Source organism: Notolabrus celidotus, chromosome 4 (assembly GCF_009762535.1).
Source record: "Notolabrus celidotus isolate fNotCel1 chromosome 4, fNotCel1.pri, whole genome shotgun sequence".
Taxonomy (NCBI): domain Eukaryota; kingdom Metazoa; phylum Chordata; class Actinopteri; order Labriformes; family Labridae; genus Notolabrus; species Notolabrus celidotus.
The window spans coordinates 32,852,937-33,428,902 of record NC_048275.1 but is presented as its reverse complement, the minus strand read 5'-3'; the positions used below and the strand labels follow the sequence as shown (position 1 = coordinate 33,428,902).

At 40.8% G+C, this 575,966-nt stretch overlaps 5 protein-coding genes and 4 long non-coding RNA genes across 28 annotated transcripts; 4 read left to right on the top strand and 5 right to left on the bottom strand.

Annotated features, from left to right (window-relative positions):
- Positions 1 to 29,819: 29,819 nt before the first annotated feature.
- On the bottom strand, positions 29,820 to 46,123 carry ogfrl1 (opioid growth factor receptor-like 1). The gene is made up of 7 exons (XM_034681055.1): positions 45,811 to 46,123; positions 43,636 to 43,722; positions 43,453 to 43,531; positions 39,788 to 39,866; positions 37,438 to 37,504; positions 35,516 to 35,661; positions 29,820 to 34,873 (listed from the first exon to the last, which is right to left on the bottom strand). Exons 1-7 carry the CDS (start codon positions 45,985 to 45,987, stop codon positions 34,327 to 34,329), a joined length of 1,182 nt encoding a protein of 393 aa, XP_034536946.1. The 5' UTR covers positions 45,988 to 46,123; the 3' UTR covers positions 29,820 to 34,326.
- A 31,657-nt stretch (positions 46,124 to 77,780) lies between these two features.
- On the bottom strand, positions 77,781 to 78,916 carry LOC117811716. The gene is made up of 2 exons (XR_004631055.1): positions 78,479 to 78,916; positions 77,781 to 78,252 (listed from the first exon to the last, which is right to left on the bottom strand). It is a non-coding gene; the product is annotated as an uncharacterized LOC117811716 (long non-coding RNA).
- Positions 78,917 to 90,643: 11,727 nt separating this feature from the next.
- On the bottom strand, positions 90,644 to 101,853 carry asrgl1 (asparaginase and isoaspartyl peptidase 1). 2 transcript variants are annotated; one of them, XM_034681123.1, is made up of 7 exons: positions 101,705 to 101,853; positions 99,306 to 99,501; positions 98,698 to 98,840; positions 96,844 to 96,998; positions 95,932 to 96,053; positions 91,621 to 91,731; positions 90,644 to 91,495 (listed from the first exon to the last, which is right to left on the bottom strand). In XM_034681123.1, exons 1-7 carry the CDS (start codon positions 101,825 to 101,827, stop codon positions 91,281 to 91,283), a joined length of 1,065 nt encoding a protein of 354 aa, XP_034537014.1. In that variant the 5' UTR covers positions 101,828 to 101,853; the 3' UTR covers positions 90,644 to 91,280. The 2 variants fall into 2 exon arrangements, with proteins under 2 accessions (XP_034537014.1, XP_034537015.1); XM_034681124.1 differs by having other exon boundaries at positions 101,672 to 101,794.
- A 10,117-nt stretch (positions 101,854 to 111,970) lies between these two features.
- Positions 111,971 to 256,295, top strand: LOC117811190 (regulating synaptic membrane exocytosis protein 1-like). 16 transcript variants are annotated; one of them, XM_034681300.1, is made up of 35 exons: positions 111,971 to 112,788; positions 117,861 to 117,935; positions 156,440 to 156,650; positions 162,394 to 162,405; positions 191,821 to 192,092; positions 193,723 to 194,414; positions 204,427 to 204,467; positions 206,968 to 207,081; positions 207,557 to 207,656; positions 208,413 to 208,536; positions 211,988 to 212,034; positions 214,957 to 215,072; positions 215,164 to 215,294; positions 215,647 to 215,818; positions 217,752 to 217,899; positions 218,163 to 218,219; positions 225,708 to 225,870; positions 229,829 to 229,930; positions 230,527 to 230,586; positions 232,927 to 233,004; positions 235,039 to 235,155; positions 235,473 to 235,562; positions 236,403 to 236,486; positions 238,528 to 238,584; positions 238,902 to 238,967; positions 243,195 to 243,304; positions 245,670 to 245,788; positions 247,135 to 247,295; positions 247,431 to 247,645; positions 249,892 to 249,924; positions 250,953 to 251,115; positions 251,999 to 252,111; positions 252,310 to 252,411; positions 252,564 to 252,703; positions 253,862 to 256,295. In XM_034681300.1, the coding sequence occupies exons 1-35, from the start codon at positions 112,628 to 112,630 to the stop codon at positions 254,078 to 254,080; spliced, it is 4,665 nt and encodes a 1,554-aa protein (XP_034537191.1). In that variant the 5' UTR covers positions 111,971 to 112,627; the 3' UTR covers positions 254,081 to 256,295. The 16 variants fall into 16 exon arrangements, with proteins under 16 accessions (XP_034537191.1, XP_034537190.1, XP_034537195.1 ...); XM_034681299.1 differs by having other exon boundaries at positions 225,705 to 225,870; XM_034681315.1 differs by lacking the exon at positions 111,971 to 112,788 and adding an exon at positions 113,177 to 113,205 and having other exon boundaries at positions 225,705 to 225,870.
- On the top strand, positions 182,652 to 186,259 carry LOC117811192. Its single transcript, XM_034681316.1, has 2 exons — positions 182,652 to 182,903; positions 185,325 to 186,259. The coding sequence occupies exons 1-2, from the start codon at positions 182,746 to 182,748 to the stop codon at positions 185,854 to 185,856; spliced, it is 690 nt and encodes a 229-aa protein (XP_034537207.1). The 5' UTR covers positions 182,652 to 182,745; the 3' UTR covers positions 185,857 to 186,259.
- Positions 256,296 to 260,705: 4,410 nt separating the features above from the next.
- Positions 260,706 to 329,378, top strand: bcl11aa (BAF chromatin remodeling complex subunit BCL11A a). 4 transcript variants are annotated; one of them, XM_034681048.1, is made up of 5 exons: positions 263,227 to 263,351; positions 264,056 to 264,122; positions 272,228 to 272,381; positions 276,386 to 276,850; positions 324,998 to 329,378. In XM_034681048.1, exons 3-5 carry the CDS (start codon positions 272,327 to 272,329, stop codon positions 327,244 to 327,246), a joined length of 2,769 nt encoding a protein of 922 aa, XP_034536939.1. In that variant the 5' UTR covers positions 263,227 to 263,351; positions 264,056 to 264,122; positions 272,228 to 272,326; the 3' UTR covers positions 327,247 to 329,378. The 4 variants fall into 4 exon arrangements, with proteins under 4 accessions (XP_034536940.1, XP_034536939.1, XP_034536941.1 ...); XM_034681049.1 differs by lacking the exons at positions 263,227 to 263,351; positions 272,228 to 272,381 and adding an exon at positions 260,706 to 260,958; XM_034681050.1 differs by lacking the exon at positions 272,228 to 272,381 and having other exon boundaries at positions 263,313 to 263,351.
- Positions 308,402 to 309,052, bottom strand: LOC117811033. Its single transcript, XR_004630917.1, has 2 exons — positions 308,950 to 309,052; positions 308,402 to 308,713 (listed from the first exon to the last, which is right to left on the bottom strand). It is a non-coding gene; the product is annotated as an uncharacterized LOC117811033 (long non-coding RNA).
- Positions 329,379 to 538,004: 208,626 nt separating the features above from the next.
- Positions 538,005 to 541,961, top strand: LOC117811675. The gene is made up of 3 exons (XR_004631046.1): positions 538,005 to 538,134; positions 538,853 to 538,917; positions 541,500 to 541,961. It is a non-coding gene; the product is annotated as an uncharacterized LOC117811675 (long non-coding RNA).
- Positions 541,962 to 560,437: 18,476 nt separating this feature from the next.
- LOC117811749 lies at positions 560,438 to 561,428 on the bottom strand. Its single transcript, XR_004631061.1, has 3 exons — positions 561,313 to 561,428; positions 561,008 to 561,117; positions 560,438 to 560,908 (listed from the first exon to the last, which is right to left on the bottom strand). It is a non-coding gene; the product is annotated as an uncharacterized LOC117811749 (long non-coding RNA).
- Positions 561,429 to 575,966: the final 14,538 nt, after the last annotated feature.

Sequence of the window (575,966 nt, the reverse complement as noted above, 5' to 3'; positions counted from 1 at the left end):
ACATTAGATTTAGTTGCCCCTGTTAAATCTTGTAAAGTTGTTAGCTACTTCTGCATAGCTTGCTAAATTTCTCTTGGGGTATCTTTGGTGCACTGAAGCTCAATTTAAAGTTGAGTAACTTGAAGCATAGCTCACTACATATACAAGTAGCTCCCCCATCATCGACTTTTTATTGTGTGTGGCTCTGTTGCAGTAGGATGTATTAACACATTTTAGCATTAGTTGATCAGTAAAATGTTTCGCTTTGAGATGCGTAACTGAATCTGTGACGCTGAAGTAACATCACAGCCCTGAAGACAGCCTGCTCATTTCAGCCTGGACATTAATCCTGTTGGAGCACTCAAGTCTGTTGGTCGGAGTTTAGGGAGTTTTGAGAGTGTTTTTTTGTTTGAACTACTGTCTTGTATTTTCCTGTACTCATGGAGTTCACCGAAGGAGGTAGCGGTATCTCCACTCTATCAGGGTGTTGTTTGACACACCCATTTACGAGCGTGCCAAGCAGAACTGCTGGCATGTTCAGTCTTACAAAGCCACGGTCGCTTTCATGGTTGAACTCATTCATCTTCCGCATAGCAACAAGCTTCCAATCAGAGCTGACTGCTGAGGCTATGATAGACCTCTTGGGGGAGGACAGCAAGAACACTCTGCAAGTACAGCTGTGGGAGTTTGAGATGGAGGATTTTGAAAATGAACCTGAAGAAGACTCATCAACTCACCAGCAAGCATGTCTGCCTCCTTCAAGCACCCAAAGATCATCAATAAAACATTGGAGTATGCCAGGACTCTTGTGGAGCAGCTTTAGAAGGCTCCTGGCCCCAAACAGCTTGGCCCTCAGGATGTGGTCTTGGATTTGGTTCAAAAAGTCCTACAAGGCTTTTGGAAACCAAAAGGAAACATTCCCTGTGACATGCCCTCTGAGAAACTCAGTGAGATGGCGGTTGTAGTCACAAAAGCTGTGCTCGACCGTGTCTTCTCAACACTTTCTTCACCCTAAGGTTAGACAGATGTACCCTGCGGACACCCTGAGGAAGAGGCTGATCTGCTTCAAGGCTGAGGTGCTAAAAATCATCACCAGTGTCACAGCTGATTCCATCTGTGGTTTGTTTGAGCCTCAAACTCAGACAATCATCCCTGCTACTCAGCCTTGTACCATCACTGCAGTCAAGGAGCCAGTGTATGTAAAGCAGGCCCCACAAGCCTAGCTCCCACTGTAACCCTGCCAGCTGAACCTCCAGTTATGGATTCAGTCATGGAGGAGGAAGTCAAGAAGGAGGAACCATCCGAAGAACCAGACTCTGCTATAGTACTAACTCTGTCACCTCATGATACCCTGCCAGCTATAGCTCCAGTCACAGCTTCAGTCCAGGAGGGTGAGGTGATGGAGGGGAAGTCCACCAGACAACCCAGATAGAAGAACCTCCAAGAAGTCCTGAAACTCCTGCTGATGAGTATCCTGCCATCAGTCAGGAAATATCAAGTGACCGTCATCAGGCCCAGGTCATTTACTCCAGTGACTCAGTCAGGGCCAGAGTAATTCCTGACTGATGAAGAGGTGGCCTACAGGGAGGGACTTGACCCAGTGGAAGAGTGAGTGGCCTATACTTATTTTCAGTATGTGAGAAATAATAAATAAAATTATGGGAAATGAAATGTACTAAAAATGTTCACAGGTATTTATTCTGCATTACAAATCATTAGTTGTTAGGTTTGTTGTTTCACATAGTTAATGGGTGTATATGGAGCTCCAGTAAGGTCACAGCATCAGTCGCAGCCATAATACAGTTTGAGATTTGAGATACAAAAACAATAACTGATCTGATACATATGATCTTATGTTTTTGATTTTGTTTTGTTTGTTTTACAGTCGTGATTGTCAAGAACAAGAGCCACAGGCAAGCCCTCCTTGTTCTCCTCTCCCCATGGCCTTTCTTTCTCTCCTGACGAAGAGGAGGAGCCAGCCTGTTTTAGCCGGCGGGCCATATGATTCACACCCCTGGTCTAGACTAATAACTGAAGGCGACAGGGCTGTCAGAGCCCCCGACTGTGGATCAGCCTGCCGGAGGTAATCAGACTCGCAGAGTCAGTCCCTAATTTTATTTAACTACTCAAGACACACCTTTCAAGTAAAGTTTTTATTTTGTGAATTTTGATTTATTACAATTTATATCTGCTTTTACTGTCAATTTGCTTTTATTGCTTCTCTCCTTCTATTGTCTGTTTTTAGTGTTTTTGTGAAGCACTGTTACTTGTATTGAAAAGTGCTATACAAATATAAGTACTTTTATTATTATGCTTGGGATCTGCAAAAGCGAGACCTGTTCATGGTCAGAGCCCTCAACAAGAGGATTGACAAGCACTCCAAGTCCTTTCAGCAGATGGACGAAGAGGAGAGCTGCTCCTCTGCAAGAGACAACGTCATCGCTGCTATCAAGGACATAACACAGAAACCATAGACTGATTCATCCAGCCAGGCTCACATTCAACTCAGCAACTTCAATCAGACTGAAGACAGTTTTTCAGAGAAAAGGGAGACTTCTCTGGACGCTGTGTTCTCTGAGGAAGATGATGAGGGACTTGTGGAGAAGAGGGAGGCTTCTCCACAAGTTTCCCTGGATGAAGAGATTGCCACTATCCCAGAAGATGTGACTGAGGACACATCCATGGTCAGTCCCGATACTAGTTTGACATCAGACGAAGTTCCTTCTGGAGACAGCACCTCAGAGGCAGCAGAACATTGACTACAGGAGAAGAAGGGGGCTTCTCCACAAGTCACTGCCGAAGAGGAGCTGGAAAATATAGTTCTGGAGAAGTGGGAGACTTCTGAAGATGTTTCTTTAAAGGAGGAGGGACTCAAACATGAGAGCGAGGCTTTGCCATGTCTCCAAGAATGAAGACACAGCCACTTTGACAGAGGAGCTGACTCAGGACACACCTTTGGTCGGCCAAAAAACAGATGTGACTCGGCCTTGTGATGACCCGCATGAGAAACAGAAACAGGAGGACTCTTAGGAAGAAAACAACCTGGTTCCCAGTTCAGGCCTCTTCTAGTGAAGATGCAGACCATGAAGTTCAACCTACAACATCCAGGTTCCTTTTGAACAGAGCAGCACAGAGGCAACAGAAGATGAGAAGGGCTTATCCTCAAGTCACTGCCACTGAGGAGCTGGAACAAACAATTGAGAAGGAAAGAGAGACTTCTTCAGAGGTCACTGCCACTACCACAGAAAATGTGACGAGGACAAATCCCAGGTCAGAGTGGAGACAAATGTCAGTGTGTTCAGTGACAATGAGCTGGAAATAACCAAGCCGGACACCGTGGACTCATCTATGACACAGAACACCTGGAGGGTTGGTGCAAGGAGAAAAACCTCTGCATCAACACCAAAAAACAAAGAAGATGATCATGGATTTCAGGAAGGACATTCACCAACCCCCTCCCCTGCACATCAGCGTAGCAGCTGTGGAAGTGGTCTCCAGCTTCAGGTACCTGGGAATTCACCTTGCTGAGGACCTCACCTGGAGTGTGAACACTTCCTGCCTGGTAAAGAAGGCCCACCAACGCCTCTACTTTCTTATGGTGTGTTCACACCACACGCAAATAAAATCATTCACGCAAATTAATTACATGTAAAGTCAATGTTAGACCTGAAGAGCAGGTCGCTGCTCGTGCGATCGACCGGTCGGCACGCTGAGCAGTATCGTCTCGATTTATTGTTTTAAGTGTGTTTTTTGCCCCTTGTTGCATTGTTTTCTTCCTCTATATAATTCCGCTACACCTTTTCTGTTCTAGGAAGTGGTTTTGTTGTTTTGTAGCATTAGAAGCTAAATGTCATGCTTGGGCATTCAAAAGCTGATGTGAGATGATGGCTAATTCCAGCTTTGTACAGCAATCAAAAATATTACGTTACCGCCAGTACTTCATCATACAGCCATGATATTATCCAGCATTTGTGTTTCCCTTTAACATGGACTTCAGCATGCTCCCATATACAAAGTCATCCCAGACTTTACCAGATATACTGATTTATCCCAGGGAGCACATTGATGCATTGCAATGGCTCTTTCAAGAATGTAAGCATGAAGATGTGAACATGTTCTTAATTGACTGTTCCTTTAATTCAAGTTCATTTATCATGCAGTCATAGGCTTGGTCCTGTCATAAGAAATGTGAAAAACAATAAGAAAATCCATTCATAAAAACAAATATTTTCTACTCGTCCTTCCCCTGGGATCCATTCTTCCCCTGGACCTGGGGTCTCATTTATAAAAGAGTGCGTAGTCCGAAAACCCGGAAATGGCGTGCGCTAATAATTATTCTGATTTATAAAATCGTTTGCACGCAAACTTTATGCAATGTTCCGTTTATAAATCACAAACCACCTTGAGATATGTGCACGTAGTTCAGCCTCTTATTACGCCCTTTTCACGCCCATATTCAACCATATACGGTCAATGCAAAGCACTTTATGAATGAACATGCAGACAATTGAGTCGGAAGATTAAAGGTTCTCACGGTGAATCCTCACGTGGTCCTCGTGAATGAAGCGGAGGTCAGAGAGCACTTATTGTTTGTCTTTTACAGCAGGAGGGCCACAAAAGAAATACAAATAAAAATATGGAGTGACTGCACGTTGCTGCAGCATTCATGTGTCCCTCAGCAGTGCCAGATCATCCATCATTCATCATTACGCACAGTCTCACTGCAGTGTTTCATGTTTGCAGGACACACACTTTTATTTCACATTACAGAGAGCTCACGTCCTTCAGAGATCTCCTCTCTGATATTATCTGACAGAAGTTTGATCCGTGAATATAAGTTTTAATGTGTTGGTTTCATCACATGCAGCTTGGCCTGCGCTCTGACTGATTATGATGATATGTAAGATAATAACTGTGAGAACCGGGCATGGCTTTACTCCACACTTTTCTCATTAACACAGTAAACACATGCAGGAGAGGAAGATGTGATCAGTGAGTGGGGCAGCCGGGGCTGTCTCTGCGCTCCGTGTGCACAGTACAGCAGTCTTTATTAAAAGTATAACTACACTCAGTGACTCTGCACAGCGTAAGAATCATTGAAGACATGACTCACTTTGCTCCGCGGCTGATTTACGTCCTCTGATGTTACTTTGTTTTTTCCTCTCGACGAACACGTTAGGATGCGGTTCGTTGTGTTTCCTCTACACTTTGGAGAAATGTGACGGTGAGACAAAGCTGATTAAATATTTGATGAACTTTAAGACACGCTTTTATCTTTTAATGACAGCTTATTGGAAACTACTCACCACAGACACACATTCAAATAGAATATGTAGAACTTAGTGATGATGGTGACGTGGGTCTGTTAATATGTTGTTATTCAATGAATGAACTGTGTAAAAGGCATCAAAATATAATCTGACTTCAGTTCTCTCTCTCACCAACTGCGTCGCCAATTTCCCCCTGCCTCTAAAATGTACGTACGCCTGGGTCAGAGTTTGCTTACCGGTAGTCACATTTTCACCTCAAGTTTGTTTTTATAAATCACAAGCTTGTTGTGAAAACTGGCGTACGCCAATTTCAGACCCCATTTTGTGCGTAAGCAATGTTCATAAATGAGACCCCTGGTCTGTCATCGGCGGCCTTCCTCTCTTCTGGTTTCACCACTCGCCTCTCTCTCACGGAGGGATAAGGAAGAGATGGGCGTCACTTTGTTTATCCGACCAGCTGCAGACTCTTCCTCATGTACGTGTCCCGGAGACTTCCCCCTTTCATTCGGCGTGATTCCTCTGGTAAAAGACACAGTAAATGACTGCTAGTAAGCTGATAAATAAACCGCTAGCCAGAGCCGGTTGTGCAAACTGAGGTTACATTAGCTAACTCACAATAGTAAAATCGATCTCTAAAATAAGTAGCACACACAAATCAGCAGAACTTACCAGATATTCCCAGCGCAGGGTTCCCACGCGTCCTGGAAAACCTGGAAAACAGTTGACCAGTTTTCCAGTACTGGAAAACACCTGGAAAATGGGAGAAAAAGTAAAATGTCCTGGAAAATCAAATATAGTCCTGGAAAATTATTCCAACATGGCTGCGTGCGACCTGACCCTATTAACAAAACACATCCCCATTCATTGAAAGCTGAGTGCACGCTGTGCTGGAAAAGACAGCGACACTGCGCAACTTTTTTCAGATCTTTTCTCCTTCACTTGGTCATAATCATGCATTCACAGGAAACGGGGGTATATTGTTAATGTTTTATGATACATTAACCTTGTAGAGTGCTCCAGTGTTTCCCCTACCATTATACAGGGGGGGCGGGGCGTCCCCCCAACAGCGGCCCCCGCCCCCCTTGGAAGTTCAGTAAATTTTATTTTCTACACATCGCCAGATCACAGCAGAAGTATTCAGGGTTACTTCTCTTATAGATCAGGTCTTAAACTTGTTCTTTTATTAATCAGACTAAATATACTTATGTTATTGATCTTATTTACATGACAGGATGTCATTATGCTCATCTGCTCTCTGTATTGCATGGCAGCGTTCCGCTCCATGTGCACACAGACACATAAACACGTGCGCTCACATACACACATCACAGCACAACGATACGATAAATGTTCATCAACAACTCGGTTTTTCAAGACGAAAACGAGACTATGACGAGCTTAAGTGCATCACTGATAATACAAACTCGGATGAAAACTTAAGAAGGACCGTCGGACATTAAGAGTTCATATTTCCCCCGCTGTGCATCTAATCTTTAGAAATTAAAGCTATGCGTTCCTGTGACTGGCTGAGTTATTATTGGGGGGGGGCGCAGTGTTAGCTTGGTCTCTACCTGCAGCAGGTGTGCTTTGTGAACCAGTCTCCTCTTCATTGAGGATTTTTACCCCCCGGTGTGCGTTAGTGACAAAAACACAACCGGGGGGACGTCTGTTTAATATTTGACGTCTTTGCCGCTCTCAACGTAAAAAGCTCTGCATCTAGAGCTTGATTTAATCCAGTTTGGTGATACATCAGACACATTTAGTAAGTTTGATCAACTCCTTGTCATCAAAGAGTGCCGTGAGCTGACTGTCTGTCCAGAGGTCCAGAGCGCCTGTTACTGCAGGTGCATTCAGGGACCGTCGTAATAGTGCAATGCAGACCTATCTTTTGCGTTCATGGCATTTTTATTTGAATCAAGAGAATCAGATATAGTGGTCACATGAAGAATGTTTTCTTTTGACTTTTTTGCAGGCTAGATTATTTAACATAAGATATTACAAAAGCAAAAGTGTTAAAAGAGTGAAATGTTGACGATGTTAGTACTTGGTAGATAGATAGACAGACAGACAGACAGACAGATAGTTGTGGCAAAGTCTGTCTGCACCCCCCCCCCCTCCTTTGATTCAAAGAGTCTTATATTTAAGTTATAGTGTGACCAGTCGGGCAGAGAGCTTGGGGGTCTGTGCCTCACAACTTTCTCTGCAGGCTGAGAGCTCAATTACCGTACTCTAGCTCAGTTGTTCCCAAAGTCGGGTCCTGGGACCCCTGGGGGTCCGCGAACCATAGCGTGGGGGTCCGTGAAATAATTTGAATAAATTTCTAATAAATTATAAAATTGTGCTGTCATTACAAAACAGCATATACACCATTGTTATGATACCATTTTGTGGCTCCAAGGGATATGTGGGTCTTGCTACTGTTAATTTTCTGAAAGCGTTTAAGATCAATTACTTGAAAAGTATAAATGCTGTCATGTTGAGTCCACTAGGAATGAAATGACCCTCTGTTTTAAAGTATACAAGTGGTACTTACTTGATTCAAATTGAAGTGTTATCTGTTTATCACTATGGTACAGGTCTGAAGTATTTACATTGATACGTTTTACAATACAAATAGTTCAAAGGGCAACCAAGAGTGCAAATGGTAGTAAGCATGTGCTTTAGTGATGGGAGGTTCGGCTCTTTTCAGAGAGCCGTCTCTTTTGACTCGGCTCCTAAAGAAGAGCCGGCTCTTCCAACTCCCGAACGGCTCTTAATTTAGGATCTTTTGTAGCCGTATGTTTTACCTGAACTTTGCAAAAACTAATTGTTTATGTGTTGAAAACCCTTTAACGTACTGTGTTTTTATGAGAAGACTTATAATTGCCCAATTGTGTGCATTTATTCTGCTACAAAACCATTCTTACCCTAATCCTAGGGTTAGGGTTATGATTAGGGTTAGGATTCGGATTAGGGTTAGTGTTATGATTAGGGTTAGGGTTAGCGTTAGTTATGATTAGGGTTAGGGTTAGCGTTAGTTATGATTAGGGTTAGGATTAGGGTTAAGATTAGGGTTAGGATTAGGGTTAGGATAAGGGTTAAGATTAGGGTTAGGATTAGGGTTAGGGTTGTGATTAGGGTTAGGGTTATGATAAGGGTTAGGGTTAGGATTAGGGTTATGATAAGGGTTATGGTTAGGGTTAGGAATAGGATTAGGGTAAGGTTAGGGTTAGGTTTAGGGTTGTGATTAGGGTTAGGATTAGGGTTAGGATTGGGGTTAGGGTTAGGATTAAGGTTAGGGTTATGATTAGGGTTAGTGTTATGATTAGGGTTAGGATTAGGGTTAAGATTAGGGTTAGGATTAGGGTTAGGATTGGGGTTAGGGTTAGGATTAAGGTTAGGGTTATGATTAGGGTTAGTGTTATGATTAGGGTTAGGATTAGGGTTAGTGTTAAGATTAGGGTTAGGGTTAGTGTTCGTTAAGATTAGGGTTAGGGTTATGATAAGGGTTAGGGTTAGGAATAGGATTATGGTTAGGGTTAGGAATAGGATTAGGGTTAGGATTAAGGTTAGGTTTAGGGTTGTGATTAGGGTTAGGATTAGGGTTAGGATTGGGGTTAGGATTAGGGTTAGGATTAAGGTTAGGGTTATGATTAGGGTTAGGTTTAGCCTAACCCTAATCAGAACCGAACCAGAACCGAAGCAGAGCCATACCAGAACCGTACCAGAACCGAACCAAAACAGAGCTAAATTAGGAACTACATTTAGACTGTCATACCAGCTTGATCATCAATGAAAATGTCCTGGAAATGTCCTGGAAAATGTCCTGGAAAATGATCTCTGGAAAAGAGTGGGAACCCTGCCAGCGTTTTAAAGACTTTCATAAAGTTCATCTGCTCCATGGCTCAAGTCCTGCAAACCGAGTTGGCAAGCCAACCTCCGCAAGAAGTCCAGTCCCTCTTTCCGACGTAATCCTCGTCAGCGTCTCCTCCCTATGCTGGTTGGCCATCGCGCCAAAGTGTCACGCGAATTTGTCGCTGTAGTTGAATATTTTGAACTCGTGCGAAGATGCAATAGACCTGAAATTTGCGTCAATCTAGTCGCGTGTCGCGTTTAAAACGCACAAATTCACGTCTACACCTTGACTTTCCGTGGGATTTGTTCGCGCAACACGAAAAAATCGCGTTTGGTGTGAACGCATCATAATAACTGTTACATAACATTTTTTTAACCACTAGATGATGTTTTTTTTACCTGACAGTAATATATTTTTGAATGTCTGCTGATGGTCACCAGGTGTACCAGCTGGTAGCCTAGTCTTTCGTTGGAAGGTGAAGGGAGCACACGGTTCTTACATACATGCATGCAAGCTGAATGAACAAACTGGACAATGTAAGTCACATTCTTTTTCACTGCAATAAATGGGAACATCACCCAAAGGAAAATCTGGTTTTGGACATCAATTTAATTACTCTTTGTATTCAACTATTCGTAAGGAACAACCACATCACCTCCCAAAGTGACTGGAAAAGGAAAGGCCAAGGACAGTCACTACAATAACAGTACTTGTTATGTAGTTCATAACAATAGCACTCTTACCCAGACAGAAATGGACTGCATATTTGGTTATGTCATATTAATGCAAAGTTCTGTATTAATACACTTCTTCCCTTAGCAGATGAATTGAGCATATATGCTAATTATTTTTGCCTTGGCATATCAAGTGTAAATTTTACCATCAGTAGTAAACACAAAGTAGTGCATAAAGATATATAAATATATATATATTATTTTTGGGGGGATAATTTATTAAATTAGAATATTAAAAACCTAAGAAAACTAGTAAGAAGCAGGAACATTTTTTAAACAATCTCACAAAAAAATGTGTTTTATTTAAATGTACAGGCTGGCTGTAGAAACACTGGAGACCACAAAACACCCATTTAAAGACAGTATCTTTACAGCAGAAATAAACATGTTTACAGCCTGGTACAAAAAACAGTTTAAGTCTGAATAGCTAATTTCTCTCTCAGCACCATAGACTGTAAAGCTCCCCACACAATCAACGGGGTGAATTTTTTTGCCCGTCATGGGCACAGAGGGCTGCAGAGTCCGGGAAGCAGCCTTGGGAAAAGGGCACCCAGACGTGAAAACAATTTTGGAAAGATAGAAAAGTAAAGAAAAAAGTGTCATGGCTACAGATGTTTTTGGAACAATAACAATAACATTAACAATAATAATACAATATTATTATGTTATTATTATTACTATTATTAAAATATAAAACTCAACATTTGGCATGACAGTCATGGACTACTTTCTTTTTGTAAATTAAAGGGGTCCTAAAGGCCAATTCCAAAGGCAGAGTCGTTTAGACTCAGTGAACTGAAAGCAGTTCATTGCGTTTGGAGGTGGTCTTTAAGAATTTTTGCTATAACAGTTAAAAAAATGTCATTTCCCCTAGGTGTGAAATGAACTCCATCCCTCAAAAATAGCCCAGGATTGTCATGTTTAATGTGACGGTGCTCAACTAGAGCACCATCTAAGGTCCTCAGAAATGTAGCCATGACACTGTTAATACATTTTCTAGACTTTTCCATCTTTACTGGAATGCTTTCAGCTTTCCACCGGCACCGCAGAGTGATGCCAGACAAAATTATTTTCATGTGCGGGTGCTGGAGGTCCTCTTTCATGATGTTTACGAGCTTCACGCCGCTTACCTCCCCCACATCATTGCCCCCACAGTGGACCAGGATGACGTCTGGCGCTGTCCTCCCTCGCAGAGAGTGGACAAAGAAGGGGAGGAGGCCCCTCCACCACAGTCCACCCCAGCCAAACCAACAGATCCGTGTCCTCTGGATCCCAAGGTTGCTTCCTTTCATCCCCGCAGCTCTCTGGGCACCACGACGGACATAGCTGTCCCCCATTATCCAGATGTTGTCTATGAAAGAGAAAGGAAAAGGTGCAATTAATGCCATAGGTATTTTTTATAATCTATATATAACTAACTTATATAAGACAGCTCAGTTTTTTTTAATTCTTACAATACTAGTAATATCTGCAAGGATGATATGGAACAAGAAAGCAGCAAGTCAGTGGATGTAGATGTAGTCTTAATATTTTTTCCTGTGAAGTTTGTCAGACTGATACTTAGTGTTTTCCATTTTTTCCTGCTACAGGCACAGTTTTGTCATGGGCAGCCATGCCTTCCTCAGTCCTATAAGGAGTCAATAGAAGATAGAATTAATATCTTGGACGAGCTTTTTTCAACTGTCAAGTTTTTTTTTTTGTTTTTTTTTCAACATATCTAATTTAATCTTACTTTTTGCTGTTAAGGTAAGTACCACAATTTTGACACAGCCTCCTGCGGACATCCTTTTGTTAGGTCAAAACTGCACCAACTTAAATGCATTATAATAAGAGGTGTGTCCTAATCACGTCCTAATTTATTATCAGAAGTTTTATCATATTCCTTGTTTGTATTGATTCCCCACTTAACTTAAAAAAGAACAAGAGCAGCACTAGCACAGCATAATCACAAATAAAAATTCTTAAACCTAAACTTTGTAATTATTACGTGACAGGTGACACCCTAATAAAACACTCATACCAAAGTGTGACTGTTTGAATATTAGAATTTGCTTAAACTTGTCCGTTTGATATATACTGATAAGTTTAAAAAATGCTAATGTTGTATTTCTGTAAGTCACAACCATCGGTCAGGACAAAATCTTGTTAATGTTGGTAATCACAAATATGTTTTACTACAATTGTGCATTTAAAAATAAATGAATGGTTTCAAGATTTAAATTGCACTTTGAGATGATAAAGTCCATGGGATAACTTACTTCAAGGAGTGTGCTGAATGGTGCGGGTGTGATGCAGCCATGTTGCAGACACTGCGCTTAGTGTAAAGGCTGATTTATACTTCTGCGTCGCCCTACGCAGCAGGGGCTGACGCGGACATGAGCCCCTCATACTTGTGCGTCGGTGTGTCTGTGTCGCGCAGCAATTCTCCGCCGAAACGCCTGAGGGCAGTGCGGTCTCTCTGATAGCCGGTCGCCTGCTTCCGGTCCCGCTACGATCTCTGTTTACTTTTCCACATCGATTCAGAGCGTGTTATGTTAATCTACAGCTGATACATGTTGCTGTTTATCATACAGACATGATTACATGAAGAATAGAGAGGAGGAGATGAAATACACGGCCGATGTGTGGCCGATGTCTGGGACCCCGGAAGTGCTGTGAATGCGGGAAAGACAAAGCCGTCGAGCGGACCAATCACAGAGCTTGCGGTCCGCGTCGGCTCTACGCGTAGTTACATTTTGGAGGAGGTGCACGTCAGCTACGTGCGTAGGCCTCTGCGTAGGTACGGGAGCTACGCGGACCTACGGCGTAGGTTACGCCGTCGATTCGACGCAGAAGTATAAATCAGCCTTTAGCCCCGTTGGTTCAAAAAGCTTCACCTAGCTTCGCTTAGCTTAGCTTAGCCATAGCTTCCCTGTTAGCCTTGAGCTAAAAGGGCGTGATTTCATTGTCCAGGAATCGTTCGATCCGCCTTAACCACACCTCTCCACCGGAGTCTAGCTCAGCCGGAAGCTGGCCGGAAGACAGCATTTCCAATATGGCTGCGGCCGTTGATTGGCTTCAAAACAGCGCTGCAGAACAGATGGGTGACGTCAGGGATACTACGTCCATATTTTACACAGTATGCTTCAGACAGGCTTTAACATTGTAAACCACAAGTTTGTTTCCTGCGTTATCAGCTGGCGCTAACACAGTGCTCTCAGCTAACCTACTTACAGTACACCTTGAGGTGACATAATACAATGAGGCCTTCACTGGTCAAAACATCTCTACAAAGTATATAACTATTTCTATAGGTTATAAGATATTAACATATTGTTCAAATTAAGTCAAATTATCACAGATTTATTATTAGTATTATTACCATTATTGTATAAAATAGCTAACTTTCAGTACCTTATTCCATCATTTTTTTAAAATCATCTAGTGTAGAAATATATTACAACCTGATCTCACTTTAAATCAAGTAGCACTGTACCCAGACAGCTCACGTACATTATACTTCAGAATCAGAATCAGAATCAGCTTTATTCGCCAAGTATGCTTGAACACACAAGGAATTTGACTTCAGTAAACTGTGCTCTCTTTGTACAAGGCAGAACAGGAATAAGAATAAGAACTATAAAGAGCTATAAATACAAAGAAACAACAAATAGGCTTGACTAATATGTACAGGCTGAAATAATATGATAAAGTGCAGTGGTGAGTTGCAGAGGTAGTCTTGACATTATAAAAATAGTAGTTAAATAGTACAAAAAATAGAAATGTGGAATTCTGCTTTGAGAATTGTTGCATTGTGTATCTACATGTATATTTACAGAGAGTATTTATCTGACAGGTATGACACTGTTATGGTTTAGTGTTCATCAGAGTGACAGCCTGGGGGAAGAAACTGTTCTTATGGCGGGTTGTTTTGGCGCACAGTGATCTGTAGCGCCTGCCGGAGGGGAGGAGTTTAAAGAATTTGTGTCCAGGGTGTGAGGGGTCAGCAGTGATGCTACCTGCCCGTTTCCTGGCCCGGGACCGGTACAAGACCTGGATGGGGGGCAGGTCGACACCGATGATTTTTTCTGCAGTCCTTATAGTCCGCTGCAGTCTGTATTTGTCTAGTTTGGTTGCAGATCCAAACCAGACAGTGATGGAGGTACACAGAACAGACTGGATGATGGAGGTGTAGAACATGATCAGCAGCTCCTGGGGCAGGTTGAACTTCCTGAGCTGACGCAGGAAGTACATCCTCTGCTGGGCCTTTTTTCTGATTGTGTCTATGTGGGAGGTCCACCTCAGGTACCGGGAAATAGTGGATCCCAGGAACCTGAAAGAGTCCACAGTAGACACAGTGCTGTTCAGGATGGTGAGGGGGGGGGGGGGTGGGGGGGGCTTCTCCTGAAGTCCACTGTCATCTCTACCGTCTTGAGCGGGTTCAGCTCCAGATGGTTCTGACTACACCAGAGAGCCAGCTGTTCCACCTCCTGTCTGTAAGCAGACTCGTCTCCGTCCTGGATAAGACCGATGACAGTGGTGTCGTCTGCGAACTTCAGGAGTTTCACCGAGGGGTACCCTAAGGTGCAGTCATTGGTGTAGAGGGAGGAGAGCAGTGGGGAGAGAACACATCCCTGTGGGGCGCCAGTGCTGATGGTCCGGGTGCTGGATTTGATGCTCCCCAGCCTCACCTGCTGTCTCCTGTCCGTCAGGAAGTTGGTGATCCACTGACAGATGGAGGCCGGCACTGTGAGCTGGGTGAGTTTCTGGTGCAGGATGTCTGGTATGATGGTATTGAACGCAGAGCTGAAGTCCACAAACAGGATCCTAGCGTAGGTCCTGGGGGAGTCCAGGTGATGCAGGATGTAGTTCAGACCCATGTTGACTGCATCCTCCACCGACCTGTTTGCCCGGTAGGCAAACTGCAGGGGGTCCAGCAGGGGGCCTGTGATGTCCTTCAGGTGGCTCAACACTAGTCTCTCGAAGGACTTCATGACCACAGACGTCAGGGCGACGGGCCTGTAGTCATTGAGTCCTGTGATGGTGGGTTTCTTTGGAACTGGGATGATGGTGGAGCTTTTGAAGCATGAGGGCACTTCACACAGCTCCAGCGATGTGTTGAAGATCTTTGTGAAGATGGGGGCCAGCTGCTCAGCACAGACTCTCAGGCAGGAGGGGGACACGCCGTCAGGTCCTGGAGCCTTCTTGGTCTTTTGTCTCTGGAAGAGCTGGATTACCTCATCTTCACAGATCGTCAGCGCAGGTGGGGGGTCAGAGGGGGGTGGGGAGGGGCTTGTGGGGGTCCAGGTAAATCAGAGTGTTTGGGTGTGGGGTGTGAAAACCTGCAGTAGAAGCTGTTCAGGTCATCAGCTAGTCTTTTGTTACCTTCAGGGTGGGGGGAGGGTCTCCTGTAGCTTGTAACTTCACGCAGGCCTCTCCAAACTTCTGAGGGGTCGTTGGCAGAGAAGCTCTGTTTTAACTTCTCAGTGTAGCTCCTCTTAGCTACCTTGATTTCCCTCGTCAGTTTGTTTCTGGCCTGCTTGAACAGGTCCCGGTCCCCACTCCTGTAGGCCTCTTCTTTTGCCTGACGCAGCTTCCTCAGTTGAGGTGTGAACCAGGGCTTGTTGTTGTTGTATGTGCAGAAGGTCCTGGTCTGCACACACATGTCCTCGCAGAAGTTGATGTATGAAGTCACAGTGTCAGTGAGTTCATTGAGGTTTCCTGATGCAGCTTCAAAAACAGTCCAATCAGTGCAATCAAAGCAGGCTTGTAACTCCTGCTTTGACTCCTCCGTCCACTTCTTCACAGTCCTAACTACAGGTTTAGCCGTTTTTAACTTCTGCCTGTAGGTCGGGATGAGATGAATCAGACAGTGATCAGATAGTCCTAAAGCTGCACGGGGGACAGAGCGATATGAGTCTTTTATTACTGTGTAGCAGTGGTCCAGAGTGTTAGACTCCCTGGTGGGACACTTAATATACTGTCTGTATTTAGGTAGTTCGTGGGTTAAATTTGCTCTGTTAAAATCCCCGAGAATGTTGACCAGAGAGTCAGGATGTTTCTTCTCCACGTCTGTAATCTGGTCAGCCAGGTGCTGTAACGCCTCCGTTACACAGGCCTGAGGTGGGATGTAGACGCCGACCAGAATAAAGGAGGAGAACTCCCGCGGTGAATAGAAGGGTTTACAGTTTATGAAAAGAGTCTCCAGATTTGGACTGCATGACTTCTTTAACACTGTGGTATCTGTACACCAACCTTCGTTTATGTAGAAACAGATTCCGCCTCCTCTTGCCTTCCCAGAGAGTTCCTTTACGCGGTCCGCTCTGTGGAGCTGAAAGTCTGGTAAGTGCAGCGAGCTGTCTGGGATGTGTTCACTGAGCCAGGTTTCAGTGAAACACAGGGCGGCGGATCTGCAAAAGTCTGTGTTTCTTGAGTTGAGGAGCAGCAGTTCATCCATCTTGTTTGCCAGGGAGCGGACATTCGCCAGGTGAATGGACGGGAGCGCACTGCGTAACCCCCGCTGTCTCAGTCTGACGAGCGCGCCTGCTCGCTTGCCCCGGCGCCGGCGTCTCCGGCAAAGACCATAGAGAGCTGCGGCTCCACCAGCAAGAATCTCTGTGTAACTTCCAGGTTCAATGAAAACCGGTGTAAAAAGTTCGGCAGAGGACTGTCCAATGTTAATAAGTTCTTCTCTGGTAAAAGAAACCAGAGAAGCGGAGCATAAAGATACAAGAAAAGAGAAAAACGCAACAAGTACGAGAGAGCGCAGTACCAGGGCGACCGTCCGTGGCGCCATCTTGGATGGTAAGCATGTATTATAATTACCTTGCAAACTTCTCTTGAAATATCGCTTTAATAAAAACATATCACTACAGCTATCACCAATGCATATTGTTCGATTAAAGCAAGTCATGGATTAAAATATAAGTGTAAGTAAGCACAGTAAGCACAATTCTTCACTTTGTCCACATTTAGTATCGACAAACAACTTTTTAATATTGTAATTGTTTTAAATATGAAAAAGTCTTTAAGGTTTATCTATTTATTTATTTATTGCTTGTTTATTTATTTACATCTTTTATTTTTTACCTTATTTTCAGGTCATATTTGAGGAAAATCTTGCTTACAGGTTTATTTCAAGTCTACTTTGTCACACATTTGCCCAAAGTGCTTTAAAAAGGACAGAGAGACAGAAAACAACAGCAATATGTAAAATGATACAAGGCTAGATAGAGGAACATTATGAATACTTGAAATTAAAAAAATTACTATGAAATCAAAAAAATAAAATAAGAGAAATATAAGAAAAATAAAACAAGATAGAACAAAATAAATAAATTATGCTGTCATAATGGTAACGAAGTCCAGAGCTAAATGTAAATTACTCCAAGTTAAAACCCATTATCCATTATCTTGACCGCTTATCCCGTTGGGGGTCACGGGGGGCTGGAGCCTATCCCAGCTGGCTTCGGGTGGAAGGCAGGGTACACCCTGGACAGGTCGCCAACATATCACAGGGCTACAAGTTAAAACCCAAGTTATAAAATACATTAAATTTATTCAGGTAAATTAAAATGCATTTAGAAAGGTGAAATAACATAAAAGAAAGTCTTTGAAAGTGAGTTTTAAAAGGTGATGAAAGATGTCACTGACTGTCAGAAAAACAATAAACAGTGAAGCGAGAAACTTCCCAATTCTTCTTCTTCTCACATGTAATTTGTGATTAACAAAAGGTTGCAGGTGGAGAAGCATGTAGTTAGTTCAGAGCAATAAAATACCAAACACTAATTCTGGGAGTTTCTGTCGATATTCTAAGATAAAAAAAATATTAAACAATACTAATTTTGTTTTGCTTAGAAATGCTTGTAATATATTTTTTATAATATTATATTACCATGTGATGTATTTATTATTCTGTTCTGTTATTTTATGCATCATGCTAAAAGGTGACTTTGTTCAAACAGGAAAATAAAGCTTTAAAATATCATAATTTACAATTTTAGCCTTGATTTAATTTAAAGAGAGAATGGTGTTCAATCTGAATTGCACACTTTCACCACCAGGTGGAGCTATAGTGTTGAATATACATCCCTTACCATTACTTCTGCACACTCTCATTAACCAGCATCCAGGAAGTGACATTGTTGGATTGAACCGGGGTGGAAGTATGTTGGATAGTGACTGATAAAGAACATCACTGCCTCTTAATGAGCTGTGTCTGGATAGTGAGTCTCTGTGTATGAAGGCAAGTATCTTTTCCTGCACTTTCACTTGCTGCAGAAAACTCTCCAGGCCAGGGAACCAGCATGATTTATACAATAAATGAGTTCCTGTTTCCAGCTCTGCAGAAAGCAGAAGTGGACTCTTTCTGCTGCAGCCTCAGTTTCTGCCACAAACCAGAGAACAGGGAAAGCCCCCGAAACCAAAACAGTTTCAGCCGGACGCCAAGATGGAAGTAGAATGACAACAACATCTGGGCAGACAGGATCTTTCCATGTACACGAGTATGTTTTTGGAATATTACACAATGAACTGTGCAGGGTGCTGTACAATCACTGATAATGTAAAAGGTAATTTCTCTGTTAAATTCATCACTAGCTAAAAAAATAACATACAGACATGCAGCAGAGATATGCTGCAGACTGAGTCAGCTGTTTGACTCCACACTCTACTTTCAATTTGGTACTCTCCAATAACTCAACCTTTATTTAATATTTAATATATCTCAATATCACTTGATAAATCCTGTAGTAAAGTGACAAATCTGTATGATCATTTAAATTCAAAGCATAATCTCTGATGTTCGCCTTTACAAACACATTTAATTAATCTATAAAAATTACATTTTTGTCAGATTTAGAATTTTCAGAAGAGACCAATGATACAAAAATACTCTAGGCTGAGTTTGGAGGATATTTGAAGCACACAACATCTATGATAACACGTTTTATTTAGAGAACTAGCTCTATAAAACATGATTATGGTCTGACTGTGTAGAGTAAGGGCCAGACAAATAAGCAAATATAATTACCACCATGCACTATTCACATTGTTTCTAACTTTAATCCAATAAAATCACATCAAAGGGATTGTGGGGTCAATTTAAAAATGTAACCTCTCATCGAAAAGGTTAAAAACCCTGAGAAAACAATGACAGTATTCTTAACCTCACACACACATTGAGTGCTGCTGCGGTGAATTCTGCTGTGTTACAGTTATGGCCTTTAGACATAGTGGTGTGAAAATAATAGTGATGGGATTACCAGTCTCCAGCTGTGTTTTAAGTCTCATGATCCTCCCTCGAGGACGAGAGGGGAGCAGAAAATGTGAAATGTCTCTTTAAATGCACAGCGGCGTGCTGAAGAACACGCTGAGGGGAAATAGAAGAGGAGAGGACAGGAAGCACATGGAGACACCATCTGTTGTTGGCCAACAATGCAGAAGAGAAAAAGAGCCACCGTGGAGAGGATCGCACAGACTCAGATTTGACACCGAGCTAAATGCAAACAGAGTGAAAGCACAGAGAGTGTCAACAGTGTGAGGATACAGTCATCTGACCGGGACGATGCACAGGTCTCACAACCGATCTGCACAACTCTTCAAGATAAAAAGAGACGGCAGAATTCTAAAAAGATAGTCTCGTGTGAAAAAAATAGTGTTACAACAAAATAATGTGGAATATTTTAGGGCTGCCTCAAAGATAAATCATGATTCACACAAAAATAAGTGTGCACAGAAACGCAGCTTTATCCTTGTAGTTCTTTTTGTCATGATCAAGTAAACTTTATTGATTGTTGGTGGGATAATGAATCAGATATCAGCTGTTCTGAGTATAGAAAAATAACTTTTTAAAAAGAATACATGAATACAGATGTATTACAGGAATATGCACATTCAAAGTTTCAATATATATATGAATATTCACATTTTGAACTATACCCACTTCTAATCAATCAATCAATCAATCTTTATTTGTATAGCGCCAAATCACAACAAACGTTATCTCAAGACGCTTTTACAAACATAGGAGGTCTAGACCACTCTATGTCAAATTATGAACAGAGACCCAACTTCAAGACAGGGTAAGACTCAGTCTGACCCTACCTTAATCCATCATGAGCATTGCACATCGCAGTATTTAGCTAGTTACAGTGGTGAGGAAAAACTTCCTTTTAACAGGCAGAAACCTCAGGCAGAACCAGACTCATGTTAGACAGCCATCATGCCTCGACCGAGTTGGGTCTGGAAAGACAGATAGAGGGGAGTAAGAGAGAGAAGTGATAGTGATGAGACGAGTCGTAGGAGCTGTTGCCGCTGGAGTCCAGCACGTCCGTATCAGCTGGAGTCCAGATCGTTTGCAGCAGGAGGACGTCTACAGCAGCTCAGAGGAATCTACGAGACAATGGAGCTCAGGGACTCCAGAAAGGTCTATGGTCAGTAACTTTAATGGGACAGGCAGAGTTAAAGTAAGTGATGAGGGGTTGGGGGGAAGGGGGTGAGCTAGGATCCCAGTGTGTCAGTGTGCCAGTTCCCCCGGCAGTCTAGGCCTATAGCAGCATGACAAAAGCTGGTCCAAGCCTGATCCAGCTCAAACTATAAGCTTTGTCAAAAAGGAAAGTTATAAGCCTACTCTTAAAAGTGGAGAGGGTGTCTGCCTCCCGGACCCTGACTGGTAGATGATTCCAAAGGAGAGGGGCCTGATAACTGAAGGTTCTACCTCCCATACTACTTTGAGAGATTTTAGGTACAACTAGCAAGCCTGCATGTTGGGAGCGTAGAGTTCTAGAGGGGTAATAGGGCACTATGAGCTCTTTAAGATACGAGGGTGCCTGATTTTTAAGGACTTTGTAGGTTAAAAGAAGGATTTCAAATTCTATTCTACATTTTATTGGGAGCCAGTGTAGAGAAGCTAGCACTGGAGATATAAAAGGAGGTTTAGTTTCTAGCTACATAACAAAAAGTATACCTGCAGAGATCGATGGTTGTTTATTTGTTCATTTATTTATTCAAACCCACAAACTGCAGTTACATCTCTCTCCAAAGACACCAGACCACAGAATGAAACAGTGAAGATGAATGTTGCAGGTCTATAATAATAATAACAATCAGTCCCTCCAGGATTTCGCAGGATTTTTTTGTGATTGTTTCGGCCCAAATAGCCTGAATTTGCGACAGCTTTTTGAAAAAATTGCAGTTGTTTTTAGAAAGCATTCTTGATGTGGCCACTGACTGTATTTTGATTCTCTTGATTCACAGAAAAATGCCATGAAAGGACTGTATTGCACATTTACGACGGTCCCTGAATGCACCTCGCAGCGACTGATGCACAGTCAGTTCACAGCACTCTGAAATGAATCTGCATCTTTGATGACAAGGAGTTGATCAAGACTTACTGAATGTGTCTGATGTATCACCAAACTGGATTAAATCAAGCTGTAGATGCAGAGCTTTTTACGGTAACCACGGCAACAACGTCAAACCTCGAATAGTAAACAGACGTCCCCCGGTTGTGTCTTTGTCACTAACGCACACCCGGGGTAAAAATCATCAATGAAGATGAGACAGATGCATGGAGGTGAGGAGAGCTGGTTCATAAAGCACACCTGCTGCAGGTAGAGACCAGCTAACACTGAGCCCCTCAATCTATAAATATCAACGTTGTCATGGTCACTTGTCCTGCCTGCTGTCCCCTCTCTTCACCCATTCTCTGTGCGTGTTTTGTTGTTGAAAAGTCAAATTGATGACAAAACCGATGACGTGCAGGGGCTGAGATTGAGGTAATTGGTCAAATTTGATTGCTGATTGGTTGAATTTGCGTTGATAGTTGCGATCGCGAAATCGCAACTTCCTGGAGGGACTGAACAATAATTCTGTGTGTAGATCACTTTTCAAAAAACAAAAGTTACAGAGTGCTTCACATGGGCAGTAAAATAAAACGGACAGTTATTAAATCACACAAGTCAAGATAAAGAAATAAAACAATTCAAAAGACATAAAATTCCCCTAAAATAACTCTGAAGGAATACAATTCTTTACAAATATATTTCTTAAAATGGTTAAATAAAACCAAATTCAGATCAAATCAGGAAAGGCTGTACGATAAATTATGTTTTAAGAAGAGATTTAAAAGAGATCACTGACTCAGCAGACCTGATCTCCTCAGGCAGAATGTTGGACCCCTCAATGGGAATGCCCTGTCCCCTTTTGCTTTCATTTGTGTGTTAGGAATGCGCAATAAACCTCTGCCTGAGGATCTCAATACACGTTTCGGCTGGTAAGGTACTTGAAGGTCTGCTATATAGTTAGGGGAAAGTCCATGAAGAGCTTTAAAAGTAATCAGGAAAATCTTAAAATCAATTCTAAAACATACAGGGAGCCAGAGCAAGAAAGCTTAAACCAGAGAAATATGGTCGTAGTTGTTGTTGTTCTGTTTATCCCTACCTAATGTTAATCTGGATAAAGATTCTACACAATCACATACACTGCAGAATCTGAAATCCATATATGGATACTCAACATGAAAAGGGTTCTGGTTTCTGTTGGTAGTATGCTTGCAGTCTAGCACTGATCAAGCACACATCAGAAGGTTTTGGTATGTGATGCCCCTGTATGGCCATAATCTATTGGTGTCATTCTGGAGGTGTCTTACTGGTTGCTGCACCTTAATCAAGGTAACTAGCATTTTAGCCACGTTTTTTTTTATGCTAACGGAAACTAACGGTTTTACCTCACCTTACGGCCTATGGTTTCAACAAGCAGAAGCTAAATGTGCTGGAACTCTTTTCTGTGGATTGATTTGACATGATATGTGATCAGTTTGTCTCTGGTGTTGCTCATGTCAGTGAAAGTTAATCACTGTCGTCAAGAGGGTTTTGACCAATCAGAATCAAGTATCTTACACAGGCGGAAGATCAATAAGAGAGCCCGGTAAAAAGAACAAACAACTCAACATCAATTACTTATAATAATAAAAAGCAAAATACTGAACCAATACATGTTGTCTGTTTGAGTTTAGTTTTCACGATGAGAAGTTTCTCCTGATGGTATTCTCTGTTGGAGTAGATTATAGTGCTACACTTCAAGTGAAATGACAGAGACGTATGATCAGCAACACTTCACACAGCAGCACAGAGGCACCACACAGAGCAGCACTCTTCTCCCTTTACTAACACCTCATCATGTGAAGTTGTGTTCAAATGTCCGCTGAGATGGAGAGGAGCTCATTATAACAGTCCTGTGTCAACACTTTGTCAACATGTGTGTTAGAAAGCTGCTCATTAGCTGCTCTGTGAAGCAGGTATCTTCATTAAAATGATGTTTCATCCATCACTGTGAGAGAAAACAAACCTCTCCCTGCTGTCAGATGAGTTAGCTGGATGAAGAAGTGATGACAGACCGAGCTGTTCTGATGGATGAAAAACACAGTGGATCAAAGGAGCTCAAGGAGGAGAGCACTTCCTCTCTGATACAACAACACTGTAGACATAATAGTTTCTACCAACTCGCTACATAACTGTGCACGATACATCACTTAACTACATCAAAATATCTGGATTTATAACAACTTTATCCATTCAACCAACTCAGAAGAATAAATCTTTGCTGCATCTGACTTCAGCTTTCCCCACAGATTATTGTTTGAGTGTTTTTCTGACTCTAATATCTCAATTTGAGGTGTTTCAACTAAGTTTGAAGGACTTAAATTGGAACATGTTTTGACTGCAACATGAAATAATTTTCTGGTCATTCAATAAAACTGGCTATATGGACTGATTATATGTGCCTAAAGGTATTCTGCTGAAATTATCTCTGTCTGGTTAGTTTTAAAAAAAAAAGTCATAAGGTCTGCAAACATCAAAGATCGGCAGATGACACAGAAGCTCTGAAGCTTGTACTGCCTAAGTCAACCAGTGAGCTTGTATTGAACATGAAAAGTCACATGACTGATCATCCAAAGCTTCAAACATAACCTGTGCTTTGAAAGTGCTTCAAAAATCTTGAGGGTTGAAAAAGATTCAGTTTAACTTTGATCGATACAGACCAGTCCCTCCAGGAAGTTGCGATTTCGCGATCGCAACTATCAACGCAAATTCAACCAATCATAGCGTTTTTTTCACGGCCTTGCAATTTTATACAATCACCGCAACTTTCCCGCAAATTTGACCAATTACATTCATCTCAGCCCCTGTACGTCATCAGTTTCGTCATCAATTTCACTTCCTTGTAACATAAACGTAAGTCCTCACTTGATCGGCACGTTTCAACAACAAAACACGCACAGAGAACGGGTGAAAAGAGAGGACAGCAGGCAGGACAAGGGACGATGACGACGTTGTTATTTATAGATACTAGAGTTATTATCTGAGGGGCTCAGTGTTAGCTTGGTCACCTACCTGCAGCAGGTGTGCTTTATGAACCAGCTCTCCCTCCTCTATGCATCTGTCTCATCTTCATTGATGATTTTTACCCCCGGTGTGCGTTAGTGACAAAGACACAACCGGGGGACGTCTGATTAATATTTGAGGTTTGACGTTGTTGCAGCCATTGCCGTAAAAAGCTCCCGTCTTCAGCTTGATTTAATCCATTTTGGTGATACATCAGACACATTTAGTAAGTTTTGATCAATTCCTACTCATCAAAGATGCAGATTCATTTCAGAGTGCTGTGAACTGACTGTCTGTGCCTCTGTCGCTGCAAGGTGCATTTAGGGACCGTTGTAAATGTGCAATACAGACCTTTCATGGCATTTTTCTGTGAATCAAGAGAATCAAAATACAGTCACAGTGGCCACATCAAGAATGTTTTCTAAAAACATCTGTAATTTAGCGTATTTACTTGTCCCTGAGATGTTATTGGGGGAAAAAAGCAAAAAAAATCGCAACTTTGACCGCAATTTTTTCAAAAAGCTGTCGTAAATTCAGGCTATTTGGGCCGCAACAATCACAAAAAAATCCTGCAAATCCTGGAGGGACTGACAGACGTTCATATTAAAAAAGGCACAATTATTTAATCTCATCAATCAATCAATCAATCAATCTTTATTTGTATAGCGCCAAATCACAACAAACGTTATCTCAGGACGCTTTTACAAACATAGGAGGTCTAGACCACTCTATGTCAAATTATGAACAGAGACCCAACTTCAAGTCAGTACAAAGTTAAAAAAAAAAGTGCAATCTCCGTCCAATAACAAGTTAGAATGTCATAAAAGTAATCATCCTTTAATGAAATACAGTGTGTTACAAAGACTGAACTCCATCACATTGGGGCTATGAGCTGTAAATATCAGTTATGAAGTTCAACTCAACTTTCTTTATATACCCCTTTCATACGTACGAGCATGCAGCCCAAAGTGCTTTACAAAAGAACAGAGAGACAGAAATCAACAGAGATGGGTAAAATCATCATGAATCATCAATCATGAAAAATACTTAAAAATGCTTTAAAAATGACTTAAGAAATACTTAAAAATGAAATAAAATCCATACAATAAAATTAATAAAGTAATAACATTATTAAGAGTAGGAAGCAACATTAGAAATCAGTCAAAGTTAAAAGGATCAGATAAATACAAGAAATAAATAGATAACTAAGTAAATAGGAAAAATAAAGGTTGTTAAAACAATGATTATAATAATACAAATAATAATAGTAGTAATAATAATGCTGATGATAAACATTTCGAGCCATTCAAATAGACTTAAACAACTACACCAAATAGATTTTTTACTGTTTTAAATCTGCAAAATACTAAATATAAGGGCTTTCTGACATCATGCATCCACCCATAATCTATACAGCTTATCTCATGCCGGGATGCAGGGGGGCTGAAGACCATCCCAGCTGTAACTAGGAAGTGGGACAGGCCATCAGTCTATCACAGGGCGAACATTTAAAGACAAAGGCTGTTTTGGATACCGCTTACTATACAAGCAGTACGTACTGATTTTGCCAAAATTCAGTATGTAGTATGTGAATGAGTAAAATGCGCAGTATGCCAAAACTACCCAGATGTCTACTGATTTTGGAAAACTTCTCAGTATGTATGACCAGTCTCCCTCGCGTACTGTTTCCCACAATGCACAGCGCTAACGTTGTTCTTTTCTCCCTATATGATGGGGGCACTCGGTTTTTAGGTGATGCTAAAGAATCAGTTTCACTATCAGCTTGGTCGTTGTTTACTTCCGCTTTCCAAAACCAGAAATCCCGCAACGCCTGACCCAGCATCCTGCAGAACAGATCCAACAGAACAGTCATACGACATACTACCTTCAAACACAGTATGGAGTCATTGGACTGTGGGAGGAAGCTGGAAATTCTTGCTGCAAGGCTCTCTCTATCTATCTCTACCACTGTGCTGCCTGGCTTTGGGACAACCATAAGTTAATTAATAACAACCATACTGTAATAAAGCAAAAATATAAAATTCAGCCCATCAGATCAAAAGTATGCAGATCATTTAATCTCATAACACCCAGACCTCTCATACTTACTGTCTTACATGGGTGGCACCGAATCTTTGAATATCAGTGGAGTGTAGTGAGGCTTCAGACAGAAGTGATATTTCAGTTTCTTGATGACACTGATGTTCACTCAGCCTTTAAATTCATCGAAGCATCTTGTCCTCAACCAGATGTTCAATCAAAAAAACCCGTACAGCTACAAGATGTTAGAGCAGACATATTCTTTACATACTGATGATGCTAGGATTGGCACTTTTCAAAACTTTGACATGTGAACGTCACGTTTTGTGATAAAAGCTGTTGTAGTGACTCTTCATGTCTTCCTTAGTGTTTCCTCATTAGCAGTGGCACGGACGAGTGGAAGGATTGGATGTCTTCACTAAAAGAAGAAAAGCAAGAGCTTCAGTGGCAGCGAGATAAGACGCACTACAGCAGAACTGATGCTTAGTGAAGACTGGCCGTCACATTGTGAAACCCTTTTCTGACGGCAGCATGCTTCCAGTGACATCCCTCTGGTTATTTTCCATCTTCTTGGTGGAAAACTCACTTGTTCCAGGGAGTCTTTCAGTCTGTTTACTATTCATATAATCTAAGAATCCTAGAGCCACCCTGGCTCTCTTTGCACAGATTTGAATCCAGTTATTCAGCTGTAGCAGATCTACTGTAACACATGCGTCCTTTTTAAAGGAGAGTCAGAGTGTATCTCTTTGTAGTCTTGGCTTTGGAAGCTGTAGGGATCACATGGCCGGCTGTTAGAAGCTACAGAGCTGCCTGTGCACAAAAAGAATATCTAACAATACCTCAAAACTACGTTGGCAATCTAAGCAATGGTTGTCCAGCCTGCAGCTGCATGTGTAAAACATATGTTAATGTAATGTGATGTAAAAGCAGGATGAAAGGCACACAAATGTTAGTGTCTTTAACAAGAGCTTAAACACTGAGAAAACTTATCTGGAAACCCATGGGTGATTTTCTGACATTATTACCAGGCTCTCTTGTAGGTTTTCCAGCTGTGTAAGATGCTCAATTCTGATTGGCCAAAACCCCTTGTCAACAGTTAATAACTTTCACTAACATGAGCAACACCAGAGACAAACTGATCACACGTTGTGTCAAATGACACCACAGACTGTAAGGTGAGGTAAATCATTAGTTTCCATTTGCATCAAAACGATGTGGCTAAAATGCTATTTTCAGTTAGCATGCTAATGCGGCAGGCTAAGCAACACAGATATTGATTGGATCCTGTCCAGCAATATTTGCAACGGCGGCAGAGCAGGTGTGCAATTTTAGGTTACCGGTCGCTACAAAGAAACTTAAACCATGAGCGGTGGTGATGATAGCAGCAGGGTTCAAAGTTGTGACATTTGCCTCGTTTGTTTTTAAAGGTGTGTGAACCGCAGAGCTCAGAGAAGAAGGAGAGCTGAATGAGGACAGTTTCATGTTCAATCCACCGCAACAGGCAGAGAAGAATCCATCACCATGGAACGATAACTGACGAGGAATCACTGGGACTATTTTATAAAAACTGTGTACATTAAAGCTAGGGTTGGTAGTTTCGGAAAACCAGCATGAATTTGAATGTAGCTTTTCCTCATGACTCCATCTAACCCCTCCCCTCCTCCCTCGGAGCTCCTCCAAAACGACAAAAGTGACCGGTTATTAAAACTCAACTCGTCATCACTACAACGTCATTAATTATTCAGCTTTTTAGACTCTGATCCGGACTACAGTCCTGAGTAAAGCACTTCATCAGGTCAGAGGGGACAGGCCCGAGGACGAGCGAGAGGGGCAGTAAATAGAGTCAGGGGAAGTAGAGGCAGGAGACGGGGACTCGGAGGAGTGCACGCCGGGGAAATGTACGCGCAGGAGGAGGGCAGAACGGCTGGACGGGATTTGAATGGTTTAACATTTGGGGAGCCAAAAAACGGTGATTGGTTGGTGTTTTCCCAGGTTTACTCCGGCTGTAGATAGCAGTTTTTTTTCACTCTTTTTTAGGAACACATTATGTATTGATTGCCATCAGGACATAAAGATAATTTTAACCAGTATGACAAAAAGTGTATCTAAATCTGATTACCAACCCCAGCTTTAATAATTTTAAATCAATAAAATCATCTTTTAATTTATGTTTTTTTTCCAAGGTGTTTGTATTTTAAGATAGTAGCCGGGTAATAAACGGGAAAATGTATGGTTAGCAGGTAGGTATGGGAAATAGAACCCCTTCAGGGTGGACAGGACCCTGACGCAATGCTAACCATATTATCCCATTTTAGCTCTTTATTAACTCTTCAAAAACTTACTTTTATAATTCCATTTAACGTTATCCAAAAAAGAATTTTTGTAGCTACGTACATGAACGCAAACACAGCAAGTATATCTCAAACCATAGAGCTCTGGCAATCTGTATTGTTAGAGGAGTCTGTATCTTAGATCAGGTGGATCCAATCCAGGTTCCTTTTGAAATACCAGGAGAAAAGTGAGATTAATACCTAATCCTGGATATCAACACAGCCTGGCACATGGGTCAGTTCTTCATTTTGAGTGGTCTGGGGGAAAAGTGCAGCACATGTATTTAAGGGGTCTCAAAGATGGTGTACAGATATGTCATGTACTGTATATCTGGTTGAAGGTTGGTCTGAGGCAAAATGCCAGAGCTGATATTTTGTCCTCTTTCAAACCTGATCATCAACAAACACTTAACGTCCTCATTTTCAGACACGGGTTGATGACTTTGATTGAGAAATGGGGAAAAACCTAGTTCTGCTTGTACTTCTCTCTGTTAGTTAAAGTGTTACTTTACTTAAACCACATTTACATGCTCTGAGTCCATTACAAAGTCTGTTCCTGTGTGAACGGCAGCTTTGAGTGTAAAGTGTCACTGTAGATCTTTTTCATAAGCTTTAGTACTTTTTGATATCATTGAATGTAAAAATGATGCTTACAATCTCCATGTGCTATAACCTCCACGCTCTACTGCATCAAAAAATACTAGTTTGTAGTTTTTCTTTGGGTGATTTTAAGATAAAATATTAAGCGTTCTTTTGAACTTTCCTTGTTCAATTCTTCATTTCAAAATGACATTCAGCTTTCTGATCAGGTTTTAAGGTTTAACAATATAAATTAGTGTTGATGCTTTCTATTTTTCCCTCGATGTAACACCTGTCATTTGCTTTTTCTGTCTGAGTCTTTCTCTTTGTTTTGGTCTCATGCAGAGTTGTACGTAGCATCGATGTGAATATTAATGCTGCATTAGTTCCAGTCAGATTAGAGGATTTTACGTCAGTGATGCTTCAGAAGTCAGGCAGATAATCTTAGTTATATTAAGTATTTGAAAGTGAATCCCTTTGAATGTCTAATCCTCGCTGTGAGCTTATTTAAGCGTGATAGCTGTTCAGCCTTTGGCAGACAAACTGAGGCTCTTTTACCTCAACCAATGAGATTATTGCAGCTTCCAGAACTGCTCTGCATGTGCGAATGTGTGCTTACCAGAGTGAAATAAAAAATAGTGATATAAACTGTTCAAACTTTCTTTAAACACAGTCACATGACAAACATCTTAATCCACATTCCCATTTTTATTTACGTCAAGAGTGGCAAATTCACATTATAGGGCAAATGTCCAGTCATTGTGGCAAATCTATGATGAAAGATGAAAGCATAGTGAATATTTATCAATGAAACAATCACATTTTTATCAATAAGCCCAATACAATTTCAAGTAGTATATATTATTATTAACCTCTCCAGTCTTTATGGGATTCATCCCTGCTGTTACTGTACATTAATACTCACTGTTTATGATTATAATGCAACAATTAGGCAAATATCAAAATGCTCTACAAAAAAACGGGATGAACGGGACATGAGTCGGGAAAGACAGCATTCAGAAACATAAAAAATACAAAAAAGGCACTTAAGAATATCAGACACACATTCTCACACACGTGTATGCACACATACTAAAAATTCAGATACTTGAGCCCATGTTTCACACGATTCACCTGAAAAGTTAGTTTTACAATTATATCAGATACACTTGGCTGGGGAGCAAATGTAGAGACCTTGTTAGCTTGTATTAAAAAAAAGGCTTCATTCTACAGGAAGAACAGCTGAAAACAGACAGAATCATTGCTGTCTCACATGGCTTTAATTTCACAGAGAACTATCTACAGCAGAATCAAACAGAGCGATCATAAAGTGGGCTTAAAGTGTTAATAAACCTGGACCCACTCACTGAGGTCTAAATGACGTGTTTAAGACTTATTTATGTGACTGTTTCACTTTGGGGTTTTGGAAGGTGAGTTTGGATTCAACAGACTATTCTTTAGAGGAGCAATGACACAATCGAGGCAGGGGTAGACCACCAACTCCAACGCCCTGAAGGTTAAACTCCTGTGTTTGTCTGGAGACGTCCAGTAACCGATACTCGTGGTGACCGAAATAATCTTTCTGCAGGGGTTCTTTTCATATTCTTAGCAGACACTTAGAATAAGAATTCAAAACTGCGGGTGCAGACTTAGCCTAATGGTTCAGTTGCACGCCCATGTAGCAGGCGGCACGGGCTCGAATCCAGCCTGCGGCATCTTTCCTGCATGTCATTCCCCCACTCTCTCCCAGTTTCCTACACTATCCACTGTCCTCTATAAAATAAAGGTGTAAAAGCCCCAAAAATATAACTTTCAGAATTCAAAACTGCTAGACTGAAAAATATATAGATTTATTGTTGAGAAAGGACCTTAATCAGGCTTATCACCTGGCTTTCTTACTGATTATCAGGTTGTGTAAGATGCTTGATTCTGATTGATCAAACAGCCAGAGGCAAACTGATCACACGTCATGCCAAATCAATCCATGGGAAATAGTTCCGGCTCATTTTGCTTCTGCTTGTTGACACCATAGACCGTAAGGTGAGGTAAAACGGGTAGTTTCCGTTAGCATCAAAACGATGTGACTAAAACGTTGGTTTAGGTTAGCATGCTAAATCGGCAAACTACGGACATTTTCATATTGGATCCTGTTACGCAATATTAGTTGGAGTCTTTGTCTCCCCCTGTCAGGATTCTATCCCATAACTACCAACTATCCATACATTATCCCTTAAGTGTTTGCTCCTAAAGATAACACTGCACTTCTTACAGCCTGTTTTGTGGCTGCTAGTCGAAGAAATTCAATCTTTTCATACTCGTCATTTAGACCCCAAAATGTGTAAAAATAGGACCCAAGTTTAAAAATACGTTAACTATCCCTTTAAATTCTCTCTGCTGAGTCAACATTGGCTTAGAGAACCACTAGAGCACACTTCCTCACATATCAGGCTATTAAAATAAAAACTAAAACACAGGCAAGCTGCTGCTGCGAACCTCTGACATGATGTGGATGACGATAAGGTGTCTCATCACCGTCTCACATCAGAGGTGAGTGTACAGCTGCAGTAAATATGCTTCACTTCCTGAAGAAGCTGCACACCCTAAAACACATTACAGCGTTACTTTCAGAGGAGCGCTATGCATGCTAATAATGTGACCCTCGTTGTAGAAGAGTGTTAGGGGAATATACTGAGGGGTGTTAAAGAACACATTTCCATAAGGATGAATAATGAGTGATAGTCAGCTTTATCAATATGAAGCCTTATTGGAAGCTAATGAATATTGCCAAATTATTGCAAAGTTAGGCAAGAGGAAAACAATCAATCTGTTTCGGAGCATATTTAGATTCTATCTATTTCCAAACAGTTTGCAGAAACCTACAGCGCTTTCAACAGGAAGACACGGATTGTCAAAAAGTGCAACAACCTTCACATCACGTTTGTTCACATTAACTTCAGTTACACTTCACATCCCATCTCTTTTATAAGGTTAAGAGCAGAGGGCTTTTAGGTGACAAACACTCCAAACTTGGAAAAATGAACAAATCCATTTCTACAACACGGTCAGAGAAAATGTTAATAAAAGCTTAAACATTTCCCAAAAGTTAAAAACATCTGATTTCAGCTGCTGCTTGTTTGTTTGAGTGGGAACACTGGAAGCAGAGAACTACTATTAAAAATGAGTCCACATTAAAGCTCCTGTGAGGAACATTCAGTTTGTGGTGGTTTTGGCGCCCCTGGGGACAAAGCGGTACACACTATGCTGATTTGTTCAGTAAGTACTATTCAAGATCAAAAAACTGTGTCTTGCTCTTTTAATAGTAGAATTCATTTTAATATCACAAATTGTGAATGTTTGCAGTCAGTGGGAAAATGTCTTAAACTTGCCCAACAGCAGCAGTTTCAACTTTTTACAAGTTGAAGTACAAACTGTTAACAGGAACGACCATTAACAACAGATATCTGCTTTACAACGGTTCAATAACTCTTTCAGATGGTTAAGCCTGCTTCAATAGCACAAAGTTTACTGTTGTCTAGTAACCTGCCTTCGCAGAGGCCTACGCATGGAGCTGACGCACACCTCCTCCAAAATGTAACTACTCATCGAATTGACGCAGACCACAAGCCCTCCGCTGCATTGTGTTTCCCGCATTTACATCGGCCGTGTACTTCATCTCCTCCGAGGTGTTCTCTTTTTTCTTCCCTGTAATCATTGCTGTATGATAAACAGCTACATGTATCAGCTCTGAATCAACATAGTATCCTCTGAATCTCTGTGGAAAAATAAACAGAGATCGTAGCCGGGCCGGAAACAGACAACCCGACCATCGGAGAGACCATGCTTACGGACACATCGACGCACAAGTATGCAGAGCTCACATCTGCGTCGACAACTGCTGCGTAAGGGCGACGCAGAATATAAACTATTCTCAGACACAATTGCAGACAGACTTCTGGAGTATCTTCATGGATTTTTAGTTGTAGGTTAGGAGAGAAGTGATGTCACTTAAAAGTCCCTCTAGTCACCATATTTACACAGCGGCCATTTTCCTCAGATGTAGCACTCATGAAGAGGATGACAGTGTCTTACTCATGTTGATTCATATTCTGTGCACATAATGACACTCCTGTTATAGTTTGAGTAATATGATCAAATGGTTTACTTTGAAATATCATCCAGAGTCCCTCCGTATTTGAACTGTTCACTATCTTTGTAGGAAAGCTGGACTTATATTGATCTGTCACATTTCCATCCTATGATGCAGTGATATGATATTATCCTCCAGATAACAGCATGACTTTCTATCTTTGAGTTTGTTTCACAGGAAAATGGTCGCTGTAGTGATTTAAGTGATTTCTTAACTGTTGATCACAGACATCTAATCACAACAAGTCCACTTTTTCTCTCTACGTATATTTATGTACAATTCATGAGGGAGCAGCTACCTTCAGCTTTTATACAAGAAAATTGCAGTGCAGATAAATATCCAGTTGTGCCGGTTATTATTAACAACAATGTGAGGATTTCAAGCTCCACAAATGCTTTAAGAATATTGCTATGATAAATTAGCCCCCCCTCTTCCCCCCACACACACTCACTTTGTGTCCAGAGAATAAAAAAAGAAAGGAGGACTAACTTCTCCTGATCTTCTTCACATTATAGTTTTCACTTTACAGCGCCTGTACAAAGTCAGCTCAGCTTGTTCTGACATGTTTGGTGATAACGCAGGACTTTGTTTCCTCATCACATGACTGAAATGCCAGTCACATGATGGTTTTGGTTCTTCTGAAATGTTTTTAGTATCAGTAACCCTTCTCATCTCAGACAAAGTCCCAGTTTAAAAATGAAATAAGGCAGTCTTCTGTCTAAGTTGTGATCACATGTAGCCCTGATCAGGAAAAGCCTTGGCTCTCTTATGATTTACATGGTTTGTGATTTAGACCAAGGCGAGTTAGTTATCTCATATTCAACACAGCTGAACCGACCTATCAGAGAAGTTTTTTGTGAAAAGCCCTTAACCTGGATTGTTTCTAATAATGTCACTTCAGTCAGTTCTATGAATGTGTTGTACTTATTCTCTCTACGTTTCTGTACCTACAGGATGATCCAGAAGCTTCAGAGAGCTCTGGAATAAACAAAGGTTTTATTCTTTACAACCAGTAACTTTAAAAACAGCTGTTTTGTTTTACACTGAGACTACAAAGGAACAATCTCACTGTAGTCGTTAATCTCTCCTCTCGCCCCCACCATCATCAGCGCTCCTTCCAGCCCGCTCATACTGGAGCCGAGTCCTGCAGAGCCCTTCAGCCCCACTCCAACCAGCTCCTGGCACATCATGGCATCATGGGAAGACACAATAATCCCACTACTTGCAGTCGGGCTGCTCTCCTCCCCCCTCCTCTGCGGCTCTGGTGTTGGAGCAGGCGCTCTGATGCCACTACTTCCAGCACCTGCGCTCCCTCCAGCACCACCCCCACCTCGCCGCTTAGGCGGTGGGCCCCAGAGGAAAGCGTGGGCGGGCCTGTAGTGCTGGCGGGCGTAGCGGAGCAGCCGCCTGCGGGTGGCTGGCAGGCGAATGGTGTAGACAAAGTATTCCAGGACGCTGTGCTGCATGTTGGGAAGGGTGTTGTGACACAGCGACTCCTCCAGGAACAGACGGACCAGAGGGGCCTTGAAGGCCTCGTAGCCGAGCTCACCAAGGGACTTCAGGATGCGAGTGATGCGCAGGTAGTTGTGCTGAGACCTTGACAAGCAGAGGAGGGAGAGATTTGTTATTTTCTAGCAAAGATCTGTCGTTTACAACAGGCCAGTTTGTTATCAAATTATTTTAGCCATTGTGTTTGTTTAAATTATATTGAAAATAAACATGGAAACTAATGGTGATAAAATCAAGATTGTGATCCTGCCACAAAAAGAATCGTAACATATTTTATCCATTGTGCCCAGCCCTGACTGCAATGTTAGCATCAGACTCTGAGGTTTAGCATGAAAAAGCTAACCCTAACCCACAGACAGAGGCCGTGCTTGGTGGAAGGAGTAAAACATCCCAACATGTGACTTCCGTGCTGTACTTTGGCAAGAAACAACATTTTAATTACCCTGTAGCCATCTGTTTGTTGACTTTGCACATGTTGTTGCACATTCGGATTCTCATAGAAGAGCTATTAAGTTGCATTGGATTTAGAATAACGGTCTTACTAACGGACACAATAGCAGCAATTGGCAACCGAGCCATGCGTTCACACGAATTCTGGCAACAGTTTTATACCCCAAAGCAGCTGCACAATGTGTGTGTCACTGGGTTGTGTCTGTGTGTTTAGTGTGTGTGTGTGTGTGTGTGTGTGTGTGTGTGTGTGTGTGTGTGTGTGTGTGTGTGTGTGCTTACTCATTTAGGTGCTGGAATCGCTCCTGCCAGTTGGAAGCACGAGCAACATTCCCACTCTTATCCAGCAGTTTGATCCCATAGAAGTCCAACATGATGGAGTAGGCGGCCAGAAATCTGCGCTTGGCTTCCCGGGTGCTTTGGAATTCCTGACAGGATTACACACAACATATCAGAAACAGCACACAGGTACTATACCACCTTTCTGCTTGGCATAAACACACACTGGTGATGGCAGGAGTACATAGCATTTATCAGTAAATGCACTCCCCTCTCACCCAACACTTCTTTGTGTTCATCTATAAGATTATTTCAGCCAGCTGTCTGATAACAGACTGTTAAGGCTGCAACATTAACCCTGCAGGGAAATGCACAATAACAAAATTATAAATAAAGTTCTTGATAATAATAATAATAGTGATAGCTACTGAGATAGACCTGACATGAAACCAGACACATCTGTTGCATTGCTTCCTCAAAACCACAAAACTCCCTTGATGAAATCAGTGATTCTACCTTAAGAACCGGGGAGTTAATGGTCCACGGCTGCCTTACTCAGTTTGTTTGAATTGCTGTGACTTTGGTTTTAAAACGGTTGGCTCAGATCCAACACAGTTATTGTGGAACACAAGATTGAACAAAAATAGTCAAGTTAATCGTGGATCAGTGATTCCCATGTTCACTTTCTGTTTTTCACAAGCGGCAACCTCCAGTGATGAAAAATAAAGCCAATGCAGAAGTGCAAAAACCTGCAGTTCCTTGATTGTCCACTTGAGGCTGGCTGTAAAAGCCAAGGCATTACCATTATTACTCATATTAAAACGCCTATTTTGACAGCAGACTTACAGCCTGGTATAATTCATGTTTTTTTATCTCTATAATTAATTTATGAATTAGTTCACACTGTACAGTGGATGATTTTTCTTATAACTCTTTTGTTTAAGGCCAAGAGTTATAATCACATTAGCATATTAAGGGGCATGGTTTAGTCACCTGACAGGTAGGTGCATTGTAGCCAAGAGGCAACCTCCGCTCACAAGAATTGAAGCTAAAGCAGAAGTGTTAAAAACTGCAGTTCCTCTAGTGTCCGCATGAGGCTGGCTCCGAAAGTACCGGAAACCAGATACAAACCAATTCCAGAATCCGATCTTTACAGCAGAAATAAACATGAGTTAAAAATGAGTTTAGTCTGGATAGCTCATTTCTCGATCTGCACACCTTGTTTTGAGGTGAAGTCTTAATAAAGTTGCAGTTCGAAGATATTAAGAATACAAGTTTTTCATTATGAGAGGTACAGCTGACTTGACTGACAGGTGGGAACACTGTAGCTGTTGGCGAGGAGGCTCAAAGCCCGCCTCTTTACCTCACACTAACTCAACAGCAGTTAGGTTGAGTTCAGCATTTCCAATATGGCACCCGTCAACGATTGGCTTCAAAACAGCGCTTCAGAAACAGATGGGTGATGTCAAGGATACTATGTCATTTCATTATACAGTCTATGATTGTAGCTTAAGGCCAGCCTCAGCTCCACCTCTTTTCCAGAGGTAAGACTGATAGGAAGTGAAGTTGAGTCAGCATTTTCAACATGGCAACTGCCATCTTTGGTCTTCATTACAACTCCTCAGAAACCAATGGGAGAATTCACTGGGACTGCATCTGTGTTTCATACAGTCAGACTTTGGAAGATTTATTTAACTCTTGCATGAAGATGTGTGTCTCTGTTGGGATCAAAGTTATGTCATGATTGTAAAGAGAATGCTCTGCCTGTCTCAATTTTAACAACATGGCATAGATATCTGTTTAAAATGTGAAATTGGGGGAAAATGAAGGAAGCAGACATGCAGCTGTAATCTTAGTAGGACTTGTGAACATGGTTTCAGGATACTAAGTGTGTGTAGAGTTTATGTTTGTACAGTTTGTCTTACTTTGATCTCGTCCTGAGTCAGTTCATGTGCGTAGAAGTTGAGCCCTTGTTCTCTCAATGGGAACAGCCTGGTGAGTGAAAAAGGAGTGAAGGAAAGGAATAAATACAATATATTATTGTTAAAGTTGAATTTCACAGTAGTTTCTATTAGTATTGTTATTACTATGTTATGGTAAGATACAGCTGGTACCATTCCTACTCTGTCATAAAAATGAACTGTTCACTACACCCCCTCAATCAATTATAACTTCATGGTTCCACAAACTTTCCTGAGCCCAGTTTAACAATTTAAAGAAAACAGGAGAAGATTTATGTTCTCAGAATTTTGGTATTTGTGGATTATATTTTTAAAATTGATGAAGCCTGGTGAAGCTTTGAGGCTTTCTTTAAATGTGTGCTTTAAAAAGTTTGATGCTTTGGAGCTTCATACTCACACCTATACTCCCCACTGGTATTAATAGTTTAGTGCAATATAAGAAATTAAGGACAAGATGCCCGTGTTAGAAAATACAACTATCTGTGATGCCTTCTTTTGCTTAAATGTATCCTAATACATTTAATGTGTTGCAAAAAACTAAATAACCATGCAATGTCACAAAGTTTAAATATTTTATATTTTAAAATGAATAAGCCTGTTTGGTAGTTTTTTGGGTTCTTTCTTTGGCTCGTCTCTTTTTGCCTCATGATCGATATTTCAATGACAGTTCAAAGTTACGACGTGATGCAGTCAAGTTTCTGTTAAATACTGTTCTCTATAAATTAAATGAGGTGATACTTATAGTACATTATCATTGAACAGTTGTGTTTTGTAAGTCAGATTGTTTTACTTCTTGGTGAATCTTATCTCACAAATGTGCTAATCACACGGTTTAGATATGAATCCTTCTGAACTGTCGAGCTGAATGAACAGGTGATGTTTGAAGCTCTGCATGACACCAGTAACTTGACATTTCACTTTTGTTTGTTTTTTTTTGGTTCTGTTTCTATTTTTTCCTTTTTAAGATAGGTCAGCTGAAGAGAGACAGGAAATGTGGGAAGTAGAGAGTGGGGAGTTGAGAGTGGGGAGTAGAGAGTGGTGGAAGACATGCAGCAAAGGCTCATGGAGTTGAACCGGTGACTGCTGCAACAGGTGACTACAGAGCAGTTCATTGTAGTTATTCAAGCTTTAGGGTTCTGTTGTTATTCCCCCATCTTTGATTTAAAAGTTAAAAATCATTGAGATGTAAATTTAAAAGCAGTACCCTTTACAAACAGCAGAGGGCATTATCTGTCTTTGACTTCTCTTGTCTTACAATATCTTGGCTGTTTTTGAAAGCACCTACAATACAAATAGTACGTACTGATTGTAGTATGTAGTATGTGAACAACTTCAAAATCTGCAGTATGCCAAAACCCCCCAGATGTCGTACTGATTCAGGAAAATTTCTCAGTATGCAGACCAGTCTCCCTCACGTACTGTTTCCCACAATGCACAGCGCTAACGTTCCACTTCTTCTTTTTATTCGTATATGACGGGGGCACTCAGTTTTTAGGTGCTGTGACAATTATATAATTCCATATAAACCACTTCTTAACTTTTAAAATCAGAAGTGATGCTAAAGAAGCAGTTTCACTATCAGCTTGGACATTATTCACTTCTGTTTTCCGAAACCTGAAATCCAGCGACACCCTTACTTAGATAAGAATATCATCTGCTATAAATGAATTAGTTATTATTACCAACAGAGAGAGTGATGTATGAGAAAACATCTCAACAATGTAAGAGCTTATTCCTCTTTGGGAGGTGCTTAAATATCCAACATCTTTTACTGTTGACTTTTCTTTAAGCTGTTCTCATTTTCTCCCATGTTTTTTTTTTAGCAAATCAGATTATAGAGTAAGGCAAAACAAAATAAAAGCATTAAATCTGGTCATCTGTATTTTTTTTTAGATTCTCCATAATTTAACTTTGACTTGAGAACAGATTTTCTGAGGAAAACCGTATCCCAGCATCGTGAATCATATCTCTAGTTTAGAGTATTGTTTCATCCCTAGATATTGGTGATAGTGAAGCTACACAAAGAAAGTAGAGAACTGACTGCAGAGTAGAGGAGTAAAGTAGGTGTAGAGGTGTAATGGGGATTAGTCAAATAGCTCATTTTAAATCCATTATGAAATGTTTAACACTCAAAAGTACAGCTGATGAAATCCTTACTTTGTTTCTGCTGACGTTTGTATGACAGCCACACATTATTGAACACGCTTCAAAATGTTACTCCGACAGCTTATATAATGCAATTAAGAGTGCAGTCTATTATCAGGAGTCAGTGCTATAAAAAGGTGGCTGGAAACAGACGGATGAAAAGTCTCACCACTGAATGTAGGTGTGATTGTGCTCCAGTTTGTCATAGTCGCCTCTCCACTTCGTCAGAATCTCCTCTATGTAGATACCTGGAGAGAGACAGGGGATAATTAGCTGTCACACACATCTGTAGTATGTATGTTTGTGCAAGTATGTGTGTGTGTGTGTGTGTGTGTGTGTGTGTGTGTGTGTGTGTGTGTGTGTATTCAAACACTGGATCAGTTCACTAAGCTGCCAGTCAAACATGACCTTCGGCCAAACAAAACTCACTGAGCCCAAAGCTAACGCTGCCTCTCTGCACAGTGGCAGGAGATCTGTTTGGATACTGTCTACATGTGTGTGTGTGTGTGTGTGTGTGTGTGTGTGTGTGTGTGTGTGTGTGTGTGTGTGTGTGTGTGTGTGTGTGTGTGTGTGAGAGAGAGAGATTGTAGGAGAACAGAGAACATTACCGCTGTTTGGTGATTTATTAATGCTTGCAGAAAATCAGCCTCCTAAATTTGCATCTTATGAAATAAACTAACATGAAATGAAAGAGGAATTTAAATTCGTCACTCCTGACTTTGAGAAACTGGGATGGAATTTTTTTATTATTTTCTTAAATAGTTAAAGCCCCACAAAGGAGTTTTAAGCTGGTTATGAAACAGATGACAAGACTGATTATTCTATACTGAATTTTTCATGCCTGTAACCACTGCTGCAGGGTGAGAGTCAAACGGGGGGATTTACAGCTTCCTAGAGAAAAGGCTTTTTATTACACTTTTCCACAACAACAATGAGTCATACATTAGACTGTAAAAGACAGCAGGATGTCAGGAATCCAACCAATGCAAATGATAGGGTTGTCAAAGTTTTGGTGACACTCTGAAACAAACAATCCTCGTCATTTTCACTGCTGATAGTTTCGAGAGTATCAAAGCTTTAAAAGACATCAGATCTACAGAAGGGGTGCAACGATTAATCAACGCAATCAGCATAACTTTGATACCAAATTTAGTCGCAGATTAATTAAAAAGTTAATGAGTCGTTGGTGACATCATCCCACATTTTCATGCCGATTTCCGCAGTGGAATTGCTGCGCAGTGAGACATCTTGAATCCTTACGCCAGGCTTCCACCAGATCCATGTATGGTCTGTCTCCGTGCTCTCTCATCTGTCAACACCCACCAGCTGCATTCTCAGAATTGAGCACGGATCAGGACCATCGGACAGCTGGAGTCAAGAGACCAAGAGTTCCCCGTGATAATTACTAGATCAAGGATTATCCTCCTCCTCCCCTCATCCATGTTGTCTTTATCCTCCTCTGAAAACCTTTGACCTGTTGACTCAGGTCTGGCTCCGCTCATCATGACGGTTTGTTGTTGAAGTTAAGTGAAATACGATCTAGTGATAACACAGAGTGTTTTATTCTGAAAATTAACCGAACGTTTTAATTTTGTATTGGTGCCTGACTTCCTGTCCTGCTCGATCTACTCTGTGGAGATTGATGTGTCGTGCTCTGGCTCTCTGCAAAAATAGAAGTCTTGTGTATCTGATAGCTGAATGTGGCACATGTAAAACAGTAACCGGGAAACAATATAGCAACATAGCAGTGACAGAGTTGCCTCCAAGATCTGATAAGAGGAAGCAGTTGTTCATGGGAATACGTCACTAAACGTTTAAGAAGAAGGCACAGTGATATTCAACTTAACGTTCAAAAAGGTGAAGAAAAAAAACAGAAAACAGAAAAGCACAAACCACAAACACACCCTACTTTAACAACATTGAAGAATCGATCTTGAAAATAATTAGGGGTGTGCCAAAATACCGATACTACGACATATCGCGATATTTCGTCTTGCCATACGTTATCAATACACTGGCGCCAAAGATCGATATTTAAACAATAAACATAAAGCCATTCTAAACAGATTCTCTCACAAAAGCCTGCTACAATTTTGTTTTACAGTCACTACTTCAAGCCTCCACATGATGGTGCTTAGCATGAATAAGAGTGGGTGCTGCAGTAGAGTACTCTTTGAAAGCAAATAAAAAGAAGAAGAAAAAGAAAATGGTGCAAGGCGGAGGATTAGCAGCAGAGAAAAACACCTGAAAGATGCACCGTTGAATTTCAGATCTAAAGTCTGGGCCCACTTCGGCTTTTACTATACTGACAATGGAACCACACTTGATAAAGAGTTCGCAGAGCTTACCGTGGAGGAGAGGACGGTGCACAATGCTAATGCTAACGTTTCTGTGAGCCTGGCAAAATGCTACTTGGCGAGCTGCTCCAAAAACGAAAGTGGAAGTTAAAAAGTGCACTCCCAGCAGTGAACTCGAAGTGACCCAGAAACATGCTGTCTGCGTGTCGTTGGCATGGAGACAAGTCGTGGTATGCACGTGCTGACTCGACCAAAACACAGAGTGAAGGAATAACAGTACGAGGGCCACAAATATGCGGCCGGCAGCCTGGATGCGGCCATAGACTGTAAAAAATATAGACGTAGTATCCGTGACGTCACCCATCTGTTTCTGAACGCTGTTTTGAAGCCAATCGGCAGCTGCAGCCATATTGTTTCTGTCGAGCCAGTGTGACGTAAAGAGGCGGGCTTTGAGCCTCCTAGCCAACAGCTGCAGTGTTCCTGCAGGCAGCTGTGCCTCTCATTGGAAGACTATCAATATCTTCGAAATTGCCGAATTAGAAAAAAATTCACCCCCCTCACAGTGAGAGGACGTCGAGAAATGAGCTATTCAGACTACACTCATCTTTTGTACCAGGTTGTAAATATGTTTATTAATGCTGCAAAGATCCGTCTTTTTCCCATTCATGTGTATGTGACTTCTGGTACTTCCGGGGCCAGCCTCAAGCGGATCCTCGATGAACTGCAGCTTTTAACACTTCCGCATTGACTCATATTTTTAGACCGGAGGTTGCCGCTCTGATGCGGCCCAGGGGCGCCTATTGAGGGCCTCTGATAGATACAATGTATCTACTGTACGTATGGTCTAAGACTTGACTTAGACCATATGTGCAGAAGATACTTTTTTTTACTTGGTTGTCATTCATGTGAAATCGATTGACAATGTTTTGTCATTTCTGTGAAATGGATTCATAGCAGTCAATACATTATGAATTTCTTCAGTGACACAGATATCGTGATGTATCGTGGATGATATTTTTTGCAATATATCGATTATCGCAGAATCGCTGTATCGTGATAGTATCGTTATCGTGGGCAAAATATCGTGATAATATCGTATCACCAGGGACCTGGTGATACCCAGCCCTAAAAATAATTGGAAGAAATTAAAGGCACTATAAAGAGTTTTTATGTTGTGTTGATTCTGGTGACCCCTTTTGATGAAATCAGTAATGTTTTTCTAGGCTACATTTCCCATGAGCACCATCACCCACTGTTTTAATCATGATGCAGCGAGATGACATCATGTATTGATTTGTAGCTACGTAAACTATTAACTGTAACATAAAGACTAAACTTTGTAAACAGATTAATTACTGTGGTTTAGCTCACAAAAGGTGAGGGGTTTGTGCTGGTTTAACGTTACCTGTCATGATCATAATCTCCTATGTAGGTTATGAGGAAGCACCAGTAAGAGAGGGACACTATATCAAAACCTGTTAAAAACTCCTGACTATGCCTTTAATCAACAAAAAGTGAATATGGTTTACAATCTCACCATCAGGGACCAGAGGGATCTTGTTCAGGTAGAAGCGGAGGTTACGGTACTCATTGGGTTGCCGAGACTTTCTGTAGTTCTACACAAAGACAGACACAGATCACAGAGATCAAACTGAGGGGTTATAACATTCAAGAGAGGAGATGTGCATCACTTTGTGTGTGTGCATGTGTGTCTATGTACCGGGTAGCTATGACGGTATTTGTAGAGATCCCTGGCAGCGTAGAAACTCCTCTTCATCTTTGGAACGGACTCAGGGGATTCAGTAAGCTGAGAGGAATGAAGAGAGAGAGAGAGAGAGAGAGAGAGAGAGAGAGAGAGAGAGAGAGAGAGAGAGAGAAATGAAGGAGGATAGACGGATAGAAATGAAAAGACACTCAGTTGAATTGCAGATCTCAAACAAAACCACCTCATGTTTTAACAGATGCAAAGTAGCACTCATCTGCTATTCAGCGGAATGAAAAGCACTGACTCGGCTTTGAGGTCGAGGGCTGTCATCATCCTTTCTTTCTAGCAAAGGAGGACAATTCACATCAGTGCTGCCCGGCAATCTCAACAAAAGGACGCAAGAATCCAGATCTGATCTCAAATAAAATCTGGGTCATGTTAAGCTCCTCTGGTTTGGAGGGCTTCTAATGTTACACTGGGCTTATTAAATTCATATATTCTTTATAGTCTCAGTCTATTTGAAGGGAATTTATTACCCTCAAACCTTGGCTTCATCTTACATATCAAGATTTCTAAAAGACTAAAAGCTGCATAAAGTTGTTGGAAATGTTCCTGTGGGCTGCCAAAGACAACCAACTCCCAAATCCTGTGAAGTCAAAGTAGGATTTTATGTTGTGGAGTCTGGTAGCTGTGTCTGATTGAAAATAAATCACCTCAAGCTTTTCACAAAAATCTACATCCTTTCTGTATTGCTGTTTGACATTTAAAATAACAGCCAGAGCCTTTCATTGGGAAAAACAAACCCATCTGATGAACATGTTTAAAAGGCCCAAAGAGACTTTTAGTACATTAGTCTTTTAGTTCCCCAAAATGGACGTAGTATCCGTGACGTCACACATCTGTTACTGAAGCGCTGTTTTAAAGTCGATAGCCATATTGGAAATGCTGAACTCAACCTAACGTCTGTCGAGTTAGTGTGACGTAAAGAGGCGGGCTTTGAGCCTCCTCGCCAACAGCTACAGTGTTCCCGCCTGTCAATCAAGTCAGTAATGTCCTTAAATGGGCACAACTTGTAATGTTAACATCTTCTGAAGTGTTGCGTTTGAATAAAATTCACCCCCTGTACAGCATGTGCCGATAGGGAAATTAGCTCTTCAGACCGAAGCCGTTTTTGGAATGTGACTGTTCACATGTTTATTTCTGCTGCTAAGATCATCTTTTTTGAACGGGTCTTTGGATGTGGTTTCCGGTCTTTCTGCAGCCAGCCTCAAGTGGACGCTCAATGAACTGTAGTTTATAACACTTCTGCATGGGCTTCATATTTTGAGACCGGAGGTTGCCACTTGCCTGCACCCTAAGTTTAGAGGTTCAGACAACGGGCAGAAACATTCCCTCTTTGTTTGAATAAGTTCTGTCAGTCATCTCATAACATTTGCAACAAACTGACACTCTAACAAAACTTAATGTGTTCCTCTCACAGTCCCATTATAACCTGCTGGTTCTAATAATCTGACACTGTGTGAAGTAATCTAATAACCTCACTGTAGCACAGGGATAATCATCATCATGAGGCTGTCATCTGAAATACTTCCCTCATGAAGCAGCAGGCAGATGGTATAACTTTAATTGGAAAAACAATATGGGAATAACAAATTACCAAACAAAGTGATGAGTACCTACAGTGAGTATACACTACAGGCACGCAGGCTCCACATGCTGGTACTGGAATAGAGCATCAACCAGAATATAATCTAAAATAATGCTTCTAAAAAATCTGTTATAATCCACTTAACTGCAATTAATCTCACATATGACACAGTTAGTTCTTCTCCCTGCCTGCCACACATCATGCTCAGTGTACTGCGCTCCAGTGGAGTGCGTCAGGTGGATGAAATGTCACACTGAGGACTACTACACCCACGAAGTAAAGTGCACACATATAAGTTAAGTGCGTTAAGGTAACTTAAATATGATGCATTTTTGAATGGAGTTTGGTGCAGCTTGAGGATACTCAGCAGGACAGCAGCACATGTCGGAGCTGCTCTGCTGCCCTCTCCGCGTCCTGTCCAGCGCACAGTATCATCAAGGCCAACCTGGCCTCTGCCGTCGGCACACATCTCACCGCACCATGCACCTGTTCTCCTCCAACATTGTCCTTAACACACGCATTGGGAGTGACCATCACTGTACCTGCGGAGACGAGTCTCCGGCGGCCCGCTCGCTCTCCGCCGGGCTGACGGAGTCGGACATGCCGCTGTCATCTTCAGCCGCCGGCTCGTCGCTCTCGGAGTCCGACCCCCACGTCGAGTCGCATTCCTCAACGGTGCTCGGCTCCTTGAAACGCCAGCTGCCCAACAGATTTCCCATCTAAAAAACATGCAGCACCTTCCCTTCTTGACTGTCCTCTGCTTTGCACAAAATTCTACATTATTTAACTCACAGCCTCTTATATAGGTCTGCACAGCACCGAGCTCACATTGCTCTCAGAGCGGAGGTTTTAAATGGCAGAAAAGGGGGAATTTCCACATCAGCAGCGATGATGCGCGTTTCTGTATGAGGAGTGTTTAGTGCCACATAGAGGGGTTGGTCTTAAAGTAACAAGGCATACATTTATCACTGAACAAGACTATACTACTTAAGTGGTTGCTTGAAACATTACCAAATTAAGTGTTGATCAAAGGCATATATAATTGTACACAAGTACACTTTCCCAATTACAGTTTAAATTGATTAAGAATGAAAAGCTCCAAAGTGCTTTACATGGGCAGCAAAATAAAACAGGCAGTTAATGAAAACACACAAGTCAAGATAAAGAAATAAGACATATTTTAAAAAACATAAAGTTCCCCTAAAATAACTCTACAGGAATACAATTCTTTTAAAATACATTTCTTAAGACAGTTAAAATAAATTAAAATAAAATTCAGATATATCCGGGAAGGCTCTGCAAAGAAATATGTTTTACAATGCAAATAACAGTAGACATACAAGCCTAAATAAAAGTCTGTGTTTTTATTGCCAGCATTATTTTTAACAATAATAAAAAGGATGTGCTTTCCAAATAGCTTCTTCTTCTTTTTTTTTTTTACCAATGGCTACACATGTATTACCAATAAAATGTTATAAAAATGTAATAATTGTTTTTAATGCTCTTTTTTTTTTTACAATGTTTTACACAGTTGGGTTTTACAGACTTTTTTAAAAAATCAACAAAATATATCATCATTATTCTTTAACTTTCTAATTTTGCAAACATAAACAAAATATATTAAAATGTATTATTGAGCACACGGTTCATTTAACTAGCCACTTTTAATGACACATTAACAGTGAATCTATTAATCAGATTTCTTCATGATTTAAATCATGTTTTTAATATAAAGATTAGGTTTAAGATTGCTCTCAATTAGTGTTTCTTATAGAATAAACATTGTATTTTGCTCTTTATTCACTAAAGGTATGCTGATACATACCTGCAAACACTCCTGTTTTTCCAGGTTTCTTCCACATTTACTGACAGCCAGAGAAAAAATAAATACAGGTCTTATTCTGAGGATTCATTGTATAACCACGAGTCACAATGACAGTTACACTACTTTCTGCAAAGTGTGCAAGGTAGATTTTAATATAGAGCAGCTCCTGACGGCATGTCCCCCCACCCCCAATCTCTAGCACCTCCTCTCGTATTTTGCAACCCAAATGTTAGCAGATATGTTGATAATATTTACAACTGTATTTTATCGTTCAGGTTCTTGCTGCCATACCCCTTGCTTGTACTTGTCAGGCTCATATCGCATCATACTGTGTGGCATTAATCACTCCCCATACACATGCCCAGCAATAGCAGCATCAGGACCAAAGCTGTATCACGTGACACCAGGACAGAAGGAGGGTATCGTACCCCCACTGAGATTATCAATGTCACCCCAAAAACAAAGAGAAACTGCAAAGATACTTCTTCTGCATGATCAAAGTTATCGTTGAATTTAAATTTTATTGTATTATTTAAACTTCAGCAAAGACAGAGATAGGTACACATATTCACATGGTCTTAACATTACTCTAGCATGGCATAAAAAGGAGATGTATGAAATATACCATTTTACCAAAGTTAGATATCTTTACTGCACATTTGTTATGAGACCTTAAACCTTCAGTGTGATTCAATGAAATAGTTGAAAGAAAGAAGTGGGAATTTCCTTGGGTTTCACACTTTCACCTGTTCTCTTCTCTCAGCAATACACACTGACTGTTCATCAACACTTTATCTTTTTAGAAAATAAATCCAGTGAACGCACAGTTTGTTTGTTTCAGATAGCAGCTTGATTACATGTCTGTGATATATTTCAATATTTTGTTGGCTGTCTATTGAAAACACTTAATATAATGAAAGGATAAAGTTTCAATTGAAAAAGAAAACACTTTTTATTTACGCCAAAAGAGTTTCCATATTTTAAACCTGGGCAGTAATTTATTTAACATCTGTTACTGTAAATGACAAAAAGGTACACAAGAGACCCTCCTGCAGATTATTTCTCCTGCAGCCGTGTAACATGCTGTAATGACGGCAGTGTAATCCTTTAGGAAATGTACAGTATATCCACTGAATATGCTCATTTTTGTAGTTCAGAGAGGATTAGGCCTCTCTTCTGACTGTATTAGATTCTTCTTTATCTCTAGAGGACCTTTCTGTCATGTTGTCACCACTTTTAATAACAATAACTTAAGTTTTTCACGTGAATGTAAATTGACTGAGCACGTCTTCATGCAAGGATAAAGACTCCACACTGCTGCAACCCAAATCAATCTATTTGAGATAATCCAGATCTTTTGTACCTCTTCTACACTGGATCCCACATTAAAAACACGTCAAAGGCCTTTATTTTTAAGCTACTTCTCCAGAGTGTTTACATTTTTTGTTACTTAGATATTTTTCATGATACTGGCTGTCCACTCGATATCAGAGGGAAATACACGTTACTTACTATCATTTCTTTGAATGTAGGATGTTCACTTGTAATAGTGTACGTTTGTTGCATTAGTCCTTTAACTTGTGTGGTGGGGTGACCCGGCCGTGAGGCGATCGTCCAGCGGAGCAGTGACCAGAAATGAGGCTTCGAACTCATTATCAAAGTTTACACACAAAGTTTATTCATGCAGCATGAGAGAGAAGTTACAGCATACTCAAGAGCATCTGAAGTTCTCCGCCGAATGACAGAGATGCTCAATACTTTATAGTTCTTCAAACATAAGGGAGGAAAAAGGGAGGGGGGAAACATGTGTACGTGTGACCTTAATACAGTTGTTCATATGTACGGAAGAACAAAGGCTGGGGGAGAAAGGAGGGGGGGTAACAGGTGTGGGTGAGTTGCAATCAAGGGTGAGCAAAGGATCTTGTCAGGTGAACATCGTACCCTGGAAACAACAGAGACATTTCCTCAGTCTAGTGGTTTACAAAAAGCACGCGTCTGCACATATCGTATTCATCTTACGACATTTGTGGTTATCAAAAGCACATATCAACAATTCTTAAAAGCGTTCATCGGCTCTTTTATCTACCAACACATTTAGCATAGTTACCAAAAATCCCCTTCACTTAGCTTTTAAATGTAATATAAAGCTATGATTGGTTCTTTGATCTTTGCAATACAACATATAAATAGATGAACTTTTCCACCTCTAAGCTGAACCTACATTGAATCTTGCAGAAACTGGGGCTCTGACCTCAGTCTCACCTTTATTCAGAGATCTGCACAGATCTCTGGCCTTATGCCTTACTATTTGCTGGTTTCTTCAATAAAACATATAAAATGGAAAACATATGAATATAATTGTTAAAAGAAGAATACATGAGCATAATAAGAAAAACATGATTATATAAAAAGAAAATGCATGATTATAATAGAGGATATTAATCAAGATTCCACACTTGTAAGTGTTCTGAGTATATCTCAAACACTGGTATTTGTCTTGGTGTAATGCACATTTCAGTTTACGTGTCCTGTTCCTCAAAAATGACAATAAAACGGTGGCACATCACCTCAACGGACTATCAGCTTCACTTCAAACACCTTCATAAGAGTCCAGCCCTGGATTAGTCCGTGCTTGGACCACCATTACTTTGAAAGAACCCACCTGCAGAGGAACCTGCTGTTCTTGCCAGCTTGAACGACACCTGTGACATTGATGTGACTCTGATCGTGAGGTTGTACGGCCCTCCTGCTGCCATTACTGCTGCAATGGATGAAAGTAAGTAAGAGAAGTATGCACAAAGTTATCCGTCTGGTCGAAAGCAAACATGTGAGATGTCGAAATCAAGTGAAACTGAGATGTGAGGTCACAGGGAGTCCACAGTATCGACAGCACTGCTATGTCAGCAAGTACAGAAACTAAGGAGGCGGTGACCCTGATTAACACTCCACATAATAAAACATGTAAACTTAAAGGAAGTGAAAAAGTTGCAATCCTTCACCAACATCTCATTGTGCTTTGTATTTGTCTTAAAGTTTTATTGTGGGTGGTTTTCAGAGGCGTCACCAGAATTCAGAACCATCTGCAGTCATATTTATCTTTACAAACACAAAAAATTTTCACAGCAGCGCACTTGTGTCACTTGTTAAAGTCAAGTTATCATTTTGAAATGCTGATACAGCATTCTAGTCTTACCATACATATATTTATCAGTTTTCTAAATCCTTTGATGAGTGACAGTGTAGGTCAGTCGAGATGTTAACAGAGGATGAATAGGTATTACAGTTATGGATTTTTAGTTAAAGTTTCAGCACATAAAAGTCAGATTAATATTATAAGACAAAGAAGGTTGATTTTTCTTCTCTACGGCTTTCTAGAATAAAAGATAATTCAGAGCAGTAATTTCTAGGTATCAGTAACCTCCTATTTATCAAACTACATTAGCTCAACAGTTAACTAGCTAGCTAGCTAACAACTGAAACACTGATCTGCATGATATGGTAGGTCAATATGTCCGAGGACACAAGTAATGCCCCTCTGACACTGTGATTCCTCATTAGGCCAGGGAGCTGTAATATTCACACAGAATATTTGCCTAGCAACATTGTTAAGCTATGAGCTATCAATAAGCATTCCTATTGATTGTTGAACATGACTGATTGTTATTGGTCTACTATACATGCAGGCAAAGTCAGTGCAGTCTCAGGATGTGTGTAAAGTTCTCCTCCCTGCTCAGCACATGCCTGTATGCAGGGTGCGATTTGTGAAAAAAACAGAGGGGGGATATCTCCAAAAAAATGTCACAAATTTTGGTTAGCTTGCAAACAAAAATAACGAATATTCCTTTTTCTGAAACAACCTCTCTCCAACACATTCAAATGTAGCCATTATGTATTTTAATTAGTTAATGTATTCACATAAGTAATCAGTTATCACAAAATTACAATAGATGTCAAAACATAAATTATATTCATATGATATTAATAATTTTATCAATCTTAGAATAATGAACTTAAAGTATCTAACATTAGTTATAACATTTAGAATTAAATGAACAACTTTAGAACATACAACCCTAAACTATTCTAACAAGTGCCATGCCAGTGTAAGATGAGATTTCTCACCAAATAGTCCTTATTGAATTCTAATTTTATTTGTATCATTTAGCTCTTTAGTGAAGTTTAAAATACGTATATTTCATATATTGCACTGCCTCTTTAAGGTTGCTCAGGATGACATGGTTTTGAGTTGAAGTGAAGGCGTCACATGAGTTCGATGTGCTGTTGACCTACATTGATGAAGGGTCATTAAAGGCATCATGACGCACAGCAGAAGTTGTCACGTGGTCTTTCTTCCCCACAGCCCTCAAGTGTGATTTAATGAAGTTTCTAGTTAACACTGTTGAAGTTGAACAGTTCTGAAGAGATACTTAAACAAGTTACGGCGTTACACTAATTTTGTCATTCAACTTTTTCACAGTTTTAGCCATCCTCCCGTTAATATAAGTTGGATCAATGCGCGTTCCTCTCTCCATCGATCAGAGGCTCGACGCAACCTCCTACCACCAAGCTTTGGCTGTAGGGAGTGGAAGGCATAGGTGAACATAAAGCTGCATCTTCCACCTGTGGAATCTCCAGAGATGCTGGCAGCTAGATGTCATCATCCCTCGCATTATCTGTTTTTGACTTTTTCGGTTCAATTTTTGCTGAAAAAAATTAGGAAATGCTTTGTTGCCGTTTCATGTCGTAGACATCTGGCATGACGTTGCTAGTAAACTTAAAACGTAGCCTAAACTATATTGTTTATATTTATATTTGTTCACTTGTCAGGAAGCGGGTTGATTGGCACCATCTGCTGGCGGTAGGAAATGCATTTAATATTACCAGAGGGGTGAATGAGACGTATCCCCCCCCGGAGATAAAAACTGTACAACCAGAGGATATAAAATCAGAGAGGGGGAAATCCCCCCCATCCCCCCCGGCAATTCGCACCCTGCCTGTATGTCACAGCAGTTCAAAAATATTCTTATACCAGTTGCAGAACATCGTCACGTTAAGTATTCTTCCTTATGTAATCAAAATAAGACAGTAGCCAGTCGGTATTCTTCTTCCATAGACTGGTCCAGTCTCAAATCGAAAAACAAAAAAAGACTAAATTAGGAGTCTCTTTAACTGTATTGTGTATTGGAACAAATCATATTACAGTAGTTCAAAGCTATTTTTCAGACACAGATCACTAACCTGTGTGTATTCACATCAGCTCTTAAAGTCAGTGTATAATTCAGCTCAATTCTGTTTTGTTTTTTAAATAGTATTTCATGTCTCATATATTTTGGGATGCCCTAAGGCCAATTCAACAATCAAAATCATGAGGCCGACATCAAATATTTTGAGCAGATGAAGTGGTTGAACTGAAGAGATGGAGATCTTCTCTTTCAGTGACTTTGATGGTTCCAGTTTCCCTTAAAGCCTACTGAATACTTTTAAATCCATCTACAGTACACTGGCTATCAATCATAAGATATAATACATTATATTGTGGCTCACCTCATCAATGTCTTCATCAACCTCCACCTCGAGTCTGGAATCATGCTCCTTCTGTCCACCTCGGCCATTTTGGTGCAAAATCAACAAATGTTTGTTTTGTAGAATCCCTAATCATTATTGTGTACAAGAAGGCACATGAAATGTTAAGATATCAATATGATTACACTCTGTACTCTATTATGATTTCTTAAATAACTGCATGGCATGCATGGAGTTCAAGTATTGACAAAATGACTTTATTACAGTGATCTAAGTAGATGTAATTAGCTACATGCTACACATTCAACACATGTATTTTCCTCCCCAGTGGGCATGCTATTGTAACGTGGCTGGTGTAGGTGGAGGGAGCCAGAGGTCTTAGCAGGTAGCAATTGACCCAAGATAGAAAGTAGCATCAGACAATAGAGTGGGGATCTCCACACTGCAGTGTATTACATTGAATGCAGTGGTGTAGTAGAGGGTATACGCAGGTATACGGCATATCTGTTTCTAGTGGCTAGTAATCGTTCTTGAATTCATTGATTGGTTTGGTGAGGATACCGATACAGAGATAGGGTAGGGTGGGACTTCTCTTATGTGTAAAGAATGTTGCTGTCCTGTCCTGTGGGATAAACACACAACGCAGTGTTATCTTATGGAAGAACAGAAAAACAAGAGGACAAACAATGAAGCGAACAACGCAGAAATTCTGTTTTGACTTAAAACGACCTCGGACCACCGCAGTCACAACAGTTGCCCAGTGATTTTTGACCAATGGGTTTTAAGGTGTGAAAGAGGGTGAAATGAGTTTCTCTTGCATTCAAATATTTCGAGGATGTCAATTAAATACCTAATCTCTGCCTGAAACACTATGTTTGAACATAGTCTTGATCTTTGTCCATGCAGTAGGGTCAATATAGTATGCAGGACAAACAAGACTGCATTGGGACTCCATAGATTTAATCTAATCAGTGGATCAACTAGAGGAAAAATTATCTCACAATCTGAAAGTTGTCTCATTTTAATGTTCATATGTTTGTGGGTAGATACACACACATACACACACACACACACACACACACACACACACACACACACACACACACACACACAGTATATATAGATTTTTTTTGTGCATGTGTGTGTGCGCGCTGACAGAATTGGGGCCTAACTCAAGAGTAAACCCACTTCTCAAGGTACCACTACACCACTGGTTGAATTTAACAATCAACCTTATAATGCCAGGTCTCCACAGTACTATATTCATTAATCATACATGAAAGATTGAAAATAGGAAGAGGTGACCCCAACTTGACATTAAAAAAAATAAAATAAGATTCCTCTTTCGGTCTGAACGTGAGAAACACTGAGGTCTCAGAGGATAGCAACTTCTCTGAATGGATCAGACCAACACCGACAAGTGGCACCACCTTGTGGCACTACCTGGTATCGCAGCAGTATTTCAACACTTGGCTACAGACTGTTGTGTTACTGTCTGTATCATGAGTTAAGTCTTGGCCTATGAGCTACAAGGCATACAAACACAATAAAAGCACACTCAAGACCTACCTTTATAGTAAGTTTTATTTCACCTTACTTTTATATATTTATTATCTACTTCAAATTTTAATCATTTTTGTATTCTATTTTTTATCCATTTTGAGTATATAGTATCTTATTTTCTTTAAATGGTTTAATATTTTAGTGTTTTATTATCTTAGAAATGTATTTTATTTGTTGAGTTTAATTTCCTTTGTTGAGTTTTTACATCTTATTTTACCTCCAATGTTTCCTTATTAATATATCATGAGAGCGTTTCCTCAGTTCGTTCAGCAACTTCTTTTTTATTTTTCATTCATTTATTTTATTTTTATTGCTATTATTATTATTGTTGCAAATATTGTGTTCTTAACCTTAGGGCAGTGGGGTTGGTTTGGGATTAGGATGGGGAGGTCTTTTTATTTTTATATATATATATATTTTTTAATTTGTTCTATTTTAACTTGTTTTTATGTGCAGTACTTTGTGTTACAATGTCGTTGTATGAAAATCGTTTTACAAATAAAGTCTGATAGATTGACTGAATCATGCTGCCATTGTTACAGACCTCATATGAGTAACCTGGAACTAGAGGATGTGTGGCGTGTGTAAATGTTGAAGCACTCTGTGAACATGATGTTTACATAGAGAGGAAGTTCATCTTTATGATCCTAGAACATAAAAATACACAAAGAATGCATATGATACCATAGTTTGGCTTGGTTTAGAATTACATTGTTCAAAAGAAAATATGCTTCATGACTGGTGTGCCACCTAGTGGTGAAAACTAGAAATTACATCCTTTAAATTTTCTGTTTTAAAGCTCCTTTTGTCCTTCCTGTAATTTACACAGGATAAGCTCTGTTACTTTTACAGATTTTTTTTTTTACCCATTACACAACCCCACATCCTTCCTTCTTATGTTTTTATGACAGATTGTATATTTTTAGTTACAGACAGCACAGAAAACACCCACTGCTTCTGCTTCCTATGGATGTCTTTCCTCTGATTGCCACTTAACATGCCAGTGAAACCATTACACACACAAACACACATACGCACACACACGACTTAAAAAAGGACAACTGATTTTTTTGGTCACACTTTATTTTAAGTTTCCAACTTTGCAAAACACTCCCATAATGTAAGAGTAGTGAGAATCTAAGAAAACTGAGATTTGAAGAGTTTAAGAGAAAAAAATGAAACACTGAACACTCTTTCCATTCCCTCTGTCATTTCTATCCCCATTTCCTCTGCTCTGTCTTTTCCCTGGACCTTGTCACACATTCTGATGTATGTGTATGTGTGTGTGTGTGTGTGTGTGTGTGTGTGTGTGTGTGTGTGTGTGTGTGTGTGTGTGTGTGTGTGTGTGTGTGTGTGTGTGTGTGTGTGTGTGTGTGTGTGTCCCTGCCCCAGTGGGACAGCCATGACCGAGGTCGCTGGGTCAGGGGAACGGGCCAATCAGAGACGTGCCGCTCCCTGCTTCCTGTCCTGAATGGCGAGCATTCCCCGGCAGTTCAACCGAGGATGTCGGAGGAATCGCACAAATCTTTCAGTTCATACTTTAAAAGATTCTTTATTTACTCTGGCTGTCGGCCAGCTAAATTTAAACACTCATGATGTGCTTTCTAATGCTGCTGAGAACTGAAACACAACCTCCCAGATGGAAAACATGACTCTGGAAGCAAATGAGTTTTTCTGCTATAAATCTGTGTGTGGTCAGACCGGCTCCTCTAAAGCTAAAAAAAGACTCAAATTGCTACACTAAACTGTACTCATGTACAATAAATGGCATGTTAACTCTCTTTCTGGGCTTTTAATTAAAAGAAGAACCTCCATGATGAAATGCATAGTTGATATTTCCCATTGTATATCAATAAATAAACATGACATGCTTGTTCTGGTGTTGCATTTTTGAATTCAAAACCTGCCTCCACATGCTGAATTAGTTTGAAAGCAAATTTAACCATATTCTAAACGACCCAATCATTTATATACGTTAATAAATGTTTCTTCTTACAGGAGAATACAGACATACGTGCCCTAGTAACATACACAGGTTACTAGGGCGGTGAAAATAAAAGTACCTAATACAGCATCCTCGTGTTTTGGCTGGAAGACTGAAGTAAAGTAACACTACGAGAATGTTCTGGATGAATACTGGGAAAGGCTATAAAATCTACATTCTCCACTTCCATGAATTAAATCAAAGAAAATATGAATACCAACAAATTGGACATTTCTGCACAGCTGCAAGTTGAGTTCCTGAGTCAGGCAGTGCAAACGCTCCCACTCCCGGCCACCAGGGGGCAGACGCCGAGAGTGTAGGATGTTTACACTTCCTGGAGCTCAGAGGTCAAAGAGCAGCTTTCCACCTTGTGTGAAGTTTGTTGATGTTAGAACACATTTATAATATAAGGATGTCTGAAGTGATATCTGAGTTCTGTACAATCCATAATACTTCAATAAAAAAAGTATACCTCGAACACACCGCAGTGTGTCCTGACTGTTCTTGACTGAGGTTGCCAAACTGAGACCCTGAAGAGGGGGCATGAAGTTTTGGGACAAAACACAACTGACCTGCATTAATCTACGCTTTATATTTCCACTAATCATTTCTACTCTACCAACAACGATCTAATATATGTTAATACTTTATCATTGGTTCATGCTTCTTAACCATGAATTACTGCATCACTGGGGTGTTGAGTGGGGATCAACCAGTGCTGCCAACTCCTCAGTGAGGAGAGCAGCTATTGGCAATCCTAGAAGTCGCTAGAAGTCGCTAAATGACGTCATCATTGAATTTGCATAATTTGAATTGTAATGGACGCTGTAGGAGAGACGTGTAACGTTAAGGGAGAGACAAAAAGAGGTTAAAACAAACACCCTAAATATGTTTTTAACTACGCTTAAGAGCCTAAAACAAATCAAAATAAAACATTACATTTTTCAACTATAGCATTTTCAAGATGTTTATTGTATACCATCTACATTAACTATCTAAATGGACCAAAAAGAGACAGTAGGCGGGATCTGCCAGCCGTGTACATGCTTGATACATTTGAAGTCGGGATGCTGAGGGGTGAACGCCTCCTGCCCTGAATGCAGCCTGGGAGGGACTCACAGCAGCATCCACTGCTTGTTGAGAAGAGTAGGAGCGATACAAGCTTTCACCTCAGTCTCCAAAAGTCTCAGTTAACACACAAGAAAAAGTCGCTAGATCTGTCGCTAGTCGCTCCATTGAAAAAGAGTCGCTAGAGGGGTCTGAAAACTCGCTGGCAATACTGGGATCAACCGGTGGCACTGCTGAGGTGTTACTTAAGTCCAGGTTACTGTGATAGAGGCCTTCAGCCTCCAGCAGACGACATGGCACTCTATATCATCACAGACTGCAGAAACTTCTGAAAAGAGGAACCATTGAGCAACAGTCCAGTCCTTTTTCTCCTTAGCCCATGAAAAACACTCCTGATGTCTCTGGTTCAGGAGTGTCTTAAAATTAAGAATGTGAAAAGGGGAGTCTCTTTTCTGAATATGTCTTTGTGTGGCGTCTCTTTATGCCCTGACACTAGATTCAGTCTTCTACTTTCCAAAGGTCTTGAATCTAAATTTTTAGACAATCCTCTCAAGGCTGCTGTCATCCTTGTTGACTTTCCTACCACACTTCCCTTTCAGTAAACTTTCTGTAAATATGCTTTGATACAGTACTCTGTGAACAACCAGTAAGCAATAACCATCTGTGCTTTACCCTCCTTTAATTAACCAATCTTTATTTGTATAGCTCCAAATCACATCAAATGTTATCTGGAGACTCTTTCCAGTCACGTTCCATGTCTTTCCACTGAGTCTGGTCCTGCTCGAGTTTTCTGCCTGTTAAAAGGACGTTTTTTTTCTTGCTATTGTTTCCAAATGTTACCAAAAGCTTGTTCATGGTGGATCCATGTTGAGTCTCTGGGACTTGTTCCTCATGGAAAGATAACTTTGGTTCAGATTTGGTGCTGTATAAATGAAACTGAATGATTGATTGAACTGATTTAATCTCAGACGCAGACTGTGGCAGACACACACACACACACACACACACACACACACACTCCTGCATTATGAATGTCTCTGTTTGACTGTCTGTGTCCATGTCTGAAGGAGCCTGGGAGCTGATCTGTGTATTTCCTGGGTTTTCCAGCACCAAGGAAGGAACGCTGAGACTGTTTAGACAGAAACTGAGAGAAGCACAGCATGTTTTCATTCATGCTATGATGAATGTGGGGGTGGGAGAGTCTGTAATATTAGAATGCTTCCTTCCTTCCTTCCTTCCTTCCCTGTCTGTGGTCCTGTAGTGCACGGTACACCCACTTCCCCTCAGCTCCCACAGATAAAGAGGGAAAACACCACAAAATGAACCCTTCAGAAATGACCTTTTTACAACCATTCTCATCTTCAACTTCACCTTCTTCACCCTCACGTTTACCTTCACCTCAACTATCTCACTTTTTACATATTTCCCAACTTTCTCCTTCTCCCTCCATTCCCCCCCCCCTTCCTCCATCGTCTTCTCTCAGGAGAGGATGGAGCCGCTCCCATCCACAGGGAACTGAGCGGCCTGAATAGAGACGACTATCACTGTCTGCAATTTCTCCTGGAATCTCACTCCTCTTCCTCCCTCCAGTTATTCTGGCTTGGTCCCATCTGTGCGCATTTGCTCTTACTATGGATTGAGTCATCTCCTGTGATTAGATTAAGTTCACCAAATGAAACGTGCCTTTCTTTTCACTGAACAAAAGCACGGCGTCACTCCAGCAGCTTTTATTTGGACGGTAAACATCACAGCTGAAAAGGCCTGAAATGACCAACTTGGGTCCTTAGTCCTTATAGTCGGACTTTTGGGAGGGAAAAAAAATCAGACTTAATTATCATTAAGCCCCCATTTTACTCAACCTATCTTTTTCTTACACCTCACTCTTCTTATGTATCTCCTTTTTCCAGCCTTTGGATCAGCAGTGGCTTCACTTACAGACGTCAGTGGTGTCAAAGACTCGTGCACGTCCCACACTAGATAACAGTGAGCAGCAGCAGGTGACGTGTAGTGATGGTACTAGCAGTTGGCTGCTGCAAACATCCGACTGAAAGCCCAAGAACCGAACACCAGCTTCCAGTCAAGGATGTTTACAGTAGCCCTGACTGCCAACCGGCCTGCAGACCTTCCAGCACCTGAGGACACAGAGAAATAAAATACATTAACATAAGATCATTCTAGCTAATGAAATCAAAAACTGGAATTTTAAAAAGGCATAAAAAAACAAAAGACACAACCCTGCAGAAAAGTGATCTGCTCAGATTGAGACCCAGTGGTGAATCACACATTCAACCCTCAAGATATTTAAGAAGAGAGAGCAATCCTACGAAAGATAATCATGTAAGTTTGCATATTAATGTATGGATTTATCTCAGGATACACTCTTAATGCCTCCTGTTTGTTTTCAATGATAGCTACACAGGGCAACACATAAACTTGAACAATGTTGCATTTGATTTGAGCAGGATCATTAGTTAAAATACCGATCAGCTGATTTCTCTATCTGTGTTTCTGCTGCAAAACCAGCAGATTAAATCAGACATGGCAGGATTTTTCCACTTTTCAAAAGGTGCTGGGATTATTGTTTTACTGCTCAGATGATCTGATGACATTTTACATGTTAATTTTTTACCTGAAGCAAACAGGTAGAGTCCGAAGGGGATTAAGAGAATTGGCATGCTCACTCAAAACTACTTGGTGCTGACCCAAAGTGGACGGAAAAATGTCAGCGCTCGCAATTAAGTTGAAAAACTTTCAATGTCAAAATCTGACAGCAGCAAAAAGAAAATAAACAAAAATGGTTTCAGCCCTAGGCTTTCATCATCGTCTCACCAACTAGGTGGGTTTGTCCAATTTATCACAATTGTCGCCAGGTGACACAAAAAACGCCTTTTACCTAATGATACAAAATGATACCAAGTAACGACCAAGAAACACCTCGGCATCCTCTCCACTGTGCCATTGGAAAATGGATTACCAAAATACAAAAATTACAAATATCACAGAAAACAGAAGACAGAAAACTCCTCATCTAAGCCTCCAGAAGACTCCGTCTGTAGATGTTGGATCCAATGGACCTCTCTCTGGAGGAGTCTCCTGCCTCTGACTGGAGTGTAGAGGCTGAGTGATGTAACGCAGTAATGGCTGCTCAAACTCCAACAGTCCAGTTCAACATGTTTTCATACTCATGTTACCTCAACTGAGGATCAACTCTCCCTGTGAAGACCATCAGCAGGCATTAATCAATGAAAGAATGGCCCTATATGCCCAATTGAAAGCCAAGCCAATCCACTGAACCTAACCTGGTTGAGTTGAATGTGTCACTATAGTGATGCAGCTAGGTTAGGGTCAGTGTCCACTAACACAGCATTCTGTGCTGGATGTGCCTCCTTTCTGGGGGCGGCAGGAGCTCAGTCCATAGAGACTTGGCTTGGGAACCGAAGGGTTGCCGGTTCGAGTCCCAGTGTGAACAAAGCTTGGCAAGTGGACTGGTGGCTGGAGAAGCGCTGGTTCACTTGCCAAGGTGCCCTTGAGCAAGGCACCGAACCCCCAACTGCTCAGGCTGAGTGAGTATCCTCACTCTGACATCTCTCCCACAGTGCATGTCCACTGCATGTGTGTGCATGATTGCATGTATATATACCAAAAAACTGTGCAAGAAGCATGACCGAAAAAAATAAGGTTTTTTTATTAATAAAGTACGTTTCTTTCTTCTATTCATACCAAATGCAAATGCTTTACTGCTCAGCGGCCTTACATGGGACTTGCACCAGATCAGTGTCCGGTCCGTCTCTGATCAGCTCGATCCGGCTCCCTGTTCTCCCGTCCGGCTGCGTTTTCAGAACGCAGCACGGAGCATAACCTTCGGGCAGCTGGAGTCATGTGACTGAGGTTTTCATGCTGTAATTACTGAATCAACGATTATCCTCCTCCTCTCCTCATCCGTGTCTCCAGGCCTGGCTCCACTTAAAATGACATTTTGTTGTTGTAGTAAAGTTAAAAACGATCTGGTGATAACACAGAGTGTTTTATTCTGAAAATTAACCAGATGTTTTCATTTTGTTTTGGTGCCTGACTTCCTGTTCTGTTCTGCTCCATCTGCTCTGTTGAGATTGATGCGTCGTGCTCCGGCATCAGGCAAAAAAATTTGTATCTGATCTGGAGAGCAGCGGCGTGCGGGATCAGAGACGCAGCCGGAGCCGCAACGGAGTGGAAACAGTCAACACATTTACTAGAATAGAAACCAATCGGATCCGGTGCCGTGACGGACCGGACACAGATCTGGTGGAATTTGGCCGTCGGCGTCAGCGCTGCGCTCTCAGTTGAAAAAAGGTCAACCTTTAGAAACACCACCACACTCGTCAACATATCATCATCCTCATTAACTAGCCTTCTTTTCAAACTATCACACTCAAATGTCCGCTTGCATGTGCACTGACGTCACCGACTAATTATCGACTATTGAATTAGTCTGAGACGGATTATGTCATCAATTTATGTCGACTATGTTGACTTCTTGTTGCACTCCAACATGCAAGCAACTCTGCAGTGTCTGAGACTCTTGCTCATGACTTGAATATGATACAGGAAAATAAAACATGACTACATGAAAAAGGTGAGTCCTAAAACACTGTTCACATCACAGTGTGCGAAACTGTTCCCTTTCTCTGACAGTGAAGACTGAACGCTGAGCGGTGACCAGCGTCAGTCATCATGTTTTCTTTCTCCGGCTTTGTTGTCCAGTAAGCATTTATCAGCATGTGACATTCCACAACCTTAACTCCCAACCCACACACACACACATATTTACCATGTAAACACAACTCAGCCTTTCTGTTTAGCCATCATACACACTCCCACAGCTCAGGATGCACACACACACACACACACACACACACACACACACACACACACACACACACACACACATCTAATTACTCCTTGACACGCAAATGAATGTGGAGGACTCCCATCATGCCCTTTGTGACCCTGCTCCCCCAACCCAAACGTTCACTTCCTGTTTCTTCCCTCTCTCTGCATTTCTCATCGTCTCTTTCTTTAACATAACACACACACCCACACACCCACACACACACACACACACACACACACACACACACACACACACACTAAGAGCCATATCTGTTTACAGTGTTTATAATATAAACGTCCCTCCACATACCTCTGATTGGCATGCAGTGTGACAGGACTAAATCAAATGTTTGAGGGATGGAAAGGCACCTGAAGTGGACTTTATAACGTTTTGTTTGTGTGTGTGTGTGTGTGTGTGTGTGAGAGAGAGAAAAAGAGAGAGAGAGAGTGTGAGAAAAACTGAAAAAGGCAGCACAGTGTGTGTAAGAGTTTGCATTTCTTTGTGAGCATGAATGTGCCTTTGTGTTTGTGGTGTGTGTTTGTATGTGTGAGTGTAACAAAGAGAGCGTGTGTGTGTGTGTGTGCGTGTGATAGAGCTGTAAGTGAAAGAGCAGGAGAGCATGTAATCACGTGTGTCCTGTGCTAAGATAAAGACAAGAATGTCATTTCCCCCCCGATCTCTCCCTCCTTTTTGAACCGACGCAGTACCGACGTGTGAAGTTACTAAAGTTACATTTTAACCAACACGTGTTCAAACTGAATGAACTTAAAACACAAACCACCAAGAGCTGCTGATTTGCTGCTGGAGTGAGCAGGTGAGCTGCTGGTGAAGCAGGAACAAGTGTCTAGATCTACTACGAGTAATGTTGCAACGCTGTGAGAAGGATGAGATTGTTTTCGTGTCATTTTTTCCCACACCAGTGAAATACAAGGGTGTGAAAGCCTTCAGAAATCATGCTTTTTTTCAACCCAGTGACACATTACCAAGCAGCAACCTCCTGACGCTAGAGATGAAGCCATTGCAGAAGTGTTAAAAACTGCAGTTCTTCGAGTGTCCACTTGGGGCTGGCTCCGAAAGTACCGAAAACCACATACACACCCATTAAAAAGGCTTATCTTCACAGTAGAAATAAACATGTTTACAGCCTTGTACAAGAAACGAGTGTAGTCTGAACATAGACTGTAAATAAAAATGGACAGCGTTGCTCTGCCTCTTCCCGTTGTACAGTTCTGAAGCCAAAAAATCCCTCTCCTGGGCGCAGCCATTGTGCAGCCAGAGCCTGTGAAGCCTTTGTAATAAGCTCCGCCCTACAGCGTAACGTCACAAGACGCTGTGTGTCCTTTGAAGTTTCGTTCTACGGCGGCTGTGAATCAAAGGAAACCCGGAAGTAAAACCCCGTTTTTTAAACTCTAATAACTAACGAAAAAGGAAAAAGAGGCCTTGGACACAAAACAGTCAAATACTAACTACATATCACCACAGCATGCGGATGTGAGAAACATTCGTAAGACGTGTATTTATTTTTTAAAGTTTGACTGCTCCCCCATTCAAATGAATGGAGGAGACAGATTTTTTGACCTATACTGCAGCCAGCCACCAGGGGGCAGACACCCTGCTGAAAGCCTCACCACCAGGGCCGTATCCGGCACGCTCAAGTCTGAATAGCTCTTTTCACGATCGGCACACACTGTATGGGGGGTGAATTTATTCATAACGCGACAATTTCAAAGATATTAAGATTACAAGTTTTCCATTATAAGAGGCACAGCTGACTTGATTGACAGGCGGGAACACTGTAGCTGTTGGCTAGGAGGCTCAAAGCCCGCCTCTTTACCTCACACTAACTCGACAGAAGTTAGGTTGAGTTCAGCATTTCCAATATGGCTCCCGCGGACGATCGGCTTCAATACAAGGCGGGTGACGTCACAGATACTAAGTCCATTTATTACATTGTCTTTGCACATTGACTGAGTCACTCAGCCATGTAGTAAATAAAGACATCATCCACCGTTCAGTAGAGATGTCCCAAGCTGGGACTTTTTGGTATCTGGATCAATCTGGTCATATATCAGAGATAAGTTTTAGCCAAAGTCACGGCAAAAAACAAAGATTTCTTGTTAATCGCGTTTACTTCATTTTGGACTGCTCTGTTTCTACTGTGCCGAATGATATATAAAAGCACATAGCATTAAACACATACACACAACAGAGATGCAGTTGATGTAGATCATGTGTTGCAAATAAAGCAAAGCCATGTCATTAGCATTTTGGTGCTAGTTAAATTTTTTTGATACTGGTTTTGTCACAGAAGACCTTGTCGCCCAGGAATCGGTCGATGTTCCTAGAATAAAGAAATGGAGGAAAGAGCTTCCTGGACTCCTAAAGTTTAAGGTGCTCATTGGATAGCGATGCAGTCTTAGAAAAGCAAGAAATATTCCAAGGCACTCTCATCTGAACCATTTTAAAAGGGCTGCTTTCCATCATCTGTTTGACTTCCTGAGTCGTGTTTTTAGTGTCAACGTGACCATGCCATGATAATAAAGGTATTTTAACCCTTCAAAAAGGGAGGGACTTGGATTTTTTTCTCGGTTTTCTAAATCTGCCAACATTGTTTTACATTAAATAACAATTAGCTCCAACTAGAGTCATCACGATACCTGAGTTTTGAACTTTGATACAACACCAGTAAAAAATCTAACTGAATTCATACCCAGCAAAAAAAAAAACCTTCAAATAAAACAAAATATTTCCTATGTATCATCAATAATAATCCAGCAGTGTTTGGTGGTGTGTGTTTCCTCTCTGCATTTTCTTATGCTCTTAAATTGGATATTTGAAAAGTGTCTGCTTTGTGCAGTGGTGTAAAGCTCCCTGCCAAGTGCCAGCAGTGCTCAGGTCAGTACTGCTAACAGGAACAAGGTGACATCGCTGTCTCCCTGCTCGGCTCTCTGTCCGTCTTCAGCAGACATAAATGCAGAGCGTGCATCTTTATGTGACGCCAAAGGGACTGTGAGCGAGGAGAGTTAGGTAACCAAACCAAATCCAGAACCTTCCCTCACGTTTTGCGGAAATGTAGAAGTGTTTCTCATTTCTTTAGAGTTTACTTTTTCCCCACCATGTCTTCTTTGCTCTTTCTCGTTGCTTTATCTCGATATCAATTGACCACCACTGCTCTCTCTCTGTTGGCTGCTTTGGGTTGATTGTAGATCTGTTTTTCATAAGCTTCAGTGTTTTTCAGTACTACTGAACATAGAAATAATGGAAATTGTGTTGTTTTAAAGCACATGGTATTGTAGTTTAAAACAATTAACAACCATAGTTCCAACCAAGTAATCTGATTGGATAAATGGAATTCAATGAGTGTGGATACAGAGCATCACATCCCCGAGACTGTTACATTAGTTTGTGTCAGCTGTTTCTGTCTTTGTATTGTCAAGAACCTCATCAATACATTTGGTTGATTCTTTGGGTCAGAATTAAATATAGTACATTGAAATCCAAAATGTGTCCAAGCAGTTGTTTGGTAAAGGGCAATCTCTGTACAACCCAAATCCCGGCATGGTGGCTCCCACAGTGACGCCACAGGAGTGGTACTTGGTTTGTCTGAATCCATATTTAATTGCGAAAAAAATATATCGCAATGCATTGATGAATCTATTTTTTTTACTCAGTCCTTCGTGGTTATATAGTGAACGGGAAAATGATTCAAATTAGAATCCCTTCAGAGTGAGTGAGACCCTTCTGCCTCAAGTCGTGCCGCGGTCTTGCTCACCCTGAAGGGATTCTAACTCACCGCTCACTTTACCTTATCCCTTACTAACCACTATATGCCACCAGTTGAACTGTTGTATATAAGCAATTAACATACAACAAATTGCTTATATGTTAAATTTAAGCAATTTGATATGTAAGCAACTTACAGATTTTTGGAATGACAGCTGTTTTAATAAAGCAACACCACATGAGAGGGAGTGATGCTGTGCTGGATTTCAGCACTGCTATGATTATCTTGCCTAGGCTAAATTTCACCATTCAGCCTTTGGGCAAAGCTAAGATTAGTAGTGTCTGGCTGTAGCTATGTTAAACTGCTCTTTCTACTGCATGTGGGTAAAGCACCAACAGGATCCGTGTCCGGTCTGTCTACGATCCGTTGCGGCACTGGATCTGATAGGTTTCTTTTCTAGTCAATATGCTAACTTCCACTGGATCCACTCCGTTGCGGCTCCGGCTGTGGCCTCGTCTCTGATCCGGGTCGGAGGTTTTCAGAGGACGATAAAGACAACATGGATGAGAAGAGGAGGAGAATCCTTGATTCAGTAATTACAGCAGAATATAAATTGGTCTCTTGACTCAAGCTGTTTGGCAGTCCGGCTCTGTGCTATGTTCTGAGAACGCAAGCGGTTGGTGTTAACTGACGACAGAGTACGGAGCCGGACCGTGTCAGAGACGGACCGGACACGGATCTGGTGGAAGTCTGATGTAATCCTGAGTGTCTTACTCACAGAACCTGAGCTTAAACCTTCAGATGAGAAAGTCTGAAAATGTAAAATCTAACTTTCAAGGTTTGAAAAGTAGACCAAGACATTGTTGAACAATGACACAGCCTGTCCACGGTTACTGTCCACAGCCCCATTTAATACCAGTTTAGGACTATACTCTTTCTTGTGAGCAAAAGCTGTGTTTGATTGTTTCATTATTCAATCATTTTCTTAAACCCTTAGACTCTAATGGTGAATCGCTTCCACTTCAGTCCAAAGCGACACAAAGAAACAGAGTTTATATACACTAATGAAACCGTAAATCTCCGCTCTGCTCTTAAAGTAATCCTTGGAGGCTCTGAGAGCTCTTGACTCTTGGTCCTGTATTGCCTGAATGCTCTTAACTCCAGGCAGTCTATTGTAAATAAGTCTAATGGATGGTTGGACAATGCTTCAGGAATGCGTCTTATCCTACAGTACATGTTATTAAGCTCCACGTACACGAATGTGTGTTTCTACATTCACAGTACGCCTGCTTTACACTACGTCTCAATTACTGCCCATGCATGTCTACACGCTCCACTGTCTTTTTGGAGAATAACAAGATGCTCGTGTGTAAGAATGAATGTATGTGTGTGTGTGTGTGTGTGTGTGTGTGTGTGTGTGTGTGTGTGTGTGTGTGTGTGTGTGTGTGTGTGTAGATGTATGGGTACTACTCTCTCTCTCGGTCTCTCTCTCTCTCTCTCAGGTCACTTGGGGAACAAAGCAAACTTTATCAGAACATTGCAATCCTGCATTCCCAAGATTCTTCGCACTTGGCAACCGAGTAACACACAGAGCGAGGAGAGGAGGAGGAGAAAGAGAGAGAGGGAGGAGGAGGAGGAGGCCGGGAGGAAGAAAGAAGACGGAACAGGAAGGCAAGAGGACTGAACCCCAGTCTTGTTCTTGGTCAAAGTGTCTGCTTTGAGTTTGAATATTATCTAAAGTATTGTTTTGTTGTGTTTATTGTTCCTTGTAGTCCACTGTTTGGTTCATTCCCAGACTTTATGTTGACGTTTTTTCTCCCTTACAGGTCATAATCATTTATTCAAAGAAGACTGTGGTAAAATATTGAGTAACTAAGATTTGTGGAGTGTTGTTTTGATGGAAAAGACTCCTTGATTTAACAAAGGTGACCAGCGCTAGACAGTGCGAGTCTCTGCCTATTAGTCCATTCATACCTCACAACTATCAATGCTACTGCAGGCTGAGTTAATCTACTGCACTGCAAGCAGGTTGGGGAAAACAGATGTTACCAGACATCTACACAACTGCACATAAACTGCACATAGCTGGTCTTATCTGGAAACAATGGCTGTCTCCATGCAGGAAGACAGTTGAGACTTTTTACCCTCTGGTAGCCCCCCAAAAACAGACTATGATGCAACTTTATGATATGGTGTGGTTTGGAAGAATTAGTGCGTCCCGGTGTATAGTCGATTCATTTCTGTAAAACCAAGGGAGCACAAATCAGGAGCTCCAAATGAACACATAAATAAACTTACACTCAACACTCACAAATTTGCTCTCTCATAAACAGTTACTGGACATAAAACTGTCACAGACAAGATCTTATTTGAAATCATCATTCAGTCTTTGTTCAGTTTTCTGTTTTCTAACAATACGGCTACATGTTTGTGGTCTGAGTAGAGAACAGCACTATTCATGCTGTTTTCTACTGTATGCTGTGAATGTCAAAGTCAGATTCCTTTAAGAAAACCTGTTATCTGACCAGTCCTGTCTTATCAAAAGTACCTGCTAGTGCATGACTGAGGGGCACGTTTTCAGTTTGGCTTTCATGCAATCCTGTCAGCAGCTCTTATTCTGATAAAATCTCAACTCTTGACACCACTGCTGCTGGGACCAAGGTGGCATTAAGGTTTGGATAGAAACATTAACAAGTAACAAGCTACAGAGGATCAAAGTTCAGTTTTGTCCAAAATCACCCATTACTATATGAAGGAAATTCACCGTTTTGAAGTTTGAAGTGCTAACCAAAACATGAATTACAACAATAGACTGTATAATAAATGGACGTAGTATCCGTGACGTCACCCATCTGTTCCTGAGTGCTGTTTTGAAGCTGATCGTCGGTGGGGAGCCAAATTGGAAATGCTGAACTCCACCTAACTTCTGTCGAGCTACTGTGAGGTAAAGAGGCGGGCTGTGAGCCTCCTCGCCAACAGCTACAGTGTACCCGCCTGTCAGTCAAGTCAGTCATGTCCTTAAAAGTGCAAAAACTCATAATCTTAATATCTTCAGAACTGTCGCGTTAGAAAAAAATTCACCCCCGTACAGTGCGTGCCCATAGAGAAATTAGCTATTCAGACCTAAGCTGTTTTTTAACCAGGCTGTAAACATGTTTATTTCTGTTGTCTTTTTTGAATGGGTGTGTATATGGTTTCCTGTGTTTCTGCAGCCAGCCGCAAGCGAACTGCAGTTTTTAACACTTCTGCATTGCCTTCATATTTTGAGACTGGAGGTTGATGCTTGGTTACAACTGGCAGACCAGGACTCTCTATGAGTAGTTACTGTTGCCATGTACCTCATACATCGGAACTTCAAACAGAGACCTCCTCTAGAGCTAGTTAAGCTCAGTATTAAACACATGGATCCTGTTTTACATTACAGTACGATACAGCTAGTAGTCATATCTGGAACGTCTGTATTGTATTATTTTAATTAATCTAAATGAACACTATTTCTTGTACTATGTGTTTTAAGAGTTTTTAAAGCTGTAGTGATGTCTGCTAAAAAAAACAAACCTTAAAGCTCCTATGAGAAACTCAGTTAGCGTTGGTGTGACGCCCCCTGTGGACAAAGCAACAACTCTCATCTCTCCGCTGATTTTGTCCTCTGCATGTAGAGCTTTAAAACAAAAAAGTCTCCTCCCGCCTTCTTTCACTAGTCAAATGAGTCCCTCAGTGTGTATCTTTGACATAGAAAATGTAAAGATAAAAGGGGGAAAAAGGTCTGTTTCTGCAACATGTTCACTTTGTCTGTCACCTATCCCCTGGCAGCCCGTCCACATCTTGTTGCTGATGGTCTTTTTTTGCTTTCGCAGGTCATAGTACCCATCATATATCAATCATATACCCCTTTTCGACCAATGCAAACCTGGTTCCAGTTCCGGGCTGGTGCTCGCCCTGGTTTGGAGCTGGTTGAACTTGCAAACTAACTCAGCACCAGTTTGTTTTTCCACCCGCTCGAGCCCTAGAAGAGCCACGTCATGACGTCACTTCTACGTGACCGCTTTTCCCAGCAGCACTAGCGTGAACTTCCCCTCACAATAACATTGATGGCGGACAACGTAGCATGCTTGCTGGTGTTGCTCCTGGCCTTTCGTAATCACATGAGGTCCTGAAGAGAACTTATCCAACTTTACCAACACTTCTGTCATACAAGTGGTGCTTTACATGGAGGCGACTACACCCCTCACCCCTGACATAAGCGGTTCTTGGTTCTAGACCAGCAAAGAGTTGCTCCGGAATCTGGTTCTCTCGCAGTGGAAACACAAAAAAATGGTTCTCAATTGAGCACCGGCCCTGAAACTGTCTCGGTGGAAAAGCGGTAAGTAACCCTCTTTAAGTTTGGTTGAAACATGAAGTGAAGATAATAATTATTTAATTAGAATAGATCAGAATATAGTAAAGAAGTAAGCAGCATGGTCTAATCTGAGTTCAGTAAATACGCCAAGAAAAGGCTGAATTCAATGGTGATATATTAATGTTTAAAACTGCTGCAGAGGAAAGTTTTAAAGCATGTCAAGTACCGTGTCTGACTGTTCTTTAACCCACTTAAGAGTCACTTCTCTTACATCACAAATACACTAACACAAAAAGAGACCCAGTGTGCCAGATTAAACACCATGAGAAAGTACAGCTTATAAAAGACCCGAACACTTCAGTTGACCTGTCGCTGTGTTCAGTGTCAGAGTGAACCTTTGAAGTCCTGCAGCTTTTCAAGTCTTTCTTTACTTTGGAGCTTAAAGAACAATGTTTTCATTTGGCCATGATGTGTTGGACCACGTCAGGTTTAAATAATCAATGCTGCAAAGTCAGAAACAAAACTCTTAATCATAGAGTCAGTAGGCTACAGGAAACAATGGATCATAACCAATAAATACCATTCTTCATGAAAAATAAAACAAACACTGTTGCATATTGAAAGAATGTCTTTAGCGCTCCAAGGGTACAACCCCAACTCCAAAATAGTTGATATGCTGTGTTAAAATGTTGTATGTAAAACAGAATCTGATGGTTGGCAAATCATATTTAATTGGGAATAGTCCAAAGACAACATATAACATGTTGAAATAGAACTTTTTTTGTTGTTTTAAGGAGAATATATGCTACTTTTGAATCTGATGACAGCACCTGGACTCTTCTACTACAGAGCCATGCTGTTGTATTACGTGCAGAATGTGGTTTGACATTGTCTTGCTGAGATATGCGAGGTATTTCCTGAAGAAAGCATCGTCTGGGTGACAGGATATGTTACTCTAAATCCTGTATATATTGTTCCTTCCCAGATGTGTAAGCAAAAAATGCCATGGGCACTTATGCATCCCCATACCATCACAGATGCAGGCTTTTGAGTTGTGCCCTGATAATAAGTTGGGTGGTACCTCTCGTATTAAGAGCAGGGCACATGATTTCAAAAAAAGAATGTCAAGTTATGAGTCTTCAGATCACAGGACAGTGATCATTTGTGGATGCAGCAACAAACTGCTCTCACAGTCACTTGTGTTTGGACGTGATTTTGAGCCCATGATGTGACCTCCACTACAGAGTCACGTCTGTTTTTACTGCAGTGCAACCTGAGGCTCCAAAGATCACGGCCATCCAGTACTGGTTTTGGTCCTTGACCCTTTTGTACAGAGATTTATCCAGATTCTCTGAATCTTTTAATGATATTATGTACTGTAGATGATGAAATACCTTCTTTTTTTTTGCAATTTCACACTGAGAAACATTATTCTGAAATTCCTATGTTTACTTCTGAGAGATCCAGCCTCTCTAAAACGCTGTTTTTAGACCAAGTCATGTTACTAACTTGTTGCCAATAAGTTGAAGAATATTCTTATGTGTGTTTCTTTAGCATTGGACAACTTTTTAAGTGCTTTGTGGGTCCTGACTAAAGGTTTTTGTATTGTATTGCTGTTTGAAAGGTCGAAATGGACATCAACATTTGATATGTTGTCTTTGCTTTACTTTCAGCTTAACATTAAATGATTTACAAACCATTAGAATCTGTTTCCATTAACATTTAAAGCAGTCTCCCCACTTTTTTGGAATATGGGTTGTAAAAAAGAAGCCAATGAGCTGAAAAAATATTCATGATGCAAACACAGAAACATTTGATAAAGAAAAATGATGCAAATGGAGATACGAGAACAGAAGTTCTCCAGGCCTGTGGGAGGCACTGAGAGGACCAGTTCATGTTGAGGTTGATGGGAGAGAGTAAAGAAGACGAGGCAGTGAATGTATGTATTAGATCATGTAGTCTGAAGAGTAATTGGTGACTCAGTACTTTGTTTCCATCAGTCTTAAGTTGAATCTTCACTTAAAAAGCTACTGCCAAGTTTATAAGTGACAGGTTTTCTGCTGTGGCCCTGATGTTTCATTTCATTACTTTCTACAAAGAACAGATTTTAAGGACTGTCCACACGAGTCCAAGGCCCCACAGTTAGATCACAATGTAGCTTCTAATCTTTCTAAACAAAGCTTACCAGTGACTATGATCAATGCATTAATGTGCCAATGTGTACTGGAGTTCTCCTAGAAGTTTCCACTCTGTATCTGATAGTCCTGCCCTTTCTTGAACCTGCTCCTTTGTTCACCTTGCACATCAGTCTCTGTCAGCAGTTTAACGGACCAGCAGATATTCCGATCAGGGTCCTGAATACTAACTGAGCTGCTGGCCCGTGAAACCAGAACTCTGATTATTAACACTGCTGACTCCCAAAGGACAAAAACTGCAGGTTAATGTTCCTCGACACCGCCGGGTGCAGAGTACCGGGGCCCCTGAGGAAACTATATTTAGCAGTGATGTTGGAAAGTTGATAATAAACCGGTTTTCTCAATGGATGCCTGACACAGACGTTTTTGTGTAGAATGAAAAGTCATTTACACACTGACTATTCAAGTTTCACCCTGGTAACTGTCACTGTGTCAGGTCAAAGAAGTTGTTCATGATTTCTTTTTAACAGTGAGATACCAACATGTGGGCAATACAGTAAACATTCAGAATTAAGGTAACACCAGGGGTGCTCTGTCTTCCTGTTTGATGATTTCCAATGCATTCACAATGAGCAGTTTCTGTGCAGCTGTGTAGTTCTTCCAAGTGCCATCTGTTCTCCTAATGTGGAGTTTGCAATCCTGCAGGCTACCAGCACGGTAGTTAAGCTAGGCCTACAAACAGTCATGCCACCAACCTCTACTTGTCACTTGTTGTGTCAAACTAGGAGTACATAAAATCAAACCAGCACTCCACAAAGAGACGTTTTGTCCACGCACAGTTCACGAACATATGTATTGGCATCACAGGCAAATAATCAAGACCTAAATTAATCTACAACTAATTTTGTCATTGATTTTTGTTAACAACTTCGATGAATTGTTGCGCTCTGAACCACGATTTTCTAAGAATGCATGATTCTGAATGAATGAGGTAAAAAAGCTGTAGTAGAGTCTATGTTGCTATGTATTCCAGCCAAGCGTGCCGGATACGGCCCTGGTGGTGAGGCTTTCAGCAGTGTGACTGCCCCCTGGTGGCTGGCTGCAGTATAGGTCAAAAAATCCGTCTCCCCCTTTCATTTGAATGGGAGAGCAGTCAAACTTTAAAAAATAAATACACGTCGTACAAATGTTTCTCACATCCGTATGCTGTGGTGATATGTAGTTAGTATTTGAGTGATTTGTGTCCAAGGCCTCTTTTTTCTGAAAAGTTTATTTTTCGTTAGTTATTAGAGTTTAAAAAACGGGGTTTTACTTCCGGGTTTCCTTTGATTCACAGCCGCCGTAGAACGAAACTTCAAAGGGCACACAGCGTCTTGTGAAGTTACGCTGTAGGGCGGAGCTTATTACAAAGGCTTCACAGGCTCTGGCTGCACAATGGCTGCACCCAGGAGAGGGATTTTTTGGCTTCAGAACTGTACAACGGGAAGAGGCGGAGCAACGCTGTCCATTTTTATTTACAGTCTATGGTTCCAGCATGCTTTGCAAAACAGCAGGACGGGATTTGATTGGTTTCATAAATTGGCTCCTGATGGCAGGGATTGGTTGGTGTTTTCCCAGGTTTACTCCGGCAGTAGATAGCGGCTTTTTTTCACTATTTTTTAAGAACACATTATGTATTGATTGCCATCGGGACATAAAGATCCTTTTAACCAGTATAACGAAAAAGCGTATCTAAATCTGATTACCAACCCCAGCTTTAAGTGCTTCGTTTACTCCTCTGATCACTTTTTATCTAATTTAACCTTTTAAAAAAATATATATACATTTAATCATTATTGTCTATTAATGAAAAAAAAAACCCTGCTCATTATCTTATTCATGTGGCTCAAAATAATAATAATAATAGTAATGTGTATAAATCAGGTCATTAAAGAGAGCAGTTCAAAGTTTTATAAAAAGTGTTTATCAGAATATTTAAAGGTGCAGTGCGTTGATTTCTCAACTAACAGACTGATGTGTATTATTTTGTTTCAGCCTCACTCTACTGTATATAATCAGTTTAACCTCACTGCTAATTAATCAAACTAAACTCTGCTGTGAAATTTTAAATTCCATAAGAGCAGGCTCGTCTTTGCCTTCCTCCAGATTCTCCCACTCCCTTCTCTGAGTCGGGCTGCAGATCCCTGCCCTGTACTGTGCTTCGGGATGGGCCGAGAATTCAGGAAGTCGCTCCTGCTGTCTCCATGGAAACCCTGAGGTCAGCCCTGCGAGGCCGGAGACCCCTCCTCAAACACAAAGAACCCAGAGGGCTGGATCAACACAAACAACCCGGCTTACACACACACACACACACACACACACACACACACACACAGAGTTACGTACGCACACTTTTACACACTAATGCAGGCGAGTACACAGGGACATAAATTGCATTCAACGAGCGAGACTTCCTGTGACGCAGGAGAACTTTTTCAGTTTCAGACAAAAAAACGAGTTTAAATCAGACGAGAGGACGCAGCAGTGGAGCGCAGCGGCTGCTGAAAGTTCAAAGAATACATCAGGTTTTCTGAAGACTGGTATTCAGGTCGATGTTTAACAAACTGTTCCCATCATGCCCCTAATCAATCATTGGCTCCGCTGCTACATGCTTAAACTTTAGCACGAGCTAGCTCATCAGCATTTCTGAAAGGTTAGAAAATTGGAGCGTCCCACAACTGGATTCTTATTGATTTTATTTCCCATAATGCTTGAGACATTTGCACATTTAAAGTGTTGACATTTAAAAGAAGAAAAATGAGCAACAGAGCAACATCACAGGCAGCTTTTGGTGTGCAGTGGTTTGCAAAATTTGAGTCACTTGAGGCGCTAACTTCAGCTAAGTTAACACAACGACCGCAGATCGTATGAAACATGCAGGTAGTCTCAGTGAGGTCACGTTGTGGTTTCTGAAGAGGCGTTATGAAGCCAAACTGAGCATGCTGACTACAACTAACTTGGGATTCATCTCGCAAAAGTCAAAGAGCTGGGATTGAGGCCATCGCCGACAGCCGCCTGGTGGTTACAACATGCTCACCTGTTGTTGAAATCAGCCACGCCCATGATTATGACAACTTTTATCCATTGTATAATCAAAAGGGTTACTTTACAGAATAAAATTCACCCTGACTAGGGATGGGCATTTCAAACCAAAATACTTCTCGAAAAATCATTGGCATTTATTTGATGATTATTGGAATAATCCCAACACACACACACGAACACACACCTGACCCGTTAATGGTTTCTTTGTGTGGCAGTCCTGTTAACCAGCAGCAGGATGAGGTGCTGCTAGAAGCGGGCACTGACAGCATCTGTCTCGATCTTTGTGTCAGTGTTTCTGTGACGCAGCGTGGCGTGTACATTTTACGGCCATGCTCAGTCTCTGGAAACACGTGTGTAGTAGTGTGAGATTCAGAAACAGAGAAAATCGCTTCAAAACTTCTTCTTCCTCTACTATTTAATGCGGGTAGCATCCTTCTTCTGTTACTTAATGCAGTTAACAAGCAGCTTTAAGACGCTCTATAGCCACCGTCTGGCGGGAATACTGTATTACAACCAGGCACCGGTAAAAACGATTAAAAGTTGTACTTTTAAAATGAGAAAATATTCACAGTAACTCTTTGATTTTACTACGTGAACGAATATTCAAAATCATTGCCCATCCCTAACCCTGACCCCTGTAACAAAGAAGGTATAGAATAAGGATGTTCTAAAGTGAATGAAGTCCTTGTTGTTAAAATAGAGGTTTAAACTCTGACTGACCAACTACTCGACAAGTAGCACCACCAGCCTTCAGTCCTCCCTGCAGGTTAACGTCCACATGCCTGTGCTGGTTACTCATTGCTCTGGTCGACTGGTTATATGCAAATCCAACTGAACACAGCCTGCATACAACATCATCTCCACTTTCTAGATCAAAATACTGACAGACCACACCACACTAGGGGCGGGACATGTTTTTCGAATGCTTGAATATTCATTCACTTGTTAAAAATTGAAGAGTTAATGCAAATATTATCACACTTTTTTCATCATTTTCCCTGGTGCCTGGTTGCAATACAGAATTCCCGCCAGACGGTGGCTATAGAGCGTCTTAAAGCTGTTTGCTAACCACATTAAAGTAACAGGAGAAGAAGAGTGCTAACTGCATTAAATAGTAAAAGAAGAAGAACACATTAGCGACAGTCGCTGGAAATACGTGTGAAGTGTTGTGAGATTCAGAACCGGAGACCACTGCAGAGACTGAGCATGGCTGTATAATGTAAACATACACGGCACGCTGCTGCGTAAACGTTGAGACGGACGCTGCCAATACTCGCTACTTGCAGCACCTCGAATACGAATAATCGTAGAATAGACGCCAGTGATTATTGAATAGTATTTTGGCTTGAAATACCCATCCCTACACCGCACTACGAGATGCCGTCCGTCATCTGTGTTGGTTTACATCCAGGTAGTAGAGCATTGTAGCATTATGGCATCTGAAGCCCTGGATAGTGGCGGCTGGCTGCGCTTCAGCTTAGACACGACACATAACCAGTATTTCAGGTCTACAATAAAGGGAATACTAATCATTTGTTATGAAGCTATAAAAGCTTTTTATTCCTCCCTTCTTCAAACTTTCACTTGTTCACCTGAGCTTACGACTACAGCGCTAACATCTTCCAAACAACAACTTTAGCATCACTTTCAGACACAGATGTGAACCTTCAAACACTTTAAACTCGGATTTTAGGAACATTTTCTACGACACTTACATTGCTTTCTTTTTTTTAAAAGGGTGCAGCTGACCTTAGACCCAGGATGTGATAGAGACATTCCTGAGAGCTGATGATGGTGATGAACAGGTACATTTTAACAGCTAAAAATAACACCACTTTGTGCAAACACTGGCTCTGTATCCACATATAAACCCGTCTACATCACCTGCACATGTCAAGAATGTTAGTCATTTCCTGCTTTGGCACAACAACAGAGAAAAACGACCCAACAAGAACACATTGATTGTTTTAGTGCATGCTTTCCCCTGCTTTGAAGTCCACTGACCACCAAACTGGATGTCCGAGAAGATTGAATCATCTTTTGTTGTTTTTCTGAGTTATTAAGGATCTGCCTCTTTGAGTAAAACTTGCACTTTTCCCGAAGCTTTTCCTCCGTCCTCCACTTGCACTCACTCACTCACTCAGCCTGGGAAACAAACTGACCATCATCCCCAGGGAGACAGAGACGGATGAATAGGCAGGACAGAGAGAGTCACATTCATGCACAGCCCATTACAGATTACTGATTACCTTCCTTAAGTGTACTTTAAGGAGTTGACCAATCAGGGAGTTAAATGAAGACAGGGTTGGAATATAACCTCCTGATGGTGGTTATCATCTCACAAAGAACCACAACTATGACATTATATTTAGGATTTATAGGAAAAAACTACAAGAACACCTTCTCATGTCTTATTTTATTCAAAGTAAAAACAATTTTTTCTATGTGACTTAAATACATTTAAATTTCAATTGTACAATGTCATGCCAAGTGCAACATGGAAGAGAGGAATGTAGATATGTGTCAAGTTATTATTTTCTCTTTATTCCAACTCATTTAACAAGCATCAGTTAAAGTGTCCACCCTGAGCTCTTGCTGTAGAAAGTGCTATTATATGTTTCCCTGATCTAAGATGTTTTGCGAAACCCAATAAGTAAATCCATCATTTTTTATTATTTAAGCTATCTAAAGAGCTATTTGCCAGGTAGAGTCGAAGTAAAGACGTGTAAAAGTTTTAAAACACTAGCTTGTTAATTCGGCATATATATATTTGTGTTATCCTAAGTCAGCACCACTCTTTTTCACATTAAACTATTTCCCTGCGCCTCACGTCCTTTGACTTTCCTCTGATGGATCAAAGCTGTGATACCTGGCAAATAAGAGTTTAAAGTTATTTTACTTACATGCAGAGGTCGTTGTTTGATATTGAATATGTGCCGAATTTTAAAATGATGTATCATAAGTTCAACCATGGGTCGAAGGTTGTAAATAATGCATGCAAGTGTGCTAAATACTACTACAACAAAAAGTCATGAATTTCTGAATGGGGTTCGGCAACACAGTGAAAAAAAAAGTCCGGAGGTAAGTAAACTCACCACTTCCCCGTGAACCAGCTCTTCTTCTGCATCCTTTATTCAGGATGACTTTGAACAGACGTGATCGTTCCTCGTGAGCATGTTCACACAGACTGACACAGTTGTTGAGACTTCTGGTGGAGGAGGAAAAGCAGTCTTCTGTCGATGCCGGTCACTTGCCCGCAGCGACTCCGGCGAAGCAAAGGATGAACTTGGAGATGACAAACACTTTATAAAAGTTTAGCAGGTCGATAGAAGCTGTACCTTTTATTTTTTCTTACGGTCTTTAAAGTAAACATCCTACTGTCCCGGTCAAGACTGTCCGCTGTAGAGTCTGGAGGTTCTTGTAGGAAGAAAACTGGACGCAGTCCGGCCCCCTTTTCAATGACCGCTGTGAAGTCTGCTATGCATCGTTTTCCATCAACAAGATGAGTCTACTTCCGGTAGATCTTTCACAATAAAAGCTTCTAAGGAGCCGCACTTCAGTGTATTATTTAATCTGTATTTGTAATGTATTTTTTAACTTTTCTTCATTCTGTTTGTCTTTAATATTATCTACGCCCTCCACAGGTAGTCACAGGGTACACTTGGTGGATGACTTGTTGAATAATATTCTTCAATTGAATCTTAGTATCTAGTTATGTATTCTGATGTTGGATGCAGTAGATTTTATTTACCCTGTTATAAGCCTATCTTGGAACATGAGATGAAAATTAGAAAAGGCTCAGTCTCACATCAGTTTCATGCCCCGTATTTAGATTATGTTAAATCAATTGTGTGAAGTAAAATAAATTGATAAGAATAATAAATTCCATTCAGTTCAGACTTGTCAAAGCACAAACTATCAATGACCACATACTCAAAACATTTGCAAATGCAAATTGTTTATCATTAATATTTCCTTATTGCAATAACTATCAAGCAACATTTAACATCCATCAATCCATCTGAAGTGTGATGTATCTGGATCTGGAGTCCTGTATCTACTATCCCCATAGTTCAAACTACATGGCAGGGTTGAGCTTTTGACACTTCATTGATATATGTCAGCAGCATAGCTTTTAAAAGACATGCATTTAAAGTGATGATAAAAGTCCAGTATTCCCTTACTTTGAGACATAATGAACAAGAAGCAATTTTTACTGTAAAATCAATGCTTTTGTTATGGAAATGATTCCATTACTTCCGGTGCTGTGTTGCTGTTTGGGCTTAACTTGACGCAGTTTCTCGGCTGGCAAACAGCCAGGAAGCTGTAGGACAGTGAGGCCGGATCTCACCTTGCAGACTCAGGCTAGCACACACACACACACACACACACACACACACACACTCACAGAGACAATATGTTAACAAGACCTTTCCATAACATTTTGTTCCCTAATTAAAGTCTCACTTAAAGATATTCTGTACAGCAGTGCATATATCTCAACCAACGCTGCATGCTGTCTGTACTCTACTTTCTATACATGGGAGGACATTCAATCTGCAGTATAGCCCTACACAGATATCTGTGCATGTGCCAGCCCACATTACTGCTTTGTTTAGACACAAACTCATACAACAGAAACCCACTGGTGTCTCCCACTGGGCCTGAACACATCTATGCCCAACAGTGAGGAAACCGAGCAAGGCCTCATCTCACCTTGCAGAGGCTGCATCAACCTCCACACTGCTGACTGTTGGGAGGTCAGCTGTACTCTGATGTCCTTTTCATTCCGCTCGGATCAGCTGAGAGTGTTTCAGTTGCACTTCTCCTTTTATGTGCACACAGTCTCTGACTTTGCAGGGTTTGGTTATGTAAAGGGGCACACGTTTTTCACATAGAGCCTGCACTGACCGCATTTAACCCCTCAAATTAGCATGGACAAAACTCTGACACCACATCAAAGGTCAAAGCATGAACCACTTACACTTCCTGTTTTTTTTCCATTAATTCAATCCTATGAAGCTCTAGATTAGAAATTTTGAGGAATTGTCTGTCCTATATAAAAACTACATTGAGGTGTGGTTGTGATTATCATTTCTGTACTATATGATAAGCTGTATTCTACGAATGAAGTTGGATCAGGTGTCTATTATTGAGAATTAACAGACAACTTTGAGACCTTTGTTTATACCAAGGTCACTTGCCAAAGAGAAAAGTAGAGCATTATATTTACATGTTTTGCATCCTGTCTCAAAGTGATGCATTAAAACTAGTCCATGCATACGTTACTTGTATGTTGTAATATTGAAATTCCTTATTATGAGGCTGCCCTTCTTGGTCCACATACTGTAGTGCGTGTATTACCCTGTGACCCCACTAGAACATTATGATCCCAGCATGCAGGCCTGCTCGTACTTACAGTCTTTAGAAGTAGTACGGGAGGTATAGCGTTCACTTATCAGGCCCCTCTCTTTTGGATCACATACATCAGAGTCCTGGAGGCAGGCACCCTCTCTGCTTTTCAGAGTAGGCTTCAAACGTTCCTACTTCATAAAGCTTATAGTTAAGGCCGAGTACCTGCTATAGGCTGCTTTAGGCTCACAAATCAACCTGGCACATTGAGCTTTTGTCCTTCCTTCTCTCTCCTCTATGTGTCTGAGTGTCACTAGCTTAAAATCCTCATGTCCCATTAAAGTTACTAACCAGAGATCTTTCTGAGAGTCTCTGAGCTCCCTTGCCTCGTAGGTTCCTCTGGATCGCTGCTGCAAACGTCCTGCTGCTGTGGACCTGCCTGACTCCAGCTGCTACAACTATTAAAATCAATCTAGCCATTACTATCACTTTTATAATACAATGTTGATATCATCATTAACTAACCCTATTTTCATCATCATTAGCATGAATGCTAACATTTGACTTGTTGACCTTACCTGCCATAAATATTAATGTCCTCATTGCTTTGCTGTTCCCACCAACAGTATGTCCTCCTCAATAGTATGACATGCTGCCAATTGATTAATACATTTTCACCTCTTTGCTGTCTGTCCTCTTACACTCTCAAGGGCCCCATACATTCTTTCAAACTCAGTTATAGTCATAAACCCAATTGACACACAACAAACACACCCCTCCCACCACGACGTCCCCCATATTTTCATAAGTTTTGCTGTGTAAGTGACTTTGCTCTGGCAACTGTCAGTACGTCTCTTTAAGGTTCATATCAGCCATCACCATGGTGGTACGAATGCATTCAGGAAAAAGGTCCCCATGGATTGTACCTCTTAAAAGGTCCCCAAACTGTTTGGTCCAGAAACACCTTTTGTTGACATATTTGGGTTTGTGGAGCCTTCATTACGGGATTAGCCGATTAAAGGAGGAACCAAAAACAACAAAACCACAAAATTCATTAAGCTTTCCATAAACATGAATGTCGGCTTCAGACTGTCAAACGAATCCGCTCTGCTTTGGACCATGCTGACCTGAGGGATCTTTGACGTTTTACCTGTAAGTTAATTTTTGTGAGTGGAAGGAGTGTGACGTCAGTCCCACAGCTCCAACAGCCAGATCGTATCGCACATGTCTTAGCTTCTCCAGTGAAGCAATATGTCAGTGCCAAATGAGACAGTGTTTTGGCTTCACTGTTTTACAATGGGAGGAGATGAAGGCAAGTCATCCATATTTACATACAGCCAATGATTGTTACAGTCAAACCCTCTGGTCTTACAGGATAGATTTATGGTTGTAACTGTGTTTTAAGGTGTAGGAAAATACTCAAAATGTCTTATTGGCTGGGGTGCCGTTGGCCGAGCAGTCTATGCGTGCGCCCCATATACAGAGGCTACAGCCCTTGTCGCTGAGGCAGCAGGTCCGATTCCAACCTCCACCATTTACTGCATGTTCTCCCCCACTCTCCACTCCCCACATTTCCTGTCTCTCTTCAGCTGTCCTATCCATTAAAGGCAAAAATACCTAAAAATCTAACTTTGAAAATGTCTTATTGGCTTCAGCTGCTGGTCAAACGGTTTGGATGTCTCACCAGGTATCATCATCATCACTTACATGTTTCACTCTGGACTGTAGCAGAGGAGTAGCAGTAAAAAGAAGGCCATACAATGTGTAATAATACATTTGATATATTACACTGGTGTGAAGAATAACATGGTGAAGAGGTGAAACCAATGACAATATGCTGCACATCATGGACTAGTGCAGAGTAAAGTGTTGCATCTAATGTAAACAAAGAACAAGTAAGCCCACGTGAGACTCGCCATGTCCCACTTTGAGGCTTCAGGGTTGCCTTTGTGCAAGCTCTGTGTGCCGTCTGGGTAACCCTGGGCAAGCCCAAAACTAACCCTGAACTGGCCCCAAGAGGAAGAAGTAAGGGCTGTCCTGAATGTCCTCCCTTCGTAAACATCTCATCACGCTGAAGGATGAAAAGTCAAACTGTTTCTCTCACACATACAGTGAATCACCAGCCTGAAGTGGCAGTAAACATTTCTGCTGTTTGCGTTTTCCACTACCCTCATTATGGCTTTGTTGAGGGTACAAACTGGAGCAGAAGTTTACTGGCACCAGGATTAGAGTGCAGATAAAACACCTCCAGTTTGGACAATAAGTGTTTATAGTGAAAGCAGGTAGAGGATGAGGGGATCAGGTCGTAGAGTTGACACCCAAAGCAGAGGAGGATGTGTGACCTAGAGAGGGTATTCCACTTACACTCAGCTGTGAGACCAAAACAGTTTAGGAGGTCTTCACAAAATCATTTGACATGCAACAACCACGAAGATACAAACATGTTCTTGCTCGCAACTTCCAACGTTATTGTGTTTTGAGATGATTTTTAACAACTGTTTTCTTCCCCTTTGGCTCTCGACCCACCACTCTCCTTGAAGACAAAGGCTGTTTTTGAAACCGCCTACTATACTAGCAGTACGTACTGATTTGGTCTAAATTCAGTATGTAGTATGCGAACAAGAGCAAAATCTGCAGAATGCAGAACTCCCTGGATGTCATACCTATTCAGGAAATGTCTCAGTATAGCGCTAACGTTCAGCTTTTAGTTTTTTCTTCTTTTCTGACAATGACACTCAGTTTTTAGTTGCTGTGAAAATCAATAAATTCCATATAAACCACTTCTTAACTTTTTAAATCACAAGTGATTCTAAAGAAGCAGTTTATCTATCAGCTTGGTTGTTGTTCACCGCTTTCTGAAACCGGAAATTCAGTGGCGCCTGACCCAGCATACTGCAGAACAGATCCAACAAAACAGTCACACTACATACTACCTTCGAACGCAGTATGCAGTATGCAGTACGTACTGCATTCTACATTCTTAGGTAGGCAGGTGGTTTCGAAAACAGCCAATCCTAACCCATGTTTCTGAAATTTGATAAAGCAGCATTAAGGTGCATTACCACCACCTGCTGTGTTGGAGTGTGAATAAACTATCCTATATACTGCAAGTCATAGGAAAACCGTCCTTCAAAGAAAGGCACAGTAACATGCACAAGTATAAAAACTACATACTTTCCTCTCTAAGAACCTTTAACCACATCTAACTTCAATCCTTCTTGTGCATTTAGGACTTTTACCACAACTTTTTAACAGCCACACATCAGCAGCTCACTGAAACTGGCTCTGCAGCCTTATTTTGGGACCCAAGCAACCATTTGAGAACTATGGCTTTTATTGTACTATTTTCACATTTTGAATTTGTTTTGCAATTCTATCTACAGACATTTGTAAATCTACTGGTGTGTAAGCTTAGTTCAGAAACGTATGTCACCAAGAGGATGAACTTTATTAACCTCTTTGTTGAACCCTGGGATTTCTTTAAGTGTTGTTATTATTCCAAAAAACAAACTCCTTAATTCATTATCATATACTTGGAATAATACTCACAACTGAAATGATATACCTGCAAAACTAATGACATTTCACAGTATGTCACAATCTACACCTGTACTTTATGTTTGCAGTTAAAAGCAAAATAATTAAACTGAAAGTTGCATTTTTAATATTATTATTATTATTACAGTATGTCTATGTATTATCTTTTAGGCGTTTTACCTCACTTATGTGTATTAGGATAATCTGAAAAGGCATGAAACAACTGATGGGATTTACGGAGCAGGAAATGCTTGCTCATTCAAAAATGTTATCATCAATTATCAAACTAAAAATCTCAGTTCATTATAAAATGCTACGTACGGGTTGTTTCATCATAAAATAATCTTTTCTGTTGCTTTAAGAGAGGCTAAAAATAGACAGCAGCTGTTTTAGAAGGAAGATAAATCCAACAGTTTAATTTAAACATTTAGTTCATATTAAGTGTCTTTTACTTACTCAGTTAAAACATGAAGTTATGCCATAAACACACACTTTCACGTACACTACATGGGTAAATGTGACACACAGCAGTCAGAGTAAAGATGTGTGTACCACCTCTGTTTGACAAAGTCAGCAGGATTGATCACTGACTGAGTGATCTTTAGGTTAGTTTTTCATTTTTCTGGGAGAAAATATTTCAGTTTGAGACAAATTCAATCACTAAAGAGGATCTAGGAGCAGCACAGTCAGCCTGTGTACTGTACACAAACCAAGAAAACCATGGAGTCCAGAGAGGCAGTGTTTGCACGTGTAAGCAAATGTGTGTTTCGTATACATGAGAATGCAAACAGGGCAGACGAGAGACAAAGGAAGGGGAGGAGAGGAACCGCGGCTCAAATTTCACTGATCTGTGAAATGTGGCAGAGAGGAGAACATGCAGGTTTCTACTGAGCACAGTTAATACTACCATCAGTCTGGGTGAGTTACTCTGTGTGAAGAGTTCCTGAGGACTCAGAGCGGCTTTTTCTGTTCAACTGGAAAAAATGTCAGACTTAGATTTAATGCCAAACACTGATCGTATTTAGGATGTATAGAGCTGCTATAGATAGCTGTTTTTCCCTTAACATATCAGATATCAGGGTTCAAATTCACTCTTCTTCCAAGTCACTTAGAGTCTGGGATAGATCATTCTTTGGGTGTAGATTATAAAATTAATGCATATTAAAGTGAGTGAAAGCAGTCGGTATTGTGCTCTTATTATGTCAAATGTCTAAGAAGAAGATATACATTACTTATCCCTGATTATGAATTCAACATTTTCACTCTGTTGTTGAAACATGCACGTCAGAGAAAATACACACACATGGTGGAATCGGACACTTTGGACATAAGTTGATGGACAGATGTCAGAATAAGGAGGCTACATAGCCTCAAGCTTGGGTTGTGATACCTTGATTAAGGACATCTCAACACAGCCTAGGAAGTAAACTTGCATCTCACAAAGCTACCAGCCCACTGTCCTAACTTGGTCCATGGCTGGACTCTGTCTGACGACCCTCCTGTACCTCCAGAGCCAGGTCATACTGAGACAGATTGAGCTGCTCCAAGCTCCTATTTTATTAGCAGGTTATGAAACGGACTGAGATTAATACTGAAGCCTCTTTGTGACCTACAAAAGATACGAGACCATCTGTGACATGACTGATCACTTCAATATAGTGATTTTTGATGCATTTAACCCATAGACTGTATAAATAATGGACGTAGTATCTGTGACGTCACCCATCTGTTTCTGAAGTGCCAATTTGTAGGCAATCGTCGGCGAAAGCCATATTGAAAATGCTGAACTCAACCTAACTTCTTTCGAGGTAAAGAGGCTGTGAGCCTCCTCGCCAACAACTAAAGTGTTCCCGCCTGTCAGTCAAGTCAGCTGTGCCTCTCATTATGTAAAATTCGTAACCTTATATCTTCAAAACTGCGGTGTTATAAAAAAATTCACCCCCTGTACAGTGTGTGCTGACTGGGAAATTAGCTATTCAGACTAAATTAGTTTTTTTGTACCAGGCTGTAAACAGGTTTATTTTTGCTGTAAAGATCGTCTGTTTTGAATTGGTGTGTATGTGGTTTCTGGTACTTCTGGAGCCAGCTTCAAGCGGACACTCGAGAAACTGGAGTTTTTAACACTTCTGCATTGGCTTCAATTCATGCGTGCGGAGGTTGCCGCTTGATGTAAACAGTTCTTTTGTGTAGTCGACAGACGGAGGTCAACATCAGCCTTTGTTTACATTTTCCACAGCAATCACAGTGAGTGTTCGTGTGGTGGTTTAGTAAAGGTGTTGTATGGAAAAAAGGTGGCATTATTAAGGCAGAGATTAAAAATTAATAAAACAGGTATCCAGAAAGAAGAGTAGAAGATGCTGCAAGAAAAGCAACTTTAAGTATCAGTAACACAGTAAAGGCCTGATGCTGCTGTGGGCTCTGGTTTGAGAAACATACATAAATAGAAAGTGATTGTCTCTCCCTCAGCAGCACAAGTGTATTTATAACACTGCACTGTAATGAATCTGATCACACACTGTCATGACCCTAAGTGCACAGGTCACGTGTCTAATGTTAATACAGATACTGTAGGTCATCGGGACAGTTGTGCTAAACACACCTGAATGAAAAGGTGTAAGCGTAAGAATAAGACCAGTCCAGGATGACCATGTACAAACATCTGGACTTATTGAAGAGGTCCATATTCTGTCCCATCTGAGGGATCTTTGGATGGTTAAAAGAGCAGTCATTTAAAGTCTAAGGTAGGTATAACACATGTTAGTTTTTTTTAATGTTTGAATGTTAAAAAGAAAAAAGAAAGAAAAGAAAAAGGTCTTACTTCGCGAAAATTATCATTTTCCCCAGGTCAAAACGTCACACGTGTGTTTGTGTATGTAGATATACACCCGGGTTTAAGAATTGATTTGAACAGAAACAGCACCATCTAGTGGACGAAACAGGGTAAAACACACAGTCAGGGTCCATCTAAATAAAGCATCACACTCAGTACTCAGAGAAGATGTTTATAATTAAGAATCAGTGTTACCTGAACATTACACTTCAGCATATCATTGATCACCTGATCAGATGTATTGATCAGCAGTATTTTATACACAAAAAACTGTCAGTGGTTACTTCTTTGCATTGGTGGCAGTGTTACAATATTACAGTGATATCATGTGAACCCTCTGTGACTAAAGAGAGGTTTATTCTCAGAGAAGTGAGAAATGTGTCATCACCCAAAACAAAGACACGATCAGATTAGCAACAAAAAAAGTTAATGGAAGTTTGTTAAATCAATTAAACAGGTGTAAGACTATTTTATATGATTTCACAGGATTGAAGCGTTTCAGAGATGCAACTGAAAAACAATCATTATGTCACCTACAAAATTCACTCAGTCTGTCAGATCAGATCACCATGACTTCAGACATCTGAAAAAGTTTCTCAAATCTCGTAAATAATTATGATATGAGGGAAATTTGAAAACAAATCTTGGTGCAATGGAGAACTTAAAGCTACAAGTATTTTCATAGTTTGGGGGTAAAGCTCAGAACTTCTACCTGGGTGCATTTCTGAGTTGGGATTTCAATGTAAGTTTTTTTATTCCATATCAAAATATAACCGTATTTGTTTTGTGTGTTTACAATACGATGTGTGTTTACGATGGCTGTCCTCGTTAGTGCCATAGACTGTGAATAAAAATGGACAGCATTGCTCCGCCTCATCCTGTTGGTTCTGAAGCCAAATGGGTCACAAGACGCTGTGTGTCCTTTGAAGCTTCCCTCTATGGCGGCTGTGAATCAAAGGAAACCCGGAAGTAAAAGCCCCTTTTTTAAACTCTAATAACTAACGAAAAAGAAACTTTTCAGGAAAAAGAGGCCTTGAACACAAAAACAGTCAAATACTAACTACATATCACCACAGCATACGGATGTGAGAAACATTCGTACAACGTGTATTTTTAATTTTACAAGTTTGACTGCTCCCCCATTCAAATGAATGGGGGAGGAGGAGTTTTTGACCTATACTGCAGCCAGCCACCAGGGGGCAGACACACTGCTGAAAGCTTCACCACCAGGGGAGGGAACTTCTCTCTTGGTTAGTGCCTTATTCACAACACGACTAATATCCAAAATTAACCATAATATTTTCTAGTCGCGTGCCTTTTTGTCCCTTCCGGAATACTGTATTTGAGCCGCTGCAGTGATGGAGAATACAGATATCACAGCGCTTTTATTGGCACATTTCACTTTTAAAAACTCCCAGATGGCTTCGTTGTAAAGTCAAAAGTAATGTTCACTTTGTGCCAATGATTTAATTTAATCCACTAGAATCACTGAATTTCAGTAGCCTAGTAAATCACGATAAATCAAATTTTTAATCAAGTTTAAAATTCCACTATTTCATACTTTAGAATAGATTTTAGGTCCGTGTTAATAATGTGAAGCAATCCTTAGCAATGTCTTGATTTGGAAATCATGATTCTTTGGTTCTTTATGATCATGACTTTACGTAGATATATTATCCAAATAAATGCTGCTCTGCTGCACCACCTTGAAACCATCACTTAGAGACATACTCATGAAACAGGTTCAAATTATTCTGTCAATCATCACTTTATTTATTTACTCTTCTCCCCCCCTTTTTTATTTTTTATTTTGTTATTATTATTACTATTATTATTATTTTATTCTTTTTAATCTTTATTTTTCCATTTATTGAAAAACATAATTAATCTGTGTCACTTGTATGTCTTTGCACTCTACCTCTGCCTCTGAAGATTGGAGTGACTTCCACATTATACTAGCCTCTTTTCAAGTAATAATCAACTTGCTTTGTGATCTTGCTCTCCCTAATGTATTTAAATGATATTGCTTTTTTGTAATTGTTTTGTCTGTTTACCCCTTGTTAATGTCGGTATGGATGTGAGATGTGTGTGAAGTGATCAATGTCTGTGCATAAAAAAAACAATAAAGAAACTTTGGAATAAATTATTCTGTCAAATACAGTGTTTTTTGGGTTTTTTTTAACGTATAACACTGTCACACACTAAGAAGGAGTGCATGTACAAAAAGTACAGCACATTTCAATGAAGTGCATCACAAAAACGCCTCATAGCTCCATTAAAGCTGCTGTGAGGAACTTTTGTTTTGTATTGATTCTGGCACCCCTTGTGGACAAATTGATACCACTTATCTCTTGTCCTAAACATACAAAAGTAGTGTTTTCAACAAAACACTCATCCTGTTGTTTTTTAACAGTTAACTTTATCAGGCAATGCAATTATTTTCCATGAAAACAGTCAAATAAAGGCTGTTTCTGAAGCAAGATGTCCATCATCTGGTCTGGCATCTAGCCCCTCAGGGCGGTTTCAGGCATTAAAAATGACAACAGAGAAGGTGTCAGTGTTGCTGCTGATGGTCTTGTTTGCTATTGAAGGTCATAAAGAGGCATCAGTATCATTTTCAGATGCTTTCTCAGCCAGTTCAAAACTCCTCACAGGGCCTTTAACTGTGAGTGTTGAAAACTGGTTTGATGCATATGATTGGTCACAACATGACGAACTGAGGATGCTCCTTGGATTGAAGTCTTCCACAATGTTGACTGGTCTGCAGTCATTTAACAAGTTGCCCTCTTACATAAGTCTGATAAGTCAACCCTGTATGTTTAGCTTATAGTTTAATATTTATTTTAATGTTGATGTATTATTTTATTAATTTTAACTATTTGTTTTTTATTTATCCAATCAGTTTTATTGATATTCTTAGCCTTCATTTTATTTTCCCTTTTTTAATCAACTTCTTTTATTTCAACTATTTATATTCTTAATGTTAATTTAATGCTTTAACTTATTTTAATTATATATATTCGATTGTTGGTGGTGTGCATTGGTCTCTATTTTAAAATCCATTTTTGTTTTTTAATGTCTTTCCATTATTTTATTTCTGCTTCTTTCTTGTTTTCAGTCGCTGTAAAGCACTTTGAATTGCATGAAAGGTGCCATATGAATAAAGCTTGATTGACTGATTAATTGATTGATTGACTGATTGATCAATTGATTGATTGATTGATTGATTGATTGATTGATTGATTGATTGATTGATTGATTGATTGATTGATTGATTGTTGGAAGTTCAAACAAGAAGTACTTCAGTGATGTCTTAATTCTGTTTGACACAAAGTGAAAATTAACTGAGCCTTCTGGGAGTTTTTGTAAATTAAATGTGATTTTCAAAAGCACAGTGGTGTCTTCATTTCCTATTACAGTAGAAGCAGAACACCATGACTACTACGGTGTGCTTAAAGGGACAAAATAGCACATTATAACTAACAAAAAAATTGGGCAAAATAGGACTCTCAGAAACACTTCACATTAAAGAAATAAGATACTGTGTGAACACTGGATTTTAAAGATTGTCATAAAATGTAGAGAATCTCCTGATACAGCTTCTTGTGGTTGTAAGAATTTAACATTTTTTTCAATCAAAACATTAATCAAATGACAACTGGTTGAAATAAAAAAGGGATTCTGATGTTAGTTTGATTCAAACTTCTCTCTCTCTCTAGAGATCAGATACCTGGAGGCTGTTTGAAGACGGATATCTTCCTCCTGACTCCATATCAGCCAGAGCGTGAAATGACCACCTGACTCAGAGGGGTCAGAGGTCAGCGAGCTCCACAGGAAACTTTCCTCTGCAGAGTGTGCAGAAAGAGTCCTTACAGAGTTTTACCGTCTTGACTTGGAGGGTAAATCATGATCTGTCTGCACGCTGGAGATACTTTCATGATGTCTGATGAGAAGAGTCCTATCACACAATCAATACAACACACTGTGAGGTCTGACATCTGTTGTTTCTCTCCTGGTACTGGTAGTCTGTACGTTTAATCAATACAACGACTGTCCATCAGAATCCTCTTTACTGATTGTCATCATTTTAATCACAGCTAAAAATGTTAGTATGTTAATTCCAGTTGATTCTAATACTCTTGGTACAAACTTAAAAAACATGAAAGATCTGTTCTCTGTCAGTGCGGCTCGTCGATGCTCTGTGTGAAGTTTTCTCCAGCGTACAGGCCGTAGTGCAGGGTGTCTTTCTGTCCGGCAGCCCACGCCATCTGCAGGCTGGAGAAGCGAGCGGCCCAATTACCCTGAGGGTCCACTGTCACCACACCACCCAGACCTCCCACCTTGGACTTCATGTAGGCCAGAGCTGAGTCACTGGCTGCTTCAGCAGACTGACCTGAGAGGAGAGGATAGAGGGACTAAGTAAGCAAAACTACTCCTGCACGCATCTAATGTGTGAATTATTCATATATGTGACTGTGTGTGTGTGTGCGTGTGCGTGTGCGTGTGCGTGTGCGTTACCTTGCTCCATGTAAAACAGTATGAGCCTGGCTAGAACAACCTTCATGATGGCCTCTCCGTGGCCTGTGGTCGACACTGCTCCTGAGCTGTTGTCAGCAAAACCTCCACACCCTGATAAAATACACATGACCCTTCTATCACTGTGGTGTGATACAAGTATCTATCATTTCTTTATATTTCATGTAGTTTTAAAGTCTACTTATTTCAAACTGAAGCTTGGTATTTAAGACAATGAGAATAAGGATAAAAGATACAAAAATAAATGACAAAAAGTCTCAAATATAAACAGCACAACATAATTTTAGCAAAGCAGAGACAAGATTTTAATGACAGAAATTTAAAAAACAAACCACTGAAATGAAAATGAAACATAATGAAGTAATCAATAGGATGATCAACTAAGCGGATGCAGATAATAAAACTGCAAGATTATTAAATCATAAAAAACGTCATGAAGCAGACAAATCCATGTATTTTAGTTTATGTTTAAAACTGTGAATATGTCATAGATTGTAGAAGAAGATTGAAGAAGAAGAAGAAGAAGAAGAAGAAGAAGAAGAAGAAGAAGAAGAAGAAGAAGAAGAAGAAGAAGAAGAAGAAGAAGAAGAAGAAGAAGAAGAACATACTTTATTATTCCCCCGGGGGAAATTCAATTTTTTCACTTGTGTTATTTTTCGGTCATGCTACACGCACAGTTTTTGGTATATACATACAATGCACACACATGCAGTGGACATGCACTTAGGGAGAGATGTCAGAGTAAGGATGCTGCCATTAACCAGCGCAGTGCCCAGGCAAGTAAACCAGCACCTCTCCAGCCACCAGTCCACTTGCCAAACTTCGTCCACTCGAACCGGCAGCACAAACCCCGGCGACCCTTCAGTTCCCAAGTCAAGTCCCTATGGACTGAGCTACTGCCGCCCCCAAATAATGGACGTAGGATCCGTGACGTCAAGAGGCTTTGAGCCTCCTCGCCATCAGCTACAGTGTTCCCATCTGTAAATCAAATCTTCCAAATTGCCGTGTTATGAAAAAATTCTCCCCCCGTACAGTGTGTGCTGATCGAGAAATTAGCTATCCAGACTACACCCGTCTTTTGTACCAGGCTGTAAACATGATTTTTTCTGCTGTAAAGATTGTCTTTTTTGAATTGGTGTGTGCGTGGTTTCCGGTTCTTCCAGAGCCAGCCCCAAGTGGGCACTTGGGGAACTGCACTTCTGCATTGACTTCACCTCTCGCGTCCGGAGATTGCTGCCTGGTTGTAAACAGCGTAGTAGATTCAAAGTCCACCAGCTGAAAGGTGTGTCTTTAAGTCGGGCGTGGTAATTCAGTGAGTCAGAGTTGATACAAATGAAGTTTAATAAATTATCAAAGTCTACACTTAAGTGTGTTCCTGCTGTCTCCCTGAATTGATCAGGAACTATCCGAATGACGCTGAAGTTGAATCTTTTTATCATCTGTCCTTTTCTGTTTAGGTCAGACGTCTGCAGTCGTGTCTGACTCATGACAGTCGAATCACTCATTGACTGGTAGTGACAGATTAGACGGCTGAAGTGGCCAAACTCCACTCACTGCTGTTTACTAATCCTCAGTCTGAAACAACGCTGAGATGACTCAGCTGCCGTCACGCCCAACGCACACTTATTCTTTTTCAATATGACCCTTCGGATGCTGGCGTATCACTGAGGCAGCATTAGGTTATTAAAACAAGACACTCAGGGCTGAGTCTATGTGACTCAATGAGAGTGAATGAGTGAGGATTGAGGCGAGTTCAGAACAAAGGCAAAGCACATTTCTTTAACGGCATGATAACAATGCAGAGATAAGCTTGTGATGCAAATTAGCAAATATTTGCTGTTTTGGAAACAAGACACCTGCATCACCCTGTGTCAAAATATTATCAACATTACAGGGACAGTCCGTCTCTTTTTTTAAAGCTCAGTGCACTGAAGACATACGCTAATACCATGCGGCAACCTCAGGTCTCAAAATATGGAGCCCATGTGGAAGTGTTATAAACTCCAGTTCATCGAGTGTCCACTTGAGGCTGGCTGCAGAAACAACGGAAACCACATACACACCCATTCAAAAAGGCGGTCTTTACAGCAGAAATAAACATGTTTACAGCCTGGTTCAAAAGACGGCTTCAGTCTGAAGAGCTCATTTCTCTATCGGCACACGCTGTACGGGGGATGAATTTTTTTCTAACGCGACAGTTCAGAAGATATTAAGATTACGAGTTTTGCCCATTTAAGGACGTCTGACTTGATTGACAGGCGGGAACACTGTAGCTGTTGGCTAGGAGGCTCAAAGCCCCGCCTCTTAACCTCACACTAGCTCAACAGAAGTTAGGTTGCATTCAGCTTTTCCAATATGGCTGCCGCCGACGATTGGCTTCAAAACATCGTCAGGAACAGATGAGTGACATCACGGATACTAGGTCCATTACTTATACAACCTATGGTTAATACTGTAGCTCTAAAACAAAGCTACTTTGATTAATCATCAAATAGTACCCTGTGAATATTAAATAGAAGTTTTGCTTGTGATGCCAATCCCTAATACACTTAAAGAAAAACTAGAACTGTCCCTTTAAGATCCTGATGTCAGATCAGAATGTTGTTTTGAGCTCTTTTACAAAAGAAGCATTCTAAAAGTCGTCCTCTCTTCCTGTGTTGTGGACTAACAAAGCATGGCGTCTCGCTTTTTCCAAATCTGCTTCTTAATTTAGTTACATCAGCATCCTTCTGAACTTGTCATGTTGTTAAATAACAGAAATAAAGTGGGGGGTTTTTGGGTTGTGCTGCTGGAGTTAGCCTAACTTGCTCAATGCAGTGAAGCTGCAGATCACCAAAGACTGATGGACAAGCGCTCCTCAGTTTGTGTCCATCTCTGACATTCTGGTACTGATGTGAGCTATCAGGTTCATCTAATTTGTGTGTTGTTTTTCAATAATCTGAATATTCACAGATCATATCACAGTCAAACTTTCTAAGTTGACACCAGGTGAAGATTTACTTGAAGAGTCACAGGCTGTCAACTAGAAGCTCTTTAAAGGATGTTTGTAAACATGAACGTTGCACTGTGGCACCATGTAGTCAACCATAAACAAAGCAGGTTTAGTCAATAACCACTCATCAATCCTCTGAGGTCAAAGGTCAACCAGAATGGTGAACAAGAGTTAGTCTTTATCTCTCTCAAGCAAGTGCTGTGAGCAGGTTCTAAATCAGACTGTGGTTAAACAGCAGCTTTATATGACCTACAAATGCAAACAAGACCATCAGGAAGTAGAGTAAATGTTTATGCACAATTATGTTTAATGTCTTCTGCAGAAGCCTCCTGGTAGGTGAGATTAGTAGCATGCTGCTGGATCTGCCTTAGTTTTTAAAGTTTCATAGATTAACAGTAAGTAAAACTTCAGAAGCACAACCAACACATGAGCAGTAGAGGATATTCAGCTACCATTGTTGGACAGTCACAAAGTGAATTTACTTAAGTACATTGTTTGAGTATCTGTACTTTACTTGAGTATTATTTTTTGGGGAACTTATTACTTTTACAAATATCATACTTCTGACTCTTCTACATTTCTATCATCGCTCTAGTTACTCTCTACTTTTGCTTTGAAGTCAGCTGATGAATTCTCTTTTCTGAACTCAGATCCCAAAGACCGTAAACTGTTCGTGTACTTGTGTTTGGTTTGTCTCAGTGGTGTAGCCGTACCTCGGTTGAGCATAGATCAGATCAAAGTTATCCAGATCAGTCGTTCATTTAGTCGTGGTGATGATGGCTATGACTGAGAAGTATGATGATTCTCTACCTGAGCACCACGGCTATATCTTAAACCCACGTTTGAGGTTTTGAAATAAAGAATAATTGTTTGTATTGTTGTAAATCTCTGATCTGTTGACCACACAAACTTCATCACAGCCTCCAAAACATCAGCATCTAACCTGAGAAAGCATGTGGAGGTCTGGAGCTAACACACTGCTTTGATTCCAGAGGAACATTGTAAACTTGTCTGTGCTTGTGGTAACTTAGTTTATATTTCACTGAGACTTTTTAGATATGAAATCATGTTTTCTAGATAAACAGAACGGAGCAGAATGTTCACCCATGCATTCTTGACTGACCTCATGCTTTGTGAAATCATCAACTCATAATCTGACTGAACAACTTTCACTTGTATTGGAGTAATGTTTGACCAGGAGGATCTTAACTTTGACTTCAGTAATGAAGTACTTTGTCCACCACTGGCAGCTGCACATTGTCTCAATGTGGCAGGAAAAAGTTGTATGTATAAGGACTGACCTATGCAGGGTGTGTCGCCCACCCGTCCCTCCATCTTGTTCAGGATCCCTCCAGTAGAGGTGGCACAAGCTACGACACCCTCACTGTCGACCGCCACGGCTCCAACCGTGCCCATCTTCCCCCTTTGAAATGAAAGAAACAGGAACAGTAGATTTATGAGTTACTTAAATCTGTTCTTATACAGGAGTTTCAGATGTCATCTTTTTTTAACTCCTGCACATTTTTTTTACTGTTTTTTGGGGTCAGCCATAAAACAGGCTGTTACAGCTGCAGGGTAATCCTTCAAGAGAAACATTTACACCAGATCAGACTACGTCAACTAAAATTTATTACAGTAAGATATTTTCTTTAAACACAGACACAGCTGTAGCATTGCTCAATTCAGAGCCAACAGACTACACTGACAAAAACAGTCATTTATCACATGAAAAACAGGAGTCCTTGGTTAATGACTGCCTCCATAAGGTCAAAAAACTGTCATACTTTAAATGTGATCCAACTCTGTAATGGTTTCTATCATTATGTTGTCAGAAACTAAAGAAAATCCTGTATTAGTAGAAGATAAGAGGAAAAAACTATCTGTAACCAATCAGTCATTAAGACCCCAAAGAGTCTAAAAAGTAGGACCTTGTATAAAAAGAGTCTTCCCTTTAAGGGACACTCTTACAGAGACTTTTTTCATTATGGGGCTGCAGCTGTGGTAATCTGGGACTCACAGCAGTTACAGTGAATTCCAGTGATGACCCAGAGTCACAGCACAAAAACCTGTCCAAACATCCTCTGAGGCGTCTCAAACTGCTGCTGCTGTGTAATCCTACTTCCCATTGTTGGTTTCTGTGCTCAGTATGATCCACAAAGTCCTCTGGGAGAGGATTGATTCAAGTCTGTATTCTAATAAATTGAAGGTCTTACATCTGGCACTCCACAGGGTTGGCCTCAGGAGCCAGGTTCTTCCTCCAGCGCATGCGGGAGTATTCAGTGATGAGGGACTCCATGGGCACCTCAGGGACGCCCATCGAGCGGGCGAACTGGTTGGCACCTTCTGCTGTCAGACACGTGTGACTCGTCTGAAACAGAGATCACATGTATAAAATCACACCTCTGCACCATGGTGGGATCTACTTTTATCAGCCGCGTTAAGATTCACCTCCTGTACAGTGTGTGCCGATAAAGAAATGAGCTATTAAGACTGAACTTGTTTTTTTTGTACCAGGCTGTAAACATGTTTATTTCTGCTGTAAATATCTTTTTTTTTAATTGGTGTGTATGTGGTTTCTGGTACTTCCGGAGCCAGCCTCAAGCGAACACTCAAGAAACTGCAGTTTTTAACACTTACGCATTGGCCTCACTTCTCACGGCCGGAGGTCGCCGCTTGGTTCAATCTTCATTCATCTATCAACACAGCTCTAATTTCAGCATGACAACTCTACACATTACATTTGTTTTTATTCGCTCTCTGCCATGACATACACTTAGATGATGATTGAATACTTGAGATTACTAGTCAATTTGAACTTTGACTGGATCATTCAAAGTAAAAATACTCTAGTTCCTTAACTATTTAAAGCTGGGGTTGGTAATCAGATTTAGATACACTTTTTGTCATACTGGTTAAAATGATCTTCATGTCCTGATGGTAATCAATACATGATGTGTTCTTAAAAAAGAGGGAAGAAAAGCTGCTATCTACAGCCGGAGTAAACCTGGGAAAACACCAACCAATCACAGTTTTTTGGGTGCCAAAATTTTAAACCATTCAAATCCCGTCCTGCCGTTCTGCCCGCCTCCTGCGCGTACATATCCCCGACGTGCACTCTGAGTCCCTGTCTCCTGCCTCTGCTTCCCCTGACTCTACTGACTGCCCTTGCTCGACCTCGACCCGAGGTGCTTTGCTCAGGACTGTAGTCCGGATCAGAGTCTAAAAAGCTCTCACCACGGGGGCTCTGACAAGCAGAAGAATGAATGACATTTACTAAGTCCTACAGAAAATGTATATTTATTGTAGCGTCCGTCCGGACGCTGTAGGGACGACGAGCCGATTCGTGAACACGTTGAGTTTTAATAACCAGTCACGGTCGACCATGATCACGCCAACCAACAAAACAACAATCAATGTTTGAATGAATGAAGAACTTCTCCTGCTTGTCTCTCCTCTCTCCAGCTCACACACTCTACACCTCTCCTGATGCCTTCACTGACCGTCAACACTGTAGGAATTAAGAACATCTACACTGAACACGTTTAACAAACAGTAGAGTTGTTACAGTATTATATGTATTATAACTTTTCTCCTGATATCGTGTCACCGGTACAACTGGATAATGCTAGCATGATAGTTGTGAGTACTAACAGCAGCCATGTTTGTTTGTGTTTTTAACTTTCACTATGATAATGTTTTGGGGGGGGGGGGGGGGGGGGGGGGCGTCGTTTTGGAGGAGCTCTGAGGGAGGAGGGGAGGGGTTAGACGGAGTCATGAGGACATGCTACATTCAAATTCATGCTGGTTTTCCGAGACTGCCAACCCCAGCTTTAATACTTTTCTGTGCTAAAACTCTGCTGCAGCTACTGCAGCACCTCAGTGGTAAACATCTGTCATCCAGCTTAGACTGTTTTACAAACTGACGTTCATTTTTTTGCTTTATTCCAAATAAAAAAGGGTAACGATGGTGGGGTCGATGGTCATTTGAGACATGAGTGGATACAGTTGTATTTCGTTACAGATACAGTTTGATAAATGTTGAGTATTCTGTATTTAAACCAACACACCTTGTCCATAACGAGCCTCGCAAGCTGGATGGGGTTGGCTATATTCCTTACTGCAGACACTGCACCAGTCGCCAGTGTTTTGCCCTCCATTACAAACGCATCCATCTCCACCTCTCCCTTCACGTTCAGCACCGAGCCACAGCCTAAAGGAAGAACATGAATTGTGACATTTATTTAAAATAAACAATGAAGCAATCAGTGATGTTAGTAACAAGTTTTTGAATGTTCAGAAAGTCTTTTTAACTCTAGTATCACTCCTAGGTTTTCTACCTGTGTTGTGTGTTTCCCCCTGGATATCTACATCCAGGTTATGATTGTGTTTTTATTTCATTCATTGTAGTCTATACGCTGGCTTTAATAAGTGAGCTCAAAACAAATGAATTGTCATGACAATAAATAAAGTCACTCTATAATTTCAGGTTGATCTTTGATAAAGTGGGTCGGTAGTAAAGTAAATGTACAACAAATAGGAATAAACACAAAATATGCATATCAAAAAAGTGCAAAACATGCACACTTGGATATGTGGATTAATAGATTTTTAAAAATGTGCATAAAAACCAAAACCCTATGATTAAATCAGAAGTGTAATGATGTAATTATCTCACCTGCGTTGAAGGCAGGGTTATTCTCCAGCTGGGTCACAGCCTCCACCACAGCGTCCATGCTGCTGCCCCCTCTTTTCAGGACCACATACCCCGCCCGGGCTGCTGCACATACTCCTGATGTGGAGTTTTCTGAACGCTCCTTAGGGATATGACCCGCCCCCCCATGGACAACCACTACAGGCAACATGTCAATCACCTACAGGAAGTAGACACATTTCTTGTTATAAAAAAGGGCTTGATTGTGCACATCTGCTGGCTTGAACAAATTGCAATTAACATCAGGTAATCCCAGAAGGTAATCCAAGTCAAAACCGCAAAAACCTCATGATATTTTTTAACACAAAACCAAAGTTTTACTTTAAGCATTAAATCAGCATGTTTATATTTCACATGTAAAAAATACAAGATACAATGTTTGTTTATTTATTTGTATGTTAAAATATATCTAATATTTTTCTTTTTCTTAGAATTTAATATTTACCCCTTGAAATTAATAATTAGGAATCTGTCAATGAGCCTTATCTGTTTCATTATCATTATTAATATATTTATTTACTTCAATTTTTTTTCCTTCTTTGTTTGCTTACTTTTTAAAGGTTATTTCTGCGCTACAATTTTTATAAACATTAATGCTTTGTTTGTTGTTGTTTTGTTTCAGCCTTGGTTTTCCCTTTTGTGATTATTATTATTATTATTATTATTATTATCATCACTTCTTTGTCTGTTTGTCCGCTTTTTTATGTTGTTCATATCTGTTCCTTGTTAACTTGTTTTTCTGTCTACTATCACTTGGTCACCCTCTTCTTATAAAGCACATTTCTTGCACAATAAAAAAAGAAAAGAAAAACATTTTAAATTAAAAAAAATAAAAAATAACGTGCAAAATACTTTCATTGTCATGAACAAATCAACTTGCCTGACATACGTTTGATATACACAGATTAATTTTAATTTATCATTCTAAATAAAAAAAATTTAGACTTTTATCTCTACCTTTTTTTTATCTTCTTAACTAGTCATGTTTTATCTTTTATTAACTTATTTCTTAACTATTACCCTTTGTTGTTTATATACTTTATTTTTGCAACTGGTGTACATATGTCTCTACTTAGTCTCTACTTCTATATCCATTTCTGCTTTGTTTAGTCATGATATATTAGATTTTTATTATCGTTTTATTATATATATTTTTTTAATCCCTGTAAAGCACTTTGAATCCAGTTGATTTGTATGAAATATGCTCTATACATAAAGCTTGATTGATTGATTATTGTTTTTATTTTTATTTTCATGATATCTAGTTTATATTTCTTGATATCACAGTAACAAAACACCCTCTCCTCCTTTTAGGTCTTATTTCGTCTACTCTTACTGTATGGATGTTGATTGAATATAAAAAGGAATAAATAAAGTTTATAACTTTAAAGTTTATAACTTTAGTTATATATTGTCAGAAAACAACAAGTTGCTGAAAAGAGACGTTCACGTGTCCCTTCAGCACCCATGTGTAAAAAAACAGAAACAACTTCGCGCTCCCACAAAAGATGTAGAAACAGGTAACATACAGATACAAGTATCATAGGACTGATTTATAAACACTGTCCTATATTAAATCACGTGTCAATAATAAACTTTCATGTATAATATGTTGAAGCTGGTTCGTTTTGTATGATATAAGTAGTGTGTGACCTAGATTACTTAGAAATGATTGGATTAGCAATAAGCAAAGTAACAAGGCTGGTTAAGCAATATTTTATTGTTGTCTACGTATGATCAGTAAAAAACACAGGTGAATATCTCAGTATTTAAACAAACTCACAAATACTGAAGAACAACGAACTAAAAGAAAAACGTTTTCAATCCGGATTCTGAAAATCTGAGGAGCACTTGAATGCACCATTTAACCAACACTTTCTTATGGCATGAAACGCTTACTTAAAGCTCCATTTATGTCATAATTAACTCTTTACAACTCTTAATGCTATTACCTGTTGCTTCATTCAGAGGGCACACACGATGCTTATCGATAGGAATACAAATATATTCAAAATACATCGCCTTAATTCACAATTAAACGAGGTCTAAATGAAAATACAGCCACCTGGAATCACCTGTTTTCGTTGTGAATCATAATTATCATCATTCTAAGTGAGTAAACAACTACAGGCAGTGATTTGATGAATGTAGAGACAGGACAACCTGAACACAGTTTCACTCCTGAATGTATATCATTATGTCTAAGACAATAACGGGACGCAGTCTGGCGCTTCGCTTATATAACTCGATTCATTGGTCGACATCACTGCGACACTAACTAACACAGACCCCAGAGACGTGCATACAGATATAAAAAAGATATATCCTACTCTCAGTTCTCTGTCAGGAGATTACGAGCGCACCCACTCTGTCACCAGGCTGGACTGACTCCAATACACGCGCCTCTTCTTCTGTTTCTTAAGGAGCACCACACAGCGCCGCACACGTCTTCTTCTGTGGTGTTTTTCGGTAGACTGTATCCACATATTTCTGTTGTTACTGCCACCCTCTGGGTATAATCACTCCATCGTTCTTCAACGTCTTGTCCTGTAGTCCTTAAAATAATAAATACATACTTTACTACTAAATGCGACTCAAACTCCAACGTGGTTATATCAATATTTAAGTTTCTGTGTTGTTGTCCCCTCTTGTCTTTAAAAGATATACTTGCCCCTAAATGTTGTTATTAAAATTGAGGGTTAGGATTATATTGATGAAAATAGAGCTTTAAAATGTATCTAATTAATATTAATCTGCTTATTATATCATATTTCTCTTTCACTCCCACCAGACATCTGAAACTCTGATTCACTACCCCTTTTTAAATCAAAATCTGTTTCATACTGCATTCTCTGTCTAATAAATCTGCTTCATTTTAACTTGGTGTTACTCTGCTTGTTGTTTTTTATTTTTTTTATCGCATTGTTTGATTTATTGTGTTTTAATATTTCTGTAAAGTGACCTTGAGTGTTGAGAAAGGCACTTCTAAATAAAATGTATTATTATTATTTTTCCATCATCCCCTCCCAATTTCTCAATTCTATTTTGGATTTTGTGTAAAACTTTTTTCTAACATTTTACTGACTGACTGACTGACTCACTTACTCACTTACTTACTTACTTACCATACCTTGACTCTGTGATTTGACTCTTTTTTTCTTTTACTAATTTCCATTACTTCTCTTTTTTGTCTGCTTCCTCTTTTGCTAGTTTGTCCTGAATGTGCCTCTGTCCACTTGAACATAATATTCTTCTTTATCCATTATTGAATGAGTAATACAGATTTTGCAAATCCAGATATCTTTTTACTATAGGTGTTGTAATATTTACTTATCACTGTAAAATGTTATATTTTTGTACAACCAATCTGTTCTATTTTTGTATAACCCAGCCAACATGGCAACAATAAAATAGTCCACGTCCTCAAACAATCAGATATTCTTTTTTCAAATGTGATTTGGAAACTGCATTTGCCATCTGCAGATCATATTGCATCTGATTGTAAATCCTTTAAGCCTTCATAAATACTATCATACAGTTACTGTAACTATAGTACTCACGGATTAAATCTGCAGTATATCACTTTGCCTAATACTAGATATACTAACATATTTGATAAAAAGAGACAACAGATGCAGAAAAGTCACTACAACATTACCCTGATATCGTCTCTTGCTCTTTACTGCCTGTCCACCCTGCCTGTGTGTATGGGCATGTGTGTGTTTGTCCTCCTTTTTGCTAAACATGGCTGCAGCCTCTTTATGTTGGACCCGTGACCTTTTGATTTGCCCCAGTCATTGTGTGCCAGTTGTTTCTGACATAACCCCGAGTGCATTTAATCCGCTTCCACTTTGAGAGCACACACTGGCAAACTTCTGCCTGCTCCTAAACACACAATGAAACACAGAGATTATTCAATGTTCAGGCTTGCTCGCACAGATTTGACTGCTGTCCACATACTGCCGTCTGATCTTAATCCTACGTAAATATATTACAGAGATGAAAGAAAAATAAGTTCAATCCAATCCTAAATGAGACCTCATGAAATGTTTTAAGTAAATATATTATCTCTCTTCATGATAATCTTATTTCAAATACATCCCTCCCAGAACCAAAACTGTTTCCAGTCTCTTTTTTTTCTTTCTGCACAATTTCGAATAACATTCCTGAGTAACTTCCTTTTAATGAAGCTTTGTTTCTTTTCGTCTCAATACATAAATCTTCTTTTCTTCAAGTTATTTAATTTGATTGAAGGTCCTGTGAGGAGCTTTAGTTTTGTGCTGATTTTGGCGCCCCCTGTGGACAGAGCAGTACCTATCATCTCTTTGCTGTATTTTGTCCCATACATGTACATGTTTTATAAGTATTTGTTAATTCACTGTGCTTTATCATATCTGAAAAGTGTATGACTTGGGGAAAAATCTTTGCAACTGAAAACACACAAACAAAAAAAGGCTTTTGGCAGCGTGAAGGTAATTACTAGGCGCTGATCGTACGTCAGGAGCACCAGGACAGTTTCTGTTGGCCTGAGGGTATATTTGGCCTGCCAAGTGCTGTCAGTATGAACAGCAAGAATGAGTGAATGGACCTCCTTTAATGCATGCATCATCATATGTGAGTGCTCGCAATTGGTTTATTGTGCTCAGTTACTGAAGTGTCTTGGCCGCAGTGTGCAAAATATGAAGTCATAGCAACAAACATATCAACTGTCTACTTGCTGCTTCTAAATTGACCTAAGGCAGCAGTAGTAAGTCTACAAATAGTCAGTATGGCTAGCTAAGAAGCCGTGTTAATAGGAGCTTGCGAAATCAGCCCTACAGAACTAAATCATATCAATAAAGAGCTGATGAAAGTGCATACAAACTTTAGCCTACAGCTAATTAATGAACCACAGTAGCTTTATCATGCCCTTACTGGGATCAGTAGAAAGATCATGAACGCCATCTACTGGTCCACTATAACATTGCTGATATGCTGGCTTGCTTTGGTAGCCGGTATAAAGACCTCCATGTTAAATTTAGTCTGTTTCATAACACTAAAAATTCCTCACAGGAGCCTTAACAGCTTTTATGCAAAGAGTTTGTTCAATACAAAAAACTTTTTATAAATGAAATCATTCCACGTAACTTCTCATAACTCCAACCCTACTGTCTATGATAAGAGTTATCATAGATCAGCTGAAAAAGTTTTATTTCTAAGGATTGAATGCAATCCGATCCACCCCGAAGAGAAAACTGAAAGATTTGCTTAAAGCCTCTGTATGTAGTTTTTTGAGTAGTTGTGAAAGACACTGATATTGATACTGATGCCTCTGGATGACCTATGAAGGCAAATGAGACCACCAGCATCAAGACTGACAGTTTCTATATCATAATTTTGAATGCCTGAAACAACTGAGAGGTATCAGAGCAGACGACTGACAGCACACTGAAGAATGACCTGTCTTTATGTTTCCAGCAGCAGTTATCACAATGAGTGACACATCTAACTCTTCAGATCCTTTGACTGAAAGAAATAACCTTGGTATGTCTCCAATACAATTAGACAAGAGATAAGATGTAAACATTTGTCCACAGGGGGTGTCAAAATCGACACAAACCAAAAGTTCCTCACAGGAGCTTGAACTTTTAAGAAATGATTACCCTTACCTCATATCATATCATCATATAAGCAGTTTCTGAGGTTTATCAACATTGATTTGTTCTTTGATTTGTCAATTTTGGGAGTTGATCAAATAAGTATTATTTACAATGTATTATCTAAAATTTTTGACATTGGTTTTTCTCGAGTTAAACTTTTGGATAGATGCACCTTCAGTGTCGATTTGATGAAGATATTGGCTGATATTTGCCCTCTTGACAGACAACAGCCGAGCAAATAATGAACCATGCACTGATGTCAGTAGTTCCCATTTATCTGTATCTTACCACTTCTTATCGTTGTCTTTATTGCATCAATTTAATGCAGGCAAGCCCATCTAACAGGTGATTCAGAGAATAGTGTTTCTTTTGGGCAGAGGGTGTTTTTGAGTTGGACAAACTGACAGATCAGAAAGAAAGAAAATGCCTGAAGTGAGGGACACATTAAAACCCATCATATTTAATGGCTCATATTAAAAACAGACACCAAGAATTACAAAGAAGTAAAGAAAGACAGTGGTATGAAATCAGCTAACGGCTTGATAGTTATTTTGAACATTGGTATCACCATCTGCCCTGATTTTCACAATCCGTGCATCTGTTCTCTTGAAATGGAGGCTTCATGCTCTCTCTTCCAATATGAAGGCAAAATCATTTCTTAAATTTCAGGTTGCTTCATGCAGCCAAGGCCAATCCAACAATAAATCAACACAACAATCAAGCGGTGAGTATATGGGTGGAGACTGCGGGTAACAGCAGGTGTGATCAAACTGGTCCAACCGCCTTGAAATGGAGACCAAATCATGAAAATGCACCAAACACCATAATAAAACTCATTACAATAAAACTGGTTTGGCAAAGTAGAGCTAATAAAACACAGAATACTGAGCTGCTACCTATTTAATAAGCTATTAAACAAACCTTGGCATGATCAGGTCTTGTTTCATCTGAACATGTCACAGGCTGCCAGCATGAATACACTGCCTGATCAGTAACATGGAGATGTTTTATTTGATGCAAACATTTCCACCCTCTCTACCTGGTCTGATGATGTTTTATTGGACTGTTCAGCACCTTCTTTATCAGAGTATATGTGAAAGAAATGTAATTGACAACATTAGTTAGTTGTTTTTTAACTGTTTGGCTTTCTCCCCGACCGTTGCTGCCCTACATAAGAACCTCCTCTGGGCTGAGTGAGACCGGCTGAGCAAGTCATGCAAGTGTGCATTGTTGCATGTCCACAATAAAGTGTTTTTTTGGTTTGGGGAATGATTTTAGACAATGATGAAGGGGTTGAGCTAGGCCAGGGTATTTGTTTTTTACTTTAGACCTTTCCTCCCAGCACGCTACAGCTGCTAGATTTGACACTAACAGTGCTACTTTCTGTACTGTACTGTATGTTATTTCCTCTCTGTGGCCCTGCTGCTTGTGGAGCTGACCATGGTGCTGAAATATAAATCCAGATCTGGGAGCTTATCGAGCATCCCACTGTGAATGTATACAGTGGCTAAGTTTAAATTCTAACTATTCTAACAGTTCTTGCATCTTTAATCACCCAAACAGAATAAAAAAAAGCTCCTTATAGGCGGTGAAATCAGCCGAAACGTTTAAAATTGTTAAAGGATATGACAATACAGACGTGTATAAACATGTCAATGATTTAAACAGATAGATGCAGGAGCACTAAAAACAGAACATGTCATCAGAGGGCAGTTTTAAGTTTTGGTTCCTGTAACTTGCTGCTGGTACCGCCACAAACCTGACTAGACCTCAGATTATCCAATGATTTTAACCCATTGTTGTTAAGATTCAAAATCAATCATCCAAATGTTACACCAGACAAAAAGTACACAGACAGGGCAATGTTTTTAGGGAGTTCATGGTGAAACCCTACATTTTCACTGCATTTTCATGCCCTTAGATTTTATCCACACGTGTTGAGGTACACTGCAGTTTAGACTTAATTTGTCTTAATTGACAGGATCTCTGAGGAAATGTGGGGAGAGAGTGGGAATGACACGAACCAAATAGCAACAGTTTCAGGAGTCAAACCTGCAACCAATGAACAAAGACTGTGGCCTCTGTTTATGAGTGGCCTGTGTTAAACAGGGGGCCCTTTTCTTTCTTTCTTTCTTTCTTTCTTTCTTTCTTTCTTTCTTTCTTTCTTTCTTTCTTTCTTTCTTTCTTTCTTTCTTTCTTTCTTTCTTTCTTTCTTTCTATTGTTTATAAGTCCTAATAGGTGCTTGCACACCAGTTATGAAGCGCCCTCTGCCTCACACTGAGCAAGGGTCTTATGTAATTGGAAATGTACCTTGTCGAAAGCTGGTGCTCAGTTAAAGGTAATGTAGACAAATACGTTTTTGTTGTATTTTATTCTGAGTTTTATAAGATATAAGTAAAAATATAAGTATATTTTAAGTATTTTTACCATTTTTGCAGCAATCCCCAAACAAAGTAATGTAAAAAATTAAACAAACACAGCTTTATTCATTCTGTCTAACCTTTTCATGGTGACATCATTGAATGGTTAGACAGCTTACGTGCTTGAATGGGTTCATAATGCTGAAGCTAGCCAGAGTGAGGCCTCTCTATGTGACTAACTATTTACAGTGAAACTGGGACTCACAAGAAACAGATATACTGATGCTCCTTTGCATTTATGGCCAATTTGTGGCTTTTATTTTGCAGACATAAATTCAGTGCAGTGCAGAAAGTCTTGGCGAGAATCCGTTTCACCCAAACTAGATTACACTACACGTATAGAGAAGTTTCCAGGTGTTCCTGGAGGCATTTATGGAAGTCAAACGGTGATAAAAAAAATAAGTTGTTGATAGGTTTGGAGATTGCAGTCAGCTCAGAATTAACAAACTTCCTTTTGTTTCTGTAACAGCATAAATATTAGCTGGAAGGTGGTTGGTAGCGAACATCAGTGCATATCTAAAGATTAACTGGTTACTCAAATTTTTACATTAATCTGGTTTATTACTTTGAATTCAGGGGTAAACATTAAGCTTTTGTTGACAGCATTTGAGCTTCCCATCCTGAGTGTGATGTCACAGAAATATGGGCGCTGTGTGACAAAATCTTCGATAAAAACTATTTCAAACTGAATGAACATGTACATGGAAATGCAGAAGAGGGAACTCTAGGTCAATATCTGGAGTGATCGCCCTCCAATGTCATCATATCGGAGAGAAACGCGCTAAAGTGCCCTCTTGGATTCCATTGTAGGAGATAATACATTTAAAAATGGCCTTCTCTGGTGCTCTTTCAGAGGAAAATGCATGAAAAAGTGCCCTCTGGATGCTCCATCTAAGTAAAAAACATAAAAGGGTGCCCTTTTCATGCCCCTTAAATGTAAACAATGCAAAAAAAATGTGAAAAAAGTGCCCTCTGGATGCCCCTCAAATGTACAAAACGTAGAAAAAGTGCCCCTTGGATGCCCCTTAAATATGTAAAACTTGGAAAAATTGCCCTCTGGATGCCCCTCAAATGTAAAAAACATAAAGGAAAGTGCCCTCTGGATACCCATGTAGTTCATTATGGTATGTTATGTTAATTATGAACTATAATCAATAATATATAAATAAATACATAGTTTTGTGTTTCTCTTTTTCATAATACAATTTCCAGCAGAAATGGTGTCATAAATATTCACCAGAATGCAGGAATTAAGTCAAAATTAGTATCAGCTGAATATGTAGTTGATCATTTTCCAACCAGATGATTTTACAGTGTATCTGAGCAACAATGGTTTCATTCTCTACCAGATCATACACTGTAGCTAAAAATAGTCCATAAAAAACATTTCTTTCTAAATTTAGCTACATGTGACACATTAAATGATCCGTTACTGAGTTGTGTGATATCTCCTTGTGTCTGCATGGTGACGTTTGGGAACCCCTCTCTAGCGCACATGGTCTATAATTAAAATGTTGCACGCTGACATACTGTAAATGTCAGCCCATAGCCATATATGTGCATGTGTGTTAAACCTCAGGCTCCATGGGGATTGTTTCAGCACAGGGGAGAAGTGTGTTTTTGTGTGTGTGTGTGTGTGTGTGTGTGTGTGTGTGTGTGTTTGTGCATGAGTGTGTGTGTGTGTGGTCAGAGCGGATAGCTGCTGGAAGGATGGATAAGGACAGACAGAGGGACAGAGAGAAGGAGCAGAGAGAGAGAGAGGGGAGAGAGAAGGATGAAAAAAAAAAAGGGGGATGCGCGTCATTCTAACACGCAACGATTGGTGGGAGCGAGGCGGAGGGGGAGGAGAGCACAAACACTCTTACAGTGAAAGGTTTCATACAGCACTGCAGCATGGTTCTGTAGATTTGCATCAGCTCTTCTTATATAACAGATAATATCTTATTTTGATCCACCTCATGCACCTTACACAACTCCATGTCCATTAAATGGAATATCTTTTCATCCACTTGATCTTAAAAATCAAGTTTCATCATTGTACACTACATTTACGTATGTTTTGTTCATCGCAGAAATATTGTTCCACGTATTCTTCTCTCTCTGCTGTGTAACTCCTCGGCACAGAGTAATGGTTGGAGTATATGATGTAGACTCCAAATCACGTCTCACATTTTTAACCACTGCAAAGCACACTATGTTTAAACACTGGGATATTGTGTGAACCTTTGATGGCGCCAGGTCTCAGTGTAGTGAAGTTGAATGGTTGGTGGTCTATTGCTTCAAAACCTTGAGCTGGGAATTGTGGCAGCCAATGTTTTGCTTGTTTTGAAGCCAGAAGTGATCTAATTGGATGACAGGGTACATATCCCAACACCTCTTTGATTGACTCATCACTGTAATGGCAATTTGTCATCCATGATTAGTCATAGCTTTAGGCAAGACTTGCTTTAAAATCCTTTTTTCCCCTAGTCCAGTATCTCGACCGCTTATCCCATTTGGGGTCGCGGGAGACTGGAGCCTATCCCAGCGGACTTTGGGCCGAAGGCAGAGTACACCCTGGACAGGTTGCCAACCTATCACAGGGCAAACATGGAAAGACAGACAGCCACTCTCACACCTACAGGCAATTTAGAGTGACCAATTAACCTGGTAAGCATGTTTTGGACTGTGGGAGGAAGCTGGAGTACCTGGAGGGAACCCACGCATGCATGGGGAGAACATGCAAACTCCACGCAGAAAGGCACCTGCCCGCCTGGGGATTCGAACCAGGAACCTTTTTGCTGTGAGCCAATAACGCTAGCAACTGCACCACCGTGCAGCCAAAAATGAGACTTTAATTTACAAAATGATGATCATTATAGCGGAGAGGTTGTCACACTTTTCGCCTTCATACCTGTGACTCACTCAATTTTTGAGTTGGAGTGCTCAAATTATTAAACAAGTACCCACATTAGTTTACTACAAATTGAGCGTATTCAGACCTCTGCAAGATATACTAGACCTCATGCGTCATTGTCAAATATATAGTGTCCCTTTTATACAACATGTCAGGGTTAATGGTAGAAATTAAGCAAAAGAAGCAAAACCAGAGGACACAACATGTATTGTGTTTCAAAAGAAGGTTTATCTAAAAGACAAACATTCCAGAAAAAGGTCTTTCTCTGTGAGTGACCATATCTCAAATCCACTTTGTCTTTGACATACATGTGTGTGGGGAGATGTATAAATTAGTCAACACTAAAACTTCTTAATAGTTTAAATCCATAACAAATGCTATATGAATCTATTCAAATATTGATACAGATGTTTAAGTTACAAACATATATAAATTGATGTGTAAATATGGCCTGATGGGAATGCTAGCTCAGCCATCATAGCACAGACCAGTGCAATGCCATATTGATGATGTCATCAGACGCAGAGAGGACGTGCATCAGTGTTTTGCTAATGGTAAGTTATTGTGCAGTATGCAGTACATGCTGTTTGAGTATGTAAGTAGGTCAGTATTTGGTTTTGGACATATCCATAAACTGTATCAGAAATGGACAACATGACCAATATATAGGAGCTCCCCCTCTGACATAAAGCCTGCCCCCTCCATGTAAACAGACGAGTCAAAGACATCAAAATACATGCCAAATAATGTTTTATTAGCCTTCAGATGTTGTTTTTTTTTTTTTATATATTTGGAGGCACACTTCTGTCAGTCTTTCTTTTCCACTGCATACACATTCTGAGACATTATTAAAATCAATTAAATGCATTGTGACATGTAACGGGATGGTTCTAATGCTTTTAAGAGATGTGTTACAACTAGCCCCACCGCTGTCAGTTACTGTTTAGCTTGCTGTATTTATGCCTGAGCAACTACAATTTAATCCAACATAAATCATATGATTTTATCTGCAATATATTCATATGACTTGATCAAAATTCACTTCAAAATATATATTTCCCTCTGTAGAAACTAGTCGCAACTGTTTATAACTTAGAAAGTCATCATGTGGGATCAGGAAGTGGGAAATGATCATGTCACTCCTATGTTGTCCCTGATTGGTGGAGATGGTGGTGTTGCAACAACCTTACCTGGTAACCTCGAAATTGAAGCTTGGCACCATAAATTAAGAATAATGTTAAGGCTATATTGAGTGAAAGGTGTTTCATTTAGTCATAGATAGGTGCATCAAGTGGTGACAAACTGCAGGGAAATAGAAATAAAGCAGACTGAAAGGGATTTGTGTTGGCTTCACATGTGAAACCAAGGGGTTCTGTCCACAATCCTCTGCAAGTAATCAATGAAAGCATATTTACAGTTTTAACAAAAGGCAGTTTCTTCACCAAGTCTTTGTATTTCAACATGGCTGTTTTCATAATCTCCTATTTTTCAGTAATAAAGAGCAAAATAACAGAAAGGCTAAATAAGGTGCTTCTGACCCTACAAAACCCACAATGCCCCTTCGAGGAACCCTTCATTTCCTGTGTGTTATAGGCTCACTGTGAGCGCGCATCCTGACGCTGAGTGGAGCCCCCCATTCTCAAATGAGGGCCGCGCGCTCCCGCCGCAAGAGCAGTGAACGCGCTTGAGGGGCTGCGGTCCCATTGACGGTTCCGTCTCCCTGACAGCAGCATCAGCATCAGCATCAGCGGCGGCGCTGCAAAACAAGAAGAGTCCGCCTCGCCCCGCAGACACACGGCCAGCCGGCCCACCGGACCTAGCGGAGACCCGAGCCGCCTTCAGGGGACCCCCCCTCTCTGCCCGGCCTGAAGGAAGGCAGCGAGATCCTCCTCCTCCCGTGTGCCAGCATCCCGACCGAACGCCGGAGAGATGGGCTCCCCGTGAAACGGAGGTGGTGGAGGGGAGAGGCGGGCGGGCGGGCGGTGGGAGGGGGGTGGGGGGAGAAGACAGCGGAGCAGCAAGAGGGAGAAGGAGAGGCTGAAAACCGGGAATCACAGCGCTATACCACCGCCACCACCACCGTCACCGCTGCCACTACTACTACCGGAGCTAGCCCCGACTCTGCTGCTGCCGCCGCCGCCCTGGGTGCCCCCCACCACCGCCATGGGAACTCCGCATCAGTCGCTCCAACCGCCGCTTCATCCGTGGGCCATGTCGTGATCCGTGGGCTCCGCCAGCGGGTTTTCTATCCGTGATCCCGACCGAGGCGAAGAGGAGGAAGAGGAGGGAGGAGGAGGAAGCAGGGATAGAAGGTGGTGGTGGTGGGGAAGATGTTCGCCTCGGTGGGCCCTCGGGGCGGCCCGCGCCCACCCGTCGCCCCGGCCATCCCGGAGCCGGACCTCAGCCATCTGACAGAGGATGAGAGGAAGATCATCATGGCTGTGCTGGCTCGGCAGCGGGAGGAGGAGGCGAAGGAGGAGGCCATGTTAAAGTAAGAGAGAGGAAGAAGAGTGGGATAGTGTGTGTGTGTGTGTGTGTGTGTGTGTGTGTGTTTGTGTGTGTATGTGTGTGTGTGACTGGGCCTGGGCTATTTCCGTTCTGAAGATCCACCTCCATTCTCTCTTATGGTTGAGATGTTTCTGCACTGTATCTGCCCATGCATGCATTCAAAGGTTCGTGTGTATGAGTGTGTTCATTCTGCAGGTCCCTCCACACAGAACTCACCAACAGGCCCATAAGAGCTACTGTGTGCATGCACGGCTGGCCAGTGTGGACCAGGTTCACCTCCAGTTTGCAGATTCTCTCTGCTCCATCTGTGGGTCAGGAGCTCAGGAAGGAAGAAGAAGAGGGTGATAAGAGGATGAAGGGGTGTGTCATCACATGCCTCATCAACAGCAGAAAATAAAAAGTAATCTGTCATCTGAACTTGCTCTCTTAAAATCACCAAAGCCTGAGCGGAGTATCAGGACTTTAACTAAAATATTTAAACAGTGGATGCAGCAGAAGTCTTGCTGAAGCCTGGCACTCAGAGTAGCAAAAGTAAAACCCTCCCTGTTGGCTTTTATCTGTGCAGCATCCATCTCAACAGCTGCTGTTCTCCGCTCTGGGGTGCGGTTGAGCCTTTCCCAGCCGTATGCACTGTATGTAGGCCAGTGCTCTTGCAACAGACATCACACGACTGTTACAGAACCAGTAGGCCTGTAACAGCCGGGGAAAAGGTGCCTGTGTAATGTCATTTTGAATCAGGAGCTGCATCCACCTCCTCCTCTTTACCACCACCATCCAAACACACATGCATACATGGGCGAAAAGTCTTCTCCTGGTTATTTGACTACTGCAAATTGGTGCAGAAAGGAGCCCACATCCAGCCCGTTTACCTCCTGCAGGACCAGAAAATGTTCAAAGGTTCCCTGCACGGTCTGCATGGAGCTGCATGCATAGATGGGCTGATAGAAAAGATAGAGCGACCCACCTAAGCGAGGCGCTCCTCAAGCTTTACGTCCCTGTTCTATTTTAAGCCCTCTGTGCGGACTGATAGCCCAGCACTGGAACGGAAGATCGATTCATTGCATCTAAAGAAGGAAATGTCCAATATATAGCTCCGGCTCTAAGTGGCTATGCATCATTTTCAGTAATGTATTAGAAGCCATGGATTCAGTCATGTCATACTGTGGCGGCTGCAAATAAGACAGGGCTGTCAGCACATACATGTCTTGTACTATATTGGCCTCAGCAGTGTTTCCTCTCATCACTGTTTGGATGGAGAGCAGTGTGTGTGCGTGTGTGTGTCTGTACGATTAGGTCTGCACTGAAAAGCTGCACTGGTTGACTAATACATGCATGGTGAGTGTACTAGCAGCAGGGTAGTGTGGGTTGTAATGCAGAGAGGCAGAGAATACTCCACTCTTCGGAGCATTTTTAGGTATACTTACCATCACTTTCCGTGCTTTAAAAGCATAAAGGATCACTGTATATACACATACGCTGTGCGTTTATAGCTGCAGCGTATATGAAATAAAGAGGGTAAACAATTATGTACGGTCAATACTTATCATCTGATGATTTAAAACAAAGAGAAAGACAACAACTAAAGATAATTGCTAACCTCTGCTTCAATCCTTTATATCTTCTTTAAAGCTTAAAACTCGGTTACATAAGTAGAAGAACGTAGTACAGTAAAGCTCCTCCCCACAGCAATACAACAGACACCAATGACCTATAAATAGCACTCCTCTACCACCCTATAAACATTGACATTTTTAAACCTAGAACTGTAGTCACAAATCCTCACAGTGTGTGTTTTAATGACACCGAAGTGATCAAACTCACTGACAGTTTAAGAGGAAGGACATCCCTCCTTACAGCACAGAAACCACACAGTGTGCACTTTTACAATAAAAGCTCACTCATCTGAAAAACACGTCATGCAGGTGTGTGGTGTGTCTCGCAGTCTCATCACGACTGAATGGGAAAAATGTGCTATAAATAGAGTAGATACATTGCAGTGCATTGTGGTCATATACATATCAGAGTCTTCTCTCTATTTGAAATATCCCAGCTGTGCTGTTTCACCTGTGATGCATCATAGGAATACCAGTGTTTTCTAACAACAAGCAAAAGTCAGATGTCAGCACAAAACTCCAGCGTGTTTTTACGCAGATCTGAGCTGTGAAATATCTCAGGATGGAGTATGACAAGTCCAGCGTTCATCATTTTGAAGACTGAGGGGGGAAAAAGACCTTAAAAGGAAAGGAGGACCTGACACGTGATGCATGTTTTAGCCCAACAAATGCAGCGTCCCATCTTTTCACTCCTGATACTGTCTCTGATTCATCATCGCAGGGAATCTGCAGAAACAGAGCAGGGACCTGAAACCAGCACAGTCTTTTTTCTCTCCTAAGTGATGTCAGGTTGTGTGTGGATATGACTGAAGTGTCTAGTTAACATGAGAACAGGGTTGCTCTAACACTTTGATTAACATCATGTCAAGAATGCATTAAGCTGATCATGGAAACAGACTTATTACAAGCCATTTAAAGTTTGCAATGAATCAGATCCCTTTAACAAGTTCAGAAGTGGTGTCGATAGCAATCTATTGGATCGGAGATAGATTCACTTGTTACAAGATATTACCATCATGTAGTTGCTGGAGATTCAAAATGTAAATGCATTTTTTTGTCATTTCGGACATTCATCGTCTTCCCCTTATTTTCCTGCAAAATTAAAGTCTATTATATATGTATATGTATATATATATATATATATATATATATATATATATATATATATATATATATATATATATATATATATATATACAATATAAAAATGTTAAGTTCGGGGAGTCATTACGCATAACAAAGAAGTCTGCACCTGTCACCTGTCATTAGCAACTATTAAATCACTATTGCTTACACACTGCAGCCTGAAACTGCTGTTGGCAGTATATTCCACTTTTACATTTTATAATCAAAGTTAGGCAAAGTTGCTGAAACTGTTTAGAGTAAATGTTAAATGTTCTTAAAAAAAACTGGTAAGTTTTGGGGCCTATTGGTTTAAGCGTCCCTCATTTACAGAGGCTACAGTCCTTGTTGCAGAGGTCGCCGGTTCGATTCCAGGCCTCGACCATTTGCTGCTTGTCTTTTTCACGCTCTCTACTCCCCACATTTCCTGTCTGTCTTCAGCTGTCCTATCATAAAGGCAAAACCACCCCAAAATTATAACTTTGAAAATAAAAAGTGTGGTAAGTTTTAGGAGACAGCTTATTGATTTTCATACTGTACAGAAAAGGGTGGAAGCCAAACGGTGTCTGAAATGTTGCAACACAGCCAGCAATCCAAAAATATATAGCATTAGGAATTTTGAATACCTGATTTGTTGACATATCATAACCTCTGATCACGCTAATGTAGTCCTTTAATAATCTGAGTACAGACACAATCCAGTTAAAACCCCACCCTTAACTTTATTTAATGATTACATCTCATAAAGTAGAATCCTTTAACTCAGATTGTTATTAATGCAGCATCCTACTTAACCAGATTAACTCAAGAATGTCCACCTACGTCAGCTGCTGCTTATTTTTAACTGTCAGTACAGCAGAGGATGGCTAGAACAAAGAGCCATCACCATATCTAACATGCAAAAAAGTCTCATAATGAGAGGGGTGCTCGCAGTGTTGACGATGAAAAGACACGTCTTCTGTTTTAGACAGCGTGGGTGTTGGCGGGGATTTCTCGCTCTTCAGTTTCCTGTGTGATCAGACTGATCAGAGCCCACGGTTCATGATTATGGATGAGATGGATTTAAATCAAAGTGTGAATGTGTCAGGGGACGTACTGGAGACATGTTGTCCAAAGCCTGTCAACGTACCTGAGTCTAAATGAGTATTCTTACTTAGTTTGTCTTTGCAGTGTTTGTCCTTTTAGTTTGGTTTGTTTGCAAAGTTCCCTTAGTGTCAGGTGGCGTCCAATGGCCTCTCAGAAGGAGCTAAGAAAAGTGAGCTAGGACATAACTCTGATACATTTCATTAGGAGTGAATCCACAATAAAACCAGCCACACTAATCAAACTAAAATGGTTATCCCTGTGCTGAAATAATTTGGGGTATAAATGACTAATAGTGTTAAAAGTTTGGGAGCTCTTTGGGAGATTTCTTCATCAGTGAAATTAGCTGTCATTGCTTCAATGTATTACTTTCTCCCCATCCAAGAATATCCACTATTTTTGATAATCAATTTTTTGAATAATCAGTTTTTTTGTTGCTACAATCAAACTTTAAAGTTCTCCATTCAAAGCCACCAAACTCCTTTGACAAAAACAGCAATTCTGGCCTGAACACACATGACCTGCATGTCCACCACTGAGTTAGTTTTGTGTTATTTAGTGTTACAGAAATAGTTCCTCGGATCCAAACAAAACATAAACGTCACAAAATAACACCAACAAATGTAAAAACATAGTCAGGGGAGGACAAGCGAGTCCTGTTTTGTGAAAGGTAAAATTAGGTGTTTTGTCAATGGAGTCTGGTGGGTCTGAAGAGAGCAGTGGAGTGACTCTTTCTGGTTGAAAAAGAGATTTCACTTCAGCAAGACAGATCTTTTTCTGTAAGGATCTGATCTGTAATTTTGTAGGACACTTAAAATAACAGTCTTAGTCTGTCTGAGTCAAAATCAAGCACTGTTATTGGATGTTCTTTGAACAAACGCGTTTGTTGTCCACAGATTGCATTACAACCATCACAGCCCATCCCACTACTGCAAGCTGAAGCAATCTTACTGGATCCTTTCAAATGCTTCTCACATCTTTTATCCGTTTAGTCTGTACATTGTTGTAAAAATAGGATCCCGTCTAAAAATACCTCCTTCAAAGGATAAGGTTACATGAGGATAAGAGGCGAGTTCATGCTGTTGCAGGATGATAGATAAATCTGTTCAGAAAATCTGAGGAATTTATGGGTCTTGAACAGAGTTTCAAGCATATTGTTAAATTAACTCCATATGCACAGCAAAGTTAACTGAGATCTCCCAAAGTAAAGTTCTTGTCTTTACTTCCTTTGTTTCAGAGAGGAGAAGCCCATCCAAGCAAGAACGGTGAACCTGGTTGGGCAGAAGAAACCTCCGCAGCAAAACGACGTCCGGTGAGTGACAACAGTTTTTACTCAAACACCTACTCACCATCACTCAGTAGACAAAGACTTCAAAGCTGGACTAAAATTAGTGAAAGTAGGTGGTTAATTCTTTGCTATTGCGTTATTTTATCGTCAGAACACCCCACTGGCCAAACATCCTCCTTTTATTAGCCTGCAGTCTGTCCTTTGTCTCACATTCATGTTGGTTGTGAAATGTATTCTACACCTTGGATGAGTCACAGCATGAAAGATAAATTTGTGTTCTGGTGACTGTCTCTTTACAAGTGTGACTCAGGCCATTATTATGCAATTTGTATGATACTGTAAGTGGAATGGCACTGCACAGGGACCTTGTTTAGACGGGGAGATTTGTTTTCACAAAATATGCCTCTGTGGTTATCTCTGAAAGTATATATAAGGAAGCCCCACACTCCTTAACCTGAATGACTTTATACCCTGTTAAACACACAGGAAGTAGCTGTCTACCATCCCTTAGACAGCATCCACAGAGCTTTCAGTGTTAAGATGGACATAATCAGTGTGATAAGTCCAGTCCAGATCCTGTTGAGTCATTAGAAACCAAAGATGTTGCCGCCTGTTTCAGAGGTGTGTCTTAGGCTGGATTCAGGCGCTCTGCTGTCTCTCAGTTTGCTCAGCTGTCCTGTCAAGCTGCTCATCAAGAGGAGAGACTTACATTATCTGTATGGTTTTTGTGCAGGTGGTTTTCAGTCACTGTTTTTGCAACAACAAAAGAAACAAACTTGTCTGTAACAAACATAATCGTGGGACTTCCTGGGAGGGAATTCCCATTTGCAGAGTCTCCATGAAAATGTAGAATCTGTACTTGAGGGTCTGGATTTTCAGTACGGAGTTGTTCTGGTTTGTGTTTGTTGTACATTGGCAGTCCCAGTATTATTGACCAATCAACTATTAGCAGGCTTTGGTGTATGAAGGAAAGGCAGCCAGTAGGGAGAGCAATAGCAGGTGTAACCTAACGTAACCCCTGGTTAGATGTATTTATCTTTACAAACATGCATGTGCAGCTAACAATCCATGCTAGATTGAAAATGAACTTAGGTGACAATCTGCTTGATAGTGTGTTGCAATAACTAATAAGGGTTCAGATTTCCTGACTCCCTTGAATGCATCAGAACTGATCAATCTGACCTCCATTAAAAAAACAGCTTAAAAAGTTGTTGTCTTGTCCTCTTGGAGAGACCTGTGAAAGCTTACATTCATACTCCTCTAAAAATGTGCTTGTTGTTTCAGAAAGCTTAAGAATCACTTCTTTTTTTTCTGATCAGAGTGAGGCTTCTGCGTAACTTACTATTTACAGTGTAAATACAGAGAAGTTGGCCCTTCTTAGAGGCATATTGTGTTGAAATGATAGTTGATGGGTTCTGAGATTGATTTGGTGATTGTGAAAATCAATGTTTTGAACTTCAGGGTTTTGAGCGGTGCATTGAGCACTCGTGTTGCCGAATACCATGGCCTGTTGTCATTCCCAAATCGTCAGCTATTGTCTCTTTGTCACTCCCTACGCGTCTCAAAGTACTCTTTAGCATAGGCATGCTCACAGCGGATTTCAATTGTCACAGATCTGCATGAATATCAGATGCGCAAGACTCCTGCTGCAGCTTATGTGAGGTCATGTGAGGGAGTAGAAGTGTGGATATTATTCATTTTCTGAGTTTGTTTCACTTCATTGATGAGCTACAGCACGCAAAGACCAACCTGGAGAGATACCAGAGATGATTCAGCCTAAAAGCACCTCAAGCTACTTAAATATTATGATGACACACCCACAAAATGTGCTCGCCAGTGGATTTTTAACCTGGATCTACTTTATGTAAGACGACCAAAGTTGCCTTTTTTATCCTGCTAGTTTCTTACAGTAGGAGAGATGATAAAGAAGTTACAGAGGACCGTTTGTTGAAGCAATATGTGTATCTATTCACTCATGAATTAAAACAGCAAGTAAAAGATTACAGACTCTGAAGTTCAGAGGTCATTTACAACTCATTTGCAGCATTGCAGTAAGAAACATTCTTAACCTTAAATCTTAAGGTTTTAACTTTTTATTAGTTGTTACAACAAAGCAATCCTTGACTTATCAAATGCTTACACATGTCACTCTCACATCTCTTTTTCTAGCTGTTAATTCTGAGAATCACAGGAACTGTAGTGCTGAATGTTACATGATAAACTATAAAGAAATATTTGTCACAGATGACTGTGACATTTTGAAAAAGCCTCATGAAGTTATCAAAAAGAATTAGATGATTTTCTCGACATTAGAAATTCATTTATATTCTGCTTCAGAACTGCAAACCTTTTTACATGAAATTCTTCTGAAACCTTTGAAATGTTTCAAACTAACATCTTATTCACAATGCAGGAGGTGAGAAGTTAGCTCCTGTGGAAATAATGCCTTCTATCTTGTTTCCAATTAGTGGAGATTGCACATTGATGAGTTGGTCAGGAGTGGTTCTTTATGAAGGCTCTGCTCAGTGATCATCTTTCCTCCACCGCTCTCTCTCTCTCTCTCTCTCTCTCTCTCTCTCTCTCTCTCTCTCTCTCTCTCTCTCTGTGTGTGTGTGTGTGTGTGTGTGTGTGTGTGTGTGTGTGTGTGTGTGTGTGTGTGTGTGTGCGTGCGTGCGTGCGTGTGTGTGTGTAAAGCCTGGTTATTTGATCAGCGGGTTGTTAATACAGACTTGAATTGCGAACGTTACTTGAAACAGACTAGGTCGTTTCCACTCTTTGATGTTATACGAGCATCTCAGTCCCCGCTGGCTTATTTGCCCGTTGAAATGCAAGTTTTCATGCGTTCTGTTGGCGGTGACTTCTGCAGCCAGTAATGTCTTTTTTTTTCCTGCCACACAATGATCAAAGGATAAAGCTTGTTTATGCGCTATCTGTGTGCATTGTATATGTGTGTGTGTGTGTGTGTGTTGGATCAGAGAGTGAGTTGGGATTACAGAACAAGTCAGCTGGAGCACATCTGCTTCTCTTAGGAATCCCACAATATGGCGTCCATTTAAAACATTATACAATCTGTGCCTTTCCGGTCAGTATTCCCCGGATTATTCAGCTGACATTACAATCAGTATTCCAGCATGATTCCCTCTGTCTTGTTGAACTGGGGCAGATAGTATATATTGTATAAGCGATTTTAATGTGAAACACCTCTGATCTGGTTATGTATGGCTTGTTATATTAGGCTGCTGGGTTACTTTCAGACCAAACAGAGAAAATCAGCAGATTTTTAACCTCCTATCTTTCTATCTGAGTCAGGTTTTTAATGGCAAATCTCTATTTCTCCAGGCACCAGTGTGGACGCTTGGTGTGGATGACATTCTGACACAGATACAGTCTTTATCAGCTCGAATTTCTAGTCAACCCCTTTGCTTGAAAAACAACAACAACAACAACAACAAAACTACACAGTGAACTACAAAAATAGCATTGCAGAGAAGTCTTAATGGACATGAATACATTTAACATTGTTTAAACTTGATTTATTCATTCATTCTGCTAAACTGACATGAAATGTAAGAAAGTACCCATTAAAAAAAGGAAAATACATGTTTTTTTGCTATCACATTGATAACGTCCGTCTCAACCAAACGGCAACCTCCGGCCACGAAAATTGAAGCCACTGAAGTGTTAAAAACTGCAGTTTATCAAATGTCCGCTTGAGGCTGTCTTCGGAAGTACCAGAAACCACATACACACCAATTCAAAAAAGCAGATCTTTATAGCAGAAATAAACATGCTTACAGCCTGGTACTAAAAAACAAGTGTAGTCTGGATCGCTCATTTCTTTATCGGCACACACTGTACGGGGGGTGAATTTTTTCATACCACGGCAGTTTTGAAGCTATTAAGATTACGAGTTTTCCATTTTAAGAGACACAGCTGACTTGAAGGACAGGTGGGAACACTAGCTGTTGGCTAGGAGGCTCAAAGCCCACATCTTTACCTCGACAGAAGTTAGGCTGACTTCAGCATATCCAATATGGCTACCGCGGACGATTGGCTTCAAAACAGCTCTTCAGAAACAGATGAGTGACATCACGGATACTACGTCCATTATTTATACACTCTATGGTCTCAACTTGGTCTTTAAGGATAAGGTCCTTTAATCTCTGACTATGCCTGTCAAACATAAACTTGATATAGAAGGGTTGGTGAAAGTTAAGCAAAGTACAGTTAGGTTTTGAAGTTAGTTGTCATTGATAATCTTTGAACATATATTATCAGTACTGCAGTATGGGGCGGCAGTAGCTCAGTCCATAGGGACTTGGCTTGGGTCGCCGGTTCGAGTCCCAGCATGGACGAAGTTTGGCAAGTGGACCGTGCACCGAACCCCCAACTGCTCGGGGTGCACTGGTTGACGGCACTATCCTCACTCTGACATCTCTCCCTCAGCATGTTCACTGCATGTGTGTGCATTTGTATGTATATACCAAAAAAGCTGTATGTGTAGCATGTCCAAAATAGCTTGAGTGAAAAAATTTGATTTGATTTATTAATTTGATTAATAAAGTACCTTTCTTACTTTCAGTTAATTCTGTTTTCCGCAGAAACATGCTAACAAGCATTTATATTTATATTTATATTTATATTTTTGTCACCTAAAAAGAGAGATTGTATTTTATGATGACAGATACACACATAAAATAAAATTATGGTAGTAATTGCCAACATTAAAAACATTATATAAAAAAACTAAATCTGTTTTTGTTTAAAACTGATTTTTATTTGTAAGCAGTGCTAGCTACCTAATTCGGGGTAGCTGTATTTGATTTTATGCTAGTGGTTTATTGCTCGATATGTAGCTTTAGTTATATCTTCAACAAAATTTGCACTGTGATGAAGAACCTTTAAATTATAGAGCCAAGTTAACACTTTTAAAGTTAATGGAAATAAATGTGAAGTTTGCCATTGGTTTTGCTTCAGCCTGGTCGTTGTAATGCTAACTAGCTAATGGCTAAGATATGATAAGTTGAGTTGACTTGAAGTGGCTAACATTAACTTTATTAAAACTAAATGACAAATACTTTTTGGCAGTAGGTGTGGTTTCCTGATAAATATATATCTGATTTTATACAACCTAGTCTTCTATTGACAGGTGTTCTGTTGAAATGTGCTTCTTTGTCAAAAAAATACACCCGTATTGAAAAATATAACCTCATGGGTTTGAATTTCCAGTTGTGCAAATGTCAAAAAGGTACAAGTATCACATTATTACAACATGTGTTTTTATGTTGTTTGATTACAAACAGTGCTTATCATACTTTAAGAATAACGTGAGCGTGTTTAAGTATTCTATTATTCAACATGTAGTTAATATTTTAGGAGAAGCAGATCTCCTCTGACTACTATTCCCTAATAATGCTCCCAATGCGAGGATTTTAAATCATGTTTGCATTAATTTATGAGCACACTGCACACCACCATCAGCTTATTTCTTTATGCTGTGGTAAAGTAAGTGTGTTCATGCACATATCTACATGTGCGCAGGGCATCATGTGCAATGAAAAGGATTTGAAGACATGCTAAAGCCAGATTGCATTCATTTATCAGCATAACCACAAGCACCTCGGGTTGCAGCTCCTCTTCACATCTCAATGCCATTTGATCGAACACAGACGTGTTAGCAGAGAATGTACAGCATAGTGAAAACAATCAATACCTGCTGATATCAGTATTGAAATAAACTCATGATGGAGAACAATGGTCCCTCCTGTAAGTAAAATAAAACAAACACAGCTCAGGGAAGCCCTTGATGACAGACATCATCTGCTCATTGTGTTTTTCTGAAGCCATACTGTTTATTCACAGATTATTGTAACGTCTGTAGGAAACATGGTGGGCAGAGAAACCTGGCTGCTGATGGTCAGCTCCTGCCAAACGTTTGTCAGGTTGATCGGTTCAGTGGAGACAGAATGGACTTCCTGTGAGCTGTTGATTGAGCTGCCGCCAATCTGAGAGCACTGCAAGAGAAAAAGGCTTGTTTTAAACTTGACCACCGTGTACTTTTGAGTTTGTCTCTCGAGGTTTTATAAACTTTTAATAAGCCTGTAAGTTGCAGAAGTTTCTCAATCTGTAGGGGAACATGTAGTCCTTGAGCTGTAGTTAATCACCATATGCAAGACTTCCAAATGATAATATCTCTGTGTCACAATGTGTGCTATTAATGACCTTTTGTGACTGAGTGGATTATGAATTAACATTGTATTCCTGTTTGAAGTCTGTGCAGTGCTTGGTATCTTTAAATCATTTCACTGAAGTGTGTTCTCGCTAAGGTGCACCGCTGAAAACTTCATGTTAATGATGAAGTATTTCTAAATATCAAAGTTGTGACTGTTGCAGTCTACTCCATAGAATGTGCACACCCTAAGTTATGGAAATAATATGTCATGTGTCATATGTGCTTAAACCAGAGTGAAGTTAACAATTTTTATGCAGATGTGGATTTTGATGGATTGCATTTTTGATGCTTACATCATCTGCGTATATGTTAGAGTGCAGGTTTGAAACTTTGTTGCAAAAGTCTATTGATGTTGAGATTCTTAGGACTTCTCAGAAGACTGCTTAAGATATTGTTGATCCAAATTCACTGGAGAAACATAAAGCATTTCAAAAGCTTGTGGGGATACACCTGAGGAAGTATGACCATGGATTATTTACAAGTCTGTCTCATTATGTACACTACCAGTCAAAAGTTTGGACACACCTTCTCATTCAATTGGTTTAATTTATTTGAATTAACTTCCACCTTGTACTGAAGACATCAAAACTATGAAATAATCTGGTTTTGCCTTTGAACAACACAACTGATGGTCTCAAACACAAATGAACTCTTGACAAGGCTCATGTTAATTAGAAACCATTCCAGGAGACCACTTCATGAAGCAGACTGAGAGAATACCAAGAGTGTGCAAAGCTGTCATGAAGGAAAAAGGGGGCTATTTTACAGAATCTAAAATATAAAACATATTCTGCTTTGTTTAACACTTTTCTGTTCATTCAATAATTCCATATATGTTCTTTCATAGTTTTGATGTCTTCAGTATTAATCTACAGTTTTTACAATCATTACAATAAATACAAACCCTTGAATGAGAAGGTGTTTCCAAACTTTTGACTGGTAGTGTAGTTGTTTCTGCATCTTTTTATTGCAACACAAACTCAGCATAGTGTGTTCATAGTCCTGTAGTGAACCAGATTTGACCTGAAGTGTGACTTGCTGGATACACTGGATGCCGCTTTGTGGAGATGGATGGATCAGATCTCTCTATCTTAAACTACCAATGGTCTGCAGAGTCAGGGCAAAGTCAGACATTTTCAAACTGGACACCGATTAGCCTCAAGTAGCAAGGAGTAGCAGCATAGTTAAAGTAGACTCACTACTTTTTGTATGTGCCACTGGTTAATGCTGTGAACCCAGTAACATCAAGATTTAATTTTTGGATGCAGCTTAAAGGGGCTAACATTTGCTGGAAATTTTCAGCAAACTGGTTTGAACACACTGTGATGTTGCAATACAATCTTTATAATCAAAAGTAGGAAAACCCTACAAATCAAAGTTACAAATATTGTTGTCACTGAATCTTGTCCCTTTAAATATGTCAATCATTTTCAGTAAAAACTGTTCAGGTCAGATCAAACTCTTGGAATATGCTTTAACATGTGTAAGATGATTAGTCCCTCCAGCTACTGTCTGCAGACGTCTGCATACTTCCATACAGACAATACAGATGTACTGCAATGTAAGGATGTTTACATTCACAATACTAAATGTGATTGGCTCGGTATTCCCTGACTGCAGGGTGCCATGGCGATGGCCCAGCAGACCCGTAGTAACCTCATTAACCCCTGGGATTAACGAGGAGTCACTTCCTGACTTCATACAGGGATTGGCTGTTACCCTGGTCGTCCCATGAGTCTCGGCTTCAGCGGGAAGTAGAAAAGGAACGAACAGACACTCAGAATTTTTCCATATTCTGTGGGGGGGGCCTGAGAAATGTATGACTTGATGATGATGGAGTCCAAACTGTCATTTGGAGAAATCCATTCAGGGTTGTGTGTGCTTGGAATAATCTAGTTCTCCTGAAATGTTGCCCAACAATATATAATTAGTCAAAGGGAGGACAAACAGCCTTCAGGGCCATCGTGGTACATTTCTTAGTATCTGGCCCTAAGACTGTCAAGAAAAGTAAATTCATAGACGTTATTGATGTGTGAACTCTTCATTTCATGGAAAACAAGAAAAAAATGAAGACGATGACTACAATATCTGCCAGTTTCCCACATCTATGAGCTAGCTTGTCCCATACTTGCTGACCCTTTTTGATGTTTTGCCACTCTTCCTACTTTTTCCTAGATTTATATTCTTGATCTCCTCCCTTTTTGGATAAAAAAAGAAAATCTGTTTGTCCTCATTTTTAGTAGAAATATTACACTATATTTAAGGGGAATAGTAACTTACTTCAGTGCTATTGTGTAAGCCTGATTTATACTTCAGCGTAAATTAATATAATACCCTGCTGCGTAGGTGCAACGCAGAAGTATATTCCAGCCTTTAGTCTGAATGATGATCACTAACACACTTCAGACTTGGGTTGTCTTGTTGCAGGAAACACATAAAATGCTAAATTTAGGTAACCCCTGCAAACAGCATCATGTCATCTACAAAGAAAAATATATACTGTATATTCAGGCCAAAATGATTCATTACAGGCTCTCTGATTTTACTGTAGCACTGCATCACATGTACATGACAGGCTTTTTTTTTCTGAGGTCACTCTTGGGATGGGAAAATACCGCAGTGTTTTACTGAGGGTTCCAATTTATAGTCCTTTAGATCAAGGGTATTTGGCAATCATTACTGTTTCATCCTTTTTGTCTGATGAGCACTGTAAAGAAATAAACAGTGAGAATCCAGAGGGCCAGTGTCCATATTTCAAGTTTAAACGGCATATCTGATAACTCAGTTGTTAAACAACGGACAGACTGAGCATTCAACCATGTCTGTTTAGCTTACAATACTGAGCTGGAAGATATTTATGTCTTTTAATCTGTAACCTGCCTCATGTACAAACAGTTGTATAAGCTCAAAGGCTGCTAAATGGTAACATTAGCTGTTGTCTGATGGTAGTGACTAGTTATAAAATACCTCTTTTCAACCATTGACTGTCTATGAATCTGGACAACATGCCTCCGCCTCCCCTTGTTGTAAAAAACAAGATGTAACCAAAATGCTGTCTTGATGAGCCCTGACATATGGCGCGGGTGACGTATTTTGGAGCCAAGACATGCACAGAAGCGATCTGGCTGGTGGAGCCGCTGGACTGACGTCACGCCTCCTCAGCTCCACACATTAACTGAGTGATTAAATGTCAGAGATCAGGTCAGCACGGCCCACAGCAGAACAGATTCTTGTGCTGATTTGAAGCAGACAGTCACAGTCATTAAAAGTTCAGTGACTCTTCTGTAGTGTTTGCTAGGTTTCCTCAGCTCTACTCTGCTAATCCTGCAGGATCTGCATTTATCAACAGAGCTGTCAATCATGGCATCACATCCCCTTGTTTAAGCATCAAGTAACTCGGTAAAAACAAAGGGGCTCTGAAAATGACATGGCCACAGTGAATTAACGTACTGTTTTCATGAAGGAGGCAGGGTTTATAACCTGTACTGCAGCTAGCCACCAGGGGGAAATATTTTGGCTTCAATTTGAGAGGCACCTGTGTTGTCCATTTTTACAGTCTCTTTGCCATACAATGTTAATAATCTTAGACTATATCTGGAACAAAGCTGTGAGGTGCTCTAGCAACCTGAGCATGAAGTCTTGGTTAAACTGGCCCCTGTATTAAAATGTTCCATGGAGCCATGTTCCTGCAGATCTTAGAAGTTACTTCGGCTAGTTCGCTCTTACCACAACCACGGATACCCAAACTAAACTGCATCACCTTTGTCAGAGGAACAGGACCAATCAATGAAAGCTAAGGGGCCATGATATGGATTTGGAGCACCTTGAACTTTCTACTTTTTTTTAAGGGGGGCATTATCGCCTGTAATAGATAGGACAGCTGAAGAGAGACAGGAAGGAAGAAAGGAAGGAAGGAAGGAAGGAAGGAAGTAAGTAAGTAAGTAAGTGTGGGAAGACATGCAGCAAATGGTTGAGGCCGGACTTGCGAACACTCCATACATGGGGCACATGCCCAGAACACTTGGCCAACAGCGCCTCACACCTTGCACTTTCTTACCACTCCATTCCAACAACTCATATTTCTCACAAACTTACTTTAAATGCACGTCACCAAAAATATAATCTTGACATGATTTATTTTTATAAATTAATTGTTGTTGAGTTTTTCCAACTAACTTTTGCGTTTATTTTGAATACCTTGCCAAATAAAGTCTACTAAAAATCCTGTTTTAAAAGCAACACTCAGGATATCTAACACATTTGAGATAAAAAAAGGGTCACATAATATAATGTGATGATCTTTTTAAAGTAATAATTGGAGGATGCCTCTATGTGTGAGGGTACATCGTTATGTGGGAATATGTGTGTAGATGAGATTGTTTGTGTGCAGCGTTATATGGTGATACACATGCTGTGTGTGTCTGAGTGTGTACATGCTGCGTGTATGTGTGTTTGTGCTGCCTGGCTGTGTATGGCGTTGCCAGGCCATATGGAGCGCTGTCTGGGGAGCACACTACCCACTTAGCTCTGCTGTTGGCTCTGGTGCTCTCTCCATCTGTCCCTCCTCTTTCTCTCTCATCCTTCCTTCCATCCCACACTCTCCCTCTTTCTCTTTTTGTTCTTATCTTTATCTTTTGTTCTGTCTTTATTTTCTGTTTCTTGGAGCCTGGCCTCTTCTCTTACTCAAAGTCTCCTCCTCAGCTTTCTCTCATCTTTAGGGTTCATTCTAGTATTTTAATCACAGGCTCTATTTTTTGACATATTCTAGGATCTAAAGGACTTAAAGGAATAAAAAAAGAATTGCTCTGGTAGATTTTTTTTCAGACAGCAGGCTCTGATGGCTTCAACCTAATCATGTCAGTAAATCTGTCCAATAAAAGTATGACCACTAAGAGGCTTAATTTTGCCTCAGACAGGCACAGACTGTTAGTCTATTTATCCAACAGCATTACAAAAAGGTTCCTACAGATATACACCGCTTTGTTAGAGGGTGACATTTAACTTTTTGAAAGTGGAAACAATAGTTACATTACCCTCTTCACAACCACCAAACTCCATTGACAAAACAGCAGAACACAGGAGCTAACAATACCATACCACTGTACCTCTACCCGGATAGTTCTCTCTTGTGTTATTTTGCGTTACACAAATATGTTATTGGAGTCCAGCCAGCCTCTCAAAGCACCAAACTCAAAAGCACTGAAGAACTGAGGCTGCGGCGTTAGATCAGCAACTCTTGTGTTGTCCAAAGTTAAATTACTGGATTGTCAATGGGGTCTGGTTATTTAAAAAAAAAGCAAAGCAAAAGCTTGTGTCAAACAAGAACCCTGCTCTGTAAAAAAAAAAAAAAAAAGATATGTCTGCAGGAATTCTCATCAACCAGCCTTTTTATGCGGCACACTTTGGTACTTTGGTTGGGAGTATTTGCCCACAAGGACTGCATTATGACCATTACAACCAATTTCAGACTACTGGCTGTAGCACCCTACTGGAGCATTTACAACAAAAGTTTGATCTCATGTCAGTTTGACCCTAAAATATGTAAATATAAGGCCAATTTCGAAAGCATCAAAATTCTGCTTTAAATATAAACCAAAGAGAGTCTTTTCTGGATATTTGTGGAACATTAAGCATGTATGCACTTATACAATATACCCAACTGCTGTTAAACATTCACTGGACAGGGAATGGTATTACAGTTCAGAGCTTAAGCAATGAGCTGGTTGACTCCCTCCAGATTGTTGCAGGTCAGAGATATGGAGCACATGATTAATTGGACAACCAGTGGGGGTCTTTTGTTGTCTGCTCTTTAACAACACGTAGTGACACAGTAGACGTTTCGAGCTATCCCCCTGCTTTATCCCCACTGTCACCTCCATGGTGCCCCGCTGGGTGATCCAAAGGTCCAAGAACAGTCAATATCCTGATCATACTTCAGGGAAATATACACTTTAACTCATTTTAAACTGTTTTTGTATGGGATTGTGAGGCATCGTGCATGCAGCAGCTCATGGTTTACTCATTAACATTTAATTTTAGAGCGTTGGGATTAATTATAAAGAGATTATAAGCACTGAGCTTCTGGTAATCTATGAACTGGTCTTGCCGAGCCTCATGCTGTGGGGGATTTGGGATTGGATAGGATACCTGAACACTAACAAACATTTCAGTGGGTACTGTAGTTTGTTTTGTCCCAACTGTCAAACAGAGCTTCTCTGACACTGATACATACTGGTGTATACCTCCAGTACTGCCTTAGATATGGCACCTGATATTGGTGAGTATACCATTTAATTAAAAAAAATAATCATATCCATACAGATTTAAAATCAGTTGGTATCAGGCAAATTATGATGTGACATGTATGAATAACAACAGTGAGCTGCTAGCAGAGAGTGTAAAGTCAGTCAAAGCTAGCAAGAAGAATGCAATCTGTGTTTTCCACCAATATTATGTTTATAGATTTATTGCACTAGTATTGATGGGGAAATTAGCAAAAACTCAAGTCTACAATACAATGTGTTACGATATAATACAAGAGGATACGAAATAACACGCTATGATATGACACCATACAATATGATGCGACATGATGAGAGCATAGACTGTAAATAAAAATGGACAGCGTTGCTCCGGATCTTCCCGTTGTACAGTTCTGAAGCCAAAAAATCCCTCTCCTGGGCGCAGCCATTGTGCAGCCAGAGCCTGTGAAGCCACTGTAATAAGCTCCGTCACAAGACGCTGTGTGTCCTTTGAAGTTTCTCTTTACGGCGGCTGTTTAATCAAAGGAAACCCAGAGGTAAAACCCTGTTTTTTAAACTCTAATAACTAACGAAAAAGAAACTTTTCAGAAAAAAGAGGCCTTGTACACAAAACAGTCAAATACTAACTACATATCACCACAGCATACGGATGTGAGAAACATTCGTACGACGTGTATTTATTTTTTAAAGTTTGACAATTTGATTTGATATGATACAATTTGGTCCCATTTGTTGAAATACAATATGATTCGATACAATATGATATGATACCATACGCGGTTTTCAATATGACTCAACACACACAATGTGATGGGATTTGATACAAAATGATATGTGATATGAAATGACGTGACACGACACTGTACGATACGACACGGTACCACTTGACACAAAACAATACGACATGATACGATGTGGTACAACACGATACCACGCGATACGACAAGATACAACAAGATACGGTACGATACGACACGATACGATAGGGTACGATACAATACGACACGATATGACACAATACGACACGATACGATACTGTTCGTTATGAGACGACACAATATGATACGATACTCTTCGACGTGATCGGGTACGATAAGATACGTCATGATACGATACGACACGATACGATACGACACGATACGATACAAATCACGACAATAAAGGATGATACACTTTGCGGGCTAGTTTCTGATTCTGCAAAACAGAAGAGTTATATTTACGTAAAAAATATGTTTAATATCAAACCAAATGGTGTCTTTTTGACTGTGTTTTTACACTCAAGGTTAACACTGCTTTCTTGAAACAGCTAATTTACCAGCTGCACCAACTTTAGCATGCTTACTAAGTACGTAGCACTGTTCTTGCTCACTTGGATGCATTTGTTTAGTATGCTGTCTCAGCTTACAGGCTGTGGTTGTGATCGTACTTTAGCCCTAACGAAAACATAGATGTAACACCACAAGTTTTGTCTTTCAGTGAGAGCAGAGAGCAGCACAGCACGTGAGTGGTGATATGAAGTTGAATTATCCAAATAAATGATATGTAGAGAATCACTTTTCCTGGTAGAGGGATGAGTCTGATTTCAAGAGATTATTTGAGGCCAGAGAGAGAAACAGTGAGAGAGAAAACTTGTGAGTGAGAAATGGAGAGAAATGGAGAGAATGAGTGGTTGGGAAGGCGGGCAGGGATGTAAATCCAGAGACAGAGGAGGAAGGAGGAGGTGAGAAGAGGAGAGGAGGAGAGAGAAGAGTGCAGCAGGAGCGAGGTGGTTTGGTGAGCTACAATAAGAAGCATCAGACACTCATAGAGCTGTGTGTTAAATCACTGTTCGGCATGAATCATCACCTTCTTCTCTGTTGGGATTTCCCAAAACTCAAACCAGATCTTTAGAAGTTCATTTCAGGAGCAAAACTGTGCTGATTGCTGATGGATACATTTGACTTGTCTCCTCTCCAATAAGTTGCAAATCAAAAACCGAAAGCGAATGAGAGAGAGCGGGATATAACAAAAAACAAGAGATGATAGAGGAGAGTGTGATATAAGAAAAGGATGGAGGGATAGACAGAGGGATGGAGGGAGTGGGGGAGGTGAGAGTACAGCCGAGCAGCTCAGCATGGAGAGATCTCTGACGGAAGTGAGGGAGGGGAAGGGACGGAGGAGGAACAACAGAGCCTGGCACAGAAAGAGAAAAGTAGAGAGCGAGAGATTCTGCATGTCCCTGCTGCCATATGGTGAGCAGCCAGGCTAACACACAGCACATATATGCACTAATGGAGAGGTAAGCACAGAGACAGGATTATCATGCTGTGGAGAAACATCAAGACTAGTATCAGTGTGCTTTCCTGGTGCAGGATACATGATCATTACTGTGAGATATGCATTATATGCCATGTATTATACCTTTTTCACGGTGCTACTGTGCTATACAGATCACCTCCCTTTCAATAAACATTTTATTTTGCAGTACACACGGCTTTACCCGAATGGATGATATATATTACCACGGTGAAACTAACAGTCCCTCATGATCTCTTTAAAGAAGTTCACTGTTTTTTAAATGAGGTGTATTTGTTAGTCATCAACATTCATAAAAAAACAAACTATAATGTGTTTACAGTCAGAGTGTATTTGATCAATCATGTACCAGCAGGCTTTGGCTGTACACAGGAAAACAGTCCATGTGGAGATTAAAGCCTGGTTTATACTTGCGCGTCGATGTGTCCGTGTTGTGCAGCACTACTCCGCCAAAACGCTTCAGGGCAGTGTGGTCTCTCTAATAGGTGGGTCGCCTGTTCCTGTATTTCAGCTTGCTTTTTCACAGCGATTCAGAGCGTGTTACGTTCATTTACAGCTGATACATGTTGCTGTTTATCATACTGCAATGATTACAGGGTAGCATAGAGGGGAGACGTCGGAGGAGGTGAAATACACGGCCGATGTGCGGCGAATCCAGAAGCGCTGTGAATGCAGAGTCCAGAGGCCCAATAACACGGCTTGCGGTCTGCGTGGATGGGACGTGTAGTTACATTTTGGAGGAGGTGCACGTCGGCTATGTGCGTAGGCCTCTGCATAGGTACGGAGGCCATGCAAACCTATGGTGTAGGCGTAGGCTAGATTGACGCAGAAGTATAAACCAGGCTCAAGAGGAGCATGAGTCATAATGCCTATTGGAAGACACCTAAAGCATTGAATCGCCTCAAGATAGGCGTGGCTGTTAGCACCAGTGTTTCGACATGTTTTGTAAGGAGGCTCATTTGCATATAGAGACCAGTTCTTTTTTTAAAGATATATTTTGGTGCATTTCTGCCTTTAATGGATAGAAGAGATGACAATAGACAGGAGATGTAGGGAGTAGAGGAAATGCAATGAATGGTCGAGGCAGGAATCGAACCTGCGGCCTCTGCAACGAAGGTTATAGCCTCTGTATATGTGGTGCACCCTTAAATCACTAGGCCAACGGCGCTCCTAAAGGGACTAGTTTTACCCCAAATGAATGCATGATGCAGTTTTCAGATGAACGCAAAGAGCACTGATGCACAAAAATGCTACTTGCCCGCTGCACAGTTTGGGGAACATTGACAGTTACGTTTATCTGTGCTTTGTGAATTGTGCAATGGCTGCTGGCCTCACCACCTTTTTGTGAATCAGGTCCTCAGTGTTTGTTACATTTATTACAGAGTGATGAGGCGGTATAACTGTAACTCTCCTGCTTTGCACAGGCTGTGTCAAAGGAGCATGGTCTGAAACTTTTCATGCATCACAGCAACTGTGTGCATGCATGTGCAACAAAAAATGAAGACAAGATACGAAAAATACTCATATTTGACTTTACATTTCAAACTCCAAATACGGGATTCAAAGCCTTTCAGGTACCTTGCTTTGGAATTTAGCTCCATATTTACTCTTGTATATAAAAGAGTGCTCCAGTCTGACCTCATTGCAACCAGTGACCCTGTATCTCAGGTTTGATGGTCATTTATATTTATTTTTAAGTCTGGTTGGGTCAGATGCGTGCTAGGGGTGATATGCTTCTATTGTAGGATGATGCCTATATAGTTTGGTGATGCAGTTTTTTAGGACACTCAGAAGAGAAGTAGTTGCCTACACGTCTCTGATCATAAGACAGCACACGGAAATATTATGTAAAGAAGTATTTGTGTCTCGGAAACCTTGACCTTTCCCTGAGAAGCTGAATGTCACATTTGTGTGCAGTTCTGAGAAAGATCTTAAGGGTCCAAAGGGTGTATAATCACAAGTATACTGTACACACTTTAGTTTTCATGTCATGAGTCTAATGTCTGTTTTTAATGCAGCCAAACTAAATGTATGTGACCAGTTTCATAATCCTCCGATTCCTATCAGCCTCTAAAGGTGATAAACTCTTTTCTGCAAATAAAAAGGTGTTAAAGTGAGTGTAGGTGGAGCTCCTTTGCATCCAAACAAATTCCTTTATACACGAACACACACACTCACACACACGCATACTCACACGCATACTCACACACACACGCACACACACACAAACCGGAAGCCCATTTCTAATTCTGGCATGCATTTTACCTTCCATTCAATTTCACAAATAGCGTGAGAGGGAGGAAACTTTTTAATACTCGTCTATTATAGGACACAGAATGAGTTCCAATCAATCTTGCAGATGACTCCTCTACAGTAAGAGTGTGTATCTGTGTGTGTGTGCATGTTTGTGTGTGTGTGTGTGTGTGTGTAGGGGACTAGATTAAAGGCAGCAGTTAGGGAGAGAGTTGTGGAGTGTTAAAGAGGATGCAGAGAGAGAGAGAGAGAGAGAGAGAGAGAGAGAGAGAGAGAGAGAGAGAGAGAGAGAGAGAGACATCTGAGGAGGAGTATGAGAGGATGAAACTTTTGAAGGTCTTCACTTGAAGATCTCACAGCAGCTCTGAGTAACAAGGGAGCAAAGTTACTTTAAAATTAAGTGTTGGAGAGCAAATGAGAACGGGACGGAGAGTGTTGGAGTGCTTAATTTCCAAATGGCTGTGAGGTGATTTTCTTCTGACACTGACTCATTGTTATTTGATTCATGTCTGCCCGCTTTTTGAATATCGATCCAGGAACTAGAGGAGTGACTCATACTCGGCCATAGAGGCCTGAGTCACTACAGGAAAGAGAGTCGAAGCTGGCTCCCAAATCCAGCCTGATGCCACCCTGCTTTATGAAAGCCCAGGAGTGAAGGAGTCAGTGCCAACATTTGGCTGAGCAGCAGTAATGACGCTGCTTTATTTTTGGACATATCTACTGTATGTCAAGCAGGTGGTCTGCAACTTTTGGTGAGTTGTTAACTGAAACTTTGGGCTTTGATGAAGGATTCGGGCTCTGAAAGGAAGTGGTCCAAAACCATTTTGGGAAGCAACCCTGGAAACTGAATGGACGCTTTTAGCCTGAGATAACTGAGAGATCGTGAGTGGACACATACTGAGGATTTTTGGCTGAAAGCAGAGAATTAGCTGAATGTTGGTCAGTTGAAAGTGTGAACATGGCTACGTTTGTAAGGGAAATGAGAGAGGCAGCACACACTGAGATGCCAAATCATTGAATGTGTTTAAAGGAAGAGACAGGTGGTAATCTAGATTTTTCTCACTGTAAAAAGTCTGAAAGAAAACCAAAAGACCAATACTGTCAGGGCCTAACAGCACACCAAACTCATGTTATGATATAATTCACAATACAGGGTTCATTATATCAATTGTCACAATAATTAATGCGTGTTGGTAACCCAGTTTAAGTTCTAACTTTAGGAAAGATAATTCCTTAAAAACTTGAAATTCTGATGCCTTTAATTTTTGACTTTTTGACTCCCTAACGCTTTGGTTACTTAAATCATGTGTTGGTGAAAAGGTGCTTTTATTTTGAAAGGGTGCAAACAATTCTTCCGCTAGATCGTCAAATTACAGGAGTCAATGAAAACAGATAAAAGAGCAATCATCAGGTATAAATATAAGATGTATTGCAACCCCCCCATTGAGGCATAAGCTCTTTAATTATCCCTCTCTCTCTCTGTCTCTCTCTCCCTCTCTCTGCTACCTGCAGGGCAGGTGTAGAGACACAACTTACAACACCTACGCAAGAAGTAGACGGAGAGATTGTTCACTAGTTTATCGGTAGTGGGTGGCAATCTCATGTAGATAAAAAAAGAAAATGCTAAAATAATCAGGAAGTTTATACTTCTTCATTTATGTGTGGGAAACAACTATTCACCTTTAAAGTTTAGAGACGTAACAAGAGAAGTCAAAGGCTGATAGCGCCCTCTGCAGGTTGAAAAAGGGTATATATGTTATTTTTGATCTCATTGCACTGATTTTTAACTATCTCACGAGGCGCCGTTACATCCTCACAAAAACAATGTTACTCATGTCAGAAATGAATGGTACAGTTCAGGTGCACCAGTAGAAGCCGGTGTCCTCTGGAATAACACACCCATTAGTTTGTGGTCGCTTGATCAGATTGATTTGTTTGGTGATAAACCCGACATGAGATGATGAAAGTCAAATTTGCTCCCACATCTTATTTTATGGTGTTGTTAAGTAGTTATTCAACATATTCTTTAAATTAAGCCTCTACCAAACATGACAAGCTGTCAGTCTACAAACAAGGGGTGGATCGTAGTGTATGTTAGCTGACCTGAAGGGAACTTGACCACATTATGGGGACAAGAGCTTATCTTGCCCTTGGGCCTTGTGGTATAGATTAATCTGGCACTGACTAGTATTTATGGCAGCTGAAGGGTTGAAATGTGATGGAGGCCGACTAAACTACTGTGTCTGTCAAGCAGTGCAGTGCTGTGGTTTATTTATTTGATGTGTTTAAATTGTTAAGTCGTTTACAGTTGGCACATATATTATACTACTAAAGTTAGATTAAGACTTTTTATTGAGATTTTAATTAATTTTTAAAAGATTGAATAACAGCAGCCTTTTCAGAACAAAGTTGCCAGAAAAGCTCAGGATGAAGTACTTTAACAATAAGATACAATACGATGCGAAACCCTACGAAAGAAGACGATATGGTACGATTCAACACAATGCGAAACGAAACACTATGATACGGTACGAAACGATATAATATGATACAAAACCCTACAATACAACACGATAAAATACGATTCAATATATGATACGATACAACATGATACGATACCCTACGATACGAAACCTTACAATAAGATACAATACGATACAAAACCTTACGAAACAATACGATAGGATACGATACGATACAATACAACACGATACGATACAATATGATACGATATGATACAACACGATACGATACCCTATGATACGATACTTTACGATACGATACAATACGATACGAAACCCTACGAAAGAATACGATAGGATACGATACGATACAAGACAACACGATACGATACAATATGATAAGATATGATACAACACGATACGATACCCTACGATATGATACCTTACGATACGATACAATACGATACGAAACCCTACGAAAGAATACGAAAGAATACGATAGGATACGATACGATACAAGACAACACGATACGATACAATATGATACGATCTGATACAACACGATACCATACCCTACGATACGATACCTTACGATACGATACAATACGATACGAAACCCTACGAAAGAATACGATAGGACACGATACGATACAATATGATACGATATGATACAACACGATACGATACCCTATGATATGATACTTTACGATACGATACAATACGATACGAAACCCTACGAAAGAATACGATAGGATACGATTCAATATATGATACGATACAACATGATACGATACCCTACGATACGAAACCTTACAATAAGATACAATACGATACAAAACCTTACGAAACAATACGATAGGATACGATACGATACAATACAACACGATACGATACAATATGATACGATATGATACAACACGATACGATACCCTATGATACGATACCTTATGATACGATACAATACGATACGAAACCCTACGAAAGAATACGATAGGATACGATAGGATACGATACGATACAAGACAACACGATACGATACAATATGATACGATCTGATACAACACGATACGATACCCTACGATATGATACCTTACGATACGATACAATACGATACGAAACCCTACGGAAGAATACGATATGATACAATTCAACACGATGTGATACGATTCGAAACCCTGTGATACAGTACGATACGATGTGATACAGTACGATACGATATGATACGATATGATACAATACGGTATGATAGGAAATGATCAGATACAATTCAATCAGCCATTCTCTGTAGTTAAATAGCTACCAGGTTAAGCTTCAGCTAGATGATCCAGCCTTACTTTATTTGAACGACTGTATAATTTATTGCATAGACGTCTCATTATAATTTTTTTTCTGTAATTCTGTAATTTAACACATTTTCACATTCCAAAACTCAACTCAGCTCAACTTTATTTACACATTTCTTACATACGAGCATGCAGCCCAAAGTGCTTCACAAAAGAACAGAGACAGAAATAGATAAAATAATCTAAAACATAATTGTAAAACAATACGTAAATATAAAATATAATCCATAGAGTGAAATTAATGAAATGAGTAAAGGTAGAAAGCAAAATTAAAAATTGGTTAAATTTAAAAATATGAGATAAATACAGGAAAGAAATAGATAAATAAGATCAGATAAATAAATGTTGTTTAAACAATGATTTTAATAATGCAATTAAGGGCTTAAAATAAATTACTCCAAATTAAAAAATAGGTAAGTCTTAAATTTGGTGCATAAAAACAGAAAGCTCTCTGGCTCTCTTGTTTGAGACGCATGAGAAACATTGAAAACCATTTTCTTGTCGTCAATTTAAAAAATATATTACATAAAAATAATTAAATAAATTCTAGCTTGCATCGACAACTACAAGTCAAGATAGAAGACCTTCAGTCAGGGCCAACATTAAAGCTCAAAGAGTCTGTGGTAAATCAGATTGGATGAAAGGCTGACTCAGTTCCTAACACCACCCTCACTCACCCATGACATGTTCAGGTGACCATGTGAAAAGGTCAGTGACCTGTTTAAACAGCTTTTTCAAACACCCATTAAATTGTTATCATCAGTAAGAGGAATTTATAGAACAGATAGAAGAGACGCGCTGTTCATCTGGTTTCTAGCAAGATTTGAATTTTGGGTTACATTTCTGTCACCTGATGTGTTGCCTGTACTTTGGTGGTATTAAATTAAAGTAAAATCCTTCATTGATAAAATACCAAAAAGGGCTATCCCTGATAATAAAGATGTTCAGGTGTGTGTGTCCTCCCTGTTTGTCCTTGCCAGAGGTCCATATGCTGTCGAACTTTGAGTTATGGTTCATTCTGTGGTCACAGGGATGTTAAATTTGTCCCGTAGCTCTCCTCATCTCCTCCTTTACCTTTCAGCACATCTCACAGTTTATGTACAGTCTTCTTTACACCTCTGAGAATTGTATATATGTCTAATGATATGTTTAATCCCTTCCATGTTATGGAGCTCCATCGTCACCACAGACTATTAAAAACACATCAGTGAGCCACACTGCTGCATTAGATGACATGTTCTTTGATTTCCGAGAAAACGAGCTTCATGAGGTTTATTTCGACTCATCCTGTCGCTGAAAATAACCACCGGAGCACCTAATGTGGATCTAAAAATAAACCTAACAAATGAACCTTTTAAGTCTGTTTCAGTAATGTTTACTAAAAGCTACAATGATAAGGTATTTTAGGATACTCTTCAGCCTTTTATCAAAAAATAAACTCACTCGTGACCCATTTTAGAAAGATGAACGTCTTTGTTAGGAACCCATGGACCGAGCTGAGCACCTTAACAGTTTTCATAGTCTTTTTGGGGGATTCATTTACAGTAATAAAACTGAAGACTGATGGGAACCTTTACCTTTGAATGAATGATGACACTTTTCATTGATATGTTTTATTGTACAACCATTATCCTTTAGTTGAATTTCAAACCACGTATTCAGCACAGATTTCAAACCATGATTTTTCAAATAAATGTATATGTCCTGCTTGTAACATGAAAACCTTTTCATTTTATACTTTTGGATAGTACATTTCAAAGTTATGTGCTATGTTGACCCAATATCAGCCAAGGGATGGTCTACATTGATCATTATTGTATATAAAGCGGTATACATATGTTGTATTTAAACCTCCTCCCTGTTGTACATGTGTTTCTACTACAACAGGCACTGACATCTTGCCCTGGTGACATTCTTGGAGCTTGAGTTTGGGCAGTAGGCTGGTGGAGTTTATTTGTTTGAGGAAAATTGATTCAAAGTGTTTTTGTATTTTCTAGTTTGACCCATGTCCCATCTGTTGTTATGTAAGAGGCAGATTTTCAGACTTATACTGCAGCCTGTCAGTAGGAGCTCCAAATGTTTGGGCTTCTCTATTGGGGAGCTGTCATGTTGTCCATCTTTTGGTGCAGTCTATGGGATGGATGGATGGGTCAAAGAAAAGTGGGACTTACACTCAGGAGTTTTAGTCTAGTTAAAATCAATGTCAAATTGCAATTATTTAAATGGGGAAGTTTTTCTTTTACATTTTTGAAGTGGGATTGTTCATGTGTTTGGGTCAGAGTTTTTTAAAATGAGCTAAATTACATGGTAGAGTATAGGTCCTGTCTGCAGCAGTTGATAGCCTAGCTTCTTTGCTGGTTCTTTGGCCAGTCTCTCAACAAACCCTGTGTGCTAACATTTTACGCCTTAACATTACAAAACTGACCATGTTTGTTGTTTGGGCACAAAGGCTACGTCAGCTTTAGCTAAAGATCTTTGCACAGCCCAACCTGGTCACAGGTGAGTTCTGGCCCAAACAGGCTTCTTATGTGCTCGGCGTGTCCCGCCCCACCTCCTGCTGTTTCTCTCTGCCTGTATGCATCTGATCTTTCCACTAAATCCGTCAGAAGTATGTTTCATAAAGACAACAAAGAACACAACTTGAGTTTGAAATTATTATTATTTTATTAAAGGCACTGTGAGGAGTTTTTAACCAGCTGAGAAACAGACTGAAATAAACACTGATGCCTCTTTATGACCTTCAAAAGCAAACCAAACCATAAACAACAACACTGATACCTTCTCTGTTGTCATTCACTCAGAGGGGGGTAGGTGTCAGACCACATGATTGACATTAAGCTTTAGAAACACCCTTTTTTGGCTGTTTTTATGGCAAATAATCACATTGAGTGATACTTTTTCGCGTACAGAACAAGAGACAAGAGGTATCACTTTGTCCACAAGGGGTCACCAAAATTGATATAAATCAAAAGTTCCTCACAGCAGCTTTAAGTTATATTTTGGGGCTTTTTTGCCTTTATTGACAGGACAACTGAAGAGACACAGGAAATGTGGGGAATAGAGAGTGGGGGAAGACAGACAGCAAATGGTCGACCGGCCAGGAGTCGAACCGGCGAGGACTATAGCCTCTATACATGGGGCGCTTAGACCGCTACTCCACCAGCGCCCCCATATTTGACATTTTTAACTCAATATCATCAGAACATGTGAGCCTAGAGTGGACGAGTCTTGTTAATGACTTAGCGTTTTGCGAAGATCTAATAGTAAGATGAAGGATATCAGCCGCGTCCAGATTCACACAAGGAGTATGAGAAGGTTTGCATTCAACATGATACAATATAAATGGTTAGCAATCATACTTAGGCAGCTGAAAACATTCTGGGCAGCCTGTCCAGGTATTAAATAACAAATATTCGAGCTTTTGAAAATCATGTCCCATTCCTAGTATTAACAGGGATGGGACAGTGCTCAGGTTGAAGTTATTTATGACAAATAGTTGTACTTTTACTAAAACTAATGCCCTTATTCAAAGTTAGATGGAGCCAGAAAGATTTACTTTTAAAAGAAATGAAATGTTGACTGTTCTTACTGTCTGAGATTTTTGGTACTTTTCATTTCTTTTAGATAATCCAGTTTAATTTACATTCTCATGGACAATGCTTAGGTTTTCTTTCTGTATGTGGAGTCAGAGAGCTCAGCTTGTTAGTGCTGCACAGCTTAATGATGAGACACTTTATGTTAATGATGTTTTCAGCAGTGAATCATTGACCGTTTGTTTAAAATATGTATGTATGCACCGCGTACACACAAACACACAACTGGTTTGTTTTCATATTTTCCAAGAGTAAAGTTTTTGTGCAGAAGAAAGAGAAGCTTTTATTCTCACTTTGCTTTAACCTTGTGTCTTTCTGCATTTGAATATGGATATTCTTCTGCATTTTCTTAATGAGCTTGCTTTCTGTTTGTCCTCCACCCTGAACGCTTCTGATCTCTTTCTAGTCTTCCTCTTCTTGTGTAACGCGGCCTCTTTTTCCCTCCCTGTCTTGCTCTCATTATGACAACCCCCCCTCCTTACATTTCTCAGCACCGGTATTTGATGTGATCAAGTTGTTTTTCTCTCACACCTTCTAAAGAGAATTTGATGGCTTGTTGTGGTCGACTGACTTGTGGAGATGTACTTCATACATCCCTGATCCTCGTGGTTTATTTCTACAGTACGTCACACTTTCCACACAGCAAAACACACAAACCAAACCACACACAATGGGCTGACACACCTAAAGGCTGATTTATACTTCTGCGTCGCCCCTACGCAGCAGGGGCTGACGCGGACATGAGCCCCACATACTTGTGCGTCGGTGTGTCTGTGTCGCGCAGCAATTCTCCGCCGAAACGCCTTAGGGCAGTGCGGTCTCTCTGATAGCCGGCCGCCTGCTTCCGGTCCCGCTACGATCTCTGTTTACTTTTCCACAGAGTTTCAGAGCGTGTTATGTTAATCTACAGCTGATACATGTTGCTGTTTATCATACAGACATGATTACATGAAGAATAGAGAGGAGGAGATGAAATACATGGCCGATGTGCGGCCGATGTCCGGGATCCCGGAAGTGTTGTAAATGCGGGAAAGACAAAGCCGCCGAGCGGACCAATCACAGAGCTTGCGGTCCGCGTCGGCTCTACGGGGAGTTACATTTTGGAGGAGGTGCACGTCAGCTACGTGCGTAGGCCTCGGCGTAGGTACGGAACTACGCGGACCCCCGGCGTAGGGTACGCCGTTGATTCAACGCAGAAGTATAAATCAGCCTTAACATGGGACTTCCACCAGATCTGTGTCCAGTCCATCTCCAATCCGCTGCGGTCCAGCTCCGTGCTTGCTCCTGGTTACATTTTCGGAACGCAGCATGGACAGCTGGAGTCATGTGACCGAGGTTTTCTCATGGTAACAACTGAATCAAGGATTCTCCTCCTCCTCTCCTCATCCATGTTGTCTTTCTGGTCCTCTGAAAACCTCTGACCTGTTGACTCCAGGCCTGGCTCTGCTCATCATGATGGTTTGCTGTTGTAGTTAAGTAAAATACGATCTGGTGATAACACTGAGTGTTTTATTCTGAGAATTAACTGGATTTTTTCATTTTGTTTTGGTGCCTGTCTTCCTGTCCCGCCCGATCTGCTCTGTGCAAATTGATTAATCGTGCGGATCAGAGATGTAGTTGGAATGCAACGGAGCGGATCCAGTGGAAGTTAACACATTGACTAGAATAGAAAGCTATCAGATCCAGTGCCATGACAGATCCGAGACAGACCGTTTACAGCCTGGTACGTAGTCTGGATAGCTCATTTCTCGATCGGCACACACTGTACGGGGGTGAATTTTTTCATGAAGTGGCATTTTCTAAAATATTAAGATTACGAGTTTTCCCATTATGAGAGGCACAGCTGACTTGATTGACAGGCAGGAACACTGTAGCTGTTGGGGAGGAGGCTCTTTACCTCACACTAGCTCAACAGCAGTTAGGTTGAGTTCAGCATTTCCAATATGGCTCCCGCCACCGATTGGCTTCAAAACAGTGCTTTAAATAGTTGACGTCACGGATACTACGTCCATTATTTATACAGTCTATGGTTTTGACCAATCAGAATCGAGTATTTAATACAGCTGTGTAGTAATACATTTGAACACATATGCAGAATTTGGCTGAGGTCTGAATATATACCATTAAAAGCAGTTCAGATGTAGCCTCTCAGGGTGAATTATTTTTTATATTACTAATTGACATAAAGAGGAAGTCCAGTTTGAAGGCTCATCAGACACTAAAACACATGACCTGGTCTTTCCTTAAAGCATTTAACTGCTCCTCTTATTATAAGCAGGAAATTAGCAATGGTAAAAAAGACATGCTATCAGCCATTTGTGTACATATGATTAGCTGCGTTTAACTTACTCTATGAATAACTTTGAGTGGTGTTTTAGTCACTTCTCTTCTCTTTTCATTCTAACATGTACTTTGAATCATTTTGTATTTTCTTTTCTTTTTTCAACTTTTTGTATCATCACATTAACATATAAAACAAAGGCCCTGCACACATATGTTTCTTGTTTATTCCTCTATAGGAGCTCTGTATTAAACATTTGCTTTCATCTTTGCCAAAACACTGAACTTATATTAAAAACCAGGAGAGAAGCTGAACTGTGTAATGAAAATACAACTGTAAAGGAAAAGCACAGACAGAGAAAGCAGACATCAGAAGAGGAAGCTTTGGAAATAATCTTCAAACCCAATGAACCCAATGACAGAATGAGGATGAGGACAGGAGAGAAATGAGATGTGGTGAGGATGAGGGAGTGTCCCTGGTCCCTCTATGCTTTTAATACAAAGTGTAGTTACATCCAGCCAATAAGGATTTATTAAGCCTAATACCAATAGAAGCTATTTTGGATTAAAGCCACCTATCAACAACAACAGTGGCTTTAAAAAAAACAACGCCACACAAATAATCTTCATCCAAAGCAGAACAGACCTCTTCATCCTCATGAACCGAACCTCACAGAGACGACGCTTCTTTAAAGAGTACAATGTTTTTAAAGGTATAAAAATGTTTTACATCACTTTTATTCAAGCAACCAGTTTCCAATGATGAAGACAGTAACTTTGTCTTGATGAATATGTTACCTGTGTGTCTTTCGCTGCCTTGATCAGGGCCAGCGGCAGCTATTGGCCAGGGTAGGTTCAGCTCATGCAAATGTTCAAGTCCCCCTTTACCGACAAAAGCCAGAAGTCCAGATTTTTTGTTGGTTTTAGAGAATGTCTTGGCAGAGTTTCCTGTGGTTTGAGGTATGTTCAGAGCGATGTTGCTGCTCCCAGTGTTAAACATATTTAATATATATGATCAGAAATCTTTTAGTGTGGGGGGAACCCCAAGGACAGCCGAGCACACACTCTGTGGATTGTCATGTGGAATGAAACGATAGCCAAACATGACATAAAAAGTTAAATGAACGTCAAAAACTGAGGACCAGTGAGTTGATTTGTGAGCAACACTAGTGTTTATACAACGTGTTCTGTAAAACACTGGTTCCCAAACTTTCCAGGCCGCTACCCCCCAAAAATGGGTGCCAAAGACTCACAACCCCCACTGTCCCTGCATGTAAATAAATGTTGCTTCATACTACATTTAGCTCGTCCGCAGAAAGTTAGACTACAGTACATGTACATGTGGCTGTTTCCTGTGCTGTTATGAATTAACCTGCTGCTACTGATGCTTTTGTCAATACATTTACAAAAATTGGTAAATGTATTGTGCCCTTTAGTGTCTCAAGACCCCCTCACTTTGGGAACCCCTGCTGTAAAACACAACAAAACTGAGAAGGAGAAGAGTTGAACAGAAATCACTACCATACTGGATGTTCTAGATCAGGGGTGTCCATACTTTTTTCAAAGAGGGCCACATATGATGTTGTCAGAATGCCTCAGGGCCAGTGGTTCCTACTGAGACTTAGGAATCCTAAAAGTTATATATGAAATATCTCTTTAATAACATTTATTTTAAATGTTTTCTCAATAAAACAGTAACTAGGAAGTACCATGTAAAGATTAGCAAACATTATCTTCTTCTGGGAGAGAATGTTTTTCATTCGGGTCGGACAATGTGGGAAAAATATTGTATCAATTTTTTCCTATGGCAGGATCACGATCTGGATCCATCACACTTCTTTTTCATGTTGTTTTTAAGACTTTTCTGACCAGCAGACAACATTTTAAGAACAAATTAATTACTTTCCTGCGTTTCGAACATTTTTTTATTCACCAAATTTTGCCTTTTCTGAACAATTTCATAATTTTGATCTTGTCTTGTGTCCTCTTTTGTGTCTTCTGAACTTTTAGTGTTCATCAAGAACATTTTCACATCATGATGAAAACATTAATTTGAAAACTTGTCATCTTTAAGAGTTCTTGTGTTTCTTCTTTATTGCCGTCTTGAAGAATTCCCAGTGCTTCGGCTTTAGAGAGGTAGTCCATATGAAGCTTTTTGAGACGTTTCTGGATTGACTTTAGTTTTGTTTGTGCGCTTGAAAGAAACTGCAAATGTACAGATGATTCAGAATGTGATTAATTTCTGTGCTATAAATAACACAATTTAAGATGGAAGCTTGGGGCCATAAATAAATGATAGTCACTTTTGACTGTGTGAGGTTTTGCAAGATTATCAGTCTTTAGAGTGTGGTTCTGGTTGGTGGTGATTGGTGAATGGATTATATTGGTGTGTGCTGTGTTGTTCTGTTCATATCGTTGCCCTCCATAGACATCAGGGTGAGATAAAGAAGGAGTTTGAAAATCCTGCACAGCCACTGCTCAGGTTTCATGAGTGAAACTATATAAAACTTCAAATGAGCGTAATGTGGGCTTTTAGGTTTTCTGCGCATACTGCTTACAGACTAGTTTTGAATTGGAGAACTTACTTGAGTCCAAATGTTTTAGCTGTTAAGGCTGATTTATACTTCTGCGTCTCCCCTACGCAGCAGGGGCTGACGCGGACATGAGCCCCACATACTTGTGCGTCGGTGTGTCTGTGTCGCGCAGCAATTCTCCGCCAAAACGCCTGAGGGCAGTGCGGTCTCTCTGATAGCCGGCAGCCTGCTTCCGGTCTCTCTACAATCTCTGTTTACTTTTCCACAGATTCAGAGCGTGTTATGTTAATCTACAGCTGATACATGTTGCTGTTTATCATGCAGACATGATTACATGAAGAATAGAGAGGAGGAGATGAAATACATGGCCGATGTGCAGCCGATGTCCGGGATCCCGGAAGTGCTGTAAATGCGGGAAAGACAAAGCCGCAGAGCGGACCAATCACAGGGCTTGCGGTCCGCGTCGGCTCTATGTGGAGTTACATTTTGGAGGAGGTGCACGTCAGCTACGTGCGTAGGCCTCGGCGTAGGTACGGGAGCTACGCGGACCCCTGGCGTAGGGTACGCCGTTGATTCAACGCAGAAGTATAAATCAGCCTTTAGTCCTTCGAAACGGCTGTATGAGTTTGATCATGCTGCTCTATTTTTTTCCCTCTATCCATCTGTCACTTTCTTTACCTCCCTCTGTCCCACTCCTGGTCACAGCAGATGCCCCTTCACCATGAGTCTGGTTCTGCTTGAGGTTTCTGCCTGTTAAAGAACATTTTTTCTTGCCATTGTTTCCAAATGCTGTCAAAGACTTGCTCTTGCTCACACTTGATTAATGTCAGGCTTTTGTAAATAATATAAGAGTGCAGCCTGGACCTGCACTTTTTGAAAAGTGTCCTGAGATAACTTTGATTTGGATTTGGTGCTACACAAATAAAGATCGATACATTGATTACTTTTTGTTCAAACTGAGTGTTAGCCCACAATAAAGGTTAAATAAAATAAATCCACTGTGAACATGTAACTAGTCACACTGGCTCCACATATGAAGCCTGTCCTGTATGTTGGTCTGACTGAACAGAACCAGTTGGGACCGGCACAGTGTGAACCATGGATCAGGAAGTAAATCCTGCGGTGCTGCAGCAGCAGGTGACCTCTCTTTAACCTTTGGCTATTAGTCCCAGGAAGTGTGTGTGTGCACTTAACATCATCAGCAGTGGGTTTCCATTATTGTGTGCGAGTGTGTGTATGTGTGTGTGTGTGTGGGCAGGTGTTAACATTTCCCTACTGGGTCCTTAGGGTCTCTGATGGGTTCCTCTCAGGGTGTATTTAGTTTGTCCTGTGGAACACAAAGAGCAATGTGGACTAAACGACTGCATATTGGACCTCCTTTTCTCTGGCCTCTGCTGCCGCTGCTGCTGGGATTTGTAGTTTTTAAAGGCTGAGCTGATGGGGGAGGAGGCTGAAGCACTGAGCCCCAGTCTGTAAGTACTGTAGTTACAGGTGATTATACGACAAGCTATTCTTATTTCTTTTGGACCGATGGATTAAATACGGAGCAATGATTTTATGTGAAGACATCAGAGCTTGTTTTTAATTTGTTGTCCAACATGGCAGCAGACTCAGTTTTTCTGTGCATAGTTTTATATTATGTGCACTATTACAAATACAGACAGTTATTGACTATGTCTTCTTCAGTAACACTAAAACTTCTCTAGTCAGCTGTTTGACCTATTTCCATCTATTCATGCACTGTTCTGATTATTTTAAATATCTGTGAGCTTTCTCTTTTGATTTTTTACACTTATATTTGGTGCTCCTCTAACCTCACTTCTTATGTTAACTATTTGTCTTATTTGACGTATTGTTCTGCATTTTATATCCATGTGAAGAACTTTTTTGACTAGTGTCTGAAAAACATTACTGAAACAAACATTACTGTTTGAATTAAAGCTGTTTCAAATAGTATCAAGTTTGAAATAATCAAACAATGTGAACACATTGGTATTTTTGTGCAGTTCCAAAGTGACGAATAATTTTTCTATTTGAGTATGTTTTATTTTAAGTAAGATGTGCGAGTATCTGGATTATAAAAATTCTACATTAACTGTATATTTTGTGATTTACATGACCCTTAAAAAACGTTATTGAAATAATTACTTATTTATTTTTGATACTTTTTAATTGATACTTTAATTTTTGTACTCAAACTTAGTTTTCAAACCATTGTTATGTTGTTTGATTTGGATGATCTGTTTCATAATAATGATCATTGTTGCTAAGCTAAATGCTAAGTATATTCAGCAGCCAATGATAAGTTATTTTAAAGAGATCTTTTAGATTTGGGAGGAAAAGCAAATGCATTAAAGGAGCAGTTTCCCTTTTGATCTATTCCATAGAATTTCACATACTGCAGGGAAAATCTGCCATATTCAAAACACAGACAATATTTGATCTGTTAGATTATTTTGAATCTTAAAAAATGTTAGCTTTTATTTATCTGAATTTCAGTTAACTGTGTATGATTTAGTAAATTGGGACTGTCGGTGTCAGTCTGATGCTCTGAGGCAGCTCTTTATTCTACTGGATCATGCTGTTAAAGGGATATTCAGCAGATCTCAACCATACCTCTGTGAATTTTATAGATACTGTCTAAAATACCTGAAGTAGTTTGGTGTTTTTGCCTCAGCTTACAGCTCAGTCCACCTGCAAAATCTGTAGTTCCAGTACTGGTGCTGTCGTATGATGTGACTGGTTTCGCCTAGAAGGCTATTTTGTATTTGAGTTTTAGTGTCACTTGTATTACTGTCTGGCTACTGAACTGTTCTATGAATGGGGTTTTAGATGCATGCATATGCATATGCAGTTGACGATGCATATGCAGATGCAGATGCAGATTTGGTTGCAGTTGCAGATGTGAATGCAGATACAGCTGCAAAGCATCCTGGTAGGGAGAAAATAAGGGCTGCATATGCCAACATTACATATACTGAGGTTTAGTTATTGTTAGATGAGGGTCAGAAGCTAACTCAATCGTTGTGCCTTCACTGTTCTACCTTTAGATAAACACAAATCCAGTCTTGTTTTTTAAAACAACCTTCAGCCTAGCCTTTTCTCAGATATAAAATGTTTTAAAAACTGAAAAAAAAAATGTTTTAAGAGCCTCTTTAGCTGATTGTTACAACAAGCACTGAAGAATTTTACAGATTTAAATGACTTCATTTATCATCAACGCTGATTGGGTGAACAAGAAGGTGGAAGAAGTTCCCTTTAGGTCAGTGTGTCTGAGGCACATGAGGTGTCTCTTCTGTGAGGATATTCAAGTTAGATTGTGACTGACTGATCTACCAATCCCTAACCTCCTCTTTAGTTCTTCCTTTTTCTCATTCCTGTCATCTCTTCCATCCTTCTGTAAGCTATGTTTCTCTCCTCTTTTCATTTTTCCTCTCCTAATCTCCTTCACTCTGGTCTCCTCGCTGTCTTCATTTGTTTTTTCAATTAGACAGATTTTTAATTCATATTAAATGATTCACGGACAGAATACGATAAGCCATCGTCTTCAGCATCCTCTGTAAATAAATATGTGATTGTTAGAGAGCTGCCTGTTCAGATGATGTTTAGAAAAACTATCCTGAGTGAATAAAGTAAAAATAAAGCGTGTGTCCTCTCCTCCTGTGATTCTCAGCCCGTCAGTTCCTCTCCGGTCCGTTTCCCCTCTATTTGCTCTCTCCTCAATCTCCACAGTGTGAAATCCAATTAATCAACATACTGTAACGCCTTAGATAAAACCAATACTCTTCTCCTCTCTTTCTCACATCGATCTGAAGAGTTCCTCGAGTCGGCAGAGCGGCCTGAAACACAAGCAGACACACAAAAAAAAGTTGATTGCACCAAAACACACAAACAGTATGGAGAGGATGGCGATATCGACTGGACGTAATGCAGCGATTGTCTCCTTCATTCTCTGGTTTCTCTTCACTTTTCCAATCCTGTCTTTATTTATTTATATATTCACCCTTTCATAAATCCTAAAACGGTTTCTCTTTATCCGATCAACCCTCAACTTTTGGATTTGCAGTCAGTCATAACTGTGAATGGCTGGAATTTATTGGATTAAATGAGCAGTATGGGGTCGTTATTTCATCTGGTCCATCTGTTTCTTCAGTTAAGACTCAATTGTCCCCCCATGGATCGTATGGTTTGTAGCCAGATGATAAATAGGGATGACTGATAACTTGATAACTTGGTGATCCCTGCATCTTATCGATGGTGCCACCATGAACTTAACATAACTGATTTCAACTAAACTGCCTTTGATCAGCATGAAATGTAAGGATGGACTTTACCGACCTCCTGCCTTCTCAGCTAGCATCATCAGTCGCTCTACTGTTAAAACGAAAAGGATGTGAAAACTCAAAATGTCAAGGCAACTGTCTGCACTAGATTTTTGCGTTTTGAGGCTAACTAGAAATCTTAGATTTGAGTGAACTGATGAGTTTTGGTTGAGATAACTTATCACTCATATGTAGTGTAACTTAAAGTTTTGAGTTCTACATACTAAGAAGTGAAAGTTGTGCCAACCTATTATTGTTTGTTCAGAAAATGTCCCTTTGTTACTACATGTTACTGCTCCGTTTTCCCACTTGCAAGGTAGCTAGCTAATGTTCAAGGCGGCTAACTATTGGTAATGACCATGCTTTGCTAAACTAACTAACTAAACAAATTAAAGTTACATTAACCGGTGATCAACTCACCATCAATCGACCAACTGTAAAGCTAGAGTTTCAATCAAGCAGCAACCTCCGGTCTCAAACTATGAAGCCCATGCGGAAGTGTTATTAACTGCAATACATCGAAAATCCGCTTGAGGCTGGCTGCAGAAACACCGGAAACCACATAGACATGAATGGGAAAAAGACGATCTTTACAGCATTAATAAACATGTTTACAGCCTGGTTCAAAAAACAGCTTGGCCCTAGGTAGCTAATCTCTCTATCGGCACACACTGTACGGGGGGGAATTTTTTTCTAACGTGACGGTTCAGAAGATATTAAGATTACGAGTTTTGCCCAAATAAGGACATAACTGACGTGACTCCCGGTCGGGAACACATAGCTATTGGCTAGGAGGCTCACACTACGTCACACTCTGCCTGGTTGAGTTCCGCATTTCCAATATGGCTGCTGCCGTCGATTTGCTTCAAAACAGCACTCAGGAACAGATGGGTGATGTCACGGATACTACGTCCATATTTTATACAGTCTATGGTTTCAACACAATACTCAAACAAAACACTCACCTTTAGGGCGATCAAATCCACACAGGACAGGAGAGATGGCGCCACATGTGGGAAATTGAAAGTGTGGAAGACCCCTGTAGATTTGAGTTGGAGACCCCGTTTTTTTTTGCCTGAAGCATACTCAAATAATTTAGCCGAGACTCAAACCCATAATTTCAAGTTTTGCCAACCTAACTTATGAAATGAGACCAACTTTACCCAACAAACGTAATGCAGGTAGTTGAGATAACTACTTTGATGTAGTTTGCAACAAAATGGAACATTTTTTGTTTACTCAACAAAAAAATCATTTTCAGGCCAACAATTTTAATTTTTAATTTTTACAGTGTGCATCCGGTTCATTGTTACTTTGAATCCAACTAACTTTCTTTATACTCTGACTTTTCCTTCAATATCATCATGACGATTAAAGCTGGGGTTGGTAATCAGATTTAGATACACTTTTTGTCATACTGGTTAAAATGATCTTTATGTCCTGATGGCAATCATTACATGATGTGTTCTTAAAAAAGAGTGAAAAAAAACTGCAATCTACAGCCAGAGTAAACCTGGGAAAACACCAACCAATCACCGTTTTTTGGCTCCCCAAATTTTAAACCAATCAAATCCCGTCCTGCCGTTCTGCCCTCCTCCTGCGCGTACATTTCCCCGGCGTGCACTCCTCCGAGTCCCCGTCTCCTGCCTCTACTTCCCCTGACTCTATTTACTGCCCCTCTCGCTTGTCCTCGGGCCTGTCCCCTCTGACCTGATGAGGTGCTTTGCTCAGGACTGTAGTCCGGATCAGAGTCTAAAAAGCTTTCACCAACAAGCAGAATAATTAATGACGTTCAGTAAGTCCTACAGAAAATATATATTTATTGTAGCGTCCGTCCGGACGCTGTAGGGATGACGAGCCGATTGGTGAACACGTTGAGCTTTAATAACCGGTCACTGTCGGCCGTGATCACGCCAACCAACAAAGCAACAATCAATGTTTGAATGAATGAAAAACTTCTCCTCACACTCTACACCTCTCCTGATGCCTTCACTGACCGTCAACAGTGTAGGAATTAAGAACATCTACACTGAACACGTTTAACAAACAGTAGAGCTGTTACAGTATTATATATGTGTTATAACTTTTCTCCTGATATCGTGTCACCGGTACAACTGGATAATGCTAGCATGACAGTTGTGAGTACTAACAGCAGCCATATTTGTTTGTGTTTTTAACTTTCACTATGATAATGTTTTGGTGAGGACCGGTTTTGAATCAGTCACGATCATATGGTCGAGAATCAGCGGCGCATGTGAGCGGGGGGGCGTCATTTTGGAGGAGCTCCGAGGGAGGAGGGGAGGGGTTAGACGGAGTCCTGAGGAAAAGCTACATTCAAATTCATGCTGGTTTTCCGAGACTACCAACCCTAGCTTTAACTCAGAGTAATTATTTTTTGTAGAAACTTTTAGTTGGAGTAGAAGTTCAGCTCGATTCTTTGATGAAGCCTTGGTATAGTTTTTAATAACTTCATGCCATCACTACCTCTTTATCTATTGCCATCTGTTCAGTGTTTGTTCAACACTTTGATGAGCATCAAACAAAAACTACTTTCAAATATCTTAAGCTGCAATTTTTTAAAACTAATTATTACAGTAGACAATGTTGACATGAGGGAACTAAGCACTGCTCATCGCCTCTGTGGCCACCAGGGGGCCACCGAGAGAGCATACAAGTTTTATTTTCACATTTTACAGACATTCATTGGGAAATAGTTATCCATGCTACTCGGCCCAAACTCCACACTCACAGACTTTAAGGTGTGTTCCCTGTAAGCGAGTGTTTGCTGCTGTCCCGCTATCAACACATCAAGTTGGAGTGCTCTGATGTCAGACTTTTTACGCACTTGTAGTGAGTCCGCATAAACGCAGGCTGTCCTGTGGCACGTACCCACAGAACACTGCCAACTAGGTGAAGTGAAGGACATGACCGTCGGTCCTCTGTAAATGGGGCTGCACAATTATGTAAATGATGGGAGCATGGGCATGATGGGGAAACCACACATAAATGCATCTGCTGGTGACAACATGTGCTTCATCATTGTAAAGTTTTCTATGTATGTTAAAGACAAAATGTTACAGTGTGTGAGCCTTTAAAATGAATGCAGTGGACATGTGTGCAGATACAAACAGCTGTTTGAGAAACTGTAGCTGAGCTGTGGTGATCAACTGGCTTCATGAAGTAGTTTCATGCTACAGTAGTATGACGTCTCATATCTCTTCCTTGCATCCCTCCATGACGCTCTGGTGGGAGGGACTAAGACGCAAGGAAAAAATGCAAGTGTGGGATGCATGGACACAATTTTTCGAGAACTGAGATGCCCCTATGCACTCACTGACTTGCAGACTCTGACACTGCACACCTAATGCTGTGTTAGTCCAAGGCTCCAGTGCTTAGGCTTTAGTGTGGAGTTTGAATTAGGCCATCGCCAGCTACCTTTGTTGCATGTCTGCTTTCCTTGATTTTTTTTATTACTTCATCTTCTGTCCAAAAAAGCCAGTGTCTCTGCAAAACTTAAAAAAATGTTGAATGAAACATTCCGCTAAGGTTCAATCAATACCTGCAGCCTGTTTTAGAGCTGGTGTCACATTTATGTCATTCATTCACTCTATCCCTGTACATTGTGATGGAGGCACAGTCCGTCAAACCTGCATTAGGTTACAGTCCTCTCCTCTGCATTGATGGAAAGCATGAGTCTGACATTATGTGGCTACATACTGATAATACCTAAAATCTCTAAAAGTAGTATGGGAGGTAGAATCTTCAGTTATCAGGCCCCTCTCCTTTGGAATCATCTACCAGTCAGGGTCCGGGAGGCAGACACCCTCTCCACTTTTAATAGTAGGCTTAAAACTTTCCTTTTTGATAAAGCTTATAGTTAGAGCTGGCTCAGGCTTGGACCAGTTTTTGTCATGCTGCTATAGGCCTAGACTGCCGGGGGAACTGGCACACTGACACACTGGGATCCTAGCTCACCCCCTTCCCCCCAACCCCCTCATCACTTACTTTAACGCTGCCGGTCCCATTAAAGTTACTAACCATAGACCTTTCTGGAGTCCCTGAGCTCCATTGTCTCGTGGATTCCTCTGAGCTGCCGTAGACGTGCTCCTGGTGCGGACGATCTGGACTCCAGCTGATACGGACGTGCTGGACTCCAGCGGCAACAGCTCCTACGACTCGTCTCATCACTATCACTTCTCTCTCTTACTCCCCTCTATCTGTCTTTCCACACCCAACTCGGTCGAGGCATGATGGCTGTCTAACATGAGTCTGGTTCTGCTCGAGGTTTCTGCCTGTTAAAAGGAAGTTTTTCCTCACCACTGTAACTAGCTAAATACTGCGATGTGCAATGCTCATGATGGATTAAGGTGGGGTCAGACTGAGTCTTACCCTGTCTTGGTGTTGGGTCTCTGTTCATAATTTGACATAGAGTGGTCTAGACGTCCTATGTTTGTAAAAGCGTCTTGAGATAACGTTTGTTGTGATTTGGCGCTATACAAATAAAGATTGATTGATTGATTGATTGATTGATTGATAATAGGCAGGGTACCAAGGCACAAGAGAGCCATATCTAATTCTACATTGGTGTTTGCAAGCCCTGGTGTTAGCATGCTAATACCTTAAACTGAGATTACAACAGTTAATGATGGTTAGCTATAGGCTACTTGTCATCTTTAGCTGCATAGTTGATGATGTTATCATGCTAACACCCTGATCTAAACGTGAGACTATGCTAACAGTGATCTGTAAAATGTCAAAAGCGACACAATGTCATTTTTTGGATGTTACCATGCAGATATTTAACATGTAGCCTGAATCATGGAGACAGGAATATCCATAGACACTTAACACCAACATACATCAAATTACATTCATTGTCCACTAATAGCAGAACACAATCATCTCTCAAAGACGCTAAATATTTATGTGTCCCTCCTGTTTTGTCTTCCAGAGGTATCCAGCAGCAGTTGTCAAGCTACAGGGAGACGGTGATCCGGCAGGCCTCGGTGGCGGCGAGCTCGGCCGTTCACCGGGACGACGCGCCAACCTGCGGCATCTGCCACAAGACCAAGTTTGCAGATGGCTGCGGGAACCTGTGCTCGTACTGCAAGACCAAGTTCTGCGCCCGCTGTGGGGGGAGAGTCTCTCTGCGGTCCAACACGGTAATCAATCAATCCAACAAGTTTTCCCCCAAATCTTCAGTTTGTGTTCTGCTGGGTTTGGATGTTATGACTCTGAACCAATGGTTTGAGTCACAGTCAGTTTGGTATGTTTGAGGTCATGATCATCATTGAAGAGGTCAATTCTTCTCAGTTTTATTGTAAAGAGGACCAAACTGATCATTACTGCTAACTTTGAATGGATCTTTGGTGACTCTCTCTTCCTGGAAGAAAACGCTGTGGAGTAAAAACTAAGAAAAATGTTGTAAAGGTCAGGACAAGTCACATTCCATTATACTGTTATCATGCTAGGATGAAATGAGATGATGAGACAGATGAGATGGATGGAAGTATAACACAAACTGAATGATGTGTATGAAAGGGCCAGCCATAGTTTTTCCTTTTCCAACATAATTTCAAATACCAAGGACCAAAGTGAACCACAGACAGGTGCCAGATTAAATGTATTAAATTTGTCTTTGAGAATATTTCTCTCATATAAATAATAAAGAAAAAACACCATATACTGTCTAAGAATATGGATGGCACAACTGCTCCACAAAGCAATGCCAAAACTTATAGAGCTCCTCCTGTTGACTGGCTGCAGTACAGGTAATACTAAACCCAACTCTTCCATTATAACAGATGGAACATGGCTCAAACTAAAAAATTTAAAAAATAATTTAAATCAAAACTTTTTCAAACATGCTTTCAGTCACAACATTTAGTTCCTGTCGTGCAGATTTATGAGCAGATGTTAACTTTTCAGAGAAGTTACATTTTAAGTAGTTATTTGATGCTAAAAAGAGGGGGTGTGACATCATGATTGACAGCTCTGTTGACAAATGAGGCTCCTGCAGTGTTCTTTGTCAGATTATCAGAGTACAGGAGGAACTTTGTCTGCTTCAAACCAATACAAGAATCTGTACTGACCTGAGTAGTCTTTGATGTGTTAGTAAGTCAGCCCGTAAACTGAATGTGCTTAGTTAGTGAAAGGTGTGTGATATCAAGTCAGCAGCTTATTAAGCCACATTGCTTCTGTGCATGCCTTGGCTCTATCCAAGCAATATGGCGGTGCCTGCTGTGGTTGGGATCTTGGCTTCACTTTAAGAATGGAGGCATGTCATCCATAATCATATACAGTCAATGTATCATGAGTAGAGTTAAACTTTCAGTTATGAGAGGAGAGTTTTTTTTTAATCAGAAGATATTGTGATATTTCAACTTCATTCTCAACATACCAACTTCAATTTAATTCTCAGTATTTTTCTCGTAAAGCAAAAAGAAACAGTTTTTTATCTTTTATTCATATGCCCAGCCTCATAGCTTTTAACAGATCTAAAGAAAAAGGCACTTGTAATTTCTATTTTTTAAAGTAAAAGATCAATACAAATCTTAATACATCATACCCCACTGTATATGCATTAAGAAATATCAAAAAAATATCAACTCACTTGTTTAACTTTTCTGATAATCCTAGACTTGTTGAAGTTTTCTGGATTCCAAACTATTTTACATACTGTTTTTTTACGTTAATAAAACTAAGTTCCGGGCTGCACGGTGGTACAGTGGGTAGCGCTGGTGCCTCACAGCTAGAAGGTTCCTGGTTCGAATCCCCAGCCGGGCAGGTGCCTTTCTGTGTGGAGTTTGCATGTTCTCCCCGTGCATGCGTGGGTTCTCTCCGGATACTCCGGCTTCCTCCCGCAGTCCAAAAACATGCTCACCAGGTTGATTGATCACTCTAAATTGCCCGTAGGTGTGAGCGTGTGCGTGAATGGTTGTCTGTCTCTCTGTGTTAGCCCTGTGATGGGTTGGCGACCTGTCCAGGGTGTACCCTGCCTTCCGCCCGAAGCCAGCTGGGATAGGCTCCAGCCCCCCGTGACCCCTAACGGGATAAGCGGTCAAGATAATGGATGGATGGAAAACAAAGTTCCTAATTATTACATTTCACACATTATGTTGAGTGTTCTTTTGAAATAGTGAAACTGAAAGTATTTCATGTTGGATCCTGTTTCCTTTTATAGCATGTACAGTTTTACTGTTGGTCCAATCAGTCTAGAGCAGGGCCTCAGGTGTTGGAGCCCGGGTGGAGGTGATGAGCCGTGTGTTTGAAAAGAGAGTGTATAGTATGCTCTGTGTGTGTGAGTGTGTGTGTGTGTGTGTGTGTGTGTGTGTGTGTGTGTGTGTGTGTGTGTGTGTATGTGTGTTGATATATACTGTAAATGGGCTCTGTGTGTGTTACTGTGTATTTATTTTTGTCTCCACCATATGTGTGAATGCTTACGTGTGTGTTTGTGTGTGTGTGTGACCCAGGCAGGAGCTGGTAAAGGTTAATTGGGCATTAGACTGAGCTGTGGACGAAGAGGGTGGTCTCCCACTCCGTCTCAGCCTCCCAGGGGTCCGGAGGTGCCCTATACACACACAGCAGGGTGTAGGTGTGTTTTTGTGTGTGTGTGTGTGTGTGTGTGTGTGTGTATGTGTGTGTGTTGGCATCAGAATACAAGTCTTCCTCTGAAATAAGTGACGTCCTTCTCCCACTCTTTTCCCCTCCCCTGCATCGCCAGTGTGACATTTAATGACCTCAAACACTCAAAGACACACAAACACACACACTCAAAAGCACATCCTAATTACTGACATGGGGAGAGTTCAGCTGTGGGGTCCTGGGTGGTGCTGTGGGGGCTGGCTGCAGCTGCATTTAGAGGAAGAAGGTCTATTAAATGTGGATGTTGCTCCTGAACACACACAGGAAACAAAACCTCTGGGTGTAAGTCACTACCGCTAGATTTTTATGTCATTAATGTCACACATTACTCATCACAAGGTTGCAGTTTGTCTTCAGGATTTTCTTTTCTTTTAAAACTATTTTCCTTTGAACTCATGTCTCAGGCTGAAATTTTCTGACCAATCTAGTTTACACCTGGGTATTTTTCAAATATATAAGATGGGATGAATTCAGAAAATACTCCATGCCATACTTGGGATGAATCATGTGGCTGTATCAGAATGAGACTCATCTTGTGTCTTTTTTGCCAAGCCCTTTAAAGATCATAGCCATTTAGACCATCTTAGCTTTAGAGTTGAGTTCACTTTGTTGGTTTTCCTGTTTGTTTCTGTCTTGTTTGTTTGTTTGTTTGTTTGTTTGCTTGTTTTCATTCTTTCTGAACACAAAACTTTTGCCATACTGAAATGTGTTTCCTAAGTTATTGTTTTCAGAAACTTTACAGTAAAAAACAGGACTTGATAAATAGATCACCCTGATTTTGGCATGTTTTTTGTCATTTTCTCCTTCTTTAAATTGGTGAACATTAAACATACTCAAAGTATTGATGGACTTTGGAAGCCTTCAGACTTACTTACTTTCAATCAGCTAATATTTTAGCCACCCATTTCCAACTTTATCATTTTTACATGTCATTTTAATTTTGTGTGTATCTTTAACATGATTAAATAGATACATAAAAAACTGTATACTGTGTGTTAAAGAGCAAGTTAACAGGATTTGAGAACTTCATGCTTCCAGTTTCTTGCTACTGGCAGCCAAGCTCTGAACAGATAGTCTGGTGTCAGGAGAGTAAATCTGAAGTTTCTTAACTATACAAGGAGATATAGCCAGTCTTAAGAAAATGATATACTTCCAACAGTTTCAGTTTCAGACAGATTGCGATGAGATGATGAGAAATCACAGACTTATAATTGCTTTGCATCTCCCCTCAAAAACAGGATTTTTATCGCTGATATCTGTCGTCTCATCTTAAAGCTAGAAACCTGTGGCCTGTTGCACCAGCTCTGCATAAGTTGTGTCCTAAGTTATGGTGTGAAGTCCACCCTAAACAATACGTTGAAGCTAGTTAGTTTGTAACTTAAAGGTGACATATCATGCAAAATGGACTTTTTAATGGTTCTCTACCTGAAATATGTTTCCCTGGCATGTCTACAAACCCCCCGAGAATGAAAAAAATCCATTCTGCCCCTGTTTTGATTTCTACACCTTTCTGTAAATGTGTCTGAAACGAGCCGTTTCAGACTTCCGTGTTTTTGTTACGTAACAACAATATCCGGTCTGTCACGGAGTCAGAGCTCGGAGCTTGTTCAGCCCATAGACTGTATAAAATAATACTGAATCATTACCTGCACAAATGTGTGCTAACAAGGAGCTTAGGAGGGAGGCATGCTAGTTGTAGGCTGTCTTAATAAACACAAAGGTCGGTTTTACTCCCCACGTCTGCAGATTTGAAGATCTAGTGGATGATTTTTATTTGTCATGGATAAGTGCTAGCGCTAATTAGCATAGCCACATAGCTACATGTTCATAGCTGTAGCTGTAGCTGTGTACCAAGACACACGTCGACATACTGACAAATAAAACAACAAGAAACACAAAATCTGTGACCAATCCTTCAGAAAGGTCCTGCTGCCTTTCTGGCAGAGGTCGGTTTTAATCCCCACGTCTGCAGATTTGAAGATCTAGTGGATGATTTTTATTTATCATGGATAAGTGCTAGCGCTAGTTAGCATAGCCACATAGCTACATGTTCGTAGCTGTGTACCAAGACACACGTCGACATACTGATAAATAAAACAACAAGAAACACTAAATCTGTGACCAATCCTTCAGAAAGGTCCTGCTACAGGCGCCTCTCCGTCAGGATCAGATTCAGAGGGTTGAAGTAACGCGATCTCTGAGCAGCCGTGTATATTCAGCCAACATGTAAACATTAGATCAACGTGCTGGACAGCCGAGGCACATCCACTTCCGGAGGGGGCGTGGCCAGAGAGAAAACAGAGTGTTCTGAGGAGGACTGAAGAAAAGAACTTTTCAGGCATGCCAAAATCTGATTTCAAAGTGTTTTTTTGAGCATAAACTTTAAAGACATGTTTTGGGGACCTCTTAGACCAATATATATTGATGAAAAAAGCGTGATATGTCACCTTTAAGTTGTGTCAGTGTTTGGTTACACGATTGATACGTAAGATTTATCTTAACTAGACGACCTGATATCAAAACTAATCAAAATATTGTTGCAGATATGACGTTTTCACTCGGTTTGGCCAATCAGTGAACAACTTTCTTCTTGATGAGGTGTTTAAGTGCTATCTTCCATTAGCCTCATTGCCTCTAAAAAGCTAACAGCTAATCATAACTGCCGTAACACCCGTTAATTGACAAACAGCAACATAAAATGAAGTTAAATTAGTAGAGTGTAAACTCAATCCTAAATTAGAAATTACATCAAACTAGGCTACGTTTGAACTTACGCACAGCTGGTGCAACCCAGTGCTGCATCACTGTTATGAAGTTGATGATGTTGCATCGTTGACCATTGAATAAATACGTAAATCCACATCATGGATAATCCCTCCCATCAGTCTAGTTTTATATTTATTATTTAAGGAGTTGAAATGAAGCGCCATGGCCATCCTCTCTCATTTTCAAATAGTAAAGTAGTAGTATGTACCATGAATCATAACTAAAGTGCTTTATAACTTAACTTTCCAAGACCTCACTCCCTGCCTTGTCCATTTTTGTTATTGTGTAAGGTATCAGAACTCTTTGGAAATCTTTCACTTACATTAAAAGATGGAAGCATATTGTTTTTAAAGTCACTGTAATCTGGTTGAGTGTTGGATTATCTCATTGTGTCACCAATGGGATTGTACGATCATTGCCATGCTTTCAGATCATCTTTTTCACATTCTCTCTGTCTTTCTTTTTATTTTACATGAATGGCTGACTGGGCTGCAGGAGGACAAAGTGGTGAGTGCTGTGCTTCTCTTTTTTCTTTTCTGGACCTCATGATTCTGCCTGCATCCTGCAAGACAGTTCATCTTGACGGGTTCAGACAGTGTGCATGGTTGTCTTCAGACTCTTATCAATCCATGTGTCCATCATTATCACGAGTGGTATGGGTTATATCTGTAATAACAGTAACAGTGAGAGTGGTAAACTCAGCCTTAGAGCTTCAGATCCTCAAAAAGTTCCAACATTTTCAATGTTTTTCCTTGTTGGGTTTTGCTGAACTGGAACTGTTGGCTTCACTGCTCGACACTGACCGCTATGTATCTACAAGCTTCCAGAAAACATGCAGAAATGCAGACAAAATGAACCCAGCCTATGAGCAGAAGCCTCCATCCACCATCCATATCCACATATATGTCAGGCGTAGAGCATAAATGAGCCTCTACTTGTTTGAATGTTCAAAAAGTCCACTATCTGATTTACTGGAAACCACATAATTCAGTATTCATCCATTTTTCACTGATATTCTTATAGCATCATGCAGGGAAACATCCTGGACTTCAGAGGTAGATCACAAAGACAAACCAGCACAGTATGGACAATTTTAGATTTAGCAAGTGAGAAGTTACCATGTGGGAGGACCTGGCTACATGCCAGCGTAGAGAGGATGTGTAAACTCAGTGTAAAAAGGAACACGCTTCATATTCTCACATTTAAGACACTTCATATTTCATTAGTGTGAAATATTTGTGGATTTAGACAAGTTTAGGAAAATCAATTGAAATGATTAGGTTTATTTATAGCACACTGACTAGATAGTTATCAATCAACAAATAAAAGAGAGGTGGTGGATTCAGCATGTTTGTTTATCTTCACACTTGGTTATTTTTTTTGCATTATGCTTTTATGTTTGTGAATATTACTTTCTTTTGTCTGCTCATTTAAAGGTGCACTTCTCTTTCTCTTTAATACATTTGACATCAATCTGAAAATCTAAGTAAAGGTTTTATGAAAAAAAAATACTCAGGTAAAGTAAAATACACACAGAAACATCAGAGTTGTTGTGCTTAGTTTCTCTAACTAACTCCAGCTGCACATTTACTCAGCAGACAGATGTGGAGAAGGAGGATAAAAACCTGAGAGGCTATGCTATCTGGGATGTTTCTTTGGTGTTGCTCACCTCCAGGTTTTGGGAGCATCGCTCTAACCCTGACTTCCTCCATCGTCACATGGCCTCATGGTGAAACAAGAGTTAACAGCATCATCAGATATGAGAAGTGCTCCCAGCGGACATGCCTTTAACACCTTCCCCTGTTTGTGTAGTTGTGTCAGGTTTAGGACCTTACTTGGCCTTGGCTGGCTTCCCTCAGGGCAGCTGCCAAACCGGCACTTTGATGATACTTGGCTGGGTTCGAGCACCACGGCTGTCCGAGTGCTTTGGTGTGCTGTACATAGCGGGCTCACTCCCTTGCTAAAGCGTGCTACAACAATCAGCGGCTCTAAAGAGGAAACTTTTGGCACAATGGAGGGCTCATGTAGCCCTGGCTGTATAGCTGGACAGCAGACTGGGTTTGAATTACTGTTTGACATGGATTCATTTAATTACTTGGGGATTGATTAATCTCGCCTGGCACAGCCATCCGAAACTTACTGTGCCTGCTTTTTCCACTCCACTCAACTAAACACTCAAAGTTAAAGTGAAAGTGTTGGCAAGGTTAATCCTGCGCCTGAAGGACGTGCAGTTTTTAAGTGTGTAGTGTTGTCCAGATCACTGTTAATGTTTTTGTGCTTTTAAAAGTGCCTTTAAAACTTCCTCTGCGTCGGTCTGTGACGTCAGCTCCTAAGAATATGGGAAGAGAAGAAGCAATTTTACTTTCTTAATTTAGGAAAGTGAATCACTTAGTCAGTCAGCAGTCTTATTATACACCATAAGATGGGTTTTGTTTCAAACTACTTAGTCTGTATCTGTGAGCTCCATTTTTAAACTTGCGCATCCCTGCTTTAAAGTCTGCTTTTCAAGTCTGCATTCAGTCTCAGGTGTTCCTTTGCAGTGGGATTCTATTGAAGCCTTTGCCCTGTTGGTCCTACCAAATAAGGATATGATCATGATTAAGATACAAACATTGTAAGGACAAAACCAGTGGGTAGTGTTTGATTAGTCAAAGCCTCAATTATAACAGTGTAAAATCCATAGACCACATAAAACATGGGCATAGCATAGTATCAGTGGCATCACTGTTGATTTCAGCTAACTTAAAAGATTGTGGTATATATTGGTAGATATTGGAAATACTGAATACATCTAATTCTAAACAAACAAAAATGCACATCGCATGAAAAGTGATGCTGCATCAGGTTTCAATAGCACCATTGGAAAGGGTTTATTGTGCATGTAGGTTGTACCAGCATAAAACATACAGGGTTTAATTACAGAAGACTAGCTAGCAATAACAACAAGGCAGTGCTAGTTCTACACATGGACTGTATTAAAGCTGGGGTTGGTAGTCTCGGAAAATCAGCATGAATTTGAATGTAGCTTTTCCTCATGACTCCGTCTAACCCCTCCCCTCCTCCCTCGGAGCTCCTCCAAAACGACGCCCCCCCCGCTCACATGCACGAGCGCCGCTGATTCTCGACCATATGATTGTGACTGATTCAAAACCGGTCCTCACCAAAACATTATCATAGTGAAAGTTAAAAACACAAACAAACATGGCTGCTGTTAGTACTCACAACTATCATGCTAGCATTATCCAGTTGTACCGGTGACACGATATCAGGAGAAAAGTTATAATACATATAATACTGTAACATCTCTACTGTTTGTTAAACGTGTTCAGTGTAGATGTTCTTAATTCCTACAGTGTTGACGGTCAGTGAAGGCATCAGGAGAGGTGTAGAGTGTGCGAGTGGGAGAGAGGAGAGACAAGAGGAGAAGTTCTTCATTCATTCAAACATTGATTGTTGTTTTGTTGGTTGGCGTGATAACGGCCGACAGTGACCGGTTATTAAAGCTCAACGTGTTCACGAATCGGCTCGTCATCACTACAGCATCCGGACGGACACTACAATAAATATATATTTTCTGTAGGACTTACTGAACGTCATTAATTATTCTGCTTGTTGGTGAGAGCTTTTTAGACTCTGATCCGAACTACAGTCCTGAGCAAAGCACCTCATCAGGTCAGAGGGGACAGGCCCGAGGACGAGCGAGAGGGGCAGTAAATAGAGTCAGGGGAAGAAGAGGCAGGAGACGGGGACTCGGAGGAGTGAACGCTGGGGAAATGTACGCGCAGGAGGAGGGCAGAGCGGCTGGACGGGATTTGATTGGTTTAAAATTTGGGGAGCCAAAACACGGTGATTGGTTAGTGTTTTCCCAGGTTTACTCCGGCTGTACATAGCAGTTTTTTTTCACTCTTTTTAGGAACACATCATGTAATGATTGCCATCAGGACATGAAGATCATTTTAACCAGTATGACAAAAAGTGTATCTAAATCTGATTACCAACCCCAGCTTTAAGCATAGACGTAGCTTCAGTGACGTCACCCAATGATTTATGATGAGGCCAAAGATGGTCAGCCACACCTCCATACCTCCTAACCTTTATATGATCAAAGCTTTGGAGTCTTAAAAAGTCCCCCCTGTGCAGTCACCAATGATGAAATGAGAGAAATGAAAACCATTTCCTTTTGCCAGGCTGTAAACATGTTTAATTCTGCTGTGAAAATGGTCGTTTTAATATGGGCTCTAATGGGGTTTCTTTTGGTTTTTGGGACCAGCCTCAAGTGGACACTCCAGGAACTGCACTTCCCTATTGGCTTCCCCCCCCCCCCCCCAAGACTGGAGGTTGTAGCTTGATAAAATCTCAAGTTTATGACTTCTAGTAAAATGAAATAATTAATTTGTTTCGTGAAAGGGTCTTATTTGCAAATAAACGTATCATCAGTTAAAGGACGGTTAAAGGTTAGAGGGTGGTCTTCGTAGTAAGTTTGTGCTTTTGAACCTTATGACATTTTCCCATTTTGACCAAGATTCTGTTTATTTGTGGTGTTTTGAACGACCGCTGGATAAGCAGTTATATGCTTATATTCCAAACTTTTGCATTCTGAAGTTTTAACATAATGACTAATGAACATGACCCAGCTCTCTGTCCATGGTGCGGAAACATGCTCCAAAATATACACAAGATAACTAACTGATCCAGGCAGCAGTAGACCACTTACTCAGGTTTTCTGTGAGCTAAAATGAATTATATTTGGTAGAGGGCTCTGGTGATGTGAAGAGAGTGATGTAATTGCTGATAATTGCAGATTCTGGTAAAATATATACATAAATGAAAAGATCTCAGTGAAAAGGCATGTATCTTTATCTATTGGGAAGTAGTTTTTTTCAAAGTCATACCACCTTTATTTTAGTGGCAACCTCAATCTTTAGAGAAATGCAGCCAGTGTAGAAGTGCAAACAAGAAACTGCTGTTCCTTAAGTATCCTCTAGAGGCTGGCTGCAAAAACCAAGAACTCCCCATCAGACCCCATGTTTCAATGCCAGTACTTTAAGCTAAATTAAACATGTGCACAGCCTGGTACAAAAACAGTTTGGGGTAGTTAGCTCATTATTTATTCATACCTACTATAAGTTATGTTTTTGGGCATGTTTGCCTTTATTGGATAGGAAAGCTGGAGAGACACACAGTAAATGCGGGAAGCTGAGAATGGGAGACAAGCAGCTTATGGTAGAGGCTGGGAGTCGAAACCTGTGACCACTGTGACAATGACTAGCCTTTGTACATGGGGGGCGGGCAAAGACCACTAGGCCAACGGCGCCCCACAGGATTTTTTTTTATAACAAATCCAATAAGTTAATATAAAGGCTAGAAGTCCAACTTTAATTTGTAAGCTTGCCTCAGCTTCACCTACTTATCTGTTGGTGATCAAGGTTAGGTTAAGTCGCATTTCAAATATGGATCATCGTTCGGCTTCAAAAGACTTCTTCAGAAATCAATGAGTGACGTCACAGAGACTACGTCCATGTTCAATACAATCTGTGGTAATCACAAGTGACAGTAACATCCTCTTTAGTCGGCACATTTAATTAAAGACAGTTTTTGAAACATTTTCAAAAATGTTTTGTACGTTGACATCTTTTAGTCTTTGGAATATATAAAACAAGAAGAAAATAAACATGTTTAAAAATCCTGTTATATCCCTTTAAATGCATTCATGTTGTCTGACCCTCCGTCCTTCTTCTACTACAGACCTGTCCCCTTACGGAGAAGTAGATGTAGTCCAAAGACTGCTTAAAACTTGTGTTAACTACACAACAGCACAACATACTGTCAAGGTTTTCTGACAAAGCTGTGTTTTGATTATTCACAGTTTGAGAAACTCTGCTCGGAACTGAAAGTGAAAAGTTTTCGTTACTCTGTTTTTCTCTCTGGCATCATCTCGTCTTTCCGGCGGATTCATTCTGTGCACTGAATGAACTGTGATGATTGTGCCTTCTTGCTTTTCACTGAACATTTCTGGATGTAAACCTTTCAGATGCATTCAGTTTTGGTAATGATTTCCAGCGTGTGGTGTGTGCAGCCTCGTGTGTTGTCTTAATGATATTCGGGGCTCATTATCTGCAGTGATGGCTGAGCTCTTGTGCAGAGACGAGTGTGCGCTGTTGTACTGAAGCCAAGTGTTTCTCACAGAAAGGGCCATTTTTGAAGTCTTGATTCCTCCTCTCAGGGGAGACAAGAGGGGAGTGTTGTGTGTTACTTTCTCACATTTACACACACACACACACACACACACACACACACACACACACACACACACACACACACACACACACACACACACACACACACACGCACACACATGCTCACTAACACCTCTCCCTCTCTCTAATTGTAAAGTCCGAGGCTGTATTTCTGTGGGGGATCTGTGCTTTTTATGTGCCTATAACTCTGACTGCTCGGCACTGGTAGATTGCTGTTTTTAGAGCAATTCTGATTCAGAATTACAGGCACGGTCGCTTCATCCGCTGATGTTTTCAGCTCATAACTATTGATGTGATGTTGGTTTTATAAATATACTCTCCACTATTTAAAAAAGGCTCTTTTTCAGGACCAGACAGAGAGCAGACGGGTTTATGTGTGATTGAAACGTCTGACAACGTTGGAGTGGGTGGAGAAGACGCAGATCATTTGGATATTTTGTGATAACTTCCTGATACAGCTAGCTAATGATTTCATCATTAATTATTTTTACATTTTCATGCTACATGTTAAAGTTACCATGGAAATCTAACTTGAAAAAGAAGAGAAATGTTGAGTGGCATGAGTCAAATAGACAGCAGACATATATGACAAAAAAACCCATCAGATATCTTACTCATTGCTCTGTTTCCCCTTCTCATGGGGAGTCAGTACATTGTATTTGAGAAGGTTGTTAATTAGGGATGGGTCATAATTTTCGAATGCCTCAACATTCGTTCACTAATTAATTGAAGAGTTAATGCAAATATTATTATCTAATTTTAATAGGAAAAAAACCGCCAGACGGTGGCAAAAGAGTGTCTTCAAGCTGTTTGCTAACCTTATTAAGTAACAGGAGAAGAAGAATGCTAAATGCTCAAATAGCAAAAAAAGAAGAAAACATTAGCGCCAGTTGCTGAGCATGACTGCAAAATGTAAACATACACGCCATGTTGCTGTGTCACAAAAACACCGGAATGGAGGTCGAGACCAAGCGGCAACCTTCGACCTCAAAATATGAAGCCCATGTGGAAGTGTTATAAACTCCAGTTCATCGAGCGTCCACTTGAGGCTGGCTGCAGAAACAGCGGAAACCACGTACACACCCATTCAAAAAAGACGATCTTTGTAGCATGAATAAACACGTTTACAGCCTGGTTCAAAAAACAGCTTTGGTCTGAAGAGCTAATCTATCTCTAACGGCACACATTGAAAGGGGGTGAGTTTTTTTTATAATGCAGCAGTTCAGAAGACATTACGATTACGGGTTTTGGCCATATAAGGACATGACTGACTTGACTGACAGGCGGGAACACTGTAGCTGTTGGTTAGGAGGCTCAAAGCCCGCCTCTTCACCTCACACTAAGTTAGGTTGCCTTCAGCATTTCCAATATGGCTCCCGCCGACGATTGACTTCAAAACAGCGCTCAGGAACGGATACTACGTCCATTATTTATACAGGCTTTATAGTCGAGACCAACACTGCCAGTGCCGCTACTATCAGCACCTCATGCCGGTCCTGATGTTTGTGGTCCAACTGCCACAAAAACAGACTGTTAACGTGACAGGTGTCCAGTACTAGTTTCTTAATTATATCGGGATATATTTAGCAAAAAGAAGATAATGTTTACATAAAATATTTATTATTATTTAGGCCTACACTGCAAGTGTTTGCTGGGGGGGAAGGGGGGCTTGATTACGAATAATACCTGAGTAGATGCCAGTGACTATCAAATAGTATTTGGTTTGAAATACCAATCCATAGTGTTTAGTTTGGATCAACTAGAAAAAAAAGGGGGATCTGTGCTATCCTGATTTAAGATTCAGAAAGCAAGAGTATCGCATACACTTTCAGACTTAAAACAAAGGGAAGAAAATCCAAGCTAATTTCAAGCTATTACTGTTATTTCACCTGAGGTGCAATTTTTGGATGACACCATGAATAAACTGTTCATATTGGAAGTTAAAGGGACGATATATCTGCTCCCGTAATGTCTCACCTTCAATGTAAATCTAACAGAGGCAATACAGTAGAATCAAGTCATCCCGCTTCTGAGCTGGTAGCAACAAAGGCGAACAAGACATGGTCACTACTCTAGGAATTCTGCAACACCAACGCCATTGAGTTCCACCATCACTACGTCTATGTACTTACACATGGAACCCCGCAACAAGGTTGTATTGGTGTCCCAGTGAGTGAGGCACAGCTCGTAAAGACACGGGTAGAGCGCCAACATACATATATCACTTTTCTGCTCTTCTGTGTCCTACACTACACATCAACATCGTCTTCCCCATGTTTTATCTGTGTTGCCGCCAAGGGAGGATCAAAGGCACAACGACTGCCCCCCCATTTAAGTCTCTGTGCGTTACACATTGCAGACGAGAGGGACCAGGGGTGTAAACATCCCACCTTGAAATGGCAATATGTAAGAGCCTACGTGTTTACAGCCTGGTAAAAGTATTTCTATAATAATTCTTTACTGGTAAAAACTGCACAGGGGTTGAATTATTTTACAAGCAATAAATTTTGATTATATTGAGGCGATTACAAGAACATGCATAATGAGGGTGTGGTGAGATGACTGACAGATAGGAGGCTAAAGATCTGCCTCTGCTCCCCCTCTTTGTCTTTTTCTGGATTGATTTCAAGAAGATTTTAAATATGACGACTTCCATCATTGGGCTCCATAACGCCTCTTCATTGTCATTGATGAGACTACATCCACGTTTTCTCTGCTTCCCTCTGATTCCAGGTTGTACGACAGGTTTGGCCAAACAAGTCCTCACCTCAGGTTCACATCATACACGAACAATAGAGCCTAAAGTCTCCTTAAGGCTCTTGCTGTATACTTTCTAACATTGAACTGTGGCTTCAAGCACTTTGTTCTCTAATCTCACCTTTCATATGTTACTTTTCTAGCACTCACTCACACTCTAGCTCTCTTCCGGTGTTCATCTCTCCTGAAGGCCGTTTGTCTCCCTGTAGGACTGCAACCTGTCACATTGCAGTTTTATGCCCTGACAGTCCTCCTCCTGTACTACTCTTACACATTCATCATGGGGGGGACACAGCATTTTCATTCATCACATGTTGGTTCAATTATGTTTCCATCATGTTAATGTAATTGTTGTGAACCCCGGCTCTCCCTGGGGGAGGTGTTTATGAGCTCAGATATGAGTCGGTGTCATGCTTGCATAGAGCCTCACTTCTTTTCTGGGACAAACACAGACGTGTAGGTAGAGAGAACGCCTCTTGTTAAAACTGACACGACACCTTCTGAAGCCCTGCAAAAGTTCGTCTTACACCTTGAGAGGAATGAGCTATCACATCAAGGTACAAATACCTAAAAAACTGTCTGACTGTGTGTTTGATACTTGTGGAAATGTATATTTATTGATCTAAGCCTACAAGGAATTATGGCTTTGTGCTGCTTTGTGTCGGGATGCAGCGCAGTAGAAAGCCTGAGCGATGTGTCATCTGCTGTTAACGCCACAGCGCCTCATGATTACTATTGATCGCTAGTCTCGCTAGCTGCGTCCGTCTCCACGTCCATCTCTCATTGACTGGTCTTAAGGGGGCCATCTCTCTCCTGGTTGTTGCTTCACACTCTCTTAAGAAAGCAGGCTCACACACACTTACACACACGTACGTTCTCTCTGTGAGGTGTTTTATGTGCACATATAAGCACAAACTGCAGTGCAGACATGACAGGAACAGCGCTGTTACACACAAGAAGGACGCCCGCTCATGAATGCAAAGACACAAACTCACTATTTTCTTGTTTAGGAGCTCATTTTGCTTTCAGTGAGTCTTATGGGTGCAAGAAGTTCAGAATAAGTTCCAAATTTAGGGAAATATTAATAATACTCATGAAAAACTGACTCTAGAAAATTATTGTGACATTCATAACTACTTTTAAACTCCAGATAACTATACATTTGTTTAAGTAAGGGATAATGTATGGTTAGCAGGTAGTTATGGGAAATAGAATGCCAAGAGGGTGAGACACGACCCTGACGTGAAGTGGAGGGGTCTAACCATACATTATCCTGCTTATTACCCAGCTGCTCACTTAAAATAAAAACACTTTGGCAAAAAACATTGATTAAAAGATAATTGTATTGATTTAAAACGATTTATGTTTACAGAAACTGTTTTACCTCACCCTACGGTCTACTGTATGGTGTCAACAAGCAAAAGCTAAATGTGCTGGAACTCTTTTCTGCGGATTGATCTGACATGACGCGTGATCAGTTTGCCTCTGATGTTGCTCACATAAGTAAAAGTTAATAACCGGTGTCTTTTTGACCGATCAGAATCAAGCATCTTACACAACCGGAAGATCAGTAAGAAAGCCGAGTAATAAGTGATTGATAAGCTGAAAATAAAACTGTTTTCCCTTCCATGTGGGATGCCATCTTGCACCGCCATGTTTCCACAGCAGCACAGAACAGACAGGCTAACAAACAGGTTCATGTATTGAGTGGGACGCTGGTTGTAAAACAAAGAGGAAGAAGAAGACAAGAGGTTGTTGTGCTAAAATAGTTTGTATTAATTGACATTTTTGATGATTAAAACTTGAGGAGCTTTTTGTCCTCCAACTGTGTCTTCACCGATTGGAGGGGCGAGCAGGGGAGAGCTTCGATCTTGAATGTGTCCCCTAGATATTGCTAAATATTCCCATTTCTACACACTTGAAACTTTAAAACGACTTTAAATCTAACAAAAAGCAGAACACTATCAAAAGCCCTATCAGAAGAGGAATATTATGACCACATGGCCTTGAAGTTTCAATGAAGAATATGTAAGGAAGGTAATTTGTGGTAGAATCTGTGCATCACAAATTATGGATATTGCAGATTCCAATGGGATTAAGATCACAGACAACCTCTGAATTCATTACAAATTATCAAACGTCCCATGGTAATACTAACACTGCAAACAGGGATTAGGACGGAGATTAAAAATCCACAGCATGACCAATGTGACTATCAATTTTATCAATACACAAAGCTCCATTTAATATTTTTCAGATGTTAATCATGAATACACTTGTTTTTGTAGTGTAGAGACATTTTCTGGGCTCATGTATTTTCACTTCATGGTTATTATTTGTATGACAGTTCATTGTCGCATTATGATGTAGTCAAGTTTATGTTAAAGATAATATTCATCAAATTGAATTATGTCATATTTGAGTAGACTATACAACAATATTAACATACATTATGTTTTTGCAATGTGCATATCTTTAATTGTTACTTCATCTTCACTCTTATCTCACAAATACTGATCACACACTTCAGGTATGAAACTCTCTAAACTGTCAAGCTTCATGAAGAAGTGTTTGAAACTTTAAGAGTCAGCAGTCATGTGACATTACATCTTTGATACACCTTGTACCGAAAGAATGTTTCACTCAAATGAAACAAGCTTCAGAGTTTCGACTTTAAATCTAACAAAAAGCAGAACACTATCAAAAGCCCTATCAGAAGAGGACTAATATGACCACATGGCCTTGAAGTTTCAATGAAGAATATGTAAGGAAGGTAATTTGTGGTAGAATCTGTGCATCGCAAATTATGGATATTGCAGATTCCAATGGGATTAAGATCACAGACAACCTCTGAATTCATTACAAATTATCAAACATCCCATGGTAATACTAACACTGCAAACAGGGATTAGGACGGGGATTAAAAATCCACATTATGACCAATGTGACTATCAATTTTATCAATACACAAAGCTCCATTCAGAACCACAGCAAACCCTTTAACAGCTTTGAGATGTTTAAATCCACGAGACAAAGTTGGGCTTTCAAATTTGAACAGATACTAAAACTATTCTTTTTCGGACACATTACGATGGAAGAGCTGTGTGACATGCACCTTATGCATGTGTCGATTAAAGGCCCCCTTTCAGCACCAACAGATCAGCGATGTTGCTCCACCAGGTGTTCATTCATCTCTGATCTTGGATAGTTTTAGTTTGTTCGCTTCAATAGATAAAGTTTGTGTTTCTCTTAATCAAGCGAAAGATTTCACTACTGTGTCATGCCAGGACAAGACGTGAGATAGTTTATTCTGTGCAGTTCTTCTTCAGGAAAAATGTTTCAATATTCAGAAAGACGTTTACACTTATGACCATGTACAGTATATATAATTTCTCCATCGCTATTTGAAGTAATAGTTCGCTGAAGAAAATAAGTTTTGCCTCTGTTTCTGTGAAAGAAGTTGAAAGTTGTGACCTCTATTTTAATTTAGGGCCACAGCGCTCAGTGAAATAAAAAGGTGTGTGCATATCTAAACACCTTCTCTTCGCTGATGTCTTTTTCGATCTCGATCACTAAGGCCCTCACATTACCAGGTATGTTTTTCTTTAAGTGTTAAAAAGCTCAGAACTTTTTATTAGTTTTGACTTTGATTTGGTTTTGACTCTTTGATTTAAAAATCAGTTTAGTTTTAGTTATTATTTAAAGCTGGTTTGTTTTTTTAATGTTCGCTTTCAGGTTAGTTTTTCTCAGTTTTACTAGTTTGATTCTTTTTACATGCTTTCAATTCTGCCGCTGTGATGCCAGGGACTGGAGAGAAGGACGTGACGCCAAGTGCTGCCATCTGCTGGTGTAAAACAGTCATAGAAAATCCATCTTAAATACTGTGCACGTATATGACATAATTGACTTAACAAAAATAAATTTTCTCTACCGTGATTCTTATTTGCTCTTAGTTTGTTTGTGGATAGACAATACAAGTTAGATGGTTATCGCTTTCATTTTTATCAAAATTAAAATTCACGTTCAGGATTGACATTCTTGTATGTATTTTTTGTAGTGATGCGCCATCAATGGATTAAGAAGATTACGGTCTTTCTTTCATTTTGTGCGGAAAAAAGTTGCAATGCTCTGAAGCTTCAAACCCAGCAAACAAAAACATGTGTTGGCTTTCAAAACTTTTAGCAGCCCTTTAAAGCACAAATCAACTTCCCTGATATTCATAGTTTACGTCTAATATTTGAGAAATAAAAGTCCAAGAAGATTGGTAGTTCTGTAATAAAGCTCTCCACAAACCTTAGATCAGATGTGCTGCATTAAAGACCCAGTGAAAAGTTTTTGACCGGTTCTGAAACTGATTGAAATTAACAGTGAAGCCTCTTAATGACATTCAGAAGCAAACAAGATCATAAGCGACAAAACTGTCTACTTATTTAATATGTGATGCTTGTATCCACTGTGAGGGGGCGGGCATCAGAAAATAAAGCACTTTATTTTTTTCAGCTGCAAAGATTCACTGTGAATTACATATTTTATAGTTCAAACACAGAATGATGAGATCTTTTTTTTTTTAAGTAATATTTTTGGCCATTTTTGCCTTTATGACTGGACAGCTGTAGAGAGACAGGGAATGTGGGGAGTAGAGTGTGGGGGAAGACATGCACCATATGGTCACAGCTGGGAATCGAACCGGCGACCTCTGCGACAAGGACTATAGCCTCTGTACGGCGCTTAGACTGCTTAGCAACCTGCGCCCTATGATAAGGTCTTTTATCAGAAAACACAACATACTCATGCACAGGATAAAACCAACAAAGAGATAAGAGGTACTGCTGTACCTGCAAGGGGCGCCAAAATCAACCCAAACGGATAAATCCTCACAGGAGCTTTAAATGTTTACACCGTGTGTAAGAAGTGTTGATAATAAATAACCATGTATTGCCAAAAAGCCCTGATATTTAATATTTTTCAGATGTTAATCATGAATACACTTGTTTTTGTGGTGTAGAGACATTTTCTGGGCTCATGTATTTTCACTTCATGGTTATTATTTGTATGACAGTTCATTGTCGCATTATGATGTAGTCAAGTTTATGTTAAAGATAATATTCATCAAATTGAATTATGTCATATTTGACATACATTATGTTTTTGCAATGTGCATATCTTTAATTCTTACTTTATCTTCACTCTTATCTCACAAATACTAATGACACACACTTCAGGTATGAAACTCTCTAAACTGTCAAGCTTCATGAAGAAGTGTTTGAAACTTTAAGAGTCAGCAGTCATGTGACATTACATCTTTGATACACCTTGTACCAAAGGAATATGTTTCACTCAAATGAAACAAGCTTCAGAGTTTCAGTATCATCTGCACATCTCTAGTTATTTTTCACTCGTTTGGTTTCCATTAATAAAGATAACCTCGCAAATATGCGGATGTTTGGTGGAGAAAATGACTCTATTTACAATCAAATAGAAACTCATTTTTATCACGAGGAAAGGGGTGTGTGCATTTTTGGCTTAGCTGGTACCCACACAGACACACACACACACACATGCACGCACGCACAAACACACCACATCCTGGCATCTGTGCATGTCCATAAAGCCATTATCTCTGCCTTCATGGTAGAGCAGGCTGTGTTTGTTTGTGTAGAGAACAAGGCTCAGGCTAAAGTTGTCCTCCCACTGACCCAATAATGATGCACAAGTGTGTCTGTGTGTGTGTGTGTCTTTGTGTGTGTTATTAAAACATATGTTACATCTGGCCAGGCAGGAAACCCCTGTGTATGTACAGTCATCATCCTGAATGTGGGTTAGAAAAAGAAGGTGTGTGTATCCCATCATGCATTGTGCTTGTTGTAGAACTGGTGTTCTAAGTGTTATTGTATGAATACACTTTGAGTGTCTGTGAATGCATTTATTTGTGTATGAGTCCTTCTGTGCATGTGCGTATATGGCAGGTGTGTGTGTGTGTGTGTGTGTGTGTGTGCGTGTGTGTGTTTTGCTGTGGGTGCCGGGTTGTGCTGATATAGTACCTCATTAGCTGCTGTGGACACTAATCTCCTTTGTGGCAGTCTTTCATCCTTAGCGCAGGATTTATTGACGCCCTCGGTTACGGCGCCCGCCTCGCATGCTGCCGGTGCCATACGTCAAGCTGTCATTGGCTGATGCTGCTTCCTGGTCCCGCCTCTCTCCCACTCCCCTCCCTTCCTCGAGGATAGATGTGTGCTTGTAGGCAGCAGGCGTCCTGTGTGTTTCAGCCTAATCTGTACTGATAGTAAGGAGTCTAACTGAGGCTGGAAGTGTTACATGACAGAAAGAGATGTAACACTTCATGGGCAGTGAAAGATGTCAGACTGGCATCAATAACCTGGAAGAGCTCAGCTTTTCAGACTGCTTTTAAATCCTCATAAATTATATTAAATGTTTTCCCAATACGAGAGGGGGATTAAGAGATACAACAGTCACATTTTGTTAAAGGAAAAGACCAAAATTGTTTTCTCTCACTTCTTTTAAGTAGATGTGAAGATTGTGCAAAGCTGGACCTTTAAGTTTATATCATTAAAGGAAACTTTAACTCTTGCCTCTCAAATGGAAACAGGTAATTGTTAGTGAAATGTTCTGTACTCATGGAGATGTTTCCATTTCATAAACGCAGCCTTTCTACGATGACAGTAGATCATGAAAGTATCTTTAGGTGCTCTGCTAATAAGCAGGATGATGTATAGTGAGCAGGTGATTGTGAAAAAACAGACTTTCTTTAGGGTGGACACCCTGTCAGGATTTTTGATAATCACTTAATCACTCACTCAGTCACTAATAACTAAGTGTTCCCCAGTTTTTATTATTATTTTTATATTTTTAAAATAATCTTAAGAGAGACATGAGTACCAAATATTGTTCCTGATAATGCAATCCTCAATAAAGTTTTTGTATAGCATTATTCCAGACAATCAATTCTGTGTCTAGAAATCTTAACACAATTTAAGTTTGTAAAAACATGTTCTCTGCTTATTCAGCATCTTTGGGGTGGTCTGTTTTTCTGTCTGGAGCGTTGTATTATTTCAGACTGTTCTTGTTAACTGAAAAATAAAATAACAAAAAAATAGTCATAGAAAATATTAAATTATCAGAGCCTGTTTCTCATCATCTGAGCGTGACCATAGATCTGCTGCTATAAAAACACCAGTGACATGTTATCACTGTGGCCTGCTCAGAGTAACCAGCAGAATACTAAAGAGAGATGTGTTTGCACTACAGTGTTTTTTTCATAGTTGCGGTGATACTCACATTTGTGTGGTGTCACTTTAAATGTGTTGGACGTTCTCACTCACAACTGAACTATGTCTGCACTCTACTTTTGTCTTATCCACTTGTTTTGTGTACATGGTTGTATCTCACTAGGACACTAAACAAGACCTTAATGATAGAGAACGATTTCTAGACTCTTGCGTCTCATTTGTTGTGGCTGCCATGATGGGCTACACATGCTCTGTGTGGTCCACTCTTGTCTTCCAGTCCGCATGGGATCTTGGATCTGAAGTAGTTTTTGATCCACGCTGTACTGGAAGTCCAGTACATGTAGCTTTGCATCCTTACCAAGTTGCATTTTTTTGCTGATCAGACAGAAAGTTAAACATTACATCAGACAGAACACCCTCAACAAAGACAGATCCATTACATAGTGCAGGAGACAATACATTGTGACACAGGTTTGTTGGGTCTGTTTTTTTGAGAGGGGGCCTTGCCCTCTTTTAGACTCACCTCTGGAGAGTGAATGTCAATATGATTCCATGTGTGTGGAATGTCCTTAAACAAACAAGACAAAAACAACAACAAACAGGACTAAAACAAATCCTAGGGTTACAGCTATACAGATAGAATTGAATATAATATAATATAACATATCTTGGATAGTGAATGATCTCACAAACATCATAAGATGTCCATACAATTAATGTAAGGTGTCCATATTTTGTCATATTTGTCAAGCTTTCCTCATATTTTGTAATATAAGTAGTCAAGTGGGATACAACTACATAACTCTGCCCTCCACTGAGACAGTGCAGGATCCTTTTATAACAGTATATGAAAGTGGGCTGTGACAAAGAGTTGGTGTTAGAGGACACAGGTTCGTGCTGCAGTCACTTGTGTAGGATTGTGCTCCAAAAATTTGAATGTAATTTAAACAGATTAACATTTAATCCTCCTGAATAACACTGTAAGCTCTCCAGTCTGTTTAAACTGATCATTTTATCATTTTAAAGTTCAAATCCCCTCGGTGTGCTTTTTAGAACCAAACATATCAGACTCAATCATTTAAAGTCCAAAGCGCTGATGAGATTTGTTCGATTTTTAAACAAAATACAAATTATTCAAAAAGCTTTCAACTGATATACTAAGAATGTTAGATCTAAGAGAGAAGAAAGGCCTGAACCTGTAGTGAATGCATGCACCAGAGAAGACCTCGCTTTGGGAATTGAGCCTCTCCACTGTCTCACACTCTGTACTGTCTGTCGTTACTCAAATGGCCACATCTCAGCAGGAAACAAACACCCAGCCGCACAAAAACAAAAAGATATCAGTGCTGGATTATTCATTGTTTAACTGTAGAACACGCACATGCACCCAAATGCACAGTATTCACATGAGCAGTGATGCACACATGCGGTTACCCACTCCAGCGGATACACACTCCCGCTTCTTGACAGACACGAATAGACACATACACAGATGGACACACACACGCAGATGCAGCAGGACACAAAACAAACACACACAGGGGTTTGGTGTCCTAGTTTCCATCTGTGGAGAAGCTATTCTCTCTCTCTCTCTGCGCTCTCTCCTTCACTCACAGACTCCTCTCAGGGGGCGGGGGGGCTTCTGTGGTCATGTGACACATTGCTGTTGTTGCACTTTGCATATGTGTGGATGAAAGCAGGCATTTGTGTCTGCTTGTGTGAATAAATTTGATTGCATGTACTGTAAGGATTTGTGTTAGTGTGCACAAGTCACAAACATGTATGTCCAGCTTTGTGTGTGTTGTGTGTGTTGTGTGTGTGTGTGTGTGTGTGTGTGAGCTTGAGCGCTGTCATGCTCATCTCTGCCTGCCTGCCTACTCCTCTCCGGCGCTTGTTTTACCATCGGAGTGTGATCTAATACAGGGATTACTACGGGATTAAGTGAGTGTCTTTTAAAATAACAGCGCACCGCTCCATCTCTCCACAACACTGGCCATTTGTTCTGCAGTATCAAAACTCTCCAATGAAGGTGAAACTGAATAAATGGTCCAGAAGGAAGTGAAAAGAAACCACAAACTGCATATCTGACAAGAAAGATAATCCACTAAAAGCATGGTGCATTCCAATAAAGGAACTTTTGTTCTTTTAAAACCCAGGCCTTGTTTTTGTATGTATTTATTTTAGCACTTATATTACAATTCCTTCAGAAGAGTTTTGGAATTGCTCCTTTAGATTGCTTCAGATGACAGCCTCGGACAAGTTACAATGGCTGCAACATAATCATCAAAGGTGCTGTCACCTGGATCATTTGGAGAAACTGGGGGCGTTTCCCTTCTTGGCTCCGATCTTTTGGACATATGTGAACACAGCAACCGCACTTTGATGTGGAACAAAACAAGCAAGCTGAGATCCCCTTGAAGAGGTGGTCTCTGTTCTTGGCCTTTGCGTTACACTGCTCAGTGGAGCGGTGAAAGCTGACTCAGATGTTTATGATTCTTTTTTTTTTTTGTTCGTGGTGCCCAACATTTAACAAACATGTTCATCTGCCTAAATGTTGCTGAGGTATTTGACCTCCTTGCTACTTTAAGTCAACCCATGAGTCATTTTGTTGGTCAGTTAACTGGCTAACGTTAGTTAGTGTCTACGAGCCAGCTTCTCACAAAACAAAAAGCAACAAGTACACATGATAATTATTTATTTACACAATAGGGAAAGAAGACAGTGACGTAATGACGTATGGACAGCCCTTTGATGCTGCATGTGATGAGGCTCGCTGTACAACATTGCAGTGTAAACACAAAAAGACCAAATGGAAAAATGCAACAATGTACCATTTTATCATCAGAATAAGATCAAAGAGTTGTACCCAAATGTTTATATGACAGAGATCAGAGTTACATAATGCTGATACTTCTGTTGATCACCAAAAAAAATGATTACTTTTAACTGGAAGGACACAAAGCCACCAACAACTGCTCAGTGGAAACAGAGACTAAAGCATGTCTACTACGTGGAACAGATGAAAGCAAATCCACAACTGGAGACAGACTTTTTATGCAAAGATGGAACTGTGTTCAAATTTATTTGGATCTGTAACCATGGGATCTGCATGACATAGCTGGGCTCAGCATAGAGAGTCGTTGTACGGTTGGCCCTGACCCCTGCTGAAAATGCCTGTTTATTATTGGGTTCAATATATGTATTACTATTTTATTTCTAGCGTTATTATTATTATTTTTATTATTATTATGATATCTTATTTTTATACATATATTAAATTTATTAATAAACATTTATTATTATGTATTTTCTTTATTCATGATAAAGATGGTAAGTAATGTGGAAAGCTGTGAAAAATCAAAACAAACAGTTAAAAAAGAAAAAAAGATAAATAAAAAAAAGCAAACAAGCTATATGCCAAAATCATATAGTGTATGCATTATGGCCACTGAATTTTCTTTGGCAAATTAAAAACCCAAATGTGAATATTTTCTTTAGAATCTAGGAAGTTGGGGGAAATTTTGTATACAACAAAAATGTTTGTTTTATTCAATTCAAAAAACTTTATTTGTCCCCGGGGGCGTATTTAAATACGAACGGATACAAAGTTCAACAGGGAAATGGACATTTTTCATCATTCTCTTAATGTTTGTGGTCTTTTAACTTTAAAGGTAAATCAAGAGAGAGGCAACATTTACTTATTAATTTTAACATTGGTCTTGTCTCTGACAAAGGACACATTGAATCATGACTTAGAGTTTCAGATTAGCACCTGGGCTGGCCTGTCAGATTTCAATGGGGGCCCTGGCCACCCTTGATCACCTCTCTGGACACGCCCCTGCATCCTTTATAAAACTGCCTCTCACATTGCAGTAGAGATCATTTCAGAGAGAGGCCCTATATTAGTTAAGGAGTAATGCCTTTCTTTAACCAGAAAGAAAGCTGTTTTGAGAGTCAACAAACAGTTTTGTCTATTTTTCTGTCTAATTCTAATATTATTGTCCAGAACTTGAACACATTTCAATCTATGGTTGGAATTGACTTATTACTTTTATATCAGTCCAACAGCCAAGACTGGGGTAGGTTAAGTGTTATCCTTGGCATGCAACATGGATTTAAATGTGAAGAGATGCCAGGAGGATAGATAAAAAAATTCACAGCTATCATTAGAAAGACTTTCTAAATCAAAACTTTCAACCATGTTTGAGTTCCTAAAAATACCTTTACAGGCTTACATGAATGCTGAAAAACAAACAGCAAATATGCAGGATTTTAAGGGTAACTTGGGATAATTTTATGAAAGTTAACTTTTTTTTCCAAGTCATGGTGAAACTCACATCTAATGGTAACCATGAAATGAAGGGAAATAATGTTTGCTTGTTTGAGATACTAAACTAACAGGAAGTTGTGGTAAAATAACATTTAATAAAAGAAAATGTTGATAAAGAGCCCTCAGCAGGCGCGTCATAGCTGCGCCCCAGAGGACGCATTTTTACGCGCGGTACTTCAGACCATCCCTCCGCGCATGCGGTTGATCAGCAGGTGAACAGACACGCAGCTGCCACCTTCACGCTACTCCTGGGGAAATGATGTCCGGCAGAAGTTTCAGTGAGTCATGGCGTCTTCTGGACCAGCTTTCTGGAAACCCCACATGGCAGCAATCTTACTCTGTCTGCAAGACCGAGTGGCATTTTCAGGAAGACAGTGAGAATGTTATGTCCACGGCGGAGTTCACGACGGACGGGTGAGTGCGGCCACGTTTTACCTTCAGCTCACGAGAGCGAGCTAACTCTAACAGCGTGTGCTCTCACGCACGGACACTTAGCAGCTAGTTAACCTGATAACATCCAGCTGTAGTTTACTGCAGTGAATGCACTTTGTTTGTTTGTTTGGAGGGTTGCAAAATTCAGGGAATTTTCAAAGTTGGAAACTTTCAATGGGAATTATCTGGAATAAACCAGGAATTTAATAGGGAACTTAAATACAGTTGAGGAAAATATATTTGAGCATAATCCTGACTAAAACAACCAGATTTCATGCAAGCACAGTTGAATATCTATGCTTTTCCTCAATCACGTGCAGAACAGGGGTCAGCAACCTTTAACACTCAAAGAGCCATTTGGACCTGGTTTCCACAATAAAGAAACCAGGAGCCCCAAACCTTTTTGACATCTAAATAGAAGATAACAGTGCATATATTGTTTTTCTACCTTTATGCTATGTATAAAAAAACTATAGTGTGTTGCTTATGAAATCAATGAAGTGCTACAGGGAAAATGAAATTTTATTTCTGTATGCAAAGGAAACCTTTTGAACATTTTAAACTGTGGGGGGGAAAAAAAACACGCTGGGAAGGTTTGTCATAAAAAGCCAAACTTAAATTATCCATCTGCAAAACAAAAATGCTGTGTGCCGTCATCCTTCGTGTACTAGGGATGGGAATTTACCGTAATCCTTGTAATCGATTACTCGAATTTCCTAATGAACGTATACTCGAGTACTCCCAATTATTATTACTATTTTTTTAACCGTAAACAAAAATAGATGAATAAAAGTTCGTAGGACACGGAGCTACCAGACCAGAGTTGTAGTAAGTTCTGCTGCCTTTTCTTCAGACATCTCTTCCACTCTGGTAGTTGTTGTTCTCCCTGATGGTAGCTTGTACTTCGGCTGGACTAACGCGATCAGCTCTTTGAAGCCTTCTCCTTCCACAAAACTTAATGGGAGCAAATCTCCAGTTACTGTTTTGGTTATTATCAGGCTAATCTTCTCCACTCTGGTTTCATCAAAACGATGTGTGTTAAAGGTGACATATCATGCAAAATCGACTTTTTAATGGTTCTCTACCTGAAATATGTGTCCCTAGCATGTCTACAAACCCCCCCGAGAATGAAAGAAATCCATGCTGCCCCTGTTCTGATTTCTACACCTTTCTGTAAATGTGTCTAAAACGAGCCGTTTCAGACTTCCGTGTTTTTGTTACGTCACAACAATATCCGGTCTGTCACGGAGTCAGAGCTCGGAGCTTGTTCAGCCCATAGACTGTATAAAATACAACTCAACCCCTCCTGTTTTTCATTACCTGCACACATGTGTGCTAACAAGGAGCTTAGGAGGGAGGCATGCTAGTTGTAGGCTGTCTTAATAAACACAAAGGTCGTTTTTACTCCCCACGTCTGCAGATTTGAAGATCTAGTGGATGATTTTTATTTTTCATGGAAAAGTGCTAGCACTAGTTAGCATAGCCACATAGCTACATGTTCGTAGCTGTAGCTGTGTACCAAGACACACGTCGACATACTGACAAATAAAACAACAAGAAACACTAAATCTGTGACCAATCCTTCAGAAAGGTCCTGCTGCAGGCGCCTCTCTGTCAGGATCAGATTCTGGATCAGATTCAGAGGGTTGAAGTAACGCGGGTCTGTGAGCAGCCGTGTATATTCAGCCAACATATAAACATTAGATCAATGTGCTGGAGAGTCAAGTCTACATCCACTTCCTGAGGGGGCGTGGTCAGAGAGAAAACGGACTGTTCTGAGGAGGACTGAAGAAGGTGGCTTTCAGGCATGCCAAAATCTGATTTCAAAGTGTTTTCTTGAGCATAAACTTTAAAGACATGTTTTGGGGACCTCTTAGACCAATATATATTGATGAAAAAAGCGTGATATGTCACCTTTTAAATTCAACATTACATGAATTTTAAATGTTCCATTCACATTTCCACAGGCTATAAGTGATCATGTCATTCTCTATACCGGCAAGTCGCTCCGTAGCTAGTGGTATGCAACCAGTTTGGTGGGTCTCATAGAGCAGAGCTTGATTATGAGTTATACAAAAATGCTAGCTGAATTAAGTTGAATGAAATAAACATGAGACATATTTTAGTTATTTTTTTAATTACTTATTTTTGTTAAAGGAGAAGGCTCAACTTTCTTATCTCTTGTGTAACTATTATCTAGGCAAACACATGCATCAGATCGGGGCTCAGTATTGGCAAATATATTAAATATTTAAAAAGCTGATCGGGACATCCCTAATTGTTACACTATAATAAGTTTTTTTTTATTTCAGTAATTCAGAGATGTGGAACCATGTGTTCTTGTCGTTGAACATGTATGTATAACTCTAATCAAAGCTCTGCCTGTGCTCTTCATTGTTTTAGTCCATTGGAGAACGACTTTGTCATTCCAGAGAAAGAAGAACCCTGCTCTTCTGCATCCTCCTCCTCTGAGGCCACTGTCTTCTTCCCTGAAACCTCGCCACCACCGCAGTACAGAGCTCCAAGGCACACGCACAGAGCCACAGAGAAAATGAGACGCAGACGAGCTGCCGTATCACATCCCTATAAAGCCAGAGGATACCATGTGAATATAGCACCTACCTCTACGGGACACAGGTGTGGCGGCTTCTGCTGCAGCTGTAGTCAAAGAAGATACAAACCGTGGGATATCATGGCACGGAGAGCCAGGCTAAGAGCAGCAACAGTTGCGCCGAATGTGCCAGCAGGGCAGCACCTTCCTGTGACCATCCACCCGACCAGATGGTTCCAGGTCGTGGGGAGCTTGCAGTGCGAACACTGCAAAGCCAAGGGGAGGTACCAGATGACGTCTTGGATGTGCCAGCTCTGCATGGTGCCCCTGTGTCTTATGCCGTTCAGAAACTGCTACTCCGCGTGGCACGCTCAGGGGTATTAAGCTCAGAGTGTCTATGTGGCTTTTCTTTTGGGCAGGGTGATAAAAGTTCAATCTTCCATCATGGTTTACTTTTCTGATGTTTAAGGCACTTCTGTTGGCTGGTGGGCTTTCCCTGGTTCTCTTAAATTTGTAGTGCACATGTTAGATGTTTCAATGCAGATTGCTGAGTTGTGCTCTCACTTACTCTGAGTAGTCGGTGAAAACAGATAGAATAACAAGAAATGTTCCTCCAGATTTTCCAGTGGAGAGTTTTATTTTGTGGAGCGGTCAGTTGATGTACACTCCTGTTGTTATCCAAACAATCCCACAGCTGTGATTGTGGCACCTTTAAAAGAAAACGATTCATATAAATGTTACCTTTTTCTGTAAATGGTGGTTTCTGAATAAATGATTAAGTATTGTATATTGTGCGTTTTTTTTTTTTTTTTAAGCCTCTGGTAACTCAAATCAACAAAAACATTCTACCCATGATATTTATAGTCCTATGTACATATATTAGATCACATATTAGAACTGAACTTTTATCCATTTTTGAAGTATTATCACTCAAGTTTCTGATAATGTTCTAATAATGTTAAAGTGGGCATGGGTAACTTGGATGTTTATGACGAAATAAACATATCCATCCATCCATTACCTTGACTGCATATCCTGTTCGTGGTCACGGGGGGCTGGAGCCAATCCCAGCTGACTTCGGGCGGAAGGCAGGGTACACCGAAGGGAGAGGTTCTGGTGTCTGGTGGTGAGGCTTTCAGCAGTGTGTCTGCCCCCTGGTGGCTGGCTGCAGTATAGGTTAAAAAATCCGTCTCCCCCATTCATTTGAATGGAGCTGCAGTCAAACTTTAAAAAATAAATACATGTCGTACGAATGTTTCTCACATCTGTATGCTGTGGTGATATGTAGTTTGTATCCGAGTGTTTTGTGTCCAAGTCCTCTTTTTCCTGTAAAGTTTCTTTTTCGTTAGTTATTAGAGTTTAAAAAACGGGCTTTTACTTCCTGGTTTCCTTTGATTCACAGCTGCCGTGTAGTGAAACTTCAAAGGACACACAGCGTGTTGTGACGTCACGCTGTAGGGCGGAGCTTATTACAGTGGCTTTAGAGGCTCTGGCTGCACAATGGCGGCGCCCAGGAGAGGGATTTTTTGGCTTCAGAACCGTACAACGGGAAGAGGCGGAGCAACGCTGTCCATTTTATTTACAGTCTATGGGTACACCCTGGACTGATCGCCAACCTATCACAGGGTAAACATGGGCATAAACAGCTAACCAATCATAAATGCAACAGAGTTACATGCAACGTGTTTTCAACAAAACCTCTCAGTCCGTCTCCTGACATCAGAGCGATCTCCAAAGCCCGCCTCAGATCGACAGAAGTCGAATTCCTTCTTGACGTAGCTTCATCTTCCTGTAAATGTACGAACAAGTGAAGTAGCACTGCAGCATCCAACTTGCCGGTCTGGCTGCAGAAAATCCCAGATTGGTGGAATGTTTTCACCAAAGCTATAATGTCCAACATGAGGCGGTGTTTTGCTTTCTTTGCAGTGTGTGTGTGTGCGCGTAAGTGTGTTGGAGCACACGTTTTCTCTCTCTCTCTCTCTCTCTCTCTCTCTCTCTCTCTCTCTCTCTCTCTCCCTGGTGGTGCTGGGGTGTTTGGCAGGATAAATATAGCTGCGTTGGTGTAAAGCTGTTTTCTCCTCGGCTTTTGTAGCTTTAATCAAAAGCAATCTGGAGGAGGGAGGAATGGAAGGCAAAGAGGGGTGAGAAAGAGGGAGAGAGGAAGGGTAAGAGGAAGAGGGGTAGGAGTGGGGGGTGGTTGGAGATGGCCGATGCCAGAGTGTTTTATTTTAGCTCACTTTAAAGAGTCATTGGGGAGTGTTCAGGAGTAATGAGAACCCTGGTGGCTGGAGGAGAGGGACTAACTCTAACCCCCCCCTGCCCCCCCTCCCCCTGCTCTCCTCCTCCATCCTCTCACTGTCTCTTTATTTCCCGCCCAGCTTCACTTCCCTTGTCATCCCCTCTTCCTCATTCTGGCACTGATGTCAACACAGGACTATGACTATGACTGCGTTCACACTGCAGGCCCTCATGCTCCGCTCTGTCTTGCCGGATGAATCCTCATATCTATTCTGGGATGTAACCCACATCCTTCATCGATATGAGCCGACAGCGATGTTGACAAGACATGTGCAAAGAGGAAGAGTCATCAAAGACGTCACGTTTGTTTTTGAAGCATTTCACTGAGCGTATGTTTGAAGCCGTCTAAATTTGGGCCTTCTCAGGCTGCGATTGAAATGTTGTTCCAGTCTCTTGGTCTCTTGGTCAAGAAAAAACAGCGTTAGGAAGGTTTCTATTCTGTAATGGGAAGATACAGATTAAACACGAGCAGGATTACTAGACTAGGTGCTTCACAGTTGATAAAAAAATATATTATTTCAGGAAAAACAACCTAATTCCGGAAATGACTTTAAGGTCAAATAGATGCTAGGGCAGCTTTAGCCGTTTTGTTGACCTCAAATAAAAGCCTGGAGACACATCTGAACATCTGTGATTTTAGCATGGTCAATGAATTAGTGAAACAGTTAGTGTGTTTCAACAATGTAACCTAATTACTGTTTTGCCAATGGCTGTTTCTAAACACACATTGGGTCTCATATCGACCGTCTTAAGAGTACATTTGTTCTTAAATCTCACTTAGGCAGTTCTAGCACTCACCAAAGTTTTCTTACCCAGGATTTGATTTCTATGAATGAGCATGCTAACTCACATTTAAGTGCTGATATCAGTGTTACATTAGATTAGATTTAGATTAGATACTTTATTGATCCCCCACTGAGGGAATTTATTTTGCTCCAGCAGCTTACAACACGGGACAGGGGAATACAACAACTGTACTTACATAGTTAAAATAATAATTAGGGGTGAGCCCGACTAAGGATTTGCTTGGTCGAATCTGATTCATCAGATTTTGCCCATAGTCGACGAATAGTCGAATGTTTGTTGTTTTTCCTTATTGACCCAAAGTCTGCATGATGGTGACAGCATGACAATATTACGCATAACCATTTACAATTAACAGACTCGTAGCTTAAAGTAAAAGGGACAACAGAATATTATAAGCATAAAACTTAGATTTTTTAAATCTATATAGCAAAAACAACAAAGTGATGAAGGAGAGAAAACTCAAATAAGGCCACCATCTGTTAAACATGGAACAACGCTCCGTTACAGAATAAGGAATCAGGAGATATTTAAACAGTGTTCACACAGTGGAGAGCAGCGCTGCGGAGGGTAGTTTGTCCAACTTAAAGCTAAACATGTTTTTAATGTTCAAAATCAAACCTGAACCAGCTAAAGGGTTTTTAAATCTCTGAACAGAACCTTTTAAAACAGTCTTTCATCGCGTCTTTGTCCGCTTGAGTCTTTTCACATTGTACGTGAGGAAAACCATCATGTGTACGGGCAGAAGTGCGCTCCTTGCTTTGTCAACTGTAAATCCTGTCTTTGAGAATATCCTCTCTGATGGTGTGGAGGTGGATGGGATGCTTTGGATTGTTTTTGAGGCTTCGGACAGCTTTGGGTATCCCTCCTCGTTCGTTTGGCCCCGTACAGTTTTTGTGTGGTCCGGTAATCCTTGATCTCACAGCCCTCTTCATGAAGCTGCTCCTCCTCTTCATTACTATCTTTTAGGATCAACAGAAGTTTTATTTCCTGACATTTTGAGCTACCATGAACGTAGAAAGATTTAAAGGCCAGCTGAGGTACGTCTGCTCCACAGGTCCCGCTAAATGATCCACCTTTAATTACCAGGGGAGATTTAATTACCACTTTAAGGAGATTTAACACTTTAAGAGCTGTTCTCAGAATTACTTTAAATAAGTCTATATTTATATAAAAATAGGCTAAATGAGACACTATTTGTATGGGAAACAGGAAAATAAAGACAGTAAAATTAGACATTGAGCACCCCCATGGTTTGAATGGAATGATCCACATTTCATATGCAAATATTCGACTATGAGATTGGCAGTCGACTAAGGCTCGTTAGAACGAATCGTCGAATATTCGACTATTTGGGGTCACCCCTAATAATAATAATAATAATAATAATAATAATAAAGTTAAAAAAATATATATATAGCAAATGTTACAGATATATACACACTATGTACACTTCTATCTTATGAATAGATAGTAAGGTGAGTTACTGCACAGATAAAATGGCACCATGTTATTAAAAACATACACAATATGTAAAACACAGCGTGATTCAGATGTGAGATGTGAGCTATCAATCCATCTGTTTGAGTTTGTAAGTCATATCCAGTCCTGCTGCTAAATAGTTTCTAGATTTTTATTTTGGCATGACTAACGTCTCTCTACTTTACTTCTCCGTCCTGTTTGACTTGTGTTTTTGCAACTTTGTGAAGTCCTTGGGCAAGAAACTGAACCTCAAATTCCTCCCGCTGTTGTTCAGCGGTGTGTGAATTTGTACGAATGAGATTAGATGGTCCCTTACTATAGCAGCCTCTACCATCAGTGAGTGAATGTGGTGTGAATGGGTGAATGGGACGAGAAGTGTGAAGCCCTTTGAGTGTTCAGGAAGACTAGGAAAGAGATATAGAAGTCCCTTTACTGTTTTGTTAGCTCAAGTTTTAAAATTACAAGAACATGGCATTCATCAAATTAAAAACACAGGAGCGTATAATTCAGCAGTTCAAGAACAGGTTCATGAATCGGCCTTAGGCTAGTATACACTGTACGATTCTTTAAGTGTCATGATGGAAAGTGAACTTGCTCTGTACGAGTGAATCGTCTGTGGCACACAACCAAAGCTCACAACGAAGAGGATCCAAGTCTCCCCTTGTACAGTCTGTGCAGATCGAGAAATGAGCTATCCAGACTACACTCGTTTTTTGTACCAGACTGTAAACATGTTTATTTCTGCTGTAAAGATCGGCTTTTTTGAATTTGTGTGTATGTGGTTTCTGGTACATCCGAAGCCAGCCTCAAGTGGACACTCGAGGAAATGCAGTTTTTAACACTTCAACTAAAGGTTGTACCCTTTAAGTTGTCATCTCTGGTGAAAGGCATTGACAACAGATCCACTCTGTGGGGTCTGTACTGAAACGGTCATGTGTCAAGGAATGATCAGAAATCCATTGTGAGGCATGCGTTGCAAATGAAGAAGATGACAATGTGTGGCGTTGTATTTTTGTGTACACTGATTGCAGCCTGTAGAGAATGAACTCAGCCAAATGTATGGTCCACGTGCATATGTGTGATGGGACAAACAGAAAGATGTGGGACTGATAGATATTATCTTGGCAGCCAGTGAAATATTCTTTTATTATCCAGTTGGCTTTGTGTGCTTGATTTAGAGGACAGAAGCAGCCTTCAGTGGAAGCCAAGCTGCTCCCTGTTAGAGCTGCCATCATGGTGATCTTAAAAAACCTCCATAAAAGCCTGAATTCTGGACCACTCTCTGGCAGCAGTGCAGCCCTGTAGGAAGTGCATTGGTCTATTTCCTGTTTGACTGTCACCGTGGCCGAAGGCGAGGCTCAGTGAGTTGTTGGCAGAGTAGTTGGTGGAGATGGTTGTAGCGAAGAAAGTTCTGAGCTTTCCCGTGGACGTGCGTTTATACATTTTGTGTGCTCAGTTTTCCTGTGATCATTTATTTTCTGGTTGATTTCCCTAAAAAAGAGAAAGAAAAATAAGTCCAGATTGCCAGGAAATATGTGAAATGAACTCATCACATAATATGGATTAAATAAAATGAATGAAAGCATGTCCTCTGAGGGCTTCCGTACTGTTGTGATATAATGTAAGGAGCTATAGACACCATGTCATGTCCAATTCTCTGTTATGTTATTTAAATGTATCTCATGTCTCTGTTTGAATCAGAGCTCTACATAAATACTTGAATAGCTGTAGTTGTAATCCGTACCTGTGTCTCTCTTCCCCTAGGTGATCTGGGTGTGCAATAACTGCCGGAAGCAGCAGGACATCCTGACCAAACCGGGCGAGTGGTTCACCGGTCCGGCTGGGAAACCCGCTGGCCTCGGTTCAGCCATCAGCGAGCCGTCTGTGTGCCAAACTCCAGGTGACAAGAAGCTCCGGTCTCGCTCCCAAGCACCTCCGGGATCCACCACCTCAATCCAGGACCCCAACCGACCCGGTCAACCCGGGGCCGCACCTGGCACGGATCCAAGGTCACGTAGCGAACCGCCAAGAGACACGTAAGCTGAATGACTAACACATGGATGACACATCAGAGGAAACATCAACATGATGTGTGATGGAGATCTAAAGATATTCCCCGAGATGTTATGAGGAGAGCTTTATCTGTTAATGTAACAGATTGATGTCATTCAGGTGTAGGTGTCTCTCTGCTACATAAACACTGTTACAGAGCTAATCCAGACCTGACAGCTGATTTACAGAGAGAGCTGGAAGCTGAGTTATTAAGCAGCTGAGACAAAAATATGAAAAGCAAAGAAACAAAAGAAGAAGAGTTGAACTTATTATCACAGGCTACATCAGTAATGTATACAACATTAGCAACATATATTACTCTCAAAACAGTAAGGGATATTCGACTTTCAGTGGAAAATGTAAACAGTTCATGCTACAGAGATATTATGTCATGAAAGTAGGAGATTGTAGAAGCATGCAATGGTAATTTCTTCATCTCAAACAATGTATTGAAAGAAAAGCTAACAACAGTTGTGGGTATACCACAAGCAGCAACCTCCACTCTCAAAATATGAAGCCCATGCCGAAGTGTTGTAAACTGGAGTTCATCAAGTGTCCAATTGAGGCTGGCTGCAGAAGCACAGGAAACCACATAAACACCCATTCAAAACAGACAATCTTTACAGCAGAAATAAACATGTTTACAGCCTGGTTCAAAAAACAGCTTCGGTCTGAAGAGCTAATTTCTGGATTGGCACACACTACATGGGGGGTGAATTTTTCATAACCCGACGGATATTAAGATTACAAGTTTGCCCATTTGAGGACATGACCCCGCATGAGCCCGCCTCTCATAATGTAAAACTCCTAATTTTAATATCTTTGAAATTGCTGCATTGTGAAAAAATTCACACCCCGTACAGTGTGTACTGATCAAGAAATGAGCTATCCAGACTACACTCGTTTTTTGTACCAGGCTGTAAACATGTTTTTTTCTGCTGTAAAGATCGGCTTCTTTGAATTGGTGTATGTGTGGTTTCCGGTTCTTCCAGAGCCAGCCTCAAGTGGACACTTGAGGAACTGCAGTTTACAACACTTCCACATTGGCTTCAATTCTCGCAGCTGGAAGTTGCCGCTTGACTGCTAGGTGTCGTCTTGGATTCATTATGTCAGAATGTGAACAGCATGATGAAGAGGACTGTTTAAATACAAACTTTCATTGAACCAGAATATTTAGTGGTGGATTTATGGATCAGTCACTTAGTGTGCTTTTTGTTATGCAATAAGTACTAAAACATTGAACAGTTGGACATGTGCATTCCAAAGTTTAGAGAAGGTTGATTTAGGTTCACCTGTAGAGGTTAGGTTACAGTGCATTAAAATTTCACCCAAAAGCTTAATATCCCAAACTATTTTTGAGTAGTGTGTGTGACGGCTTCCTTTTTGCTGACCCGACAAGGGACACACAACTATTGTCCAGAGTAGCGGGTGAAAGCTTAAACTTATTTTTATTACAAATACACACATACTGTCATAGATACATACTGCACACACACACACCAACACACACACAGAGAATCTATCTATGTGTGTGCCTGAAGTATAATACCTTGTCTGTTGACATCTATCGCCTCATCCTCTCTCTCTCTTCATCCTAAATCGATTCCTCTCCAGGAGAAATGGAAAGGGTGTTGGAGGAGCTGGTCGAGGAGAGCGTCGCCCTGGTCAGAGACTGCAGACCCAGGTCTCCATGGATCGGGACCTCCGGGGGGAGTCCAGGGAGCGCAGGGAAGGCAGGAGGCTGTCAAAGGGACGTTCTCTGGAGCACGATCCTGTGGGAGGAGTTGTTGGAGGAAGACGGACAGAAGAGGGGGGCTACCACCACATGGACCACAGTGGTGCCCCCCCTCGCCAAGCAGGGCCGGTCCCTCCTGGAGGCCGGGGTCACCTTGTTCCTGCGCAGGGTCGGGGCATGGGTGTAGTAGGGGAGGTCGGGGATGGCGTGCGGCCTGGTCAGAGGACGGTGGGTGGGGTTGGCGGGCCACATGAACACACCCTTGCTCAGCAGGCCCCTCCCCCTGAACTCAGAGAGCCCCCTGGTACAGGGCCTGGTTTAGCCCCCGGCCAGGGACCTGTGAGACGGACCAAACGGGAGAAGGCTGAGAGCATGCTGCGCAACGATTCACTGAGCTCTGACCAATCAGAATCGCTGCGTCCGCCGCCACCAAGACCCTACAAGTCAAAGCGTGGTCTGGGGGCCGGGGGGAAGAGGCAGACCAGCGTCAGCAGCTCAGAGGAGGAGGGGGGGACCACGCCCGAGTACAGCAGCTGCGAGGATGCCGAGATCGAAAGTGTCAGCGAGAGAGGTGAGAGACGGAATCAATCATCACTTTGTGTTCATGAAATAACTGTTGTTGTTTTCAGCGAGAGAGGGGAAGGGAAGTATCGACATCTGTCTGATCATTCATTTGTTTATCCATCCATCACATGTGACGTCTGAGGAAATGGGCCGGCTCACCTCTGCTTTGTGACAGTTTCTCTCTTTGCTTATGCCAGGAAGTCGCTAACTGTAGCTCAACACTCAGATCATAACTTAAACAGATATGACATTTGATTGACATGTCCTGTTTGGCATTGGACCATCACACTCTCATCATACTTAACGTCAGCCGCCAGCGCTCAGAGGGCTCAGGCAGTGTGCATGATAGGCTTTGTCTGGGTGTCCCAGTGTTACGCTCCGTGCTTAGTTTAAGGATGTAATTGAACTTTTTAATTTAAAAAGTCAGGTTTGAACTTCTGGTTTCAAAGAAGGCATCCGACATGTTCTGTTTCTGAAGAGAACACTTCAGAACTCAGGGACTTTCTCTGATTGGATGTATGATTATATGGCAGCCTTTACAGCCTGTTTCACTGTTGCCCTATTAAATAATCTTGTGGAGGAGTTCCATATTTTTTGGAAGTCATCATACGTTACAACCCCTAGTATTAAGTAATTAGTAGTAGTAGAAGTAGAAATACCCCTTAAATGCGCTGCAAGTCTTAAAAGTATAAGGGATTCTTTAATCAGAGGACACTGGTGACTCTTCTAAAACAAGACAACATCCTATAGAAAGGATCGAAATGTCAGTAAGTCTCTTAAAATGTCCTACAAGTTTGATAATATTTGAACCAAAAATAATTGTGTTTGATATGTTTCAAACATTTTGAGTAAGATATAAGATACAGGTTAAAAAAATATAGCTACTCCAATTTAAAATCATAAAAAATACATTAAAAATAAGAATACAAATAAAATAAAATAAATAAAAATCAATCAATCAATTAAATAAAATCTAATAAAAACCAGAATGATAAAATAAACCAAATAATTAAAAAGAAGGCGATATAATTACAAATAAATAAATAAATGGATAGATAAATAAATAGATAGATAGATAGATAGATAGATAGATAGATAGATAGATAGATAGATAGATAGATAGATAGATAGATAGATAGATAGATAGATAGATAGATAGATCGATCAATATTCTGAAACAATGGTCTTAAAAGTAATACAAGTTATAACCAGGGGGACTGGAACAAAGAACAAGGAGGATGAAATGAGAGGAAAATAATAATAATAATAATAATAATAATAATAATAATAATAATAATAATAATAATAATTTATTTAAAAAGTAGATAAATTAACAACAGAGGGGGTGTAATGTGTGTTAGGTGATGTTGTGACCATCCACAGGGTGCTGAGGATGCAGAGGCTTCAGAGGGGTGAAGGTAAAGCCCAGGACAGCAACATAGGGAGCTCTGTAAATGATTAGATAGATATGAGGATATATATTTAGATACTTTTTGTTTTACTTTGTGAAATAGTCTCTGATTTTATACTCCAGGCTGCCCACAGACCCTCAGGAGGCTGCAGGCTGAAATAATCCAGACTAAATACATTCCTCCTTTTTGTCTTTTAATTAGTTTCTTTGTTTAACTTTTATATTCCCTCCCTCAGTTGCTGTCCTTTGACTGTCTTTTTGTGCCTTTAATTATTACAGTTATATGAGGTGTTTGAACACTGGCGCTGTAACACTGTATCATGGGAGCGGACTGTAAAAAGAGGAGGGAGCTGTTTCTTTAGAGTTTGGTTGTCTTTAATCAGTTTACTTTCTCTTTCTGAATCCACTGATCAGAGCAGGTCAGACTGCTCTTATACAGCCCTGTGATTGGCTGAACCCCTGCATGCTCTCACTTCTCAGCCTTGTGTGTTTAACATGAACTCTCTCAGTGATATCTGTTTGCAGTGGATTCATTAGAATTAGTAATGAGTGTTAGTGTGATCCTGTGTGTGTTTTTACATGTTTTCTGTGTCATATTGTATTGTTTTCAGCCCAGCCCTGAGGGGGGGACAATCCCACACTGAGTGGACATGTGTGTGGGTGATAGTGTGTCTGTAGAGGGGACAGTTTGACCCCATTTGATCCCTGTGTTGACATCGTGAGGCCTCCCATCTCCAACTATGTCCCCAAGCGTGAGAACACACTACTGTTTACACTCCAACCTTGTCATGCACAAGCTGGGATATGTGATTTCAGTGCTAATGGTTCCAAGGAACTGCCTCATGTGAAATACGATACAAACAATTAGGCCTGGCCGGGGTAAGTTATACTCTTTGCTTCAGTAGGGAAGTCCTCCTCTACTGGTGGGTTGACAGAAAGCAATACAGGCATAATAACAGCACAGTGTACAGGGAAGTATGGAATTATTGGAGCTTAACTGGTGCCTTAAATTAAAAAATAAATTGATCATAAATACCCAGAGCTTTTTCATAAGGTGTCTGACCAGCCAGCCTAGCTATAATCTTAACCACTGTGAGAGAGGAGAGGTCAGAGAGCGCTAGATGTTGACAAAAGTAAGGCAATGTGCCATCCAGTGATTGTTTTTTGTAAACAGTAATTTTATTTATTTATTTGACTTGTATTCATTTAATTTACAAGGAACATGTGTATTAACTAATGTTTCTGTAAATATGCCAGAGTTAGCCAAAAGGCTAGTTTCCATCTGCAGTCTCTTGCCAGATGTTAAAATAGGCGTCCTAAAAGGCAACAAAAAGGTGGGAGAAGAAAACACAATAATTAGAGCACAAATAATGCCTTCGATCATAAATGACTAAAAACTAAGATAAGATAAAATAAATAATATAATAATAATAATAGAGCTGCAAATATATGACAATGATGTTTTCTTTATTTAAGATTCATTGGAGCCGATGTTTTAAAGTTAAGTCCAGTTACAGATTCAACATAACACAGGATAGATAGATAGATAGATAGATAGATAGATAGATAGATAGATAGATAGATAGATAGATAGATAGATAGATAGATAGATAGATAGATAGATAGATAGATAGATAGATAGATACATTTTAACATGGGAAGTCATGTTTAGTATGAGATCTATCAGCTACATCTTCACCTCTATAACAATTCTCCAGTCAGGAGTTCCTAGTCTGGTTGGTAAGTCTTTACATCTAATCCATGTCTGGTCTGCACTGGAAGCCCCAAAAAGATGGCCATTGCTCAGAGAGACTAAAGTGATAAGAGTTTTTTTCTAAAACCAAAGCAACAAAAGAATATATGATTGAATTACTATTATTACGTATCTCTTTAGTATAAACCCTGTATAGATACTTGACTGTTATCACTGCTGCGTGGCCTGGCATTGGTTAAAACCATAGACTGTAAATAAAAATGGACAGCGTTGCTCCGCCTCTTCCCGTTGTACAGTTCTGAAGCCAAAAAATCCCTCTCCTGGGTGCAGCCATTGTGCAGCCAGAGCCTGTGAAGCCTTTGTAATAAGCTCCGCCCTACAGCGTAGTGTCACAAGACGCTGTGTGTCCTTTGAAGTTTCGTTATACGGCGGCTGTGAATCAAAGGAAACCCGGAAGTAAAACCCCGTTTTTTAAACTCTAATAACTAACGAAAAAGAAACTTTTCAGGAAAAAGAGGCCTTGGACACAAAACACTCAAATACTAACTACATATAACCACAGCATACGGATGTGAGAAACATTCGTACGACGTGTATTTATTTTTTAAAGTTTGACTGCTCCCCCATTCAAATGAATGGGGGAGACGGATGTTTTGACCTATACTGCAGCCAGCCACCAGGGGACAGTCACACTGCTGAAAGCCTCACCACCAGGGCCGTATCCGGCACGCTTGGTTAAAACCTTTATGCAGAATTTCATCTTATGATCGACTTTAACAGACCGGTATAGCCAAACATGAAATACATTTCTACGCTGTGCAAAGGCAACAGAAGAGGATTAGGGCCACTGACAAAAAGTGAAGGAGGTTATGTTCGTAAAGTTAAAAATATAAAAAAATTGTAACATTTTTCTAACTTTGTGCTTTGAAGTTTAAATTCTGAGATCTAAGTCAGCATTCTGAAAAATGTAGATTTTTTACTTTTGTTTTTACTGGCCCTAATCCTCTTCTCTCAAAGGCTTACTAATGATATCAAGTCACGCATTTTATAGATTGTAGCTTTATTATTACTGAAAGCAATGTCAGAACAACTCTGCGTCCATCTTCCCGCTTAGGATTGAGGGCTAAGATGCCAATAAAGGAGTAAGCTTTCAGATGTAAAGCCTGGTTCAGGAGGCTTCATGAAAACTGTATGTCAGAATGTTTGACACCTCTGTTACAGTTAATTTGGCAGTTGTTAGCTATGCACAGAAAAAAGCAGCATTGTCCTATCACAGTATCCTCTGCACCAGGAGATAGATTAAATGCCCCAACTCAGTGTGAGACTAAGACCCACCACAACATGTAAGGCCATAAACTTATAAAAACATCAATCTGTTTCTCAGATGTTAAGTGTCGTCATAAAAAACGACAAAGAAATCTACAATTTAGAGTGTGTAAAAGTGACTTTAAGGTTTAAAACGTGAAGGAGCCCAGCTCAAAAAGGAATCAGTGACTTGTGTGTGGGAAGACGAACACTTGCATGGATCATAAAATGATCTACTATGACTGACTGAGTGAACATTCAAGTGTGTGTGCGCTGTTTCCTGCACTGTTCCTACAATGATTTACATGCCTGGACGCTCCTCGGCTGCCAGCGCCCGCATCTCGGAGCTGACCTGGACTCGGTCTCGAGCTAAAAAAGGAAGCAGCGCCTGGCTGCCACAGCAGTGTGTTTAAAACCTGCCCTGACAGAACACACTCACCCTAAACCTCCACTTGATGGATGTCAAGATGTCTGGTTGGAGTCCAGGCTGGCGCTGCGGTGCTTCCTTGTTGTCATCAGAGCACTTTATGGATGTCCGTTGGTTGATACAGGACGTGTGATAAACACCATCAATTATTACAACGGTATCATGTTACTGTAAAGAGACGTGGACTAACGTGAAGTACTTCATAAAGTTAAACATATTTCTGTTTTAGGAGCAATTCATGTTCAGGCTGTCTAAAGTGAGGAATTGTGACTGAGATAGATGCTAAGGGCTGAGATAGATCATCGTTATGATTGTTATGTATTATATACCATGAGAATTAGAACAGGCTGGACACACAGATCTGTCATGATTTTATAGAAACTGGTTTCTCATGTACCACAGAAACATCACATCCCAAATAACATCAACACGAGAATGATGGCCACCTTCAAATCTTTAAGCTGTGGACAAAAATACAAAATTCAAGGATTCATCTTGGACTATGGAAACACTCAGCTTCATTTTATGAACTTGTCTGTTCTGAAAGATGTAAATATTATGATAGAATTAGAGCTTTTGGAATCATTTGACAAAGCTAACTTATGGTAGGCTACTGTACTGTCGCAAGCTTTCATCTCACAGTCTTATTAACTAACTAGTTTAGCTCAGCGTCTCCTGTAGCCTGCTCAGGGAACTTCTGAAATGGTAATTCATTTTGTTTTAACATAATTTCATGAGTTCTAACATAACATTTTGATAATAACGTGTGTGACAATCCTTGAAAAACAGCCATGTTAGGGTTTATGGATAGTGAGCAGGTTGAGCACGACTCCACTGAAGGATGTTTTCTCACCCAGAGGGGTTTCCAGTCCGCTGCAACAACCCACCCATTAAACATGAACCTGGCTACCAACTAAATAAACAAGCATGTTTGCACAAAATGTTGATTCTATCGAGCAACTAGTGGTGGGTAGAGTAGACCGAAAGTACTCAAGTAAAAGTATTGTTACTTTCCAATGATGTTGACTCAAGTAGGAGTAAAAAGTACTCTGCAAAACATATACACTCAGAAGTACAATTTTTGGAACTACTACTCAAGTACATGTAATGGAGTAAATGTAACGTGTTACTACCCACCTCTGCGAGCAGCTAATAAAAAGAGTTCCTTTGATTCCACGGCTGGTTGTGCTTCAATGCAAACAGATTGATTTATCGTCAAACTGAACATTTTCGTTCATGGTAAAGTTAAAGGTGACATATCACGCTTTTTTCATCAACATATATTGATCTAAGAGGTCCCCAAAACATGTCTTTAAAGTTTATGCTCAAAAAAACACTTTGAAATCAGATTTTGACATGCCTGTAAAGCCCTCTTCTTCAGTCCTCCTCAGAACACTCTGTTTTCTCTCTGACCACGCCCCCTCAGGTAGTGGATGTGGTCTCGGCTCTCCAGCACGTTGATCTAATGTTTACATGTTGGCTGAATATATACGGCTGCTCACAGACCCGCGTTACTTCAACCCTCTGAATCTGATCCAGAATCTGATCCTGACAGAGAGGCGCCTGTAGCAGGAACTTTCTGAAGGATTGGTCACAGATTTAGTGTTTCTTGTTGTTTTATTTATCAGTATGTCGACGTGTGTCTTGGTACACAGCTACGAACATGTAGCTATGTGGCTATGCTAACTAGCGCTAGCACGTATCCATGATAAATAAAAATCATCCACTAGATCTTCAAATCTGCAGACGTGGGGAGTAAAACCGACCTCTAACAGAAAGGCAGCAGGACCTTTCTGAACGATTGGTCACAGATTCTGTGTTTCTTGTTGATTTATGTGACAGTATGTCGACGTTTGTCTTGGTACACAGCTACAGCTACAGCTATGAACATATAGCTATGTGGCTATGCTAATTAGCTCTAGCACTTATCCATGACAAATAAAAATCATCCACTAGATCTTCAAATCTGCAGACGTGGGGAGTAAAACCGACCTCTACCAGAAAGGCAGCGGGACCTTTTCTGAAGGATTGGTCACAGATTTAGTGTTTCTTGTTGTTTTATTTGTCAGTATGTAGACGTGTGTCTTGGTACACAGCTACAGCTATGAACATGTAGCTATGTAGCTATGCTAACTAGCGCTAGCACTTATCCATGACAAATAAAAATCATCCACTAGATCTTCAAATCTGCAGACGTGGGGAGTAAAACCGACCTTTGTGTTTATTAAGACAGCCTACAACTAGCATGCCTCCCTCCTAAGCTCCTTGTTAGCACACGTGTGCATGTAATGAAAAACAGGAGGGGTTGAGTTGTATTTTATACAGTCTATGGGCTGAACAAGCTCCGAGCTCTGACTCCGTGACAGACCGGATATTGTTGTTACGTAACAAAAACATGGAAGTCTGAAACGGCTCGTTTTAGACACATTTACAGAAAGGTGGAGAAATCAGAACAGGGGCAGAATGGATTTTTTTCATTCTCGGGGGGTTTGTAGACATGCCAGGGACACATATTTCAGGTAGAGAACCATTAAAAAGTCCATTTTGCATGATATGTCACCTTTAAAACATTAACCTGCTTGTTATAGCTCACATTAGACTGAACGTTTTAACTTTGAATTTTTCTGTCGGCATTGTGAATTAATGCACAAGTCCGTTACCATTTTTTTCATGTAACCAGTCCTGTAACTCTGCCAAAGCTTATAATATGTTCTTTTTGTGTCTGTTTTCTTCAATTTGGTAGATGTTTCTTTCATTCGGCACCTTGGGGCTTTTAACTTTCCTTCTGCGCTGTTTTCCTCCTCTCTTTTTCTTTTCTCTGCTGCTGATGTGTCAGCTAATCATTTACAAATCTACAGTTTTGTGCTCCCCAAATAATTGAAACGTAAAACTGATAATATCCTCTATGTTGATTAACGATTTAGAATGCTAACAGTTACACTAGCGTTTTTGCCACAGTGTCAACAGGCTGAGGGGAAATGTGCCAGAGTGCTTTTACAGTTCTGACCAACCAGGCTCAAGTATTGAACACAGCTGGGTAATATATAAAGAGTTCTATATGGATAACTTATTTTAATGAAAATTCAACTTATATTTCCCTCTGACAAGAAGATGAAAATACTTCTTCTTGTCATTATTTCAAATAAAGCGTGAAAGTGATCAAATTTTACATATTTTGTACCATCTTTTGAGCCCATCCTGACTGGGTCGTGACTCCACAGTGACTCTCCTTCATTCAGGTCCTGTTAAGTGCAGAAACACAGGCACACGCAGTCACCCACGAGGCCCACCCACTGCTCATGCTGAGGTTATGAAACTGAGACTTGGTCGTCTCTTGTCAGAGCGTTTGCTTTAAGATTACATAATGTCACTATAAGTTGTCACAACTCATTAACCTCATAGCCTCCTGGCTCCTAGGAACGCTTGGCTCTGTTTTACTCTGTGTCATAACAGTGTCGTTGAGGTCCTGCACACATTTCAACGCTGCCGCCCCCCGGTCCATGTGTGCGGAGGAGGTTTTGATTCAGGACCGAAACAGGAGTTTAAGATTATCCACCCAAAATATTTATGAAATCTGAATCTCCTGCTGGACATGAGGGACATGCAGCAGGAACTGATCGTAACTCAAACAGCTGATACACACAAAAATCAATGAGGGGAATTGTTCTTGGATTTTGTTTTCGTACATAAATCCCTGCAAACACTATTTATCAAAAAGGAACTTCTTTAGAACCCCTACCTAGAAATTCGACTTGAAATTCCCTCTCCAGACTTCTCCAGAGCTCTCACGTCGTCTTCATCAGTGAATAAAACTTGCTCAGCTGTCAAAGAGAATTAAGTCGTGTTAGATGTTTCTGACTGCTCAATCTGAAGATGAGGACTGAGTGACCCAGGTGAAAGGTCCAGAAATTCATGCACAATAACGACTGTTTCCAAAGGCCGTGAATGAATCTTGTTAAACCTTGGGGTTTATTCACAGGAAGAAATAGTTCATAAATTACTGCTGAGCATCTGTCATATGTCATCAGTAGTCTGCTGTTTACAGCTTTGAGAAATTCTCATTTTTTTGTTTCAATTTCACGTTTGTAGCAAGATTTAGCATTTTTATATCAGAGATAAGTGTTTCCAACCTTTAAACTTTGCAAAAGAACCATGGTGTTTTAAAAAAAAAGTCATAAATTGAAACATATTTCAAAAAATGTCATCAAATTTAACTAAATACACACTGACCCAAAATGGTTCAGAATGTAGAAGCATAAAAAATCTTAAAACCTCTAAAACAATTTTAAAATTATCAGACCAAAATTTAACTTTAACTTGAAGCAGGTTTTCTGATTGCAAGTTGAATTGCTTAAATTATCTTAGTTATTTTCAGCTGATAAAGCCATGCCTCTGAAAAACAAACCAATTTAAGGTGTGCTCATGGAGGTAATTTGGTAAACTCCAGGTGCTCTTGAAAAATAAGGCAAAAAAAACTTGTCGGACTGGGGCTGTCTTCAGAGGAAAGGGTTACAAAGCCTTTAATTCATACCGGGCACAACGTTTTAAAAGGTATTGTACAGGAAAAAGGAAACACCAACTGGTTTCGACCCTCACTTGGTCTTCATCAGGACGTGTTGAACCCTGCCTCTATTTAATGAGGTATAACTAAAGTTTTTATACGTTCTAGCCTTAAAACACAGATGAAAGACTTCATGAGAATGGTCATTTTCTGTATTTATCCAATTGTATGAATGTCTCCGCTGCAGCATGTCATACTCCATCAGTCGTTCACCAAATGTTTATTTAGCTACAGCACTACATATACTACCTACAGCATGTTCTCTGGTATCATCATTACTGACGGACTACTGTAACTCTCTGTTCTCCCACTGCTGTGATAAATTTCTAATTCTAGCCCAGGACTGAATTTTCAACAAACTTAACCCTCTCCACTGTAAACAAATACCTTCTGAAGAGCTCCCATATTTGGCCGAGCTGTGTGTGAGAGGACTCAGGCTGGTATGCGCTGTGTATACAGCTCCTGCTGTATGCGTGGATGTGTGTGTGTGTGTCTGTGTGTGTGTGTTTGTGTGAATGTATGACTGGATGACTGGAAGATGAAGGAAGTTTTTGTCTCTCTTTCATTTACTGTATCTAAGCCCGTCTCTTTTCTTCTGCAGGCGACTGGGAGTGCTACCCACATGACCCCACTGTATGGCATGTAAGTCTGTTTTTATTGTCTCTAATGGTTTGCTAGCTTAGCTTCAGAGTTTAAATGTTTGTTGCAGATCTTCTGATGTTTAAACTGTTTAATGCTAATATGCATATGTGTGGGTGTGGTTGCCTTTGATGCAGTAAGGTGCTCTTTACACTGTGTTTGTCCTATACTTTTGCAGGCATCTCATGTACCTGTCTAGTTATATATATACCACCACCGGAAGCTTGACTTTTGTCCTAATATTTGTATTTAACTTTCAACAGTTTGACTTTATTATTGAGGTTTTTCTTAAAAGGATAAATATCACACTTTTACCCCCACCAGTTTTTCTCAATGATTGTTGTCAGTGCTCTCTCTTGAAGGTGTTTACAATTCAGACTTCTTACTCTCATTCTTAAAATACTGTTGAGTTTCATCTTTTGGTGATAGTCATGGCTACTTTATTTCTTATAAAATGTTGCATTAAGCTTTTGCAATGTTTGGCCCTGTGTGATATGATCCTATGATGTTATGAGATGGAGAAGAAATGCATCAAATTCAGGTGTAAATCGACTAAAAATGAACACTTGGGCTGCAGGATTTGGAGAAAAATGCTGATGCAAATATTTTGGTAGATGTTGTTTAATTGATTTGATGTAAGATTGGTGAGAATGATTAATTCACAAAAGAATATAACTAGAATAATGAAGCCGTAACATATGATTGAACCCCTTACAGACAAAGATGTTGTCGTACAGATGAAGAACATGTTTGTATTTATAGTGTACACTACTTCATTATTTGAATTTGGCTTTTTTGTTTTTGTTTCAACTTCATAAAAAAAAGAAATGGTGGCTTATTTCCATTAATGCACTAATTATAACTGGATTTATTAATTATTCCAGTATTTTTATCAGTCCTGACAGACTCACCTTCACTGACTCTTGCAGAAACCAGACATACATGTAGCCACATTATTTACAAAACTGAGTTGTGGTGCATTTTCACTGTACATTTAAAACTGTTTCAGACCCATAGACATGCTCAAGCATTCTAGACATGTGACATAAATAACACTGTGTCTTGACAGCAAGCAGGGCTCTAACTGTTGCATAATATCAGATGCTGTGTGTCTGCACTGTCTCTGTTACATATACAGATGTAAACAAACCCTCCACCTATAAACTGTGCACTCAAGATCTGACTAAATATAATATGTTGTAGGTTGTTGTTGTCCTTTTTGCACCTTTAAGCATAAAACAGGTTTTAAAATGAGACATCAAGATGTTTCTTTACTGGAAATCATATACATTACAGCCAACAGACAGTTTGTGGTTTCAACATCCTGGCATGAGAGACTATAAACAGAAACGTTGTGCTTCCAGGTCGGCCAGCTGACATTGTATTCATATACACTACCAGTCAAAGGTTTGGAAAAACCTTCTCATTCAAGGGTTTGTATTTATTTTAATTATTGTAAACACTGTAGATTAATACTGAATACACCAAAACTATGAAAGAACATATATGGAATTATTGAATGAACAAAAAAGTGTTAAAGAAACCAGAATAAGTTTTATATTTTATATTCTGTAAAGTAGCCCCCTTTTTCCTTCATGACAGCTTTACACACTCTTGGTATTCTCTCAGTCTGCTTCATGAAGTGGTCTCCTGGAATGGTTTCTAATGAACAAGAGCCTTGTCAAGAGTTCATTTGTAGAATGACTTGCCTTCTTAATGTGTTTGAGACCATCAGTTGTGTTGTTCAGAGGTAGGGTTAGTACACAATGGATAGCCCTATTTGACTACTGTTGTAATCCAGATTATGGCAAAACCAGATTATTTCATAGTTTTGATGTCTTCAGTATTAATCTACAATGCTGAAAATAATTAAAATAAATAAAAACCATTAAATGAGAAGGTGTGTCCAAACTTTTGACTGGTAGTGTACGTTACAGCCAACAGACAGTTTGGGGTTTTAACATCCTGACATGAAGCACTATAAACTGAAACTTTGTGCTTCCCGGTCAGCTAGCGGACATTGTTTTCAAATAGATGACTGCTGATTTTAACTTAATAAGTGCCTCAACACATTTTACGCCTGTGACAAGAAAAAATACACACAGGGTGTCCCACAGAAGTCAACTTAAAAGATAAGATAAGATAAGATAAGATAAGATATTACTTTATTCATCCTCCGGGGGGGAAATTCAGTTGTTACAGCAACCCAGACATAAGTACAATCAAGAAAGAAGTTTCAATAAGTAAAAAATAAATACAAAAAACAAAAAACAAAAAAAAACTTGCACCCAGTGAGGATATTCCATAAGACACTTCTACTAAATCTGTTGTTGATCCCCGGCTTGTGTCCCATTCTGTTCATGAAGCTGACTGCCGACAAATGATCAATACATTTAATGAAGTTTATCACACCATGAATCATTTCTCCAGCTGTGGCTGATTTTACAGGTTGTGCATGTATTGGCGTACGTGTGTCCTCTGATTGTGTCGTCTCCTGTTGCAGCATCCTGTAACCTGGCAGCCATCCAAGGAGGGAGACCATCTCTTAGGAAGAATCACCCTGAGCAAGAGGAGTAACACCATGCCTAAAGAGGCCGGAGCTCTGCTGGGGTTAAAGGTGAGAGAGGACACACAAACACGCACAGACACACACTTACAGACAGTATGCCATTGTATGAGAAGGGATATTGTTATTTGTGAAACAATAAGGTAAGTAAATCTTATTGTAGAAGTCTTTATTGATGTTTTTTTCTGAATTAAAGTCTTTCACTTACATCAAACACTTCTAAAATATTAATATTTGTTTTAATTAGATTATTATTATCAGCATTTTTGATTTTTAAATGATTTGAGTTATTTTCATCTTGATAAGTTTTATAGAAGTGTAATAGTTGTCATGCATTTAATGGATCTCTTTAAAGGTAAACAATCAACATTTTCTTTTCATTGACTCCACACTTGAGTTCCATACTGTGACTCATTTATGCTTGTTGTGTTTGATTTTTTTTTATGTTTAATAAGTGTTGTCTTCCCCTGATATCACGGTTACGACACTGATCTCTCTCCCACACTCCCCGTGTCTCCCTGTGCAGGTGGTGGGAGGCAGAATCACAGAGTCAGGGAGATTAGGTGCCTTCATCACTAAAGTCAAGAAGGGAAGTCTGGCTGACGTGGTGGGACATCTCAGAGCAGGTAAAACATTGCACCTGTCACGTTAATACGATGCAGACACAGTGACGACTGGAGCCACGTGTTTGGCTTTTTTTCCATACACGTTTGATTTTTGAAAGGGAGGATTAACATATATGCACCTTTATACTGATTGACAGGCTGTGCTTGGGAAATATTCAATGACAGGAAGTCACACATGACAGCCTTACCTTATGTATTTTAGATGTGCCAACAGCATACTGTATCTAAAAATCAATCACTCAATCAATCTTTATATGGCGCTAAATCACAACACATTATCTGAAGACTCTTTCCAAACAGAGCAGGTCTAGACCGTACTCTATGTTATATTATTAACAAAGACACAAATTCAAGACAGGATCAGATCTAGTCCCTTCTTACAGACAGGACTCAGTCTGATCTCATCTTAATCCACCATGAGCAGAGCACTTTGCAGAATTTAGTAAGTTACAGTGGCAAGGACAAACTTCCTTTAACAGGCAGAAACCTCCAGCAGGACCAGACTCATGTTGGACACACATCTGCTGAGACCGTGTTGGAGAGAGGGATAGAGTACATGAAGAGAGAGAGAGAGATAATAGTGAGATGGAAGACTTAGAACAAGGCTTAGTAATAATATAAAGGAGAGACACTTTCTGTAAGACATAACATTTAGATTCTATAGAAATGAATGCAGGTGGAAGGTGTCCACATTATATTTTTAATTGTCTCCATTAAAATCAAATTCACAACCGCTTTATATTTGTCTGATTTCAGGGGATGAAGTCTTGCAGTGGAATGGGAAGCTGCTACCCGGTGCAACAATGAAGGAAGTTTACAACATCATCCTGGAGTCTCAAGCTGAGCCCCAAGTGGAGCTGGTGGTATCCAGACCTATTGGGTAAGTCAGGAATAAAATGCTTCCTGTTCTCTTGTCAGTGCCATATTTTGATATTTGTTGGAAATGCAACCCTTTAATTGGACGTCAGTAATCAGTCTGAATGCTGCAGTGAGTTTAACCCTCAACTGGCCAAACTGAGGCTCAGAGTTGGCCGTCCTCACATAGGACATGAAACAGGGACATTTATTTGTATTCTGATCCTGGCTGTGTGACTGCTTTCAAAATATTAAAAATAGCCGGCCATTACTTTCTGTGAGGCTTGCCAAGTTTTTGAACAGGAGATTTCCATTTTGTCTTCTCGTACACCCCCTTTAAAAAAAAAAGCACTTGTGTTTATTTCGAGGATGATATAAGGTGGATTTTTACTGGCCAAATAAAATGGGCTACAAGTGCCATAAAGGACAAGAGGAAGCTCCATCAGATGTTTCAGGTTGATGACTTATAAAAACTTCACCAAGCTGATCATAAGTGATTACAAAGAGCGCATATTTAGGAATCCTGGAAATACAGCATACTTATTAAGGCCATATTGATTGATGCTTTAATGTTATGTGCATGTGGTCTTCACAAGGCTTTTGAGCAGCTTTATACTGAATACAACAGACATTTTAATTTGAAGTAAGTGGTGGAGGCAGCTGTATCAGGAAAGTGTTTAATGTTTCCACTCAGACAGGAAATATCCAAATCTTCAGATCAACAGAATAAGTGAACTCTGGATCTGACTCAGTCTTAATGAATCTACGTCTTAACATCAGGACTTCTACAGTAGTTTATTCAGAGCATGTGATAGCAGTGTTAACATTCAGTCAGCCCAATGCTAGACTCCCTTCACAGGAGCAGTTCCCGCTCTGTCTTCAAGCTTTCTAAGATTTAACCTCGTATGCCTTTGATGAGGAAAGAAAAGTTGAATCTATTAATTTCTCTCCTAACACTCGCGAAGGGTGTATAGAAAATATCAGTAAGTAATCTGACCTTTTTCCAGGACTACTTAATCCTCTCACGCTTATGGAAACTATTTTGGTTTTGCTGGTGCCATTTTGCATCCCTGACTAATTGAACTGAAGCCTTCGGTAGGAATGTCATCCAATCTGAGTCTTGGCTTTTTGTCAAAATAACTACAATTTATCATCCCCTCTAAGTTTAATTGAGAGTTCACTTGAAGAGATGCAAAATGGCCCATGGGAAATGTCCATCAATGTAGCATTGCTTTTGCAAGCTTTTGAAATTGTTTTTGCAGCGTCTGGAATTCCTCTTTTTCATTCCTGGTAAAGTTGAAGGATCCCAAAGTGACATTTCTACAGTGTCAAAATAGAATCACTTATTTAATTCACTCCTAATGTGTTGGTTTGAAAGTTTGGGGATTCATGAAGCAAGCAATGTTTGTTTTATTTCAGTTACATTTTGTTATTTTTGATTTTGGAATGGCCTCAAAGGCATCCTAGAGTCCATGAAACACTTATCAGTTGAACATTTGCATTTAAAATCAAAAGTTGAAACATAAAAAAAAGAGACACAGTTCAACATTTTCAGGGACGTGGATATCAATCTCAGGATTCTCGTGTCTTTATGCCAAGCTAGGCTAACAATCTGCTAACTCCAGTTTATTTCGTGAGTGATGTCCATCCTCTCATTAGACTGTAGTGATGTGTTCAGACCAAGCTGCAACCTCCAGTGTTGAATAATGAAGAAAATGCTAATCAAACAGGGATACTTTTGGTTTTGGTGCAGAAATGTTGATTTAAAAGTATTTTACATTGCGGTTCAATCACTTTTGGAATGTGTTTGAAAAAAGTGGTAACCTCCGATGTTTAAAAAGACAACAACGTGGAGTGCAAAAACTGCAGTTCCTTGAGTGTCCACTTGAGGGTGGCTCCTTAAAGACTAGGAGCCCCATTAACTCCCATGTTAAATGCCCATTTTTACAGCAGAATGAAGAGCTCATTTCTATTTTGTATATGGAGCATTTTTTATTATAACTGATCCATTTTGATTATATCAAGGCAAAGAGTTATGCATAGATTCTAATGACTGGGGGAATGATCAATTTGCATCCATAAGCATGCCTCAGCCCCACTTTTTTGCTTGTTAATGGATTGTTGCGAGTTAGTTCTTGTGGGCATTTCCAATATGGTGACCGTCATTGACCCCCATTGTTTTAAACACTGAGACAAGAGCAAAGCAGTTTTTTTTAGATCTGTTACTTTGCCAGCTTGTCTGCATGATCATAAGTGTTCATTCGATTATTCAGGTTGGATAAACCAAACCTACGTTAGCCCTCCAAAAAACAAAAAATCAAAATCAAATCAACTGGACGTACACACAGCTTGGAGAGTTTAACCCCTTTCTCCAGGTATCTTTCCTGGATTTATTTTACTGCTTGAAGCTTTTAAAAGTTAAGCAGTGCCCAGATTACTGTCCCAGGAGTGAGGCCAGGTCCCGCTAGACTTGTTACCAGGATATCTTAGATGGACACCAAACAGCTGTCTCTATGACTCTGTGGAGTTTTAGTGTTTCTAATAAGTCACTCATCTGCTGAATTCTGACTAACTACAGTGGTATGAACGTAAAATACGTAGGTATTCTGGGACTTCTTTGAAATAGAAATGTCAGATGGATATTGAGTATTTGATGTTGGGTTGAGTCATAAGGCGGAATTGTTAAGGAGTCCAAATTGTTGCTGTCTACATGGTAGGACAAGCAAACATTCAAAGTGCTTTTTTCCTGAGTGTAGCTCAGGTTGAAGAGTCTGACATGATGTCAGGATGTCAGGAGTATCTTAACGGCAGATATTTGAAACTTTATATGACTTCCTATATGATGGTGGAGCCTCAGAAACAAAGAGGAAATATTCCAGATAATTAAACTTAACAACCATTTGGTGACTCAAACTTTTTAAGTACCGCCTCCAGTCATGTGTCCAAACAACCGCTAGAAACCCCTCCAGACCTCAGTTGGATGACCGCAGACTTGAAATGCTGAACACATTTAGAATTTTGATTTTAAAAGGACAAGTTTCACTGATAAGTGTTGCACAGATTACCATGCTTTCTTAATCTGACATGAAGTTGGTGCACTGGATTCTGGTGTTTCCCATGGAAAACTTCATTTGAGTGGTGGTGGTGGTGGATAAAATATGGTGGTGTGGACAGAATGAAACCACTGGTTCCCATTGTTTTACCATTTCACGTGATAATTGACTTTTAAAAAACGTCTGATTGAGTCTGGGAAACACTGAAGTCATGAGAAAAACTTGGCTCTGCGCACATCTTCCCTTTAATTCTCATTTTTTAATCACATTTTAATCTCTTAATAACTTAACTACAGTGCTACTTTTCCTAGATAAGTCCTACATTTATGCATGTATGCCTGTGCATCAAGAAGTAAGCTAACTTTTAACCTTTAGCACAGCCAGACATGAGTGACTGACACGCTGTTTGTTGCTTCTTTTCAGTGATATCCCAAGAATCCCAGACACGTCCCACCCTCCATTAGAATCTAGTAAGTATCTCCTCCTGTGTGATCTCTGTGTTTTAATCAGTCTTTAACTCTGTATGCTTCTGTCTGTCTCTGACAATATCAGTGAAATGTAATAAGTACACTGTGGACAAGAGTCTGTGTTAACAGTAAAGGAAAACAGAGAAAGAGATCTGCATGATTAAAACACAAAGAGGGGGTGTCATGTGCCATAGTGGACTGCACGAAATACAGGACAGTTTGTGTCTTTTACTGAATGAGGGACAGAGCATGACAAACACACGGACAGATCCATGTGTATCTGCTCGTCTCCTCGATAAATCTTCTAGATCTCACCTGTTTATTATAATATCAATCAATCAATCAATCTTTATTTGTATAGCGCCAAATCACAACAAACGTTATCTCAAGACGCTTTTACAAACATAGGAGGTCTAGACCACTCTATGTCAAATTATGAACAGAGACCCAACTTCAAGACAGGGTAAGACCCCACCTTAATCCATCATGAGCATTGCACATCGCAGTATTTAGCTAGTTACAGTGGCGAGGAAAAACTTCCTTTTAACAGGGAGAAACCTCGAGCAGAACCAGACTCATGTTAGACAGCCATCATGCCTCGACCGAGTTGGGTCTGGAAAGACAGATAGAGGGGAGTAAGAGAGAGAGGTGATAGTGATGAGACGAGCTGTTGCCGCTGGAGTCCAGCACGTCCGTATCAGCTGGAGTCCAGATCGTCCGCAGCAGGAGCACGTCTACGGCATCTCAGAGGAACCTACGAGACAATGGAGCTCAGGGACTCCAGAAAGGTCTATGGTTAGTAACTTTAATGGGACAGGCAGAGTTAAAGTAAGTGATTAAGGGGTTGGGGGGAAGGGGGTGAGCTAGGATCCCAGTGTGTCAGTGTGCCAGTTCCCCCGGCAGTCTAGGCCTATAGCAGCATGACAAAAGCTGGTCCAAGCCTGATCCAGCTCTAACTATAAGCTTTGACAATATCCGATTATCTTTCCTTTAATCACATCTCTTACTCTCACTGTCTTTTCCTGTTTCCTCGTCAGTGCAGGATCGTCACATATTCAAAACTTACTGACAAAATGCAGAAAGATGTGTGTTTTCATACGCACTCCACTGTAATAAAAATAATAATAATGATTGTCTAAATGATAATAATAATAATAATAATAATAATAATAATAATAATAATAATGATAAAATAAAATAAATAAATTATTTTAATATTGATAATAATAATAATAAAAATAATAACAAGAATAAAAATAAAATAGTGTTGTTTGTAATAATAATAGTAGTAAAATAAAAACAATATTGATAAAAAATGACAATAGTAATGATAATAAAAATAAATAAACGTGATAATAATAAAATACTACTAATACTACTACTACTACTACTACTTCTGCTACTACTACTACTACTACTACTAATAATAATAATAATACAAATAAAAATAATAATAATAATAATAATAATGGACTTCTCTGGGGCTTTTCTAGGTACTCAAAGACATTGTACATGAATTACAAAAAATAAAAATGAAATTAGTAAAATATGAAAAACATAGATGGGGAGAGAGTACAGGTCACTTGTTGTAGGTTGTTTTTAAACAGGTAAGTTTTGGCTTGAGTTTTAAATTAGTAAAAAATAATGTTTATATTTAGTACTTGATATGTTAAGCAAATTAAATAAATATAAACATAAATGCACTTGAATGCATCCTACGGACAGGGACAGACTGAGATCCAATCACTCAGGCCACATATGGAGGTCTGACAGTGTGTACATTCCTGTGACTGATTTAACATTTTTCTGCTGTCTCTTTACAATCCTATTTTTTATTTGCATAATTAAAAAAATACACAAGAAAAACAAAAACAAAGGTTAGTAATATACAGTGGAGGAAGAGACAGAAAACTCTGAGAGCTTATTTGAAGCCTCCACCCAAATAACGTTTCAATATTACAAAATAATTAAAAAACACTAAACTGACACAGAAATAATGACATTAGCTGATATTAATAATAAAATAAACACACAACTATAGTGACACCACAGCAAAAATATTACATTTAGCATTAAAGAAGCATATATATTGAAAAAGATTATGATAAATTTGAAATGCACATCAGTTCAAGATAAGTATAATTAAATAATAGTAGTTCAATGTTTTTTTCATACACCATTTGTAACATTTTACAGACCAACAGTTTGTAGACAAATAGGACTAAATATTCTAGAGTTTGGTGACCCTGAATCGTATCGAGAATTGACCTCTACGGGTAAAAAATTCAGCAGGATGGAGGAATAAAGTTTGAGGAGTTGTGTAAGCATGGGTCTGTGAATATGATTTAAAGAAGTCTTGAAGTGATACAAAAAAACACAAATATGAAACAAATATTTATACCTGTAGTTAGTGTCGTCCACCTGTGATCCGATCACCCAGGATGGATGTTAATACCAGTTTTAAACAGGGCCATGGGTTATGAATAGAACTGGTAAAGTTCACTTTTGTTGACCTTAAATAAAGTTTGTAATGTCTGAGGTGCTACACAAGTCAGTGATTCAAAAGATAATATATCATACTTCAGGTCTGTTTTATGAGACACATGAGAGTGTGTAATTTCTATTCAAAGTCTTCTCAGCAGAGAGTAGAGCAGAAATCAGCAGTTTGTCATTCAGACAGGTCAAGTGTGGAATAGTCTGTGCTTGTTTTGTGTGAAGTTTGTGACAGAATCAACTCTCAATGGTGAATGTGGAATAGATATGATCACACTACCCACTCAAAGTAGACTAGATGTTTTCCTCTCTTTACAAACCTCTCTCATCTCTTATGCCTTCTTATGAATCCTGTCTAGACTTGGTTTCCTCCGTCTGAAATAAACAGTCTCTTAAATCTTTGAATCAAATGTTCTTCTTCTGTCTTTGTAGCAGGTTCCAGTTCTTTTGAATCCCAGAAGATGGAGAGACCATCCTTAAATGTCCTGTCTCCCTCCAGTCCCGGGATGCTCCAAGACGCTCCACAGTTGATGCCAGGGCAGCTCTCAGTGAGTGTGTGTGCTCTGGTTATTTATGGTTGTCAATGTATTGAGAAGAAATGTCAGCATCAGGTTCTTTTTGTATGTGTTACTCATCCAGGTGAAGCTGTGGTATGACAAAGTGGGTCATCAGCTCATCATCAACGTGCTGCAGGCTGTGGATCTCTCTCTTCGCCCTGATGGACGGCCCAGGAGCCCTTATGTCAAAATGTACTTCCTCCCCGACCGCAGGTACGCCAATCTTCTTCACGGGGAGTCCTGAGAAGATTCAGAGGAGTAACATTAGACTGCCTCATTGCATCACAGGCAGTCTGAGGATGTATTGACTGAGATCATAAATAAATTAAGAAGAATCTGATCCACTCAATACTTGTTAACATGACAGATAAAGATCATTACATCTCGTGTCCACATCATACAGCTGTGTCCATCACTGTCAGGTTTCTGAGGCTTGATTATTTGTTGGTAGAGGTCATGTGTTTTAACTTGATTTAAACCAAAAGAAATTGCATTTGGACAAACTATTGGCTATCTTTCTGTAGAACTTCTTCTTGTTTGGCTGAATATCTCTGATGTTTGACAGTGATAAGAGTAAACGAAGAACAAAAGCAGTGAAGAAAACCTGCGAGCCGAAGTGGAACCAAACGTTCGTCTACAGTCACGTCCATCGGAGGGATTTCCGCAACCACATGCTGGAGATGACTATATGGGACCAACCCCGGTCACCAGAGGAGGACAGCATCTTTATGGGAGAGGTACTGCACAAGCAATCACGCATGCATGAACATACACACACACACAAGGGGTTTTAGCCACGCCAGAGACACAACACATATACACAGGTGTGATTATTTCGTATGTGTGTTATTTAAAGGTCCCACATAATGAAAAACGTACCTGCTTATGGATACATACTTCAGTCAAGCAACCCTGAGAATATGGAATTACAAAATCCTCTGCATCGTTTCTATAGCTCGTAAACTGGGAAAACGTAACTATGAGGTGATTTTATTTTACTCCTGTTGTGACATCACGACAGGACTGATTTATACAGGCATGTGTGCAAAACCACACACACTTCTTGAGCATTCTTCTTATTCCTAGGCTGTTGTGGTTTCAGCTTTGGTGTTGCACAGTCAAGATGGTTGGTTCAAGATGTTGGTATATGCAGCCAATGACAGTTTACTCTGTTGTTGTTGTCAGTCTCAGCAGATGTGTATCTAACATGAGTCTGGTCCTGCTGGAGGTTTCTGCCTGTTAAAGGAAGTTTGTCCTTGCCACTGTAACTTGCTAAATACTGCAAAGTTCTCTGCTCATGGTGGATTAAGATGAGATCAGACTGAGTCCTGTCTGTAAGGTGGGACTGCATCTTATCCTGTCTTGATGTTGGGTGTTTGTTAATAATATAACAGAGAGTACGGTCTAGACCTGCTCTGTTTGGAAAGAGTCTTCAGATAACATTTGTTATGATCTGATGCTTTATAAATAAAGATTGAGTGATTGGTTAATTGTTGCAAAAACTGTCCAAATTCTGTCCCAGCCCTTGAGAACCAAAGAAAACAGTGTTCCTTTTATTTTTCATCACAATTTGTTGGCTATAACACCGACCACTGAAAGTAAAATAACTTTTAAATTTTAATGTAGCATCCAGAGACATGCTGCTGTAAACGCAGCTGCAATACTTCACATGAACAGGGCTGTGTAAGCAAGATTTGACCAATCACAAACATGAAAAAGTCAGCTGTTGGCAAATCATCAGATTTTACCAACATTAAAGCTTGGTTTAAACTTCTGCTTCGAATTGATGCCATAGCCTACATTGAAGGTCTGTGCAGTCCTTTTCCGATGCAGAAGCCCACATGCATAGCCTGCCATGCACCTCCTCCAAAATGCAACTGCAAGCCCTGTGATTGGTCTACTGGATGGATTGTATTTCCTGCATTTACAGCACTTGTGGACTCTGCCATACATTTTATCTCCTCTGACGTCTCCTCTCTATTCTTCCTTGTATTTATTGCTGTGTGATAAACAGGAACATGAAGAAGCTCTAAATTAAAATAATCATTTTGCTGTGAAAAATTAATCACAAAACGTAGTGGGGCCAAAACAGGCAACCCCACTATCAGACCAAACTACCCTCACAAGCATTTGGCTTACACATCGACGCTGCGTAGAGTCAACGCAGAAGTTTAAACTAGCCTTAAGGCAGCCAATCAGCAAGGCTCTTCATTAACATAGCTTCCCTGCCTTCCTAGATCACTGCATGGATGATGAGGTTAGAAACTGAGAGGCTGCAGATCCTCCACAGAGGCTGAATTTGTGATAAAGACAACTAGGGCATGTTGTAAACAGCTGAAAACACCATTCTATGGGACCTTTAAGTACACACAGCTGGGCTTACACACACACACACACACACACACACACACACACACACACACACACACACACACACACCTGTGTATGTGTGGCTCTTTATGATCAGTGATTCAATGAGGACTGAATCGGAGCTGTTCAGTAGAACATGAGTAGAGCTGTTTATCTTGTTTACCCTTCCTGTGATGTAGCGAGCAGCTAGTCATTGTGACACAAGCAGAAAATTACTTTTTCTATCTGATTACTGTTTTGATGAGTGAACACGAACTGAAGGAAAACATTTAGTCATGATGTGGATTATGACTTGAGCAGATCCTAATAGAACTGGAGACGGCCTTACTGGATGACAAGCCTCACTGGTATCCACTCCAAACCCATGATGTCTCATCCATACCGCTGCCCCGCGCCTCCCCGTACCTGCCCCGACGAAACACAGACACCCCCGGCAAGAAGCTGCAGCGTAAGTGTGCGATCGCTCTCAGTGTGTGTATATCTGTGAAAGCTTGTTGTTTTTTCTCTGCGTGGACGTGCATTTATAAATGTAAGAGAAAAAATGTGACGGTTTATTATCTGTGACCAAATATAACATGTATGTGTTAATGTCTGTTTCTTGTTACTCTTCCCTGATTCTGCATTTGTGTTTTGATATATCACGCGTATGTGCGTGTGTGGTGTGAATACATATCTATGTGTGTCTGTGTCTGTGTGTCTATGACTGTTTAGGTTCTCAGCGTGTAACAGAGCCTGAGTTTGATGAGGGTACAGCAGTAATGTCTAAAGGTGGGTGGGGATTGTCTCCTGGTGTCACACTCAGTGTTTCCCACAAACTCTCTTCTTCTTTGTGGTGTTTTGTTTCGAGGCTTTCTTTGCTGCAGCAGCTGTTTGGATTAAAGTCGCTGTTTCAGTTTCGTACGGAAAAAATTGCACAATCGTCACATCACAGGGTGTGCAATAACAGTCATATTACTTCAAACTCTTCTTGCTGTCACCAGTTTCTTTTTTTCCATGTTTGAGCTACAAAAAAGTGCAGCCCCTCATTTGAGCACACAGATAACTGCAAAACTGCTAATTAGCATCCACTTATTATTGAAACAGTTTGAAATGGTTTATGCAGAATTTGATTATTTTAACAGCACCTAAAAACTGAGAGCCCCCCGGTTCTGGGAAAAAGTAAGTGAGGGAGACTGGTCCGATGCATACTGAGAACATTTTCCTGAATCAGTACGACATCCAGGTAGTTTTGGCATACTGCAGATTTTGCTCTTGTTCACATACTACATACTATATACTGGATTTTGGCCAAATCATCACGTTCTGCTAGTATAGTAGGCAATTTCGAAAAAAGCATGTATCTCTGTGTCACACAAATGTATAATGTAAACATGCATGTGACCACGCTGCTGTCACAGGTACCCCCAGCAAACGCTTGTTTGATAACATTGTTTTCACACATACAGACGGATAACTGGACCACAGAGTCTTAACTTTTAGTGTCTGCACTTAAAGTGTATACACAGTGTAGTGCATGCAAAGTGTAGTGTTGTGAAAATTCAAAAGAAGACGGTGAGTTTTCAGTTTCAGTAGAAGTTAGGATCACAGGGCAGGTTAGACATTTTAGACATCACTTTAAACCTTGTTGGAAGTTATTGATGACATGTTAGTATGTACATTTTTAATAGGAAAGTTTACGAAGTAAGATGCCACTTCACCTCTTCAGTCATGGCCAAAAGTTTTGAGAATGACACAAATATTACATTTTCACAAAGTCTGCTGCTTCAGGATTTTTAGGTGTTTTTGTCAGATGTTTCTATGGTATAATGAAATACAATTAGAAGCATTTCATAAGTATCAAAAGCTTTTATTGAGAATTACACAGAATTCATGCAATAAGTCAATATTTGCAGTGTTGACCCTTCTTTTTCAAGACCTCTGCAATTCTCCCTGGCATGCTGTCAATCAACTTCTGGACCAAATCCTGACTGATGGCAGTCCATTCTTGTATAATCAATGCTTGGAGTTTGTCAGAATTTGTGGGTTTTTGATTGTCCACCCGCCTCTTGAGGATTGACCACAAGTTCTCAATGGGATTAAGATCTGGGGAGTTTCCTGGCCAAGGGCCCAAAATCTTAATTTTTTGTTCCCCGAGCCATTTTGTTATGACTTTTGCTTTATGGCAAGGTGCTCCATCATGCTGGAAAAGGCATTCTTCATCACCAAACTGCCCTTGGATGGTTGGGAGAAGTTGCTCTCGGAGGACGTTCTGGTACCATTCTTTATTCATGGCTGTGTTTTTAGGCAAGATTGTGAGAGAGCCCACTCCCTTGACCGAAAAGCAACCCCACACATGAATGGTCTCAGGATGCTTCACTGTTGGCAGGAGACAGGACTGATGGTAGCGCTCACCTCGTCTTCTCCGAACAAGCCTTCCTCCTGATGCCCCAAACAATCGGAAAGGGGATTCATCAGAGAAAAGGACTTTACCTCAGTCCTCAGTAGTCCAGTCCCTGTACCTTCTGCAGAATATCAGTCTGTCCCTGATGTTTTTACTGGAGAGAAGTGGCTTCTTTGCTGCCCTCCTTGACACCAGGCCTTCCTCCAAAAGTCTTCGCCTCACTGTGCGTGCAGATGCACTCACACCTGCCTGCTGCCATTCCTGAGCAAGCTCTGCACTGGTGGTTGCCCGATCCCGCAGCTGTAACACCTTCAGGAGACGGTCCTGGCACTTGCTGGACTTCCTTGGGCGCCCTGGAGCCTGTTTGACAACAATTGAACCTCTCTCCTTGAAGTTCTTGATAATTCGATAGACGGTTGACTGAGGTGCAATCTTACTCGCTGCTATAAACTTCCCTGTTAGGCCCTTTTTGTGCATGCAATGATGGCTGCACGTGTTTCCTTGCAGGTAACCATGGCTAACAGATGAGGAACAATGGTGTCATGCACCATCTTCCTTTTAAAGTGTCCAGTCACTCAATCATGACAGATTGATCGCCAGCCTTGTCCTCATCAACACCCACACCTGTGTTAATGTGTGTGACACCTGTGTGTCATTGAAATTATTAGCTGGTCCTTTCGTGGCAGGGCTGAAATGCAGTGGAAATGTGTTTTTGGTGATAAAGTTCATTTTCAAGGCAAAGAGGGACTTTGCAATTAATTGCAGTTGAGCTGATCACTCCTCATAACATTCTGGAGTATATGCAAATTGCCATTTTAAAAACTGAAGCAGCAGACTTTGTGAAAATGTAATATTTGTGTCATTCTCAAAACTTTTGGCCATGACTGTACTCTCTCTACTTCTCCATGAAGGTGTCAGAGGTCTGGTCACAGTGTGCTAAAATAATAATATAGTAAACTTTATTTATATAGCACTTTTCTAAACAAAGTTACAAAGTTCTTTAAAGCAAAAAATTCAGAACATTACAAAGCAAATTAAAAAAAAAAAAAAAAAAAAGGAAAAACAGGACATCAGAAGAGAAGAGAAGGGATTTGATTTAAGGCAGAAAAGAGACCTAAATATCCAAATAATATAGAGTATGCTTGAAATTTCAAGTCCATGAAAACATACCTCATTTAAGTGGTATTAATCCCTGTATTTTTATCATTACAATATTCATTGCAGAGAGGAAAAATGTTCCAATATGATTATTTCCCAAGTATCATGCAGCCATTATTCTAGCCCTGTTCTACATTGCATATTTTCTCATATAACGCAGGTCTGCTGCAAACTATGTGAAAAATAAACACCAAGTGTCTGTTTAAAACTGTGTTTATAAAAGTTTACAGCCTGACATGTTGTTGCTTCAGCATAGGTCTGTTTATAATTATGAAACACAATAACAATGAACCCACGTGTTGAGTTTTGACAGACTTTATGTAAGCTCATTCAGGTTATTTCGGCACATGATTGGCATCATCAACTTTTGGTGACAGCCTTAATAAACAGATCTAAATCTAAACAAACTCATTTCAAATAAAATAGATATTCAATTAATAATATTAAAAAAGAAAGATGACAATCAACTTTTGTTTCAGACCACCACAAATAAGCCCTGAGTGTGGGGAGCACTGGCATGTCATGGACTGTGTGCTGGCATGGGGCTCCATGCAGCTCACACACTCTGCCTCAGAAGAGCCTGAAAATAGTCTCTGCTACTTACTCTTCAAACCACAAGCAACACAAGAAGTGAAATGATTACCATGTGAACACTCAGCTTTTTGTCCGTGTGTGTTGTGCAGCTGTACACTCTGCATGTCTGTGTTAAAGTCTTTGTCTGATTTGCGAGGGTTAGACTGGTATCTAGATTTTTACGAGAATCAAGTTCAAGAATAGCATACAGTATGTCTCAGTTAAAGAGCCCTCAGGATGATCGCAATTAGTGTGAATTCATTTTTAACATTTTAATCACATGCCAAGCATTAGAAATATCAGATATATCAGTCCAACCCTGCAATGCGTCCGTGTTATACAATGATGAGTACCTCTTTGAGAAAGAGAGACAAAAGGAATGGAACAATGAAGCACTTTACTTTCACCAACTTTTTGTTTTAATTTCCATGCATGGTAGAAATAAATAAAAAACCTCAGTGGCAGTTTCTAAAGCTAAACTAACAGCCCGCTGCGAGCTCTGAGTTTCTGTTCTTTTGGAAATGAAACCAGTAACCTTGGGACCACAACAAAGCCTGACACCGTCGCGCAGTCCCTTCAAGGCTGATCAGTCCCTCTATTTATATTTTTATCTTCACACCAAAGGAAGAGGAAGCTTTTTTTTCTAAAGCTTTTAAAAAATACAGGACACTGAGGAAAAATAGCCAGCTGCAGTTCTATTATTAGGCTAATCTTAAAATAGTCTGTAGCATCGTGACGAATGGAGCTGATGTAGATGCTGTTTAATGTGTACTGTGGTGAAAGGCTTCATGCTGGCATGCACCACATGTAAGGACTAGTAAAGGCTCTGTACTTGCCCTACTCTATGTAATATTAACCAAACAGCATTAAGTCAAGGTGATCCAAACCTATTGTGAATCTCCACCCTTATCAAGACTCACTTCTACACGGAGAGACCGATGAAGTTACTGGTCACCATTAATAGTTTGTCTTTTTTGATGTATAAATTTAACACTGACTGTGTTGTTTAATCTTTCTCAATATTTTGTGTGTCTCAGTAAAGTTAAGTCGTTAACTGTAAATTTGCCAAATGAAAATACCAAAATGGCACGGACCTGGGAGGGTTTAAATCAGGGGTGTCCAAACTTTTTCAAAGAGGGCCACATTTGATGTTGTCAGAATACTTCAGGGCCAGTGGCTCCTACTGTAACTTAGGTGACTTAGGAATCATAAAAGTTATATATGAAATATTCAATAACAATTATTTGACATTTTTTTCTCAATAAATCAGTAACTAGGAAGTCCTCAGTTCTCCACAAGCCACTTAAACATTAGCAAACTTGATCTTCTTCTGTAGAATGTTTTTCAGTCGGGTCGGGCAATGTGGGAAAAAATATTGTCTTGTTATTTTCCGATCACAATCTGGATTTCATCACACTTCTATTTCATGTTGTTTTTAAGACTTTTCTGACCAGCAGACAACATTTTAAGAACTAAATAATTCTTGTCCTGCATTCTGAACTATTTTTTCTGCACCAAATTTTGCCTTTTCTGCACAATTTCCTAATTTTGATCTTGTCTTGTGTCTTCTGAACTTTTAGTGTTCATCAAGAACATTTTCACATCATGATAAATACATTAATTTGAAAAAAACTGTCATTTTTAAGAGTTCTTGTGTTTCCTCCTAATTATATTCCTGCAGAATATCCAGAGCTTTGAGTTTATCAGAGTAGTTCATGAAGCTTTTTGAGACGTTTCTGGATTGAATTTAGTTTTGTTTGTGCGCTTGAAAGAAACTGCAAATGTTCAGATGATTCAGAAGGTGATTCATTTCTTTGCTATAATAACACATTTTAAGATGGAAGCTTGGGGCCATAATTAAATGGACATTGGGCCGCAATTGGCCCCCGGGCCGTACTTTGGACACCCCTGGTTTAAATCATATAATTTTGACTGTTATTGGGGTTTCTAGGCGTAGCAAACATTAGGGGCTTATCCCAAACTAATAATCACATCTACAGTTGTGCTCACAAGTTTACATACCCTGGCAGAATTTGTGATTTTTTTTGGCCATTTTTCAGAGAATATTAATGATAAGAGAAAAACTTTTTTTTCACTCATGGTTAGTGGTTGGGTGAAGCAAAATTTTTTATCAAACAACTGTGTTTACTCTTTTTTTATACCATAATGACAACAGAAACTACCCAAGAAACCATACATTCTGCCAGGGTATGTGAACTTATGAGCACAACTGTACTTAAACTATAAAAAATTGTATATGTATAAAATATTTTCAAAATGCTATATTGATGTAGTTTTTAAAAAGGTAACTCAACAGAGCAGCAACATTTAAATCTGCTGAACTCATCTTTTTAAGAACTCATAATAACAAGCGCAGACTTAGCCTAATGGTGAGGTTGCGCGCCCATGTAGTGGGTGGCCCGGGTTCGAATTCCAGCCTGCGGCCTCATTCCTGCTTGTCATTCCCCCAGTTTCCTACTCTATCCACTGACCTCTGTTCTATAAAATAAAGGTGTAAAAGCCCAAAAAATATGAAGATGATTGTCCAAACTCACCATTTAAAGTAGAGGTTCCCAAAGCGTGGGGGGTTGTGAGATGTTTTCCAGAATGTTTTTTTTTTTAAAGTGATCTAAAAATAGTACATTTGATCCATTATAGTAAAGAATATCGACAAAAATAGTAGCTAACCTTTAAATAAAACCTTGAAAATTGAAAATGTAATGAGTTTTCTGCCTTTCCTTTTTGTCAGATGACTCCTAAGTTTAGGGTTAGTGAACGGTTGATTATCAAAGCATCAGTAGCAGCAGGTTAAATCATAATGGCACAGGAAACACAGCCACATGCTCATATAGGTAGGGTCATTTTCTCCAGACCAGCTAAATGAAGCCACATTTAATCACTTTGAGGAACAGTGGGGGTCGCAAGTCTTTGGCAGCTATATTTTGGGGGTCGTGGGCTGATTTAAAGCATCAATAAAAGGAATACTAAAATGTGAAGAGAGGACTGTCTCTGCGGCTTGTTGAAACATGATCCATACAGCTGATTTCAATATAAGGAAGGTCTCTGACAGGGCAAATAGCTAATCATGATTAAGAATTTCAGGGTGGCCACTGGGCTACCCTCTGGCTCCACCACTGCCTGCGTTTTATTTTTTTACAAGTGGCAATCCACATCCCAAAAACAATAATCCAATAGAGCCCTTATATGCTAGTTTCATATTTGACAGCCATATAGGTATATGCTTCAGTGTGTTTCATGGTATCATAATGATACAACCATGTTTTCGACTGCTGATTGACCAAATACTTGAGTTTTGATTTCATTTCCTAAAAGTAATCATGGTGCAACTAATTTTGGTAGCCTGATTTACTTTGTGATGGACGGGTGAAGCCTCATCAATCTTTGGGACCTTTTTCTCTATTTGTGCTGGAAAAGATCAGATGCTTTGAAGCTTCAAACTCAACCAACACAATGAAGTCAGGTGGCTTTAAAACGAAGCACCAGTACACCTCGCTGAAACTCATAGTTCTGTTCTGAAATGTAAGAATAAACGTCTAAGAGGCCGGGGTGTTATCTAATAAAACTATCTGCATTTCGATGTACTGCATTTAATATTTTTACTACAGTACATGTTACAATTAGATGACCTCACTTTGTTACAAAGCCCTTAAATAAAGTATATTTTGCAGACTGAAAAGGCTAAAATATCTTTTCTGTTTGGTTGTTTGAGTCCAATATGTGCCGATCACGCAGTGAAACTCTCAAACTTTCTAAACTGTTAAACTGAATAAGGCGCTTTATGAAGCGCCTGTACCTTTGGAAGCTTTGGGCGGCACTCGTTAGGTGACATTTGATGTTCGATACAGGCTTTGAAACAGTGCAGTTCACTCCAGTAACTCAAGCTTCAGAGCTCCTGTCTCATCTGCATGTCTCTATGATTTACTAACAAGCTAACAATAAGTTACTGAGCACCCAGTATTAACTTTAACTTAAGACAAAATTTGCACATTGCTGATGAAGCACCTGTGAGAATGTTGAAGATGTACTCTGGCATCTTTACAAGAGTTCCTGAACGCTCATTCACATTTATTCATGAGTGTGTGTTTCTCTCTTTGTGCATGCGCGGGGTCATCCCCATCCAGCAGCAGATGGGCGAGGCAGGGAGAGGCAGCGGGAGCCCTCGTCTACCCTGGAGGTGCCGGACCAGCAGAGGACACCCGCCCATCACATACGTTCCCGCTCGGTGTCCCCGCACCGTGAGGAGCAGGGCAGAATCAGGTCACGGCCGGCCAATGTTCCAGCGCAGAGGTGAGACCGGATTCTCCTCTTAAAGGAGCAACGTGTAGAATTTCAACACCATTTATTTAAAATATGACAGGACATCTGTTTGTTCGGGGAAAACAGGCCTCCAGATATAAAAGCTAAAGCTGCTGTATAAACAGTAATGCACCCTTCATTGTCACTTCCTAAATGACTGATGAAATCCAACATTGACCGCTTCTTTGAATATTTTTTATTCAGTCTCCTCCTCCTCCTCCTCCTCCTCCTCCTCCTCCTCCTCCTCCTCCTACTCCTCCTACTCCTCTGGTACTTTCCATAGTCATATTTTGGCAGAGATCAGAGTTAAAGGAGATTACGTGTCTTTATAAACCTTGGCCCCTTTGTTACATATTTTATGGTCCTATTGACTATGATGGGAATAAAAAACAAAGTGTGCCACTTCCAGCTTTGTGCCCACTTCCATCAGACTCAGTGCGTAAGCTAGTCTTGACCCACCTCCAGTGCACTTATTTATTTATTTATTATAGACATTTTCTCTCCAACAAGTTCTCACTAGTGACTTTTTGATTATGTCATCTTCTTTTTGTTTTCAACCTGCTAAGCTTTGTGTTGTGTTTGCTCTGATACGTTTATAAAAATGAGGATAGATACAGTTCTTTGAAGTTGAATAGGATTTGAAAAGTTTTGAAAGTGCTCGTGTCTTTAACTTGTAGTTCGGCGGCAGGTTGCACTAACTACGACGTAATCTCTCAGGGGCCAACTGTATACGTCCTCCCAAAGTGCCTGCTTTGGCCACAGACAGACTCAGAGATTTTCTTTGTTTATGACGTTACAGAGGGGATCTCTGCAGAAGTTAGTAGACCTTATTCTTAAAACATTAAGGTGCTTTTATTTATTTGACCAGAAACAGCTGTTATACCGCTTCGTCCAAAGCAACCAGACCCCATAGACCCCAGGGAGCTACTTTACCTTGAAGAGCGAAGGAGATGCTGGAATACCACTCTCATCTTTTGTGTGTTTGATCAAGCTAAAACTTTAAAACACCCAATTCATGGGGTGCTATTGGCCTAGCGGTTTAAGAACACGCCATAAACAGAGGCTGCAGTCCCAGTGGGTGCTGGTTTGACTCCCTTCCCCCGCTCTCTGCTTCCTACATTTCCTGTCTCTCTTCAGCTGTCCTCTCAAATAAAGAAATTAAAAATGGTTAACTTTAAAAAAACACACAAAAATGTGCAAACATTGAACTGCTCTGTTTCTTTTTTTTGGTCTTAAGAGAAAAGGTTGATCACTGAAGGGAACAATTTCCCTCTGTCATGTGTTCAGCCCTTCAAAATAAAAGTCTGAGCCTGTCAGAATTAGCATTATTAGCACACTTGTCTTGTAGGACTACTAGAGCAGGGATGTCAAACATGCAGCCCGTGGGCCAAAACCAGCCTGCCACAGGTTCCAATCCGGCCCGCGGAAAAAATGACAGAGAAGACATTAACTGCAATTTTTCAATAAAAGAAACTACTATTTCAAATTTGTCCTCTGGGGGTCGCATAAAATCATAGTGCTGACGGAGCGCACCTTAATGGCGTTTTTTTTTCAGGGACTTTTTTTTAGAGCACTAAAAAATGATCCACTAACTTCTAACACTAGCTCTACACCCCTGCATACAACACTGTCCAGCAAGCAAACTGTTCATGCTGGAGCTGAGGGGTCCAAAATAATCAACTTTACCTTCTTCATTATTATAATCTCTGTTCTTTTGCAGTAAACATTACACTCTGTGTGTCAGGTCAATGGGTAATAGGGCTGTCAAAATTGCTCCAAAATTACGTTCGAATATTCGCTCTAGAAAATCCCATAGGTTCGAACCATTCGAATATCTATATTTGCGCATTATGTCAATAACAGGTGGATAAACTAATACAAGGAGACATAACTACTTGTATATGTATTTTTATTTAAGATATAACATGCCTAAAACATACCTACACATTACAAAACAAGTAAATGACCTAATGGTCTATACCGTAACACTTTTAAGACCGGAGACCTCTCGCTCGCTCGCCCCCCTCTCTGTGCTCAATGCGCTGAGTGAGTGCTGAACAAGACTTGTGCGAGTAATTAAAGGTCCCGACTCTTGTCCCTAATATAGGCAGGCTTCATTCAGTGATTGAAGCAAATATTATTAACATTAATTTAAGTTAAAAACGAAAAAGTAGTCCACTTACATTCTTGGCGCTTGTATAACAACAAAGAGGAAAAACTGCATTTTATCCCAGTGTCACTGATTGTCGGGCTCTTTTAGTCCACTGTCATTGTAGGGTCTTAGGTCTGACAGGTTATTTGCCAAAAACACAAGACAGTCGGTGTGAAGAGGCCCGATCTCTTTTTATTCACTGTATTCCCAACGGAGGAAAAGACGCGTTCAGAGCGCACTGAGGATCCGGGGACGGAAGGATTTCTCTCTGCCGTCTACTTCACACTGCATGTGTGACTCCTGTGACCTGTCCCTGACCCGTCATGCAGTGCGCCCACTCTCAAAGCAGCCGCCGATGTGTTTTGTTCCACAGTCGAATATTATTTTTCACAATCGAATCTCCGTTTTTTTTTAATATTCGAATATATATTCGAATTTAGAATATTCGTTGACAGTCCTAATGGGTAACATATGTGTTTGATGTGTTTGCAGCAGGTTTCAGGGCTTAAAGAGTCAAATATTTGGCCCACTATGAGACTCATCATGGTGAAAAATACAACATCTGTTTTTGTAAAAAAGTTCCTTAAATGTGACAATTTCAGAATGCACTTGTGCTCTTTTGCACTAAAACAAAGGGAAACAGTTTGAGTTGTTGTTATTTATAGGTTATTATGTTATGATTTAACTGGTCCGGCCCACTTCAGATCAGCTTGGGCTGTATGTGGCCCCTGAACTGAAATGAGTTTGACGCCCCTGTACTAGAGGCTGTAGATTAGGTTCAAACAGCAGACCTTACTCTGGGACTTCACAGTCAGGGATGCTTAATGTTGTTTTTCCTTATAATTATTACTGTTGTGTTCCAGGTTGATTCATGTCATCACTTCCTGATTGAAAAATAACTACAAAGACATTGAACAATGAAAAAGTGAAAATCTGGAGAGAGATTGGGCCCGTTCACTGTATTCAAGGGTGTCATTGATGCGGTGAAGTGTAATGTTTGACTCTTTTAAAGTTTCCTCAAGCAACTTCATTCATACTTAAATGACCACTCCATTAACTTTAAAATGGATGTTACTATTTATCGTTTATTCACCCTGGCGCAGGTTGACAGTACATCTGTGCTCTTACCTTAAACATTGTGCGTATAATTCTCAGTCCATTTACGCTATCCTAATTCATTAGTCTTTGAGGATCCTGACAAACTCAAAAGCTCCTTTGTGGATTTGTTCAGAGGAAAGTTCTGGTACACATGTCTTGTCTATTCAGCTCTTTCCCCACTGACCTCACTGGACACTGCTCAAACTTCCAACCCTGAGTGTGACGTCACAAAAAAATGTCCACGTCACTGGATCGTGTGAATACAGTTTGCAGCTGCAGCAATTTCAAAGCAGTTTGACCCGACTCATCGTTTACAAACTGTAAAGAAGCCAAAGTAGTCTGGGTTTCTGGGTTTAATGTTACGGGAAATCCCCTTGAGGCCGTGGGCGTCACGTCCTGATGTCTGATGATGGATATTCGTTTCAGGCCAACGTCAGCCTGGTGAGAAGACGTGAGTAAGACGCTGTAAGGGGTAAAAGCAACACGGCAGAGGGGGACGGGTGGAATTTGTTGGAAGCCGGCAAACAGAGTCCATCTACTAATGAAATGTCTGTCTGATGCAGAACACACAGTGCTGCCAGCTCTGCTTTTTACTGTCTGAGCCAAATGAGCCCCGCCAAGAGTCTGCTGCAATACCGCCTGACCACTAACCTGACAGAAGTAAACCTCTCTCTCCTCCCTCTGTCTTTTTTCCTCCAGGAGTCTGGACGACGAGCTTTCTTACACTCGCCGTTCTCGTTCTCCGACCCGCTACCATGATGCTGCCCGAGGTCGCAACCAGGACGACTACCTGGATGACAGGTGTGTGTTTGTTCCAGAGCACCATGTGTAGCGTATCTAATCACTCTGAATGATATCAGGATCACTTCCTGTGTTTTTTTTTAAACGCCTCTTCTCACTTTGAGCTTCTCCTGTGTGTGACATTGACAGCTTCTTTGTGGTACAGCTGGTATGACACAGCAGATTTATTGTGCAAAGCCATGTAATTGCTGCAGAGAGTGAAAACGCCTGTCATGACATTTGCTTCAACTTTTCTTTCTCAGAGAGGTTCAATTATTTTGCTTACCCTTGTCATTCTGAAAATCATTTCCTTGCCCTTTCTCTCTCCGAGTTTCCCTTTTTTTAACGGCCGCTTTCTTTGCTTCTCGAGCCAAGTTTGGTGCAAAAGCTATTTGTTGGTTGTCATATCATATAAAGTGACTTTGAGCAGTGTTAAGACATAACAGCTCTGGCATTTCTGAGCGTGTGTGTGTTGGTGTGTTGGTGTGTGTGTGTGTGTGTGCAAAGCAATCAGCGACAGCCTCTCTTTCCTGTTCACCTTCTTCTCCTTTTGCTCTTCTGGATTTTTGACTGTTGTTGATTTCCTCATGTGTCATCCATCCCCATGGTAACCACAGTGAGGTCATCATGATCCACCAATCAATGCGAGGCAAAAGTGCTGAGTGCCTCCACACCAGGTAAACCAGCCAATGACACGTTGTTTACATTTTGCTCCTGGATCAGCTGTAGTGTTTTTTCACATCATGTTGTCTCTCTCTTTCACTCTGCTGTAAAAAATGATGAGTCATTATAATAATATATAAAATGTAAACGTTACACGGCGCTTGTTCCCGTTAAGGAAAGATGATAAAACACACTAAATTATGAGCTGTGCTAAAATTATGAGGCTGGTGATGGTTTATAATTTTGTCAACAAATCCTCTGATAATATCTCAACATGTCTTCAATGATTGGGTATCAATTTCTTCTCACTTCTCCTCCAGTATACACTGTAATATAAGTTTGAAACTGTTTAAAAAGGGCAGATTAAATCATGCTTGTCACTAAAGGTTTTAGACAAACAGGAGTAAGTAATGCATCTGCTGGGGATCATTTTCAACTGCAGATTAATCCATCATTGCCTTTGTAGTAAGTATTTAGAGAAGCAGGATGGTGTATGTGGGATTCAGTCAAATATACTACTGATTGTGTTTACAGTAGATGTCTTCAGGTGTTATAAATGATGGACCAAAACCTATCTGGACCTGGTATTCTTTCTCCAAAATCTCAGTGGTTCCTAAACTTTTTAGTCCCTGAACTCAAAAATAACATAACCATGCCATAGACTGGAGACCCCCTATTGTTCTGAGGTCTGAGCCACTCCCGCACAGAAGAACTAATAGGCCAGTTCAGAAACCTACATAACTCTTTGTTATTTAAAAAAGGCTAGAAGCATCAGGGCTTTACTTTGTGGCAACAAAGTAAAGAAGAAATAAGATGATTATTTACGTGTTGTTACCTCAAATTTAGTAACAATTTTTTTATATATTTATACGACAATGGATAAAGTCTGCAATATTAGATCATTCTAAAATGCTATTCTCTTTGGAAGGCATCTCCAAACCCCCCAAGGGTCCCAACCCAATATTTTGGAACCTCTAGTCTAAGCATCTGCTTCATTGACACACACCTGACTCGAGTTTTAGGAAGTACTGTAGACCAGACGGGATGCAGGTCCAACGTGAGAGAAGTGTTTGAGCTAAGAGGGCCATGAAATAAACTTAACAAACCTGGTAAAGAGAAAAAAAAAAGAAGCTAAACTCAGGACCTATTGATAAAAGAAATAACCTGACCTGGACCTCAGTGACTCTAATAAAACATGGACCATACTCACTTACCCTGGGTCAGCTCTTGCGTCCATGTGACCGTATAGACCTCCTGATAATAAATGAACGTGTCACTGAATGCAACATCACGGCTCATTTCTGAGTCTTTGCATAAAAACTCATCTCTTTGAGAGACAGTAGTAAGATACAGTTTATATCAGAACACACACACACACACACCTTTTAATCGTGATCACTATGTTTTGGCATTTTCATGGGATTTGTTGACATAAATAAAGTGCTCATATATAAGTCAGCCCTTTTAAACACAGTGTAAGTAACGTGAGGTGGAAGTGGATGTATAAATAGGATCACATGCTGAATAGGAGGAGAAATAGCTGCTAGTTCAGTTGTAATGCTGCTTGAGGTCCACAAGAGGGCACTACAGGACCGTGCTTTCATTCATTCACACTGTGCCTCATTCATAGCAAACCTAACAAGTCAGCAGTTTGGCTTACCGGGTCTACAAAACTGTCAGAATTCACTCTCAGCCCTCTTAAAGAAATATCATACCCGTTCAGTAAAACATGTCATAGGTCTTGTCTCAGTTTAATAATCCCATACACATTGAACTTGAGATATTTAGATTCCTATAGTGCCTTTTTTACATTTTGGGTAGTCACTTCCACATACTGTTAATAGATCTCACAGCCAAAGAGGTAAGTCACATGCTCTGGAACACATCTGTCTGTCTTAGAGGCCTCTCCTTGTACCACCATTCATCTCTGATAGAAACATAATACAATGAGAACATTTGCTGTTAAACTTTCTGTACACACACAGATGTGTTTGAGGGAGATGGGGGCTCTGACTCCTGTCCGTGGAGATGAGAGCTCTAGCTGCTTGTATGCCTGTCATGTGCTGCTGTAGTTATACTTGCTTACACTGCAAAACCCACAAGCTTAGCCAGTGATTTTTACAAGGAGTGAGCTGTTTATAAATGTGTCAGATGACAATGTGGATGTTTTTAAAGGCATAACTCACAGCTCTGAAATGTGGAAATCACAATGCCTTTTTAAGTGTAAGAAACATGTTAGTGGGGAACGAGTGAGAGGCATAATAACATCCTTTATGGGTCATAAAATCACTGGATAAGTTCTCCTCTTCCTCCCATTTCCCTGTTTCTGTCTGCTGCATGCATGCTAACATCAGGAGACGTGTTAAGCTTAATACCACACTGCCACCTAAGATGCCACTTTTGTTCAACGGTATCCACAAACACAAAAAGAGGTAAGTCCACAGAGAGGGTCCAGTATGCTTCAAGACAAACATTTCATACCTAGAAAAGACTTCACAAATTCTATCTTCCTGTTTCACACTGATGACATCATCAATGTCAGTGAAAATAAAAACTCTGGGCTCCCTTTGAAAATGTTATGATCCTATATGTTCATGACAAAGCTGCAGTTTTGATTAGTTCAGCCTCATTTCTGTAAAATCATGCTTAGTTTGTCAGCTTGACACGACAGATGGCTATAAATACTACAATACCCATTAGCGTCAGAGGCCGTGGCTGCGGGGCAGAATCCAGTCACAGCGATGAATCAGAGCTGCAGAGTTGCATTTGGAAATGAACACACAGCCATGTTTGCTGAATTCATCCCAAACTGACCCAAATTCACTAAAGTGAGTTCATTGAAGCAGCAGAGTGTGTTATCATTCTTCAATTCTACCCTCTGTCACCAGTAAACAGTATACGTATGAAGCTTTGTGATTGGATATTCCTCTTTAAATATGCCCTGGATGAGAGATTTACAAAGGTTGCTACACTTAAAGGGACAGTTCCTTTTTTTAAAGTAGGGTCAGTAGTGAGTTTCCGACCCACAGCTCGGCCCCTTAATTGAGAATGATATTCTTTATACTAATCTCCAATATGCTTACAGTGCAAGACTTGAAAATAAAGGTGCATTTCACACTACACGTGAGAAGGTTGTGATCTCATGTGATCTCACTGTACGTGATCTTCTAGACGGGCAGATAGAAACTAGATAGAAACTAAAACTGAAACAAAAACCTAAGGTAGAACAGGCCTGTAAGGCAACCCACCTTTATTTATTTACTGTTGCACCTTTCATACATTTAAGCAGAGAGCCCAATGTGCTTCACAAAATAACAGAGAGACAGAAAACAACAGAAATAGATAGAAATATGCAAGACTAGAACAAGATAGAGCATAGTGAAATTAAATGCTTTAAAACAAAATCAAATCATAACAATAAAATCAATAAAATAAGATCAGATTAAAACCAGAAGAAAAAGAAATTACAATAGAGTAAACACAATAAATAAGAAAAATTAAATAAAATAAAATCAATGGTATTTATGTCAGATAAATAAAAAATAAATAATTACAATCAAATCAATCAAATAAAACCATTACAATAAAAACAAGAAAATGAAATCAGAAAACTATAATAAAGATCATCACAATAAAATAAATAAGAAAAAATCATAAAAATAAAATAAAATCATTACAATAAAACCAATAAAATAAGATCAGATAAATACCAGAAAAATAAAATAAAACAACATGAAATAACAGAATAAAATTCTAATTCATATAATGCTCAAATAATGGTAGTAACAGTAAGAATGGTAATAATGCAGAGCAAGTTAAATGCCAGATTTAGAAGGTTAGTCTTACACGTTTACTCTTTTAAAACAATCAAAGAGCTTGCGGTTTTAATGTCCAGAGGCAGAGTGTTCAGAGTTTATGGGCATAAAAACAGAAAGCTCTCTGCCCGGTACTTGTGAGGGAGACATGAGGATCATCTAAAGGGGAAGCATTCTGTATAAGAAAACAGTTTTTCCCTGAAGAAAGATTTAAAGATCTAAAACCACCATTTGCTGAACATGTTATTCTTCAAAATAATTAAAGCTCTGCGTACGCTTTTACCTCCTCATACCAACACAGCTTACATGTATACGGTTTTCCATGAACAGAAGGTGAAAATCTCATTTCCAAAGGCCAAAAAATGAAGCATACTGAGACCTTTAGATGTTTTGTAGTGACAGTGTGAATGTTTCTCAAGTAAATGTTGATGATCCCACATGTTAGATTTAGAGTATCCTCCAAACTGTACAGATTTATAATAAAGAAACACTTGAGGTTCAACAATTCCTCAGACGTCCTTTTCTGTGAGTATTTCAACAGCAGGAGCTTTAACATCTTTCCCTCAGTCGGAGCTTTTCTTCTCTTTATTTGGTTTTGTTTGCAAATGCATGCTGTTTTTTTTGTTTTCTTTATTTTCATCTTGTGACTAGTTCCAAGCTGCCTGCATGTCGAAAGATAAGCTCTTCTGTTGGATCTCACACGGTCACGGCGACGCGCTCCTCCATCACACACCGCGTTGTAATGTTCACAGATGAGGTGACGGTTAGGTAAGACGACACACAGACCTCGTGTTCAGATTATTATCAGGGCTGACGGTGAAACTTAAGAGTGTAAACCGCTCAAACTTAGAGAAAAGTCCAAAATGTGTTTCCAGTCACCACGCTCCATCTCTGTTACAACCATCATAACTTACACACACCTGCTTCCTATCACCGGTCAGCCATGCTTTAGCTCTCAAACTACCTTTGTGATTCCTTCCAGACTTTCTTTTAAAACATTTGTCCATTTCTTCTCTCTTTTGTTTCTGTCCTCTCCTCCTGTCTTCTCCTCCATTGGATGGCATGTTGTGCTGTGGTGCCTCTAGTGATCTGCAGCCTTCTTTGGACAGGGTTAGGAGCGCTAGCACCAACTGTCTGACCCCAGACAATCATGCCCCCTCACCAGAGACTGACAGGTACCAGCCTCTGTCCCTGCCCCCTCCCCTCCTGTAGTGCTCAAGTAGTCTCTTATCCTGTCCTGGTCTTTGTAGTTCTTTCCCCTCTGAATGGTCCTACACTTGCTGAAGACTACGCTTCCTCTCTCCTCACTCCCCCAGGACCCTCTCGCTGTACACCAATACACTTTCTTCCACCTAGCAGCTCCCTTGTTTTGCCACAATCCTCAAATTGAGAAACATGTTAATAGAAGTTAACATCACTAAAGTATTGCTTTCTAGACCCTTTCATCAACCCATCAAAGTCTGAGTGCATGTTAGAGAGATTTTCACCCTGACAGCAGAATCTGCTCCTCTTCTTCACCACTTTATCACCTTTACCTTTATCAAAGATGAACCACTTCACAACTTTAACTTGCTTAGATTTACAAACTTCAGTCCTGCATCTCATTTCTCAGGCTCACACCCTGTTATAATACGTGTGCAGCTGCCTTTATATGAGACCAGCTGCCCTGCTTCATGTAAAGAGATTTCTGCACCTCTTTGGTCACATATCATCTCTATCATCGTAATTGCATGTTTGTTTTTTGGTGGAGCTTTGATCCAGCAACAAATCTACAAGCAGATGTGAGAACATAGTTACAGCTGAACAAGAAAACACAAAGAGGAAGGGAGTTAGAGTAGAAACAAAGCTAAGAGGAGAGGGTATAGTGGAGTCTGATGTTTCTTTATATCTGCTGGATATGTAAATGAGCAACTTTGTGAGGTGATAATGTAACCGTGTCTTTTGTTTCGCATCAGGCACAAAGCATTTCTTCCCTTTGGTCATATGCGTGATATATTCTGTGTGTGTACATGTAGAAAAACTTTGTCCCATTCCCTGCCCCGGAGACGTCCTGCGAGTCCCAGGATTCTTATCCAACATGCTTCCCCTGAAGACGACAGGTACCCTTTGGTGGACCCCCAACCGCTTCCTCTTAGAGCTTGGCTACTGCCTTCAAATCTGATGCAGTTGTGACCCAAACCCTGAAGTTTTATGTTTCATTTTAATAAGAAAGTAGCCTTGTGAACAAGGCAAACAAACATGTATTACATCACCAGTTTTTATATGATATAAGGAACAAATTACAGCAAACCCGACTGGAATCCTTCAGGGTTCTCTTGGGTTGTATTCGGGTTCAGGCAAATGTCAAGCTCTACCTCATTTTTCAGCTGCTCTCTCTGCTGAGTCCTGATTTTAGTAGGTAGCAAATCAGAAGCCTAAATTCTTCTAACTCTTTCCAATCTGATAAAATGAAGTGAGTGATTTTATCTTGTATTATATATAAGAAATCTATACGTTGTTCTAACCAAATCTCGCACAGAAGGAGAGAGGACAATGTTCACTCTTTAAACTTGTGTAACAGTTTTAAGAGTTTGATGAGAAGATCAGAAGAAAAAACACAATTGTCTGTCAAATATAAAGTCACATACATGACACAGCATTAGCAGTTTAGCACAAAGGCTCAAACCTGTGAGCAACAGCAAGTCTGTTTCTGTAGAATTAAATTGGGGTTAAAGAACTCATGCTAGCATAATGCTAATTTGCCATATTTTGTACTTGATTTAAAAAAGGAAGCATATGATGAAGACTGCTACTTACATTAGCTAGTAGCGCTGAATGTGAGAACACAGAAATCCAAGAAGGTACGTCCTGTGTGGGAAAGGAGGAGGGACAAAGAATTAAAGGAATAGTTCAGCTGGAAAAAAACTACACCTGAGTGCAGGATGATTCATATACATTTTTATATTCATATATTTTTTATATTTTCCTGTATTTTAATCAGGTTAGCTGTAAAAGCTTAACTTCGTTTTTGAATTGTTATAACAGACTACAATTAGCAGTGATGTCACATTATGACCTAAAAAAGTAAACAAACCTTCAAGAACAAGATAGACAACTTCTATATTGTGAGGTTGTAAAATGGGACAATTAGCACTTTGAAGTAACAGGCATTTTCACTTTTTCCAAAGCATGTATTCACCGTGAGTGATTCATTTAACTAAAGGAATCAGGATGATATTTTTTGTCAGAAAACACAACTTAGACATATACAGGACAAAATCAGTAAAGATGTAAGAGGTCCTTCTTGTCCAGAGGGGGTGCCAAAATTGACACAAACAAAAAGTTCCTCACAGGAGCTTTAAGTGAACACACGTGAGCATGCCATCAATCTTCTCATCTAACTCTTATTTTCTTGAAACTAATAAAAGTTGTAGTTTAAACTGCAGAGTTATTTCTTTATCTCCACAAATACAAGATAAAATGACGAGCTATTAGCATTTAGCTTTGTATTGACAACTTGAAACTCCTGGTTTGTGGTCAGTGAGCTGGACAGTGAGAGTGAACATGAAGTGCAATGTAGAATGTGCCTCACAGGAACAAACAAGTTCTACTTTGAAGCATTTTCACTCTCATTGTGTAAAGGGTTGCTTGTTTGGTTTTTCGGCTTGTGGTGGTGTTATTCTGGTTTCCAATTTGTTGCCAAAGGTTGTAGCGATAGTTTTCATCCCTGATTGTTGTCGCTGTAGTTATGTCCTTATTCGTTTCTATTCTCCCTTCACGGTTTTTGGTGCCTGGTTTGTGCTCTTCTGAACTTCTGGTAGTTTGTTCTGGTTCTGGTGTGAAATCCTGCCTCATTGAGTTGCTTCCTGCAGTCTTTCCGCGTGTACTTTATGTTCAGGGATTTGCATCTGCAGCTTCTGTGTGCTCGCAATTTCTTCACAGTCCCTAAAAAGTCCTGCTTTCTCAAGGCTTAGTGCTCAGAAATGACTGAAAATTCATGATGTCCATAATTCACTTCAGAAGTGTGGCTGAATGTGTGTGTGTGTGTGTGTGTGTGTGTGTGTGTGTGTGTGTGTGTGTGTGTGTGTGTGTGTGTGTGCGTGTGTGCGTGTGTGTGGGGTACATGTATCATCCTTGTCATCTTCATGTCCATGAATGGAGAATATGGATGCTGCTTCCCACTCAAGAGACTTTAATTCACCTCAGTACAAAGAAGAGGTACACACACACACACAAATACACACATATGCACACATACACACACGCACACTCACAGGCAGAATTACAGATGAAGCATGAGTGTGTGACACCCCTTATTCATATCCCCATCATACCATCCATCACAGCATGCCTCCTATTTCCTGTTTTCCAGATCATAAACTTATAAGGCCAATGACAGCCGCCTGACAGACTCTTCTAAATCTAAATGATGTTCCTCCATCATGCTCTCTTCCATCCTCTCATCCATCCATCCATCCATCCAACCTTTTTTTTCTGTTGTGTATTGTTCCCTTTGCTCATCCACCATTCTCCAGGCAGCCTCGGACCCTGGAAACACCTGAAAGTCAGAGTCATGGCAGGAAGCTGTCTAACAGCAGCAGGTAAGGCATGTCAAACTGTAGTCTGTGAGCTCATTGACGGCTCAGCTGAGAATTACTCTACATCAAGCTTAACGTTTTTGTTAGAGATCACCAATTGATGGGAGCTTTTCAAATCAATTCAGCAGTATGGAGGACAGTTATCTTTGAGAGGTCCCATATAATGAAAAATAAGATTTTCTGTGTCTATACATATATAAATACAAGTCTACAGCCTACCAAATCTGAGAATGTGGAAGCAAGAAAACCCCTCAACATTGTCTGTGTTGCCCACCTAATAGCAACACATAGCTTATACAAGGCAATTTGCTCCTGTAGTGACATAAACACAGGACAAGCCTATGATTTGCATAGGCCCACATGCAAAACAACGCCAAAACCTCACGCAGTTCATCTTCCAGTATGTGAAGTATACTGGCGTGGGTTCTTCTGGAGTGCTCGTCAATTTTGTTTTGGTGTTTTTCCACCTCTGCATTTTTCTGCACAACTTTGCACCCTCCCCTGTTAGACAACATTCGGGCAACAGATCAGGGCAGCGCCTCATTATTATAGCATCCCTGTCCACTCACTGCATAGGTAATGAGGTTGGAAACTAAGAGGCTGCAGATCCTCCGCAAAGGTGTTTTTTTTGTGACAGAATTTAAAAACCTGCTTAAAAGATAGCTGGGATATGTTGTGAACAGATAAAAAATGCCATTATATGGGACCTTTGAATCATTCAGAATATCAAGTTTTTACCAGATTAGAGTATTTCAATAACTGGTAATATGTCATACATTAAACACATAAGAGATAATTTATGGTGAGGGGGTTGTTTAACGAATCAGAACACCAGAAACAGAAGGGGTTCCTCCACTAAAACACCCTTCTCACTATACATTATCCTTTTAATTACACAGCTACTTCAAAATGATTATGTTTATTGCATTTAGAATAATGTGTTACAGTTTGAGCTATGTCCATAGGAGCAGCGTAGCCTTCTGAAATTGAGCTAGCTTAGTTGTTATTACTCTCATTGGAGAACATGAACCAGTGTCACTGTCAGTCTGTTCCATTGATCAGTCATTATTTCCATACCCATACCATGCTCTGTTGAGTGTTAACTGTATCCACCATCTTCAATTCTCTGTTGTAGTTAATGTGTCTTTTACTTCTTCTGCTTTTTGTCTCATTTCTTGGTTTTCCCAACATCAAATTAAACTGACTTATTTCTAGGACAAATTTTCCTCCAGAGTCTCTGATTGGCTGTGACCAATTAGAATCTAGTGCTTAACACGGCTGTAGAATAAGTGATGACATAATTCAGTGACTTCCCTTTTTTTCATGGTCTCTTATGGACATAGCAAATAAATGCAAACTAATCGTGTCAGATATCTAATAAAAAATGAAACTCTTTTTTTTTTTAAATCACATTTTAAAGAGACATTTTTGAACTTTTAGATGTTGGCCTTTAAAGCCCTTATTGTAGTTTCTCTCGGCCACTTCCCAGATCTTTATGTAGCGTCTACTCTTTTATATGGGTAAGATAGTAGGAACCAAATCAGCTGTAAGCAGGATGTTTTCCTGATGATTCATTTGAAACCTTTCAGAGGATTTTTCTTTATTTTCATTCTGTTGCTTTTTTTCTCGACCCCATCTTTCTTCCTGCATGCCGCTGTCTCACTGTTGCTGGGCTTTGGGTTTGTATGGCACTTGTGTGATGTGTGCAATCTGCGTGTGTGTGTGTGTGTGTGTGTGTATGGCACTTGGGTGTGTGTGTGTGAAGCAGTATAAAGCCTACTTCCATCTTAAGGGGCTCCAGAGGAAAGAAGGCCCCGCTGCGGCCCCTTGGTAAGGGCTGAGTGCGTGCCCTCTGTCACTGAGGTGTATCTCCTTTGAGTTTCTGTAGATACTGTAGTGGAAAGAAAAAAGTCAGGCCTGCTTTTCTTCATGATCTTACCTATGTGTGTATTTGTGTGTGTTTCTGTGACCTGCCTTTGCCTCTTCACTGACTCAGACGCTGCTGCTCCTCTGTGTTTGTGTATTTATTGTGTATGTGTTGTGTAAAACCTCAGAGGTCATTGCTTACCGGTGTAATTTTGTGACATGGTAGCAGCTGTGATAGTGTTGTGTTTCTTGGTCTGTGTTTTCTGGTCTGTTCCAACTTTCCTCTTGCAACATCATGTTAAAGGATTATTTGCAAAACATTCAGTAAAGGGAACATTTATTTATACATAGTTGAAGCCCTCTGTTGTTAAACCAGGATGCTGGTTTTACACTCTGGGTCTTATTATATAAAGATATTGATTTCTCTGTAAAAAAACAAACAAAGAAAATAAAAAAGGAAATAACATTTTTGGAATTTCCCTCTGCTGGCAGCAGTGAGACGGGCTGTAATGGCTTCATTGTGATACTAAAGAGAAAATGAGCTCCATGTAAACAAGTCAATTCAAATTTGTTGGTTTGCCACTGAACAGCTCAGATTGTTAGTTTAAGATTCTGACAACATTTAAGGAAACATCTCTCATGTAACAGGGTTAAAAAAAACAAAAAACAAAAAAAACAGACACTCATTTTAAAGCTACCTGACTCCATTTACAGGAGCAGTAACTTTACCTTGTAGAACATTGGAGTTGCTGAACTACTGTCTCCTTTGTCGTTTTTTTGTATGAATTGTTGTGTTTATCAATCAATCAATCAATCAATCAATCAATCAATCAATCAATCAATCAATCAAGCTTTATTTATATAGCACCTTGCATGCAAATCAAATGTAATTCAATGTGCTTTACAGCGATTGAAAACAAGAAAGAAGCAGAAATAAAATAATGGCAAGACATATTAAAAGCAAAAATTGATTTTAAAATAGAGACTAATGTAACAGTGGCAGAGCTAGTACCACCAGTCTTCATTCCTCATTGCAGGTTAACGTCCAAATACCTGTGTTGGTGAGTGGTTATAGGCCACGTTTACCAAACAGAGACTACCAACAACTTTATCTCCATGTTCTAGATCAAAATACTGACAACCCAAGCCGTGTAGTGAGATGCCATCTTTCAGCTTTGCTTGTTTTTATCTGGGTAGCAGAGGATTGAAGCATTAAGACACCAGCCTTAAACCAGAGCTAAAGTCCTGGCTAGTGAGGGGAGGCTGCGGTTTAGCTAACACACAACATATGACCAGGATTTCAGGACTAACACTAATATTAATTATCAATTTCATAGACAAGTAATTCAAGGACTGACTATCGAGGATGAAAATATTTAATTTGCACATTTCTAGTTGTGTCTTGAACAAATACTTTACAGGATCTAAATCAACCATAAAGATAACAAATTAATATTCAAGCAACAAGGTAATACAAAATGGCAATAATCAGCAACCCCCGTTTCTGTTTTAATCAAAGGAGTCAGGTGGTTTTAAGGTGAGTAGTGTTTTAACTATTTATAAAACCACTTCTCGAACATGACGGTTCCTTATAAAGTTCAGTCTCTGCAGGGATGATTTCTGTAATGTTGACAGACTCTAAAAATAACTGAATAAGTGAGTCAGTGGCTAAAACAACACCTTTACTGAATTGAACATGTAGTTTTTAACCTTCTTTCAGGGAGTGCAGTTTTGTGTTTATTTGACATGTTTTAATCACTTCAATCTAAAGGAATAAGGGTTCAAGGAATAACTGAAGTTCTTTGTGGGACAGAAACGATGGAATTAGCGCTTGAAGGCTTTCACCTCCTCTCTGTTTGTTCTTTCACCGTCTAAAACCATTATTTACTGCTTTTTCTGCTACAGGATCCCTCACTATCAACCCCTGTTCAAGCTTCACTTTGCTTCACTCTGACAACACGCTGTTGCCACTGGTTGTTCACTGAAATATTTCTGCTCTTCTTTCATTTTTGTGACGGATGCTTTTCACTCCAGCGACAGTCTGTCACTCTTCAATGCATTTTTCACTTATGACATATTAAGGGTATAGGTTTATTTATGACTTTATATAGTCGCTGTGTTCCTGCAGTATATGAGATACTTTAAGATAGAAGATGAAGCCATGTGGATAGAACAAACTGAAGATGTAAACTCCAGTGAGCGACCGGTGCTGCAGTTTAAACTGAGGATCAAAAACAAACTGACTTTTATTTTCTTTCTTTCTCTCCATTCTGGCATTATGTTTTTTCTTCCTCATCTTTCTCTCCGTCTCTACCTTCATCTATGTTTTCTTCTGTCTTCTTTGCTGTCCTTTTTTTGTGCTAGGGGCCACCTCCAAGGTGGTTCGTCTCTTTCCTCCTCAGTGACGTCCTCCTCAGCCCGCAGAGTACGACAACTCCCACAGCTTCCCCCTCAGAGCAGCACCGCAGAACAAGGTATACATTGATTATTGTGTGTCTCTATGTTTGTGTGTGTTGTGTCCTTTGTAGTACGGAACATCTCTATCAGTTAGACCAAATGATTATCAAAAACACAGACATCTTTGTCTTCAGAATGCACTCCTCATCTCATATTTCCAATCAGAAAATAATTCACAATTCTTAACCCGTGTAAAAAATGACACCTTGTGGTTTACAAGATGTCCATTTTTTACAGGTCAACAGATCATGGATAATGTTCACTAGATAGTCATTCTTTGGCTGCACATACAAAGGGCTCAATCTCTGTCTAGGTGAATTTCTTTCAAATGTTACAGGAACATGTATAAGAGAAAAGGAGGATAGGAGGATACTTCTGTAAGTTATTTTGTATTTTTTGGGGAAAAAATATAAATTGTCAGAAATAAATCCAAAATCAACCTTTCAGTGATAAGCATGATGAACAAAGTAGAGTAGAATTAATTTTTTGATTTAGCAATCAGGTTTTAAAATATATATCTTAATATAGATTATTAAAACTAGATTATTTAAATCTAAAAAAGGACAGAAAAGGTTTTTTCTTCACCTTGTATTTTCCCTTTTATTTAGCCAAACCTCTCTCAACTGTGATTTAAAAGTAGGGCCTGATCCGAGTCACTCACTGAAGAAGAAAATACCAAACTCTGTTTACTGTTGCTAATCGGCAGATTTTGGTTTAGATATTGTGTTGTAAAAAATGAAGTAGAGAAGAAAGATTTAGAGATCAGGGTTTAAAATATATATCTTAATATATAGATTAATATATTGTTTACATTTTTTAAAAAGGAAAGAAAAAGTCCTTCTTGGCCTTCTATTTTCCCTTTCTTCTGACCAAAGCTCTCCCAACTGTGATTTAAATGTTGGGCCTGAACCTGAGCCACTTACTGAAGTAGAAAATACACAAGTCTTGTTACTGTTATTGGTCACTCCTAAAACCAGGCTTAAAACCAGAGGTGACCGAGCCTTTGTGGCGGCTGCCCCTCGGCTCTGGAACAAGCTGCCCCAACAGATCCGCTCTGCAGGATCAATCGAGATTTTTAAATCCTCTCTTAAGACACACCTCTTCTCCCTGGCTTTTAATCAACATTGAGTGGACATCTGGCATAATCTTAATTCAATTTTAATTTATTTGATTCTATCTTATTTTATTATACATTTGCACTGTTTACGTATTCTAGTATTGTATTTTAGTATTGTATCGTATGCTATGTTTGTCATTTGTGCTGTTTTTGTCCTGTACAGCACTTTGGTCAACTCCGGTTGTTTTAAACGTGCTCTATAAATAAAGTTTGAGTTGAGTTGAGTTGACTGTTGTTGATTGGCAAATTTTGGTTTAGGTATTGTGTTTGAAAATGGGAACTTATAAAATGTGTTGGTAAGTTAGTGACATAATTTATTTATATCACATCTATTCATGTGTGATATTTTTACAGTAAGAATATAATATCAATATGTTAATATACAATATTATCAACATGAACTACTTTGTACTTAATTTGAACCCCTTACATGAATCACATTTATCTTTTTTAATTACTCAAACTTCTTTTTAAATCATCAAAATGTGAATGTTCCAGCTGTGTCATTTTCATAAAGTGTACTTAGAAACTTTCATCACTCTAAGGTATGATGTTTGGGTATCATGTACACAAACAGACAGTGTAAGTTATATTAGTCTGGTGGTGTCGCCTTTAAATTAATTTCACTGATGTGAGATCATCAGAAGGTTGTCCAGGATAGATCAATCAATCTTTATTTATATAGCACCAAATCACAACAAATATTATCCTCAGACTCTTTCCAAACAGAGCAGGTCTAGACCGTAGTCTATGTTCTATTATTAACAAAGACCCAACATCAAGACAGGATATGATCCAGTCCCATCTTACAGACAGGACTCAGTCTGATCTCATCTTAATCCACCATGAGCAGAGCACTTTGCAGCATTTAGCAAGTTACAGTGGCAAGGACAAACTTCCTTTAACAGGCAGAAACCTCCAGCAGGACCAGACTCATGTTAGACACACATCTACTGAGACCGAGTTTGGGTTGGAAAGAGAGATAGAGGGAGGCTACAAAATGATATTAGGTAGCATTGTGGGATTGGTTCCTAATTATAGAAACAAGGTGACTTAACGAGTAATGCACTTGTTGATGACGTTTTGGTTTTCCCTGCAGAAAAAAAAAGATCTTTTAAAAAAAACATAAATCAAGGTCTCGACTACGACTGGTCCTTCATTTCTTCCTCAGTTACTTAAGGTTTTCTCTGGCTGCCTTAGTGACCAAATGTATAAATATTAAAAATAAACTTAATGCATTGCTTTTTGTGTGTGTGTTTGTACAGCCCTGGTAGCAGAGGAGTGTGTCCGTCAGCTCCAGATGAGGGTTCATTCCAATTGGGTATCAGCTGCCTCCACCTCCAGCCAACAGGATCTGGACCGAGCCCTGAAGAACAAACGGGAGGTGAGCCACAACTATCTTTACTCTCTATATTCTCTTTGATCGTTCCCTTCAAAACAAAGTCATCAGGAGTGGGAGGAAGAGGAGAGTTTCTGCCAGATAAAAGGAGTCTTAATGTAACTTAAGTACATGGCAGTGAATTGCATCTTACATTGCATCTCGTCTTACTGTTCAAGACGGTCATAAATTATGATACAGTGATGGGGAAGACCACTCAATAAAATGAGTTGGTTCCATCTCAAATACAGAAGTGTGTATAATTCATACCAGCTGATGTCAAATCGACTGTTTAATGGGGATATCCTGACTTTCACATGTCTGTACGCTGGGAATTTTTTGGTATGCGTAGTCACTGCTGTCTTTGTGATGCATTAACCGTCCCCCGTTGGACTGAATTTTAAACTATCATCAGCAGAGATGTAGAGAAAGTAATGCCAGACAAAAAGGCAAAAAAAAACTGGATGATAGAAGATCAAAGAACATAATTTAAAGATTTAAAGTAGCTTTTATGCCTTGTTATAAAATAGGAGCTGCTGCATCACCAGAGGTAGTAGAAGTGAAAATACTCAAGCACCAAACGCAGTGCAAGGACCCCATTAGAGTCCATATGATTATCAATGATCCTCTTTATTGAGCTCACTGAATTTCTAATTTGGCAGCTTAAACATGCCTTAACACTCACCAAACTTTGTATGAGTGTCAGGTGAAAATGATGATATTTTAGGAGTCTTGTGTACGACTTTTTTAAATGGTTCTGAACCCTGGAGTTTTTCAAGATGTGGTTCCCATGAAGGTTTGCTTTTGCCTACATGTGTGAACATCGTTTTGCATATTTATCACATCAGACCTACAAAAAATACTCTTGCGTCTATACCAAATCCCAACCAATGAATGATCATGGTCCACATCTGAACACATCTACATGCTAATTTTTCAATTACAGTCTGAACACCTTGTGAGAATGCATAGTACTAACTTTTACATACAATGTCAGATCTGCTCCAAATGTGACTCGGGCCAGCCACTTGCATGCTACAGCCTCTATACATGGGGCACACCACTGAAGCACCGAACAGATGCCCTGGTGTTCGGCTTTTTAAAAAAAATACAAGGTTTATATGGCCCCATCTGCAGTGGTTGATAGCTTAGCTTCTGTGTCAGTTCTCCTGTTTCTCAACGAAGGGCCCAAGCTGACCTGAATCTTGTGGGTGATGCACTCAATTTTGGACAATACTGTTAATTTGAAACACCTCTCCTGATATCTGATTTGATTGATTGCTTGACCCTCGGTGCATGTTCTCAATAACTGTCTCTGATATCTAACTGCAACACTCTGTGTTTTTCTTCAGCTCTATAAGGACGAGAGGCGGAGCAGCGAAAATGTTTCCCATAAGTCCTCAGACAGTGATGTCAGCGATGTGTCAGCCATCTCTCGAACCAGCAGTGCCTCTCGCATCAGTAGCACCAGCTACATGTCCATCCAGTCAGAGAGACCCCGGGGACGCTTCAGGTACCCCAACACTCACTCACTCTCACACTCCAGTACTCTCTTTGTGTTTAACTGTCTATCAAAGGAATTATTCAGACCCTTGATATGAACTTAGTTCTGGTCATAATGTAATTGACACCACGAATGTCACCACAGCAGGGCCATGCGTGCAACAGGCCGCCACATGATGAAGAGCACCAGCGTGAGCGGCGAGATCTACGGCATGGATCACGCCGATGGTAGCCAATCAGACACGGCCCTCGGTAGCCTTGGAAGCGGGATCAAGAAGCGGCGCTCAAGCCTCAGCCAACGTGTTGTAGCCATCCTTCCATCCAGACGCAGCCGGAGTACCTCGCAACTCAGCCAGACAGGTCAGAGAACGCTCTGAGAAATGAAAATCACTCAATGATCCACAGAGAGAGAAAGAAACAGAAAAATAAACAACATACAGCAGCAAAAGTCAGTCCTATATCACCTATTAATTTAATGCCTTGACATTATTTTTTTAAAGAGTCCACACCACAATGATGACAAGACATTTGTGTAATTCCTGTAACTAAGATTTGTGAGTGCCAAGAAGACTCTTAGTCTCTAATGGTGTCTAGTCTGTCTTATACTGTTTGGTGGAATGAGTCTCTGCTTTTGGCAGATGATGGATCAAATAAATAGACTCATTTAAATATTAATCAGAAAAGCTGAAGCAGCAAGTTTGGCCTGGAAGGTAATGATATTCTCTTTAAAAGCCACAGTGTGTTGAACTTTTAGATGATTATTGCAATCTTTTAAATCATTATGATGTAACTAGTTTAGGTTTGTGGACACACCCATGTGGATATTTATTTTTAATTTTTAAAAGATCTGTGTATTTACATTTTTACACATTATATAAAAAAGATCAATGTAAACAAATAAAGCAAGTGATGTTTTTTCTAAAATTATAATAAATGAAAATATTTTAAAATAGAAAATACATAATAGTGAAAATACAATACATAAGTAGGTTAATATTTAAAAAATAAATAAGTAACCTTCATTAATTAAACAAAATATAAAGCAACTTTAAAACGAAAAGGAGGATTGTCACGTTTCTCATGATTTAGTAAAAAGACTTTACATTCTTTGCTTTGATAATCAAAATGACATATACAATATTTCCAAAAAACCTATGTGGTACTAGGGGTGCAACGATACACAAAACTCACGGTTCGGTTCGGTTCGATGCGTTTGTGTCACGGTTCGATACGTTTTCGATACAATAAAAAAGAAATTTCCATGCCTTTTTTTTACTTGTAGTTTATTGAAATTACCAACATTTGTTTCAGCTCAAAAGCACAGTTTTTAAATCAAATGAAATGTATCAGGGGCAGCTTCACCTGACACATGTTCTGCTGTGCATGGGGAGGTTGTGTGTGTGTGTGTGTGTGTGTGTGTGTGTGTGTGTGTGTGTGTGTGTGTGTGTGTGTGTGTGTGTGTGTGTGTGTGTGTGTGTGTGTGTGCGCGTGTGTGTATATAGAGGTGTGTGTGTGAGAGTGTATGTGTGTCTTTCTGAGTGCGAAATTTGCCATGCGCGATACAGAGAACAGAGGAGAATTGTGAACGCGCGACCATGTAGAGACAGAAATGACATCCCATCATGTAAATAAGATAAATAACATGAGGATATTTAGTATGTTAAATAAAGAACAAGGTATATACCTGATCCATGAGAGAGGGAACCTTAAATTACTTCTGCTTTGACTTCCAAGGGGGGCGGGACCCGGCGGGTGCGCCTCTGATATAACAGCAGGGAAAACACTGTCCGGTATCAGGCTGAAGTCTTCCACAGCATGCAGTATAAGACAATAAGTAATGTATAGACGCACTTTAAAACCACATCACCCAGTCTAGCATCACTATCAACAAAGCTGCACACAGCTACAGGACCACGGAACAACTCTGCTCTGCAACCGCAGAGGACACTTGTGCTTCCCTCTCTTGCGGGCGCACGCTGACACACACATTTGTGAACATATGAACCCAGCAGCCCGTCGTGTGGTGAAATATATATTTCCAGATGAAGCACAGTTAAAAGAAACGTGACCAGCTTGGACTGAATGAATGAGGGAGGAGCGCGCAGTTCAGTGGACCTGCGCTCGACAATGCAGCCTGGAGGAGTCGAGCGCAGATCCTCTGAACTTTCAGCACAGAGCGCCTCGTCAGCAGTTGATCAAATAAATATAAAATTGCGTATCGTTCGGTTCATAGGGCATACCGAACCGTGACCACTGTATCGAACGGTTCGATACAGATACACATATTGTTGCACCCCTACGTGGTACCTTAACAGCGTTGAAACTTTTCTATATTTACAGCTGAGGTTGTGTTCTCCGAGGTAAAGGTGATAAAACTCTTTTTAACCTGCAGACACAGGTACACAGACTCATCAAGCTCAAACACATCTCTGACTGCCTACTAAACATGGTTTAATTAAACATATCATTCATGAGTCAGACACAAGACTATGTATACAAAAAACAACTGATCACGTGTGTGTATCCAGTGTTGTTGTTGTTCTTTTTGATGTTGTTGTTTATTGGATTTGTTGTTGTTGTTGTTGTTGTTGTGTGTGTTATTTCAGAGGCGGCGGGTAAGGCGACGGACAGACAGAAAGGTAAAGCAATAGTTAGACAGACAGACAGACAGACAGACAGACAGACAGACAGACAGACAGACAGACAGACAGACAGACAGTTTTAAAGACAGACAGTTAGACGCTGTAGGACAGGAAGTCAATTTAACTAACTTGTTTTATGTATAAATAATCATAACAATTATATTCGTGAATTAAGGGACATTATTATCATAGCTGTTGGATGTAACTTCTGTAATATTTTCCTACTTACACTGAGAAATATGAGAGGGAGCCAGAGAGAGAGAGAGAGAGAGAGAGAAAGAAAGAAAGAGAGTGATAGCTATGTGAGACAGCTTTGCACCTCCTGCCCTTCCTGAGCTCTGTCTCCGGCACGCTTCCTTACTCCACCTTCTTCTGTCACCTTTTGGTTTAAAGGCTGGTTCAGTTCTAGCTAAAAGCCTGGCTGAGAGCATGCAGGCCTCATGTGCCTTTACATTTGTATGACTTTATTCTGCCAATGAAAATAAACTAGATCTGATGAAATACCTGTAATTCACCCCCAAAACAAAAAAACAATGCTCATCAAACAGCAGGCTTTAAAAAGTGCTGAACTCCTTTTTCAGCTTTGATTTCTTCACGCCTCTCAGTTTTACCTCTACATCTCCGCCAGACGTTTTAGTGCAGCCTTGTTTTCTTCCTGCAGTGACCTCATCGCCTTGATTGCAGTTCCCTCCTGTTTGTTTGATTTTAGACCCAAAACCTTTTAGACTTGTCTGAAAGTGTCCGTGTAGTAATCCTTCACTGAAGTTGTGCTTTTAGATGCTGGTTAGATTACACATGTGCATGGGACTGCCTGCATAATGCTACAACTCATGGTGGTATCGCTAAAACCCCTTGTAGAACTGAAGAAAAACTCCTTTAGTAAAATGCAGAGAACAACTCTTTAACTCCTCCCGATTTATTTTTGGGTACGATGTCATGAGACCCTGATGGCTGAAAGCTTAGCCTCGGTTTAAAGTAACACAAGCAAAGTCTAACTGAAACTCTTCTCTCTGTGTCTGCCACAGAGACAACAACGGGAAAGAAGGGTAAGGCCGGCAGCAGCAGCATCCAGAGGAGCGTGGAGACGGGTATGGCCGTGGAGTATCCACGTGGAGGGTCAGGCATGAACCGACAGGCGAGCAGAGAGTCGACCGACGGCAGCATGAACAGCTACAGCTCTGAGGGGAAGTAAGTACACAAGAAAAGACAAACCTACATGTGGACATGTGTTGATTCTGTCTTTGGCACCATTATATGTTTACTATAAGTTCAAGGAGGATGTTTTAAGAACGGAATAATGTATGGTTAGCAGGTAGTTGTGGGAAATAGAATCCCAACAGGGTGAGACAAGACCCCAATGTGAAGCTTATTACCCGGCTACTAACTTAAAAGAAGATCAGTAACAGAGACGGGTAATAATGTCTGACATTCACAATGAAGCTGATTTCAAGAAGGTATAAATCTTTCTCTTTTTTTTTTACATTTTATTGGTGAAAAAACAAACAAACAAACAAAAAGAATACAAGACAGAGTAGTGACATTCAAAACAAACAAGATCATCAGACAAAAATAAGAAACAAACAAAACAAAAGAGATTCCCAAAAGGTAAAAATCTAACTGTGTGTTCAGATTAGAAGTAGAAGAATTACACACAAAGCCAATGCAAAGAAGCAAGGGGTATGTTTCAGCTAGGTGAAACAAATGACCCCATGCATTCCCAGTCATTAGCACTTAGTACACAGTTCATTTATTCAGCTTTAGCAACATATTTTTGTACTAATGTGTAACAAAATTCTGGCAGCATTGAGATTTGCACTGCATTATAACTGTTGACACAGTTATGCCATGATTACAATATAATTATTGATCCAAACTTCATTTAAACATTAATCTTGTGGACAAAGTTTACACATTTTGAACTTAGAATTTCAATAAATCCACATCATAATGCTGCAATTTCTGCTTCTTTCACAGAAATCACATAAAAACTCTGTTTGTTCTGGATTGGTAAACAAGAGTTAAATTAAGTGAGAGAGGAACTCATTGATAACTGTGTGAATGTGTGTTTCAGCTTGATCTTCTCAGGTATGCGGCTGGGTGCCGACAGTCAGTTCAGTGACTTCCTTGATGGTTTAGGACCCGGGCAGCTGGTTGGCAGACAAACTCTGGCAACACCTGCGATGGGTGAGTCATGGCTCCATCGAATCAAACACATACAACCAAGATTTCTGTATTCGTATCAACAGATGGAAACTACAGATCTTATATCAGGATTACTGGGGAACTTCAGGTATTGGTTGAACCTGTCTGTGCTGCTTTGTCTGCCTGAAGTCAGCCTTAACATGGTTTGTCTGTTTCTGTATGTTTCCTACATACAAACAGGCGATGTCCAGATCGGCTTGATGGATAAGAAAGGCCAGATGGAGGTGGAGGTGATCAGGGCACGAGGCCTTACCCCCAAACCAGGCTCCAAATCCCTCCCAGGTAAGTCACACACTCACTTCTGTCACAACATCCAAATCAATAAATACACCACCCAGCAAAGGGTCTCCATCATCTCCATCTTCTTCCTCCTTTCTTGTCCTGCTATCTCTCATTTCTTCTTCTCTCTTTTAACCTCTTCCCTATGTCTTCAGCCCCCTATGTCAAGGTGTACCTGCTGGATAATGGAACATGTAAAGCCAAAAAGAAAACCAAGATTGCACGAAAGACTCTGGAGCCGCTATACCAGCAGCACCTGCTGTTTGACGAGAGTCCCCAGGGCAAGGTGCTTCAGGTAATCCTGAGCGTGTGTGTCTGTGTGTAACTGGGTTTGATTATTGTTGAGCATCTGAGAAAGTCTTGCGGTTTGATTAAAAGTAAAAAAATTATAGTATTATGTCTTTGTATCAGAGCCTAAGACTTTACATTCTTACACTTACGACATAAATCTCAGATTTTCTATGAATAGATTCTTCACTTTCTCTTCATGATTTAAAACCTGACCTAGACTTTCTCTCAAATGACTTGACATCTGACTGACTTTTATTGAATGTCTTGAAAATTGGTTTAGCTGTCTAGGAGACCATGAGACATCACTTAAAACTTCACGTTAATGACGTTCAGACTTGACTTTGGCTTTTCATAGAACACTTTCGAACTGATGAAAACTTTAGAACTTCTTGAGCAGGACAATAACTCTCTTGATTCCTTGAGGTTTGACTTTGTCTTATACTGAATGGATTCAAATTGGACTTTCCCACATTACCTGAAATTGACATTGCCTTGTCTTAAATTAAGTGAGGATTAATTTAGAGTCGCTTTAAAACTGAATGACTGACTTTGCGTCTTTTGGATACCACATTGACCTAAAGACAAGGTTTTTTTTTCCTTGAAATAGATCTGAAAAAGTGGGTTCGTCTTGTATTCAGGGCCTAGACTTCAGTATTTGTTCACAAACAGCCCACTTATCTGTAAAGTGGGTGTATCCCATTGGCTGACACCAGCCATCACTGAAAGCAAACCCCAATAACCATCTTTAAAATACAACACCAAAAATCATACAGTGGTCCTCAGCGCGACCGCTTCCAGGAGATTGACAGAAGCGCTTGTAGGTATGTTATGGAAACACAGATTGAAGGTGTGAACATCACCAGAGCCGTCATTCAGCTGTCCGCCTCAGAGATCACCATAGAGGTTACCTATGAATGTTTTTAATCTGAGACAGACGGCCTGATAACTTATAAACTAAAGGTTATTTTAATGTTATTGTCCTGATGCTAAATACCTGAACAACAAGTGCTTCCATCACACGTTATTACCTCTTTATGTCATTCATTTGGTCTTGGATAACTAAGACTTGATCTTGGACTGATTCTATGTCTTGGTCTACACTTTCATGTCCAGAGTCATTATCCGCTCTACTTAAACTCACCTCTGCTGTTCTGTCTTCTAGGTGATAGTTTGGGGCGACTACGGACGTTTGGACCACAAATGTTTCATGGGTGTAGCACAGATTCTATTGGAGGACTTGGACCTCTCGAGCACGGTGATTGGCTGGTACAAACTGTTTCCACCATCCTCATTGGTGGACCCTACATTAGCTCCGCTCACGCGGCTGGCGTCTCAGACGTCATTGGACAGCTCAGGACCGCCACCGGGCGTCCGGTCCTAGTGACCGTATGGCGACCACAACCCCCACCCCAAATATCCCTTCAATGACAAAATAATGGACCACAGCTTCTGGACCAGAACTGAGCAGAGGGCGAGAACACGTCCTGAGGACGACGACGGGAAGCCCTCTGTCAACCAGTGATAAGCAAGACGGAGCGACAGGGAACGAGAGGGAGAAAGAGAGAGAGGGAGAGACAGAACTAGCCAATCAAAGCTTAGCTGGAGTCTGACAATCACGTCTCACACCTTCCCTCTTCCTCCTCTGAATGCCTCTTGAATTTTACAAACTTTGCTTTCTTTGTGTTTCTTCTCTGAGCTGCAGCAGGAGACGATTCTGTCCACCGTTCTCCACCTTCCTCTACTGCTTCTCTGTCTTTCTTTTCTCCTTTCTTTCCTGCAGCCCCTTTTAGAGCACCTGATCAAAGTGGAGTCCTCCACCTAGTAGCCCTCCAGCCAATCAGAGCAGAGGAATAAGTGGTGATAAAATGTGAGTTAGGTAGTATCAAAGGCAGCGTGCTGTACCATCCTTTAAGAGTTGGCTGTTGACACTGTCGTCATAAACGAGCAGCCGGGGCAGCGGTTTGGCACGGTTTGGTGACCTGTGTAGTGGAGAGAGCCTGCACGTGCACGTGCACATTGTTAGCCTTGTTGTGATTAATGAAAGCAAGCACAAGAGAAGCTTGACTCGTAGACAGAGGCAAACTCAGTTTTGCTTTTTGTCCTATCAAAGAGAAGAGAAAAGAGGCCGACCACGATTTGTTTTGATTTGATTTGCTTTCTTTCTTTCTGTCTTTGTTTCGCTCAGAGTTCAGATGGGTACCTTAAGGTGCAGACTCCCTCTGTGTATGTGTTTGTTCAGTTTTCGAGCGATGTTGCGCCAAAGGCCGACCATTAAGGTCCGGTCAGATTCGCCCGAACATCCTTAGCCCAACCCTCACCCCCATCCCTGGTCTCCTCTTCCTCACCCCTCAAACTCCCCAGTAGGAGGGAGCAGCATGACTCGGGGATGCCCCGGATCGGCCCCCAAGCTGCATGCACGTTTCTTTTGTTCTGTTTGTTTCGTTTTTTGTTTTGTTCTCTACTTTTGTAAAATAGAAGACGAGACAAATTAACGAACAATTCTCAAAAAAACATAAACAGAAAAAAAGTCTAGACTATGTGTGTTAGTTCCACATACTTTTAGGCCAGCTTGTATGTTGCATGTTCTTGTACAGTTTGCTCGTACTGAATATGAATACAAACAGAGAAAAGCCAAGCCATCCCCGCCCCCTTACAGGAGCGGACCAATAGGGGGGGACAACTCCACCCAGGCCACGCCTATCACTCTGGGTCTAAATATACATATTAGGAAGTCTCCGGAAAAAGAAACAAACGTCTTTATTTCAGATTCTTTTGATCCCTTTGAACAACAGTGCTGTTCTGTAGTACTGAGCATACTCCAGCCCCTGACGTATCTGCGGGTGTAGGTGTCTAAACTGTAGTTTAACACAGTCGGGGCTAGAGACAGAGATAGAGAATGTGTGTATAACAGCTAAATGTATATGAAGTATCATTATGAGTTTGACAGAAATTATAAAGATATAGATATATGAATATAAAAAGAGTGTATCTGACTGTACACCCGTCACCAACACACACACACGCACAGCTTGTACATACAAACCAGGATGAGAGGCTTGAACTTACGTAATGAACAAACAAAACATTGCTGACTGACACACAAACATTCCTGGTCTCGTTGAAGGGAATTTGCGTCCTGTGGATGTGCTCGAGCCGCTGAGCGGCCCTGAGCCACAAGGGGGCGCTAAAAGGCCTTTATTTTTGTCCTGATTGCAGAAAAACAAGTAGAACCAATTGGAACAAAGTTTACTTTCTCCTCCTTAAGTCCCCTCCCCCCTCTTTATGAGTATATTGGTTTGGACTGGACTTCTAAAGCCAATAAGAAATCTAATTTTGCAGACATATTTTGCGGATGTTTCTGTTGAAACCCTTGGCGGTGTGGCCGACTGCCCTTTCCTTTGTCAGTATTACTCCAGGAATACTGATTGTTTACAGCCCATGGCTCCCCACTCCTAAACCACAATTTTAGACGAAAGACTAAGTATTCACTGCAACAGTTCTTGTTTGTATAACAGATGTGGCTCTACTGATGTGTATGTTTTATATTCAAGAGTTCATTTTTATTATTTACAAATAAAAGACTGTGTGGAAGAAGATGATGGCTTTTTCGAACAGAGTGGTCTCAACTTATTTTGCAGCAGGTGCCCTCAGACATTTTTTCACAGGTGGAATGATCCTTTAATGGTGCACAGAAGCCATATCATCAAAATGGCTGTTTTCGAAACCGTCTACTATACTAGCAGTATGTACTGATTTGGCCAAAACTCAGTTTGTAGTATGCGGTATGTGACCAAGAGCAAAATCTGCAGTATGCCAAAACTACCCGGATGTCGTGCTGATTCGGGAACATTTCTCAGTATGCATCGGACCAGTCTCCCTTGCATACTGTTTCCCACAATGCACAGCGCTAACGTTACGTTTTTTCTTTTTTCTTTTTTCTTTTTTTGAAGGGGGGCACTTTGCTTATAGGTGCTGTGAAAACCTTTATACTCCATATAAACCACTTCTTAACTTCTTAAATCATCAGTGATGCTAAAGAAGCAGTTCCTCTATCGGCTTGGCCGTTGTTTACTTCTGCTTTCCGAAACCGGAAATCCAGCGTAGTCTGACCCAGCATACTGCAAAACAGATCCAACAGAAAAGTCAGACTACCTACTATCTTCAAACGCAGTATGTAGTATAGAGTAAGTACTGCATACTACAATTCTAGGTAGTATGTGGCAGGCATTTTGAAAACAGCCCATGGCTTCATACCATCATGTAGAAAGCACTTTAAATATTCTAGCTTTTCTCCGATCAATCAGCTTCATGATTGAAGTTAAGACGGTTTGTTGAAAGTCATGCCCCGTTCTTCCTCCAATCACACCTGTTGAAAGTTATCATGTCATTGTGTCATGCATGTGTGTTTGGACGACAGGATTTAAGGCAAAATTTTGATATTGAGCCACTACTGACCCATGATGTTTATTACGTCATCATCATTTTCATGTTCATTCAAATATGATTCAACACAAAAATAAACACACTGATGAAACATCGAATTTAGATTATGCATGACAACCAACTCAGTATGTCTTCTAGTGGACCGTTAGCCCCAGAACACAAGATATCTGAAAATGTAATGTATTCAAAATTCTTTTAGCATCAAAAAATGTGAAAACTTGGTTCACTCGTGTTCATTAGTTTAATGCAGCTCTGCCTTATTTGGGCTAAATCATCTTGAGTGACTGACATAAATATATCTAAACTGAAATCAGATAACAGTGGTTATGGTTCAGTGTCATCAAATCTGACTTTAGGTCATCTTTTCTTTTTCTTTATAACTTAAATCACACCACTTGTTTCATTGTGAGTCCATCATGATTAGAGTTTCAGCATTCACCTGAACTGACCCCCTGCAGTACTCATCTCAGGCTGCTGCTGCCACCCTGTGGTGAAGCTGGGGATGACAAATACATAATAAATACACTATCGTTCCCTCTGCCACCAAGGTGAAGGTGAGTGATCTGTGTTCATCCAGCGAATCTCAGTGATTGATTTAAGATTATATGAAACTGTGTAACAGCTAAACACACAGACAGACTAATTTCACGAGTTCGAACATCTTGTGAATAAAATGTCCCACTATAAACTGCAATGCACTCTACAAGAATGTGCAAAGCAGACTCTTTCTGCTCAGGAGACTCAGGTCTTTTGGTGTGGAGGGGGCTCTTCTGAAGTTCTTCTTTGACTCTGTGGTGGCATCAGCCATCTTCTTTGGGGTTGTCTGCTGGGGAAGCAGCATCTCTGCTGCTGACAGGAAGAAGCTGAACAGACTGGTGAAGAAGGCCAGCTCTGTCCTGGGCTGCCGGCTGGACCCTGTGGAGGTGGTGGCTGACAGGAGGATGATGGCAAAGCTATCTTCTCTGATGGACAACATGTCCCACCCCCTCCAGGAGACCATAACAACACTAAGTAGCTCGTTCAGTGACAGACACCCGCTGTGTCTCAGAGAGATATCGCAGTGGTCAGACTCTATAACCAATAATATATCTATATATATGTATATATTTGTTGTAAGATATGCTTATTTTTACCTCTTTAATTTTTAATTGCTAATAACTTTTTAATAGTTTATATTTTATAGGCTCTTGTTTGCTTTATACTCTTTTGCACTGTCTACTTTGCTGCTGTGACACTTAAATTTCCCCGTATGTGGGACGAATAAAGGACTTTCTTGTCTTATCTAATCTTATCTTATCTTAAACAAAATTAATTAAAAGAATATGAAGAAGAACATATAAAGAGTGCATCTTAGGTCTACTTCCCTCTTACCTCCTCCTACATTGTACAAAATAACTGAGGAACTCAGAATCTTCAATCTCAGGATCTCTTAGTACTGTCTGTTCCGAGGGTCAGGACTGAACTTGGACAAAAGGCCTTCAGGTTTGTTGCCCCCTCGACCTGGAATGCCTCACAAAAGGACCTGAAACTTCGTAGTCTGATAACTTTGAATGCTTTTAAGCGGCCCTTAAACGACTTGGAGGCTGATGCATCTGTCTGCAGATGTTTTGTTTAAATGTAACTCATGCTTGTTTTTTAATCTCAATGAGCATTACCTAGCTAAATAAAAGTTATAAGAGTTACAGGTACTTATGCCAAAGTATGAAAAAAGTCTGAACATTTGCTGCAGCCTTCAGCCTTCACTTCCTGGTGGAGTGATCTCCATTTGACGTCACACCCAGACCTGAATGAAGCACCCTTCATGAAGGTGGAGGTATCTGATACAGCTGCAAGCTTCTGAGTGAACCCTCCTCACTCCCTGAAAAACATCCAGTACACTCACAAAGATCCCTCCACAGTTTGAGAAAAACTCACCATCTTCTTTATTGATATTTCTTTTGTGTAGACATCCTACTATTTTCAATCTGATGATCATTATCTGGTTATTTTTTCATTCCTTGTAAATATAAAGCTTTAGATAACTCAGTTTATGTCTGTGCAGGTTACAGCATAGAGCTTTAATTTATGCATCATCTTGACTAAAGATAAACAGTGTTACACCTGGTCAGTCAGTCAGCATCAGTGAAGACGTTCTTTTGGAGAGTTCAACAACAAACTCCACACTGAGTGGTTTTGGACTGCTCTTGATGTGGTGAAGTTTCCACATTAGTGTGCAAACAGAGTGAAAGTGTGCAGGGAGAACGTATAGGGAGAGTTTTTTAGGAAGGTCATTGTACAGGAAATTGAATACTATGACTTAAAGTGGTTTGAACATCATTTTTTTTTTCCAAAGCACTGATGTAGTTTATTTGATTTTAAACATGGGGAAGTAAAGAGCGGTTTGCACCAAGTCTTCATTTCAATCAGAATCCCTGAGTGATTACGCTCACTCTGCACATGCTCAGTTAGACCCTCTCTCATGAAGAACACAGAATAAGCTGCTTTTATTGAAAAAAAGAGCAAATAAAACTCAGTGAATGTTGAATAAATATTTCTTAATATAAAATTACTTTTTTTTTACACAAGTATGATATTAATAGTGTATATATTAGTTTGTTTCGATGAAAAGTACAAACCAGTTAATGAAATTTACCTTTTTTATTGTTATTATTAAAGTCTTACAACCATTCCTGATCAAGGACTAGACTATGTTCTCTCGTTAACATATAAAACAAATACAGTAGGTCACATTTATCATCTTAAGACATCACAGGTATAATAAAAAATGTATATATATATATAACTTTAATAGTTTAAAAGTTTGGTCTTGTCCAAAGGTCAAATGAGGAACTGAGGGAAATACAATGAGTGTTGGAACAGTCCACACAATACAGTCATGTTAAAATAGTGACACATTTTAATGTCTGTACCTGTGAATATCCTGCAGACAGGTGAAGCTCAGAGCACACACACAGATGACAATTAGAAAAAGATTATTAAATAACTAAATGAATAAATAAATGAATAAATAAGATGTATAATATAAAACTACACACAAACTCTGAAAGAGACTTGATCTCATCCTTATAGAGGGTAAACATTTTCAGCCCTTTAGTGCCATCTTGTGGTGATTTGATGAAACAGTAGAGATGGATCTCAGTATCAGCTCACTTTGCAGAGATTGTTTTATTCATTATTGATTTAACAAACTGTGTAAAAAAATTAAATGACTATTAAACTAAAATAAACAGAATGGTTATAAGGTAAATTATAGAGCATTTTAAAAACTTAATATGGATTTAATAATGTTCAGAAAAACAAGTTTATTTAATGCAGCAGTGTACGAGAACGTAATGCTACAAAATTCAAAATAAAACATGACAACTTCCTCATTTTGAAGATGTCCCTTATTGTGTTTCAGTCTTGTTTCCTCTCTGTGTGCATTCTGCATTAGTTATAACTTGACCTTGTGTTCTCCTCTTTTTATTAGTGATCCATGTCTTGTGTTTTATTCCTTGTGTGTAATTTCACTTGTTTGTAGTCTATTGTGTTTCCTGTTTTATTTTGTAGTTCTTGATCCCTGTGTGTTCAGTGTAGTTTTACTTCCTGTCTTCATGTGTTTCCCGCCCTTTTTGATTACCCGCATTAGTCTCACCTGTGTCCTGTGTCCACACCTGGTGCTTGTTACCCTGTGTGTATTTAGTTTCTCTGTTTCCCCTGTCCTGGTTGGATCATTGTGTCTTCTCCCGTGTTCACAATGTGTTGATTTCTCCCAGTTTTTCCTTCTGTTCTGTGTTTTCTTTTGGACTTTTTGGATTTAGTTTCTTGGACATATTAGTAAGTTTTGTTTGTACCTTTTGTTCTTTTATTAAACCTTCACATCTGCACATGGGTCCTGCTCCTTTATATGAATGATGATGACCTTGAATAACAGATATGAAGCTGGACCTCTATCAAAGTTAAGATTTAATAACTAAAGGTGGAGACTTAGACTGATACTCAATTGTGAGATGGTGCAGGACAATGATGGACTTAATGGCTGCACAGTATTTTCTAAGTTATCTGTGCAGGTAGTTGTCACATTTCAGATTGTCATCATGTTCTAATACTGAGGAGAGGGGTGAAGGTTTACTTTCACATAAGGTGGGGTAAACATATTAAGCAGGGGTTTCAGGGCTTAATGCATCACCCTGTGCCTTGTCACACTGCCACCACCTGGAGGCTGTGTAGAATCCCTGAGTTTCTGAGCAGTTCACCATGACACAAGATGTCTGATACTCAATGGTGTAGAATTGTGTATGGACAGGTCCCTACCAATCTAAAATGATGGCTGAATGACCCCACCAATGTCAAACTCAAACCTACGCCCTTGCTGATACTTCCATGTTGTTATAAAGGTTGTACAGATGTATGTGTTTTAATATTTAGTTGACATGCTCCCAGCCTACAACCCCTCCAAATTTACACCAATGCTTTAAACTAACATCTACCCTGAACAGTAAGGTAAATGTGCTGAGGGAGTAACCAACACATTGACAAATAACTCAAATATTTAAAAATGAAATTGTCAGTGTCCAACAACACACAAGATGTCTTGAAACACACTAAAAATGTTGTCTTCAAGATTATTTTTAAATTTACTAGTAAATAGATTCTGACTGCAGATGGATCTTGAAAAAGAGAGAGAGAAATACATAATTTTCTTTTCATTGTGTGGATTGCTTTTGAATTGCTTTCCTCACAATGTGTTTTAAGCTTTTACTCTTTCACTTTCTTCAACTGCATACATGTGTGAGTATGTGTGCTCATGAGATACGTACCTTTAATCAACCTCAGATCCAGCATCGACACTTAGACAGAAATCTCATGGACAGGACTTCATACAAAAACTGTGTTTTTACTAAAAGTACCAGGAACTTTTAGCCCAAGGAACTAATAAGATCTCTGACATGATAACCCATATCTCTTTAACAGTTGTCACACATACACACGCTTTTCTGATTGATAGATTTGTCACAGCTGCATTTGTTTGACTTAGTAACTCATCATTTTTAACTCAGCTTTAGAACCTGCTTTATCATCATCCAAGTACCCCCCCCTTGTGTACACTCATGTGTAATGATGAAGCTGCAGTACTACACTGTGCATTCAATATCAGCTGCCTCTCTTTGAAAGTTAATCTTGCCTACATGGTGACTGCTTTTAAATCTAGACCCATTTTTCCAAAACTTTTATTTCTGCATCCTTTTCCCTTTATTGTTTATTTTATGTCAAAGTTTTTGTAGTTATTTCATTGTTTTTGCATTTATTTTAGCCTTGTTCTTTCACTGCATTTTAAACAGTGTGTATTATTAGCGGTAGGGGAGGGACTGGGGAAGATTTCACTAAGTCCTCTTTCTTTAATAAGAATCGTGCTCGAGAGATGACACTCATACTGCTCATGCTCAGCTGCTTTTGTGAGCTATATTTTTGTCATTATTTACCAAAACTTACAAATAAATGAACTGAATGTGACATATTGAAATACTGATTCAGTCATTTCGTAGTAATGTGATTAGCATGTGTCACAATCAGTGTGTTTAGCTGACACATGGTGTTCTGTCATGGCTGATAGTGTCGGACTGTTTCTAAAGCATGATATAGTTTTCACAAAAAATACATGTTTCATACATTTTTACTGCACTGCAAATTATTCACCCCTCATGCCACTCTGAAAAGAACAGAGGTTGAACACTATCTTTAACATCTACACATTGACTCAAGGTCTGCTGCTTGGCTGCTTGGTAAATGATCAAATATGACTTGTTATTTTATGACTCAAACTCAGCCGCAATACATCAATAATACAAACACGCTGCATGTAATTGTCTGAAAACTGTATGGATAAGTTGCAGACAGAAATAGGTTTAATGTACACTAATTGTTTCTGTGTAGTTCTTAGTCTTTGATTAAATTAGACCAATGCAAAAGGTGTTGCATCTTACCCCAGTCTCCCCTATTTTTCTGGTCTTTTCTATGCTTTGAGCCAGACCATGATCTTTAAAATAAAGTCCAGAGTAAGCTGTGTTGCCGTTTGGTAGACAAAGCACTCATGACAACCCAACTAGAGGGCGCTGTTTCATCATGCTGATATCAGAAGTTTAAGGTAGCAGCCTGTAGTCATGTATCTTCTTTTTTCTTTTTTTTTTTGGTATGACGCCATACACACTGAGATAGTCAACACACTGCAGGTGAGTAATCTTTGTTGTGGTCATTTTCATGGGTCAAAATGATATAATGTTGTATTTGTTGTTTGTGATTGAAGTTTGCATGTGTTTAGGTGTTTTATAACCAATCACTTGATAAAAACAGGAGGCTGATAGCTCTGGCTACTGTCAGTGTTTGGTAAAGGTGTTAGCCAACATACAACCTTGGTGGTGGGTGTTCTTTGTCTAACTACTCTCAGTGATTTAAATATAATATTATAGAATTTGCATGATACTTTTATGGATATGGAACCATTCATTTCTTACTATTTTTTGATATTATTTTTTGTTGTTTTTTTAAAGCTAGTTTTCTTGTCCCTTCATTTTACCCTTGGACATATGACTCTTGCTCATAAGCTACATCATTGCCTCTAGCTTGAGAAACGAAACGTCTCTTTTTTCCGAAACCCAACTGGAAACTAAAGGGTCAACCAACTCCCAAAACTGTGACAACAAGCCTGTGATGGTGTATAGGTGTCCTTATTGTGCCAGTGTGTTTGATGATGAATAACTTCATACTAGAGTCAATTCTGACAATAAAATAGACTGTGGTTTTAGACAAGACCTTGAGCTTCCAAAAAATGTAAGCAGGACTATGGCAAGACACATGGATGTTGTCCGATTGACATGAGAGAGTGTAACCAAACCCGGGCTCCACTTCTGTAACCTCCTGTGTTCTTTTATTACAGATTTGTGACACGTGCTGTGTGAGCGTCTCTCTCTAGAGGGCACAAGAGACTCAAACATGAAACTCAGGTAAGTCAAGCTCATCATGTGTGATCTCCACAAACAATATAGCTTATAATTAATCACTTATAATAACTGTATTATCATAATAATTGGAATTATTATAAGCTGCAAGTCCACAGCCAGGGTCCCATCGTGTGATCACAGCAAAATTGGAATATATTGAACGCCATAAAACTGTATTTACGACTGATAATACCATAATAAGGGATAATAATGCATTTGAAAACAGCACACAATTATATTATTTGCAATTATTAGGCTACTTTCAATTTTGTGAATAGACTATAAATTGAGAGAGGAGAGGTGATGGATGATGAGGATTTCAAAGTGGGACATAGACTCAGACTTTGAACTAAGGTGAGTCCCGTTCGTCCTCTTAGATCCCCCATCAGCATTATCACATGTAATCGATCAGATTGCCTATACAAATAATGTGTCATCAGTCTTAAGAAAGCGCTCCACGTGTCGCAGACGGCTGACCTGAGACTCGGGGACTCGGTGGTGGAGTAAGAGTGTGTCATGTCACATTAGGTTTGTTATGCATCCTCTAAATGTTTTGAGAGTCCCATCTTGCTCGTTAAAAAGTGGCGGCAGTGATAGTAGTCATACCGCAGTGTTTCCCGTCTGTCCGGCCCGCACAGCCCGCACAGCCCCGCACAGCCGCCGCTAAATCTTCTTAGACAGACAGGCGTCTCCTTCTAATGTTGATATTCATCACCAAAAACGTGATTTATCACTGAGCCGTCTGAGGTGCGGCCGACCAGAGAAGAGGAAGCTGAGATTTACTGGATCAGACTTCATTCAGAGCCGCTGATCACTGCTGCGGGATTATTGGACGCGATTATTAATCCTCAATCACACGGACGAGATTTAATATTAGGCCGATTAAATCACAGAAAATGAAAGAGTTTCCGTCTTTACTTGGGAGGTAAAAACCATTTCAGTTCAATAAAAAAAAATGCACAGCTCTATTACGATGACACTGAAGACAAATATTGGATGATGAATATTGTTGGAGATTTTTTTTTAATCAGAAAGCAGATTACCGACGTTGGGATTGGCTCTTTAAATGAATGCGTAAATGAATAAATAATAAAAAGACCAAAGCGAACTTTTTTAGGATTAAGTCTAAGATCTGAGCACAATTTAATCTCTTTACAAAGAATACGTTTCCCCACGTCAAATAGACAACAATGACTCAAAACGTGACTTAGAGAGGAGAGGTAGTGATTGATGAGGATTTGGTTTCTTTTTTTACTTAGTCCGGAGCAAAAACACAAAATCCTGATGTTCGGATTCGAGACTTTTACCCTAAGCAATAACGGGAATAAAACATATTCACATTAAACTATACATTCATATTTCTCCATGATGTCGATTTCATTCCCAAACGCATCCTCTGAATCTAGAAACTCCAACATAAACGTCCTTTTCTCCGAGCTGCTGTAAATGCGTCTTATTTAGCTGACTAATCCAAAATTCGTTTCGCGCAATGACGCAGAATTTATACCTTCAAATCAATCATGACTTTTTTTTTCTCTGCGTCGGGCCCTCTGCAGCGGCCTCAGCCTGCAAGGGCCCCCTTTTTTTCACATCCCACTGCGCTCTCACACTGGCTGCATTTGGACACTAGAGGGAGCTAGAGTCCGTGTCTGCAGCATGAAATTCACCTCGACGAGTGCGGATGCAGCTTAAGGTTTTATCTCCTATCTTAAAGATTATGGGGCTATTAGAGGAGTTAATTCACTCCAAAGTTATCACGTTAAATGTTGTTTTTACCTTTTTATCAGTTTATCGCAGTATCAGCCTTGTATTTTGGGTCTAAAGTTGCCTTCAGCATCAAACCCCCTGCAAGTCATCAGTGACTTATAACCACGACGTGTTAAGAACATCTCCACAAATCGGCCCCTGCAGACCACTCCACTCTCACATCTCCTGCCTTCACTCTCCTATAGCTATAGGCTCCTCTCAGAGCAGGAAGGCGCTCAGATGTCCCATGTGAGCCATTCTCCCTCCCGTCATTCATCTTCATAACAACCCGTTTAGTGTAAAATTAACAACGACTTAACTACGATGGCTATAAACACGTCCGTGCATTACGGGCAGATGGATAGATGTGGAGTGCGTGTTGGAGGTGGTGGAGGGCTGGAGAGAGGAAATGTGCACGGTGCATGACTCTCTAAAGACACTGGACCCAGTGTCATCAGCAGCGGGGGTCTGTGATATTCGCGGGCCCTTCAGGGGTCCTCTCAAGGGTTTTCATTAGTCCCAATGCAGCAGCAGCAGCAGCAGCAGCAGCAGCAGCAGCAGCAAGATATATTTTACCATCATTTAATGCAGATTCCACCTGCCTGATTCAAGCGCCTTTTAAATGGTTGTACAAAGTTTGGGCTCCTTGTCACATCACGAGAACACATTATACAAGGGGGGAGGAGGTAAAGGGGGTGGATGTGAGGGGAAGGAGGGAGGGGGGGTCTGATAATTTGGTCTATAGCCGTGTAATCCGACCTGATTTCATCTAATACCACTGGCCCGACGCAACGGCGTGCGCACACATCCCCCGATGTGATAATGGCGCGTTGTGAAATCCACCCCGCTCCTTCTATTGTAAAGCTTTTTTGGAAATGGAAGTGTGGTGGCGGTGGTGCACCGGCGTATATAAAGGGATGTGAGGGGGACTACCTCAGCCTGAAATTCCTCCGCAAAAGCCAGGCACTAGATTTAACAGGGATTTGGAGATAATTCCCATCGGAAATAAAAACATAAAAACCAAGAAAATTGTGATATTGTCACAGCGAGGAAACGTGGTGCCAGGATTACGGGCTGAAATGTTTTCTTTGAATATCGCTAGTTTTGTGTTTTTGGTAATGACCACAAATAATTTGTTTATGAACAACTTCAGGGTAATAAAAGAGGAAACAGATTAACTAAAGTCTAACAATTAATCACTAATTCCACGGCATCTGATGGGGCCAGGCTGTCGAGAATTGACTTAATCATAGAAATAGTTTGACTCAGGTGAGTCCAGCGGTGTAAAAATCCACCTGTAAATGTAAATGTGTCTTTTTGTCTGCTAATCTGATTTTAAATTGTCATCTGAAATATATCAGAAGTAACCATTTGGAGTAATCGTAAGTCAGCGCACGTTCTGATCACGAGATCAAATCTTTCAAATTAAGAAAAAAAATGTTAGGCCTCTTCCTCCGCAGGCTGGTTGTTTCTGATGAACCTCTTTCTTTTTTGTTTTGTTTATAACGCATGTAGACTTAAATCACAGCGCGCCTTCACGCACGGTTTTGGAAATCACGACAAAAGCAACAAAAGCGGCTGTAGAGAGAGAAAGAGGGAAATTAAGGTATGAAGAGGAGCATGAAAAAGAGGGAGTGGGGGTATTGTGTGCGGGGTGGTTGGGGGTGTGCAGGGATTGGAGCTGATTTATCTCAGGAGCCCCCCGGTCATTTCCATATATTGAAATGCGCCCCCAGTCACTCAATTTCCCCGGAGCTGTCGTGCGTGCAGGGAAGGCGCGCATGTGGCCACCGCCGCTCTGAAGCCATGTCCGCTCTTTTAACGCTCCTTACAAACCTATATTCTTCCCTTCTTAGTGTTTTATGACGCATCATCAAAGTTCATTCAATAACTGCATATATGTACTGAATATATAGGCTATAGGGTAGAAGCGTTTTAAAGTGCTGAATAGAAGGAGTAAAGTTAGAGTGTGGCCTACATGTGGCGCAGAAATACATGGCTTTTTTTCATACCTGAACACCTGAACGCGGCCTGAGACGTTCAGGTGTAATTATTACAGACAAATGTCCAGGTTATTTTGTCATGAGAAATAACAGATTAAATGTGTTTCTTGGTGTAATATACATCCATGCACACAAATTGACAAACATGCAAGCCGGCCCTGCTTCTCCATGCATGCATGCAGATTGCTGCTGCACCTCCACAGCATTAAACATGCAGACTGACTGATGTATGACGGAACCGGCGACGCGCTGCTGCCATTTACATATAGAGATCCCCCCGCGCGCTCCCTGAGTCCGAGCAGCTCTTCGGGCTTTGATCAATGTCCCGCCTTGACTCGTTGTGTATGTGTGTATGTGCGTTGAGGGGTGTATAAGTCAGAGGAGGAGGAGGAGGAGGAGATGGGAGGAAGAGAAAAAGGAAAACAGTCTTTGTTGCCAACAGATGGAGCGGGGTGTAGGGAGAGGTCAAGGTTAGTGCTCTCGGATGTGTGTGAAGGGGGTGTAAAATCGAGGGCCCCCTTCAAGTGTGGGTACCAATTGGGGGTGGCATGGGCTCTATTAAACTCAGGGGAACAAGTTTCGCCGGACAGATGAGCTGCGGGGCTTGGATTATGTCAATAGGTTTAGAAAGACATTCGTATGTGCGTAAAAGTTTTGGTGCCAAAGGGTGCAAAAACTTCGGCATACAAGTCTTAAATAAATTAAATCCAACTTAAAAAAACTGCCACTACCTGCTTATTCATGAACCTGAGTGTAACCACAATTAATATGCTGCTGTCTCTGCCTCCACCTGCATGTTTTTAACTCCGCACCGAACACTCCGCCGTGTCACACAGCCTGTAAACGCCTCTAAAGTTACTGGATCAGGTTCAGTGGGCGCGGTGGCCGCCTGTCGCTGTCCAGACCAGCAACAGGCCACCCAGGACTCACAATGGCCAGGGAGGAGAGAGCTGAGTCCCTCCAATTTATCCCCGATTACTCTCTTTGAATGGACGAGTTATTTTTCTAAAGAACAACCAATAACTCAAGCCTTTCTCTGTACACTGCTCGTTTTAACGCACATCGTTAACGCATCTTCAACAGGGCGCATGGATGTGAGGATGAGAGTAGATCCTCCATCACTGACACATCGTTCAGAATTCGGAGCAGTTTTCTAAAATTAGGGTAAAATAACAACAAAAAGCGCTCAGATTGAGGGGTTAATGTTGAGGATAAATGACTGTAAATCATGAAATCGACACTAACTTAAAGCTCAAAACCACCTCTCTTCTTCTGCGTCCAAATTGACTGAATGAGGCAAATGCGAGGATCAAAATGTGAACGAAACCTCGCCGTCTCATTTAACGAGCACCTTTTTGATTCCCTTTGATACTGAAAAAATATTGATTGCAGAGTTAAATCGATTTCCTAAACCTATGCGCACGCGATGCCTATATTCGGAAATATTGTAGTAATTCTCATTTGAAATATTTATGAGTCTTTGCAATGTTACATCCCAGCTTCAAATGATTCCCGGTTAAACTGTGCAGTTTTTCCTATTAATGGTTCATGTCAAGAAAATGAATCATAAGGCTTGAAAAATCATAAAACTATAATGCAGCTCAGCTTTGGATACAGAAAGCGCGTCAATCTGCAGATGAATCCTGATACATGACTCACTTTGAATCGTTTTTAACAGACTGCAGGTAATGGATGCAGTATGGAAGTGTGAAAATTCATGGCTGCCGGTAGAAGACTTTTTGTTTGGGATGAAATTATTAGCATTAAATCAAAACATCTCCGCGAGCTTTAAATCTGCCTGAACTTTGACACTCTATCACAAACAGGATAATCACCCTGTGCGGGATAATCGCCATGCATGCGCGCATACATGCGCGAACACACATCCACTCACGCCACACACCGGCCCGTCTAACAAGCCATGCAGCGAGTTGCAACCTGCAAAATATTTCACTCACTGGTCATGCATTTTTCCCCCTTGACGTTGAACCTCCTCCTCCGGCTTTTCTTTCTCTCTCTCTCTCCTTTTCTTTTCCTCTGTCTCTCACCCATCACCTCCCGCCTCCTCCTCCTCCTTTTTTCTGTCTTGCCTCCCCTCCACCACCCCCACCCCCTTGGTATTAAGTGCGCGTCCTCTTCGGTCAGTGCGCGTAGCTCCAGGTCTCAGAAGCACCACTAGAGTGGCCGCTGCCTCCGTCGCCGCCGCTGCTCCCGCGCCGGGCTTCTTCTCCTCCGCACCGCCGCCGCTGCTGCTGCTCCTGCCGGTGCCGCTTGTCGGGTGAATCTTTCCGTCCTATCCTCCTGTATCATCCCTCTCCTTTTTCTCCCAACGCGTCCACATTTGGCTCTGTATTTCTAAATTTTGCGCCGTCTCTCTTCCCTTGATGTCCATGTCTAGAAACCCGGATCGCGGCATGGATGCGCGGCGCCTTTGCCGTTTTAAGCCCCGCGTCTTATATTACCAAACCCCCTTTATTACAAGAGTATTTACAATCTCTTCCCCCTCCTCTTCTTCTTCTTCTTCTTCTTCTTCCTCCTCCTTCTCCTCCTCTCCTCTCCTCTCCAGCCCCCCCTCTCCACCAACACACCCTCCCCTGTACCGTATGCAGCTCGAACCTGAGGCACATCTGAAAGTTATTACACGGGGCGCTTATGTGCCCGCTCGCGCTCCCACGGTCTGCACGCGGGCGGCTGTAGTGTGGATTTCACGCAGACAGATACAGACACAGACAAACAGGCGGGCAGAGGGGCCAAGGACCCTATAGTGCCCCTTCGAAACTGTGACCCCCCCTCAAAAAAAAAAAAAAAAGACTGACATAAAGTAAATCTCCAAATACTGTACACACCAGGCGCCCTCTTCCCTTTGTACATTTGTGACACCAACACTTGTGTATGAGTGACCCAGACCTAAAGACCAGACATGAATCCCTCAAATGCTTCAAAATGAAACCATAAAATATTAACCAACCATACTTAAAGTTTGAAAAATGATTAACTCATGAAGGAGGTTAGTGTTTTCTGTGAAAAATGCGGAAAAAAATGTCTAGCCCTTTAAAAAATCGAATAAAAATGCACAGCTGTTGTGCATATACTAATAAATCTAACAAGCATAAGTCCAGAAAATGTTTTTCCATTACTTAAAAGAAGACGACCTGCAGTATTGTTACTCCAGCTCAGGTGTTGGTTGCAATAATATTCCCTCTTTGTTTTACGGGGCCGGGATGTGATTTTCATCAGCAAGCAGACCTCTGTGTGTACACGTGTGAGTGTATATAAATGTAAAGCATTAGAAGTGAAGCCACCAGGTTAAAGCCTGTCTGTATCTCTACTGCTTGTTGAACCTGTTCGTCCTGTTCGCTGCAACCGGACGGTGTCCTGCGCTCCTCGACATAACACAACACCTCTCCCTGTCTCTGTGCCTAACATAACCAGTGTGTGCACGCACTTTAGGGACACAAATGGACATACATATATACACGCACACGCGCGTCTAGCAGGTGAAACTGTGTGGACAGCTTTTCAACGCTTTTCTCGGACTGAAACAGTGGCCGCCACATGCGACAGACTTAGTTCGCATGCACACTCCTCCGGTCTGTAGTGTATGCAGCAGTGTTATATCCGCCCCCCTCCAGTGAGCTCCTGTCCGCGGCTTCCTTTGCCCTGTTTTGCGTCCACCTCTCTCTCTCGCTCTCTCTCTCCTCTCTCTTTCGCTCTCTCTGCATATTGCTTTCATTAGACATCTCTGCCTCTTTCTCACTCGCGCGCACACACACATTCACACACTCCTCCCTCCCTCCAAGTGCCTCTAGTCCGGCCCCCCTGATCTCTATGTCCATTGGCTTCCACTGGGTCTATTTCTCATGTCCAGCCCCCCTCCCTCTCTAGTCCCTTCTCTCTCTCTCTCGCTCTCCCTCTCTCTCTCTCTCCCTCTCCCTCTAATGACCGTCCATTGGTGTTGTTATTGCGCGTCCCGTCCGTCCCTCCTCCCACTCCCACTCCCACTCGGGTGCCTCGGCCCTGCCCATGTTTTTGTATGTCGGGTGTCCGTCCATCGCCTGACGTTCAAGTTCGCCGGGAACGTCACGTCCGTGCACTTGAACTTGCACAGCTCAGAGGGGGGGTTGAGGGGAGGGGTGGCGGGCGGGGGGGTGGAGGGGGGGGCTTTTGCCATTTTTTCCATCTCTCTCCCCTTCTCTCTCTCTCCATCTACCTCTCTCACACACTCTCTCTCTCTTTTTTCTCCGCTCTCCTTTCTCAAAAAAGCCATGACGGCGATCCCGCGATCCATCTTCGCCTCCGCGCCATCTTTGTATTATTTCTAATTTATTTTTATTTTTTTCCCTCTTGTGGATGTCAAAGGCGTTGGATGAAGATACATTTTTGCCCCACCGGAGTCTCCTCTGTAACCCCGGCTCTCCCCGATGTGATCCGCGCTGAACGCCGTCGCCGCCAGCCACCATGTCTCGCCGCAAGCAAGGCAAACCCCAGCACTTAAGCAAGCGGGATTTTTCGCGTAAGTAAAGATGACAAAAAGAAAGAGAAACATGTCACTTCTGGCTTCTTTTCATTTCATGCAGCACAGAGGGAGAAAAGGCAGGGAAACTGCAGCTTGTGGACACCGGACGCACCGCTCGGACCCGCGGTCAAGTGGACTTAACAGCATGGAGAGAAAGTGCGACAGCTCCGTGCGTAAAAGCTGATTCTGAGATCTCAAAAGCCCCAAAGAGATAAAAGTTTTGTCTGTCGGTTTGCACTCTTTACTGCTTCTCTAATACACGGTGGGAATGTGCATTCATATGCTGTTAGATGCACGCGCTGTGGCTCCGGTGCCCCCTCGGTCTCCCCGGTCAGTGGAAGCGCGCAGGGCTCCCGGTAGCAGAGCGCGTCCTCTCCGCGGAGCTCCGTGGAGAGATCAATCCCCGGAATATCGCTGTCTGATAGCTTCTCTGCAGGCAGGTTGTCATCTGCTCTCCCTCTCTTGATCTATTTTTGGATTATTTTCAGGAAAAGAGAACTTGGATTTTTGGAACGAGGAGGAAAAATCTCGTGTCCGATTGTTTACAGCTGCCTCTTTCAGTCTGTCAGCTCGGTGTTAGAGACAACGCAAATCCATTTATTTTTACTCTTATAAAAAAAACAAATGTGTTTAATTTCAATGCAGATTATTGATTTTGAGTTTATCTGAAGCTTCCTTCAGTAAACAGACAGCAGAGCTGCTGCAGCCCTGAGTTCCAGAGGCAAGAAACACAGCAACAGGACAGCACACACAGTCATGTCGTTTTTGTGATTTTTACTTCTGAAGTCAAATTTGAACCAACAAAAAAGTCACATGACTCTGAAGTTTCATGCACAGTAAAGGTAAGACTTTAATACCAGCTGATTTGTGTGAAGTAGATGCAGCGTTATGAGAAGAAAGCGACAGAATTCTTAGAATATTGGAAGAATCCGTCTTTACGCACGGCGTTTATTCATCACTGGAGCTTTGTATTTCTTAGATTGTTATTCGTGTAAATCTGATTTGCGTCGAGACCTCAGATAAGTGTGTTTGGAAACTGCTGGATAATTGGGAAAGTGGCGCTTATCACTGCACCATGTGCCGCACTGAACGCCACCTCGCAGCGTTTCCTGGGCTCTCCAAGTGGCCCACAAACCTAAAAGAAGGAGATATTTGGGCGTCTTTACGCATCGGTGCTTGATTATGTTTCGGTATGTTGACTGGCTGTCGCCTATGTTTGGTTTGGAGAGAGAGAGAGAGAGAAATAGAGAGAGAGAGTATGCATGTGTGTGCGTGTGTGTGTGTGTGTGTGTGTGTGTGGCCCCGACTGGGTGACAGCGCAGCCACCATGTCCACGAGTCGTCGCTAGGAGGCAGAGCGCGATCAGAAAATCCATCGCTGAGCTCCAACCTGATCAGTTTCACCGCCACCCCTATCTACACGGGCTACTATTTGGCGATCTCTTTAGAATAAAGGGAGAGTATACAAGACATGGGGAGGGACGGATGGGGGGAGTGAAGGAGGGGGACCCCCCCCACCTACACACACAACCTCATTCCAAATCTACGGTTCCTCTTCATCACCTCAAACCCACCTTCTCTGCTTGTATCTCCTTATTTGTGCATCACATTTGTTCATACGTGCAGGCTGTAATCAGCATATGCAGATACACTGTAACATGCCTGCAGACCTCGCCTTTACCCCCTCCAACCTTACACCACATCCACAAACATTTCATTCTGTATGTAGATTTATATTTGTTACTAATGGAGTCTAAACCACCTAAAAAGCAAATGTTTAACAGCGGTTATTTCTAGTTTTTGGCACCTGTATTTTCACTTTCTCTTTTATTTATGAGTGGACATTTTTGTTGGATTATTGAGCTCACAGTGTGACTGCTGTTTGTGCTGTACCTGCTCAGTGGAGCTGACTTTGAGGAGTGTTTCAAATTAACATTTTTCTCCCCAGGACTTTTAATTATATTTCAAGTGGGTTACACATTTCCCCCCGAATAGAAATAAAACTCGTTTTTTTTTATTTGGAGCAGCAAGCTTCACATAGACCAGATTCCTAACTGCTGTAATTGATCAGTCACAAAGTTTTCACCTGGTATCCCAGTAGAAACAGATCACTCATTTCTTCATTTTATTCCTCTTCTAGGAAATGTGATCATGCAGGTTTTGAAATATTATCAGACAGCACAGACACACAGTCCTTTTCTCTGCTCCTCTGTTTATTTCACACAGCTGTGGTGTCTGAGAAAAAAAGTTACAAATGAGAGATGAATGCATGTTCATATTTTAAAGACGTTGAGCTCCATGTATGGGGACTTGCTTTATATTTAAAAAAGGAAGAAAAAAAATTAGGTCTCACCCCTCCCTCCCTCCTCCAGCTCGGTTAAATTCAACTGAATGTTTTTTTTTTTTCAAACGGCGGATATCCACTCTTGAGTTCAACTTCAGAGGTGAGGGGCTTACGCAGCTTTCATTAGATTTTTGGGTGGTTTTATCCTGATCTGTTGTGTAACATGCGTGGCATTGTGTTGACCCAAAGTTGAATCAAAGAGGAGAAGGGTGGGGAGAAAGAAGTGGTGGTGGGGGGGTGGTTGAGGGGTTGATAGGGTGGAGGGTGGAGGGGGGGAGTTAGTAGTGGCGGTGTTGGTGCAAGCAGGGAATTTATCATGTTATCTCCATGTCCCAGTTTGCGCACAGATGTCGTGCAGGATTGCGGCATTCAAATGATATTTCCTTCAGGGGATGTAGTCTACGTACATTCAGACCTATCTCTCTCTCTATCTATCTCTCTCTTTCTTTCTCTGACACACACACACACACACACACACACACTTGTGCATTCCCACACACACACACACACACACACACACACACACACACACACACACACACACACACACACACACACACTCTGTTACACATGCATGCACAGGATCCCTTTTATCAGACAAAATCTGTACCAATCACCCAGACAGTGAAAATTAAAATCTATTTTTTGACTCTCAGTGGTTTTAAGTTCATTAAAATGTGAAATTGGCGGCTGAGTAAAGAAGGTCAACATGCATTAGGCGGCTAGCACAGAGTCAGACTCTTCACCTTGGACTGGAAGATTTCCTTTAAAAGAGGGACAGTGAATTATGTCCTCCCGTCTCGCTTCTCTAATTCAGCGGGCCGCTCTCTTCACACTCCTCTCCCTCTGCTGCAGGATGGACTGAGCTTTCACAAAAGGCTGCTTAAAAAAAGTAGTTAGGAGTTAATCCGGCCCTCAGAGGGGTGAGGAATCGGGTTGAACGGCTCTTTTTGGGGTGATTTCCCGCTGTACTAGCGGCTGGTATCTAAGAACTGTAAGTCAGGCGTATGTACGCGGGGCAGAGGGAAGAGGGAACAGTTCTCCTGCTCCCTGACAAACACTCTCCGTGCCGCCTGCCTTCCCTCTCCTTTCCCCGGCTCAGAGGCTGCTTTGTGACAGTTCTTCCTTCTGCTGATTACAGGATCAAAATCTGTACAAACAGGGATAGACAAGTCATCCACATATTTAGTTTATGTGTTCAACCATCATTTTTCTAAGCTCTCCCTGTCATTGGCTCGGAAATTGTTATCTTTGAGGAATCTGATTTAAGCTTTGCAGCTATTCAGCATATTCTCTCCCTCCATTTTACTCTTCTGATGTGTGATCCAGATCAGCTCGCGTTGTAATCATTTTTCCTGCATTGCATGCATTTCTATCATTACAAGGCACGCTGTCTCACCCCCTTATTGTGTGCACCACATGTCAGCTTGTGTTGAGCTCTGACTCCTTAACTCTGATCCTGTGTGACTTCCTTTCCTCGTGTCATTTATTCACACAAAGAGATGTATCAATAGGTTTTAATCACAGGAAAAATGTAAACATGTGGTTGTTGCTTTTAGTATAACCGTCACTTTCTAATTTCATTCTCACTCTTCCCTCCCACCCTATTCTTCCTCTCCCTCTTCCTCGGTGCCTGTTCTCCCCCTCTGCCTCTCCAGCAGCCGAGCCTCTCTCTACGGCCGTCGTCTCATCCGAGGAGCTGTCGGAGCGCTGCTCGGAGCGCTGCTCGGAGCACTCAGAGGAGAGCAGCACGTTCAATGGGCACCACCCAGGTTCGACCGTGGGCCGGCTGGCCCGGCTGGGTCACGACCCCTCTCACCCCTCCCTGGAGCAGGACCTGCTGACCTGCGGCCAGTGCCAGGCCACCTTCCCCCTGGCGGACATCCTGCTCTTCATTGAGCACAAGAGGAAGCGATGCCACGGGCCGCCCTGTCTGACTGTAGGCAGGGGGCTGGACAAGCCCCCCTCGCCCTCCCCTGGCCTTGCCCTCACCCCCTCGCCTGCTTTGGGCTCTCTACGCAGCAGAAGGCCTGTGGAGGTGGGCGTCCAGGCCACGATGGCAGATGATGAGGACCGGTTCTGTTCGCCCCGGGGGATTTTTCCCAAACTGGAGCCCCTCCCAGGTAACCAGACTTGTTTCAACACCAACAAACACACACCTCCTTTGTCTGGATTTCACCACAGTAGCAGAGGAACTCAAGTTTACAGACAAGCAGCTAGCTGAGTCTGCTAGAGCGTCTTTGTTAAGGCTGTGATTGTCGGTTTTGTGTGAAAAAGGAGCTAGAACATGTCAGAATAAGGAAACTAGAGGTACATACGACTATTTATAAGAAACATTTTAAGAGATCGGTTAACTCTTTCAGCTTGAGAGCAGCTTTATGTTCAAATTTGACCTTTTTCACATGTGTGTCACCCAGGATGGGGTTACTTCTGTGCATGAGTGAGTTTTGCAACATCAGGTCGTTTTTCTTTTACCCACACAATGTGTGAGTGTTGTGGTCGTCTCCAGCCTGGCCTCCATGTTCCCCATTATCTCCATCCAAGTCGTGTGGGGGCTGGAGATGTCTGAGCAGGAGTTTTTTGTTTTTTTTAAGGGACACATTTATGTCAGTCTCTGTTCAGGAAAGGAATCTGATTGGCTAAGAAATGTTTGGGGGGATGCTACAGACAAACAACAACAGAGGGACGTCACAGGTGGGGAGGAAACCCGGGAGAGTACGCCTCTGTTTTCTTTCATAGCTCAAAAAAAAGGGACACACACTGCTTTGATTTAGAACAGCTTTCTCTCTCCGTCTGTGTGTGTGTGTTTGTGTGAACACTGCTCTGTTTTTACTGTCTCGTGTAAGGAGGAGTGTTTGTGCATGTGTGAGCCAACGTTGCAGCCCCATGCCTGACTATTTGTCCTCTGACTGATCCGCTGAATTCGATGCAGAAAAAGAGTGTGTGTGTGTGTGTGTGTGTGTGTGTCTTCCCAGTTTCCCCAGTTAAGCCATGGTGCCTAAATCCCACAAGCGAGTTGCACTGAGACTTAAATGACCTTGACTTTGTGGTACCACTGGTCAGTGTGTGAGTGCTCCTGGGAGACCACGTTGTGTGTGAGTGAGTGTTGGAAGAAGTGTGTGTGTGTGTGTGCGACTTCGTCCGGGGAGTAACTGCAGCCTCTTTCTGGGATTGGGTGTGCAGAATGTGTGTTCTTGCATAACACTTCAGTGTGTGTGTGTGTGTGTGTTTGCGTGTGCCGTTCTCTCATGTGGCCTCAGCAGATGTGTCCTGCTCTCGATGTGGTTTGCCCCCCCCCCCCCTTTCACTGCCATCTTACCCGCAGCAGCCCGGCTCTCCATCCCTTTCATTTGTTTCCCTCGCTTCAGTTTACCTCCGCACCAAACTTCATAGGTGAAAAGCCTGATTTCACTCCAGTTTTATCTTCTCTTCCCTTTCCTTCCGCCTCTTTTCTCCGTACAAATGAGAGGCGAGCGGGGAAAGGGAAACGCCAATTTTAGCTTTTCTCTTAGAGGGGAAAGTCGTTTATTTAAAGCGTCTTAACACCACTAATTATTTGTTGCAGCGCCATTTTTTTTTTCTTCCTCGTGCATTTTAATTAGCAGTAGTTTTTAGTGGCGGGCTGCCTGTACTAAATTAGCCGTTACAGAAAGAGAGAAGGGGGGAGGGAAAAGAGGGGGGTGAAGATGAAATAGAGCAGCGGAAACACACCAGAAAAATACACACTTTATCACTTTGTGCTCGTTGAACGCAGCTTAGGATTCCTAAATGTTGCACTTTGTTTCCACTTCAGAGTCGGGTGCATTTGAGGAAATACGCACAATGAACTCGAAACATCAGTGAGCTCACTTGTCACATTTTTTACCCTGCAGATTGTAGGAAAAGTTTGGTGCGTTTGACCTTTGACCTTTAGTGAGAGATAAATCTGTCTCCAGCTCCGAGGAGTTAACACCATTTTTATTTTCTTCCTTTCTGCAAAAAAGCTGCTTGTATCTCTGCTCTGACGATACATTTCAACACCCACTCCCACACACACCCTCTCACACTCACAGACACTCACCGGCTAAACTGGGTTATTAGAGCGATTTACATCATAATACAGGCGTCTGGTTGCTTCAATAGCATTGTGTGTGGGAACGTCTTGGTAGGAACAGCTGTACACTCAGACAGGAGAAGAAGAAAACAGGACAGCAGCGTTATATATCTTGTCTGAAGTTGACGTCAAGCCCAAACAGCAGACAGACCGAGCATTATTAAACCGAGGAGAAAAACTGGCTTGTAAAAATATCCATCTGCGCAAGGAATTCATCATTTTATTTACATGTCTCCTCTTTAATCAGCTCCTTTTCTGGATCTTCTCTCAGCCACTGGACACACACCAGCGCAAACACCACCTCACAGGCGGAATTTATGCAACACATCCATCCTGATAGGCGATAATTAAAGCCAGTATCTCCCTCCCCGACCCCAGCTTTCATAGTAATTGACCCCAAACTGTCACGCTGAGGTAAATATGTGAAAGGCAGGGACAAAAAAGGAAAAGTGCGGGACTTTAAAACCACGATGATCGCCATCCAAAAAGCATTCTTAATGACAAAAGAAGGAGGCGAGGGAGGAATGCGTGTGTGTTTCTTATTTGTCAATGCCGGCTTGTGTCTGTGTTCACAGTGTAAGGCCTCAACCCAGCAAGGAAGCCTTCAAAACTAATACAATAACTAGAACTGTGTGTTCAGAAGAAGCTGTTTCAGCACGCTATCAGCCTCAACTTTTATTATATTTAACATCATCCCAACTGAGTTAAGTTTAACCCTCCATATTAATCAATCCATCCAGGGTTTAATCTGTAAAATCGGGACCCAAATGCCATCATTTTTAATTCATCCTCTTGTGCTCGAACAGATCAAATGAGAATAATATTTCTCTCTGAATCGGAGGAGATATCGAGGGAATATTTTTCATCTTATGATGCAGAAATTCTGACACTCCCTCCTTTATCTCTGCATATGTAGCATGTTTTTCTGCATGCATCCTGCCTACATAATGGGATGTCTGTGTATCTGCGTCCACGGTCAGAGAGGGAAAGAAAGAGAGGGAGAGCTCCTCTGGCTGCTGCGAGGCTCAGAGGAACACAAAGCGTCGGACTTGTGCCGGAACGCTGCTATTTACATATCAAACAGCTCCGACCGTGAACAGACATTACCTGTGTGTGTGTGTGTGTGTGTGTATGTGTATGTGTGTGTGTGTGTGTGTGTGTGTGTGTGTGTGTGTGTGTGTGTGTGTGTGAGGGAGAGAGAGAAGACTGTACAGGCAAAATGCCGATCAGGGATGCAAAAAGGCAGCATACCCGCCCACCCACACACACACACACACACACTCACACACACACACACACACTCACACCGTTAGAGCTCTCTCTCTCTTGCCCATTTATTCTATTAATCCCTGACTGAGATGAAAATTCTGATTATAATCCCTGAGGCGCCCCTCATTCAGAAACAGCATCGCTAATGTCTCAAAAGAGACCGGTTTGCATATGTGTGTGTGTGTGTGTGTGTGTGTGTGTGTGTGTGTGTGTGTGTGTGTGTGTGTGTGTGAGTGTGCGTGTACGTAGATGTGTGAATGGTCATGTCTCTTTTAACCAAAAAAAGAAAAAAAAATCCTGGCTTGAAAATTGAAATTTGAGAGAGAATTCTTTGTGGATTATTTCATCTGTAAATACACTTCCTGCTGTCCAGTTTTGCCAATTGATTTCTCATAATTGGCAACACGAATTTAATCCGTCCCTCTATGGGAAATCAGTGATAATATGTGTGCTAATGAGCTGAAATTGATACCCAGCCAGTGCAAAGAATTATTCATTTTATTGACCATTGGTTTTATTGAGCAGTGTCAGCTGGGAAGCTCCATTAGCACTGCAGTATTTGCTTATTAACAGAGATATTATCAAATCATGTGCATGTTGTCAAATCCCCCAAAATGTCCTCAGACTCATTTATTGGACACATGATTATTTCAGCTCCAAATTTAGATGAGTCTTCCTGACTTCTCGCCTTGTAACGTGAAAATTGTTAGCCTATGATCTAATGATTAGCAATTAGCTTATCATCGCTGGCTAATGCTACCCACCTCAATACACATTAGTGCATTTTTAACACCCATCATTGTCTGGCTCGGTGTCAGATCTCCCTCCATCGCATGTCTATTCTCTCCCTCCTCTTCTTTTTTCTCCTCTTTGGCTCATACGTCCGTCTCTCTCCCTGCAACATTAGCACTCAATGCAAATCCGGGACAGCCAATTGATACTGAATCAATTACAGTATGTTTGGTGTGTGTGAATGTGTGTGTGTGTGTGTGTGTGTGTCTCATGCTGAAGCACATCCCGGCGAGCCTACAAAGAGATTTCACACACTGGCTGCCATTACTAATCTATTGTTGCTGCGTCTTTCTTTCTCAACATAAGATTTTATTTAGTGGACTCAAGTGCAGCGTTTGAACTGCAGCGTTTTCTCTCCCAGTGCAGCGAGACTCTGACTGTGTCTGCGTTTTGAATGAGCTTACTGAATGTAAACATGTCCGGGGTGTGCAGAAAGCATCAGTCGAAGGATAAAACATACAGCAGGCCACTGGAACAACTGGAAAAGCTAATAATCTGCCAGCGAGGCCAACAGGCTGTATTGTGTTTTATCCTCCACGCTCACAAAGAACCCTCCATAAACTGCATATTTGCTGATTATTGTCCTGCTGTAAATGTGTGGGCGTGTGTTTGCAGAGCGTGTCTGCGATCCAGACGGAACCAAAAAAACAACAACTTGGAACTCAGTGCTGACAAATTTTGGACGCTTTAATAAAACAAGGAACGGAAAGAAATGATTTTTATGTAGCTCAAAATAGAACATGAAGCTCTTCACGTGAATTTGAAGTGTGTTTTTTTATTTTCTCTGGTCTCTGCTGGGAAAGTCCAGACCGGTGAGCCTGGATGATTTGTCCTTTATCCTGTTTGGTAATGCCTGCAGCACACACACCCGTATTTAGTTGCATAATAAAGTATTAAGGCAGCGTCGTTAAATTGCTGTAGTCTGTGCTATTCATTTAGAAGGGGGTTTCCACCAATTTCATGACATCTTTCTGTAAAAGATGGGGGTCCCCATGTGAAACAGAGAGAGTCACAATCAGCCATTGAAATCCTCACTTTTAGTCTCAATTTTAGCTCAAAATCCCTAAATGCTGCATTCCTTCAATGCAACTTATATCTTCTTGACACACTTATAAATAAGTCTGATCTGCAGACCTTCTGTAGTCTCCTTTAGAGGCCAACATTCACGACTATGATCCACTCTTTTGGAGTACAACCTGAGGAATTCCTCTTTTTAATGACTTTGGATTAAACCTTGAACTTGCTGAAGTGCTGTGGACAATGGCCTTTTGACTGAACGTGACCTTTGACCTTTCTTTGTAGCAGAGGGTAGAGTGAGGGGTGAATTGTCCTGATGTGGCAAAGAATAGACCCTTATTGTTAAATGAGTGTTTGTGCAACTGCAACAGCTCTATTTCTTTTTACAGCACAAATATGATTTGTCATTGTTATTTTATTTTACTGACTGATTTTAACACTGAGGAAATTTACAACCGAGGCTGCTGCCTTTGTGAGAGCCTGTTCTGCACATGGGCGGATTTTTTCGTGCACAATTTGCTCTATATGTGAGTGTGAAAAATTTGCTTGAGGGCATATGGAGAGTTTAAATGAAGTACAAAACAATGAAGAGATTATTTCAGCGAAAATACAACAAAGGAATCATAAAACACGAAAACAAAATGTGCAACAGTAAGGGATTCAGACAACATCCAGAGCTTTAAATCTGAGGTTTTCCATTCCACAGTTCAGTTGTGTCGTAGCTGTGTGACCGCTGATGCTCTCTTCCTGACGTGACAGATATTAGCTGATGGGTAACATGACTGCTCTTGTTTTATCAACATTAACTGTAAAATAAAAAGTACTACAATTAAGATGTGATCAGACACGTGTTGGTGCCAACGTCGTATGTACTGACTTTTTTTTTCGTGCACGAGCAGAATTGATCGGGTAAAGCCGGCGTTTATTCAGACGCACCGTCTGGCTGCAGGAAGTGATGCATTTTGCATGTGCGGTGGGTTTAGATTAAATAGAAGAGCAGACCCTGAGTGGCAATCATCGCCACCGCGGCTGAACACACAACAACAACAACGTCGACATCAAAGGATAAGAAAGAGAAAAAAAAATCCAAGAGAGAGAGAGAGACGTCATGCTGCCCACACACTTTGATTGACAGCTGATCCCTGGGAAGTCTGCGCCGCAGCGACGATGACCAAAGATGGAGGCAGATGTGTAGAAAACAAAAAATGATGGTGGTCGGTAAACCATCGTGAAACAATGACAGAGAACAATAAGACATAAAAAAGACCAGCGTTATTTCCCAGTTTGCACTATTTGCAGCTGTGACAGCGTCTCTGTGACGTCATGCTGACTGCTCTCTGTGATGGAGGATTGTTTATTGATCTGACTCGTCGTGTTTATGCCAGCGATTCGGCGTCCACGCTAACATCTCCTCCTCCACCTCCTCCTCCTCCTCCTCCTCCTCCTCCATGGTGAGAGGGAAAGCTGCTGTTTTTGGCTCTCTCGCTGCTCCCTGTGTGTATGTGTGTGTGTGTGTGTGTTCATGTGTGTTTATTCCTCATAGACACACACACACACTCTCTCGGCTCGGTCTGCTCAGGGGGTGCACATGTAACTCAGCTCTCTTATTATGTTGAAGGCAGTTGAAGGCCTGTTCATAAAACTGTTTATACACTACAAAGCTTATTTATATAGGCCACTGGATTACAGACTGGCTCTGCACACACACACACACACACACACACACACACACACACACACACACACACACACACACACACACACACACACACACACACACACACACACACATTCTGTATATTCACATCTCACTGGCTGGAAATGTGTGCAGTTGTTCATTGCTTCTCTCTGTATGTACCAGCAGAACGCCTTCATATGTATGCACAAGTTGCACGAAAAGTGTGTGTGTGAGTGAGTCTGCATGTGTGTGAGCTGGCTGTGTGCAGTCTGCAGGACATCCCCTGGTAAAGAGTGCCAGGGCTGAGCTGGCAGTGTGTGTGTGTGTGCGTGTGGCCAGAATGTGTGTGTGTGGAAGGGCCTGGCTCCTCGCTCTGGTTTCATGTTCCCCATTTGGCTGAAATACTACTACAACTGCAGAAGAGCAGCACACACACACACACACACACACACACATACACACACACACACACACACACACACACACACACACACACACACACACACACACCCACACAAGCTGCCTCCCTGCTAGTTAGTGTGTGCATGTGTGTGTTGATAAGTGGAGCATGTATAGTGTACACACAGCTCCATACAAGTGGGTCTAATCTTTTATTTTGGCATTGTGAGTGTGTTTCTTTCTCACTCCCACCTCCTCTTCCTCTTCTTCTTCGTCTTCTTCTACTTCACATCCTACTTCTCAGCGAATCAAAAGCTTGTTTAGCGCCAAATAAAGTGAATCCTCAAAGCAGGATAACATATGTAATTCTTATGATCTCAGGCAGCCCCGCTCCTGATTTTTTTTACAACGCGAACAACTCGCTGCAAAGACGAGGAAACCGAGGGCGCTGATGGTGTTGAAACAATTTGTTCTCTTAGAGGCAGACTTCAGTTCAGCGCGAGATCAGAAGGAAAACACGAGCAGCCAAAAACAAGATTATAGTGATGATGTCATGCATAGTAAAGCTATAGTAAGAGCCTCTCCAAGAAATAAGTCAGTGCCTCCAAATGTGCTAGAAGACATTTTGAAGAGTCAATCCAGATACAATGATAATCAGTGCAGCTGTTATTAGGGGCGTCAGGGGACGCATGACCCCTGCAAAGAGAGCACAAGGGGAAAATCCATCATTTTAAAAACCTGTTTTCATCTTCCTCAATAAGGGAGTTTATTTATAAACCACATTTATATTTAAATCAATTCTTTTAGTTTTGAAATTGAAAAAAAAATAAATATGACAGACATTTTTAACTATTTTAAGTGTTTTTTTGTGAGAACAGTGAATTAAATCATCAATCATAATAAGTTACATTCATGGGGTAAATAGAAAACAAATAGATACAGCATATAAAGCTTGATCTTGTGTTTTTGCCTCCTGAGAAACAGTTTAAACCCCTCAGATCGTCTCAGAAATGCAGCTTCACAAGCATTAAATAGTCTCACGCTGCTGGTTGAATATTTTAGAGATTGGACGTTGGGTTGGGCGATACAAAAAGTATTGTTTTCTATATGAAACTGTTACCTGAAGATGAACAATTCTTAAACTGAAACTCGAAACTGAGACTGAAACCAGTCGTTTATTTTTTCAGAATAGTAACAGATCAGTAATCATTCTTATGAAATAGATAAACTCTAAATAAGATAGAAATGATGATGTTTAGAAGTATGTTCAAGTGACACAGCAAAAACACATTTATCACGAATGAACTCTGCTAATTGCTTCCAGGTATTGCCTTTAAATCTAATATTTCAGGGCATGTTTTTTTTTTACTTTATTAGAGAGAACAGGTGAGGAGGGAAGGAACAGGGGAAGCAGCAAAGGGTTGAGGCCGGGAGTGGAACCAGTGACAGCAGCAGTGAGGACCATAGCCTCTGAATATGGGGCGCACACTGTAACCACCGGGCCAAAGTGGCACCTCAGGGTGCTGCTGTTTTGAAATGTTTACAGAGGTCACTCCTGTTGCTGCTGCGTGGTACTTTTTTTTTGTCACAAATTGTGCGTCCCTCTGTGTTCTTATTCACAGGTACAAAGTTGTTTCGTGCCCTGCTGTTTTTGCAGTTTTCTGACAAGTTTGAGTCATGACTGTTCGATTGTGCTCCCTGCTCTCACATTACTTTAGTAGCTTAATGAGGAGGGATGCTATACACAGATATTTTACAGAATTAGTGAGCACTAAAAGTGATGCTGCTAATCCTGAGTTATGTTTAATTCCATTATATATATATTTTTTCAGATTAATCAGTTGGTCTAAGATAAATTAGCCTTTCTCTGACGAATGGTTGTCAAAGTCCAGTTTTTGACAATCTCTCTAATTTAGTCTCTTTCCTTTCCCTCTCTCTTTTTCATTGACCAAGATCAAGTCAGTCTAATTAATACAGCTTCATCCCACCTCTCTGCATGTAAAGGAGGTCTAGTTCATACTCCTTATAGAGCTCATTTAGTCTCACACTTGTTTTGATATGCAATTAAATATATAATCTAACGTTTTCTAACATCAAACCCAAAATAATAAGAAGAAATATTTCTCTTACACATCCCCAAATCCTCAAACCCTCCCACCTGTCCTCCTAACTCAAATAAAATAGTATTTAAACTTTATTTAAAAAAACGTGTCACATAAAACAAACATGTTAATTTTATGTTGTCACAGACGCTAGCATTCGTCAAAGCTTTCTCAACCCTAAGATGTTGAGGAACACACCGTTTAATAATGCTTACAAAATCTCATGCACACACACACACACACTAACACACAAGCAACATTTATAAGGAACTCCCCCATCGCCACCAGCAGCAGCCGCACTGACTTTTCCCGATAATTTGCGGAGGCTCATTTGAATTTTAAGCGCTACTTTAATCTTCAAAGCTCAAATAGCTTTATGAATATGCATGCAGTGGGCAGACTTTAGTTCATTACCTAGTTGTAAATTCTAATGACCATTAGGTCCTCACAGTAATTGCCAATTGTTTTGCATTTTTGATTGGCCTATTACCATGCGCATTCGCGGCGCACATCAGCTACGCTTGTCAGAGCCGGCGTGTCAAGGGGTGTTTGTGTGTGTGTGTGTGTTTTCTCATTTGTGCCTTGGGTGGGAGCTTTGTGTTTGTGTGATGATGTGTTTGTGTGTGTGTGTGTGTGTGTGTGTGTGTGTGTGTGTGGGGGAGTGTTTTTTAGGCTAATATAAATGAAAGTTGCATTTTTTTTAATTGTTCGAAGATTGAGAGCCGAGCCGGAGATTGGACATATTTAATTTACATGATGTCTCGTCTGTTCCCTCATTACACTGCTTGTCTCTCACAAACACACACACACACACACACACACACACACACACACACACACACACACACACACACACACACACACACACACACACACACAAAATATACCCAATGCAAACCATCTGGCCCTCTCCTGTACGTGTCCATCTTGACATGGTAAAATGATTTCTCAATGCTCATCTCTCCGTCTCTGTCAGCCTATTCATTTTTTTTGGGAGTCACCCCCCTTTCAGTTTCTCCTTGAACAAACAGATGTCAGATACCTCGCTCTTTTCTCCCTCCTCGTCCCTCCCCGGCTCTATCTAAGGCTGCCATTTTGAAGACAGTGATTCGTCTTCCTAAGTGAGCTTCTCTGTAAACATGAACCAAAACTCCCCCCCTCCAAAAAAAAAAAAGAAAGAAAAGAATCCTATTGTTCTGTCCTCAGCAGAAAAATACGTCTCTTTCTTTTTCTGCATACACACAAGAAAATAAGCACCTGTGCGTAAACACTCACAAATACACACCTTATCCTTCCTTTGTACTCAAAAAGAGTCCTCCTCTGAACGTCTCTTTTTGTCAGAAGCAGAAAAAAAGAAATAAATCTATAAAATAAATCAATTTTCATCTAATAATGAGGCCGGACAATTAAGGAAATGAGAACAAAAGCAGCAACAACAAACAAGAGGAACTGGTGCACAGGCGTTAATCTTTATTTTTCTTCTCTTCTTCTTCCCTTTGTTGCTTTCTCCCCTTTTTTTTTTACCCTCCCCTAAAAAACACACACCCATACACACACACACACTCCTTTTCTCTCACGTCGTTCCAGTTTGTGTACAAGTGCTGTGAGGGAGATATGTGAACCTACATAGCGATGAAAAGGAATTCTTAATTGCCCAGAAATGAGCAATGTTACAAACGGCGGTGTAATGGACGCAGCCGAGGGGAAGGATTGTGCGTGTGTGTGTGTGTGTGTGTGTGTTTGGAGGGGTTGTCTCCGGTGGGACTCGCAAGGCCTGTTTCCTGAGGTCTCTTTTAGCCCCCCTACAAATACTCTCTCACACACACACACATGCACACACACCCTGTATACCTCTGGCTGCTGTTACTCACTTCAAAGTTGTTAATATTCAGCTGGGAAACTGTATCCAGAGCACAGCTAAATTATTAAGTGTATGAACTTTTTAGGCAGTAAGATGAACTGATGGGCCACATCTATGAGATCCTCCTCTTCTTCACATGTGTGTGTGTGTATTCTGTATGTGTGTGTGTGTGTGTGTTCATGCCCTCTCCTCCTGCCCGATGCTTGGTCTTTGGCCAAGGGCATGCATAATTGATCCCGTGCCCGCTATCATTTTCTTGATGTAATTGCCCCGGTAAGATATGATGAAATCTAATGGATAATTTATCCCCCCAAAACGGATAAAGAACCTGCTAAAATGTACTTTGTAGACATTTCTGTCTGAGTGTGTGCATGTGCGTTTAGTAGTACACTAATATTTCAGCGGTGTGTGGTCAGTGTGGAGAGGAACTGTAACTGATATCGCACCTGAGGGGTGAAAGTGTGCAACATGTCGACATATTTCGGATGCTTTTTGAAGGTAAAACCACTGAATCTGCTGCTTTGACATAAGTCATTATAACCAGCTGAATATTGATATCAATGTGTGGGGAAAAAAAAGCTTTTAAAATATGTTTTAACAGAGCTAAATAGAAAACTAATGCTTTTAAATGAGAGCTAAATGACTTTTCATGTATTCCAGGCGGTCTGAAGGTTGCAGCTCAATCCCTGCTGCATAAAAAGGATGTCAGACACTTAGCTGCTTGGTTTTGACGTTATTTAAAGCATCAAGAGGCTCAAGAACAAGTTAATCGAATGAAAAATGACACTGCTTTCTTTATCTAAAAGTCACATCAAAGCATATTAAAACCCATAAACATGTCATGGAAATGTACTTTGTACGAATGTGTGAATGTGCATTTAGTCATACACGAATATTTCAGCAATGTGTGGTCAGCACTGTAACTTCTAGTGAGGGCTAAATACGTGTGAATTGTGAACATACTCTGGATGTTTCTTTGAGGTAAAATCACAGAAACTGCCTGTTTGACATAAATCATTATTATGTGTCTGAATAATTCATAGTACCACATATGCATGAAGCTCCCATGATGTGTTTAAAGACTGAATAGGAAACTAATGCTTTTGAGGAGAAGGTAACTGATCTGTCTTCTTTTTTTTTAAGTTATATTTTTTGGGGCTTTTACACTTTTATTCATAGAGTGGAGGACAGTGGATAGTGCAGGAAACTGGGAGTGAGTGAGGGAGGGAATGAAGGGGGCCGCAGGCTGGATTCAAACCTGCAACCTAACCATTAGGCTAAACCCACACCCAATATGATATGTCTTCTGTTTGATTTCTGCTGCATCAGTAGGATGCATGAAACTCAGCTGTTTTTGTTTGACATTTTTGAGAGATTCAAGAGTCTTAAAGGTAAAATTACAAATGGGGGTTTCTTCATACAAGAATTTATACGATTGAAAGAAAAATGTTGTTGCTTTGTTTGGGTAACTCCCCCGGTAAAATATGATCTCATCTCTTAAAGACTAACGAACAAGCTGCTAAAACGTACGTATGCAGCAGTCTTTTGTATTGCTATGTGTATTAATGTACACATTATAGTCAATCCAGGAAGAGTAATTGTGCAGATATCTTGAAATATGACTTTCCTAGTGTTTGAACGTAAAACAGATTATTTGTAGTTCTGATGTTGATCCTCATAATCCAGATCTAATCTATAAAGAATTGGGAAGAAGATTAAAGTTTATAGAAAACATATATTGAAACACATGATGCTTTCGAGGAAAGTTTGAACGGTTTGTCTTCACTTGAAGGAGCTCTGAAGATTGAAGCCTTCGCTCTAAATAAATGACCAGCTCTGTGATTTGTCTCTAAAATCTTCAAACGTCTTCACAGACTCTAAAGATAGCCAAATTTCCCAACCAGAGGTGAAATCAGACAACAATAAAACAGAAGATTAAATTTTAAGTCTCAACAAAACCAATACTTATCACCAACTTCATCTCACCTCCTCGTGAATGTTTGAACCCCAAAAACACAGCTGACAAAAAGCAGGTTTGAGAAAATACAGACATCTTGTTATCTTGTTAAATAAATTCTGAAGTGTGAAAGAGACGGTAATTCCTTGAACTCTTGCCCCCAAATAAAATAAGCCAGGAAGGAAAGCCAGTCTTTGTGTGTGTGTGTGTGTGTGTGTGTGTGTGTGTGTGTGTGCATTTAAGCACCTTCACCTGCACTTTATGAATTTCCTTCATTTTTTCTCTCTCTCTCCGTCTGCCTCCTGCTCTTTCTTTGTCGATCTCTCTTTTTCTTCCCCCTCCTGTGCTGCAGTTTTCCGTTGGAAGACAGATGTGTTTCAACACGCTCTGGACTGTAGTTACCACTGCTGATCTCTCTCTCTCACACACACACACACACACACACACTCTCTCTCTCACACACACACTTTCTATCTGCGTTAATTTAATGGAACCTAACCCGTCTGTTGGCCTTTGTTTGATTCCTTCTCTTTTAAGTTTCGAACTTGTTGAAAAGCGTCTGTTCAAAGGTTCTCTCTTAAGAATGTGTGTTTGGTGCATGTCACACACACCGAGCACCGTCTGCTGACAGATAGACAGACAAAGGGACACACACACACACACACACACACACACACACACACACACACACACACACACACACACACACACACACACACACACACACACACACACACACACACACTGTTTATCTTTGCTGTACGAGGGGAAATGCAGGCACCAGTCTGCAGAGCTGGGAGAGGTGGACTGGGACGACAAAGGGAGATGAGGAGGAGAGGGCATGGGGGCAGAGCGCCCTCGGGGGATAGGGGATGTGAGAGAGAGTGAGAGAGGGTAGAGCGAGGTAGAAGAGGCTGGGTCCTGGTGGTGGCTGTCCATTAACAGATGAACTTGGCTGACGTCCAACTGTTTGATGAGACGGGTGTCAGAGGGCTGCGTGTGTGTGTGGATGGATGGTGTGGGGGGCTACACACCCACACACACACACACACGATAACACACATCTTATCTCCTCTGGCTTTGGCTCTGCATATTAACCCACTGTTAGCATTCAGTGTTTGCTCTTATTTCTACTTCTGTCTGCCTGCATGATCATCACTTACACTGCTAACTTATCGAATGATGCAGCTCCGTCTGTTGCCTCAGAACGTTTTGACCTCGGTTCTTTTCTCGTGGTCAGATCATCTTTAACGAATACAGAATCTCAAAACTCTTTGGCTCTCATCAAACTGAGACAATGCCTCCATACGGCACATTTTGAAGGGCGTCTGTTGCAGCATGAAGAATATTTTGGACAAGGCTCCCTCATTGTACAGATGTTATCGATACACATCGCTCATCAACACTGATGGTTACTGATACTCTTATAGAAACTACAAAGATACAGATATGACATGAAAAGATGTAAGATGATGCAACATGGTGGACAGCATCCATCATCATACTTTGAAAGAGTTAGGCCACTGACCAAGCTGCAGTATTAGTTTGAGTGTGAGAGTGCTGGCATACACACCTCTCCCTCTCTCTATCTCTAACACTCTCATAGTTCAGCAGGACCAGTTCAGACCGGTTTGCTGGCATGGAAACTCGGCTGTGGAGGGTTAAAGAAAGAAAGTAGAAAAATGAAAAACTACAAAAAAGTTCAAACACACAGAAACTAAAAAAAAAAAAAAAAAAAAATTACAGCAGATTTCCACTAATGCCCCTGACCTGCTCAGCCCTCCACTTCAAGAGGCAGAAAATCGCACACACAGGGAAAGACAGACAGACAAGGCAGAGAGAAAGCAGGAGGAAGTGAAATATACATATTTTTAACCTTTGTGGAGCTGCTGCTTGTGTAACTGAGAGCAAGTTGACAGTGCAGGAGCACATTTATATTTACAGCAACAGCCAGGGTCAGGAGGTGCAGCGAGAAGGAGGGAGGGTTACACACTTTCTGTAAATTTACACTGCCGAGCTGCTGCTGCTGCTGCTGGCTGCTGAGCAGGTTCAGTGGGTTTGATGCCTTGCTGAAGGGCACTTGCGTGTCGGTCTGACTGTAGCACACTGGGAAAGTGGGAACAGTTGAGTTTCGACTTTGTAGTCCCACCTGTCATGACACTCTTGATTGATGGATTTGCTGCCTTGCTTACCGCTGCTCTGTTCTGTGGTCGTGCACCACTTTCTGCTTCCCTTCCTACTTTTGCAGCAAGTCTACTTTGAAGGTAGTTTTTGAAACCCTGTTAACAGATTCGTCTTGTAAAAGCTGCAGTCTCCGGGATAGACTTTGGCAGAGCAATAAACGCACTGTACTTTACCTTAGCATGACTGTTCCTGCCCATATGATAAAGCATGTGCTCCCCATCTCTATCCTGTTTAGTGCACAGGACACACTGTCCTACAGGACACACTGTCCTGTACGCTTAAGATCATGGATCAAAGGTTACATGTGGAAACTGAAACTGGACACAAACTGGAAATGAGCCATAAAGAGTTCAGTTACCAGTAAGGAGCCTATGGACATATATGTTTACACCTTTAAGCAGAAGACAGCAACATCAACACAATTCTTTATAATAATGTATAGTTTGATCGACTAAAATCACTTCGACTTTTAAATGTCTCTTTGATCTGAATTGCTGATAGTAACATGATGTACAGGAATGTTGCATCTTAAAGGGACAGTGTTGCATTTTTGCTGACCTAAGCAAAATGCCTGCAAACATTGCATTTCTTAATAAGCATGTAAAGAAGTATTTTGAAGTATCTGTAAGCCCTTACTATGAATTATGATAATTCATCTGTATGTTGAACTGCACTGATACCAGAGGTTAATAGAGGTGAAACAGAGGTGTGTCAGGGTTGTGATGGCTGTGACTGCCACATGTGGTATTGTTTTGTAGAAAGTTTAAAAGAGGCCGTGTCCTGATGTTTCAGGGGGGATGCGTTGAACTCTGGACTACAGCTGTGTCCCCGAGTGTCTTTGTGCATGATATTCTCTGCACTGTATCGCCTCCATGACACTGACACTGTGGACAATGTAAACACCAATCAGAGATTTCAAAAGAGTTTCACGATAAAGGCAGGAAGTTATGCGGGGAAGCTAATTTTCACGTGTTCATGTGTACACTACTCCACTTTTTATGGACTGTGACTTCAGTCAACAGTATCTGTGCGTGGCTGTTTTTCTGTGCGTGGCTATCTCTTTTACTATGGGTCAGCAGGTTTAAACTCTATGTACAGTATGTGAGAGTGTGTGTGCCATATGATAGGCCAGGTGGTATGTGGACTTTATGTTTGCAGTGTACAGTACATGCAATGTGAACTGTGAACTGGACACCACGACCTACACCTATGAGTACAGAGTGAGACACATGCAGCAAACATGGGACAGTCACCTTATATAACAGGTCACAATTAAAAAGAGACAGTTCAGCTCCCGCATGATGTCTCTGTCTGTTTGAACACATGCTGATATGCAACACAGTATTTGGATAGTTGAGGTATAAGGTTTATAAGCTCACGTTAGCAGACTTGTTTGAGACACAGAGGCATTCGTTTGAGTCACATTTGTGGCAGTTTGGCACAAACTCCTGAGGAACGCATCCAGCCTTCACGTTTACCAGCTAGTTAGTAGCTAATAGCTGTGTGCTGTTGTTTATTTCAGATCAGACTTTGCTGAAATAAGCAACACTGATGTATAAAGTGACTCTGAGCAATTGAAGTCAGGTTCTCTGTTTCAGTAAAACAGTGAGCTAAAAGATGCTAAAACGCATGTAGAGCTGAGAAACTTGGGCGAGTGAACAACAATTAAACTATATATAGTTTTTAGGTACACATTGCCTTAAGTCGACAGGTCCACCTTTCATTTCCTCTTTTGTAATGTGTGAAAACACAACCAGGAAACAGACTGGTTTGCGGCTGCAGATTATTTTAAATGTGACTCAGTACAAATCTGAAATTTCAGACAGTTCTACCCCACGGAGCAGGGACTTTTTTTGGATGTAACACTCATCCAAAAAATTAAATTTAGACCCTTACCCCCCGTGTGAGAAACAGCTTTTAAAGTTCCTTGTCCCTGTGAACTTTGGAGCACCGGGGGCGATGGGAGTGTGACTTCAGCTTCGCCTTCAGACTCTGGATAAGGATATTTGCATCACGGTTTCTCCAAAGCAAAACTCATATATATTAAGATTGTGCAGATTACATGTATCAGCGGTTAAGATCCCTGACCACTGCTGCAAAACCTGTGTAGGCAGGGCAGCACACCCATAATTATAACCCACACAAACATGCAGCCCCGGAGGCCTGTCAGTGGTGTAACTTACTGTTCCTACCTTTGGCCATATCTCTCCTCAGCCCCCCCCTGCAGGCTGTTTGTGGCAGCATTTGCTGCATTAAAAATGAGAGCTGCTTGGCTCGAAGCTACCATATCGGCTACCTTCTTTTCTCCCTGCGCTCTAATCTTATGTAAACACAGAAATCAGCTCCCAGCTCGCTCTGGCAGATGCAGGCCAGCAGTGATGTCCCACTGCGATACATCCCTCTAAAGCCCGGATTAAAAGTTTGCAGGCGCGGGGCGTTTTAGGAGAGGGAGTTTATGTAGGAGTTGGGAAGAGGGGGCAGCTGTCATCTCTTGTGTATTTATACCTGAGAAAATAGAAAGAAAGATGGAAGTTCAGTCTGTTGTCTGCTGGAATCCAGATGGTTTGAATGAATGTGGTCAGACTTTGTAAAAACAAAGCAATAATTGTTCTGGAGGAACAAATGTTTGCAATCCACCGGGTTCAAGTAGAAATGAGGATCTATTTTTGTCTAAGGTGAAAGTGCTAAGCTTTTAAGTGTTTCTCCAAAACTCCACAACAAGAAGAGAAAAGTGAGGGAGGGAGGGAGGGAGACAGGCCTCCCAAAAGAGAGACAAAGATAAAGTGGAATAAAGAGATGGAAAGAAAGAGATATCTACACCGCGCTGAAAGAAGCATGATGTGATGTGACCCATGTCCAGCTCAGTGTACGCATAAAAGCATCTGTCTTCAAAGACATATTTTATGTATGTGTGTGTGTGCGAGTGTGTGTGTGTGTGTGTGTTTATCTGTGTCGGCTGCTGTCTGTGTGTATCTGTGTCTGTGAATGATCTATGGTTTGTGTTTACCGTGCCATATTTCGGCCTGGCCTGCCGTCACCGACGTATGAATGATAAATTGCGGATGTCCATCGGATTCACCCGAGCACCTGTGGTCCCTCGCTCCCCCGACCGTGTGGCAGGAGAGCAGAAATAATAAATAAATAAGCAAAGTGAGAGAGATAAACAAAAAGGCCTCTGAGGGGTGGGACTTTTTTTTTTCCTCTGGAGCTTAAAACACAGTTGTCTTTTTTTCTTTTGTCTGTGTTTGATCTGATGTGGTCACTTTACTCCACCTCTGACTTTCTGTTCTCAACATTTATTAAATTAATAAAACTGAGGAGATTCTTTAAGTGTATGGTTCTGTTTTGAGAAATATTTGCATTCTGACACTAAAGACAGGTAGAATAAAAGCTGTGATAAATTTATTGCTCTTCCACATGCAACAAAACAAAAAAAAAGCACCGCTAAGTAGATCTAATGTTTTCTGCGTGCATTTTTAGTTTGGCTATCAGTCCAAGCCCCACTCATATTAATGTATAAATGCCATGAACAATTCAAAAGTCACATTTTAGAGGCTTTTTTCCCCCTCCTTCTGTCAATTTTTCCAGGCCCCTCTCTTCCCTGTTAATCTCCCCCTCTAATCACAGAGTAAAGCTCTTGGACACTTAGTCATCACTTTATCTTCAAACTGCTGTTATCAAGTTGTTTAACTGCAGACAGAAGAGATTTCTGCTTGTCTCTGGAGCAGCAGGTTATTGTCTGAGGGGTGAATGGACATCACAGACACACGCTGAGATAACGTAATCATCAGCAGGAACGACGGTTTCGTAATCCATAATCCAGGAGATTCTTGTTTTACAGTGAAGAAGGAGAGAGTGTGTTACAGGTGGATTCACTGTTTTGATTTAACCAGGGTGTGTCCCTTAAGTTAAGGTGTCCAAGATCAGCAGTGTTGAGCTGTTTATACATTTGCAGTCCTGAAGTTTCTGGAAAATATCAGGACAACGTGCACTGAAATTTTAGAAAGTTGCCAATTCACACATGTCCCAGAAAGCATGAAGTTGTTTCACTATGGCTGGACATGATATAAAAAGATGCTGCTGTAGTAAATGTGCACATTAACAGGATGTTGAAGATGACACATTTGCCATTCACATCAATGCTACATGTGCAAGCAACTCCTGTGTTGTGGAAGATAAAAGTAATGTTTGGAGTAAGAGTTTGGTGGCATCAGCTGTCCGTCCTCAACACAGCATCCTGCTCTTTAAGTAAAAGTTTAATGTCTGTGTGGATCCAGTTTTTGTTCGGTAGCCTGTTTCATGTTTTGGACATCATGGAGCTGGTTGAGATGAGAAATAAAGAGTGTGTGTTGGACTTAATCAGTACTGAGCAGAACAGGACTCATGTGAAGGGTCAGACTCTAATTAATTTCTGATGGAGACGCCTCTATCTCACTCACTCCCCTCACCCTCCTTCTCTGCTATGGTGGCATGTTTGTGTGCTACTAAACAAAGTATCTGCAGTCTCTGATGTCTGAGTTATGTTTTGCAGAAATAACTTGTCAGCTCTGTCTTTGCCCTCCTGACACATGTCCAGCCCGCTCTCTCTCTCTGCATCCCTGTGTGTGTTTTCTTGCCTGACGTTGCACATGACTGCACTCTGTTGACCACAGAAGCCCTCCGAGCATCGCAACCCGTCCTTCTCCTCCTCCTCCACCTTTTGGTTTCTGTCTCAATTTCTCCTTGTTGTTTCTCTTTTCAGTCTCTCATCCCCGTTCTCTCTCCCCCTCTCTCTCTCTTTGCTGTGTTTGTGTTTTCTCGGCCTGCTTGTCTCAGTAACAGTAAATACCCTTGCTACCTGACACAGATCCACCTTTCTACTTGACCGCGCACACAGAGAAGGGCAGCTGTGTGTGTGTGCGCGCGAATGAAACAGTGTATTCTCCAGTGACCCTCTGCCCTCTGGTTTAAAGGACTGAGTGAACACACACTCAAACATGCTCACACACACTTTTCCCCCAAGCAACCCCCTTCTCTGAGATAAAACACAGGTTTAATCTTTGACACTGTGTCCAAACTGGCCTCTTTGCAGGTGAGGAGAGCCTCCTGGGGAGTGTGTGTGTGTGTGTGTGCGTGTACGTGTGTGAAACTCTTCTTTCGGCCTGACCTAAATGTGGAGGACAATAGCCTGGAGGCTGAGTGTGTGAGTGTGAGTGTGTACAGTATGTGGTGTCTCCTTTGCTGCCTCTGTGTGTTGGTGTGTTCCCGTTTTTCTGGTCTGCCTCCACACTCTCAGCCACGATCTTTTCCTAAGTCGTGACGCAACTGTGTCACATATTGACTTTTAATTGGACTCTTCACAAAGAGGATGATGTGAGCTTCACATCAGTTACCCCCTCAACATCTAGCTCACCCTGCCTTAAAGAAAAGAAGCAGGTTTTTAACTTCCCTGATAGATAATTCTGTAGATAGTTTTTGTTTAATTTGAAATGTATCTGCTTCCTTCTCCTCTTTGCAGAGGAGCTGAAGGGACTAAATTAAGGGAGCTTACAGGATAGAATATGACTCTTACAGTGTCCCTGTTACTCTGGTTATCATCAGAACATGCTGTCAGCACTTTGCACAGAGACTCCTGCAAAAAGTAGTTCCAATTAGAAAGTGTCCACACTGATGTACTCTGGAGTAACAGGGTTTCTGGATAGATATTTACTTTAAGACACTTGATTTTCTTCCATTGAACACGATCGCAGACAGAAATGGTGATCCCAGAATCCTGACAAGTCAAACCACAAGTATCAGCCCGGTTTGATTCCACCGGAAATAAGTGAGAAAAGATATATCTCGTGAAGTGAGCTTATACAGAGTATTTTTTATTAGTACAGAGAGTTTTATTGCCCTGTTAGTTCTTTATAATGCAGTATAATCTATAAACTCATCTTTACAGTACACTGTTTTTGGTAGTGCACCAAAAGCTGCTTTCAGAGGCTGTAGCTCAATCTGTAGTGACATGAGTAGGAAATCACATGGTCACAAGTCCAAGTCCCGTCACAAAGCACGTTTGGAAGTTTGGCTGGTAGCTCTAGAGGTGCTAGTTCACCCCCCTGGACATGGCTGATGGACCCCTTAGCAAGGCATCAAACTGCTCAGGATGCTTGTCCATGGTAGGCCCCTCACGTCTCTCCATTCGTGCACAAACACAGGGTCCTGCTTGTGCATGGTTGAGTGTACTTTGGCCTATGAGTGTGTTTCTGCTTTGTTATGATATTCTTGGAGCACATATAATGGAAACGAATAGTGCGTAACCTCCTTTGTGTTGGAGTATGCCTTATTTTTTGGGATAAAATCAAGGCTTGGAATCTTTTTTTGCCAAGAAATTCGTCTCATTTTGGGATTCGTGTTGTATTTCTGAATGCCTGTTCGTCAGGAGACATAATAACGCTTGGATTAAAGTTAAATGCATGTTCAGGCCATGATCAGTTCTGTTCTCATCCCTCATTTTCATAACACAGAGACACGACGGTCTGTGTGATGTGCATGGATGCTTTTCAATAAAACGACTTTACATGAGCACCAAATAAAGTTAGTGTTCATTTTCAGTTCTGCTTACACGCTCACTGTCTCACACTCGCCCACACAGTTCACTCTCTCCGCCTCTGTCTGTCCAGATCTGTCTTTTTCTCTCTACGTTTTTCTGTCCATTATCATACTAATTTAATTATTATCTCATCATGTAAAGCTTCTCTACGCTGGGTCGAGTTTGACCTGTGTGCAGTAGGTCTGAAAGAGGACCTTTTTTCAGACTGCATGTAAAGCTGGTTTCACATGCAGCACTGGGAGAGTCAGACAGATGAGATTCAAGACTGATGTTTCAACATGAATCATCCTTGTTTGATTCCCTCCTTACCATACTCATCAGCTTAATAATACCTGTATTGAGATGAAAGTGAAAATACAGAACAGGATTGGGGGATAGTGGTCTTAAAAGTTTGTGTAATATAGCCTCATTGAAACTTAGAACTTCACACATGATAAGATCATTTGTTGGCCCATCACGAGGCGGAGCAGGCTGGTTCCACAGCAGAAAATCAGTCCTGCTAGCCGAATCTTTGCTGTGATAGATGTTTAAAAATGGTATTTGTGCCCCTGGCTGGAATAAAATCCCTGAATTCTTGTGTCTGTTGCTGTGCTCTGTAATGATGGGGATGTTTCAAATGGAGATATTGACCTTTTAGGAATATTTACCATGTAATGCAATTATACCACTAATGGATTTGGCCCACTGATCTTTTTATGCACTGTGTCAGCGGGCCAGTAAAACATTGCTGGCTTTATTGCAACACAGACACACTCACACACAGACACACACAAACACACACACACACACACACCATGCAGACCAGTTGGGCCCTGTGCTCATTTGCGTGTGTATGTTCAACATCTATAATCCTCCCTCCCTTGTGCAATCACACACAGGCTCAAACGCACATGCATGCATGCGTACACACGCAGCCACTAACACACGTGCACACCAGACCCCTCGCGAGTGTGTGTCTGCCAAGTCGGACGGCAGGCTGCCAGCAAAAAAAGGGGGCTGTGATTGGGGTGAAGGCTCATCTGCTGGTGTTAGCCAGCTATAGCCACACACAGACAGACACAAACACACACACACACACACTGACCCAGCGCCCACTAAGATTAACAGGGTTAATTAACTCAACATGGCCCCCAACCCTGGCTACAGCAGAGGGCCGCCGGTCTCAGGCCGAGGTTACAGCAGTGCTAACTGTTAGCGCGTTGAATGCTAATGTTTTTAGCCGGTGGGGTCAAATTGGTGTTGAGCTGGAGTCTGCTGGTGCTAATGAGCTACATTAGAAAGATGCAGTATATAAGTACAGTTAGAGCTCAGACTGACAGGCCTGCATTATGTCTTATTTTAGTTTTTCACACATACATCAGAACTGGCACTGACTCTGCAATTAAACCACAAGAAATACTGCTGTACAGATATTCATTAAGTGACAGCAATGATCACTTTACTAATATTAGCAATAATAGTAATATCAGTTGTAACTAAAAAGGTATGTGACTTTGAACAGCCAGGAGGAAGTATTTTATTGTAAGGCCAACAACCAGCACTTGACTCTGACGGCTAAAACATGAAGCTCATGTTGGCTGATTGTAGAGTTAAGTGTGGTGCTGAATTTAAAAACTTCCGCCCATGTTTCTTCTGTGTGTGTGTTGATCAGCAAAGTTTGATTTGATGGACACATTTTGTGAAATCCCTGTGACGTCTAGCCAACAGAAACTTTTGGTGCTGAAAAATGAAGCCAATTCTTAAGAGCATAAAAACTGCAGTCCCTCAAGTGTCCACTTGAGGCTGGCTTCAAAAGCCCAATTTAACACCCATATTTAAATGCTTTAGTGTTAAAGCAAAATTGTGAATGTTCGCAACCTGGTCCCAAAAAAGTCAGTGATGCTCTGAATATTTTATTTCTGCATTTGTGCACTGTACTGGTATTCATCTTTGTAACTCATCCGTTTAGAAGATATTAAGACAAAGAGTTTGTGATGTAGACGCCATGTTTGCCTGCCTCCGCTCCCTCTCTCTGCTTGTTTCTAGGTTGACCAAAATTTAGTTTGAGTCAGCATTTCCAAAACGCCGACCGCCATCATTTGGCTCCAAGTGGCCTCAGAAACCACTGAGTGACGTCACACAGACTAGCCCTATGTTTGATACAGTCTATGGTTTAGCGTCTATATCCGTCAGTCTCAAACATCAGATCCACATTCGATTTTTCTCATGATAGCGTGCCTGAAAACCAAAATGGAAGAAGTCCATGCATCCTTCAAACATTTCAAACTCAGACCAGCGATGGAGCTGACTGCGAACACCTGCCCCTCCAAACATTATCACACACACACCGGTCACTTCCTCATTTACCCCTCTTACGCACACACTCACACACATCTGGCTGCAGGCCTGACAAAAACAGGTAGTGAGAAATGTGAATGGCTGTTGAGGCGAAACGTGTCTGTCTGTGATGGGATTGATTTGGGCATGATTTGTATATGAATGAGTGTATCTGTGTCTGTGCATGTCTGTCTGTAATCTCCTCTGTGTGTGTGAGTCATGGTGGTTTGTGTTGTTGTGCACTCTAGTCGTCTAGTCTAAATATACCAGCAGACCATGAGAACGATTCTCTCCATTTCTTTTTTTTCTGTGGCCACCAGCCTTCTGACACATATTGCCACTTTGTCGCAGCCTTTCACTCCTGATATTACACCATTTGTGAGCAGAAGAGGTTTAAATAGGAGCCATTTTAAGGCCAAACTCTGCATTTACAGAGCCGTGATGGCCGTCAGGGCTTTTGCAGAGATATGCGAGACGTGCTGCTGCCTTGTTGAGACCTTGAGGCACTTTAAATGGAGAGAGGAAGAAGAAAGGAGGTGGTAGGAGGTTATACATAAGCCTGTATCAGCCGGGCGGAGAGCGACAGTTTGGGAGAGAACGACAGAGAAAAAGGAGAGTGATATACAGACACACACAGAGACAAAAGAGGAAGGGCAGATGGTGAAAAGAGACGATGAGATGTGTGAAAAGCAACAGTTAGCCTGTGTCTTCTCTGCGTGCCAGTCTGGCCGAAATATGGCATGCTTTTTACACTTTCCCCCATCACACACACTCCTCCTCCTCCTCTCTCACTTCTGCACAAAATCTACTCAGCTACATGGCGTCAGTTACACAAGTCTTGGGTTAAATTGCTGTCTGCTTGTTACTTTTTAAAGAAATGTAACACCAGATCAGAGCCATAATCACAAGCTGAGATCACGTCACTGCTGCAGTTTCTCAGAATAGAACATTAGTCTTGGACTGTTCAAGCCTCTTTAACGCCGGCCTGTTGCAGACCATGTTTCTGGATTCACCCAGTCCTACAGGGAAGTAAGGAGACTTTTTAGGTGTCATGCCAAAAACACTCTCACTCCTGACCTGTCAGATATGACTGTCAGTCACAGATGAGGAAACATCTTATAGTGTGAGGGCTTTTCTATGAGTATGGTTGGACTTCTACATGAGGCAGTCAGTTAAAGCTTATCATGAAGAGACGAACTGTGTCACAAAGCTTACAGAGGTGTATTTTAGATTGTATGACTTTGAAAAGTTAAACTTAACTGAACATGTCTAAAGTTGTTCATGCAACAAAACTACTCAAAGACTCCATCAGATAATCTCTCACAACTGAAAATATTGTGTTAAAGCGAATGGCAACCTCCAGCCGCGAGAATTGAAGCCAATGTGGAAGTGTTAAAAACTGCAGTTCATCGAGTGGCCGCTTGAGGCTGGCTCTGGAAGTACCAGAAACCACATACACACCAATTCAAAAAAGCTGATCTTTACAGCAGAAATAAACATGTTTACAGCCTGGTACAAAAAACAAGTGTAGTCTGGATAGCTAATTTCTCGGTTAGCACAGTTGACTTGACTGACAGGCAGGAACACTGTAGCTGTTGGCTAGGAGGCTCAAAGCCCGTCTCTTTACCTCACAGTAGCTCATCAGAAGTTAGGTTGAGTTCAGCATTTCCAATATGGCTCCTGCCGCCGATTGGCCTCAAAACAGCACTTTAGAAACAGATGGGTGAAGTATACAAAAAATAAGAACATTTCCTGCTGAAAATGTAAAAGAGGGCGGGCAGGAAAAGTCCAGGAAAGTGGAGGAGAAAATTGCAATTTTTGTGTTCACACATGCAGCTCAACCGGATAAATTCTGGACATTTTCAGGAGTCTTGTGCATGTGTGAAAGGGACTTTTGTTTGACCAGTTCATCACAACATCTCATCCAAACAATAAGTTAGATCAAAGAATTTAGAAATGAAGACATAGGGGTGCTTCATTGAGCTGCTGTATTTGACAAGTCAGGAGTGAGAATGACTCTACTTCCTTGGAGTGAGATATTTTATAACAGGCCTGTGGTGCTCCAGGAATAGAGAGTTTTATTCTTGTCAACCAGTCCAACAGTTAAGTAATGTGACCTGTTTCAAGCACCAAGGATGGACAGCTTCTCTTTTTATTCTGAGGTTCCAACTGCAACATAATGCTCATATTTCAAAGTTAACTTTACAAAGTTAAAGTGCATCCAACACATCTCCTGCAGACCCCTCTCTCCTTTCTTTCTATCTTTCTTTTTCTCTGCAAGAAAAAAAAAAAGTTGAGACAGGACTCAGAGTGTGTGAGTTTTTTTTCTCTCCCTGCACTACTTAAGATAAGCACCCAGGATATGTTCCTTCAACCCGTATGACCCTGACAGACAGCACCAACCCTAATCCCACACACACTCACACAGACATGCACGCCTTCGTCCCCTCTGGCTCTTCCTCCTCCTATAGGTAGACGTATAGGGAGGTAAGGGGGGTGGGGGTGGGGACACATTTTTTGGCAGTGGTTAGTAGGCAACACACTTTATATATATACGCACACACACACACAGACACACACACACATGCTGAGCTATGTTTCAACTTGATTTACAGGCCTCAGCTGCAGCGAACGGGAGACATGAGAGAGAGAGAGAGAGCGAGTGGGGGACATAGACAGAGAGGGAGAGACAGGCAGAGACAGAGAGAGGGAGACAGAGAGAGAGAGGGGAGCATATTTTTCAGGTAGCAGGAGAGGAAGACGTAGAGTGATTGTATAACTGTTTTAAACAGGAGTGCTGCAGGATTTTATCGGGCCCAGGAGTGGCCTGCCTGTGGGGAGGAGAGCAGTTTTTGCTCAGGAAACTCTAATATGTGTACCTGACACACTGCTTTATGTGCTCCATATACAAAACAGGCAGGTTCATTATATGGAAAGGTAGACTATTCTCAAAATGATTCACTAAATAACAAAATGCTAATCTTAGTGATATACAGCTTTTAGAACAGCTTTGCACTTTCAGTTTTCTGGGGATACTTTCTAAATTATGATACGAGTTGTTCTTCAAATATAAAATCTATGTCCAGTGAGTAGTAAATGTTATGATCCACTCATACATTAAAATGTGTGTATTTGTTGGAAAAAAAGCCTCTTATGATTACAAATCATCATTTTCAGCCGGTTTCTTATTTTTGGATTCTCTTAACTTTTGAATAATCAGATGAGTTATAACATAATCAAGTATTTGGACACACATTTGGAGTTTTTATTTATTTTTGCGTTCATGTAGAGAAGAAAAACACCAGTGCATTGTATATTTTTGGAGTTTTTTGGTTCTGCACTGGTTGGAAAATCCTTTTTGCCTCAGGATGATCTGAAAAAAACTCAGAGTGAAAGGTTCTTCACAAAGACAGCTGCACGTCTTTGTGGGAACATTTCAAATGCAAAGTGAAAGTGTGCAATTCAGAGTCATAGACCTTTCCACAGAAGACATTCAGACATGACCTGACAGGTAAATTACAGGTGAACCTAATCACTGTCATGAAGCGTACGTACCATTAAGTTGAGCAGTATTAAGTCCTGAAGTTGTACATGCTGACTCACTGGACACTGAATAAGACAAAAATCCTCTGTGAGGTGACTCTTTTATGGACATGTTGTTATTGTGTGTTATTTGATGCAGTGAGCAACAAGACACCAGACATGGATCAGTCAGAAGAACCTTTGACAGCTCCTTTTCATCATCAGTCTTAACTCTTGCAGCAGAAAGCTTGCGTGCAGGCTGATGTTGTTCCTGAGACACAGTGAGAACTCTTGTGCAAAGAGCACTGACAGCGAACAATCCTAAAGTTTACTCTTGTACCTTCAGTCTGTATTAAGTGCTCATCAAAACAGCTGCGTTCAAAGACAGCGAGGGATTGGAGTTTATTAGAAGTGTAATGTCATGATGGGATGCAAATCTGCTTCACATCTAGACCTGCATACTCTCACACTCTTAGTGAACACTAACTGCTTCTGGCAGAAACAGATCAGAAACTCCTCAAACTTCTGCAGAGTGAGACAACTGTTTTAGTTAATGCAGCCTGGCAGCTTTTAAAAGAGCGGTGTAACAATGTCTCTGGTTTCCTAAATAACATCTTCCTCAGTAACAGACAGGTCTGTCTTTGTGGGGATCCTGTCCATGTTGGGTCACAGACAAATTGGAGCATTATTTTGAATTTGTTCTACTGCAGTACTTATCTTCTTCTGGTCAAAATATCTTCGTACACGTAACACACGCCACCTTTCGCTGACACGCCCAGACACAACTTCCTATTTCATGATATCACAAGAAAAAAAGAAGAGCTGGAGGAAAAGAAGGAAAAAATACCTCCACCTCAGCTTTTTTTTTTTTATAAAACTCAACAAGTTCATTGTACTCTCGCATTTATGTTATCTTATCATAAGCAAATCAGGTGTTATGTTTCACAGATGATACCTTGATATAAGTTGTAAAATTTGGCCTTGTCAGATGAGTATGGTGTGATAGTGTACAGTTACACTTTTGACCACAAATTACACAAACAGAATATTTGAGTTCTTGCAAGGTAGAAATACTAAACATGATTTTATCGACGCAATACTGAAACTTTTTTTTTCCAAATTCATGATTATTAAAATATATATATATATATGTTTTTTTTATTTATTTTTGTAAAATCCAGTTCTAAATATAATAAATAATACATTTATGCAGGTTAGTATGATGCTAACCTGTAAAAGGCTGTAGATTTATTTAATGTTAAAGCATCAATCCTCTCTGTTCAGGGTTCCCAAAGTGTGGGTCAGGACCCTCGCGGGGGTTGTGAGACACAAATGGGGGGTCGTGAGATGTCTTCCAGATTATTATTTTTTTTAAATTAGTACATTTTACCCATTATAGTGAAATAATATCAACAACAATAGCAGCTACATTTGAAAGTTAACCTTGAAAATAGAAAATGTAATGAGTTTTCTGCCTTTCTTGTTGCCAGATGACTCCAAAGTTAAGGGTTAGTGAACAGTTAATTATCAAAAGCATCAGTAGCAGTACAGGAAAGCCACATGCTCATATAGGTAGGCAAATTTTCTGCAGACTAGTTAAATGAAGCCACATTAAATCACCTCGAGGGACAGTTTGGAAACCCCTGGACTAGATGGTCATCTTAAGCTTGTCAGGTTTTCTCACATAAGCTTTCAAGATGGACCCAAATCGTCTGCAGATAATAGTTGGTGTAACCTCCCATATTTTGTCATGATTTTGCTGCCTTGTTCACATCCACTATTCTTGTTTCTTTTTGCTTACTCAGATGATGAACGTAAAATAACGTAAATCCAGTAACACCCAGTCCAAAGCAGGAGAGAGAGGATATCTTCTTTTTTTTTTTACCGTGTAGCCGCTGTGAGGTTCTGCAGGGTTCAGAGCAGCAAACACCGGCAGCTTTTTCTAATGGGCTGAGTGACCTTCTCATCAGGAAACATTTTTTTAAAAGATTGCCCACCAGCTGTTATGAATATGATGGCCTTCTGGGTTATTAAGAGCTAATGAGGAGGAGAAAGATATTCTACCTTAAATGTGAGGAGTGTGTGTGTGTTCGGTGCGTGTGTCAGATCCCAAGGGTGCCTGAATGTTTCCTCTTTCTTTTTACCCATTTTCTCTCTCTCTCTCTCTCTCTCCCTTTATTTTATCACAGGGGCATAAAAAATCCTGCAGAAGTGCCGAATGGTTTGTTGTAAATGCTGAAGACGGTTGAGTGAGGAGTGTGTGTGTGTGTTTAAATTAACTACTTGCTGAATGATGTAAATATTTTGTCTTTTTTAACCGCCGTCTGTTCTGAAGAGACACAAAAAAGGAAGAAAAGAGCAAGAGGAGGTAGTGAAAGAGGGGGAGAGGAGGGCTGGTAATAAACAGGTATGCCGTCTCCTTCTAGGAAAAAGTTGCGTCAGTACATATTCGGCTCTAAATCGTGTCTGGACCTGACCTGACGTGATTCCCAGTGCTCTCCTCCTGCATGAAGCGGACCCTGTTTACCCTGGAACCAGAGCTATTTTCTCCCCGTCAGGAGCCTCCACAGTCCCACTGCCTGCGCTCAAATCTCAGCTTTAGAATGCACATCAGAGCTTAAAGCACTCAGTGGAGGGTTCAAAGTTTCACTCTCACCTATAGCAACTGTGGCCGACACTCAGGATTACAGAACTCAGGAAATAGAAAATGTGGTCTAATGCTCAGATTGTGTAGAAGCATGATCATAAAATGGTCACTGGTCAGTGACTTTACCTCGTTCGTACACGGTTATTATGGCAGCCTGTCATTACACATATGCTGCATTCTGTGCACTTAGTATGACTGATGGCTGCTCTCTGGTGTCACGCTGGGCACCTTGGTGGTAAAGGAGGAGAAATTAGCTTTTTATAGTTTCCAGTTTATCAGCGCAGACGGACAGACACGTGAAACAGGATAAGAAACGAGAGCAAGATGTGTCTCACCAAAACTTCTGTTTCCTTTCTTTAAAGTCTTTTTACACACAAGTTTCAGAAAGGAATATCTGTCTGGTTCTTATCTGGGTTGCCTAACTAAGTTATTTGTACCGTATACTTTTACCCACATTTTCAAATCTGAAAAAATCACTATTAACCAACTGCTAGGATACGTTACATTGTGATACATTAGGTTAGGATACAATGTTACATTACAATATCTTACATTACAATATGTTGTGTAAGATATGTTACGATATGTTACATTACGATATGTTACGATATGCTACATTACGATATGTTACGATATGTTACATTACGATATGTTACGATATGCTACATTACGATATGTTACGATATGTTACATTACGATATGTTACGATATGCTACATTACGATATGTTATGATATGTTACATTACGATATGTTACGATGTTACATTAAGATATGTTACGATGTTACATTAAGATATGTTACGATATGTTACATTACGATATGTTACGATATGTTACATTACGATATGTTACAATATCTTACATTAAGATATGTTAAGATGTTACATTACGATATGCTACGTTATGATGTTACAATAAGTTACATTAAGATATTTTACGTTACGATGTTACGTTACGATATGTTACGTTACGATATGTTACATTACGATATGTTACGTTACGATGTTACATTACGATATGTTACGTTACGATATGTTACATTACGATATGTTACGTTACGATATGTTACATTACGATATGTTACGTTACGATATGTTACCTTACAATAGGATAAGTTACCATGCAGTTTGTTACAATACAATATGTTACGTTACAATACGATATCTTATGGTGCTCTATGATACGATATAATACAAAATGAAACCAAATGGTTAACGCATTATGGTGAGTAAAACTCTGCGTACTCCAGTACATCATCCACCCTTTCTTTCCCAATTCTTTTTATTGTTTTTGTTATTACAGTGCATGTAAGCTTGACAGTGTAGAAAAGTAGGTGCAAAGAGTCTGTGCACAATCATCCACCTTTTCTCTCATCATGGCACAAAGGAAGGGAACAACTCTTCTCTCAGCTTCTTTCACTGCTGTCTAACATTGTCCTCGTGTCTTCTTCTGGTGTTATGCAGCTGTCAGCTTCTTTGGCCAGTTAACTGCTGGTCATGTTCCCTTCATTCTTTCATGTTATTAAACCACTGAGTCATCAAGTAGTGTCGTGATGAGTCAAATTTGCAGGGAAATCTGTTGAGAAAGCCACATTTTACCAATTACAATAATGATAGTTAGCTCCAGCGTACGGATAATTGAGTCACACAAGTCAGGACAAATACGCAGGGGTAGGATTTTTCCCATGTGTCAATATTCCCAGAAACTTTTGATGCAGAGAAGAAATGGATGTCTTAAACACTTAACAAGTTGCAGAAAAAGCTTTAAAACTCTGAGTTTGAGCTGAAGAAAAAGTCCTCTTTGTTACTTACTGCACACTCTTCACTTTGTCAGAGAGCAACATGTGGACACTCCTCCACCTTTATCTCGGGGGGGAAGTATGGTTTCTCAATTATCCATGTTTGGCTATCCCCCCTCCGACCTGTGGCTGTATTTACGCGAACGCCCATTTTATCCATGGCTTTTAATGGCATATAAAAAAATCACTTCCCCATCAAAATGCCCTCTCCTAATAGCTTCTCAGAGTTGTTTGGGAGCTGTTTGGGTTTGGTCATTAGTGGACTCTGAGTGAGTGTGTGTGTGTGCATGCTCATGCGTGTGTGTGGTGTTTTGGACCCGGCTGAGAGGCGCTACTAGGTCGTCCTAGGTGGGGTAAAGGCTGGTGGAAGTGGGGGGGGGGGGGGGGGGGGGGGGGGGGGGGGGGGGGGGGGTGGAGTGGGGGTGCAGGCATGCTGTGCCCATAAGGGTGGGGTTGGTGAGAGTTTAGGAGTGTGTGTGGTGCAGCACTTAGGCCATGCTGGGCCTGATGGGAATGCCAGGCCCCCACACCACTTTTCAAATCACTAATGGAGCATCTTTGGGCACACTTACAAACACAGTACCACACAAACAGACACTCATAACTTCCACATGCATGTTGGACTTATTTCAAGAACACTAATTCAATTTATGCAAAACAACAAGGAGACGTCAGACGAGCTCCAACATGCTAAGATCAATAAGAAAAGAAGCTGCATACATGTGGCACCTCCCTCTCTCTTTTTTTTCCCTCCCTCGTTTGCTTTTCACACTGCTCCATTATTTACCGGCCTTTTTGTCCTCTGCTGGTGGACAGGCCCCAGGCATATGTCAACGTGTGTGTTTGTGTATGCAAAAATGAATGCAGCTTCACACACAAACAGAGGCAGCGCTCACTGCCATCACAAGTCTTTTGTCATTCAGAGGTGTTGTCTAACCATATGCTCGAGCAGGCGTTGACCAGTCACAGACTCAGGGGTAACGGAGTGAGGGGACGGTGCAGTGAGGCTTTTCATGCCTTGATGATGGAGTGTTATCTGTGCCATATTTTCTATAAGTGTATACTGCAGCAGAACAGTAAAACTTTAGACCATTCACACTGTTGAACCTGATGCCATTTTTATAACGAATAAGAGCTTAATCGGTTATAACACCACATTCTGGGAGAGGATTGAACCATAAAAAGTTCCTCATAGTTTTTATTTTTTTATTCAGAAACAAATGCATGAAACATTTGATACATACAATTTTTTACAACCAGAAGTGACGCAACTTGAGGTTTCACATCAAATTAAAACCCAGAAAAAGTCTTGAGGTCATAAAATTGATCTAAAAACTACTGATTAATCATGTGATTAAAAAGGCATACTAGCATACTTCTAACTCTATTTAGCATTTTTAACCAGATCATCAGTCAAATTGACCAGAACATGTTATTATGATTTGGAAATAGTGTCTCATACACTCTCATACCGATGCCTCTTCTTGACCTACATGGTGAAATGAGGTTATCATAAAGACGAGTTGATATTAGTCCCTCACCCTGAAGTTTCTCTCTTTAGAGCTCTGCTTGTGAAGTTTGGCCGTAAGAAGTTATCAAGAAGGAGGAATATTTTTTCTTTAGATCATTGTCTTGTCACATGATGTTTTTTCCTCTTGGCTGATACTAAAGAAGAATTAGCAAAAAGGCGTTCATTTTCTGTTGAAGTGATGTTTTGGGCGGATAAACTCTACAACGGAGCTTTGCTGGCTAAAAGAGCTAAATTGCTACAAACAGGATTTAATGTTTATGCTAGCTTGTGAATGTTTCTCTGCACTTTGAGGACTAAATATGTAAACTTTGTGCATATTTATGTGATTCAGACATTTATTGTTACATCTGAGCTCACATCGTGACACAGAGGCTGTGACAGGTAACCTGTACGTTGGTCATCAACGGTAATAAATCAGTTTACAAAGTTTTGTCTTCGTTAAGTTACGGCTAATAATTTGACGTAGCTTTAAATGAATACTTTACCTCATCACTGCATCCTGCTAAAAGTTGTATGAACAAAGAAAAGTAGTGTTGGAAAGAATATTTGAATACATCAGTTTGCTTCTACAACAAATTCACATTTTGGCAAGAGCCTCGTTTTGCCCCAGTGGGTGATGGTACTCATGGGAAATGCAGTCTTCATCCAAGAAAAGCACTACAGATTTCTTCCAAAAGTGTGCTCTAGAATGAACACAACATGAAAACTCCTCACCGTGCCTTTAAGCACCAAGGCTTTCAACATGTGATTCGTCATTACCCGCTGACATAGATGAATAAACATGTCTGCTACGATGATACTAAAAACATCTATAAACCACTTATAGCTGCTTTGAAATGCTAAATGAGTTCAGGTAAAGTGGTCCTGTATGTTTTATTTCAACCTTTCTAAAGCACATTCAGCTCATTTTCACTTTGTTCAATGGAAACTAGGTTTTTTTTATATGTTGTTGCCCTCAGGCAGCAGTAAAGCATCAGTGTCGGGCTGTGATCAGATTTATGATTGACGTGTTATTGCTCCTGACAGCTCCTCTGATGATTTAATACCATATTAATGCTATTAATGGAAAAATCAGCTGCACAAATAAGAGACTGACTGAAGTCAGTTTTTCTAGGTTAATCTGATGAAATGTTTCAGCCTCGCTCTCTTTCCAACACATTTGACCGCTGCTTTTTCACAAACCAAAGAATCTCTCCATCATCTGACTTCGGTTCCAGCTCATGCACTTCTTGTTTCTCTTGGAGGGCGAAAGATTTCCTTTAGCCACGAACGGGGGGGAGGCTGTGCTCCCCGGGAGCCGTCACAGTCGCCTCGCGCACCAGACTGAATTTAAAGAGGCAGGTAAACTGCTGCTCGCTTTGTATTAACAGAGCCATATATTCAGCCTGTCTCTGGCTTCTTTCCCCTCCTCCCCTTCCTCCTTTCCTCTGTTTCTCCATCTCTCTCTGTTTTCTCTCTGCTCTTAGTTTTTTCCCCGGCCTGTAGAAAATGTCTGGGGGATCGATAGGGCTCTCCGGTTGTAGTGACTTGCAGCTCTAATGAATCAGGCCTATGTGTTTGTTAAGTAGACAAGGTTGTGAAGGAGCAGTGGAGGGGAGTTTGTCTTTGTGCTTTATCTCTCTGCAACGCTTCCTTTGCTGTTTAGTCTCTGTTTGTATCAAAACAGAAACAGGGACTTCATATCCATCTCTTTTTACCTTCCTTTCCTTTATTGAGAGATTATTCGTCTTAACTCGTGTTCAAGTTTGCCTTCAGAAAACACATCACTGAAAGCTGATGGTGTTTGTACCAGGCTGCTCTCTTAACACACTCACTTTCTGTCATTTTCACCCGTCAACAGGCAATAAAATCTGAAAATAACCAGTCCACATAACTATTTATTATCCCTGCCAAAATTTGCCTCTGTGCTGGAGTCCATCCTGAAATCCTCTTGTGCACTGTGCACTGAAATCAAACGCCTGAAAAACCTCCCAAATACACCCGAGACCCGCTTCAACTTGAAGCTTCTCTAAAAAGAAAAGGAAGAGGAAAAAAAATCTGAATTCTCATGTTTTTCTCGCAGCTTAAACCGTATCTCTCCAAGGTCGGACAGTGAGACTGTGGGAGGCTGTTTGTGTTAAAAGCAGGATGGCTTGTATTTCCTCTTCTCCTTCCTCCTCCTCTTCTCCTTTTTTTTCTCTTTCACCACAAGGAAAGCTGTCCAAAAAAAAAGAGGCTTTTTATTGCTGATGGCTAATAGTCATAAATTTGTATTAAATATGTCCTTTATCGATTGGCCTTGTTGGATGAATACAATTAAAGAGACGGCGCTGAGTGCTTCCCACCTGGGAGCAGAGGGATGGAGGGATTGAAAAGAGGGGAGGGATGGATGGAAGAACAGAGGGAGTGAAAGAATAGACGAGCAAAAGGGTTTTTGGCAGCAGCTCTGCTCCTTCGCTCGAGTCACAGCTTGTCCACATGTTGCCGTAAACGTGTGTGTGTTTGTGTGTGTATGTGTGTGTGTGGGCGGTTAGGGTGTGTGTGGCTGTTTGTAGTGATTCATCCAGCTCCTCTTCTTCTCTTATCCCCCTCCGTGATTCCCCTTCTCCTCCTCTCCTCCTCTCTGTTTTCATTTCCAAATCAGGAGGAAGAAAAGAGGCAGTGAAAGAGATGGAGGCAGAGGAGAGAGGGAGGAATGGAATGTGGAAAAGAAAAAAGAGGGATTGAGGGATAGAAAGAGAAAAAGGAGACACATAGACAGGACAGCCACCTGTATGCAATGTTGATGGACAGATGGAGGGATGAAACCAACTGGGAGGAGGAGGGATTAGATGAAGAGAGGAAGCAAAGAGCGGCCCGTGTGTGTGTGTGTGTGTGTGTGTGTGTGTGTGTGTTTCACAGTGTGTGTGTGTTTGTGTGTGTGTGTGTGTGGGCCTCCGGCCAGCTGAGGTGTTTGCTCGGCTCAGAGTGATCTCCCACTGTGGTCACTGCAAGACTCACGTGCACACACACACTGTCAAACACACACACACACACACACACACACACACACACACACACACACACACACACTAAGGACTGAATTGTCCTGCTTGGCAGCTGTTGTAGGTCCCTGCAGATCACTCAATACCAGACTGGCTTTGTGTATTTGGGTAGAAATGTGTGTGCGTGTGTGTGTGTGTGTGTGTGTGTGTGTGTGTGTGTGTGTGTGTGTGTGTGTGCTTCGTGACCACCAGCCTCTTGCTTGTGGCACTAAAGAAAATCTGCTTCCTCTCAGCGTGTGCTCTTGTCCCATAAGGGATTTGTGACACAAGTGTGTATGTGTGTGTGTGTTTGTGTGTGTTGGTGAATTTCCAGTGAAATAAAGCCCACATAGTTGAGGTAAAAGTCAAAAAGAGTCCCTTATTTGTCCGATGTTTGTAACTTTTACTTCAGATATCGTCCATATCTTTGATTTTAAACTGAATCAGTAACCCGTCTGCTCTTTAACAATTTAAAGTTCTATTTCTAAAAGATTTAAATATTTTCCAGAAATATCTTTCATCAAACACACTTTGAATTATTCTCTATAATTCAATTTGGTTTAAAGTCTTTGGAGGAGCACTCAGGCCACAGGACACCGTCACTCTGCTGTTCTGAAACCTTGTTTTTTAACACATCAATTGAAGTTTTCAATGACATCACTATTACTGACTAATTAAAAGTAGTGGCTTGATTTCTTGTTGTTATTTGCAGATAAGCCTTTAATTTTCTTCAAGAAGGTTACTTAAGATAGTCTGCCACATGTGCTGAGGATCAATCACTGTCCCATGTTATACATCTTATAATCTTCAATCCTACTTTTTGCTGATAAACCATCCTTATGTGATCCAAAGTGCAGTCAAAACTCTTGTTCCTAGTTTTGTCAATTATTCTTTGAAGCAGATAAGGTCGCTGTTGGCCTAGCGGTCTAAGCGCATGCCCCATATACAGAGGCTATAGCCCTTGCCGCAGAGGTCGTAGGTTCGATTCCAGCCTTGACCATTGCTGCATGTCCTCCCCCACACTCCACATTTCCTGTCTATTAAAGGCGAAAATGCCCAAAAATAGAACTTTAAAAAAAGAAGCAGATAAAAAGACATGATGACAAAACATACCCAAGAGACAAATAGCTGAACTTAGAAAACAGATGACCTCCACTTTAATTCCATAGAGTAAGAAGCCCTTAGCTAATGCGAGTCCCATCTAAACAGGGACTTACGCTTAGCACCCTTTACTTCCCTATGTTGCAGGGATTCTGAAAGTCCACCTTCCAAAGTTATCCTGATATCAAGGTGGGAACCCACACAGCAGATTTTGAACCCAAAGAAGAACGGTGCAGCAGCTGATCTTTTATGTAGAGCTCGATGAAAGGTGTAATAAACCAAATCACTGCAAAAACAACCTGAAATGACCGTTCAGAATCTGATTACAATCTGCAACAGATTAAGAGATGAAAGCGTCTTTATTCGGGGCTTTATGTTTGCTGACTCATTCAGTGCTTTATGTGTGTGTGTGTGTGTGTGTGTGTGTGTGTGTGTGTGTGTGTGTGTGTGTGTGTGTGTGTGTGTGTGTGTGTAGAGGACCAAGTTTCCTCTTTCAAACCCCATTCTTTCTCTCCCTGTCTCTCTCTTTGCTCACATAAGTGTTGTAATTTGGATGCTCTGTAATTTCACCATGGTGGTTTGGGGTTAAGTGGAGGCTGTCCCTGCCATTGTGAGTACCGGCCTTCCAAATGGACACACACATTCACTGATACGCACGTGCACACACACACACACGCACACGCTGGATCATTGCTGCATTGCGCTTGGATGCTTCTACAAAGGCCGGTCCATTTAATTACATTTATAAACACAGTTTAAGGGCCCTGGCTGTGTCATTAGAACAGACTTTACGAGATACATTACTGTGTGTGTGAGAGTGTGTGTGCCTGTGTGTGTGTGTGTGTGTGTGTGTGTGTGTGTGTGTGTGTGTGTGTGTGTGTGTGTGTGCGACAAAGAAAAGGAAAGGAAACTTTGTCACATGGCAGCTATAATGGGTGATTGGACGGACACTGAAACACACAAACACACACACGCACACACACGAGTAAATTACTGGTGAGAGAGTTGCAGATAGCGCAGTCTGTAGCCCAGCAGGGGTTCCAAACACAGAGACAGAAGGTATTGATATATCCCACACACACGCACACACACACACACACAGGGACAGACGGTATTGATATTTTGCCCATCAGCCTAGGGTGTGTATGTGTGTTCAGCAGGCTCACACAGATACACACACTCCTGCACACACAGCATGAAATCAGACAGGCTCAATAATCCATTGTTGTTTTTGGTAATTCAAATGCGTTCATGGTTCTTTTTCTTTCTCCATAAAAATACCAGATCATTATTGTCAGGCCTTCAGACTCCAAAAGCTGTTTGTGTTTGATGAACTATTTAGGCTTCTTCTAACATGTTTTTTTTTAACCGGTGACTGTAGTTTTTCTTTTCACCTTGATCTTCAATACCTGCAAATCTAACAACTTTGAAGTCGATTAAACGGCTTCCTTTTAGAAATGAGAAAAGCTTTTTCAAGTGTCTGGAATTTCAGTCTCCACCACACAGAACTTCATTTTGTTGAAAAGCTTACCCTCCACTGGTTGTATTGATCTCATCGAGACATTCTTCAATACTTACTCAGATACTGTTTTCAATCTTCATACCTGTCTGTTGGATATGGTTAACTTTTTAAAAAATGTCTTGTTTATCTGTTAGAGCATTGCTCATTTTCAGGAACATATTACCCCCCCTCCCTTTGTAGTCACCCAACAATGCTAGTCTTTATATTCCACAAAATCTACCACACATGCAAAAGCTATTCTCTTCTTTCATTTAGAAGCTACTTTGACTTTCAGGGTTGTGCTTTTGGGTAAAGTTGTCAAAAAAAAAAAACACTCCCAATGTTGGTTCTCTGAATGGGTTCATTTACTCCAAACTATTGCAACCACTTCAGTCAATGTCTGGACTGCTGGCTGCAGGAGTTACCCACCGATGGCAGTTCAAAACTTTTTGTATCTTTAATTATTTAGACTTAAAAATCAGTCTGGACAGAGGCTTGGAGTAGAGAAAGGAAGGTTAAACCCAGTTTGTAATTTCATGTAAACATATCAGATCATGTGAACGTAGAATTTACAGTGTGAGCACATCAATCGTGAGCTTTGGACGTCCTTCCTAAATGATTAACTTGTGCATTTTGACGGCTTCTTGAACACATTGTCGAGGTAGAAGACCTTCTCAGCTGGTAGATACCAGCAATGAGCTTTTGCATATGTCAGAGTCACTATTTCTCGAGGGAAGGTGAACTCACAACAATCCAATACGATTGGGGATCAGGGAACCCTCTCCTTAATTGCACATTGTAAGCTAGTTTTCACAGTGTGTCCACCCCCTTTCATGACTGCCGGACTATTCTTTGTATCGAGATTGGCTTACTCTCCTTGTACCTTCAGTATTTTGAAGAAGTTGCTTTGATCTAACCTGAGACTTATCACCAGTAATATAGGCTGATTTTTTCCAAAGTGTAGCGCTGTCTTCTTCACGTTGTTTTTTGACTCCATGGCTCTTTTCTGTGAACGGACAGGAAACCTGCTTCCGCTGTTCATATCCAACTGTTTGCTGTCCAGTTAGCAAAGAAGCTTGGGGGGGAAATGTGAGGAATGGACGATAGTGCAGATACATCCCTTCAGCTCCTCACTTAGTTGAGCCAGGTACGTTTGAGTGCCAGTCTGATGCTAAAATGGAACCAACTGGAATGTGTGATGATTTAATTGTGTCCTAATCAAGGAGACTACTTATTTTAAAGCCATATTTCACAACAGCCTTGCTTTTGAACTCGACCACCATGCATTTTTTGACTATAACCAACCGGGTTTGGAAACGCTTCCACATATATGCCCAAGGGTTACTGAATTCCCCCAGCTCCAACAAAAACATGCAGTTCTGAAATAAAAAACATAAAAACAGACATAATCAGTGCAACAGGATTTTCACATGACAACAATGATATGCATAAGTGCTTTTGGGAAGTATAAGTGAATGTTGGGATGGAAGCAGAAAGCCACAACTGTTGCACTTAAGTGGGAGAGGAGGATGGAGACAGCAGGGAGGGAGGCTGGATGATGGCAGCGGGGTCGATAATGTTCGTGTCCTGAAGAAACCATTTAAAAATAAATTTTCACTGGAACGGTTGGCTTCCGTAGTTATGAAAGAGTTTTTATTTCACTCAGTATCAGTTACAGGACTAATGTATAGAGGCAGTCATGGGACTTCTGAGCTGGATGTGTCACTGAAAACTCACATGGGTTGTAAAAAAGAGGAGAAAGGCGAGTGTAAAACGACCTGAACATGTTGTAGTCACATTTTTCACCCACTTTCACTTCATTATTACTGTAAAGTGAGATAACACATGGCAGTCTGTGAACTCTTGGAAACTTGGGTTATTTTAAAGGACTACAAGGAACAGTTAGACAGATTTATCCATGCAGAATAAAGCATTACATGTGTCCATTCTTTGTTTAATAGTCTGCATTGAAAGTAATAATGCTTTCTCAAATATGACCACATATTGTCTTGACTAATTGATACCAAATATGGGTTCAATTGTCTCATTTTAAAGAGATATGGGATTTAATTAAAAAAAAAGGAGGATTCAACTGTTTTATTGCACAGCTTTACTTTCCACTGTGACCATGTTGGCGGTTTCCTTTATTTTTCTCTATATATAGAGGTCAAAGGTCAAGCTGGCACAAAGGAAGTAGGCACCAAAGTCAGCCAATTTTATGTTTTTAGCTTAAGCACACTTTAAAGACAACTTCCTACCTCTTAAATGTTCATAATTTGTCCTTTCCTTTAATAAATCTGACAGTAAGTCAACATATGCCTTTAGACATTTTATACAGTTTGAGAGAAGACCAAGAATTCCCCTCTCAGGTAAATCAGGAGGTGATCAGGGGCGGGCGGCGATGCCCAGATGTAAATATAAGCGGCAGATCCTGAAAGCCTGAGGCTCAGATAGAAATCCCAAATTGTATTAAGGGACATTGTCCCTCACTCCCAGTATGCGTACCTAATCCTGTTTCAGCGATGTTCCATTACCTCAATTACTATCATCTCACCCAGAGGTGGACCCGGCCAAGGACACCACCGCAGAGCCAGCGATGGGTGGAGAGAGAGGTGGAGAGGATGAAGGGGGGGAGGGCTGTGAAGGAGTGAATTCTTCCAACAAAGAAAGTAGGATGGAAGAGGAGAGAGTGAGAATAAATGGACAGAGGAAGGACAGAGAGGTAGAAGGCAGAAAGTTGTGAAGAAAAATCATCATTTGGGAAATAAAGAAGAAAAACGAGATCGACAAATGAATACAATTCATATAAAGCCAGTGAGATAGAAGTGCGCCTGTCAGAGCTGAAAGCCAAGACCTGGCGTCCATTTTTATTTTCCAACTGTTGGAACAGGGATGAAATGGTGACAGGCCAGCTAACTCACAACAGCTGAGGAGGCAGTTATGAAGGTTTCAGTGTGTGTTAGGGAAAATATTCTAAAATGAAAATGCATCTCTTACCACGTGTACTCACTGTCCCACTCAGGTGTTCATATAGTACACAGACAAGGATGAGAAGGGCGCTGTCAAATCAGATTTGTGTCCTAAGAAACGCACATTAGAAATGAAAGGGGTAGTGACTATAAATGCTTTTCTTGAAGATGTGAAGTCGACTCGTATGTGCAGAGATTTGAGACTGGTACAAAAGGTGCAATCATGTCAGGAACTCCACAGTTACTTTGTAGTTTCTTGTTGCTTTGAACAACGCTGGTTAGCTCAACACGTTCCAGGTCAAAATGAACTTTATCCGTAATCCCATACATAATTCTCACTCTGCCTGCAAAAGCAATCAAAAGAAAAACACAGAGTTCAGTTTTTGGTGATTGCATGATGACACAAATCTACATGAATTTGTCCATCAATGTCGTTTAAACAGTGCTTCCCAATTCAGTGCATTATTCCCTTTTCTTCGTGTATGGTGTGTCTCGTCAGTTCGGCGCTCTGGCTCTATTTCAGCCGCTTTGACAGCCATTGGATCAGAGTGCTACACTTTCGAGAGGGATGGATAAAGCTAGGGGAAGCTGATGCACACACACACACTCGCTGTCCTTAGGCACACACACACACACGGACACACAAAGGAGTGGTGAAACATGAGCCAAGCTGCCTCACTGCCTCGCTCTCCCATCTAGCGCCACATAAGTGTCCAGGCAATGCCCTTGGCTTAATAGGGCTTAATGCCTGTGCTTGTCACTGTAGCATGGCTGGTATTGAGTGTTAGGACATTTCTGAAACCGTGTGTGTGTGTGCGTGCGTGTGTGTGTGTGTGTGTGTGTGTGTGTGTGTGTGTGTGTTCTCTGGAGTCTCACTGGAGGCTGTATGGCTTTGACATTTACCCCAGGTAAAGAACCGGATGCTATTATTTACCCCAATCCTTCCTCCCTCCTTCCTCTTCCTCCTTCTCTTTTAACAGTCCCTCTGAATCACTGATTTAAAAGTTGCAGCCGGTATTTGTCACGTCCATCTAACTTAAAAAAAAGAGGGATTACTTCTCCCATCTCATCGCTCTCTTTTCCTCCCTCTGACTCTATCTATCTTCATCCCTCCTGTTCTCCATTCTGCTTTCTCACTTCATTTTTCTACCTCCCAGTGGTGGAGAGTTTGCCTAATGAAGTGGCTGATGGGAGTATATTACAGAGAGACAGAGTGGAGCGGTCGCCTACTCTAAAATCCATTAACCTTACAGTTTCAATCAGCGTGCAGACAAGTCTGAGCTACGAGTCAAAGAGGAGCGTATTAGCTTAAGAGTTACACCGGGGTGCCTTCGACTGTTTTGCTCAATATTTTGTCCACATTTTGGTCTGAAGCCTCAAATCAGTTTTTTTCTCTTACAGTGAATAGTCAACATTTTGCAATGCAACACAAGATAACACAAACAATTTCATCATTTATTTTCCTGGTTGAAGTAGTCTAGTCGAGCTGTAGACGAAAAATCAGAGCTCAGTTCAACGCAGCATCAGTGGACCTTCATCCTCTTTAAGTGTTTCAGCCACTAAAGAACCTCAAGTTATATTATTAGAACTTCCCTCCCTGAATTCACAAATGCCTGCTCTTTCTTTCTTTTAACAATAGCAGCGTGCAGTGTGCATACAATTTGGTTTACTTATTGTAGTCCGTCTTGCACAAAAATGTCATGTTGTTGAAAATAATAGTGCATTTAAGAGCTTGTTGGTGTAATTTGTTTTCAATTCTGCAAACAATTGTCAGAATCAGAATAGCCAAAAAGAGATGCTGGGCTGCAAACTGCACAATGGAACCACGATGTCGGAGGATATCTGAGTATTTTTTGGCCTTTTGCATTTGACTAGAGATGCGAGAAATGAATTTTTTGAGCCAATACATACAATCGATTGAACCAGCTCCTGACGGCTGATATTAATGTTAATTTCTTTTAAATGCATAGTGAGAGTGAGGAAGTGTAAGATTTGATTAACAAAGATGCTTGTTTGAATATCAAATTAAAAACACTCCCTGGACTAACCTCCAACATCCATGTGTCAGTGTTGAACTTATGTCACTGATGCTGTTGTTGATCAGACAGTGAATGTGTGAGGAGATCAAATCATACAGCGACGATAGGGAGATGACTTGAAATGCTGGACCAAATGTGCCACTTGCTGGCTAATCCTGTCTTCTACCATGAAATCAGGTGCTGTAGATTCTGTGATGTAGTCTGTAATATATTTGGCTTTCAGCTGTCTCTGCTAAACTCTCTACAGTCTGCAAATGGAACTTGGTGCTAATGCTAGCTGCAGTACCGCTGCATCGTGTTCCTTTAGTACATCTTGGCTGTGATGACTTTTCAGGTGACTTAAAAGATCCATTGTGTCAAAACTTGAAGATATTTTCCCTCCTTTTAGAGTATAATTGCAGCACAGTTGTAATTGTGTTATCCTCCTCTGAAAGGGTGAACACAGGCGACTTAAGTTCTTCTTCTCTGCATGTAATGGTGGATTGCGTACCACCTACTGAGTCGAAATGTAGAGCTAGTTAACACGTAATGAAAGCAACTTCTATTGTTTGTTTATTGGATCCAAATTTTGAATCGTGATAAAAAAAAATGTAATTAAATATTCCCTTCAGTGGGCTGATAACCCATTATGTATCATGCATCCCCATTCATGTGTGGGACAGTGACAGTGTGAGTTATATTAATAGGTCTTCTATACTTTACTGTTTCAGAAATGTTTGAGTTTGTGTGTCCAAGAATGCAGCGATCATTCTTTTTTTTTTAAAGCAATAGAAAAAAGAATCCACAAAACATATAAATGAAGAGAACGACTGCGTCAGCGCTGGATAAACAATAATTTCTGTTGTGCTTGTACTGGAACAACATCCAGCCTCCTCACTGAAGCAATGGGAGGAAAGTGCAGCGTTATTATCAGAGTCGTCAGTGTCCAGGAAAAGAGTGGTTCAACCTGAGTAAAAAAAAACAGATGAATAAATAAATGAAGCCTCTCTGGTCCTGATAATGCAAATGATATTCACAGGTTAGATTCTGTGCAGGTGGCCACAATTAGTGGTAATTTGTGCCGATTTTAATGATCCATAATTTAGCTGCCTCTCCAAACTGTTGGTCATGTGGGATAAGTGTGTGTGTACTGAAAGAGAGACGGAGAGATGGGTGGGACGGTCAAACAGAAGGAGGAGGAAGGAGTGTTTGATTTATGCCGTAATGTGAGCCCCACAGCGAGGGGGAAAACTACATTTCTTTTAAAACACACACACAGAAGCACATTCACAAATGTTCTCACTGCAGATACAGTTTGTACTGAAGCTTTTTTTTTTCATTTCAACCTCTTTGACTCTCTCTTACTGGCTATTAGGGGTAAATTGCAGTAAAAGCTTCCATGTAAACTGTGAAATCCTTTTAGTATCACTTTTGATTTGTCATATTTGTTCTGCCAGTAATTAGCAGGTGATATTTCCCAATTTGTGTGTATTTTTCGCAACCCACTTTACCTGTTTACATGTTAATGGAAGGTTTTGCAATTTATTGTTCACAACACGTTATGACAAATGGCTTTCCACACGTACGAAAAAAAATCATCTCATAGAGATAATTAGCAGCAATATTATGACCCCCAGAATGGCATCTGTTTATTTATTCTGATTTTACAATAATATATGGCACATTGTTGTTTATTATGCAAGACAACTTTTGACATTTTTGGAAGAGGATATAATTGATTTGGTTTTTATCCCAACAGCGTAAATAAAATCTGCTTGTTAAGTTCTGAATGTTTGATTTTGCTGGACGCTTGATTCATTCAGATATTTTTAAGCACAATTTTCATTTTCTCATGGTTAGAAGAAGAAATGTAAGATGTCTGGCTTTCTGTGTGATTTTAGCTGTCTTCGCTTATCTGCAAGAGGGTTTACTTTCATTTAAGTAGGTTTGTTTTGTTTTTGATTTTCATTCATGAAGTGCCAGCCACACACCTAAAAAACACTTGCTAAAGCATCACACATCTTTAACGAAGGGAAAAATTAACTACTTTCTTTGCCGTTCAGTGATAAGATTTGTATAAAAAGAGGAACAATGACGCTGCTGTTTCTAATATCAACACAAGGCAGATGTGCATTTCAAAGATTGTGGGTTAAAAAAAACACACTTCTCAGTCCTCTTAAGAAAGACAAGACAAAGAAAAAGGGGGAAAAAAAAGTCCTCAGGGTTCAACCAGTTCATCTCCGAGCAGAGAGAAACAACAGCTTAAATTCAAGGTCAGAATAAAATTGTGTTTATTTTAACAACAATCAAGTAACAGTCTCAAGAAAGAAGCATTCCTCACAGTATTTAGACTACACCACATCAACAAATACAGTCACCGCCAGTCAGCAGTCGGTTAGTTAACCAATAGCTCTAACAGTAACCCTTCTGCCTACTAACCCTCCTTCAGCAGATGTGTACTGTTGGTTAAATCTGGGTTACACCTGTAGACTAAAACCCTGGCTTGTCCTGTTTCAGCACATATTTCATCCCTTTTTGCATATCTTCATTGAAAGCTTGTTGTGAGGCCTTGATTTCTGCATTTAGTCGTTTTGACTGCGTTGATTTTAAGTGTCAGCTAAATGCCTGGAATGTGGCGTAGATGTCTAAACTTCTTGCTCAACTGTGTGTATACCCATTTGTGCCCCGGTGCGTGAAGTGTATCTCTGCTTGTTCACTTCGTCAAATGCGCCCACACCGCACTGTGCTTAATAGTGGAAGGCCCTGAATGGCACCGACGGGGGTTCGTGTGTCATCTAATCTTGTAAACGAGCTGATGGCCGTCCGTTCGGTTCCCTAATGAGATTACACATGCACTGCGGGTCCCACCACAGGTCATCATCGCTGAGGCCATTCAAAGGCAATTATTGTTTTAAATGTTCCTCTTGTTGCCAGCCCAAAGTGACTCTGCATGCTTCATTGAGGCAGGAAGAAGCTTTGAGGCACACAAAACCGGTTGTTTTTCCTCGTCAGTTGGAGTCTAAATGTTTTTACCCTCCTACTGTTTTAGTTTCCTCAGGCGGCTGGAGTGTTCTGTTCTGTCTACATGAACGGGGAGTGGGTATGGGTTTGTCTGTGTGGGGATCAGTGTTGGACGAAGTATAAGCAGCACACGAGGGACTTTACAGAATACAGTGTGCATTTGAATTAGGTTTTTATGCATGTGTTGCCAAAATACTTGCATTTGTAGGACACATGATGAATCAACAACTTTCACCTTTATGGGAAAAAATTGTCCTCATTCGTGAGATTCTCTTATTTTTATGTATTTATGCTGTTTCGACTGAATCAAGGAAGTAGTAATTGAAAGATCGTAAGACCTCATCCCTGTCTCCTCTCCCACCTGTCTTTGAATGTGTATTTGTCAGCAGGCCTCTGTTTTGGTAGATCAGTGGGAAGTGTAGGTCCGCTGGGATAGCCCTGTTTCTTTGTTCTCCTGCTGACAATGGAGGACTCACAGTCAGTCTAAGGGGAGGAATTATGTCCCAGAGCAGTCTGGAAGAAGAACAAATACATACACACACACACTCACTACTTCTCACATGGTGCTCATGTGGGGCATGACCTCAATAAGAGCTTCTGTTGTATTTGCAAAGCTTCAACACCATGTGCCGACCACTTTTAAAAGCTGTAACAGTTAGGCCTGAGGTTCGAATAGAAGATTGGTTCAGCCAAGTTGAAAGAGTTGTCTTAAATGGATTTTATTCAGTCGAGTTCTGTTTCTGCTCAGCTGTGTGAATGGTAATAAATGACCATTTCAGCTGATAAAAAATTAAGTGTCTTTGCAGCTAAACAAACTTTAATCTTTGCTGCTTCATACAGTGTGAACAGTGTTGGAGGTGTTTCCATTTTTCATTTAAACGTTCTCCTAATTTGATTCTCTCTCTTCTGTCACGACAGGTAAGGAGGAGCCGACCACCTACACCTGCACTACATGTAAGCAGCCGTACGGCAGCGCCTGGTTCTTGCTGCAGCATGCTCAGAACACCCACGGCTTCCGTATCTACTTGGAGAGTGATCATGGCAGCCCTCTCACCCCACGCATGGGTGGGCCTTCCTCCATGGGAGGTGGAGCAGACTGCCCCTCTCAGCCTCCCCTTCATGGCCTCCATCTGCCTCCTGATGCAAGCCCCTTCAACCTCCTCCGCATCCCCGGCTCGGGCTCAGGTGGAAGAGACAGTGTTGGAATAGGGGGTGGAATTGGAATTGGTGCCAGTGGCCATGGTGGGGGCCATCATCAGCGTTTCCCTCCCACGCCACCCCTCTTCAGCCCCCCTCCAAGGAACCACCTGGACCCCCACCACCTGAGCCCAGAGGAGCTGGCGCTGGCAGCCCACCACCCGAGTGCCTTTGACAGGGTGCTGCGCCTCAATCCTCCTCTGCCCCTGGACCCCCCTCCGGCGATGGACTTCTCACGGCGGCTAAGGGAGTTAGCGGGCAACACCTCAGGGTCCACTCCTCCACTATCCCCTAGTCGGCCTAGCCCCATGCAGCGCTTGCTCCAGCCATTCCAAACAGGAGGAGGAAGTGGAAGCGCAGGAGGTGCAGGGGGTAGTAAACCTCCATACCTTGCCACACCACCCCCTCTTCCAGGGTCCATGCAGTCACCAGTGGGTTCTCAGACTACTCCTACAACCCCTCTCCCCTCGGCAGGGGCAACACCCTCCTCCACCACCCCCCTGAAATCAAAGTGTTGTGAGTTTTGTGGTAAGGCCTTCAAGTTTCAGAGTAATCTAATAGTGCACCGACGCAGCCACACAGGAGAGAAGCCGTACAAATGTCACCTGTGTGACCATGCATGTACACAAGCTAGCAAACTGAAACGTCACATGAAGACACACATGCACAAGTCCTCCTCGCCAAACACAGGCAAGTCAGAAGACGGGCTCTCAACAGCCTCCTCTCCAGAGCCGGGAACCAGTGAGCACTTAGGCAGCGCTAGCAATGCTCTTAAGTCAGTGGTGGCCAAGCTGAAAAGTGAGAATAACCGCAGGCTACGTGAGAATGGGGAAGAGGAGGAGGAGGAAGAGGAGGAAGAAGAGGAAGAGGAGGAGGAAGAAGAGGAGGAGGAGGAAGAAGAGGAGGTAGAGGAGGAGGAAGAACAGAACGGAGAGAGGGCAGTCAGAAGAACCAACAACAGCTATCACTTTGGTTTGAACCTTGAAGCACCACGCCAGCATGAAAACAACGGCGGTTTGGGAAGCCGACTTGGAGGAGTTGCTGATGAGGGGTCGATCCCTCGCTCTCTGCCCGAGGTGATGCAGGGGATGGGGCTCGCAGCGAGCATGCAGCACTTCAGCGAAGCCCTCAGTGCACACAAAAGGAATGCCATGGCCCAGGAGAACCACTTACACCACCACCTCAATCGAGACCATCACCACAATCGTGACATGTGTGATGGAAATTCAGTTTTGGACACTGATCGTGGGGAGGAGGGCTCTGTCTCCGCAGTTAACGGACGGGGGGCATCACCCAATGAATCTGCCTCAGTTGGCCTCTCTAAGAAACTGCTAATGGGCAGCCCCAGCCCACTCAGTCCTTTTTCCAAACGCATTAAGCTGGAAAAGGAGTATGACCTGCCCACTCCCACAATCCCTAACACGGAGAACGTCTACTCCCAGTGGTTGGCTGGGTACGCCGCCTCACGACAACTCAAGGACCCTTTTCTGAACTTTGGGGATTCCAGACAATCGCCCTTTGCCTCTTCATCCGAGCATTCTTCAGAGAATGGCAGTCTGCGTTTCTCAACCCCTCCGGGGGAACTGGACGGCGGGATGTCAGGCCGCAGCGGTACAGGGAGTGGGGGCAGCACACCACACCTTGGGGGTCATGGACGGCCCAGCTCCAAGGAAAGCCGCAGGAGCGATACTTGTGAGTACTGCGGCAAGGTGTTCAAGAACTGCAGTAACCTGACAGTGCACCGGCGCAGCCACACGGGCGAAAGACCATACAAGTGTGAGCTGTGCAATTATGCTTGTGCCCAGAGCTCCAAACTTACTCGCCACATGAAGACCCACGGTCAGGTGGGCAAAGACGTGTACAAGTGTGAAATTTGTCAGATGCCCTTCAGTGTCTACAGTACCTTGGAGAAACACATGAAAAAATGGCACAGTGACCGTCCTTTGAGTACCGAGATAAAATCAGAGTAGAAGGCCGAACAATGGGACCTTTTTCCCCACAGCTATGTCCGCCATTAGTCCCCTGTTTATTCCCAGCCCCTTGTAGATTTGCCCCAACCCCAAACACTCCACTTTCGCCAGTCTGGTGGAAGCTTAAGACCATGTGCTCTGCACCAGCACACCCCGTTTCCATTACCCATTGAATGCATGATCTGTATCGGGGCAATACTCTTGCATTGACGCAAAACTTCGAGCCTTTCTCTTGTGCAATAATTTACATGTTGTGTACTATTTTCTTTTATGAGTTTTCTTTTTCCATTTTTAAGAATTAGTCAGCATGCATAGTATGTTTTTGCTAATCAAAAAAAGAAAAGAACTTGTCCCTGGTTGGTTAGTTGTTGAGTAAATGTGTTGCTGTTTTTCTCTTGTTCAGTTTTTTCTTTTTATTCTTCAAAAAGAGAAAAGACAAGAAAGATACATCCATGCTGCATACATTCTGTAACACATATCATGTACAGTTTTGTTTTGTAACATGGAAAGTGAACAGTCTTTGATTTGACCCTCTTCTTACAACCCTGGAAATGCACTTATCTTGATCTTTCTAAAAGATGCCATGTTCACACAGGGTTTTAAAATATCATGCATTGGCTTGACGATAAAAAGTAATGACAGCCTTCAAATTTCTTTCTAAAAGACAAGGGTGTGCTGAGATTTCAATTTGTACTATCATTTGGTAGAATAAAAAAAGAGTGCCTTTGATATCTCTAGACTGCATTGGCCATAATCTTATCTGGTATAAGCTTGGGGTCACATTAAGATAAAGCTAGAAGGTTGAAGCCACCCAGGAAAGGTCCTTGCATCAAGCACCTGACCGCTCAAATGGACTGTGACAACTCATGATGAAAGGTCAGAGAGGTCTTATTAATCATCATTTAGCTACCTATTACATGTTCAATAGGCTATCTTTACTATGTGGATTTCATGGCAAGCATGGTACAAGCAGTATTGTGTATATCTGAATTATTTGTAGTTTTGTTTCTGGTAAGGAGGTACTTTTGAGATAAAGGTAATCTGTAATGTACAATCCTGAACTTGAGGGATACGGCGCATGGCTGAGAAGTGTCATGTATCTGCATTAGCACAAACCTACAACGCTGCTTCAATATGTCAGTGTGTGGAACAATGCATAAAGTAATATATGAGCCTCAAGCGGGGCTATCTTTATTTGAGAGCATTGAAATAACTACAAGCTAGACAGACAGAAAGCTACACAGAACTGGAAGCTAAGTATGTATTAAGGGGATCAGAGGCAATCTCTTTCACTTTCTACTATCAAAACAGGGTCATTAGCTACGAACTGCAGAATAAAAGAAAGATTGCAAAAATGATCTGAATTCCAGGGCTCTTAAAAAGAGTGATGATTATAATCAGTATGCATAGGCTAATGCAGGGCACATTTTTGTTTGCTTTTTAACCCTAAAGTTTTTCGTTTTTTTTTCTCTTCTTGAGTTTCATAAAGCCGATCATAGTAAAGCTCTTGTCTCTGCCTGAAAGGAAGTACCAACATCTTTCTTGCATATTCCCCACACTGATGCAACGTTGGTACATGTGTTAAGTTTAAAAGCTATATTGTCATTTATAGGACATGAAGTGCACTGTTTCAATTTTCCCAGTTTACAAGTTTACGCTGAAAGGGAAAACGTTGTTGTAATGCTGTCAGAGGACGAGGTCCCATTGTTAAAAGCAGTAAAAGATGAGACACATAATCTGTTGCCAGCAACTCCAGCCTCATGAACCTTGACCTTTGTACCCCTGCCGTTTCACCTTTGACCATTTGTCAATTTGTTACCCCTAAAAACTCCCGGCGCTGAGCCTGGGCTGAAAATTCACCCTGTCTGCAAGGGCTGTAAATTAGAAGGTTTAGTTACATAAGTAACCACTGCTCCTACAGGGTGCAGCTCCCATTGGCCACAGCCGCACCAAACATCCACATTTCTGAAGCAGCTGTATCGTAACTTTGTTGTCATCGACACCTGAATAATCTATAGACCTTGCAGGCTAGACAACAGACCCCCAATTGTTGTTGCTTACACTTCAAAAATCTGTTTTTGTATAAATCTTCCTTTAATTCAAGATATGAAAATAAACATTTTTGCAAATAACACTCCACTATCTTTAAGGGGAAACTGTACTTAAGTTTTGTTGTCGTTTCTCTTCTCCTCAGCGTCTTGGTGGTGTTCAAGACTCGGATCACAGTATATATAAAATGATAAAAAAAAAAAGACGAAAAACAAACAAAAAAATCTGTGATGGTTTTGTATTTTATTTTGCCTTGGCTCTTCACAACTCTTCAGGTTGAAATACAATTTGCATTGGGGAAAGGATTAAGATTATATATGAATATATAATAAAGAACTTAAAATATAGGAAAATGCACACTCATGTCGATTCCTATGCTTAAACACATTTATGGTCTACTTTTTCTGTATTTCTAGAATTGTATTTGAATTCAATGTTCACTTAGAGTAGGCACTATAGTATTTATATTGAGGCTCGTATTTTTAACTGTTGCTTGTTCTCTCTAAAGGTATTTACCATACCTTTTTTTGGTAGTGGAAAAAAAATCCCAAGCTGCCACGGTATATTTTTTTAATTTGGCAGGATAATATAGTGCGAATTATTTGTATGTTTAAAGAAATAAAAGGAAAAACCCCATAAAAAAGCAGCTAAAGTATGTGGCATTGGGAGGCGTCGCGGGCCATCAGATGGCCGCCGCTCTGTTTCCGGTCCACAGAGGTGGTTGTACATATCTTCTTTGGTTTTTGGTTCGGACCTCCTTCCCCCCCCCTGCTGCCATTCTTGTATGCAGTAATGCAAGCTGACGTCGGCCTGTTCTGTTGTGTGCTTCTGTCTCTCTCACCCCTCCCACCTGACTACATTCCAACATCAAGAAGAGAGGAAAGAAAAAAATCTTCATATGCAGTACATGGATTACGGAAAAAGCGTCAAAATAAATACGTTTAAAAAGAAATTAAATGTTTTGCAGTTTTTTTTCATTGCCAAATACTAAATGGTGCTTTATATTTAGATTGGGTATACTTTCATATGCAAAGCATATTAAAAATGACCCGGGGGACGTGGAGAAGCCTGCTTGAGTTGAGACTTTTTTGTAAATGGCAATGCGGAATATTTTGTTATCAGCCTTTTCTATTCCTCTTCTGAGAGCTGTTTGTTGTAACTTGAACTTGAACTTTATCTTTTACTATGGGAGTTACTATTTATTATTACCAATATGCTCTGTTCAAAACAGAGACATGGAATTGATTTATTTTGATTCTTTTTATTTTGTTTTTTATTTTGGTTATAATATAATTTTAAGTTGTTTTTTTTTCTTTTGTAATGGTGGCCAATGGTCATTGGACAAACCTAGCTCTTTAATTTCTGTTGTACTCGTTTGGGGTCTCTGTTCAGTTGTATTGGGAAAACCACTGTCTGTGTTTTCTGGCAGATGTCTGCATAATCCTGTTCACACACCCATTTTGTCCCTTTATCGAAAAACAATTAATAAAAAAAATGAAAGTATAACAGCACTTGTCGCTTATCTCCACTGTGTGTGTCAAGTTATCTCAAGTCTGTGTGAGTATTTGTGTGTGTGTGTGTGTGTGTGTGTGTGTGTGTGTGTGACCCCAATCTGAGGGCCCATTGAGATTTTCTCACAGTTAAAAGCAGCGTCGTACAGATATCTTTTCCATACACGTTTGTGTGAATGTTGTCATAAAACACTTCAAATGAAAGTCTCTTTACATGTCAAGATCTACATACATGTACTTCCCTCACACACACACCTCAGAGTAAAGTGTGTGTGTATAACATGTCAGTGGTGACCTGCGCTGGGCGTTTTCTCTACATATCTTTCTTGAACTTGATGAACCCAATTCCCCCAACCTCGCCCTACAGCCTTTGGCCCTGTACTGTATGTACCTTATGACTTTGTGTGTGTGTGTGAGTGTGTGTGTGCGTGTGCAAGCTGTCATTGTCTTGCAAACGGGGTGGGTGCGAGGTGACAGGTGTCTATTCAGGTGCATTAAAACTTCCCAAACTTTTAAAAACACCTGTATGTCTACTGTGTCGACCTACCGGTTGGTCAAACAGTGAGTGCAAGCCTCTCAGTGAGTGTGTGTGTGTGTGTGCGCTTCTTCTTCACCGTATTCACTCAGTTTTGCACGCTATCACAAAGCACATATGTGTATTATGCATGTCACTCCTCAAAGTACAGTGCACTATCTGTAGCTGATAATAGCTGTTCACTGTGTGCTTTTCTTCTCTCTCAGTCACACACACACACACACACACACACGCACGTGCACACACACACACGCACGTGCACACACACACACACACACACACACACACACACACACACACACACACACACACACACACACACAGTATATGAACATGTATATGGTCCTCCTCTCACAGCATGTACTTAAGTAAATATCATTATGTCCTTGTGTTTGCTCAGTAGTCACAAAGCTTCATAAAGCTGTCAGGATCAATCAGCATCGTATCCTCCAACCACCGCACCCTTCTGCTCAGATCTCTTTCTCTCTCACACACACACACACACACACACACACACACACACACACACACACACACACACACACACACACACACACACACACACACACACACACACTTGCACATACACACATATATATGTCTTCCTCAAAAGTCTGAGAACACCTGCAGATATTAAAGATACAGGGCTATCATTTTAATGAGCATGAGGATGCAATCACTGAAATGGATCAGAGGTGCAATTATCTGATTGATATTTCAAAATCAACAAATCTAAAAATACATATTTTTAAAAATATATTTCAAAATGTTTGATAATTTATTTACATAGGTGACTTACTTGAACCCTATCAAGCTACTACAGCTGTGGATCAAACCTTAACATACAAATGTTAACCTTATTCCATCAAACGTACATTTTTAGAAATCTTTGTACATTTCTCCATACATCTTATTTACTACATTTTCCTGTGCTATTAAGTTCATGACAGCTTTTTCTTGAGATTTTGAAACACCGACAGATGATGATGACTCACATCTTCAGAGCTGCTATAGAGCACAAAACAAACACAGGAAGAGTCCCTTATTAGTGTGGGCAATGGCAGCATGGCATGTCGTGGTCTGGCCTTTCAGTGTGACTATCTTATTGTTTGTTTTTTCTGATCACCAGAGAAAGAAAAAAGAAAAAAAAGTCAAAGGATGAAACAGGATTCGCTCATTTTAATGGGACAACAGAGACAGTAAAATGTACGGATGCATGTCCCCTCCGAGCTTCCGTAGAAACCACAAAAGGACCTTTTCATGTCACGTACTCTTCAAATTAAAACTACTAAGCAGCCAAAAATTAATTTGCTCTACTATTTTAATGTAGGATGTGTTTTGGGCTTTTTAAAAAACCTTTAAATTGAACTCTACTTTGAAAGATGAATGCTAACAGAAAGGTTTTACAGCGTCTCTCTGCGACATTGATGTTCTTCTACCAGATAGCCTACCAGGTCTGTGATCGGTAAGGTCTTTAAGGAACCACGACTGCTGCAATTTTCTTCAACATGAGCCATCCCTGTTTTAGTGCCAACTCTATCTTCACAAACCGAAGTATTGTCTGCAAATCTTTAAAGTCTTAGAGGTTAGAAGGCCCAGTCTTTCTTACAGAAATCATAACATGTTGTGTATTCTCTCCTGGCCATCTTGACTTGGTGACACATGGGAGCCGGAGGGGAAGGGGAGCAGATTTCCAGACTTAAAGAGCCAGGGTAACACTTTCTCATATTACTGCTGAGGTGTCCCTGAGGAGTGCAGTGGAGAGTTCACCGTTAAATGCTAAGACCTCAGCCGTCTTGAAGACTTGCAGGCCTTGCAGTGGTGAATCCTGAAAGTCTGTGACTGCTTAGAGCCCCTCCAACCTGCACAGTGTATCTGGTCCATGAGTGGGTTCTCTAGAGAGGCAACTTGGGATGCATGCTTTATCTGACTTAATGGATGTAAGGAATGAGAATTTAAACTCAAGGTGATGGAAGAGAACACTCCACAGTGTGTGACCCTGAAGTCACTGAGTCCAGACATGTGGATACAACCAGGACTTCTGTTGTACCGGACAGCTCTTAATGTGTGTTGAGGTGAGTTAAACGTCAAAGGCTGCAAAAGATCCGGATGATCATCCAGATCTAACTCAAATCATTAACCTTAAATATATGTGGCTATCACACTCACATGATGCCTGCAGAGCCACTGGCTCCTTGGCGATGTGTCCCTGCAGGAGGTTCAGGTGTGTCGGACAATGAAGCACCATAAGACTTTATTTTTCTCCTCAGGACCAACAAGTGGTGGCAGTTTCCTTTTACTCCCTGTTAAACAATGCAACGAGCCACCAGCAGCACCGCCCGGGCAAGTAAAACAAATCAGCACCATATATTTTTTCACTTCCTCTCTCTCTTTTTCTCTCCCCCTCTTTCTGTGATAAATTCATTGTGTTAAAAACCCGTGAAGCATTCAGGCCTTTTCTGCTGCACTGGGGCACTCCTGTGCTGGTTTATGTGAAAAGCATAATGCATTTGTCACTGTTATAAAATCTATACAACCATGACCTGCAGTCCCCCATAAACTCCCATGGATTTGTCTTTGGCCTGCAGGGTTTTCACAATAAAAGATCCTCCAAAGAGAAAGCATGTTTTCACACTGCTTTTGTCACTGCATGGCCTTGACTCAACAGTGCTCCAATGGAATCAAGATAAAGGACAGGAATGCATGTGTGTGAGAGTGTGTGTTTTGTCTTTCTTCCTTCTGAGTTTGCTTCTGTATCTGTGGACATACAGTGTTATGCTACAGAGGTACATTCTGTCTTGTCCAGCCTCCGTCTGCTACACTGAGGAGTAGCTACTTCTATATGTATTGAGCGGTTTAATATACGCTGACCACTGCGGTCTATAGGAACAGACTGATAAGTAAATGCCTCTTACTGTAATGGACCATCATTGAACAGTACTTAGCACACAGTATAATGGCCACAAGGCCAGTCCAGCATGAGCAAAATCCAATCAAAGCCAGTAAAGAAATAATGCATGGACATTGACTGCCTTTAACCACACACACTCAAAGCCCTGTGTAGGAGTTACAGTGTAATTCAATGAAGTAACGACCACAGGGAAAAATGAAACTCTATGTACCAGAGCTGAAAATATCCAATCCACCTTTTTTGATATCTGACCAGGTGTCAATTTATGCTGATGAGGCAATTTTGTTCATATGACCGGCCCTGTTTTGGAAGCTTTTAAATGTGCGACATTAAATGAAAACAGCTGAGATGCAAACAAACAGAACTCAAGCAGGGCCCAGATTTCTCTTCTGATCATGGGTCTAATTTATTTGCGTCATTAGGGATCATTTGATTTAATTGTGGTAACTCACCACAAATATGACCCTCTCAAGGAGCATGGTGACATTGCACAACATGAGACAAATCACAAACAGGCCAAAAGTTATTATTCAAAACTCCAAAGTCTGCACTGACGTCACATTGGGACACGCCCTCTCAGTCAGACTTCTTCGCCAAACATCCTGTGACATCCTTCAGAGGGGTAAATAATGAAAACCAGAGTCAAACATGAATATCTGCTGGATTTAAGGCCAGTTGGACTCAACAAAGATGGACAGAATTTACCAAAGACACATGATCTGTGATCCATGGTGAGAAATCAGGATCACTGACATTTATATGGACCCGATTTATGAGCCAAGGAAGCACACAGAGCAAAGCCTGCAGGAAATTATTGATTTACTATCTGATAGACTGTCATAGCCTTCCGCTTGTTTCATATTTGACATCTACTCACAGTACAAGTCTAAGACTTTATTATACACATGATTTCAGAAATACAAGCAGAAACTGAAACCTAAAGCGGGGGTCAGACTATATTCATCGCTGACTCAATGCAGAGGCAATGTTATGTGATGCGTACAGTATGTATTACTTTAACTGCACCACTTCTTTCCATGGCTTTAATAACGTAACTTAAGCGTTTCAAATGTTTCCAGATTCAGATTGTTTTTAACTGAGGACTATCCCCAGAGAACATGGTCATGTTTCAAATACTGAAATGTTAGCGCCTTTCAGCCTCTTTAAAGCCCCAACTTGGAACATAACTGTATCTCAACAAGGTTAGCTTCGTTGACTAAGTTAGCATGGTGATCAAGCCTGGTTAGAATAGAGCCAGCATCATTACACTGCAAACTCTGACTTTGAAACGTTTTTTTTGTTGTTGTTGTTTTCACAGCATTCAGGCTGGTCTTACATCAGACTTCCACCAGATCTGTGTCCGGTCCGTCTTCGATCTGCTGCGGTCCAGCTCCGTGCTCTCTAGTCCATTACCACCCACTGGTTGCGTATTCAGAACGGAGTACAGAGCAGGACCACCGGACAGCTGGAGTCATGAGACCAAGGTTTTCCCGCAGTAATCACTGAATCAAGGATTTTCCACCTCCTCTCCTCATCCATGTTGTCTTTCTGGTCCTCTGAAAACCTCTGACCTGTGGACTCCAGGCCTGGCTCCGCTCATCATGACGGTTTGTTGTTGTAGTTAAGTGAAATACGATCTGGTGAAAACACAGCTTTTTATTCTGAAAATCAATGTGTTTTGGTGCCTGACTTCCTGTCCCACTCGATCTGCTCTGTTAAACTTTATGCTTTGTGCTCTGGCATCCGACAACAATAGAAGTGTTGCGTCTCTAATCCAGAGGGCTCTGGTCTGCCGGATCAGAGACGCAGCCGGAACACAACAGACAGGATCCAGTGGAAGTTAACACATTGACTAGGATAGAAACCTATCAGATCTGGTGCCATGACAGAACGGAGATAGACCGGACACAGATCTGCTGGAAGTTGGCCGTAGACTTCCTGGTGTCACCTCAGTGACCCCGCCTACTCTGATGTCACCACTCTCTATGCCTGAAGTAACAATCTGTACGTGAAATGCGAGCCTGTTGTGTATTATCGTCAATCACAGCACTGAGAAAGATGACACTATATGATGAGAGACAGCTTTGATTTAATTAGTTTTCAAACCTGAGTCCTGTCGGTGTCTGGGTTCTTTCCACACAGTGCTGAGTATTTCCGCACCAGGAGGCTTGTCAGGTGATCTCACAGTCAGACTTTGCTTCCTTATCTGATGTGGTGATATTGAAACACTCACATATTCTGATAATTAATTTGCGGAGTAAAAGTTCTCATTTATAATTGAAGGGAGGCCAAACATACAAATAAAGACGAGTGAGTGTCCTTGAAGGATTACAGCTGAGGTTCTCAGGATTGTTTCTGAATGTGATGAAAACTCCCCGCAACCCTGAATGTTTTTAACGGATTTGCAAATTCTGTGGTATTTTAACAGTTTTAGGAAATACAAATCTGCCTTTCAATGAAGATACTTAAAAGGGTCTAGCAATAAAATCAATGTGAGCTAATATGAGCTCGCTGTAATACCTTCTTTTTATGGCAACAGTTTATTTTTGTGCCCATTTTTTTGCAGCACTTTCAGTCACTGAGAATTTATTCTATTTATACTCCAACATGGTGTGTGAGGTCAAATATCCTAAACTTTTCAAGTTTTTATTACAACAGTGGATTAATAATTCATTGTACTGTTTATTTGTGTTATAATTGAGGAAAAATACAAACTGCTTTAGGAAGAGTGGAGCAAAAGATTGGTCCATAACTTCTCATAGACTCATACAAGCCAGAGTATGACTGGTGGAAAAGGTCAGGGGATGGGAAAGAGATAACAGGAGGCCAGAGTTCATGTGTTTATTAGTCCAGTATTTTATCTGACCTTGTTATTATGTGATGGTTTACAGCACACAGACTGTTTAGACTGTTACAAAGCACGCTGCACTGATGCTGAACCTTCAAATCACTTCATATGGTACTTACCACGATAGCTTTGTCTTTCTCTCTGCCTGCTTCCAACGTGACAGTAATTCTTTCAATTTGTGTCCCAAATGAGAACATTTTACACTTCGTCCAAATTTTCCCTAAATTTACTTTAAAAAAACACCAAAAACTTGCTCACAAAAACATGAAGAATTGAAAAGAGGAGGAAAAAACTACTTCAATTGAGATTAATCTTCCAACAACATCAACATCTTCATAGACCCTTTGTAGGGGTGCTTAAGCAACCCTAATTATCATCTCAGCACCCCTGAATAATAACAGGCCCATGTACATAATCATCAGGTATTTTGTAAACATAGTCTTCTTATATCAAGTGTGCAGTAGAGCAACATGTCTCTTAAACTTAAACATGCTTCTACACTGGATAAAGATATGAGCTTTACCTCGTTCAGGTGGTTCAGTCCTCTGGATCATGGTAGCAATGACTTGATATAATGTAGAAACCTGTTTACAAGTGGAAACTGGAGCTCTGTCACTGAGTGAACAGGCTGACAATTCTATGACCCAAATATCCCAGGTAACAGGCAGGTAAACACTAGATTGTGAGTGACATGTCAGATTGCAGAAGAAAATGTCTCCCTTGATTAAAAATGTTATTTTGGTGAGATAATATTTAGTTGTTCGCTCTTACAGTGCTGAGAAAAGGACCCGGGTTTAAGAACAAGTAGTCCACTTGATTAACGAGTGTATTTAATTATGGAATAACATGTATCATATTACTATAGTGTAATAATCAATGCATTCATTTTACCCTACCTCTCTTTACCTGTGAAAATAATCATCATGTAATAATAATAGGACCTGTATGAATTCAATCATTTTACAAGTTCTCAGGTAATATTTGTTCTATTGTTGTGAATAGAAGATCTCATATATAGGACAATATTTCTTGTTATGGTCAATGTCAGGATTGAATGCTCCCAAGGAACTCTCCATATCTCAGTCTCTGTAAGGGCTGAGCTCCCTCAAATGCCTGAGCCTAAAATCAACTCCTTCAACAGATCTTGAAGATTTCTCCTAAGTTTTTTAAGGCCGTTAAAAACATCTATTGTAAATGAAGCCATAAAAATCTTACATCTAAACACAAGTAGATTTTTCTCATAGAAAAATAATAACGTATTGACTTGGCATGGTGAAATATGCTTTAATTTAGCGTCCAAAGCAACTAAGATGACTTGCTCACAGGGTGGGGCTGCAGGGTTGTGCAGTGGGTAGCCCTGTTGCCTTACAGTGTGAAGGTTCCTGGTTCCAGTCCACGGTCGGTCAGGTGCCTTTCTGTGTGGAGTCTGCATGTTCTCCCTGTGCATGCGTGGGTTCTCTCCGGGTACTCCGGCTTCCTCCCACAGTCCAAAAACATGCTCACCAGGTTAATTGGTCAGTCTATTGCCCGTAGGTGTGAGTGTGTGCGTGAATGTCTGTCTTTCCATGTTTGCCCCGTGATAGGTTGGCGACCTGTCCAGGATGTACCCTGCCTTCTGCCCAAAGTCAGCTGGGATTGGCTCCAGCCCCCCATGACCCCAAATGGGATAAGCGGTCAAGATAATGGAAGATAATGGATGCTGACAGGTTTTCATATGGTTTCCAACTGGTCTAGGGAAGTCCATTTTATTTATAAGGAATCATTCCTGTCTGGTTTCTTGAGCACTCAATTTATCAATCTCTTTTTTCCAAGATAACCATTTTGGTTTTCTCGTGAAAACACAATCCTGGTCTTTTTAGAAAACAAGCTTTGGTACCCCAAAACAAGGAGGATATTAGTAGATCTCAAGAAAACATCTGAAATGAACTCGTTCTCAGAGGGGAACCAGAAGTGTTGTCTCAAGATAACACAATAAATACAAGATCTCAAGGAAGCAACTGGAAGGTAACAAATTAAGGGAAAGCAAAGTAAATGACAGGTACGGTTGAATGTCCGCTCAGGGCCACCATACTAATCAGTGCCACCCATAAAACCCCAGCAACAACTTTCGTCTGGTATTTATAGAAAAAATTAAGTTTTCAAAAAGTGAAAAGCTGTGATTTAAAAGTTGTTAATAGAACAGTCTTGTTGTTTCACAGTACTCCAGCTCCACCCTCGGCAGCGCCACACTGATAATACTGCCACAATCCCCAGTGCTTTTTAAATCAGCATTAAGAGTAGATGTTATACAACCCCCACCCCACACAACCCCACGCCAGCTCACACACCAAACTAAGCTGAGGCATGAGAGGTCAAAGTCTATTGATAGACCATCAGTGCTGGAATGCAAGGTGTAGAAAAGGCAAATCACACAGAGCAAAGCCAGGTGTGCTGCTTATGTCCATGTGTCCATCTGCATCCCCCTCCTCAACTCTGACACTTTTATTCACTTTAAAAAAGTGAACATGCTGCAGGTTTCTCTAACACAGAATGTCTTGAGTTGAGGAAATGAGGGGAGCTGAGGGCAGAGGAGGGGGCTGTTTGGCCCTGTGCAGGGTCATGAGGTCAGGGAGTAGGCTTAGAAGGAGAAAACAAAGCCCCCTCCCTCCCCTTTTCTTCCCTTTTCATTCCCTCACTCTTTCACTCCGCTGCCGACTCAGTCTGAAGTTCAAATTCATTGTCACAGTGAATGAATGAGAGACTGAATGAATGGGGGTGGGGTGGGGGGAGGGTCAGGGAGGGAGCAGAGCAACATGTGTCAAATGTGCATGCTTCGTGTGTGGAGAGATGGAGCGTATCTGCCAGTTATTTAAATCTTACAAATGAAATATTAAATGCGCATTCAAAGCATTCATGACACTTCTAAAGGTAATGTGTTACAAGGTGCTGTTCAAGTTCTGAAAGCTGTTTAAAAGACCATTCAGTGTCATAATAAAATATCTTTGAATACAGTCTTCAGAAAAACTTCTTTCAGTTAAGAATTACATCAGAATTTTCTCATTTAACACATAACTTCTTTGAATTTTGCAGCAGTCCCCTTCATGATCCAACACCCTACATAATTAGCACATGGCTCTTATGATCTCCTGCTCTAATTTTGATGTCTATCAGGCAACTTCAGTGCTTATAAACATTTTATAATGTCTCAAGGGTTGGCAATTTAAGGACAGTGTCATCTCTTGGTCATTCCTCCCGGGTTTACTGCTGATAAAACAAAGAGGGCATTAAACCGAGTGCGGCTTGATAATCTTCTTCTTTGAAACTGTGGCTGAAAGATGAAAAAAAAAAGAAAATCAATCCTCAACTGTACAAGATGAAGTTCTGTGTTATATCATCCTCTCTGACTGCGTTTTAACCCCATGACCTCTTAGCGCCGACCAGTGACGGCAGACTGCCCTGAGTGCTGTGCCGTGCCTGGATCCTCCGGGGTCATAAAGGGCCTCTCTCTGATCTCTGACCCCAGAAAGAGGCCTCTCGGCCTGGCCAGGCCAACGGAAAATCCCTGGGGCCTGAGCTGGATAAAAGGATGTCCAGGAAAGACATGGATTATCAGTGTGCATGTGTTAGGGTATGTGTGTGTGTGTGTGTGTGTGTGTGTGTGTGTGTGTGTGTGTGTGTGTGTGTGTGTGTGTGTGTGTGTGTGTGTGTGTGTCTGGGTGTGTGTGTTACGACATGCCCTGGAGACCAAGTTCAGGACTCACACTCTAAAACACACACTTACACATATGCACCGGGGTTATTAAGGTTAATTGCAGCTACACAGATGAGGGGGTTGGGTCACCTTTGTTAGAAAGAGTGTGTGTGAGTTTGGTGTGTGTGTGAGAGAGAGAGAGAGAGAGAGAGAGAGAGAGAGAGAGAGAGAGAGAGAGAGAGAGAGAGAGAGAGAGAAGGACCTCTGCACAAACTTGAGATGTATTAATGTGTGTGTGGGAAACAGACAGATAAAGACACACACATGTGGATAAGGGCACATTGTGTATGGTTGTTATGTCTGAAACCAACATGTATACTTTTCTGTGACCCTGCTGCAACACACGCACACACACACACACACACACAAACACACACACACACACACTTCCATCCGCTCTTTTAATCTTGTCCGCTCCTCTTCCTCCTGCGTTCTCATATGTGTATGTAAGTGTGAAAGGTCAAAGGTCAAACTGTGGGTTTGAGGCTCGGGTTTCACATGACTGAACACCTTTGTGGCCCGCCGCAGGGGGAAGACTGAACGTTTGTGTGCTCAGGGTGAAGAGGGGATGCGTGTTGTGTCTACTTCACCCAGGTTGAGGTTTTGATGTCTGCTGAACATCGCATGACCGCACAGAGACTTTTGAAAGACGCACCACACACAATGCTTTCACACTTCCACCCCCCTGTTGCAGCTTCGTCAGGATTCAGCTGGTGAAATGTGGAGTGAAACTAACTCCACCCTGCCTTCAGGGAATCATTTCATTAATCTGGTTTTCAGGTGCTGCACAGCTGTTGGTGTCTGTTTAAAGTGTTCATGAGAAATCATGAGAAATCAGTTCATTCTTACCTCATCTGGTCGTGACTTTGGTCAAATAAGAGGAAAACTTCACTTTATATAAACGTATTATGATCATTCCCTGTTTTTGTTATTTAAAGCTCTTACTTTGAGGCAGTTGATCCTAATCTGCTGCTGGGGAAACCCAAAGAGAGGTCAGGATAAATCTGACTGTCCATCAGAGGGTTTCAGGGATGAAATGAAAACAGTAAATGGTTTGACATAATAAATCCTGTTGTTTCATAAAAATAAGAGTGAATTTATTTCACTCTGAAAACAGCAGGCTTTGGAAGTTATGATAAAATATCATTTAAACAAAAAAATAATGTGTTGTCCATACGTGACATTATGTGTATATTTTTATGTTTCATGCAACAGGATGGATATGCAACATAATTATTAATCCTCTGATTTCAATTCTTTAAGGACTAAAAAGATATGCATGCCCAAAATCACAATTTATAGTTCATTTTTTAATTTTTTTTTGATAAGTTACATTTTTGGGCTTCTACACCTTCATTAGAGGGGAGATGACAGTGGATAGAGCTGGAAACCGGGAGAGAGAGTGGGAGACTGGCATTCAGGATGGGGGCTGTAGGCTGGAATCAAGCCAGGGCTGCCTGTTACAATATGTGAGCGCATGAGTTAACCATTACAGGCTAAATAGGCACCACAATTTATCGTTCTTATAAAACATAGCAGCCAAGTTGTTGATTTAAACGTTAAGTCTACCTTTGGCGAAGCAAATACCGTAATTACCAGAATATAAGAAGACCCTGATTATAAGACCAGGTTTGATTGGCTATAATGATAAAGCAAAGTTATTAAACAAATCAACGTAGGTTGTTGTTTTAAACAACTTTTAATAAAATGATGTTTTCAATGTCTTTTACAAATAAATCGTCAGGTTTTAATTAATATGGTCATGTGTCTAAAGGAAACACTTTATTTAATTCCTACAATAATTAAAATGATCTGAGGTATGGTCTAGTAATGGGAACACCTTTGCTCTGTTTTTCAGTGACATATGGACATGCCTCTTGTAAGATGATCTTTTTGTGCGGACTGTCTTCTGACGTTTTGTTCTGTGACACCCAATTTTTTTTTCTTTCCCGTTTGACAGTTGTTGAATTATCTGCTGCATTTGCAACAGTTTTCTTAAAAATGCATCATAACGGGATGCTGGTTGCCTAGCGGTCTAAGCGCCCCACATACAGAGGCTATAGTCCTTGTTGCAGAGGTCGCCGGTTTGACTTCCAGCCATGACCATTTGCTGCATGTCTTCCCCTACTCTCTACTCCCCACATTTCCTATCCCTCAGCTGTCCTATCAAATAAAGGCATAAAAGTCCCAAAAAGCATCGTAACTTCACCTTCGTTGTCCGATTTTGTGCTCCAGTCACCATGTCTCATCTCTCCTTCGCTGAAGTGATGAGTGACAGCTGAAACCTCAGAAAAGTGAAGCTGTCCACTGTTGTAACGAATATTGCCATTTAATTACCAAACCCAGAATATAAGACAATCCCACTTTCTTTAGATGTAATTTAGTAGAAAAATAACCCTTCTTACATTTAGGTCAATACAGTAGCTAATCATAATCTGTAACTTTGGGGTTGCCAACCAGATTTAAATGGGAGGTCCAAACACTCCCCGTCCATCCTTCTCAATTTGCCCCCAAAGCATAGGCTGAAAGAAAAGCTAATGGTTTCGGTTTAATGAATATACAATACAATCATATACCATCCACCTTGAACCAGTCATGTCCAGCTCAGTTTCCTCATACTGTTAAAGAAGGTTAATTAGGGTAGACAAGTTGTTTCATTGTCCAAACTGGTGCGTTTAACTCCAAATCCCACCGACCCAGATGCTTTGCTGACCAAAGTTGGTTGCATGTCTTGGCTAAAATGGAGTGTGGAGTGTTCCTACTTTTCTTTTCTCCCCTTAAGCAGAGTGAGGATTTGTCTTCTCCACAAGCTCTATTTTTGACTTACAGGTGGAGGGTGAACCTGATGAGGTGGCTTTTTCTCTTTCTGGGTCAGAGAGGAGAAAGAAAATAAAGAGAGGGAGAGAGGAAAAGAGAGAGAGAGATGCACGCTGTAAAAAAGGTCAATCTCATTAAATCACTTAGAGTTGGACATGCATGCTAACACACAAAGCTTTGGAGCTGTCAGTGAACACAACAAGCTGTAGGGTTATGTTGGGATTAATTGGTTACATGGGTTTTAGCTCATTTGCAATACTTCAATCAAAGAAGACTTTCGGGGATCTTGTCGAAATCGCTGCCCAAACAACTCCTACAGGTTGACTCTTCACCTGCGAGTGAAGCTCATGTCCTGCAGGTAAAAACAAGTGGATGGCTTCATTTGTGTAACGAAACAACTGATGTGTGTCTGTAGCTCTTCTCAGACCGACCACAGAATAAGCAACGACAAGGGCTGTGTCAGGAATCGCGCCGCTCACTAAACAGAGCACTATATTTACCCTCTGCTACTTTAATTAAGTGTCCTAACATGACACTTTCTGCTAACAATCCCACAATGAAAAGTGTCACTTTTTACAGATAGAGCCATGCGACACTACTACTGTCACTGATGACGCAAAATGATGGTGATTCATAAGTGTCCAAAATCTCAATTTATTGCTCATTATGTGAGTGTCTGTTATAACGAGCGGTGTATGGAGTGATTTCAGACACAGCCTGCAGCAGAGAGCGAGCTGGAAAATCCAAATTAGGAAAGATAAGTTTAACTTCCCCCAGTGACATTTAAAGTTGTTTGACCAGACTAATACAGAGAATTATACATTTAAAAAGTTTGACAAAATATGCTTAAGAGCTTTACAAAAGTTCTGCTGCTGAATAACAGAGAAGGAAACAGCAGTTACTGAGTACTGAACTACTGTAACTCGCTAGTAGTGTATTTAGTTACTTTACAAATTCAATAATGCAATCAAAATCATAGAAATTTTAAAGGACTTGTTACTCTTTACGTCAAATAGCCGACAACTACATAAGACCAATCATTCCATTCGACACTTGAGTTTACCCTTTAATGAGAAACTCCAAGGAGGAACAGCACGCAAGCTAGGCTACAGTTTTCAGCAGACAGGGTCAGTTCTGCCATGTAAATTAGTTCAATTTGAAAGACTCCTACACACACTTAACTCGATTAAGGTGTACGCTCTACTTGGGATTTTTTCAACACTTCACTTTCTGCCAGAAAGCCAGTTTGTTATTGCACTATTCGCGGACACAACACAGACATGTCCTTCCTCCTGCAGAAAGAGTTGTTTTAAAAGATTGATCAAAGATCAAAAATTGGACTCTATGTACAGTATAATCTTCCAGCTGTTACCGCTGAGTACAAATGCATATCAAACCCACTATCTTGTTCCTCTTCTGTATCTAGTGAATCTAGTATGTTTTTATAGTGTTAAAACCACAAGAGTGTTCAAGATGGACACCTTTTACAGTGTAAGAGACAAAGTGATGGTGAGAGAGAGAAGAGGTGTAGATGTAAGGTATGTTACCTGTCCCATCCCCTCCAGCTGGTTCAGTTCACACACACACACACACACCCACACACACACACACATACACAACTGGCTGCATGCCACTTGTCTCTTTGTGTGCCTAGAAACTGTCACAAAGACACACAAGCGCACACATTCACACGCACATTCATAACACAGTATGCCCCAGAGGCCTGGTCATATGATTGACCTGCTCTACTTGCCCTCCTGCACCTTTGTTCACACACAAGACCTTACACGCAGGGTATACACACACACACACACACACACAAATGCACACCTGTTATCATCCACGCCCACAGGTAAGAAAGGTGTTGAGTGACATAGCAGGGAAACTCGCAGTAAGTTAACTCTCTCTCTCTCTCTCTCACACACACAGACACACACACACATGCACACGCACACACACACACACACACACACACACACACACACACACACACACACACACACACACACACACACACACACACAGTTACATCACAATAAGTCAAGAAGCTCTTGTGTTTGTGGAGATGATTTGATTACAGGTCAAACGAAATGATCAAGTTGACTACTATTGAGAAGCTCCTTTTTGAGATAAGTTGTGTACTTGGCCGTGTTTCAGTCCAAAATGCAAATGTTTTTTTTTATCAAAACCCGAACCCCAATCTTTTCCTCAACCTAACCAACTTAAACTTTAGATTGGTGGTAGATCACTGACCTGTCACCGGCAGAGAAAAGAAGACAAGGAGAGACAAACAAATCAGAAACTGGTGAGGGATGTTAAAACAGAGAGGGAGCTGAGTCAAGGCGACATTGACCAAGAGAAAAAAAGGACAGGAGGAGAAGGACATGTTACATATGCTGCTGTTCTTTTCTGCATGTGTTAACAACACCAATGCAAAAACCCTAATGTAAAGACTTTACCAATAAGCAAATACTAAGTTTAAAGTGAATTAATTTAACAAGAAAATGGTGAGTTTAGTTGTGATTCCACCTGATCATGTGCTGATAAGAATGCCATCGAGATGAAAGTGCTACCAACCTTTTTTTTAAGCTTTGTAAATAAATAAATCATTTTTAAATCAATAATTGTGTCAACTGCTTTGCATCTTTAGGGGCAGGGTAATAAGCAGGATAATGTTTAGCGAGTGGGTGGTTATGCAAAATAGAACCCCTTCATAGTGAGACAAGACCCCTGACGCTTAGCGTATTTCACATAAACCACCTGCTCTTTAAACATTATCCCTTTCTTGACCACATATTTAATGCAGAGTCATCAATAGAGCGGTCTTATTCATTGGTGGATAAAACTTTATCAACTGGGGCTTCAACTAATGCCAGTATGGCAAGAGAAACATGTTTGTTTGATTACTAATATTAAAGTAACTAAATGATGTTATATCACTGTGTTTATTATTTTAAACTTTAATGAGTAAGACATCAGAGTGGCAACATTTCAATCTTCTATGCTTCATTCTTTAAGGATTCAAAAAAGCAGGAGTTTGTCCAAAGTAAAAGTTTTAAAGGCTAACAAAAGATTAAATATATTACATTGAAATGTCAAGAAAGCTACTATCAACATGTGCAAAGCAGGCCGAAATGTTGGTTAAACCATAAATCACCACTCTAACAAGTGAAGCAGCCAATCACAGCTGAGGATTTTGCCGTATCACCTGCCAGGTCAGGTTTCAAAGAAGGCCTCTGGCTTTATCTGATGTAACAGAAGTGAGAACTTACTGGTGTTGCAGTTCACACCATCTTCATCGGGTCAGTTCAGGACGTTTCTACATTATTGTCATTCCAGGACTAGTTTGCGTGTCAAAGTGTTATTATTGTTGGCATCAGTGTTAAGATGAGTGACGGCTTTAATCTGAGTATAAAAAACGCCACTAAGGGCCCACATGCTGAAGCTTGCTGTGGTTATAAAACTATACACAGACACACACACACACACACACACACACACACACACACACACACACACACACACACACACACACACACACACACATACAAAGGATGTGAACTTTTATAAACCCATTTTCTTCACTCTATGTAAATCCACATTTCTCCCTTCTATTCATCCGCCCGTCCGGCCTGTTAAAACAGAGTACAGCAGTAATGGTGGATTGATGGCAGCAGGACTGATTGTGTTTATTTTCATCCGTGTGTGTGCGTAAGTGTGTAGGCATGTACTTCAAATGAGTTAAGGCAAACTCAAGTAAACTAGGCCCTGTTTTCCTGTAATAACTGTAATCACTGGATCCATTTCACAGAAGACCTAAGTGAGTGTGCTGCGCTCAATTACTGTTTGTGGTCAGGTCATGCACAAACAAATACATACTTTTGTTTGTGTGCTTAAAATCTATTTATACCTTTTGCATGTCCAGACACTAAACTTTCAGGGCTGTCACAAAATTCACTAACAAGACCACGCCCTTGTTCGTTATAATTATATTTGTAACGAGACATCCTGTAGTACGTAAGTAAAACCACATCAATGATCATCAAAGAAATTAAGCCACGCAATAGTACAGTTTAAATAATTGTATTTGAATAAGTTAAGGGTCAAAGTAATAGGGGATGGTTTGGGGTTTGAGTTAAGGGGGGATAAGTAGAGGTGAAGATATGGAGGGATGAGTAAGGGACAAGGTATGGGGGGATGTGTAAGGGTCAAGGTAGGGGGAGTGAGTAAGGGTCAAGGTAAGGAGGGATGAGTAGGAGTCGAGGTGAGGAGGGCTGAGTAGGGTTCGTGGTAAGGAGGTATGAGTAGGGGTCGAGGTAAGGAGGGATGACAAGGGGTCGTGGTAAGGAGGGGTGTGTAGGGGTCGAGGTAAGGAGGGATAAGTAGGGGTCGAGGTAAGGATGGATGTGTAAGGGTCAAGCTAGGGGGAGTGAGTAAGGGTCAAGGTAAGGAGGGATGAGTAGGAGTCGAGGTAAGAAGGGATGAGTAGGGGTCGAGGTAAGGAGGGATGAGTAGGGGTTGAGGTAGGGGAAGTGAGTAAGGGTCAAGGTAAGGAGGGATGAGTTGGAGTCGAGGTAAGGATGGATGAGTGGGGGTCGAGGTAAGGAGGGAATAGTATTGGTCAAGGTATCTGAAAATCAGCTACAGATGGTTGAGACTCAGGGTGGGGACACATCTTGACATGCCTCTGGTTCAGCAACCCCCCCAGCTCTCTATCTGCCAGAGCAATCAAAACTTTTAGCACCCATTCCTCATCAAGACACCAAAATATGCAAAATTATGGTCCAGGTTTAGCATTTCTGGAAGTCTCTTAAATACTAATACAGCCAATTGTAGCCTAGTCCAAACAATTTAGAAACTTGACCAAATGGTCACTCTGCTCTTCATTGGTTTCATTCCTACATTTCAAATAGAAAATTCTCTGTTTTCAATGGCAACTCATATTCCAACCTGGAAAATATCACATGTGGGGTTCCCCAGGGTTGAGTCTTAGGCCTGCTTCTTTTCAGTCTCTACATGCTCCCATTAAGAAGAATCATCCAGACTCACAACATCTGCTTCCACTGCTATGCTTATGATACCCAGATCAACCTCACACTCACTTCTCAAAATCTGACTGACATGACTTGATTACAGAACTGACTTCATGATATCAAGGACTGGCTGGCTTACAACTTCCTACAGTTAAATGAGGAGACATTTCTCTTTGGCTCCCTCTATGGCTTTGAATGTCCAGATATTTTGTCAGTGTGTTAGTTGTATTTTATGGGTAAGAATGACATTTTGAAAACTTTTACACAGTCCAAAACAAGAAATCAAATGTTGCTCTTGCTTTTGGAAAGACCAATCACCTCACTATTTCTCTCCAAGTTTCCCCAGGTTTGTTGTAAAAGAGCCCAACATGAGTCAGACCAGTTCTGGCATTAGTGATCTCTTCTAACCATCCTCCAATTGTCCCTTATTGTTGTTACAACTTCTACTTTCAATAACACACATTTAGTAAGCTACACATGAGTCTAAGCAGATTAGAAAGATAGCCGTGTGTTTGGTTTTGTGCTCCTGACTCTTAAAGACAGATGGGTATTGGCAGAAGCAAATTCAAATTGAGTTCTCTGTTCTTTAAATGCAAGATTTGTTGCTAGCCCCTTGTCCTGTTATTCCACATCGTACAAACTCCACACATTCACAGGTCTATTGATGTCTTTGTGTTCATATGTGAAAACAGCTCAATATATTAACGCACAACGTGTAGTTATGAAGGACAATCGAGTGCAGTTCTGTTATCCTTGCCTTGCCTTGTGTTGATTTACACACATTTACAATAATAATCACAGCAGCTATATGAACTCAACAAAATGAGAGGATCTACAATGTGGTGAGGATTTCATCATAAGCCCATCAAAACTGTCTGTAATCAACCGACAAGTGAAGCACACACATTTTCCACGTTGATTTTCATTAACAGCAATTTAAAGTTGAAAGAGCCGATCTAAACAATACAAGATCATAAATCTTTAGTTGAGTTTGTTTTCACACTTGTGGTTTCCAGCAAATATGGGTATGGAGTGGAATGGTGGGGAAACACACCGTGCATATTAAGAGGATTTTTCTCCTGATAGTAAACGTTCAGAGTTGCTTAAAAGGCTGTTCACACAGAAACATATTCGACCAGAAATGTTTAACCATTGTCACATGTTGGTGTGACAATGGTTAAAATGTGGCCAAGAGAAAAAACAAACTTCAACTTTAATGGACAAGGATCAGTTTTGCAAGGCTCCACGTTGCTAAATAAAGCACCACCAAACTGACACATTTATCTGAAACTGGGCCCTGGACTCACCAACACTTTTTTCATTCCTGCTGGTTTAGATAAAGTAACATCACCGGGAGCCACTGATGGATGATTGAAGGTCTGCTGGATTCATTTTTAGGGACGGATTGGTAAAATGCATGAGCCAAAAAAAGCACTCAGAGCTTTGTGTGTGTGTAGGTGTGTTTGCATATGTGTGTATGTTTCAGCAGTGTCTCAGTGTCCTGGGGGCTGGGGAGGTTTGAATGTCAGTTTCTCTAATAACGGGAATCGGTGAAAAGGTCAGCCCCAGTCGCCTGACCACTCCGAGGGGATGGTGTGAGTGTGTGTGTGTGTGTGCTGGAGTATGTGTGTAAAATAATGTGTGTTGGCATGTTTCATATTCTTATTTGTGTTGAGCGTGAAAAGGTGTGTGTCTGTATGTGTGTGGGTGGTGAAGGGGGCGTCGGCCAGGCCTGGGGCAGAAATTGATTCTCCGGTGAAGGAAAGGAAATGAGGAGGAAAAGAAAAATGGTAGAAGGTCGCGCGTGTTACAAGAGCAGGAAGGAAGACAGAGAAGAATAAAAGGGGAGTGGACATGGGAGGAGGAGGAGGAGAAAGAGAAGGAGTAGGAAATAGGTGTGAAAGAAGAGGCGAGACAATAGAGGAATGAGGAGGTGTGGGCGTAAGTAGGATGAGGAGGATGTGAGTTAAAAGGGATGGAGGAGTCAAGGAGGAGGAATAAGAACCTAATAGGAGGACTGAAGAGAAAGAGAGAGAAGTAGAGAAGTATAACATTTTTTGAACATAATTCAAATCGGAACGCAAATGTGAGTGAAGAGAAAGAGAGCGAAATGATTACCTGAGGTTGAGGTGCAACAAAGATGGTAAGAGAGAATAAGTAGAGGAAGGAGCTCAGGACATCAAGATTTGTTTGGTCGATCCCAACCTCCAAAAATCCATTAAGTTAGGGCCTGTGTCCACTAATTGCAGTTTTTGATGCTGGCAGTGACTGATTTCTGTACAAAACCAATGTAGTTTTTCAGAACCCAGGGTCTTAAAATGCCCCCTTTTGGCATGCCTGTAAACCCCTCTTTTTCAGCCCTGCTGAGAACAGGCTGTTTTCTGTGTCTGTGCCTTTAAATGAGAATGAGCTCTCTGACCACGCCCCCTCAGGAAATGGATGTGGCCTCGGCTGTCCAGCACGTTGATCTAATGTTTACATGTTGGCTGAATATACACGGCTGCTCACAGACCTGTGTTACTTCAACCCTCTGAATCTGATCCATAATCTGATCCTGATGGAGAGGCGCCTGCAGCAGGACCTTTCTGAACAATTGGTCACAGATTCTGTGTTTCTTGTTGTCTTATTTGTCAGTCGACGTGTGTCTTGGTACACAGCTACGGACATGTAGCTATGTGGCTATGCTAATTAGCGTTAGCACTTTTCCATGAAAAATAAAAATCATCCACTAGATCTTCAAATCTGCAGACGTGGGGAGTAAAACCGACCTTTGTGTTTATTAAGACAGCCTACAACTAGCATGCCTCCCTCCTAAGCTCCTTGTTAGCACACGTGTGCAGGTAATGAAAAACAGAGGAGGGGTTGAGTTGTATTTTATACAGTCTATGGGCTGAACAAGCTCCGAGTTCAGACTTCAGTTACAGACCGGATGGCATTGTGACATATGAAAAACACTTAAAACTGAGCCGGCTCGTTTCAGCACACATTTACAGAAAGGTGGAGAAATCAGAACAGGGGCAGAATGGATTTTTAAAAATTTTGGGGGGTTTTCTAGGCATGCCAGGGACACATTTCTCAGGTAGAGAACCACTAAAAAGTCGATTTTGCATGATGTGTCACCTTTAACCAAAACGTGCTATGATAAAAAGTGACATGTTGGTGGTTAAAGGTAAACATTTTGATGCCCCATGCTTGCTTTCATTTGTATATATATTTTTTTTGTTGAATACTACTTTTATAGACTCTAAATGATGGCAGTCACCATACCCTGACTCTGACTCGACCTAACTTTCAGTCAACCCAGAAACAAAGTGGTGGAACCGTTTTCTGATCAGGCCATGGACATGTTTCATTTAGCTGGTAAGTAAGTTTGGATGTTAATAAGGATTCCTGAGCTAGTCTCAAGTGGATACTAAAGAAACAGCAGTTTTTTGCACTTCCGCATTAGCTTCATTTTTCAACACGGGAGCATGTTGCTTGGATTGATCAAGTCCCTGCTGTTACTGATTTTGCAGTGGCCTCTAAGTAAGTCCCCCAGGACAGTCTACAAAAATCCAAACTTACAGAGAGTGCTCTATCTGGCATTGTTAAGTCTGCATCAGAGCACCCACACACTTAGTGTGACAGTGGGACGACACTCACACACTTACCTGGCTTGCCACTCAAAGTCCATGAGTCTGTGAATGTGGAGATGAGGGCTGGGCTGTTGATGAGAGGAGACAGGATGAAGAACTTGAAAGGAAGGAAAGCTGGGAGGGAAAATGACACCATTAGAGGAAGATGAGTTGTCTAGCTACTTATTGCAATTGACAAGTACAATTGCATCCAAGATGGCTGCACGCACGTTTCCATGTCTGTTTTGTTCTGTCATCAGTGTTTATCGAGCTTGCTTAAGACGTTTTATGGTCCTAGACCAAAATAACTATCTAATCAAAGCTTGGACGAGTTGGCACAAAAACTGAGGCTCTGACCTCTGTCCTGGAACTTCGGCCACATCAGCCGTCATCAGGAGAGTGTACGTAGGTTAAGAAAGGGAAAGTGCCCTCTCGCGATCATGCCCAGTGCGTTTACTAGCGTTCTTTTCCCGGAACCGCACGAACATAACTGAGGCACAGGGATTTTATTAAGTCCTTCGACAATAAGGGGCACTGTGCAGCAGTTTTTAATGACTTGATGAAAGCTTTCAACACTGTAGACCATGTAATGATGAAACAGAGACTACCTAGTGTTTGAGTGTCAGGACAATCTGACCGTTGGTTTGAAAACTGTTTACCAAACCGATCACATTTTGTCCAGGCTGAAGGCATCGCCTCTAGATCTACTAAAATGATACATGGTGTGCCTCAGCGCTCAGTCTTGGGACCACTTGAATTTAAAAAAATGTTATCAACAGTATTGGTCATATTGTTCCCTACTCAAATCTTCCATTTTATGAGCACGATACAGTGATTTACTGCAGAATCAGGCTCTCTGTCACTTACAAGAAGCTTTTGATGCTTTACAAGACACCTTTCATAAGCTAAAAACGATGTGAGTCCTGATAAAACAAAACTCATGATGTTTACAAATTTAAAGACAAAGTCACTGAATCTGCCATCAATAACTTTGTCTCAGGGTGATGCAGTTGAAGTTGCAGCTGGGCTTCCATTTCAGAAAAAATAATGTGCTTTTGCTGCAACGAAAAGACTTGTTGCTGCTACTTCCATGCCTTTGATTGATGTTGCTGTTTTATGTATGTATGCATCAACTCAATGCCTTCCCTCTCTGGATACTGTTCATCATGGAGCTTTGGGTTTCATTACACATCTTAAGCCCCTAACTCATCTCTGCTACCTTCAATGCTCGAGTTGGCCGGCCTGAATTGTCTAAAGACTGAATCACTGGCATGTTCTGATTTATGAGGCGGTTCTGGATCTGAGTGAGCTGGTCTCGCTGACTGTTTTTAAAAGCAGATTGAAGGCTTTGGAGAAAGATGCATCAGCTTATAGACGCTTTGACCGATGACTCTGTTATGTGAGCCAGGATATATTAACATTTTTAAATGATGTGTTGGTGGTCTGTAACTTTGTTGGAATTTGCTGCTACTTAGCTTGGCCCGGACACTCTTGTAAAAGAGATTTTTAATCTCATTGAGGTTCTTCTGGTTAAATACATTTTACACAAGAATAAAAAGATACAAATAAAAATATTTCATGTATATCAGAACACCAGGGCCCCAATATGTTAGGGACTGCCTGTTCACATTTTCATCTTATGGCAGGATATTTCCTTTGTTTTGTGCACCTTTAAAATGTCAAAAACTGTATTGGCCTGAATATAAAACTACCCTGATTATAGGACAATCCCCTCTTTTCAAGATTAAATTCTGGAGGAATTCTAACGAAGAATCATGTTTATTCAACAGTAATAATAGAAAACATGTGTTTTACCACCTTTTGATTTAAACTGTGTTTTCTTTATCTCTCAGATCTAAGTGTTACGTTTAAACTAAATCTAAATGTAATGACATATGAAGCATTTGTGGAACTGGTATTTACCACAATAATACAAGACCATGCAGGATCAGGATCTAATTGGTGTGTGACAAGTTTAAATTGAACTACCGCTACTGCTACTACTACTACTATTACTACCATTAACACCGTACAAATTAACGGTTGTGAGGCCATCTGTCTCAGTTAGTAAACAACTATATGTAGCCTCCATGATGATCTCCAAGGATTCAGTATCATACTCACAGTCTCCTGTCAATCAATGCTGTCAATGTTCAGTCACTCACATTTAACATTTCAGACTACATTGTCGGCTTCATTCACACACCCTCTCACCTTGAATTCCTGTAGATTTTTTTTTGTACCGGGGGAATGGCAGGAAAAAGAGTCTGCATGACGCCAAGGAGCAAAGATTCAGCTCTTTGTGTTAACACATGCAGCCCACCAGGACAATATTAAGAAACTTTCAGGAGTGCTGTGCATGTGCACAAAGGGCTGAAGAAAGTCAACTGCTGTTTGTTGCATAAAGACACACACCAGAGCTGTCCCCTCAGCAACTCATGTTGCACAGATAAACCATCTCTTCCTCAGGGAGAACTCCAGCACAGTACAGCTTGTGAGGATCCCCACACTTTGTCCTTCACACTTCCTAAAGCCTGGTCTTGCTGTGACAGAGACTTACAGTAGCTACCATTGAAGACTCTGAGGAAATGTCCTCAGTAGTGGTTAAGACAATTAGAGGCTTGGATGTAAAATTCCAGTTTTATCATACATCGTACATCAGGTCCACACAGTGAACACAGATATAAAGGACTTAGTATTTCTTTATCGGATTGTTTCTCTTTCAGCACAGAGAAGGCTTTCAACAACTGACCAAGCTACAAAGTAAAAAAAAAAAAAGGTTGTTTTCTAGTAATTTCGATAAGAAAGTTGTTTGTTGGATCCCTGGAAGTAATTTCATAATCTCAGGACTTTTCTTAGAATTTAATTCCCCTGTTTTATTTCAAGAAGAAATAAATAAAATATGTGTCTAACTTTTGTCTTATTACGTAAGTGAGTCATACTTCTTCCATCATTGAGCATGTTCTGGTTGGTAGTCGAAGGCAGATTCTGTAGAGAGATTCCTTTCTTGCCTTATCTCTATTTTTCTTTGGAACAGTTCTTAGATAATGACGATCCAAGATAATTCAATGTGTTCCTTCTTCTTCTAAGTCACGGTTTGACTCTGTTTACAGGACGATTTTCTCGGTTTACACACGTTAGATGGTTTCATTCCAGTACAACCTGCACTGGGGGTCGTCATGATGGTGGTCTGCTCCACAAAGTGCAGGAGACACAAAGGAGAGAAATTGCATTAATATTTGAAATAATGAAGCCGTGTGGTCATTAAGCTGGTCTCCTGTGCTTCCATAGCAATACATTAAGCCAAGACAAGCGTCATGTATTTTACATGGTCCTGTCAACGCTGAAGATGGATCCTGCTGCATAATGGTGTCCTTTAGAAGGTACCGTAGGTATAAAGAAAGAAAGACACAAAGAGAGGGGTAGAGAGAGAGAGAGAGGAGAGATATAAAGGAGATAGAGTGTGTGTGTGTGTGTGTGTGTGTGTGTGTGTGTGTGTGTGTAGCAGACACCAGACTGCTCCCTGTCCCCTGGTCACACCACTGACCTGCTGTGCCTTCTAAAGCCTCCAGTTTGCCGTCTAAGGAAGCTCATGCTGGTATACAGGCATGTCCTGTCTTAACTCACCTAAACACACAAACACATCACACATATGCTCACACTGGTTGCCCTACATCACCTTTCGCCTCAGTGGAGATTTTGGCCCAAATCCCTCACAGCACATGTCTGAGCCACTGATGACCTCAGATTCTTGACCATTTCATCCGTGTGTGTGTGTGTGTGTGTGTGTGTGTGTGTGTGTGTGTGTGTGTGTGTGTGTGTGTGCCTGATAAAGCTAGATGAGGCGGTACAGTGACGTCCAGCCGGTAATCGGTAATTAGGCCTCAGGGTTCAGAGCCCTTGAACTATTTTCACTGATCAGGTTATGGAACACGTCCATATTTTTAACTCTTGGCCTAATTCATGCATGTTTTCAAGTAGATAGAAAGATGCCACATGTTTTGGAAAATTCCCTTACTGAGCCTGAGGAGACAAGAAAAAGGTCTATAATTCCTCCTTTTTCAACCAAACACAGTAGTTACATCGCCCTCAGTGATACATTCTGTCATTGAATTGCTGATGTACCACTAACTCAATTGGCTAGAGGTCGTGGGTTTGCAAATCCCTTCCAAAAGCCATTGTCTGTGAAATCAGTTTATCGTTGTCCACTAACACAGGTTGTGGTTAAAACACAAATCAACTTAATCCAGAAATGTTGTGCGACTTTTCTGAACCTGAGCCCGTCTGAAGTAGACTGAGATGAGTTGAAAACTGTCCTGTAGTCTAATGAATGGGTTTCAGGCATGTATTTTTACTTATATGATGTACTGATACTGTATATTGGATCAGACAGTTGTAGTCAACCTTTTTGTTCGGTCCAACTTCAGATGTACAGTATCACTCCCTTACACTAAATGGCACAATACGCTTAATTGCACCATTTGTATATCTTATATATGCTCTTGTGATGTATTGTGTTTTCATTGTAATGCTCTGCTTTGACCTGCCATGGACTACGGATGAAAATTAGCCTTATGGCTAACTTTGGCATATTTACATGGAATGCATGCTGAAATGTTCATTAATATACACTGTACCTTTATATGAATAATAATTACAAAAAATTGAGATTCTTTTTGGAAATCATGGACACTGTCTGAGAGGGACGACCCAGCTTATTGTTAGGGCACATTTCAAAAGCCTGTAGGCATGGTGATACATAAGTACTTGGCACAGAAAGCTTACACATCTGGGATAGCATCAATAATGCTGAACAATATATACAGGTTTTGGAGGAACACATGCTGCCATCAAGTCAACACTTTTTCAGGGAGCACCTTGAATATTTCAACGATACACTGCCAAACCACATTCTGGACGCATTGGTTACGGACTCCCCCGAGTAGAGGTATGAACTAACACAATAACCGGCCCTAACATGAAGAGTGAACCTTAGAAAAGATTGAAAGGAAGGGACTGGTTCTCATGTATTGAAACAGGAGACTGGGTCAGCTCACCTGCATGCCGGTTAGTCAGGTTGCTCTGGACGGCGTGACAGTGAGTGGCGGGCCTAAGCTTTGTCTGTGAGTTCAAGTGGGTTAGATTTTAAAAGTTGTGGACTGATTCTCCAAAGTTCATGGGGTATCAATCGGTGGTTGAGTCTTGTCGTGGTTCTCCCAGTCGGCGATCTCATCACATCACAGTCACAGCCCATCACATCTATCTTGTGTCGTCATTTTAAAGGAGACCAAGCACCTTCTTTATGCGCCCCTCAGAAAAGGTGCTTTAAAGTATCTGACAAACCAGTGACAGGACCACACCCATTCCTTATATTCTACATAAGAACCAGTTCAAGTCAATAGAAAAGAAAGGAAAAGAAGAGGAGGCTTAAAGCACTTATATCTCCTAATACATTAAAACAGCATGGCTCTGTAGTAGAAGAGTCTGGGTGCTAAACTGGCCTGTCTGCAGTGCCAACTTGTCATACATTGAAACGTTTTGCACATAAGTAAACAGCAATTATGATAAAGGGTACGCCAAACTGTCGCGTCCTAGATCCAGCAATGGAGCATTTAACCATTGAACAGTACCAGTCTAAAGCTAAATCCCTTAGCATTTTGTGCAGCAGCAGAAGTTTAGAAACAATAAAGCATTTTCCTAATCAATCATAAATCTATTTTGCAAAAGGAACCTACAGGGCTTCATGGGTAATACAGTCCTCATGAGAAACTTTTCCCCCTTTAGAAGTTGTCAGAAGATGTTTTTTATTTGTATTTCTATTCAACAATGAACTTTTTCCCTTCTTGTCCTCAGCGTCCAGTACCCTTGCCCAGGTCTGACAAGGTTATGTCAGGCAAGGGGCTCAAAGGAGCTATTGATTTCCCCTCCTCCCTGCTGCTTGTTTGCAGCATGGGAAGGGATCACACTCACAAACACACAGCCAATAACTCACTGTTTTTCTGTTTGAAAGAAAAGTATTTAAGCACATATCTTGAAGTTTTTCCACGTGAATATAGAGTGGTGTTTAGTACTACACAACACTAACACATAAAACACATTAAGAAAAACTGCTGTACATAAAGTGCTAATTCTGATGCGCCGCCCCTCTTCCTTTAAGATTTAAAGCTGCAGACTTGCCTGAGGTGATGAAACTGGCATTTGAATGAGGAAATCAGGCAATAAATCAGATTGGAGCTCCATTTGTTTTTTAGGTGGTGTTGACATTTGTGTGGTGAAAATCTGTTACCTGCTCAGATTTATGCCTTTTATTTTTGGATATGTAAATATCAGTTGAGAATGTGCTTCCCCGAATCTGTCCTGAGGCAACATCAAATATAGTAAACAACAGACTACAAAACACCATGAAACTTTCAGAACATCATTTTTCCTGGGTTTTGACAAATTGGCAAAGAGGATGAAATATGGCAACGTTTTTACATTATTGAAAATATCGTCTAAACTGAAGTTTGAATTAATAATTATTCTTTACGAGAGGTTTGTCTCTAACACTTTATTTGTCTGAATAAGTCCTGAGAGAATGCATATTTATGTCATGCCTGTTTGTAATCACTTGATAGTGTGCAGTACTTCTATGTAGAGACTGAATACAGCTCAAATCTGCAAAAGCAGTTCAAATCTGGTCAGCTACATTTTCGTTATCTTCAGCTCCACAGCTCAGTCTGAATAAAAGTACAGCTCACAAACTCCCCAGTTAGAATAAATGGACTCAAATCAGTCAAAGTTACAAATGTGTAGTTTAAATGTATGCTGAAAATATGTTGTTGGCTCTGAAAAATCCCATATTTATTCAACCCAAAGTGTAGAGACAATATATTTCTGTTTTGGTAATTGAACACTCCCCCTAATTTCACCCCTCTCCCCAAACTTGGCCTGTTTCCATAAGAAAGGGCTTTGCTAATGTGATTGCTGTGGTCATGGGTCTGCACTGATCTTCTTTTTACGAGGGAAAATGAGGTCTGATTGTTGGAGGCGCGTCTTGTGTCGAGGTCCCACAGCTAGATAGACAAGAGCGGCCGGCCGACAGTGGTGAATGAGTGGCAGTGTGCCAAAGCCAATAAGAAGCAGCAGTGGGAGCCAGGGGGAGGGGAGACACTCATGTATTATTCATATTTATTCGAATAATCCCCAGACAGAGGAGTTTGATGGGCTGTGTGAGTACTTACGTGTGTGTGATGGTAGTTTGAGGTAGAATATAAATTAAAGATGGATATATTAAAGAATTATATGAAAATTGGATTATCTGTGGGCGTAAATCTTATTTTCTATTACAAAGAGAACTACCTGGAATTATGAGTTTATTCTGCACAGTAGTTCAACCAGATTCAATTTTACCTCCTTATAAATCTAGGGTCAGCAGTTCATGGTATCTGAATGTGTGGGTTAAAAACACACTTACATGAGCATTGTATGCTTTAATGTTTAGATTAAAGATGGATCTCTGTGTCTGAAAAACAGTTATTTCTTTCAACCTATGAAATACAAAGGACATGAATGAGTATTTATGCATCCCTTTCCCCATACAGTATATTTACATTTGTGAAATACAGTGTTTTTGATCCATACGATCCAAACCTCTGATGGTTCCCACATAAAACAGTAGCACACTGTTTGTTTGTTTATCTGCTGGTGTCAGTTTCTCTCCAGCAGCTGGTTACTATGAAACAATCGACCTATCGAAACTTTGCAGATAAACTGTGTTTAGACCAGAATCAAAGCAAATTTGTGCCTGAGTTTGAACACAATTAGTTATTTGTGTTCATGTTCACAGGTTACTAATGCTTGAGCCATGAGAGATTTGTTGTCAAACCAAAACCTTTAAAGTTCAGGTCAATACCATCATGCAGAGCTGCAGCTTCTCTTTTGTTAAATGAAGTTCAGATTGATCATTTTTGCTACAATGACAGGAGAACGTTTAAAACATCTATGATGATCATCATGCAAATCTCTTTCTTAACTGAAATGACCTCTTACCCTGCGAGATGATTGGCTCTTCAATGCTGTCTTCTTCTTCTGTATAATGTTGGGTGGCAACTAGCGTTTAAGCATAGGCTGCATAAATAATGGACGTAGTATCTGTGATGTCACCCATCTGTTTCTGAAGCACTGTTTTGGAGCTGATCGTCGGCGGGAGCCATATTTGAAATGCTGAACTCAACCTAACTTCTGTCAAGCGAGTGTGAGGTAAAGAGGCGGGCTTTGAGCCTCCTCGCCAACAGCTACAGTGTTCCTGCCTTTCAATCAAGTCAGTCATGTCCTTATTTGGGCATAACTCGTAATCTTAATATCTTCTGAACTGTAGCGTTATAAAAAAATTCACCCCAGTACAACGTGTGCCGACAGAGAATTTAGCTACAGGTTGTGTAATTACAGTTTTAAATATATCACATTTTTATCAAAAATGTGGTATATTTATATTGAGAAAAATTATATCATGCTAATTATTGTTATAGTTTCACCGCCCAGCCCAATGTCATGGTTGAGCATGTTTTTTCTAAAGTAATTTTTTGGCATTTAATTGGCATTTATGAGATTGGACAGCTGAACACAGATAGGAAATGTGAGGAGTAGAGCGTGGGTGAGGACATGCAACGAAGGGTCCTGGTCCAGAGTCCAAAGACGGCTGTGACCAGGAGCATAGCTTCTGCACAAGGGGCACACGCTTAAACACTAGCTTCATTTGCGCGTCAAAATCGTGAGTGCCCAAGATGCAAATTTTCATGAGAGGGGAGGTGCTCTCTTCAAACGCCACACCAGTCTGTCGTCATCAAGCACAGTTGAGTTCGATAACATTGAATAGGGATGCAAGTTGTGCTAAAGGGGGCGGTGCTAACTTCCTCATATACAACCGTTAGCTGGAATCTAGTGACAGAAAAAGGTTTTCACAATTTACCAGATAATCTGACCTCCTCACTCACTTTCCTCACAGTGAGCTCCTGTTTATTCCTGTTCTTATAAAAAGTAGGGGATGTCAGAGTTCGGGGAAGTCGTGCAGAGATATAATCAATGTGTTTGATATATTTCAGATGAATGAATTTCCTCCACTCCGCATGTCACATCCCTTCACGATTCGCTGGAGTTCAGATAATTCAACAACAAATAATTTTGCGCCTATAATTTGTGTCTTTCAAGCTGCCCATTGAGAACTTGCATCTACTAGTGTCTTTACATTGACTTTACACATAATTTATTCGTGGGAATTCATTCATTCCTGTTTGGTGTGAACTCCTCTTAAGCCCTTCATGAACACTGCTGGTTTGGGTGTTGGCCTGTTTACATCCACACAAGCATGCTCAGTGTTAGTGTTGATGAGAGAAGTCCTAACATGTTTTTTTTGGCTGGAGCTGCACTAATGCTCCCTCCACCTGTCTCTATAACAAGAAGGAATGACGTTTTAGACAATTAAGAGGAAGAGTTGTTTTTAATATTACCTCTTATTTTTCCCTAACTATAATGCCATCTCCTGCAGATCTTAAATAAGCTCTGTTTCCATGCTCTTTATATTACCATGGCTACATAAGTTTTTCATCTGACCTGCCTCTTATGGTTTGAAGTGTCTTCTATTGTGCTTAATAGCAAAGACAACACCACTCATAGGTACCTATACCTCTCTGTATATGACGACAGTGCCAACGTCATGTACCTTTATTCTTCACCATGATCAAGGCTCATTATAGAGCATGTTGACAGGATGAAGTCCTTTATTTTAAACATGGGAGTCAAAGGATCTTTTATTCCACGAGCAGGCTTTGAGTCTGACATGCATCTATGTGTGTAGGTGTATATCACGATGCATCAGTGTCTACATGTGTGTTATTGCCAGTGTCCACTACAGGAAATAAACACACATAAGTGTGGGTTAAATGAACAGACTTTAAACTCACTGACTTCTTGTTGTATCTGGTACTTTGTATCTGTACTGTGAGATATGGCACCTTGAACTTGTAACACCAATCTGTGCTGCTCAAACACTGGAAAATGAAACAAACACATATCTTTTATTTCTCAGATATCACTGTCCACAATCGGAGCCCCTGATTGCAGGAAGTACACCCAACCAGTCACAGTCTATATAGAGTGGCAGCTGTCCTTTAACTGTGCTCAGATTACAAGTGAAGCTAAGTTTGGCCTCACTGGCACCTTATGATCTCTCTAAAGTGGATACTTGCACTAACTTTGGGGTAATCCAGTTATTCCCAAACCGAAGGGCACGACCCCTCGGGAGGTGGAGTTATGACAGAGGGTAAGAAGCAAGGCTTAATAACAACAATGCACACAGTTGTGCACGGCTGGATAAGTCAAGTCAAGTCAAGTCAAGTCAAGTCAAGTCAACTTTATTTATATAGCACATTTAAAACAACCAGTGTTGGCCAAAGTTGTTTTGTCTTTAATGTACTCATTTAATTTTAATGTCCCTTTGTCATGGATGTCTATACTGTACATTTTGTTGCAATTGGTGTGCATTACTCTCTTCTTCTAAATCATTTTTTGTAGTATATTCAGTCATAACATATTTGATTTTTATTTTTCACGCGCTGTAAAGCACTTTGAATTGCATTTTTTTTTTTCATGAAAGGGGCCTTACAAATACATTTTGATTGATGGATTGAATCATAGGCAAACATTACAATTTGGAGGTTGTATATTTGCAGCGTCACTTCTCCTTTATAAAAGCGGCAGGTTGGTTTTTCAGTTTGATGTCACACTGATGGTGCAGTTGCAGACCGTGTCCCAAATATAGAATTGCACTCATATAGCACTTTTCTCATCTTTCTGATCACTAAAAGCGCTTTTGCACTACTAGTCACATTCACCCATACACAGCTATTTCACTTACTGATGGTAGAGGCTGCAAATAGTGTTAAAGATACAGGGAATAGGTAGCAAAGGACGTGTTTTATAGTGGGTTTTAGTGTATATGGTTGGATGTTTTCTTGTTGGAGTGTAAAGTCTGGACACCACTGGGTAAATCCAACTGTTTGGGTTATTTCTAAGACTTTGGGACTGTATCCGGATTCACTTGTCTTCTGCTTTCAGCCCAACTTCATATTGACCTGTGCCACATTTGATAATCTGTTGGCTTGGTCGAGTTTCACTGTTTTCAGAAGTCCCTCCAATCAGGAAAGACTTCTTACTTACAAGTGAATAATAATTTATTTTACAAGATTTAGAGAATTATGTTATTGTGCATTGTCTCCAGCAATTAAACCCCGTTGTGTCTTCATATTTGCAAAGGGCCGATGAGGCCGCCTGCAGAATAAGATTACCCTGATGGAGCCTCTGGAGGTGGTGGTGCTGGTAAAAGAAGGATGCAGGATATGATGAGGGATGGACATCTGATGAACTAAACCCAGACACTGATGAGGAGTGGAGGTGACAGGGATAGAGGAAGGTCAGGGTGACCCACACTGAAACTGAAGGAGCAGAGAGGAGGATGGATTTAAAGTTTGGCAGCAGCAGGAAAACCTGGTAAGTGAATACATTTTAGAGTAAATGCCCGTGATCAGGTGAGGTTGAATTAAAATAGCAGGTTGATTAATCCCAAACCCCTTTCCTTCATGAACAAGTGTTTCCACAGGAGCAACACTGCGTCCTTTTTTCAATAAACAAGCATGACACTGATGAAACTGATGTCACCATGTTAAGTCCCATCAAACCTTCTATCAGTTTGGAGCCAAGGAAACAGACAATGCATCACTGTCCAAGTGTCTCCCCATCCAGTCTGCATGTCTGCATGCTCTTGGCAGGACTCTCTTTCCTTAAAATGAGCTGGGGGAGGGCCAGCTCAGCACCCTCCCTCTCCCTTTCTTTCTCTATGTGAAACGCCTCGAGCATCTACGGTGCTGAACTGTCTCTAATCGATTTGTCTGTGAAGGCAGAGCGTCACACTTAGAGTACCACAATGCAATTCTCCCTCTCTCTTAGTGACACTGCGCCCCCACCCCGAACACCTAAGGGAGTCTGAGTGACGCCGAGAGACTCTTCTGCTGGGATAAAGACTCTTCAATACATCACCACTACCAACAACAACAATAACAGCAACAACAACAGTGTAACACTGATACCAGTACTTACAAAAACCACAGAAGGAGCTGTTGTTACTGTAGTTACTAAAAGAAGGTTTCTACAAATACAGGGGCTACCAGAGTAACACCAAGAAAATAACCATGCATGGGGCGGGTGTGGGGGGTGTATACATCTGAGAGGGGTTGAATCAGATCGCACAGGGATTTAGTTTCATCTCTCAAAAGTGGATTTAGTGAGCCTGAAATCTCCAGAGAACCGCAGATATACTCAGCCAGAGAATTTTAGCTGTTCGCCTCTGAAGACGCTTCCTCCTCTCAGATCGGTCCGTGTTAAATACATGTTACAAACTGTTGTATGACAACACATTACATTAAATAACAGAGTTAAACATGTCTCTTCAACTCTGGAGCAGTGAGATGGTCATACTTTGCAAAAATATATGTTTTTTGTTTTATTCCAGTGGAGGAAATGAGAGGAATTTAGATACACTACTACTATTCGTCTCATCACTATCATCTCTTCTCTCTCTCTTTCCAGCCCCAACTTGGTCTCAGCATATGTCTGTCCAGCATGAGTCCGGTCCTGCTCGAGGTTTCTGCCTGTTAAAAGAATTTAAGGACAAAGTGCTCTGCTCATGGTGGATTAAGATGAGATCAGACTGAGTCCTGTCAGTAAGAGGGGACTGGATCTTATCCTGTCTTGATGTTGGGTCTTTGTTAATAATAGAACATACAGTACGGTCTAGACCTACTCTGTTTGTAAAAAGTCTTGAGATAACATTTGTTGTGATTTGGAGCTATACAAATAAAGCTTGATTGATGATTGATACAGAACAGATATTTTAAATCCGACCAATAACACTTCTTCCAAAGTAGATTTACACACTGCAAAACTCAAACCTCAGCGTACACGGAGTGCATTTGTGTAATTTATTGTCAAAGTGTTTCATCACATTCTGCACAAACTATATCAACCTGACAAGTCCTGATATAAGTCTTATTTCAAGATGTTATGGGATAAAAAATGAAACATTTACAATTCTATGAGTGAAATGGTTAAAGAAAGTAAAAAGTATTTTATCTTGTTTGCATTGACATTTTTTTTTAACTTATTACCATCAAACACCTTAAAAAAAGATTTCCACCTGCACTCAGATGAAGTGTGCTGACTCATTTTGATTGGTCATGACAGTGAGTGAATTTTACACTGTATGCTTTTTTTTAAATTATTGCATTATGAAGAATGTATCAATTTTCAAAGGTTGATGGAAGAGCTGTTATCTTTGAATATGAATGGCAAGCTATAAACATAAGACAAAGAATACTTCCTTTGACAAATGTTGACTTTTTTGTTTTTTTTAATATCTTTTAAAGTATTATAATTCTGTATTTATATCTATATTTTTTGTTATTTATTTTCGTATTTATGTTTATATACATGCTGCTCATTGTTTGTCAGACACTTTCATATGTGCTGCTACCTCTTGGAAAAGAGGTTTTAAATCTCAACAAGTCTCTCCATGTGTAATAAAGTTGTAATGCATTCATTTATTTTTCAAAGAAATAAAATATACAAGTAAAACTTTGCAGTATGTACATTTCTACTTGTGTATTTGGCAACTACCATGAGATACCTTAAGAAACCTTATACCCACAATGAGGAGGTAGACCATGCATTTAGATGTGTCATGTTAACACTTTTTGAGCAGACTTTATGTTGAACTATCAGTTTGTTTATACTTTCAATTGAAATGTCAAGAAGAAACAACAAACAAACAAACAAATGTTGTTTGTGACATGTTTGTCAGCATGTGTTGAGGGTCAGTGAGTAATTACCTCAGTGAGCTCTGTACCAGCTTTTAAACAGAGTGTTACCTCAACACACTGCTGCTAATCTATGTTGGCACCACGCTGAGGTACACAAAGACAACACTGACCTGCTGTGTACAGCCTGACCTGGCATCTGTATGCTTCTGTTTGTGACCACCCACTGTGTGTGCGTGTGTGTTTGTGTGTGTGTGCGTGGGATGAGGGTGTGTGGTTGTTTGTGTGGAAATGTGCGTGTGCAGTGGGCAGTATCTCCTGTTTCACAGCAAGGTCACAGACAGATGGAACGGACAAACACACACACACACGACAGACAGGTTGTGATATTATTGCAGCAATTAAGGAACATATGGACGGACCAGAAGATGACCCGTCTCAAACATGAGCAATGAGGAGCAGGAACACAGTCTTCAACGTTCAGTCCTGCGTCTCACACGTTTCCCGTTAACTCTGTTCATGGAGCAGTTGAGCCGGGCTCAAATAGAAACGTGGGTTCCCGGCAGAGTCGCTGATCAAAGCCCAACTTTAGCTCGGTGTGTGGCGCTCATAACAAAATGGGGATCATCACTCTTAGAGTGGAAGCTCTGTGGCTGGTGGACATGCAGGAAATCCATAGGCCACATGAGTCATTTTATAAGGAAACATATAACATGACACTGCTCTGTTGAAATAATATAAAAAAAAGAACCATCTTCCTCGTCTCTTCCTTATAAGAGACATCTGCTCTTACAAAGCACATTTCTAGATCAATTTTCTGGTGAATCTTGTGTTCATTTGCTTTCATTAAAATTTCTATAAACTTTAAAACTCAAGGTGCTTAACCCATGCATTTCAAAAAACAGTTTGCCTTTTAAAAATGATTAAAATAATTTAAAACAGGCAAAATTTCAAAAGGAAATAAAAACACAATTGTTTATTGCTGATTTTTTTTTAACATGAAAGGGTGGCTGCTGATTCTTTTAGAGCTAACAGTGTGTGTTCAGTAAGGACATGTAGTCTGCTAAATGCAAGTTGCACCGTGTTCCCTTTTTTTTTAGAGAATCTTAAAAAGAGGGCAGCGCTTTATTTACTGTCTCTTGAAAACCAATGAAGCACTCGTGTAGACTAAGCAGCATCCTCCAGTCTTAAAATATGAAGCCAATGCGGAAGTGTTAAAATCTGCAGTTCATCGAGTGTCCACTTGAGGCTAGATGCAGAAACACCGGAAACCACATACACACCCATTCAAAAAAAAAAGCTCTTTACAGCAGGAATAAACATTTTTACAGCCTGGTACAAAAAAACATTTCTCTATCAGCACATACTATATAGCAGGTTAATTATTTTGTAATTCATTATATTTGAATATAATAAAGTTAAAAGTTTTGCCTAAATAAAGACATGGCTGACTTGACTGACAGACGGGAACACTGTAGCTGTCGGCTAGGAGGCTTAAAGCCCGCCTCTGTACCTCACACTAGCTCAACAGAAGTTCGATTGATTTCAGCATTTACAATATGGCATCCGCCCGACAATCAGCTTCAAAGCAATGCTTCAGATACAGATGGGTTACGTCACAGATACTACATCCATTTATCATACAGTCTATGGTGAAGACATGTCATATCAATATCTTCCTCTATTGGAAATCGAGGGGGTAGATTGCGTAGTAGCTTTTAACTTTATGACAAAGCTATAAACTTTTTTAACGCATGTCTGCAATCTTTTGGTGCACGTTCTTTGTTGAATTTTACCAGATGTGCACGTCTTCTTGTTTTTATAGATTTCTGGTAGGCTGTACGTTGTGGGGTGTGATGCTGCCCCTAGAAGTAAGACGGATGTAATGCAGCGACTCAGTGTTGTCAATCATAAAAGGTCTTTAGACTGGTCATTTGACAAACCTTGGATCGAACACACTTAAGTGTAATACTACTCAAGATAGGTTTAAAGGTGACATATCATGCAAAATGGACTTTTTAATGGTTCTCTACCTGAAATATGTGTCCCTGGTATGTCTACAAACCCCCCGAGAATGAAAAAAATCCATTCTGCCCGTTTTGATTTCTCCACCTTTCTGTAAATGTGTGTGAAACGAGCCGTTTCAGACTTCCGTGTTTTTGTTACGTAACAACAATATCCGGTCTGTCACGGAGTCAGAGCTCGGAGCTTGTTCAGCCCATAGACTGTATAAAATAAAACTGAATCCCTCCCCCGTTTTTCATTACCTGCACAAATGTGTGCCAACAAGGAGCTTAGGAGGGAGGCATGCTAGTTGTAGGCTGTCTTAATAAACACAAAGGTCGGTTTTACTCCCCACGTCTGCAGATTTGAAGATCTAATGGATGATTTTTATTTGTCATGGATAAGTGCTAGCGCTAGTTAGCATAGCCACATAGCTACATGTTCGTAGCTGTGTACCAAGACACACGTCGACATACTGATAAATAAAACAACAAGAAACACTAAATCTGTGACCAATCCTTCAGAAAGGTCCTGCTACAGGCGCCTCTCCGTCAGGATCAGATTCTGGATCAGATTCAGAGGGTTGAAGTAACGCTATCTGTGAGCAGCCGTGTATATTCAGCCAACATGTAAACATTAGATCAACGTGCTGGAGAGCCGAGGGCACATTCACTTCCTGAGGGGGCGTGGTCAGAGAGAAAACAGAGTGTTCTGAGGAGGGTTGAAGAAGAGGGTTCTTCAGGCATGCCAAAATCTGATTTCAAAGTGTTTTTTTGAGCATAAACTTTAAAGACATGTTTTGGGGACCTCTTAGACCAATATATATTGATGAAAAAAGCGTGATATGTTCCCTTTAAACTGGAGTCGAAGCCCAGCAGAATTCATGCAGGTCTTAAGAATAATTTTGATGTACACACCACATCCATATTTTAGAACTTGACATTAAGGATGTATAGAACCTGCAGACTTTCTGGTGAGTGGGTGTTAAATACACTTTAAAAAGTACTTTCAAGTGTATGTTTATGGTAGATACATGTAGACAGTGCCCTGACATACGGTACCACAAAAAACATTTTTTTAGTGCTTGTTTTGAACTTTTTAGCAAGGTACGTGAAACTTTGCAGCAATGAGCCATGTGCATCACAAAGCGTAAAGACATAACTTACTTTAAAACTGCACATTAGGATCAGTCCCTTGTTTTTTTACTGTAAACTCTCACCTTTCTTACAGTATGACACATGTTAGAGATAAGACTTTGTTATAGCAAAGGAGGAAAGAAGGATAAGAGACAGAGAGGGACACTGAAGACAATCTAAAGAAAGAGTCAGTGACAATTAGAAAAAACCCTGGACACAGAGCAACATAAACGAGGGATGAGGTGAAAGATAGACAGAAGAAAAGGAGGATGGGGGTAGAGTGAGCAGGAGAGACAGGGAGCCTTTAATTGCTTGGAGGGAGCATGACAATTGAGAGGAGAGTAGAGGGAGGAAAATCTCCAGCAGTATTGATCAGTCCGGCTCTTCCATTTCAGTCGCCTCCAACCCCCTCCTGCGTCTCCCCCTTCACCCAATTTGCACCCGTAATTTAGATTGCAGTGTGTTTGTGTGTGCGTGCATAAGTGTGTACGTTGAGGTCATTTTGCACAGGGTTTGTCCTTCACTGTGTGCCTACATCTCTTTTGTATTCATTTACTTGTTAATGCGCCTGTCTGTCACGTGTCAATGCAGAGGAACCTGATGTATCACCAGAAATACCGCAGTAAACAGACCGGACACTTACTTTGTGTCTCTGTGTGGATCCGTGTGTTTCCATCAGACTTTTTATGTATCGGGAAAGAAATATGGTGATGTGATGAGTTAGAGTATGTGTGTGAAACTAGACGTTTGTGTGTGTTTTAAGGTGTTGGGGTGAAGTCTGTACTGTAGTGTGTTATCTGAGTGTAGCAGGTGACGGGCATGGTGGTGGTGTTGGTGTTGGTGGGGGGTATCCTTCCTGATCGATCTCCTCTCTCCCTTTAGAGTGACCCTGCACCTCCTCCTGCGCCTCGGTCTGGGCCTAATGAGACACTGCTCATCACAGGACCAACACATTCACCCACAGACACACACACACACCTGACCTCTGTCCAAAAATAAACAAACAGAAACCTATGTAAATATTTGTGTATTTAAAAAAAGTAGAAAACATATTTTTGTTTATTTATGCATGTCCAAACAGAGACGTTTAATCTTCAGACATTAAGAGCTGGAAATATGGAATCTATACACACTGATTCTCAGTCTATCCTGGGAGGTCAGAGTCAAGGCTATGACCTTTGACCCCTGTCTCAGTGCCAGACTGAATCAATTCCTAACCAGACAGCCCCCTCCCCTCCCCTCCACCCAACCATTCCCTTAACACAATGACCAGAGCCCTGCTGGTTCTGCAGACAATAGGAGGGACCACCAGAACCTTAAAAGACTCTGCGTGTGTGTGTGTGTGTGTGTGTGTGTGTGTGTGTGTGTGTGTGTGTGTGACAGAGTGGGAAAAGGTGTAGTCTTTTAGAGACACACTTAAACCCACCAGACCAGTAGAGTGCACTGTTATTGTTAAACACATCATCTATGAAGTGATGTTTGGAGGGATTTAAGTTTCCTTTTCAACACTGATTATGGATTTCATTAGTCTCATGGTATTTTTTAACAAAGTGAGCGACGTGATGGAGGAGAGAAAGCGGGTTAGGCTGCTTATACGTAGAAACCAACCCTATCATCGTAGTAGATGAGTTTATGAAATAATATCCACATTCATGCTCCCAAGAGGATGGACTCTCTCCAGTTGTAAATGTCATGATTATTGGGAGCATCCTTCTTATAAAAGCCAACATTGTAGAGGAAAATGTGCACAGGCTAATTGGAGCATTGATAAGGAATTTGCTGAGCACTTTCACGATCCCATCGGGATGAATTCTTTAAATTTTAATGACACTGTGACCTTTTCTCTGGTGCTACACAACCCAGGGGTGTTGATTTAAGAAAAAGACTAATTAGTCAGGGCCTCACATTATCTTGAATAACCTGTTTGTACTGTCCAGCCTTTGTGTTGTACTACAAATACAGAAGCAAGAGATTAAATCTGAACATTTCACAAATCAGCCGGTAGTTTTAGTCGCGCTTGCAACACGGTGCATAAATGTCAGTGTCTGCCGGTTGGTCAGTTAGTCCACCTCTTTGTTTCACAACTGTCTGACTGATTCTTTTGAATTATCATCAACGGAGAACATAAAAAACTGCTGACTTGATGGTCCATTTAGTTGTTTTTGAAACCACCATGAGGGTGATATCTGTGAATAAGGCTGAAGTGTATCTGCAACAGCTGTATCAATCGCAAAGGAACATGTTAAGGGTTGGAAGTAATGCCTTAAGTGGCAAAAAACAAAAAATAAAATAAGAATACATAAGTGCCGGTAGTCTCCTTATTCACTTGTTGGCATTGGCGATGATGATGTTTTGACGCCTACATAAAAAGAGTATTGAACTTGACTCATAAACCTTGCATGACAGAAACCTTATTACGTTTTATTCATTGAAAGGGGCATCCAAAGGGCACTGTGTCATGATTTATCTTCTTGCAGCTGCAAGAGCAATTTATCATGCATTTTCCACTGAAAGGGAATTTCCCAATGCATCAAAAGGGCTTTTCCAAGTCCTTTTTTTCAGACATGAGGGCAAGGGGCGGCTGGTATGTATATCTTTCCGCCAGTGTCCCAGAGCTGTGTCCAGTTTTGCTTTTGGTGTCCTCTTTGTGCCCTATGAACCAGGCTAACATTGCTATCCTCATCTTTTACTCAGATCTTCTTCACTTATCTAACACTGCTTTGTTGATTTGACGTTACTCTCTGACAAAGACATGTGAGCATCATGTGACGCCTGCGAAAGGAAGTCCTGGTAAGCCATATAGGGTTCAATTTAGAAGTGGAGGTTCTACATAACGAAGCTTACTGGCCCACTGAAAGCGCTGGTTGCAAGTAAGTTACTTCCTGAAGCCAAGCAGTACAAGAGTCTTCCACTTTGCTTGGGAGCAGGGATAAAAGTTATAGTGGGAATGTTCGACTGATCGGTGCAGAGTCAGGAGAAAGGCCAGCGTAGTCTTGTATTTGTGGGTTGAAGAAAGAGCTGATCTTGAAGGGAAAGCTTTTGAATGACTGGTGGTTCTGAGCCTCACCTTTGAAAGTCAAGAAAGGGCACCAATTTGGTCTAATGGCTAAATCGAAGCGGTTGGCCCAGGTTCGATTCCGGTCTGCAGCCCCCTCCCCGCATGTCATTCCCCAGCTCTCTCTCCCAGTTTCCAGCTTTGTCCACTGTCCTCCCCTGTCAAATAAAGGTGCAAACCCCCCCATAAATTATAACTTTTATAATTTAACAATAAAAAATGAAAATGCAAAAGCAAGTAACCTGGTTGACTCTGGCCTCTAGACATATAAGGAGCACCTTCATCAAAGGCAGGTCAGCTGAGGTTGTTAGGGCATCTAAGTAAGATGCCTCCTGGATGCTTTCCTTGGAGATTTTCTTGTCTCCTTAAACTAGTCGAAGGCCCTGGGGTAGACCCAGAACTCGCTGGAGGGGCTATGTATCTGCTGTAGCCTGGGGACGTCCCAGGAGGAGCTGGAGAAAGATGCATCATCTAACTTTGCCTGCTGACTCCTTGCCAAAAGATGTTATGAAAAAAAAAAGTGGTTGGATGGATGAAAACCTTCAGAGTCAAGATGGTGAAATTGATAAACTCCATTAATGGTTACCGTCAGCATGCAAGCACTGTAACTGTGAATATGTGAGCATGGTGACATTGAAGTTTACTCCATTTTTTTTGCTGTACTTATAAACTGCCTGTTAAGAAACCAAAGCTTGACGTCAAATAGAGAAAAATTATAAAATGCACCTTGAAAGAAACATTTGATGACAACTTGTATGATTAAAACTGCTACTCATACATTCAATAACATTCTGTTGTATTGGTGGTGACTGTTACAAGAAGGCATACAGAAAAATGTTGGCATATTTTTTTTTATATTATTTAACCAAATTTATTGAGGTCAGTTAAACCAGTTGCTTGTCTCACACAATCTTACAGCAATAAAGTTAGCTTTCTGGTAAAAGTTATTTACCTGCATTGTATGGCGATGAAGCTTATGCATAATTCAGTACAGGTCAGTACAATAAAAAAACAAAAATTGCAGTGACTTGACCCAAACGTGTGAAATGTAAAATAGGAAAGCTTAACTGCTCTGGCTAAGTTAGCTACATTTCTCTGAGAGGTAGCTTCAGTGAAGTGAGGCCTATTTGAATGTGGAGCAGCTACTAGCTAAGCTCACTACATTTTACAAGTAGCCTGTGTAGGTACAAGAGCATATGACCTCAAACTTCTTATATTTAGTGAACTCACCATAAGTGCTGATAGTGTGCAAGACTCCACCACCCTCTCAGGAAGTCCAACCAGACAAATCCATGGTGGTGTGGGAGGATGTTACATAACTGAGCAGAGCACCTGCACTGAACACAGTCTCACCCTACCTTAAGAAGATGCTCAAGTATCTAAAATTATTTAATCTGTCTGGATTCTGGAAAGTTTCTCTTGGGAGTTTTAGCGTCCCATGGCCAATCTTAATGCTTTATCAAAGGCTTTCCACTCCCAGGCAGAGAGACATCTTGGGGAGACACAGAACCCTCTTGATTGTTTCCCTGTCTATTTTTAAAGTTGAAGCATGCCAACAGCGCGGCTCTAGAGATGTCAGCAACGACCCATTACTCAGGTTCATGATGATTTATCTCAACAGCTATTTTATCATTGGACATAAGACATGGTGTTGACATTCATGACCACAAGAGGATGTACCCTACTCATTTTGATATCTTTGACCCCTTCATCCACCCAGTACTGCTTTACTTATATTGATCTGTTGGACATATATGTTGCCCTAGTTCATTTATTATCTTATCCACCTACAACAATGGCACATTCCCTATACTTCTTAATTTTTTAATTTTTAATTTGGTATGTATAGATATGTATGTATGTATGTGTGAAAAAATGTGTGAAAGTATATATTGCTGCTGTGCAGTTATTGAGCTAACTTTGTTTCTACACCATTGCTCTCTGGCCTTTAAATTACCCGTTTTTTTAATTGAATTATGAAGTCGATGAGATTGTCATTTATGGTACATCCAGAAATATCTCTCCAACAAATATAGTGGATTGCAAATACACTTCAAACAGACGTACAAGTTTTCCAAAGGAAAGATCTTACCGACTGTTTCTGACTCTTTACTCTAAATCAAACAACTGTTCAGTTTTTGACTTCTTCAGCAAAACATGTTTTCATCTAATTTTAATGGATTACCAGATAATGCGACAAACATACATACTCCCTGGCTGATATATATATATATATATATATATATATATATATATATATATATATATATATATATATATATATATATATATATATATATATATATATATATATTTCAACGACATTGGTGTCTGTGCATGTTGTATAAAAGGTGCTCTTTGAAATAAAATTGACTTGCTTTTGTAACTTGTGGGATATTTACAGTATTTCCCTGTAAAGGCACACTGTATTTGTGTTATTTGGGCTTTAGATAGATAGATAGATAGTTAGATGGATATATAGATAGATAGATAGATAGATAGATAGATAGATAGATAGATAGATAGATAGATAGATAGATAGATAGATAGATAGATAGATAGATAGATAGATAGACAGATAGATAGATACTTTATTCATCCCCAACAGGGTTAATTTGGGTGTCCAGCAGCATACAGTTTGTGCCATACACAACCAAGCACTCTCAAAGTCAGGCAGTACAGAAAAAAACATTAACAAGGTAAAGTGAATAAAATCCGTTGAAAAGTCTTATCACAGCCAGGGTGAACGACCTCCTGAACCTCTCAGTCCCGCAGTGCATGGAGAGGCTGCTTTGCTGAGCGACCACAGTGTCATGCAGGGGGTGACTACTGTTACTGAGGATGGACTTCATCATGCTCCTCATTCTGCTCTCCACCAGTTCTCCCACAGAGTCCACTCCCCTCCCCATCACTGATACACACTTCCTGACCAGTTTGTTGAGCCGGTTCCCCTGTCTTGCAGTCATGCAGTTTCCCCAGCACACAACAGCAAACAACACAGCACTGGCAACAACTGACTGGTTTAATACAATTCACTGACTCAGGTAGCACATAGTGTGCCAGCTCAGTGTATAATGTGTAAAATAAATAAGATAAACTAATTGTTCAGAATCTGTTCGCCTGTTTCTGTCAAACAATAAAATGCATTGGCGATGCAGCTGGTACAGCATGAAGTCAGATTTCCTGTACTTTACAATGAAGTAAGCAGGCTTTCAACACGGTGCTTTTTATGTGCTGAGGACTACAAAGCGTGATTTATGCCAACAGAAAAAAAGCCCATTCCATATTGAGCACCTTTCAGCAGCCTCTTTAAAACACTTTGGCCCTGTTAAACCATGCAGCACCTGACCGCCCTGCTCAAACTGTTTATTTGACTTGCTGCTGAGAGCACCGCTGGGTGTGTGTGTGTGTGTGTGTGTGTGTGTGTGTGTGTGCATTGTGGCAAAATGTGTGTAGAGCTGTGCATGAATATTGACTTGTATTTGTACTTGTATTTGTGTACGTTGATGAGTTTATGGAGTACATGTGCATTCAAGCTTGTGAAGGCAGTCAGATGTGTGTGTGTGTGTATGTGTGTGTGTGTGTGTGTGTGTGTATGTGTGTGTGTGTGTGTTTGTGTGTGTGTGTGTGTGTGTGTGTGTGTGTGTGTGTGTGTGTGTGTGTGTTCAGTGTGGCGTTAGGCCTTGCTTCCTTCCTTCCTGTTCAAGGGGACCTGCTCCCTCTACCCACTAACGCTTCTCTCCTCTGGGATGGCAGTTTCAATGTGTGCATTCATGTGTGTGTGCGTGTGTTTAGGTGTGTGTGTGTAGTAGTGGCTTGACACTTGGCTGAGCAGGGTGGTCCTACAGGGACTAGTCTATCGGTCTAGTTCCTGATTCTCAGAAACACACACACCTGCACCGTCACACCAGCCAAGCGCCCCAAATATAACCTAAACCATGTGATACACTCAGACTGACCCGCTCTTTGTTTTGCACCTGTCCTTCCTTGTTTACTTTCCTTGTTCTTCTGTTTTTTTCACCCATTCTCAATTACTAAATGATAAAGTTACCTCCCTCTGTCATGCATCCAAAATAAGGAAACAACGAACACACACACTTTCTCTTTCTCACTTGTTCTCAGACACACACGCTGAGTTGTGTATTGGGTTAGTGTAGGAGCACAGGCAGGTTTGAATATTGCATCATTGGGATGCGGCGCGGCTGTGTTTGGGGTCAGAGCGCTATCATGTTGCCAATCAGCAAGGCAGCTCAGAGCCCTCATCAGCTTTTGATTGCATTTAGAATGGCTAATTAAATAAAATATGACATTATGTAAATGTCTGTGTCTCTGCCATATGGCCCTAGGCGCTGTCCCCCACCCCCGCCCCGTCCGCCTCCAGCACACCAGGGGCAACCAAGAGGGCTCTAGATGTGTGTATGAGAGAGAGTGTGTGTCCGAGAGTGAACAAAGCGGCGGTCACGAAAACATTCTCTAAGTTTCCTAAAGCCTGCTGTCAAAAAGGAATCTTACAAGTTGACCATGACTTTCTTCTCCATTCTCTTACCCTGTGTCTATTCCTTTCAAACGAAATAACTTCTCTGACAATAGTCAGGTGGCTTAAAGAAAAGCTATGTAACAGCTTATCACGCATAGACTCATACCTCATCATATCTCCTTTATGTCATATTTTTCCATGAAATGATATTTCATAATAATTCAATTTTGGTAATTCAATAGACACCAGAACCATTCAAGTGGCAATGACAAGCACTTTGATGAGATACACATTTCCCATTGATGTCGATCTACCACTGCCATTTATTAAAGCAACACACTGAACCAATCCAAAGGTTGGATTTACTTTAGTGATTTACACCCCATAATGGATGAAAATATGCTCAAGGTTTCATCAATCTCATAATTTAGCGCAGTGGTTAAGCTCAGCAGTTAAACTGCACATGATGTACAGAGGCTAAAGGCTGATTTATACTTCTGCGTCGAATTGACGCCGGGGGTCCGTGTAGCTCCCGTACCTATGCAGAGACCTCCTCCAAAATGGAACTACCTGTATAATCAGCGCGGACCGCAAGCCCTGTAATTGGTCCACTCGGCGGCATTGTGTTTCCCGCATTTACAGCAATTCCGGGATCCCCGCTCATCGGCCGTGTATTTCATCTCCTCTCTATTCTTCATGTAATCATGTCTGTATGATAAACAGCAACATGTATCAGCTGTAGATTAACATAACACACTCTGAATTGCTGTGGAAAAGTAAACAGAGATCGTAGCCAGGCCGGAAGCAGGCGACCGACTATCATCGCGACCACACTGTACTCAAGCGTTTCGGCGGAGAGTTGCTGTGCGACACGGACACATCGACGCACAAGTATGTGGTGGTCAAATCCACGTCAGCCCCTGCTGCGTAGGGGCGACGCAGAAGTATAAATCAGCCTTAAGGCCCTCAAAGCAGAGAGTCCAGGCTTCATCCAACCTGAGGCCCTACTGCGTATCATCCCCAGCTTCCTACTCTACCAACTGTCCCTTATCCCCAGTAAAGGCATTACAGGCTCAAAAAATCTAAAGAAAAACTCACAAAATTTGTGATACAAAAATATAACCCAAATCTAGTCCCAAAAGTTTGGTGTAAAAAGCACATTTGTACCTCTGAGAAAGAGCTTGTGGTTTGTCCTATTTATTAGCTTATTTGTTATGATATCTAGAAAAAGTAGTGGAAGTGTCAGCTCATCTACAACAGCAATGGGATTTAACTTGATGGACTTAAAAGACTTTAACAGCACTGTTATGTTGTGTACTGTATAGTAGTGTGGCTCCCAAAATAAGGCCCCAGTTATGAAATAACCAGGAACAGTTTTAGCTACAATTTACAGATAAACAGGAATAGAGGTGGGGTGTGCTGTTAAAGATCATCTGGAAGGCAAAGAGATTTTGGCAAAGGGCGGACAGAAGTTGGCTATCATCGAGAGGGGCAAGGCACACTAATCATTTCAATATGGGTTACATGGAGCACGCAATTGGACATTCTTTGCTGGAAAGCATTTATAGTGTTGCATTAACATCAAGGGGAAAGCTGAAGGGGTGAAAGGAATTAAAAATAATGAACTGATTGGTTCAAACCCTGCCTCCTTTCTCAACCTGTACACCTGGCTTATTCCTGAAATCTGTCCGGACTAAATTCCACCACATTTTATCAGGGTTTTTCAGTGATTAATATTTAGAAAAGAATAAAAGGATATGTCTTTATTGTCATTGTGACAAGACACCACTGAAGGCTTCCTCGCACAAGTAGAATTTGGAAAATGTAATTCTGTCAGCCTCTTGTGTCCAAAGAAATTCAGTTAAAAGTGATACGATTTTGCACAGACTGAGTATCTTGCTCACTTTCTTTGAGATGACAGATAGTTTTCTTCTGGGATGATTCACTATCTTTCTCTTGAGATTTACAATAATAAATGGAAACAGTAGACCAGAAACAGAAGTCACTAATGCCACAGTGACTCTCATCAAGTGTAGATGATTGAGGTTGTAACATTAGCTGTGTAACCATTACCAGCTGGCAGCTCACTCGTTAAACATTTTTGTTCCTCCTATTTGAATCTTTCCAACAAATCACTTGAAATGTATTTATGTCACATTGGCAGTACCACTTGTGTATTCAGGAGCTTACTCCCCTCGGAGTTCCCTCCATGTTTAGCATCTCTGCCAATTGCTGCTTCAGGTTTGGTGCTGGACAGTACAGATGGTTTCCAATTTCACATCAATGAACTTCACTGTTTGCAAGAGCAAAGAATACAAACTAACAATAACATAAAGGATGTTTTATTTGGCCAAATGTATGTATGTTTTTGTCAACTCTCTGCTGGACAGGGTTCTGTTGTTCCTTGGGCAGCACTGCCCAGTATTGGACTGTTTATATAATGCTTTCTCTAATCTTCTGACCACTCAAAGTGGTTTTACATTACATGTCACATTCACCCATTCACATCACATCCATACATTGATGTCAGATGCTGCTATGTATGATACCCATCATTTTTTTTAAACAAAGTACAGTCACACACCACTGGTACAGCCACCAGAGGCAATTTTGGGGTTGAAGGGTTTTTGCGAAAGGACACTTTGATACATGGACAGTAGGACCTGGGATCAAATCCTGGACCCTCTCAGATAGAGAGTCGACAATCTCTACCACTGAGCCACAGCTCAGGAAAGCAAGGGTGCTTATGATGTGCCAGGAGTCCTCACACCCTACAGTTGCTTTGGCAGTAATGCTTGTTAAGACCAAAAGGAAGGGGCAGGCTTAGGAAGCGGTCAGTGGAGTAGAGGCCCAGCTGTGGCATAACATTTTGGTGGGTACTGTGGCCATGCCAAGGCAAGGACTGGGCAGCTTTCCCGAACTGTCCTGTCACAAGGCTAATGGGAAGGAGGGGCATTAGCTGGTTCAGGGTGAGACATAAGCAGAGGTGGAGGGAAACATGCACAACCTCATACAATCACCTGGAAAGTGCTCCGAAGAACCATCAATGTCAATCAATCAATCAATCAATCAATCAATCAATCAATCAATCAATCAATCAATCAATCAATCAATCAATCAATCAATCAATCAATTTTCCCATCCTGTCAGTCTGTGGTGTTCTCCCAACCTCTGTCAACCTGCATACCTGGGGAATGGCAAGCACCCATATTTCAACTGTGTTCAAATAGGGGCACACTGGGGCACATACTAAATTGGTGAAGGGTGATACCACTGGCATCATGTCCAAGTCCTGGGCTTCGGTGGACCCAGTCAGCACTTGAATGAAGAACAGCAAGAACCGGCATGCCCTCATAAGGTTTATCATCTTCCTCAGCTTGGAAGAAGGGTTCATTACCAGAGGAGCTCCATTGGAGGACTTCCTGCCACCGTATGGTAATGGCGACATAAGAGGACCACTCAGCTCTGCTCAGACATGGTGGTAACATCAAAATCTACAAAGCAAATGGTCTTCTGGTCAATGGCTAGTGTGAGCCAGTAGAAGTTTGGTTCCTGGGTTCGTTGGCTATTTGTTACTGAAAACTCTGAAACACCTTGGTGTAAGAGGACTGCAGCACAGAAAAGCAACCCAGTGCATTAGAGGCTCCTGAAAAGGGTTTCTAGTTGCAGTTGATCCCGAAGGTGTACGTATACTCCTATTGGTGACCCCTCGGTTCATTACTGATGTGTCCAAGGTGCACCAGATGGGGTTTCCAGAACAAGGTGACTAGCATCATCTCAAGCAAAACTCTTAGTTTCAGTCCAACATTGGACAATTATCAGTGCCAGAGAAGCCACAGTTGTTTGGTTTACTGCCAGGCTAAGAGACAGATAGAGGGACAGTTCTCTAGCGTATTTTGATCTTTATACTTTTTTTTAGTTAACATTTTAAAGCAACCAAAATAATTGGCTGATCAAAGCATTTTAGAAACACCCTATACAAGATACACTTCAATTTTATTGTTTCTTTCTGCATTATAATTGAGCTTTGAACTTGATATAGTGACCGATTTGTCCCTTATTATACACCTGGACAGCACATCTTCACGTTCCACTGCCTAGGTGATAGTGTTGTAGGAAAACTGCTAATTTCTTGGCACAAGAATGGCTAACCCCAGTGATGTATGATCTGATTCTTGCAGTTGTAACTACTGAAGTGAAGTGCAGCTAACCTTTCCTGTCAAGACCTCGTCCTCAGTCCCTTTGCCTGCTCATCGTGTGAACAGGAAGACCATTTCCACAATAGTATGCAGGTTTGCAACCACTGACTTTGCCTGGGTATGGTTTATATATCTGTGTGCGTGTGTGTGTGTGTGTGTGTGTGTGTGTGTGTGTGTGTGTGTGTGCGTGTGTGTCTGGGGGGTTGCCGCCTGTCCAAGTGATAAGGTGTATGGAGCAGACCCAGTGTTACCAGGCCAGTCACACACACAGATAAGGGTAGATAACATTCAGAGGAAGGACTGCTGCAGGCTCGACACTATACTGTACACCACACACAACACTGAGTGTGTTTTCTTGCAGTTGTATTTGGGCGTGCGTTTGTGCAGACATATAGGCCTATAAACTGTGTACATGTGTGTGTCTGGGAGCAATCTTTTGCACATGGCTGTGTGAGCGTGCCTTCCTACAGAAGATTATGAGGGGTTATTACTGTAAAAAAAGGAGTTTTAAAGAAATCCTTTGTGCTTGCAGTTCCCTTTGCTCTTTAGCTGCTGATTTAATATGGCAGCTTTAAACAGCTGCAAAGAATGTTCCAGACAACAAATGTCCTTGTTAATGTACAACCCCAAGTCCAAAAGCGTTAGGACAAAGTGTAAAATGTTAATAAAAACTTAAATGAATGGTTTACAAATCATTTAAACCCTTTATCTAACTGAAAATAGTGCAAAGACAACATATGAAATATGAAGGAAATTTTTCATTGTTTTATAAAAGAGACATGCTCATTTCAAATTTGATGCCAGTGACACATCTCAAAAAGGTTGGGAGAGGGGCATGTTAGCCATTATGTTAAAACACCTCTTCCATTAACAGCACTCTGTAAACGTGTAGGATTTGAAGGATACCAGTGTGTGGAGTTTTGAAAGTTATATGTTGCCCCATGTTTGATAAAGGATTTCAGCTGCTCAACATTTCAGGTTCCCCTTCAACATATTATTCAAATCATGATGCATTGAACATTTTTAGTGTGACAAGTCAGGACTGCAGATGGACCAGTTTAGCACCTGGTCTCTTCTACTACAGAGCCATGCTGTTGTAGTACATGTAAATGTGATTGGGTATTGTCTTTCTGAAGTATTCAAGGTATTCCCTGAAAAAGGCACTGTCTGGATTGCAGCACAAGTTCATCCAAAATTGAAATCCAAAATCGCTCAATTTAAACAGTTGGGCTGGAATGCTCTAATTTCAAGTCTGCACTGTCCAAATGTAGAAGATGTCAGCCTTGAAGCTGAGAAGCCTCCATGTGTAAAACCATTTTTGCTCTCTGACTGAGAGAGAAAACCATACACACTATTTTCCCTCGCTTTATTTTTCATGACATAAAGTCTCTCTCTTCTGTCCATACACCATAACCAGACCACAGAAGGGGCTGCTGCAGAGCGAGAGGTTGTGGTTGGCACACATACGCCCAGAGGGGCCCAGGCCTGTCAACTCTCTAGCCCCACATCTGGAGCCTCCCACTGGGCCAGCAGCCTCCCTCCAGCCCTCCTTCCACCACCACCACCGCTCCCTGGAGACCACTGAGCACACATACCACACACACACACGGGCACACACACTGATTGGGATGTATACATGCATATACATATTCACACAACTCAACACTTCATTTTCATGGATGCACACACACACACACACACACACACACACACACACACACACACACACAGAAACACACGTACGCATTGATGTCTTTTTTGTGCAAACACACATGTTCAGAAAATCATAGAGTACACACAAACAGACATGAAACCATCACACACAGAAACGCATACACACCCAAACGCCCACTCACACACAATTTACAGGCGCACACATTAAACTCTAAAACATTATGCTAATCTACAGCCGGCGGCAGAGGATGGCACTCTGCTCGGCCTCATGCCAAAGTCCCTTTCATTTTTATAAGATTAACCACGAGGAAGGACACAGAGAGAAGAGGAGATTCTGCTCTGAGAGGAGTCGACTGGACAGCAACACCTACTCTCTTACTCTGATGCTTCACAACACATCCGCTAATCAAAAGCACATGACAACATCAACAGACAGTAGAGGTAAACAACCAACTTTATGTCCTGGATCAGTAGCTATATATGCCTCTAGCAAAGAATAACAAAGAGAAGTTTTCAGCTCATGTTTTGTGTTTGACTGATGTTTGGTTTTTGAAGGCCATAGCCAAACGTACCAGTACAGACATTTTATACCCAGGAGGATAATTCTTCAGCACTGAGCTTCATAGTGGTCTTTCTCTGACTTTTTGCTAAATCTTTTTTTTTTTTCACTTTAATTGTCGCTCAGAAAGAATCCTTTGTGAATCCATTTAATTGTGCAAACCCTCTCTCATAATCCTTCAAGTTTATGTTCTCAAAAGACTCCTGAAGGTTATTATCGGCTGTTATGAATATCTTTGCATTTAACCTGGAGATATACATTCTTCTCTGATGTTTATCTTTGCACATGACCTGTTACAACCCTGACAAAATTAACACAAATAAAAAAATACAATAAGAAACACAAAGCAACGACTTCATGGAATCCTTTAAAACAACGGCACACAAAAACCACAATGAACCATTCAAAGCTTTGAGAGATAGCGTCCTGGATACAACACCTATGTGTCCTTTTCCCATCATATTATACCCTGTACCCATACCGTAACGCCATTAAACTATATTGCACCAATGACATCCAAATGCCATGTTTTTTTGCGCACAACTAGTGACAGACACATTTCTGTTTGTGACGAAGAAGAGGAGAGTGGTTGTGTTTGTTATGAACAAAATAATTTGAATTGATAGATCTTTATTTAATCTATTTATTTTGTAAAGTTATATTTTGTGCATTTTTGCCTTCATTTGATAGGACAGATGAAAAAAGGCAGGAAATAAGGGGAGCAGAGAGCAAGCAAATGGTTGCAGCCAGGAGTTGAACCGGCAACCTCTGCGATGAGGACTACAAGCCTCTGTATGTGGGGCGCCACCAGTGCTCCTGTATAAATGTTTTTGATGGTACAACTTAACAAATGGAGTATCATACTTACTCCACATCATGGTAGCTTCTTGTCCACCACCATCACTGCACCAACAGGAAGGGTGAGCAAGGGAGTGTTTCAGTAGCGGGCAGTACTCAGTACTCTTGGCGGCAGTAGCTCAGTCCATAGGGACTTGGCTTTGGAAGCGGAGTGTCGCTGGTACAAGTCCCAGTATGAACTAAGTTTGGCTAGTGCACTGGTGGCTGGAGAGGTTCTGGTCCATTTGCCTGGGCACTGGTTGATGGAAGCCTCCTCACTCTGACATCTCTCCATTAGTGCATGCCCACAGCATGATTGTATGTGTATATATCCAATCTATGTGTTTGTAGGATGATCAAAAAAGGACACGAGTGATTTTGAAGTACGTGTAAGTATAATCAGACCGCTAGATATAATGATTATAATAATAATTGATAGGACTTGTATAGCGCTTTTCTGGGTACTCAAAGTGGCTTTAGAGAAAGTGAAAAAAATAAAGCTAATAAATAAATACAACAGAACAACGTGGGAGTAGTGGTTATGTGTTGTGTGCTTTTTTGAACATGAAGGCCTTGAGGTGGTTTTTAAATGAGTGAAGAGAGTCAGAGTTGAGGATGTTGGGAGGCAGAGAGTTCCAGAGAGTCGGGGCAGTGATGGCAAAGGCTCTGTCCCCCAAGGTGTGGTGCTTGGTCTTGCTGATGGGGGACAGGAGATTGGCATTTGATGATCTGAGGCGGCGAGATGGGGAGTGGCGTTTGAAGAGGTTGGTCAGGTATGAGGGGGCAAGGTTATTGAGGGCTTTTTAGGTGATGAGCAGGATCCTATTTCTACACTGTACCTTTACTGCAACAACCTAAACTGAATCTGCAATTCTGACCAGGATGGCATTTCTATTCTTATCTTAACCAAGGTATTTTAACTGAATGTATTTCTCTAAAAGTAGCTAAAAAAAAAATGAAAACTGACCTAATGAAACCAGGTTTAACCAGGTAGTCAGTCTGTCAAAGGTTGTACACATATAAAACACAGAGTGTTAACTATGTTTAACTCTGTCTTTCTCTTTCAAAATAGTGTGTCAATCCTTGGACTTTCAAGCAGTGTGCCATCATTCTCCAGCAGTTAAATGCTTTAAATGGGGTGATGCCTGCAAGCTACTTGAGGCAGGCAACCTGAGCTGCATTACTCTCACATTTGCCATTGCATCATTTTTACAATCACCTGACAAAGCATCCTCCCAATCAGGCGGCCTACTTAAGCTCTATTTAAGACATCTGGTCTCTGACTCTGCTCTGCCAACGACACTGCTGCTTCAAACTGTAAGCCCCATCTCATCCCCAGCATCCATCTGCAGGTTCAGACTACTGGGGGTTAAGATACCATGTCATTGCTCCTTATTTTCTGCATGTAAAGTTAGTGTAAAGTTAAGGAGCAATTACATCAGAGTTGTCAGAGTCCAGAGTTGATTGAGGTTCTGAAAATGACGACCAAAGAAAGGCTAAAGTAATGTTATATTTTTACAACGCAGGTGAAATCCCACTTACATAAAGTAAGTCAGTGATGTCACCAGAGAGAAATGCAAAATCTACAGAGACAAGAAGCTGTGTGAACTCACTGAACACATTAAGAAATGTGTGAATAATATTCATAACATAAAAAATATCATTAGATAACAAAAAGAAGCAAGTATTACTCGTTCACTGTGGCACAGAGCGAGCCAGCCGAGGGCCAGAGCACACTAACTCATTGCCAGTCAGTGTGGCATTGTGTGATGATAATAAGGATAACTTCCTCCAGGATAATGGAGTCGAAGCATATTCAGGCCTCAGTGTGCGCTGTCCCCGAGGATGGCCCTGTCTGCTGTGAATATTCTGCATTTAAATGGTCCATTAGAAGGCAAACAAACACAGACAGGCCTCCATACTAATGACCAACGGGGTCCAGGGGTGAGGCAGGGCACCCGCCATGTCTCAATGTGTGTGTGTGTGAGTGAGTGTGTGGATGCGTGGGAGAAACTCAGACAGTGTATGTGGTGTGTTGAAAGCAGACAGGGAGCGTTTAAATGTGTGTGTATGTTAGAATGGGAGGATGATTGTGTGTGACACGGGTCAGGAGGGTATGGGGGGGTGGGGGTGATGGAGAGCATTGGCTCTTTGGCCAGAGGGGAATCCTCTTCTCAGTCCCAATGGGTCCACATTTGCATGTCTGTCCCATTTGTGTGTGTGTGTTTGCATTCTCTAACACTATCCATCTTCTGAATAATATGTCTTTGTTGGCTCGCATGCATTTCCGTGTGCATATATGTGCATATTGCCTGTCATATTGTCATGTGCAGAGGTTCATGTCCATATTCACTTGAGTGCATATGTGTATATGTGTGTGTGTATGTGTGTGTGTGTGACAGAGAGTTGCAGGGGTTATTCTAATAAGGGGATGCTAGTTGAGGGCCCGGGGCCCTGGTCAGCCCTTTGCTCATTATCATTATTAATATTTGAGGAGTAGCCTGTGCAGGGCGGACAGATGCCCTCTTCTCTCAGCACTCGGCTTCTCATGAAATGTGACAGGGCACATCCTCGCTACCCCTCTGCTGTTTATCAAAATATGAGGACTGAGGATGAAAGTGTCCAAACTGAGGGGGAAATGAGGTTTGATTTGATTTGATTTTGATGGATACTGCCAAGATCCCAAAAAACAAACAAACACTGCGGTGAAGTTTGAATTCTGATCAAATGACGGTGCTAAGGTGAATTCAGATCAAACTCTGGGAGATTGTTTGACTCACTTTATGTATGCACATGTGACCGCGGGACTGTCTGTCCAGTCTAGCCCTCATAAATTCAGCTGGAAACATCCAGTCTGATTCATACATATGTGCACTGCAGACACAATAGCTGGATGAATTTCACCATGGACCATATTCATGTGACAGCCTCTGACCTGTGATGTCATCATGCACTCATGGTGGGAAGCATCCAGCCACTACCTAGCTAATATTTCTACTTGAGATGATGGATGTACCCAGTAAAGGTGCTGATAACTCTAGCAGTATTATAGTTAGGTCACCAAACCTTAGGTCAGGGTCAAGTCCCGAGTCACCATTACTGGAGGATCTATAAAGAGGTTATCATTTATAGCTATTTGTTGCATGAACCTCGACTAAGTGTGAAAACACATTTCATTCATAAACATTAGACTCTGAATGAGCCTGTTGCTGTGTCTGATTATAAATAATCAATAAAGTTACAGCATTGTGCATCATGCATTAACGCCTCACTCAGCAGGGAGACACTCTAATCGTTTCTGCTGTGTTGGGATCACTGCAAGTGTCTTTCATGGTCAAAAACACCTTCAACCTACCTGCTAGTGACCAGGATTTAACTAACCAAAGCACTTGGACACATTGGTTGAGTCACCTTAGAGGCTAAAGTTTGTTACCTAGCAGCAATGATGTCAACAGACCAAGTAGCATCTCTCTTACTTCTCTGGCTGCAACCTGGGCAGATCTTTGTTAAAGTTTGAGGTTGCCTCTGTTTTCTTCTCAATGTTTTTTTTTTTTTTTACATATCCAACATGTCTAAAAGATCTTGCTTTTCGCCATACAATTTTTGAAAGCCAAACACGCGATTTATGGGATTACCTCAGCCATTCTGGCAGGAGCTGCTGCTGAACATGTGAATACACATGCAGGTGAACACATGCTCCTGCTCAAAACTGAATAAAAATACATTTAGAAAATGATAAAAACAATAAAATAGTCCTGATCTTCCACCCCATTTTACAAGTGTATAACATTAGACTTCCACCAGATTTGTGCTCTCTCTCTCTCCGTCAACACCCACCAGTTGCATTTTCAGAAGGCAGCACAGAGCTGCACCGCCTAACAGCATGAGTATTGTGACCAAGGTTTTCCCCCGGGATAATTACTGCATTAATGAATATCCTCACCCTCTCCTCATTCCTGTTGTCTTTATCGTCCTTTGAAAACCTCTGACTTGTTGACTCCAGGCCTGGCTCCGCTCATCATGACGGTTTGTTGTCATAGTTAAGTGAAATACGATCTGGTGATAACACCAAGTTTTATTGTGAAAATTTACAGGATGTTTTCATTTTATTTTGGTGCCTGACTTCCTGTCCCGCTCCATCTGTTCTTTACAGATTGATGCTTTCGGAAAAATAGAAGTCAGGATCAGAGACGCAGTCCGAATGCAACGGAGGGATCCAGTCCTTGACTAGATTAGAAACATATCAGATCTGGTGTGACGGGTGGAGACAGACTGGACATGGATCATGGCTGAGTTAAATTTTACCTGATGTGTAAGCTTTAAGTGCAACTTGCAGGATAAATACTCACAACATTAATACATAACTTTGTCTGAAATTAGCTGCAGAGAACATTAACAATTATTTTTATATGTTTAACATATAGGTACTCTACTCAAAATCCGCTTTTTTTAAACATCACGTCACAGTAGGTCACATCAGGGACTCAGGCTCTCCCACTCTGCCTCCGCTCAGCATGCAGTAGTAGGAGACGGAAACTATGGGCCGACTTTTCCAACCCAAACATCTATAAAACAAAGTATTAAGAAATTGTTACTACTCTCTCTCCCTGTCTGTCTGTCTGTCTGTCTGTCTGTCTCTCTCTCTCTCTCTCTCTCGCTTCACTTTCATCTACTATAAACAAAACACAGTTAAAAGAAAGAAAAAGAAAAGACAGAGATGCAGACGCACACAGGGAGAGATGCGTGAGGCGCGGTGTGTAGGATAATTATGGACTAAAGCGACAAAGCGAAATAAAACTTTGTTCATAAGCATGATGATTCCTCTACAGCTCTATTATCTGTTGAAAAATAAGTACTAAACTTCAGACTGATTACAGTCCAAAGAATGGATTCAGGTGATGAGCACAGTATCATTCTTTACCCAGCGGATCATTGGGGGATCCTTTAAACCTCATCAGCCTATTTGCCTGTTTGTTTGAAGGAAAGCATTAGTTTAGGAATGTAAAAGTACATGTATCCGTACCCAACTGAAACGGATCAGTGCAGTCCGAAAGGTAATGCAAACCCAAGGTCCCCACTTTGACTGATAATGGGAACAGACCACACACACACGTTGTCCATCAGGTAAGCTACCAAAACTTTGATTCAGTAAAGTGACTTTCTCAACAAATCACCTCAAAACACTGAGTTTATATGCAGTATATTTATATATTTTTTGCCTGTGATCAGTTTTTTTGCTGTGAGCTCAAACAGTGGTTCCCTGTGATCATCGGTGTGTGTGTTTGTGAAGAGCGTTGTATGTGTGTATTGGTTGTATGGAGAGCGCACTGCAATCAGTGCGCTCTCAGTGTGTGGAAGTTTGATCTCTGGACCAAAACAAAGATTGTTTGGTTAAACATAAAGTATGTAAGTCAACAGTCTCATCTCTTTCTGGAGTCCCTGAGCTCCCTCTCTCTCTCTCACTCTCTCTCTCTCTCTCTCTCTCTCTCTCTCTCTTTCTCTCTCTCTCTCTCAATTCAATTCAATTCAAATTAGCTTTATTGGCATGAACAACGAGATATTGCCAGAGCACATAAATTCATACAGTACATTATATATATTTACAACACATTACATTCACCATATATACATTAATCACACACCATATTCATTACATATTATATTCATCACATACATATCAACCATATATTACATATTTTATATGCATTAATGAACGATGGTGTCACCTATACAGCATATCTCAATGTCCTCACCCGATGCGGCGCGCTCACAAAACCTCCACCCAAAATCAAACACCATGGGATGGTGCGTCCCTCAGGCTCTTCTTTCTCTCTCTCTCTCTCTCGCTCTCTCTTTCTCTCTCTCTCTCTCTCTCTCTCTCTCTCTCTTCATCTCCCTCTATCCCTCTCAGCAACGCAGTCTCAGCAGATGTGTGTCTAACATGAGTCTGGTTCTGCTCAAGGTTTCTGCCTGTTAAAGGAAGTTTGTCCTTGCCACTGTGACTAGCTAAATGTTACAATGTTACAATGTTACAATGCTACAATGTTACAATGTTACAATGCTACAGTGTTACAATGTCACTTAGCAGACGCTTTTATCCAAAGCAACGTACATAGGAGAACAAGAACAACACAAGCAAAGATCTAGACAAGAGGAAACAAAATCAGTAAGAGTAACAAAGTGCTTCAAGTCCATTTGGATGCAGGTACTGCCAAGCAGTGTAAAGGCAATGCACAAAAGTAAATATGTTTTTTTTGTAAAATAAGGAACATGTACAATGAAGCAACCAAACAATTTAAGACCTTCCATTATCATTATCAACAATTAACTTCACCACGTCATCACAACAATAATTACCAAAGCACCTGAACACAGATTCCCAGAGTAGAGCAGGACAGTGCGAGTCAACTGTAGCTGGAAGACATGATCTGCCACTGGGGACAACAGTGGAGAATAGTCTAGCTTAGTGCATTGTGCTTCCTAAAGAGCTGGGTCTTTAGCTGTCTTTTGAAAGTAGAGAGGGACTCTGCAGATCAAATGGAGTTGGACAATTCATTCCACCATTTAGGGACAACAGAAGAGAAGAGTCGAGCTAGTGATTTTGAGGCCTTATGTGCTGGAAGCACTAGGCGCTTTTCTGAGGCTGAGCGTAGTAGGCGAGAAGGGGTGTAGACCTGGATGAGGGGTTCCAGGTAAACTGAAGCAGTTTTGGTTACTGCTGCAAAGTGCTCTGCTCATGGTGGATTAAGATGAGATCAGACTGTCCTGTCTGTAAGATGGGACTGGATCTTATCCTGTCTTGATGTTGGGTCTCTGCTAATAATAGAACATAGAGTACAGTCTAGACCTGCTCTGTTTGTACAGAGTCTTCAGATAACGTTTGTTGTGATTTGGTGCTATAAAAATAAAGATTGATTGATTGAGCTACAGTGCCAAGTTGGTTACTTATCGCTGGCTCAGGCTCCAGTTCAGCTGGTTGTAGTGCCAGTTCATCTCTTCTTGCTGAAGAGAGCGGGTGCTGCCAGCTTCACATCGTAATGCAGATTTGTGAAACACTGACTTCATACTCTACCTCGTGTGTCCACAAGATTAGACCAGAATACTTTTTTTTTTTAAAAAGTGGACTTTGGATTATTTCTGATGGCGGAAAACAGGATGTAAGGGTAATATTGTAATTAGTAAATTATTATAGTAGTGATACACCTTGACACAAATTTCTCACTCAAGTTTAAAACTAAACTTTTTTAAAGAACAAGATCTCATACAACCAATGAAATTAGCATCATTAGCTACGTCCTTCCAAATATGCATCTCCAGTAAGCTTTGCATTAACGTTTTTACTTTCTGTGTTATCTGAAATCTAATGAAGCAGAAAGCAAAAAAAAATGTAAAGAAACTAAATCTAACTTTATCTAAAGTAAGTTATCTTTACAGAACATGATGAAGAGGGTAAATCCACATCTTAAAATAAATAAATCAAACAGGCAAAAACATGTATTTTTCTATTTCTGAATCTGTGAATTTAAGATCTGAAACCAGAGGATAGTTTGGGCAGAGAAGCCTCCACAGTGCTGACATTTGGGAGGAAAGAAAGTCTGCACTCTGAGCTTTAATTTAGATGTATGAAGTTGAAAACGAAGATGTTTCCTTCTCTATAAAGTCTGAAAGGGAAAATCTTTTGAGGCACAAGAGTTATAAACAATTCAGGAGCTGACCATGTCAATTTTTTTCCTCAATTTTTAAATGTTTGGTTATTCTGGATCTATCCATCTGACTAGCATTATTATTATTGCATTATGTATTTCCTATTTCCATTGCTAATCTCAATCCGTCCAGGGAGCTGGATGAGGAGAGAACTGTATCGACTTTGCTAACTATATTCATGGACCAAGTGAGGAAGACAGACAGACAAGAGAGGGAGACAGACATAGAGACAGAGAGAGAGAGAGAGAGAGAGAGAGAGAGAGAGAGAGGAGAGAGAGAGAGAGAGAGAGAGAGAGAGAGAGAGAGAGAGAGAGAGAGCAGTTGTTTGTTCTATTAATTGCTGGAAACAACAGCAGTTGTTCTTCAAACAAGCAGCGACTCCTCTGTGATATATCTGCATATTTATGAGATGGAAACTTTTTTTTTTTTTAATCTTATCTCTGTTGTTAGCAGGGGGCTGTTGTTTTGTTAGGGTTATTTGTTTCTTGTGACATTCTGGGAGTTTTTCCCTGAATACAAGCCACCCAAAATAGCCCAACAAGAGGTCAACATGACTGCAAACACATCCATGCACAATTAACTGCATGGATGCACACACAGATGCTAAAATGCCAGATTTATTATCATCAGAGTATCCAGGATTGATAATCGTCTGAACTTTCCGATGCATATTTTTTTGGTGCACACATATATTCAAAATGATCAGGGCCATGATGCAAAGGTGCAGCAGGAACAACAGATACACAGCCCTCCGTTCTTTTTACCAAATGAACTGTGCAGTCTGATCATCCTCTGATAAATATGTGTGTGTACATGTGTGTGTGCTCTGTTTACATCTCTTTATTCAAACAAGCAAGGTACAGCAAAGACAGACACCAAAACATGTTGTACACACACACACACACACACACACACACACACAGAGAGACATACAAACACACAAATGAGCAGTACAAAAGACGAGGAAAGTAAGACAGCAAAGTAACAAAACGCAGCAGCAGCAGAAACAAGCGGCAACAAAGCGAAGGCGTGTTATTAATGGAGCGTTGTGGAGCGAGGTGTTTATTTTCAACACGTGTGCTAGTTAACTGCAACAAACACTCTCTGTGTTGTACACGGGGCCACAACAACACGCTCAGGGACCGCACCGAGCCAAACAAATGATGTCTTTTTTTAGTTAATCGTATGTTTATACAATAGGAGGAAGGGAATATGCAGGCACTGCATGCATTAATAGGTAAGGATGTGGGTTTAGGAGATGTGGACAGGGAAAGGTGTTTCAGAGAGAAAGGGGTCTGTGGGAAATGAAGGTGACCGTTTGAAGATTATAAAGTTGCACTTTCCATTAACACTCACCTTTTCTACCTTAAGCTCTTCAGGTGTTTAGTCGACATTTTATTTTATGGTTTATTTTTGTTGTTGAAATGAAAGGTGAGATTATAGAGACGAATGAACTGATTGAAACCAAAATGTCAGAGAGCATCCCTGAGAGTGAGACAGTATTTCATGGGACTTCAACCAGATCCGTGTCTGGTCCATTTCTGATCCGCTGCGGTCCGGCTCTCTCGTCGGTTATGTTTTCAGAACACAGCACGGAGCAGGACCGCCGGACAGCTGGAGTCATGTGACTGAGGTTTTCCCACAGTAATCACTGAATCAACGCTTATCCGACTCCTCTCTTAATCCTTATTGTCTTTATTTGCCTCTGAAAACCTCTGACCTGTTGACTCCAGGCCTGGCTCCGCTCATCATGACGGTTTGTTGTTGTGGTTAAGTGAAAATGATCTGATTGATGATTTTAATTTTGTTTTGGTGCCTGACTTCTTGTCTGCCCCTCTTGATCTGCTCTGTTGAGATTGATGCATCGTGCTCTGGCATCCAGCAAAAACAGAAGTCTTGCGTATCTGATCTGGAGGGCTCCAACCTGCCGGATCAGAGACGCAGCCGGATCCAGTGGAAGTCCATAGAAACCTATCAGATCCGTGATGGATCGAAGGTGGACCGGACACGGATCTGGTGGAATTTGACCGTGAGTCACAGTCTCCCTCTTCCTCCTCACCATTTACTTTTCCACTTCCCTAGAGTCCTCCTCTCCACCAAGATCCACCCTCTTTTCTCCTTCCACACACCTCTATCCAATTAGAATTAAAAATGGACCGGACTCTTTTTGTTTCCAGTCGGTCTTCATCCATAAACTGCACCCTTCTGCCTGACACTGTCTGCATTTGAGTCCTTCTCTTCTGCCTGCACCATGGCTCATGAAATATTTGGCTGAAAATGGCAGTGAAATAGCACAAGAAAGTGTTGCTAACTTGAATTATTACCTCTGCTTTGGACATTATGTTAATGAAGCAGTTTGTCAGGTCTGATTTCTTTGAAAGTTGATCGAGAGTTCTACTGTAGAAGATCACATAACATTTTATGTCAGATCCTGATTGTCCTTACAAGCAAATCAGAGATTCAGTGAAGGCGACACCGGGAATGTTGTCAATGCAGGACATGAGATGCTACCTAGTAGACCAATCACAGGGCTTGCGGCCTGCATTGTTACATTTTTAAGAGATGCATGTCCAGGATTCACAATCACGGATAAGTAAGGAGTGTAAAAGTGTAAAAGTTGTATTGATTTATATCTTTTCACTCCAAACAATGACCTCGTCTGTGACACAAACCAGTGATCTGATCTGACCCCCACAAAACAGTCCCCTGAACAAGTAAAGTGTCTGGACACCTGCTCTGAGATGCCGCACATTTGTATTTAGAACCTCTCTGTTCCACAAAAGAACACGCAGAAGTGTCATAATTGATGTTTTAATGGTATTCATATCAACCCTTTGAGAATATGTATGTGTTCTTCCATACAGAGATACGCTGCTGTGGCATGTTTGCATTTGTGCTGTGACACATTGCATATATTTGTGTATCTACATGTATGTGTGCAGCAGAATGAAGTTTGCGCTTTATGGCTGTTTATTCTTAGATTCACAAACTAAGACCCAAAGCTCCTGCCGTTCAAACAGGGAAACCCCCTGCGGCTGTGAGATCCAGCCTCCCCACCTGTCAATCTCCACTCTGCCCCGGGCCCACAGCGAGTCTGTCCGGGGGTGGGGTTGATATTAGCAGTATCGCCTTTTTCCACCCCTAAGTTGTTTATTTTCATTTTAAGCTGACATTTTAATACACCACTGTGCAGGTTGTCTGATCTTTTGCCAAAAATGGAGCAAAAAAAATCTCCCCTCACACACTTGTCAGCTAGAGGCAGAAAGGCCAAATCTGAGGTTTGACGAAACTGAAGCCCGTAATGATCGCTAGCATGTGTAAGGCTGTACATGTGTGTGTTTAGGGGACCGTGTGTATTTTGATGGCGAGGTGGGGGTAAAGGCGTGTACACACAAATATGTGCCTTCAAGGTCATTTTGATTACAAAGCTACAGTAACTTTGGGGTAAATTGCCAGTTTTCTTTGACTAATGTGGGTTTTTGAAGGCCAGTCGCCACATTTTTTGGGTTAGAGCTGATCTGTTACAGAATGTTCCCTTTTTATAGAGCGTTACATGAAAACAAAATCTGACTATTTCACCATTTCTTAATTTAATTCTTATCATACAAAACAAATTGGATGAAATATTGGAATCCACATTAAATGATAAATTAATGTTAATTATGTTCTGATGTTTATTTCATATTTATTTGTTCTTTAATTTATTTGGAATTTCTTTCCCTCTAATCTGATATTGCAATGGACACACCACACTCTGATGAAAAGACACATTGTGCCTTCAACGTTTTATTTGCTTGCACTATTCTGAAGATCTCTCTTCAGGAGAAGGCATTTTGTAACCTATCCATTCAACCTCGCAGTTATGCAGGGATACCCGTTGCTGGACTACAGAGCTACCAGAACAGCTTCAAATATGCAACCTAATGAGTCTGACCACCAGGATTCTGTTTTATTTGTTTGTTTTGATCACTTTGACAAATCGTCAAACTGGACTTTTATCAGAAGAGTGAAATTTCCTTGGTCAAAGTTGACTTCTTAAAGCGTTGTATAATGAATGACTTACAAATGTGTTTTGTTATCCTGTCTTCAGATCGCATATTGTCGTGTTGCCAAGTATGTAACTTCCTTTCATCTGCATCTCAAAAGTTAAAGCTCCTGTGATGAAATTTTAGCTCATTTTAAAACAGACTGAAGTCAACACTGATGCCTCTCTATGAGGCAGTAACCACAGCCTTCAGGAAGCTACGAGAAGAGACACCATTCAAACACCTTTATTTACATTTTCTATGACTTAAATTGACATGATTCATGGTTAAAAGCAGGAAGAATATTTTATGTCAGATCTTATCCTATAAGATTGTAAAGGATGAGATCTGCATCGAGACAAGAGTGTCCCTCTTTAAACAGAGGACAGTCCTGCACTCAGTCCAACATGTGTGGAACTGTCCAGCTGAGCTGACTGTGCTTTATAACACCTTATAACGGCTTATTTTTCTGTGGGATCTGGTTTATCCTCTGAGGCTCTATAGGCAGCAGAGTTGTGATTTCAACTCCTTTTGTTCTTTTTTGGGGAAAAAAAAACTTTTAAGTTCAGATTTTAAGAGCAAATTTCAATAAATATAAATCAATCTTCTGCTTGTTTCCATTGCCAGCTTCATATTAAACAATATGAATAAAAAATGTTGAGAAATTATGATAGTATATTTGTTTTTGCACAGTTTCCTCCACTGTAAATAAACCCCTCAGAGCTCTTTATTGCATTTCTAAATTTTAAGGGTGTGCTTAAGGGAACTGCAGTAATGTTTGCGTCACTGTAAGGACACATTGGAGGTCAAACTAGAGCTCACTGTGTGCAGTTTTGTCCAGTAGCAAATAATAAGGAATGCACTTTATTATTTCTGGAGTCCCTGAGCTCCCCTGTCTCTTAGGATCCTCTGGATCTCTGCCGTAGATGGCCTGCTGCTGTGGACGTGCCAGACTCTATCTGCTACTACTACTATCCATCTCACCACTATCATCTATCTCTCGCTTCATCTCCCTCTATAACCTCTCTCCAACTCCAACTCAGTCTCAGCAAATGTCTGTCTAACATGAGTCTGGTCCTGCTGGAGATTTCTGCCTGTTAAAGGAAGTGTGTCCTTGCTGCTGTAACTTGTTAAATGCTGCAAAGTGCTGCTCATGGTGGATTAAGATGATAGTCCTGTTTGTAAGGATATTATCCTGTCTTGATGTAGGGTATTTGGAGTATGGTCTAGACCTGCTCTGTTTGTTAAGAGTCTCTAGATAATGTTTGTTGTGATTTGGCGCTATATAAATAAAGATTGATTGATTGACTGACTTTGTTTTACTTATTTAGCCTTGAGGGATACTCTGGAGGTCATTTTACCCAGCGTACTCCTCTGGAAGGACATCACAGAGGACGCTTCAGTTTTGTTTTCCACTGAGAGTACCCCCTATAAGGGATGTTATTGTGTTTTCATAACAGGGGGGGGGGGGGCAGCCAGCAGGGCACAGAGGATCTTGTTTTGTCTGTCATAGCCCATTCAAGGTGCATCAACCATCTCTGAATCCAATAGTGAGTCCATCTGGTCGACCAAAGCCCCACACATCATGTCTGAGTCCACACCACTGTGACATGAGTTCAATTCCAGCATGGGCCCTTTGCTGCACTTTATCTCCTCCCTCTCCTGCCTGTCTCTCTTCATCTGTTCTATCAATAATACAAAACTAAAATGCCAAAGAAGAAAAAAAGAAGGCTAAATGTGCTCATCCTCAATCGCGATTTAAAATGTATGAATTCTCATTTCTGATCATATCAAAGAGCTGACATGCATTTTGAAGCTGCAGCTTTTGGTTCTGCTCTGCTTCTGATTTACAACCTACAGGATGAGATTTAGGTCATCAACAGGTACATACGCTTACACACACACATACATACAAACACACACACAGACACACTCATGCATTTTCAAAGCCATCAGTGTGACCAACTACCCTGTGACCTTGTGGGACTTAGTCTCAATTCTGGCACTTAAGCTTCTCTCTGTCTTTCTTCAAAGGCTGGCTAATACTTTCCCTGAGGGCAGACACAAGCTGGCCACCATCTCCATTTTTCTTTCCCATTTCTCCTTCACTCTATCTCTTTCTCCACATTTGTGTACCTCTCCTACTCCTCCTCCTCTTCTGGTTTGCAACTCCATCCCTCACTACAATTCCCAAATCTACTCTTTTTTCCCCCCACCCTGTGTCTTTTTTCTTTTTGTCCCCCCCCTTATTCCCAGTCCCCCCCTCCTTACTCAACCCCCATCTTCTTCTTCTTCTCTCTACTTTTTGCGTGGTGTTCAGCGGGGGAGCCACAGGGCACAGAAATAATTCAAAGTCTTTGCATATTGCAGGCGCTCTGGTCAGCAGCGGAGCCCCTTTGCACTGACACATTAGTTTATCTGGACTGACCCGGCAAACAGCCTACGCCATGACAAATAGCCTGGATGCTGCTGCACACACAAACACACACACACACACACACACACACACACACACACACACACACACACACACACACACACACACACACACACACACACACACACACACACACACACACATACAGAAGGCAAGAATATGCATAACACACACTCTGCCGCTGTCTGTGGGCTGGGATGCATGCGTGCCTGCGGAGAAGACAGCTTTAAAGAAATCTCCAACCAAAAAAAGGAGGAGCGAGAAAAAAAACAAATGAAAGCGGCAAGGGAGAGACGGAGTAAAAATAAAGATAAAAAACTAGAGAGATGTACTGTAGCATCCCTTTAGGTAACAGGGTGATTTTCTGCATTGTTTAATTTTTAATCACTTTGCCTTCCTAACATTCCTCAGCTCTTTTTTGCATATTCTACATATAAATATAAAATTAATGTCTGAGAGGCAGATAAAAGAGGGAAAAATACAATTCTCACAAGAGAAGCTGAGAATCATTTGTTGTTCTTGAGAACAAATTAATGCCAACGATAAGAAGTAGAGCTGCTGAGGCCATGCTTTTTTCACCCTCATCCTCTTTTTGTATAACTTCACACGTTCCTTTGTTCCACAGGCGAAGCTTTGCTGGTCATTTTAGTGTAATTCTGGAGCAAATTGTGTCCCGGAGGCTGGCGGCTGGTTGCTCCTGAATGCACCTCTTAAAAGATGGAGAAGACTAACTGTGTAGCTAAGGCTGAAGCTACTGTGATAGGGCAGTCGCTGGTTACTGATGTTACTTAGCTGGATGCCAATGAGAATCATTTATATTTCTATTTATACTCTGAGATCTGCACGTGTCACACTGTCACTGTTATGACTAAGCGGCAACCTTTGAAAAAAGAACACTAATGCAGGACTGGAGGGCAGTTCCTGAAGTGTCCACTTAAGGCTGGCTCCAAAGAGTCCTCAAGAAGGGTGACCATATTTCAAAGATCTGACTAGAAAGACTTCAACTTAACCACAAACCCAAATTTATATGACCTGATGGTACAATTTAATATGGTTTGTGTGTATTCCGGGGTCTACTCAATGCAGTATATTCTTTTCGTGGTACTTTTTGAAGGAAGCTGTATATTCTCCCGGAGCTCTTTGTATAATTCTGACTTCCTTCTTGGCAGCTAGCTTACCTGTCGCAGCATGTCCTGTCAGTATTAAAAGCCAGGCTAGCTAAGCAACAGCCACACATTGAAATTGACTGACACAAGTACAGACAAATCCGTATATAATGTTGGCTTGCTATAAAAAAAAACAAATGGTAAAAACTTCTGAAAAAACATAAAAGCAGCAGCCTTGGTGACGACATTGATTGACATACTGTATATACAGACTAATTAGTGTTCCAGGTGTGCTGCTTTGTTTTGGTATTTCAATTGGTTGAACATGGTACAGAGATTGTTCAAAACCAGGACATATTACTTGACTTGAAAACAGGATGGCTCAAACCTGGATTTATCAACCTACACTGAAGTCACGCCAATATGTAAACATTTTTTATTTTTCACAGCAGGACTTAATATATTTACAATGTGCTAAAGAGTAGTTCTGGTCTCTATACCTCAGTCCTCATAACTCATGTCTTTTGGTTATACTAAGACTAAGAGTTAGCAAAACTTATGCCGAATAAAAAGTGTGGCTGATTTGACTGAAAGTTTTGTGCATTGTGGCTCTTTGCCATGACTATTGCCTCAACTCTACTTCTTTCGTGGATTTGTAGGTTAGCTGGCAGTTAGCTGGGGTCAGCATTTCCACCACCTCTTCAGAAAACAGTGGGTGATGATTTGAAAGGTCTTTGACTCTGTCCTGAAAGTCGTGCCCTGTGATTGGTCTATTTGAAAAGAACAACAATTCACCTGTTTCTGTGGTGAAGTGAGAGTGTCTGTTAGGAAACCTATTGTCAACGTTGATCCGTTTATTGTGAAGTATAGTATATATTTAGAAAATACAGGACCATGAACTTTTTCCTCAAATGAACCCATGGGATGCTTGAACTGTACCAACTTCTCCAGGCGCCTCGACATGACCACTGTCACCGTGTCGCCAGTTTAACCCTGTGGTGTTGCCCATCCAAAACTCAAAATGTGAAATGTTTCTCAGCAAGGTTTGTTCTGAAAGTCTTGGTTGTTGAATTGAAATATTGTTAACTTGAGACCTAAAGTTACAAAAGTTAAGTTAAAGATGTACACAGTCGATCATGGGCTGTTGGCTGTGCTGCTGTATTTGATCAATTTGGTGTGCGAAAGATGTAATTTGCGATATTTTGCAATGCACTTGCATTAACAGGATTTCTAAAGGAATGGTGTAAAGACAGTGTTACATTTTTAAGTAGAGGTGGTTTTATGCTAACTAGCAAGAGTCAAGCTTTAAGGTCTGATACTTACCATTTAATACCTTGATAAGATCTTGCATTCCATTCATTAAAGACAAACAGATCTTTAAAATGCATGCAATGCAGGCCCCACTGAGTCGGTTTGACTTCTAAATGTAAATCCCTCAAACTCAAGCTTTTGTAACTTAATAAACATAACTTTGACATGATCAGGATTATTTTCCATAGACTGTCTCTGAGGTTTGTGGAGACATTTTTAATGATTTTGGATGCAGAGTAGCTTTTGAAGTGAGTAGTAAGTCACTCTAATGTTGCTACTTTTTCACTCTCATCTCTGATATTCAAAGGTCCATCACTGTCCAGCTCTTGGTGCAGACTGGCTGTAGTCAGAGGCTGGGCTGAGGATGGCATCAGGCTGGCTTTGGATTATATCATGTTTTTTTAAATAAAGTTTTGAAATGTTTGAGGGTCATGAACACCACCTATTAAGAATGACTCATCAACCACTGTGACTGATGGACCCCGCACATCCTACTCACTTAGTCGTTACCTTAAAAAGTCAAGCTGATGTTTTATATTTATATATTTAAACCCACCCATCCCTTTCCCTTCAATTCCTGGCTTTTCTCCCTCTCGCTCTTTGAACTGTTCGAGCAGCGAGGCTCAGGGTGTTAGCGGGGAATTTGTCCGGCTTTGACAGGGCCGAGTCGTTTTCCCACAGCGCTCTTTGAAGAGCGGCCGCTTATCGACACCAGGGCTAAGCGCCGGCCCTCTGAGCTCGGGTTCCATCACCGCTGGGAGCGTGCTGAGGCCGGCCTGCTTCACGATCTGGTCTCACACACACATGCATATTGACACACATGCAAAGCCCAATGCTTGCACACCAAATCTGCTCTAAATGTTCATCGTTACGTACACAGAGAACGAAAATCAGACATGCTCGCAAACATATGCATGTAAAGGAGACACACATGCGTTCACAAATCACGCACACAGGAAGACATTTGCAAGAAAGATGTAGTGACATTTGGATGTGTGGGGAACGAGATAATAGGGATGATGGAGATATGGGCACAAGCATATGCACACATTCTCACACACACTAACCTTTTCCCTTGGCATACAAGGGAGGAAAACATAGAAATGCTAGCAAGAGGAAGATCAATGGGGCTTTGTGGCCTCATGGTGTGAAAAAGGTGAGCTGAAGAAGGTGGAATTTCATATTGGAATCTAACATCTATTGTGGAGAATGGACCACCGCTTCAGTCTGCAACTTAGATTCAACAGACATAGAAAACATTTCCCTGTTGTGGCCTTGAACCTTGACCTGCTTCATCCTCTTTCAACCAAAGAAAAGTTTTACTTCAGTTCCCCCTTTCAGCAATTTGTACTGTAGTCTCACTACAACGAGATCATGTGCGTGGACCGTGCTCAAACTGTTTCTGAGAAAATCACCACTTGGCATTATGTCCAGCGCACAAAGCTCACTTAGGTCCAATGCAGGTATTTGATCAAATCATCCCAGCTTTTGGTCATGAGACCTTCACCAGAGCAAATATTTCATGAAAACACCCAATGTACTCTCCTAACTTACAATTACTGGACACTCATTCAAAAGAGTACAGCTCAGAGTTATAGTTCACAAGGTCATAATTCACATGAAGCTCCTCAGATTGAACATATCACAAAAAGGAAGATAAGTCGACCCAGAAAGCAATCAGAGGGGCACAATATATGAAAACCAAATATAAGACAAACTGCTTAAACTGAGGCTTTAACTGGATTGTAGAAAAATGTCTGATAGTCTTCTTGTTCCAGGCTGCACATTTCAACATGAATTTCAAAAAGAAGTATTTCAATTAAATTTTACATCCCATGCAACAAAGACTTTCGGTTGTCTCTACCATAGATGATTAAACAAACACAAAAGTCTGTCAAGTTGGTAAGACCAATGGCCCTATTGTTACAGCTGTATCTTGTGTGTTTTCTCTTCCTCTTCACTCTTTTTCACTTTCTTCCCTGCAGGTGACTCATAATTCATGTAGCAGGGTTCATCTGGCCTTGCACCCTTAATAGTCCACTGCTGCCTGCAGTAGGAGAGAGTCCTTTTGAGTTGGGGTAGCTGCCCGTCTGCCTCTCATTTGGGGGATATGTTGTGTTTTGTTAATTTAGAATGTAGTTATTTTTGTCATTTTCTATAAAATCCTATTTAAAGCTGGGGTTGGCAGTCTCGGAAAACTAGCATGAATTTGAATGTAGCATGTCCTCATGACTCCGTCTAACCCCTCCCCTCCTCCCTCAGAGCTCCTCCAAAACGACGCCCCCCCCCCCCCCCCCCGCTCACATGCACGACCGCCGCTGACTTGCGATCATATGATGGTGACTGATTCAAAACCAGTCCTCACCAAAACATTATCATAGTGAAAGTTAAAAACACAAATAAATATGGCTGCTGTTAGTACTCACAACTGTTATTCTAGCATTATCCAGTTGTACTGGTGACACGAGATCAGGAGAAAAGTTATAACACATATAATACCTTAACATCTCTCCTATTTGTTAAACGTATTCAGTGTAGATGCTCTTAATTCCAACAGTGTTGACAGTCAGTGAAGGCATCAGGAGAGGTGTAGAGTGTGAGAGGGCGAGAGAGGAGAGACAAGAGGAGAAGTTCTTCATTCATTCAAACATTGATTGTTGTTTTGTTGGTTGTCGTGATCACAGCCGACAGTGACCGGTTATTAAAACTCAACGTGTTCACGAATCGGCTCGTCATCACTACAGCGTCCGGACGGAAGCTACAATACATATACATTTTCTGTAGGATTTAGTAAATGGCATTCATTCTTCTGCTTGTCAGAGCCCCATGGTGAGAGCTTTTTAGACTCTGATCCGGACTACAGTCCTGAGCAAAGCACCTCATCGGGTCAGAGGGGACAGGCCCAAGGACGAGCGAGAGGGGCAGTCAGTAGAGTCAGGGGAAGCAGAGGCAGGAGACGAGACTCGGAGGAGTGCACGCCGGGGAAATGTACGCGCAGGAGGTGGGCAGACCGGCAGGACGGGATTTGAATGGTTTAAAATTTTGGCACCCAAAAACGGTGATTGGTTGGTGTTTTCCCAGGTTTACTCTGGCTGTAGATAGCAGCTTTTCTTCGCTCTTTTTTAGGAACACATCATGTATTGATTGCCATCAAGACATAAAGATCATTTTAACCAGTATGACAAAAAGTGTATCTAAATCTGATTACCAACCCCAGCTTTAAGTGTTCTTGCTTTTTCATACGGGTCATGAGCCGCTTTAGGGTGGGGTGTAACCGTAGACTGTGTAAATAATGGACGTAGTCTCTGTGACGTCAGCCATCTGTTTCTGAAGCGCTGTTTTGAAGCCAATCGTCATGCTGAAGTCAACCTAACTTCTGTTGAGTTAGTGTGAGGTAAAGAGGCAGGCTTTGAGCCTCCTCACCAACAGCTCTATTGTTCCCACCTGTCAATCAAGTCAGCTGTGCCTCTCATAAAGGAAAGCTTGTAATCTGAATATCTTTGAATTTGCCGTGTTATGGAAAAATTCACCCCTTGTACAGTGTGTGCCGATCAAGAAATGAGCTCTCAAGACTAAACTTGTTTTTTGTACTAGGCTGTAAACATGTTTATTTCTGCTGTAAAGATCAGCTTTTTTGAATTTGTGTGTATGTGGTTTACAGTACTTCCAGACCCAGCCTCAAGTGGACACTCGAGAAACTGCAGTTTTTAACACTTCTGCATTGGCTTCAATTCTCGCAGCTGGAGGTTGCTGCTTGGGTGTAACACTATTTTGATCATCTAAAACGCAAAAGGGTTTTAAGCGGCCAAAGTGAATAAAGTGTCTGAACATATTTTGCTGGTTAAGAGGAACACAAACTAGCCTGTTTGCTCAAACATTCTAAGTGTGGTGAAACCATTTAATAATGTTTTGTTTTAAAAAAAAAAAAAAACATCACCCTGTCAGGAATAGATTTTATGTTTATGTCAGGGTGAGACACGACCCTGCTGTAAAGCAGAAGGGGGTTTGTCTACAAGCTGTGCCTCTTGCACTTCCACAACACTCTAATGCAAAGAGAAATCAACCGCTAGGACACCAATATTACATCATTTCAGGGTGCAATGTGCAAATTAACAAGCACAACCTCTGTGCTTGAGAGGTAAAGCCAATGCTGAAGTGCTGAAAACTTCATTGATGCCACATACACACACATTCAAAAAAGCCAATCTTTACAGCAAAAATGAACATGTTAACAGTTTTTTATAACTCATTTGCGTTAAAATTATCAAGGTTAATTAGAGACACATGTTTTGACTGACAGTCACAGAGTTGTACTGATGGGGGGAAGTTCTTTACCTGAACCAGCAGCTCAGGTTTGCTTTCATTTGACACCTATCTTTATCTGAGATGTAGAAAGAAAAGGAAAAAGGAAATGTTTCCCAGTTCTGTTTGCATGGTAACACTTCTTTGTTTTTATTTCCTTTATATACGGTCTTCAAAGAGTTATCAAGGGCCAGATGAGAATACTACCTTTGGTCACGTCTCTGCATGTGCAACGTTTCTTTGTCAAACAGTAATTCTTTTGCAGAGGCCTTACACATCAATGAGGTATGTCATTTCTTTGGTCCGTGTCTGAAAAGAGACATAGACCATGTCATGATGAGCAAGGCAGCCTTGGCTGTAAAATGCTAATAATGGAATGGCTTAGACTATCGCCTGGAAGGAGATTAGAGTCCAAGGCTAAAGCCAGGAGAAAGGCCAGAAACATTTGATAAAGACTGAATGTAAAACAGCAAGGTAACTCGAAGAGGAGAAGCTGAGAGAGATATCTGAGAATTTCAGGGAATGATAAAAAGCTAGGGATTGTAAAGGCAGGGAGACTCAGCTAGTTTTATCATGGTGGAGGAATTTAAAGCAGATGAGGCTGAGGATTTTCATCACAGCCACACAGGAAATATTTTGACAGCTGTCCACAGACCACGTTTAAAATTAACTTTCACCTTCTAATGACGGTCCTGTAATGTCTGATACTTTGAAGATAACAGGTCCAACATGAATTTCTCCTTCATTATCCATAATCTGTCCTCATGCATGAGATGCCAGTGCAATTTAAGCTAAGTCTGACTAAGGACAGGCACGGAAGGAGTGAGAAGTGCAAACCAGAGAAATAGAAAATATGAAAAAAGATAAAAATGTCCATATGTTTCAGAGGCCAGCTATCTCTCCCTCTCACTTTCTCTCCCAGTTTTTTTCTCTGCGTCTCCCTCTCTCGCTGGTTCCAGCACTGACCCCACTCATTAAAGCTGATTAAAACTTTTCCAGAGAGCGCTGTTTGCCCTCAGAAGAAGATAACCTCTACAAGGCTGCTACATAAAAGAATAATAGCCGACTACAAAAGAGGGTTGGACAAAGAAAAAACCCTTCGCCTGGGCCCAGCAAGGCCCCAATTGGAACATTTTAGAAAATTAATGAAATTTTAGATCAAATGAATTATAAATTAAGGAGAGGGAGAGAGAAAAAAAAGATGAATAAGTCATAAGAAAATGTACTCTTGCTATCAGACTGTAGGAACATGTTATCCTCCACAAGGCTTGAAAAAACAGGGTCAGGTTCAAGCCATGAGGATTGGGAGGAAAACAAAGGTTCCCGCTCAGCGGAGCTTTGAAGATAATTGTTGCAACTGTACTTGAAAGGGGACTGTGGCCCCGGCCCCTACTGAGAGCGATCCACTTTGACTCAGTCGCTGTTTTTGTTGTTTTGTTGTTCACTGTTGTTTTTTGGCGTGGTGGCAGTAGGGATTTGTGACATGTGGGAATGCTCCTTTTTAACAGAAATCACATCAAATGGAAACACAGGCTGAATGTGTGGCACTCTGGCTTCTTGTATCTAATTAATAAAATCCCCTTTAATGGGTTATTAAAAATAAAAAAGGAGGCAGTGTGGTGGAGGCCATATAAATTGGTTCGTGTGAAGTTGGAAGCCTTGGAAAAGTTGTGGTTTGCTGGACTTTTTTCTCTCCCGTGTGCGAGGCGGTGGCTGCCGTGTGACAGCACTAACACGACATTATCAGAGACGCATGTGACTCCCCTCAATACTTGTCATGTTCACATTCAGGGGCTGTCAAATGTGACTGAAAAATTCATAAAAGCGAGAGCTGGGCCCGTGTCAGCTGTCACTCTGTGCTGTTAAATGTAAGGTTACATGTTGTTGAAATGTTGGATGAAGTACTTTACAACAGAACTCTCTCTCTCTCCCACACACACACTTACAAGGCATGCTGCACACTCACACGGCTGAAGGGTGTTAAATGGATCATTAGCACTGAGCTGAAGAGGCACTCAACCTTTCACCAGCTGGGGTCAGAGGTCATGGACTAGAGGAAACAAACCACTCTGTGATCAAAGGGCGGTCTACACTGGTCAGCCCTGCTGAGTTCATTCACTTTTACAAGCTTGCCTGTGCTGGGTGTGTGTTTCTATGTGTGTGTGTGCTCAGAGAACAGCATTAAAGGCAGGATTTAAGAATTTAGGGTGGTCTGAGTGACAAATGGGTAAAAAAAGTTCAGTCAGCAGCCTCAACACATGCTGTAATGACTGCAACCCCATCTGAAACGTGCACTTACAGAAGTGTTCTTTCTTTTGCAGCTGACAGCCTCAGGTTATTGTTTAAAATATTTCACATGACATAAATGTAAGAACTGAAAGAGACCTTTTTGTTTAACGAGATTTATTAACAGTATTCACCCAAATGTGACACCCCTGATTATATGATGACCCACTTTTATTACTAATTCTTTATGAAAGAGTCTTTGAAGACCAAGTCTTGTTTTTAAGACATTAAACAACATTAAATTAAATTAAAAATACAGAAACAACAAACCTCATAAATTCAATGAGGTTGGTTGTTGTTTACCCCCTTTTTGATAAAATCATGCTTTCATATCTTACTAAATTAAATTGTCACATTTAAATTAAATGACATATGGTCATGTAACTAAACCAAACACTTATAGTTTTTGTATTTAAATACCATAAAACATTTAAACTACCTGCAGTTTATTGGAGGGATGACTGCTGTGGTATTGAGCAAACCTTTCAAGCATTCTAAGACATTGTTGTTGTGCTCATCACCTTCAGACAGTACACCCAGTGACACCATTTTTTAGGGCTATCTGACAGTCGCTTAAGGTCTCTGCTGTTTTTATAACTATTTTCTTGAGAAAATACATCATAATTCCACCTCAGTTCAAGGTAACTTTGTGCTACTCTGCTTTGGATACCATGTATCTTCATCTTTCAACCTTGTCCACTTTTGTAATGAATACAGACATTTAATTACTAAACTGTAAATATAAGACCATTTTTTTCAGATGCATTTTCTCATATTCTGTTAACATAGTAGGCTATCTTATCTTTTTAACCAGATACAGTCATTACATTGTTCCCTTTACAGACATCCAAATTCAATGGTGAAAACATTAACATCACATCTCAAAACAAAGTTATGACTTTCCTCCTGCTGACTCGTGGGGTCCTATTGGCCCTTAACTAAACACTGTGCTGTGCTGGATCTCAACTATTCTTTTAAAACCTAATAGTCAAATTCCAATAAGCCTGTTTATGGTGTAAAAAATAAGATTTTACCTCAACAAAGACTGTATCTGTTGCCAGTCCCACCGACAGGGGAAACATCGGAATCGATGTATTGATCGTCTCTCTCTGAGGATGTTAAAACATCTGCTGGAATAAATGGAATAAGTGGCATTTTTGTAAAATATGTGTAATATTTGAGTCACATACAAAGCTTGTCCATTTTTCTTGATGTACTTTCCATTCATGCCAGAACAGTTTAGCCTTGACATTGTATGAATTCTCTCCCGTCACTGTAAACGGCCAGTCGTCAAACATTAGGTGGGAAGAAAAGACAGAATGACAAGAGAGGTGTAAAGGAACTCATGAACAAATATTTTACGAGATGTGAAGTGGACAATGAAGAAGGAGTGACACTGGATAATCTACAGCAAGGTGAGACAGCATGGACACTGACGACCAGATTTCAACCGATTTAGCTTAAATGTTAAAGTCTGTTAGCTTGTGTAAAACCACACATCTGCTCTGACAGTCGATGACGGTGGAGTAGGTGAGGCAGCCGAGGCTTGTTGCTCTGAAGGTGAGAGACGGAGAGGAGGAGAGAGCAGGTGAAGAGATTAGCACAGAGGTGCTGCAGCCACCAGTGCATGGTTGGAGAAAGAGAGAGAGTTATAGGGATGCAGAGGGGGCTCATAGCCAGGCCAGAGGAAGGGAGACCTAGCACCCAACTACGAGCTTGCCTGTCTATTGCTATATGTCAGAAATGTGAAATAAAAAAAGCTCTTCAGTGGATTCTCTTGGTTGCAGCCTTAATGAAAATAGCACCAAATTATGTTTAAATGGCCTTGAAACTTCAGAATTTAACATTTCCCATCTGTTCTTTGTTTTGTTTAAAGTCTGTTATACTGTGTATTTCCATGAACTAAAAAATATAACCCTAACTTATTCCTAATTATGACTAAAGATATTTATAAATTAGTTAAATATTCATGTGAGAGAATATATGCTCTGAGTTTTCTCCCTCTATCTAAGTTTGACCCACACATTGTTGTTCTCACTGTATCTACTACTGAGCCTCCAAGTCACTATTCAATGGCCTGATTCTGTTTGACCATGAACACTGAGCAGCGAGCGTGAATGCTTGAAATTCTCATTAACACCAGCAAAGCACTATATTCAGCGAACAGCTCACTGCTCAGCCTTGATATATCCGACTCAGAGATCACGTCATTATTGTACCGTGCATGTGTGACCACGAGAGCCACTCTCCTCTCACATTTGGATTATGTGTTTTCCATGAGCCTTTGCCTTGTACCTGCTCGCTCTGTGATGACACTGATACAGAATGAGCTCAATGGGCGACACTTTCTGGTGCTGCAGGCTGCGAAGAATGGACCGCCCAACATGGCTGTAGTGTTCATAAAATCTATAACAGAATCATAGATTGAATATGAAAAGAAGAAGAAGTCTTTCAGTTCCTTATGCAAAGCAAATGAGAATGTTCCATAAACATGCATTATGTCCAATGACCAGCAGGGGGCGACTCTTTTTACAAAGAAATGGCATATAGATATTGTGTGAGAAGTGTTACCAGGAACAATCTGTTTCCACATAAACCAATCAAACTAATCTGCAAGAAGGAGTTTGACATACTTTACCTCTGCCTGTTGACACACAAATGTTAGTTTCTGTTAACATTCCACATCGGTTGACGCATGAAGGACAAAAAAAAAAAAAAACCTGAGGGGGAAGAGAGTGCAGGAACATCGATGGAGGTTAAACAACACAAGGAGCTGAATTGAAGAAGACCGACACAGATCGATTACAAAACAGAACACTGCATGGGCTTAAGCAGAGTTAAAGGACTGGTAAGATAAATGAAAATGTAAACAGACTTTAGATTTTAATCTGGTACTGCAGTCATTTTATGCATCAGTTCAAAATGCTAACAGGAAACACTGATGCTTCGACTTAACAGTGAGTGAAAATGTTCAGTTCACTTTGACCTCTGAGTAGACCGGTTAGAGTACAGTCGTCATGCAAGTGCTACCAACTGTGGAATCTGAGGGATGGCTTTTTTAGTAGGGAAGGGCATTCCGAGCAAAATTTGTATTTGATAATCGCCGGCAACTATTTGGCGATCAGTCGGAATTGACAGTACATTTATGTGGCAGTCACGTTAACCAGCACTGGGACGAGGTGCTGCTAGTAGCGGGCACTGGCAGCGTCTGTCTTGAGACCTTTATGCCAATGTTTCTGTGACGCAGCAGCGTGGCGTGTATGTTTACATTTTACAGCCATGTTCAATCTGGAATTTTCTGTTTCTGAATCTCACACCACTACTCAGCGACTATCACTAATGTTCTCTTCTTCTCTTGCTTTTTTAATGAAGTTAGCATTGTTCTTCTCCTGTTACTTCATGCAGTTAGCAAACAGCTTTAAGATGCACTATAGCCACCGTCTGGTGGGAATACTATTATTGCAACCAGGCACCAGTGAAAACGGTAAAAAAATTGTACTTTTAAAGTTAGGTGTACAAATATTCGAGCATACGAAAATACCATCCCTACTTTTCAGTTGTATGAATAAATCATTTTTAAATCAATAAAAATCATTATACCAATATTCTGTGTGAACTTGTTTCTAAGCAGGATGTATAGTGAGCTTTATAAGGAATTGAAACCCCTCCATTTAGAGACAAGATCCCTCTTCTTTGCTTTGGCATCTTGCTCACCCTGTCACAATTCAAATCCACACTCACCACCTGCTCAGTGACTCTGTGATGGAGTTACTGGATACTGGAGGAAAGGTAAAGCTCATCATGACCTCATACCTGGCCTGCATCTTGTTGCTCTTGCTTTTCATCATGAGCACTACATACTTTGTGTTGAAGTGTTCATGTGGATCTGCAATACTCCACCTAAACTCTAATAGGCAGCGCTGTTTCAATGCAAATCATGTCGACAGTTTCCAGTTCAGCTACATTCTCTGCTTGTTTGTGAACAGAAAATCAAGAGTTGGAGCTAATAAATAGTGAGCAGCAGTAGATCATACTCCAATTGTTGCAAACAATTGTGCTGGTTCGGCCACTGTTGCAGGAAATGTTGTAAATGCATGGAATATGATGCTACCCTGAGACCAGCCACCGGGCTGTCTGTCCGTGTTGTTTCAATGCTTAGTTATATTTTTAATGAGGTGCACATCAGGCAACGTACAGAGGCATAGCATTTCCAACATGGCAGCCACCATGGTCGGGCTTTATAATGAATCTCCAGAAACTAATGTGTGGCTGAGACTTGATCCATGTTTTATATAAACTATGTTTCATTCATATTCCATCCAATACAATCAAGAGACTAAGCACAACCTGGCTGTACTTTGTGCCCAGACTGTGCTCCGTTTAACCGGTGAAAGAAGGTTTGACATCTCTGATCCGTGTACCTTAGACCATGAGCTATAGATCGTTTAAATAGGGCCCTTTGGGTTGGACTGAACTCTTATCCTCAAATTCTCAGTAGAGGTAGTGAACAGCAGCCAGCAGCATGTCAGCTTTCAAAGAGGAAGGCAAAGTAAAGTATTGAGGCGTACAGAGAATTGTTGCAAACAGCCTTTTTGCACTAGCAGGTAGCTCGGTCAAAATCCCCCGAGGCTGACATGTTATTCCCCTGTTTGAGACAATAACTTGCCCTTTGAGCCATCCAACTTTGTGTGTGTGTGTGTGTGTGTGTGTGTGAGAGAGAGAGAGAGAGAGAGAGAGAGAGAGAGAGAGAGAGAGAGAGAGAGAGAGAGAGAGAGAGAGAGAGAGAGAGGGAGATTGTTGGATATTGTGTTTGTGTTTTGAGTATAATAGAAAGCCAAAGAAACATTCCTCAGATCATACCCTGACGTGTGTGTTTGTATGTGTGTAAAGAGAGAGAATGCCCTCTCATAGTCTGCGTTCTCAGACAGGAAAAAACGAGGTTAACAATAGATAATCGGACATGGGGTGCTAGTCTTCCTTACAATAGGCCATCACTGGTGCTCACAGCTTGTTACCGTATGCTCCTCAATAATTAATGTGCTCTTTCCTGGCTGCTCTGCTACATGCCAGTCTTTGATATAGGGTTACTGCGCTTCGGGTCCCACCACAGGAGGGGCAGCCGCTCAAACAGTGCAGCGTCTCATGTTTTGCTATTTTAAATGCCCATGCAGGCTCTTCTCCAGTTTGGCCCCAGGTGTCCTGATAGGAGCAGGTCACGACCAAGGTCACAGGACTTTTCAAGTTAGCGATCACTTTTCCTTTCTCTCGTTTTGTATTGGTTTTTTATACCAATGCAAAATTGTAATGTTTTTGCAATCTTTTGTAGACTTGCTGCTTTTGATATAAAAAAAATTCAGATTTCAGAAGCGCATAGAGAAATTAATGTTAAACAGTTTAGATTATTCTCCTCACTTGTAGTGGCACCCATGTAAAGAAACCACATTTGCTTGTTTTGTCTATGAGAGAGCCAAATTTAAAGTCTTTTAGATGAGACACATGGAAAGCATGACAGACAGAGGACGTGCTGGAAAGGTGATAACGAGTGACTGCAGGAAACGCAGTAAACTGTGGATGCATTTCAATGGCATAGACTGTTCAAAGGCAGAGTGTAGACTGTGAAAGGTGAAAGTGTCATCAATCAGGGTCCACAAAAAACCTGCAAAGACACATTAGAAGTGTCTGTGAAGGATCTCAGTCATCCAGGTCATGGACATTACAACTGTTTATCCATCAGTGCAATAAGTGAAGAATAAAGACAGTGAAGGTAACCTCCTGTTAATGAAGGTGTTTACAAGTTTATAAATAATATACAGACAATCAGAGGTTGGACCTTTTTGTCTAATTGAGACGAGTCTTGTTTTTTGTACTTTAAAAATGTATATTATAATTATTATAATTTAATTTCTGTAGAACTCTGCTCCATGTTGAGAATATAAATAAAGCCTTTTAAATGATACACATTTGATATAATGTATGTTTTTTACATTAGTAATTAATTTGACATATAATTTAACATTATTTTAGGTAATACAGTCATTCAAACAAGAGCAAATCTGAGGAGCCACTTGGGAGCCGAAAGAGCCGACTCTTTGTAGTGAGCCGAGCCAAAGGAACCAACTCTGTAAAAAGAGCTGGAATTCCCATCACTACAAGGTTTTCCCGCAGTAATCACTGAATCAAGGATTATCCTCCTCCTCTCCTCATCCATGTTGTCTTTCTGGTCCTCTGAAAACCTCTGACCTGTTGACTCCAGGCCTGGCTCCGCTCATCATGACGGTTTGTTGTTGTAGTTAAGTGAAAATAATCTGGTGATAACACAGAGTGTTTGATCCTGAAAATTAACCGGATGTTTTAATTTTGTTTTGGTGCCTGACTTCCTGTCCCACTTGATCTGCTCTGTTGAGATTGATGCGTCATGCTCTGTCATCCAGCAAAAATAGAAGTCTTGTGTATCTGATCTGGAGGGCTCTGACCTGCCGGATCAGAGATGCAGCCGGAACGCAACAGAGCGGATCCAGTGGGAGTTAACACATTGACTACAATAGAAACAGATTAAATCCGGTGCCGTGACCGATCAGAGACAGACCAATCACGGATCCAGTGGAATTTGGCAGTCAGGCTTTTGGCTTTAGGCAGGTGTAAAGGACACGACTTACTTTATTTTGCATGCACTGGTACAGTTTAACTCAGGTTTTGAGAAACAAGCATAAAGTCAAGTGACAATGACTTTCAGAGGTGACATGATTTTTTTTAGAGATGATTAAAAAAATGAAATATTCGTAAAGAGATTGTGGATATAATCCAGGATTGAATTGCTGCTGATTACATTCTTCCTTTCACCCCTCATGATCTGTGAAGGTGACCTTTTATGACCAATGTATGTAGCCGAGCTACCAGACACCAGAATGTGATTGACACCAAAAACCATGCAATTTTCATGCAGTCTGTGTTAACACTTAACAATAATGGTACACATTTTTTAGTGAATGAATGCTTACTTAATGTTGAATTAATGAATAACTCATGATCAATTTCTGTTTGAATTCATGGAGGATGCACCATTAGTTCCTGTTACTCATCATGAATGAATAATCAAGTTACTATGACTTCAGGTACTGACTCCGTGTTTAAGAATGTGACTAGGATTAAACACGTAGTAATTCTGGGTAGGTTTTCGTACGTAGGAGACCAGTCCCCGGTTTTTCTCGGCCGTTGGCCCCACCAACCACCTCACTTCCTCAGACAGCAGCCTCATCTCCATTTGTTTTTCTGGACAGCCAAAGCTAGCTCTACCCTCTCTCCAGAATGAACACTTGGTGTTCACAGTCCTTGATCTAGAAGTAAAACAAAAGCAGTATAATGTTCACTGAGAATCAGGGCTTCCTTTGATTAACAAGGTTTACACGCTTCAACTTTCTGAGTGAAATCAAAGCTTAGATCTATGCTAAAGGAGGGGGAGGAGGAGGGGGAGCTGAAAATCTTGATAGCTAATGTCATAAGCTTGTGTATCTTTCAGCAGAAGGATGATGGAAAACGTGAGAGAGAGGTGCATCAAATATCTGTCCAGATTAAATGTACAGTAGAAAGTTGACATGGTAAGCACATCTTCACCAATCAGACACCAGGCTACCAAAGTTAATGCTATTCTGGTTTGGAAGAGGAAAACAGTTTTTGTACATTCCGTTAATTCAGTTTGACAAGCTCCATTCCTCAGATACTAAAACAATGTGTCTTGATAATGGGAGACACAATAGACTGTAAAAAAGTGGATGTAGTATCCATGACGTCACCCATCTGTTTCTGAAGCCTTGTTTTAAAGCCGATCGTCAGCGGGTGCCATATTGGAAATGTTGAACTCAACCTAACTTAATCCGAGCTAATGTGAGATAAAGAGGTGAGCCTTTAGCCTTTATGCTAACAGCTACAGGGTGCCCACCTGTCAATCAAGTCAGCCATGGCCTTATTTGGGCAAAACTCGTAAGTTTAATATCTTCAAAAATACTGAGTTATAAAAAAAAAATTCACACCCCGTACAACGTGTTCGGATAGAGAAATGACCTATTCAGACTGTTTTTTGAACCAGGCTGTAAACATGTTTATTATTACTGTGAAGATCGTCTTTTTTGAATGGGCGTGTATGTGGTTTCCGGTGTTTCTGCAGCCAGCCCCTAGTGAATGCTCGATGAACTGCAGTTTTTAGCTCTTCCACATTGGCGTCATATTTTAAGACTGGAGGATGCGTCTTGGGAGACATCCACTCTGCGGCTCAGAGTCCTAACGGAACATGCATCCATACATTTCATTTACTCAGTTGATGAGTACTTTTTAGCTGTTTTTCTTGAGATTTCCACTGATTCATCTTATCTCAAGACATCCACACTGGTTTCTCCGTGGTAATGACTTCATTCAAGTTATTTTCTGAATTCTTAATTGATCACATCTCAAGATTGCTGGCAATCGAGTAAACAGAACTATAATCGGATCACCGACAGCCCAGACCGCAACATGCCAGGCTGCCATTCACACTCATGAGGGAAGCACAGCTTATATCTACATTATGTTTGGTTTGTGCTTTTGCATCTCTGATACCAGTTATGTTCATCTAATGCCCTCTCCAGATCTGCAGTAAGTAAAGTGTGTGGATGCATGTCTGCTCAGGCTTTCTGTAGGAGGGAAGAGGTTTACTAAATTTGCCTTTTTTTTATGTAACATGGTAAATATGCATGGGTCCATTAGTGTTGTATTTGTTAACATTTTCCTACACAAAACATAGAGGAAATTTAAATGCTAATTTGACTTTAACATTGTTGAATTAGTTTTTGTTTCCTAGCAGGAAGGATCTCTATTACATAATCTGACAATCTTCACAAACAGCTCACTAATAACCTGCAGGAAAACGACCTTACGCCTGGGGACAAATATTTGCTACAGCACTGCTCCCAGGAGAGAAAGTTCAAGATCGCTGACTAAATAAAGTGTGAAAACTGTAACAGGAAGTTAGCGGACCCCTCACTGTTCTGACATATGCAGAAACCCCCACGCACACAGATCTGTCAGTCAGTTTCAGGGGCACAGCTGCAGTGGGGCATGGGGAGAATTAGCCCCCTACTGTGCCCCCCACACCCCTCTTGTCCATCTCCACCCGTCAAGCTCCCCTCCCTCTACCTCTCGCTCTTCCACCCATTCACCCCCCAACCAAGGGGCCTCCTTTTCCTTTGGTCCTAATCATGGATTTTCTCCAAATAATGTGGTTTATTTTAGTAACGGGGCGGGTGAGAGTCAAGCTCGTCAAGCCTGTTCCCTCCTGCCTCTTTAATTCTGACTGTATGTGCTGCAGAGAAATGTGACTGTACTTACTCTGATACTGTACAAAGACAAAGTAAGTGATAACAAACGTGGTCAAGCATCCCTCCACATTTTATTCTTTTGCACAGTGGATCAGTGATTTTCTCAGTGCCCAAGTCTAGCAGCTCTTCATGCCTTTGCTTCACATATTGAGACACATTTGTGGCACTGAGAAGATGGACAGCAGATGGGGAGATGACTGACAAGCAAATGAAAAAGAGAGGAGGATGATAAATATGTAAAACGTGCGTGGTAAGGACCGCAGCAGTCATTTTCTCTGCTTGCCATCCTAAGAGCGAGGGAATGAGTGGCCATCTCTCTACACCGAGGATTATGTCGGTCAGCTTTTGTGTGCAGAAGGGTTTAGGGGTTCACACCAGATTAAGGGCTGGAGGATTAAATTAGGGGACTTCAAGAAAATCCCTCAGACTCTGCTCTGTTTATCCCTGTGTAGGCAAACACCAGGCGAACTTCATCATAAAGACTGTTGTGTGTATCACTGGTCAAAGTACATTAAGTACTTATGCACTATTAATTACCAGAAAGGCTTTTTTGATCTACTCAGAGAGAGGAGAGAAGAAAATTCAGTTTTGTGATTCCTGGACTGTTGACACACTTTCTATCATTTATCTAAATACTACGATTTAGAAAATGATGTGTTGCATCCTTTGGGCTCCAGATACAGTTTATTTTTATAGTTATCCTCATGAAACTGGCAGACTGTCAGGAAGTGAATGTATACTAAGAGGATTATTGATTGATTTAAAAAAAGAGTACAAGCCTGGTGGATATTTGGACAATCAATGGAGTGCTAATAGTTTAGTAGAGCTATCGGTGACTTTGTTGTACTACCCAGGGTGGCTCGTCCAAAGGTGTGGCATGGTCCCCTTGGAATCTGATTGGCCACTCCTGGTGTCACCACAAAATCCTCAGCTATGATTGGCTGTTTGCCTTGTCAGAGGCAGGACTGTGTTACAACAGACTGCTAGCTTTCTATGCTTTTTAACGTTTATTTCTTTGGTACTTAAACCTTATAAACATAAAGCGAAACTCATAGCATTGATAATAAATGTATTAGTGACAGCTAGTATGCAGGAGGTAGCTTGCACTTTACAAATGCCTTGACTTTGAAACTTTGGGCAAACATCTTATTTATGAATCTTAAAGAGTTTAGATAAGAAGATTAGTATTTGCCTCTCTGTCATGTAAAGTAAAAAAATACACATGAATATGAACATTTGTATATACAATCTGTATTATAGTTGCAGGCAGTGTTGTCTGACCCATCACACCCTACCCATCTGAGTATGAATTTTTAACCATTGGACAATCTGTTTCGTCTATAATGCCCACCTCGATCCAAAGTGTAATATTCCTTGATTCTGTATGGCTTGTGCATTATGGGTAATATGCTATATTTCTTGTAGTTTATTTTGGTCTGTGTTCCTTTGTTATGAACTCTGTTTTGACCTGCCGGGGACTACAGATGAAAATTAGCCTTATGGCTAACTTTGGCATATTTACATAGATGCTATGCTGTAATGTTAATAAATATTCCCTGTCCCTTTAAATAAATAAATGCCTCAGTTGGGCCACTCCAGTCATAACAAAACAGAAGAAAACACACACACACAAATTTAACAGAAGTATTGTGTAAGATGTGTGTGAATAACCTCTGGTTTCACCAATCGTAAAACATTTGTTTTTGTCCATATTTCCAAGAGGGGAACTGTCAAACCTTAAAATAAAATAAATCATGATTTGAAAAAAACATAAACTTGACTTACATTGTGCAGTTACACTTCAGTTTTTTTTTTTAGCTGTGTCATTGCACAGGTCTACTCATCACAAAAACAAAGCTGACTGGGTAAAACTTTCAAGCCAGTAAAACCTTAAATTAAACATTTTCATCTTCATATTTGTTTCTATCATCATCTTTTTAGCAAGATTCTGTGGCTGCAGGCTGAGTTACCACCAACACAGGTCAACTGGCCATCTTTAGTAACCTCAAAAATCTGCTCTGGTTCAATAAGTCATTCAAAACTAAATAAAAAAGAAAATTGTCCAAGGTCTGTAAAATCAACTGAGCAAAAAGCTCTAGTTAAGACGTGATCTAAAGATGTGATGAGGTGAGAGTCACAGACAGAGACAGTTTAATGTGGAGCAACACTGGAAGAAAAGTCAGATCATAATATTGAACATTAAAACCTGATTGGCTGACAAACTTTTCATCATCACAACACCATCAGTTATAAGGTATCTGTATCCCTGGATCCCTCAGGCCTTCACAGTATCCATGCTTTTTCCATCCACTCCACATCGACAGGCATGTTAGTAATCCTGCATTCAAATCCAACACTTCCTTTCATGTATGGCCTCGCACCACATGGTCAACCACAAACCAGCCTCCAAAAAATCTCTAAAATAAACATCTGAGCTGTTTTTGAGCACACATGAACACTGTGTGACGCTCAGGCCCGTGTTTTACTGAAACGTCCAGGGCTCTTAATGACCTCGACGTCTTATGTTTAAGCAAAGAGGATTAAACCACGTTTCATACCTTCGTTTTTTAAAGAAAGCATCCATCTGTGCAAATCAGAGGGTGAACGCTTGCAAACCCAAACACTAGACCGCATAATGACAGCCAAGGCCTCTGGCAAAGACGCCGCAGAAGTTGTAAAATAATGTGGGGAGGGAGGGAGCAGTGGGGAATGACCAGTGCTTAAGTATGGGTTTCCTTCTGGGTTATACATGTCTTTATGTGTGCGCAGGCCTTGTGATCAGCGGGCCCCACAGTGGGATGGTCGCCTCAAATAGAGCCCAACAAGCAGCATCACAAGTCAGAAAGCCTGGGAACCGTGTGACAGTCTGCTGGGAGGTGATGCTACACCGGTGTCAGAGGGGAAACAAGAATCCTGCTCTGTGTTTTGAAACCACCCTGACCAACATGTTCATGACTAATTGTACGGCAGGTTATAGCAAATGACAAATTGCAAGCTTCATCTCACTGCGGTAAGCATTCGCTCTCTGACATTCACTTAATTTTAGGACGAGCTTTTGAACGACATCCAAGTCCTTGGGTTTGGTCATTTCATGATCAGCATTTGTGGTCGGAGCTTAAACAATCCCGTGCGGCACTTTGTGGCATTTACAGGCTGGTTTCCTCCAGATGTCCAATGCTGATGAGAGAACTTAGAGGCTTTCTGGATTACTCTTAAATTTGATTTACTTTAACTTGGTTAAAAAAACAACAAAAAAAGACAACAACACAGCCATGATTGCTTCTTTTGGATATATAGGTTTGGCATTAACAGATCAGCATGGACCAACACAAACTGGAACATAAGTTTTGGTAGTAGTTCAGCTTTTTTAGGCATATTAATCTACAGTAAAGTTATTTTGCCACAAGTCAGGACGTTTCTTGTTCTGTTTAATCAAGTACTTAAAACTGATATTTAACTTAAAACTTCCGGTCCAGTACCTCTCCGATCTGTCAGGGCACCAGAGTTGATAGGTTTCTATTCTAGTCGTTGTATCAAATTCCACTGGATCCGCTCCATTGCGTCCCAGCTGCGTCCCTGATCCGGCAGGTAGGAGCCCTCCAAATCAGATATGGAGGACTTCTATTCTTGCCCGAGCACGACGGTTAATTTTCAGAATAAAACACTCTGTGTTATCACCAAATTGTATTTCACTTAACTACAACAACAAACTGTCATGATGAGTGGATCCAGGGTCAAGTTGACAGGTCAGAGGTTTTCAGAGGACCAGAAAGACAACATGGATGAGGAGAGGAGTCAGATATTTATCAATGCAATAATTACCACGGGAAAAACTTGGTCACATGACTCCAGCTGTCTGGCGGTCCTTCGCCATGCTTCCTTCTAAAAACACAACCGGAGGGTGTTGAAGGATGAGAGAGCATGGAACCGGACCACAGCGGATCAGAGACAGAGCTGACACAGATGTGGTGGAAGTCCCGTGTTAGAAAGAAAGACGTGGAGCTCAGGCTGAACTTTCACACTCCTTCCAAGCAGCTACATTGGACCGTTAACACAGCCACACCTCTAATTATGTAAACCTATGCATACAAATGATGTATACGAATGATCGAATAGGCAATTCAGACCTTTACAATTTTTTTTGTACCAGGCTGCAAACATGTCTACTCATGTTGTAAAAATGGCCAGTAGAATGTGGGGGCCCATGGGGATCCCTGGAATCAGCCTTAAGTGGACACTTGAGGAACTGCAATATTCTGAACGTCTGAATTGGCTTCATTTTGTTAATACTATTGGTTAATGCTTAGCTAATACTTACCAGTCTTTATTCCTGTCATTCGGTAAAAGTGGACAAGAAAAAATGAATTCAACTAAAGGATGATGCAACGACACATGAAATAAAAAAAATGCACAATCAGAGCTTTCCCAGAACAAAGGCTACCTTTATTTGCCTTTGGCTCACACAACTCTTTATGCAAGAGCTGCAAGTCGAGCCAGGGTGATGATATCTCAGAGACACGTTCACAGTGAGAACGGTGGAGAGGTGTGACATGTTAAATATAGCCAATGCTTAAGGTCTAAACATTCCCACCTGCCTTTTGTAGCAAGATTCAGATTATATGATGTAGAAAATGTAAGGCTAACTAAAAATGATACATTTGTTTATTCTGCTATGGAGCTGGTGGTCAGAGCTTATTTGTACAATTTAGTTTTTTCAGTAATAAATGAAACATTTAGAAATGAACCATGAGCAAGGAAAAAAGAGTTTCAAAAAAAAATTCACAAAACAATAAAAAATGCATCACAGAATAATATTTAAGGGAAACATAGAAATACTAAAGATATAAGTTTAAGATATAGGGCACAGACAGGAACATCAGATATACAAATATAAGTTCCTCCTCTCATCTCACAAAAGAACTCAGAGTTCAGCCAAAAGAAAATTAATTTTCATACAGTCCCTGAGTGATTTATTTCTAAATCTCTAGAGAGCTATATATTGATGTAATCTATGCAAAAATGTAGATGCATAATGTTTGCTGTGGACATCTATGTTATGCAAATGAAGGTGCATCACGCCTTAATGCAGAAAACCTTCAATGTGCCTTCTGTTCCGAGCTCACTTAATAACCACAAAAGCTCCTTGAGTGGCAAAAGAAGGACAGATTGCGCCAAAACCAATTATTGTGCCTTTGTTTTAGCGGTTGTTAAGTCCACAGATCTCCTAAGAGCTGGGGCGCTGTTTTGATGTCTTTGAGTCAGGGTTGTTGGTGGATGGCATTAGCCACAGCAATAGCCACAAAGAGCCAGGCGGCGACGGGGGCCCGAGCCTCGGTCCAGATGGCACGCTGCCACCGCGACCTTGTCAGCACCTGCTCCCCAGGCACTTTGTCCGGGCATCGCCGGCGGGAACTGAGACGGGCACATCATGCCACCCCATCGCCATGGCAGCTAATGAGTCCCGTGCCCGCTTAATTAAGGAAACCAGCTTAATGCAAGAAAGAGTGGAGGCGGGGGGGACATAAAAAACAGAGCATATGCTGGACTGCAACCAAAACAAGAGAAATAAATAATTAGCCCCTGAAAAAGGGAGTGATCGCTAGAGCCAAAATATCATTAAAATTTGAAATGTAAATCTCCTTATCAGCCTCCCAATGTCACGAATTAGCACTACAGCTCGACGCATTAAATCAAGGCTAAAAATATTCAATTAATAAATGAATGAGTGGTGATGAACTTTTGATTATTTTGGGCGACAGTCCAAGTGTACCTTATCAGGGAATGTCACCTTGGACTGGGCCTCGTTGGTCTGTTAAATAGTGTCAGAGCATCCTTTTTTATCAGCGTATTTATTTCGTTTTTCTTAAAGAGCTCTCCATATCGGGAGCCTCTCTGCTGAGACGGGGGCTGTCCGTGTTTATGCCTGATTAGCCAGAGCACCACAACATGCACTTCTTCTTTGCTCCAGCAAAAAAAGGCAATAAATCATTTAGATTTTATTAAACTCAAATTAAAGCCCTGTGCGTGTGATGGAATTACGCCGTTTAAAATGTTACAACCCCACCCCTCCCTTTGGATACGCTCCTACACACATGTATGCTACACCTTCTGCTCCTCTTCTGCTCTCATCAGGCACACAAACACACACACACACACACACACACACACACACACACACACACACACACACACACACACACCATCTACACTCCTTCGCCCTTATTATGCAGGACAAAAATGTCCCCTTTAAGAATGTCAGACAGTTCCCAAAAAAAGAAGGCTCAGAAAAAATAAAAATCCTGTGTCCCTCCACATCTGAGGGCCCAGAGAGCGAGGGAAGAGGAAGGAGAGAGGAGGAGGAAGAGGGGGGGCTAATGTGCAAACTTGTTTCCGTCCTCTACGGCTCGCCCATCATTTATTCAGCAGCTCGGCGCTCGAGACGGGCCACTCGCATTTGCTTGATACTCAATTATACATTAGTGTACATCACTTGGCAATCTGTTCATATCAATTTAATTGGATTTTAATATTGCCTCTGATCTTGTTGTCCAATTAACAGTGCTGGCTGGCAATAAAGCAGAACCACACACTATGTGACACCTTTGATCCCCGCCATATGGAGCCCTTCCATTGATTACCGGCACCGCCACTGAATTTCACTCCCTCAATATGGCCTGTGATGAATGGAGGTGGAGGGTATGTGTGGCGGAGGGGGGAGTGTGTGAAGGGGTGGGGAGTGTGAGGTATGTGTGGAGGCATCATCATCATGCCCCCCCCCAGCTCCCTCCACACCCACCCAACCACCACTGATGTGATAAAAATTTCACTTCACCGCGCAACTTCATTTATTCTGTTGACATTCGCCTCTGATTAAAAACAATAAAAAAAGAGAGAGAAAGATGGTGCGACCATGCCCTGAATAGCATATGCAAATCCAACCCTGGGCATCTATCTTGTTGAAGCCAAGGGGACTGAATGACTGACTGACTGACTGCATGGCACAGTGGCACTGCCTTCACAATGACAACATGTTTTAAAGCAAAACATTTTCTTTTTCTATTTTTGGTCTCTGTCTTTCCTTTCTTTGTCCTTTGTTTTCATCCTTCTGTTCCAACCCAACTCAACTCAAGAGATAGGGCAGTCTTGAAAGTGGCCAGCCCTTCAAAGTAAGACACTGTAGGTGTGCTAACAATGACTTTGACTCTCACATCAAACCAAAGGTCAGTGTGCATTTTTTCTTTTAAATAAATGTACTTATTTTCAGTTTTGCAGCATTCATCAAGACATCATTTACTAGCAATTATGCAAACCTAATCGATGGTATGCACATGGCATCAATGTAGGCAGGAGTCACTGCATTTACAAAAGTTTAGATAACATCTAATTGACGAAATGTAAAATATATATACGTATATACATGGACGGAATGGCAGCTCCCCAAAAGTGAGGTCAAAACACTTAAAGCTCCCCCAGGTAACTGGGTTTAATACAGGTCATAAAGCCTGCCTCCTCTATGTCTTACAGATGTGTCATGGTGACATCCCTGGCCGTAGTATTTGGCCCGTGCAGGGCTGAAGTGAAACAGGTGTGTAAGGCGATAACAGTGACGGTGTCCAAAAAGCAGTTCCATGATGGAAACAAAGGGAAATACTTGTGTCTGCATTCCCTCTTTCCCACCAAAAACATAATGTCACTGTATCAGCAAAATCTCTGATATTTTAATATGAGAGGGTGCACAGCTGACTCTGTTTGCAAGAACAAAGCGAAGGAATGTGCATTGTAAAATCATACTGTCTAACTAATGCAGCCTCTAAATATTAGGAAACAACTGCGTCACTGACTTTAGACTTCAGACCAGGTTTTAGTCGGTTAAGGTGCAGACAATATCTCAAGCAATGTAACTTTGGACATCACCACACCTCATTTTAAGATTAATACCTGATTTTCGAATGCTCGAATATTCATTCATGAATGAAAAAATCATAGAGCTAATGCAAATATTACCTCATTTTAAAAGTACAATTTACATCTTTGTCGCCATGTTGCTGCGTCACAGAAACACGGCGTAAAGTTTGAGACAGACACAGCCAGCGACTAGCAGCACCTCGTCCCGATGTCGGTTAAAGCGGCTACCCCACAATCTGACCGCTAACAGGACTGGAGTCCCATCGGGTTTGTACGTTTACTGTCTACACCTGCAGGGCAAAAAGTGTTGTGTGAAATGCTGTTCTCTCGACTTAACCTTTCAGAGCTGCTGTCAGAGAGCTGGACCCATAAAAACAGACTGAGAGTCCCAAATCCATAACATTGTGATTGTACGATTGAATACTCAATTGTTTTACATAAAACACACTACATTAACCCCTGGTACTATCTTCTTAATTGTATCTGAATATATTTATATTGAGCAAAAATGTTAAAATACCAGTTGTATTCAATATTAATGAGCCTTGGTCTGCATTTTTCTTTTGGGGGCTTGATTAAGAATAATCACAGAGTAGATGCCAGTGATTATCAAATAGTATTTTGGTTTGAAACGCCCATCCTTACAACACACCAACTGCACATGGTCACAAGTTTATCTGCTACATACACTTACAGTGAGCACACAAATGCTCAGTGCACCAGGTAGAAAATTAAAATGACATTTTCGCTGTATGCCAGATCCTTTTTCCTTGGTCAATGATAGGACCCTTTGTTTTTACAGGATTCTGCTGATTTGATCTTGCTAACTTGGCTACTTTCCTGCACATGCTTTATAGATTGGTCTTTAAATAGTCATATTTTGAAGCGCAGGACCATAGACCATGCTGTAGTATTTAAAGAGTTTGGAGTGAGAGTGTGTCTGCTTCCTTTTTACCCTCTCCTCTCTCTCTCTTTCTCTTGCCCCTCTTTTGTTCCCTCTTTGCCTTCACCCGTCCCACCTCTCTGTGGAGGAATCACGGCGAGTGTTGGCCCTAAAGGAGCAACAGTCAGGCAAGAAAAAAGGAAGAAGGAGAAGAAAGGGGAAAGTAGATGGGATTCAGATTATTCCCTCTTTTCTTAAAAAAAGACAGAGAGGAGAATACGGAGACATCCATTATTTATGGGGACTTACATGAGTTTTCAAAATGCCAAACAATGAAAGCGACATGGGAGGGGGTAAAGAGGGCAGACCGCTCACTTGGACAGTATGAGCTGAAGTGGAGGGAGTTGTGGCAAAAGTATTAAACTAGTTCTGTTAACGTCAAGCTCAGGACAAGCTGAGATGAGTGTGTGGGGCGAGGGGGTGGACTCGTTCAGGATCTAGGGATGCTGTTCAGGATAGGGGGGCTGCATGGAACAAGAAAGGGGATGGATGGTGGTCGTACAGGGATGGGAGTTCAGAGTACTATCTACTATCGCCAAATATGGCACATTTCAATGTTAACTGTATCTCACTAACTTTTAAGACTGCAATGTTTTTTTAGTTTCTGTGCCATTCTCTCTCACTCTCTCTCTCTGTTTCTCTGTGTCCCTGTTTAAAGCGCCACTGAGTAGCAGCCTATCATTAGAATAATTAATTGTTCAACCAAGTGGCGTTTTCAGAGGGAGCCACTCGGGCAGAAGCAACAAGACAGCAGTTAGTGAGGAGGAGGGGGAAGAGGAGGAGGAGGGTGAAATCGAGCGTGAGGCTACAAAACACAAACAGGTTTTCCTGTTATGAGCCCAAGCATGCATGAAAGAGGAAAAGAAAAAAAAAGAACTAAAGAAAATTAGGACTCCTCGTGTGTACGGGATGTGTATGATGAATAAATTAATCAAACTCATCTTTTGACCTTTTGAACTGCCAAAGGGAAACTGCCTGGAGAGAAGGAGAAACACTTGTTCAGGTAGCATGAAAATGTACGGAATCACCATTAAAGATTCACTGATCCCAGTGAAACAAAGATGATGTTGGAAGAAGCACAAAAAAAGAATCGCTACATGACTTTTTGGAAAACCACTTCCCACAGAAACCGGTTCAACTTCCTTCAACTTACAGCAGGAAGTAAAAGTGAACTGAACGAAGGCACTCAAAGTAAAGACAAATGCGGACAAAAACTTTGTTAATGTAACAATCTTTCATCAAATGTCAACATATTTCACTTACATTTAGTAATACAAGCATAGACTGTATAAATAATGAACGTAGTATCCGTGACATCACCCATCTGTTTCTGAAGTGCTGTTTTGAAGCCAATCATCGGTGGGAGCCATATTGGAAATGGTGGACTCAACCTAACTGCTTTCAAGCTAGTGTGAGGTAAAGAGGCGGACTTTCAGTCAGTCATGTCCTTAAATGGGCAAAACTCATAATCTTAATATCTTCTGAACTGTCCCATTATAAAAAAATTCACCACCCCTACAGTGTGTGCCGATAGAGAATGAGCTATTCATACCTAATCTGTTTTTTGAACCAGGCTGTAAACATGTGTAATATTGCTGCAAAGATTGTCTTCTTTGAATGGGTGTGTATGTGGTTTCCAGCGTTTCTGCAGCCAGCCTCAAGCAGACGCTCCATGGGTTGCAGTTTATAACACTTCTGCATGGGCTTCATAATTTGAGACCAGTGGTTGCTGCTTGAAAAAAAGTTGCCATGATGTCTTCTTCGACTCTGGAGCCAAAAACCTAACTCTGACCTAAAATAATATAATCATTCTGGCTCTATCGCATTATTTTAATGTTATAACTATCAACAACAAAATCATGAATCAATCTGAAGATCGGGGACCTGTAGTGTCTGTATGAGACTCTCAAAGCCTCTGAATCAGTTTAGTGTGATCCTTGTGCCAAACCAAGTCAAGTAAGGAGATGAAGTAGAAAAACAGATAAAGCCCCTTTAGGTAGTGGTCAGGGGTAAGAGAAGCATGATCTCAATCCATAATCCCTGTCAATGTCATCTTCGAGTTTTATTAATCCCACACCATGATGTGTTTGTTAAACCTGAAAGGTTATTTTTGTGCCCTAACTCTCCCATGTTGCCCCTGTGGTAATCTCTATCTTTAATCTGCAGGCTGGTCTGCAGGTCAGGGTTTACACAGCACATTAAAGGACCAGGCCACATTGCTGTGTCTCTCTGATCCCTGTCTGTATGCAACAGACATAAATGTAACATGCATCTTTATTAGATGCTAAAAGTCTTCACAAAATGTCAGTATTTTCTGACCTATGAATGAGGAGAGTTGGTGTAGAGGCTGTGACAGAGGGCGGAGCTGAGACACACACAGCAGACAGGAAGAAGAAGAGGGACTTCAGGTGCAAGTAAATTGGGTATCGGCCTGCATGTGTGAGGAGGTGCGGTGTGATTACAAGTTCTTTAGAGTGCAACTGCTATGAAACATTTAGAATTTTTTTCTATTTTTTTTTTAGTTTTGCTACATTTTTAAGTTTACCAGCAACATATTGTATTGTTTTGGGGAACACTGTATTCAAAAATACTGAAGTATCAAAACTTTTGACAACCTTAAATATAGTATGTTTTTGTACGACATCTGTAGTCCAAGTGATATTGCCGAATTCAGTTGTATGCAGGAAAATCTGTCTGTATGGAGAGCAGAAGCAGGCTTGCCTTAGATTGAAGAGCTGGAGCTTGAGGAAGGTTTCAACACTCAAACAGAAACTCAGACTGAAACTGGAACAGAGAACAGATTTAAATTGACCATGAAAGTTTTTGGCAGCAGCAGGATGATTGGTGGACTTAGATGCGATAAGGAGAGGAATTGATGAATGAATGATGTCCTAAGATGAATGAATGACCGAATAAGTAGGACACATTAAAACTGCAAAATATCCATCAAACTAAACAGAACACCTGAGGATGCTAGAGTGTTGGTCATCAAAAATATCAACACCTTGCATGCACCCTCCATGCAGCTTGCCCTGCTGCATGGAGGGGACACCCTCAGTGGATCAATATGCTAATTGTGTTTACAGAGTTGTATTACTGGAACACGTGTTACTCTTTGGTTATAGTTTATGTCATCGATGAGAGACTTTGGACTTCACAATGGGACTAATTTGATAGGGGTGCAATGAGGCTGATGAAGTCTTTTTCAGGATAAACAGTCATATTTGTGCAGTAACTTTAAAATATAAGGCTTTACTGCTTGAAACTGACAACAAAGAAAACTCTCAAGGCAGAAGTTATACTCCTCGTCTATGATTCATTTCAATATGCTGTCCAAAAGAAATGGAACTGATTCCATTCATTATAATGGAACATGAGTATGTTTCCCCTCTGATCTATGGTACCCTATATGGACAAAAATTGAAAAACCATATATGAATGTTTCAGTTGAAGAACAAAATCCTTATCCTTAGGTGGGAAACGTTGATTCAGAGAGATCTAGATAAAAGACAATCAACAACAACAACAGCTCATACAGACCCGTGGTTAAAGTGCCACTAGGAATAGTAAAATTGTGTGTACTATTTTCAGTAATAGCTAATTAATGATAACAGACTGATCTTGATACTGAAGACAGTCGAAGTCAACAGGTCTAATATTATCATTTATAATGATGATATTAGGGGTAGGATTGATAACATCAGGTACCGCAGTCAGAGTCCGGTTCATTAAAACAATAGCATAACAGTGATAGTAAGGATGCTGATATTAGTTGTAGCAGCTGGAGTCAGGCAGGTCCACAGCAGCAGGCAGTCTACAGCGATCCAGAGGAACCTACAAATAGAACATGAAGGTTTAAGGTTAGCGACATGCAGACAGGTGAGAGGAGGGAAAGACAGGAGGCCAGTGCGTCAGTTTCCTCTGTAGACTAAGCCTATGGCAGCATTACTAAGAGCTGGTCCAAGCCTGAGCCAGTCCAAACTATAAGCTTTCTCAAAAAGGAAAGTTTGAAGCCTACTCTTAAAAGTAGAAGGGGTGTCTGCCTCCCTCACCCTGACTGGTAGATGCTTCAAAGGAGAGGGGCCTAATAACCGTAGGCACTATCTCCCATACTACATTTAGAGACCTAAAGTACACTAAGCAGGCCTGCATTCAGAGCGCTATCAGCTCTTAAAGGTGCCTGAACATAAAGAGCTCTATAAGTCAGAAGAAGGACTTAAAACTTTGTGCTAGGTTTCATGGGAAGCCAGTGTAGAGAAGCTAATACAGGGGAATAATAATTCTAGTCAGCATTCCAGCTGCAGTGATATATCTTAAAAACTGCTACCGTCTTCCCCCATTACACCCCTGTTACTACCCCCAGTGGCCTAAATACTTCCCCCCACCATTCAGCCTCTGTGCGTTACATAATGTAGATAAAGCGTAACAGGGCGTAGATATCTCACCTTAAAATGGCAATATGTAAAAGCTTAAAAAAAAAAACCAAGAGGTCTAACTTTGAATTTTTCCAACAAAATGTCATTGGACTCCTAGAACAATCTAAGCCTTAAGTAGCTGAAAAAATTAGCACTTTTAGCAGACTTCTTAATTTGCGTGTTTACCCACTGGGCTGAAGCGAACTATATGATTTTGACTCCTGCTGAGTTTAAAAATAAAATAAAACTGCTTCAGATATTTATCTTAATTGATGTGAGGAAAACTGCTAGGAACCAACATATAAAAAAATCATGTATAAAAATGTCGTACAATAGAAAAGACCATGATCCGACCTTTGAATCTGTATTAATAAGTTGCACAAAGTTGTCCATTAAATTAACTCCAAATTGTCATGTTTTCAAGTAGAATCATGCCGTTAAATCAGTAAAGACAAAAATATAATCCAGATTATAATATATTATCATTTTTAACTGAGTCCGACAGACACATTTTACTGTCATTTAAAAAAATAGGTTGGAGTGATGTAAACAGGTTACAGCTAAGTGAAAATCCCCCATCAGAGTCACACAGAGCAGGGGAGAATGTGCTGTGGTTGGTGGAGGTAGATACATGGGAGGCTGGTGGGGGAGAGAACGGTTGTGGATGGGTGGGAGGGGGTACTCATCCTTTCTTATCTGCCATGTCGCCCAATCGATAACTAGGACATCAAGATAAGGCCTCGCGAGCCTTGTGCACACACAGTTATCCCACTGAACCACTGAAGGACACACACATACACACAAAGTCACACGAACATCGGGCTTTATAGACTGCAAAGTAAACTATTTGCAGAGAAAATTCCAACACACATAAACAACAAAGAACACTCAAGCACACTCCATAAACACTTACACACTCACAGTCTCCCTTTTCCGTTTTTCTGCAATCTGTGCCTCCTCAATCACCCTCTCAGCAGTCCACAGGTCTAGATACACGTTTCTGATACATGTCAGAGCAGCGCCTGCTGTAACTCCTCCCGCCCTGCCCATCACTTTGCCATCAAATTTGTCGGTAAGCTGCGGCATTTTACGCTTGATCGGCCAGCCACTATTTCCTCTGGTGGAAAGCACATCTGCTTTCTCCATCCAGACTGCAGCCGTTTGGGTCCCAGAAGGCAGTGTTAAATTAGTAAAACACTGCTGCTTTATACAATGTTATGAACCGGCTATAATCTGGCTCTGACGTGACCCTGAGACCCCTGTGGAGGAAGCAGGAAGGAGGGGTGGGAAGAGAATGTGGATGAATGCGTTTGTCTTTATTGCTGTTTATAGGAGGGAGAGTATCGACTAAATTCAGCTCGCATACTGTCCACCGGACTTGCTTGACATTTTTAATCTCATTTTGATGGTGCTAAGGCCATATCTCACAGGAGTTCTTTTTGATCTTATTCTGAAATTCAGAACAGCTCTTACACTTTCTCTTTACCACTTCATTCTTTCTCTTAGAGCTCTTTTCTGTCTTCCCTCTTCAGTGCATGTGCTCATGTGCATTTCTACTCTAATGTGCAAGCTTGTGCATGAGTGTGTATGTGTGTGTGTGTGAGTGTGTGTGCAGCTGGATGACTGGCCAAGGTCTTTGAACACTAAGACCTGGATGAAGGATTGAAAGGCCCCTTGAAGCCCTCTGGAAGCCCCTTCAGCCAGCGCTGACACCCTCCAGGGGCCGAGGAGCTAGGGAAGGGAGATCAAAACCGGAGAGGCGAGGCCAAGAGGTCGACGTGAAGCGAAAGATCCGGGGAGCATCTACAGTCCAAGGAAGTATCTGTGGTCTCTGCAGAATTTCTAAAAGGGTCAGCGCAGTGAGCAAAATAAGGCATCAAAACTAGGAAGAGTAGGCTGCTGTGAAATGCCGGCTACTCTAAAAGAAGAACGGGCTGAAACATTGCCCTGAGGGTCTTTGCCAGGTCCAATGCCACCCATTTCCTGTGATGGTGGGGATGCTCTGAAATAAATCAGGCTTGAAATGTTTTCAGATGCCTGTTGAATTCCTGAATTATGAACTTTGGGTCATCTTAAAAAACACTGCAAACCAACTTCTCAATTGGTTCACTTCAAGCAGCAATCTTCAGTGTTGAAAAATGAAGCCAATGTGGGTGTGTGAAAAACTGCAGCTCTTAAAGTGTCCACTTGAGGTCGGCACCAAAGGCCAAGAAAACCCAATCAGAGGTCAGATTAGAATGGTCGCTTTTACAACAGTATAAAACATGTTCACAGCCTTATACAACATAATAATAGAGTCATTAATCACTGCAGAGGCTGTGATGAATCACTTGATTATATTTCTTAAACTTGAAAATACTTGATGTGTCACATTGACATTCAGAGAGAGCCACAAGAAACCTTATGCAACACAGTGCAAATGGGTGATTTGGATTTTGGAGCAGCGTCTCCAAGTTTGGGGTCGCCAATCAGATTCATCCCACCCTGGTGATCCCTTGGAGACAAAATAGTTGAGCTCCATTCAGCTCCACTATATATATGGAGACGGTACATTGTCTAACATTATGGATCAATGCTTTAAATCAGGGGTTCCCAAATTTTTCAGCCCAGGGCCCCCAAAATATAGGTGTCAAAGCCTTGTGACCCCCACTGTCCTAAAAGTGATCAAATGTTGCTTCATACTACATTAAGTAATATACTAATGAAAAAAGTTGTATTTGCAATGTTTTATTTCAAATTGAATTGATATTTGCGTTGTTTTTTTTTACAACAATGGTTCAGATATGACATTCTAGAAGACATCTCGCAACCCTCCACTGGTGTCTTGCGACCCCCACTTTGGGAACCCCTGCTTTAAGTGTTACTGTGTACTGCCACTTCTAAAGTTGACCACTTGGTGGGTGTACTGGGACGTTATTGGTACACTGGAACTCTTTGCCAGCTGCTAGTACCCTTCCCTGTCCCTTTTATAGTACAGTTTAATTTGGTAATTCATTATAGCATCTAAAATACATTACCCACGGTGCACTACACAACACTCTTGTCCTTTCATGATGATTTCTTGTCTGTTTTTGCCGAAGAGTAACGACACAGTGACGTAAACTTCCAAGTCTCTTAAGTGTTAGATAAACGAGGATAATCTGTGCAAAAAAGAAGACCATTGAAAGTTACTAACCCATAGGCCTTTCTGGAGTCCCTGAGCTCCCTTGTCTTGTAGGTTCCTCTGAGTCCCTGCCGTAGACGTCCTCCTGCTGTGAACGTTCCAGACTCCAGCTGATACGGAAGTGGTGAACTCCAGCGGCAAAAGCTACTACTACTATTCATTTCTTCACTATCTTCACTCTCTCTTATTCTCCTCTATCCCTCTTTCCAACCCCAACTCGGTCTGTCTAACATGAGTCTGGTCTGCTCAAGGTTTCTGCCTGTTAAAAGAAAATTTGTCCTTGCTGCTGTAACTAGCTAAATACTGCGAGGTGCAATGCTCATGGTGGATTAAGATGAGATAAGACTGAGTCTTATCCTGTCTTGGTGTTGGGTCTTTGTTAATAGTTTAACATAGAGTAAGGTTTGGACCTGCTTTGTTTGTAAAAGCACATTGAGATAAGTTTGTTGTGATTTGGCACTACACAAATAAAGATTGATTGATTGATTGACCACAGGAAGTTGGCCTGGATTTAAAACAGCAAAAAGAGGACACAAACTGAGAGCTGAATGTTGATAGGTCTGTAAAAAATGTCGTACATAATACTTATGATTTACTGGCTGTATGATACACACACCAACAAGGGAATAAGGGTTGTACCGGTACCTACACAGAACCGCTCAGACACCTACACTTTGCAAGGGTGTTGCCCTTCAACCCAAATCAGCACACCAGCCTTTGTTTCCTCCACCATTACTCCCAGAGAATCAAAGACAATGAACGGCTAATGTAATGCAATAGAAGGCATCTGTTTTCACAGCTGCCATAGATGTCCGATTCCAATATGGCGATCACCATTGTTGGGCTTCATAACACCTCCCTAGAATCCAGTGGGTGCACGTTATTGAGACTATGTCTATGATTTGTATAGTCGATGTTTCACTCATGTTTAGAAAACATCTTAGAGTAATTTTGGGGTCAGTATGCATTTTCGGCCTCAGTATTTGTTCAATGGAAGCTGTGGTTGCCATGCAGGGTGTAACAATAAAAGGAAATACAGATGAAGTGAGATTTAGTCCCTCTCATCTGCCTTGGCCTCTCTTTAAAGTATCTAGTGGAAGCACAAACTGTTTCAAAGCCTCTTTCAATTGCCTCCCACTCACTACTTTACAATTCAATGAGAAACAATTAAACAAGTGAGTAGCCTTAGCCATGACACCCAAACAATGAAGGAATGTGATGGCGATCAATAGCAAGCCTGCGATTCACCACTCAAGGTCAGTGAACTTTGAAGCACACTATGTAGGCTAATGGTCATTGAATGCTGGTCTGAATGAATCCCAGGCTGAATCCTCTGGTAATAATCTTTAATTCCTGCACCGACATTTTCCACAATTAGTCTGCCCTCGGCCCATCTATCACTGGCCAAAAAAGGCACCTGGGGCACACAGCAATAACAAACCAAAAAGAGTCAAGAGGCCATTCCTCATTTAATTATTCAGTCATTATTTTTGCTAAATAGATGCATAGTTTGATGAATATTTTATCTGTAATCAGCGGACTGTGTCTTAGACTTTCTGGATTTTACTCATCTGTCTTTCTTTCTCTCTCCTAACCTTCATCAGTACAGTGTAGAGCAGCTGAAGACACATATGGGCATTGATTTTCGCCCAGAGCCATGTGGGCTGAACTCAAAGAGAGCTTGTCAGAAGAGTCAGAGAGAGGGGAGAGCGAGAGAGAGAAAGAAAGCCAGAAAGAAAGACAGAAGGGAGGACGGAAACCTCCCCAAACGAGCATCTGACAAAAACAAGGTGCCAGCCTGACCCTCACCACCTTCGACATGCTGAAACTCTGAGCGGAAAAAGATGCTGAAACAACAGCGAAACAAGAGCAAGGAGGCAACGATAACAAAAGAAAAGAAGCTGCTTTCATTTCCCCACTTTGTGCTTGCCTTTTCTACATTTTCAACAAAGAAATTAATGCCCACTTCGAGTGTGTCCGTTGGGCCACAATCTGTCGGCGTGCTTTGATGTGCTCATTGCAGCCTCCTCTGAAGTCCTGTACGCCGAGTTCCTCTAACAAAGGGAATAAAATAGGAGGATAAAGAAAGACGAGAAAGAGGCCTGTTTTTGTATTTGGCAAGGCACTGCTTGTATTCCTAGCGGACATTCTGCCTTCAGCTCTCGTTCCTCGCCTCCTTTTCCCCCTCTACATCTCTCTCTCTCTCTCTTTCTCCTCTCCAGCACTGGTCCTCGTTGGAAGGTAGGGACTTGGAAAAAGTTAATGATCAAACAGGTAAATCTCATTTTTGTTTGATGTTTATTTATGTCTTTTCTCTTTCCCTGCAGCATTTTACTCAAGACCCCACACAGGTTTGTTCTCTCCCCAGTTTTAAGTGCCAAAATGTACCTCTGACAAACTTCTTAACAGGTGTGAATACTGATATACCAACACAAAGGATGAACCATGTCAAGGACAAAAAACTTATACTAAAATATACTTTTGGTTGAGCTGTCTTTGAAAATGTTTTGGCCTTTGTCAACTGATATGAATAACATGTTAGCAAAGTGTTGCCTGGCCACTCAACAAAAGTAATACAGTGTTCTGAACGGCATGAATAACTAGAAACCCTGGATATTGAAGAAACACTGGCTCTTAGTTCAACATCCCCACAAAAAGTGCTCCTGAAACAGTATACTGCCGGTCCACTTCTACACAGCTAGATTCCTGTTGTCTAAAATCAATCACCGCCCTCAATCTAAGACACACACACATCCCTTGTTTCACATCAAAGGTGTGTCTGTGTTTTCTGTGTTGTGTAAGCCTGTTCTTATTCTGTACACTTGACCTTCTGGCACCAAGGCCCAGTTATGGCTGATAGAGACAACAAACAAAGAGCGATCGCTATCTCCCGGATCATTACGCAACCAACATCGGGGAAGGTATGGTACAGAAATAGCCAAAGGGCAAGGTGGACACGCCGTCGTCAGGGCTCATCTTTCACACAGCGTGTACACCTGCATGCTGACACACACGCGTGTACAAACACACACACACACACAGATGCATCATGTACAGGCTTGTGAGCCCTCCCAGGGACAGGGATTTACAGTAGCCACATGCACGGACAACAAAAGCTCTTGTCGTGTGTAAAAATCTCATAAACAAGTTTAAACCTACAGAAGAAGGTTTGACTGAGAGAAAACTGCAGCTTGTGAGAAATCCTTCATTCCTGCACACACCAAGGAATCCTTAATACCATATTGGCCTGAATATGGGACGACCCTGATTATTGGATGACCCCCACTTTTCAGGATTTGTTTCTTAGACTTTTTGAGACCAAATCTTGAAGTTAAAAAGAAAAAAATGTCAAAGATGCTGTTCAAAACTCAGCATCAGTTGCTGGTCAACTTGTATTACTTTTTCCGCAGCTGTGTCCTCCAGATCAGATACACAAGGCATCTTTTTTTGCCGGATCCCGGAACATAACACATAAATCAACACAGAGCAGATCGTGTGGGAAAACCTTGGTCACATGACTCCAGCTGTACGTCGGTCTTTCTCTGTGCTAACATTCTGAAAACGCAGCCACTGGGTGTTGACGGACGAGAGAGCATGAAGCTGGACTGCAGTGGATTGAAGACAGACTGGACACGCATCCGTTGGAAGTCCAATGCAAGACACCTGTCTGATTCTTGAAAAAGTCTGTCCTCTCTGTGCATGTTACAATGCTATGTTACAATTTCATTTAGCAGCATTTTTGCCAATAACTACGTGCATCTGAGAGTAAGTGTGACACAAACAAGGACCTAGAGGTCATGAACAAGGTTGTTTTTGAGGTTTTCAGGTGACCTATAGTGTAGAACTTTTAGCATTAGCCAATCAGATGAGCTGGTGTGATTATAACTATTGGATTTTGTTGTGCTAGTTTTTTAAGATAAAAAGGAATCATAGTAACAAAACTTATTTTGGATACTTAAATACAATGGGTAAATAAATGCTATTAATCTGAATGTGTGCCCACATACTCTATGATGCTCCTACAGAAGTCAGTGCCCTTGTTTGGCCACCTAAGTAAAAAAAACATAGCCTGGCTCCCCCGCTGTCTGCACGAGGCCATGGCCGGCCACTAACCAAGCATAAAAAAGCTTGGGCCCAATACCACAGAGCCATAACTAAAATAAAGCAGAGTTTCTTATTTCTGCCTCCCTCTCACACCGCCATCTCTCATTCGTCCCCTCAGGGTTCATCTGTGAAATTAAAATAAAGTGAATGAAGTTCCCCTTTGAAGAATGGACAGATAGAGAGAAAGGGCTAAAACGACAGAATGAGAAAGAGGCTGGGGGGGAGGAATTGGGGCTGGGGTGCTATTGGAGAAAGGATGAGCGAGGGGCAGTTTGTATAAGAGAGAGAGAAATTTGCAGAGCTGGGGGGCAAGTGATGGGAGTGCAATTAAAAGTGCACACACTGGCAAAAATCTGGGTGCTTTCAAGGCAGAGTAGCCGCAGACCTCTTCAGGGAACTCATCACACTACGGCAGTGTGTTTGAAGATGTGGTGGGCTCCACTAACAGACGGTTTATTACAGTCCAAGAAGTACTGCAGTTCTCTATTAAGCCTCTCTGAACCCCCAACTCCCTAATTTTCCTTCTCTTTATCCTTGTCTTTATCCCATTCCTACCAGTGGCTGTGCGGCCAACTGTTACCTTTGGTGGGTCAGTTCAAACCTGTCAACGTCAAAATATCCAGAGAGAAAATCTTGACCTGTTATTTTCAGTACTTTTCTGAGCTGATGCTTTCAAAGAAGTTTACGTAATTAAATTAAAATGTCTCCCAAAATATTTGATTTAATGAATCCACAAAATTGAAAACGTATTAAATGTTTGGAAATTCCTTTGTTGCGAAAATCAGCCGATGCTGGTCAGCTAGAGTTAGTTCTAGCTCTGGAACAGACCTCAACATGCCAAGTCCAACCTTAGCAATTCAAGAAATCTGCATAGAGATGAAGTTATTGCCAAAACAAGAAGCAGCTGATTTCAAACTGCAACACCTCCCTACAAACAATCACATCATCACACAGACTTCAAGTGAACTTCATCAGGTATCAGGCTTCATATGCTGGGTGCAAAATGCACGACAGCTCCCCTCTTTCCTACCACACAAGAACAAGAAAATTTCCTCCAAGACTGCACATCATAGTGTACACACAGCCAAGCCAGCGCCACACAGTCCAGGACATCACACAGATGAATGAGATCACAGCCTTTTGGGACCCACTACCACAAACGAGCAACAGACCTATTGTTTATAAATGATAATATTAGACTGGCAAAATGGCCTATTATTAAATGTGTGTTACTGTTCAATAGTGAAAACGACTGTTTTGTAGAACTACAGAGCATGATAATCGCTTAGTGAGTACATTTACTGACTGACCAGTGATTCAAAGTAATTGTTTCCTCGAATAAACCTCAATAAAACCGACGCAGCCAGAATAAAAACATTTGGCACGGCTGGCCTAATAGATTTTACATGACTTAAACATGATGCTTAAACTGGTCCTCCACAAGTCACTTTTAACTGAGTTAAAAAGCCTCTCAAAAGCCTTTGTTTCTGCATCAAACTGAGATCAGCTGTAGGAGTTTCTGCAGATTAACTTCAATATTTCATGTAGAAATGTCTTGGATTATTAATTTGCAGCGATATCCTCCTCACTAGCAGTAACCTGCAGCCTCTGTTTTGGGAAAGGCTAGTTAGCTAGCTAGTCTGCTGGTAAATTACTAGCTAGCTTGTGACTGGTGAGACCTGCTGCGGGTGGAACAAATCATAAAGTCAGTTATAACAAAGTCCACCCACTTAGAGGGAGGATATGAGTGGTTAATAGTTCTCTCATTGTTACAAGACTCTCAATGATTTCATTGCTGGGCCACCAATCAAAAAGCAGTGTTTTTCTTTCCGGCAACAACTGAGGTAGAAAATTCTGATAGGCTGATGAACTTGCTTCTTTTGTTCAACCCTTTATATCCAAATACAAACTGAAAAGGCAGGTTTTAAACATTCATTTCTCAGGAATATTAAACACTGCTGTCAAATTATGAACCAATAAACAAATCAATAAAACTAAATTAGACTTTTAAATATTCTTTTTTAAATAATTGTCCCTGATGGTTCACCTCTGCTCGTTGTATGTTATAGCTTGAAGCTGAGGTGACATATAGCAGGTATTGGCATCCAACTGTCACTTCAAGGGACCACAACACAACCCAAAACTTTGAGCCTTTAAAAATGTAACATAGAAGTTAAGAAAATCATCCCCTGCATATTTGATGTGAATCAAGAAGTTAGCCACAGAAGACTGTTATTTGTGTACAAGACTGTAAACATGTTTGATTCTGCTGTAAATATGAGTTCAATATTGGGCCCTATCATTGCTTTTATAAGACATGGACGTAGTCTCTGTGACGCCACTCATTGGTGTCTGGAGAGGCATTCTGAGGCCCGACGATGGTGGTCACCGTATGGCAAATGCTGACTCATCAATACTTTAAGTCAGTCTAGACCCAAGCAAAGTGGTGGAGCTGAGGTGGGCTTCTAGTCTCCTGGGAAACAGCTACAATTAGCCTGAATATGCTGATTTACTTACAACTCGAAACAATTTATAATCTTAAGACATAAGGTCTGAAAAAACAAAGACATGAGCTAAATAGACCAAAGGCAGATTTTTGAATCAGGCTGTACCTGCGAACTGGACAGAGGTTTCCTTGGCTGATATGGACACTTGACAAACTAATGGTTTTTGCACTTCAGTAAAGGCTTGATTTTCTACATTGGAGGTTGCTGCAAGAGTCCAATGGGGATTGACTCACTTTTGGAGCCAGCCTCAAGTGGCTGCTTGAGGAACTACAGTTTTTGGCACTCTTGCTTTGGCTTAATTTGTTCTTCACATGAGCTGCCAGGTTTACTGCATATGTTCCCCTACAGTGCGGTTTGTGTTTGTTTTTTCATGACCATCTTTTCAAGTGTCCTTGAGCAAAACCCATAACATCTCTCCTCTCCACTGGTGCTTTATTAGCTGGTTGATACTTTGTTGCCAGCCACACAGTGGTGGATTGTTTGACTTTGCTTGTGAGTATACGCAGACTTGCTTACTTGTTTTCCTTCTTATGAGCCCATCTGTGTTTTAATTTCTGGTCACAAAGCTGTTCGGACACAAAGGCCCAATTATGTGAATGTGTGTGTGTGTGTGTGTGTATACGTATGTGAATGTGTGTGTGTTTCTTGCAGTATCTATGGGCCATTCTCTCCTTTCCTCACCTTGTGGAAGCCATAATAGCCAATGATGGATCGCAGAGCTGACGTATCTAATTGCATTCCTTCCTACTCTGTTCTGTAATGACAGCTGTTTTAAGGGCAAACCCACTCTGAGTGTCGAACACTGTACAGCACACAAGGAAACATACACATACTTACACTAGCTGTCACATACCTGTAATTTCTGACATGAAACAGTATGTCAGTAAAAAGTTAAGAAGCCTGAACATGCGTGTGCAAAGCATCGTACAGAAGCAGGAGAGACTTCAACTTTGCACCCTGGATGTTGTGGTCACACACAGCAGTCTAAGAGAAAGTATAAATAAAAGAAGGGCATTTAAAAAGAGAGGGTAAGGACAAGGGGAGGGGAGATAAAAAGATAGAGGAAGGGAGGGTGAAGGAGAGTAGTATGCAGTAATAATCACAGACAAAAGAGAGTGGGTTTGCGCAGAGGGAGTAAAGAGCAGAGGAGTAAAAAGGTGAAGAAATGGATGCAAAATAAATGACAATAAAGAGAGAGGTGATCGAATTTAACAGTGGTGAAGAAAGTAAAGATAGGCAAAAACACAAAGGCAAGAGGAGAAGACAGCAAGGGACTAAAAAAAGACTTGAGGAGAAGACAGAAGAAGGGATGTTAGGAGGAAGCAGAGGGGATGGGAGGGGAGCTGGCATTCTTTCATGTCATAGTTATGTTTCACGGCGCGGAGATAACGCATAAAAGATGACCAGGATCATCTGTGGATGAGCGTAGAGACAGTGTGGCAGAGCGAGGTCTGAGAGGACAACTCAACAGGCCATTAGTGCTCCATAAATGATAATTTATGCGTCCATGTTGAAATCCGGCCACGGGAGCTTCATCACCGGCTCCTTCAGAGTGTCTTCTGCCACTAATTACCGGGTCAAAAAAGCAATTTGTACCATCCGAGAACAGCCTCCGTTCTTTCCCACATTCTCTCCCTGACACACACACACACACACACACTCACACACACACAGAGAGGGAAGAAGATGAAAACGCACATAAACACCCCGCACATTATGCAAAGGCACCAGCTGCTGGTAACACCTCCCCAACAGGCTGGCAAGAGGGCGAGGAGAGAAATAGTGGTGGAGCGATCGGCGGTGGTGGGGGGGGGGGGGATCATGGGTGGGTGGGTGGGTTGGAGGGTGATGAAAAAGTGAGAAGGAGTGAGAGCAGGCATAATGAGTGCTGTTTTCAGCCTTGTTTACAGGCCTCTCTGAAAGGGGGTTAAAAAGTTGCATTGGATGTGAGATGTTGGCGCCATCGTGTTTCTAATTCCACATTTAAGTCTCCCACACACTTGGAGGAATGGTTGTACAGCTATTTTTTTTTCTTTTCATTATTTCAACAAACAAACAAACAAAAGACAGAGAAGTTAATTCTTGAGTCGCTTCCTAAAAGTGAGCGTTCTCTCTCTGCGTGGTGTTACTCCCTCCTTGTTGTAGATACTGACGATGCAGGACACATTTGTGCTGGATGCATGATGTGGCTGGGGAAGAGGTTGAGTGGGTACACACACACACACAGTGGCTCACAAGATTTGTGTTTGCGTGCTCGGCACACGGTGTAAGGGACAGGCCAGTGCTTTCAGAGGCATGTCAACTGGACACATTAACTCATAAAATACCCCCCTCTCCATGAAATATGCAGCGCCGGGCCACGAGGATGGAAGTTGACTATCCATAATTGATGTAAATGAGGAGCTCTCCCACGACAAACACAGTGCGAATCTGTCCTTCCCTCTTTGTGAGTGTGTGTGTGTGTGTGTTGCAGGGGAAATAGGCTTGTGGGCTGAATTTTAACTTGCCAGAGGTAAAGTCATATCTTGTACCATCATGCACCCGAGCTGCAGAAGACTTGTGATGCAGTCAAGAACAAAACCAAGACAATGTAACACACAGTGTGCTGCAGACTTGTGAGTATATTAAGAACTGTGGCAGAGCAAGAGAGGTAGAGAGGTGGAGAGACAAATCTTTGTCTTGACACAGGCACAAATTGAAATCTTCCATATTGACCTTGTATGAATTGATAACATCCTGGCACTTCAATAATGGATGCGCCCCCCCACAACCCACCCTGTTTTTCAGATCCCATGTCTGCCAAGGAGCTGGATGTTTCACTTGGCTGGCCTGCAAGCAGAATGAATATTTTACTGAGCATAACCGCCATCTCTTTCTCCATCAGCATCTCTGACATGCAAACGAACAAGACGATCGTGTTCACACAGGATAAGTGAGGTAAGGGGGATACCACCCTTTACCGATGAGCGTATGCCCTCTCTCTCTCTCTCTCTCTTTTTTATTCCTCACTTATTCTCGCTGCCACCTAAGATAAACCATCACTACACCTGAGCTCTATCAGACCAGACCCCTGCTGTTTTTTATTGTACTGTACATGTCCTAACCAGGGCTGGGCAAGTTTTTTTTAAAGGTAATTAATTACGTATCACTTTTGGGAACATTATAATCCTGGATTAATTGATTTTTTAACACATTGACTATAAGATAATAATCGTCAAGCATGAGAATTTTACTTTAGAACTCTTTGCTCTGCCCTTATTCATTCCCCTGACGTTACCTTTTGCGCTACCACTCTGTTTTGCGCTCAAGTGCCCAGGGCAGGGTTTCTGTTTCTATTAGGGATCAAGGGTTAATCCGGCCCTCATAAAGTGCATTTCCATTGCAAACACCAAACATAGAGGTGCAACTACATTTCTTGGAAAAACCTCCGAGGTATGAGGTAGTGTAAGGTTCAACTTATGGGGAAAAAAAGAGGTTAATATGTTGATAGTAACATAAAAAAAATGTTACATTTCATTGGTTTTAGTAAGCAAAAATTATGTTCCAGTGGGAAAAAGAATACTTTCCATTGCTTCCTCTTCCACCTCATATCCCTCAACTAGTGCCCTTCCACCAAATGACACACTAACATGCACTCACATTCGTCAGGCCTGAGCCAGAAAGTCAAGTTGCCAACATTTGTCACTGCAAATTGTTCCATTCAGCTTGTTATGTCAGACTTTAAATATTGAAGTTATCATTATAGTTCTGTTTTCTCGTGTGGATGGCTTTTTTCCTCTCGGTATAGTAACCTTGTGCTACTGTCAGCTGTCAAGAATAGATAGGCCAACCTCTGCATTGCTTAGCTGTCTCAAATATACTTCCCATGTTGACCCTCATCTGATCCATCTTTTTATTCAGGGCTGTCCTCAAAGCTCTCTCTTCTCCTCCATGGTCCTTCTTTTGTGTGCTGTTGTAGTCAAAAGAGGTATTGGACATTCACCACAAGCTGCCATAGCTCCTAACGGACAACCTCTGTGTGTGCATCGCTGTCATAAGTCATGTGGAAACCAGATGATGCTCTTCTGTACAGAATTGCCACTATCAGTTAGTCACGTCAAAGCCAGCCCTGTATTGGCTGTTTGATCCAGCCTGGTAGAGTTCGAGTCTCTACAATCCAAGTCTCCATCAGTCTCACTACCAATATTTTTTCTATTGTTTGGATGAAACAACAATCTCTTCTTAACAGAACTTGTATTGCTGTCATCGGTTGTGTTTTATTTAACTTTGCCTAAATGTAATTTTAAGGTTCTGACTTTGAACGCATCATAATGTAACCTTATGTCACCACGCTGCGTTAGCTAACTAGCTTTCATCCTGCTGATTTCAGCAGGGATTTGAACCTTCAATTTCTGTTTTAACTAACAGGACTTTCTCGGACCATGGCTCCTTTGGGTGGAACTTTACGAGACTATCAGTAAATGTTTGGACCTCACAGTTTGTTTTAAATGATGCCACTGAAGTCAGGATATAGTGTTAGGACAGGACCCATGATGCTGGATAGCTTAAATAGGATAGCACTGGATAGGATAAACTGGTTTTAATTTAATATTATTGGTGATATGCCATGGCTAAAATGATGTATTCTAACCAAATTGTAAGGAAATAATGTTGCATACAGTATCTTTAATTCTTCCATTGCCATGTCTTGTTTAACTCTGGAGTTGGTTGAAACCTGATGTGTACTTGTGAACAATGTGCACGATGTGCGACATAGCTAAAAATGTGTTCCCATTCACTTTCTATTGTAGATGGCAGCGCCCCTTGTTTAACAGTTTATCTCCGTGATTATGTCAAAATCATCCCTACAAAGTAAACTGTGTTATTGCTTAGTAATTACACCTCTTGTGGAACTGGATTTCTTGAAAAGACTCTTTAATTCCAGACAAGTGAAGACTAGAGGTGGAGAATGTTGCTTGCATGTGTACTGTCTGTACCGTTATGTTGGCACTTACAGCGGTCAAAATAATCTGAAACTGGCTTGGGTCATTTAAATTATGATACATTTAAAGGTATGAATACAAACTGAGAATGAGAACTGGTGGGGCGAGGAGAACTTTTGATAATAAGGACACCATTGACACATTTTGTTGCAGGGAAGGAAGAATGATGAAAGCTTTTTGTAGCTTTTGACAAAGACAAATAACTTTCTCTTTAGTATGACAGCTAGTAGTTAGCATAAAGACACAACAAAGCCAAAGAATCAGTCTTGGGTTCACATTCAATAAGTTCAATAGAATGTAGCTTTGGTTGAAACAAGAGATATGATGTTAGATGAAGGACGCTGTTTAAATTTCAGAGCCCTTTTCTGTGTCCCTCTGTGATTTGCTGAAAGAGTTGAGATACTAACAGTGTAATACAGACAGCTCTAAGTCTACAGATGACTTTGAGACATGAAAACAGCTCCCGTCTCAGGGAAATACCTCACTCCCACTCAAAATGTGCTCCACAACCAATGCCAGCCGTGCAAGTAGAGCTCCATCCAACCTGGCGACTCTGTTGCTGTGTTCAGTGACCTCTCAGACCACCCTGGTGACTTCATCCACGGAGGAGCAAGAAGCCTGGTGGAAAAAGGACTGACTCTTCAAACCATTTCGGAAAAAAGAGTGCTGAGTCCCAGCACTTGGCAACAACTTAGCGTGGCTGATGATCACAGCTCTTCTCGTAATGTGTTAAAGTGTGTAAAGAAAGCACAATCAGTGTTGCAAACAAATATTCAAATAGCATATGAGTTTAGCTGATGACAATTTTTGGAGCACATGGCAACAGCTACTTTTTTTTTATCAACAACAAGTAGACAAGAAAGCAGAATTGGTGTGTCGTATTGAGGCTCAGACCTTGGCTTTTATTCATTTCACAACATTTCTGGTAAATATTCTCAAAAACAGTGTACTCTTAGTCAGAGTAAAGGTGTGGAATCACCAAGCAGGAGTCAGTGGAAAGCTTGAACAAGATCAACAAAACACATTCAAAGTCAGGGGCCATCTTTGATCCGGGGAGGGGTCACACTCTTTCCTGTATTGATCCATATTTTCATTTGATACATTCCTGACTCGGTTTATCACCTCAGGCCGAAGTCTCAAACTCAAGTCAATAGTCTTGTTTCAGGATGGGTTAGAGGGCACATCTGTCAAAGTGTGGAATACATATTTGCATTTCACTTCTACCTTCGGTCCAGACATTTGAATAAACAACATTTACATCAATTTACATGCACATAGCTTGTGTTGAGTTCACAAGTTTTTGCGCTAAAAGCCTTCTCCACTGATGACCTCACTCACTGACCTCCCCCTTCCCTTCAGCAGTCAGCTGTTGACAAGATGCTAGCTGATGTTAGCAGGCTACTAACTTAACACTGGTTGGTTACGTTAGCTTACTCCTGTAATCCCCTGTAATTGTTTCTCTCAGTTGACCTTTGTTTGTTTGCAGCAGGGTTGTCATAAGTCTCAACTAGGGATGTAAATTTGAAGTATTCTCCATGATTGATCTTTGGAAATGTTAACGATCAATTATCGATTCATCAATAAAAAAAAACATTGAGTTTTTTTACATCAAATAAGTTATATTTTCCACACCAACAAAATGCATAACCGACGGTATTGAATACAGGTACGACATGTTTATCAATGATCAGGCTCATAAAATATTATCCACGGACATTCAAGGCTCGTACTACTAATTGAGGCTTTGCTGCAACAAGAGAACCGAACAGAAAAGTACTTCAGACTCTCAGTGTCTAGTTTTCTGCCTACTCATTCTTATTGAGAAATATGAGCATGTGTAAGCGGCCAGGTGTCAGCCGGGAGCGCAACCGGGTTATAATCAGTCCAGCGGTAGAAGAGCCAGATGGCTCTGATGTTGTTGGTCTGCAAACAAGCAATTCCAACAAGTCTGTTGGCTTTGTATCCAAAGGTGGAGAAATGTCTTGTTCATAGTTCTCAACCTTCATGTCCGTATCGTTGTAGGCAGCAGTTGCGTATTGATCCTCTGTGATCCTCACATGATGTTTGTTCCACGTGAGGGAAAATTGAAAACGTAATTGTGTGTTTAGAGTAAGTTCTTAACAATCAATTCATCGATACTTGATTAATTGTTTACACCCCTAGTCTCAAATGAAGGATTAGACAGTGATGTCACCGTCATTTGTAAGTATATAGTCCACAACAAATACATGTCTGCAGGGCTGGCTGGTGTAATCAGTTAATCCTTGACAAGTTTTCAGACCCCAGCTGAATGCTTTGCTACACTTCAGCCAAACTTGATCGGTAAAAGAGCTGAGCTACTAAGATGCTATGTGAAAGCCATTTGAAACAGAGATGCTGCAGCCAAGCTACTGAGAACTGTAGAGAAACTACTGTTGAAGCTAATTGAAGCATCATTACCGCCTGAAACTTGATTTATTATCACTGTATGGAAAATCATGAAGATGTTTTTAAAAAGTTGAAGTGAACAGCAGATAATTCAGCAGTCCAGATGATCAGTAGATGGTCACATGTTCAAATGTGGTCACTTCTAAGTTGTGTCTCTCCTAAAAAAGAAGCTGCTATCATTGTGTTCACACTCTAATAAAAGATGTGTTGAAATAACACTCAATGCATCATCCAAACTGAACACTTTGGATGTGAAAGAAAGTGTCACAGAACTGTTGAGTTTGCAGCTGAGTATTTTAAAAGATGCCCTCATGCAGGTTAGCATGTGGCAGCAATCACAATTTCTACTAGTACTACTTTTGTTTTCTCCATTTTTAAGTGTTGAATATTTTATAAAAGCACTTTAATACTGAAGGAAAGAGCGTCCAGATGCCACACATCAACAGTGTCCATTTTTGAAAACATTGTTTCTTTACACGAGCAGTGGTGATCCAAAGTGTAATGTGACAATCGCCCTGGTCCTTTCTCCCTGCCTCGTCAGGGCCGAATCAATGGCCATTGTTTCCCTCCTCTGACCTTGTGAATAAACCAGGGGACAAAGCTTGGATGTAGTTACCGCTGCCTTTGTCCTGCTAAGACTTCAAGGTCATTATCTGATTTATACCGAGCAGAGGAAGGAACACATAGCCTCAGGTTTTTTCCTTTCTTCTGACTAACCTTTTTCTTTCCCCTTCTCGTCCTCTTTTATTCTTTCTCTGCCATGCCTTCTGCTGAATGAGAACCTCTAATCAAGCCTTGACTGGAGTCTTGATTTTAATCACCCTTACACACCCTTGCCAAATTCCTACAGGCAAATAGCCATGAAAAATTTACCAGTAATTCCTCACCTTGCGCTGTGCAGCTATTTGTTGTCCAGCTTTAAACTGTGTAAAATAATATATTATTGAATTCCGGGGAGGAGAGTAGAGGGGAGGCAGGCGGAGGGAGGGCAAGGCACAGAGGGAGACCAAGGTCGGCTCGTTTTGCCCGAGGAGCTGTCGATCAATATCATTTGGTCAATAACTTCTTTATTACTACCACTATCACTCCAAGCAATATAATTTTAAAAACTTCTTTTCTCTGTTCAAATATTGAACCGTGTGCCAAATAAAATGCAAGGTCCCATCACATAAAAGCCAAAACAGACGCTTTGCTATTCTAATACTTGCAATTCAAACATTTTCATCTGACGGTGGAAGAAATGAGATGTGCTCCATCTCCATATTACCGTTTGTCCTTATTTTATATTTCACATATTGATTAGGCCTGTGTTTGCATAATTATCGATTGAGGGCATGACTTACCAATGTCTGATGATTCTTTTATAGAAGCATGAAGTCATAATGTGAAAGTGGCAGCTCGGGAAAGAACTTGCAGCTTGGCAAAAAAATACGTTCACAGCCGGAGGAAATGTTACAGATAAAGCTACAGTCCAGATTTTATCTGCATCAATCCTACAACAAAAGAAGATTTCAGACTCTTATTTTGATGCTTATTTGTGTATTTTATGATGATTCTACTACACTCAGTTGAAAGAAAAATAATCATATCAGGTTTATACATCAATATCTATGCTATTCCATATTGGTGCATGTTTAAATGTCTCGTAAAATATTTATTTTAAAAATAAATGGCTGTCAAATAAATTTAAATTGTAATTAATTGAAGAATAAGAGCGGTATGTCATCCCTCACTCTCAGTATTTTACAAATATAAGTTCAGCTGCAGAATGTGAAACAAGATTTACAGATTTTCTAAAATGTTCTATTTATACATTTGAAACAAATGGCCCTTTAAGCGCAACCTTTCACATAACTCTTGGTGATTTGACTTTGGTTCATATAATGGTGTCAATAAGTAGAGCTTTAAAGTTTGGCTCTTGATGTGTTCAAGCAGGGATATCAATACATTAAGAACAATGTCTTGCTGGGCTGCTGTTCTAAATAAAGTAGGGAGAAAGCCTAGAATTCAAAATATTTACCACTTTGAGCAATCATCAACCTTTATTTATATAGCGCCAAATCACAACAAATGTTATCTGAGCAGGTCTAGACCATACTCTATGTTATATTATCAACAGAGACCCAACATCAAGACAGGATAAGATCCAGTCCCATCTTACAGACAGGACTCAGTGTGATCTCATCTTAATCCACAATGAGCAGAGCACTTTGCAGCATTTAGCAGGTTACAGCGGCAAGGACAAACTTCCTTTAACAGGCAGAAACCTCGAGCAGAACCAGACTCAAGTTAGACACACATCTGCTGAGATAGAGTTGGTACTGGAAAGAGGGATAGAGGAGATGAAGAGAGAGTGAGAGTGAGAGTGAGAGTGAGAGTGAGAGAGAGAGAGAGAGGTGATAGTGATGAGACGGATAGTAGTAGTTGTAGCAGCTGGATTCTGGACTGTCCACAGCAGCAACTCAGAGGAACCTGCGAGACAAGGGAGCTCAGGGACTCCAGAAAGGTCTATGGTTAGTTACTTTAATGGGGCAGGGAGAGTTAAGGTAAGTGATGGGGGGGGGGAGTCTTAGCCTATAGCAGCATAACTAAGAGCTGGTCCAAGCCTGAGCCAGCCCGAACTATAAGCTTTAAGCCTACTCTTAAAAGTAGGGAGGGTGTCTGCCTCCCAGACCACCAATCCTCCTGTCTGCTCTGTCACACAAAAAAAAAACATTTCTTGCTTAAGACACTAGGCCGCCAGTGGCCTGGCGGTCTAAGCATACCCGACCATGTATAGAGGCTATAGTCCTCGTTGCAGAGATCACTGGCTCGACTCCCAGCCTCGGCCCTTTACTGCATGTCTCCCCCCCACTCTCTACTTCCCACATTTCCTGTCTCTCTTCAGCTGTCCTATCCATAAAGGCAAAAATGCACAAAACTATGAAGAAATTGGAAAGACACAAATATGACTGACTGATATATCTGGTATCACTGGACACTGCTTGTAATCCAGAGTCCTGAACACTGTAAGAAGTTGTCATGGCATTTTATGTTGGCAATATAAGTCTTTAAAATAGAGCATCAATATTTTTAAAAACCAACAGGGGGGTAGAAAATAATCAATGAATATCTTATAAGAGCAAAAGTGAAAAGAAGAAGTTATTTAGGAGCGCAGGGAGGCTGGGTCTTTGTGTTCTGTCTCTCGCCTCTGTGACAGTCATCATGTACAGAGGCGGAAGTCACTCCCCAGAGCCAAACAGTCAGTGTATTTTACAACTCAATCTCAATGCTCATTCTTATTCTGCTCCCCAGCCTCGTCTTGACACACATGCTAAAGGACAGAAAACAACAGAAGAAACAGATGCAAAAAAAACAAATAATAAGAAGTCCAACCCGACCCTGCAAAAAGATAAGGGTGTCTTTACAGCACGAGTAAAACAGATTTACAGTGTGTCATTTTTAGCACAAAGGGGAAATAGTGGTCTGTTTTACTGATACATTACATAACAGGGCTTCAGGGATCAGCTTTTTATGTTTTTTCACAGAGACACAGGCCACTTAAGATGTTTCAGCCACAGCTCTTTGATTTCAAACTCAGTCGCCTAACCTTTCACACTTTGACTCTGTTGGTACCACCATTTTTGGAAATGATCCTTAAACATATTGTTGCATTATGCTGCTGAAGTCAGACAATGTTGAATTGAGAATGCAAAACTCCACTTTAGGAGGTGGGTCCAACAAACACAGGGCTTTCATTCAGGAGAAGATGGTTCAGTGCCTGTCAGTGTTGACCTCTTTTAAAGCTCCCACGAGGAGTTTTGCGCTGGCTATGAAACAGAATAAGATTAATACTGATGTCTCTCAATGAGCTGCAGAAGCAAACACAACAATCACAAGATGAAATATTAATATTTAGTTATTTTAAGTACCTGAAACTGATGCTGTGAGGTCGGTGACGGACAAATCAATCAACAGTGTGTTACAGAAACAGACTTTTTTTTTCATTATCAACGTCGAAGATTTCAATGTCAGAGGTAAGTGATGAGGCTGACACACTGGGATCCTATCACTCCCCTCTCTCTTTATCCTCTGTCTGCCCGTTACTTACTTTAACTCTTCCTGTCCCATTAAAGTAACTAACCATTGACCTTTCTGGAGTCCCCTTGTCTCGTAGGTTCCTCTTGGTCTCTGCTGTAGGTGGCCTGCTTCTGTGGACGTGCCAGACTCCAGCTGCTCCAACTACTACTATCATCTCTCTCTCTTCATCTCCCTCTCTACCTCTCTCCAACACGGTCTAGGCAGATGTGTGTCTAATATGAGTCTGGTCCTGCTGGAGGTTTCTGCCTGTTAAAGGAAGTTTGCCCTTGCCACTGTAACTTGCTAAATGCTGCAAAGTGCAATGCTCATGGTTGATTAAGATGAGATCAGACTGAGTCCTGTCTGTAAGACGGGACTGGATCTGATCCTGTCTTGATGTTGGGCCTTTGTTGATAATATAACATAGAGTACGGTCTGGACCTGCTCTGTTTGTAAAGCATCTTCAGAAAATATCTGTTGTGATTTAGCGATATATAAAGTAAGATTGATGGATTGATTGATTGATTGATTGATATATAAATCTCTCACTGGACTCTGACTTGCAAAAAGGGACTTGTGCCCACTTTTTTTAAGTCCAAGTCAAGTCTCCAGTTTTTCGGGGCAGTTTCACGTCTCTCACAGTTTCAATGAAAAATATGAAATTAAGAATGTTACAGTCAGAGAACAGGGCTCCATTGATTGAGAATACCAAATGTATTTGACATTATATTAAATAGTAATGTTAAGTTAGTTTATTCATTAATTGGGCCATATTCTTTGATTATTCATACACACCTTAAAGGTGCAGATCCAGACTTTTTGACGGGGGTGGCCAAATTGGAGCACTGATTTTTGCAGCTATGAACTATGTGCACTCACACAAATAAACAGCATTTGTTTACCCTTTCTGCCTCTACCAATCATTTTTATATAAACTACACACATGAAGGTGCAATACAGACATCATATTCCTATGTTTAACTTTTTAAGGATAGTAACATATAGCAACATTTGAAATCTTAAAGTATACAAAGAGAAAATATTCGCCCAAAGTCACAAATTGAAGTACCGACAGAACATGTGAAAGCTACTAGCAGCTTGTTGACTTACAGCAAAAATACAAGACAGTTGCTTTCAACTTAAGTCCCACACATGACAGGAAAACAACCAATCACAGGTTATGATTTTAGGGCAACATCAACTGAATCAGACCTGGCACCTGTACCTCTGACCTCTCCTCTTTTAGTGGAGGTGTGTCCTGCCCCACCTTCTACAGTTTCTTCATACCTGTCTGTCTGAAATTTGCACCATATCCATATTATATCTATTCATACTACACCTACTTCCATTATCACAACAGATGATCCAACTCCCAGATGCTGGGAGTGCAGCAAACAGCTGTATGAGAAGGTTTACATTAGGTGTACATTAAACATGAGATGTTGGATTCAACCTTTGCATTAACAGGAGGGATACACTGAGAGACATGTCCCTATCATCACAAAGTGTAGCTGAATATTAGCCAATCATTCATCTATCATTCATAACTGGAGTGTAATAGTCATCATGCACCAGGCTGTAAAAACAGTGAAGTTAGTGTGCAGCTGATCCACTTCCTCCCCACCGGATTTTAAGAAATTGAATAAGAGTTACCCACGACCTCTGACCCCAGTAATAGATGTATTTGTTGACCCGGTGGTCTTTGAGGCCTAACCAGGCTGGAGCCTCAAGAATGAAAACAGACAGTGAGGGACACAGAGAGGAAGAAAAAAGAAGAGTGATACTGACGCATTGATGACACTGACAGGAAACACTGTGGAAGAATATCAGCTTGTTACATTGAACATTTTTAGAGGTGTTGTGGTTTTTTGTTATACGTATGAAAAAGTTGAAAAAACTCCCTCTCTTTTTTTGTGAACCTTTGAACATTTCTTTCCTGTGGATTTCAGCAGCTCTGGAACTCGGTGTCGTCACACTCGTCACTGTAGGAGCTTTCCGTGGACCCTCTCCCACGGGCTTCCTGAACCTCTGCCAGAACTCGGCTTACCCTTTGCCTTCTCCTTTCTGGATTATCTGTTGTTTCCAAGTGATTATCTGGATTTGGAGTTTTTCTTTCCTTGACCACATCACCTGGCAACTCTATCATGGTACTGTAGCTCTTCATGAGCTTTTATGGGAGCTGAACTTTATTTAGTCCTTCCAATGTTTTCCTGTCATTAAAAGTTATTATAATTCATTCTTCTTCTCCTTTGCGCAGCTCTTGGATCTCAACTCATTTCAACTGCTGCCCAAGTTACCATTTTGACATGTGTTTGACAAAATGTCTCAGGGTAAACCAAAACTGTGTAGAATAAAAACACAAGTTGATTTAGAGCAGCTGTTAACAAAATGTATGTGGTAACCCCATGCTTACAGCTGCAACGAGTCTATCAGAACAACCTCTAATCTTAAGACAACAGAGTTCTCAGGTGCTCCATTTAACAAAGAAACATGACCAGAGGAAGTGAAGAGGTAGGTGAAGCCACAGCTGATTTCAGTTTCATCATTATCTGTACTGCTCTTGTGATGTTGCTTCCTTCCTCAGTTCTCATCCTTGTAATCCCTTCTTCAACGAAACATCAACAACCAAGGTCTGAGGGGGAGAAGGGTCAAGGAAAATAAGAAAAACGGTGCCTTAAAACGGTACCTTCTGCCTCTTGTTTCTCTTTACAGGGGTTTCAGCAAAGAATTCATGTATATGTATGATACATATTCAGATACAAACACTTGAGATATACAGTAAACAAAGAACACACATGTAACACATTTAGGCACGCAGATGAATATAAGAATACCACACACACACACTCACACACAAAGAGAGAGAGAGACACACACACACACACACCTGCTCCCTTTCTAAGAACCTCTGGGGGACTGAAGGCCTTGACCTCGTAACTCTAACTCAGTGTTGAGCAAAATGCTTCCACATTTTCCAAATATCCACAAAAGAGCATGTGTGTTTTCATAGCAAGCCAGCAGGAAAGAAAGGGCACTGACCACCAGCTCTGTTTTTATCTGACTTAATGTTTAACACACCACCTGGCATCATGCATTTACAATGTGGTGCAATACGAGCCTCAAACACTAGATATAGTGATTCTAACACGCCTGACTCTGAGACACATTCAGATACACTGTCCATGTGTACTGGTCGTCTGTTGAGCTTATGTCCAATATCAACACTAATCTTTGGTCCTACCAATGTTCAATAAGTGTGTTTTAGTAACCAAATCTGAGTTATGTAGATTTGTTTGAACTTTTTTTGCCTGCCGCTGCTGGTGAATGTTAAAGAGGAAGAGGAGCAAGTGGAAGAGAGTGTGGAGCTAGAGAGGAGAAATAAAAGCTGATCAGTCTTCTCTCATGGTTTACTCATTGGGTGGTGAATGATACAGTTTACTGTTACACCTGTAACTTAAAGTAACTACGTCCTATGACCATATGGCTTACTTTCATTAAATGGGTTATTTATAAAAAAGATCACCCTGTTATCATGAATAAATAATTGAGGTTTAGAAACCACCAGGCTGTAAACATATGTGCTTATGCTGTAACAATTGATATTTTAAAATGGGCTCTAACAGGGATTCTTTGGCTTATGGAGCCAGCCTCAAGTGGACACGAGGGGAACTGCAGTCTTTCCACTGCACATAATTTTACAACTCCTGAGACTGACCCTTGATTTTTGTTTGAGTTTTGAAACATTGAAGGCGTATAGGAAAGAGGAACTTGTTGCAGGGTAGAAAGTGAAATTTTGCTTCCGAAGCAAAAAAAACTTGAAAAATGTGAAATTTTGTTTCCGAAGCAAAGCACTTTCCAGCCAATCATGCAGAATGTGAGATTTGAAGTCAAACACAGTGGTGACCCCAATCTGCATCTATTTCATTAGAAAGGGACATCAAATATCAGACAAGCGATTCATTGGACAACCTTAAACATGGCATGGACAGATCTCAGTCTCATAGGCGATCTTGAAGCGAACATCTTGTTAAGTTAGAGCTGAAAACAGGTGCATGGATTAAATCTGGGGTCATGTTTGGATCAACTGCTTCATGAAGCCCAAAATAACTTCAGACCTACATGTTAATGTTCTCTTAGTTTGTGACTACAACAACAGTTTTTGACCGTATAGTTATTATGTAACCATATGATTAGTGATATAAAGATATTGACTGGTACTTCAAGAAGTTGCTTGTGCAAACTTTCCACCACGACTACATAACCTGAAAGAGGTTTGTTTTAAAGAAAAATGTAGCAGTGTGAATGACTTAACGTTAAATGGGTAAAGTGTTTTTGTTCTGGTTGTTGCCATGATGATGCGCCCCCACCTTCTCCCACTGGTACTGACATTGTCTCCTTCTGCTGACCAAAGCACACATTTAACTCTCCGGTTAATTCTGCTCTCCTTCCTCAACTCTGTTAATCTGGTGATCAAAACATGAAAACCAAGCTGTCAAACATGGTGTTATAACCCTTTTTTAGCATCAAATAACAAATAAAACCCAAACTTATTTGAAAATATCAATCAGACAGTTCAAGATGCATTTTGATTTACAAGCTTTACCGGTGTCTCATCTGTTAACATGTAGGAGGTGAGATTTATGACCTGTACTGCAGCTGCTCAGGTGAAGCTATACAAGTTTTGGCTTTACTTTAAAGGAGCTGTTGTATCATCCATCTTATTATACTGTGATCTAGCTGCAGGATAACTTGTTAAATACAAACCATCCACACCCTGTTTTATTATTACATTCACTACATGTGTGAATCAACAGCCACCTTGGTGTAAATTATACTTTCCCTCACTTTGTCACAAAAAAAACTCCTGCCTTTCATTTAGTGATCAACCTCATCACACTGAATTAAAGTGAATTTGACATTTAATGCACCTTGACACATTTCCGGTGCATTACCACCTACTTTACCCATAGCTTGAGTCAGTTTAAATCAGTAATGTACAATGTTACCATATCATTATCAATCCCTCTCTGAGGGATAAAGATGCTCATTTCCATGTAAAAGGCCTTCATTACAACATCAGGTGTGTCCTGCACTGTGATTGTGAAGTTCCACATGGCTAATAACAGCCCTGAATCTCCTCAGGACCCTGATCTTTTATTCAAGTCAGCCCTTGTGCCGTCCAACAAACTTCATTTATATTGCATGTCCTAGTCAGCAGTATGGAGAGATGAATTAGCATACAGAGTCGCGGACACAGTGATTACAGGCTGACAGGCGACTTACACGCCCCCCTGCAAAGAGCCGAACATGTCTTCATTTTATTTTTTCCCCTCTTTCCTCTGTCCTTCTATGGCCCGGAGCAGCTGATACAAGGGTTTCTAATAGAGCGGAGCACAGGAGAGACGAGGCGAGGGGAGCTTTAATAATGAATGGATGACATTGGTGATGGGAGAAAGAGAGGCAGGAAGAAGGAGAGAGCTGGAGAGAAAGGGAAAGCTTTGATTAAAGGAGCTTTGTAACGTCTTTCAACATCAATAAAACACTACAAAATGTATGTGGAAACCTTCAGGAGCGAGGTTGGCAGGCTAAACCAGCTCGCTGCCAGCTACATTCTGTCCATAAAGGTCAGATATAGTGGGGGGATTATGTAACTGTGCAGCAGAGAGGCAGTAGTTGCATGGTTAAAAACACTGAATGAGAGGCTTTTTTATCCAGCTTCGTGTGATAATCCTGTTCATTAGTTCTGTTGTTGTGTCAGCAACAGGTTGTGTAAGTTGTGGTGAACATAGCCTCAGGCTTGGTGTGAACAAAACACCCTGAACACACAAAAATCATCACCCAAGTGCTGCAGTGCTGCTTCAGTAGGTGTTAATGATATTCTGCATTTTCAAAACAGCCTTTAATATATGCACACAATGAGGTATGAAGTTATTTCTCACATCAAACCTTAGAGGTATCTAAAGCGCAGAAGATGCTGGATTAAAGAAGTTCTCGTGCACAGGTTAATGATCGCAGGGTTTCTGTATTTCTTACTTTAGCAAGCATACACAAAGGTGCTCGACAGCTCATTATCATTCCTATCTAACATCAATAATGTCACCCTGTCTGCATATTTCACTCTATGTAACATCAATTGCCTCCCCAGTCCCTCACACTCAACAGTACCGCTATTCTCGTTCACACTCTGGTTACATCCTGCATTGACTACTGTAACTCCCTCCTCTCTGGTCTCCCTATCAAATCCATCCATAAACTCCAACTGGTCCAGAACTCTACCTATCGTATCATCACCAGAACTCAGTCTATTTATCTCATCACTCCTGTCCTTCATCAGCTTCACTGGTTTCTAGTCGAACACCAAATCGATTTCAAGATTCTGATCCTCATGTTTAAGGCCTCCCGCATCGAGAGGAGCCAGATGAGGTGGTTCGGGCAACTGGTAAGGATGCCTCCAGGGCGTTTCCCTGGGGAGGTGTTTCGGGCATGTCCGTCTGGAATGAGGCCACGGGGCAGACCCAGGACACGCTGCCAAGATTATGGCTGTTTCCAAAATCGCCTACTATACTAGCAGTACGTACTGATATGTCCAAAATTCAGTATGTAGTAAGTAGTATGTGAACAAGAGCAAAATCTGCAGTATGCCAAAACTCCCCGGATGTCTACTGATTTGGGAAAATATCTCAGTATGCATCGGACCAGTCTGCCTCGCGTACTGTTTCCCATAATGCACAGCACTCGTTCTGCTTTTTCTTTTTCCTCATTTTTTGACGGGAGGAAATCCATTTTTGGGTGCTGTGAAAGTTATCAAATTACATATAAACCACTTCCTAACTTTTTAAATCATAAATGGATGCTAAATAAGCATTTTATTTATCAGCTTCGCCGTTGTTTACTTCCGCTTTCCGAAACCAGAAATCCAGCGAAGTCTGGCTCAGCATGCTGCATGACAGATCGAACAGAACAGTCATACTACATACTGAATTCAAACGCAGTATGTAGTAGGCAATACCTACTGCCTACTACATTAGTAAGTAGTATGTAGCAGGCCGTTTCGGAAACAGCCTATGTCTCTCAGCTGGCCTGGGAACGCCTGGGTGTCCTCCCAGAAGAGCTAGTGGAAGTCACCGAGGAGAGGAGTGTCTGGGCTACCCTGCTGAGACTACTGCCCCCGCGACTCAGACTCAGATAAGCGGAGGAAGATGGATGGATGGACCTTTAAGGCCATCCATAACCTTGCTGCTTTATACCTCTCTGAACATCTGCACATCAACACACCCAAACGCAGTCTCAGGTCTTCTTCTTTCATTCACCTCACACCAGTAAACCACCTGGCCGCTTGACCACCATGGGGTCTAGAGCCTTCAACCAGTCTGCCCCCTGCCTCTGGAACCTTCTTCCACCAGACATCTGCAACATCAACTCTCTTTCCATTTTCAGAAAATGTGTGTATTACACTCCCTCAAAGATAACACTACGCTCAAGTGTTTCCCTTTTTTAGATATCTACTACAAGTTCCCTTGTGTTACCACCTGGCTGGGAACAAAAAGTGAGGCCACACATAGATGAAGCAGTCAAAACTGTTATATATAACTTAAATAGTCAAACATGCCAAATAACTAAATATCTAAAGTGATATGTAAATAGGAGATTTGTGGATGAGTGAAACCAGATGGAAGGGTGAAAGCAGACAATCCTCCCAGCTTCACCAAAGAGCCAACTCCAAGTACCTGAAAGCAGCAAAAACAAGCGAGCCGTAAGAGACGAGTGGAGCAAGACAGACGGCAGGCAGAGTGAGAGAGGCTGTCACAGTCAGCGTCACAGCAGTGTTTGGAGGCAGCATGGTCAGACCAAGTGGCAACCTCCCAAGTAGAAACCTCCAGGACTGAAAAGTGAAGAACTGAAAGAGTGAACTGACACGGAAGTGCCAAAACCTGCAGCTCCTCACTGGCTCTGAATGCATGTCTAGCCTCATAGGGCCCTGCTTATGGCAAGCCCGACTCAACGGCAGAGTTAACCATTTCTTTCCCTGTTCATGACTATGTGGTTAATTATTTTATACAGCTCACCAGTATAGGGGAAAGTCTGCTTTCACTAACATAACAACTCAGCCACTGAACCTTACCTCTCTGCTGTGTTTGTGCTGCTTGCAGGATAATCGGACGCAGGGCATGCTGTGAATAGAATTTGACTAAGAGACCAGTGAAGATGTCTGCGTCACAGCTTTTTGATATGCAGGTTAAGCAGTATCAGTTCTAATACACAGTCTGAAATCACCATATTTGTTTATTAGCAAGCTACGTGTTTATTACATATTGCATACGTACGTGACATCACATGCTGCTATCTCCTGGTGTAAAACAGCTACAGCTAAAAACCTAGAAGATAGATTGAATTTGCACCAAAAAAAAGTTTATATATATATGCTTGGAATAACTGACAAAAAACAAAAATAGACATTTTCTCAATGATTTTCCTTTTTTTTGTAAGTTCATTTTGTAAAATCTCAATACAGTTTGTTATTTGTCCTTCATTGTACAACCTTGTTTTTTTGTTTTTTTTTCAGTATTTTCTTAGTTGTAGTTAGCATTTTTGTTAGTTTTTATAAATGACAACAAGTTTGTTCTGATCAAAAATCGAAAACTCTTCATAAGGAGAAACAAGCTGCAAATGCAGTAACCATGCATCTTTAAAAGCACATGCAAAACTCCGTCACAAACACAACAGCGGCAACACTGCAAATGAGAAAACGTGCAGCATAAAGCAGAAACAACTGCACTGACATCAAATGCGCTTCAAATACTGGAATGATGCAAAGCAAAAAAAAAAAACACGCCAAATCGTAAAATATCTGCAAAAGACAAAAAACACATTTCTCAAATTCAAATTGAAACTTGAAAATGGAAGTGCTCCAAACTTATGGGGGAGCTGAGTGACACAGGTTCAGTTTTGACTGGACAGAAAAGAAGACCAGACGCTGAATTTATTGCTGATGAGGAGAAGCAGCATAGTTTGAAATTAGGGAGTTAAGTTAAATTAATTCAGTCAGGAGAATCTGAACTGGATTCTGTCGCCTGAGGAGGAGTGACAAGCATCATTTTCTGTCTGCCCTTCTTGGCCACCGTAGATACTGACACATTGCATAATAAAACCTGCTCAGAAGTTCAAGCAGACGGCTTCCCTGGCGAGCATGGTGTTTACTGTCATTGGTGACTACATTAAGGTGAGATAGGATGAACTAATGCAGAAGAGAAAGGATCAAACTGACCTCAGAGCTGTACAAATATCTCCTAATGTGAAAAAGTCTGCTTCTGTTCTTAAGCTGCCCGACTGATAGATAGTAGACCTCCCTGACTGTATCCATGGGTTTGTCTCTCACTGATCCAGCTGCTCTCCATCAGTAAGATCAAACTCATGTGTAAATACATGCTGAACACATTTAGCTCCATGTGTCTATGAGAGGGCCTTCATCATCCTGCTCAAAACAAGGTAAGACAGGGGCGCCGTTGGCCTAGAGGTCTGAGCATGTGTCCCATATACAAATGCTATAGCCCTCTCAGCAGAGGTCGTAGGTTCAATTCCAGCCTCGACCATTCACTGCATGTCTTCCCCCACTCTCTGCTCCCATATTTCCTGTCTCTCTTCAGCTGTCCTATCCATTAAAAGTGAAAATGGTGAAAAATATACCTTAAATAAAACAAGGGAACGACAGCAGTTGGATGAAGCTAATTTCATTTAGTTGATTAATTTAACTGGTCCTTGAATTTCTTAAAACACACAATAACACAAAAGACTGATTGAGGGAAGTTCACCGTGAGACAAAACAGACAGGTTTATCATGTATTATGCTGGTTTTATAGTTATTAAATGGCTGTTCCTGATAATTAAGGTATCTTAGCCTTTAACAAAAAAAATCCTTGCCTTTGGGATCCTAAAGGTTCAAGGGTCAGGGTTCACTTTATTGTCATTCAATCATATTAAAAAACAGAAGGAACAAAAAACCCTACTCAGGTCCAGCAGCGTACAGAATAAACTAAAATGACCCTGAATTGAATAATAATAGTTATTTAGACCACATTACATGTACATAAAATGCCAAGGTTTAAGAAAAAAAAGGCAGAATACACCTTTATCGAGGTGGAGGGAGCAAAGACAGAGAGACTGAAAGTTGAAGAATGAAGAAGGAAAATGAGAAATTATGAGATATGGGAGAGAAGAGAGGAATCAAACATGACAGTGTGTGAATGTTAGAGAGAGATTCAAGGAAAAAAGAGAGCAGCGTGTGTGTGCGTGCGTGCGTATGTGTTCCTGTGTGTGTGTGTGGAGAGGTTGTAATGTATTCAGGACAGGCCTGGCCAACCACTGCTATCAAAGGGACCTGCCTGACGAACTGTAATAACTGGAAAATTATTTTGATAGCCTGAAACAATCTTGGATATCACAGAACTTTATTAAAATAATATCAAATCAAATTAGCCTGTATCCCCATAATGAATTAAGTAACAGGTTACGCCGATATTAATCTCCTGGCTGGCTCGCAGGCATGACGGCTCCAGCATTTAATCAGGGCTACCGCTCTCTCTCTCTCCCTCTCTCCCTCTCTGCCCCTCTCTCTCTCTCCACGGGAGGGTCTTTTTACACACACATCCAGGAGAAATCCTCGACAAGCCGACAGCCCCGTAGCTGTGTGGCGGTTAAGCGAGGAAAGCTTCAAAAGACACACACACCCTCTCCCTCTTCCCCCCACAGAAGTAAGGAGGGTGATTTTTACCCCCCCTCGCTCCCTGGTTACTTGCCCCCGGTGAGGTTACTCAAGAGCACAGGAATCAGTGTCTCGGATGTGTGTGTGTGTGAGTGTGTGTGTGTGTTTAAGGGGTTTTTGTGGGGATCTGGGGTCTTGGGAGAGTTGTGATTAGCAGCTGACCCACAGGGAGAGAACGCTTCCTCACAGCTCTCCCTCCTTTGGTCCCCGTTTTAAAGCCAACACTAATGCAAATTTAAAGGAATATTCAGGTTTATAGTCTGAGAGAGGCAACCAAGGAAAAGTCACATTTAGACCGAATTCTGATCTACGTTTACCGACCAAACAAACCCGAGATAAAGCTGCACCCAGCAGGATGTGTGTAAAGTCTCTGTTTTTATGGCCTATCAGAATAATCCTCCGTAGAGGAGAGAGTTTCCTGCCGTCTTCATTTAACTACCTCAGATTTTACCTTATGGATGCATTTGTTGTGATTGTTGAGTCCAGTCTACTGAGCATGTATAAAGGACCAAAATTAAGAACAGAAACTGGAGGAAAAAGGAAACTCCCTGGAAAAATAAATGAGGCGTTTAACTGACAATTGTGAATTAATTTAAATGTGTCATGTTGGTTGAAAATAGCATCCACGCCACAGATACTAGAGGAATCACCCAGGACTTCCACCAGATACATGTCCGGTCTGTCTTTGATTCACTGCAGTCCGGCTCCGTGCTCTCTCGTCCGTCAACACCCACCGGTTGCGTTTTCAGAACCAAAAGAAATGAAAACATCCGATTAATTTTCAGAATAAAACACTGAGTTATCACCAGATTGTATTTCACTTAACTACAACAACAAACCGCCATGATGAGCGGAGCCAGGCCTGGAGTCAACAGGTCAGAGGTTTTCAGAGGACCATAAAGACAACATGGATGAGGAGAGGAGGAGGAGAATCCTTGATCCAGTAATTACCGCAGGAAAACCTTGGTCTCATGACTCCAGCTGTTCGGCAGGTCCTGCTCCGTGCTGGGTTCTGAAAACGGACGAGAGAGCATGAAGCCCGACCACACAGATCAGAGTTGAACCGGACACGGATCTGGTGGAAGTCCGTTGTAAGTCAAACTACCCTTCCCATGACACCGGAGCACATCGTCTGCCCCAACAAGCTGGCTCCAGCTTGACGGTCTTTACAACCTTTTGCTCAAACCAAGAAGTGCTATTCTCCATAGCAGGTAACTCAAATTCAATTAGTTTTATAGAGTTGTGTGTATAATGTTACAGAGTAAAAATGTGCCTACTTAATTTAAACAAAGTAAGACTACATGCAAAAAAACAACTTATACTAAATCAAAGTGAATGTATTAATTGTGTAGCTGACTCTAAACGAAAGTTGTTGTTGGGAATCTTCTGGTGGGAGAACTAATGATGTGTGTGTGAGGCTGGAGGTGGTATTAGCACTGTGTGACCTTGGTAATCACTGTGATAATGAAAGAGAATATCTTTTTTGAAGTTTAGATTTGGGCTTGTATGCCTTAGTTGAAAGAGGACAGTGGATAGAGAAATCTGGAAAGAGAGAGATAGAGAAGAGAGAGAGGATAACATGCAGCAATGAGCTGCAGGGTGGACTCAAACCCAGACCAGCAGCTTTAAGGACTATAGCCTCTGTATATATTGGGAACACAACTAAACCACTGGCACAAACTGGCACTCCTAAAGAACATTGTTTAAATTTGGATCTGTCACATCTGACCAACGTCAGGTCTACTTAATGAGGTTCTTATCAACGTCAGTACCAACATATTGGGTCTACGTAACTTCGGAACCCTGCTGAGCCAGATAGACAAGGGAGGTGACATCAGGACTTAAAGTTTCAACCTGATAAGTTTGGATTCAATGTTTTGGAGATGCTTGGGCATTAACTTGTATTTTACTTCTCAAAAAGGAATGTCTCTACATCCACCTCTGCTTTTTTGCACTCATGAATAGGCATAAATGGTAACACTGAGGTCCATACTAGTTTGGTTTGTCAGCTCGTTCAAAGGATCTGTCTACCCATGCCATTAGTGTAAGTCTCTTTTGTGATAAGTGCTTAGATATAAAGGTTACACATTTACAGTTTTAAAACTCAGAATTCTTGCAAAGTTCGAGCCTGGTGCAACACAATTTTTTTTCCCTAATATAGAACAATTAGAAATGCGGGTCAGCTTTATTGATTCATTCATTTTTAACTGGAATGAGTTTTAGTCAGTAAAAGCCAAAGTTGCAGGCACCACCAAATGACTCTTGACAGGCAGCTGTTAAGTTCACTTTGGGTTAATTTGTTATTGCTCATAAGTTTTGATAATAGCTCGGCTGAGGTCAGTGGTTCCAATAAAAAAAAAGAGCTGGTTCTCCACTTGTTCATGAGTCTGGTTCTGCCGGTTAAAAGAAGTTTGTCCTTGCCTGTAACTTGCTAAATGCTGCAAAGTGCTCTGCTCATGGTGGATTAAGATGAAGATTAAGATCAGACTGAGTCCTGTCTGTAAGATGGTACTGGATCTTATCCTGTCTTGATGTTGGATCTTTGTTAATAATAGAACATAGAGTATGGTCTAGACCTGCTATGTTTGTAGATTCTTGGGATAACATTTGTTGTGATTTGGCACAAAAAAATAATGATTGATTGATTGATTGATTGATTGAGTGATTGATTGATCCAGCTCTGCTTGGGTTCATCTCCTCTTCATGCTCTTTTAGAGCGAGGTCAATGTTTCTCTCGTCTTCTTTTTACTCAGGTTTTCCTCATTTATCCAACACAGTTGGGAAATGCAAGTTTGTGTTAATTTGTTAAATCACTCCCTGGTAAAAAATAAACAGGCCTTCATCATGCAATACACAAAAGGACTTGAGTGTCATGGGTAATTTATTTTAGATGTGATTATGAATCGGCAGGAGAAACCATTATATGGAGGGGACAGGAAAGGGTACTGGTAGCTGGTAAGACGTCCCGGTACAATGAAAACCCAAGGGGGTAGATTTTGAAGTGGCAGCACTGTGTATTGGACTGGATATGACGTCTTTGTGTGGCCTATCTTAGGACCCCCTCTAAGCTGGTTTCTTGATGGGTATGGGTAATGGGTAATGTGACTGAAAGGATGTCAATGTATTACATAACTAACACTGGTGACCTTGAAGTCTTTGCTAGCCAGTGTTACCCACAGTCAAATTCTGCTTTTTAATGTCCTTACTACCTAAATGAACAGGAAAGCCTCTTCAAAGGTGCCCTATGCTCTACATGTTGCATCGCTGTTTTGGATTTGAGAACCAAATGAGAGTTGTGCAGGGGGAGTCATTGATCATCTGATGCGTGTAAGTCGGCACAAGTGTTAGATTGGGATTCATGTCATAACACAAATTTGAGTTTATGTTCCTCAAGGATCATTTTTGGTTCTATAACGACTGTTTTGAAAGAACATAAAGTAAGCTAAGTGTTTTAGCAGCTTCCCTCATATTCATATTTGTCTGTAAAAAGTGTCAAAGAGGCTTTGGCGGAGCTCTTGATTTGATTTCTCAGACATTAGATGTTCCATTTCTGGTCTTAAATTTGCCTCCCTGAGTTTAGACACTGGCAATAACACCAGACATTTAAAAGTGTTGTTCTAAGCTTCATCTCTGGAGTGCAGCTCATGAAAAGGTGAAAAAGGAGAGCCACTGTGTCTCTTCTTTCTTCCTTCCTCCACCTCTTCTTATTCTTGCGCCCACCCCCTTCCCCTTGTCCTCCACCTCAAACCCCCCTGGCTGATATTGCTGTCGCTTCTCTCTTATCTGTCCCCCGCCTGCCGTCTTTCTTCTGCGCCCCCTCCTTCTTGTTGTGTTGCCCGGCGGACTGCGCCACACAGCCAACCTCGGGGTGGGAGGAATGGTGGGGACACTAAATCTTTTGATGCAGCCGTTTGTGGCGATAGCATCTGAACTCGCCGCGCCTTTGCCAGGCAGCGCTGACAGATGTAGCAGGACCCTTCTACAGCTCCCAGCTATTGGATATCTATTACTGCTGGCGCTCTGAGCGTGTGTGCGTGCGTGTGTATGTGTGTGAATACACTGAATATATATATATATCCAAACAGAGGTAGCACACAAATATCTTTATGAACAAATCTGTCACATGCATGCAGCCTCACATCCAGAGACACACACATGCAAGCTCACACTTTCACAAACACACACACAAACAAAAGGAAAACAAAGTCATGTCACTCATATTCTCATATTCATATCGTAGAAACCCATCTTTCCTATTAGAGTCCTAGCACTTAGAGGAGCAATAGTGAAATATGAAGCTTTTTATCTTGTGATCCAGGTACATTCATTCCTGCACGTCAGGGCATGTATGTCCTTGAACTTCTGCACTTGGTACACACACACACACACTCACACACATACACACACACAGCCCATACTCGGTTAAGATTCCCTTTTTATGGTCCTAAAGAGTGACACATTTGGTCTGGAAATAGAGCTAAGACAGCAAGCGACAAAAACGTCACAAAGTGATGCATTTGCTAAGTGTCCCTGCACCCATATGGTGACACGTTTCAATGACAGCATGAGGCCCGCTGCTTCCAGGGATGAAATAAACAGCAGATCGTTCTGCGGAGCACTTTGAAGCTCTGATTTCTCTGATGGAGGAGCTTTTGTTTTAGATTCACAAAGCAGGTGATTAGCCGGTTCAAACTGAATTTGAATCCTCTAAATATGCTTCCAGAGTGCTTGTGCACGTGTGTTTGCATGTGTGTGACTGACAATGCCTGTGTTCAAATATGCATGTGTGTGTGCTGTTTCCTCCACTGGGGGTTTGAGTGTGTGCCATCTGGCAGCTCAGGAGGATGAAGAGGCTGGGGGGTGCTTCCCGTTATGATGGCTCCTCCACCCCCTGTGCCCTCCCCTCTGTGGCCCCAACAGACCCCTGGATCTCTCGCTCAGCGCCCTCATACAGACAAAAGAGCACACAGACGTCCACAAAGCTCACACACACAGACGGTTTGCGTTTTTATCCTCCTCTTTCCTGTACAACTTTCAATTTTTTGGATACCAAACTTTGTCTATACTGGTACCCTCTAGGTTGCTGCACAACTGACTTTGTAACGTTTATATAGCTTTCTCTGATTTGCATTGCAGTTGCTTTTTTTTTTTTTTTTTAGACATGATGAAATGTACAAAATATCATGCCTGACCCTTTAGAACCAGATTTGATTAAGTCTTTTTTTCTTGTTCTTGATGGAGGTATCCTGATTTACACTTTGATGGCTAAGGTCAGGGATTTTGAAGGAAAATGTATTCATGTCCATTGCCACAGCTGGAACTGATGACTTTCATTCAGTGTGTGGCATCAGGGAGGTTCTCAACACAGCTTTCAAATTCCCTCCGACCACAATGAGTTCGTGGACAGGATTATTTTCAGGGATTTGAGAGACAAAAGGTGAAACTGCAGCATCTGAGACACAATTTACAAGAAGATCCTTTACACGGGTTCCACACAGAGTATGGAAATGACTCTTGTAACCCAACATGGGGTTAAAAAGAACAAAGAGAGAAAACAGTTCAAAGCAAAACCCTAAAACTGAACCTGCCTTCTGTCCAAACAACTCAAAGTACAAAAGTAACACTGTCTCAGCAGCACGTGACGTGAAAGAAGGTAAGCAGCCAGATCAGCTGAATTACATTGTTCTTATTGGAGTCTAACTGTCAGGGCTACATGATGTTGGAAACCTCTTTCTATTTTCATTTCTGTCACTTTTGTAGACATTAACAATGAATGCTTAATTATTGAATATTAAATAAATAGTTATCCAAATGATTCCTCCTCATTTCACTACTAAATTCTGAACAGAGTGTCAGCTGGCTGGAAGGAGTTCTCAGCTGCTGGAAGTGTCCAGTCGGAAAATGTTTATTGATCTTAGAGCTTGTTAGCTTGTTTAACAAAGTGGAGATAGTGGTGCAGTAATAACATCCATTTCCCTGATTGTGCCTTGACTTCCGTTAACACCAGAGGCCGTGCTGTTTTTCTGTTTAACATAGAAAGTTAGAAAACACTCCTCCACCTCAGATGTCTCCAGCTTATCTCCTGCACACGTAGTAATGTGGTTTATTTTCATGACTTAACAGAAGTCGAGAGTGTGGAGAGTGTAGCATTCATTGCTATGCGATGCAATGCAACATAACGTGATATCTGACTCACGCATGCTGTTAGGACACTGTGTGAGTAACATGGCTGCGGCTGCTGAGGCCATGTTTTTAATTCTGCAGGGAATCTGACAGTTTTGGACCCTGACAACACTTCATATTCTGGAGTTAATAACCTTTTCAGTATGTTCTGCTACTTTTAGACCAGTATTTCATATTTCTGCACCAAAATGTACGGCAGCATGGGAAAGGCTCTCTGTAATGTGTTCGAAAATGTTACTTGAATCCAATCTTGGTACACTGGGCTTTTTTCAGAATTAATTTGTTAGAAGGAGATAAATTAATCTATGAATGTAAGAAAAAATAGGTTAACCAGAGAACTTGGTTACAAAGTCCAACTTTTGATTCAAGGTAAAGCATTTGACATTTCTTTATAATTCATAAGAACAATATTCAGAGGGATACAGGTACATTTCAACTGAGAAATTATACATAACATACATATGGGAATTTCAGGTAATTCTGGTGTAAGTAATGAGTCTTACATAGAGAATTGAGGTATTGTAAAAATATCTGACAGGATAACAGCTTTTTCCTTTTCTATGAAAGTTCGTTATTGGGGATTTTATGAAGATATGACAGTTTAAGAAACTAGGAGAGAGTGTGAAGTGAAGGGACACAGGTTGGAATCGAACACATGCCTCCCGCTTCAAGAAATATAGTCTCTCTACATTTCTTGGATGTCCTTTCTTATGGTGTTGTGTCTTTGTATGTTTTTATATGGTGTTTCACTTTTCTTTGAATCTCTGTTTTAAAGCTTTCAGTTTCTGTAAAGCACTTTGATTGAAGGCGCTCTATGAATAAATTATTATTATTATAATTATTATTATTATTATTATTATTATCAAATGGGGGGTGCAAGTTTAACCACTATACCAAACTTTAAGCAACCCTTTGTTGAAAAATGAAGCAAAACAACTGCAGTTCTACAAATGTCCACTTTAAAGGTGACATATCACGCAAAATTGACTTTTTAATGGTTCTCTACCTGAAATATGTTTCCCTGGCATGTCTACAAACCCCCCGAGAATGAAAAAAATCCATTCCGCCCCTGTTTTGATTTCTCCACCTTTCTGTAAATGTGTGTGAAACGAGCCGCTTCAGACTTCCGTGTTTTTGTTACGTCACAACAATATCCGGTCTGTCACGGAGTCAGAGCTCGGAGCTTGTTCAGCCCATAGACTGTATAAAATAATACTGAATCCCCCCTCCGTTTTTCATTACCTGCACAAATGTGTGCTAACAAGGAGCTTAGGAGGGAGGCATGCTAGTTGTAGGCTGTCTTAATAAACACAAAGGTTGGTTTTACTCCCCACGTCTACAGATTTGAAGATCTAGTGGATGATTTTTCTTTGTCATGGATAAGTGCTAGCGCTAATTAGCATAGCCACATAGCTACATGTTCATAGCTGTAGCTGTGTACCAAGACATACGTCGACATACTGACAAATAAAACAACAAGAAACACTAAATCTGTGACCAATCCTTCAGAAAGGTCCTGCTGTAGAGGTCAGTTTTACTCCCCAGGCCTGCAGATTTGAAGATCTAGTGGATGATTTTCATTTATCATGGATAAGTGCTAGCGCTAGTTAGCATAGCCACATAGCTACATGTTCGTAGCTGTGTACCAAGACACACGTCGACATACTGATAAATAAAACAACAAGAAACACTAAATATGTGACCAATCCTTCAGAAAGGTCCTGCTACAGGCGCCTCTCCGTCAGGATCAGATTCAGAGGGTTGAAGTGACGTGATCTCTGAGCAGCCGTGTATATTCAGCCAACATGTAAACATTAGATCAACGTGCTGGACAGCCGAGGCACATCCACTTCCTGAGGGGGCGTGGTCAGAGAGAAAACAGAGTGTTCTGAGGAGGACTGAAGAAGAGGGCTTTTCAGGCAGACCAAAATCTGATTTCAAAGTGTTTTTTTGAGCATAAACTTTAAAGACATGTTTTGGGGACCTCTTAGACCAATATATATTGATGAAAAAAGCGTGATATGTCACCTTTAAGCGGGTTCCAAAACCCATGGAATCCCAGTAAGGTCTCGTTATTAAATGCTCATGTTTACAGCAGAATGTAACATGTTAACAGCCTGGTTCAAAACACGACTTTGTTTGTTCATACTCACTGTATGGCAAATTAACTTTTTATAGTTGACAGGTTGACAAACAGGTGGATGCGTTTCATCAAAAGGTTAAAAGCCCTCCTCGGCTTCACTTCTTTGCCAGTGGTTCATAAAAGGTTGGGTTAGAATTTCAGACATGACGCCCCTGCCATTGTTTTGCTTCAAAACATCTCTCCAGGAACTATCGGTGAGGTGCTGTCAAAAGACTACGTCCATGTTTTGTAGTCTGTGTTTTTCCCCATGTTGCGTTTATTTTGTTTCTTTATGAGGAGATGCTGTTAAATAACCAAGTACAAAAGTAAGTATCACCATCAGTGACAGGATTAGCATCAGACTATCCCTTCGTTCCTCACACACACAGACACACATGCAGATAAAAAAGAAGTGCAAGGTCCAAATCATCATCTAGCCCACTTTAGCAGCATCCCCTGCCCCCGTGCTTCACCCGGGCTGCATCATGCGAACAATGGGCTAATGAGATTTAAGGATAGGGGCCTGAGCGGCTGCCAAATTACTGCGAGCCAAGAGAAAATCTTCTCCCCACTCTGCCTCTCTATATCACTCCACTTCTTCTTCTTTTTATTATTTTTTATTTTTTCACACCCACCCATATTTGTCATTCAAACCGGCTTTAATGGAGAAAGATCTATGCATATGTAAGTGACAGAGCTGGAAGCCCATTACCAGCATTCAGTGGAGCACTGTGGAGAGGCCCTCTCCAGGCTTGGATTACTGACCATTAGGGCTTATTTCTGCACCGTCTCCAGGCAATTATTCCCCGACACCCCCCCCCCCTCCCCTCCATCCAACCCACCCCCAATACATGCACACACACTCCCTCACCTCCAACACATCAGCATCACCCACTACCTCTTCCCCCTCACCTCTGCTAGATTTAACCATTTCCCATCTTGAGGAGTCACATCTTGAGGAGTGTAATGTCTGGGTGTTGACTCGCACATGCATGTTGCTCAAAGCCCCTCAGCTGCACCGCGTCGGCACGGTGTGTCCTCGTGGGGCTGGATGGTCATGGCGATAACGAGGATATTGATGATGATGATGGTGATGATGATTAGGTCGAGTCAGTTGAAAATAGCTCGCAGTGTGTATGCAGGCACCTGTAATTAATGTTGTCACCTAGGATCCGCTTCCCCTCTAATGAAGTCACCGGAAAAGAAGAAAAACTGAGTGGCGAGGAGTCGAGAAGCGGGCAGATTTGCATTTTGACAGTGGCAACATACAATATGTTTTGGCATGTGTGTGACACCTTAGCTTGTATGTGTGTGTGTGTGTGAGAGAGTGAGAGCGAGAGGGATAGAAGGTAAAAGAAAGAGAGAATTATTCAGTCTCAGCTTTTATTCCATTTATTTGCATGTGAAAATAAATGAAGACGATAGAGTGAGGGCAAAGGAAGGAACGAAAGACACCGTAACTTTATTTGAAAGAGTGTTGATTCTCAGTGTGAATGTGTTTGTGTGTGTGTGGAACCAGGTGAAGGCTTTGAGGCTTGCTGTCCTTCCACCTGAATCTTTGTGAAAGCTCAGATTCTCAGATAGAGTTGCAGGTCAGACTGTTTTGTATCACATATGAATGTATTATTTTAAAAAGCTGATCATTTTAGGCACTTGAGAAAAAAATAGGGGACTACCAGAAACCATGACTTCCTTAAGCAATAGATGAGACAACGTACGTAAAAACATGTGAATCACGGATGTCGACCAAGTGGCAACTTCCATGCGGAAGTGTCACAAACTGCAGTTCATAGAGCGTCCGCTTGAGGCTTGCTGTAGAAACACCGGAAACCACATACACCACAATTAAAAAAGACGATCTTTGCAGCAATAATTAACACGTTTACAGCCTGGTACAAAAAGACAGTTTGGATCTGATAGCTTCTGCATGTGTTCCAAATTACGATATTATCACAATTTGTCAGCACCCATTGTGATAGTACATTAGCTTTACTTCTTCCAATGTGTCAAGATGGAAGCTCACCATTCATATTGATGTACAGTTAAAGTTACAACCTATAAAGTTTAACATGTATATCGTTTCATGTTACATGCTACTATCATTGCCATTGGGAGCATGAATGCATCTTAACCAAGCGGCAACGCCTGGTCTCAAAATATGAAGTGCAGTGTAATAAACTGCAAATCATCGAGCATCCGCTTGAGACTGTTTTTACAGTTCAGAAGATATTAAGATTACGAGTTTTGCCAATTCAAGGACAGGGCTGATTTGACTGACAGGCGGGAACACTGTAGCTGTTAGCGAGGAGGCTCAAAGCCCGCCTCTTTACCTCACATTAGCTCAACAGAAGTTAGGTTGCGTTCAGCATTTTCAATATGGCTCCCACAGACGATTGGCTTCAAAACAGCCCTTCAGAAACAAATGGGTGACGTCACGGATACCCGGATTTGATGTCGACCTACTGTTAGCCTACCTTGGGATCTCAGAGGATCCCTGAGGTCACAAGAAACGTCATCTGAAGATTTGTTACAGGACTTACCGAGCCATTCTGCAAACCTGGTTCAACAACTAATAAATGAAAACAGGAAAGAAGAAAAAAAGACAGAATAACCAGGCATCTATTCATGTACACACACACACACACACACACACACACACACAAACACGTGCGCACACTCATTTCGTAGCGGGAGTCTTTCTCAGATGTAGTCTGCATGATGACATTACTCCAGTATAAACACATCAAAAGTTGAGCACCTCAATTATTTAAAAGCGCAGTGAGTGCATCGTTAAGGACACAGTAATTATCTTCCATCTTAATGAACTTTTCATTAAGACATCTACATTATGCTATCTGTCTCCACTGAGATTTAATATTCCCACACCAGACAGGTAACAGCTCTGCTCCAGTCATTTATAATAGAAACACACTGTGAACTGTGAAAAGGTGTACTTTTAATCAGAGGCTGACAAAGTGATGTTTGAGACCTACAGTGAGTTTGATTTCACTACGAGTGTTTTCTTTAAGTGAGTGAACTTTTTTCAGTCAGAAGTCGACGTAGGAGATGATGATCAAATACTTTGTTCATTCAGACGTGTTGGAAACTGAATGTTTAAACCACCAGTTTAACAAAAATGTACCAACTACAGCTAACTTCGTGTCACAAATGAGACACAAACAGTTTTACAGTCACTGTGCATGCCATATAACCCCAACAGCAGCACCTGAATCCATGAGGTGAACTTTTTATACCATCCCCTCGCTCTTCCCAGGTGTTCTATCGTCCTGTTACCTGTCAAAGATGTTCACATTTCTGGAACAACCCAGCTGTAACAGTGAGACACTTGGGTATGGTTAAGTTAAAGCTCCTGTGAGGAACTTCCTGCTTGTGTTGATTTTGGCGCCCCCTGTGGACAAAACCATTATCTCCCTGTTAATCTCATACTGTTCATGTAAGTGGTGTCTTCTGACTTTTAACAGTGACATGTATCACTCACTGTGAATCTTTGCTCTGGAAAATGTAAACACTCTCTTTCTGTTATAGCAGTGAATCCCTTTGTATGACAGCTAAGCTTAGGCAGAGGTTTTATGCATTAATAAGGACAATATAAAATTATTAAATATTGTCTCTGACCGTCTTGTTTACTGAATTTTCCCCTGGGATAAACAAAGTATTTCTGATTCTGATTCTGATTTTGTTGGTCATAAAGATGTATCAGTGTTAATTCCAGTAAGTTTCATAACCAGCTAAAAACTCCTCACAGGAGCTTTAATGTTTCACTTTGTATACATAGTATCAAAACATTTGTTTACAGTTGGACTATTAGAATATAATTTAGGAATGATACTTTAACTCAGCGTTCACAGTTTCATTTAAAAAAAAAAAAAAAAAAACTTTGTCCAGTTATTTCTACTTTATTCAATTTGCAGTGGACTGAATTGAATAAAATTCAATCTTAGTCTATGGCATCAAATCTGATCAGGTTGAATCAATTAATGACTCTTCCCTGATCAGAGCCTTGATTGTCTATCAGCATCAGATTCTCTTGTGAAGGAAATATGTGCACCCATATTAAAAACCACATTTAGTGACTTCATTCAAGCGAAAAAGGCAAATTAGTTTTTTTGTTTGTGTGTTTGTACTTGGTTGTATCTCGCACTTGCCTTGCCCCTGCATTCTTTGTGTTTTTGCATCATTGCAACAAACTGGAGGTTAAACCTCCTCTGACACAACTTTAACGCTGATGACTGTGTAGCCTGGGCAAATGAAAATTGTTCTTCCCAGAAAATACTTCCAAATGGACACTAAACTACTCCTCTTATAACTTTTGTCACAGTGCATAAGCAGGAAACAAAGAATAAGGGGGTCAGGACCCTAATGCAGACTAAAGGTAAAGACTAGCCTTGCAAAATGATTTTATTAAACGAAAATGCAATTAAAATAAGACATTTTTTTCTCTTATATTTCACAATATTGATATAGAAGTCATAGTACTTATTTTCAAGTATCTTTTTGTCTACATATTAGCAGTTTGGTGAGCAAGTATATTTCTCCTAGTGACTCAAATGTATAATTTCCTTAGACGCATATATTCAGCCTTGAATGCAGGTACTTCCCCCAACATCACATGTTTATTTTATTACTGTTTATCCAATATATATTCTTATTTATGATATTTTATCTTTTTTTATTAAATTTTTTACTCAATTGCTTCACAGCAAAATAATTTCACACAATTAAGTGGAAATAAATCTTAAATCTTGACTCTTAAATGTTAGTAGTTTGTGATAGGTGATAGGATGGCTTCCTTGATGAAAAATAATATATATTTTTTTTTATATTATTATAAAACTTTTTTTTACAAGAGTGAACTAATAAGTGAAAAAGCTCATGTGAATAACTTTCTGTTTGTGTCGAAAAAAAACTCACATCTTACATCTCTGCTGTTCTTGTCCTGTACATGCGTCAGTTGTGTTTTCTGAAAAAAACAACAACACATGCTTACTTTAACAGTGTCACTCACTGTGGATATTTGCCTTGGCTGTTTCTTCAGTGTGCTGTAAATTGTCTTGTCTGACACCGTCCCCCTCACAGTGGGTACAGACATTAAAAAAAGTACACTATAGAAATCGTCAGTATTGTCCTCGATGGTCCTGTTTGTGTTTGTAGGTCATAAAGAGACCTCACTCTTAATTTCAGTCTGTTTCATAACCAGTCACAAACTCCTCACGGGGGCTTTTAATCTTAATGAGAATCAGGCATTCGTTGTAGTAAGATACAAGTACAACATCCAAAAAGCAGCAAGGTATTCACCTGGTAAAAAGTGAACAGAGAGAAGGAAATATTCAGACCCAATAGACCAGTAAGGCACAGCTAATATGAAACATAAACTTAACAAGGAGGGGCAGGATATCATGTAAAAAAAAACAGAAGTCAGAGATTAGAGTTAAAAGAATAAACATATAAATCAAAGAAACAGCAGAGTGAGCAGGTTCAGCAGTCCAAAAGTTAGAGTCAGTAATGTATTACATGAATGTTATTATTTCTTCAGTGTTATTCAGGCAGGGCAGTTTGAAGCAGTGTGCTGGCTTTGTTTGTAATGTGGAAACACACACACAGAGAGTAAAGTAGGTAACTGTCGGTCAGGACGGGCTGTGCCTTTTATCTTTGCCCTCTGTGGATCGTCTCCTTTTTGATGTCAAATTAGTCCTGGAATAGCTAATTCTCCCTTCCCCACAAATTTGGCACTCGTGCAAAACTTGTGCTGCTCTGGTCCTGGGAGGCAAACAATGCTTGGAGGAGGAAAGCGAGATGAGAGAAACCCAACGGAAGCCTTTGATCCTGGAAGATATTAGCGAGCACCAAAGAAAAAGAAAGGCAAAAAAAAGACATGTTGCATAAATACAACTTGGAATGCAACTTGGAATCAAAATGCAAATCACATTGAAAATGCATGAGAGTTCTTTTTATTATTTCTCCATTTCTCAATCTCCCATTGTAATTAGCATTACCAGAACTGTTTGCATTCCCTCTAACCTCGTACAAAAAAAGCCTTTCTTTTCTCGGGGCACAGACAGGGGTGGGGTGTCATTGAATATTTAGATCAAGAGAAAATGAGAAATGTCTTTTCATAGTTGCTTTAACATTTTTATAGTCTCAAAATTAATGATAAAAGTAAGAAAATCAAATGAGGAATTATGCAAGGGCACAGAGCAGAGCAGGTAAAATAAAAGCAGGGATTGGATTGAAGGTGCCTTTTTTTCCTTCTTATAGAAGAAGATTTTTTTTATACAAGTTAATTTTTTTCATCTTTGGCACATTATTGAGTTGTTTCCTCGGGGGTTATAGAGAAGTGAGGGTGTCTCTTGCTGGGCCAAGCCTCTCTAATGATGCCTTTGTAGGGACGTCAGCACCATGTTCAAAGGCAGAACTCCAGCCAGCTGACCCAGCCATTTACAACCTGACAATGAGCAGCTGTAATTGAAAAGTGTTGGAAGAAAGATGTGCACGCACACACACACTGACACTAACACACATACTCACAGCACACACACACACATACACACACCCTTCTGGAGATTATGGTAACTAGCTAACGCTGTGGCGGCTCGTTCCAGTGCTCTTAAACAGGCCATAATGCCACTCACAGACCCCTACCTGTTTAGCATGCTAACAAGCTAACAAAGCCTTTCCATTACTGTACCACGGACTAATGCACACCCCCTTGTCCATCTAATAGGGGGTTATGCTAATAAGCTAACAAGTGTCATTGCGTTGTGGTAATGTAACATGGCCTAATGCCATATAGCTCCCATAGCATAAGTTCATGCTAAAAAGCTAACGAGCTCAATCTGCTGCTGTGATAAGGGCCTAAAGGGGCACACTGACGCCTATTCAAACATGAGTTAAAATGCTAACGAGCCAGAGTCCCAGTCCATTACTGGAACGTGAACTAATGCTGATCAAACCAGCCTCATCCCTGGCATGAGAAGTAGGGAACGGTAGGGGACTATTTCCAGTAACAGGCAACAGTTTCAGGGAAAAGCTCAAGCAGATGTGAATTCTGAAAACACTACAGGGTTATTTCTTTTTTTCAGCCTGTTTTACAGAAAAGCCCCAGATTTAAATATATAAATTTCAGTTGTATGTCTTGTTTTTTCAAATGAAGGGGTTATAATTTATTGTCTGTGCCTGAATCCTGTGTGTATGTGTGTTGACTTTTGAAATACAAGCTTGCAATCATGACTTAAGGACGTTGTCTGAGCTGGCACCACAAGTGACAAGTCCTAACATTTGCCTCAAACGACATGCTTTTATTGAAATTAACTTCCAACTACAGGGAGTAAACACAGGGTTTTAACTGTGCTTTTATAACACAGGTTCCTCAAACAACAATGTTTGAATTTGCTGACCCCAGGTCTGTACCAACACAGAATATTCTTCATCCAAAAACACATCATATCCATCTGGCAACATAGCTGCAGTCAGACCTTTCCTTTTATAAAGCGTCTTAAGTTCTGCCTGGCCGAGTAAAGGGCTATCACACAGCAGACTCCTCGCCCTGGGAGTAGATAGATGTGTGTATTTGGCATCACATCCACCCATCCTTTCATCCTCTCCGTCCCCCTCCTTTTCTCCGCCCCCGCCACCCCACACCACCCACTATCCAAATAGAGAGATCTGGAGGAGGAGGGGTGGCAAGGTGGCAGGCGCCCCAAATGTAAAGCGTACGCAATCACTCAGATACAAGTGGCACCGCTAAAAATTGCCTTCATATATCAGCTTATGGTTTACGGGCTGTGGCAGAAAGGACGGCAAAAGGTCAGGTGGAAAAACATATAGACGTGTCAGAGCCACTGCTCGGGGCGCCGGAGCTCTGGGCTGATGGCTGAGGAGATGGGCTGGCTGCTTGTGTGTGTGTGTGTGTGTGCGCGTGAGTGAGGGAGGGAGAGTGTGTAAGTGTGTGTGTAACAAACTCAGGGACATCAGGGCAGTGTTTGATGGGGGCCCGGTGAGTGTGTTGGTGTATGTGGATGTTTATACCTTTGAATGCCCTCACTATTATTTAAAGGAGGGGGAATGCTCTGAAGTTTAATTCTGGTACTTTTAAACCTGGACCTTATCTTCTTCATAATTTAACGTCTGAAAAAACAACAGGTACAAAAAGTTTTGGAGTGGCTTCATCTGGTAGCCACAAAATGTGCTGTAATGATTAGTGAAAGAGGCATGCATGCTTGTTTTGACCACTTATTCATGGTGTCATACAACATTACAGAAAAGGTAGACTGTTTTATTGTACATTTACTTTTAATGGAACAAGAAGCAACCATTACAAAGCTCTCTTCAGGCCACCTACACCATGGATAAAAACAGTTCAAACACAGAAGAACAGTGGAGTTCTTTCATCACTACCTTAATTAGATTAACCAGACCTTATGATTAGGCAGTGTCACAAATTACCACAACCAAACCATTCAATTGAGGGAGCAACTTCTGTGTTATGAGGTAAAATAATATTTTTACTGGATGATGTGTCTGGTGGATTTTGTAGAGGTCACAGATGAATCTAAAGAGAATAAACAATCCTACCTTTACAAAATAAAGGTCTACCTCTTTGACAGTCCTATAATGCTGTTAGTCACTTACAGTATTGGGCGAAAACAGCACTACACACAGTGGTGTTAGTATTTTAGCAACATTTGTCCTTAGCTCAGTGGTAGCAAAACCATTTTTCCAAATAGATTTGAATAGATTTGCAGTAGCTTAGCCATTTTATAGTTGAAGTTTTGCGTTTATGCCAAGCAGCAACCTCCGGTCTTAAAATATGAAGCCAATGCGGAAGTGCACACAACTGCAGTTCCTTGAGTGTCCACTTGAGGCTGGCTGAACAAACACCAGAAACCACATACACACCTATTCAAAAAATACGATCTTTACAGCAATAATAAACATGTTTACATCCTGGTTCAAAAAATGGTTTAGGTCCCTATCGGCACACACTGTGGGGGGGGGGGGGGTTGAAAATGCTGGGCACCATGTAGCTGTTAGCAAAAAGGCTCCAGTCCTACCTCTTTACCTCTTTACCTCACACTAGCTCAACAGATGTTACATTGAGGTCAGCATTTCCGATATGGCACCCGCCAACAAAAGCCTCCAAAACAGGGCCTCGGAAAGAGATGGGTGACTTCACACGTACTATGTCAATTTCTGATACACTCTATGGTTTATGCTTGCACAAGCTAAATTTTCCCACAACAAAGCTGAAGCTCCAAAGAGATAATGCCGTGTTCTTAATTCCAGCTGCAGAGGATCAGTAGATGACACCAGCTGATACACAATATCCAGCAAACTACTTCTGACATCACTGTGTAATCCTTCAGTGGATGTTGAAGAATATGTAGGCGGGAAAAGGTGAGTTCACCTAACAGAGAAACGCACCTGCAGGTAATTCCTGCAGGTGATACCAGCTAGATAAGAAGAATAAGGAGAAGAATCTTGTTCATTGCTATCATCAAAACTAGGACGTAACAGGGCTTCAGAAATGTTAATTGTTTACACGAAAAAGAAGCACGCAAAATGTCTAACCAGTTGTGTTGGGTGGAAACCCAGGGGTGAAGGTCTTCTGCCGGACTTCCACCAGATCTGTACTTATAGCTCAGTAAAGTAAACAAGGAGTTTGTCATAGATTGGTCACTTCAAAGAGCAATCTGCACGGATCAGTGACAAAACAAACCCTTGAGTCAGACATAATCACATAGTCTGGTAGCTAGCTAGCTGCTCTACTGGAGCAATTCTTAAGCTGAAAGTCATGTGGACCATGAAACTAAGGGCCCTGATTTAGAAATACAGTAATTCCCCTTTTAGCCAAAGCAATCAATCAATCAATCAATCAATCAATCAATCAATCAATCAATCAATCAATCAATCAATCAATCAATCAATCAATCAATCAATCAATCAACAAAGACCCAACATCGAGACAGGATAAGATCTAGTCCAATCTTACAGACAGGACTCAGTCTGATCTCATCTTAATCAACCATGAGCAGAGCACTTTGCAGCATTTAGCAAGTTACAGTGGCAAGGACAAACTTCCTTTAACAGGCAGAAACCTCCAGCAGGACCAGATTCATGTTAGACACACATCTGCTGAGACCAAGTTGGGGTTGGAAGGAGGGATGGAGAGAGATGAAGAGAGAGAGAGAGATGATAGTGATGAGACAGATAGTAGTAGTTGTAGCTGCTGGAGTCTTGAACCTCCACAGCAGCAAGCCGTCTATGGCAGCAACTGAAAGAGCTTGTCCCTCTGTGACCCATTATACCAGCATGTGTTTAATGGCTGGTCCATGTGTGGTAGAGCTTGAGTAAAGGCTTAGCTGTCAGCTCTTAGCTACTAAAGATTGTATGTTATCTAGGATAGTGTAGTTGTAGAAATATTGTAGAAAAAATTCAACAGCTAGCCTTGATAAGAATATTACAAATTTGAATCATAGGAGAGACCGTAGAGTTGTATGTTTCAGATGGTGTCTTCAGCAAGTTGGTTCCTGAACTTGGAATCCAAAATGACAATAAATCAGCGATGTTTTCCTTCAATACATAAAGTTAAATTGAGTTTTAGGTTAAGGGGTGATGATTATGGTCAGTCACATGTATGGATGGGGAGGAGCTTCAGGATTAAAGCTGTTTAAACATGTTTGTGTATTCGAACTTGATAACTTGATGTGAGATTACGTCATCTGTGATCATCCGTTTGTCTTTGCTGCTCACGTGAGGTTCATGCGTTGTGTCCTGTAGATAGTTTCAGAAGTCGGCACACACACGCACACACACACACACACACGCACAGACACACACACACACATACAGGTATACGCTGGATACTGTAACCTCTCGGTCGACCTCCGCTGACAAGACAGATCGCTCCATTCATCTCCGGGTGAGTGCACCCAGCGCTCCATTCATCTGCGGCTGAGTGGATCAGGCCGACCGGCATTTTTCACACCGCTGGCCCATGATGCATCTGGGGCTCTGGAGGAATGTCACTGGCCTGAATGCCCTGATCTGTCATGAGGCCCTGGCTGCCACACCACTCTATACATAGTGACACACACAGAGGGACACGCAGACACACACACACATAGCAGAGATAATGTGAGCAGCAGGGTGGCCTCTTGGCTCAACAACACCATGTAATTATCCTGAGAGGTAGTTGGTGTGATTTTCATGAGCCCCTTTGATAAGTCTTAGAGTGGGACGGTCAACTGTCCTGGATTTACTCAGACAGAGTTCACTTATGTAAGTGAAAAAGTACTTTATTATAAACATACTTGTTATATCATCATTTTGTTTATTGGAATGATCACCCCTCTTAACTATAATCTTAAATTTTTCAACGTACAGTCAAACATCAACGTGAAGATTGGCTTACAAAACAATGATGCACTTCTTTTTTTTTATGAGCAGTCCATTCATTCTCAAAGATTCAATATTGTGGTTGTAAATAAAATCTGTAAGCATCTCTTACAGATGAGAAAAGTCAAGATTCACCAACTGCTGCCAGTATAGAAGTTGTCTAAAAGTTACCTTTAAGTGATCGTAGTATTTCCTTTGGTGCATTTTCAAGGCCAAGTTTCACAAATTGAACATGTAAAATCCTATTTTAAAATTAAAATAGTCAGAGGAGTCCTGAGGCTACAAGTGATCCCATTCAGACACACAGACTGGTGTGTGTATTAGCTTAAAGTAACACACATTCCCCTAAAGACTTAACTCCATACACTAATTGTATATCACTGAGAAGCTGACATCAACGTCAATGACGATGAAGGCAAAATCAAAATGTGAAATATAGAATAAGGACAAATGATAATTATATGATGTCTAAAAATGTAATGCATCTAATTTCCTCCCCAGTCGACTTTCTATGTTTGAGAATTAGACATTTGAAAATCAAAACATCCATTTGGAATTGATGTGATGGGACTCTGCAGTTCTTTCTGGCATGTGGTTCAATATTTGAACACCCGGAGGGATAATCCTTGATTCCAAAACACGGCGAGAGAAAACACATCATCATCCGCTCATGATTCAGCCAACCTTTATGCAAAGCTGCTGTAACTTATACAAATCTGGAAAGAGTTGAAAGTTCTCAGCACTGTAATCCAGCACAGAGGCAGTTTGTGCTGCCCTTTGCACCGTTTGAGATGTGTAACATTAAAATACTTCAATCACTATTGTTGTTCAGATAAAACAAGGACGGGGAAACTTAGTTTTCCAAGAAAAACAATTGACTGTGTTTTAACTCTGGAACTCAAATGTTAATCTGGAGGTCAAACATGGATTTGACGTGGATTCTACCCCATTCCAACTTGAATACAGGTCATATTCAGCGTTAAATGTTTGACAAAATGACTGGATGAATGAAGAAATAGAGTGGATCCATTGTCAACAGTCAGTAGCAACACTGCATGAACAGATCAGAGAATGTTGTGATACCAACGGATGAGTTATGAACACCTCAGTGGACAGAGCAGCACCTCTAGAGACCGACTGACCTGCAGCTTCACCCTGAATAAGTCAAGCATTCACTGTGACCTGACTGTCACCAGCCTTGGAGAGAGAGAGAGAGAGAGAGAGAGAGAGAGAGAGAGAGAGAGAGAGAGAGAGAGAGAGAGAGAGAGAGAGAGAGAGAGAGAGAGAGAGAGAGAGGACAGGGCCGATTCAAGCTTCCTCAGCTTGTGAACATGCCCATCTGTGGTTAAGTTAAAGGGGACTCCCTTTGATTTTACACATCAAATCTTTTTATGGTTGTTGGGGATTACCACTGCCTCTGTGCAAGACGTAGTTTGAAACCCTCTGTGTCTTCAAAGTATGACATCTGATAACTGTCCTCACACATTAGGGGCTGAAGACGACAAGTTCCAAAGAAGAAAAACTTTGCAATTAACTCACCTAAAAATAATATTGGTCTCTTGAGTGCTTTCACATATGCTTTCATAGTATTTGGAGAAAATTTCCCAAATTTTGACAAAGATGCCTTTTTACACGTCTCTCACAGCATGGAGTTTTCCCCGGAAAGGACATAAAAGGCAGCTGCAGTAGTCCCCGTGTAACACTCACAATATATCCAAGATTACTGGTGAAGCAGAGCTCAATGCTATAATGACAGTTTTTGCCTTTGTTTTAATACTATGCGACATTGGACATATCCACAGTGTCAACAAATGAGTCGTAAAGACCACACTGATGAGCAGAAAAAGAGTATGAGGCAACTTTGTTACATGCACAAAGATCGCACTGGGGATGCTCAGTTTGCCTGATATAAATTTAATGACCTCTCTAACTAGCTTGCAGTGAATGTCCTGACTTTCAACCGGGAAATTATCACATGGTCACACGCGTTCACACATGCAGCCGACCCTGACCATTTGGGAATTTAGTGCATGTGTGAATACAGTGTTGGAGGCTGTAGTGTGGTTTATGACCATAGAGTGGATAAAGTTGGACAGCATGGTCCTCTGAGGTGAAGCCAAAACTTGTATAGCTCCCCTAGTGAAATATAGGTCCTAAAGCCCGCCTCTTCTATTACGACGGATGGGACATGGGTCAGGCTAGAAAATTGAAATAACCATTAAATAAATGTTTCTCAAACCTGCTTTTTGTTGTAACAGTTAATTATAATCATGCCAATGTATGTCTAAGACTTCATTTTTTTGACATGTCAAGTGTTAATTTGTCATGCAATGTTAAAAAGATTAGATGTGATGGGGTGTCATGTTAACAAATGAGATCTCCTGCAGAGATCGTTACCAAGTTACTCAAGAAGATACAGATACATTTGACAGCACCTATTGTGACAGTGTATTGGCTTTATTTATTACAATGGGGCAACATGGAGGCTCACCATTTATATTGGTGTACTGTTAACATTTACAACCTATAAAGATTAACATGTGTATCGTATCATGTTACATGCTACTATCATTGCCTTTGGAAGCATGAATGCATCTTAACTACAGTGAGAGTCTTCAAGACTCAATCAGCTGATTTTTGTTGGGAAGCAACCAGAAGGACTTAAACTGGGTATTATGGTTATCAGCGCTATCAGCGCTTGCCAAATTGTTATGGTTCAAATTAACTTAGCTGCATTCTCAGTTGGATTTTGATCATGTATGCATATGTCAAAGTGTTAAGTTAGAATCTGTTCTTGACCAAATATCCAGACATGAAAGAGAGGAGTCCAAGTCAAAGCTAACTCTATGCTAGTTTGTTTGCTACATGAAGACAAACGTCTGTTGTCTCTTCTGTATCAAGAAACCCATTAGCTTTGCTGTATTTATATATATATATATTTATATATATATATAGCATTTGGTTAATGTGGAATAATCAGATTTCTACAACAATTAGTTTTAGCCCGTCAAAATAATTACTTGGTTGGCACCATCTGGTGAGATGATAGAGTGGGCGCCCCACATGCAGATGAATTAACCCATTGGCAGCAGGTTTGACTCCTGGCCTTGACCCTTTGATTGAAAGTCTACCCTACTGTCTTCTCCCCATGCTCTCTCTCTTCAGGTTTCCTGTCAAAGTACGACAACATGACAAGTCTCAGCCAAGGAGAGACGGTAATGTGAAGGAAGAGATGCACCAGAAAGCCAGGGCTAGAAACTGAACCAGTGGCCGCTCTTATGGAACTGAATCCTGGATATGAGGGTGATACTTTAAGCCCTGAGCAAAGACAGGTCACTGTGCTTCACTCTTTCATCAGGTAAAGTAAGAACAGTGAGCACAACTTGAAAAGTGACCCAAGTGTTGGACAGATAGGAGACTTTCCATTGTTGTCATATATAGCGTTCGCCTTCTTCTTATTACTGCTTCATAGATATCCATTCAAATTCTTCTTTCCCCACTTGTGTTTTTCTTTTCTTTATCTCCCCCATCATCTTGTCTGTGTGGAGTCGTGTAGTCATCAGATGTGTAGTACAGCTTTTTCTTTATTTGTAGAGAGACGGGACAGAGATGGATGGATGTGTGGAGGTGGGGAGGTGATGCTGGCCGGCCTGGGCAGAGTGTGTGAAGCTGAAATAATGATGATGCCGATAAAGTGCAGAGCGGGCATCCAGTGGCACAGCTGGCAGCGGCTGGCAGAGGGGGCCCAGTTAGCCCAGTTAGCCGGCTGGCTTCCACTGGACCACGCACAGATGCCCATTAACTGCCCCGCTGATGACACCCTTGGGGCAGAACACACACCGACACACACACGCATGCACACATTTAGATATACAAACACACATACTACACTCAAAGAAATGGAAGACATACACACCTGGATGATATTGTGATACACAGCACATGCACAAACACACATTCATGTATGCAGCTGCGGCTTCCTCATTTTTATTCCTGCAGACACACACACACACACACACACACACAACTCACAACTCACACATGAACAGACACACAAACACACACACACATATATTAAAGGAATGACTCAGTCAAGTCCAAACATCACTAAACGCTTAAGTTCAACAAAAATATGTCCTCACTTACACACACACATGGACAAACCAACACAAATCTCATGCTGCTCAGCCAGTATGTTCCAGCAATCAGCGCACAGACCCTGTGACTGCCCACATACACCCACACTGCGCACACACACACACAACACACACACAAACACACACACATACACAAACTGCAATTCTCACCTCAGGGCAGAGATGTGCTCTGATGTTTCCGGGGCAGTGGGCAGTCACGAGTGTGTGTGTGCCTGACAGCTGTTTGTGTGCATGTCCATGTGTCCGTGTTTGTGTGTGTGTGTATGTGTGTGTGTGTGTTTGTGTGTGCTGGCGCTGTGCCCTAATTTGACAGAGCCGGAGCAGTGGTTGATCCCCAGTGCAGTTGATTTGGCTTGATGTTGACCCTACAGGCCTTGTCAGCTCCAACATGCTCCCTGTCTCCTCACGTAGCCCAGCACGACACTGAGTGGACACACACACAGTTATACACACAAGTACACACATATGTACATACACACACACCATGTAAAAAAAGTGGTACAAATTAGAACCATTCATTTATTTCGGTCTGCGCTGTGATACATACATGCCGCGCCCCCTACCTTTCAATCATTGGGATTTTTCGTATTTAGACTGATTTTGGTTGAAAATTTTAACATTTTTAAATGTGCTTTGGTCTACTTTACAATATTGCAGTTTGAACACAAAATGAACAAAGAGAAATATGCAACAATTTGAATTTTTCTTCATCTGAAACAGAAAAAAGCAAAGGAACCATTGGTGTGAAAGCACCCTAAAAGTCTTGCAATCAGAATGTAATGACCTAACATGGCATGGATTTTAAGTTTTTACAAATCCCCATCATGATGTCTATATATAAGCATCTCTGTCACCTATTAATTCAAAGTAAGTCTGTATGTTTTTTGGTTCATTACACTTTGGAAAGCAAAATTTCTGCTTGGGTTTGCTTTTTAAATGGAGTAAAACTGTCCTTCAACAGGAAGCTGACGGACAGGAGAAGCACAGCTGAAACATAATCCTGGTACTTAATGTAACTTTGAGAAAGTCAACCAATCATCATGACCGACGTGATGACGCTGGAAGGAGGAAGGGCTGGGCTAAACGACAATCGGATATGCTTTTGTTACGCACCGGGTTGCTGAATAGTGTGTCTGCTATCATCTCCAACACTGTCGATGACTCAACCGAAAGGCTTGATGTCTTTTCTCAAGCTCGACAAACTCTACCTCTGTCTTGTAGTTCCATCTCGCAGCACCAACTTTATCATTCTTCTTTCGCTTGGCCATTTTGGATGTTTACGCTTCTGATTTTTGCACGTGCAAAGCGGTCTGTGCTCTCATTGGTCAATGTCCATGATGTGACAGAATCAGAATCAGAATCAGAATCAGAATCAGCTTTATTGGCCAGGTATGCTTGAACACACAAGGAATTTGACACTTCTTGGAGGACAGAAATAAATAAAAAAGTTTAGATTTTCAGTCAGGAAGTTAAGGAAGTCAGGAAGTGTCCCAAAGGTGGACTTGATAACGATACACTACACAGGATGAACCGATTGATTCTGAGGCGGACAGGTCCCGACACACATGACTGCTGGATTGAGCTGTAATCCTGCTCAAAACATGCAGTCTAACATCATCATTAAATAGCTGGAAGCTTAAGTGAAACCAATCCAAGTTTGATTTATGTAGTGAAATGAACTGAGCTGTGTGCCGCTCCTGACAACACTGCATTTTGTTTCTCATATCTAGAAAAGTCCCTCTTTCCAACCCCAACTTGGTCTCAGCAGATGTCTGTCTAACATGAGTCTGGTTCTGTTCAAGGTTTCTGCCTGTTAAAGGAAGTTTTTCCTTGCCAATGTAACTTGCTAAATGCTGCAAAGTGCTCTGCTCATGGTTGATTAAGATGACATCAGATTGAGTCCTGTCTGTAAAATGGGACTAGATTGTATCCTGTCTTGATGTTGGGTCTTTGCTAATAACAGAACATAGAGTATGATCTAGACCTGCTCTGTTGGAAAGCATCTTGAGACAACATTTGTTGGGATTTGGCCTTATCTAAAAACAGATTGATTGATTCATTGATTGATTTTACTTCTCCACATTACAACTGTCACAAGGAAAGTGAGATGTGAGGCCACTCTCACCTCAGTTGTAAGTATATAATGGTTTAGTCCGCCCAATACTAGTTGACATGTTTCCCCAGAAAAAGCTAAATCAGGATATGAAAAAGAAAATAAAGAAAGTAAGAAGGAGAGAAAGCAAGCTGAGGGAAAATGTTTTTAATCACAAGAAAGATGAGCACAACTCACACAGCTTCCAAATGGTTTATGCTAATGTCAGCAACTTAGATGTTTGGTTATCAGTCAGGAATGTAGTTTGGATCATGTTTGTGTTGTATTTATATTTCTTATATCCTCGAATTAAACAGCATCAGAGGTACAATCTCATACAACCTCATGTTTCTAAGTATTACCTCGTGTTAAAGACTCCACTTTGGAGGGATATTTGGAGCTTTTCCTCGTGAGCTAGTCTCACAGATCTGATATCAACAGAGTCATAACAGTCTGCAGATTTGTTACTTTATTCGTACCTGTAGGTAGATTTTGTTTTCAGTGAGTCCGCCTGCTTTTTACATCACACCAACAAACAGCACAGGACAATACATGGAAAACAAAATGACAAGTGCCAAAAAGGTAACCCTCAATTAAAACAGAAACGAGCAATCAATAAGAGCAGAGTCAATAAGAAAGGTACTTTATTGATCCCCAGGGGGGAAATTCAATTTTTTCACTCATGCTATTTTGGACATGCTACACATACAGTTTTTTTGGTATATACATACAAATGCACACACATGCAGTGAACATGCTTAGGGAGAGATGTCAGAGTGAGGATACTGCCGTCAACCAGCGCACCCAGAGCAGTTGGGGGTTCGGTGCCTTGCTCAAGGGCACCTCGGCAGTGCCCAGGCAAGTGAACCAGCACCTCTCCAGCCACCAGTCCACTTGCCAAACTTCGTCCATACTGGGACTCGAACTGGCGACCCTTTGGTTCCCAAGCCAAGTCCCTATGGACTGAGCAACTGCCGCCCCAATAAAGACAAGATATAAATAAAATCAACCATTAGTCCATAAAAACTAGTTAGAAAGTGACACCAATAAAAAACAAGATAAAGGAAAACAAGATAAAAAGATCCATAAATAGTTAATAAATTGTGGAGAACTTGATAGTACAGCATCATGCTGTGTTACTGTAACTTGTTGATAATACTGATGGCTGCTGGAACAAAGCTGTTTCTGTATCGTTTGGTTGAGCATGCTGGTACTTTTTACCTCGTCTAGAAGGGAGAACTGAAATTCATGGTTTAACATATCACTGGTGTCGTGATAGCTTTAAAACTGAGCCGTTAGAAAGATATCCAGACATCCAGAAAGATAGTTTTTGAGCATTTATTGAAGGATATTAGTGTAATTCATAACTGTATGTCTGACTGTCTGTGTGTTGTGTTAAATATACAATTATAGTTCATTTATTTAAACCATAAAATAATATTAAAGACAAATTGAAAAATGTTTAGATGGATAAAAACATTTCAGGTGTCACAAGGGTTCAAGTGTTAAGCAATGTGGTTTATTCTTTATGTATTTATTTAAGCTGCGATATCATTTATTTCTCCACACTTAAAAGGTTTCGTATCGACCTTGAGCAGAGTAACATGGCTGAAATCATTTTCAAAGGTATGTCCTTCCCAACACTCCCTTCTACGTCCAGTATGTCGATGTGTAAAATAGGTGTTTGTTAAAAATAAACATGTGTCTGTAGATGTTGCTGAGATAAAGCTTCAAGAGGTCATTTGAGTATAATGGAGAAATGGCTTTTAAAATCATGCAGGTTAGCTTGTCTGTGGTGGTCGGGCCAAGTGAGATATCTCTTCATAGGTCCGGCCTGACATGAGCTCGTGAGCTTCCTGTAGCCGCTGAATAAAGAAACACAATAATATTAACGACACATTTTAGAATCACTCTCACATGATGGGATTATGTTTGTGATTTCAGATTGACTTACACACTTTTACATAACCTGTTAGCTCTGTGAAATGGAGTGACAGTTGGTATGTATCTGGAGGTTTCTGTTTGTTTGTGTATGTGTGTGTGTGTGTGTGTGTGTGTGTGTGTGTGTGTGTGTGTGTGTGTGTGTGTGTGTGTGTGTGTGTGTGTGTGTGTGTGTGTGACTCCTCATCGATAAACAGAGGACCCGGGCTAATTTTCCGACTCAGTGAGGAGGTTCTTAAATTAGGAGAAAGACCCTCTAAACTCTGCATGCACAAAACTGCAAGGCCACTGTGTGTGTGTGTGTGTGTGTGTGTGTGTGTGTGTGTGTGTGTGTGTGTGTGTGTGTGTTTGTGTGTGTGTGTGTGTGTGTGTGTGTGTGCTTGTGCTGTTTCTTCTTCTCTTTCCAGCAACCCTCCTCTTCCATCTGTCTTTCATTCCCTCCTTAGAAACACGTATATGTAATGTGCTTTCTCTGGTTACTTGTCTGTGTGCTTTGATCCAAACATTTCTTTTTCCTTGGACCTTCAGAGTGGTGTGTGTGTATTTGTGTGCATGTGTGCGAGTGTGTGTGTGTGTGTGTTGGAGTGTGTGGGTGGCTCATGAGTCCATCAGGCTGTCCCTGCTGAACGGATCCTCTGAGGTAAAGGCCAGATTTTAATCCCTGGTTCCATCTAATCTCCTCATATTCACATCTCAGATTAACATACACACACACACATAGCGGTTTGATGCCTGTCAACAGCCACCGTGTGTGTGTGTGTGTGTGTGTGTGTGTGTGATGATTTTTGTGTGACTCACTCTGCCCTCCTGGCTGAAGGAGATTAATTGTTAAAAAATTAAGCCTGTCTAGGGCCAGTGACCCGAGGGTCAACTGTTTCCTCGCGATGCTGCAACACACACACACAATCACACACACTCACATACACACACAGATCCTGGTGCCATCTGCCCTGGGGCGGCTGGCCGGCGATGTCAGCGTGGTAAGAAGGGTGGGATCAGAAATGAGAACAGCATGTACTATGTGTTTTAACATCAAAGGTGACTGGGTGCACTCACACACGCACACACATGCACACACGCACACACACGCAAGCTGTCCATACATGAAACAAGGAACAGTGACTGTGGTCATTTTCTCTCTCGCTCTCTCTCTCGCTCTCTCTCTCCCTCTCTGTGATTTCTGCTCAGGGTAAAACCCGACCAAAGAGGGCAGTGAAACAGGGAGGTTTCTCCGCCAGGCCACATGAACGCAGACATAAACACACTGACTAATGAAACTCAGGCCTGGAAAGTGTGTGTGAGTGTGTGTGTGTGTGTGTGTGTGTGTGTGTGTGTGTGTGTGTGTGTGTGTTCCTTTAAGTAGCTCCATCTGGGTAGAGGTGGCACCAGAGATGTTTACTGGAGGCTTTAGCCCATCAACTTATTGTCAACAGTTCAAGGGACTGTCAGCGCCCACGCTGTGTGTGTAAGTGTGTGAGTGTGAGTGTGTGTGTCTGAGGCAGAGAGTGAGAGGGAAAGAGAGCGTGTCTGGAGGGGGGTTTGTGGTTTTGGGGCACAGAGAAAAAGAAGAACAAAAAACAGAGCAGATATCTGAATCTGAAATCAACCTTCAAGATTGCAAACACTGACATCAGTCGTTCTGACGGAAGAAAAATAGAGAAAGTCTGACTTCAGGAATCAAACGATAGAGTGTGAAGCGAGTAATTATGATCCAATAATGAGTGATCACTTTTTAACACATGTTTAGGATTTAGTTCGGCCACCCGGGAACAATATTACTTACTGTTATTCCCAGCAGATACTTCAGCGGGTCTTTTTATTGCCAAGTTCCTCTTTTATTTAGTAACTGTTTTTACTGTTTTACGTGTGACAAGACCACAATCAAAAACACAACGGCATAAAAACTAATTTTAGATATTTAAAAAGAGAGAAAAAGAAAAAGAAAATGAAAAAAGAAGAAATGAGCCCCGCGAATGCATCAAAACATAATCTAACTTTTTTAGTTTTCTGCTGCTCTTTCTTGACCTCTTATTATCTCTAAGTCTTCATAGGTGTCTCTGTTTTTCTTCCTCTTCATGTTAAGACTTGAAATAAAATCAATAAATATGAAAAACAGTGTGACGTCTAACAATTAAGACTTTCCCTTTTGGTCTCAACTAGTAAAAATAACGTGCCTGATCTGAGGAGGAGGAGGAGGAGGAGGAGGAGGAGGAAGAGATGGTTTCTGAAGCGCCCAGCCTGTGGGGGCACAGGCATTTCTTCAGGTATGACCCCTCCTGTATAATATAGACGTCTGCATTTTTTAAAGCATTTAACAAATTTGTGCCATTATGAGTCAATTCTGAAAACAAGCCTCTTCAACACACAGCCCACCTGATGATTTAATGGAAATACCATGAGAAGGAGAGGAGCTATGTATAGAGATAGACAGAGGGAGAATGAATGAATGCAGTTTGTGAATAACTTATAAAATAATATTAAATTAGAGTAACATTGAATTTATTTGTATTTACATTTTATTTAACCAGGAAAACATCATTGAGATTAAACATCTATTTTACAAGAGTGTCCTGGCCAAGATCATCAGCAGTACGTTCAAACAAAGCTACAGACAAACAACACAGAATTCTAAAACATGACAACATATCATGGATCAAATAACAGAATCCATCAGTCAAATCATCTACAAGCTGATGTATCTTCCTCCAATGCCTTCAATCTGCTTTAAAAAACATTTAAAGAGACAAGCTCCCTCAAACTCAGATAGTGAAATAAGAATTAATGCCTTTTCATATTTTAAAAACACATTAGGTAACAAATGTTGGATGTCTATACTAAACTTGGGCAAATATTGTAATTGCAGGTCAAAGTGTCTTGGAGCAATCCCAGGATGAGACCGCAGGCTGCTCTGGACGGCTTGTTCAAAACGTCACACGGGGAATTAAACAAGAGGGACATGAGATTTGCTCCAATCATGACATCACCGTTATTTAATTTCTCAACAGAGCATTGTTCTTTATTTCTGATGTTTGTATTCTTGTATCCCTTTCCAAACTCTCTGGGTCAAATTTGGGGTCCAAAACAAATGACCGTATTTCATAAGAAGACACTTTAAAATAGAGAAACACCTTTTTGGCACAGTGAATGAAGCTTCTAGAGTGCTGGGTTCCAGAGGAGCTGAAAAAAAAAAAAGGCTTTCAAAGACACCGGCCTAAGATAAGTAAACATTTGTTTGAATCATGTTAAACTACTACAAAGCTAACATAGGGACAATGTAAAGCCGGAAAATCAATATGAAACGGCTTAAAAACTAGTTTAAATTTTGAACATTAGTACTCATACCACTTTAGTTCAGTAAAGTAGCCTTCCTGATATGCACTCAAATGTCAATTCATGTCATAAGAGTAATACAGACATTTGTTTATGGTACATGAGACTTAACTTATAAATAGATCCACGGGAGGAACAGGGGGATTCTCTAAATGCAGACTTATTTTAGTCCAAATTCACTTTTCTCTAAATAAAAGAAAAACACTGTTTGCTGTTTGTTTTCTCTTTCTTTCAGTTGCCCTCCTCTTTTACCCACACACTCAAACTCTCCTCTGAGACAAAACTCAAAGCCAGCATCTTAAAACCACCTCGGCATTACACTTGATTTTCTTCCTCTTACCAAGATGCAGAGTATTTTCACTGTCTGGGCATTTCTCTCCTCCCTGACTAACTTTTGACAAATGTTGTACAGTCTGTGGTCGAGCTGGCGGTGGGGAATAGTGGTGTATCTGGATGGACTGGATCCAAGACAAGCAGGCTCTAATTTACAGCGGTGCCCTGGCAGACTAATGCCAAACACACATGGAAAAGGCAACTGCCACCGTCGCACAACACACGACGCCGCGTGTTCACTGCCAGGCCGGCCCACCCAGCTGGAAACACAGAAACAATGTTTTCACACCTGATTCTCTTTTCTTGGTTTCATTGTGTCGTGTTTACTTTGCCACGTGTTCTCGTGTTGTGTTTAACCTCAGTACTCCTGTAACTGACAAATAAAGAAGATGTATGAGGGGAGGAAATGTACTGAACTGTAAAACAAAGCCAGACATCAGTAAATCTAAAGGATAATCCAATTAAGAAAAAGACGCTGCTTCTTTCTCATCTCATTAAATTTATGCTTGTTATTGTAAACTTTTATGTTTCTACACGGCTCTTTCTAACACTTGAGAGTTTTTGTTCAACTCTGCACTTCAATTTTTAACATTTTTTACTCCAGCATTTCAGCTTCCATTAAAAAATCTGACCTTAATTGTATTCACACAGCAACTTTAACTTCTCTTCACAGTTCAAGTAATTTAATTTTAAAAGCAATTACTTGCTATTTTCATCAATTGAAAATACCTTTAGAATTTGTATTTGAATAATTTAAGTAAGTAACTCACACGAATGAATCATTTTACACAAAATATTGATTTAGAAATGATTTTATAGTTTCAGAAATCCTATTTTTTTTGTTGAAAATAGTCAGTTTCACTCACAGTTTGCATTAATAGTAACAGTTTATTCTGTGGTCATCTTAAAGAACCTTACTCAGCTGTTATTACTCACATTATATTGAATATTTCTACTGATAGTGAAGTCAAACAAGTGCAGCACCTGATTGTGTGCCTCTACCTCATCACTTTTCCTTTTCTTTCCCGTTTATCACTCCTTAAAGGTGCAGTGTGTCATTTTTTACTTGCATTTAGCAGGCAGACTTGGTATAAATGTAATATGATATTCATAATTATGTTTAAATTAATGTAAAATGACCCAAATACATTTTTTTTTAACTTAGAATGAGCCTTTTACATTTACATAGGAGCAAGTCCTCTTCCACGGAGGCCACCATCTTGCACAGCCATGTTTCTATCGTAGCAAAGAATGGCCAACTAGTTACACCTGTGCCTTTGTACTTGACACAGTGGCTGTCCGAGATGTACTGGCTGAAATAGGAAGGAAAAGAGACTAGTTTTTGTTTTGTGCATGACATAGGATTGAGCATCATTTAGCAGAATTGATTTGGTTTGAATGGAATAAAATCATGATTGAATTAGTGTAAAATCCTACAAATATAAAAATGGTTTTATTGTTCATTTCGAAAGAGTCTTTTACATCTATAGAACGGGTCGTCTTCCATGGAGGCCACCATCTTGGACCGCTGTTTCTACTGCAGCTCAGAAAAGATCAAAAAGTTACACACACACTTTTGTATTTAGTGAGCGGCCGTCTGAAATGCACCAGCTGAAATATGAAGAAAAGATAGAGACTGTTTGTTTGTATGTGCGTGAATTTGTATCAATAGACTTTTTTTGATACTTACTTATTACAGGAGCTTCTGGTCCTCGATAGTCATAAATCACTTCACAAAGTTACGGACAAGTGAGCAAGGGAGCATCTCAATGTAGAATCGGATCGTTAGATATATTCCCATTTCTGCACACTGTACCTTTAAATATATTTGTGTCCTGTAGTGGGTTCTGAGTTGTTAACGATATGTGCCATTAACAGTTCTGAACATTTCTCTCACAGTTTTTTCAGCACTTACCTCTCTTGCCTTTTTCCACTCTACATTGGTTCACCAGAGTATGTGATGAGAGCAATAGTGTGCTGTCCATAAATTACAGATCATTGCTATGAGGTATTGATCAATCAGAATCCAGTATATAGCACAGCCCTTTAATAAATATGGAAGAATCACTGCTGATATTTTTAACATATTTAATCTAAATCCTAAGAACAAGTTTTTTTGTGTTGCTGCTTCCAGTTTTTTGTCTTTAGCTGTTCACATGACTTTCAAAATGTGGCCTGCATCAGATTGCCATGGGTCATGGTCCTGAGCTGACCTGCATCCTAAAGGAACAACAACACAAACTTAGAGGTTTTGGCCCCTGAAGCATGCATGGTTGATGGTTTTATGTTGAAATGGATGTGAAGTGGAAGCTGGTGTATCTCTACTTGAGGAGGAGGAAGAAAGTGAGTCAAAATGTTAATAATGGCTTTATGAGTGATAGCGACTCCTGATCCCGCAGTTTTCAGTAGTGTTGAACTGTGACGAGCGTGTGGTTCAAGAGTGATGTTACAGAGGGTGGTCAGACTGAGGCGTAAAGATTTAAGATCCATAATGATCTGATTTAGGACCACAGATAAAGGTGACACTAATCTGATTTGAAAATATCAGAGTCTTTGAGACATAAAAAATCAGATCTGAGTCACATGAACGCAGAAAAAAGAGAAATGTGTGACTTTTGTCTGCAGTGTGAACAGAGTCCCTGAGAGGAAAGCAGCAAAGATTCATTTAAAGGCAAGCATACAGGGGTGTTATTGTGACGACATGCACTTTGAATGTATGCTTACAGTAACATATATATCACATCAAGGCCCCACTCAAACAAGAAAGCGTGAATTTAAATAACTTATTTGTATAAGAGGAGAACAGAAATACTTGACAATGAAAGTTTAAGTGCTGTCTTTATCAGCCCGATGTTTCTGTCACTATAGAGAAACATGTGCAAACAAAACTTTGATATATTTTTATTCTACTGTAGATGTAAATGAAACATGCCCTGTGTGGGTTTTAAGACTGAGTTTTAAGTTTAAACCTATCCAAAGAGACCTCCATGGGGGTGAATGCAGGAGTTCAATGTTTGCATAATCTTTTTATTGAAGCAGATAAAAACTGTGAAAGCTTGACCTTTCGTTCCTCCTGCAGCAGACTTTTATGCTACTGTTTAGTATCATCTTCCTGTTGAATGTTCATTGATACACTCAAAGGCAGGGGGAAGGAAATAATGATGTTTAAATGTATGTCAAACAATCACACAGAGAGGGAAACTTACACAACTAGCTGAAACTGTATGGAGTTTAGTAGTGGGGATATGAAACATTTGAAGGTACTCCTCCAAATTTAACCTGTGCATTGAAAATATTTCTGAAGCAATATTTTTTATGTTAAGTAGTCGAGAGTTTAATGGCTTCTTTCCAATTTATGACACAAGTTTGATACCTTGATGTATTATTACAGCCTATTGACCACAGTAAGTAACCACCTAATATACGCACTACAACTATTTCCGTTGCAATGTTTGAAGGGTGCAAGATCAAAACATAAAGGCAGAAGGAGTTCTGAAAATTTGAGATTAACATTAAAACAGTAATTGTCTGTGGAAGTCATGTAATTAAGAGAGGAATAAAGGGACAGGGAATTATAAAATCAGAGGTTTTTAATTGGAAATATAAAAAAAAAAGATCAGTTATTTACACAAATGATTGAAGAGGAGCTGTTCTTCGAGATGTTTCATAGTTAATTTTAGAGCACTATTGCAGGTTTTGATCTCTCTGTCTCTCTCTGAGTGAGTGTCATTCACCTCCTCTCTGTGGATCTGCAGGGGCCGCAGCTGTAGTGCCCTTCATACACACACACAGACACACACGCACACACACTCCCCTGTGTCCCCCTGCCCTGGGTATTAACTTCCCTCTCTGTAGCAGCTGGAGTCACATTGTGGTGAAACCTCTCTGTACCTGAAGGCATCACACACAAACACACACGCACACACACCTCTCCCACTCAGCTCCATGCCGTGTGTGTATTCAGTCTTAAATTCCTGCAGTTTTTACATTTTTTTACTCTAAAGAAGCTGTTCCAGGACCGCAGTGAGTCAGCTCACTAGAAACCATTTTAAAATAGAAGAAGCCTTTTCTGAACTAAATGTGTCAGAAATCCAAACAGGCCTCTCTGCTGTTAACACAGAGGTTGTTCATGTCCATTACAGCCCGAGGCCAATCACAAGGGCTCTGCTGGTTTGTTCACACTCTCTTTTCTGCTGTTTGTCTGCCTGCTGCATTTGGATAAATCTGACAGCACTGTGTCCTTTTAACATTTTGTACACCAGCTCTGCACACAATGTGTCTATTGTGTCTTCTGCCTCTGTGTGTGTACTTTGGAGGGGCTACATTAAACTGTGCTCTTTACGCTTCTGTTTAGGCACCATATACGTCCGTGTTGTGTTCTGATGGAGCTTTTGTCATCTCATGTACAATAAAGAAGTTTATCTTTCTGATCCTGAATGGTAAACGTTTTGCACATATGCCGAGTCCTTCTGGTCCTCATACCACTCAAAGCGCCTTACACTACACGTCAAAATCAGCCTTTCACACACTGAGAGAGAGGGCTGCCAAACCAAGCTAATTCATTCACACACATGGGCCCAATATCAATGTCCGCCCTGAACCCTGAACCATTCTTGATCGAGGGGGGGGGGGCTGTAAGGGCTCAAACTGTAGAACTGGGAATGAGACAGCACTTTGTGACTTCTCACGTAGCATGATGTCATATAGGTCACCTTAGTGGCATTATTTGTTGCACAATTTTAATTTTCCTCAAATTCATGGCACTTAAGGGATGGACTGACTGACTGCCATGTGATCCAGGCTCTAACTGTACAGCCTGCTTAACCACTAGTTTAAAAATATATAAATAAAAAAATTATACTGAATATGTGTGAAGATAAATAGATTCAAGCTGATTAAGGCTGTTTTCTACATTTACGCTTAACGTTTTTGTAACGCAACATTAGTTGCACCTTCCTGCTTCTTGTTGACTGTCACACTTTTTAAAATTCCATGTTATGGCATTCATAAACCCTTCCATGCTTGAGGGCTTCCCCTTGGAATCCCATGTTTCACGTCACAATGCTATGAACTCTGGCTAATTCCCTTAGAGATCCCTCATGCACTTGATGATTTGACAGTGGGACAGCCCTAAGGCCTCACTGACTTAGCGGTAACGCGCCTCATAGTCAGTGAGTGTGTGAGTGTGGACATTGAGATTGGGCCATACAACCACTGTTTCCCCCTCAGGTATAACTTTTTGGATTCATTGTCTATATAAAGGATTTTTCAACATGTTGAAGTGTCTGTCATGCTGCCTGTCTTCTGATTGGTGTACGGTTTACTAAATGTCTTCGCCACAGTACTCAAGTTCTGTACCTTTAAGTACAGTTTCTATTTCATGACACTTAATTTTTAGTCTTTGAGAATTGAACTCACATTTGTAAAGCCTGAACTGTGTGGTTCATTGTGTCAGAAAGTTGCAATACATTGCTTTATTAAACATTTGTCAACATCTTTTGACTGACGTCTTGGCTGTGTGTAGTCTTGCTTTATGAGCAGTTTAAAAAGGGGAGTGATTTCAGAAATGTTAAATCTTTAAACTTAAATATAAGTAGATTATAGTTCTATAAAGCTGCACGTAAAATTTCCTTGAATTGTATCTTTTATTATATTCTTTCAGTGCAGTCCTAACCTGATCTCCTGCTTGTATTTCCGAGTATGTGCTTTTCAGCCTACATCAGCAGTTGTGTACACGTTTGTACGATACAGTAAGTGTGCACATAAAGTTCACAGCAGCAGTGACCGAACAAACCCAGGGCTGTGTGTGTTGCGTGCACCAGTTTTAGCCACTGAAATAAAGACGTCTGGATTTCATCCCCTCCTCTCTCCCTCTCTCTCTTCTCTCCTCTCTCTCCTTCTCGGATATTGATCGGGCCGAGCGCTTTGAGTACAAAGAGTTAAGGCCTGAAAGGCGAAACAGCCGCGATTTCAGAGAAGTCATGAAAGTTTAAAATGCCTTCTCTTTCAGCCGGGTCCGGGGAGACGTGTTCGCTGTGCGAGTGACCCCCGGGCGCATTTGGAGATCCAATGGTTGAACCTTGCTCATCCCACGTTGAACCAGTCAATACCTATTATTAGCTACTGCCTGCCCTCTGCTACAGGGCCTGATGAGGCAGAGAGAGGGAGAGAAAATACCTTCTGAAGGCCCAGAAGTGGAGGGAGCTTGTGCTGGTTTCAGTGTGTGTGTGTGTGTGTGTGTTTTGTGGTTTGCCGATGGAGGGCTAAAGTGTGAGCGAGCGCTGGACGTCTTAGTCAGGCAGAAGTACAGTATATTTCTGTGTGCTGTAATGCGTGTATGCAAAGTCTACGCTGGAGAGTGATATATTAAAATTCATATTTTTATGAAAATGACCGGTGTGCCTTTTTTCCAATAATAATAATAATAATAATAATAATAATAATAATAATAATAATAACAATGATAAAAATAATAATCATAATAATAATAATAATAATAATAATAATGAAAATGATAACAATAATAATAATAATAATAATAATAATAATAATAATAATAATAATAATAATAATAATAATAATAATAATAATGAGTGTTAGGGCTGTGATACTAATGATATTCTATTTGACATGAAGTGCATGTGACATTTGACTTGTCACCTGAGCTGTCTGGAGGATTTTTAAAATGAAAAACGCCATTCAAAGAACATCATGTCACTATTTTCGATCACAGCAGCAGCAGGAAACAGGAAGACCCTCCTGACTGCAGTGTGATCACAGGGACAAAGTAACACAGCCCTAACACACAGCCCCAATTTTTTATGTTTGTCATGCTTTTTTTTTTGGTACCAGTCTACACTACCAGTCAAAAGTTTGGACACACCTTCTCATTCAATGTTTTTTATTTATTTTAATTGTCAAGAGTGTAGATTAACTCTGAAGACATCAGAACTAGGAAGTAGTATGATTTTGACATAATATGGATTACAACAGTAGTCAAATAGGGCTATCCATTGTGTACTAATCCTCAACTGAACAACGCAACTGATGGTCTCAAACACATTAAGAATGCAATTCTAAAAAATTAACTCTCGACAAGGCTCATGTTTAATTCAAAACCATTCCAGGAGACCACTTCATGAAGCAGACTGAGAGAATACCAAGAGTGTGCAAAGCTGTCATGAAGGAAAAAGGGGGCTACTTTACAGAATCTGAAATATAAAACATATTCTGCTTTGTTTAACACTTTTTTGTTAATCAAATAATTCCATATATATTGTTTCATAGTTTCGATGCATTCAGTATTAAAAAATAATTGAAAATAATTAGAATAGATAAAAACCCTTGAATGAGAAGGTGTTTCCTAACTTTTTAATGGTATATGTGCCTGTTTATTATTCATGTTTTTTTGGTTTAAAACCACTGAAAAGCAAAATTTTCCATCAGGACAGTCATGAAACTGAAGTTACAAAACAATAAAAAATAAATCTCAAAATGGAAGAGAAAAAAGGATGATGAGAGAAAGTTAAAAAGCAAAAGTCCCAAAACAGAATTATGTACAGGTATAAAAGACACATTAAGTTAACATCAAATAAAAAAAATACAAAAAAGGGCACAACGATGAATTTTTAAGAAGTATAGGAATAAATCATTTTGCAACCTTTACCCCCTCAGGTGAGTCTTTTCAAACCTGTCAAGCCCTTATGTTTGAAGCACCATTTATATACAGGCCTCTTCTTTGGTAACATAACTTAGGATGTAATGCTAATATCTAAAAAAGTGTCAGCATGCTGGCTATTTAGGTCATTTTTTAATCTCTTATTCCAAGTAACGGGTAAACTTTCTTTCTTTCTTTCTTTCTTTCTTTCTTTCTTTCTTTCTTTCTTTCTTTCTTTCTTTCTTTCTTTCTTTCTTTCTTTCTTTCTTTCTTTCGCTCTCTTTCTCTCTGTTTGTGCTCACTCTCCCTCCCTTCGCCATCACTTACTGTATGTATTGCATAATTGCAGGTGTCCCCAGATAGAAGCGCTCTGGGTGTGTGCAGACATGTTATGTGTGTGTGAAGCACTAAGTGTGCAGAGATACGTCTATTAGTGTTGAAACTAATGAAAGAGGAACCCTCTTTGTGACAGATATAGGCCACAAAGGGCTATTTTATTACTAATGAGAAACACACAAGCTTATTCCTGTGAATTACTGACCTAATTACATAAACATGTAATTACTACACTTCCTTTACACTGCTATAACAATAAAGAGCAGCACACTCTCCAATTTCCAATGGCTTTTTTATAACAGCATTATGTAAATTGTGTTTTATGATGATTAAAATCAACACTTCACATCATGTCAAACTTCCTTCATGCAACTTAACACACAACAATCCCATTGTTCTTTGTCAGTGGAGCCATACCTTTCAGAGGAGATTGTAAAATACATGACTCAAACTCACTCCTCATGATGCTGAAACACAATCACATCAACATGCTTTATTCTATATGTTTATCTGTTTGTCCTGAATGACAAAAACAATAAGAATTAATCTGGTGCTGTAGACTCCTGACATTCTTCCAAGCGTCTTGCCTTGGGCAACATCATGCTAATGAGATATATGGATTGAATAATTAAATGCAATACAACATATATCTACAATAAGTTTGGTAAGAAGGAAGTTCACATTGATTTCTCTGTGCAGTTCATTCCATAATATCACAACAACAGAGTACATATATGTAACACTACAGTCACAGAATAAGATATTCAAGGCCTTCTGATGTAAATGTGATCAGGTATTCATCCACATGTTTCATTGTCACTGGTGTGCAAAAGAGTTCCCCAGTCAAACCCTGTTAAATGTAGAACCACGTGTCCCTGTTGAAAGTCAAAATCTGTATTTAATGTTTAAAATGTTGTTGGAGTCAGACAGCAATGTTGCCAGCCTTGACTTCTTATTTATAGCTTATTAAGAGAGTTCCTCAAGTGGCTGACACACAATCTTTGAGCATATTTTCATATGCTCAAGTGTTTACTTCCTTTGAGGTAGTCGACAAACACTTCAGCCCAAGAACAAAAGAAGAATTTGTCCATCCTGCCCCAAAAGATACTTAACAGCAGAGCAAAAAAAATGTCTTTGTTTCTGTCATCAACCTCTATGCATGAAAACATCTGTTGAGAATTGGTGCTGTATAAATAATGATTGATTGATTGGTTGAAAACGTTTTTAGAAACGACAAGGAAGACAGCATTGACATCAGTGTTAGGTAAAGAGGCAGGCTTTGAGTCTCCTCGCCAACAGCTACAGTGTTCCCGCCTGTCAGTCAAGTCAGCTATGCCTTTCATTGAAAGACTCCTAATCTTAATATCTTTGAAATTGCAGCATTCTGAAAAAATTCGCCCCCGTACAGTGTGTGCCGATCAAGGAATGAGCTATTCAGACTAAAGTCGTTTTTTTTGTACCAGCCTGTAAATGTGTTTATTTCTGCTGTAAAGATAGCCAGCCTCAAGTGGACACTCGAGAGACTGCAGTTTGTAACACTTACTCATTGGCTTCAATTCTCGCGGTGTGAGGTTGCTGCTTGGTTTTAACTGATTCCATATCACCTGGAAGTTGGAAGTTGTACCCCTCGACAAAACCAGTGTGGTTACTTTCTCCTCTGGACCTTTGCAAATGTTGTCAAAAAAGTTGATTTCAGAGTCCCCGCCCCTTCCTGATTTGATTGGTTGTTGAGGGTGAAGCAACATTGAAGAGCGAGGTGGCGTTCCAAAAGTTTAAATACTTGCAGCTGAGAGTGCTGTGAGCGCAGTAAAATAAAAACATTGAAAGACGCTGATGATGGCCATTTGGACTTTGCATACAGAAACACTGAACTGCATTGTAATGTATAGAAAACAGCACACAAAGACACAAGTGGACACAGGCCCTCAGTGAGGAATTAATTCAAACATTGTATGTAATTGATTGAAGTGTGAAGTATGGGATGTGTATCAGGGAGGACATCAAAACATATCTCCCCTTTCAGACTGTGAGTTACTAGTTTGTCTGTAGAGTTCATTTCAGATCAGGATCAGGTTGCTGCGATTACTACATACAAGGTTGCATTCAATATACATGGAATTTTTTGGTGTTGAGTGCAAAATAGTGAACATGACAATAGATTAAGAAATAAGAGGGAAGTCACTTCAACAGTAAAGAGAAGCAGATATATTTAAATAAACAATATGAAAAATATCAATACTGTTAACCATTTTAAACATGTGACTTGAAGAGTTGTTAAATTTTTGCAGGGATGGAAATAACCATGAGAGACTGCAGAAGAAGATACAGTGTGGGGTTCTGAGACAATGCGCAATGTAGACAGACGATAAGCCACTGTCATTTCATGTTCACAAAGTGCACAATAACATCAAACTATCACACAAATTCTGCTTTGTGTATTTCTTTTCAAAGTGATGGATTGCACCTTAACAAGAAAAATAATATCTCCACCAGCCACAGCTTTTAATGAGGATGAATAGCTCGTGTGAAGGTGTCGATTACTGAAACACAACAGCCAATGTGTTCACTGCAGGAAGTCACACAAGTCAAAAATAAAATCTGCACAGCATGCTACAACAAGACAAAGCAGGAATGTTCCTCTTTCCCTCTGAAGTACTGTTTCTTCTTGAGTCTGATTCTCCCCTAAAGAGAGAAGGGAAGTTTGGCAGCTGCAGAGACAAACTGCGTTCCAACTAAACTGAGTTTCCCCCTCTCAAGACAATCTGTAACAGTTAACTGAAAGGGCAGCAATTACCACACATCAGATGCGTCTGTGGACAACTCTCCAGCACACACACACATGCAGAAACACGCCGCACTCACACCCAACCTGTCACATCACAACACACTCGCCGTTCAGCGTGTCGACATAACGCCACCTGGAGCGAGGCCCGGCGATAATGGATTAGGAAAGTCCAACTCACACTATGTCTGCCCTCCGACACACAAGAACATGCTCCAAACATACACACACACACTTTTTCCCTCTAATTGCCCGGGACTGAGTGCTACCGCTCCCCCCTCCACCTCCCTCCCTCCCTCCCTCCCCCTCTCCCTTGCCTGTCCCCAGCTTCAGGGGCCCATCCGTCAGCCCTGTCCAGTTGGCTCTGGTCATAAATAGGCAGACAAGGCAGGCAGGCAGGGGCCTCAGTCCCACGGGCCCCTGAGGACAGAGAGACACAGCACCCAGCATATGCTCCCTAAGTACTGAGCTGGAGGGTGGGTGGGTGGGTGGGGGAGTGTTCAAACAGGGCACTCATGGGAATGTGTGTGTTGAAATGCGTGTGCCTGCTTGGACTGCTATTCCTATGAGGGCTGAGAGGAGAAATGAGGATAAGAAGAAGATGAGTATATCTTGTTGGGACAAGTTTAGGATACAGAGTTTGTGCAAATGTAGGTAAAGTTTAGGAAGCTGAGTCTGAGAGGGGTCTCCTGGGAAAACATAAAAATAGCTATGAAGTGAAAGCCAAATCATTTATTTCACCGTAGATATTTGAGTGAGGTGGGGATTACGCTTTTTCCACGGTCACTTGACAGTTAAAAAACAATACTGTTAACATTGTCAAATGATTTAAAAAATGTGTTTGTTACATATTTTTTGTATGAATGTGAGGTTGTATCTGTGGGTAAAAATAGCTGAATAATAAGTTTTTGTTTTATTATCTTGGGGACTTTCTACGGTGACATATTATTTACCTCATGCTAATTTTTCAGAAGTTGTTGTGGGCAGCTTATATTGACCAAGAAGATAATTGATCAAATACACATTTACATTTTGGTGCACTTCTTTAAGGTACTACTAAAGACAAAAATAGCTATTGACAAAATACATGATACAGTATGTTCTTGTCTACCAACCTAAAAGCCTGCTCTGTATTACACTCGTCACAATAATAGAATTTTGCACTTTGATATGATGCAAGTAAATTCAAACACATCAATATCTGTTCTTATACCACTGGGAAAAAAAAACAGGGTGGTAAAAGGAGATGTGTGATGTTGTATTTATCTGCAGAAAAGTGCCCTCTGTCTGTGTTCTAACACTGGACTTCCACCAGATCCGTGTCCGGTCCATCTCCAATCTGCTGCGGTCCAGCTCCATGCTCTCTTATCTGTGAACACCCATCGGTTGCGTTTTCAGAATGCAGCAAGGAGCAGGACCACAGGAGAGCTGGAGTCATGTGACCAAAGTTTTCCTGCGGTAATTACTGCATTAATGAATATCTGACTCCTCTCCTCGTCCATGTTGTCTTTATTTGCCTCTGAAAACCTTTGACCTGTTGACTCCAGGCCTGGCTCCACTCATCATGACGGTTTGTTGTCGTAGTTTAGTGAAATACAATGTAGCGTTAACAGAGTGTTCTATCTTGAAAATGAATGGGATGTTTTCATTTTGTTTTGGTGGCTGACTTCCTGTCCCGCTCAAAATGCTCTGTTCAGATTGATGCATTGTGCTCCGGCATCCGGCAAAAATACGAGTCTTGGGTATCTGATCCGGGGGGCTCCCTCCTGCCGGATCAGAGACGCAGCCGGGACGCAGAGTTGATCCAGGGCTCTCTGTTTGCCTCAACAAACATAATCCTTATGTCTCTTTATTAGATGCAAATATGACCAAACAAATGTTAGTATTTGCCAGCTTATGATTATTAACAGTGAGGTAGCTGTGATGGAGGGCAGAGCAGAGACACACACAGTAGACGAAGCACAGGTGAGGACATGTTTATTTGTTCTTCAGAGCACAACCATGGTTCAACTTTCAGAATATGTTTTTCTTTTCAGTTTCAATGATTTTTGCTCCCCTCAATTCATCTCTTTTCAATCAACAACCGCTGCTTCTTCTCTCCGTCTTTTGCTCGCAGCAGCTTTAGGTTGAAAATATGAGTGATTTTTATAAGCTCTGGTGCTTTTCGATTCAACTTTAAAAAGATGGATATTTTATTGTTGTAAAGCAGATGGTATTGACCTTTTTGTTTTAACTGCGACTTTCAAATATTGATATCACTAATAGCCTCTCATTATAATGCTTTAATTTCCACAACAGTGCTACACCCTGTACTGTATTGGTGATAGCATGGGTATACCAAAATATTTGGCTTTAATATTTAACCTACTCAAATAAAACCACCAGCTTAATCCATTCTTTTTAAACCAAGAGGTCAATACTCAAAAACACCTCTTCAAATATAGAATCTGCATGAATGTGATAGACCGTTTTGTTGTGTTGATTTGTTGTTTAAGTATTCTGAGAGTTTTTTTTCTTGTCCTTTTGTACACAGATAGGAAAGTTTAACAGTCAGAAACACGCTCAGCAAAGACTTAAAGAGTGTTTTCACAGAGAAATGTGTGTGTGTGCTTATAGTGTGTGTGTCTGTGTCAGAAAGGACAGAGTGTTGCAGGCTATGTGATGCGGTGGCTCTCTTGATGTCGCGGACAGAGTCGTGAAGAGGCTCCCAGGCAGCACTCTGTGTCACCATCACTCGCCATCACACAGAGGCCTTTCTATCTCCTCGCCTCCCTCTGCTTTCAGGAGCCGAACAACAAGTGGGAGGAACAGAAAGAGGTTTGCGTGCATGATTGTGTTGTTGTCACAGTCAGAGTTTGGATAAGTTGGAGGCAAGCAACTAGAAAGTGTGTAAACATTGCTGGAGAAAGAAAGAGGACACCAAAGCAGAGACTGATAAAACTGGAATAAGTAAATACAGGGGTTAAGGGTGGTAAAGAGGCTGAGCACTTAATGTAATAATGACTACCTGCTGAAAAGTCAGGGGTTCACCAAAGAAAAACAACATTGCTGGGTGACACTTATTAAGATATTTCAGATGTGAACCAGCATTACCACCATGTTCTAGTCTTACCCACAGCCAAATGGGAAAGAGGTACTCCTAAACCCTATAACCCTAAAAATGAATTGATAAAATAAAATCCCATAGATTGAAAAAAACGTTATTTGGGTTTTAAGTTTCCAACATTTGACTCTAAAAAACGGTAGACTGGCAGTTAATCTTGTCAAACATAAAACTTTATTTTGAGTAATTTCTAATGCTGCAAAATGAACCTATTTTGTATTTATTTTTTGCTGTCCATTTGAAGATGGTGATGAGATTCATTAGTGGACAAAACCTTTTAGCTGACTCGTGAAAATGGATTAAAGCTTGTACCACCCTTCTGTGCTTTGATTAGCTGAGAGTGCCAACAGGTGGAGTTTAGAACTTTCACCAAAGAGACCGAGACATTTCCACATCATGTCTGAACTGACTGCTTCTTTTAACCTTTACAATGATTGTGTCCCAAACTTAAGCAAATAGTTGGGTCGACTAAATCTTATTATATGTTGTGCAAATGTCAAAGGCATGTTAGGTTAAGGCACCAGCACAACTGGTATAAGTATATATACACTAAATTTAAATAAACAGACCTCACTTTCTCAAATATTAGGCCTCTACCAAACATCTAAAACACCTGCAAATGTCAAAAAGTGCCAAAATGTATAAAATGGTCAAAGCAGAAGACAAATTGTAACATTCTAAAGTTTTTTTTTTCTTATTATATGTTATTACTACGGAGCCCCTAAAGTGACATGTGCAGAACTTTTTTTTTGGAAAGTATCTCGTGAGCACAAGATACTTTCTTGTGCGCACCAGATACTTTCTCATGAGCACCAGATACTTTCTCGTGCGCACGAGAAAGTTTCACGTGCGCACGAGATACCAAGTTAGCACTGGAGATCAACCAGTTTCGATCTAAAAATGACAGTACAGCAGTTAGTTGAGCTTTATTTCAACCTTGGGCTGCCTTGTACCTTGTTACATTTATATACGGACTGTTCAGTCTGCATTTATGAACTGTTTGTAATTTGTGAACCTCACTGCATTTGTGAATGGAATTTTTGAGACTGCAGGGCAATGTCTGTAACCAATCAGATGTCTCACTCCTATGCAGCCAATCATAGTGTAGATTCCAGGGTATGTGGTTGTGAAGCTATCCCTTTAGCCATGCCCGAGACCAGAGCGCACCGAGACCAGAGCGCACCCGAGACCAGAGCGCACCGAGACCAGAGCGCACCAAGACCAGAGCGCACCGAGACCAGAGCGCACCGAGACCAAGACCAGTCGATATCATCCCGCATTTAGCTAACTTGGTATCTCGTGCGAACGTGAAACTTTCTCGTGCTCACGTGAAAGTATCTGGTGCTCACGAGAAAGTATCTCGTGCGCACGAGATACTTTCCAAAAACAAAATTCTGCATGTCACTTTAGGGGCTCCGTATATTACACTGTGATAGAAAACATTGAAAATGTATCGTATTGACAGAAATGGCTGATAAGAATTGTATTATTTACCCTTTTTTAAGCTTTGTACAGTTACAATTAAGTGACATTAACTGTTAAATAAGAAGCATTCAAAAAAAATAAAGTAAAATTGTTTAACTCATTTATGTCTCTAAAAGTACGTATATGCTTTTCTTTGTACAGATTTTATTTAGAATGTTTTGATAAGATTTAGGTTTTATATTTAGTGTTCTTACTGTCTTCTTGTCAAGTACCGGTGTTCCAATGACCACATCAAACTCCTTGTGTTTGCAAGCTCACTTGGCAATAAAGCTTTCTTGATTCTTGATTCTTGGTTCTTGATACTGTATCATCATCTCTTTTTATGACATATTTAGTTATATAATTATGTTGAGTGAGGCTTCAGATGCTGAAATATGTAAAATATTTAATATTCACTTCAAAAATGTTGCTAGCACAATTTCAAAGTATATACCATGGAGATGGTTGATGCAAAATGGGATTGAAATATATATTATATTAAAAAAATGTTGCAAGCTATTGGTTTTGGACTCCCTGATTGACGGGAGCTGAAAAGCCACACCCCATCAAGAAAAAACAAGTATCTAGTGGATTTTTTCAGTATTACATACTTCATCTGATTAGATGAGATGGCCACAATGGAATGTGGTTAAGTTCAGCATATTTATTGATAAGCTACGGAGACTCAAAGTACGGTTTACCAAATGGTTGACCGGGGAGTTCAACAAAATAGTACATCTTAGATGGTCTTGAGTGGTGCCTTTCAGGTGGTAAGTCGAGCCCAGGTCCAAGCTTAAACTCAAAGGCTAGAATATTTGAAATATTCAGAGTATCCAAAATCAGATTTAATGTCTTGATCCAGAATAATCAGGATTGAAAAATAACCTCCATTAGATGAGAGTAGTTGGCTGGAGATGTTTTAAAACTGAGCTTCACCCCAGGGTCTGAGCCCCCTAAAAAATGCTAAGCTAAATGCTAGTTAAAGTTAAGGACCAAATCAAAATGGACTGAAATTCTGAGTTGGGTACGGTCCCAGCAAGCTCAGCTTATGTTTACAATAAACCCAAGACCAAAATGTGAAGAAGCCGCTTTGAGCCAGCCAAATGTTCCAACTTTGGATGTTTTTTCCATCTTTGTATCCCTGTGAGGACATTTTGGTCGCCCCATCCTCTGAGAAGTACGACACACACACTCCCACACACTTAAACCCAGTCCTGCGGGTGTATTGCCAGGCGAGGCAGAGATGTCGCTCCTTCCATCTCTCTCTGGTGTGAGTGTGTCCAGTCCTCCAGGGGGAATCTCATCCCTCTTAATCCTATTAGTGGTGGGACTCAAGGCTCGGCGGTCTACTCCTCTGGACCTGTCCACAGTCATTATCCTGACCTCCGCTCCGCAGCATCTCCATCCCTCTGCATTTATAAATCCCACTGCTGCATCTCTACCTACTTCTCCCCTCTTCTTTTGTTTCTATCTTTTACCTACACACTTATTTGATTTAGACTTGTCTCTACTCCTTAAATAAGATCCTTTTAGACTCTATTCAAACGGTAAGGGATTCTTTAAAGCCATGATTTAATGACTAATTCCAGAGAAAAAAAAGAACAAAAACATTAAGATTGGCATATTTTTCCTGGGTTGTTTTGTCCGCTGGGTGAACTCACTGTGAGAAAACACTGAACAGATGTTTGTTTTAACAGAAAACTCACTTGTGGAACGGCTCAAATCCCCAGGTCCCTCAGCCACTGAAATACATGTAACTAGGCAGAACCTGTGAATTACCTTGTAGACTAATTGTGCAAGTGTTTAAATAAATCTGCTGTCTCTGAATCACTCTTCAAGGGGTTGAACAAATATTTGTTTTCAAAGGATCATACTGCTAATAAAAAAAAAAAATGTGTTTAGGTCCGTGCAGAAGCCTCCAAAACTCTCATCAACTGTTCATGAGTTGATGTAGGATGAAGGAACTTCAGCTCAGCCTGTCAAAGACTGAGCTTCTTGACATTCCAGCCAGTCCCTCCATGCAACCACAGATCAATATCCAGCTTGGATCAAACAAACCCATGCCCACTAAGTCTGCCTTGAATCTGGTAGTCCTGATTGATGACCAGCTGACCTTTAGGGTACATGTGGCCTTGATCTCTTGGTCATGAGGATTTGTCCTCTATAACATCAGAAGGATCAAACCCAACCTGACAGAGCGTGCAACAGAGCTCCTGATACAGCCTCTTGCAATATCACGTATTGACTTCTGCAACTCTGGTAGGCATCCCTGCATGCACATCCAAACCTCTGCAGATGATCCAGAACACAGCAGCACGTCTGGTCTTCAACAAACCCAAAACAGCCCACGTCTCTCCACTGTCTTCTAGTTCTAGCTCGTATCAAATTCAAAGCCCTACTTCTTGCTTACAATTCAGCAACAAAAACGGCTCCTGCCTATCTGGATCCCTCATCTAGATCTACACTCCTTCTCAGCCACACCAGTCTGCCAGTGAAAGGTGCCTGGTGCTCCCATCACAACAGGGCTCATCGTCACTTGCCAGACTCTTCTCCTCTGTTGACCTCCAGTGGTGGAATGAATTACCCGACTCCATTCAGTCCACAGAGTCCATTTCTACCTTTAAGAAACAATCTACAGACCCAGCTCTTTTGGGAACACTGTCACACTTAAGCTAGACTTCTCCTCTGTGGTCCTCCAGTGGTAGAATGAGTTACTTAACCACATTTGGCCAGCACCGTTCCTTTCTACTTCTGAGAAACTTGTGAAATTGTATTGGACGAAACAATGACAGTATTATGCACTGTGGTGGAGGCCAAAGATGGTAAGAAACACTTGGATGCATTGTGGTGCTCAGATTTCAGTACATGAGGTATACACTACTGAGTCATTTATTGCCAGGACAGCCTTCAAGAGGCTGCACAGTGTTCCATTTATCAAGTTAATGATATGGCCGAGAGGCATAGACACCTAAACCATCAAATAATTAACAAATAGAGCAGGTCAAAGTTCAACTTTTAAATAAACCTCCTGTGGGGACTTTTTAGCTGGTTATGAAACAGACTGAAATTAATGCTAATGTCTTTAAATTAGCTGAAAAAGCTAAGCAAAAAAAGACTATCACGGAGAGGAAAGATTATTTCTCAATTTTCAATTCAAAAGTACATTTCCTCACAGGCAGTGTTATGTGCCTGTAGAGCAGGGACGTCAAACTCATTTCAGTTCAGGGGCCACATACAGCCCAAGTTGATCTGAAGTGGGCCGGACCAGTAAAATCACAACATAATAACCTATAAATAACGACAACTCAAAATCTTCCCTTAGTTTTAGTGCAAAAAGGTACAAGTACATTCTGAAAATGTTCACATTTAATGAACCATCTTTCTACAAAAACAGCTGTTGGATTATGCAAACAGAAAGTAATCTATTTTCTCACTTTAAGAAAAAAAGTCCCGGTAAAAAAAAAGTGCCGTTCAGGTGCGCTTCCTCAGCACTATGATTTTATGCGACCCCCCCAGAGGACAAATTTGAAATAGTAGTTACTTTTATTGAAAAATTGCTGTTAATGTCTTCTCTGTCATTTTTTCACTTTGCAAAGTCGTTCCGCGGGCCGGATTGGAACCTCTGGCGGGCCGGTTTTGGCCCGCGGGCCACATGTTTGACACCCCTGCTGTAGAGGCTGCAGTTTCTAGGACCCTGTGTTACCCTTGTTGTAACAACAGTTAGGTTACATTTAGACACTATAAATGACAACAATGCAGTTCTTGACAATCCAATGTACCATGTGGTACCGCCACAAACAACTAGGGTCAGAATTGCAGTCCCTTAAATTTGCTCCTGAATCTGCAGCCTCCTGGTCTGCAGATAACTACTAAACCTCCCCAGGAGCTTTAACTGTCATGATAATTGTGGTAAATAAATCTTGAGTTTTATTGTACCAAAAGAAGACACTTGAGAAAGTATATGAAAATCAGAGGTATCCTGTGGCATGTTGTTTTCCACTTACAAATGTTCAATAAGAAGAGGTGATTTGAGCACACTGCAGGGTCAATGAACTGAACTTGGAGACCGAAGAAATAATACAAATCCCTTTTCTGTTTTTGTGTCATTCAGATTAATGCTTCTGTCTTGAATCATAAACTCAGATTATATCCAGAATATTTCATTTTATTCTATTTATTCATTTTATTCTATTTATTTTTTGGCAACTGCTTCACACCAAACAGCATCCTGCAGGGCTCAGATAAGGCTCCAAAAGAGTCCATGGGGTCAGGGTTGGATCCAGACTCTTAGGACTGGGATAGCCAAACTGGAGCAGGACTTCTGCAGGAGTGGCCCTAAGTATATGTGCACACATGAGCAAATGAATAGCATTGTCTTACCCCTCTTAGCTCCATAAATCACATCAAGTTTTTAAATGCTAACATATAATTGTATAAAATATATATATTTGAGTATATTTTTTTATTGTTTAGAAAGTAACTCAACAGAGGAGCAACATTGAATCCTATATAGGCTTAATTTGTTACAGGTTTATAAAGGAGCTTGGTGATAAGGGATAGGAGGTTGGCGTCTGACAATCTGAGGCGGCGAGATGGGGAGTAGCGTTCGAGGAGGTTGGTCAGGTATGAAGGGGTGAAGTTATTAAAGTCATGTCATGAAAAAATAATAATTTCCAGAGATTATTTGGGGGCATGTATGGCCAAAAGTTTTGAGAATGACACAACTATTAATTTTCACAAAGTCTGCTGTTTCAGTTTTTATAATGGCAATTTGCATATACTCCAGAATGTTATGAGGAGTGATCAGCTCAACTGCAATTAATTGCAAAGTCCCTCTTTGCCTTGAAAATGAACTTTATCACCAAAAACACATTTCCACTGCATCTCAGCCCTGCCACAAAAGGACCAGCTAACATAATTTCAATGACACACAGGTGTCACACACATTAACACAGGTGTGGGTGTTGATGAGGACAAGGCTGGCGATCAATCTGTCATGATTGAGTGACTGGACACTTTAAAAGGAAGGTGGTGCACCATTGTTCCTCATCTGTTAGCCATGGTTACCTGCAAGGAAACACGTGCAGCCATCATTGCATTGCACAAAAAGGGCCTAACAGGGAAGTTTATAGCAGTGAGTAAGATTGCACCTCAGTCAACCGTCTATCCAATTATCAAGAACTTCAAGGAGAAAGGTTCAATTGTTGCCAAACAGGCTCCAGGGCGCCCAAGAAAGTCCAGCAAGCGCCAGGACCGTCTCCTGAAGGTGTTACAGCTGCGGGATCGGGCCACCACCAGTGCAGAGCTTGCTCAGGAATGGCAGCAGGCAGGTGTGAGTGCATCTGCATGCACAGTGAGGCGAAGACTTTTGGAGGAAGGCCTGGTGTCAAGGAGGGCAGCAAAGAAGCCACTTCTCTCCAGTAAAAACATCAGGGACAGACTGATATTCTGCAGAAGGTACAGGGACTGGACTACTGAGGACTGGGGTAAAGTCATTTTCTCTGATGAATCCCCTTTCCGATTGTTTGGGGCATCTGGAGGAAGGCTTGTTCGGAGAAGACGAGGTGAGCGCTACCATCAGTCCTGTCTCTTGCCAACAGTGAAGCATCCTGAGACCATTCATGTGTGTGGTTGCTTTTCAGTCAAGGGAGTGGGCTCTCTCACAATCTTGCCTAAAAACACAGCCATGAATAAAGAATGGTACCAGAACGTCCTCCGAGAGCAACTTCTCCCAACCATCCAAGGGCAGTTTGGTGATGAAGAATGCCTTTTCCAGCATGATGGAGCACCTTGCCATAAAGCAAAAGTCATAACAAAATGGCTCGGGGAACAAAACATTAAGATTTTGGGCCCTTGGCCAGGAAACTCCCCAGATCTTAATCCCATTGAGAACTTGTGGTCAATCCTCAAGAGGCGGGTGGACAATCAAAAACCCACAAATTCTGACAAACTCCAAGCATTGATTATGCAAGAATGGACTGCCATCAGTCAGGATTTGGTCCAGAAGTTGATTGACAGCATGCCATGGAGAATTGCAGAGGTCTTGAAAAAGAAGGGTCAACACTGCAAATATTGACTTATTGCATGAATTCTGTGTAATTCTCAATAAAAGCTTTTGATACTTATGAAATGCTTCTAATTGTATTTCATTATACCATAGAAACATCTGACAAAAACACCTAAAAACCCTGAAGCAGCAGACTTTGTGAAAATGTAATATTTGTGTCATTCTCAAAACTTTTGGCCATGACTGTACACCTTTGTTTTAGATGATAGGACAGTGAATAGATGCGGCAAAGGTTCCCGGATCAAACCCCAGCCACCTGCTTGGAGGGCTGAAGCCCCTGTACATGGGGTGTATTATTTAGTGGCTGAGCCACATGGTAAAGATTCTAATCCCTGAAAAACCAACAGCTATTACCTCCTTCTTTAATAGATATGGTGGGATGTTTAGCTCCTTGACGAGAACTATTCCCCTGATAAGACCATGGAGTGAGTCTTAGTCTCAAACCACATCTACACCCACACCTTTATCTACACCTGGAGGTTTAGCCTGTTACTGAGACTGGCCAACGATTTGGATGTTTTCTTTTTTGACCAAGTCCGTGTGTGTGTGTGTGTGTGTGTGTGTGCATGTGCCTGTGTGTGTGTGTAGTTGGAGGTCCTTTCCTGTCACTTCAATGTTCTTTACCTGCTGGAGGAGATGATGATCGGTCCCCCGTGCTCTGCTCAGAGCCTGGTGGATGACAGGATCTAACAGAGCTGATAAACACAGACGCCCCACAACCCGGTTGGCCTCGGCCCTGACAGTGACTGAACTGGCCTCAAATCGCCTCTGACAGGGAGCAGTGTCAACACACCTACAACACACACAGGCCTGGAGTGAGCACAAAAACACAAAAACACACACACACACACACACACCGCGTACAGCACCATATGTGCTCAAAATGATATCCAGTTCCTAACACAAGCACACTCAATGACAAAGGGTTAAGTATAAAGAAAGCTGAAAATTAAGATCATGGACTTTTTAAATCCATACAAACACACCTGAGTGTTTCCACACACACTCAGCATGTCACAACCGATCCAGCACATGTGAGCTGACATCACCTCATGGACATGACTGTCACTTCACCTGCAAACGCATGAAAGTGATTGGTGTCAAACGTGTACAAGGTGCTCACAGCATCAGGTTGGTAACTGACCGCCTTGCACCTCCACAGAGGCTCAGATACAGCCCCCGAGCTGAGATGGTGATCCCAGAGCAGCTCATCATGCAGGAGGGCAACACAATGATGATGCCCTGGGTGGAGAGTAGGGACCTGTCAGGGTAGAGATAGGAAGGCAAACTGGCAGCGGACAAAACGACACGTAATCTGATATTAATTAGGTGCAGGACGCCGAGTCATACACAGAGGTGAGGTAGTTTCCCTTAGAGGGTGTGACTGATACTAATTGATTAAATACAGCATTAAATGGACAATAAATGACTGAATGAAAACTCAGCTTAAAAAAACAACTAGTTTGTCCTCAGTCCGCTACTGTAATACAAGCATTAAGAGTTAAAAGCATCAACACTTACAGTCCATGGTGGGAATCATTGGGTCATAATCCATCAGCGATAAAAAGTGGACACAAGACAATGAAGTTTAGGACCACCATTGAAACATCAAGGGGTTTCAAATGTGTTGGGAACATTGCCTTTTTGCACCACTTTGTAAATGAATATGATCAGTGTTGCACTCTCCTCACAGCTTTATAGAGACTTCCTTGGCTGTACTTAAGTGGAAGCTTACTTCTTACATTACTTTTGAACAGTCTCTTAAAAAGATGCATCTTGCCGTATTCTAATATCAAGATGAAAAACATTACTAGAGGCTGTTAATGTCTTTCACAACAAGTAGCAATTAAGGAACAACTGCCAAGTTCACCTTAAACAAAGTTAGAGTTTCATGCTCTTCATAATAATTGACCTCATAGAGCTGCAGAAATGCACCACCTCATTGATATGCATCCCTTTGCACATGTTCCATTGATGCTGCTGAAAAGATGTTGATATTTCTATTTCTATTTCTATTTTTTGTACTATTTAACTTCTATTTTTATAATGTAAAAAACTACCTCTGCAACTCACCACTGCACTTTATCATATTATTTTAGCCTGTACATATTAGTCAAGCCTATTTTTTGTTTCTTGTATTTATAGCTAAGGTTATTGTTATTATATTTTTTATTTTATTTTTTATTGTAGTTCTTATTCTTATTCTTATTCTTAAGCCTTGTACAAAGAGAGCACAGTTTACTAAAGTCAAAATCCTTGTGTGTTCAAGCATACCTGGCGAATAAAGCCGATTCTGATTCTGATTCTGAAAACTGGTTCGAAAGTTTTTTCACTGACGTTTATTAAAAGTTTATGTTCAGTTTGGATTTCACCAAGAAATCAATTTACATCAGTGGTTTTAAAATATTCAGATTTTCAAGTTGCCTATTTTACATATTACGACTAAATGATCCCGGTCACATATGGGAAAATAAAAAAATGAAACTGGACTTGATCCTGCAATCTCACAAGCTTGTCACCCACCACTGTCAACCTGTGAGCTCTTCTTCGACTGCAACCCTTTCAGGTATTAAATCAACTCTGTCAAATAAATATATACATAAATAAATTCAGTCAATGAATATAAAAAGAAGAAAAATAAGTAAAGTAAGATGAAATGAAATAATATAAAATAAACTGTACTTTGGAGGGTTGAAATGAGGTCTTGGACATTCAGGCACAATTTCCCCCATAACCAAATTTCTACTTAGAAATCCTGTTTCAAACAACTTCTATCTTGTTGTACAATGTACAATGCAAATAAAGATATATTCCATTCTGTTTGCATCCCGCCATGTTTGGAACTAAAATAAATTAGTTTAATTAAATGTATTATATCATTGCAGACTGTTGAAACACCACTAGATATACAACTTCTTTCCACAGGGGGTGCCAAAATCAACACAAAGTCCTCATGATCCTCAAGATCCTCATGCTGCTTTTAGAGAAGAGTCAGTGTGCACAAGTTGAGGCCTTACAGCAGTTGTGCATTTTGATGAAACTTTGCTGAGAAACAGACAGTAACAGGTAACATAACACAATGCCTTTAACATTTTTCGTTAGCATCATAATAAGCAGCAGATTAGATTGAAGTGCACACTATCTGTTCAATCTGTTCACAGCATTTATGATCTAAATATATCAGCCATGTTTCAGTCACACACAGAGTGCATACAATTATACACCTCACTCTCCTCACACACTCACAACATTTTCTTTTATCATTGCTCTAATTTTACACCACCCAGTTAAAAAGTTTTCTCCTCTGAAGTCTGCAATATGCGGCAGCCTGGGGAGTCGGTGTATTTAGTTCTTTTTTTCACCTCGACATCTGCGTACGCTCTGTAGGCAGTGGGGACCCGGGCCGTTCATTTGATGTGGCGCAAGTGTTCGTCGCACAGTGAGATCAAGAGGCAAATGAGCACAAGGTGAACAAGAGCCCCGTGAAAACCTCTCGCCAACTTTAATGGAAGGATTCCCCGCTGAGAACTGAGAGCTTCTCCTACACTCACACACCAAATCAAGACATTTATCTTCAATAAAAGAGAGGAGAATTAAAAATAAGGTGTGGATGCGTGCACGCTTACATACAGTCAAAGAATAGTAAGCCTCCTCACAGGCCCATTCAAAGTAATGGCATCAAAGCTGTCATGGTATGAATGATACCATGTGAAATAATGCTTATGAAAGCCTTCTTTTATTTCCCACATCAGCACACAGATCACAGGTGAAGTATTTGAGCATTTCAATATGGGTTTAAGCACAAGATCAGATGTTTATCTTACAAATTAATGTAAATTCATGTTTAAAAAGAAAAAAAAAAACAAGAAAAGAAACAAAGATGAAGAAATGCCAGGAGAGGTTGAAGATTGAGGGGCAATAAAGGGAAAAGTTACAGGTCAAAGGACACTGGGAAAGATGACTGAGAGGAGTCACAGACAGAGAAATGGAGGGATAAGAACAGACAACAGGACAGCAGAGGACATCTGAAGATGTGATGACATAAGACAGGAAGGAAAGGTAATGAGAGGAAAGAAAAAGGGACAAGTGGCCTGAGGTTGTGTGTCCTGGTCAAAAGGTCAAGCTTTGGTTTGAGTGTGTTCTGCTGGAAAATGATGTACATCATCATCATTGGTGTCTGCTGGAAAATGATGTACATCATCATCATTGGTGTCATTGTTTGTCTGCCTTTAATATAAGGATACAGCTTCCCCATGTCAGCTTATCTTATGTGTTTAGACTGGGTGAGAAAAAAAAAGTTTACCCCATTTGCAATGTATATAGTTTCTTGGTTTGGTCCAGACAAACCACTGTGATCAGGAATGGTGCAGTAAACTCAAACACTGGAGCGGAAACGTGGCTTCAAACTGCTCTGAGAGGGAGCTCAGTCTACAGACAGGAGGTATCTCTGAAACAAGACAAAGAATCTATTGAGTTTATACCAAAATAACCAGAGCCACTGACATTTGTAGAATCAGATCAATCTGCTTTAAAATTTGGTCTCAGACAAAACACTTTCTCTATAGCTTCTGTTTAAAGGGACAGTGTGGATAAATGGGAATATTTAATGATATTGCTCACTCCTATTATCAGTGAAGTGTCATGGCTTTCGAGGATTAGAAGCTCCTGTAATGCATGATAAGTATGATCCTCTGTTTGTTCACTTTTACAATTAAAGATGTGAATCAATACAAAGTCTTCCAAGCAGAACAACAACGACTCTCTTCTTCTACTTATTTTTCTCACTCTTATAATTTGCACATTTTCTGCAAAATAGAAAACTCCTTTTGTAGATATAAAGTGCTCATTCTAAGTTAACATAAACAAAGTGATTGTTATATTCAGATGATTATGAAGTCATTTAAACATACTTTTGAATATTAGATGTGATTTCTTTGTTCTGCTAAACAACACTAAATTCTACACACTGTGCCTTTTAATTGTTCCTCGTGTGTTGGAAAAAAGTACCAAACAAACTGGTGCCGAGTTGGTTCCCATGTTCAACCAGATCTGAACCAGCAGCCCAGAACTAAAACCAGGTTTGCGTTGGTTGAAAAGGCGTATAAGAAAAGTCTGAGGAAGGGGACCCGGATTTCCTGTTGAGGAATCAGGCATTGAAAAAGACACTAGCGGTCATCCCTGTGAGAGTCCAAGTTCTTCAGAAATACCCGTGCATTCAACAGTCACGGTCAACCATAATTCATCATAATCATAATCATAGTCATCAGACTGTTTTATTATGAAGAAATCAATTGGTGAGAGCATTTTTACCTGGTTGCATTTACCTGGAGCATATTTATCTGGTTGCGATGGGTAATTCAATCTATTTGGTGGTCTGAATGGTATAAATGAATACTGATGATAACTTTGCATAGCAGCCTCTGCCATCAGTGAATGAATGTGTGTGAATGGGTGAATGTGACATGTTTTGTGAGTTGTATGATGCACCATATCAGGAAAAATCCAATACATACTGCATGTCATTGATATAGCAGCTTCCACAGATGTTAGCTCTTCCTCTATGTGAATTTTAAAATATCTGTCAAGACTCTATTAAAACATTTCCATGTCCAAATCTGACAAGCTATCATGGCAGACTCACCACCAAACAAAAGAACCCTAACTCTCTTCTGATCGGGTGGATTTTCCATGCACAGTGGTAGAATACCATCTGAAAGTCAAGTGCACTGCTGCGTATTAAAATATCTGACTGTAAAAATATTTTGGCAGCCTTTTGATGACCACGTGCTGCACAGGTAGGCTAACATTCAAAATGTCATGTTATCCCTTCTTAAGTTCCAACCTTGTCTAAAGTCCAGTTTCCGTTGCTAAGGAGGAGCTGGATGGATTCCCAGCTTGGCTCCACTGGGAGGCTGTATGCCATGTCCACACCTCCTCATGTAACAGTCCTTCCAAAAAGCATGGCTGCATCCTTTCACACACCTCCTACTTAAACTACGGAGTCACACATGCATCCACAGCACACGTATATCCATCTCCACAGTTTTGAGTCATTTCAGGTTTCTTAATTAGGTTGATAAAACTGTAAATATTGTATTAAAAATAACCATAATGCATATGTACTATTTATAAATCAAGTATGTTTTCCCTTTAAATTCTGAAAGGGATTTTTCTGTGAGCATTTCATGAGCAGTTCTTGTCCACCGGATATTAAAATGTGAAAATGGAGAGATGTCATATTGTCACGTCATTTTCAAACTGATGTGACACCAGATCACACTTTTTACTGTGTATTTTCGAGGCCCTGCCCCAATGTTACCAATTGCCAGGAGAGTGACTTGACACAGCCTACGTACCCTTACACACACAAACCGCACAGTGCGGTGCAAACGCACATGCAGCATTCGAAGACGTGTGTGTAAAGTTGAAAGCGGCACTTATGGCACGATAATTAACTTGGACTCTGTCTCTGTCGCAGTGCCCCTTCCCGCCTCTCATTAATCACTAACACTGTTTGTCTTTCTAACTCTTGGATGAACCACTCTCTGAAAATATGGTCAGAAGTCTCCAACAACTTTTCTTGCTTTCCCAGACTGGCAGATGCTGACCATTTGGAGCAACAAAAACAGAAAAACAAACATGGAGGCCCTCTTGTAATCCAGTCAGTGCAGCTCCTGCTTTAAACCCAAATCCTCATGAACTCTCTGACTCACAAACAAACATTATTTTTCTCTGTTTTGAGTTGTAGAAATGATTTATATTCTTGGCTTGAGTTCAATTCAGCTGTCTTGTTGTAACACTGATCTTCACCACACGTCAGGCTGGAGGTTAAAGTTGAAGGCGATGCTGTGATTGCCTTCTTGTGCCACAGGGTTCAAAACCCTCAACGTCAGCAGGGTAGCTTCCGATCCATCGCTTCTTCAGTGTCAGAACATGTTAGTGCCCTTTCCCTTGCTCATGTGTGCTGAAAAAATTATGCCCTTCAACACAACTGGCCAGATAATTCTGATTTCTGAACAATGGCAGCGTACATATGGCTGAGTTTGAGAAAGTGAAAGATGGAGGCCTTTTGTCCAGCAACAGGAACAGCTCAGGGCCCTCACAGTCAGAGTGTGGTGGTGTAAAGTGAAACACAATGGACATAGTTACTTGAGCTATTATTTCAGAAGAACAACACTCATGAAAAGCAAAGTTTAGATCAAAATACTGCCCCCTGATTCAGACAGGTTGATGGAAATGTCATACACACATAGAGATATGTTGTTATACACGACTCCTAATTGTACTTGGGACATAATGCATGCGTAATTCAAAGGGCACATTTTAATCTATTATTTAGTTCATGTTAAAAATCTGAAAATAACATCTCAAATATAATATTTATGTAGCTTAACAGTCTTTAGATGACACCAGAAAAGGTTCAGAGCGGCAGATTTGACAGATTTGTGATAATTGGCACAAATAAAATGTTGGCAAACTAAACACGTGACTTCATCGTTTTAGCTGCTTTTTTTTAATTGATTTTTTTTAATCAGGTTTTGTCCTACAGAAGTGTATTGCATTCACGTGAAAGAAAAATCAGCCCTGTTTTTCTATATTAATAAGTTAATATTAATACATAAATTGTCTCTGAATTGCAAAAAAAGTGTTCTGTTTTTCTGAATAATAAAAAATCCAATCAATTTTTCTGAATAAACGAGTCATCGGGAGGCCTACCATTTGCGTGCGCAAATGATAACGAGTGCAAAAGTGGTGCGGACCGCCCTATTTTTTGAGGATTTTGCGTGTGCTATCGGCTGTCACCATGGAGAGTTTGAGAGTACAGAGTGGCCTTAAGTGATAAATGAAGTTTGAAGACATGGAGTTGGAGGTTTTAGTGGAGGAGGGAAATAAACACATCGGTGAACTCCAGCAGAGACATCTCAGCGTTAGAAACGCGATTTTGGAGGCCATCTGTGAAAAGGTGAATGATGTGAGAAAAAACAGAAGATCTGCCAATGAAATAAACGCATCTACTCTTCTCCAAAACGCAATCAGTGTTTTGATGGAGTTTAGAGAGCGATTTGATGAGGCTTAGTCTGCCACTCTTGCTCTAGAAAAGTTAGGCGTCACTTGGATGAAGACAGTCGCCTCACTGACCCAGGGAGCAACTTTCGGGTGAATGTTTTTAATGCCTGATATCATCATCCAGCAACTGTCCCAAAGATTCACCAGCTTAAATGGAACTGGGAACATGTTTGAGTCAATTCACCCCAACACACTGCTGCAAGCACGAGATGAGGAGTTACGCAGAGCTGCCTGGCGCAGCTCAGTGAGCGCTCATTCACGTTAAAACTAACTAAAAACCCCTTGATGAGACAGAATAGACTGAGTGGACATGTCATGTTATCTATTGAGAATGACAGATCAAAGAAAATGGACATACAGTGCATCGTGGACAAGTCCGCGGAGCTTAAGGCTCGTCCAAATAGTGGTGAGTAGGCCGAGTACTTCATAATGATTTTTTGTTTGTATGTGAACATGTGGGCCGCTGTGCCAATTTTACTAAACTTTATAGCTGTTGATACAGTGACCTACTGTGCTCTCATTAGTTGAAAAAGTTAAAGTGGGTGTCAGAATGATGCGGTCGCTATCCGTGGTGCTGAACTGCTTTGAATTTGTTGTTTTATTATTATTATTTTGTTCTCTTGGTTTGATTGACTAAAACATTTAGTAATGCTAGTAAGCCCAGCTTTTGCGGGCATGTTGTAAAGCGATGGTATGATGAGCTTTACAGTGACCGCAGCCATGTGTGCGTAACGCTGTGCCAGTTTGCACCTGCCTTTCAAACGTGCTAAATATAGACGCAAATACAGCGCGCGCAATCTGCTTCAGGTTTGATAAATCACATTGCGCGTGCTAAATGATTACATTTGCATCTCCTCCTCCCAGTATTTTGCGCGTTCTGATGATCTACATGTATTCTGCATATTCATGAAGGCAAACACGCTAAATGATTTGCGAGTGCTATTTTGCTCATTTGAAAGACGCAATCCTCGGTGCTCCCGGTTAGTACGTCAGCTTTGCGCGTGCTATCAAGTTTGCACGTGTTTTTATACACACAAACCTTTAGTAGATCGGGCCCCAGTGTTTTAAACCTAAAGCAAAATAAAACTGGTTTAAACTGAACTACTGGGGCATGTTAACTTCCTTGTGTGGCCTTGAGGTGCTTATGGGATTTTACTATTATGGCCAAAGTGCAAAAACCTCCTATCTGAAATTTTTTAAATGTGCAGATAGGAGGTGTTGTGCCTCAAAATATTCCCAGCAAACGTCATTGGAGGTTTTGGTCAGGTGACTTTTCTGTCACAATGAAGGGTGGGATTACCTTGGAGACAGACTGAAAATGTGCAGCCTTCCTTGTTCTACTCATTTAAAGTGAAATCCGCAAATCAGCAAATGATGCAGATAGGAGGTTTTGCATTTTGGCCATCGTATAGCGGTATGTTGTGAATTCAGAAAAACACAGCAGGTTTTTACTTCTACAAACACTTTTCTTGCAAATTTTGAGATAAATAACTTGTTAAATCAGAAAAACTGCAGCTTTCTCATGTGAATGCAATATATGCTTGAGTATTATCCAACTTATTAATTGTTTTAATTTTATTTGATGATTCTATTTGATTATTCATAATTTATTTGTATTTTATTTTTACCTTTTTATTCTAATGTTATTAATTTATCATTTTCCATTTTACACTTTCTCCGATGTGGTGTTGTCATATTCTTTAATCATTTTAATTTTATTTCCCTTTCATGCTTTTATTTACTTATCTGTTTGCATGTATTCATTTATTTCTGCATTTAAAATAAAAACTAAAAAAATCTATTGGTCTACTGTCTCACCAAGGTTTACTTTGTCTTCCGAATCCAGCTATGCTTTCCAAACATTTGTATTTACAGGTGCTACATAAATAAAGTTATTATTATTATAATTATTATTATTATTATTATTATTATTATTATTATTATTATTATTATGTAATTCAAAGGTGCTGATCGGCTTGTTAGCTACACAGCAGTGATGGGAATTTTTAGTGATCTTCATCATTTGGCTCACCTTAGCGATACGAACCAGCTCCTTTAGCTCAAAAATGGCTCTTCATTACCATTTTTGCTTTTATGAAATCAGACATTGGAAGCAATTTTTCGATCTATTACTGATACGTGTGCATGTATTTAGAAATCATTACCTGTTATTATAATTAACTCTATCATTTGTAGAATAACACTATTTTACATGAAGTTTAACATTATTATACCATCAAGCAGCAGTCCTCCATAACTCTTCGTCTGCATCTTATTGGTCACACGTCACACACTTCGATGAGGTATTCAGTTTTTATATTGAATAACAACCAAATAATGGAAAAAGGAAACCAGCTCTCACACAGGAGCCAGCTTTTATGGTTCACATACAAGAGCCAGCTCTTGTTTTTGGCATCACTAGTATGCTGCATTCTCCAGCAACCTTTCACTGGGTTTACTTTATTGCAACTTCCCATGCTACTTGAGGTTGATCAGAGCCCAGTAAGCCAGTAAAGGTGCACCTTAGCTTGGATTCCTGCAAGTATGATATTAAATTGTTGTAAGGCCAATAGGGTGATTTAAAAGTGCCTACGACAGCAAAATCAACCCCACTCCTGGAGTCCAGACGCTTGTGGTGAAGGCCAATGATGTTGTCTGAGGCTGATGAGATGATGAAGCTGATTAAATTGAGAAGACTGGGTAGTTGGTGGAGAATTGGCTAACAATGTTGTCTGAGATTGATGAGATGATGAAGCTTGTGACGCTGAGAAGACTGGGTGGTGAATGGAGGTGGAGGTGAATAAAACAGTGAGAAAACCCATATAAAAAAGACACAGTGATACAAAAGGCTAAAAATGAAGGTGTGCTGCAGCACGTATGCAGGTAAAGGGTTTTGTAATAGTTAAAAAACAACAACTTTTTCTGTAATAGCAAATAAATATGGTTAATAATCAGCAACTAAGTGAAAACACATAACAGGTTGAAATGTGTGCCCTGTAAATGCTCTGCTAATCCATATATGACTGTGTAAAAGCAGAAACACTGTAGAAAACTTTGAATACAGTGTGATATCAGGTCATACAGGGGCTGAGATGTCATTAACTGGTGAAGGTCCCTGGTAGTAAGAATGGCATGGAGCTAGAAACGATCTACAAAGTCAATTTTGAGCTGGATGGCCCTGGACAGTTTTTGGCTTTTCAGGCAGGTGAACTTTCTTTGGGAACAAATTCCTGCATTATCAGAATTATATAAAACACCGATTACAATAAATACAGAACTGCAACTTCAGGGTGTGACATCAATTGATGCCAATTGAAAGGGACACTGCAACAATGAGTTGGCCACCCACCACTGGTGGAGGTCAAGCTGTGGTGATGTATGACTTGTCATAAAGTTGTGCCTTTGGTGTAGTAGTTACAACATTTGGTGTAAATTAATTTTCAGTCTTATATTTACCTGGTATTCCTTTGGCCACGCCTTGCTGGCAGCATATAACTGTATCATTGTCTTAAACATGCCCTGCCAAACCCCCATCATAATTCCAGCTCACCCAAAGAGTTGTGCCCCCAGTTGGAAATCACTGCATTAGACTTTAAGATAACACCATAGTGGTGGTCACACTTTCAGTCCCAACTTTCTTCTCCCTTCTTGTATTTTGGAAAAGCTTCATTTCACTAAACATAAGGAATTCATTTTTATCAAGATTCTACTCGAGAGCTTGCCGTCCCTTTTTCTGCTTTCCGTCTCTTTAGCTCTCTCCCTGGCTTCCTTCTCTCTTTCCATTCTGCACAGTTCAGCTCTCCTGTCTCTCTCCCTCTCTATCTGTCTCCAGTCATCCCTGGTAGCCCCTCTGTCATCCCCTGGCCAAGCTGGGAGTGAGGCCAGGCTGGCTGAGCCTGGCATCCTGCATGGCCCGCCAGGCTGGGCTTGAATTGAGAGGCAGAAAGGACTGTGGCTAAACTGGCAAAAGCATCATAGACTCCCTCATGCCAAACACTATATCCCTCTAATATAACTAATTCATTTAAGAGACGGGGTCTGGTCAGGGGGGACAGAGAGAAAGCAAGCGAGACAATCAGAGAGAGAGAAGTGCTCAGATCAACAATCACTGGACCCCTGGTTGGTTCACTCACTTTGTTCCAACCAACAAGAGCAGGCTCAGTGTTGGGCATATGGTAGTGTTAATAGATTATTTATGATATCTTATATTTATTCTCTGTTATGTCCCCAAATTGGCAATGACAGAATTTCCTCCCTTTAAAACCCAAGAGTCTATTCTTTCTCCTCTTGATGTCCAATGGCTTTTAATACTTCCACAAAGTTAACTTTTCTGTAATTCAGTGTGAGGAGATGTTCATTGTTTCTGATGCAATGGATTCCAGAGATGGGGACTGAATGTTGTTCTTGTAAAGTTTAGTTATTAATGGATATTTTCAAGGACCAGTTTCTTCACAAAGTTACATACCCATGCCTTGCAGAAGCGAGTCTGGAACCTGAGCCCACAGAAAGATGACACATAAGGGATAATGAACCAAGATAAGGAGAGGTGAGCTCACTTTACATTATCCATCTCATTACGCAGCTATCATCTAATTATACAAATGTTGGCACTGAGCATTGATTTAAAGATAATTGAATTGATTTAGAAATGCATATATATACGTATGCAGCTACCAAATAGTCCCTCAGATTTGATGGTTGTTGCAACGGTATTCTTATCAGCTTTACTTGAAGGCATTTACCCTTAAAATTAACATTTTCATTCATGGTAGAGTCAATACATGAACATGTTTCCATTGGCCAACAGATGTAGAAAATATTAGCAGCATCCTTAAAAGGTCCTGTTCCCAGTAAATTTAACTCTAAGAGTATTTTATTCTCACTCAACCAGTCCTGTAACGCTGCCAAAGCCCATACACTTTTTTGGAGTTTGTGGTCTCTCCATGTTTGTTTTCTTCAGTTTGATAAATGTTTTTTTTCCTCAGCTCTTTGAGTGTTTAACATCCCTTGCTTGGTTTTATGTGGTTTTCCTCCTCTTTGCCTTTTCTCTGCCGGTGATCAATCAGCCATTAACCCCCAATCTAAAATTGTGTGCTCTCCCAATATATTGAGAGTAATATTGAAAATATCCTTTGGTATTTGATACCATCAGAAAGTAACTTTTTTTGCCGCACTCAACAGGAAGAGGTGAAATTACCCATGAAAAGACTATGATCTGGCTTTCCCTGGCATCACTCTTGATATTCAAATTTAAGTACTGTTGTCTGGGGTTATGACCAATCAGAAACAAGTACACATGAAATACAACAATGCTGAAAATAAAACATCATAAATAATGAAATGATTCCTCATCAGAAAAACAAACAAACATAGAAGTCCCTCAAGCTGATTTGCCAGGTTTAGTGGGATTACATCACTTTCTGCCAACCAGATTTTGAGATGATGCTGACAGTACATGAACACAGAGATCAGTCCCACTTACTGGTAACATACAGCTCCCTGCTTACAACATAAACCAATGCAAATTCCCAATGGATGAGCCGTCCCTAATCAAATGATCCCTACCATTTTGAAGAACACATACCACATAACCTTTCTGCTGCATCCAAGCAGCATCTTTTGGCATCAATGTGGAAGTGAAAAGAAAAGTTTACAGAAAAATTGGCTTTGATTTGAGAGTATGTTTTTAAATTACAGCAGTACATGTGGTGATTTAATTTTTTTTATTACCAATCAGTTTGAGGCTAAGTTTTGAGGGCATGGCTGGGATGACTTACAGGTTGGACCATGGTCTCAACTCTACCTCTTTGCTGATCTCTAGATTAGCTCAAAGTGAGTCAGGTTTAACACTTCTAATATGTCTATTGTCATTGGGCTCCATATTGGCTCTTCAGCAACCAATGGGTGACAGCATTGAGACTACATTCATTTTTCATACAGATTATGGCTGGAACTGGGAGTCAACCACAAATCCCCTCTTTATTATTTTGGCACAAGCTCTTGTAAGTAGGGAAATGTGGTGTCTGGGTAACACCTTGATAATCCTGAACAGACCTCAACCAAAGTAAAACCTACTTCTAGCCTTTTGGGAAAATATATGTCTATGTTACCTGACTATTATTGCAAACATGTAGGTCAAGGGACAATTATAGTATCCTTCTTTTAGATTTGAATTTCATCCTCAAACTTTTAAAGATTATCAGATTTTTGAAGGATGCAATATTAAAATCTGTACGTTTTAAGGAGGATGTAACACAGACATCCAGCCTTTTTTGTTCAGAGGTTCTCCTCTTATTCATACCTCAGTGGTGTAATTTATTCTTCTTGCAAACATTTTACCCATCATGTAAAGCACACATTATGATTATTACAAAACAGTCTGCGGGCAGAGATGCTCTCACAGCTCAGACAGAACAACAGTCAGAAAAGGGAGAGAATAGAGAGCAGTGTGTCACGTCTGGTAGTTTTTCAGCCCAGCCAACGCCTCCCCACTTACCCCAGACCACATACCAGTCTGGCTAGCAGTCTGTGCCAAGGAGCTCATGCTACTGCATTAAGACTTATCCCTCAAAACTCTGCATGTGTGTCTGTGTGCATGACTGACATTTAGACTTCTCCATTGCCATTTATGTTGGCATCACAGCGTATACCACAGAGGCACAGCGCCTGAGCCAAGTGTTGCTGACGACTCTCTTTATCCATTGCAGTATGTAGGGTTGGTAGAATCACACATACACACACAGACAAGAGCACACATGCACACACAGTGCAGCGATTAAGAATAGCCAACTGGCGCAGATGGCTGTAAAAATATATTTGGAGCCATAAGCCTTGAGGACACTGTAATGAAAACTACCCAAGTAAGAAACTCAGAGTACGGGGAAAAAACGGCGCAGTAACACAGCAATTAATAACCAGTATGTTATTCTAAGAGTTGACTTTCTGCAGTTTATGAACGCTCTCGCCTCCATTATGCACAAAAGAGCTTGGGGAATTGAGAGAGTTGTTCTTTTGTTTAACATTAATTTATGCTTTCATCATTCATTTAATTATAATGAATTAATTTACTGTTAATGACAACAGGACTACTAATTGGAAATGAGGAAATAGTTTTCATGTTCTACTTCAAGCGCAGGGTAAATTCAGATGCCTGAATTGAATCATGCATACCAGAAAAAAATATATTACCGAATGACTTACCTTTATTCTAAATTACACATGTTTATTCTGTCCTCATTGTGGCATTAAAACATCTGATCTTAACAAAACTCCATGTCGGAATGAAAACAAAATTATTTCAGGTGTGCAGCTCAACCCTTACATCTTAGCTGCACACGCATTAATGGATAAAAAACATACAATATACTGTCCTTATGTGCAAATTATACATGGAAATACAAAAATATATTATTATTCATTTTGTTCAACCTTGAATTTACTAAGAATATTCCCATTGATTATTAAATAATCTAATAAAGTATTAAACTTCAGCATTAAAATTTACATATACAGGGCCCCATTGGCCTACCAGTCTAAGAGCAAGCCCCATGTGCAGAGGCTATAGCACTAGAGGTTGCAGGTTTGATTCCAGCCTTGACCATTTACTGCATGTCCTCCCACACTCTCTACTCCCCACATTTCCTGTCTCTTTTCAGCTGTCCTGTCCAGTAAAGGCAAAAATGCCCCAAAATATAACTGTATAAAACGTAAATATAATGGTCACATAATGCTTCATACTGGTTTCAAATCCTCTAATGACATAATGAAATAGCCCAGGTTAAGGTGACCCTCAAGTTCAGACCAAGGTGATGGTGCAAAAACATTCAAATCACTTTTTAACCAAAGATAATGATGTGTGCACAACACTGAAGCGTAGCATTAACATCTCTCTAGTTTTAAAATCAAACATGTTCCAAAACACTGCCTTTTGTGACAGTTGTCTTCGCCATTATGCTACACCAAGGACAGTGACCAAATCAGTTTTTTAATTTAACTCTGTTTAAACAGATCCCCTGCAAGGCGTCCTTGAAGGATCCTTGTTCTGAAGGTCCATTTAGCTTAATTTGTCCAAAAACTTTTACATTGCAAACCAAAGGCATTATGCCTTCATAAAATCAATTACATCTGTTGTTTTGTGTCATTATATTCCACATAATGTAAAACATGGACTATGCACAGGCTGCTGCTAGGGGATAATGTGAGCATTATCCTGACGTCAATGCTTTTAAAGAAGAACCAAGTGGATAATTAAGATGACCTACATATCCTTGAGGCTGTACAGATTGTATGGATGTGACGCATTTGAAGAAACAATGAGAAATTACATTACAATAAGCAAAAATACCAAACACAGTATATTTATAAAACATCAAGTTTTTTAATTTCCACAAATTAAAGTGAGTATATATTACAAAAACAGTAGCTTTGCCAGTGTTGGTGCTTCGATGAATCTGACATATTTCCATCCTTTAAGTTAAGTATCATGAACAGGTAGGACACCTGACACCCTCCCACTGGTTGATAGATTTATCGATTTGAAACAAGCAGAGTTGAAGATGTTGTGCTGTTTTTTGTAGAATTTCTTGACTTAAACCCTCACACGTTTTATTTAGGATGGGTATTTGTGAGGTGTGTTTGTGTGAGTGTGTGTTTGTGTGTTTAGCATGATAGGAACAGAACATAGAAAAGTAGCGCAGTGTAGTGCCACAGGGCACCTTAACACCCGGGCCAAATCCAAAGTGAAACAATAATTCCACTCTACTTCTGTTCTGTCATGTTGAGAAATGTAATTTAAGGCCAGTGAGTTCTGACCCCAAGGCTCTACTGTACACCCCGCTTCCTGTGTGAGTGTGTGTGTGTGTGTGTGTGTGTGTGTGTGTGTGTGTGTGTGTGTGTGTGTGTGTGTGTGTGTGTGTGTGTGTGTGTTTGTGCTCTGTGTGTCTCCAGGGCAGATGAAGTAAGGGACACAGCTGTCTAAAATCACTATTGGGACAGGGAATAACCTGGGGTCTGCCTGGCATTCACACACACACACTCGAACACACGCACACACACACACACACATGCTGGCACAGTTTTAAGACTGAATTGACTGGCTTGAATTCACACCTGCGTGACTCTGAATAGGTAAAGCCTCATAGTTTTAACGTCTTTTTATTATCTATCCGTCAAAATTGAATTACAGAGAAAGAAAGCAACAGTTTCATCTGTTATGTTGCAATATGTTTTCAAAAACAAAATACACACTGGAGAGAAAGGAGCGAGAAAACACAGGAAAATATCAAGAGAAGAATTATTTGCATCTTTTTATTTAAGGTAATTGTAAAATAACACGAGGCACAATGTTCTAAAATGACTTCCCCTGCAGGAACAGGTGCAGCCGGAATTGGCTCGATGGATTTATTTGTGAGTCACATTTGTATTATGCATTTTGAATAAACAATTGTCATTCACACTTGGTTATTTCATTTTTTTTTTTTAAATCAAATATTGTTTTATTTAGGGTATCTCCAAACCCCCAATTTGGGGCCACATCATCTGTGAAGTAGATTATTCTGGGAGCATCCCATCTGAAAGTTTCAGGTCTAAACTGTTTGATAATCTCTGCTGGAGCTGGAACAGCTGACCAGAGGTTTGCAAAGCCAACCACCAGGTCTTCAGCTTTTGAAATTAACCAGTTCTATCACAGTAAGTTGACAGGATATATGTTTGATGAGGGTCAGTTTACATATGCCTACTGACCTGACAGTAAGTATCGATATGTTTGTCATGAGGGAAATCTTTAAGACTAGGCACCCTAGGAACCTTAAAGATTATACTTTGGGGCTATTAACCTTTAATGGAGAGGGCAGCTTGAGGACATACGAGTAAAGAGTGGGGGTTGGCATCGGGACTGGGAATCAACCACTGCAACAAGGACTACAGCTACTGTACGAGATGCACCTGCTCTACCAACCAAGCTAAACCAGAACCCTGTTTGAAGAAACTTGAACTGAACTTGACTGCAGAGCCTCGTAAGTGCAAACTGGTCCAGTCTGTTGCCGCTCTGTCACAGGACCGGATGCGATGGGTTTCTATTCTGGTCAATGTGTTAGCTCCCACTGGATCTGCTTTGTTGTGTTCTGGCTAATCCGGCAGATATGCAAGACTTATAATTTTGCCAAATGCTGGAGCACAATGCAGCATTCTGCACAGAGCAGATCGAGTGGGACAGGAAGTGAGGCACAAAAACAAAAATAAAACATCCCGTTCATTTTCAGAATAAAACACTCTGTGTCATCACCAGATCGTATTTCACTTAACTACAACAACAAACCGTCATGATGAGCAGAGCCAGGCCTGGAGTCAACAGGTCAGAGGTTTTCAGAAGACAATAAAGACAACATGGATGAGGAGAGGAGTCGAATAATCGTTGATTCAGTAATTACCGTAAGAAAACCTGTGTCTTTTGACTCCAACTGTCTGGAGGTCCTGCTCCGTGTTATGTTCCAAAAAGCAGCCAGTGGGTGTTGACGGACGAGAGAGCATGGAGCTGGACTGGACACAGTGGAAGTCCATCTTGATGCTGCAGAGGGTTTCTGTATATCATTCCACTACGCACATTGTCCGCTATCCATATATATCAAATATCATATATCAAAGGAACATAGACTTTATGAAACTAAAAACATTTAAAGCGGCAGAGAATGTAAAAAGTTACTTGCTCTATGTGGATATATTCATGATAAAATATCAGCTGATGGATAAAAGGGGAACGTGTTTGTGATGTTTGCTCTTTGATCCACGTTTCACTCACTGTTTATTGTCAATCAGTCTTTATTCATGTGTGTATATCCCTCTCTCTTTATGTCTGCCTGTGTAAGCGCGCGTGTGTGTGTGTGTGTGTGTGTGTGTGTGTGAGAGAGTGTGTTTGGTCCAGACAGGGGACTCTCTGTGTGATCTGAGGCCAGGCTGGGTCTTGCTATGGTTAGTAAGGTCACGGCAAGCCAAGTTACTGCCTAATTAGATTACTGCACACATCCTGCTTAGGGTCTACACAAACACACACATGCACATACACACTGAAAACCTGCACACACATGCAGGCAAATACACACATGTACATGCAGTCTTGATGCGAACACATGCACAAAACAGAAACCCGCACACAAAAATACACACACACTTTCTCCTTCAACTAGCCCCTGTGTGCGTTTATGTGTGTGTGTTTGTGTGTCAGGACAGGAAGAGAGGATCCTTCACTGCAGCTGACCCCTAAAAGGCCTTGACCGTTGTGTAGCCCAGGCACATCTGCAGGTCTCTCTCTATCTCTATCTCTCTCTCACACACACACACACACACACACACTTCCTGTTCACATTCGTAAGAACAGTGGACCTATACTTTGATCTTCAAACACATCCATTTCTTTCTGCCTCTATACTGAAGCTCTGAGCGAACATGCATCCTTACATATATTTACTCTGTTTTTCCCATGATAACGAGTATCTCTGGTTGTTTCCTTGAAATCTCAACTTGTTGTTATCTTGAAATTTAAAATTTGGGTTTCCACTGATAGCAAGTTAATCACTTTTCTCTAATTGTGTTCAATACTTGATCCTGATTGGTCAAAACCCTTTCACAATAATACCAAAAGCAATAGGGTCAACCTGATCACACATGTAACATCAAATCAACTCCAAAGCCTGATTTATACTTCAGGTACGCCGTAGATCTGCATGGTCCTTTCCTGACGCAGAAGCCTACACGGGTAGCCTGACATGCACCTCCTTCCAAATATAACTATGCATTGAATCAACAAAGACCGCAAGCCCTGTGATTGGTCCGCTGGGTGGTATCATATTTCCTGCATTTACAACACTTCAGGAATCGCTGTAAGACTGCTGTACTTTTCATCTCCTCTTACGTCTCCTCTTTATTCTTTCTTCCAATACTTGCTGTATGACAAACAGCAACATGTTTCACCTCTAATTTAACATAATCACTGTGAAAAAGTAAGCAGGAAACATAGCCAGCAACCTAACTTTCATAGAGATCACAATGCCCCCAGTGTTTCAGTGGAATATTGTAGAGCGGCGCAAGCACATTGAAAACTACGTGCATAAAACAGCATCAGCCACTATGGAATAGGGTTAATATAGAAGTATAAACAAGACTTAGGCAACGTCAGTTTCTATTAGCATTCAAGACCAATACATTGTGACCACCTCATGAGAGTTGTAAAATAACGACAGTTACTGGGCACGGATATGAGAGCAGCCCGAGCTACTGTACCTCAACCAATCAGGAAAGGGAAAAGTAGATCAGCATCCTGTCCTGCAATCCATGCAACCACAGCAGAGCTGATGAGTACATCTCTTGCTGATCATTATAAAGTAACTTAAGACATGCATAGAAGTTATAATAGCTACAATAATAAAATTCAAATGGGTAATGTTGATGTCTAAATATTCCTGAAAATGTCCTGATCGCAATTTCTGACATTCCTTCAGTTTGATGTAACTTGTAACACATAAGCAGGCCAATGTTTTAACGTGACTGTGACTTACAATGTTCAGTTCCATGTTAACTCCTACCTCAATGAGCTTGATAAGAATATTTTGCCATGGCTGCGTTACTATATAAGGGGTCAGAGGGACTATTTTTATAAGCAATATAAATAAATAATCTTAAAACCAATGTAATCTTTGATTTAACATTTTGAGTCAACTTGGTTATTTCTTTTGTTGTTAGCCGGGTAAGTAGGACAAAGACCCCTCACCTCTTGCTCACCCTGTCAGGATTGTAATTTTCATAACCAGCCGTTCACCCAGATCATCCCTTACTTTTTCTCATGAGCTCTAAATTTAATTTTCTTATTATTTCAGGATAACAAAGTTTTTTTTTTCATTAGCTCAAGATAACAGAGCAGGTTTCCGTATGATAACTAGAAATTTTCTGGCGATCTTCATCAAAACATCATTAAATGCCAATCTGTGATCGACCAGACCATGACACGCCATGCTACCATTGCCCACACTAGTGTTACTTATGTAATTTAAGCCTATGTCTAGGTTTGTTTTGTGCTTTTGCAACCCAGAGAATACCAGTTATGATAATCTGACATTGATCTTGATAATACACCTGAAAGTATGTCGTCATCACAGGATAAGGGAGTGAAAGAAAATGTATGTATACATGTCTGCTTTAAGCTCACCTCTACACTGATCAGTGGTTCTCTGTCTAACATCAACTCGCATACAATGACCGATAAATGGTAAACCTGTTGACACAAGTATTCTGAAAAACCCCCCAGTAAAAACACATTAAACTTGAAACCTTGAAATGATAGAGACATACATGAGGAGGAATCAGGCGAAGCCACAGAGCAGTGAAGTACAGCAGCAGCAGCAATGTAAAGTGAAAATATATTAACATGAGGCAGACGACACCTGCTCAAGAACACAGTGGCAACCAATGTTGCTTCTTCACATGGACACCATCTGGAAGGGCTGAAATGGCTGAGAAGTGACAGAGCTGCTTCTATATTTCAGAATTAAAGGGAACCAACCAGTACGGGGAGGATTTTATACAACCTGGACCTCATTTCTTTTATTTTTGATTGCCATTTCTACAATATGATGCGTGCTATAGCTTGTATTGCTGTGTGGATGGTTATTGAATGTGGATTTCAGCTGCTCTATGAGGATTAATCTGCCCCTTATTGAGCAGGGTTAGGAGCATTTCTCATAACTCTATTTAAAGAACTTTTTATAAATTAACACGGCAACTTTGTACTTTGGACTTATAATTTGAGCTCCTTCAGGGCAGAGCAGAGGATGAAGAGCAGCCAGAGATAAGATTTTAATAACCCCCCTCTTTCTGTCCAGTTAAACACAGCCCTCCCTCTGACGAGCTCCTGTCTCACTTTGCCCTCTTTCTTCATCCCTCCTTCTGCCACATGCTGCAAGACGAGCCTTCCTTAATTGTTGCTGTAATCAGTGTGATTCATATTGCCTCATTAATATGCCTGTTGTTCACACAATCTTCCCACATGTCTCTCTCCTCTCTAATGCATCCCTTCCGTCCTGCACCGCTCTTTCTCTCCATCTCCACACTTCCCTATTTATCTCTCAATCCACTGGCCCTTTCCCCCTCTTTTCTACCATTTCCATCTATTTATTTCTCCCACTTACATGACCCCCTCCCTCCCTCTTCTTGTTCACTGATCACACATAAATTAACATTGAAGGCTTCCGTAATTGCTTATGTAAAAACTCACACTAATGCACACAGCGCTCCCTATTTAACGGGTCTAATTTTATCCCCCTGCTCCGTATCACCCGCCCCTCTAATACACATGGTTTTTATGCTAAATGATTGATGTCTCACCATACCACATTTTCCACTTCATTAATAAAAAATGGTGTCTTTATTTATTAATGGGTAATATACATATACATGTATTTATGATTCAATTAGGGCGGCGATGGAACTGCAGTTGGGATCTATAAGAGGGAATTTACTGTGTAAGCTTTAAGATCTAAGTGCTTGGTAATGTATCTGTACGGGGGCATTGCTCCTCTCGCCATAGAGGACATGATAGCATTGTACTGTGAGGAGTGCTGTGCATTAATAAAGGTGCACACGGTTAACATGTAGCCACAATGTCAGATGTGCTGCACTGAAACTGAACTTTATGCAATGATGAATAAGAAGTAGAAGGAAAGGGTTGAGCGGGAAGTGATAGTTTGAAAAAAATGAAAGAGAGTTGTTTAACTTGTGAGGATAAGTCCTCAACCCTTAACTTAAAGGGAGTTTTTAACTATGTGACATTTACTGTCATGAGTTGAATAGTAGTTTAGTTTTTCCTTGTGTTCCATGCCTGGGTTCCTCCCTGTGTTTATTCTGTATTAGTTATCCTTTGTCTCCCTTGTGTGTTTAGTGATCCATGTCTCTTGTCTTGTGTTTTAGTCTAGTCTTTTGCTTCCTGTTTTATTTTGTAGATCTGTTTCCCTGTGTGTCCAGTTTAGTTTTACTTCCTGTGTGTTGCCCACCCTTTTTGATTAACATGATTAGTTTCACCTGTGTCCTGGGTTCCACACCTGGGTTGATTACTGTGTATTAAGTTCCTCTGTTTCCCCTGTCCTGTGTTGGATCATTGTACATCTCTCTTGTGTTCTCTGTGTTTCTTTTCTTGTGTTCCCTGTGTTTTATTTGGATTAACTTCTTGGACATCTTTGGTTAGTTTTGTTGGTACCTTTTGTTTATTAAAACATTTTTTTTTATCTGCACCTGGGTCCTCCTTCCACCATTTTCCCCCACATGACATTTACAGGCAAATTACCTCCATACATATGCTGTCTTTAAACACACAAAAAAAATACATAATAATGGAGGAATTTAAATCTCAATTTATAAATTTTACATAACATAGAGGAATAACTCGCAGGTATTGACTCTCAGTATGAGTTATTGCTTTTTGTTTGTAGTAGCCTTTGGTGTTTCCAGGTAAAACAGTCCTGAAGAGAACAAAGGCGGGTGGATCGCAATCTGGGATTGGCATCTAATCTCCTGTTGACGATAATCTGATTACAATTTATCTCCATTAACAGATATAACGAAACAATCCAATAAGCTACTAACCTGCTGACAATCTGTTGCAAATATTTGCTGAGATTTCCAAGTGTCCTTGAATGCATCAGAAATGATCTTTCTGACCCTTGTTCACTAGATATTTTATAAGTAGTTTTTTTTTTCCCTCTTTAGGACAGACATGTCAACGCTCAACACTGCTAATATGACTTTTCACAAATCTGAACCATGATGTCGGTATCTCAGCAAACTTAAGACCTCTTAATTGTAAATCACAAGAAGACTGGTTTCTTGGTTTCATACTACTGAAGTACGTGAGCCAAGAGTGAAGCCTCTGTTTAACTTACTGTCTACTGTTCAACTCAGACTCACTAGGAACAAATCCACACTCAGTGGGATGGAATGAAATGGAGAAAACATCACGATGGAAAGTAAGTCTTGGCTTGAAGATTTTTTACATGAACCGCTAGCTACAACAGAATTACTTAGAAGTATGCATCCATCCCAGAGGCATATATCATCATCAGATGCTTATATACGATGGTGTTGATGGGTTCCAACCAAAAGTTGACATAGTTGAAATGCATATGTCTCAACTGTAATTGTTGTAACAGGTGCGGCTGTTACTTAAGTACAGGCATACATGAAAAATCAACAATATCCAGATCAAGAAGCTGTTTTCAGCTTGATTTTACACCAAAGAGGTGATTACATTGTGGTATTGCTAAAACTTGTTAATTACACTCCATTGGTCTCAGTTGTTGAAATACAATATAATATAAACCTTATGTGCATCAGAGTCTATCTTAACGGCGTTATATTAAACACAGTCCATGGACAAAAACACAAAACTGACAAGAAGGAAAATCTGAGAGGTTAAAATGTTGCACGTGATCCAAACAGGCTGCTGGGCCTGTCCACTTTTTGACATTACTAACAGATGATAGCTGACATGCTTGTTAGTTATTTTTTCTTTGCAGCAAATATACCCAGTTTAGTATTCCTGTTGATATATCTCAACGTTGTTTAGTGATACAGGACGACACGTTGATGTGATGACACCATTAAATTAAAGTAGCAAAATAAACTGTGCTAGTTCGTGTGTAGTGGCAACTTCCTTCTTTGCCACTTCTGCAGGACATGATGTTTCTGACTTGTGCTTTCCAAAAATAGCTTTACCCAAAAATGAAAGGGATGCTGTATAAAATTAAAGAAACTGAGAGGTTATAAAAAATATCAACAGCCAACAAACAAAAATCCCTTCTTTAGGCTTTATTAACTGGCTTACTGGAGAAAGAAACTTTTATGTTCTTCAAAAGCAACAAAACTATAAAAAACTAAACAAAGCTACGGTCAGAAAGTCTGTTGCTCCTCGTCCTCATCGCAGCGCACATGCTCAGTTGCTCCAATCAGCAGCACCAATTAGCTGCAGCATGACAATTAAAGGCGCAAATACCCTGACCGGTTAGACGAACATAGTAAGGCATTTAGGTTAATTTAAAATATAATCAAAATAATTCCAATGATCAAGTCTCTTATTTATGTAAAATGTGTTAAATAAGGCACTGAGACTCAAATTACTCTGGCCTCAACACAGTGCTAGGTATTGGGTTACACATATAAGCAGGGCTGGCACCAGAGATTTTGGGCCCCATTGACAAATAACCCATTGAGCCCCTAACCTTCACTACCGAAGTGATCTAAAGTTATTAAGGGCCCCTGTCAGTCATTGGCCTTTAAAGTTGCCCCATTCAAGGCACCTCTCTCCCAACAAGACAATGGTTAAGGCTGTAAGATAGAAAAGTGTAGTTCTTTAAAGCAAAAGTGTAAGTCATTACTTTTGACTTATGGTTTCTTGTTATTGGTGGTCAGTTATTGGTTACTTGAAGATGAGGAGCTGGAAGAAAACCTGGAGACAATAGATGTATAAATATCTTCATATGACCCCTATTATTGTGGAAAAAGTTACGCTGCTAACGCTTGCATGGGCTTTGTTTGAAAGTTGTGTTTTGGGGCCTTTGAGCATGCTCATTTAAGCTCTGTGCCAAATAGAAACAGTTCTGTTTGCAGCATGAACACATAAACACAGGATAAAATCATTCAGTGAAATACACCATCATTGTAAAAAAAATCAACATAGTGAGGTAGAAATTTGTTCTTGTGTTTTTATGAGAACTATTTCTTTCTTTTTTTTAAGTTATATTGAACAATTTCTCCCATTTACACAAAGCACAGACTCGTTCACACATAAATAACAGCTTTACCAGCCTCGTAAATCAAGTCCCAAGGAGGACACTCATTTGCCTGAGCCGTTACTGTTGGCCAGTGCCGTCTACTAAATTAGCCTTTATTAGCAGGTCTTTTGTGTAAATGTGTGTGTGTGTGTGTGTGTGTGTATCTGACCACTAACCTAATAGAAGTCAGTATAACCCTGCTGGCGGGGAGCGTGCAGCGGCAGGGCTAATAGAAAGATAATGAGTCCGTCCATACTCACGCCTCTATTAAATCTCTCCTTAATACTCTATCCCTGGAACGGCGGGTGTATTATAGCCCGCTCCTCCTCTATGACTGAAGCTTTATGAGAAAAGTGAACCATCAATGATTGTTCATGGTCCACACTGAGCTAAATACTTCTGTTGCTGTTTACAGAGAGAGTAGGAGAGTTCATAAGGCAGAGAGCACTTACAAGAGACAGGCTGAAACTAGCACAGCAGACTCTGGATGGGAGGACTAAAAATAAATGAGAAGAGTACCAAACGTTAGGATTGAGATCAAACAATGTACTTATGAACTGTATTTTTCATGTCTTAACTATACCAAAAATTATTATGTTCTTTAGTACCGGTTATATTATGTTTTCCTCTTTCCACACAGGCATTGCCCTCCCTTATGTTTCTGTGTACTACTGTAATAACCGAGTATAAGACAGGGTTTCCTCCTTATAACTCATCTGAAAAAAGTGGGATCGTCTCATATTGAGGGTGTAGTAATGAAATGTCAATATTCGTTACAGCAGACAGTGTCACATCTCTGTAAAGTGAGTGTACCCCTCATGACTGAGACCAGCTGTGACTCACAACTACAGCACCAGAGGGATGGAAGATGGAGAGACATGGTGAACAAAGCTGCACAAAAGCAGGAAAGTTAACCAACAGCTGAGGAGGACTTATGATGCCTGGAGTGATGTCCAAAGATGGCGAGCATAACAAGATTACCTTATCTAATCTCTGGATATCCAATAGAATGCAGGTTATTTCATTGTATGGTATTAAAACATTGATACTGTAAGTGTTTTTATTTACACACATGATCACACTTCATTCTATTCAAATCTGACACTAACATTTCAAAATAATTCATTGTTTTTTTTATATAATTGTATTTCATTGTGTGCAAGGGTCTAAATACATCAGGACATCCTGTGAGTCATCATAATCCCAAAAAATGAAAATAAAAAATCCAACGTCATGTCATACATCCTGTTTGTGAAATTCATTCACAATACAGTTACATTAAATAGATCTCACAGGTAGTTTTGTACCCCTTACACCCACCCTGACATGTTTACACTTGTCCACCATACATCTCTACCGACATGTAGACTCACACCCATACACACACAAACACATACAAACAGTTGCGTTAATACAACACAGCAAATTTAAGGGGGGTTCCTAAGAGTTTATGAAAATCAGGTGATTTTATGGCTTCTCTCAGTCTATTGAGCTTCATAAATCTTGTGCCATATACCATCAAATATTAGTATTAGTATACATTTCCTTTGTTGCTGCTCTCCAACATTGTCCTTTCAATAGAGTGTTTTCCACATTTTTTCAATTTAATAATGTTGTGTGTTTGTTTAATCATTGCTGCAGTAAAGCTGTTCTTCGTGAAGAAAAATTGGTCCTCAACATGTCTGTATGTTCTTCAAAAGGGGGATCATCTTATAATCATGGTTGTCCGATATTAGAGCCAATAAGGTAATTTATTCTAAGAGAAGTGAATCACAGCAACAGAATCAGAATCTGTGTTTTAGAGCATGAATATAAAAAAGACTACAATATAATAAATAATTAGATAGCATGTTAAAGGGCTCATACGGTGAGGAATTCAAATGAGGGAAAATAAACTATGAAATGTTTAATAGAGGTATGTTTCATTTCTGTTTAAGGACTGTGCTGTGTACATGAGTGTGTGAGATTTGGTCAGAGGGTGTTTTTAAGTTTAAAACAGCATGAGCACTCATTTTAACACCAAGTTCCTGATCTGGAATAAAGTCCTATGAACATTAATGCTTCTCTTAATCATCGTTCTGAGAGCTGCAAATTAAGTGACAGCACTGTAAAACATCATTAGCGGTTGCACTTTATTAAGGCGTGATTATTGAGCTTTATAAAGCTCTGACAGAGAGTTTTATCAAGGCTTGTAAATGCACTTAAATGTCAAATGAACACGTTTATAATGTGTTACAGCCACATAACTTATATTCTTCCCTAAACAGCTAGAGAGTGCTGAGATGTTTTTTTTTTTCACACATCAATTAAATATGAGACAGTTATTTATTCATTTATTTTGAGTGACTATTTTGTGCGGTGGATTAATATCAATATAAGTGGGAGTCAAAATGAACTTCAGTGTGTCAATGTAGTGACTTCACTGGACTCTGATGTTTTTTAATATATTTAGACAACAATGGAGCTCTCTGGCACACAGGAAGAAGACATTCATGATACCATCTTATGCAAATTGCATTTTTAGAATATTTAACAACCATAAGAACAGTAGCCGCTGCTGATTATCCTGCTTGTTCTTCATTACCTGAGCTTGGGTTGAATCCCCATTACTACATGAACGTGCAATCTAATTTCTTGAAGGAACTATTGTTCAGTCGTGCTTGAGAAAGAACCCTTGTGCTAAACAGCTGTCTTAAATACAGAATATCCGCGTCCATCGACATACATTTTAAAATCACTACATAGATTCTTCCTGTTCAACAACCCACTTTTCTACATCCTGGTTTACACATACATGCTTCCAGTTAATGGATTTGTCACCCTCCTCACTTGCAGCACCTCAGAGAAGCAATGTGGCTTTTGTCCAAAGTTAGCATTTCTTTAGCACTGATTTACAGCACAAAACACACGCGTACACGTATTCACACAATCTGCGTCACTCTTTGTGTTTCTGTCAAACTCACACGTACGGATGCATGAATAAAAACTCCACGGAGGTAAAAAAAAATAACACACATATCCAAGAAGTAAGTTATTTAGATATGTGTTGGGGCTGAGGATAATGTGATGTCACCTCTAATACCCAGGTAGAGACACAATGTCCCTGCCAGTGCCTTTCCCTTTACATGTAAAAACAGGGGAGGAGGCGCATATGAATGACAATGCGGCTTGTGTCAGTGCAGGCTGACTTATTGGGGATGTATAGTGCAGGCCAGGGCAGCTTCATTCACTCCGCTCTGTTATTTACCCCTTTTTTTCTATTACCAGTGCATTTTTATTGCACACAGAATCGGGGAGATGTAATTGCCTACCAGGTATCTGCTTGCATTATCAGGCCTGGGATGGCATTAACTATAAATAGATAAAGGACATTATGCAGCCATATTGTGTAGATTGTGCGTGTCTCTCTGCATGTGTGTGTGTGTGTGTGGGAGGGGTGTGGGATGGTGGGTGGGTGATAGGGCCAGTGAGCGTTTTAGAAAGTGTGTTTACTTGTGTGTGTGTGTGTGTGTGTGTGTGTGTGTGTGTGTGTGTGTGTGTGTGTGTGTGTTATTTGATTTATTCAAACTACACAGCCTGTGCTTTATGACAGATAGGATATACAAATCTATTGTGAGGTTAGAATTAGATATTTGACCAGACAATGGGATAAGCTGCATTTCCAGAAGTGACCTGCATAAAACCTGGGTGTATATGGATAGTGTATAGGTACAGTTTGTATTTGTGTGTATCATTGGAAGTGCTCTACAATGTAATTCACAGTGCAATCTGAGTTTCTTTGCATTAAAAGTAGATGTGTGCTGTGTGCAAAGCTGCATTTTTCAAGCGAGCCCAGCAGGGAGAGTAACAACAAAAGCAAATGTCTTTTTTCTTCCTTTCTTTCTTTTCTCCCTGTCTCTCTCTGTCTGCTTCAGTCTGGCTATGTGGGCACAGACAAAGTCAAACTGCTGCTCGCACATATTTGGGCGGCTATTTAATTAAAAGTGGATTACAAGAGTGTTGGGTAAACAAAGATCAGATTAACAAATAGGCCGTCGCTGCTTTCCCATTTGCTAATGCAAATTTGACTTGACGATAGGATTGGTCGTGCAGAAGAACGGCTCCGCCACTCCGACGGAATATTAAGACCCGGTCTGGAGCTCAAGTTAAGTCGGGACGACTCGCAGAAGTTGGCTAAGCCCCCATCCTTATGCCCAGTGTGTGTGTTTTAGTGTGTGTGAATGCGTATGTGAGTGTATTGTGTCTCAAGACAACTATTCTTCATTTCTTATCTCCAAGGTGTGGCTCTCGATTTGAATGATGAGGTTTAAGCAGCAGATGATGAACCACATAGTAGGATTTTGTATTTTTTTCCTCCTTCAAATCTAAAAATATTCAAATGGAGAAACTAAGGCTGCAAACAGTGAATTTAATTTCTCTCCAAACATTTGTCCATCCATACTGAATATTTATAGTTTCACTATTAATTAGGAGACATCGCTGAACCACAAAGATCTACACAAATTAACTCTGCAATGATTTAAAGGCTGGCTCCTGTCATTTTAAACCCAGGCCTTATATTCCTCATAACTAATAGGTATGAAACCCTTTATGTTAGGTCATGTAGACTGCTGCATCCAGGAGCTGCTACATGGACTGTAAATGTGCCAAATCAAGGAACATCCACTTGATGTGCTTGTTTTGCTACTGATGGCCTGTTTTTGGCCTTGGGTTTGCACGTTGGCAATATGGTGGGTAACAATAGCTTCACATATAGGACCTGCATGAAACAAAGACAGCAAACAAAATGGAACTCCTAAAAAGTGCAAATGCTGTTGCATTAACAAGGGATCTCTGGACGTCAGTGAGTAATCAAAATTATCTTAGAATAACCGCACACCATATTGACAATGACTTGAAATTTTGCACATGTACTCAAGCATATTTCTTAATGTGTGTTATCTTTAAAAAAAAAAAAATTGTACCCAATAAGCTGTTTTATGTTTTAAAATGACAAAATAATAGAGTTCCAAACATGCAATTAGAAATTCACTTAATTGCCTTTACCTATGGACATTCTGCAATTTATCGTGGTTAAAAAATACATTGTCTGACAGCCCTTATGGTTACTTAATATTAACATATTACCGAAGTCCAAGATATAATGTCATTTAACTTCTGAGAATCTAGTTGAGTCGTTCATTAAACATTTTAAATTCATTCTCCCAAGCCATCATAAACAAGATGACTGATGTAGTTGACAACATTCCAGTTGGTCGATTCTCTAAAGCTAAAACTGCATCAGGAATATTTATTTCACTTTGCCCTGAAAAATGCCTCACAGGCTGAAACCAAACTCTGACTCCTTGTCTTGCATTGGCAGACCCACACATGGCTGTCATCCTAACCTCAATCATCTAACCTAAGCCCCCACTCAAACTCTTTGTTTGGCAGAGCCTGCTGAGGGCCATGTGCAGTCTAGCATCAAGCTCTCCAGGCAGAGTCTGTTTGGGACACCAAAGTTGTCACTTGTGCTCTCTCCAAAAAGTAATCAGAGTACGTGGAGGAGCCAATGGGAGCAAATGTGATAACCTTCTTGCTAATCTTCAGAGTTAACACATGAGTCTGTGTGCATCAACCCAATACTCGCAGAATACAGAGTAAACACTGAGTGCAAGTGTCTTGATGCTGATTATACATTTTTCCTGCCCAGAAGCTATGCTAGCAGCTCTGTAACGGCAAGCTAATATTTGTAAACCAAACTAAACAAAAAGTACAGCTCTGGCAGCTGAAACTCATTTTTTAAGAGGTATTTGGATGTAAACCAAAGTTTTTCCTACATTTGATTGAACAATAAAGCCAGATAAAAGTCACAGGATCATTATAAGTAATTACAAAATTACTAGAGCTGTCAAACGTATTCAATTTTGAATAATTACTAAATTACAGAAGTTGATCGTCATTAAAATGATTCACAATCGCATGTTTTAAATTACCTTATTTTACTTTACAGCTTTTAAGTTCATAATAACAATCTTATTCAGTTCATACCCTGCAGAATTGTCTGGGCTTCACTTGGGAATCAAATGTTTTTCCATAACAGCAGAAGCATGAAGCAGGAAGACACTGTGGCAGTTTAAGTAGGGTGTGCTGAAAGGGACAAAATAGCATGTTAGTAGAAAAAAAAAAAAAAAAGTCAATTTTGGACTCTTAATTGCAATTTCATTCACAGGCGTCAAGCTTTTACCAATGAAACAAGGGTGTCGATTTTGGTCAGGTGTGTTTTTCGCTTGTAATAATGCGCATCCAATACCCTCATACAATGACAGACACTATCAGAAGCAAATATCATCCAACTTGCAGGGTTAATTGATCTGAGATAATACTAACATAGTTAGAGCCAGGGGCGCCATGTGTGGGAGAAAAGTAAGGACAATTCTTGGGGCCCCAAAAAATATTAGAACATTGGCTGTATTAAAGGTGACATATCACGCTTTTTTCATCAATATATATTGGTCTAAGAGGTCCCCAAAACATGTATTTAAAGTTTATGCTCAAAAAAACACCTTGAAATCAGATTTTGACATGCCTGAAAAGCCCTCTTCTTCAGTCCTCCTCAGAACACTCTGTTTTCTCTCTGACCACGCCCCCTCAGGAAGTGGATGTGGCCTCGGCTCTCCAGCACGTTGATCTAATGTTTACATGTTGGCTGAATATACACGGCTGCTCAGAGATCACGTTACTTCATCTGATCCAGAATCTGATCCTGACGGAGAGGCGCCTGTAGCAGGACCTTCCTGAAGGATTGGTCACAGATTTAGTGTTTCTTGTTGTTTTATTTATCAGTACGTCGATGTGTGTCTTGGTACACAGCTACGAACATGTAGCTATGTGGCTATGCTAACTAGCGCTAGCACTTATCCATGATAAATAAAAATCATCCACAAGATCTTCAAATCTGCAGACGTGGGGAGTAAAACCGACCTCTACCAGAAAGGCAGCAGGACCTTTCTGAAGGATTAGTCACATATTTAGTGTTTCTTGTTTTTTTATTTGTCAGTATGTCGACGTGTGTCTTGGTACACAGCTACATCTATGAAGATGTAGCTATGTGGCTATGCTAATTAGCGCTAGCACTTATCCATGACAAATAAAAATCATCCACTAGATCTTCAAATCTGCAGACGTGGGGAATAAAACTTACCACACATTTGTGCAGGTAATGAAAAACGGAGGGGGGATTCAGTATTATTTTATACAGTCTATGGGCTGAACAAGCTCTGAGCTCTGACTCCGTGACAGACCGGATATTGTTGTTATGTAACAAAAACACGGAAGTCTGAAACGGCTCGTTTCACACACATTTACAGAAAGGTGGAGAAATCAGAACAGGGGCAGAATGGAATTTTTTCATTCTCGGGGGGTTTGTAGACATGCCAGGGACACATATTTCAGGTAGAGAACCATTAAAAAGTCAATTTTGCATGATATGTCACCTTTAAAGTGGTGGGGCTCAATATGATACTTTTTCACAGGGCCCAAAATCTCCGGAAGAGCCATGCCAGCAACTCCTACAGCTGTCCGTGTTTTTTAATTGTATTTTACATTGGATCTTTATTTAACCAGGAAATAAAAAAATCATTGAGATTAAAAATCTTTTTTTAAAGAGGCCAAGATTGGCAGCAGCACAGTTTACAGAGTTCCTGACAGAGCTGCCACATAGACAAACATAATACAAGACATTTTGAGGACATTTAAATACATGTCATAACAGAATAAATCAACAAATGAGTGTCCAAATATCTATCTATCTATCTATCTATCTATCTATCTATCTATCTATCTATCTATCTATCTATCTATCTATCTATCTATCTATCTATCTATCTATCTATCTATCTATCTATCTATCTATCTATCTATCTATCTATCTTCATGTCAGCCTCTTTGTCTTTATTTCAGTCTCCACAGCGTCTCATTTTTTACTCGCCTCTCATCCTCTCGGCCCGTATGTCCCAGAGTTTTGGACACAGGTTGACCTTGCTGTGATAGACTATCGCTGCGTTCATCCCTCTTTTTCAGGACACCTCTCACCTCCCCGGTCACAGGAGAGTGAGAGAAAAAGAAGAATGAAGTGGAGTCAGAGGAGGAAGGATGGATTTATTGATGCGAGGCTCGTGCTCGGGTCGATGCATCAGAGTCTGGATCATGGTGGATGATGAGGCCTCTGGGTGTCAGGGACAACTTCATACAGGCTTTGGGGGGCCGTAGATTTATCCATGAAGCTGTGTTTAATCTATGCATACCACTTTTTTAAACTTAGTCCTTCTTGCAAATGTTTATCCAAGGGGTAAATCTGTAAAATGATCACTCTCGGGACACATTTAACTCAAAATTCAGATTCTAGTGTTGTCTTGCTGCTCTAGTCGGGGCTGGATGTGTATCCAAAATATTATCTGAGGGGTTATTCTACTACAAATTTCTCCATTAATTGCTTCTACTATCTGCTCTATCTCAAGGTCTAAATCACAAAGCTTGTTGCACTCTAGATATTCAAGCCCCCTTGTCCTGCTTCGTGCACTTTGCTCTCTTTTTTTTTGCATCCAAGCTGTCTGCACCTCCACTCTCTGCCGCGTGAAGCTGCGCTGAACTCTCTCATGCTCACATAGCTCAATTCCATCCACATATACATGATAAGCTGAATGGGGAGGAGACACTTTCTAGATTAATGTGAAGTCAAGTCTGAACAGATGAATAGGTGTAAACTTCAGTGAATCAGGCTGAGTTGCTTTATCTCGCTCAGTTGAAGATGCAGGTATTTTAGAGTTACACTGGGCAGTCATTCAAATGTGTTGTAGCTTTATTATGAAATGGAAAAGTTCCTCATCAATATATTATCTAAAGAGGTTTAGAAATCCAGCCCTGTGTCTCTCTGCCGTGGATCACAGAGTTTAGTGAGACTGTAAGAGGCTCATATGAAAAGGTCAGGGACCAGTGTTGCACAGAGGGAGGGCTCGATGTGTTGAATAATACAGTAGATGATGTTATGGGGGGCACATGACGCCTCCTCCCATGATGCTTACATGCTTCGTTGTTCCTTTAGTCTCTGGCAGAACAGAACAGGGATAGTCCATCTGGGTTAGCTGTAGAGTCACCCTGCACAGTCCCAGAGAGGAGCACGGTGGCTTTCTGCAAGGACAGGACAAGACACAAAGAGTTCAGGAGCAGCAGCCTGACACGAAATGCCAGGGACAGGAGGAGGGGGAGGAGAGAAAGGAGGACAGGGAGAAGAAAACAAAGTCAACTGAAGAAGTACGAGGAGAGAGGGGCAGAGATGGGAAACTGAGGAGAGATAGAACATTTAGACAAATTTAAAGAAATATCCCTGTTTATTAAAACCTGGGTCCTTATTTAGGAGTCTTAATGACTATAAGGTAGACAAAAGGAGGACATGTGAGAGAGGTGAGGAGGAAGAGAAGAATGAAATCGAGGAGTTGAGGATTAGATGATTAGATAATCCCATAATCTGAACAGGTTAATGTGATTCCAGACTACAGTGTTTGATGAAATGAAATAGTAAATCTCTATTTCTGAATTCAATACAAGAAAAACTGATTCAGTCTTAAAGTAGAGACTATGTAGAGAATGATGTATAGTGAGGCAAAAAATAGTAGGTTTAATATCTTGAAAAATAACGCATTGTCAAAAAAATCCCCTCCCCCATACAATGTGTGCCAAGAGAGAAATGAGCTATTTAGCCCAAAACCGTGTTTTGAACCAGGCTGTAAACATGTTTATTTTTGCTGTAAAGATCGTCTTTTATGAATGGGTGGCTATAGACACTAGTACTTCCAGCCTCAAGTGGACGCAGTTTATAAAACTTCTGCACTGGCTATATATTTTAAGACCGGAGTTCAGGCATGGAGCGCATAATAAAGTCTCTATTTGCAGCGTCTATCTTTTGTGATAGTTTTCTGGTTTTGTTTGTTTTGCTTTGCACATTTATTTAGTTGCAGTGCATTTATTATATTTATTTTGCATGTGTGGTTTTAAATCTGCATTGTTTGAACATTTGCAGGTTCCTCCTCATGAAGATTGTTAGGGCTGTCACAGATTGTCTGCCCTTGTCAGCCACTTTAGTTATTACTCACATTAAAGTGAACATTTCCACTGATGGTGAAGTACACTTCAGGTGAACAAGACCGCATGAATCAGAGCTGCACCTGATTTCGTTTTTTTTTGTCTGCTTCATCACTGTGAGAGTGTTTGTAAGTGTTTACTCTGTACACCGTCTTCAGTTTAATACATTTCTCCATCATCTTAGGAGGGAAGAAGGGAAGACAGGGAATTTAAGAAGAAGAAAAAGAAAGAGAAGAAGAAGAAGGTTAGAGGGGACAGAGGGCAGGCTAGGCTACTGCTGCCTGTCATACTCTGTCATAGTCAATGGAGTTGTGTGTGTGTGTAAGTGTGTGTGTGTGTGTAAGTGTCTGAGTGTGTGTGAGACTTTCGGACATTAAATGTTACTTGCAGCGGTGTTCCATTCCTCACAAATCCATATGTGTGTGTGTGTCTTTGTGTGTGTGTGTGAGAGGGAGAGAGAGAGTGTGTATGTGTGTGTGTGTGTGTGTGTGTGCGGTTTGGGCTGAGGGCACCAGACGGGCAGGAGGGTAATTTGGTTTGGCACTAATGCAGGGCCGAGGATCTTTGCTCTGGGTGAGAAAAATGTCTCTCACACACACACTCACACACTTTTTACAGTATTATCTAAATGTAAGCGGACGGTTCACAGACGCTCTGCTACTTCCTATTGTACATCATGGCTTCTTGGAGTAACACTGTACATGTTCCCATGGTAGACATAGCATCGGGAACTTGCATATGTGAGTGAGTGAGTGAGTGAGTGAGTGAGTGAGTGAGTGAGTGTGCGTGCGTGTGTGTGTGTGTGTGTGTGTGTGTGTGTGTGTGTGTGTGTGTGTGTGTGTGTGTGTGTGTGGCTTCCAAGTCTCTTAATCCACACTGTGTCTGTGTTTTTAGAAGTAAACATTTCAAGTATTTCCTCTTTACCATGAAATAATTTGTGTGCTTTTGAAGTATCTGATATTCAACCACATAAGATTAAGTATATGTTGCTAGTCTGTGTTGTTTAAAATAAGTCCAGGGACCCACAAGAATGAGTTACAATAGTAGGCTCCAGAAGTCTCTAGGAGGGGCCTAAAAAAGATCACCTTTGACATAGGCAAATCTATGATTGACAGTGACAGGTGACGTCTTTGTCAATACTTAGAACAAAGCGTCCATAAATGGAGTCAAATAGCAGCTAACTTGAAAATTGTGTTGAAGAGTCCATATTTGTGTATGTTTGAAGGACACCCTCATTCTAATTTGAGTTCACCTTCATAGTATTTAAGCCAGAACGTGGAGACAGAAGAGAGGCGACTTCATCTGGCCCGGTCGTCCTCCAAGCAGTCGCGATGCTTGTTACTGATGCTGATGCTGTTTGATTGTAATAAATCGAATTACTATTGAAGCTGGCCAGTGTCACGAGGTTCATTCTACATCTGCACATCACGGGCTGTTAAGACACGACACTTTCACAAGAATGTACGAGCACTTCTGTGTTTCTCTCTGAGTTTGCATGCACAATAGCTGGTGATATGTGTGTATGTTGTGTGTATGTTGTGTGCATGTTTTCTATTTTACGAATATATTTTCTGCACTAACATGTATGCAATGTGGGCGGTGGTGGTTAAAAACATTCGTTTAACAAAAAGACAACAATTGATAGAAGCCAAGTGGGTGTATAACAACACTAAAAGTAAACAACAGCAGTACGATAAAAACTTTTTTTTTAAATCCTTGAAACCAGTCCTTAAAACCTTTAAACCGTTTGAAAACAGTTATCCTGTAGGAAAATCCATGACAGCAGCTGAAAGTTCAGGTACCTGAAACCTTATTGGTGGAAATGTTTAACTCTGCCTTCAGCAGCTTGTGAGTAGTCAAACTAGGGGTTATTTGGGATTCTGAATGGATTGTTGTTTTTTTTGCACCAAAACCACTCCTTGGTGGAAAAATTACCACGCCCACTTTTACACATACATTCAATAAAAGCTATATTTGTTTCAGATTCATATTCAAACATTGTTATTGATCCCAGAAGGGCAATGTAGTTAATTTAGATAATTAGTATCTCAAATTGTAGTTACAAAAAAATAGTCAAATGTCCCAGGTGTCCAGGTCTTCACTTTCTCCAGTCTCTACATCATCATGGATAGAGTTCTTGCATGCAGTGCAAATATGCTTATCTCCAAACATAGGAACGGATGCAGGACTCCAGAGACAATGGATGAATGGAAGGAGTTGATGGTTATGAGCTAATTCCAACACTAGATCCAGTGGTTCTTAAAGGAGCTCATCCACTTCACAAGCTATAGTTGTAATGGAGATTGCAGCAACTGGCGGTGCAGCTGCAAGAAGAATGTTGTGAGGTGAATCTCAGCATGCAGAAGTTGTACAGGCAATGTATGCAAGAACTGCATCGATGGAAATATTTTTATATGTATTATTAGAAACCTTTATGAACACATTGGTGAAGATATTTTTTGTTATGAAATATGTGTATATTCCCAGATTTTTGCAATGTACCCTGACTAAAGTTTTGGATGTGCAAAACGTTTTTTTTTTAAATCGCACATGGTTTAGGTTGCAGAACTGTTGTCGTTTATTCATGTTTAGGCACCAAAACTACTGGGATTAGTTGAATGCAAAGGCTGCTCTTGTTGTTAACCTGTGTTTTTTTTTTTATCATAACAGGTTGATAAAGTGAGTAACCTCCATATGTTTTGAATGTTCACTTCATTAATATACTTTAGGCAATTTATAATGAAGAATGAAAGTAATTACCTGACTATAAAAAGACAAAACTGAATGACAGCTTGAGGAAATGTCACAGAAGTGGTAACTAGTGTGTTAGATTTTGAGGCGCAGTGACCGAGTCTCCATATTGAAAGAGAAGTGAGAACAGGCCGGATATATACCGATCAGGTTAATAGGTGTGTGTTTCTGTAGTTGCATATTTACATGTGTGCATATGTACTGTGTCTGTGTGTTTTTTTCACATGATACACTTTAATTTGGACAGGCGACTGTGTGACGGCCTCACACCCTGTCACAGCTGCTCTTGGTCCTCCTATTCCTCCCTTCCGCTCACACCACCAGCAGGGCGATTATAGCTCGCCACCATCACCCTGTTTACACCTTACGCTGCCACCAATTACCAGGCTTTGACACCTGAGCTGTCACCCTCGAGGGGGGAGGGGGGAGGGAGAGTGGGTTGGTGGGTGTGGTGGTACAGCAGGGGGGGCAGAATCACACCCTTGGCCACACTGTCAGAGCCTCACCTGTGAAAAGATACACACAGATGGGAGGGGCTGAGAGGGGCGAAGACATTTGGGTGACAATATTAAGTGCAGATTATTTAAATCCAAACAAATAGCTTTGATGAAAGATTAATGTCTTTGGGACCGAAAAGCTCCAAAATGTAGTGTGCAGTACATGTGGAATTTCATTTTCTGTAACCATTGAAACCTTATTTCATGACTCTTAGGGTCAACATTTTACTATTTAAGTAACATATTTATCTTGAGAATGGACCTAAACTTCCTAGAGGTCAAATCATCTGTAATGCTGCATGTTAGCCTTCAAGCTAGCTCACTCAAACATGGCTAACACACAAGTTATAGGGCATTACTTTTCCATAACCATGCATGAACACAGCTTGTTTCACTGCATTGCATTGTGGGTAAGAGTGTGTCACTGTGTAAGTGTGGACGTGAGGCAATGTAGCAGAGAGGGTGAGTGTGGTCGGCTGTGTGAAAGGGTGCGACAGAGGGCTTGGCCTCAAGCGCAGCTATGATTAATGGACACACGCACACACACAAACACACACCATCATCCCTCCAACCTGTCTCATACTCAGGTCATGTCTTTTTAACCCCTGTAACGCAATGAAACACATAAAACACACACACACACACACACACCTGGCCCGGCCTGTACGCAACAGTCAAGCTGTTTTGCTCACAGGGGAGGGGAGGAGTGTAACCCTCCGCCACAATAATGTCACAGTCCAACATCAGCTAAAACAGGACAATGGTGGTGTGTGTTTGTGTAAGTGTGTGTGTGTTAATGAGCTGACCTGTTTGGTCCACCTGCTCTCCCCAGCTGGCCGGGCTGAGATGAAGTCAGACGCCGTAAATATCTGGAGGAGGCTCCGCTGGGCTTTGCTTCCCCTCCCTCCTCTTTCTCCTCCTCTCTCCATTCATGCCCCCTCGTCTGTCTTCGTCTCACTTCACCTCCCTCCTCCCTCCATCTTCTCCCCTCTCATCAACCCCTCTGCTTTTCTCTTTCCAGCCTCACCATCTCTCCATCTGACCTCTTTCTCAACTCATCCCGCCGTATCACTGATGTGCTCTCCTTTTGCCCTCTCATCTCCTCTCCTCTGATTTATGCCTATGCACTTTGTCCACTTCTCTTCTCCACACTTCTCTCTTTATAGGTTTGTGAACTGTTTTTAACATTGGAGAAAGTACACAGTGAGTCTCAACTTGTTTTAGTGCAATCTGTGAGAAACACACAGCACTACATATAGATGGAACATTTCTCTGTTTTCTTATCGGTCAGCAAAAGACTTCAACAAAGTCAAGACTGTAAACTGAGAGACAAACTTTGAGTCCTAAGTGAGACTAAAAGTTGAAGTAGTCCACTGATGTCACATGACTTTTCTAGTTATTCTCTGTGGGCACTTTTGCCTTTTGTAGATAGGAGGGCCGAAAGAGACAGGACATGTGAGGAGAAGAGAGTGATGAAGATGTGCAGCGCCTCATTTACGCCCTTTGAAATTGAGTGTTGCGCCATATTTTATTCCAAGGACTACTGTCACAAATCTAACCATTCTGCATTGTTTTGTTGTACGTGTACCTGATTCACATAATTTTGTTTGAGGGGAGAAAAAAATCTTGATTCACAAATGACACAAAGAGTAGTTTCTGCTGCAGGTATCAAGTAACGCAGTCTAGCTGAATAAGAATCAATCATTTTGTGATTAGCATACTTCCTATTGGCCTAGTCTAATAATACTGCAGTGGTCGAACAATATCATTTTTTCAATGGCCAATGCCGATAATAAGTGAGCAGGTGAATCAATGGCTATATAATGCCCATGTCATGTTGTTCACACTTGCTAAAAAACAACTATTACAATCTAATAAAATGGTTATTGTAATGTGTTTTACATGGGTTTAAGAATATAGTGCTGTAGATATCTGGTGTTGGAACAAACAGTATGGCAAAGCAAAAGAAGAATGATGAAACTGGGGCTGCGAGATGGCCGGCGCTTCAGAGCTCTGACCTCCAAAACTTCCTGAACCGGAGCAGCCTCTTACCTCAGGCCACATCCCTTATGAACAACCAAACAGCAAATCATTAAAGACTCCTGTGAAATAACACATGCATGTGCAGTACTTGGATTTCCGGTGCAATACCTCAATAACTATGTGCAATATTGTAATTTAATCCATAACCTTGTTTATTGCTCAAATGTGCACTCTGGCTTAGGCAAATTTATTTATGTATTTAAATAGTACTTTTATACTTCTTTGTACAGAAAGTTTTTTTTTACTTAGAATTGTTATATGTAGTTTTCTATATTTACTGTCCCTACTGTCTTGTTCTTAAGTACCGGTGCTCCAATCACCGTGTCACATTCCTTGTGTGTGAGCTCATTTGGCAATAAAGTTTTCTTGATTATTGATTGACTCTGGATTAGGGATGTAGGATAATTATTGGTGCCAATAATTATATTCAATATTGGGAAAAATTACGTCACATCGATAAGTCCGATATTGAAAAAAATTGCAGATACCAAGAGCCAACTCAAATAAACCAAGTTTGCTCTGATTACGGTCCCTTTCGTCTTGCCTGTGCTGCATGCACAGACTGTATAAATAAGGCTGCATGCTGTTGTCGCTATCATGACATCATACTACTGCATACTACTTCTTTACTACCTGCGACAAAGGTAACGCGATTGCAATTTGCAATAAATGTTCAGCTGAAGTTCAGAGAGGAGGGAAAAGGAGTGTGACATACAACACATCAAACCTCATAAGTCACCTAAAGTTTCACCATCGCTACAACAGTCTATGGAACAGAGGTGCATCTCGCTTGGCTGGAGGTGAAGCTTTCAGCAGAGCGTCTGCCCCCTGGTGGCTGGCAGCAATATAGGTCAAGCAATCTGTCTCCCCCATTCATTTGAATGGGGGAGCAGTCAAACTTTAAAAAATAAATACACATTGTACAAATGTTTCTCACATCCGTATGCTGTGGTGATATGTAGTTAGTATTCGACTATTTTGTGTTCAAGGCCTCTTTTTTCTTTAAAGTTTCTTTTTCGTTAGTTATTAGAGTTTAAAAAACAAGATTTTACTTTCAGGTTTGCTTTGATTCACAGCCGCCGTAGAGGGAAACTTCAAAGGACACACAGCGTCTTATGACGCTACGCTGTAGGGCTGAGCTCGTTACTGTGGCTTCACAGGCTCTGGCTGCACAATGGCGGCACCCAGGAGAGGGATTCTTTGGCTTCAGAACCGTACAACGGGAAGAGGCGGAGCAACGCTGTCCATTTTTATTCAGTCTATGGTATGGAAGGAATATGAAGAGGCTAAATCTAATGCGGCTAATGCTACCAAACCACCAGCCTTGAGCAAGAAGTCGTCTGGGGCCGGTCTTGCACCTATCAACGAGGCATTTGAAAAGACAAAGAAGTTTGACAGAGACGTCTGCATCCAAACGAGAAGTAACAGAAAGCCTACATGAGCAGAGTGAGAGCAGCCAGGAGGACCATGGCTCAAAGGGTAAGATAATCTAAATATTTTTTTTCTGTCTAAAAAGTTAGGGGCATCTACAAGATTTGATGGGGGTTGTACAAAAATATAATTCTAATAATTCTGCTGTTTGAAATGTGAAATGAGAGTGTAGCTGATTATTATCTGTCAGAAATAGAAAATAGAAATGAATTGGCTAAATAAAGTGAATGACAATAAAAGTGAACTAATCTTGGAATAAAGTTTTAATCCTCAATCACAGTTGTTATGGACATCCTGGGATTTATATTTTGTGGCATTTAAAAAAAGTAAAAAACCTTTGCTCCTCACTCAGGGTGACAGACGGGAACAACGTTTTCTGCTGCTGCACATGTGATGCACTTTTCAGGACTTTATTGCACTGAGACTGTTGTTTTGTAAAAGCTTAGAATGTTTAATTTACTAAAGCACTTTATTTTTTGTATTGACTGATGCATTCTGATTTTTTGAAACTGTAAAAAATGTTTATTTTTGGGGAGACTGAACTGTTGTTGTTGTTGTGATTACAGCTGTAGTAATATCAGATACATCATTTGTTTTGGTCAAAGGCAAAGCCATGATATGGAATTCATCTTTGCACACTAAATCCTAGCCTTTCTTACCGTCAGGTGAGTATAGACTATTCAATTTTTTTAAAAATGTACCTCTGCTCACATTTATATCTACATCTACTCTTCAAGAACTGCTTTGAGACCTGGTTCAAAATCTTTTAAAATAAATCAAACCAAAAAATATGTATCTACGATGACAGTCTGGCATAAGATTAAGCCTTTCAAGAGAAGAGGAAAGGGGCTTAGGGGGAGATGTCAAAAACTCATCCATGCATGGCTGAAAACTCTCTTTTAATGTATTGTTCACTTCAGTCTAAAATCATACATGTTGCAGCTCTGCTTTATCAAAGAGAAAGATCATCTGAAAAATCTAATCAGATGTTATAAAAGTTACCATAGGTATTATCAACTCATAAGCAAACACATTCACAGCATCTCCAGCACATCACATCTGCTGCTGAATAATTTAACAGGAACTGATCCTCTCATCTGAAAGCAATGAACTTCCAACTGAGTGAAAAATAGTCACATTTAAGTGTGAACCTGGCTCACACAGCACCTCTACCACACACTGTGTACTATTACTGTACATGTTAACCACTCTGACTGATCACTTTGTGTGCTTCCAGTTTGGTAAGGTACGTTTTATGAACTATTTTAGATGTAAAGTAGAAGGTTTTGAAAATAACTAGAAGAAACATACATCAACTAGACAAGTAAATCCTAGATATTCCTTTGTGTGAGCTCCTTTTTATTTATGTTTCAATTTATGTTGTAACAGCACAGGCAGAAGTCTCTCTTTTGTGTGTGAGCAGTTTTCATGTACTGTATAAGAATAGGTAGTGTCCTTCATCATTAAGCACAAAGAAGACCAATACAGTCACTTAACCTGTGTACAAATTCCAGGGGCTGAATCCTTCTAAAAGGTGCATTTAAACACCAATTGTGTCACAGTGGTGCATTCAAATTGTGTCCTACATTTCTCAGGTTGTGGAGGATTCATATGGTGTATCCTTTAAGGCTTACCATATCGTGTTATATTCAAACGAGATGACAGAATCTCAAATGGCAGAGTTATGCACTGTTAGTATAATAGCTAGCCTTACAAATGTTCAAAAAGACAGACACCTTCAAACTTGAAATACCTTTGAAATGTTAGTGATTCATTTCAACATCCAACTTCCCCCGGATCTGTGTCCGGTCCACCTCTGGTCTGCTGCGGTCTGGCTCTGTGCTCTCTTGTCCGTCGACACCCCCAAATGCTTTTTCAGAACCCAGCACAGAGCAGGACCACCGGACAGCTGGAGTAATGTGACCGAGGTTTCCCTGCGGTCATACTGAATCAAGGATTATCTTCCTCCTCTCCTCATTCATGTTGTTTTTATTGGCCTCTGTAAACCTCTTTTCTGTTGACTCCAGGCCTGGCTCCACTCATCATGACGATTTGTTGTTGAAGTTAAGTGAGTGTGAGTGTTTTTAGTCTGACAATTAACCGGATCTTTTCATTTTGTTTTGGTGCCTGACTTCCTGTCCCTCTTGATCTGCTCTGTTGAGATTGATGCGTCATGCTCAGGCATCTGGCAAAAATAGAAGTCTTGCGTATCTGATCTGAAGGGCTCCGACGTATTGGATCAGAGACGCAGCTGGAACGCAACGGATCCAGTGGAAGTTAACACATTGACTAGAATAGAAACCTATCAGATCCGTTGCTGTGACAAATCGGAGACAGACTGAAAATGGAATTCATCCGTAAGTAACATGGCACTAGCAAAGTTAGCTGGTGAGCCTGCTAGCTACCCTTTGCTAGGTAGCAGGGGTGGCACTATGCAACACCAGTTCACAGGCAGGAACAGCTGGTGAAGCAAACATTCATTTAAATTACTTATAATTATTTGTATTAGCAGCACCAAACTGGAAATTCAGTAGTTTAGTTCAAAAACTTGTAGCACATCATTCATAGCCTATCAGATGTAAAACAGAGGATTTTGAGCTGAGACAAATCAGAGAAATACAAGAAATTAATTAAAGCATCACGTCGATTTTCATTGACACCTTCCGCAATTCAACCTATGTGAAAGTTAATATCAGAGAGAGCAGTGTTTAAACACATTTTCAGCTCTTATTAATGACAGCCGCTGATCAAATAATCAAAGCTCTGTGATGCTGCACTGACACAAACACCTACAGCTGGGCAGGTACAGAGAAGAATGATGGGAAAATCATGCTTGTCAGGTAAAGCAATTTTAAGTCAAGGCTGTCATTTAAGAATATCTTAGCAGTGACATTTCATTATTGTATTAACCATTCAACATGAAATAACACTTTGAAAGGCTGACATTCTTCAGTCATTTTAAAGTTACCAAAATCATGACAGGGAAAGTACAAGAAAACTTTCACTTTCTGGTGATTTTCTTTCCCTAAAACTTTGTTTCTTCTTTGTCTTGTATCTTCAGAGCACTTACTGAAAGTTTAAGTGCTTGATAAAGTTTGAGTTTTTATATTGTTGTTGTATATTGTTATATTGGCAATGGCATGCTAGTGCTCGATATATAAAGACAGTGGGAGATGGAGCACTCTGGTTTTTGGGTCTTTTTGCCTTTAACAAACAGGAGGTGGCTGGTGTACGTGTCCTTTGGGCCGAGGTCCAGTTTTGATCATTGTAAGCCAGTCAGGTTAGGTCAAACTCTGTTATCCATTACTTAGGTATGTATATCATCATGTTTAAAATACACGGGAGACCTGAGGGATCAGCAGAGAAGAGAAAATATTGATAGTTCTTAATTATGTAAAAAAAAAAAAAAAAAAAGAATAAGCAGTGTTGTAGTTGAGTCACCTTACCTTGAGTCCAAGTCAGGCTTTGTGTCCTCTATATTCAAAACAAAGTCTGAGTCACCAAAGTAGAATCCAAGTCTGAGTCAAGTCCCCATCTGTAGGCTTCCTGGTAGGAACTGTTGATGAACAAAATGACAGTTTTGCAGTGTCTGCCTCATTAGCAACCCTGTGGAATAGTTACATTATACTTAAATTATCCTTATCTGACTATTTAGGACAGAACTGGGACTCAGGTTCAGAGAAAAGTCCAAGAGACCAAATATTTGAGTTCAGAAGGCAGGTTTCTTTAAGTAACAGTCAAGAGGTCATACCCAGCAAGTCGACAAGTGAAGGCAAGCAAATCCACAAAATCCAAAGATCCAAACAGAGGTCAGAAAACAGGCAAGGAAAGCAAGGCTTGAGAGCATGAAAACACTAAGGTGACAATGACAATTTTGTAGAGGGGTAGGTGGAAGCACAGGGGTATTTATGCAGGTGAGGTTAATTGCAAAAGAGGCACAGGTGTGTTTTAAAAAAGGCGGGAAAAGAGAACAATGGAAGGAATTAACACCAGGGTTACACAAATAAAACAGGAAGTGAATTCAACACACATGAAAACAAACTATGCATAACATTATTTTGCAGCACAATTGCCTTTTTGAGTGTAAAGAGCTCTGTAAATTGGAGTCAAGAAATATGTGTGCACACATTCTTTGCCAACAAAACTGAATCTGATTCTGATTCTGATAAGGGTTTGGGTCCATCATTTTTTTAAACGTTTTTTTATCAAGGCAAGGGAGCAATTCATTTAGTGACACTGTAGCTAGCTTATAACCAACAGTGTTGGATAACACCAAAAATTAAAGCTAGGAAACATAGCTTATGGATGATTTTTTTCTGGCTACATACAATATTATTATGTCAAAAATATAGTTCTTCTGGTTTTTAGATACATTAAAGTTTGAAATAGGTTTTTTTTTCAGTAGTTTAAACTTGAAAAGTTTATTGTCTTGGGGTTTTAGTTGTAAATGTCAGTTTTAATGTCCTATGCTTAACACCTCAAAAAGTCCAAAGCTTGATGGGTCTGATGTGTCTGGCTCTGTTTGCTCTCCTATGATTGGACAATCAGTGTCAAAGGCAGGAGTTTAGTATGCAGTCAAATGACTTTCATAAAAAAAGAGATTTATTCCTCTTTAAAATAAAGGCTTACACGTTTTGACGACTTCCAACTTAAAGTCGGCCAGTGTCAATGTGTTGAGTAAGAACATAAATACAGACTCGGGCAAAGCTTCAGGAAAGCTGCAGCTCATTGGCCAAGCCGCAGTGAGACCAAATTAAAGAGAAAATTCATACTGGGAGGAAATAACAAATCCCAGGCTAATATTTAAGAGGTCACGCTGAGGACAGACTCGACCAAATCCACAGCCCACACTGGAAACACCCTGCAAGTACACACAAGCAGAGATACATAATGCAACTGAAACACCTCCTGCATTGATAGAGCACATGATAAACCAGTATTTGAAATAAGATGATGCTTATGTACAAGTTCATCAATAAAACACGATTCTTAAGGTGCATTTGATGTCACAGTGAAGTGTTTTTAGCTGCTTTAGTTTGAGACAGAGTGAGGGAGCAAGAGATACACACACACACACACACACACACACACACACACACACACAGACCTGACTCGATAATGAATTCAGTTTTGACTTGGTAACAACTGACACAGTTTGGAGGTTGTGTGGGAGACCTGTGTGGGTGTGTGTGTATGTGTGTCTACAGAAGGTGAGTGTGTGTCACCTCCAACAATTCCAATAGCTGTATAAGGTATAAGTCCACACTTTTATACACACTTTGCAAATAAACATCAATGTGTGTGTGTGTGTGTGTGTGTGTGTGTGTGTGTGTGTGTGTGTGTGTGTGTGTGTGTGTGTGTGTGTGTGTGTCTGCATCAGTGTAGGATCACACACACTTACGCTCAACGCCATCCTCCCACATCCACTCCAATGTGTGTGTGTGTGTGTGTGTGTGTGTGTGTGTGTGTGTGTGTTGTACAGTGCAGTGAGTGCCTGCTGCTGGTGTGCGCTCAGTGTGCCTTTATGCAAGGCAGGTGAAAGAGGTAAATTGGGCCGTTCCATCATGCGATGCGGGGAGGCCAGGCTGACATGCTGATCAGGTGTGCATGCATAATGGCCACCAAAAATAAGCTCTGTTTTGAATAATGCCCCCCTATTCCAAAAAAAAGAGAAAGAGGAGAAGAAGAAGAAATGCGGCGGTCTGCTCTCGGTCCGGCTGGGATCTCATCCATCTTAACAATGAATGGAAATCAGAGACAGACTGCCACCGACCGGGGCCTCCACAGAGCCCACTTACATCTCTTTCTCCCACTCACCCTCTCTCTCTCTTCCTCTATCTCTCTATCACCCCGTTATTCTTTGACCCTCTTCTCTCCCTTGTTGCCTCCACATGCTTTTTTCCTCCTTTTTCCTTCGCCGCCTTGAGTTTTTCTCACTTGAATATATGTATTTTTTATCTAACTTGACTCCCGCTTGCCTTTCTCTACCTCCTCTAGAGTGATGTAGTGATTTAAAGATTTAAAGAGTAGAAACCGGACACCCACACTGCTAAACAAATGTATTAAGAGGTCTCAGGACAGGGTTGGCCTTTTTTGACCTGAATGTACCTGTCAAGTCATTTACCCAAAAACCAACCAGACCACTCACAGAGCATGAGGAAAGTACGCCCTACATTTTTTAGTGATGTGTAGACATGGAGCACAACTTAAGTGGACATTTATCACAAGTTCTGACACAGGAACCCCCTTCAAGACTTAACTCAAGATAAGAAGAGGCCCCAGAACTCCTTGAGATAGGACCAAGTATCCCCTATGACCCACCAGTCATCAGTTCAATACATCATGTTGTTTTAAGCGTGGTTGTATGAGGTCAAAAGTAAGTATACTACCCTCAGGAGATGCTGCTCAGCTTGGCCCCTGTGCGAAGAAACCAGTCAGAATAAGCATGAAAGCTAGCCTCTACATGGCTGCATACAGTAATTATGACATGTCTGCCTCTGACTCTGCATCCATTACTGTGTGACCAACATTTTTAGCAAGTACTTAAAGCTCCTTTGAGGAACTTTTTGTTTGTGTCGATTTCAGCACCCCCTGTGAAGAAAGCAATCTTTACTGATTTTTTCCTGTACATGTGAAATGTCATCCTGCCCATTTTAAACCGTTAAATGTATCACTTATGGAGAATATTTGCCATGGAGCTAATGACTTGGGTGGACACCTACCCCCTGCAAGTGGTTTCAGACATTACATTTAACAATATTAAAATAATTTCACCTCTAGTAAACAGTGTTAGTGGGCTTAAAAATATATCAATTTTGATTTTGATTTGATGTTTTCATTTTGAATATGTAAAAGTAAAAAAAAAAAAAAACATACCAGAAAAAAAAGAAATATTTATACAAAAGAAACAAAATCAATCAGTTCCATTATCAAGCACTGAAACATTTTACTTTACATGTACGAGTTGGAAGAAGTTAAAACTTATCTAATCCTACCCCTTCATTCACTATTATCTGGCATTAGTGCACTCCCACAAGTCAAATCTTCATATTTACACCGACAATCAAAAGTAAACCCCTCGTGATTCTCAAAACTTGTCTTCCTCCTTGTACCTCATGAAAATCATTTCTTTATACCTCTTCTTGAACTGGATTATGTTCAGACATTGCTGTAGCTCCATATTGAGCCTGTTCCACAGTTTTACTCCTCAGATTTTAATCCAGTTTGATTCAAGATGGCCTGGTATCACTGATAGGCTAACTTTACATGTAGAGGAAATGATAGGGGGGTCTCGGGAGAGCTTGTCATGGAATGTCAAGTTGGTGTCGGTTTTTTAAGGCTGGTTCAGTTGACTTATACGTGGCTTATCACTGATTACTCACTAACTCAGCCTAACTAACCCAACACATGGCCTAATCTCTATGATTTAACCAAAGTTTATCTGGATACTTACATCGGACTTCCACCAGATCCTGCTCCGTGTGCTGCGTTTTCAGAACGTAGCACACGGACCACAGGACAGCTGGAGTCATGTGGCCAAGGTTTTCCCACAGTAATCACCGGAACTATTATCTGACTCCTGTCCTCATCCATGTTGTCTTTATCGTCCTCTGAAAACCTCTGACCTGTTGACTCCAGGCCTGCCTCTGCTCATCATGACGGTTTGTTGTTGCAGTTAAGTGAAATACGATCCAGTGACACCATGGAGTGTTGTCTTCTGAAAATTAATTGCTTTAATTTTGTTTTGGTGCCTGACTTCCTGTCCTGCTCCATCTGCTCTGTTGAGATTGATGTGTCGTGCTGCAGCATCCGGAAAAAAAAATTGCATATCTGATCCAGAGGCCTCCAACCCTGCTGGATCAGAGACGCAGCCGGAACCCAACGGAGCAGATCCAGTGGAAGTTAACACATTGTCTTGAAACAACTTAAAAACAACTCCGGCTACAGATTTGAAAGGGACGGGACATGGATCTGGTGGACTTTGGCTGTAACGCGACTACTGTCACTGTTAAACCCATGGAGAGTTTGTGCTCTACTGTGTCATTGGTACATCCTCCTACTTGCTAGACTAAGTCAATGCTAACCTTACCTAAACATCACCTTTCTAAAAGCACCCACAAGTTGACTGTAAAATGTTTTGACGGATGTCTAAAGACAATGCCACAACATACTAAGTCACTCAAGTACCAATTTTTAACAGTTTGCTGTGGAAAAACTTTACCAACCAACACAGGACCAGTCATCACCAAACATCAGAGTTGGACTTCACTAATGCTCGTAGAGTTAAGTCAAAACAGAACCAGCCTCTCCTCTGCTGCACATCTTATTTCTCTTCTACTTTCCTGTAGATAAACATGCAGTTTTTCTTAATTTCCTGGCTGTCTCCTCCTCCCTAACCCGCCCCTTCTCTCTCTCCTGGGTAAAGAAACGAGCTGGCAGTATAAGTGTTATTCATGGCTTGGACAGAGGGTGAGTTTTATTGCAGGTAGATAAAAAGATATCGTCCTTCTGCTGCTGTCTACATGCACTATGTACACTGTCGTTAATATGTGATGTGCTTCTCTGCAGCAAATAGATGTGCAATTAAGATACTGCAACAGAGTCGCTTTAGCATGAAGAAAGAGAGTAAAATATAAGTATGGTACTTTATGTAGTACAGTTCAAATGGCCTGTATGCTGCCGGTGGGAGAGTGTGTGCAGACCAACAGGGTATTTGTGTTTGGGGTTGGTGCATACACAGGTTGTTACTTCTACTATTGACTATGCATTATCAGTAATTGTCTCATGTAGGTCTGGATAAAGTGTTTCATGGTGGTGTGTCAGATGCTTGTCCTACACTAACAAGGTAAAAATACAATGTAGTCTAAACTTTGAAACTGAAATAAGTTTCTTTTAGTGTATGAAGACGTGTGAAAGGCCCCAAACTGTTCCTTCATTCTTTCAAGTTAAACAGTCCAGAAGCAGAAAATGTTACCCGAATGAGCAGAACAACAGTGAACCCAAGAGGTAAACTCGCCATACATTCAAGAAGCTGAGTAAGTCAAATCCTACAAGGTGAACAAGGTCAGGAATGGACACCAATTGCGGAAGAGAGCTGATTTGAAGAAGACAAAGATATTCAGACCAGATCTGAGCTGCCTTACTATATTTAACAAGGAAGAACAATATTTAACTACCACTGCTATGCCAGTGACACACAACTCTGCAGCACTTTTGTTCCCTGTTGTCCTGCTTGAGTGATACCAAATGTTGGATGTCTAATAACTTCCTGAGTCTAAATGACTCAAAAACAGAGGTCATTATCATCGCTCCCTGTAAGCCCCAAAATGACACCAGTCACTTAATTTCTAGCTAGGGCCCATTAGCCAGTTATGTCAAAGATGAAGCTCGAAACCTCTGTGTTATATGTGATTCAAATCTCAGCTTTAAAACTCAAGTCTCCAAAGTTGTGCAGTGTTGTTTCCAATAGTTGAGACTAATCTCCAAGGTTAGACCATTTATTTCATTGGCTACCAGTTAATTTTAGAATTGATTTTAAGATTGTATTACTTGTTTTTAAAGCCCTACATGGTCAAGCAAATCCATATATTTGTGACCTCTTAACTTCTTATGATCCAAATTGTTGTTTAAGGTTCTCTGGCAGAATCCTTCTTTATGTTCCTGACTCTCGACTTGTAACTAAAGGGGATCGGGTCTTTGCAATCCAGGCCCCTAAACTTTGAAACTCCTTCCCAGATGATCTTAGGTTAGCTGAGCCTGTGTCCTCTTTTGAATCCTCACTAAAAGCAGTATTTTTTCTTAAGGCTTTCTCTGAACTGGTGTGCCATTAATACTTCATTTGTTTACATCTGGTTATTTTAACTTCATGATATTATTGTTTTATCAGCTTGTTTCAGCCTTGTTGTTTTTAATGTATGTCTCTATGGCACCTTGTAACTCTGGTTTTGAAAGGTGCATTACAAATAAAATGTACTTTTAATATTATTTAACTTCATCTAGATAGATAGAACACCAGCATGACGTGGCCCTTGTCATGCTGGTGTTTTCCAAAGTTCTCTTTACTCTGAGAAGCTCGTTTTTATCCTGTCATGATTATAATGCACCAAGCAATGGGAGACAGTGATGAGTCCAATGGGAACCATGTTGCTGTCTGACATATTGACACACATATCTAAACAAACGGCATCAATAGTGACACAAATACAGACATGGCCAAACACACTGGTCACTGTGTAAGAAGATGTGGAATAAACACAATGGACCTGTGCTCTAATGAAAAGGAGAAGAGCTCAGTGAAGGAACCCACCCAGTACGCTCTCTTCTCAATATTTAAGCTCCACCGATAAGCGACATAAACTCCCACATGGACCTTAATGCCCCTCACAACCCAGACATGAAGACGGGGAAAGATGGACAGTGAGAGTCAGGATGATCCAGTGGGCACCTCCCGGAACTAGTGCTCAGGCCCACGACACCTCGGGGAGGTTTACCATGGACAACATAAGCTCCCGAAAACTGCAACCATTACATTCAGAGCTCCCTGCTGACTGGCTGCAGTAAAGGTCTCAAACCCAGTCTCCTCCATAGTATCAGAAAGGACTTGAAATCCAAAATGCACGTCAAATCAATTGTTCTTGGTTTCTGTTGTTATAGTTAGTTGTCATCATGCAGATTTGTTGATTGATGAGATCTGAAGACTTGAAAGACACACTTTGAGTAGTTTGAAAGACTGGATGAATGTTATCTGTTAAGGGAAGATGCAGGGGGAAGGCCACACAGGACACAGTCTTGTATTGGAGGCTGATCCATGCACACACACAAACAAATAAATAAATAGATTTAAAGATAAAATAAAATAAACAATAATAATAAGAAAATTGTGACAACAAGTTAAGTCTGAAATTGTATTTGAAACCTGAGAACTTGAGTTACTTTATTTCAATCAATTCTTATACTGAACTTTCCCTCCTCAGTGATTTCATGTTTATTACAGAAACATGCTCCGAACACAGAACGACAAGTCTTCGCTTTGGTGTAATGGCAAAGAGATGTACAGGAAGAAAAACAAATGATTCAATAAAAGGATGTTGTAGTTGTCGGCTGAACTGAGGGGCAGAAAGTAAAAGAATAAGAAGAGGTTACAGAGGGCACTAGTGAGGAGGAGAGAGGAGGAATAAGAAAAAGGAAAACAAGAAAAGAAGTAAAGAAGACGAGAGAACGTGGACAGAGGAGCTGAAGCAAGTAAAAGTAGAAGAAAGGAAGAAGCAAGCGAGTGGCAAGGACAATGGTGGCGAGAGGTGGAGGGTGGAGGAGGAGGAGGAGGAGGAGGAGGGATGGGAGATGAAGTGGTAAAGGATGGAGTGTGGATAGAGAGCGTAGGGGAGGACAGGAGGGAGGAGGAGAAGGAGGTGGTGGTTGCAGCAGCGGTGGCAGGGCGTGTTTCTATGTGTAAGCGTTTCCTTCAGCCGGGGTGATTGAGCACCTCTGCCCTGAACTCTGGGTAATGAGCGGAGAGAAAAGGGAAAACTTCTGCCCTGGAAACTTCCCAAATTATTTAGAGGCTTATGGTGGCGGGAAAAAAATTACAATATGCACAATCCACCTTCACGATACCGGATGAAAAATAATGAAATTCTTTGTGACAGCCCTTCCAACCTCTAGCTGTATAATGATTTTTTTTTCAGCCCCCCCCCCCACCCCCCACCCTTCTCCACCCGCCACCCTCCACCCCCTCCATTCTCCATCCCCTCTCTCCCTCTCCCTGAGCCTGTAGTATCCGGGTACATCTGTTTTGCATGAGATGCATAAAATGACAGGACTTAGACAGCCACTGCATCTAGTGACAAAGATTACTGTCAGCCACCTTCGCCAGTTAATACATCATTGCCACTGGTCCGTTCCCTGCCTCTGTCTCCTAGCGACAGCCTATCCCTCGGCGAGGCCCGGGCCATGTGATGAACACCCCCCAACCCCTCTACACACCTCCCTACCCTACTCTTCAGCTTACCTTTTTACATTACAAAAAATAAAAGATGAAGAAGAAGAAGAAGAGCAATTTTCAACTTTACATTTTTATTGTATTACCATAAAATATTGGTGCGAGCTCGGCATCGGCATTCATATCGAAGGAATTTGATTCTGGTGGTGATTATGCTGCATTTATACTTGTTAATCTGCAGCTGCAAGAGAGGAAAAAAAGTGGGGGCAGAGGTGGGGGGGAGAATAATATTTGCTTTTGGATATTAGTTTTTTCCCCCATTAGATACAGGACACAGAAACTTTTAAATGGTGCAAGAAAGCCAGAGAAGAGTGTAGAGAAAGACCTCTTAACATGCAAATGATATGCATGGTTATCTGATGGTCCACTGGTTAAAAAATGGCTGTTAAGGTTTGGTAGGTTTGGTAAATCTGTTACAGCTGGTCTCTTGGTTTCAGTTATTTCAAAGTGTACATTTCATTTCTCGACAGTGTGGTCACAAAACAGTACCCGGACTGAACATGACATATAGTACCATGCTGGGTGGTGGCTGTTTTTATTCATCAAATGTAACCTGACAGCACCATAATAACATTGAGGTAGAACAAAGAGCAATAAATACAATTTCAGGTGAGAGTCATTGGCGGTGACTTGTTCATACGAGCACAACTGTCACCCAAAGACCAGAAACTGTTGTAAGAGCCAGGGTTGTTGTTGATTTGTTTATTTCATCTTTGCAGCAATTTATGGGTGCATCAGCTGATGGTAGGATCCACCTTAGTAGGTCAATACCAAGCAGCAACCTCCGGCTGCGAGATTGAAGCCAATGCAGAAGTGTTACAAACTGCAGTTCAGTGTCCGCTTGAGGCCGGCTCTGGAAGTATCGGAAACCACATACACACCAAGTCAAAAAAGCCGATCTTTACAGCAGAGATAAACATGTTTACTGCCTGGTACAAAAAATTTGTTTAGTCTGAATAGCTCATTTCTTGATTGGCACACACTGTATGGGGGGTTGATTTTTTCATAACGAATATATTTTATTGTTTCGAATATATTAAGACAAGCAGGAACACTGTAGCTGTTAGCTAGGAGGCTCAAAGTCCGCCTCTTTTCCTCACACAAGCTCGACAGAAGTTAGGTTGAGGTCAACATTTCCAATATGGCTCCCACCGACGATTGGCTTCAAAACAGCACTTCAGAAACAGATGGGTGACATCACGGATACTACGTCCATTATTTATATCGTCTATGATCAATACATGTGCTTCATTAAGAGCGTTGTGTCTTGTTACTTTGATTATTAATCAGTGTTTCTCTATGATTAACTTATTGATTGTAGATGTTTCTCTAATGAACATAATGAACGTTCCATGCTTCACCTGGTGTTGGAAACCTGGCATGTACCAAGTTAGAATCTCTGTAGGGGAGGATGTAATGGTTCGTCTTTTTGTTCTTGTGAACCAGCCAATGTAAGTTCAAGTCTGGCTAAATAGTGCTCCAGTATTTCAGGGAAACTGAAGGGTCACCGTTTCAGGTTACGCTACAGACTCTGTGTTGTTGTTGGGCTTGTAGTCTGAGAGGTGTCACTGTTGTGCTCATCCATGTGCAAGCTCCCTCACTTTAACATCTCATAGGGTTCTGTTTGTGCATGTTTGAGTGTATTTCAGCCTATGTGTGTGTAGTAACAGACTGAAACAATTCAAATATTCCCTTGGGGGATAATAAAGTATGTGAAATTGACTTTGTAGAGTTATTGTTCCTTTTAAATACTTTGGAAATCTTGATGTTGGTAAATTTATTTTTATACCCTGAACTGATGGCATACATTTACCCTAAGTGTTTGAAACCATGGCTCTTTGTCAGATAGCTGGTGAACACTTTTTGATTGTGTTTCCTTTGTGGTGTGATTTTGTGTTTTGGGTGTCCTTTTCTGTGATGCAGAAACAAAGTGAAGTAGAGACGTTCCTTGACTGCTGACATATGTTTAAAGGAGTTGTTGGTGGGTCTCAAATTTTCAAGTACTGTTGGTAACATCCTTGTTTAGAAATTCAGATTTGTAGGTAACACTGGTAGCTGAGAAGCCACTGCACCGCTGTGTGCCACCATGGTACCTCCTAATAATGTACCATCAACACAAACTACAATATGAACATATGTAGTCATTTTCCCCATGCTTTTGTATATTAGGTTGTATTCTGGAAAAACAGTTGAAAGATGTATAAGAAAAAATATGAATAAATACGTATTTGGGATGGCACCAATGGTGGCCAATTGAATATCAAAGGGCTGCAGATCCTCTGGACACACCCCACCTATTAATTTATAAACCTTACAAATAACATATTGATGTTTAGTTCAAGGGGATTAAATAACAATGTTAAACAAATTCTTAAAAGAGCTGTAGTATTCTGACTTAAAGCTAGGGTTGGTAGTCTCGGAAAACCAGCATGAATTTGAATGTAGCTTTTCCTCATGACTCCGTCTAACCCCTCCCCTCCTCCCTCAGAGCTCCTCCAAAACGACGCCCCCCCCCGCTCACATGCACGAGCGCCGCTGATTCTCGACCATATGATCGTGACTGATTCAAAACCGGTCCTCACCAAAACATTATCATAGTGAAAGTTAAAAACACAAACAAACATGGCTGCTGTTAGTACTCACAACTATCATGCTAGCATTATCCAGTTGTACTGGTGACACGATATCAGGAGAAAAGTTATAACACATATAATACTGTAACAACTCTACTGTTTGTTAAACGTGTTCAGTGTAGATGTTCTTAATTCCTACAGTGTTGACGGTCAGTGAAGGCATCAGGAGAGGTGTAGAGTGTGCGAGTGGGAGAGAGGAGAGACAAGAGGAGAAGTTCTTCATTCATTCAAACATTGATTGTTGTTTTGTTGGTTGGCGTGAGCACGGCCGACAGTGACCGGTTATTAAAGCTCAACGTGTTCACGAATCGGCTCGTCATCACTACAGCATCCGGACGGACGCTACAATAAATATATATTTTCTGTAGGACTTACTGAACGTCATTGATTATTCTGCTTGTTGGTGAGAGCTTTTTAGACTCTGATCCAGACTACAGTCCTGAGCAAAGCACCTCATCAGGTCAGAGGGGACAGGCCCGAGGACGAGCGAGAGGGGCAGTAAATAGAGTCAGGGGAAGTAGAGGCAGGAGACGGGGACTCGGAGGTGTGCACGCCGGGGAAATGTACGCGCAGGAGGAGGGCAGAACAGCTGGGTGGGATTTGATTGGTTTAAAATTTGGGGAGCCAAAAAACGGTGATTGGTTGGTGTTTTCTCAGGTTTACTCCGGCTGTAGATAGCAGGTTTTTTTTCACTCTTTTTTAGGAACACATCATGTATTGATTGCCATCAGGAAATGAAGATCATTTTAACCAGTATCACAAAAAGTGTATCTAAATCTGATTACCAACCCCAGCTTTAAATGCGGTTTCCCTCAGAGACTTCATACTGTCTGACAAATAATGTTGAATTTTTCTTTGCACTACATCTGTCACTGTGACTCATGACATGACGTATGACTCTTTTTCAATGCAAGAGTCATTTGATGACACTATGACATCTAAATATGACTTATCCTCCAGGTATTCATGCAGAAAGAGTGACACGAGTACTTGTCAGGCTGCGTTTGGCCCTAGCAGTAGGATGAGGCGGCTTGTGTGTGGCTAGAAAGTTTAAACATTGGGCAAAAGTAAAAAGCCTGAAAATCACTCACTGCCGCTTGTTAAAGCCTTAATGACGTGACTGAACGCGACTCATAAGCGTGTTTCAACATCCAGAGTCCCTTTTCTAATGTGGATTTTGGCAGCTGGACAGTAAGAAGACACTTCAGAGAGATTTCAGTGACTAAATCAAAGGGAAACTGTACGAGTGAGGGGACAAAAATAGGATCTGAAAAGTAGAGATGACATGTGGCCCACCCCCGAACCTGCTGGAATTAAACCACTGCCTATAAACCTTTCTTTTTCTCTTTTTTTAATAAAGTAGCTGATGGATTATATTTAAATATATTCTGAAAATATCCAACCTTAAATCAAGCCCCTTTGTTTATTAAGCACATTCTTACTTGGTGCTTTGAACTGTTGATGGAAAGAGTGATAATCAGCTGTGTGTGTCCACACTACAAACAAGGAGAACATAACACTTTAACTTAATGTAGTCACATCGGTAAAGGTAGAAACTTCAAATAGAAATAACTCATTTCTTCTGCTACCACAATTAATCATAGGTTATAAATATAAACTCAGCACTGTATGTTATATTTGATCTGGGTTCAATTGCAGACTTACGAGGCTCAGTTTCCTTTACAAACACTGCTGCAATTCTTTCATTCAAAGGTGCGATATCAGTGTGATGTATGCACTCACTCACACCGATTGTCTCACTGTTGTTTGAATAGCTGCCACTCTTCTCTACATACTTGGTTCCACTGCATCTGCCTGTTTTTACTACCTATTTGTCAAACACAGCAGCTTGGTCAGTGATCGGATGTGTTTGGACCCTCCAAGAAATCATTTCACCTTCTTATTTTTTGGTGCAGGTCAGGTGGGAAATAATAAAGATTGTGGAAGTCCACTAACAATGGTGTCTGTGGAGAGAGATGGTCAAACAAAATCAGGGTTGTCACTTGGGAGTCTGGGGTCTGATTCTCTGTTTGAAACCAGAAGACAATGACTCATTTAAGAGGTAAACTTGAATTTAAACTATGTAACAGATACAGTTTATGTGACAAAAATGTATACATGTATAAATGTATATCAGATCATTAGTTACTAAACCAGTGTACTTTAGTATGTCCAAACACAAGCTATGTTATATTAGCATACTGCCTGGACATTATCAAATTGAGACAGCAATATGTTAATATTGCACACTTTGCTTTCCAGGCGTGCATGGGTTGTTTTTGATACTTTACTCAATTTTTCAGGATTAATACTAAAGCATGAGCACAACAGCGCAGAGTGGCGTACAGCAAAACATCCTGGTCCACTCTCACTGGGCATGTGCTCATGTGCATCCCAAAAGAACCCAAAGCTGCCCCAAACTGCCTGCGTGAGCCTTGCTCATCCTAATTACAAATAACACATGAAAATAACACAAATGCTTCACGCTTGTATACATGCACATTTGCAAAGTTATCAAGTAACAAGATTATGTACAAAATAACAAAAATAAACATTAGAGTGGGGTGATGTAAGCTTATCAATTATCAAACACTTTCATCCATTACTTTTGTCAGTTACACTATAGATGTTGCATGTAATTTAGCTTAAACTTAAGTTCACCTGAGTGAAAAAGGCTGCAGTTCATCAAGTGTCCACTTGAGGCTGGCTTCACAAGCAAAGAAAACCCTTTAAAGTCCACTTTCACAGGAATGGATTTGGTCACTGCAGCTTATTTCTTTGTTAGTGACAACTGTGTGACAGGTGATTTATTTATAACTCATCAGTTTCTATCATATTAGCACTCTAAATTATGCAGAGATAATTAAGGGCGTGGCTGATTTGACTGACAGGTTGATGGTCACCAGTGATTGCTTGAACTCCACCTCTTTGTCTATTTCTATATAAGCTACAAGTTAGTTGAAATCAGAGTTGCCATTATGGATTCAAGACCTCTTTGAGCTTAATAACACTTCTTGATAAAGGAGCAGGTTATGTTCCTTAGACTGCATCCATGTTCAGTGCAGTCTATGGATTTCAGTGTAGGGCTGTAGTATTGCTGTTATAGAGGCTCTATCATGTTTTTCTTGGTGGAATCATAGAGGATAAGTCACAACACAACAGGGTTTGTAAGTTCATACCCGATAAGCACTGTTAAAGGAATTCCTGATAGATTTTACTTTAATCAACTGTTTTTGTATTTACTGATGAACTGCTGCACTAACTGGAAGGCAGCACTTCCATCTATTGTCCACATCTGATCCACATTCAGATCACACTGTTCTGAAATTACAGAGAGATTTGGCAGCCTTGATGGAGGTGCGTGCACAGCGAGTCTTTAATAGTTTTAATTTAGTCACTTACCTGACTTATTAATAACACCAGCAGGTAATATCAGAACACGCACACACAAACACTGATCCCTGCTGTGTGCAGCTTACAAAGTGATGAAACACGACTGAGGGAAACAATCGCCTTTTATTCCACTCTGTTCTTGCTCTCATTCCTTTGTCTTACATTTCTCTGTTCTCCATCGCCTTGGATTTAGTTGTTGTTATTGACTCACGCTGCTTCTCTCTTGTCATTATTTCTACCTTTCCCTTCTCTCATCCCTCTCTCTTTCATCACGCCGCCCCCCGTCCTCCCCTCCACTGACATTGTAATGTTACTGCACACGACTTTATCTCGCCTGAAAAGGTGAAGCCATGAATGATCTCTCCAATTTAAAAGCACTCA

Coding starts and splice junctions, on each gene's coding strand:
- ogfrl1 (XM_034681055.1), bottom strand. CDS start 45,987: ATGGGAAATCTGTTGGGCAGCTGGCGTTTCAAGGAGCCGAGCACCGTT. Junction 35,662..37,437: donor TGACTCAGGACGAGATCAAA/GTAAGACAAACT, acceptor TAATCCTGTCAG/GAATTCCAAAGCACCCGGGA. Junction 34,874..35,515: donor CGATTCCAGCACCTAAATGA/GTAAGCACACAC, acceptor CTGCTTGTCAAG/GTCTCAGCACAACTACCTGC.
- asrgl1 (XM_034681123.1), bottom strand. CDS start 101,827: ATGTGGATACAGTCTACCGAAAAACACCACAGAAGAAGACGTGTGCGG. Junction 98,841..99,305: donor TAACCCTGCCTTCAACGCAG/GTGAGATAATTA, acceptor TTCTTCCTTTAG/GCTGTGGCTCGGTGCTGAAC. Junction 91,732..95,931: donor GGGCGACACACCCTGCATAG/GTCAGTCCTTAT, acceptor GTATTTTATCAG/GGTGTGGAGGTTTTGCTGAC.
- LOC117811190 (XM_034681299.1), top strand. CDS start 112,628: ATGTTCGCCTCGGTGGGCCCTCGGGGCGGCCCGCGCCCACCCGTCGCC. Junction 204,468..206,967: donor ATGACCCCACTGTATGGCAT/GTAAGTCTGTTT, acceptor CTCCTGTTGCAG/CATCCTGTAACCTGGCAGCC. Junction 238,585..238,901: donor CACCTCAGTACAAAGAAGAG/GTACACACACAC, acceptor ACCATTCTCCAG/GCAGCCTCGGACCCTGGAAA.
- LOC117811192 (XM_034681316.1), top strand. CDS start 182,746: ATGATGTCCGGCAGAAGTTTCAGTGAGTCATGGCGTCTTCTGGACCAG. Junction 182,904..185,324: donor GCGGAGTTCACGACGGACGG/GTGAGTGCGGCC, acceptor TCATTGTTTTAG/TCCATTGGAGAACGACTTTG.
- bcl11aa (XM_034681048.1), top strand. CDS start 272,327: ATGTCTCGCCGCAAGCAAGGCAAACCCCAGCACTTAAGCAAGCGGGAT. Junction 272,382..276,385: donor AAGCAAGCGGGATTTTTCGC/GTAAGTAAAGAT, acceptor CTGCCTCTCCAG/CAGCCGAGCCTCTCTCTACG. Junction 276,851..324,997: donor CAAACTGGAGCCCCTCCCAG/GTAACCAGACTT, acceptor CTGTCACGACAG/GTAAGGAGGAGCCGACCACC.